This window comes from Mixophyes fleayi, chromosome 5 (assembly GCF_038048845.1).
Source record: "Mixophyes fleayi isolate aMixFle1 chromosome 5, aMixFle1.hap1, whole genome shotgun sequence".
Lineage (NCBI taxonomy): Eukaryota > Metazoa > Chordata > Amphibia > Anura > Limnodynastidae > Mixophyes > Mixophyes fleayi.
Genome location: NC_134406.1, coordinates 48,393,232 through 48,940,849, shown reverse-complemented (window position 1 = coordinate 48,940,849; position 547,618 = coordinate 48,393,232). Strand labels below are relative to the sequence as shown.

General features: G+C 40.1%; 4 protein-coding genes and 1 long non-coding RNA gene across 9 annotated transcripts in view; 2 read left to right on the top strand and 3 right to left on the bottom strand.

The window, feature by feature from the left end:
- Window positions 1–40,427: 40,427 nt before the first annotated feature.
- Window positions 40,428–46,016, bottom strand: CRYGN (crystallin gamma N). Its single transcript, XM_075211241.1, has 4 exons — window positions 45,966–46,016; window positions 43,172–43,420; window positions 42,087–42,232; window positions 40,428–40,655 (listed from the first exon to the last, which is right to left on the bottom strand). The coding sequence occupies exons 1-4, from the start codon at window positions 45,984–45,986 to the stop codon at window positions 40,520–40,522; spliced, it is 552 nt and encodes a 183-aa protein (XP_075067342.1). The 5' UTR covers window positions 45,987–46,016; the 3' UTR covers window positions 40,428–40,519.
- Window positions 46,017–114,903: 68,887 nt separating this feature from the next.
- RHEB (Ras homolog, mTORC1 binding) lies at window positions 114,904–127,429 on the bottom strand. Its single transcript, XM_075212156.1, has 8 exons — window positions 127,139–127,429; window positions 119,866–119,937; window positions 118,595–118,662; window positions 117,267–117,349; window positions 116,886–116,942; window positions 116,760–116,807; window positions 116,351–116,432; window positions 114,904–115,473 (listed from the first exon to the last, which is right to left on the bottom strand). Exons 1-8 carry the CDS (start codon window positions 127,188–127,190, stop codon window positions 115,381–115,383), a joined length of 555 nt encoding a protein of 184 aa, XP_075068257.1. The 5' UTR covers window positions 127,191–127,429; the 3' UTR covers window positions 114,904–115,380.
- A 25,063-nt stretch (window positions 127,430–152,492) lies between these two features.
- PRKAG2 (protein kinase AMP-activated non-catalytic subunit gamma 2) lies at window positions 152,493–410,345 on the bottom strand. 5 transcript variants are annotated; one of them, XM_075212151.1, is made up of 16 exons: window positions 409,766–410,345; window positions 312,903–312,974; window positions 308,402–308,678; window positions 218,637–218,857; window positions 201,029–201,080; window positions 186,592–186,701; window positions 180,465–180,546; window positions 176,423–176,481; window positions 175,602–175,647; window positions 175,173–175,227; window positions 173,815–173,941; window positions 160,783–160,948; window positions 159,845–159,882; window positions 158,474–158,620; window positions 154,732–154,825; window positions 152,493–153,931 (listed from the first exon to the last, which is right to left on the bottom strand). In XM_075212151.1, exons 1-16 carry the CDS (start codon window positions 409,856–409,858, stop codon window positions 153,900–153,902), a joined length of 1,671 nt encoding a protein of 556 aa, XP_075068252.1. In that variant the 5' UTR covers window positions 409,859–410,345; the 3' UTR covers window positions 152,493–153,899. The 5 variants fall into 5 exon arrangements, with proteins under 5 accessions (XP_075068252.1, XP_075068253.1, XP_075068254.1 ...); XM_075212152.1 differs by lacking the exon at window positions 409,766–410,345 and adding an exon at window positions 333,470–333,690; XM_075212153.1 differs by lacking the exons at window positions 308,402–308,678; window positions 312,903–312,974; window positions 409,766–410,345 and adding an exon at window positions 289,421–290,158.
- A 100,729-nt stretch (window positions 410,346–511,074) lies between these two features.
- Window positions 511,075–517,801, top strand: LOC142158294 (uncharacterized). Its single transcript, XR_012692748.1, has 2 exons — window positions 511,075–512,566; window positions 517,000–517,801. It is a non-coding gene; the product is annotated as an uncharacterized LOC142158294 (long non-coding RNA).
- Window positions 517,802–527,839: 10,038 nt separating this feature from the next.
- Window positions 527,840–547,618, top strand: part of GALNT11 (polypeptide N-acetylgalactosaminyltransferase 11) — a 33,325-nt gene continuing 13,546 nt past the window's right edge. The window contains exons 1-7 of the mRNA XM_075212150.1: window positions 527,840–527,944; window positions 528,312–528,641; window positions 536,695–536,818; window positions 542,226–542,392; window positions 542,858–542,983; window positions 543,236–543,485; window positions 546,656–546,773. Of these exons, the coding sequence (XP_075068251.1) occupies window positions 528,350–528,641; window positions 536,695–536,818; window positions 542,226–542,392; window positions 542,858–542,983; window positions 543,236–543,485; window positions 546,656–546,773 (1,077 nt within the window). The 5' untranslated portion in view covers window positions 527,840–527,944; window positions 528,312–528,349. The remainder of the gene's footprint in view (window positions 527,945–528,311; window positions 528,642–536,694; window positions 536,819–542,225; window positions 542,393–542,857; window positions 542,984–543,235; window positions 543,486–546,655; window positions 546,774–547,618) is intronic.

The window sequence follows — 547,618 nt, the reverse complement described above, 5'->3', positions numbered from 1 at the left end:
TGTAAAAGCTGACACTTTACGATCTGGACAGAAAACATCAGAAGGTTTGGAAAAACAAGGGCTGTAGGAATAAACCATTTCAAAATAAACACTTTAAAACATTATGTTCCAGATGTAGATAAGCACTATAACTGGGCATGGCTTTATCTGTATTATGTAATAATATGTTTGCTTCCTTCACTGTGAAGGGTTAAATGGAGGGGGGGGGAGGGTGTTGCACTGTGTTAGGTTTCGCTATCGCTGTAATTCGCCAATTTAGTGCACTTTGCAGACATCCCTGACATTTATTGCACAATTTGTTCTCTGAATAATACAGCATTGACGTCAATTATTCAGATTTCTGCTTATTAAGAAAGGGTCCTATAGCATCACTTTATTAACCCTATTCATTTGTTTGCATGGGGAAACTGCTCTCATTGAAAGATTTTATTGAAGTCAATGGAGAAACTATCAAGGAAGAATGGGAAAAAATACCTTCTTGTCTTAAAATAAATACTTTTTAAACCAGGGAAGTATCCACCCACCCTCCTCAACTCCTGATAATTCTATAACTGTCTTAGCACTAGTCATGGGAAAGCTCAAATGTTGGGTCCCCCATCATAGTAACAACCAGCTCCTAGGCTGAGCAGTGCAGGTGCTTTCACAGAGGTACAATAATGTCATGACCCCTCCTACAGGCTACCAGCACAGAGCTGAAAAATACTGGGGCTCTTCTGCATTATGCATTATAAATCCAGGGATTATAGCTTTGCCAAACCTGCAGTATAATGCATATATAATCGGCATTAGAAGATACTTAAAGTAAAACAAAACTCTTTTCATACATCTGGCATAGTTCAGACACCAACTGTATTTGACACCATGTGATGTCCTTTTTGTTACTCTTTTATCCTGTTCCCAAATAGTCCAAAGAAAGATTTATTGTAAAAAAAAACTGACAAAAAAACTTTACGAACCCCCTCCCTGTTCCCCATGGCTTAATGATAAAATCAACAGTGCAGTGTCTGTGGTCAGCGGGGATCTTAATGAGCTCTAAATTAATAAAGCCAAAAGTCTCTCTAGACTCCCTATACCCAACCATCTAACCAGAAGTATGGGATTCCATCCACACTTCTGATGGGTTGGCCAATACAACTGATTATATAGGAAGCAACAGTGACAGACATTGCAAATTAATCAAGCTCCCTATATTAATAGTTGTACTCGCCAACCAATCAAGGTGTAGGAAATAATTTGTCTCGCTGCTGATGTGTTGACCAGAGAAGGGGAGTCTTGGAGACATTAGGCTTTGTTTATTTAGAGCTCATAAAGCTCCAGCTGAGTTGTTATGAGCGCTGCACTCTGAGCTGATGGCAGAAAGGGGGCTCAGAGCAACTACACAGCGCCTGTCTCAGTTGTCTGGCTCCATAGCAACTGTTACCCTGGTAGTTATGCCAATTTGATTCTGTTCAATATTGTTGGGAGGAATACTAGATACCACCAACTACTATTTTGAAATAATGTCATTATTATGTCAAAAAAACTAGAAAAAAGGCTAAAAATTAAGTCTATTCTAAATCTAAACTTTGATGCCAAGCAAAAGCCCCAACTGCAACTGAAAACCCAGAGTAAATCAAAACCTCTGGGCCTAAATCTGAACTCTAACTGAAGCCCTTCGACCTAGCCTTAACAAATTATTTCAAGAGTGGATTTGTGTCAAAATTACAAGCAGACACCAATGCCTGGAAGGAAAAGAATATGTGAAGATAGATCTGGAAGAGACCAGCATCATCACCACTTTGAGTCAATGTTGGGCCTTGGGAAAATATCAAATAAATTTGCACCTAATTCCATTTGCAACACCCCTGACACAACTTGTCACTGGAAAACCTGAAAGTATATGTTGGCGCTATATAAATAAATGATGATGATGATGATGATGATGATGAAAGTATCAAGTTTAATCAAGTCTAATTTTTAATTTTTTATTGGTAAAAAGTGAGGTGTACAACGTTGGGATTTGTTATTAGAATGTGATGAAAGACGTTGGGGGCTCTACTAGGATAGTCTTAGAACTTATAGTTTATTTATGGTCAGGATATTATGTTGAATCTAAGATTAGAACTGGATTTGGCAAATCTTAGGCAGGTGTATGGGCAGGACTAAGGCTAGTACTAGTATTTTCTTTTTACAATGTTTTAATCAGACCTTGGGGGCTACCAATGTTGTGGTGAGGTCACTTATCATTTACTAAAACAGGAATTGTTACTTTAAACATTATTTTAATACAAAACTGGAGGCAGATTAATCTGTACCCTGCTCTTCTTTTGATATACCCTGGTTTCTGGTTTTCTTCCTTGGTCATCACTAGAGATAGGAAAGTCAATTAAGCTGATTTGTAAATAGCCCCAGACCCATCATCACACAGCCACGCTCCCTTTCCAGTGCTGTTCCAATTTAAAAAAACTTCTAATGCTGGGAAGTTTGGAGAAGCACCATCCTGCTAACATGACAACCTGCCGCAGAGCAGTGCCAAATATAACATGATGGGTATATTTAGTTACGTATAAATACTCCAGTAGGTCATGTATATTATTCAACACAGTAATACTTAGCCTTTGATATATATGAATGTCAAAAAGTCACTTTTTTTTAAAGCTGTATATTATTAAAATGTTATTATAAAGATTTCTAAGGTGATTGACATATACCGATAGATGGTCATTTTTCATTGTAATGGTTTTTTTTAAAATCAGGACCAATTTAAGACTTATAGTGGGAGTCCATTCCCATTTGAAGTAACTGAAGAGAAGTTTACAATTATATCCTAAGAATATTCTTATCAAGTTTTCTCAATAAAGCAGTACAAATCAAAAAATGTACTTATTTATATTTACATTGGCACAAATAACACTGTGACTAAGTTTCCTAGATTACTAGAAGTTGCAGAGGCTAGATAAGAGCTCTGTTGGAAATTGGATTGGTTTAAAATTTTAGCAAGAGATAAGATCACAATTAGGTATATGGCTAATGCTAAAGAGATGTAAAGCGTTGAAGAGCTATTAGGTTCCCCTCTTTGAAGTAAGCAATCTATTGTCTTTCTAGGACACTTGGGGGTAAATGTATCAATATGTGGGTTCTTCAACACCCGTGTGTTCAGCCTCTTCCGTGATTAAATTTCAAGCGGCGCTGCATTGTAAAGGGTTAACTTCCCTTTACAATGCAGCGCCGCTTGAAATTTAATCGCGGAAGAGGCTGAACACGCGGGTGTTGAAGAACCCCCATATTGATACATTTACCCCTTGGACGCTGAGATAAAGTTATTTAATGACTGTTTCTGTCTAGCTCCCAATGCTAGGTTTTCTAGTGGTGAGGATTTACTGTGGGCCCTGGGCAAATCCCTTTTTTTTATTCTGGGCCTGACTCACATCACAGATCATGGATAAGGCTTGTCCTAAAATATACACCGTGTGAATATGGTTATATGATTCATTAGCCACCTATGATGGCTTATTATCCCGGCTCACAAACCTTGACGAAAATAATAACTTGTTTGATTGATTGATTGATCCAGCACACAAAAGCGATGTTTTTTCTGTGACAAGTAGAAATAATAAAAAAAAAAAATCAAAGTCCTTCTCAAACTGGGTCCAAAGTTTGAAAATATGTGGAATTCTAGAACTTATGACAGGCTATAAAATTCTAGCTAAATTTAAGCAAGAAAAACAAATTCAACCACCTTTGAGCCAGTTCAAATATGTTGTTGCTGCATTGTATAGTATTATTGACATTTTTCCATACAAAAGGAACTTCAACCTGTAAAGTTCCCTTTAACAAAACAAATATTAAACAAACTATAGAATCTTGCCATTTAAGCTCAAAAGTAGAAGTCAACAGTTTATTTTTAACATGTTTTAACAGCAAAGACGAATTTCACCCCCAAACCTTGAACTTGAACTTTGACTTTGAATGCTGCAATCGAGTTAACTTAGCAGTTCTAAAATATACAGTGGTGTAAGTGGGCTGATATATGGTGGTGTGCCATACCGACACTTCTCCTACTGCCTTCATTGTAACACTATCACATTCCATTCACTTACATTATATATACAGTGGTGGAAGTGGGCTGATATATGGTGGTGTGCCATACCGACACTTCTCCTACTGCCTTCATTGTAACACTATCACATTCCATTCACTTACATTATATATACAGTGGTGGAAGTGGGCTGATATATGGTGGTGTGCCATACCGACACTTCTCCTACTGCCTTCATTGTAACACTATCACATTCCATTCACTTACATTATATATACAGTGGTGGAAGTGGGCTGATATATGGTGGTGTGCCATACCGACACTTCTCCTACCGCCTTCATTGTAAACCTACCAAATTCCATTCACTTACAGTTTCCATACTGTCACTTCAACCACTGTATAAATATACATACATATACTTACTGTAGTAAGGAAAACATGGTGCTGTGAGCCAATAGAGGAGTCCGTACAAAAGTGAGTATTCCCAATAAGACAATATTTTAAAGTAAATTAGTCAGTGACCATGTATAAATACCATGGGGGCCAATTACAATCCTTAAATATGCAGCTGTGTATATTTTGCACTGATGTGTCTACTCCCCATTGTGTCCTTTGGAGAGGTAACACAGACACAAGGCCCTTACCACAGCCCAAAGTTACCACTTCACTCCTGAGGTATTATAGTATGATTATATAGTATGTTTAATATTTTTTTCGAAAGGGAAAATTACAGGTTGAAGTTCAAACTCTTTTTATATGAAAAAATGCAGCAACAACGTATGTAAACTGGCTCAAACATGGTTGAATTTGTCTTTGTTGCTCAAATTTAGCTAGAATTTTTTAGCCTGTCTAAAGTTCTAGAATTCCACACAATTTCAAACTTCAGACCCAGTTTGACATGGACTTTGAATTTGTTTTTGATTATTTCTACCCTTACCAGAAAAGAACATCTCTTTTGTGTGCTGGATCAATCAATCAACCAATCAAACAAGTTATTATTTTTGTCAAGGTTTTTAAGCCAGGGTGTCACGATACCAAGGAGGAACAACCTGGATCCTGGTGGATCGTTGTTACTTCTGCTAAGGGCGCAGAATCTAACAAGCAAAAGGTGTTCACCAGTGATTCCCGCAAGGGAATATGGGCTTCGCGGCTTTCACTTGCAGGTCGCGACCCCCTAGGGAAGTTCCCAATGAACCTGAAGAGACTGAGCATAGATTAGATAGTAAGTAGAGTTGCCACTTGGAAATGGTGTTTAAGCAGGAAATGTTCTGCAGCGTTGTCACCTGGGAAGTGGTTTGCAGCGTAAAAAATTAGAACCGCCCCTTGGGACGCGGTTTGAGGGTTCGAGGTAATGTTGCCACTTGGAAGTGGTATAGCAGGAACAGTTCTACAGCGTTGCCCCTCTAATAGTAGTTTGCAGATGAGATTGCTGCGTAGGAGCCTGGAGAATTCGGAGAACAGGAACGGAGAACAGGAACGCAGGGCAGGAAAGCAGGGTAGAACTACTGCGGAGCATGGAATAGAAGCAGGAACTGTTTCCAGTGCAGGGTCAGGAACTGACTGAAAGAACCAGCACATAGTTTAGGTGTAAAGGGTAAATATAGTGCAGTTCCAATTGGATGACCAATAGAGGGCAGCAGGAGGACTAAAAAGGCATTGACAGCTCTGCGCATGCGCAGAACCACTGAGCGCCGAAGAGGAGAGAGAGCGACAGCGCTGGACGGCTGCAGCAGCGTGGAGAGAGGTAAGTAATTTTTAGTTAGCGGGGATTGTCTAGGCGGGGAGTCCGCGGGAGAGCAGCGGATGCACACGCCGGCTCCCGGGGGGACACAGCGGGAGTCCGGCGTGTGACACAGGGTCATCAGCCATCATAGGTTGCTATATGACCATATTCATACAGTCTACATTTTAGGACAAGCCTTATCCATTATCCGTGATGCGAGTCAGGCCCAGAATAAAAAAAGGGATTTGCCCTGGGCCCACAATGAGTCTTCACCACTAGAAAACCTAGGATTAAGATTTAGACAGAAAAGGTCAGAAAATAACTTTATCTCCGCATCCAAATGTCCTAGAAAGACAATAGATTGCTTGCTTCAAAGAGAGGAAACTTAATAACTTTTAAACCCTTTACATCTCTTTAGCATTAGCCAAATAGCTAATTCTGAATTTCTCCCTTTCTAACATTATAAACCAATCCAATTCCCAACAGAGCTCTTATCTAGCCTCTGCAACTACTAATAATCAAGGAAACCTATTCACAGTGTAATTTGTGCCAATGGAAATGTAAATAAGTATATTTTCTGACTTGTTAAAAACTTGATAAAAATATTCTTAGGATATAATTGCAAGCTTCTCTTCAGTTACTGCAAATGGGAATGGACTCCCGCTATAAGTCTTAAATCGGTCCTGATTGTCAATCACCTTAGAAATATTTATAATAACATTTTAATAATATACATATTTTGAAAATAGTAACATGGAGATCGTCACAATCACTTGAAGAGAATGTAAAGCGACTTTTTGACATTCATATATATCAAAGGCTAAGTATTACTGAGCTGAATAATGTACATGACCAACTGGAGTGTTTATACTTAACTAAATATGCCCATCATGTTAAATTTGTCACTGTTCTGCGGTAGGTTGCCATGTAAGCAGGGTGGTGCTTCTATAAAACCTCCCAGCATTAGAATTCTTTGAAATTGGAATAGCACTGTAAAGGGAGCAAATATATATATATATATATATATATATATATATATATATATATATATATATACATATATATATATATAAAACAAAATAAGCGAGAGGGGGCGCCACATAGTATAATACTGTATGTAACAATACAGACTAATATACCAAGTAGTAGAAATAAAGATCACCACGTGGGTACAGACACACAGGTTGAAGTGAATCAAAAATAAGTGCACTCAAGAGTACCAGCACCATGCAAATATAATATGCGTACCAGATATAAAATCTTTAAGGCTTATCTGTTAGTATCCTGTATCATCAGGAGCTCAGGTTTTTCTCCCAAGTCAGTGTTGTCTCACACAGCGATAGGGGTACAGAGCTGGCACGCTCCTGTAGCAGTTACTCTCCTGCTGCTACGGTAGTTCCTCATTGCCACAGGTGAAGATCCCCTACACAGCCATGTTTGTGTCCACAGAGTCCTTATCTAAGTTCATGGGCCGTTGCAGTTTCCCTCTACTCTCCTCCTTCCACCATCCAGTAAGTAGGCGATGTCTAGAAACACTGGTCAGCTCTGTACCCCTATCGCTGTGTGAGACAACACTGACTTGGGAGAAAAACCTGAGCTCCTGATGATACAGGATACTAACAGATAAGCCTTAAAGATTTTATATCTGGTACGCATATTATATTTGCATGGTGCTGGTACTCTTGAGTGCACTTATTTTTGATTCACTTCAACCTGTGTGTCTGTACCCACGTGGTGATCTTTATTTCTACTACTTGGTATATTAGTCTGTATTGTTACATACAGTATTATACTATGTGGCGCCCCCTCTCGCTTATTTTGTTTTAGATTTTATCCAGTACACCATCTGGCCTTGTGGGGATTTGGCAGCAGCCTGAACATAGGACTTTCGTTTATCTAAAGAGACATTTAATCCATACTTATTTGTCTACCTAGAGTTACGCGCTGTATTATCTATTGTATTTTGTTATATATATATATATATATATATATATATATATATATATATATATACATATACATATACACACCAACACACACACACACACACACACACACACACACAAACACACACTATATGGGCAAAAGTATTCGTGATGCTTGACCATTACACCAACTGGTACTGTAGTGACATTGTGTTCAAATACATATACTTTAATATGAAGTTCATCCCCCTTTTGCAGCGATAGCAGCTTCCACTCTTCTTGGAAGGCTTTCCACAAAATGTTGGGGCATTTCTGTTGGGATTTGTGCCCATTGATTCTGTAGAGCATTTATGAGGTCAGGCACTGATGTTGGACTAGAAGGCCTGGCTCGCAATCTCCGTTTCAGTCCATCCCAAAGGTGTTTGATAGGGTTGAGGTCAGGGCTCTGTTAGGGCCAGTCAAGTTCTTCCACACTGAACTCATCAAACCATGTCTTTGTAGTCCTTGCTTTGTGCACTGGGGCACAGTCATATTGTAGACGGAAAGGGCCTTCCCCAAACTGTTGACACAAAATTGGAAGCATAACATTGTCCAAAATGACTTGGTATGCTGAAGCATTAAGATTCCACTTCACTGGAGATAAAGGGCCTAGCACAAACCCTGAATAGCAACCTCATACCATTTTCCCTCCTCCACCAATTGGCATGATTGGCATAATGCAGTTAGGCAGATAACGTTCTCCCAGCATCTGCCAAACCCATCTGACTGCCAGAGAATCGTGATGGTGTTGGTGTGCTTTACACCACTCCATCTGACGCTTGCCATTGGTCTTCGTGATGTGAAGCTTGAATGCAGCTGCTCAGCCATGGGAACCCATTCCATTAAGCTACTGGCGCACAGATTTTATGCTTACATTAATGCCAGTGGAAGTCTGGAACTCTTCAGTTATGAAACCAGCAAAGCAGTGGTTACTTTTACGCACCAGACACCTTAGCAATCGATGACCCCGCCTTGTGATCTTACGTGGCCTTCTGCTTCGTGGCTGTTGCAGTTGCTGTTGTTACTAATCGCTTCCACTTTCTAATATCACTTACAGTTTACCGTGGAATATCCAGCAGGGATGAAATTTCATAAACCATCTTATTGCAAAGGTGACATATCACAGTACCACGCTTGAAGACGCTTGAAGACACTGAGCTCTTCAGAACAACCCATTTTGTATGACAAATGTCTTCAAATGGAGATTGCATAGCTAGTTGCTTTACTCTATACACCTCTGGCAACGGGTCTGATTGAAACATCTCAATTCAATAATTAATAATTATTTATATATATATATATATATATATATATATATATATATATATATATATATATATATATATATATATATTGTAACAAAAGGAGGCATTTAGCTGGCAATATGCAGAGAAAGCAGGGAAGTAGAGTAAAACATTGGCACAGTTATGTACCTAGGTGGAGATTAAACCAGGTAAAAACATATGTGTAGTAAAAGTTGGTTTACTTACAAGATTTAAAAAGCTGCATCCTCTCAGCAAACAGACAGGGTGTATCTGAAAGTCTAAACAGAGCCAGGGATGGGCGTGTCCTTTTTAAAGAGAAGGTGGGTGTGTCACCTGTCCATCAAGCTAGGCCTGTGGGAGGAGTGTCATGTATAAAACCCTGCTTGTTTCATTGTTCAGGGAGATCAACGCTGGGCTAGCTGGCTGATCTGGACAGAGAGCTGGACTATGTATAGTAAGCGTTGAGGGTCTCCATAATTGCTGTGCAAGTATACGGTGTCAAAACATTATTACCATCCTGACAATAAAGAACCATAAAAAGGAAGAAGTTGTACGCGTGTGCTTCTGCAGTAGCGGGCTCTTGCCACAATTGGTGTCAGGAGTGGAATGCTCCGGGAAGCAAGTTTCCGCTACCCAACCCGCGCAGACGTCAACATGGAGGAAGTACTGAGAACCCTTGTGAATGTGGCCGCTGCGCAGCAACAGCAGCAAGCTCAGATGCTACAAGTCGCCGAGGCACAGGTGGAAAACACAAGGCTCTTAAAAGAAGAGTTAAGCCAGGTGAGGCATGACAGAAATGAACCACCTGGTCCTGTTCTCCAGAAAACGTCACCAGCTGATGACGTAGAAGCATATCTGGTGTCTTTCAAGAGACTTGCAAAAAGGGCAAAATGGCCTCCTAAAGATTGGGCTGAGAGACTGGCGCCATATCTGACTGGTGAAGCTCAGCGAGCTTATATGGATCTAGATGAGGAACGGGCCTCTGATTATCTGTGTCTAAAGTCTGAGATATTGGCTCGCATTGGAGTTTCCGGGCCAGGCAGAGCCCAGCGCTATCACCAATGGCGCTATGATAAAGAAAAACCGGTCAGAGCACAAGTGGCTGAGCTTTCTAAAATTTTAAAGAAGTGGCTGCAGCCTGAGGAGAATTCGCCTTCTCGGATTATTGAAGTTCTGGGGATAGATCACTGCATCCGGGGGCTGAACCGCGATTTGCAAAGGTGGGTTCTGCAATCAGACCCACAAACTTATGAAGAGCTTGCCACCGTGGTAGAAAGGTTTTGTGCGCTACAGCAAATGACTAAAGAACCTGCATTTGTGCCAAAGCCGCTGCCACGCCAAAAGCCAGGTTTGACAATCCTTTCCACAGGGCTCAATGGCAAAACTGCTACGGACAGAGGGCCAGGTGCAAAGCTGTCTAATCTGAAGTGTTTTGAATGTGGTGAGCAAGGCCACTTTAAGGCAGAGTGTCCTAAACTACAGGAACCCATGGACTGTTCTGTAGCACATATTGGACCTGCATTTCCAAGCTGTTTTACCATGAGTCCCACATCAGGTGACTGTGCTAATCAACCAAAACCTTGTTCTGGCCTTGGTTGACTCAGGGAGTGAACTCTCATTGGTTTCCAGCTTTGCCTTACCCGAAACCATAACTTCTCGGTTGCCCGAACAATATGAAAGAACAATACTACTAGTCACACTCAAAGACAAACTTGTTATGGTGGTAGCTGCCCTAGCACCTAAACTCCCATATCCACTCATTTTGGGGGGAGACTTCCCACTGTTTAATGATGTCCTCGGTGAGCAGATCCGGCCGGACATGCCAGCAACTGATGCAACGGTCGGAAGCCCGGTCTTAAAGGAACCGCCTAAGAATCCACAGCATCTGGACATCGATCTTTTGGAACCGCCAAACCGGAATGCCATCCTGGGAGTCACAGCAGGAGTTCCACAAAAGCATCCACCTGTGAGGAAACATGGACAGTCCAAACTAGCATTGGTCGGTGATGTCGCAGATGAGCCCACCCCGCCTGTCAGTGAGGATACAGACTGGTCCGCAATACCAATTTTGTTTCCTTTGCAGGACTTTGCTCGAGACCAACTTAATGATGCCACTTTGGAACATGCCTTTAAAAGTGTGACTGAGGTAAATGGGGTAGCGAAAGCCGCCCAGCCTGCAGAAGGTATACCATGTTTTATTGTTAAAAAAAAATTCTTGTATAGAGTTGCTACTGTACAGGGGGAAAAAGTAGAACAATTAATGGTTCCTCAGGTCCATGTACCCCTAGTGTTAAAAGCAGCACATACACATGTCTGTGGGGGACACCTAGGGGAGGATAAAACATGGGAACGAGGACCTTAACCCCCCTCAAATCTGGCCAGGATCCAACTGGACCGCCAAGCGTAGGTTTCATCCCAATCGATGCAGGGGTGTCCAAGTGCAGGCTCAGAATAGGCTCTCCCGGTCAAAGTTCTGCCCAGCGTACACCAACGGGAGGTCCGACCGGGACCCTAAATCCCTAAAAGCTGGCCTGGATACAACTGAACCACCTCGCATTGATTTCATCCTAATCGGTGCAATGGTGTCTGCATGCAGGCTCAGAACATGCTCCCTAGTTCAGTGTAGTCAAGCAGGGCTATCTGGTGTTGCACGGGTCCAATTTGTAATGTGTAACAGCTTTTATATGTTCGCAATTATTTGTAAAAAGACAAAAAATGCTATTTAAAAAAAAACATTTGGGGTTTTGTTGCATTGTTGCTAGGTCGTGTTATGGCAAGGAGGTTTCCTTCCAGCAGTCAAACAATTGTTAACAACCCAAAAATTATGTTTTCACTATTTGTCACCCTGTTGCATTGTCGCGTTGTCGCTATGTGATCTAATAGCTTTTTCGATACTAAATAGCTATGTAAGACTTAGCAAGATGATTCTCCTATGAGACCCTGCCTGTGTTGCTGGGAACTTGCTGGGTTTACCTTGCACCATCCCATTTCTTTATCTCAATTGCTCCCCTCTAAACACACACAACCTAAAACCACTTCCTTATGGGTAATTCTTGCTGCTAGTGCACCCTCTTGCTGGGCTGGTACATCTGACCTTTTCCTTTAGATCAGTGTTGCTGTGGATGGTTAACCCTGGCTTATTATGCTGGCCAGAGCTGCAGGGTAGCGGGCAGAGTATTGTTACTAGATGCTGGGTCCCAACCTCAGGACAGCCAGATCATGGATAAGATTGGTCTAATCTGTAAACCACAGGAAAAACAGCAGGTAAGTTGGAGTCAAAGCAGGATCTTGAAGCAGTGATGTTTTATTAGCTCAAGCAGTCTTTACAAGGACAGTTACACATTAGTTTGAGGGACTAGTGATCTCCACAAGTTACAGATGGAATAATACATTTCATGGTAAAGCAGGGCTCTTTTTATACAGTTTTGGACACATAGACTGGCAGGAGGTAAGCCAACCTCCAGCCCCTTTAACCAATCCAGGCTGATTCATGCACCCTGTTTAAATTGCTGCTAGTGGCAGGGAGGAATGTATTGCCCCTGTCCAATGGGTGCTAGGGAGAGGGGGATCTAAGCCTCCTCTCTACCCTGGTGCCAGAATGTCTGATATTAAACAAATCTTCTGCCTTAAATGCTTCCAGGAACTCTGCCTCGGGGCCTGGCTCTCCCCCCTGGCCAAAAATAGTACCAGAGGGAGAGGGACCAGATCCAGGGACAGCAGCCCCTGGCCTGCCACTCCTGGAGCTCTCTGCGCTCCAGTATGATTTTCAGCATTCTGAGGTTCCCAGCATGCCCTGCATTTCCTGGATTCATTTGACCTTGTTAAATAACTCCAGACCACTTTCTCCACTGAAAATGATGGGGACTGCAGTTTAATGCAAAAATTAGCCTAATGCAGAATATATCATAGGTATCTCCTGTGGTAGGATTTTGCTAGATAGCTAGGTTACTTATAAATGCCTAAACCATGCGGAAAAAGTCGTTTCCACATGTTTTACGGCTTAATTAATAGGCCCCAATGAGTGCTCTAGTTGTTACTGATCCCGTTTATCTACAAAAACTTTATCATTTTCATACTGGGACACTGCCTTATTAACTCTAACACGGTAGTAGTCAGCATATCGATGCTGACTACCCCGACAAGATTTACCCTGATGTGGTCAGACCGAACACCTTCCCGACCAGGCTCCTTCAAGACTGCTGTGAGCAACGAATGAAGACGGTGGCGGCAGTTGATGACGTCACCAGCGAGTGCCACGCTGTTATCGGTGCTGTTAAGGGGGCAATGTAAGTATGCGGGCATGGACAATGTACAACGCTTTGCAAAGTACATTGTCCATGCCCGCATATTTACATTACCCCCTTAACAGCACCTATAACAGTGTTGCGCTCATCGGGGACGTCATCAACTGCCGCCGCCGTCTTCATTCGTCGTGATGGCTTTAAGTCGTTGCTCACAGCAGTCGGGAAGGAGCCTGATTGGGAAAGAGGCGTTCGGTCTGACCACATCGGGGTAAGTCTTGACGGAATAATGAGTATCATTATTCCGTACCATACCCCTCTAAAGTCCCTTGGTGTAAAATAAAGAAATATCTTGTCCTGGCTCGCTAACAAGTGGATAGTGAAGGGAGGGGGATATATTACTATCTTTTCAAAATAGCTGAACTCTTTAAGTCACAAGTAGATAAGTTAGAAATAACTTTAATATATGATGATATTCAACCGTCTATAAGAATAAATTGCAAATCATTTTGTTATCAATTAGGGGGCATAGATTTTAAAAAAAATGTTGATTTCCCTTCTGAGAACTGTTGTTGTGCCCTTATTCCTAACCTATTATGCTGAATTATAAATCCTGCTCAACACAGGATATAAGAGACTTATCTTTCTGGAAAGAAAGATTTTTACATCATGTTAATGAATTTCTCCCAGTAAATTCCATGTTATTCCTGGCACTCTCAGACTTTTCATAGTAATCAGCTTCTGTAGTAATTGGCTCCGCAGGGTTCCAGGTGCTGCTGTTGGACCATAAAGTCCATTTCTAGCAGTGTCGTAAGTACAGGTTGGAAATGGATCAGAGCCTCGTAAGTGCAGAGACATTTACCGTCTGCAATGTTAGAACTGATGTATCATTCACTGGATTTCTAAAGTACATACTTCTGAATCAACAAAGCTTGTGGTCAGTGACCAGATGTTGAGTAAGTGAAAATATCAATTTACATTTCATTGGTAGGATGCGAAAACAAACAGGGAAGTGAAGAAAAACATTCTTGGTTTAGCTGGAGTGGCATTTTACCCAAGGAAAAAAACAATATACAAAACACATTCACCAAGTCTGACTTCCGATTCCTGCAATCTGAATGAAGCACATGTGTGTTACACTGACTTATGAAATAATGGTCACTTTGTAAAATACTGAATTATTTTAAATAAATTGCAATCTGTGTATTTTTTGATGGAATACTATAAAATTCTCGATTCTGCCTTTCTAAGAAGTGTCCTTGTAAAAATGATGCAACATTTTCTTATTCATTAAAAAAATCTATTTATGTGTCACCCATGCTTGTTGATCCAGGAGTGGTTAGTCCTAAATCTGTCTTTCCCCTTTATGTGGGCTTTGTCTGCCATTTGCATTATATGCAAATGATATGGAGTTAAATTGAACAGGCTTTCTAATAGTGCAAATAGAAAAATGGCCCCTGCTATTGTGCTTTCATATCAGGACAGTTGGCAGGTATGAGCATGTGCTCATAAGTCCTCTTTTCTGTTGTTAACATACAATCATGGTCAACCTGTGGTATCTTGTCCACCAAGGGCACCTCAAACCAATGGAAATCCAATGAGCAAGAATAGGAGAGCGTGACGACTTGATTTGCATCCCCACAGCCCTGCCCAAGCTGTGAATTGACACAGCGTGGCTCAGCAGGTTGGGTGGCTACGATGACACAAATCAGTGCTCTCCCAGTGAGGTCTGATGAGGCTTCATCAGGGCCCCACTTGACGTCTTTAAAAGGGGCAGCAGAATGAGGGAGAGTGGTCTACTATTCAAAAGAGCCATTTTATTTTTATTAGGCATGTGTATTATGTACTGATGTAAAGCAATTTATGGGTTAAAGAGAAGCTTTTAAAACCATCAAATGGATTGCTTCGTAAACATGTATAGACAATAGACATAAATTGTTTTACTCGGAAGGGCGCTTTTAGCATCATAATGATGCAAAGAGGTTGAAAACCCTCATCTAAACTAGTAAGGTTTTCAAGCTTTAGAAACTAATATAGCTGGGATTGGCATTAAAAACAATATGAAACACAAATATCATTTTAGAAGTCAGTTAGTCATACACACTTAACAAATAAGTCGTTTTAATGACAATGCCCAATACAACTATGGAAAATAACACAATCACTACATTAAACCACAGCAGCATAGATTTCTAATTCATCACCTGCAGAAGCATCACAATTTAGCCCTACAATACATGATTTAATTAGTTTAAATGAGCAAGAACCATAATTATTCATGCAATTCTGATGTAAATGGATGCTATATAAACACGTTTAGGAAAGCAATACAGTGTCAGTGGGCCTAGGAGCACTACAATCCCTATCATATATGGAATTTGATTAGATGGTGAGAATTGCATTCAATGTGTAGAAAAAGAGCGATACTACTGTGTAGTTGGTCAATACTAAATATTGGGACTATTTCATGGACAATGTATATGCTCATACTTCACAATTGTAAAATTAGGAACATTTAGGCTACACACAATCCAAGCACACCTGGCTAAGCTATACTCATTTTTTGGGAGAAGTTATATCTTTCCTTGTTGGCCACCTCTTTTGGCTTCCAAAAATCCACATTGTTGGGTGGTATATATATATTACGGTACATGATAAATTCGTTGAACATATGTATACATAGATATACATAGACTATGGTTAGTGTGGTAAAAGATAAAATCGAATAAACATTTGAAAACCCTGCATTTGCCTCAGCAAAATAGGAATGTATTCTGTCATGTTACTTGCTTTTGGCTTATGATTGAAACCGTTTGCAACAATATTTTTCCTCATCTAGCGACTTGATCTTGTGATTACCTAAATAAACCTCTGTGTTTATTTGTCTTCAGTTTTGTTTAAACATATTCCATTACATGACTATGGAAAATTTTAATAATCACCTTATCTCACTCATGCTGTAGCATGAGAGAGATAAGATTTAATTTGGTCATGTTGAACAAGTATTACATGAAGCTTCAGACAAACTAATTTCAGCAACTGTCTGACGAGCTAGAGTGGGTCCAACCTAAGCTAGGAAGGCGATCTGTGAAATACAGACCACAGAGTGTGAGGCTTCCCACAAACAATTTGAAACATGTGTTACTGCAAAATGAACAGTCAATATAACTCTTGAATGAAAATACATTGAACGCAAAAGCAATAAATCGAAATCGTAAATCCTCAATAAACAAAAGAATCGCAATAAATCTGAATCATCAATGCCTAATAAACAAATAACACACAATAAATCATAAACGTCAATGCCCAATAAACAAATGAATCACAATAAATCAGAATCATCAGTGCCCAATAAACAAATAAATCACAATAAACCAGAAACATCAATGCCCAATAAACAAATAAATTACAGTCACATATTTTTATAAAGTTATTTTGTGTATAATTTCTGGTGTAAAGTTACAGCTGAAATATTTGTTTAATTTATCAACTTGATGTACGATTGAAGGGTGCTGTCAACAAAGAATAAAACCTCCAAAAGTATAAAATTGCACTTACAGGACACTTTACAGTTATTAAATCTATCTGATCTATTGAAGGCTTTGGGCTAGATTTACTAAACTGCGGGTTTGAAAAATTGGAGGTGTTGCCTATAGCAACCAATCAGATTCTAGTTTTCATTTATCTATTGCTTTCTACAAAATGACAGCTAGAATCTGATTGGTTGCTCTAGGCAACATCTCCACTTTTTCAAAACCGCAGTTTAGTAAATTTACCCCCTTACAGCTCTTATCCATTGTGGATATATGGAAAATTATGTTTGAGCTGAGACTTTCTGCTACATTTGGTAATATTTATATCATATACAGGGGACCTCTGCTTGTTTTGTATAAAATGGTGGGAAGCGATAGTTCTTCTTTTTTCAAACTCTCACTGATTTCCTGGGGAATTTCTATGTTTAGAGATTTGTTTCTTAGAAGTATTTTCCTGGAGGTGGACTAACAATGTTTTACCAGAGGAGCAGACCATGATTACACTATTCTCTGCTGAAGCATTGTTAACTTATCTTCTAACCTACCTAAATAAAGAAAAATCGGGACTGAATTAGCCAGCCCCACAATCTGCCGGAGAAATGTTTCAATCTGCAGGCCTGTATTTTATCCCCCCCGGCCATTTTATCTATGCAGCCATGTATTCCACTCTTCACAGTACACCTCCATGTAGCATTGTTTCTATACTATTAATCAATGTAATAATTGAATCCTTTTTTTCAGCATGTTTATAACTACAATATATAAATATTTATTATACAAAACAAATAATAAGAACAATGGAGTAGAGTGCTGGCCGCTACACTACTGTTAGTCCTAACCATAGGTCTTTGTTGCCTTTCCACAAATTTGGGCCTGCCCACTAGCCTAGCTACACTCCCAATTTTCTTTTGTTCATGCGCAGAAGGGACAGCGAAGAGATAAGTCTCTGCTTATCACTGCCATCCAATGTCTCAGCTGCCCTGGTGAACTTTTAATGATAAATAGCAGTGATAGAAAAACACTTCCATCGCTGCTTTTTGTTAAATAGACACCTTAGTGTTAGTCTGAGTCGTCTATATAGTTATAAAATATTTAGTTTGCCTTTTGGATTGATGGTGGATTGTTTAACCTACACTAAAGCTTGAGGTCCCAAATCAGCAATGAGTGATTAGATTTAGGATTTAGCAGAGAAATGAAGCACAGCTGTTACTTATGCCGTCTAGTGAGGGAGCCACAGGAGGAAGGAAGATGGGGTATATGCACGAAATATGCAATACAACATGTACGCGTCAGACACATACACTACATTTGATCTGGGATTTGAGGATGGGGAAGTCTTTAAAGTGTTGTTATGGGGCCCAGTCACTCCCAGTTAAGCACCAAGCTGTGAGATCTAGTATACTATCTACTTTGGTGCTACAAACAGAATGTAAAAAAAGTGTTTGGGATTAACATTCACACAGAACAGTTCTTGAGAAAAATGCTGTTGTGAACATTTTATTGGTGTGATTAAAGCTGCACACTCCGGTATGGTGAAAAAAAATCACTATATCCAGGCTGTCATTCACCAGAGCCCAGGGGGCTGCTCCATACAGCTCTTTCTCCTGGAACTAAATGGGAAACCAGGAATGTGTGACATCCCAGAGGGGATGTGTGACATCACAGAGGGGATGTGTGACATCACAGAGGGGATGTGTGAACTGGCAATTACAAAGACTACAGTTTGGAATTGGTCCTTCCGGAACACCCTCCTCCACAGTCATTTTAAAGCGGTAAACAAAAATGTGGTGGTTTACCATACCCATGCATGAATACCACCCTGAAACAGTCAGTCTTGATAATATGTGTGGTTCTGAGAACTGTATGTACAGACAACTGACCTACTGACCCTACATCGCCCTTACATTCCTTTTATTTTTCTGCCAGGCTGGAACTTGGGTAGAGGATTCTGGGATCATAAATCTTCATGTTCCTTTGTTCTCTGGTGACTATGGACAGTTGAATGCATTTGTGTCCAGAACACAGATATAAAATGCATGCAAAATGAACAATGTAATGATGTATTTCTTCTGAGTGGCAAGTATGCGATTCAGCATAGTACGTTATATAATGCGTCTATTCGAGTAAAATGTGTGATGTGCTTTAAGTATATAATGATTCCGTTGAGACAACAGTAATTCTAAAAGAAACTTTATGATGATGACTGGCATTATAACATTATAATGGAGAAATAAAACTATATATATATATATATATATATACACACACACACAATCTCCATAGTCTGACAAAAGAAAGCCCCATTTGTCATAAAAGACACAATTCAAAATCCAGTCCACCTGTGTAGACTAAATAAGTATATGCCCTTTTACATGTCATAAGTATAGTGGGCTGATCACTTGTCCTGCTTTTGCCCAGGACAATCCCATTTGTCTCGCTTATCATGAAGGAGTGGAAGTATACATATCCCCCTTAATCTAGCTCCCCAGTTTGTTCAAAGAGTAACCGGACTATGGCTTGTTGTCAGAATATAAAATGAATGACTAAAAATCTGAAGCTCTCGCTCTTCAAATTCCCAGTGTCCTAAGTCCCTACGATATCTTGGTGTTCAGATCACAAAAGAATTTAAACAGCTGTTCCAGGCAAATTACACTCCTCTCCTCGATTCTGTGAAATGCGACCTTCTCAAATAGAAACTGCTGTAGGTACCATGGTTCGGCAGGATTAGCGTGATTTAAATGACCTGTTCCAGACGCTCCCTATATCAGTTCCGGGGACGTCATTGGCTACCTTACAAATGCTATGCGGTAGATTCATATGACAGGTAAAGTAATCGTGGCTCAAACATACTTTTCTAGCTAAATCAGCGTCTGCTGGGGGATACAGTCTCCCAGTGTTTGAACACTACTATCAGACGGTCAACCTCAGTCAAGACATTTCCTGACAGTTGCCCCCATGGATCAAGAGATGGGTGGTCCTGTAAAAAAATGCTCTTATGTCTGCTCACACCCTGAATTCTTCCCTGGCTGCCCTGGAACCAAAGACCAGCCTCAGTGTACTCTTACCCCACTCTGCAGCTTACACTTGATATTTGGGACAGACTCCTCAAATCTACAGATCTTACAACATTCCCACCCCCCCCCCCCCCCCCCACGCTGTTCTGGCACCATCCAGCATTCCCAGCGGGGAACTCTACATCATATGCATCACCTTGGAAAAGGGCTGGTATCACTCAGTTCACACACATTTCGGGTGAATTTGCTCCACACACATTCCATGGACCTAAGTGTGAAGACGGGCCTCCCCCCATCCTTGCACTTCTCCTACTTGCAAGTGTGGGGGTTCATTCAGACTCAATGTAAAACAGCCATACTACAGAGGCATTTCAGAGGATTTGTATGTATCAAGTAGGATTTCCAGGGTCGGCTTCACTTATTCACCACTCCACTTTGCAGCCTGAGGACGAGCATTTGTAGTCGTTCAAAGCAGTGTGGTATTCCGACATCCAGAGACCTCTGGACCAGGAGGCATTGTCACGGCACAGACTCAGGGTTTCCAAAGCATCAATCAACATTTCCATTAGGGAAAATGCTTATAAGGTGTACACCAGGTGGTATGTGGCGCCCACTAAGCTTCACAGGCTTAATCCAGGAAATTCAGCCCTCTGCTGGAGGGCTTGTGGGGGAGTTGGTTCTTTTTTCCATATTTGGTGGCAATGCCCCCACGTATCCAACCTTTGGCTTCAGGTGTCTGCTCTCCTCACTCGGATTCTGGACAGTGAAGTAACCCCTGACTTGCTGGTCATGTTGCTCTGCTCTCCTGTGAAATCTCTCACTAAACAGAGTGACCAGCTGATACAACATGTACGTGCAGCAGCACGTTTTCAGATCACCAAGGACTGGAACTACTCTCGCCCCCTCCCTCCCCCCCCCCCCCTCCCCGAGCCTCCAAGTGGTGAACACGAAGGTCTGGTACATAGCCTCAATAAAATATATCACAAGCCTTCAAAGGGACAAAGTAGCTATTTTTCACAAGGTGTGGATTCTATGGCATACATTCCACCAGTCCCCGCAACCTGGCACCCAGTAGGTCACACTCCACACTCCAGACTTTTGCAGTTCTTCACTTCCTCCTTTAACTAGTCAACCAGGTTTCCCATGTGGAACAGACCACACCTGGAGCCTTGTCATCCACCCCAGAGGGTTCTACCAACATTTTCTACCTCTCCATGAGTATGGGCAGTCGGCATGTTGGCCACGGCTCCTTCCTCATCACCTTCTTTTTTTTTCCAAACTGGGCCCCAACATTCTAGGATCCAGACAAGTAGCAACTGAGCTAAAGACACAAGCAGCAACCGGTAATGGAAGCCTCAAGAACAGGTAGGGGAGAGCAGGGCAATATGCCAACTATGTGTGAATTTGTGTGACTGTCTCACTCAGTCAGGACTTTGGGAGGTATGCCCGGCTTCACACTGCACCGGTTGTATAGGGTCAGCTGCGTGTACCTAACAGTAGTGCACGCAGCATTGCTTGTGTATTTGAAGGGGATCATTAAGAGTTGGAGAGCAGCACTGTCACAAATGATAGTCACACACCTTGCATGCTGGTCATGCCCACTGTGGTGGAGTGGCAAGCAAACACCCCTCCAGAAAGCCTGCATTTGCTGCTGCATTTCTAGTTTTAAATAGAGTTGTATTATTTTCTCTTAAGGCAGGTTTGCTTCATAGGCATCACTCCTCGGTTCTAATTGTAACATCTGACCGTAGCTGTATGGGCATGTGTGTTTTAATTGAGTAATAGGATTGCAATGATTTGTTACAGCCAATAGGAGATCACTGCAGGCATAGAAACAAAAATCTATCATTAGGGAAATAGTTACTTAATGCACCTTATATCAGCCTACACCAAGAGCGACTGATAGTGTTTTGCTTGCTGTGATCTCCTATATGGTTGGGTCAGATCACTGCAGATATAGAAAGAAAGTGGTGTAAGCTCCTTTTACTGCAGTGTAATAGACAGTCCAGCTGGGAAGACTCTAATTTTGACCAGCAGCAAAATCATGTTTATTTTCCTTTTGTGATTTCCAAAAGCCAATACATGATCACTGCAGGAGAAAATACTAAATTTCATCTTACTGATTTAAGTCATACTTGCCAATATTTGGGGGAGGTCAGCTGGTAAGTGTGGCAACTGAGGGAGGGGTTGTGGTGATGCCATTTCATCACCATAGCTCTGCCCCCTGTAAAATTAGTGGCATTGTGTGGCGGGGAAGTACTTAACATCACAAATCACATCATTAAGCCCCACTAAAAGCAGCTGATATGGGGGTCTATGCACTAAGGCAAATATGGAGAAACTAGTGGTGCATTTCTACATATTTGCCTCCTCTCTGTCTCTTTGCACGGCCATCTGCTAGGGAAAGGGTTGTGCCCAGAATTGCAGATTTGTTATTACCATGAGATTAACCATGGTGGTTGCAGTGCAAGAATGCCTTAGAGGCATAATTCACGCCTCAAGAGGGTGCGGCGATGCTTCCCATCCTGATATGAACAAGCAACTTTCGGATGTGACCAAGCCCCCACTACTGGGTCGGTTACGATATGGTCTAAGTGAATATGTCGTACTACAAGCACCAGCATGGCTGCCAGCGGCTGTACGATTGGGGGGTGAGTCAGCATCTCCGATGGCTGCCACTGGCATTGCCCTTTCAATGTCGACATTGTGACCATCCATATTACTGCTGTAGACAGTCACCATGTCACCATTTTAAACAGGTCGACAAAATGAATATGTCCACATTTACACTGTCTCCAATTTGATTTCAACAGCATAAGTGTTGACATATTCACCGTTGGCAGGATAACTGCATCTCCCCAGCTCCAGGTGGCCACACCCCATCTTGGTTCCAAAAACTGAAATGTTAGGAGTTACGGAAGCCTTATGGAGAAAGTGTTGACTAAGTTAAAGTGGCTCTTGTATAATTAACAAGTACTGGGGAAAAAATAATCAATTAACCCCTTCGCCGCTGAGCCTATTTTTGCACTTTTTGGGTTGGTCACGTTTTAACATCAGTACTAGTAGTTTGTATATGTGGTACCCACACAAATTATACCTTTTTTCTTCAGAAGACTTTGAATTTTCAAAACATACGATTAGTATGCTTTTACCTCCTGTCACTGCAAAAATTTTTTACCTAAAACCTAAAAAGTGTTGTTTTTTTAATATTGAAATAGCAAGAAAGTGAACTAAAAGCAAATGTGTGTATTTATTTTTCGAAACGCCACCAAGAAATACTTTGCTTTGGCAGCAATCCAGCTTTCCAAAACAGCAAAAAGCCGGATTCTACACATAGTTTTTCATAATCAGCACTGGAAAATGATAAAGCATTTTATTTTTTCTAGCTTGCACCATATTGAATGAAGCACATGTAGGGACAACATGGGTAGCCCATTTAGGCGTGTCATTTTTCAAACTAGACACTCTACTGCATCAAATGAGTGTACACCTGATTCGATTGAAACCAAGGTGTGGGGAGATGCTGGCATTATAATGCCCCCTCTATGGACTTCTTACCGCTTTCTGTAGTGTAGGGTATTATCTGGTGATAACTAGCAATAAACTACTAATGGGGCCCCTTATTTGAAAGAGGGGACTGTCCTAAAGAAACCATCTTGATCCAGCCTCTATCTCCAACTACCGCACTATTTCTCTCCTCCCCTTTGTACACTAATCGCTCAAGTAGTTTGTAGGCAAACATCTGTCTCCTTCTCTCTTCTCGTTCCATTATCGACTCTCTGCAATCAGGCTTCCATTCCCATACTAAAATACTCTCCCTAACACCCTCTAAGAACTACCTCTGACCTGCGCCTTGTCTCTGGTAACCACCTCTCATTCCCGCCTACAAGACTTCTCCAGTGCTGCTCCCCACTTATGGAATTTCCTACCATGCCTGATCAGGCTTTCCCACAGCCCTCAAATCTTTAGACGCTCTTTGAAAATCCATCTCACACTAATGCACCCTCACAATTGTCCCAATTTCCACTCTGAACCACATTTGCTCCTCTTGTTTCAGCTTTGCCCTCTTCCACTTAGAATGTAAGCTCTCTAATGAGCAGGGTCCTTCATACCCTTTATTTTCATGTCTCTATTTTTTCTACCTTGTATGTCCCTTTTTTATGTATATCCTCTTTTCACTACTGTACGGCACTGCGGAGCACTGTGGCACCTTAGAAATCTACGATAATCATAATAATAAAGTGTGTTGTTTGTTTTGTAATAAATTCACATGTATTAGCAGTGGTATAATTGCTAACATTTCTTCCTTCGAGTCTTGGGTTCAGGATATTTGCAGCAATTACAATTGTTAATAAAGTTTTTAACTATTCCTTCTTCTGTACTTGTAAGTCGAGATGCACTTAGATTCTCAACAGCTGATTTTATCTGTGCTATACAATAAGGAATGTCTGACAGAAGTGCACTGTCTACTATTATCCCAGGTTTTGTAGTAAACTTTCAAATGTAGCCGCTGCTGTACACCATCTATTTTGACAGCAGTTTAAGAGCTACTATTTACTTTTCTTTCTACTTCTTGCAATGCAGCTACAATATGAGTATCTCCTATATGTTTTATCATTTTCAATAGACCTTTTGCACAATGTCTTCATTAAGCAGCAGTTTCAGCCCATGGAATGCACAATCTATTGTTGTAATATGTTGATATTTTACCATTATGAACTCACATGCTGCTTTCATATTACTCACATTGTCAGTTAGCAAATGATGCTCTAAGTAATTTTAAAATTTCCTGCCAATAAGCATTTTCATTCATTGATAACGGTGTCCCAGAAGAATATTATGTCCTTGCAAGAACTTGGCCAATTTTATTCCTGATCTTAATGTGTCGTTGTGTCTAAAATAAAGATATTGAGCTATCTATATACAGCTGGTTGCAGGATTTGGTTACTTGAGGAAGTTGATTGGACACCCTTTTTGATGCTGATGTTGAAGAAAAAAGAAGAAGAAGAAAAAAAGAAAGAAGAAAGAAAATGGAAGAAGAAGAAGAAGAAGAAGAAGAAGAAACAGGACTTCTGGATGAATGTTAGAAAGAACTACTTGCAATTTTATCATCACGCTCTACCTTCTTATTTACAGCCATAAAGGATTTTTTAATGTCGGTAGGACACGTTTTATATACAAACATGTATTTGGTCATCCTAGAGGCATGTGTAAATGTATATTTCATTTCACCGTATCTATAAATCTCATTTCTTTCTCAGAACTTGCCATTTGGAATTGCTTCCATATTCGCACCATTTGGCTGCGGGTGAAAAATGAAAAATATAATTTAATGGCTAGCTTGCTTATAGAAACACTAAGCTACAACATGTGGTAATTTAGCAATAGATGCCGAGGAGAGGCCTCCCCTGAATTAACTGTGAATAAATCCACTCATCTGTAAGTCTCACTGCACTGCTAAGTTGGGATGAGTTCTCACAAAATGTAAGAGTCATAAGAATTCGATTATGAATTACGTACAGTGGGTTATAAAAATATACTAATGTGGCTAAAATACTGTTTATTATACTGAGTTCAAAGAAAATTAGGCTCATTTATGCTGCTTCTGTACTTTTTGATCACAAACTCATGGCGCCAGCACAGGCTCAAAATCCTTATTTCTCTTCCTGAGGCAGTGCCCCCTAGTGGCAGAAGAATGAGTTGTACTATAATGACATTACTCTTGATTTTGAGAGTTGTACTGTAATATCTGTCAGTATACAGGAATTGTAATAAATCAATATTGTAGACATAGAAACGTGTTTCTATTACATAGTTGTTACTTAGAAAACAGTTTTGGGGACATATATAAGACACAAGTCACATTGCACAAATTGTTAGTGTAGCCATAGCCTTCAGCTTTTGCAAAAAGATAAAAATAAGTTGAAATATTATAATTTAATACAGTATGTGTGAGTGTGTGCATTTAGTTAATGTCCCAGCATACCAGTAAATTTGAAGGTCGTCTTGCAGTAAAGAATGAGAGGTCTGGCTTTATTTACAGAGTCTAAGCCAAGCCACTGGAAAAAATGTACATAAAGAAATGCAAGAGGTCAAAGCTAGAGCCATCTGGCTTGGATCCTCCTGACTCATCAATGAGTCCTTCAGCCAAGCTCACTTGTAAACCTATCTTCTTTTATATGTGTATTGTCTTTGCTAACTGCACTTCTATTACTTTTTATCCCTAGTCGTTGCAAACAAGTTAATGAATGTCTGTATCTACATTGATGCACAAATGTATTATTTATTAGCAATTTGTTATATAGCCCCTACATAATGAGCAGCATTTTACAGAGAATATTTAATTATTCAGATCAGTACCAGCCTCAATGGAGCTTACAATCTATATTCCCTATCACATCGACACAAACATACATGTGTTAATTTCATCACAATCCAATTCAGAGCTGTAACTAGAATACTGCCCCCCCAGACTCCCCGTGCAACCTGGTGGGAGTAGATGCTGCCGGGAAGGCATAGTCAACCTACAGTGGGGACATGTCTAGCTCTCTACAAATTCTAGACCATCCTTCAACCCTTTGCAGCATTCTCCTACCTGTTCTTGTAGCTTTCACTACCTGGTGCTGCTGCTGGTGTCTTCAGTTCCCTTGCTGCTTGGCCAGATTCTGGGATGTTGGAATCCTGTTTGGAAAAGAGATAGTTATAATTCACCTCCTGGGAAGCTGAGCAGTGAGCAGGGGCGGGCTGGCTCGGTCAGACCGCTACTCGGGCCGGGGGGGTAGGCCAGCCGGCCGCCCCCCCCCCCCCCCCCCCCCCCCCCGGGTGCAAAATTCAACACTTTCCCCCGCGGCCGCATCTGATGACATCAGATGTGGCCATGTCAGCGCACAGGCGGCCGCATCACATGGCAGGGGATGCGGCCGCGTCATCAATGCGGCCTGTGTGCCCCCCGGACTTCACTCTCCCAGCCCGCGCCTGGCAGTGAGTGAACAAGTATTGGGATGAGATATCAGCGCTGCTCTGTGCCCTGGCAGTGCGTGATATGCTGCCACTATAGAAGTGTGGGGAGCGAATTCCCAGTAAACTCTCAAATGAGAAATGGTTGAAAGAGGTTTTTCCAAGGTGCAATATAAAGAACATGTAAGGGACAATGGTGCTTATGTCTAATAAGCCTCCTCCAAATCAGCTCCAAAATCAAAATAATAGCTTACAGATTGCCCCCATAATTGTTAATAAAGACAACACCACCTTCTGAATACTGATTTATTTTTTATAATTATATTTAATTATTTATTATGTTTTATAGTAATTTGTGTACCATATATTTATATACCACAAAGAAAATCCCTCCTTCTTTCCAACCCCCAATCCCCTGAATCCCACCTCCTAGTTCTCTCTCTCGACCCACTGTTCTCTCCAGCCACCCCCCTGTTCTTTCCATCACATCTCCTTCCCCCCTGTCCTCTCTAGTCACTACTTCCCTCCTGTTCTCCTTATCACCACTCCTTCCCCCTGTTCTCTCCAGCCACATCTCCTTCAGAGCCGTCTGTCCGACTGGGCACAATGGGCAGGTGCCCGGGGGCCCAGCGGGAAAGGGGGCCCAAGACAGCAAGACAGGACTGCTATAAAAAAAAAATCATGTGGAAAAAACAAAACAAAAAAAAACCCTTACCTTTTGCGGTCACCCGACCGTTCAGATCAGGTGGTCAGGTGGCGATCCGGCTCCCTCCCTGGTCCTCTCTTCCGTGCTGTGCTCGTAGTGAATGTCGGGCGTGATGTCACGCCCAACATTCACTGCAAGTACAGCGCGAAGGAGCGCAGAACAGAGACACTCAGCAAAGAAAAAAGAAGAGAAGGGGATCGGACTTAAGGTAAGATAAGCGGGCCCCTATATGTATATATATATATATATATATATATATATATATATGTAAAAAAAAGTGATTTTATATATATCTATATATATATATATATATATATATATATATAGTGCACTGCTTTGCCCGGAGGCGCATAATGTTGTTAAGGTGGCCCTGATCTCCTTCCCCCCTTTTTTCTCCAGCCATGTCTCCATCCCCCTGTTCCTCATGTATCCAACTCCCCCGCGTTGGATACATGAGGTTAAGTCAACATATTTAATTTCGGTCCAGCCACAATGCAAAGGTAAAAAGTGATTTATAAGCTATATGATCCAGTCACACAGCAATGTTCTTCAGGGGTTCAGAGGGTTGTTGTCTTGTGTGATATGTGTGAAGGGTGGTTATAGGGTATCCTAGAGAGATTAAGAGGGTGGTTGATGAATATTATAAGCTTACCTGAAGAGATGGGTTTGCAGACATGCTTGAAGGTTTGTAGACCAGAGGAAAGTTTTATTGTGTAAAGACGGGAATTCCATAGAGTGGGTGCATCTCGAAAAAAGAGTGGATGAGAGACGCAGATCTTGTGCAGAATGGAGTTGTTGAGTTGGGAGATATTTTGAGGCAAGTAAGGAGATGTATGTTGGTGCAGTTTTGTTAATGGCCTTGTAGGTTAGTAGAAGTATTTTCTATTGGATTTGGTAAAAAAAAACAAGATACCAAAAAGCCTGAGCAGAGATGAGCGATTGGTAGTTTGTTTTGCAGTGCCCAGAGCATTTCCATTGGAGTGGTAGATAGGAATATATGTGAAGAAATCATTAGAGGTATGGGATTTACAACAGTGGCATTCTGCTTAGGCAGCTTTAAGGAAGGGTAGGTCTGTGTTCAGGCTTGTTATACCCCATTCATACTGCACCAAAATCCCGGGTTTTTGCCGGGGCGAGCTCAAACGACCCGGGTCTTGGTGCAGTATGAATGGTACAAGTCAAAAATCCCGGGTCTAAAAACCCGGGTCTTCAACCCGGGATTTATCGAGGGGTAATTCCCGGGTCGGACCCGGGTTGCCTGCACTATGAATGGTGCAAACCGGGTTTTTCAACCCGGGTTGCACAGACAACAAGCTGATTGGCTGTCTGCCTGTCTCTGGAGGATGATGTCATCGGTGGGAGCCCGTGGAAGATTCGAGAAGGAGTTTAGGAGAAATGGTGGATGGTGGAGTGCAGATCAAGCTGAAGCAGAATCGGAGTTTGTTGGAGAAAATTGCTTTTATTTCACTGAAAAAGTGTGTGCGTCAAAAAAACAGTCACCTTTCAATGACATCACCATTTTTCAGCCAATGAAAACTGCTCTGGTGATGACTCCCACAAATTGCCAGGGCACAGACTTGTGCAGTATGAATGGGGTCATACCGGGAAATTCCCGGGTCCGAGGTGCAGTATGAATGGTGTTTCTGAGCTGGGACGCTCCGAGCCCCGGCAAAAACCCGGCTTGAAAAACCCGGGATATTGCCGGGGCGGCAGTATGAAAGCGGTATTACTCAACAGTGGCCTTCTCAACTAAAGATATCCTTACTCCATGATCTCTAAGATACCTTGCAGGTCTTCACTGCTCCTTTATCCCAATCATTTAAAGAGGTATCAGACAAGCACTTTTTGCTCTAAGAATATAACTGCTCCAGGAAGTTAGCCTATCCAGTATAGTATCACAGGAACATTGTGTCTATACTGTCTGTAATCTGCACACATAAGGAGAGGATAAATGCCAGATTTCTGGAGCAGTTATATCCTGGGTTCAAAAACTGCCTGTCTGCCACCACTTACAGAGTTTGGTACTTGTACAAACTAGTAACAGTGTTCCACTTTCCCAGGATAATCTCATGTTTGCTGATCATCTGAAGGTTCAGAGACATCCTGCTCTGGTTCATTCATTACTTTGATGTTGTTCATAATGATCATATTGAAATAACATATGAATGTATACGTTTCACACTTTATTACTGGGTGCTCCTAAACTCTTAATAAACTCTCTTATTTAGTTGTACAATAACATCACAGTTAACATTAAACAGCTTTTTATACAAGAATCTGAAAATTATTGCAGTAAACAGATGTATTGGGTCCCTGAAGGATTAGAGTGATTACAAAACTTAAAACAAGCAAACATGTTTGACAAAGTATGATAAATAACTTCAATCTAAAGTAAATAATTTTGAAGAACACTTACCACATTGCAATATTACATAAATCACTGGCTTATCACATCCAAAAACTGTAAACTGTGCATGATTCATTTCTGTGGTCCCAATACACTAACAGACCACAGATGGGTGTCTAAGTAAAGTGTAGATTAGTTTATGCCACTTCAGAATGTTAATTATCATTATTTATCCATGCAAGTCTAATTAACAATAATTCAAGGCACTGTTTTTAAAATCAAAACCATACTTCTCTCCGTCCTTCCAGAAATACTATAAAACATTGCAAAGTAGACCTAGGGGTATATTTACTAAACTGCGGGTTTGAAAAAGTGATGTTGCCTATAGCAACCAAACAGATTCTAGCTATCATTTTGTAGAATGTACTAAATGATATCAAGAATCTGATTGGTTGCTATAGGCAACATCAGTTTTTCAAACCCGCAGTTTAGTAAATATACCCCCTAATGTTTTGTGGACCACATAGAAAAGACTGAATTACATTTCAGGAAAAGGAACTTATCTGTATATTGTCCATAGGGTATTGCTTCACAAACTCTTCAACTCTTCTGGTCCGTGAGGCTATCTCTATATTTTCAATTTCAGTTGCTTATATGGCAGAAAATGTATACTATCCACGTAGTATAATAGTGTTTATTATTTACATTGGGCTTTCTTTGTACAGCAGGAACATAATTCAAGTCAGTATATACATATATGCAGGTTGATTCAAAAGTCGCAGTACACCCTTTTATTTCAAAAACTCTACAGGAAATTGGGAAACCTGAATACTCCAGTAAGGTATGGGTGACGTGGTCTATCATTTACGGTATGTACCAAACATGGGCGCCATCTTGAAATCGGCCAATCGGCCCAATTCCTGTAGAGTTTTTGAAATAAAAGGGTGTACTGCGACTTTTGAATCACCCTGTATATATATATATATATATATATATATATATATATATATATATATATATATATAAGGTTAGCAAGGATAACTTACTAAAGAAACCGATTCAATAAAGAATTTGCTCTTTACCACTTAGACAAAATGATAAAAGTCACAACAGTTCGGATGCATAGCAAAATGAATAATAGGAATGTGTCGCCTTATTTGGAGGTGGCAAAGTGTTTATTCATATGCCATTCATCAATACATCAATAGTATTAGTAGTCATTAATTCCTCTGACTGGGACTTCTGGAGCTAACTTGGCACTTGATAACGATCCACGATCACAGGTTAATATGGAAGGGATTTTCCATTATGAGTTACCAATTGTGAGATGCTATCCATTTTATCTTTGACTGTCTGCATCCATGTAGATAAAAGCTAAATTAAAATGTTATAAAAATAAAATTAATTTATGTTCTTAAAACATAGCACATAATATGTTAATAGATCAACCATACCACTTTTATTTAAGTGAATGCCGGTCCCAAAAATTTTCACTTAAACTCTCCTAATCACTTCCCTTGGCAATTCATTGCCTAAATACTCATATCTTGATGACCTCTTGGTGTATTTTCCAGGATGGAGTGCCTGGAGATTTTAAAATTAATCAAGCCTGAAATCAGGGAGTCAATGTTTTAAGTGGCTGGTTTTATACACGGCACCACCCTGGCTTAGTCCCATTCACTCTACTGAACAACCTATTGCATTCCCTAAATAGAGAATAGCCCAGAAACCTCAAATTCAGGTGCAGGACAAGCAACTCATCATAAATATCAACTCTCTGAACGAGCAAACCAGCCAGCATATAAAAACCTGAGTATATCAAGACTGCATTAAAAAACACGGAGATGTATCAGACAAGACAACCATCTTACATGTTGGGCAAAGTCCTTAATCACAGGTGAAACAAAGCTATCACAGATTTGTTTAGAATATAGAAAAGCATCCAAATCCCAATTGTACCAATTACTCAACAATGTTAATATGTGAGCTGATTCCACTAAACAGGTTTTCCATTTTCAGGAACAATATTTTATTTTACGATTAAATCATTTAACTAGTGAGTCTGGTATGAATTTGGACCCTAGAATTACTAAACTGATATTCTTCATTTCCCTAGATCATATTTTATCCAATTGAATCTATATGTTCTATGGTTGATATTTTTTCAAAAGACAGTTGACAGGGATTTCAGAAAATTATTGGATCAAATAGAAACCAAATGGTCAAAAAGATTTCTCTAATTTTATGCTAGTAGAGTGTACGGCCTCACAACAACTTCAGTCTAAAGGAGTGTAGTTGTCCAGAAGAGCATCCATTATTAAATGATAGCGTTACTCCAGCTAATGGCTAAATCGATTAAGACTGCTGTCTGGTGATGCTGAGGGGCATAACTAGGACTGTACGAGAGGGGCCAGCCTCCCAGATCGCAAATATGAAGGCAGGCACAGGGAATTCATTTTTCACGGTAATTGAGTTACAAATGAGGGTTTGGGGAGCAGCACATTTCCTTCTTGCCCCAGGCACTAGTATTTCTAGTTATGGCTCTAGTGATTTATATCTAGAATTTAAATCTTAGTTTATGCAATTGTTTTCTTGGAAATGTCTATAAGTGCCTTTAATAGAAAGGAAAGTGAGACCCTGTATGTGGATCTCTCTATTTAGGGGTGTTCATTACCTCTTTATATGAATAAATAATACCTAGAAAACTTCAACATGTACTGACAAAACTTAAATCAGATTGCTATCCTGGAAAAAGATTATCATCTCGTGGCTGGGCAGGATCATAGCTCTCAAAAGGAACTTTGTTTTGAAGCAATTGTATCTCTTTCTCTAACGTTCCCAGTTAAAGTTCCAAATCTGGCTGTCAGAGACCTTCAGACACCATTCCTTAAGTTCATATAGAGTGCCAAACCCACAAGAACATCATTCTTCATACTCAAGAAGCAAAGGAACAGAAGTAAGTGGGGATTTCCTGATTTTAAACTAAATTATGTAGCCTTGCATCTAAGTGAAATAACAGCTACCGTTTGTGCCTCTTGACACAATTGCTTGGCTGGTTATGAAACACCTTTTTTCAACTTCAACTTTCTTGCATCTCTGTGAGGACTAAAAAACAGGTGGTTCTCCAATCAAACTTTCACCCATCTCTCGAATTCTTCTTAGATATTTGGGACTGCTGTAAAGCCCAATTCAAACTCTCTTCTGAAATCTCTAACAGCCTAGATTTCCCTCCATGTCAGGCTCTCACTTTAAGCTTTGGATGCAGGCAAATGTTAGAGTTGTCTATGAGCTGACTGTCCAGAAACATTGGTCTTCGCTGCAAGATATTCAGCAATAGTTTCCCTCCCTTAGTCTTAGACAATTCCTTATGTCTCTCCCCTCAGTAGGAGGGGACCCAACTCCATTTAAGGGTGTCTGTCTGTGGTCTCCACTGAGGAAAGGAATGATTTCATCCCTGTATAGTCTCTTAGTTGATATCATCCTTGACTCCCAGAGCTCCAATGAGTGAGACTGGAAGAGAGAATTGCCCCCCCACCACCTGATGGGTTGCATTAGGAGGAGGCCAGAGAGGGAGTTGCCACAAGTTTTCATATACATCTAAAATCTAAAGTCATGGCAAAAAGTTTTGAGAATGACACAAATATTATTTTTCACAAAGTCTGCTGCTTCAGTTTTTATTTTATTTTTTTTAAATTTGTATATACTCCAGAATGTCATGAAGAGTGATAAGATGAAGTGCAATTAATTTCAGAGCCCTCTTTGCAATGACATTAAGATTTACCCAAAAACAGCATTTCCACTGTATTTCAGCCCTGCCACAAAAAAAATAGCTGACATCAGGTCAGTGATTCTCTCGTTAACACAGATGAGAGTGTTGACGGGGACAAAGCTGAAGATCACTCTGTGATGCTGATTGAGTTAGAATAACAGACTGGAAGCTTTAAAGGAGGGTGGTGCTTGAAATCATTGTTCTTCCTCTGTTAACCATGGTTATTTGCAAGGAAACACGTGCAGTCATCATTCCTTTGCACAAAAAGGACTTCACAGGCAAGGATATTGCTGCTAGTAAGATTGCACCAAAATCAACCATTTATCGGATCATTAAGAACTTCAAGGTGAGAGGTTCAATAGTTGTGATGAAGGCTTCACGGCGCCCAAGAACGTCCAGCGAGAGCCAGGACTGTCTCCTAAAGTTGATTCAGCTGCAGGATCGGGGCAATACCAGTGCAGAACTTGCTCAGGAATGCAGGCAGCAGGCAGGTGTGAGTGCATCTGCATGCACAGTGAGGCGAAGACTTTTGGAGCATAGCCTGGTGTCAAGAAGGTCTAGAAAGAAGCCACTTCTCTCCAGGAAAACCATCAGGGACAGATTGATATTCTGCACAAGGTACAGGGATTGGACTGCTGAGGACTGAGGTAAAGTAATTTTCTCTGATGAATCCCCTTCCAAATTGTTTGGGGCATCTGGAAAAACACTAGTCTGGAGAAGCAAAGGTGAGCGCTACCATCAGTCCTGTGTCATGCCAACAGTAAAGCATCCAGAGACCATTCATGTGTGGGGTTACTTCTCAGCCAAGGGAATGGGCTCACTCTCAATTTTGCCTTAGAACACAGCCATGAATAAAGAATGGTACCAAAACATCCTCCAAGAGCAGCTTCTCCCAACCATCCAAGAACAGTTTGGTGGCAAACAATGCTTTTTCCAGCATGATGGAGCACCTTGCCATAAGGCAAAAGTGATAACTAAGTGGCTTGGGGATCAAAACATCGAAATTTTGGGTGCATGGCCAGGAAATTCCCCAGACCTTAATCCCATTGAGAACTTGTGGTCAATCCTCAAGAGGTGGGTGGACAAACTAAAACCCAGAAATTCTGACAGACTCCAAGCATTGACTAGACAAGAATGGGCGGCCATCAGTCAGTATGTGGTCCAGAAGTTGATTGACAGTATGCCAGGGCGAATTGCAGAGGTCTTCAAAAAGAAGGGTCAACACTGCAAATATTGACTCATTGCATAAACTTAATGTAATTGTCAATAAAAGCCTTTGACACTGAAATGCTTGCAATTTTACTTCAGTATACCATAGCAACATCTGACAAAAAGATCTAAGAACAATGAAGCAGCAAAGTTTGTGAAAACCAATACTTGTGTCATTCTCAAAACTTTTGGCAATGACTGTATTACAATTGATGTTATACCCCTGATAGACTCTTTAAAATGATTCCAACGGCTAGGCCATATTACTGGTGGGAATGTGGCCAAAGGGGAACTGGATGCCTTGCCCTTGAATGGTCCCTCTTTGGGACAGGGTAAATTTCATAATCACTTCAATGCTAGAGCAACAGACACCAAAAGATCCCTGATGTTTTCTACTCTCTCAACTTGCCCAGGATCTTAGCTCACATAGCCAAAAACTGGTTTCTAACTTAGAGGCAGCAGCTAAAGTGCCGATTGCTAAAAATTGGAAACAAACAGACCACCCTTCTATTTCACTTATTAAGAATTATGTCAGGCACATTGCATGCATAGAGAAAATCTAATACATTTTACACAGTAAATCAAATAATTTTTTACACGTAGACGTACCCTGGGCCCCTCTATGATGACCTTTACCCTTTCTTTCTTCTTTAGCTGTGTACTATATATATATATATGTTATACAAGCACCTGGTTAGTAAACAGCACCTTCCCATTTCACCCGTCCACCACTCCTTTAACACATTGCTTTTATTTTTTTCAGTTCCAAATACTATTTAAGGGGAATAAAATTTTAAGGACACGCTATGGTTTTATATTTTAAAAGTTTGGTTATGTATCATGTTTGTACTGTTTCTTCACTCAAATTTACATTAAATAAAGAGACAGGCATAATGTTGGTATTAAGGATCATGGTAAAAAAACAAACAAACCTGGATTCAAGTTCATCACCTCTTACTTTTTTTACCTTAAATCTGGAGTACAATAGTATTGTGAATATAGTTAAACATAATGTATCTATTTTGTGTCACAATAATCACTTTGTATCAATTCTTGATAACAGTTGTTGTTTTGGTCTCAATGCTGCGAACTACCCACTTTGCTGACCCTAGGATAAAATTCCAGCATGATTAAATTCCAAGTGGTCGTACTATCAGTTACGAATTAAAGCTGTCATGAGCCAGCAGTTGGACCCCCACTCTATATTATCACACTGTACATTCATAATTCTGAAATATTCCCTACTGGACATTTTTTTTTATAACTTACAGTAAGTCTTTCATCCCAAGGGATTTAATATATACAGCCCCATTTTCCATGTATTTCTCCCTAAATTTATTGGAATATACTAAAATTGCTCACCCCACGTTCACTTAATCCTTTATCAAGAACAAACTTGTAAACTGAGTTTTAATGAAAAATGAGGGGGACCACTTACTGCTTGGGCCCTAGACTACCTCCAAGATGGCTCATGGGGAGCGACAAAGGAGCCTCTGTTTGCTCCACTGTCCTCCACTTCCTAGATCAACTGCTCCTCCCCCCACTCCCACACTATCCATCCCTCTAACCATATCCACATTTCTTTACTACCGTCCCTCCCCTTTTTCTGGAACAAGATATCTGTTGGTAGCAAACTCACATCCATTCATGATCTATTTGTTCCCTCAGCTTCACTCCCAGACCTCGAGTAGGCATTTGACTTTCTCCATGCTGAGTCATCTGAGTCATACCCTCAAAACTTTCTCTTTCTCTTCCTTTGAAGTGCACAGCACCCATCGCTTCTCTCCAATTCACTTTCGTGTTGCTGTCTTTTGCTGCTCCCCAAGTCCAATCTCCCAATTCATTGAAAACTTTTCTGCCTGGCTCACATATTTCCTAAACTTTGACCTATCTACTTGCCACTTGCTTCTGAGCTTGTCACAGCCTGGTGTGGTTCCAGCTATTGCAGAGAGAACCCATGCTGTTTTCCATTCCCGCATCAGCGCAGGCTATGATTGCTCTTAGGGGAGGAATATGCTTTAATATATTTATTTACACTGCAACGGTCCATGTTGATGACCATGATCATTATCATCAGTCCTCATCTGGGGTCGAGCACCCACAATAGATACTGCCGGTGACAGGCACATCTGCAGTGGTGACCTCTAATATTTTCACAATTACATAAATATACCCTTAATGCACTTGCTCTCCCTATCCCTTTCACATTCCCTCTCTCTAAGCATAAGGAGTCATAGGTATAAGAAGTGTCTGAATCTGCATACAGACATATGCATACACATCTTTAGTGCACATACGCAGTATGGAAATGCATATTTTACACAAAAAAAAACACAAAAATCAATTTATATACAACTTACATCCTATTCCACATGAGCTCCATACTGCTGAATATTGGGACATTTGGGATGATGGTGATGTAATTCGATTTGAAGTATCTGTGCTTATGTAACACTGACTACTATGACAAATATGATGATGATAATGAGAAAAGATAGGAAAACGATTATGTAAAGTCAAAACTGATGTGACTGGGTGACTGCTTCTGTCCACAAAATGTAATGGGAGAAATTGTGTTTTCAAAAACAGGAAGTCAAATAATATAAAATTATCTATAAATAGACTAGAAATGAACGTAAATTATTGTAAATTATATAAAAAAGTATTTTTCCTAAAATGTATAATTTTTGGGGTAAATCCAAAACCAACACAAAAACATAAGGATGCTGCTAAAACAAAACCAAAACATGGGGTGGCTCACTCATAGACAGAATATGTATCTTGATCTGAAAAGGACATATATATATATATATATATATATATATATATATATATATATATATATATAATATAAATGCCTAGTGGCATGTGTGGAAAAAAAAAACAAGCTGCAGCGCCACCTGCTGGGCAGAGTTATACACTGACCTATATATTTCTTGAAGGAGAAGTGACAGTTGGGAGTTGTTGGTGGTTGCCGGGGGTGACAGTGGGGAGTTTTTAACACCTTAAGTAGCTTGATGAAGGATGTGGCGATGAAGATGAAGGATGAGGTGATGGAGAAAAATGATGAGGTGGTGACATGTGGACAAAACCACGTTAAAAAAGGGCGCTTGCGTCGGGAAGTAACGCTCTTCCCCTGAGGAGGCCTGGGCTAGGCCCAAATGCATGACAACATGATCCTGTGTGTAACACTCCCTTCCTAATAAGGCTTATGACAACATGTAATCTTTGTCCCTTGTCTCAGTACAACCACCTCTAGAGCTGTCCTTCGCAGTCACCAGATCTGATTCAAGATTTATGGTATATTCTGAAACGACTCCTGTAAGACCACCATCAACAAGTGTCAGTTGAGTGAGTTTGTTGTAGAAGAATGGAGTTGCATTCCTCTTCCACAATTCCACAATGGTGAGCTCAATGTCAGGGCTCATGTAGTGGCCAGATGCCCTGTTAAGTGACTTTATATTGATGTTTTCATTTCCTACTATTCAGTTATGCAAAATCACAAAAGTCAAGGCCCTTCCTGAGTAGAAAGACCGATGCTCATATAGGAGATAAGTAATCTGTCCCTGGCAGAAACTAGTGATTTGCAGTGAATCTCCTCCGCACCCTCCATGGTAGGCACTCAAGTAATGAATCAAGAGTAAGTGTAAAGAAACACACAGACATTATTGAAAAAATTCTTATTATGAGAATATACCTGATGCTTTTTGGGGATGACGTTATAAGGGAGGGAGTGTATGGTATAAATATGTAGAAACAATGTACTAACCTAAATTTACGGGGGAGTCCACACTCAAGACTAGAAACCTCTAAGTATGATTTCTACTCAAAGACTATAATGTAGAGAACCTTGCCTTAGGTAAGTATTTCAAACTGGAGATTAGCAAAATGCAATAAGGTGAAACAAACAGACAAACTGAAAGGCTTTTTTATGAAGCTACAAATGAGTGGAAATGTTCTTGCCCTTCATACATTTGTTCGGTGCAAATGCGCCCATATATATGGAACGTGTATGGTGCCATTTTCTGTGGGTACAAATGTTTGCTTGTTCTGATGGAAGGAGTTGGAGCTTGGTGTATCCATGCTGGACACAGGCTATGTGTACTCGGGCATCTATTATTTTACCTACCTGTGAAAATAAAAATTTGCCGTACGAAGTAAGATATTTCAATGAGATTAAAGGGTTGGAGAGAATGCATTTACACAGTCATTCCCTGTTTAGTAAGGGACCCATAGCCTATTTCGCCCTGAAAAGGACAACAAATGTGTGGGTTCATGGTGGTAGCAGAGATCAGCCTTCAGCAGACAGTCAATAGGATGTCATTTGAACCTTCCAGTAACATTTTTTACGGTAAAGGGCATCATTAGGGACATATCTACCAATGTAGTAAAACATCCATATATGTGATTGTGTGATCGAGCAGTATGAGAAAAATGAAATGAAGGGTTGTCCTAAATTACTGATACTGATTGGCATTACTTCTAGTAATGCCCAATGAACACTGGTAAGAACTACTGGCAGTCTTACTGGATAATAAAACAACTGATGGACATTTTACTTGATGCTGCTGTTACTACTGGGCATATAACTGGTCATTAGCGATACTGCTGGGCATCCTATTGGGTATGATTACCTCTGCTGTTCCTATAACTGGGCATTACTGCTGGCATCTTTGAATTTGTATCTTTAACACTGGCATATTAGATAATACTATGTATTTCCACACTCAGATTTTGGGACATTAGTCATTGCCTAGAGATCCCTGCTTTCTGTCCAGCACACGCCTTTTCTCTAAATATAATCATGGTCTCCAAAAGATTTTTCACCTTCCTACTTCTCTATATGTCCTTCAGTGACAATACCTATTACAGTGTGAATAATAAGATCTTTATGTACTTCCCATTTCTCAGTTCTTACCACATTACTGGTTACTATGGTATGGTTTCAGCCAATTATTTCTCTGTTGTGGTGATTGAGTTTTAATTCTTGGAGTTTAATTGAGTTTTAGCTCTCCTGCCATTAGCTCCAAGAGGGGAAAGTATAAGAAGCCAAGATTCTACTGAGTCCAGTGAGGGTAATTTGAGCTGAAGGTAAATTGTATAAGTGTATACACATGACAAGGCATGCTCATCAATCATTGGGGAAATTGTTACAGAAATTGCTTCTGAAGTAAGACTGAATAGGTGTGTAGCCAGCTTAATTTGTAATCTATTTTGGTCTCCTATCTAGGCGCACAAATGTATACAGCATTGTCTGGAGCTTAACACTTTACATAACATTTAGTTGATTACAGAAAAGTATAATGTTACTTTTCAAGTGCAGTAAGATCTTTTAATTCCATTATACGTCAATATAACTACACCACCAGTTTTGACCCATTTTTTAAGCTTGAGTTATATAGGGGGAACACTGTAGTTTTGGGTGTTTTTCCTATAGATTCTTCTTCCATTTCTCTGTTTCCCACTTTTGAGAATATGAAGGATATGATCTATTTCTCATCATTACATTATATTTACACTGACTTTTATATTGTGATGCTAGGAGAGGTAAATAAGGCATACACAGAATATGCAAATGTAACTTTATGTACCTGTTATTTTATAGCATAATCCGCTGTATAAGCAGTCTGTAAAATACAACCTTTTAGATCACAGTAAAATCTGAGGCCAGGACACACAGTTAAAGAATTTATTGGGCATTTTGTCAGTTAGAAGAGGTAAATGTTACTGAGCATTCAAGTGTCCCTTTGATTGAGGTTAAAAGGTTCAGCACTTAGAAGTAGTTTACCACCCGTCTGATGGACTGGATATTTGCACTCTGGGCCTGCCATTCATTGAATGTGCGGAAGTCTCCCCTCTCCACAATGTACATACGTCCACGGTAGTTGGGCTCTTCATACAGCACCCATCTAGAATTATACAATTAATCATAATAAATACAAATTTAAACAGCATTGTTTGACTTTTCTTTACATGATACAGAAAATACAAAGTCCAGACACCTCCATTACAAACCACTATACAACAGTAATATTTAGTGCAATGTTACATTCTTACATTACTTCCAGACCCCATACAGTGCTTTACATTAATTTGGGAGCTTAGTATTAATTTGCTATGTTTATGTTAATTTGAGGACTGACTATTAATTTGGTAGGTCTTCTATTAGAGTGTAGGTGCTTTTGTAAACTATTTATATATTTATATTAGAAGACTGTGACCAACTGTTGAGCTCCAAAGAGATCTAATTAAAGTAAACTACTAGAACCCACTGTTCTCAACATTGTCCAATTTTCATTCTCATAACTCAATTCATACCCTAGTTAAGTTGGAAGTAATTCACAAAGTGGCAAAAGTTACCTGTCGCTCAACCTTGCAACAGTCTCAATCCAAGACTTCCCATATTGCTTTAAATATAGAAACCATGTCCTCTATAATGCTCAGAATGTATTTATTGAATTAAATGATTTTGGGTCCTTAAGCTAGTAATGTGTGTTGGTCTTTTTTACATTGATTTGGGAGCATCTATATATTAATGGCATAAGTATGACTTTTAAGAGTGAGTTCTTTCTATGATGCTGTTGTCTAAACAGGGCATATCATATACCAATTTAAAGTTCTTGGTCTGTAGATTTGAGATATTTATATAATGCAATCGCTTGCATCGTTTCGGAGTTATTTTGCAAAACGTCCGCCTACCATTTACTACAATATATTACCATTGTTCTCTGGAAAATGTGAGTGAGTGAAATCTCCCTGGGCACCTGCAGGGTGACCTGGAACATGTGACCTGCTGGGTGGTATGGAAACTGTGCCAGTTATTTGCAGTCACATATATCAGCGCATCTTGCGAGGACTATACCCAGCAATGTAACTTTGATGGAAGAAGTTATACATATATTTCATAGTATATAATTCTTTATTCCCTTTAATATAGTGATTGATAATATAGTTATTTATTCATTATACTCTGTTGTTAAAATTTCTGTATTTAATGTAGTGCATGAAAAAATATTGAATTATGTTAATAAGCTAATTTAATCATTACATTCAGTTTAATTTATGGAAGGGTTACCTCTAGTTCCATTATATTGTACAATATTCTACATACATTTTATATATATGGTTACAATTACAATGACTAATATTAAATAGGGGAGATGGGGAGCAATTTTATTACACATTTTTCTGTATCTGAAGAAGTTATTATTATTAAAACAGTTATCTTTAATATCGGCAACAGTGACACGTGCCATCTGTGTACCACTTGACATCATACTTTATTTTAAGCGTGATGTATTCTGTGTGGATCACGCTCCACTTCTCAGCATGATACTTACGCTCCATCACCATAGACCTTCATGGCATTCACACAGTTCTTGTTCCAGCCTCGTCCTTGGAGGAATGGACAGTCCTCGCAGAACTCCATGCATTGACCAGTGAAGTTACATCCTTCAAACAGCTCCAGTCTGTAATGTTCTCCATGCTAGAACAAAGGGAAAGAAAATTGAGATATCTGTGATAGCAACATAGTGTCTCCTCGTCATAGCAGAAAATTGCAGTTACGTCACTAGGCATTTCCTCCATGTAGGCAGGCCTGGATCCTGGCTCAGTTATCCTGCGCAAAGTTACTATTACTATTGCATGTATGCTGACCTTGATCTTGTAGTATCTGCTATTGCATTTAATAATAGATCCCGTTTTCATTTAATCTATTAGTAACAAAATAGGGTATTTGAACCTTTGCCCCCTAAATATCTCCTAGTTTAAAAAATAAACAAACTTAAATGTAATAAAAAATGTCTGGGTTTGAATTGCATTTGTAAAAGTAACTATGAGAAAAGTATATATGTTCGGTTTGTGTTTCATAATAGTCACTCCAGAAGACAAGATTCACCTACTGTTGGTCTCTCTCTCTCTCTCCCTATCTATCTATCTATCTATCTATATATATATATATATATATATGTATATATATCGTCTACTCAACATAAATGGGAAGTTAACATTTTTTTTATTAGATTTTTACATTTGTTCTCTTCCGAGATGATTTTAACTTAGGTATTCTAATGATCCATTTTGAATATATAGAGAAATGTTTCTTTTACGTTTCATTTAATAAGTCTCACTTATTCTTTTTCTTTTCTTTATTATCGTGAGATGGTGCCTGACAAAATATATGCCTTTGTAATAAGATGTGTCTTTGCCTTTGTGTTCCAATTGAGTAATTTACAGCGGTAAGCAACACCTGTCTGCTTTCACAACGATTAAGTAGAATCGATCCAATAGACACAACTATACATTAAAAAGTCAGGATTCAATATAAATAATACTTAAAAACAAGAAATAACTGTTTTAACTACAACCATGGGCAAGTCATTTAAGAAATTAAAGATAAGGAATATAAAATAAATGAAACACAAACCATTCGGACAGGTCTACTGGACCCCATGTGGTCGTTGTGTCCATTCCAACGATGGAAGTCTTGATATTCCCCTCGTTCCAGAATATACTGCTGTCCTTTAAAATCAGGGTGATCAAAACAGATCCAGGCTCCACTTTCTACCCGGATGGAATTGACACGATTCATGAACCCCCTGTCTTGAAAGTTATCGCAGTCTCCAAAGACCTCCAGTTTCCTTCCTGTGAAGCATTTTCCCTCATAGAAAATGATCTAAAACAAGACAGCAGACATGATTTCTTTATACATGAAGCCAAGTGTATAGAGGGCAGCCTTTTCTCTTTGTCTAGCGGAAATGTGAAAAATGTGATAGTTGTATAAATGAATTTGTGAACAAAGAAGATGTGTTTTGTAGGAAATTATTTGCAGATGCTCCTGTCAAATAAAATTGTTTAATGTTTCTGCAGGATTTACCCAAGAAATAACTTGTAACCTTTCACACCAGCATCAAATAGAAATCTACTTATAATTCCATTTTAGTTGCAGATCTGAAAAAGATTCATTATTCATCATTCAGTTCACCTTCATTTCTTTTACTGTTAAATTTATGCTGGAAATAAGTTGCATGAGTTTAGTGGAATATTGCAGCACATAGGCACAAAAAATGTGTCTGAAAATACTTGGTCATTATTAGTCATGTAGTTACTATCTATGAGGAATTCGTGTTGCTATGTATTTTTTTTTTATGACCAATGAGCCATCTATCTACAAAGTATGAATCTATCATTATTAAACTGATAGTTTCCAGTCCTCACCACCACAAATTCCCTGCACGCTCTATAGGCGTGTACTTCTGGGTATTACTATGATGGATTGTAGACTCAGAAGCCCATTAAGCAGCCATGGGGCACAGAAGTACAAATTGGAAGAACACGTGTTTGATGATCGCTATAGGTTTCCTCAAAGCAATGTGTTCTGAAAACCTGAACGCAAACGGAATGCTAGTAGAATCGCAAGTGGGTATGGTGACACTGGAAACAATGGTTTCTCTTTTCTAACCCATTTACATGCATTTAAAAACACCTGCAGTAAACTTTAATGTGAGTGAGCCCTTAGGTCTGGAAGAATATTGACTTATCAAAATTGATTTGACAGCTAGTGATGATAAAAGTAATGTATATATAGTTCTGTCATCTGTATCAGCCTGTTTTTCAGTTAGTTTTGGAAATATTAATTCTAGATAAATAGAATTAGTCTTAAATATAGAGCTACGTGGGACATGGTGTCTTAGCTCAGTTACAGCACTGTGTCTAGCCTGCCCCAATTAGATCTACAGAAAATATAGAAAGCTGTTTGGGAATAGAAAATATAGTATAGACCAGCAATCAGTGGGCTTGAGGAAAGGTTGAGAAACTATTTCATAACTATGAAGTATAAACTGAAGTCACTATATGGGTTCAGAGTTATTTCATATTGTTTCTTGTACAGCCTATTCTAAGCTATATCCTAAGCTACATAGGTGTTTATTCAGTTGTTTTGGTTGATTGCACAAAATAACCAACTCTATGGACAAACTAGACAGTGTACATGTGTCGTAGTTCAGCAGTGAGTCAAAATAGACTCATTCTGATTGGCAAATAATCCCATGCACACATCAATGTGATCATTGTCTGACCCACACAATTCAATCTGATCACATGTGGCAATGTTGTATCCATATGTCTCACTTGTTCTTTGAGTATGAAGTAAAGAATTATGAAATACCTGTTATAATTGCTGACTAATATAAACTGTCCAACGCTCTTAAATTCTACATTGAAATAATAATATATGAATTTACACAAAAATGTATTTTAAAAAAATCCTTTCCTTAATAATGTATAAATTTTACTTATCAAGAATTCTTTATATTCATGTTTCTAGAAAAAAAAAGGCCAACACTTTCCTGCAAAAAATGTCTTTGACTTCATGGGCTGAGTGTTTTTCCTTTGCTGCCTCAAAAGTCCAGAAGAGTATTTGCATGGGGGGCAGGAAATGGTGGGCCTATTTGGTGGGATCAGCCTGGAGCTGTATCAGCTCACTTATTTATCCACCAATGTCGATTATATAAATCCATGGACAAACAAAGAGTGGTAGTCCACTGAGTTTATGCATCTGTGAGCTGCCTTTACTGTAATGTGATGTTATATAGTGTGTATTATAGCATTGGCTCTGAAAGACAGAGGGTTTTTAAATGCCTTGTCTGTGGTGGCAACATCTAAATGTGGATTGCAGTTTGGTAGGGGGTTAGTAACGTATGCAGCAGCAGCAGCAATAAAGGTCTTTTAATATTAATGGATTTATTTAAATTTTCATTTTGAAAACTATTAAACGCTAATAATACACAATGCACCGTAATCTCACAAAATCGCGAGACTGCTTCAAATTGAAACTTTTTAGATATTGCCCTTTTTTTACTTCTGGCATATATGTGAAAATAATTTGTTATGTATTCTGTTTAGCTAGTATCCTTTAAATATTTGTATGTATAGTGGGCATATCAATTAAATGTGTCTTTGAGCAACTAATCACTTGCAAATAATAAATAACGATCTCCCCCAAAATATACACAAGTAAAAATGTATACACATTGTTTAAACAATGTATTATGTTCTAATAATTACTGTAGGGATTCCAACATGCATTTATGTATTCCTCTGCCAACATAAACTATCCCTGAGATAACACGTTTGAAGAATAAAAAAAAGTTTTTGTTATTTATAATATAATGTTATATAGCATATATGTTAGCCACAGCCGAATAAAACTATTTACTTACTTTTCCAGAATACTGAGACATCTTTGTACTGGACGCTGTCCAAGCCAACACAGGAGCCAACAAATCTGACAGAAAGAAAAATTGGACACTCCAATATATATCACAGTTCAGACAGAGGCTGATATCGCGAGTCTCCTCTAACAATGCAGCAACTATAGAAGGTTTAACATTTTCGCTTGGTAGACAAAATCCCCTGTATCTAACACTGCTGATCCCAGACTTTCAACATATTGTAGATGAGCAGACAAAAGATTTGCTCGGCAGGAATTTGGCTGATGAGAATGACAGTTTCACTGCACCTTTTATGTATAGAGAAGCACGACATGTGATATTTAGAAGAGTTTACCATATGCTGCTAATAACTTATAGAAATGCACATTAATCCACTAATAAATCCAGGAAATGAGACACTGAACACATGAAGTGAAGGTTCATGACCTTCTCCTGCGTATGGAATATTTACTATACTGTATACTATAAGATCAGGAGAATGTAAAGAAGAATTCCAGTGTAAAATAATATAGGATTAATATACAAATCGGAATAACATTAGGAAAGGAATGCCCAATTTTATAAAAACGGGGTTAGATTTGTCCTTGGTGTTAAAAACTATTATGTATTAAACAGGTGTAGAACCCCACTAAGCGCTAGATTTCCAGTTGCAGCAGATAATAACTCCTAGTACAACTGCACACAAGTTGTAAATCAAATAAATAGATAGTTAAATAGAAAGGGAGTCATTGCAGTGCTACTGGGTTTCCCAAAAACTATTATGCTGCACAAATTTGGATTTAGTTTGTCCAAAATAAATGTAAAAAAAAGCAAAGTTAATTAAGTTACATTAACATACTAAAGACTGATCTACACTATTGCATAGTGTAACATCATCAGCCAGGAGATACTAAAGCAGCGTGTGATCCTACCAGCAGAAGGCCATGCATGATTGGATGTGCCAGGGATTCCAGATGATGATCTGAAACAGACAATGATTTATCTTTAATCATTTTAGATTACATACTTTTGACTTAAATAGTATAATAAACATTTGCAAGTAAAGTGTTAAGGTATTCCTTATAAGGTGATTTTATAATATTTTTTTTTAAGTTGGCATTTTATGTGGCGTACAGTGGGCAAAGCAGGGTGTATATGGTGGTATGCCACTCCTATTGCCATCATTGTAAAACTTTAAAATCAAATTCCATTCACTTACATTCCCATTACATTTTTCATTACAGTCAGTTCTTATTAGAGATGGGCGGGCTCTGTTCCTTGAGAACCGAACTTGCCCGAACTTTAGGTATCCGAGTACCGAACCGAGCAGGCTCGGTACTCTCCCATCGATTCGGAATTGAAAACGAGGCAAAACCTCATCGTGACGTCGTCGGAGCTCGGTTCTCGCAATGTTTCAAATACATAAATATCCACTTCCACAGCAATCCATCGCCATTTGACAGAGGGAGAGAGAAGGGTTAGGTCGCCGGATTAGAGCAGGGAGAGAACAGTTATTACAGCAGTTATTACAGCAGGAAGAGAGAAGTATAGAGGAGGCATTTTTCCAAACATTACAAACTGTTTGGGGTGTCATATTCCCTCCTAAAGAAACTATTTTCTGCCTGCAGAAATTGTAATATACCAGCACAATTTCTTTATGAATTTGCACTTCAAGTGATTGGGGTGTGACATTTTCCCCATTGCACAAAAATCTATTTTCTGGTGTTAAAATTATTCGATACCAGCACTATATATTTCTGAATTTGCACTACAAGTGTTTTGGGTCTCATTAAAATGGATTCTCAGCAGTCCACACATATGAGCAGGATCAGCAAGCAGCTGCTGGCACCAGTCCTGATGGTAGTCTTCCCTGTACGTCATCTGGTAAAGCCTATGTAAAAGTACATAGTCTTTTTTAATCAGGGAAAAAACCAAGAAAAAAAAAACCTTGTACCGTGTTGAAGAGAAAAAGAGCTGTAACTGATGAAAAGTTAACTGCCAATAAAAAAAAATTGCCAACATGCCATTCTACACATGCAGTGGCAAAGAAAGAATGAGGCCTTCGTCTTTCTCTATTAGTGCAAGATCTAAAAATGTTACAGAGCCTTCTTCTTGTAAGGTCACTTGTGACCAAGCAAGACTAGGTAATTCGGAGTCCAAAAGTGGCGCACAACTACTGTTACGTGTGAAAGCCGAGCTGCAATAAAACAGTAAGGCATTAGAGGAAAATGTATGATCAGAATCAGAAATGACAACAATCCCTGAGGAGAGTCCACCCACTAGTGGCATGTGTAATCGTGACCATTCTGATAGTGTACCCATAAGAAGGGCCCTTTCGGCATTTCTGCTGATGTGTGCCTGAACAGCCCGAGTGTAGCCAGTGATACACCAAGTGACGATGACACTTTGGAGTTAGAAGAGGATGAAAGGAAGATTTGTGTAGCCGACGAGGGCGCTGATGAGGATGAGGTTGTATGTGTAAGTCCTGCACCAGTGTGGCACCAGGGCAGCAGTTCTGGCACCAAATTGCACTTTTCAAACAGAAGCAGAGATGACGCAGGTGGCAGACCACAACAGTTTGACATCTGGGTTGGTTTGAAAGATTTTACCAAAAAATGTGTGACCTTGTCCATAACTCCAACCAATCCTACTATTAACATGCAAAGGATGGTGGAGGATTATTTTCAAGAGTTAATTGATATGGAAATGTCAGACAATCTCTTTCCATACTGGGGCATTTTTATTTAACGTACATTCTTTGCAGGCTGCTGTTTGGTCAATTTCAATATAAGTGTAGGGTGTAATCTAGACCCAAACAGACAATCTGCTTTGTGCGTTTCTATTTTATTGTACAGTCTTTGCAGGATGCTTCTTTCTCTATTTAACTATAAATGTAGGGTGTAAAATACAAACAGGCATCCAACTGCCTGTTTTGCTATGAATGTCAATAGATCTTTTTAAAATGTTGACTGCCACCCTGGATTAGTGTGTGTAGCTATAGAATTAAGGAGGGCCTAGCAGGGATCAAACTGTATTTTCCCTAATTTGCACTAATAAATTTTGGGTGTAATATACACCCAAAGACGAGTGCTCATTGATGAATAGTAAGGCAAGCAGGCTTGTCTTCTGAATTTGCAGGCAAATTCTACTGTGTTATATAGGTTACACACAAAGAGAAAAGCTCCATTGCTAATTGTAATTGCTGAAATATAATAATTATAATAATAATAATAATTATAGGCCTGCCTGGCTTGGTCTAAATCTGCAGTTACATTTTATTGTATCATAGCTCACTCAGAAACAGGAGAGGTGGCAGGGTTCAGTGCTAATCTTCCTCAAACAATACTAATTCATCCCCGCTGGAATCCACCATCATAGAAGTCTGTGTACAATGATGTAATTGTCGATAATTGCCTTCCGAATGGAATTAATAGTTAATTATTTAGCAGAGCTGTCACGATTTTTGGGCAATTCTTTTAGAGCAGAGCAAATATCAAATTGTTTTGCAGACTCATCTGCATCACCACTGCATGTCTTGGGAAAGCTACATTTTTTCCGACAAGCAGTTGCCAGAGAAACTGAAGGAGTAGACGTCATTACAAGATGTTGATAGCTGTTGGATCCTGGCGAACCAAATGAAGTATTTAATCTACAATTATAATATAGTTAACAGATTTACTTTGTTTTATTTCATCCGTTAAATTTATGTAGCTCCTTCTCAAAATGTATAATTAAGGCAATCACTTGACTCAAGCTAACCGTGTCTGCACTCTCTTCACAGGTGACTACTTCGCTGGACAAAAGTACATTCCCCTCAAATGCTAGTCTTCTTGCAGCTGCTGCATTCTCATACATGCTGTTGCAGAATCCCGAAAATGACCCTCAATTTTTCGGGACACAAACAGCATCTCCTGTATGTCATTTTTTAAAAGTTCTGTAGCACCAAGTTGATTGTGAAAACAAAACAGGAAATGTGATGGAATCGCCCCTCCCCTCGAACAATATTGGTGTCTTTATCAGAAATGACATATCCTCAGGAGTCCAAACAGGATTAGCCATGTTGCAATGACATCCCTTACTTTTTGTAACAGATTGTCAGCTGTATGCGTCTTACTGAAGCAGCTGATACACAGAGTAGCCTACTTCTGAAAAATGTGATGTACTTGGGTACAGCTGGTGAAGGCGAATCACCAACCCAGTGGGCTGTCAAAGTCATATAATCTTTAGTTTGCCCAGTTCCACTTGTCCCCATATCTGTGGTTAAGTGTACAGTGGGTAGAATGGCATTTTGTATCCTAATAATTACATTTTTAAGAACCTTCTGGTAGAGGTGAGGAATAGCTTTTCTAGTAAAATGGTGTCGTGATGGAATTTGGTAATAGGGACAGAAGACCTCAAGTAACTGTCTAAAACCAGCTACATTAATAGTGAACATTGGACGCAGATCTAATACTAGCATAGTCCCCATGGCGTCTGTGATCCGCTTTGCGATTGGTTGACAGTTTTTATACTTGCTTCCTCTTGCAAACGATTGTTTAACAGTCAATTGTTGCTTCTGGGGATATTGATGATGAAGGTGTTGGGGTGTAGATTGCAGGTGCTGGGATCTAGATGAGAGAAGGGTGGTAGATGATGCTGGACTGCTTGTTGTTATTTTTTTAACATAAGTTTCTGATTTTCCCAGCAGCTTTCCATGAACTCGCTTCAAATGCCGTAGCATAGATGAGGATCCTAGATGGTTAAGGTTCCTACCTCTACTGAGTGTGGCTTTAAAAATGCTTCATATAGCTAGACAACTGTTGTCAGGATTTGTGTAAAAATAATTCCACACTTAAGGTGGATTTTTGGTCTTATGCCCAGGCATGACAATGCTCTGTTTCTTAACCATGGCAAGAACTGCTGCAATCTTTGTTTGAAAGTGTATGAAAATAATATTGTTACCTATGAGGTGGTCAAAATTGAATGGAAATGACTGGAAATTAGTGTTAGTGAGGTTAATAATAATATAGGAACAAAATAATACCTAAATTATGTTATTTTAGCCAAAAAAATGGAATTTTGTACAAAATACCAAAACAAAACCAAAACCAAAACCAAAACATGCAAGGGCGGTTTTGGCAAAACCAAAACACGAAGGTAATCCAGATCCAAAACCAAAACCAAAACACGGGGGTCAGTGAGCATCTCTAATATTAACCTTGCACCTGCCTAGATAGTAAGTGAAAACTCTATGGTAAGTACCAATTCATGTGGTTAATATCACCTTGGTTAGGATACTTAGGTACTTAGATTAATTCATTAACTATTAGGAAGTTTTGAATTAAGTTTGAGCTTTATACATGTATTCACTTGTAGTAATTATTATGGTATATAAATATTAGCTTACACAATTTTAAAATATTCTAAATCAAAAGCAACCTGGTTAGGGATGCTTTAAATATTATTATGTATAATGATGTAACTGTGCAATTCTCAGAACAACTATGTTCTTCTGTCCAACTCCTGCCCATGAGAATGATTTAATAAACTGTCTATGCTAATTGCTTGACTTGGGTTCCAAGTCGAGCGTCAGACAGTGCTATGCTCTCTCTCTTGGCTTTCTCCATACCTTGTCAGCGCAAGTGGGACAGCTAATCTGTGAATAATCTAAGAAGCCTGTCCAAGGCAAATACGTTTTAATCTAAATTAAAGAAACTTCTCGTTTTGTTAGTTTAAGAACAAGAATTTGGACAATCTTTTTACAGAGACTATATGCAAAACTGCAATCTTAGCTATTTCTGCTGGGTTAAATGCCCAAAGCATATAGAGAACTTTAAAAAGATTTTCTATTATTGATATTTGTTTCCACATTGCAAACATAAAGTTTCCTAATGCCTGTGATCTCTGCTGGTGAGGTTGTGGATGTATAGAAACCATGAAGACTGAGTGCTGGGACTGTCCTTTCGGATTTTGGTCAGATGTGTTTAGATTTAGATCCATTAATAAATTAACCAAGTTAAGTTTTACTCATTCTGGTCAAATTGCATTGTCAATCTCATCTAGAAAGACCAAAAAAAGAATAATCATTCTAATATTTGAAGGGACAATGATGAAATGATCCCCTTCAAATTATAGACAGATTAAATCCCTGGGCGCTAGAAAAATGAATTCACTATGATAAATTATGCTTATTTGTCATGGATTCACTAAGCAGCTGTCTTCCGAGGTTTGTACAAAACCTCATATAAATGTAAAGGCGAATACTACACTGACAAATAGCAAATATAGAAGATATATGTTATATCAAATAGTAATAATTAGTAATAAACATTATTTAACGTATCAATGTCACGATTTCTTTGTAAAATAAATAAATTACAACACGATAGATAAGGATCCACAAGCAAGTGGAAAGTAAGCTGCTGAAACAACGTCTATATCATTCTGACGTAAATGAAGATCTTCCTCATTCAAATGGAGAAATGATTGAGTTTACAAATGAACAAACAACATCTTTATTTTCCCTAAGATTGCTGAGCCGTGGAAGCGGCACTTACTGGATGCCATATATCTCACTGAATAGCTCTCCTTACAGATTGGGACTAATATAGGAAAAATCTATGTTCCACATTATCAGACCAGCAGAGTGCACTCAGTGAGAGACTTCATATTCAACTAATTGTTGGTATTTTAAACAGGATTTTATATTTTGTGTGTGTTATTTGTTGTTAATTATCCATAAAAGGTTTCTAATAAAATGTTTTGTTTTTTTTACAAAGCAGCCATGACAATCATCGAGAAAGATTATCACGTTCCTACCCTCTGCTTATTAGATCATATCCTTATAGCAGCACAAATGAGCGTAGTCAGATTATGGGAGGAAGAGTCTGTTTATCATAAATCCCTAATTTTGCAAATATATATATATATATATATATATATATGAAATGTATGCAATTTCACATAACAAACTTTCCATGTGTGAATAAAAAATGTACTCCTCTATTCTGCAAGTCGCCACATATTAGTGACTTTGCAGAGGAAATTTAAAACGGCAATCGCTTTCAAGGCAAGTTTTGCCTTGAAAGCCTTTACTGCTTTAAATTTCCCCGATATCCGGAGGACTTGCAGAAACCGATGCTTAATACATTTACTCCCTGGTCTTGAAGGGGTAAAAGTGTATTTTCACTTTCAAACAAGGTGCTTCCATTAATATATTAAGTCCAAATATACTTGTTTGGTAATACAACATGGTACCTATGAGCTTCAGTTTGGAGGATTCAGGGATGTCTGGCCTCTTGTCAAGTAATGTTGTTTAATTTGGTTGCTATGAGTAAAATACATTACTATGCAGCTTTGGGACTGTCTGGCCCACCCCCTCCAGCTTAAAACTCCATTGTGTGTTATGCTCTCTGGAGGTGTAAGTTCTTGGGGCTCAAACAGTAGCTGTTGCATTCATCCTGCAGTCAGCTTTTCGATACTGTCACAGGGGGAGGCAGAAAGTGTTTTGGTGCTGCTGTTGGATGCATTTATGTAATTAAAATTGTAGTAAATTACACATTTGCTGTGTCCAACCTCCCATTGGCTGAACTATGTCAGATTTGACCATACACATACAAATCTACACAAGTCAAATCTGAAAGATCATGTGCTTGGTCTGAGAGGCTTGTAGGGTTCACAGCTGTCTATTTGCATCTGCAAGTGTCTCATCTGCATACAATTACATTTTGTACACCAAGTTCCCAAACTTCCATTACACTATCTGGGAACCATAATTGCCAATGGTTCTTTCCAAAGTCGAATATTTGGATGAAAGAAAGTATATTGATTAATATTGTTTTACCTTGCAATTGCAATCAGTACGCCACGTGTTTTGAGGCAATTGCACGATAAATAACCAGGGCCGGATTAAGGGAATGGAGGCCCCTGGGCTAAGGGGGCCTCCATTCTCCTGTGAGGCCCCCAATGTGAGCCGCCCGCCGCCCCCAGTCCCCCGTGAGGCCCCTTCAAGCGCTTACCTGTCAGTGCAGTCCTCCTTCCGCGGCGTGCTGTAAGCTCCTTAGTTCTCCTCAGTAAACAGATTACTGAGCGCCGAGGACGGATGACTGCACTGACAGTGCTCAGCAGCATTAATCGGGCTGGGGGCGCCCCCACCCCGGACCGATCAATAATGCTGCTGAGGACTTTGAAGGGCCCCCTGGATGCCCGAGGCCCCTGGGCAATAGCCCAGTTAGACCTCGGGTTAATCCGGCCCTGTAAATAACGCACGCATACACTTACACTTACATATTCACTTGTACATAGTTCATTTTTATAATAGTTCCAACCCACAGTTGTTTATGAACAGATGTTATTAAGTTTATGGTTAAATATTATAATGTTTTATGCCCTTTAGTGAGATCTAAGGTTCAGGTTACAGGAAACATATCATGTTTGGTGTCATTCTAATCCCCTATTTATCCTTAGTGATCCGGTTCCATCAGCTATAAGATCGCACTTTGTGTATGCTAGTTATGGAATATAGGGAATTAGTGATCAGAATGGTATTGTGTGTATAATATAAATAGACCAGTTTGAACTAGCTGTCGATGGAAAGATTAGTATGCATCTGATTGGAGAGCTGACCCCTACCCTTGGAGAGCTGACCCCCACCCTTGGAGGGTGTCATTTAAACTGACCTATAAACTACACTATACTGGACTGTCCTGGAGCCTGAACCTAGGGAAACATGCCAAGTCATCTGTATTGTATTTAGTGTAACACCAAATGTATATATATTGCTCTCTGGAATCTGCTTACAGTCTCTTTGACCAAAGACTTCAGGATTGAATAACTGTAAGCTGGATCCAGCACAGCGCGGCTTATGTATCGGCTGTACTTATTTATTTAATTGTTATTCTTTTGCTTTGCTAGTAAATCGCTTTGTGAGTTGGAACCACACAAATCGCATAGACAATGATTATTGGTAAATGATAAAATAACTTTAATAACTCTCCAACCAGCAGCTGAAGTCAGTCTTGACATTTATTGTGAACTATGGGGAAAAGGACAGTAAATGAAAAAAAATTGTAGTTTCACTTTAACAGAAATACAACATGCTCCTTACTCACTTCTGCTTACCATCTCTCCAACCACCATGAACCACAAGAGCAAGCACTGTTTACCAGTGATTGTCCAAAGTGAATGTGTTTCGCACTCTGTGTCACTGGCAATTTATTAATGCCAATAAGTAACCAGCCTAATAGATTTCATGGAAGTCACCTGTTGGAAGCACTTCATAGAAGTTTGTTATTTCCCTGGCACTTGTCACAAAAGCTGCTTTTGTGACAGCTTAGCCTCTTAAATATTGAACATCTTTTCCCTGCTATTTTCCTATTCAGTGATAACAGTTATTGTGGCACTACCCTAAGAGTTTGTGAGGTGTGGCCTTTTAATACAGCTAATGCATTGGGCACAACTTAGTCTGTAGGTCTCAGAAGACTAGTGGATTAATCTGATAAAAATGTATTCAGAGCAAAATCTGCTTTAGTCAACTGCAAAATAGGAGAAATAATAGATTAAATGGGGAAAATTAACGGGGATCTAATAAAAGGTAATTTGCAGAAATCACTGTTTAAATCACTGTTTTTTTCTTCATTTACATACCAATTTTTTAATTCACCAAATCTAATAAAGGCAAAACGCCATGTAAATAGCTATTTTTTAAAAAAATCTCCAAAACCAAAATCACCGTACATTTGAAACTCACAGAAAACTTTTAGGCCCTTAATTTAATAGAGAACTATTTGAAAAATAGGAATGTGAGTCCTAGATGACAAAATGACACAGCTTAAAAACCGTTTTTGCAATGAATTGAGCACTGTTTTTGAATTTAAATAATTCCTTATATAATGTTACATTAGGTCAAACTTCCTTATTTTCTAGGATCTTTTGAAAGTTTGGTTTGGATTGAATTTCTCTTTTATGATATATTTCCATTTGTCTTGTTGGCCAAATTACATATTTTTAATATGCCATAAGAAATGATAGATGAGTTATGTGTACAATTTTGCCATCCTTTGGTTTGTTAAATAACACAGCACTATACTATCTTTATAGATCTAGGGTCTTAATAGTATGTTATAATGAGAAGGTTGATTTATTAACTCGGTCATCCCTTTTTTTGTACAGAATGGCAGAGAGACCCACACTGCGAGTTTCCTTGTGATAGTGGGACTATTCCAGCCTGTTCTAGCCTAGTGCTGGTTACCATGCCCATCCCACACTAGTTTGATATTGAACTAGCCCAGATTTATTAGTGTTGGGGCTTGTTGAAGAATTTGGGGGAGCTGTGAATTATTTTCGGCTTTTTTTACATGTTAAAAAAAAACATTTAATCTATTTACTGGACATTCTCTTCCCTCTCATTTCAAAAGCCTATACATTTCAATGATTTTTCTGCATGCAGCACACATGCTGGAAAGCCCATTGAAATGCGTGAGCCATTGAAATTAATGGAAAGTACTTATATTTTTAGAAACCAAAATCTAATTAATTCCCCAGTCCAAGTTGATGTAAATACCGCAATTCTCTTCATTAAGAATACAACCACTATTTTCTAGATTAGAAAGTTTGCCCAATTTAATCACAATTTTATTACAATGATTTTGATAGATTTGAAACTGTTAAACAAAACCATCCTTTACTCAATTTTCCCCTATGTCTGTAGAGGTTAACTAAATTCCCAAATCTGATGATATTTACTTAATTGTTTCCAGCATTTACAATGTGGGCCACTATAAGGGTTACATAGCATAACAAAAGGAATCCTTTTACATCTGGAACTTTATCTTTGAGTGAGCAAAGCTTTCTGGTGTGGCTTTAATTCTTTCATTCTGAATATCAATATGATCCTTAGAATAACCTCGAGTTGACAACTTGGAACACATTTATTCTAGCCTCTGATTCACAGTACATTCATAACTGACTATACATCTGACTATAATTAATTGGTTGTAATATTTTTTTAACTCAGTAAGAAAATTAGAATATTATGTGGGACATTTAAAAACATGGTTCCTGGAAATACAAAAATATATTTTTTAAAACTGTGTTAGATTTGTATTTGATTTTATGTGCTTATGCTGGAGTTTATTTAGTGACATATGGAATAAATAGCATTGCACTGTGGTTTATTTATGCAACTAAAATATTATCTGCATATATAATTATTATAGGAAATGTTTTTCTTTTTTGTTTTTTTTTAAACAGCAGTTTAGGCTTTTATTCTCTAAGTACTACCACAGTAAGTTTTTCTTTTGAGGATTTTTTTAAGTGGTCTGTAACATGAGAACAAAGTCAGCCATTTCCTTCTCAATATGGTCTATGATCTATAGTATATTCTTGGATGCATGGAGAAAATGTGGTTTACCGGTCAAGGTGTTGTCAGTGGCTACCGCCTTGCTCCTATCTCTGAAAAGAGTGTTGCCAACCTCATAGGAGAATGCGACCACAAAAAAGCAAAATACATTCATGGGAATGTCTTTTATTAAATGGGACAAGGGTGAGAAAATGGAAATTTGTGCACACAAAGGAGTCTTCTTTCTCACGCAGGACATGTAAATATAAGATAACATCATGTATCTCTTAGGTTAATATTCATACTGAAAACAAAACTATTATAAGCTTTTTCAATTCAGTCTACGATGATACAAACCATGACAGATGGCGGGCATTAAGAACTATAGGGATTATTTCCGATTTATAATTCTACAATACCAATTAACATCCAATTGATAGAAAAAGCTATCATTACCAGCAGGAAAGTCATAACAACAGAAACAATAATGATAGCTGATAAAAACAAAAATAAAACAAAATTAAATAGAATAAGGTAACCTTAAGTGACTAGTTTAAATGGGTCTGCGGATTGTAAGTAAACACCATTTTAGCATACATTAGTAGCAGCTCATCTCCAGGACCCAAAAATACAAGTTAAATGACCTAAACATAATATAACTAGTAGATATTAGATATGGGATATTTGTATCTCCCCAAAGAAAACTAATGATATAATAAGAGTAAATACTCAAAAGAAGGAGAAACTGTATATAAAAAACATATATTGCAGAAATACCCCAACATCTAAGTATAAAGGCAAAGATGCAGTAGATTATATGAAGCAACTTATTGAGCACAATTCCTTCCACAGCGGTCAGGTTAAGTATGTGGATCCATTCTATATCAGATAGAACTTCACACTGATATGCCCCCACTGCTTTCCACAGTGTTAAGTAAAATAAAGGAAGACATGGTAGATATCATTGCATTCCTCCTATGGTGGCCTAGGAGGCTTTGGTTTACGATCTGAAACTGGCAATGAAATCACCCTTCATAGTGCCCCTTATCCTTCCTCTTCTTTCTTCCATTTATGGCAGTAGAGATTTAATTAACAGTGAATTGAATTGATATTAAGTTTTATAATTGCGGATAAAATCATTGGCACCCATGCACTTTTTCAAATAACTCACAATTTTCTTTAAACATAAGGTGAGATTAACAACAAAATTTGGTCTCCACAATTCATTCTCTGTTAATATTCAGAATATTTTTTGTATTCTGAATTTAATGTGGTATAGGCTTTGGAATCAGAAAATGATAAGAAAAGTCGTTGACAAACTTATTGACACCCCAGACTTAATATTTGGTAGCACATCCTTTGATCAAAATTGCTGCAATCAACCATTTCTTATAGCCATGGATGAGCTTATAGCACCTCTCTACTGGTAATTTGGTCCACTCTTCTTGTGTAAACTGCTCCAGTTCTCCCAGATTTGACGGATGCTACTCTCAACTACTGTTTCCAGATCTCTCCACAGGTGATCTATGGGATTTAGATCTGGACTCATTGGTGACAATTTTAGAACCGAAATTGTTTCTTTCAGAACAGCATCTTGTTTTGAACCTGTCACGGTTCAAATACAAGTACAGCTCAGGAGCCAGGAATGAAGTGAAAGCACATGAAGTTTATTGCTGAATATACAGGAACATGCAGGAATAAATACCGGGTAGATGGCTGATGAAGGTAAGTGGTAATATGGAAAGATCCAGGCAGCATGAAACCATAAGCACAGCAGAGCAAAGGAACAACAGGATGGGACAACAGGTCAGCAGAATGAATGTTGAGATCCTAATGCAGTATAATCACAGGAACAGGGCAGGAGGAAGAATCACAGGGTGTAACAACAATAACCAGCCCTGTGTGCTGGGAGTGGCAGGTATATATAAGGGGAATGAGACACACCCAGGTGCATGAGACAATTAGTGAACAGACAGGTTAACTCCTCAAGCACAAGAATAAAGCACAATAGCAGCACCTCTGGTGAATGGAGGTACTGCTGTTAACACATAGAATTAACAAAAATAGCTGTAAAGTCTGATAGTCCAGGTTAGGAGCTGCCAGGCAAAGCAGTATGCTGCAGGGAGATCGTGACAGAACCATTCCTGGGTGCTTTTTGAAGCGTAATTTTCCTGCTGGAAGATCAGCATTGGGATTGTCCATGCTTTGCTACAATCTTCTGTCTGACCACTTCAGACAACTCTCTGGTTTTCTTTATTTTCTCCATGCTTATTACAGTACACACAATGACACAAAACAGGAGAATGAGTAATTTTCTCTATTCAAGCTCATTAAATTAGTGATTTTTATACCTGCTACTCAACATGGGTGAGATTAGTTCCAAAGTGAAGGAGAATCACCTACATGAAATCTAATTATTTATAATTACTTCTTAAAGATGCCAAAAATGTTGTCCAGTCCATTTAAGATTTCTGTGTGGAATAAACTATGTCATTTCTATTTTTTAGTGTTCTATTCTACTGCAAACCAAAGAAATATATATGTGAATAACAAAATATTTCAACAATTTCCTGTAATAAATGGTGCGATATTAGAAAATTCTGCAAGGGTGCATTACCTATATGAATTCATGTATTGTAGCCATTGGAAATAGACTGCCTATTATTCTTTGTTTAACTACAATATATAAGCAATATATCATTATAATGTAATTTATAGATGTAGTGCTACAACCACCAACTGTTATATTTATACTTAGAGTATTACTACCATCAACTGTCTACACTTACCATTGGATGGTAACTGTTTCTATAAGCATTGTCTTAGAAGTAAAACGCATTCTAAACCTTGGGCAGGATTGAAGATCCCCATGTTAATCTGGAATATTGATTGTTTGCTAATTCTTATTAATCAGATCTAAGGAAAATCATTTTTCTAATGCATCTTTTGCATCAGTTTTCATTCTTTCTTTGTGATAGGATTTTATGATTGTAACCCTGATGACCTGTTTCACAATTGGATCGCCCAAGTTTTGAGAAATTTAATTTATCAGCATGAAAACTGAAAGGAGGAAGGACAGGGGATTCCAGATAAAATTATTGAAAGGAGAAAGGACGAGAAACTTCAGATACAGTTATAGCTACTGTGATGGCTGGTAGAAATAATACAATTTCCACAGCAAATTGAAAGCACTGGGAGACTTATTGTCAATAGATAGTAAATAAATTTTGAAACAATCAGCTGAGGTCAATGTGGAGTTCCTCTAAACTTGCTTAGTCTAGAACCTTAGCTTTGTCAAGACATTGTCTGCCTTGATGGAGAACAGATTAGCTCTGCATCCATTAATCAAGAGAGTTGTAAAAGAGGTCAAGAAAATAAAGATACAGGTTAAGACTAGGGTTCCTTCTTGGTACGTCTCCCCGATTCTCCTAGCATTATCATCAGCTCTGTATAACCAATGCAATAATCCTCATTGAGAGAATTTATCTGGAACTTGGGCAGCCAAGTAGTAGAAGAAAGGACACTTAGAGATTCAGAGCCTTTTATCATCATCATCATCATCTTCATCACCATTTATTTCTATAGCGCCAACTCATTCACAGCAGTTCCTGCCCCATTGGAGCTTACAGTTTAAATTCCCTAACATACACACACAGACGACAGACGACAGAGAGAGAGAGAGAGACTAGGGTCAATTTTGATAGCAGCCAATTAACCTACCAGTATCTTTTATGGTCTTTCATAGTGACAAGGTTGTTCTGATGACTCCTCCCTTCCTAAAGTAGTGTTCCGGTATAATTTCAACCAGAATTTTGCACTATTTCCTCCTTCCTAAAACCATAATTTAAAAATGAAATGGCCTTGCACACACTACATGTAACTGGATGTTTACAGGTATACCTCCAGAACACTGCATATATTGTGAATATTAATTCTATTGTACTTTATGCAGGATCCAGGTTAAATCAGCAAGTCTCAAGAGCTAAACTTGGATCACTAGTGTCATAAATTAGACATACACAGCACAACTTCCAGAAACAGTTTCACTCCAAAATATTTTTGGGCAGTTTGGCCCTCAATTTCTTCCTTCAGCAAACATTACAAGCTAGTTTCCCATTCAGTCTCTTGGGCTACATTCAGGCAGTATGTAGCCATAAAAAGTATTTTTTGCAGTACCCAAGGTGATTGTTTACTGTGTTTGCAGATCCCATGTGTGTCCACTGCCTTGTGAAGAGATCAGTAAAAGGAAACAATCATAGTATACTTACCATAATAGTCTTCATTTGGACCTGAACATAGTAGTGGGTACAAGGTCCCTTCTGGTTCATTCAAATTTGCCAAAGAAGACTGTAGGTTAGTGGGAAGTTAGCCTCATATTGTGTATTAATTTTCTATTTTTTTTGCCTGTCAAAAAGTTAACCCTTGTGTGTTCATTGCCATCTTCAGAGGAATGAAAGAAAAATTGTGGTAATTATAAAATAAATTTGGCATTGTTTCGTCATTTTTGTTTCTTTGTAACCAGGAAAGGCTCTGAGGAATCTTCAGCAATTCCACCTATACTAACTACTAATATATCCAATGCACTATTAGTAACTATGATATCATTTACTTTTATATATATTTATTTTATTAACTTTTATTTATATATCACCAGTGCACTTCACAGTACTTTACAATTCTGATCAAACACATTGATAAAACAAGACTGGTTGTGAACAGACACATAAAGAGCTAAGAGAGCCCTGCTTGCAGGCTTACAATCTATTGGAAAATAGGAGTTTGATACATTAGGTTTATTGTCACATAGGGGCTCATTTATAACTGGATGTAAAATATGCATTTTCATACTTCTCTTAGGTAAACATAACAAGTTCATATTCAGATTTTGGCACATTTTACTATTATAACTCCTTACGTCTGGAGAGGTGTAACAGGAAAGGGGCAGGCAAGAGATGGTCAAGTGTAGTAAAAACGTAATTGCAATTCGAGTAGATCTGGACACAGATAAGAAGACATATCTCTTGCAGGTGCTGGAGTGCTGGTGGAGCTGTACGCAATAATGATGGTGATTATGATGACAATCAACAAAACTAGATAACTGCTTTTGATTGGCTGATATTGTATTGACCCCTCTAGCTGATAGTATTTAAATCATTAGCTTTGCAACTATATTATATGAAGTCATGGCTGTCTAGTTACATAAGTTAATTGACTTTTCCTTTTGGACTACTGATGAAAAGAAGATTCCTATTTAATTTTCAAAGGGTATGCTATTTAATTTAACTTAATTTTTATTTCATGTAAGTTATTTTATTTTAATTTAATGTAATCTAATATAGCTTGTATTTTGTATTTCTGTTTGCATTCAATTACTTTTTTATTTAAATACAACTATTTAAACAACTCCATTTATTAATAAACGCCCAGACAACATTTTCTCTTGTGTTTGTGGCTCTTCATTATGTTATTATATTTACAAATAGGGTAGTGTGAGTTTAACATTTAACACTGTCAAGCATTTACACTATATGTATGCCATTGTGGGCAATGTACACAATTGTATAACTAATGTAAGTCTAGCATAAATGCTTCAGTTGTACATCTTGAGATGCATCCAACTAAACAAATGCACAAAAGTGCTCTTTTCCTTGTGTTTGTATTTTACCTCATTCATTCAGGGCACAAATGCATCAAACTGCACATGTGCCCCATAATGAATAATGGTCTAGTAAGATTGCAATGGGAAAACTGCTTTGTAAGGCTATGTGATACGGTTCCAAAACAATTTTGGTTTGGGGGTCAGAGAGTTCTTTGAGTTTCAAAGGATTATAATTGTAAGGTAGAATGAACTGTGTAGAGGGTGGTAAGCAGGTAACCTACAGAATGGTTTGGTAATTATATAAGCCTATCTGAAGAGGATAGTTTTAGAGACTATGGGACAGTACACGCGAAGGAATTGCACAGTCAATACAACCTGAATAAGTCCTGAAACTTGTAATGGAAGCAGGTAATGAATGTGGATGAGAGACATAGATCTTGGGCAAAACAGAGAGGTCAAGTTGATATATTTTGACACACGTTTATTAATGGCCTTGTATGTTAGTAGATGTATTTTATATTGAATTTGGTAAAATACCAACAAGCAGAGAGACTGACAGAGCGAAGTAGCAATAGAACAATGTTTTGCAAGGAAAATTAGTCTAGATGCTGAATTCAAAATGAATTCTAGGGGTGAAAGTCTAGTTAGGGGAAGACTAATCAGAAGACAATTTTGAATGGTGTGAGATACATAAGTATTCTGGAAATGTTTCTTAGATGTATATTATAGGATTTGCATACAAATTGGATGTTTGCAACAAAGGACGGTTCTGAGATGACATGTGGACAGTGAGCTTGAGGGGTAGTGTGTATTGTTATGTTGTCAACAGAAATATAAATATCAAGTAGGTAGCTTCTGTTGGCTGGTGGGAATATTATTAGCTCAGCTTTGAAAGACTGAGTTTGAGGTGGCAAGACAACAACAAATATGAAATGGCAGAAAGATATTCACTTATATGGACCAACATAGATGGCAAGAGATCCAGAGACGATAGATAAATGAGGGTATCATCTGCATAGAGATGATACTGAAATACAAAGGAGTGTATTATTTTTACAAGAGAAAAGTTATAGAGAGAAGAGCAGAGAGCCTAGGAAATGAGTCTTCTAAGGAAGCAGAGAGGAGGTGGCTCCAGAGAAATGAACATAAAAGAAAGAGTGATTTGATAACTGTCTCTAGGACAGGACAGTGTCCTGAAGACCCAGGAAATGCGAGAAGTGAGTGGTCAACAGTTTAAAATTCAGCAGAAGGTCCAGGAACTTTATAAATGACAAGTGCTCTTCAGATTTAGCAGCCATCTGATCATTGGCCTCCTCAGTCAGTGCTGTCTGTGGGCTGTTGGGAATGAAAGTCTAACTGAAGAAAGTACAGAAAGCAAGAAATGAGGCTGATAAGATAATTGGTAAGCCTCTCAAAAAGATTGAAGGGAGTTGATCGATAGGATGGAAATCCGAGAGAAAATTTGGGTCAGAATTATTTTTGTTCAGAAGAGGAACTATAACCGCATGCTGAAGTACTGATGGAAAGATGCCAGTGGAGAGATGAGAGATTACAGATTTTAGTTCAGGCTGAAATGAGCACAGGAGGCAACGATCAAATGCAGAAATTAGGGAGAGAAGTTGCTGAAGAGAGGAGGAAAATTATTAGAACTGAAAGGTGTAGTGAAGTAGTAGTGAATAGCCAATATGGATAAATGGAAGTGTTGCAGGGGGGTAATGTGTGTTTTAGTTTTAAGGATAATGCCATATACGTATAGCAAGAAAACAATTTGTTAAATATTGTGGAATTTAACAGAATAAGTGACAGGGAACTAAGGCAAAAAAAAACGACGAAAATAAAAAGGAAAAATCAGGAGGTTACATTGTCCAAGGCAGTGACGAGAGGAGTGCAGTTTCTGGATACAAATGAAGAATGTTGCTGTTTGTTCACAGATGTTGTTTACTGTTTGCTCCATTGTGTTGTTTAACTGTTATTTTCCATCACGTTGTTAGTAAATCACTTATTGAGGAAATCACAAATGCATCTGTCCTCCAGCAAGCACATTCTCCTAGACTGGCTCTATCAAATAGATATTCTTATCTATGTCAGCCTGGATCAAATAGCAATGCCATGTATTGAATAGCTGACTTGGCGGAAATACCTAGTGACCTCACATTGTGACATCACTGAGATTTCCTTTGATATTGTGGATGCACTCCAATGCTATTGCTTTGCACAAACACTTAGTTTTGAACACTGTAAATATTATGGGCATAGGACCTGAAAAGTGGTTTATGGCCATGCTCCAAGCTCTGTAACTGTCAGGTCTATGGACAAAGGTTGGAATAGAAACTGTCAGACTTAAGTGTTCCACTGTATCTCAGCCCATTTAAATTGGTTGTCAGGACATTCCCTCACTCAGGTGCTGCACCTTGCCCGTCAGTCTGTGAGGGCTAGACTGATTGGATGATGGCATTGGTCACTGGGGGTTGGTTTGGCTGTTAACACCGTTGTTCATCTCCTGTAATAGTATTTACTAGCCTAAGAATCTGTGCTCTATGTTATGAATACCTGTCAGCTGATGACCCATAGAACCTTTTTTCAGGGTCTTCACCTTTATCAGCTCCCTTTCTTATAGAATGCTCTGTGTTCACCAATACTCGTTTGCCCCCTGGACTTCACCCACAGTAGTAGGGGCTTGCCAGTTTAGGGTATTTGTGTGTGTGGACAGAATACAGCAGACGACCAGCAAGGAGCAGGATAAGTCAGAAATAATGCAGGGACTGAGCATCCTGGTGCAGAGTACAGAGGGATAATAGTCTAAGAACCGGGGCTGGCAGTGGTCTGAGACAGGGTCGTGGAATAGGCTAGGGTCAGGGCTAGCAGCAATCCAAAACATGTCTTAGAACAGGCTGAGGTCAGGGCTGGCAGCAGACTAAGAAAAATCCAGAAAAACAGGATAAGGTCAAAAGGCAGGTGGCAGTCAAAAGCAGGGTCAGTAAACAGTCTGCATGAAGCACCTGGAGTAAGTAGAACTCACAGAAGGATTTGCACGAGCAAACACTGTGTCACACAGAACTACGCAGGGCACGTAGCACTACTTAAAAATAAATCTCTGCCACACACCACTTCAATCTCTACTGCTAACCCATTAAAAGTGCTCAATGACTGTGGGTACTCCCGCTATGTCATGGGGCTAAATTTATCAAACTCCGGTTTTGTCAAATGTCAGATTTTCTGCGATTTTGCCTTTAATTAAATTGCCATATTAGATATGGGCAGCAAAATCACTGAGAATCTGCCATTTGACAACACCTGAGTTTTATAAATTTAACCCATGGAGTTGCTTCACGCCTATTATATATTGGCAGCTACATTCCCTTAAATCCACTGAATGTCAGCAGTAGGGATCAATGTAGGACAGGATATTGAACACTATCAACTTTATCTATTATTGGCTTATGTTGTTCAGTTTCCTGTCTTCCACTGCACTCTGATAAACGGCTGGAGTTTATTGGACGAGAGGAATCACTCAATACAACAGAGGTTGTTAGTATGTAGGAGACGCGATGGAAGTGGGCGGTGACTACCTCCTAGCCACAGGGGGCGTACTCTGTGTTGCACACTTGGCCACCAGGAAATCTTCTCTATTATGTACACTTGTCAACAATGTATGCACTTTATTTTGTACACTTAGGCCGCAATTCAGCGCGGAATGCAAACACAATTACTATGAAGCACCATTTAAACTTGAATAACCTAGTTAGTACATCATTTTTTTAATGTATGCTATAACACACTCGGCAAAACGCAATCTATGACTGAGCAAATATCAAAACCTCAATAAGCGTTTGAGAATCATTCACAAAACTCAAATACAAGCAGTTCACTAGTTTGGGTTTTCACCATCATCATCATAAACTACCTACACCTGCCTCTGACCACACGCAAATAAAACCACTTTTTCAGCGTATCTGTGACTACGACCCAGTCTGAATCCGTACACAATTACTCGATCATGTACTTACTGGACATTACCTATGCTAGAACATCCCTTTCCCTTGCCCATCATACCTCTTCTTGCGTAAGTGGCAAAAAGTCGCAAGTCTGAATAGCAGCAGTTGCGAATGTTCACTTTCTGAGCATGCGCAGAGTGTAAAAACACAATGATATGATTCACTCTGAATCAGGCCCTTCGCCAGCAAGGATTGGGCCCTGTCGTGTACCCCTGTCCATCAGGGAATAGGCTCTGTATTTTACCTTGGCCACCAGGAAGTGGGCTCTGTATGTTACCTTGGCCAGCAGACAAAAGGCTCTGTTTCAGTGGTGGAGCTACTAATGGTGCGGCAAGTGCCTTGCTCCGGTGCCCATGAAGATAATGAAGGCTGCTGCATGGCAGATGCAGAGGGTCAGGCGCCCCGGTCTCTTCCTCTCCGCCTACCTTCACCGGAACCACAGCTCGCTAGTGCCGCCTCTGCTTTGTTTTGTATAGTAACCCCCTTATAATAGGTTTTGTATGGTATCCTGGCCAAAAGAAAACAGGGTGTGTACTGTACACTGGTTACAAGAATGGTTTCTGTGCATTATCAATCTACTGGTATAGTATGTTGGGGAAGGCATTGTTCTGTTATAGTGTGTGTAGGTTCCCTTCTGGTATAACGTGCATGGTCACTGCTGGGGCTAATAGTGCACCATTGAGTGTACTGTGTGAATAGTAATGGACACCTTAATAAATGGGGCTCACTTGCAACCGGGAAGTGGGACACATTTTGTCAACTTCACCTTGAGTGTCAAACCAGCTTTTCCTGCCCTGGCACAATGATGTCTCGGATATCATCACCATCATTATTTATATAGCGCCACCAATTCCACAGCGCTGTACAGAGAATATTTGTCATTCACATCACTCCCCATTGGAGCTTACAGTCTAAATTCACTAACACACACAGAATAGGGTTCATTTTGTCAGCAACCAATTAACCTACTAGTATGATTTTGGAGTGTGGAAGGAAACCCACACAAACAAGGGGAGAACATGCAAACTGTTACAGGATAATGAGACTGCTATGCCCATGCCTGAATCATACATTTACCAAACTAGACTATTAACAAATGTTGTCTATAATTTGAATAAAAAAATGGAAGACCTAATGCAAACCACACATCATATCTGTCTTGACCCAAAGGGTTCATGGTGGTTGGGCTGTCATGTGATCAAAAGGTCAAGTCATGAAAATCATTTTTACAAGCAATAATACCAACTGGGTACCAGCCATTGTCAAAAGGTAGATATTTGAACATTAAAAATGTTTTCATTTGGATTTACTTAAAAACTGTACTCAATCATTTCTTAGTATTTAGACTACACTGTACTCTATGTAGTGTCTAATAAGATAACAGTCAAGTTCCCCCACAAGACTAACACTTAGGATAACAGTGAGGCAGCCCTACCGGATGTTATATGTGTATTATATAATAAAGATGTACGCTGCCCCCCGTGCTATGGTTTTGGAAGTGGTTTTGGTTCTAAAACGTCTTCATGTTTTGATTTGTTACTAGTTTGGCCTAAAATCCTGAAAAATTTTGATTTAGTTTTTGGTTCTGGACTTAAAAATTGTGAAAAATAGGTAAAATGGTGTGAATTTGAGCTGTTTTGCTCCTATATTAGTATTTATAGCATTAATAATCATATCGAGTCATTTACACCAATTTTGGCCAAAGTCAGCAGCGAGCTGGCTGTCTAAATTAGTGTGAGCGCAGCGGTAAAAATACATGGCAGTTTAATAATTAGTTCTTATTCCTTATCAAACAAATGCTATATTTTTAGAAGGTTGTGCAGCTTATTCAAAGAAGAGAACACCTGGCTGCTCACAATGTAGCACAACACCCTGTTTTTTACCCACTTAATAAAGATGGGCCTGATTCATTAAGGATCTTAAATGAAGAGGTATCTTATTTCAGTATCCTGGACAAAACCATGTTACATTGCAAGGGGTGCAAATGAGTGTTCTGTTTTGCACATAAGTTAAATACTGCCTGTTTTTTCACGTGGCACACAAATACTTGATAGCTTATTTGTACGCTGAAATTTAAAGTTGATATGTGTGTGCGGCCCAGCATGCCTGTAAATGTGGCCCAGCAGGAGTTTTGGTTGTGGCAAGGGGGCAGCGCTGTTAATAAAAAAAAAAAATCCTGCAAAAAAAAGAAAAATATAAGAAAATACTTACCTTGTGGTCACGTGGTCCCTCCCTGGTCTCCTCCTCCGTGCGGCGCTTGCAGTGAATGTCGGGCGTGACGTCATCACGTCCGACATCCATTGCGGAGCACAGCACATAGGAGTCACCCGCGCGAACTATCAGCAGCAGTAAAACGAAAAAAAACAAGAGAAGAGAATCAGAGAACAAGCCGATTAAAAGGTAAGTTAAGGGGTTTTTTTTTTTATTATTATTATTATTTCAAGGGACGCTGACCAGTGCATAAATTCACCTGGTCCTGGAGCATCACAGACCTTATCTTCCTGTCTTAATGACTGCTGTATTGAAGCCCTTCATAAAATGTTGTAACAATATCACTTGATGTTTGACAGCAGCCATTAGCATGTCATTGAAGCACAGAGCAACAACAATGTTTTCTATGGTTTTTTTGGATGATCAGCTATCATTAGTGCTAGTGTATTTTATGTGCGGCCCAAAACAACTTGTCGCCTTCCAATGTGGCCCAGGGAAGCTAAAAGGTTGGACACCCCTGCTCTAAACGCTCTGACACCCAGAAAACTATTCTAGCTACAGAAATAAACCATTAAAAATAATCACAGTGTTAGGAACCCCTCCAGCCGGCACAACACAACCCAGAGTCTACTCTGCCAATCAGGTGTTCACTGGAGCCCCTGATGGTGGGGACAGACTGGGCTGCAGACTGACAGAGGGTCGTGAAGTGTGTACCGGCTGGGGAGAACCCAGGCAAACGGAGTGAAGTCCAAGCAGAGATCAAGGGCCGGCAGCAGATAGCAATTCCAATAAACAAGCCGAGGTCAAGGGTCACGAGCAGACAGGAAGGTCGGTAAACAAGCCAGAGGTCAAGGTCACGAGAAACACAGGCAGGGTCCAAATCCAGGCAAAGGGTCATACACGGGTAATCAGCAGAATATTCAACAGACAGGAACAAGGCACAGAGCAGGTCAGCAGACTGGCAACAGACGCTATAACCGGCAATGAGGCAGCAGACCTCATTGCCTTAAATACAGACATAGACCAATCAGGGCTTGCCCCTGGGGTATGCACATCTGCAGGCTAATTGCCTGCCATACAGACAGACCAATAAGAACCTGTCTCTAATACTGAACAGGTGCAGGCTACAACACATTAAATCAGCCCAGATCTGAGGAACATAACTGCGCATGTGCCCGCTACGAGGCTGCCAGAGCGCATAAGATTACCTTCGGTGTCCGGCCGTTGCCCTGGCCGTTTTCAGATCAGATTTTGGCATGAAAAACTGTTCTAAGCGGAACCCCAAATCTAAGATTTGTCAGGTTTCTCTGAATCTGATCAGCTCATCTCCATTGTATAAAGCTTCTGTATTTCACTAACCAATTCTAATCTCTGGATTTTCACAAAATGCAAGAATGAGAATCATCATATCTTCTGACAAATTATCTTTAATAATTACATTAGTTGTAGTTAGAATAATATTTGTATAACACTTTTCTCCCATGGGAATAAAAGCACTACACAGTTAAGAATTACATGAAGAATATTATAGTAAACTATTAGTACAGTAAACAGCATGGTTTTCAACTGACTTTTTCTCTGTGGAGAGTGTGTAATATTGACTTTCCGGGGAGTTCACCTCCAGGATTGAATAAATAGTCATCCTAGAAATAACTTACAAGCGCTTTAAGAAGTGGATTTTTCTCATTATGTTTTATTCATGTTAGTTGATAAATTGTAGTGAATGAGTATTCTATATGTTGTGGTAATGCAATGGCTATGTGCTATTGATGTTTACTTACATTAAATTAACGTTTTAATTACAAATTGGTTGGTGTTTTGCCTCCCTTTTTTTTCTTGTGATTTGTCCTTACCGTTTTGGATATAGCGCAAACTATTCCATATGATTGTATGAATTGTTTCAATTTTCAAAGAGAACAAGAAGTGAGGTATAATTTACCCAGTATAGTGCCTAATTAATATACCACAGTGAAATTCTGAAGGTATTGTGTTGCATTGTTCCGTGGTATTAGTACAGTAGTATAGGCAGTAGAAAATTTTGTATCATGAAATGTTTGCAAATGGACCAGAGCTCAGACATACTATTGATTGTTGTCCTGGAGAACTGAATTGCACTTTGCTGCCACCATCAGGTAATGAAGGTTATTGAAACAAACCAAGTTGCAACCTCTTGGCATCACTATAGTTGCAGTCGTGTAGTTAATAATAGCTACTTTTGTTTGCTCAGGTCATGGGACTCATAAACTTCATATTCCTTATGGCCATTTACTAGCATTTTAATTCTAGTAAAGATTCATATCAAGCACCTTTTTACTAGCTTTTATACTAGTGTTTTAAAACTGCCTGTTGGCTTTGTGATGTATTTACATGTGATAAATGCAAACAATAGAATAAGTAGTGTTTAAAAAAACACTACTGTAAAGTTACTGAAATGTTTAAAAAAGCCAGTGGGTATGTTAACACTAGAAAAATAATGTTTCTAGTCTAGTGTCATAGCTATTTACATGCTCAGTGGGGATTTTCTAACTTAGCTCAAGAATGCAAATAAGCTTTTACCTGTCTAGAGCAGGAGTTGGCAACCTTTCCTATCAGTGTGCATATATATATATATATATATATATATATATATATATATATATATATATATGTGTGTGTGTGTATTACATTTTATTATGTCTTATTTTGTGATGCTAATATCATAATGTTAAAAGTGATGGGCCAGCAAATAAACGTCATGTTATGCCCTAGTTCAAATTATGCCACATAGTAGTGCCTTCATTTCATATTATGACACAGTAGAGCCTCCAGTTCGTATTATGCCACATAATTGTGCCTCCAATGCATAGTGTGCCTCATACTTACCTTGGAAGTCAGCACACACGTCTTCTGTTCCACAGCAAAACCTTGGAGCTGCTTCACTAAAGCAGCCGGTGATGGACGAAACTTAGCTGTTGTGAATGCGTAGCTGCTCCGTTTCGGCCGTCTTCGGCTGCTTTAGTTAAGCAGCTGCGGAGCTCCGGCGTGCCATGCAAAAGGGGTCCACGTGCCACGTCTGGCATGCATGCTGGGGCTTGCCGACCCCTGGTCTAGAGAAAGTTAGCTAATGAGAACAAATTGTCTGATTGGTTCACTTGGAGTAAGTGAAGATTTGCTTCTTTAATCCCTGTTAGTAAATAACACTTATTGCCAGGTAAAATTATGACTGACTGTTGTTTTAAAAGCTAGTTTTCAAGCTGATCAGTATATTTAACAGCTACCTAAACACAAGGAGCCTGATTCATTAAGACATGTAAATGGCGATTCTGTACGTATAATCCGTACAATTACTCTGCGCATGCCCAGAACCGGACAATACGCCACAGAACGCAGCCATGTTCAATTCTTCATCAAGCACAAAGGACACTTACTACAGGGAGGGAACAGGACAGGGAATGTCAATGTACTGTAAGGATATGTTAATCAAGAGCGCATGGAGCAGCATTCCATTCAAGCTGTGGGCATCTCTCAGGTACTTATTATTTTATCTCTTACTTAAGCTACAGGTCTTGTGTAAGTGACATTCACTAGTGATGACGGCTGTGTATACATGCTACTACATGTGGTTGTAATCAGTAGCAACTGTAAACATTTATTTTATGTACAGCAGACATTCATAACATCTTAATAAATGTATTTCATAGTAACAAAAAGCAAATAAATCTTTTTTTATTTTTTAATGTTTTATCATTAATGCATACATTATTAACAGGTGACATTAATTGAATAGTTTATTCTTTCTGTGCATTCTTTTGTGATCTTATATTCCACATAGTTATTGGAGGTATCCTGCAGTGTCTTGTCTAGTAGGGCAGAGCAGACTTACACCTGACTTGATCTTCTGATCCGCACCTTGCTGAATTTGGGATCACATATAATCGATTTACATGTATTTTAAAACAAAGGCACATTGCGGTCAGTATGCATCGCTTAATGAATCAGGCCCAAGGTCTGTACTGAGCATTGTCCAGTGGATAATAGCGAAAAAATAGCGAAAAAAAGCCTTCAAAAATGTTAGAGCTTCACGTCCCAAATGCAGAAAATCAACTAAACACAAGAACTAAAATCATTGTTTTCAAAATGCACCTGTCATCTACACGTTAAGTATATGTCTGAATAAACAGCATATAAATAAACATATGTTACCTTTATTGTTTGTTACAGCCAAATGTTTTGTTTGCTCAGTATGCACATTTTAGCATATCTACAAGTTAATCTTCTGCCGGAGAGGTATAAATATTCATGAGTATCAATGGGAGTGTGAACATCTCATGTGTGTGTCAGTCATGCTCAGTGTGCTCCTTAGAAGGTTTTTGCGACCTTGGCACTGGTCTTTAGAATAGGAGCGCTACGCTCCATAGTTACCGGAATCCCTGGTGGTCTAGTGGTAAAGGAGGAAGTGGAACAGGATGGCAATGTCCGCGATGCGCTACAGCACATGCAAGGATGTCCGAAACCAGAAGTTCGGCTTCAAGCCGACACTTTCAATCAGACAGAGAATGGGGACAGTCGCTGTTATAGTAGCTGCATGCCACATATAATATAAATACCCAAAAGCCTTCTATATAGTGACCGGAGGCTCCTTAAGTTTTATAGGAGTATGTACCACCATAGATAAATACAGCACGAATGTGCAGATACTAAGTGCTATAACCTGCATCTGCATATACAACTTACTGCATAAGCGTGTATACAATAATCTGCCTGTATATAAGTGTGTACAGAAACCTCTATATACATTCTGCATAAGGCTGTACAACTGTATTGCCTGACTGCTTTTGTACTACTAAGCATTACCAACTGTGAATACTGCATAATTAAGTATTGTTACCAAGTTCAATAAACAGCAATCTGTTTAACTTAAAGTGCAGCACGGTGGCGAAGTGGTTAGCACTTCTGCCTCACAGCGCTGGGGTCATGAGTTCAAATCCCAACCATGACCTTATCTGTGTGGAGTTTGTATGTTCTCCCTGTGCTTGCGTGGGTTTCCTCCGGGTGCTCCGGTTTCCTCCCACACTCCAAAAACTTACCAGTAGGTTAATTGGCTGCTATCAAAAATTGACCCTAGTCTCTCCCTGTCTGTCTGTGTGTGTGTATGTTAGGCAATTTAGACTGTAAGCTCCACTGGGGCAGGGACTGATGTGAGTGAGTGAGTTCTCTGTACAGCGCTGCGGAATCAGTGGCGCTATATAAATAAATGGTGATGATGATGATGAAGTGTTGTGGCTTCACATCCACCTAACACCACTGACACCTTTCACAACACCAGTGTCGGACTAGGACATAAAAGGGCCCACCGGGTGAATGCAGTGGTAGGGACCCACTACTTTGGGTTATGGCCAACTGCAAGAGGGGGTGTGGTGAACACTGCTGCCACCCTCCTTCATCAACATGCTGCCCCCCTTCTCATCCACTCTGCTACCCCCCTCCTTCATCAACACTGCTGTCTCCTCCGTTATTTACTCATCTTTCTATGACCTTTTTTCCTTATCTTCTTCTCTTCAGTCTTTTATTCCTCTTCTGTTGATGTTCTGGCTCCTCTCTGCACCGCTCTGCGCTATCATCATCAGCTATTTGTCATCTACTTCCGCAGCGCTGTACAGAGAACTCACTCACATCAATCCCTGTCCCATTGGAGCTTACAATCTAAATTCCCTAACACACCCAAACACACACAGAGACTAAGGTCAATTTAACAGCAGCCAATTAACCTACTAGTATGTTTTTGGAATGTGGGAGGAAACTGGAGCAATGCAAACATGGGGAGAACATATAAACTCCACAAAGCTAGGGCCATGGTCAGAAATCGAACTCATGACCCCAGTGCTGTGAGGCAGAAGTGCTAATTACTAAACCACCGTGCTGCCCATATAAGCATTTGGAAACCCCTCCCCAACCTTCCCTTTTTAAAGACCTGCATTTGCCCCTGACATGGAAGGCATAAGCGTGAGGTTTAGAAACAAAGGGAGACATTACAGAAAGTTGAGGGACACATGAGGTATACAAAGGAGATGTGAAGAGGAGCCCTGCAGCTGCTGTGCCCAGGAAGAGGGCGAAGAAAGAAGAGACTGCACCAGACTCACCGGTTCTGCGTTCCAGCGGTGAGTACTTCCATTCTTTCCTGACAGGTCCCGGCAGCAGAGGGCAAGTTAGCCAATCAGGGCTCACCTCCCCTGCTGACCAATCGGCGGCCGGATAGGTGAACTAATCATTGCTCACCTCTAGCCGTTGAAACTGTTGGCCCCGCGGTGAGCCAATTGGAGCTTGCAGCGCCGTTGAGTGACATTGGTGTGCCGTAGCTATATATACCACCGGGCACCGCCATCTTGTGTTCAGATTGCTGGCGGAGGAGAAGGAAGAGGACGTCGTGGGACGTCCAGCGGCGGAGTAGCTCCTAACCCTTGTAAGGGCTGGGAGCTACCCTGCCACGCGAAGACAACGCGGAAAGAGAGGAAGCCGGCGAGGAGATCGTCGGTGGGGAGCCCTTGTAAGGGCTAAGAGTACCCCTACCACAAAGGCACCGGGAAGACTCCGAACCGGAGAACAGGTGTCGCCGGCTGGAGGGTCTGGAAGCAGTAGCAGGGCACAAAGCCCATGAGAGTTAGCAGGGCACAAGGCCCTCGAGCGTAGCAGGGCGCAAGGCCCTTCAGTGTAGAGAGGCGCAGGCCTCTAAGTTAGTGGGGCGCTAGGCTCCTGACAGAGTAGCAGGGCGGCAGCTCTGTAGTGGTGAAAAGGACGTTGGGTCCTTGTGGTTAGAGGGACAGTAGGTCCTGGTGGTTAGCAGGGCAGTAGGCCTTTATAGTTGTAAGTATATTATTGACTTTTTATTATATTTCCATACACATACACACATATATAGTTCTGTGTACATATATATGTTGTGTATATTGTATTATTAGATTTCAATTTTTATATTATATTTTATTATATTAATATAATAATAATATATATATATATATATATGTTATATTATATTATATCTTTATATTTTGCACCCCACTATCTTACCCCATTACTTACACTACTTTGACCATAAATCCGTATTATATCCAAAATCTCCTACACAACCTCTATACACTCCCCATTTAATCTCAACTTTATAATCCTGTTTTTCTATTAATTATCTTGCAATACTATATCAGCACTCCTCTAGTTTATAGCACCTGAGTTTATGCATTTCATGATTTCCTTATAGTCTTAGACCTAACAGTAACTTGTTACTGTTTTTATTGGGCTTTGCAGCATTCTGGGCTACCATAGACATGGTTTGCTGGTGTACCTTCCAGCTGTGATGCAACAAGGTGCTGAAGAACTGTTCTTTCAGAAGGTGTTGGAGTGGAAGTTAATAATTCACTTATATAGACTTCATTCTCTCATTCATTGGACAAGCACAGAGCCGATGCTACCATTAGGTGCCCTAGGCAGCTGCCCTGGAGATTCAAGTTAAACTTGGCATTCCTCATTCCAATAGGCATAAGGAGGTGTTTATATAAATTAACTTGCGCACACCATGCGTGCTTCTTACCTGAGAAGCAGACAGCCTCTGCTCCTCTGTGTCAGTTATATGCTAGGAGTGTGAAACTGGGCTGTGATGCCATAGCCCAGAGTCAAACTCCCAGCATCCCACACTTGTTTGTTCCACTAAAGGTAAGCAGTGGTTGAGCGCCCAGGGCACCCAGATAGATTACGCCGTTCTTGTGCAAGCATATCAATGAAAGTGCACAAGCTGTTCCTGATTTCATTGATTACTATGCAATACAAACTACAAACTCAGGTGGAAACTATACTGCTCAGATCCCTACCTATGGTGGCTATATTACAACAAAGAGTTCAACCTCTGATGGCTAATAAACAATACAGACACCTTTCTGGTAGTCACAATGTAATAACACCTCAATTTTTGGTGGCTCTTATAACATACGCATCACCTTCCTCTACTGGGAGCTCAGCACCGGCTAACCTCAGTTTGTTTTATAGTAATATAAAGTGACAGGTACTGTCTGTAATTATTGATATGACATTCCTGGACTATTCAAACCATTCAAAAATTTTAAAGACCGATTCCACTTTTTAAAAAAGTGGATTTTAAAAAATTAAATCCACCCCTGAATGTCAGGAGTTCTCCCCTGGGAATCCCTTCTTCCACATTACCGTAGAGGCAACAATTGGCATTCCCGCTAACGTCGTTGAGCTAAAGGAGAGGGGGTGGGCCCAAATCATGTCTTTCTTTGTAGATGACCAGTTTCATCAATGGTTTCCCCTGATGAAGAGAAAGGCAGCATAAGTGAAGGATCTCTGCAATTCACTTAATTAAAATAATAAAAAGCATTAGCTTTACATTTAATACACAGCTGAAATTGGGGTTAAGTTATTTTTAGTTCTGCTCCTAATATGAAGACAAATCTTGTAACAAATATTTCATTAAAATTCATCAAACTCTATCCCTATTTGTCAGATGATCAATATTCATTACAAATGTGCAAGAAATATGAAAAAAGAACAGCATGATTAATGTCTTGGTAAACATACTTAGCAATGTTACAGCTATACAATGTACACAGCAACCTGCCTGTGTTACACATCCTAGTGACAATAAAGCCCATCCAAGCACATGGAGAAACTCAACTTGTTTCGTCCAGAACATGTACTCTGTACTATCTTTATGTTTGAACAGTACAAGGGATTTAACCGTATGCTAAATATAGAAATATATCATTGACTTACAAAATATAGATCTTAGTGTACACAATCCCTGTGCATTATTCATTTAGGACGGCTAAAGGTCACAGCTTTTTCTGATTGTTCTGGAGTCCAAATGGAAGCAAAGCTAAATTTACATATATATATATACACCGATCAGCCACAACATTAAAACTACTGACAAGTGAAGTAAAAAACATTGATTATCTCGTTACAATGCCTCCTGCCAAGATTGAGGATATATCAGTTAGCAGTTGATGTGTTGGAAGCAGGTAAAATGGGCAAGCAGAAGGATCTGAGCAACTTTGACAAGGACCAAATTGTGACGGCTAGATGTTTGGGGCAGAGCATTACTAACACGGCAGGTCTTGTGGGATATTCTCGGTATGCAGTGGTTAGTACCTACCAAAGAGTGGTCGAAGGAAGGACAACCAGTGACAGGGTCATGGGCACCCAAGAATCACTGATGCACGTAGGGAGAACACTAGCCCATCTGGTCCAATCCTGCACAAGAGCTACTGTACAAATTTCTGAAAAAGTTAATGATGGCTAGGATAGAAAGGTGTCAGAGCACACAGTGCATCGCAACTTGTTGTGTATAGGGCTGCATAGCCGAAGCCCATGCTGACCCCTGTCCACTGTCGAAAGCGACTACAATAGACACGTGAGCTCCAGAACTGGACCATGGAGCAATGGAAGTAGGTGACCTGGTCTGAAGAATCATGTTTTCTTTTACATCATGTGGATGGCTGGGTGCGTGTGCGTCATTTACCTGGGGAAGTGATGGCATGATAAGAAGATAGCAAGCTAGCGGAGGTATTCTGATGTTCTAGGCAATTTTCTGCTGGGAAACCTAAAATATAATTATAGATTAAATGTAAGTGTCCTTTTTTTTTTTCTTTTTCTTTTTTTTTTTACAGTAGTGTACTATTTTGCCATCATGCACATGAGTATTTGTAGTGTCACAAGTCTGTACTTTTATTGGTGTCCCCATCAGGAAATGTTAAATGTTGAAATAGTAAGCGACTGTAAAAAAAAAAAAACATTTACAATTAATCTATAATTACATTTGGGCTACTAATTTATTATTAAAACAAATTGTCCCCTGTAAAAAAATTCATAATCATTTTTGCGCCTCTAGATCAAAAAATATGGATTATTGAAACTTCTATTGTGCCTCCTATTATATTAACATTGCCCTGCAGTGTAACAGTGATGTGTTTGCCAGTTTCGCCCTATAGACAGCAGCGTGTTGTATCTGGCGATTTTGAATTCAAACTCAGGCGACTTTGCAAAATGGCAGCTTTATACATTTGGCGTGGTACATTTAGAGTGGCAAAAACCGGGACCGCAATTTGCAGCGATTTTGAGAATGGCAATTTTGAAAGAAACATCTCACCGGTTAATAAATCGGCCATTTTAAACTTGCCTGAAAAAAATTGCTGGAAATTTCAATACGCAGCTTCGTACATTTACCCCCAGGAGTACACTTACCTATCTATTGCCTCGTAATATTTAACTGTATTTAATATTGGAAGTGTTCACATTATAACTATTTTGTCCTCTCATTACAAGGTGTGACTGATCCATTGAAATAAGTGGACATTATTTGTCAGACACAGTATCCGTTCTCCGTTCCATTAAATGATGAAATATTTAGTCCCTGAGGACTAGCTACAGTTCTCTTCTAGTATTACAGCTATTGTCCTTAAGGTTCAACTCTATCAGCTACATTTGTTATTTATTTTAGCACATGTGTTGTTAATTTATATTTATGATTTGTAAATTTATTGTGTTTATATATAATGTTTTATGCATTTTATTTGGTGATCTGTGAGATGTTTTTTACCACTGATATTTATTAGTCATCTAGGTTTTGAGCACTGCGTTACATTGTTGTTCATAATATTTAAGCAGGTTGTTAAATAGCCTAACAATAGCATAGATGCTCAAGTTGCAGCTGTTGGAAGACCAGTGTACACCCATTACACAGACATTCCTGCTTGATCCTTGATCCTTTGTTCCAGGCACAAAATAACTGATAGTAGCCATGGATGGAGTCTCCTGTGTCTGAATGCTATTTTACACTACTAGCATAACCCATCCATTGACCACCCTATGTATAACATAGCAACCCTTTTATTCTGTATAATATCCCTGGTATTTGATAATCCTATTATAAATGACTTAGAACAGAAAGCATAAAATAAAGCAATAAATAGATGGACTCATGTAATTTGGAATTAATTCTTTAAAATGTAATACAAATATGACTTTTAAGTAGAAATGCTCACTGACCCCCGTGCTTTGGTTTTGGTTTGGGATCTGGATTACCGTCGTGTTTTGGTTTTGCCAAACCCCACTTGCGTGTTTTGGTTTTGGTTTTGGTTTTGTTTTGTTTTGTTTTGCAATTTTGTTTAAAAATCAATGTTTTTGGGCATAAAATAACCTAATTTAGTGCTCCACCTGTTTCTTGGATAAGTAAGGTAATTCTAAAGCTAATAAATTAGGAAGAAAACAGTTTAATCCCTAGTAGGCCATCCTTAATTCTGCACACAAACCTGATTGTCTTCCTCCTCATCTTAGCCTATTGGCAATGCAGCCATCGTCTTTGGGTGTATAATATACCGTACACTTATAGTTAAATATATAAAGAAATGGACAAAGGCAGTTTGGTTTCAGTCTCTATAGCCCCCCCCCCCCCCGCCTCCACTTGTAGATGAATAGAAAAAGCAGCCTGCATAGACTGTAGAATTAGAATATAAAAAGAAATGAACCAAGGCAATTTGGTGGCTGTCTATGACCCCCCCTCCCTCCACTTGTAGTTGAATAGAAAAAAAAGCACCCTGCATAGACTGTAGAATTAGATTATAAAAATTAATGGACAAAGGCAGATTGGTATCTGTCTGCAATAGACCCCCTCTCCACTAGGAGTAAAATAGAAAACTATTCAGCCATTATAGAATCTAGAATATAAATAGAAATTGAGAAAGCAATTTGGTATCTGTCTGCATAATAATCATCAACATCATCATTAGTGCCCTCGTCGCCTACACAAATCTCCCCCTCATCCTCTTCTAATTCCAAAGTGGCATCCTTAATTGGTGTATCACCGGCTACACTCAGGCTGTTAAGGCACACATCAGCAGAACTGCTGAAAGGACCCTTCTTTATTGGTACACTGTCACTAACAGAATGCTCACGATTACACATACCACTGTTGGATGGACTCTCCACAGGGATTGGTGTCATTTCTGATTCAGAGCATACATTATCCTCTAATGCCTTAGTGTTATCTTGCAGCTCGGCTTTGACGCGTAACAGTAGTTGTGCACCACTTTTAGACTCCAAATTACTTGGTCTTGCTTGCTCACGAGTGACCGTACAAGAAGAAGGCTCAGTAACATTTTTGGATCTGACACTAATAGAGGAAGGCGAAGGCCTCATTCTCTCTTTGCCACTGCGTGTGTAGAATGGCATGTTGGCAATTTTTTTTTATTGATACTTAACTTTTCCTCAGTTACACTTCTTTTTTCGTTTCAACACGGTAAAAAATTTTCGGGTGTGTGTTTTTTTTGCCTGATTTCAAAAGACTATGTAGTTTGACCTTTCCCAGATGACGTACTGGGAACATTACCATCAGGACTGGTGACAGAACCGGGTTGCTGATTCTACTCATATGTGGACTGCTTTGAATCCATTATAATGAGGCCAAATTGTTACAAATTGTTTTAGATACTGCTGACAAAAATGACTTTTGACAGCCAGAAAAATTGCAGTAAAACACTGGGGAATATGGGACACCCCAAAAGCACTTGGAGTGCTAAAAATTGTTTTTTATACTGCTGACAAACAGGAATTTTGACAGCCAGAAAAATTAATGCAAAAGAATGGGGGACACCCCAAAAGCACTTGGAGTGCTAAATATTATTTTTTTAGACTGCTGACAAATAGGACTTTTGACAGCCAGAAAAATTAAAGCAAAATAATGGGGAACACCCCAAAAGCACTTGGGAGTGCTAAATATATTTTTTTGACACTGCTGCCAAATAGGACTTTTGACAGCCAGAAAAATTAATGCAAAAGAATGGGGGACACCCCAAAAGCACTTGGAGTGCTAAATATTATTTTTTTAGACTGCTGACAAATAGGACTTTTGACAGCCAGAAAAATTAAAGCAAAATAATGGGGGACACACCAAAAGCACTTGGGAGTGCTAAATATATTTTTTTGACACTGCTGCCAAATAGGACTTAGGACACCCCAAAAGCACTTGGAGTGCCAGAAACTGAACTAAAACCCTCCTCTATCCTCCTCTTACTGCTGTAACAACTGGTATTAAGATTAGAATGGTATCGAATAGAAACAATAATGTGTCCAATTACTGCTCTGTCCCTGCGCTGATATAGCCAGTGTGACCTAGCCCTGCTTTCTCCCTCTGTCAAATGGCAATGGATTGCTGTGGATGCTGGTATTTATGCTTTTCAAATCTCGCGAGAACCAAGCTCAGAAATACGAATACATCACGATGACGTTTTGCCTCGATTTCGAATCCGAACGGGCGGGAGAGTACCGAGCGTGCTTGGCTCGGTACTCGGATAGGCTAAATTCGGTAGGATTCGGATCTCGGGTAATCAAGCCCGCCCATCTCTACTTTTAAGGCTCTTTATCTATAGACAAATTTCTCAGAGTAAATATTGAGGAATGGAACCAACATGCCTGCTTTTAGTAGATATTATGTCAGCTTTTCAGATTGAATTGTGAGACTTTTGTTAATGTATTTCATATGCTGTGGAAGGGACCTACCATAGTTTCCCTTTGTCCTCAACCATAAGCCTCTAGAGGTTAAATAACTTCTCTAATAACAAACATTAAAACTTATTTTAAACACCAAAAAGAAATACTTAAAATGGGGGAAAAAGTGGAAAATTACTAGCAGACACTACAACCCTATCCAGGGATATTAAGCACCACATTGAGAAATTTACACCCCTACTATAACTAGGGAACTTGCAACTCCATCAAGACGATTGAGGCATTATGCTATACAGCAACCCATAACATACCCGTTACAGCTAGCCTCCCAAACAAAAACTCCTAGAACAGGCTGAAGAAGTCTTCACCTATAGCAGCCGGCTTTCCCGTAGAACTTGATGCGCTCGCAGGTACTCGGATGCCCCCAGGTCTTATCTCTTAAGTAGCAGGAGCTTATGTTTAGGGACCGTAGTGCAGGAAGGTAGGAGGTGTAACCGGGAGGCGGTAGAACGTCCATAAGTGGTCCAATAGGTCTAGGGTCCGAAACAGACAGAATAGTCAGAGATAGGCCAAAGGGTCAAGGCTGGCAGCGAACAAGAGTATCCAGAATACTAAGCCAGAGGTCGGGGCAACAAGAGTACAAGGAGGGTCCAGAAACAAGGTCAAGGGCCACAATGAAGAATCAGGTCAGAATATCACAGGATAAGCTGGTCAATTAAATGTGAGCATATAGGACGCTATAACTGGCAGAGAGGCTAAGCCCTCCCTGCCTTAAACAATTAAAGTAGCCAATCACAGTGTGGCAGGGAGGCTAATAATGAATATTAATTAATCTATCTTAATTTATCTGCATTTTGCAGAGAGCATCCCGTAGGTTGCCATGGTGACGGCCGGGATGATGGAGGAGGAAGTGACGTCCTGGCTTTCATGGCAATAGCCAGCAAAGGAAGCGAGCCGCGGACCGCTTGGCTTGTGACAATGCCAGTGATGTTTTAGTCTATTGATGCTCCCACATAGGCTTAAACTATTCCAAACTTTCAGTCACATTTTAAAATCAATTTTAGCAAATCAGAGGCATTGAATATTAACCTGTCACAGTGTACAGAAGACAACTTTACATCAGCATTCCCCTTTAAGTGGAGGAAAGATCTCATTAGCTACCTAGCAAGTGATCCAGATTTTTCACCATTAATTTTCTCTCCACAGGAAAAATACATGAGACTAGTGTTTTATACCTTAAATAGTGAGTATATAACATACTTGCCAACTCTCCTGGAATGTCCGGGAGACTCACGAAATCCGTGTCGATCTCCCGGACTCCCAGGAAAGCAGGCAAGTCTCCCGCATCCCGCAATTCCCTGGCCAAAATAATGCGATTTGCTTTGAATCGCGTAATTTTGGCCCTATCCCCTGCAACAAAACATCATTTTCTTCGCTGGGGCGGGGCCAAAATACCTCCCTCCCCCTCTAACCTTCTAATCACGCCCCTGCCCGAGATCTCCCGGACGTCACTGCCTGAAAGTAGGCAAGTATGGTATATAAAATGAAAGGATTTATTCTCATTTGTATAAAACTTGCTCTGCATTTTTTAGAGCAATACGTTTTGATAAACGTATCCCTCACATATGAGTATATATATTTTGTAAACAATGCATAATGCTTCCAAACTAATTCCCTCCTGTTCCTTTAAATGGACATAATAAGTGCCATTCTTAGAAAGTATACCTGAGTCTCAGGGGCTTTGTAAGCCTGATTCATTCTTCCTCTCAGCCTTTGTAATCCTCTAGCAATAAAGTCCCTGACAGATGATCTCTTTATCAAGTGAGGAAGTAGCAGCAGATGTTGTAAACAGTCAGGTAATGACATCCTGCCCCTGCTAAGTGCACTTTAGATGTGTAGGTAAAGCCAGATAAGCTCAAATCAGCAGCTATAGCTGCAACCCAGTATAACACTGCCATGCTGATGGATAAACAGAACAAATATTACACAGAGCATATTTTTGAAACACAAACCTGTAAGGAAAGAATATGATTTTACTCAAGCCAATACAAGTGGCATTTCAGAAGTACCTTCTATGGTACCTTCTTCTGTCTTCCAGGCAGACTGTGACTTCCAATATTTCTACTAGCCAAGGAGGGACACAAGAGTAGATATAAAAATATACAATTTAACATGCATTCGTTGTCTTGTACTTTTGGAAGAAAGGGATAAAATATTAACATTATTTTAACAGATATCAGATTCTGCTCAAAGATTAATGCAATTATCACCACATATCCTAGTGAAGCAATGTTACTGATATCCTTACATTGCTGGATGCATTGGTATGTTGAATGCATATAAGCCCCAAACATAAGTAGAAAAAATATGCACACATGAAAGTGCGCATTTGCGTTCCTTTATTCACTTGTCATATTTCATGCAGCTGCACATCACTAGCAGATTAGATGTGCCAGGGTTAAATCAGGAGTAATAAGTTAGTATACTTACACAGCACTATAGTGTAGAGATGTTCACTGCCCCATGTTCTGGTTTTGGTTTTGGATCTGGATTAACTTTGTGTTTTGGTTTTGGCTTCGGCAAAACCGCCCTTGCGTGTTTTGGTTTTGGATCCTGATTTTTTTCTAAAATCCCCATTTTTTTTTGCTAAAATCACATATTTCTGCTTTTTTTCCTCCTCTACATTATTAGTAACCTCAATAACACTAATTTCAAGTCATTTACAGTCAATTTTGACCACCTCACAGGTCACAATATTTTTTTATACACTTTCAAACAGAGACTGCAGCGACCTGGCTGGATGCTAAGCGACAGAGCAATGACACAAACACACGCAGTTTCTAGCACATCTAGGAAACTTTGCCACACAGCATTGTCAGTAAAGAAAAGTGGTGCAAGATGGAATTGTCCTTGGATCATGAAATCAGTTATGGTCCATTTGATCGCTCCACCTGTTTCTTGGATTAGTGAGGTAATTCTACTGCTAATACATGGCGACGAGTGCTGACGCCCCCCGGGATGCGTGCTTTTATCATACCCAGACCAATTCAGGGTGCCAGACAATGCACTAAAAAAAGCCATTGTAATTCATAGCAAAATGCAAGTTCAGCACTGAGCTTCGAATCAGCCCCAATTCACAAAAAATTATAATATGTTAGGTACCTTTGACGTAAAGTGCGGATTACAAACACTTTGTGCAATACTGATGAAACAGCAGCAAAGTGGAAGGTAAAACATATACATGTCTATTTAGACATCCATGCTTACTGTACTTCTGCAAGCAATGTTGTTCTTTGTTAATAAAACTGTTGTCTTTATACCATTCAAAAAAATTTAAAATAATCCTCCACCATTCTTTGGATGCTGATAGTTGATAGTAGGAACAGGTGGCATTACAGCAGAGGTGTCACTAATTCTGGTCAATTATTTTACTGTAGACAAGACCAGATGTCAAAATGTTGTGCTGAGTCATCTGCATCATCAATGGGTGTCTAAGATTTTTGCAAAACACACAACAATATATAGCACATGTAGATAACATTGGCATACAGAGGTAGCTGAAAGGAAAAGTGGTGCAAGACGGAATTGTCCTTGGGCCCTCCCACTCACACTTATGTTGGATCTTAAAAAGGACATGCGCACTTTAACAAACCAAGCACTTCAGCGACAAGGAGTGCCACTTTTGAAGCTGATGTTCTTGGTTTATTTGGGCCTCCAATAAACAAGCTAACAATGGGCTTAAGGCAACTAAGGTAACAGTGCTGTTAATGAACTCTACTGTGGCAAGATGTTGTTGTCATGATTCTCAGCCTCATCCTCACCCTCATCAGTTTGTATATCATCCTCACACATTATTAATTCATCACCGCTGGAATCCACCATTACAGAAGTCTCAGTAATTTGATGTAATTAGCGGTAAAGGCCTTCCTCGTGGAAATTGAAGTTCATTTTTATGAACATCATCTTTTCCACACTTTGAGGAAGTAGCCTCCTACGCCGATCGCTGACAAGGTTCCCGGCTGTGCTGAAAATTCTTTCCGAGTACACACTGGAGCATGTGCAGCTTCGGCAGTGCAAAGCGAGTTGGTACATGGGTCTCCAAATTCCCTGTGTTTCCTTCCAGTATGTAAAGGGACTGTCTGATGTGTCTATCTCTATGCTGTCATGAAAATAATCCTCCACCATCAATAGTGGGAAAACTACTAGAAGGTATTTTAAAGGACAGTATTCAGGATTACTTGGTACGCAATAAAATTATTAGTGGGAATCAACATGGATTTGTGAGGGATAGGTCATGTCAAACTAATCTAATTAGTTTCTACGAGGAAGTTAGTGGGAACTTAGACCAGGGCAGGACAGTAGATGTGGTCTACTTAGATTTTGCAAAGGCCTTTGATACAGTGCCACACAAGAGGTTGGTTTACAAAATAAGGGAACTGGGTCTAGGAATCAAAATTTGTACTTGGATCGAAAACTGGTTAGAGAATAGGGAACAGAGAGTTGTGATAAATGGAACATTTTCTAATTGGTCAAAAGTCTTAAGTGGAGTACCTCAAGGTTCCGTGCTGGGACCACTCCTTTTTAATATATTTATTAATGACCTTGGTGATGGTTTAGAGAGTAAAGTTTCTATTTTTGTAGATGACACTAAACTCTGTAAGGTAATAAAATCAGAGCAAGATGTAGCTTCTCTACAGAGGGACTTAAAAAAACTGTAGGATTGGGCGGCCAAATGGAATATGAGGTTTAACACAGATAAATGTAAGGTTATGCATTCAGGGATCAAAAACAAGAACGCAATCTATAAATTAAATGGAATTAATTTAGGAGAATCTATAATGGAAAAGGATTTTGGAGTGCTCGTAGACAGTAGACTTAGCAATAGTGCTCAATGTCAAGCAGCAGCTGCAAGGGCAAACAAAGTATTGGCATGCATAAAAAGGGGCATAGATGCAAGGGAAGACAGTGTAATTTTGCCACTGTATAAATCGTTGGTAAGACCTCATCTTGAATATGCAGTACAGTTCTGGGCACCACGCTATAAAAAAGATAATTTGGAACTAGAAAGGGTTCAGAGAAGGGCGACAAAATTGATAAAGGGTATGGAGTCATTAAGTTATGAGGAAAGGTTAGCCAGTTTAGGCATGTTTACTTTAGAAAAGAGGCGTCTAAGGAGAGATATGATTACTATGTACAAATACATTAGGGGTCAATACGGAGAGCTTTCATGGGAATTTTTTACCCCAAGGACCATACACAGGACACGTGGTCATCCCCTAAGGTTAGAGGAGAGGAAATTTCACAACCAGCAAAGGAAGGGGTTCTTTACAGTAAGGGCAGTCAAGATATGGAATTCATTGCCAGGGAAGGTTGTGATGGCAGATTCAATAGATATGTTTAAGAAAGGGTTAGACACATTTTTAGCGGAAAGGTGTATCCAGGGATATGACCGTTAATTTAAAATAAAGGATAGTAGTGGATATAGGGTAAAAATTGGATTGCAATATTGAGTCTGGGGGGATTTTCAAAATTAAACCAGATTGGCGGTTGCTTACTCTGGATTAATTTCAAATACAAGTGCAGGATCGCAGGAGATCCAAAATAGGTTGAACTTGATGGACTGGTGTCTTTTTTCAACCTCATCAACTATGTTACTATGTTACCATACTTTGGATGTTGATTGTAGGCTCAGGTGGAGTTACGGCAGAGGTGTCACGTTTTTTGGCCAATTCTTTTAGACCAGACCAGATGTCAAAATGTTGTGCTGAGTCATCTGCGTCATCCCTGGGTCTCTTGGGAAAGCTAAGTTTTTTCCTAGCAGCAGTTCAGTGAGAAACTGAAGGAGGAGACGCCATCCTGTCACGTAAGACTTGAGCTGCCACCTTGCTCACCAGAAGCTCCTTGCATCTCTTCATATTTGGGTCAGTTGGAAACAAAGAAAAGACATAGCTCTTAAACCGAGGATCAAGCACAGTCACCAAAATGTAGTAATCCATTTCAAGATTTTGATAACTCTTGGATCCTGGCGAAGTGAAAAAAGTACTTGATCTACAAGTCCGACATACTTAACGTAATTGCTTTGTTTAATCTCCTCCTTCAGTTTCTCAAGCTGCTTTTCCAAAAGTCTAATTAAGGGAATCACTTGACTCAAGCTAGCAGTGTCTGAACTAACTTCGAACGATTTCAGCACCTTGCACAACACGGAAAGTATTCTCCACTGCACTTGACAAAAATACATCCACCCTCCTTTCGCAATGCCATGGCTTGTGGAGTAAGCGTGGATGGTTTTTCGCTGTTCCTCCATCCACAGAAGTATATACAGGGTGGAATTCCACCTTGTCACCACCTCTTGCTTCAGTTGGTGGCAGGGGAAATTAAATTGGTCTAGTAGCTGTTGTAATCTCCTACATGCTGTTGCCGAATGTCGGAAATGTCCAGATATTTTACGGGCCACAGACAGCATCTCCTGCACGTCCCTATCATTTTTTAAAAAGCTCTGCACCACCAAGTTTATTGTGTGAGCAAAACAGGGAATGTGATGGAATTCACCTAGCTGTAATGCTCTCAAAATATTGATGGCATTATCAGAAATGACATATCCTGAAGATAGTCCAAGCGGGATAAGCCATGTTGCAATAACATCCCTTAGTTTTTGTAACAGATTGTCAGCTGTATACCTCTTACCCCTACTTGGGTACATGCTGCTGCTGTTCCTGCTTGTGAAGGCGTATCACCAACCCAGTGGGCTGTCACAGTCAAATAATCTTTCGTTTGCCCAGTTCTGCTTGTCCACATATCTGTGGTTAAGTGTACAGTGGGTAGAAAAGCATTTTGTAGCCCAATAATTACATTTTTACGAACCTTCTGGTAGAGGTGAGGAATAGCTTTTCTAGTAAAATGGTGTCGTGATGGAATTTGGTAACAGGGACACAAGACCTCAAGTAATTGTCTAAAACCAGCAGCATTAATGATGGATATTGGATGCAGATTTAATACTAGCATAGTCGCCATGGCGATTGTGATCCACTTTGCGATTGTGTGACAGGTTTCATACTTGCTTCCACTTGCAAAGGATTGTTTAGCAGTCAATTGTTGTAAACTACTAGTAGTCTTCTTCTTGGTCTGCTTCTGGGGTGCAGATTCACCCTCAGCAGCAGCAACAGTGGGACTAATGCTCAAGAATTCTTCTGAGGAATCCAGGATAGTGGAGGAGTCATCTAGTCTTAGCAACTTGAATGAAGGACTAACTCCGATCACTACTGAGGATATTGATGAGAACGGTGCTATAGGTGTAGATTGAAGGTGTCGGGACCTAGCTGCCGATGGACTGCTTGTTGTTATTTTTTAGCATAAGTTTCTGATTTTCCCAACAGCTTGCCATGAACTCACTTCAAATGGTGTAACATTAATGAGGTTCCTAGAAGGTTAAGGTCCCTACCTCTACTGACTGTGGCTTTACAAACGCTGCAAATGACTAGACAACTGTTGTCAGGATTTGGGTAAAAATAATTCCACACATGAGAGGTGGATTTTTTGGTCTTATGCCCAGGCATGACAATGGCCTTCTTGTTATCACGTTCAAGAACTGCTTCCACTGTTGCAGGACTTACACAAACAACATCATCCTCATCAACATCCATATTAGCGCCCTCATCAGCTACAAAAACATACCCCTCATTCTGTTGCAATTCCAAAGTGGCATCCTCAATTTGTGTATCACCGGCTACACTTGGCCTATTCATGCACACATCTGTAGAAATGCTGAAAGAGGCCTTCTTTATGGGTACACTATCAGACAGGTCAGGATTACATATAGCACTCGTGGATAGACTCTCCTTAGGAATTTGTGTAATTTCTGAATCTGAACATACATTTTCCTTTAATGCCTTACTGTTTTCTTCCAGTTCGGCTTTTACACGTAAAAGTATTTGGAAACCACTTTTGCAGTCCGAATGACAAGGTCTTGCTTGGTCATGACTAATCTTACAAGAAGATGCCTCAGTGACAGTTGCAGAACAAGCACTCATAAAGGTGAAGGCCTCATTCTTTCCTTGCCACTGCATGTGTAGAATAACATGTTGGAAATTTTATTTTTTTCTGCAGCTAACTTTGCCTAGATTACATGTCTTTTTTTCTTGACCAAGGCAAATGGTGTTTATTTACATTTTTGTTTCCCTGACTTAAAAACATTATGCACTTTTACATAGGCTTTAGTAGATGATGTAGAGGGATTACTATCATCTTGACTGGTACTAGCAGCTGCTTGGTGCTCCTGGTCTTCTGTGTACTGCTGTGAATCCTTTTTGATAACACAATACAATGTGACTGCAGATTAAGAGCAACACTGCCAGCCCTATTATTTCTATTTCAGCAATGACAATTAGCAATGGAGCAATGGAGCTCTCCTCTTTGTGTTTTACCTATATAACACAGTAGAATGTGACTGCAGATTTAGAGGACCAAGCCTGCCAGTCCTATTATTTCTATTTCAGCAATAACAATTAGCAATGGAGCTCTCTAAAAGCATAGGAGACTGCTACCCAAATTTGTAGTCCTGTGACAATTTAACATCTCTGCTCTGCCTCTTCCGCTACTTCTCATGACATATTAATAAGATAAAGGAGTTCACTTCACAACAATACACTGTCAGCTTTGAATACAGGACAATAGCATTCTGAACAGAATGATATATCTAACATACGTTGAACATCTAAAACTATAAAAATGTAATCATATACAGCAAATATTTTTCATAGCAGTGTATAATTTTGCCTGGAAAATAACACAAAATAACTTTATAATTGTTTGATGGCAAGGTCTGTCGATTATAATCTCCATCCTGAAATGAAAGCCAGTTTAATCAAATTTAGCTCTATAAATAGAACAGAAGGGAGCGAAGACTGGATTTACGGTGTAGTTTTATGAGGACATGCTCTCAACATTGGGAATTCATTCACATGCATTGAATTTTGTCAAGCAGTTCACATGAGGACAATGTTCTCAGTAATAACTTGAGTTGTATGTTCACAGTCAGAAATGGAACAATTTTGAAATTTATAACAGTGAGCCTCATTTGCTAGACGCAAAATGGCAGAGAAGAAGCGCAACGCTCTCTTTGGTGGCGCTGTGCGCCTGGAATTGTGAGAATACGCCTGTTTCTGCTGTAGCGCATGGGTTTACCAACCAACCCAGTAGTGTTATTGGAAAAGCTGAAATTTGCACATGCCGATGGGAGGTGTTATGAGGATTTAGGGTGTTCTCCGCAAATTACAGAGCAGAGGGATGGGTAAGAGAGTTTTGTGAAGCATCATAAAAATTACATTCTATTTCACAGAACAACATTATTGAAATGAAATAAAGAGGTTTGCAGTGGTTGAAGTGTGAATTTAGAAGTGCTGCTATGGATATTTAAAGTGAATGAAATGTCAGAGTACATACATTTTCAATGGTAAAATAAACAGAAAAAAATCTAGACTGTAATATAAAAGGAGTGTGCAGTTCATAGGTGAATCCCATTAAGGTGACTAACTTGTCAGAGTTCCCAACAGAAAGAAAAGAGTGGGATCAGCAGTTTATTATACAGAGAGTACAATGCAGGTACTCACTCTTGTATCTCTACGCTGCACTACTTCACTGCTGTGCTGCTGTCCTATTGTCACAAGAATTAAACAAAACTACGGGAGACCTTGTGGACTAATAGAGAGTAGTTTGCTGTTCACTACTGGGCTGTGCAGTTATAGTGGAAAGTGCTGTTATGTTATACCGGCCCACTCTGAGCACTGGAGGGTAGGCATATTTTTAACTGTTCCCTTTCCACTGTGCAAAAAGACTTGATTTTGCACCGGCTCTGAGTTGATGGAGATTGGGTCTCATGCTATATTTTTAATACGATGCATTTTGCTCCTTCTAGTTGTACTTTGCCAGAAAAACACATTTTTGTGCACTTGGTCCGATGTAAAGAGAAAAAAATGGAACACAAAAATGCACTATGTATTAAAGCAACCTGATGTCCCACCCTTGTAATTCATTTCAGCCATAAATGGCTAAGGGGCCTATTTATTATTACATTTTTTCCTGTAAATTCCCTGAAAACGGCAGCCGCAAATCTAAGTATCCTGCAAATTTATTATTGGTGCATTGCAGCAGATATCTATGCATTTTATCGACATACATAACAGTCCCTATATATGTCTATGGGGACTGCTATGTACCGCAATTCAACAAGTTTCGAAAATGTATTTACACATACGGTAGTTTTCCGCATTGTTCAACTCTGCTCCGAAGAGCAGAGCTTTACAGCGCATGTACAGCCCTGTCACATGACCCAGGTCCTTCGGTCAGTGCAGTTTTGATGCCTGTGTGTATGCCCAAGTTATCAATCGGCGCATGCGCACAGGAATTTAAAGGAGGAACAAAGAAGCCACACAGGATCGCATTATGAAGATGGAGTGGTAAGTCAGTTTTGTTTTTTTAACAGGAATAGCAGTTTATCAAAAATAGGAAGCAATTCATATGTCATCGTGGCCCTGCCCCTTGCCGTAATAGGCTAGAAGCGATGATGTCTGTTTGGAGTGCAGGGCCAAATGACGCGATTCACCAAGCCCCACCCCCCACATGCCTACCTTTCCCCCCGATCTCCGTTGTAACAAAGTTCCTAGAAGTCATGTGTTACTGTGAAATCTAGATTAGTATGTGCTATTGTATGAAAGTATCTTCATCATTCTATAGCTCATATTATAATGTATTATCATACATTCATAGTCATTTTATTTAGTTATAGGGGTTACAGAAGCCAGAACTCGGAGTACCTAAAAATCCTGAAAAATCAATTAATTATTATAATAAGTGCAGCACATTACAATCTAAGAATCTTTATATCTCCAACAGTAATATAAGGAAACAGAAAGTGCTCAAATAAGTCACAGTGTAAAAGGTGGATTGATCACATTGGTCAAGGACCACAGTGCATGCCAGGGTGAAGCCACATTTTAGGATTTTAGGAAAGGCCTAACACAGGCCTGTCCAATCTGTGGCCCTCCAGGTGTTGTGAAACTACAAGTCCCAGCATGTCCTTCCAGCTATCAACTGGTTGTCTACCGGAAAATCATGCTGGGGCTTGTAGTTTCACAACACCTGGAGGGCCGCAGGTTGGACAGGCCTGGTCTAACATATGCATGGATAAAGCAGAGTGTGCTAAACAAAACTTCAAATTTGAATAGCTAAAGAAAGCAGGGTATGTTTCGGATTTAGGAAATAGGTAAACAAAGCGGACATTCCCCAGACCAAGGAAAAAAGAAAAAGGCTCAACAAATATTATTCTTGGAACTGGTGTTTCTGATTTGTATCTGGAAAATAAAATGAATGTACAGGGTTTGGAAAGTTCAGTCAGCAACAAGAACAGATGAACTGCTGTAGTCAGCAAAAATGATATTACTTTTGTGAACCTGCAAACTGACACTACACAGGGTTCAAGGGGAGGAAAGCTGATGGCCGACTAATATTTCTGTGATGATAAAGTCGCATCTAGAGCTGATCAAAAACCAAACCCATACAAATGATTTGCTATATTCATGCCAAAACCCCAAACGTCTCCCAATATATTGCACAACACATATTCTTACATTTCATGATTAAATTGTGCAAATGATTCCAGTTTATTAACCCAATAACACTTTACAGAACTTACAAAAACTCACGCACTGTAACTACATAAATAACCAATTTGCTGTATGAAAATCCTGATTTCCCTGTGTTAAATGACACATTTATTCGTTCTTGGTGCTAAAAATAAAGAAAATACGTTATCAGTTTAACCTGTCTTAGTTAAAGAGCAGTTAAAGAGCAGCAAAGCCACTATTTCACATTAATATGTCAGAGGCTATGAATAATATACATGAAATGACTTGAGTGTTTATACTTAACTAAATAAGTCCACAATTCTCTATTTCACTCCTCTACAGCAGGTTGATTTTCTAACACAGCAGGCACAGAGTGATTGACATCTAGGCATAGAAATCAGCGGTGGATAGGTTGATTCATACACAGGGGGGCAGTGCAAGTGTTGCAGTTCCAGGACCAGTATCAAGTCACATCAGGGCACAATACTATACATGTGGGAGGAGCTTCCTGTGTCTGTAATGGAACGGGGAGGTAATCCTTTACTTGTAACAGAACTGCAGTGCTTTAGCAGGTTAACACTGGACAATGTATTTTACCCATAGTTACCTACTCTCCTGGAATGTCCGGGAGACTCCCGAATTTTTGGGAGCTCTTCCAGGGGTATATTTGCTAAACTGCGGGTTTGAAAAAATAATGATGTTGCCTATAGCAACCAATCAGATTCTAGCTGTTATTTTGTAGAATGTACTAAATAAATGATAACTAGGGGCCTGATTCATTAAGGATCTTAACTTAAGAAACTTCTTATTTCAGTCTCCTGGACAAAACCATGTTACAATGCAAAGGGTGCAAATTAGTATTCTGTTTTGCACATAAGTTAAATACTGACTGTTTTTTTCATGTAGCACACAAATATCAACTTTAAATTTCAGTGTGCAAATAAGCTATCAAGTATTTGTGTGCTACATGAAAAAACAGTCAGTATTTAACTTATGTGCAAAACAGAATACTAATTTGCACCCCTTGCATTATAACATGGTTTTGTCCAGGAGACTGAAATCACAATGTCACAGTGTTTGTGTGCTTTCAGACAGTATTTTACAGTCACACCACAAAAACACAAAAAACGTGGCTCTTGCACTACTGGAGCTTGTCTAGATGCTAATTTTCACCATTTAGCCATACATTCCAACTGTCCCAAATTTTGACATGGCCATCCAAATTTGCAGGGTGCAAAAGGCTTAACCTATATTGGGTGGAGTTTATCCAGATCTGTGCATTTTGGGCCGAACAGGGGCGGGGCTTATTTTATCCCAATTTCATGATTCGAAAACTTGGGAGGTATAATTTAGTTGGATTTGCACAAGGCCCAACATTTTATGGTGATTTATTATCTATTAAGATGCACTGTGATTACATTTTTATTTTTATTTTTTTTTTGGGGGGGGGGGAGGGGAATAGTTTAGCTATGGGTTATGTTGGTTTTATGTTAAAACTTTATAAAAGCACTTAATTTAAAAAATAAACCTAAAACTATTAAATGCGACTGCCAGGCTTGAGTCACAGTCCTCCCATCTGGTGATAAGTACATGTTTTGACATTGCTCTTGAGATATCTCAGAATGAAAATTAAGCATAGAGAGAAAATATAATTGTTTTCTGATCCATCTGTGTATCATGAACAGAACGCAAACAATACACAGTGTGTGAGGATGTGAAACACGCCCTAGGCCTCTAATATTTTATACAACCCTTGGAAATGAATGAATTTAATACTAGCCTCTTTCTGGGTGTCAAATACACTAAAAAGTAATTATATCAATCCACTGTCAATGCACAAAATGGGGCCCAAGGCAGAAAATAGGACATCTACACTGAAGATATACATATTTATCTTCCACTTCTATACCCAATACTAATACTACACCTACACACTGACCTATAGAGATAAATATGCATGAAACTAACTTGTGCTTTATTTTAGTCATCGATTTGTAACATGATCTTTTTTTATGTTGCACGTTTTCCTATATTATTATTATTATTGTCGTAGATTTGTAAGGCGCCACAGTGCTCCGCACCATCGTACAGTACAATATATTCTATTACACTGGAGGCCCCAGGTTAATGTGTGAGAAATAGGTGTGTTAAGTTAATATTAAATACAACATTAATATATTAGTTGACGCTAGGGTGAATGAGCCCTCAGACACGTGTTTATATCTAATGATGGAACCATTAGGGATGAATTGGCCAGATACCTGAGAGTGGAAAGGTGAAACTCAGGGACATTACTTATACTGCTGTATATGTTAAAGGGCATTATCATTGGTAAATAACTACACATTACTGCCACTGCTATACATATTTTTGTGCATAATGGTACTGCAGACAAACTAATAGGCATCATGGCAAATGTTGACATGCTTAGTACTGCTGATACTACTTGGTTGTTCAAAAGTGCCATAGTGAAGATCCTCAGGAGACATTATTGGACAACTATTGCACAACAGTGGAGATCCCAAATTAATTGTAGATGAAATAATAATAAAATATAATAAAATGTAACCATTGGTATTATGTCCTGGCCAGATTACGCAATATTTTCCTAATGCTTCTGATTCTGGAGAGGCTCTACCGAACCAAGCACCATCCTACTTATTTAGCAGTCTTACCCCAAACTATCTGCCTGCACTGTAAGATTTAATACATGCTGGCCTACAATTCTATCCCATTCACATCCAAGTTCTATTTGCTTCCTCTAACTCCCAAGGGAGCAATAAACCTCCAAATCAAGCTCATGCTCCTCTTCATCTCAGCCACTAACTAACATCTAGCGGCCCATTGGAAATCCCAGACCACCCTGCACCTTTACAACAGTGGATAAATGGATATGGAATGTATACAGTGCAGAATACATGACCACCATTAGAAACAATTTGGCGACATCCTTTTTCATGACTTAGGAACCTTGGGAGACCCATAACAATATCCGCTTACTTTTGTCCCCTTAGTTATTTGTTGCGACTTAAAAAATTACTTCACTTTTCAAGTTTCCCACGTCCCCTTTGTTTATATTGTAACTTTGATATGTTAAGTTTCAACCTTGTATTAAATAAGATAAATTAAATATAAATAAAATAAATAAAAAAACTAATTGCATTGCTCATATTTATTAATTTCTTTGACGAGTTTTATTTTTAATGTGCAGGCACTTGTGAGGCCCCGAAAATGTAGCAGGTTGCCAATACTGGCTTAAGTGATAGAGGTGTTTCTGTATCTATTTAGAAATATATAACTAAGTTTCTCTTTACTCAATAGTCTACTCAGGTCCATTCAATATGCTGAAGATAAGTGCAGACTTCACATTTAGAGGTAACTACATTATCAGACATATCACTAAAGAAACATTCTTTAACAAGTAGCCCCCATCACATCAGAGGTTGACGCCTGATTAGATCATTAGGTCCTGGTGTAACATCTTGAGAAGGTAATGATCAGTGATCCTTTCTATTTCTACCAACAGGAAATACGAACAGGCAAATTTGACAAGTTAAAGGTTTTCACTAGCAAACAGTGAAACTGTACTGGGGAAAACCAGGACACCTGAGACCCCTAAATTGTATCAGCTACATGGAACACATCAACACAGACAAAGTAAAACTAAAGCAACAACTGGCATAAGAAGTGATGATGTATGAATGGTCAATAGCAACAGTGCAAGTTTTTGCCAGTGGAAATCTTTGAATCTGAAAGCTCATTTTCATAGAACTCAGATATACATCAACATTCTTAAATAAAAAAATAAGATGCACTCCCATTGCTCCCAGTTCATGCCCCCAGTCCATACTTCTAGGCATCCAACCTGCTCTACTATGACTCAAATCTGAGAGCTCCTCTGGCCCCCTCAAATTTTGAAGTGTGCCACAAAAAATGGTACCTGGACTTACAGGGAATAAAAGAATTACTGGGAATTGTATATCATACTTTTACCTGTATTGTGTACCCACCATAGAACATAATGTGGCCTTTTTATGGACTGTGGCAAAAGATGGGTACTGGGCATCATTAAGAAAGGGTCATCCTGGCAGGGACCTTTCACCTACTAGCTGTATCGTATGACTGTTATTCATAATGTAGACAAGTTCACACTTGTTGTACTTTATATATTCTACTTATGTACTGTATGTAGGTTTCACAACTTATATTACTGGTCAGGTTTAGTGTATATGTTAAATTCTATCCATATAAATTCTATCTATTCTATAAGGTCTCAGTGGTGTACGTGTATGCAGAAGGGCTTCTGGAGGTCAGAGGGGCAGTAGGACCATTTTACACTAAGAGGTTAATCTGTGGTTTAACAGAGCCCACCCCCTTCCCAGTTACATTGTCTATTGTCCCTTGTGTGTCCTCAGCCCAATTGCCCAGCTCTGTGCAGCGGTTCCAGCGTGGGGAAAAAAGATAGTCATATACTCCAGGGCCAGACCCCTCTACAAGATATATCTGCATGCTAAATGCCACACACTCCACCCACTCTACCTGCCCTCACCTACACTCCCCAATCCACCCATAATTCATTCTGTCTAGTAACTGAAGACGAAGTCTCTACACTCATTTCATCATCTCACCCTACCACCTGTCCCTAAACCCTACTTTATCAAAACTTCTCCACTCCCTCTTCCCCTCTGCATGTCCAGCATCTCTCCAACCTGTCTTTCTCCACCGGCACATTTCCATCCTCTTTTAAACATGCACTCACCTCAACAATTCTAAAGAAATCATCTCTCGATCCAGCCTCTCTCTCCAACTACTGTCCTATCCCCCCCCCCTTTTCCTCTAAAGTACTTGAGCAATTAGTGTACAAACCCCTGTCTCACTTTCTCTCCTCTCACTCCATTCTTAACTCTTTGCTGTCAGGTTGCCCCCCTACATTCCACTAAAACTGCTCTCACAAAAGTGATCGATGATCTACTTACTGCAAAGTATAAGAGTTATTTCTACATACTCATTCTCCTGGACCTCGCTGCTGCTTTTAACAGTGTCGATCATCCTCTTCTCCTACACACCCTTTTCTCCATTGGCCTTCATGACACAGTTCATTCCTGATTTAATTCCTACCTATCGAACCACTCTGTTGGGGTGTCACAAGGCTTTGTTCTTGGCCCTTTACTTTTTCACTGTACACCTCTTCTCTTGGGGAACTAATTAATTCATTCACCCTCCAGTACTACCTCTACACTGATAACACCCAAATCTATATCTCTTCCCCTGACCTCTCCCCTTCTGTACTATCTAATGTAACCATCTGTCTGTCTGCTTTCCCTACATGTATGTCCCAATGCTACCTAAAGCTCAACATGCCAAAAATAGAACTTATCATCTTCCCTCTTCCCAAAGTTCACCTCCCCTCAAATCTCTCTGCTGCCTTGGTGTCACACTAGACTCTGCCCTCTGCTTTATTGCTCAAATCCAGACTCTCTCCCAGTCCTGTTGACCCCACCTAAAAACATTGCCAGAATTTGCCCATTTCATACCCAACATGCTACCAAAACTATTATCCATTCTCCCATCATCTCCCACCTTGACTACTGCAACCTCCTGCTATCTGGCATTCCCAACACCCATGTATCCACATTTCAATCTTAATGTCATATGTCAGGATCTGCCTCGACTGCACTGCAGCATTGCTTTAGGATGCTGCTTTCTTTCGGCAGCTCTTGTCTCCTGGACTATTTTGGACTTGGAATTATTTGTATACGCCTTGCAGTACCTTTGACTCACCAGAGGTGCTGATATTGTACACTTGCCTCTTCCTACACTAGGAGGGGGTAACCTTTTGCTTCTGTTAATTGCTGCACCTGTTATATGCCTATTTATGCCTGCTTTCCACAGCTTACCTTTGCTGGTCATTGATGTTGTTGTTGTCCTTGTTGCTATTACTCCTGTTTCCTTGGACTACTGCAGGCTGCTAGCTGTCATCCCACTCAGCTAGTTCACCTGTGCATGCTGTATTCTCTGTTATTTACCTGCTTCCAGCCACACCCAGAGAGCCGTTGTTCAGTCTAAGCTATATCTGGTTTGTACTTTTCCTGCACTATTCTGGACTATGTTTGCTCAATAAACAGTCATGATTTCACCATACTCTGGGCTCCATAGCTGTCATTTCCAGCTTTTAGCACAGAAGTGTGACATCTTAAATGCTGCTACAAGACAGATCTTCCTCTTTCACCGCTCCACATCTGCTACATCAACTTGCAAAACCCTATATTGGTTTCCTGTGTCATCCAGAATCCAATTCAAATTACTCACCCTTACCTAAAATGCCCTTAACACCACCCCTTCATACATCTCAAAGCTCATATTAAAAAACTCTCTCTTTTAGATCTATCTCTGACCTGTGCCTTGTCTCTGGTAACCACCTCTCACTCCTACCTATAGGACTTCTCCTGTGCTGCTCCCCACTTATGGAATTCCCTACCATGCCCAATCAGGGTTTCCCAGAGCTTTTAAATATTTAGGCACTGTTTGAAAACCCATCTTCTTTTAAGAGCTTACCATATCCCTGATACTATTCACACTAATGTACCCTCACCTTTATCTATCTTGTGTGTTCCTGTTTTATAAATGTACTGTATTCCCTACTGTAGGACGCTGTGGAGCACTGTGGCGTCTTACAAATCTACAATAATAATAATAATAATACTACATAAGCTCTAATAATGATGCGTTTTCCCCAGGAAAACTGATCACAGTACTCAGGGAGCTAGAGAGTGGACAAACCTAGTCCTAGAAAATCGAGGAGTTGAAGTATAAGAACCAAGGGAAGGTGAGATGTCCTTCTATATTTGTATTTAGGACTGGCTTGGGATTACAGTTTCTGCTAGACTGAAGTGTTGGAGGCAGAAACAGATGTTACACAAATCCAATAGCAAAGGCACAATCTAAGCCAGTCTAAAGTCTTGATATATAGGCATGGGCACACCGATAGTCGGGAGATACCTGGGCTTAGTTGTTGATCTGTTTAGCAGTAAGTCTCAAGGAGGAGCCATACTATTGAACACAGTACCCCGGAGTACCAAGGTGAGTGTCTTTTGTGTGTTGAGACCAATGTAATTAGCCCATTTTAACACTTGATGTAAGCTAGTCTACAATTATTTTTTATTCACCAATGTTTTATTATGTACCAACAACCTGTCTGTATGAGTACCTACTTTTGAGTCTATATCCAGTGTAGGATTCATTACAGGTCATAGTATTTCATCTTATTCAGAAAATATTAACTCCAATTTTGTTTAGTATTCTTTTTATTTTTAACTAAAACCTCATGGGGGAAGGAGTAAATGTATCAAGCTGTGAGTTTACAGCAGGTTTGAAAAGTGGAGATGTTGCCTATAACAACCAATAAAATTCTAGCTGTCATTTTGTAGAATGTACAAAATAAATGATAGCTAGAATCTGATTGGTTGCTATAGGCAACATCTCCACTTTTCAAACCCACCAGAAACTCGCAGCTTGATACATTTACCCCCGGGCCTTTTAAATATCTAACATACAGCAAATCCCTGCTAAGCAATCCATGCAAATATAAACACATAAAGGCTACACATATCTCTTTGTTTTTATCAATGAAAATCTCCCCCAGAAATTCAGATATATCAAGATAGTTAGTGAGAATTTATTATAAAAGGAAATCTGAGTTGGCTTTTAAGGGCTATGCAATGTTTATTTAAAAGAGGTGCTCTGTTTCACAAATATGTTACATTTTCTACAAAACACCTATTACACATGTAGGGACAAAACAAAGGATGCACATACATTGAGAAGTTTTGTAATTGTCATTTCAATTACAAGTATTGAATTTGTTCTGAGGGATTGGTATACCTCACATTGTGTTGAGGTAAGGACTGATTTATTTATTTTTTGCATCTGTGTTGTATTTTGGAATCTTTGTGTTTAAAACTTCAGGCAAATTATTTCTCAGAGATACTTTAATAAACTAATATAAAAGCATCACTCCATCAAACAGCATGCCAGAATGTTATTACTACTTGTCTCTGGAGAGGCCCTACCTCTGAAATTAATATTTGGGAATCGTATTTGATATTACAGACAGTGATGCTAAAGATAACATGTCTCTGGAAAATAATGACCTTAAATGTAAAACACCCCCCTCCCCTCTACATAGATTCTCCCATAACATTTTTTAAAATATCATTAACAAAAAATAATATACCATGCAAGTACTCTTGTTAGGATTTACATAATGCAGTGGAAAAATGTGGAAGCACGCTTTCCTTATATTCAAGAAGAAAGTGTGAGTGAGGATTTGTGGAGCACACACATAATATAAATCATGACTGGGGTCATGGGGGCACACAAGTAGAATGGAAGGTGAGAAAGGTTTTGAGGTAAGTCACAAGCAGAATGGAGGGTGAGATAATAGTTGGGGGGCACACATGTAAATTGTTGATGATTTGGGGGGCACACAAGTAGGAAGAAAACCGAGAAAGGTTTAGGGTATGGAAGTGTGAGATAGAACTCACACAGGGTGCAGAGTGGATCACATCATGCCCTGGGCACAGACGATCTTCAAGACACAGAAGACGTCATCTGATGTTAGGTCATATGACTCCATTCATGAAAGGCAATTGGGCAGGAATGTGGCTAATGAAATCAAAATGCTGTGAAAGCGTACGTATTGTGCTCAGAGCATCCTAGGTTGGATACACACTACAGAATGTTCTGATTAATGTGTTATTTACAATGATTGTAACAACATCTGAAGACAAAAAAAAAAAAAAAAAGTCCCAGTCAACATGCCAATTCATGTGTATACACTATATATGGTTTAAAAGATTTACCTTGAAATCTGTGCTGTTCAACTGTCATAACCATGGGCAGGAAAGATCGTGACTCTGTAAACTCTATGGTGATCCTGATCGTGAGCATACACACTGCAGGATTGGAAGGACGTCATTCCATTCTGCTGAACAATCACATCAAACAATGATCTGTGCTTTGGAATGATCCTCGTTCATTGCTGGAGCACACACACTACTGTGATATAGGGCCAATCAAATCAATAACGACTGATTGGATAATCTGCTGAAAAGTGTGTAGTGTGTACCCAGGCTTAACGAAGGATGTAAATCTGCATCCATGTTAAAGTTAAAGTTTTGTTTTGTTTTTTTAAATGTAATTGTTTTAAAATAAGTGTTATTGACAAGTAAAGTTCAAAGTATGCTGTAAAAACAATAGGGCTTGATTTACTAAACTGCGGGTTTGAAAAAGTGGAGGTGTTGCCTATAGCACCCAATCAGATTCTAGTTATCAGTTATTAATTGCTTTTTACAAAATGACAGCTAGAATCTGATTGGTTGCTTTAGGCAACATCTCCACTTTTTCAAACCCGCAGTTTAGTAAATATACCTCCATAGACACTAAAATAGATGATTGTTGCAGCAAATGCCAGCTTCATTGGGGGGATCTTAAGCTGCTGCTTACCTTGCTTATATGCCACCCCCAAATTTATTCAGAGCATAAAATACTCTTTACACTGTTATTACAAATTCAAATAATGTTTTAGTTCCCATTTTTATTTTGTAAATGTTTGCAAAGTAATGTGTTTTTTTCTGTAGATATTGACAATTTGCCATGCAGTTGTAACAAAATAGCACTCCAGAGTCACAATGACAGCTTTGTAGTTTATTTCAATACTGTCAGTGAAAAATATAGTCTGCTATACAAAATATTTGTCACCTGTCACTGGTGAGAGTCATTTCTCTCAGCATTATTGACAGTATCAAGATCTCCAACATGCTTATCCAATGTAAAAGCAGCAGTTTGCGTCACACTCCAAACCTCTGACTAGCAGCATTAGCCTGTAAAAATATGGATTCAGTAAGATTTAGGACAGGTAAAATGCAGCTACATCATTGCTAATGTAAAATCACCTTAAGTCTTGTTCTTCATGTTCTAAAACAAGTTCACAAGTCTTTATTTAGAGAAGAACTGTTGCATGATTAAATCAACATCTGCTGCAGGAAAGTGTTAACCCACTAAAGTTAATTTTACAAGGTGGCAAGAACACAGTTCCACAGCACAATTGATGTTCTGTGATGATATGGGACTATTTTTACATGAATGTGCTGATTTTAAAGGAAAGGCATGAATTAGCTAGATGATGGTGTCTGAAGGGGTCAAACAATTTGTATCTTTTCATTGGAAGAGTTGGCCGAAACTTTGAAGATTGGAGCATTGCTTGCTGACCACAAGCTAGGTGCACTCTTGCTCTTCATATCACACCACCCACAAGCAAAACAAAATTTTGTTTGGTGATATATTTAAATGAATCCCAAGGAGTGAAGAGAGTTGATTTACAGTTTTAGTATTTTTTCGTTTTTTGGGGGTGTGCTGCTGCCAGGATGAGTAGGAGATACACAAGCTTCTTCCTGAAGAGCTGGCACATCACCTATGGGAGTATTAACTGGGGGAAGGTTGTAGGACCGGGCATGAGTGGAGTGATGCCTTTTCAGTGGACTGCACCCTCCACCAGCCATGATAGCTGTATCTTGCACTCTGCACCTTTAAAATTGTAGGATTGAGTATCATGACATCACGCCCATGTCTGTCGAAGCGCTGAGGATTCTGGGAGCATGTTAGAACTGCAAAACTTAAAATTCATGCAGCCTGGAATCCAGAAGAAATTCCTGCTCTTGAAAAGCACTGAGACCTGTTATATTAAGCGGTGTTTATTGGCTCAAAGTTTAATGCCTGAAACATGGTGGAAAAACAGTCCCAACCAAGGAGTGTATGTAGCAGTTAGCTTTTTTCTATTGCCTGTGCATCATCTGTTGTAGGTCTGAGGTTAAAAATACAACTGGAAGTGACTTTACTGAGAAAACTCTAAATTGTGAACTTTGTGACTAGAAGGTACGGAAGGGATTTTCTAGAAAGGTTTGCACTAATTGTAGTTTAAATGAACAACAGCAGCCAGCCCCACACATGGCTGAGCTTATTAAATGGATTTAGTTAGCAGATACTTTTTCTACCAAGGAGGATTTGCATCAATTAAAATCTAAAATGGCATTAGTCAGTATTGGCTCTGAAGATTATGAATCAGGTGTGAGACAAGAGGGGTCAGATGTGTCTGATTTTAATGATGATGGTTGTGTCTAAAGTTGGGTACACACTACACTGATTATCGGGCCAATCAGACGATATACGACTGATTGGCCAGATATCTGTGAGTGTGTATACTTACCCGATGGTCCAAAGTCGTCCCAAAGTGCCGATCATCGCTTCATCTGGTTGGTCGTACTGGTTAGATTTTTGTCTTTTAGCAGCTGCTGACAGTTCTGTCTGCTGCTGACATTTCAATGTAATTCTGCACTATCTGCATCCCGAGTGAAGGAGAACAGAGACAGCGAGCAGGCACACAGTCAGCATTACAGATAGTGAGAAATGCCGGCGGCCGTTTCATTCATTCATTCTGCTGCAGCACAAGTCTTTGATGTACGCTTCACTAGGTTAGCTAAATAAATGAAGAGTGGTCTTTAAGGGCAGAGCGGACACTGCAGGACATTTGCATGCTTCAGTTCCTCCCCATAACATCTTCCAGGCTGACGGTGACAGGCTGTAAATCTGAAGGTAAATCGTGTGTAGTGTGTACACATGAATCGGCATGCTGATCGGGACTTTTTTTTTTTTTTTTTTTTTTTTTTTTTGTCTGTCGTTAATAAATCGCTAATCGTTAGCATTTCATGTAGTGTGTACCCAGCTTTACCCTCAGAGGAGTCTAATTTTAATTTGGCTTTATTGGATAATCTAATAAAATCAATTTACAAATAATGGATTTCCATGGTTCTAGAGAGTCACAATCTTCGCATGAAATAAAAGGGTCAAATAAAAAGACCTGCCAATTCCCCCTCAATAAAATAATTAAAGGAGTCAAGAAAAGTGGAAGGATCCCAACAGGCATCTTTTTAATATGCATAGGATGAGCTGTATGCACACTTTTTCTTTTTAGAACACTAAAGTTTGGTATATACCATCAAACGTTAATGCAGCAGTGTCTAGGCTATCCACGAAAGACAACTATCCCTCTAGAAGATGTTAATTACTTCAATAATGGAATGGGTAGTAAGATTGGAGGGGGAACAAGAAAGTTAAATCAAAAGGCCAGGGCAGAATTAGGGCCTGCAGTTGCAGCTGCAGTTACATCCAGGGCTCTGAGAGATGACCTGAAATGACCTAGAGAGATGCATACAAAATGGGATTAAGAGGAGTTGCCACAGATTACAGTCATGAAGCCTTTCTGGATGCAATTAGACTTACTTCTAGATCCTCTTTTGCTGTTGGAAGGACTTTATGGTTGCATCCCTGGATTGTGGATGATCAATCTAAGAATAAACTGGTGTTGCTTCGTTTTGAAGGAGAAAAGCTTTTCGGTCAGAAGCTGGATGCTTTAATTTCCAAGTCTTCAGGTGGCAAATCAAACTGACCGCTTCAAATTAGTCCTGACAATATTTTTTTCAGAGGCGTACAAGCCTTCAGGGAAGCAAGCCTACACAGGCCTGGTAGAAGCTTAGGGAAACAATATCAACCAGGTACTTCAGGGCAACTTTTTCGCCAGCAGAAGGGAAAGAAGTTTTGAGTGTCCTTTCAACCCTCCTTCCAATGATGCCATGAAGGTTTATGTTTCAGAGGTCAAAGTGGGAAACAGACCCTAGAATGGACCTCAACTACAATTGACAAGTGGGTATTTGCAACAATAAGACACAGATTTATCCTGGAATTTCTGGGTGTCCCCAGGGGTCAATTTTCAAAAATGTCCAATCCCAGGAAACTGGTAAAGAAGAGTAGTCATGAGTGAAAACTTGAAAATAATTAATTATGGAGGAAAACAGCTGAAATTAACGCATTATTTTAGACCTATGGAAGCTTAACAAACACATCGACACAATAAGATTCAAAATGGAGTCAGTAAGAAGCATTCTAAACACCATGGTTCTAAACACAAGTTGCTAACCTCAGAGGATCTAAAAGATTCCTAATTCCATATACCAATACACCATGCACATCAGAAGTTCTTCAGATTTATGATATTGGATCAACACAAAGGTCTCCATTTTAGACTGTCAATCTCAAATATGGTCATAGCAAAGCTAAGAAAAGAGGGCATATACAATAAGAGAACATACTGATAGCAGCAATGTTAGCTGTGAGTTCACTTTAAGTCCCAGCCTATGTCGTACAAGTTCTGAGAGAACACAGATGAATTATAAACGAGAAAAAAAAACATGTATGTCCAGCTCAAAAAGTTAGTCTATCACACACAAGGGAAATGGTTCCTAAAGCTGAAAAGAAAACTGAAGTTAAAACAAGAAGTGCTCTCAGGAACTCCCTGGGTAACAGCAGAGATGTGCCTCAAAGTTAGGCTTTATGGTGGCTGCGATATAAATCACCCCATGAGCCAGGCTACACAGGAAGCCTACAGTTAGGTTTCAAGGAGGTTCAAAGTCACCTTATCCTCCTAACAAAAGTAGTAATGAAAACACTACAGTGGTGGTCCACAGAGAACTAGTTAGAAGGAGGCAGATATTTTGCAGCTGGCAAATACACCGTTATAATTACTGATGGCACCAAGCAAGCATAGGGTGCCACATCTAATAGAACAGTTCGGTGGAAAGAAGACACACTGGCCTCAAATATAAGGGTAATGAAAGCAGAATAAAAACCATGTTTGCAGTTTTTTGACTTGGAAGCTCCTGGACCTCAACGACACAGTTAAGAGGTCGTTGGTAATGTCTCAGCTCATAAAATATGAGGCAGATAACATTTGCCTTACTGAAACTCATATGGTTGGTGGCAAATTGGCACTAAAAGAGCAAAGGGGTGTGGTGGGCATAACATGCAGTCTACGCATATAACTCCAGGGGAGTGTTCCTGCTCATTCAGAAACAAATTAATTTTGTTCTGGATAAAGTTCAAATGGACCCACTGGTCCAATTTGTATTGTTTAGGGGTACGTTTAACTCTGCTCCGCTGGTTCTCCTATTGGCCTATATTCAACCCTCTTACAATAGTGACATTCTTAAAAAATGTAGTGACTTTATGTCCTTAAGCCCTGAAACTCCAGTACTCTGCTTTGAGGACTTAAATAATGCCTTGGACAATACTATTGATAGATGGCAGGAGTGACGGAGGTCTGTCACTGGGAGGAAAAAAAACATTTGCCCAATTACTTAGTGTGTGAGATGGGCTTGGAAGATGTGCAGTGTCTAAGGCATCCGTGGTTCTCCTGTTCCTCAGCCTCCTATTATGCCTTCTCCAAGATTTATCTTGGCCTCTTGTCCATGAGGCTGGTGCTAGCCGTTATAGATGTAGTTTATTTACCACAAGAGAATTCTGACAACTGTCTGCTGGCTCTTACTATTCAGTCCTGTCTGGTTAAATCTGCTGGGTGATAGATCTGATCTGGTGTCCCAGTGGGAAGGATATTTTGCTACTAATGTAGATACGGTGGGGTCCCTCTGTACTCTGGGATGCTGTTAAAGCCTTCCTGAGGGGATCCCTCATCACTAGTGCCAACTCCTTTAAACAAGGGTTTAATGGAATGGAAGGCCCAGCATCTGGAGGAAGAATGTATTACTTCTCATTTTGATACTGATAGACTTAACTGGTTGGCTGCCCAGAGGGAGTGATCAGATTATGTCTTTTATAATTTGAGGAGCAGGCTCCTGTTTGCTAAACATGCTCAATATTTTGATTCTGCTAAGGCCTTTGACTAAGTGGAGTGGAGGTATTTGTGGGCGGTTCTGTCTAAATTTGGTTTCAGAGCTGACTATTTTAACTGGGTGAAGCTGCATTATTTATCTTCTGTTGCTAGAGTCTGTGCCAATGGCTGTTACCGGGGGTTTTAATCTTGGAATCGGCACAGAAATGCACTCGGATGCCTGCATTATTTGCATTAGGCAGAGAGCCCTTAGTGTGTGTTATATGGGCACACCTGGATATACATAGTCTCAGCGTGGGAGGTAGAACTAATACCATTGCACTTTATGCGGATGACATGTTGTTTTTGTCAGACACACAGTACTCTTTGCAAACTCTTATTTGTATTGACCAAATTTTGGAAATTTCCTGGGCTACAGGTCAACTTGGTTAAATCTAAAATCTCTCCACTTAACGGAATCCTGCCCAATTGGTCATGTTGTCCAACATTCCTTGCAATGGAACTCCAGATTTAAGTATGAATGTCTGCAACTGGGCCAGCCTAGTTAACAACACTGTCGGTCATGAGATATTAGATAAGTATGAAAATATTTGATACCAGTGGCGAATATCACCCTTTGTCCTGGAAGATCTGCGATACTTAGATTACTGCCATGATCTGTGCTGGGCGGACACTCAGACTTTTCCTTTGTGCGTATCTAATGTTATCTCATTACAAAATTATATATATATATATATTTGCTTGCATGATGTATTCTGTAATGTCTGTATACTGCCAAAACAGTAAGAAGGCTGTATATTATTACCTGCTAATCTAGTTTCCTTGATTCCTCCATGGCAGGATGCTCCCCATCCCAACATTAAGTTATTAATTGTATGTTAGTATCAAGACATTTTAGAACTTGGGCAGAACCAGAAGACACAGGAAGGAAAGCTATGTGGCTCTACAGGCCCTCTTTGTGTATATCCTCATGGAGGTAATCTTCCATTTACATGTACTTAGAGGTGACAAAGATCAGGCCTAGTAGTATCCAATAATTGATTTGGTCAACGTTAGCATGCATCCGTATTTAGATCTGTGTATGCTCAAAATAGGTTTTTGCTGGTAGGGCAGTAGAAGGTAAAAGTGACTTCCAGCATTTTGAGGGCATGCTTTACAGGGTTGACCCTTCTTTTTGAAGACCTCTGCAATTCGCCTTGGCATGCTGTCAATCAACTTCTGGGCCACTTACTGACTGATGTCGGTCCATTCTTGCCTAATCAATGCTTGGTTTGTGGGTTTTTGTTTGTCCACCCACCTCTTGAGGATTAACCACAAGTTCTCAAAGGGGATAAGGGCTGGGGAGCTTCCTGGCTCTGCACCCAAAATGTTGATGTTTTAAACCCAGAGCGACTTAGTTATCACTTTTGCCTTATGGCAAGATGCTCCATCATGCTGGAAAAGGCATTGTTCATCACCAAACTGTTCTTGGATGATTGGGAGAAGTTGCTTTTGGAGGATGTTTTGGTACCATTCTTTATTCATGTCTGTGTTCTTAGGCAAAATCATGAGTGAGCCCACTCCTTTGACTGAGAAACAACCCCACACATGAATGATCTCAGGTTGCTTTACTGTTGGCATGACACAGGACTAATGGTAGCGCTCACCGTTCCTTCTCCGGACAAGCGTTTTTCCAGATGCCCCAAACAATCTGAAAGGGGATTCATCAGAGAAAATGACTTTACCCCATTCCTCAACAGTTCAATCCCTGTACATTTTGCAGAATATCAGTCTGTCACTGATGTCTTTGCTGGCCTTCTTGACATCAGGCCATCCTTCCAGTCTTCACCATCACTGTGCGTGCAGATGCACTAACACCTACCTGCTGCCATTACTGAGCAAGCTCTAAACTGGTGGTGCCCTGATCCTGCAGCTGAATCAACTTTAGGATATGGTCCTGGCACTTGCTTGCCTTACTTGGGTACCCATAAAGCCTTCTTCACAATTATTGAACCTCTTTCCTTGAAGTTCTTAATGATCCGATAAATGGTTGATTTAGGTGCAATCTTACTAGCAGCAATATCCTTGACTGTGAAGCCTTTTGTGCAAAGCAATGATGACTGCACATTTTCAGTTTCCTTGCAGATAATCATGGTTAACAGAGGAAGAACAATGATTTCAAGCACCACCCTGCTTTTTAAGCTTCCAGTCTGTTAGATTAACTCACTCAGTGTGACAGAGTGATCTCCAGCCTTGTCCTCATCAACACTCTCACCTGTGTTAAGAGAATAACTGACCTGATGTCAGCTGATCTTTGTGGCAGGGCTGAAACGCAGTGGAAATGTTTTTGTGATAAAGTTCATTGCTATGGCAAAGACAAAGAGGAACTTTGAAATTAATTTGCAACTCATCTGATCAATCTTTATTACATTCTGGAGTATATGCACATTGCCATCATAAAAAGTGAGGCAGCAGACTGAAAAATGTTTGTCATTCTCAAAACTTTTGGCCATGACTGTACATTTTGATTATTTTTTGTTTTTGTTTAGTATTTCAGTAATGGCCACTGAAAGTGAAACTTGAATGGTTTTTCCTGTCCAATAGTAGTAATGGCATGTTTCACTGCCACATTTACTTTGGTTTAGTTGTATCTAGAAACCTAATCCTTTTCATAATTGTTCATTGTTTAATTACTTCCTTTAGCATCCAGTTTTTAGAACTAGTTTATTAAAAAGGCTCCTAATGCCTTGGAACGCCAAGAATGTGGAAAGTAATTTTAGAAATTTCAACATGGAAGATAAGGTCCAAGGATTTTAAAATTAACGGATATACATTCTTGGGGATTAATTGTAATACTTACGAAATAAAACTGAATCTATGAACAGAGGCTAGCAGTATATCAGTTTAAGACAAGCCTCTGTCTGGAAAACATTGCCATAAGGCGCAACATAGTAAACTCTGGCAGTCTGGTTGTTGAACTACAGTGCCAGGGTATAACATTTTAGCAGTGGAGTATTTTAAGTCATTGCATGAAGACATTCAATTAAAATAAAATTTGAAATCTGCTTGAACAGATTTCTCTTTAGGAAAAAAAGCGTTAAACTAGTAATCAACATATTTTAAAGTAGGAGTGCTGCAAAGAGAATGGTTTCTGTGCTGACAGACTTATGTCTCGTAATCTTTGCTAAAGAGTAATGTTTCTCAAACCCAGTCTCAGGAACCCTAGCAGTACAGGTTTTCCAGGTGACAAGGGAAATAATACCCCCTGGGTGTACACCTGTGCTAAAGCAAAGAGATATGGAAAACATGCACTGTTAGGGGGTCCTGAGGACCAGGTTTAAGAAACACTACTATAGGAGCAGAGTTTCTGAAAATCAGCCCAAGTTAGAAATTCCTAAAGCGCATTTAAAAGATGTCAGCTGTGTTCCACCTGGGAGATATGGAAACATGCACGTTAGCAACCTCTGAGGACTAGATTTGAGAAACTACTATAGTGGGTATTTAACAAACTGAAAGGAATGGTCATAAGTTATGCACTGGCAGGTCAGAGTATAAAGAGCAAACCAATGTTCTGCCCTACATATTAACAAATTTGACTGTACCGTTCAGTTTTGGGCTCTTGATGCCTAGAGCATTTTATACTAGTGTGTACCAAAAATCCTAAATATGGACTTGTAAGTAAGCACAAAAAGTTTATACCTTACTCCCCCATGGTTATACCTTACTCCCCCATGGTTAGCCAAATGTGGTGAGAGGTTGTTAGTATAGTCTTCTGTCCTAAAAGGGTCATAAGATGTATTTCCAGAACCGCTAACTACAGAGCCTTAAACGATACGATGGGGTGTGAGAAAACTGACAATTATACTCACTGTAAATTTCCTTTCCTTGAAATACTCCATAGCAGCAATTACAATGGGTAAATACCCTATTTAGCAGAGTAGACAGGCACCAAGGCACCCCCCCTGGAGAGTGTATAAGGTAACTCCTCCTCCTCACCCGTGTATTCAGTCACTTCCCAAGCTGCCATGGAATATTTCAAGGAAAGGACATGAACAGCGAGTATAATCCTCAACTTTCCTTTTCTGATTCCATGGCAGCTCTTACCAAAGCAGTATAAATAGAAAGGTGGGCCAAGTAATCAGCAAACTGATAAACTGTATGATTTATATTTAAACACTTGTTGGACAATTCTTCTCCAATACTGCATGTCAGCAGCAGATGAGATATTGATCAGTAATGTTGGGTAAATGTGTGTATCGATGACCATTCAGCTGCTTTGCAGATGACGTACGTTGATGCCTTAGCCTTATATGCCCAGTAGGTAGTCACAGCCCTTGTCCATTGTGCCTTTAATAGTTTAGGCACTTTACCCAAGGTATGAAATTGTTCTGAGCAGGGGGATGTGAACAGAGATGGCTCATATTAATCAAGGAATAATAGTAAGTTGAAACAACTTCAGGTAAATAAGCAGAATTAGTCCTTAAGACGACTATCAGTATAGATGCTTAAGAAAGGCTCCTTACCCCAAGGCCTGTAGGTCTCCTACTCAAGCAGATGTAATGGCTACTAAAAGGAATACTTAAATGGTGAGCCAATTGAGCGAAATTTCCTGCAAATGTTCAGTTGAACCTGAGGTGCTGGCACTAGGATAAGCAATAGAGTTAAGACCCCTCTAAATTGCATAACAGATAAGGCTAGTTCTATTTAAAGAGAGGAACCAAACAACTTAATCTACCACAAACTTGGTTCTTTGGCTGCTTGTAGCAACCAAGTACACAAGGGAGAGCCTGCTATTAGTTACCATTTTGGACCACCACATGCAAATTGGAGACCTTGGGCCTGATTCATTAAGGATCTTAACTTGAACTTATTTCAGTCTCCTGGACAAAAAAGTATTAAATACTGTCTTTTTTCACGTAGCACACAAATATCAACTTTAATTTTCAGTGTACAAATAAGCTATCAAGTATTTGTGTGCTACATGAAACAGACAGTATTTAACTTGTGCAAAACAGAATACTAATTTGCACCCCTTGTATTGTAACATGGTTTTGTCCAGGAGACTGAAATAAATTTAAGTTAAGATCCTTAATGAATCAGGTCTTCACAGAGAAGGGTTAACTCTGTTCATCCATGCATCACTTGAAAGGATTCTCAAAACATGACCAGAGTAACTTACTTTGGGTACTCAAGAAACCTTGCTATAGCCAACATATTGGCTATTAAGTTATACTGCAGCACAATGTAGTGCGACAAGCACTTTATAGAATATAATGGAGAAACTGCAGCTCCAAAACATTTGTGTACAATTGTTTTCAATAAAGCCAGACAACTATAATTGACATTTTTGATATGGTCATTTTAATTCCTACACAAACTGAGAAATGTTTAAACAGGTAATTGTGGGAGGAAAGAGGGAAGGCTGCGAAGAGTGCACACCAACATTTATACACTGCTTAGCTGTGGTATGTGCTGAACGGTTTATTCAGGTGCATGATAGATCTTGTGTGAATGGAAATAATGTAGACACATTATATCCAAGTCATCAGGATCTGTTTATTTACTCTTGATGAAGTTTCCAAAGTAAATCTTCCCTGTGTAGAACATTTACCATTTAAGACATTTGGCAATCAGAGATTTAGAGGGCAAAAAAACCCCAGGAGCAACACCATATTATTTTCCAAAAGAAATAAACTGCACTCCAATGCTCAAACAGAAAGGTAACGTAGGCGAAGTCCCATCATCACATGTGCTGTGACTTACACTCCCAGAAATCAGAATATTCATGACTTTCCTTGTGAGAAACTGCCCTCAGGGACATTTTGTAAACCTCGTTTTGCAGATAGACTAAACAGGAACATAATGTAAAAGTGGGCTAATATTGTTAACAGTGTTGCTGGAGGTTTATTCAGCTACAACAATAAGTTATGGTTTGTAGGTTCCCCAGGAGGATGTCACAGGTGTCCCCCTTAAGTTATCAGTAATAAATCAGACTGAAGGTAAGGTCTGCAGCTGTTTTATTTACAAGTTTACACTGAACAATGATAGAAACAGCGACTTTCAAGCCTGGTTAAGTAAAGAATAATGTAACAATAGGTATCATTTAAGTGATTACAATATTATAAACAAACTACACTGAAAAAGTTAATGCCAGTTAAAGTATTGGCCATAATATTAAGAAATATGATATACAAATTGAATGTGTGATTGAGGAGTTGAAGATGGTAGAGATCTGCACAGAAGTCAGATTTCTATATAATCTGAATTAAACAAAGGAAAACAAAAAGGCTGTGACCGTCCCTATCTTAACATCCGTTTAACCTTTCCATTCCCAGAAGAGGCCACAAGGCAATTGCTAGATTACCACCTCTCCTGGAAGAGGAATAATTATCAGGAAAGCCTAGTTTTGAAGTAGAACAGGCAGTTTGCTTATTCAAGTAGAATATATTCCCAGTGTCCGTAGCTTGTGTAGTGGAATTACATTACGGAGCATGAAGACTTCCCTTGTGAGGATCCACCATCAATTTTTTCAGCTTCCAAAATTATTCTTTTAAAAACATCCACTGCAGTCTAAAAACACAAGTTACAATGTTAAAAAGCAAAAGGTAAACTACAATGTTATTTGTTCAACATTTAGGGCGATACTGTATGCAGATTACAGACAAACACCTGGCATTTCACTGGTTCTAGTATTTGTGGGATTACAACATCTCATGTAATTTCAAAACATGTTAGGATAATGGAAAAAAAAATAAAAATCTACATCACATATGACTGTTGCAATATGGGAATGAAAAAGGGGGAAATTGACAGGCTGCCATTTGCTTGATCACATGTATGACCTGTCCTTTTCCCATTTCAATGTTCCTCAATCAGAAACCGTTTTATACATTTAAATATTAAAGCCCTTAAATCAAAATTTTGACTTGTTTTGTCTAATAAAAGTAAGTTATATTAGCCAGGCTAGCATACCTCTTGAATCAGCACCCCGCTGGATTTGAATGGAGGTTGAGAGTTTGGCCTCTAGCATACAAATACTGGCTAGATAACCATTACAAGTGCAATACCTGCGTGACTTCCTTTTAGTTGCTAAATGAAAGCTTGTAACAAAAAAATCTGTTCACAGCACTTCAAAGTCTGATTTGGCATGCAATAACTTAACAGTAATGCAGCTGTACAAGTTAATGTAGTTCTCTTGACTTCATTTTGTTGGATTGCCAGCATTACCACCTCTCTACAGGTATATTCCTTTATATGCTGTATTTAGGGATTAATACAGCATACAGCATATTACTGTCACTGCAAAGTGACTGAAATCTGCCCATTTAACAATTCCGAAACACAGCATTCATTACATTACTGTTAATAGGACAATTGTAACAGATTTATGCTTGTGGCTCCCTGAACATTCTAGACGATCTAGTTCAGCTTACACTATGAAGCCTACCTGATTTTCCTTTGCAGAGGATTCCAAGAAAGCTGCGTGCCACGATTCTGCTAGGGCTTTCCCTTCTTCATAGCTGATCACTCTGTTTAGAGATGAAAATATATTAACTGATATGAGGGGACTAACCAGATTTTAAAGTCTGCACATTAGGGGTGTTCTACAGGTTTGTCTCTAGACAAAGACTTGACAGATCATAGTCACAATATTGCAAAATTAACAGTGTTATTTTATGCCTACATTGTTTGATAGAACACAATAAACTGAAGTGATCCTATACCAAGGCTGACATGCAGGTAGTGCCAGAAAGCAGTGAGGGAAGCCGTAAACAGATGCATCCTGGCTCTCCTTGTTTTCTATTTTAAGAATCACCATCCTTTATTTGTACATATGTAGGAACTGTATCACAAACCTTTCCATGTGCAAGTCTTTCTTGTTTCCAACTAACATTATGGGTACCCTGCAGAAGGAGACACAGTTAGAGCAGATATATTTAGTTAACAAAAAAAACAAAAACTACAAAGTACTTCCAACTTACTGGACTTTTCCCACCATATCCAACAATTTTTCATGGATAACTTTAATCACTTCAAAGCTGGAAAGATAAAAAGTGGTTAGGAGGCAGAATAAAACAGAGGTCAGGGGGTTTAATGAGGAACAAAGCCCAATCATAATCATGTGTTCAGGGTAACTTATTAACGGACAAGTGGTGTGGCCTGATGAGACTGGGGAGGAACAGCACCAATTGGAGATTGAAGATAATGCAGCATTTGTTTGGTCAGGAGCAAAGGCCTCTAATCTGATGCTTGTGTTCCAGGCAGTTAGATGTTCTCTCGTCAAAATCAAGGTCATTCATTAAGCCACCACCCTACACCCTCCAGAGCCCTTAAATAAAGACACCCCCCAATCAACCACCTACCTTTTGATGGAAGTGACTGAATATACTAGTATATATCCATTAATATCTATGGAGTAAGTCTGGGGGAATATGGAAAATTCATCCTAGGAAAGAAAATAAAAAAAAATGTTTACAAGCTTACTTTACAGGTTAAGACATACATCCTTCTGTTTTCAGAGGATTTAAGCACAGCATACAGTCAATGTGCACAAGCGAGTCTGGTTTCTCAATCACCATCACAAAAACAACTACTTGTTCCATCAACGCAGGGATTTTTCCAATTTTAAGAAAAATTCACCCAAAAAGCTGGAGGCCCAAAGTGACCAGCAATTTCAATTGTCACATGACCAGGACTGGCCAGCTTAAGACTGTCAGAAAGACTGGTCACATGACTCATCTGCCAGCTCCCTATATGCAGGGCTTATGTTTTATTCTTGTTAGCACGAGTATAAGGCTAGAATTTCCTGCTTGGCATGTGAAAGGCTACAGATAGCCTTATGTGTTCTAAAGTTTGGTAGTTTAAGCTACTATTGTTATTTCAACTTCTGCAGTACCCAAATGACAAAATACTAGAAATATGATATTTGATGCAAATGGGCATACTACAGAAGTGTATGCCACACCAAGCATTAAAACTGGAAGTTTAAGACAGAGCAGCAAGATGCATGCACACATATGCACATGAAATACAACATGGTTAGTATTACTCCACTTGCAATAAAAATACTGCCCCCTTATGCATTTCAAATAGGAGCAAGGTGTGTTCTTGGTAGTTTCTGAGAATGTATGCTACAACGATCTATGCAAACTATTTACATGATCTTACAAGCTAAAAAGCCACAATGACAAAAAATAAAAATTGATGCTCATGTAAGTCTTCTACTTGTGTCAATGGAGCCACAGCTTCAGATTCCCACAAGGAGATTCAATTCAGAAACAGGACCTGTAGGAGCCTAATGCAATGTGCAAATGGCCACATTTCTGTGTACAGTACCCAAATCATTGCCAATTTTACTTGCACCAATGTGGTGTGAGCATTAAAAAAAAAAAATATTTTAGGTACAGAAAATCCTGTGGAGTCACATGACTCTTGTAAGGTTTGGATAAGATGTAATTTTTTAAAAAAATTAGGCAAATCTCCAAAGCAAGTCCTGATCAGGGACATTTGCTTGGGTTTCCTCCCACACTCCATACTGATAAGTTAGTTGGCTACTGACAAGATAAACTGTATCCTGTGTTGGGGAATTTAAACTAATCTCCAATGTGAAAGGGACTTTTGTGAACGACTAATGTTTTCTATACAGTGTTACAGAATTGTTAGTGCTACATAAATGAGTTAATGTACTTACTTGTCCAGCAGTATCAACTAGCTGAAGATGGTAGTCTTGTCCATTCACAGAAATCAGTTTAGTAAATGCTAGAAAACAGTAAATATTATGAACAGGTTAGTATGACACTTGTCAAAACAGCAATTCCTATACCATGGATATAATGCACTCTGGATAGGCATAATTAAATGTCTAATTTAGAGAAGTATTAGTCAATGCTAGCAAATTATTAAATTCAACCTTAGATTGTGTTAATATTGTTAAGCCCACAATAGGCAAACATTTGTGTTTTATTTATTTTAAATCAGCATGTGCACAGTGGTAGCAAATTAAACCTCCATATAGGATCCTGGGGTGAGGAGGAACTCCCCTGCACTAGATGGGCAGTCTAGTTAAAAGGAAATGGAATGTTAACAGCATTTATTTCACAACGATTTTACATCAATAGGAGGGATGTGAAGGTATATGGATGTTAGAATACCATAGATAACAACCCAATTAAGAACATTAACCTGCTTCCATTTTCCATACCCATTTTAAATAATTTACTAGATTATACTTATACCAAACATCAGTTTTGGAAATACAAGAACTCACCTTCGTGTTTAGATATATAACCATCTAACACAAGAATTCTAGATTAAGTATTTATTAAAAATCATTTGATTACTGGAAAAAAATTAGTACAGACTTACTGGAATCTGGGGGGATAGTAGAAAAAATACCATGAGAAATAAGTCAGTTTGTGAGACATTAAATATTCAGCAACAATTTGTTGATCAGTACAAAGATCACTTAAGTGTGGGGCCAACAGGAGTCTTGTTTGAGCAATTAAAAGATTAGATAGAGGGCAGAGAGAATTTAATTTTTTTTTTTTTTTTAAGACTAGTAGGATGGACAGTGCTGTCAGGATGTTGGCATCTGGGGGGTTCCTGGAAAATGACTTTCCCCAACTTGTACATGAGGGACAGGGGTGCCAAGAGCTGTCTGGTAGTTTTAGAAAAAGTAGTTTATACATTTAATTAAAACAAACATATGAGGAAATTGTGCAGATTGTGTGAAAATGACATTCCAGACCTTGGTTCGTGGTATAATAATTACAAGTATTGAATTGGCTGAATATTATTGTGCTATACAGCATAGAAGTGCTTTACTAATATGCCTTGATTAAATAGAACCTTGCTTGCACAAACTATTTACTACACCTAAACAGATACTCTTTAGCTGTACCGACAGCTTAAATCAAAATTTAAAGGGGAAGATATGCAAAGCCACTTTTACAAGTCACTTACTGTTTTCTATAGTGGGATCATAGGAATCCACAAACTGCCCTTCAACAAATTGGATTGTTAAGGAAGACTTTCCTAGAATACAGGAGGGAAAGTGTGAACAGCAGAAAAGCATTACATTTTTAGAGTATATATTAATATGCACATCTATAAGAGTTGTAAACAAGCACATCTGTGTTTGTGCATTAAGTGCCTGTTAATACATCTGCTAATGTGCTTTACATCCACTTATGTAAGAATATAGCATCCAAACTAGATGAATGGGTTTTCTACCAGTTTTAAAATGAACTGGTATCAAATTTAACAGACAAACCCCATTTTTCTTCTGCTAATGCATATCACAAGTATAATAGATTGTATTGGTAAAAGTACAGTGTATAAAAAACTAAATGTTAACATAATGTAGTTTTCACAATTGACCTGTTTTCATAGTACATATGTCAAGTCCTTTGCTGCACAACTGGAACATACTTGGATAGTGTTGGCCAACCTGTGACTCTAGGTGCTGTGAAACTACAAGTCCCAGCATGATTTGCCAATATATAGCAGCTTATTGCTGGAAGGGCATGCTGGGACTTGTAGCTTCACAACACCTGGAGTGTGACAGGTTAGCCAACACTGTACTAGGACATGGAAAACATGATTCAGAATGCAAGAATCAACTGTCATTTATTTTTATAGTGCCACATTCTGCAGCGTTGTACAGAAAACTCACATCAGTCCCTGCCCCATTGGAGCCAACAGTTCAAATTTCCTAACATACACAGACAGACTAAGGTCAATTTGTTAGCAACCAATTAACTTACTAGTATGTTTTTTGAGTGTGGGAGGAAGCCAGAGCACCTGGAGATAACCCACGCAAACATAGGAGAACATAAAAACTCCACACAGATAAGGCCATAGTCCATGATCTATTGGCACCATTGTACGTGTAACTTAACAGGAAGGGGGTGGGTGAGAAGGAAGAGACTGGACATCTGTCAGACATAGCCACATTTGGTTAGATAATTCATATGGGCTTGTAGCACCCTGCTGAGTGAGTGGATCGGGTCAATCAAAATGAGGGAACAGGAGCTGAAGTTAAGCCAGGAATCAGGATGCTGTGATAATTTTTTGGAGCTGTGAATTCTAGTTGTCATGTAATCCATTGACTACATTCACTCTGCCTCTGCTTTATCTCTGTACTTGCTATGGTAATCTGCAATTTGCACTGCTGCATAAATGCAATTGGTTTGATGTTCATAAACACTTTTAAAGTGGGTGTGAATGAAGCAAAAATTACAGACTATTAGGCACTCAAAAAAATCAGTAATCTTGAAAATCAAAGATCCTGTCAGATGGAAAATTTAGGGCACAACCAACAGATTAGATCAAATGCACATCTCTGGCCATAGAGACTCCAAGCAATATTGAAAGTGGTGGAATAGGGGTTCAAGTTACCAGTGGTAGTAAACTAACAGAACATGCTTATACAAACAATGTTTAACCATAGTTTAGGATCTTAGCCCATTCATAATTCAGGGCCACCCCTCCTGTCCCCATTTGGTTTTAGATGCTTTTGCACAAAAAATATTAGTCAGTTCTTTGTAGTGAAGGGCTTTTTGGCATTACAATGAAAGCATCATAGGGCTTCCAGCAATGTGCCAAGTGGGAGTAGGGAGCAGACATAAGGATGGACAAAGTGCTGAATTTGAAGATATTGAAAATATTTTATAGCTGAAAGCAAAAGCTTCTGAAAAGTCCAGGAATGAGCGGAGCAGCCATGTCACAGGAGTATGATGTTTCTGCTAATCCAGGATTGGAAATCTGTTAAAAATATTTCCACTGGAAATTCAGGCAATTCCATGCGAGAATAAACTGGTGATGAAGAGCTGAATATAATGCAGGTGCAAAAGACCGGGGAATTTGTACTTCTGTTTTTTTAAACAACTTCTACATATTTCTATATTACCCAACACAAGGACACACAGGCCAGTTAACCTAGCATATCTTTTGAGTGTTTTTGGATGTCTCCAAATCAGTGTAAGGTAGAAGTGCTCTCAGTAAGCTCGAGTTGGTCAGCGACACTTTCCCAAATAGAAGTGTGAATTGAATGGTGAGAACCATGTAAACGGACACTGGTAATTTGGGATTGGTGGCAGAAAACTTAAAACCATAATCGACCATTGTCCCGGACACTCCCAAGATTTCAGGTTGTTCTCTGGAACTCGGAACAAGTCACCCTCACATACCTTGTCCACTTCCTACTGAAGTGGGCAGGATCATCATTTATGTAGCGCCACTGATTCCGCAGCGCTGTACAGAGAACTCATTCACATCTGTCCCTGCCCCACTGGAGCTCAGTCTAAATTCCCTAATATGGGGATTCTCTATGAAAATTTGCAACCAATCATGTTATTTTGCCCCCACTCACTGTGGCACAGTAGTAACATTTTGGACCTGCAATGGAAAATACTCAATCACTGTATCACACACCAGCTGACCAGCCCTCCAGCAGTCTGATAGTGGGCAATTAGGACTTAAACCATTCTCAAAATGCATGTTACATACCCAGCCAATATTAAATACAGGTTAACAATGCCAGGAAACCAATTCAATTGAAATGCTTGAAAAAAGTTTTGCAAAATAGGGAAACTTAGTCCCCTTTCAGTAATTAGTTTAGCTGTTCTAATTATAGACTTCTTCATAGACAGGCCACAATGTGATTGTACAGTAGGTAATGTTTGGTTGGGGGGGTATGTACTGGGAGGGTTTCAAAGTACAGTAATCAGGGTAACATTTGTTTTAGTTGCATTTATTCCATCAAAGCAAGGGATTGAGAACATATCCCATTTAGTCAAATCCTGTTGAACATTTAGTATTGGTGTAGTTTTTTGTATTCAACTGTTTAGCATAATCTTTAGTTATAGCTCTTCATAATTATTGGATTACTAAGGAACTAAGCAGTTTAATTCTAACTCTTTCTATTTGTGGAGTGAGGTGGAATGCAAGAGCTTGATTTTAAATACATTTTATATGGCTGTCTTCAGTGACAGACAATCCTCATCTACACCATAGTAAAACTTCATGTGTTGTTGATTCACATAAGACACCACAACTAGCACTTGAACTCAAAAGCCATCAAACCTATTTGACACCCAATAGCTAAAAGTAGATCTAATCAAAATATTAAGGGAATACAAATGTCAGGATCTTAATACAAAATGCAAGACCTTGATCTTGCTCATCAGCTTATTTACAGCACTAATCAATATGGTTTGGTCTCAGCATATAAAGTAAGCTATTGGTCACATTACAGAATGAAACCACAAGATACAAACCAGGAAAGCATACTAAACATTAAAAGCTAGATGCCTGAAGTTTGCACGGATTTAAAGAGGCCTTTGCCAAGTGTTAAAACTAGTGTCCCTCCCCATAATTTCTGTCCCCAAATGGAGGATTGTCCCTGAATATTGCTTTGACTTGGTTTTCTCAGGTACATAGAAAGCTAAATCCCTGACATGAGTTGCATTTTGAACCTTTTGTTTAATGGGTAAAGGACACTTTCCGCAAAGGCATGCTTTGTTCTCAGATTTATTCTAACTTGTGGAAAATGTCCAGATGGATCTGTTGATGTAGGAAATGTCAGCATTGTAGATCCACAAATGTAGAAAGTGCCCGTGAACAGTGCAGTCAATACTGTGTGTGATCTTTCCAGGCTAGAATTAGTAGTGTGACCTGAAATGTCATCTGCTGCCTTTTACGTTTGTTAATTTCACATTGAAATAATGCTTCCTGAAGTTTCAGGAATTGTTCCCTCGACTAACACATAAATGTTGGAAACTATTGTTTCCAACAACGCTAGAAGTATTCACCAAACCACTAAATACACACGTTTAGAATGCATTGAAACAATACAGATTGTTTTACATGGTGCTGGTTAATATTCTTCTGCAGTCAGTTAATGCAGAATAGTGTGATAAGGACTAAAGAAGCCCATGCACAAGCTGATCAGCTCACTTGGCCTGACTTTCAGATCAGTCAGATTTTATCGTGTAACATATCTGAGGTCTAGTCAGTCAATAGTCCGCTGATTTAGGACAGTCAACCCGGACCGCCATTAAATCTGATTGGGTGATGAAGATATGCGTTTTAACATCTGAAAGATTCCAGTCAGCGGTTGATTAGGATAAACAGCTACAGTTTCATTTGAAATTGTGACAAAATATGAAACATGTCGATGTTCTCCCTGGGAAGATAAAATCAAGACATCCCGTGTGGACCTCTGTATACTATGCCTAGCCTCATAGGTGCATCTAATCCATAGGCTGACTAGATTGCTTTCATTAAACACAATTTGATAGGTACATACAATTCGATGAATACTTTCATCTTGAGTCATCACACAATGCAGATTCAACAGCTTTAATAAAAGATAAAGAGTTTGCAAAGCGCAAAAGCAGAGATTCACCAAGTAAACTTAGACCACTTCGCTCTCTTTTCTCTTCAGAGCTGCGTTGGTAGTTACTGCTCGAGAGCCATCTTTCCCAGGTCCTCTCTCTCAAATACAAACTATCAGGCTATCAGACAACTTTTCATTGCATCATTTTCTCTGGTCACAGTACCCCAAAACAAGTACATGCAAGTCTTCTAAAGCCATCCTCCAGGCCCAGTGTTCAACCCTGCCACCCAGCACAAGGGTATTTTTGCAGGGGGTGGGGGGAGTGTGAATATTGGAAACTGAGGTGGGGGGGTTATCAATATGGAATCACAGGTGGAGTGTCAATATTGCATCACAGGGGGAGGTCAAACTTCAGGGGAGAGGACCTGTAAAGAGCATGTTTTTGCTAGCAGATCACTTGCTGGTAAACCCTAAAGACAGTGCTTCTTACTTGGAGGGTCTTCTGTGTAAAGCCAGCATTTGTGCAGTATCTGGGCATAGGATTTTCTACTCAAAACCAAATTAAAACCTGTTTAAGGGATCGCATGAAGCAGAGCTCACCAAATAATCGGATGCTGATTTCATTAGATGGACCAAATCCTATAGACTTTGATAATGAAAAAGCTGCAGATGACTGGACCTCTATGAAATGAATATATAAAATGTTAATCTAGAGGTTAAGTCAATATAAAGTCAGGATTTCAACATTTAATTTGTGCAAAGGACCTCACCTGGCTGGCAAAAATTTCTGGGGAGAACACTGAGGCCCATACTGTACAAGAAGCCTTAATTATTCTCATTTCATCTGCAAAGAGCTATATAGTCTTCAGCACCCTGGGTTGCTACAGGGGGAGGCAGGACATAATATGGGAAATGTCCAAAGGTTATCAACTTAAATTTTTGTGCAAATGGGCAAAAATATTCCCAGTGAATTAATTTAATTAAGCTGTAATATGTCCATTAGATAGATATGTAGCTATAAAAGTAAATGTTTGCATATTTTTTATTAATCCTTTCTATGCCTTCTTGATTAAGCACATCCTAGGTGCCTATATTCTGTACCTCAAATGCAAGACATTCTCTAGCCACTGCTGTCACAGGCTGCGTGAACTTAGTAGCCTTTTCCCATCTGACACTGTAGCAACCAAAGATATACATGGTAGGTTAATTGGTTGCCAACTAAAATGGACCCTTGTACGCGCACACACACACACACACACACACACACACACACACACACACACACACGTGTTTGGGAATTCATACTAAACTCCAATGAGGCAGGAAATTTGTTAACAAATTCTCTGTACATTTCTACATAATATGGTGGCACTATATAACTAGAGAGCCATGTTGAGGGTCCATGCACCATTTGGCTAAAATGCAGTGTTCCTTAATGATAAATATATAGCCATTTTGAATTTCTCAAAGCTGTATTAAGCACCATCTTTTGGTCTCCAACATTGGTAGAAAAACAAATCACAATTTTTAATGACAGCAAGCACAGGCCTTAGAGGCTTGATTAAAATTTGTCAGTTTTTCCTGGAATCATCCCTTAGCTCACCTCTTCAAGCAATAAGACCTTTTCAGACCTATTGAAGAAGTCACGCCAGAACGCATCTCATAAAAGGATGTCCAGATGACGAATGTAAAGTACTCAATTTTTTTGACCACTTGCTTGCCGTGGCAGCAAGAGAAACTCCCATGTAAATATCTGATGTCAACAGTGCATAAAAGGTCATAGGTCAACAGATTCCTATAGACAGATCAGTCAGTGGAGGGATAGCATCCTGCCTGTCAAGGAGGAAGGTCACCCTCCACTGGTGATTTAGCAAGAGGACATTCACTATTGGGTACATGCGCCAACTTTTTTGGAGCTTGGTAAATCAGTCACCATTGAGAATAACAGGGACTGCAGTATTCTGATATTTTCCCTAAACAATGGGAAACCACTAGCACATGATTTTAGGTTTCATAGAGCTTTTAGGTATTTAAAGGCCAGGTCTTCCACCACTAGTCACATGTCTATTTTGAAATCTTATATGCCACCATATATTGGGTTAAAAAAATTACAGGCAGCACAGTGGCCTAGTGGTTAACACTTCTGCCTTACAGCACTGGGGCAATTAGTTCAATTCCCAACCATGGCCTTATCAGTGTGGAGTTTGCATGTTCTCCCCATGTTTGCATGGGTTTCCTCCAGGTGCTCCAGTTTCCTCCCACACTCCAAAAACATACTGGTAGGTTAATTGGCTGCTATCAAAATTGACCCTAGTCTCTGTCAGTTAGGTAATTTAGAATGTAAGCTCCAACGGGGCAGTGACTGATGTGAGTGAGTCCTCTGTACAGCGCTTCGGAATTAGTGGCACTATATAAATAAATGATGATGAGTCAATAATTTTGTGTGCAAGTTTGTAAGCCCCAAATCCTTTATAAGTACACATGATACCACTACTTCAATTGTTCTCTATAAGAAAATGCTCATCAGCTAATGTTTTTTTGCTGACAAACTAAATTTATAAGTGCAAGGCTGCTTACACATGGTACCCATACACAGCTGCCCCAGATGTCCTGTATTCCCACAGATCCACATCTGCTCTGTTTAGGGCTCGGCCTATCATGCCTACAGCTTACTACGCAGCCACCAGACAGAGGAAAACCCAGCAGATTGGCGGCTGCCAGGGGTTACGCCGACCACGGGCATCACACGGGCACCGTGCCTCCAGAATGTACACGGTATAGTTAGATTTACACGTGTCGCAGGCCCAGCATAACACAACGCACGAGACCAGCGACACTTGTCAGTCTATCAGCGCCCACAGACCTCGCATTATTAACGGAGCGCCATACACTCACCTACGGACCGGTACCCGAGGATGGCGATCTTCCGCGACTTGGGCTGCGGCATCTTTGGCGCCTCCACTGTTGTAGTTTAGTTCAGCCCCGAAGGCGCCGCATCCACCGTCTGATAAAAGATGAACAGGGCGGGGGTTGCACTGAGCAAAGGATGAACTTCAACGCTTCAGACCCGGTGTGCGACTGCTCTTATACACCTACGGCCTCGTTTCTCCTGAGCGTCAGTGGACGTAAGGCGTCAGCTCGGCTTTATATCCCGCCTTCTCCCTCAGCGCGGATTTGTTTTTATTCTTAACTCCGCCCTCCCGGCCAGCAGGAAAACTCGCTGCGTCATTCCTATCTTTTCGCTGCGGCGGGGAGCATTCTAATTGGCTGTTTCTTGTGGCAGGGGGCGCGGCCTCTGTCAACTGTATTTTCCTGATTGGACGTAGGCGTTGCCTTTCTGCCAGCGGTCTGCTCTCTGAAGCAGGGAAGCAATTTATTTCCAGAATGCCGTATTTCGTACGATGTAGAATTTATAAATACTAAAGAAAACGCATTGTTGTTGAATGTAGCAATATAATGTCTGCAGTACTTGACATGTTTTTGGCGTTCAAAATGCATTCAGGTATGCGAATTTGGCATCCCCAAAATGGCTCGTATAGTGGAGACATCAATGAGTTCGCTGGAAGAGTCCATAGCTGTGTAGCTCTGCGGTGCGTCAGTGAAGGTGACCATGATTTTTGGCGTAACACGACGTAAGTGCGTGGTAATGACTGGTCTTAGCACTGATCTTTTACTGCAACTCTTTTTTATTTGTTAGAGCACAGAACTCTTTACAGGGTTAAATGATTGAGGAGTATTATACTCTGGACTTCTAACCCTACAAAATATGTTTTTTACTGACAATTTTATAATTTTTTTGTAGAAAAAAAAAAAAAAAACAATACTGGCAGCTATCCCTTCCTACTGGCACAGTATTATGATCAAAACATTATTCAGGAGTGAATTTTAAAGGAGGGGGTCTAGTTTTTAGTGTCTAATTTTAGGGCTAGACAAAATTAATTTGGTTTTAATTGTCTGACCTGATTAATCTCAAGTTGAGATTCTCAACTGGTTTATTATAGTGGACCTGTCACCTATACATTACATAGTAATATAAAGGCATCTGTCACATGATTTGTGAAACTTAACAGGGCTTAAGTAATTAAAAACAATCAGGTTTCTCTGAGTGGTTTTACAGCAAGGACCTGCTATCATGAAATAGTGTTCTTATTAATATAGGGATGCATGGTATCGCAAACAAGTACACAACAAACCAAGTTGTCCAGCATATGATATAAAATCGCCATGAATGCCTTGCACAATCCACAACTTGATGCAATACAGTCTTAAGACCACCATAATTATATAGTCCCAAACTCCCACTGTATACATTTTCATACCCAACATATTGGCCATGTAGCCACTATATACAAGCTTTAAGGAAAGTAAGGCAGAAAAAGGAGTATGTATTCTCATGGACAAATCATGTTACAATGTAAGAGGTACAAATTAATTTATTATTTTGCATATAAGTTAAATACTGGCTGTTTTTACAGCTAGCATACACTAGATGGCTTTATTTTTATACTGAAATATAAAGTTGATCTAGGACATGCCCTACCCCAACTATAAATATGTTCCCACATTTTAAATTTACCTCCCCCTCCCATGCAACATGCTTTTGGTAAGGTGCAAAGTTACTCCTTTTTTTGCTTTCCTTTCCTTATTGGATCAGGCCCACAGTGTTGTAATCCATTTACACCATTCCAGAATTACAGCATCTGAAAACACTGACATGTACAAACACCTGTCAACAACTCTCTGTCATTTGACTGATTGATTAGACCTTCTGGTGCATCAATATCTGGAGTTTCTGATAGCCCAAACCTATTTACTGTAGGGCATCCTTGAGGATTTCTATCTTGGCCCCTTTCTTTAATGACTTATACCTCATTGTAGATCAATTTTATGTTAGTTTACTTGCTCTGACTAATGATCTTGACTCGGTCACCCTCATGATAACCTTGCCCATTCTAAAGGCAGGGTAAAGTTCTGGACTGACTCATACCCTCCCTTTCCTCCCATCTTCTCAAGTGTTTCCCTTTTTTCTCCATACTCTACCTTTTCTATTCCTCTCTCACTTTTCCTACCAACATATTATGGTTTATTATTTTCTTTGGCACATCAAAGTTACATTTGTTATTGTAACTGGTAATGTTGGGTGATACTTTCTAGTAAAATGTTCATCAAATGTACTATGGGACTATGAGGGCCCTTAAATTAATCTCATAATATTAAGGGGCTCCATTCTCCTAGTCAATGGTCTTCACTATTTTGCCTGCTCATCATAATAATCATCTATTTGTATAACGCCACTTATTCCGCAGCTGTGTACAGAGAACTCACAACAGTCCCTGCCCCATTGGAGCTTACAGTCTAAATTCCCTAACACACACAGACAGAGAGAGACGAAGGTCAATTTAATAGCAGCCAATTAACCTACCAGTATGTTTTTGGAGTGTGGGAAGAAACCGGAGCACCCGGAGGAAACCCACGCAAACACGGGAAGAGTATACAAACTCCACACAGATAAGGCCATGCTATGAGACTGAAGTGCTAACTATTAATCCACAGTGCTGATTAATCACTTGTGAACTGCGACATGGACAAATAAAATGAGATGGACAACCATACTCTGTTGCCTACATGTAAAACAGGAACTGGATGCCTTTTTTTTAGCAGCAGCTTTTTTTTTTTTTTTTTTTAATATATCTCTTTATTTTCATCAACAATGTGCATTCCAATATGTGCATAGAAAGGGCAATGAGTCAGTGAATCAGCAGCTTTTTTTTATAGCCAAGGGTGGTCTCCAAAAACTTGTCCTTGGTTTCGGACCAGATAAGTGAAAAATTGCGTATCAATGATTCCACAACGGAGACAGCTAATTTCTTGACAGAAGAAATTTCAGGTAAAATGGGACGGGTACCAAAGACAATGAAGAATTGAGTGGAACCAGATGACTTATGCAGATGGCTGTTGTTGGCAAATTCTGGCCATGCAAGTAAATAGCTATAATTGTCTTGATTCTCAGATGTGTATGTTCTCAGGAATTATTCCAGGTCCTGGTTTACCCTTTCTATTTGCCCATTCGTTTGAGGGTGGTAACCAGAAGAAAACTGGGAGATGAACTACACACCCTAATCCGAAATAATCTCCCGAGGGCAGCCATGTAGGTGAAACTATCTACTTGATCAAGAGAGTGGCAAGGATGGTTGCAGATGGAAGTCCCTTGAGTGGTTCAAAATATGCCATTTTGGAGAAAATGTCTACTGTTACACAGACAGTGTTAAAGCCTTTACTAGTGGGCAGATTTGTAATTAAGTTCTGTGTAATATTGGACCAAGGTCTATAAGGAATGGGTAACGGTTGAGGGGGTCCTAAAGGATCTTGCCTAGAAGCCTGGAGCATAAATGGTACAGGCTTGAATAAATTGTTGGACATCTCGAACAAGAGAGAGCCACCAATACTATTTAGAAATCAAAGCAACCACCTTTTTAGCCACAGCATGTCCTGCTAACTTTGAGTAGTGAGCCCAATTTTACACTTTATAATGGAATTTTTGGGTCCAGGAAGGAACGGCCAACTGGTGGAGGTTTGGAAGAGGTACTAGTTAGTGCTAGAATGCTAGCTGGATCCAGAATTGCTTTAGGGCCTAGAGATGGCTGATGATCTAATAGGTCGAAGGGCCGAGAAAGAGCATTGACCATTTGATTCTTTGAACCGACTCTATAGGTCAAGATGAGATTAAAATGTGCAAAGAACAGACCACCTTGCTTGTAGTGGTTAAGATAGTGAGTAGTTTGGAAGTAGATTCAATTCTTATGGTCCGTGAATATGGGTGATAGGATGTACAGCTCCCTCCAGAACAGGGCTGGCCAACCTGTGGCTCTCCTGATGTTGTGAAACTACAGACTCAGCATGGTTTTTTAGTAAATAGCCATACAATATCTGGCAGAGCATGATTGGACTTAGTTTAACTACATCTGGAGAGCCACAGGTTGGTCAAGTCTGCTCCAGAAGGTGTTGTCATGCTTCAAGTGCTGCTTTAATTGGCAGCAGTTCCTTATCCCCTATTACATAGTTTCATTCTGCTGCAAAAACAACTTTTTAGAGAATAACCCACAGGGGTAGGTTTTCTCTGAGACATGCACCCGCACTTACGACAGAGGCATCGACTTCTAAAAAGAAGGGTCATGTGACATCTGGTTGTGAAAGAACCGGTGCAGAGGAAAAGGCTTTTATTAAGGCTTGGAATGCTGAGGTTGCCTCTAATGGCCAAGTCTCAAGAGGAGCTCTCTTCCGTGTAAGAGCATGATGAGTGCTATGACCGTAGACAATTTTTTAATTACCTGATGATAGTAGTTAGCGAATCTGATAAACCATTGAATAGCTTTAAGACCGGAGGGATGAGGCCCATTGAGTACAGATGTCACTTTCTCCGGATCCATCCTCAGGTCCCGACTGGATATTATATATCCAAGGAATGGAAGTTCTTGCTCAAAGAAACATTTATCCAGTTTACAATACAGCTGATGGAACCGGAAACGACTGAGTTCCTCTTTCACCTGATTACGGTGGAAGTCCAAATCTGTAGAGAAAATGAAAATGTCTTTAAGGTAAAAAGTGTATAAAGTGATACAGGAGATTCCGAAAAAATCTTATTCACACATTCCTGAAAGACTGCCAGAGCATTAATGATGTCAAACGGCATCACTTGATATTCCTCGTAACCATCTCTTGTGTTGAGGACGGTCTTCCACTCATCCCCATGACGGATTCTGATGAGATTATAGGCATCTCGTAGATTAAGTTTGGTAAAGATTTTGGCTCCACGGATTTGGTTGTAAAGTTCAGAGATATGAGGCAAAGACTAACGAGTTTATAAAGTTATGGCATTGAGCAGACAGTGGTCTTTACAAGGTCTAAGAGAACCAGCTTCTTTTTAACAAAAAAAAGAACCCTATCCCTACCGGGAAAGAGGATTTGCTGGTCAAGCCACTTTTAAGATTTTCCAAAATATACTCAGACATGGCCTGGGTCTCGGGCATCTACAGCGGATAGACACAGCCAAGGGGAATGATCTAACCAGGGATTAGATCTATTGTACAATCCCGAGGACCCTGAGCAGGTAACTTCTCAGCAGCTGCCTTAAAAAAAACTCCTGGAAAGAAACATAGATGGGTGACAGAAGAGAGCAGGGGGACTGAACATGACAAACGGATATAACAGATCCCGGACAAAATGATCGTATTCTTGGAACAGGAAGAAGCCCAGGAAGTAACTTGCCATAATCTCCAATCAAATTGGGGAGAATGGGATATATCAGGGCGGCCGCATCTTATTGAACTCCTCACTTCAAAACCTTGACACAGGCATCGGTGGACCCATACGAGCGGTTCTAACTGCAAATTCATCCATTGGTGGAGGTGTGGAGATAAGTGGAGGCAAGAGTGCCAGATTGTTGCCAGCTCCCTTCCTTTACTTGGCACCAGGAGTCCGACCCTGAGATCCAGGGCAGCTGCATCCTCCATCTTGCCCACAGGGAGGTCGGTAGTTGGAGTCTGCTCCCTGCACATAGTGCTACTCATTTTAGTGGAGCCTCTCTACAGCTAGTCCAGAGACATCCGTTATCCTGGATCCTGTCCACAAGGAGGTCGGAGGTGAATGACTGCTCAGCACGTACACTGCAGTTGGAGTCGGTGGAGTCTCTCCTGTTTGATAAGCGGTGGTCTCCGTCAGACCATAGTCGAAGTGTGCTATCTCCTGCAAACACCTTTCTAAGCCACACTAGGGTAGCACACAGGGGCCCCTCACACTACCTACCTCTGGAGCAACTCTGCCTGCGTGGTGGTCTGATACAGGCCTCCACGTCTTACTATATAGCTAAGTTGCTGTACGTGGCATCTTTTCTACAACCGAAGTTTCGTTTTGTCTTTGCCAACACCCTTTTCAACCATGCTGGTGCAGCTAATGAGGTAACTATTAGGATTTTCCCCAGAACAGGCCTCTTCAGAATCTCTTGACCATCCCTGGGACTGGTCCTTCTGCTACATCTGCTATTGAATGTGGCTGCTTGGGCTATTATAGGTTTTGTGCCTTTCTGTCCAGTTCATGGACATGTGGCACCTTTAGTCCGCTTGTCATACATTGGATCCTTGATTTCTAGTGCTTCAACAGTCCTCATGGGTATAGTTTGTTTATAAATCATATTTCCTGCCTGTCCACAGATTTATTCCTCTGTTGGATACCCTACTTGTCGTTTTACTGATCCATTGGATGTTGTGCAGTTCACCATTGTGTCAGCGCATGATTGATGGATCTATTATGTACTTTCTCTTCCATTTCTCAAATTCTCAGGCCTTATTGGATATCCCTGTATATTTTCTCATTATAATCCTGTTTGGATTGTTTATTATGCGGACTGAGTTATTCTGTTATTTTTGATTACAGTGAACTTTTGTTCACCAAGATCTGATTCTTGTCATTCTTGATTACTGCTGATGAAATAGTAAGCCACTGTGATAAAAAAAAAAAGTGTTAGCATGCACATGAGCACTTGTAGTGTCCTTTTAATGGTGTCCCCAGGAGGAAATTTTAAGTGTTGACATATCATAAAAATATAAATATTTCCCCACTGCTGATGAAATAGTAAGCCACTGTGATAAAAAAAAAACCACTTACATTTAATCTATAATTACATTTGGGCCACTAATTTATTCTTAAAATAAATTGTCCCCCGTAAGAAAATTCAGAATAATTTTTTGCCCCTCTACAACAAAAGAGGTGGTTTATTTAAACTTCCATAGTGACACCTGTTATATTAACATTGCCCTGCAGTGTAAGTAATGTATTTGGCAATCTTGCCTATAGAAAGTGACGTGTTGTATCTGGTGATTTTGAATTCAAACTTGGACGAAAATCCCAGCTTCATACATTTGGCGATTTGTTTAGGTAGAGTGGCAAAAAATCTGGACCGTGATTTGTAGTGATTTTGAAAATGGTGATTTTGAAAGAAACACATCTCTGACAATTTTACATCAAATTGCCGGTCAATAAATCAGCGATTATAAACTCGCCTGAGATAATCACTAGAAATTCAAAAGCGCAGCTTGATGCAATTACCCCCAGATCTCCTTACCTTTCTCCAAACTGATCTTGTTCATGCCCTGGGGATATCAACTGACTGTGCCCAAATAATTATTGAGAGGGCTCACAGATTGAGAGACCAGATTGAGGTAATGATAATGGTACTAGTGATACTTGGGGCTAGATTTACTAAGCTGCGGGTTTGAAAAAGGGGGGATGTTGCCTATAGCAACCAATCAGATTCTAGCTTTCATTTATTTAGTACCTTCTACAAAATGACAGGTAGAATCTGATTGGTTGCTATAGGCAACATACCCACTTTTTCAAACCCGCAACTTAGTAAATCTAGCCCTTGGTCTCAAGCTGTTATTGCCAGATTTCTTAATTTTAGAGATAAGGAGGAAATCTTATCTTCCTATAGATGAAGGGCTCCGTGTCTGTTCGAGGCTTCAAAATATTAGCATAGATCTTAGTTTCTTACCCATTCTGACAAAAAGGGGCGTGAATGTTTTCAGATGGAAAATGGAAAATTGGAGTAATTGTGAGACAAATATGCTTCACCATGATTCAATTTCCCATTCTGTATGTTTATACTTTTATCTTTGTTTTGGTTCATCAATTGTTTATTTTGCAAAGCAATTTTGAAAACCGTCAATATGTCATTGTTCGTTTCATATACTCTTCCTGTTTGGCTATAATCTAATTCTCTCTTTTGTATCCTTACTCATTGAAATTCTTTGTATTGTCTGCCAGGGGAGGGCTGGCACATTAGTCTGGGAGGCAAGACTCGACTCAGCAGCCTATTGGAAACATTTTAAAGGAAACATAATGCAGGTAGCCCAGTGACCCAGGCCAAGGTAGCACACTATGGGACCGGCCCGGGGGGCAGATGTTGTCTGCCTTTATACATGTGAGAGTACCCAGGAGCGTTGTATACCCCTGCCCCAACATTGTTCACCCTTCTGACCACTACGAAGGGGTTAGTGTTTATTCTCATTTTATCATACTCTTCATACCACATCCCCATTCTTCTCATGTCTATTACTGATGTTCCACGATTAATGGACACTGGTTAATCTCTCATGGTTTCCGTGTGGTTTCTTGGAATATGGTGGGTTTGATACACCTACAAAACGAAGGAAGGTTGTAACTCATTTGAAATCTTTATCTCCTGACATTGCCTTTCCCCAGGAAACCCACTGGATCCATGCTCACAATGTCAATAAAGGGACATGGATATGGGATGGTTACTCAGCTGCCTGTTACCAAAAGAATAGGGGTGGCGATAGTGTTTCATAAGAGGTTGGATTATAAAATTGTTAATTCAGTTCTCAAAACTGAGGGTAGATATCGTTTGCTACCGGTGGTCATTGATGGGGAATAGTTTACCCTGTTTAATATCTATGCCCCAAATCGTAGATTTTTCTCCCATGTTTCCCAATTATTAATACATACAGACACTCATTATTTAATCACTGGTGGCAACTTCAATACAATCGACAATCCGATATTGGATAAGTCCAATCACCTACCCTAATGGGTTCTCCATGGGAGAGTGAACACTTATTGAAAACAGTGCACACTTTTTGTGATCCTTGGAGGCTGCACAACCTCTTGGACAGAACTTACTCTTTCTATTCTCGAGTACACAATACTCTGCCACATATTAATTATATTTTGGTCGTCAGGCAGATTTTCTCGGTTACGTCTCTCCAAATCCATAGTACTGTAATATCTGATCACGCTCCTGTTTTTTCGTCCAAGTTAAATTTCATACTCTGTATTTGTGAATAAGATGTGCAGATTTTCCTCATATCTTAGATTAGAAGATTTCATAGACTACTTTAATGGTAAATGGTTAGAATTTATTCATGACAAAACAGAACATTGGTATGATTCCATCCTCTTTTGGAAAACCTTGAAGGCTGTTGTGAGAGACCACATCAAAGCTTATCAAGCTAAAAAGAGGCAATATACCCAATTCAAGTACATTTCTTTACATAATTCTATGAATCACGTCTTCAAGGTTTATATTTCTGACCCCTCTGCGACCAACTCAAAGGTTACTTTCAAATTTGGAGAGCTGTATTGATTCTTTTTCACGTTCCATCAAATCCCAAATTCATTATTGCTTAAGTCTATTTCTTTGTACAAAACCAGACTTTTGGTGGTTGATCTTCTGATTATCAGTGCTGGGGAATAGCTTACACCAACAGTATATTTGTCCTCCTTCTGTACTGCAATCCTGATTTTATACCAGGATATACCTTAAAGTTGTTGGTTTTCATGGATAATTGAGTATTGTAATTGTAATTTTTTTGGGAGACTCTCACTCCACTAAAATAGTACTCCATCATATATGGGCGCACCTAGGCCCCTACTATTATTATTGTGGTTCTTAGCCGCCGTTTTTTGTTTTCCTGATACCTATGTAGTTTTGCTTCAGTATACCTTGTTATTTTTGGAACAGTTTTGTTTCTATTCAATGTATATTCAATGTATATTGCTAATTATGTTTAGAGCTATTGCAGTTTTGCTTTTACTCGTTTTTTGTTTTGTACTGTCTTACCCTGTATGGTCAACTCTTTGTACTCTGCATAGCGCTGCTGAAATCTTGTGGTGCTTTATAAATAAAAGATGATAATAATAATAATAATAATAATAATTTGTCTTATACTTAATGGGATTGTATTGTACTTATTTCTGCAATGATATTTGACATGTATTGTAATATTTGTAATTTTCCATATTTGTTTCAATAAAAAGGTTTAAAAAATTTTTTTTTTAAAAGAAAATGGGGAGAATGAGTTTGGAAACATGGCAAGCAACAATGGCATTAATGGCTTGTGATAGGATTGGTAGGCAGATCCATTCCTAATGGACTGGCCCAACCTGGAGGTGCACTGGGAGAGATGTGGAGACAGTCCCATTGAAGACTCTGTTACCATCCACAGCGGTTGATAACAAAGGATGTTTTGGTGGGTAATGGAAGGTCCTCTGCAGGGGAGCGGATATAAAATTGGCAGCAGAGCCCAAGTCTACAGTGGCAGAGGATAGGACCTCTCAATGACTGGACAATGACCAGCATTTGGCGCTTCTCTGTGTCTAGGAAAATTCACAAAAATGTGGCCGGACTCAAAATAAAGGCGTATGTCATTTTTAAATCTGTCACATTCTTCCTGTGAAACATAGGAGCGATCCACTTGCATGGGCTCCTCTGAGGATACAGGAGGGTTGTGAAATCTGGGTGCCAGTCAGGCAAATGGGCAACGAGAGTGCTCCTTTTCCTGAATCTGCTCCCTGAAGCAAATATCCTGATGCAGAGGGAGATTAACTTGTCAAGGTCAGAAGGAAGTTACCTAGACGCTAATTCATCCTTGATGATATCCGCCAACGCTTGCCAAAAGGCTGGATTTCGGAAGAAAGAGTGTGGCATTGCACAGCATATTGTTTTAGAGTAATTAAATCTTGCCGGACTTTAAGTAGACTGGAGGCAGCCGAAGAAACTCATCTGGCATCATAAATCTTCCTGAAGACCTCAATACATGCTCAAGAACTTTGCAGGACAACTTCATTACGCTCCTATAGAGGTAGTGCCCAGACGAGTGTCTGACTAGACAATAAGAAAATAATGTATTGCAACCTTGGCTCTCTTGGACGAAATATTTCCTAGGTAGAATTTAAACTGGATTATGCATTGGTTTTTCACTTGAACACGGACATTAAAATGTATGTGAAAATCCTTGAGATACACCTGAACACAGTTTTACTCCAGCTGATGCACAACAAGCCAAGTTAGTTTTATACCTGGAAGGCAGACCACATGCCTTTCCTCTCCTTTTACCTCCCTGTGGAACAACATTGAATTTCTCCTTTTCAGCTTTTGAAGTGTTTCCTACCCTGACATTAGAACAGTAATGGGTGTTCTAAACAACAACGTTTGCTTTCTCCTCTGGAGTTCCTGTAACAAAGATTTGATTTCCCACCAACAAGACCCTTTGAAAACTTGCAAGTGAGGCATTATGTGATCTCTCTTCCCAAATAAGATGCTACTAGACCCATTACCCTTTTTGAGTCTCTCTGCTACTGCAACCCTCTCTTAAACAGCATTTAATCAATCATCTATAACTTGTGGTAACTGCAGAGCAGACTGCTATTCTGAAGTTCCAACTCAGTTGGCCACCAGATTCCTTGTCTACAATAAGAGCAAGGGTTTCAAAATCATCTATCTCAACCCTCGTCAAAGAGAAAAACTATAGGCGGTACTAGGCTCCTATTAGGTTAAGATGAATCTTTGGCACGGCTTCCTCACAATGTTGGAGAAGCTGCTGAGAGACTGGTTCTTATATCCATTTCAGGAGGACTAGCCACAGAATAATTATATTTTGGGACAGCATCACTGAACTTCTCAGCAGTATCACCAAAGCCCTCATTACTAAAAATCAGTGGTCTCTCCTCCTAGGCCTACTGCTAGGGAGTTTGTACAAACACTCAGACAAACAATTTGTATAAATTCTCAATGCAGCCAGATGCCTGGTAGATAACCACTGGAAGCACCTAGACCCCCCCCCCCCTTTAACTATTCTATATTAATATTTGGCATTTAACGACAATAGGAAAGATTACAACTTATTTAAATAACACAAATATGGAGCTTACAGTATTTCTACAAAAGACTCAGACTGATCCCTCTCATGAACTCTCAGACCTACTTTTGTAATCTCTCAGACCTAGTACTCAGTCTTATTTTACGGTAGCTATAGGTATGTGCCATTTGGTACCGGCTTCAGTGATTCACTATCTCAAGAGATAGCCAACATTGAGACCCTGATTACCCCAGCTCAACCATTCAACCAAGAGAAAAGCAGTTAAGTAATTTTGCTAAACTCCATGGGCTTGATTCATTACGGAATGCAAACTGAATGTATTCAACAAGGAGCGGATATGATGAAATGTCTTTTGTTTAATATGGGTCTAGGTACTCTCTGCTCTGACAGACAGTACACTGCAGGATACGTCCAATACATATATGGAATATAAACTCCAAGCAGAACGCATACAAAATTTTAAAAACATTAAATTATTGTCACCTTTTAATAATATAGGTGTCACAGATTTAGAGTCAGGATGGGTCTCGAAGTCTGCTCAGGTGGATACTACCCCCAGAGAGGCGTGGATTCTGATAGAAGAGAGGTTTTCACTAGGGATCCCCGCAAGGGGATATGGGCTCAGTGGCTCGCTAACCACAGGTCGCGGTCCTCTAGGGGGGGCGATGAGCGAGACTAGATGGATGGTCAGGAGATAAAGGTGGCAATGTGGATATGTCGTAACACTGAGGCGGGTCCAACGGGTAAGTGGTAGTTCTAGATAAAAAGAGAGAGCAACAGTCTATGGTGTGCTGCTTCACCTAGGTTCTGGTGAATAGGGTGGCCCTGGAGTAGGACCAGAGGACAAGCAAGATGGTCTGCAGAGAGACAGCAGCATCTAGGCTGCGGAGAAGATGAGTCATGTATACACAAAAGAGCAAGGCTGCAGGTTGATGAAGTGCCGAGGTCCTGATGAGCTGGAAGCCCTGGAGCAGGATCAGAGGTGATGCACAATGATCTGCAGCATGGTTGCTGAATCCAACGAATAGCGAGCAAAAAGCAATAAACTGGAGCCAGAGGAGGAGACGTCTTGGGTAAGGAGACCTGAAGATCTGGCACCTTAGTAGGGAGGCAGGTTCTTTAAATAGACAGTGCTAACAGGCAATTAGCCAATCAAGTGAATGCAGGAAGTTTTCAAAAGACCACGTGTGCGCATGTTTGGTTCAGACTAGCACGTGAATGCAGGGAGTGAAAACCAAGGGAAATAGTTATGAACAGAGACCAGAATGAATGGTTAACTGGTGCGATGTGTGACAATAGGGCCTGATTCATTAAGGAAAGTTAAGCAAAAAATTGGGTAAGTTTTACTCAAGTTTTCTGGACAAAACGATGTTGCAATACAAGGGGTGCAAATTAGTTTATTATTTTGCACATAAGGAAAATACTGTTTTTTCAAGTTGCACACGAATACTTGGTAGCTTATTTGTACACCGAAAGTTAAAGTTGATCTAGGACATGCCCTACCCCAAATAAAAATCTGCTATCACATTTAATTTTACCCCCCCCCCCCTCCAATGCAACATGGTTTTGCCGTACTAACTTTTGCTTAACTTTCCTTAATGAATCGGGCGTCCAGTCATTAATGAAAAAACATGAAAATATTCCTGCATAAAATACATTTATAATGATGTTATTAATGTAAAACCTTAACCTCCTTCTTAAACCTGTATATTACTAGACAGAGTTTTATCAAAGACAAAGTTCTACCCACTGGTGTTACAGTTTCATGTTGCAATCCTGTACTCTATCTAATCAATGTTACCTGCAGATGCCATTGTCTTTATCTGTATACCTGCTTAGCTGTTATTGTCACTGACATAAAAGCAAGATACTTGTATGTTAGAGAAAAAGAAAATGCATGCAATACTGTATAAGTATCCAATAAACAACTAAGAACCATGGATAATTAACATTGTTTATTTCAAATACGTAAAAAAACACAGTAAAGTGGAAAACTCTCTATAATGCAATACATATAAACACATTTAAATGTGAATCACATGAGTGTATATTTTTTTTCTGAGTATACTCGTATGTCTGTTCTATAAAAAAAATCCCTTTAGGAAGACAAAAAAAGTCACAACGCTATCTGAACGCAAACAGTCCAATATTGAAATTGTTGCAATTATAATAATGTATAATCAAATCTGCTGCTGAATAGTTGGCAAATAATATTCTCTGAATGATGTGGTCTTGATTATAATACCAACTCAAAAGAGGAGGACCCAACGGTTATAAAAATGCGAAGTATTGATGTTGAAGCATATATAGTCACTTGTCTCCTTACCAGATCCCTAGACAACAAATCTTTGCTGTAGACGTGGAGAAAAACTGATGTGCCAGTGAGGCAGTGCTGTCCTTTGTGTCCAAACTCCGCGGCTGTGAGGGGTGTATACAGAAACAACCTCCTCCGACACTAATTCAGATGCAACGGGGTTCCTGCCTCCGAACAAGACTGGAAGATCATAATGAATGAAATAGCTGAAGCTGTAACGTTGCGGTCAGGTGTCTTCACCAGTATACTGGTTGATGAATAGCCCAGCAATCGCAAAGAGTTGACAAGTGGCAACCAGATGACAAATGTTGGTTTACGAATAATATATTCCTCTTCAAAAAAGGTATATATAACCACACGAGTGTCATATAAGACTTGACCTGCCGTTTCATCACTCCCAAGCGATTTCATCAGAGACATGTATTAAGTATTTGAAATAAACAATGTTAATTATCCATGGTTCTCAGTTGTTTATTGGATACCTATACACTATTGCATACCTTTTCTTTTTCTCATTCATTGTTTATTGGAGGAATGCAGACCTCTGGCAGTTAGTGTTTTGTGTCCACTGCCTTTACAGTGCCAAAGAAAAATGTTTTTTCCTTTTTTTATACTTGTATTCTTGAGGCTGCACTCTCCAACTTGCTAAATTTATTTCATAATGACCTGTATTGCCAATAACATTTCTGAAAGATAGTTATTGCAAAATTATTACCCCACTGCTTGAATACCTTATATACAGGATTATAATTTTACTCCTTATTAGCACTTATTTCAGTAATTATGAACATGTAAGTAAAAATATTTATTCTCAGCAACTTTTAAAAATGTAAAATATTTAAATTTATATTTAAACCAGCTTATTTTAAAGTACAGTCTCTGTTGGCCAGCAGAGGGAGCAGAGTTGTTTTCTCTCCTATCAACAATCACAATATTTTAACTGTGTGTAGTATCATCTTCTCTGTCTCCAACCAAGTAATATGCTGCAATGTGGATAACATTAATCTGTGCATATGTGCAGGTATGAGTATTATAGAACCTTTTAATCAGGATGTCAATTGCCAGATATGACAATAATAATCAAAGAGATAGTGTAGATCTTTTTTGGTTACTTTTGTAGCACATTTTCCTCAGAGTGGTCTCTGATTTTCTTTAAACTTGGGGCCTGACTCAATAAAGAACATAAATGCTGTAAATGATGTGCTGTAAAATCGCTTTGCACATGCCCAGAAATATACACCAGTGAATGAAGCGACATCCCATTCATCTTCGAGTGCAAAGGATCCTTACGGCAGCCTTTCATGGACAGAATGGGGGGGGGGGGCTTGTATTCAATGTACAGTAATGCCAGACTTGAACGCACACAGAAGCGCCCAATTCAAGCTTTGGGAATCTCAAAGGTACTTGTTTATCGGTCGTATCACTTGCACCAGCTACAGTTCAGGTGTAAGTGTCGAGTTATAGTCATGACGGTCGTGTATGCACGCTAGAACATGTATTTGCAATCAGGAACAACTGGAGAAATGCATTTTATTTATAGCAGAGAGTAGTAAAATAATGATAAATGTATTTTTTAATTTTATTTTTTTAAACAATTTTTTTTTTCTTTATTAACAGGTGACATTACATTTTTGATTATGTGTGTTCTGCTGGGATTTTATAATCCACATATGCATTGAATGTTTCCTGCAGAGTGTTGTCTGTCAGAGCAAAGCGTACCTACACCCGTCTTCAACAAGAGACGTTTCTTTAGATCTGTTCCTGGTTGAATATGGACGTACATATGCCCGAATCGTGCATTTAAAAAAACAACTCAATTTACGTTCATTTTGCGCATAATGAATCAGGCCCTTGGTGATTTTCCATTCTTATTCTGTTAATTTTCCAACACTTTCCTAACGATTACCTAACAATTACAATACTGAAGAGAGTTTCAGATGGGATGTAGAGCAAAGAAGAAATATTATGGTTATAAAAGACAGCAAAATCCTCAAACAAACAGGGTAATTCATGTCTAAAAGTACAATGTAAAATAGTTTTACCACAAAAAGAAGCCAGTTTCTGCGACCAGTGAGGTGATTGCAGCATGAAGAAGCTAAATTAAACGGAAGAGTTGTACACTTGTAGCTTAGCAAGGGGACCAGTAATCACATTTTATGGAGAGCAGTATAAACATTTCCTTACTTCCTTGTTTAGCTAAAATTTGTATTTTTTTCTAACCTTTTTGCAAAGACAAATAAGCAGAAAAATAGGCAACAAATTGTAAAGTATCTTACTGTTTGGGGATAGGGTTTAAAAAACAACAACAAATGAATGGAAATATTAAAAATATATATTTATTAAAAAATTATTTAACCATTTACATTGCATTCCCATCAATACAAACAAAAAAAAATAAAATCAAAATCTTAAAAACAGCAAATGTGTCATGTGTTGCTTAACGCAATGAAAGCTCATTTAATTGAAAAGAAAACTGCGATCACAAAAATCTATTTAATCAAGCCATCAAGCCTTAATCAATTTTACAAGAATGGCTAACAATTGTATTGATGGTTGCGGTAATTAGAATTTACATTGTATAAAAAGAAAAAAAAGGGAAGATCTATAAGGGCCGTTCCAATTACTAGCGATGTCAGGTTACAACGATACCCCAACATCACAGATTTTCTTGCGCACCTCTATGGGGTGTGAGGAAAAATCTTTGAGGTTGCTTAGCCATGGATTGCCCTTTCTTATTACTAACATAGTATATGTGATTAACAAAATATGTCATAGTAAAGATTTCCTCATTAAAGTTTAATAAAATGATACATTGTTTTGTAATAAAACATGGTTTTTGGTTAATAACTTGCCTAATAACATACCTAAAAAACATCCGTTTGCTAATAAACCTCATCTGAGTGGGAAGTGCCATGCTGCAGTTTACAGTATAAATTTCATTATTAAATAATATTGCCACCATATTTTCTTATAAATTAGTTTTACCCCCATAAATTATATATGAATTTGAGTTGTGACCCTCCAAACCACTGGATAATACATATGGTAGTTTGTAGGTGAAAATCACTGGCTGTGTGTGGTGGTCTGAACACCGCTAAAAAAAATAAAAAACAACCCACAACTTGATACATTTTCCCCTGAGATTTCATTCACCCTCCACAAGATAATACAGTCATGGCCCAAAGTTTTGAGAATGACACAAATATTATTGGGCCTAATTCATTTAAGGAAAGTTAAGTAAAAACATTGAGTAAATAGTCTCCTGGACAAAACTATGTTGCAATGCAAGGGGTGCAAATTAGTTTTCCATTTTGCACATAAGTTAAATACTGTCTATTTTTTCATGTAGCACACAAATACTTGATAGCTTATTTGTACACTGAAATTTAAAGTTGATATTTTTGTGCTACATGAAAAACAGACAGTATTTAACTTATGTGCAAAAAACTAATTTGCACCCCTTGCATTGCAACATGGTTTTGTCCAGGAGACTGCTTATTCATTTTTTTTACTTAACTTACCATAATGATTCAGACCCATTAAGTCTGCTGCCCGAGTTTTTATGATAGCAATTTGCATATACTCCAGAATGTCATGAAGAGTGATCAGATGAATTGCAATTAATTTCAAAGTCCTTCTTTGCCATGACAATAAACAAAAACAACATTTCCACTGCATTTCAGTCCTGCCACAAAAGGACCAGCTGACATCAGGTCAGTGATTCTCTCGTTAATACAGGTGAGAGTGTTGATGAGGACAAGGCTGGAGATCACTCTGTCATGCTGATTGAGTTAGAATAACAGACTGGAAGCTTTAAAAGGAGAGTGGTGCTTGAAATCATTGTTCTTTCTCTGTAAACCATGGCCATCTGCTAGAAAACACATGCAGTCATCATTGCTGAGAGGTTAAATAGTTGTGAAGAAGGCTTCAGGGTGCCCAAGTTCGTCCAGAAAGCACCAGGATAGTCTCCTAAAGTTGATTCAGCTGCGGGATCAGCCACCAGCAGTGCAGAGGTTGCTCAGGAATGGCAGTAGGCAGGTGTGAGTGCATCTGCACGCACAGTGAGGCAAAGACATTTGAAGGATGGCCTGGTGTCAAGAACGCCAGCATAGAAGCCACTTCTTTCCAGGTAAATCATCAGAGACAGACTATTATTCTGCAAAAGGTACAGAGATTGGACTGCTGAGGACTGGGATAAAGTCATTTTATCTGATGAATTCCCTTTCAGATTTCTCCCAATCATCCAAGAAGTTTGGTGACAAACAATGCCTTTTCCAGCATGATGGAGCACCTTGCCATAAGGCAAAAGCAATAAGTAAGTGGCTTGGGGATCAAAACATCTAAATTTTGGGTCCATAGCCAGGAAGCTCCCCACACCTTAATCACATTGAGAACTTATGGTCATTTCTCAAGAGGCGGATGGACAAACAAAAACCCACAAATTCTGACAAACTCCAAGCATTGATTAGGCAAGAATGGGCGGCCATCAGTCAGTATGTGGCCCAGAAGTTGATTAACAGCATTCCAGGGCAAATTGCAGAGTTCTTCAAAAAGAAGGGTCAACACTGCAAATATTGACTCTTTGCATAAACTTAATGTAATTGTCAATAAAAGCCTTTGACACTTATGAGATGCTTGTAATTTTACTTTAGTTTTAGTATACCATAGCAACATCTGACAAAAAGGTCTAAAAACACTAAAACAGCAAACTTTGTGAAAACCAATACTTGTGTCATTCTCAAAACTTTTGGCCATAACTGTAGAATAGTGATATACACTGAAGAAGAGTCATCGGTTTGTTTATCGACATTCTTAGTAGAAGGGAATGTCAGGCTTCATTTTGATTGAGTATAATGTATGTGTTGTGCTCCACTTTCTCTGGTTCAGGAAGAGGTTGATAGGTTCTGAAGTGGAATGAGTGCCATACAGCCTAGTTTGAGAGCCACTAAGGAGAAGGAACAAACCACTGGTATTTGACTCACAATTGTAAAAGCTCGTCAGGAAGTTGTGTCCTCAAATTAAATCATGTTTTAATCATTATTATTAAAAATGACCATCTACAGGTACAATATATGACTGATTTTTCCAGAAATACTTATGACCAAGGCCTCCATTGACTTGTTTCTTCACTGAAACATCAGTAAATGGATAGGGTGGCAGACTAGCCTTGATACACTCTTTCACAGAATTGTTATAATTCACCTCAGAAGCACTGCCTCAAGGAACAACCTGCCTAAAGCTGCCTAACTGCTGAGTGCAAATAGAAGCTGCATCAGTAGACTCCTTCGTCATAGAACAGAGCTGATCACAAGTACTTGCTCTCCAGTATACTGACCCCTGCAGTCCTGACCCAGTACACCACAGCAACACATCACCATGATACACAAGAGGAAAACAGCCTGCCAGCTTACAACCTTTTCTGGATGAATCCCAAGGATTGGCCACAGTACACACGCCTCCTCCCCATACTCCGCTTTTCAAATGCGATTTGGAACGACTGTATTTGCACCTTCTAGTAATCCCAGCAAGATGACTCAACTTTGGAAGTTGAAGGATTTGCTCCAGGATTAGGTCCTATTGCTATTGTACACTGGACAAAGAACAACATCAAATTCTTCCCTGAATTCTCTGAACTCTGGGATCACCCTCGGCAGCCAGCAAATGTATTTTACCAATAACTGCAGCTCCGCTACTTCTACAATAGCAAAACATAAGCAGCGGACCCCCCCCCCCCCCCCCACCCCACCCCACACTACCATAGAATCCTTTTGCATGAGCAGGTCCACATCAAGAAACCTGTCTGAAAGTCAAATAATTGGATGAAGTAAACTAAATTAATATTGTTTTATCGTGCGATTATGATTAGCACGCCACGTGTTATGAAGCAATCGGATTAATAACAGAGACATTTACATTCGCACTTACACTTGTAAATAATATACATTTATTAAGGTTCCAATCCACATTTATTAGTAAAATGTATTAGAGATTATTTATGCATAGATCAAACTATAGCAAAGGTATTAATGGTTCAGGTCCCCTAAAAGGTAAAGAGTATGGTCTCATATTAAAGCTTATTTCATCAGCATTAACCCGGTTTCGACAGAGTAGCGCTTGCAAGTTATGGGCAATATGAGATTAGTACTCAAAAGTAGTTATTTTGGTGGCTCAGTTTGAATTGGTTCTTCGGCAGGAAGACATGTAGACAACAGTTGGAGTGAGCAGCCCCTCCTTTGTTAGAAGTACAAATGAACTGACCTATGACCAGCAGACAACTGGAACATCATTAAGCCTGGACCAATGAAGACCTCTCAGTGTTACCTGTGTACATAGTGACATCATCAGTGTTTCTTGTAAACTGAAACTGCATATAAGCAAGCTTCTCTGTGCCATTGTTCTTTCTTCCTGACAATAGACAACATGACTATCTTAACCTGGGCCCAGGGGAAGCAGGGAAACATATACATAATTTGTTTTTTTATATTTTTCTGCTTTATTATAATATTTTTTATGCGTTATGATGGCTTGTTGTAAATACTTCTATATTTTGCAATTAAATATCTTTGTGCGTTGGAACCACAATAATCGCATTGGACAATGTTTATTGGTAAGTGATAAACTGAACACAACACCTAATCCCTACCTTTTATTTTCACTTCAGTAACCATGGCCAACCATCCAAAGAACTGAATGAGTTACACAGGGAGGACATAAGTGAAACTCTGAGCCCTAGGGCTGGTCCCAAATTCTTGAGGGAGTTGCTAAGACCTCCATTTGCACATGAATAAAATATTTTCTTACAAATTGCTGTTCCGCTGGTACTTAGTGTCATGAACACTCAGCAGCATTTACCCCTTGGCTTTCAACTCCTGTTGGCACAGCTGTGGAGCAGAAGCCACCCTGTCCCTTACCTGGCGGAGATGCCTCAAACTTAGAAAGAAGTTTGTGACCTAATTATAACCATCAGGCAAGTTCACCTTCCCCACAACCTCTTATCATCTCAGAGCCCTGATGTGCTGAAACATACAGTGATAGGACACATCCTCATGGCAGCTAGGTGCCTCATAGCCTATAACTGGAAAGTGAACCCTCCATTATTCAATCATTAACAAAACCTGGCAAATACTCAAACTGGAACATATCACCAGTATAATATATGATCACCCACTCAATTCTCCAGTACTTGGCTCCCCTGGACCCCACATTATGATGAGAGCCCTTCTCCCAATAAGTGAAGGATCAGACACTATACTGTATGCCCTCATATTGTTTTCGCTGCAGTCATCTCCATCTTTCCACCCATACCAACATCCCCCCAGTCTCCCCCTGTATGGTCTCCGTCTATCAAATTGAAATTTTCTCCAACATATGTAATTGTTTATTAGCAGTTATTTGTATACTGTACAGTTCTTTTAATATGCAGCTTGTGTCTATTTAAACCATATGTGCTTATTGTTCATTTCGGACAGTATCTCCTTCCCCTCCCTTTTTCTCTCTTCTGTATCATCACCACCCCCCCCCCCCCCCATTGTTGTTCTTGAAAAAACTATTTAAATATATTTTTTTTACATACACAAATACATAAAGAAGCTTGCCATGTGTACTGTACATACAATGCAGTTTTATGGTGTATATTACTTGCATACATGTACTTTAAATCAAAGTCTATATCAAGTCAGTCATCACAATCAGTCAGCATTTACACCTGACCTGTAGTGGGTGTAAATGATACAGCTGAAACAAAGCGACACTTACAAGAAACCCATGACTTGAATTGTCACAAAAAAAAGCCCCAGTGTGAGCCTGGGATCCAGGACCATCCTAGTCAGTGGCTGATCTTACGCTTATGTGAATGCTATATTACTTTTTATTTTGTTAAATATATATTACCTTTAGTACTTTATTTCAGATCGGAGATAATCTTCATACATAACCCTGTGCTAAAAGACATTGCCTCTACAAAATATATGAAGCATATTACTTTCATAGTGTTAAGCTGTTACTTCAAAAAGTGTAAGTGGGTAACATATCACTCTCTTCTAATTTTTCTGGATCTCTCGATTGCACGTGACACTGACCACTCTCTCCTCATACAAACATTAGTTTACCTACCTGACATTTCTATTTCTGCTGACATGACATAAATTCTACCCTGCAAGCTTGCTGCCTAAGTTTGTGTTCTCTGAAAACCCACCTCTTCAAACAAGCTTATAATATTCCTCAACCACCCTCTTAACCTCACTAGCCTACCCTATTATCACCCTTTTATGCAGTTCACAGAAGACAACAACCCACTGGATATTAAGGCCACATCTACAATCCATCCAGATTTTCTGTTTCCTGTATCCATGCATTTCAGTAAAAAGACATTGCAGTGAAAAAACCATTATGAATACACAAGAATACTCCTACAGGTGCAGCCTTCTTATCTCGATATAAACCATTTTATGTTCTGCAAAATGTTCACAAAATATATACTGCAGTAGCACTACTTGCAAGTCTTCGTTCCATTTATACTAGTTTGTAACTTGTAAATAAGGATACAAACACTATATGAACAAGAAGTATTTGGCCACACCTATTATTGAATTGTGGTGTTTCCATCAGACCCGTTGCCAGAGCTGTATAAAATCATGCACTTAGAGACCCATTTCATTAAGCTCCCGCTGCCTAGTTTTTGTGCTTATATTAATGCCAGTGGAAGTTCAGAACTCTTCAGATATGGAATCAGCAGAGCATTGTATACCCCATGCGCCTTATCAGTCGTTGATTCCACTCTGTGATTTTATGTGGTCTTCCGCTTCATAACGGAGTTGCTGTTGTTTCTAAACGCTTCTGCTTTCTAATATCACGTACAGTTGGCCGTGGAATATTTAGTAGGGATGACATTTCACAAACTGTCTTATTGCAAAGGTGGCATCCTATCACAGTACCATGCTTGAGGTCACTGAGCTCTTCAGAATGACCCATTTTGTATTTTGGATAGTCACACCAAACACTGATGTGATTTAGAGTTATCTTCAATTTCACTTTGCCAGTTGATAAAAATTAACTATTAACACTTCTGTTTTAGAAAGCATTGTTACTTTGCCGCATTTTTTCCACATCTGCCTAAAACTTTTGCACAGAACTGTATAGCTAAAGAATAGCTAATAAATTAACCCCCCAAAATATAACCAATCAAAAGCCTGTTATATACTGCCAATTTATACTCAGACCCCCTGAGGATGCCACAAAACCCATCAGGAGGGGACCAGCAACACAATGTCTGCTAATACATGGAATGGGCACACGCATTAATACTCATGACTTTTTCATACCTGCCCAGATGATGGCTCCCATCCCTGTGATAATGTAAATATAAAAGTAACCATACACATTTGTAAAAATAAATAGACGTTTAATTATATATGCTGTATGTTCAGATGACACATTCACTTTAAACAGCAAGTACAACAACGGTTGAGCATTGATGTAATAAAGCCAGCGTATTACCAAGCTAAAATAATATAGCCGAAATAACAAAAATGTTAAAAATGGAAGGGGAAAATGCCACCAAATATTTGGTTTTACTTTTCTATAAATAATCAGTGAATCGCAGGGAAATGTCTTTATTTTGCACAGAAAGCGTATCATTTATTACCATGAGTGGGGGCTTCAGTGCCAATTGCTTGGTCAAGGTAAGTGGCTTAAAGTCTGCAAAGAAACGGCAATTCTTTTGTGAATGACAAATATTCTCTGTACAGCGCTGCAGAATTGGTGGTGCTATATAAATGATGATGCTCTGCAGCAACAAAAGACACAGTAGCATGCAAATATTACCGCAAATGAAAAAGACGACATGTATACTTTGCCATTTAAGACCACCATGGCTGCAGTTTAGTCATGGACTACAAGCTGTGAGATGTGTGGTTTGTTATTTTCAGATAAGGGTATAAGACGTGCTCCATTACACGTTATGGGCTAGAGTCGATTGAGCAATGCCTTTTAGCGTCTGCCACATAGGAGACAAAGGTTTTTTGGGTTAATAGCCCTTTATATCTTATAGCTTTATCTGTACTTAGAGACAAATGACAGACTGCTTGAGAGCATCAGACCACACCCAACAACAGTGACTGCATATGGCCATCAGAGCGACAGCTGCAGCAGTCAGTGACTATGTTTATGGTTTTTAAATTTACTTATTTGAAAGGGAAGGATGACGAAATTCATAAACATTTTTCTACCACTCCCAGGAGATGCTTCTTAAATAAAGGCATGCCGAATGTGCCATTCACAGATTTAGAATATACTTTAAATCAGGCCTGGCATTGTAAACAGAGGGGTGCTGAAAAGATGGTGGCAATGTAGAGACACAGATCTGCTTAGTAGCAACAGAAAAGCGATTAGCATATTATATAGACTCCAGTGCAGGTCCCCTTCTGCACATTACAGTTCCTGACAGTCGGTGTGTGTGCACCAGGAAAGAGTGCAGAGACTGGTACAGTGCAAGAGGAAGAAGCAGAGTCTCCCAGCTTTACATTTAGCATAAGGAGAGTCAGGAAGCGTAATGTACAGGAAGAGTGGACCAGTATGTGTCACATTCTTGCAATTGACATTCTGAGCACTGGAAACCGTAAAGTGCAGGAGGAAGTAGCAGGGCACTTCCCAGTGCTGCAATCAGCATACTGAGTCTCAGGAGTTTTAAAGTGCAGGAAGAGGGGGCAGCACGTGCCACAGTTTTGCAATCAGCATATGGACAACTATTACAGGTGTATCTCGTGGCAAAATGGGATTAAGGTGGTAGCAAAAAAAGGTTCATCCCCCTTCTCTTTCAAATAACTAAAATTCAACTTTTCTGCCAGTGTTCTAAATAAAGAAAATACAATATTGTATGGTTTTTTTCTTACAAAGTTGCATTACCACCCAATCTGGAACCCCCTTTAGGTTCACCACTTTAAAAGGGTCACAGAGGGAGAGGAGTGGATATGTGAGTGGAAGGAGCCACCAGCAGGTGAAATGTATGATTGTGGCTTCTGATTGGTCCTCCTGCTTGCACCACCCCTCCCCTGCCTCATACAGGTGTTAGGCTGGGGCTGTGACAAGCCAAGCAGCCCCAGGAACAGATGTACAGAGCATTCCCCAGGGGTCTGGAGAATAGTGCCCTTAAAAGGGAGAATTTTTGCATCCTACAAGGGAGAACTGCTTTAAGGTGCGATGTGTGTATATAATAGAATAGCAGTTTTGCTTGGGCTATATCATTTAAAATAATGCAAAATGAGAATACGATAGACAATGTATCTTTATTGCCCTGTAAAAGTGTGTGCACCTTTAATATTGCAGACAACACAACTTTACGTTTAAATGATCTGCAAGTTAAATAGTATTTACCTTCTCCACACTGACATTAAAAGAACTTGATACACTCCGCAAATCATGTGAAAATAATAAACAAAAAAAACAAAAACAAAAAACAGAAATCAAAAATCTTACAAATATGATTTTACAGCTTTTGTATATATAGTTTTGGTGGCACTTTGTTTCCTCACTACTTATTTACATTACAGTACAGAATATCAGTTTTTGTAGCAAGCTGCAACACAGTTCAAGGATAGCTTTTTTTAATTGAAGCCACATTTTATAAGCCATGATAAAACAATGGAAAGAAATATGCGTTCTTTTTTAAATAATCAACTGTTTATTGATATGGTGAAGTCATTCATTATTCACCAACTTTGTATATTTTTTAAATTTTAAAGTAAAAAATAAACATGTATTCTTGTTCAGTGTCTCGTACATCTGTGTTTTAAATTGGACGTTGAAGGTCATCATTGCCGAAAGGATGCAGTATATTGTGTCTACATAGAGCAATGAGGGAATTCTATTATTCGAACGTGTGAGATGTAGAATACAGCTATAGCCATCTGTGCTGTCAGACCAGTAAGGAAGATACCAAACACAGCTATGCAGCTTACTGCCAACCAATGATACACATTTCTCTAGCCCAGACAGGTCATGTTCCTTATGGTTGTACAGCTAATGTGAACAACGTTGTACTTTCTCGACTATGCAGCTCTTTGGGCCTATATCTTAAAACTTCTATTATCTTTAGGGATTGATAAATATACATCTAAAAGTCTAAGTTAGGATTGGTTACATATGAAAGTAACTGTAGCTGCTTTTGCTGCCAGAGTGGTCTTTACGTCTCTCGGACAGTATATGGTTTAAGTATCATGAAAACTGGTGCAATCCTGGAGACCAAAGACTTTCACATTCAATACGGTGTCTAACTTTCCAAACCCCGTCCACCACATACATGATTGTTTCCTGCATTATCTATAGCTTGCACTCCACCTAGGACCAGGCCTGTGCATAAACTTTCAACGTACCCAACAGTCAGGATGTATGAAAATAGGCCAAGATCTGTATTTTGATATGCCACACCAAAGAGGAAAAGATAACCAGATAAACCAATAAATATGCTTCATCACCACTGGATGTGTTCCCGCCTCAGTGGCATGGAGGAACGGCTACCAGGAAGACCCTGTGCCATTACTTCCATCATTTTACACCCAAATCAATCTTCTGCCCATCCATTGCATTCAGTGTTGCCCAGGCAAAAGTTTGACACACAAAAACCATCATTCAAGTTCTTCTAGAAAAAAAAAACGTGATAATAGATTCAGGTGGGTCAGTCTGCTTCACTTTCCTTCCTTTTGGCACCTGCAATAGAACAAAGTAATAAAAATGGGTGAACTTTAGGTCATATAAAAGGTGTGTTCTATCACTAGTATATGCTGTTAACATGCTCAGGTTGGATACACCTTGACATACAGGAACGGGACTTAATGGAGCTGAAATACTTTGTGTGGCTGTTAATATTCCAACACTCTGATTGGGTACAGGTTCTAGCCCTGTCTACTTCACCTCCTGCCCACCCGTGTGTAACTAGTAAGCATGAAAAGGTGATTGCACTGGCTATAGTTACGCCACTAGTTAGAAAACCTGTTCAGAGAGTACGGCCGCTACAGGGCCCGGAAGTGAGGGAGGCCCTGCAATGCAAAGTCCTGTTTGCTCTAGGCTGGGCCTTCATTGTGCATGTGCTGGCCCCTGCACATACTGAAAAGAACACAGCAGGGGCCTCAGGAGGGTTGTCCAGCATCACTCAGTCCTCCCTTAAATTTTGTAATTCCAGGTACCATGTTCGCCGCTGGATCTGACCCTAGTCAAATACAATAGCATTCACTTAAAACTACAAAGTGCCTTAGCACATGTTAAATAACACACTACAGAGGACCATATAAAGTGTTTTAATTTCTCATGTAATGCAGCTGATCAATTTTATAGAAACACCACGGAAGCATTAGCCACAGTGTACAAAACACTAATAAAACAGCAAATATGAAGTTAATTCCTTCAAGAAAAAACATAAATAAATCATTCAATTTGTTCTTACTTGAAAAGAATAAACATACATCTGTTCTACCTCCATGATGATAATAGTGAAACATTGTAAGACATACCTGCTGGAGACAGTACCAGTGCTTGCAAAATATCTGAGAGAGATATAATTCCAACAATGCTATGTGCTTCATTCACAACTACCAGTCTATGCACCTATAACAATAAGGAAAGTGGGAAAAAAGCAGTGAATACATTTCGCACAGTGATCACACAGGTAATCATGTAATTCTATTGGGGGTGGACGGTCAACCATAATGTTATTTAGTTATAGTATTGCACTAATGAAGATTACAACAGCAACCAAATAAATAGATGAAATATAACAGTGCTTATCCAGGAAACTGAAGATGACTTATTATAAACAGTACTGGAAGAGGTGAGTAATGTGATCAATATGAAACCTGTCTCCTGGGAAAAAGTCTTTTCACTGAGAGAGACCAGTGTAGACTGTTCATCTCAGTGACACGGAGTTACGTCAGAGGATCGCACTACAAAACAGCCTGTGCAATAAGCCCTCTCTAATGTCCATAGGCAAAAAACCAACAGGAACACATACATGCTATGTACCTTTCTACAGGAACACATACATGCTATGTACCTTTCTACAGGAGCACTAACGTTTGTACAGAAACTTTTGAAGTTTTACCTGTATTATATCTATCTATCTATCTATGAGGTTTTCCAGTGCTCCTTTATTATCCCTCCCCTTTCCCAAACAAGCAGTTCTGTGGGGGTCGCACAACATGTGCCATAGTCAGGGTCCCTGATACTTACACACCAGCAAAAGTCCGTCTCCCTTGAATGTATTTACAAAGCTATGAATGCTGGGGGAGGGCGGGATGTGTGTGTAAAGCATGTGGCAGAGGGGGGCGTGTGTGTGTAAAGCATGTGGTAGAGGGGGGCGTGTGTGTGTAAAGCATGTGGCAGAGGGGGGCGTGTGTGTGTAAAGCATGTAGCAGAGGGGGCGTGTGTGTGTAAAGCATGTGGCAGAGGGGGCGTGTGTGTGTGTGTGTAAAGCATGTGGCAGAGGGGGCGTGTGTGTGTGTGTGTAAAGCATGTGGCAGAGGGGGCGTGTGTGTGTGTGTGTAAAGCATAAGGCAGAGGGGGGCGTGTGTGTGTGTGTGTAAAGCATGTGGCAGAGGGGGGCGTGTGTGTGTGTAAAGCATGTGGCAGAGGGGGGCGTGTGTGTGTGTAAAGCATGTGGCAGAGGGGGGCGTGTGTGTGTGTAAAGCATGTGGCAGAGGGGGGCGTGTGTGTGTGTAAAGCATGTGGCAGAGGGGGGCGTGTGTGTGTGTAAAGCATGTGGCAGAGGGGGGCGTGTGTGTGTAAAGCATGTGGCAGAGGGTGTGTGTGTGTGTGTGTGTGTAAAGCATGTGGCAGACAGTGTGTGTATAAAGTGTTATGAATATTGTTTATGAATCATTTTACCATGGTGTTTTTAAATGTTAATGTAGTTTTATTTCAATAAAAGTATTTTCACACCACTGCCTCTATTATATCTAAATATAACAGACTTAGAACATCTGTATCTGGTACCATTCCTTGGTAATTTACCCAATCATAATAGACTTAATATAACATTTGATTATACAAGAACTAGTGTTGACCATCACAATATTAGTTGTTTAAAGTGAGGTGACAGGACCTTTAATTTAATGCTGGGGTGGTTTGGGGCTATCAATTGAATATTGGGCTGAGTTTGGGGAGGCGTGCTATTTATTAAATGCGAATATGAATTATTTAATGTAGGGAATGGTTGTGGAAAATGGTTATATTTATTAAACGAAAATGCTATTTAATTTATTGCTGTGGCTGTTTGCTTGAAGGGAAATAAGTTTATTTATTAAAAGTGAATACTGTTAATGTCAGGGCTGGAGGGGGTCCTAATTATAAAACGTGTGTGATCTATTGATTTAATGCCGGGGATGGTTGAAGTTTTCTAAATTTCATATACCCATTTTTTTTTTTTTTCACCAAAGAGCCTCCATGGATCCAGACAAGCAGCAACTGATCTAAGGACACCAGCAGCCACAAGTGGTAAAAGTGACAAAAACAGGTAGGAGAGGGTGGGGCTGTCCTGAATCTGGTGGGACAGTCCTGAATTTGGGTGACTTTTTCCCTTAGTCAGGATTTGGTCCGACTACAACAGTGGTCAGGGAACAGGGGTAAATTACCCCAAATGGGGTAAAAATGAAAATCCTGGGGGTAATGCTGCCGATTCACATGCTGTCAGTTGGATTGTAGACCCCTTTAAATGTGAAATTGCTGTTGTACCAGAAGAGCCCCAAGGGTTAGCAGAGACACCTCTTTTAGCTTCGATGCAAAGACGTATTGCATTTGAAAACAAAGCAGATCTGTCATATTTTTGGATGTCAACAGCTGCAAAGGCATTCAAACTTGCACATGAGGAGGCAGTCAAAAAGTTGCTGCCTTTTGCAACAACCTACTTTTGCAAGCAAGGATTTTCCACTCTAACGAACATAAAAACAAAGCAGAGAAATTGATTGAATGCTGAAGACTGTATCCAAATTGCTCTGACATCAAAATGTTCCAATATTGATGCTCTTGTATTAAAAATTAAGCAACATCATTTCTTCAAAACCTGAAGTTTTGAAGTTGAAGCTTTCAAAGAAATTTTGAATATATTCAATAAAAGTTTGAATTCCAATAATTAATAATATATGATTTCCTTCCTTTCAAATCGGGGGCAACGTCAGCGTATCTAAGTATATTTGGGGGTAAAAGGTAAAAAAGTTCCCTGACCCCTGGACTACAAGGACAGTTGGGAGGTATGTCCCGCTTCACACTGTACTGCTTGTAAAGGCAGAGCTTCATGCACCTAACAGTAGTGCACACAGCATTGCCTGTATAGTTGTCTAAAATGATAACCATGTTACATCATAGGGGCCCCCCTGTCTATAATCCCTTGTGCCCCCCAAGAGCCTTAATCCAGTTCTGGGCCAGTGTGTCAGATTGACACCTAGTGCTCTGCTCCTCCTACCAGTAGCACACCTCATAATATTTGTTTTAGGTTAACCCTAAAACAAATAATAACCCTATTAGAATATAGGGCGAAGCAAAAACAAGCCTTTTGCTGGCAAAAACTTCTGTTTTTTTTAAAGTAAAAGGGCTTTTAGCATTTTGATAAATCAGCACCTGTGTTCACTACTGTAATATCATCAACATTTATTTATACAGCGCCAGCAAATTCCGTAGCGCTTTACAATTGGGAACAAACATTAATAAGACAATACTGGGTGATACATACAGACAGAGAGGTAAGAGAAACCTGCTCACAAGCTCACAATCTAAACATTACTCTATAATCTATTGCTATAATGATATATACCCCATTATAATCAGCCAGGTATGCAAAAAAAGAAATATATAAATAAATAAAATGCAATATAAAGTGAGGTTTATTTTTTGTTGCATTATTTGTATTCATTATTTTAGATGTATCATTTAAAATAATAAAGCATTGATGGTTTAAGCAACACTAAAATAGCCTCTTTTTATATTGATAAATATATATGGTACCAAAAACCACCCTTTAAGAATGGGCTGCTACTTATGGCCCAGTGCTGTGTGCTTGCCCCCGGGCTAAAGTCTGCCAGCCAGCCCCTGTATACAGTCACGTTGGGTGCAGTTTAGCTGCATTGGTTATCACTTGAACACATTGCAATGTCTGCTCTCTACGCCACCTGGTGTCTAAAAGCAGTAACACAGGGGATGGGGAAGAAATACAAAGCAAATAGGCAAACGCAATCTTGTTTCTTCTATTAGGTGCAAACATCTTACCTCTGCTTTGACTATTCGATCCACAATAGTCTCCAGTGTTTCCAGCTTACTGCATTTTACTACACCTTCAAAATACTGTGAGCGGTGTTCCAGTGCCTGTGTCACGGTGATGTCTAAGTTATTATACGTTTTCTCAGCAGCAAGGTTCTGAAAATGAATTATGCATCTGTCAATTAAAAGTATGGTTTCAATTATAAGGCGGTAACAATAGAAGAGTGCCCACAATACAAAAACCAAGAAAACCAGGGAGCAGAACTACCAATACAGATACATATCAGTGATAGGAAAGTCTATGGCTGTATTTCTACTGAATTACTGTAAAAGTGAGGTATTGCTTCTTTCAGTTGGTTTTGTCAAGACACATAATAAAGTAAACTGAACCCCAACCTGGGGTCCTGAAATTAAGAACTTTATTTTTTTTTTATGCCCCTTTTACCCAAGCTGGCAGGATAAAAAAACATTTGGACAAATTTATATTTTCCAGCTACTCTGGAAAAAATAAAGTATTGAGCATAAGGTACAATTGGAAAGTGGTCATGTGAAATTGGCCACCCACCCATACAACCACTGCATAATGCATATAAAGGTGTAGAAAAATTGGAGGTCAACTGTTCTATTTTCACCTACTTTCAGTGCATTCAATTATTTGCCACTTCCACTAGGTAAAAGGAATGGCTGAGAAACCTGTGGCATATACATTTCAGTTCATGAAGTTCCTTCTTTTTTTTTTTTTTATAAACCCTGCTGGCACATTTCTGTTCCTTTGGCAGGGTAGCAAGTAACTTTAAATAGACAAGCTATTTCTGATACCACATGTTAATTTATACCAGAACTGCTTTCATACTAGCAAAACAAACAGTACAGATACCTGTATTGAGGATTAATATTGAGATATATTTACAGAATACAGGACATTCTGATTTTTGCTGCCATCAAGGGCATAGGTCAGTAGTAGAAACCATCTAAGCGCACAAATTTAAACCAATTTAAAATACAGGAATGTGTCAAGATCAAGCAGAGTTTTTTGTGGCTCGGATTCTCTACTCAACAATATGACCCACTTTACTGTTCAAGAGATTTTTGCCAAAGAGCCAGCTACCATTAGCCCTATGTGTTGGCTCCATGGTGTTCCTGCACTGCTACTGCATTACACCAAGTGTCCAGCAGAGGTCCTCAGTAGAAATGACTATTAGGGACTGGTATATCTCACAAATGGTATGTACTGGTGTACAGGAGAATTTTGGAAATTCCTTTTAGTATCCACTTCATAATCATGATTCTATTGAAAAGAATAAGGCAAACTAGTCCACATAGGCAGAAAGGGTATGCAAGGCAATTAACATGTATTACAGTTGTGGAAAAAATACTTACAATGACATCAAACTTGGAATAAATATCTACAACTTTTCCTAGAATGAAAATAAAAAGGAAAATATTGATATGTAACAATGTAGTGCTCAAGCGTTACAAATGAGTAAATTTCTTCTGCTTGATGGGGTTACGAAAAAGGTCATGTTTTGCATCACCATATAACTATTCACAGATGTCCCCCAAATTATATTTGAAATGCATTTATCCCTAAACAGGAGATGCCCGAAAAATGTTATGAAATTTAAAAGAAAAAAAAAAAAAAAAAAAATGCAGACAGCCGAGTGACCCACCCCAAGGTAGCCCACTCTGGGACCAGCATGGGGGGGGGCAGATGCCAGCCCCTATAAATGATGTGAAATTATACTCTGTTTAAGCCGACTGTATGGAAAGATATTCAATGCTTCATCTTCTTCTTGGTCAGTTATTGGTTAGGCCGATTGGATTGTAAGTTAAAGCTTGTACTGCTGGCTTTCATGATGGAGCCCGGTCTGTAATGATTTCTATTGCCAAACGGAGATCGCCGTTTCTCTAAGCTCCAGTCTGTTTTACACAGTGCGGCAGCATTTGGCCACAGCCGAACACTCTGGGCTGTTATTAAGCACAAGCCCACAACAGGAGGAGTGTCTATGACCACTCCGAGACTCACAAGAGTTACACAGTAGCGGTTCATATATCAGCACTAACCCCGCTAATGATATTTGTTACACTACATTCTATGCACTGGTAGGAAAGATCCATCTGTGCGACTGTATCAGGATTCACATTGAAATCGGCCTACATATAACTGGAAATATTAACAACAACTTGGGTCATTTTCTTTCAGACAACTGGAAAAAACTACTTCTTTTCTATCAACCAGTGTTTCTTTTTAAGATACAGGTTTTGCTGAATCTCATTTGCATACAGCAGCCAGAGGTTTTAAGCAGATGGCGTCTTACCTGACTCGTCCACAACCGGCAAAGCAGAAACTCGTCTTTCTACAAATATATTCAAAGCTTTGATAATGGGAGTGTGGGGATGAATGAAGGCAATGTTGTGGTATGTCCCAATCCCAAGTTCCTCTAAGTTTTTCTTCATGAAGGCAGGCTTTGGCATTTCACACACCTGAAACAAGAAACAATGTAGAAGAGTAAGGGGCTAAGACTGCATGCACAGACATTTTAATGAGAGTCTGACCCATCCTGGACACATGCTCTTATTACAGTGCCACATAACCTGTGGGCAGCTGCTTAAACCAGAGCCCACTTGGCCTTCTGCCATAGTAGTATAAACAGAGGATCTTTGCATTGCCCTCATTCTGTTCATTATACAGTATACACTAGTCTCCTGCTCAGAGCACAGGGAGTAATACATCACTGCTTTTTACGCTGCATTTATATTTAAAAACACAGGTTTTTTTGCACTCGCTGTAATAATATAATTACATATTTACATAACGTGAACTTTTCCCATTAAAAAACAAGTTGGATGTAGAATATCTGAACCATTTTTTTTTTAAACACATACAAAATAAGAAAGAAAACCTATTTATAAGACAAAGAAGTATGTAATTTCTGAGGTAAGTTTAATGTACGCACAAGGGGTTTTACACTAGTGTGTACAGTTCAGGCCAAAGTTTTAAAGGGCTTATCTATCAACAAATAAAACTATTCATGAAAAAAAGAACGCTTTAGGATGAAGCATTTTTTAATGATTTTAATCTGTTATCTTCATGCTGAGATAAAGGAACAGGTATTGCAGTGGACCAATTACTGCTGCCATACTTGTTAAAATAGGCTTATCAATGCAAAGACTTCACCGGGCGCGGGTTATTGCCGCCATTAACCCTTTGATGTATAGGGAGAAGTTCTACAACATCGATCAGGCTAAACGACCTGAGCACGTAGTTTCCTTAATCTATCACGAAAACATTTTCTCAGCAGGTTCACTCCAGTATTCTTTAGTGCAGGTTGGCTGTAATCGGTCTGTAATCTCAGCAGCTCAGGGTGATAGAATAGAAATTTTACAGTCACTTTATACATTCCATTTTATTTTTATGCAGTCCCGGAAAGTATTGTGGTTAGTTATTACTATTAATCTATCATTTCTATATTTTAGTACAAAGTTCCAGATCTCATGAACACTATAAAATCGAGGTTCTCCAGATTGTTACACAATTTGTAGGATTATTTTGTGACCGAATGATACACTTCTGCTTGTATCAAAAAATTGTACACCGCACTGAGTGAAGTCATAGATTCCCCATAATTTGTCTAGTAGTCCATCAGAATAATATAAATATAACTGATACGGGGTGGGGGCACCCACACATGGCTATTCACAGACAAGGAGAAAAGGAAAGAAAACGTGTGTACAAGGGGCCGTCCATGGTTTACAATTTTCCCACATTTAAACATGCATTTCTGCTTTACGGTTACACATTAAAAATATAAAAGATTTCTGTTCTTATCATCTGCAATCATATTACCTAGCAAAATATTAAAAAGCAAATAAAAGTCCAAAATATATCTATATCAAATGTTAAAATAGCAACTTGTGGCTGCCAAACTTTGTCACTACTCTGTATAAAATGTGATTAACTTGTAATCCTCATTTATTGCTTATTTGCCACGTCTTTCTTGACTGTCATATATAATTACATTCTTGACCATTCAATAAAGGTACTTTAAACCATGTGTGTGTCTGATGTTTTAATTTACAATAAATTATCCTGGATAATTCTCTTGTAGGGTTAAATCTGCCCAATTAGATTATCCATATATTACTTAAGGTTTTATTAATAAATATATAGTCCCAATGCTGCTCTATTGTACAGGCAACACGCTGTTGTCCTATAGCATTTGATTCACCTTTTAAGAGCAGACTAACACATACTTGCCGACTTTCTTCAGCTCCCTTCCGGGAGCCAGCCAGTGGAGGGGGGCATGACGGCCCAAATAGCGTCATTTTGGCCCCGTCCCCTGTGACGGCATGACGCAAAGGCGTCATTTGGCCCAAATGACGCGGGGCCAAACGCTGCGATTCCGTTTGGGATCCAATTCTGCCCACTTCACTAGGAAGTGGGGCACTTCCTAGTGAAGTGGGCAGAATTCGGGAGATTGCCACACTCGCCCGGGAGACTCTCGCAAAATGCAGGAGTCTCCCGGACATTCTGGGAGAGTTGGCAAGTATGGACTAACAGCAATAATCAGCTGCTTAAGTTGCTATATCCTAATACATATTACACTCATTACATTTCATTCCCCTTGGTATTCGTTCTCAAGGGACCAATGAGCTGCTCAGGGATTCACAGGATAGAAGCGATTCCTATCCGTGGTTTTTTTTTATTGCTCAGAAACACATACATACGAAGTTTAACACTCATTCATTCATTGTTAATATGAGCCATGTTATTCTGACAGACAGCAAGAGGGTCAAGTTATTAGATACTTTGTAAAGGAGTGGAGTAGCAAACATGGCGTTTCACTAATAGCTTTGTCAAGACCAACTGAAGGGTAGAGATTTCAGGCTTTTTATAGTGTTCGAACACGCTGCCTTCATTACTATTCACCCCAGCTTGGCGACGTTAGTTAGCAACTGTCCGCTGATTGGTTCATGTAGTAATACATATCACAAAGGCTCTATTTTCCTCTAGTGACGTTTCAGTTGGGGCGTGTTAGATAGACTGTCAATTCAGCCTATTAGAGGTCATATCCCGCCTCCCGAATGATTCTCATTGGATAAGACCCCACTGTTTACATTCTGGCTGCGTGTGTGTTTATACTAGAGATGCTCAGGCTCGGTTCCTCTGGAACTGAATACACCCGAACTTAGGGGATCTGAGTACCGAGCAGAGTCAGAATCGAAAACGAGGCAAAAAGTCATTGTGACGTCGTCGGATCTTGGATCCGCGAGTTATGGAATCTATAAATACCGCCCTCCAGGGCGATCTAGTGCTATTTGAGAGAGGGACACAGAGGTAGCAGAGTGTAGAGCAGTTGGGCAGGCAAAGTTATAGAATTGAAAGAGGAGGATGGTAGCAGTGTTAAAGAAAGTACAGTGACATTCAGGAGAGCTCCATAGCTCCAGTGTTAAATCTCATTGCAGAAAAATACAAATAATAGTGCTGTCAGGGTTGGTGTAATTCTGCAGTCAAATGCTACCGTGTTATATAGGTAACACAAAAAAGGTGAGCTGCGTTGCCAATTGTCATTGCTGAAATACAAATACTAGTCCTTGCAGGCTTTTCTTCTGAATTTGCAGTCAAAGTGTACAGTGTTATCAAAATGGATCCACAGCAGTACACGAAAAGCAGGAGCACCAAGCAGCTGCTGCCACCAGTCATGATGATAGTAATCCCTGTACGTCATCTGGTAAAGCCTATGTAAAAGTACAGTGTATTTAAGTCTGGCAAGCAAAAATGTAAAAAAAAAAAACCTTTACCTTGGTCAAGAAAAAAAGAGCTGGAATCCAGGCAAAGTTATCTGCAGAATTTTTTTTTTTTGCCAACATGCCATTATACACACGCAGTGTCAAAGAAAGAATGAGGCCTTCGCCTTTCTATGAGTGCGAGATCTAAAACGGTTACTGAGGCATATTCTTGTAAGGTCAGTCGTGTGCAAGCAAGACCTTGTCATTCGGACTCCAAAAGTGGTGTCCAAATACTTTTATGTGTAAAAGTCGAGCTGGAAGAAACCAGTTAGGCAGTTAGAGGAAAATGTATGTTCAGATTCAGAAATGACACCAATCCCTGAGGAGAGTCCATCCACAAGTGCTATGTTTGTGACCATTCTGATAGTGTACCCATAAAGAAGGCCCCTTTCAGCATTCTGCAGATGTGTGCCTGAACAGCCAGAGTGTAGCTGATGATACACCAATTAAGGATGCCACTTTGGAATTGCAACAGGATGAGGGGGATATTTGTGTAGCCGACGAGGGTGCTAATTAGGATATTGAGGCGGAGGATGACGACAACATCTGGCCAGAGTAGAGTTAATTAACAGCACTGTTACCTTAGGTGCCTTAAGGCCATTGTTTGTTTTGTGGGGACCCAAACAAACCAAGCACTTCAGCCACAAGGAGTGGCACTTTTGTGGCTGAAGTGCTTGGTTTGCTAAATTGTGCATGTCCTTTTTAAGATCCAACATAAGGCTGGGTGGGAGGGCCCAAGGACAATTCCATCTTGCACCACTTTTCTTTTCTGCCACTGCTTGTGCCAATGTGTCCTAGATGTGCTAGGAACTGCCGTGTGTTTGAGTCATTGCTCTGTCGCTTACCATCCAGCCAGGTCGCTGCAGTATTTTTCCGAAAGTGGATGAAAATAATATTGTGACCTGTGAGGTGGTCAAAATTGACTGCAAATGACTTGAAATGAGTTATTGAGGTTAAATAATAATGTAGAATAAAATAAAAAAGAGCAAACTTATGTGATTTTAGCATATTTTAGCAATTTTTCTAGTAAACAGACATATCATCATAAGACATTAATGATTAAGCGTATGTCCACAATATAGTGATGCTGTCATTCTCATAAGGTTAAATTATACTGTTCTATACACCGTAAAAATTTACCAAAAAAACGGTGCAAGGGTAAAGTGATTGTTTATAGTGGGTGCAAAAGATAACAATGCTATTAACCACAGTGAAGATAAATAGACCCAAAAAACACTGGCTGTATAACCTTATTCCACACTGCACTTAGCCGGAACAGTTAAACAGCATCACTTGAAATGAGGATCACATTAAGCAAACAAGTTGCATCAATCAGGAACAACACTGTTCTGCAAGTTCCGTTATGTGGATTCCTAGCGGTCTTTAGACTACAGCTCCCAGACTGCACTAGCAGTAAACAGCGTAGTAGCTGCAACTACCAGAGCTTGCTGGGAGATGTAGTTCAAAAGTAGCTGAAAAAAGCTACTTGTTGCTTAAGACTACTGTACTATATATGCTTTCTCTTTTCTCCATTTAGAACCAAGGCATTCGCCATTGCTTACAGTGTCAATTAACCAAAAGGAAACAGTATGGCAAATAATCACAGTAATAATCCAGCATCAGGTATGTGACCAAAGTATTAAACATAAGATAAAAAAACTGGGAAAGGCGATTCAATGACCTGCACCACTCATATTCACTAGATAAAATGAGCCGGCTTATTGAATTTTATCTCTAACGAAACATGTGACAAGATAACTGCTGTAACAGTCACATGACAATCTCCTTCACATATACCGTGTATTCTTATCCTAGTCACGTACAATTTCTATCTATAATGTTATCCATTAGATAAAAGTGACAAACTATGTTGGGAAAACTTCCAATCTTCGAATTTACTAAGAGGAGGAGTGTGTTGAGCACAGATGGTAGGACACAAGAAATTTGAGATGGTGGAGAAACAATGGGTTAGGAATGTTCAATGTTCTATGTTCTATGTTATGATCTAGGAATAGATTAAGGCTAGTAAAGGTATTTGGCTCCACATTAATACACAGACTACATATGGGACTCAGGTAAGGAAAACCCTGAAACCAACAAGCAATCATAAAAGCATAGAAAACTTTGTGGCTATATTACTTGAACCACTATTGGTTGCAGTGGCGGATCCAGGGGGGGGGCGATCGCTTCCCCCCTAGCAGGGGCTTGCTGCCAGCGGCTGCACATTATGTGCAGGTCCATTCAGCAGTGACAGGCAGGGCCAGCGTGCTGCCCGGCCGCTCTGATTGTGTTTTAAACACAATCAGAGCATCCGGGCAGCACGCTGTCCCTGCCTGTCACTGTTGAACGGACCTGCACATAGTATGCAGCCGCCGGCAGCCTGGGATGTCAAAAAGGGTAGCAGTATTCTCTAGATCCGCCCCTGATTGGTTGGTCAGGTAGCGCTGTCCTAATCACAAACGCTGGGGCCATAAACGAGACGATTAATCACCATACAATATTGTAGACGCAAAGTGCGTCCCTTTAAAGTGAGATGACAACGTACAAGAACAATATGTTCTGATGAAGCTCTTAAAGAAGCAAAACATGTTCTTCCTGTGACTGTATTAATACACTGAAAAGGGCAGAAGCACACCTGAAACAGCAAGCACATATATAGGCTAAAACAAGGATATCTGGAAATTCTGCAATATTTTAATCATAAGTGATTCTTTCAAAGTTTTGAAGCCCATATAGCACTTAAGGGTAACCTCTTCATATGGGCTCCAACTGCAACCGCGCAAAAACAGAACTGGTATTTCGACACATTCATTAAATAAAAAATTATTAATATTATTAATAATTAAAACTTTGATCAAGGAGGGACCATTAGGACTATGTCAGCTTTATCAGATGAGTAGGAGGAGGACAGCATGGAATGTGTGAATTTTTAAAAAATTGTAAAAGAAGGATGACCTGAAAAACATTTCAAAATATAAGAGAATAGTTGTTCACCACAGTAAACAGAAAACCAAAGAAATACAAGCACGGTTTTACTCTTGACGTATTCCCATGGTTAAAGGCTGAGAATAAGCGAGTAGGAGAGACAAGGATGGCGACAGGCACGACAGCCCCTCCCCCTTCATATCTTCACCCTTTGTAGCGCTGGTTCACGCCTCTGTTCTGCTATACAGTTTTGATTTTAATGAAAACTTGAGTGACAAAGATTGCCATGACCAATTTGAAAAGACAAGTGGAGGAGAGTTTTGAAAACACAGGAACATCAACTTTGGTATTAATGGGGGGGGGGGGGGGGGGGGGGGGTGAAGGAAGCTGGACTTTAAATTAAGGACAAGCTTGCTTTTTGTTTTTACCTCCCGTGCATTAGCCTGGCATGAAAGGTGAGGAGGCGCTATGAGCGCATTAGCCTAGGCAGACGGAGCCCTTAATCAGGACCTAGTTCTAATATGATATTTCTTGCTTGATAAGGAGAGGCAGCCTGCTCTCTTGGACTTGAAAGCCCGGGCCAAGATCAATGTCTTTGCCCTACACGGTCACTGTGCCACTCATTCTTCACTGCTCAGCAGCTCAAGGAGAGGAATTCCCTTATCTGTATGTTGTCTACAAGAGTATCAGACTTCTAACATAAGGAAAGAATCCCTCAGCATTGCTATTGTGTACCACCTTGCTAGACTCCTACATAACAAAACCATTCACCCATTCATTACTTTATAAAGGTCGGTAATGTTTACCGTGCAGATTCCAAGGCACGAGACTATGATTTTGTGTGGTAACTTGTAGATCAAGTGATGGAAACTAAGAGACATATATCAGTTTATAATAAGTAGCAAACCCATTCTATTGTAGTTTGTGTAAGATGCTTTGAAATATTGCTTAAAACAGTGACAGCTCGTTATTTCTTAACAAATGTCCATAAAAAAATAAATAAAACAAAACAAAAAATAATTTGATCAAAAAAATTCATAAACTAATTCAGATGCTGTGCGCACAGGCTAGGGGAGTGGGACGCCGTGGGATCACATCACCCATGTTGCTGACATTCAGCAGCATAACCGTACTAACCAGCTGAATATGATGGGGACTGTGGTTCTGGATTGATGTAGGTCTGGGACGAACTGCTGCGAAGTGCAGTTTCCGACTCAGCAGTCTGCCCTATGCCCTGATCCCAAATACACCCCCCCCCCCCCCCCCCCCCGTGTTCTACTCTCTAGGAATTACTTTCTCCACATTTTCTATTTTTGTTCCTTATAAAATGGATGTTTTTTAATGACTTGGCCGAGAGCATAGTCATATGTGAGACATGACAAATTGTTCACGGTCATGTGTGAGACATGGGCTCTGCTAAATTATCTAAGCATGAAATAAAGCAGATTGTGGTCAACATCTTTATACTACCGACTATAGAATGACTAATGCACATACCCAGTGGTGGAACTACTATTGATGCAGCGCATCAGGGCCCATGGAGATAATGGGACCCACTGAACGGCAGATTGAAAGGGCAGGGGTCACTGGTTCCCTCCTTCCTGCCTACCTGCACTGTGGCCCACTGTTCGCTAGTTCCGATTCTGCACACACAACACAACACTATTAGAGACGCTCAGGCTCGGTTCCCCGAGAACCGAACATATCCCAAATTAGCATTTTAGAGTACAGAGTCCTTTCGCATATTCTTCGAATTGAAAACAAGGCAAAACGTCATTGTTACGTCGTCGGATCTCGCAAGTTTTGGATTCTATAAGTACCGCCCTCCACAGTGATCCAGCGCCATTTCACAGAGGGACACAGAAGGGTTAGTTCTTGGCAGTCTCTAGTGCAGTTGGGCAGAATCATAGGTAGAAAAGAAAGAGGAGGGGTAGCAGTGTTCTTCAAAGTCTTCAGTGGCATTCAGGAGAGATCCATTGCCAATTGTCAGTGTGAAATAGAAATAGAGCTGGCAGTGTTCTTCAAAATCTGCAGTTACATTGTACTGTGCCACAGCTCACTCAGAAATAGGAGAGGTGGCAGTGTTTGATGCTGAAACAGAAATTTAAATAATAGGGCTGGCAGTGTTAATAACAGTCTCCAGTGACAATTTACTGTGCCGTAGCTCATACAGAAACAAGAGGGTTGGCAGTGTCCTTGTAACTCTCCAGTCTCAGTCATGATGATACTAATCTCTCTACCTCATGTGCTAAAGCCTATGTTCAAGTGCATAGTGGTTTTAAGTCAGGGAAACCAAAACGTAAACAAAAAACTTGTACCTTTTTAAAGAAAAAAACACCTCTCTAATAAAAGGTGAAAGTTTACTGTAGAAAAACATAAAATTGCCAACATGCCACTCAACCCAAAATATTACCAAGCATACCAGCATCAGCTAGCTCCCTTCTCTCAGCTAGATCTCAGCACCTGCAATCTACACTGTCAGCATATTCACACTCATCAGTGTGTACATCATCCTCTAACAATACCAATTCATCCCCGCTGGAATCCACCATCACAGAAGTCTGTGTACTTTGATGTAATTGCTAGTAATGGCCTTCCTCATGGAATTTGTAGTTCATTTTACGAAAGAGCAGTCATGATTTTTGGGCAACTCTTTTAGACCAGACCAAATGTCAAAATGTTGTACAGAATCCTCTGTATCAACACTTGGTGTCTTGGGAAAGCGAATTTCCTAGCAGCAATTTCCAGAGAAACTGAAGGAGGAGATGTCATTGTGTCATGTACCACTTGAGCTGTCAGCTTGCTGACCAGGAGCTCATTGCATCTCTTGAGATCTGTGTCAGTTGGAAAGAAAGAAGACATAGCTCTTAAACCTAGGATCAAGCACAGTTGCCAAAATGTAATGATCCGATTTCAAGATGTTGTTAACTTGGATCCTGGCGAAGTGAATAAAGTACTTAATCTACAAGTCCAACATAATTAGCGGAATTGCTTTGTTTCATTTCCTCCTTCAATTTCTCTTGCCGCTTTTCAAAAAGTCTAATTAGGGGAATCACTTGACTCAAGCTAACAGTGTCTGCACTCTCTTGACAGGTGACTACTTTGAGTGCTTTCAGCACCTTGCACAACACGAAAAGTATTCTCCACTGAGCTGGACTAAAGTACATTCCCCTTAAATTCTATTATTCCTGCAGCTGCTGCATTTTCCTACATGATGTTGCAGTATCCTGTAAATGACCCTAAATATTTCGGGACACAGACAGCATCTCCTGCATGTCATTGTAATTTTTTAAAAAGTTCTGTACCACCAAGTTGATTATGTGTGCAAAACAGGGAATGTGATGGAATTCTCCCTGCTGTAATGCTCTAATAATATTGGTGGCGTTATCAGATATCACATATCCTCAGGAGAGTCCAAGCAGGATAAGCTATGCTGCAATGACATCTCTTAGTTTTTCAAACAGGTTGTCAGCGGTAATACTTCTGATCTGTGCCTTGTCTCGTCTCTGATAACCACTTCTCACTCCTGCCTTCAAGACTTTTCTTGTGCTGCTCCCACCTTATGGAATTCCCTAACACGCTCAATCAGACTTTCCCACAGCCTTCAAATCTTTAGATGCTCTTTGAAAACCCATCTCTTTTTTAGAGGTGACCTTATCCTCGATAACACTATTCACACTAATGCACCCTCACAACTATCCCAATCTCCACTCTGAGCCACACTCGCTCCTCTTGTTTCAACTGTGCCCTCTTCCCTTTAGAATGTAAGCTCTCTAATGAGCAGGGTCCTCCATACCCTTTGTTTTCATGTCTCCATTCATTTGGTCTGCCTTGTACGTATGTCCTGTGTTATGTATGTCCTTGTCTTCCTTACTGCACGGCGCTGTGGAGCACTGTGGTGCCGTACAAATTTACGATAATAATAATAATAATAATAATAAATAATAATAATAATGCCTCTTAGTGAAGCAGATGATACAGAGTAGCCCGCCTCTGAAAAAATGTGACGTACTTGGGTACATGCTGCTGCTGTTCCTGCTGGTGAAGGCGAATCACCAACCCAGTGGGCTGTCACAGTCATATAATCTTTAGATTGCCCAGTTCCGCTTATCCACATATCTGTGGTTAAGTGTACAGTGGGTAGAATGGCATTTTGTAGCCCAATAATTACATTTTTACAAACCTTCTGGTAGAGGTGAGGAATAGCTTTTCTAGTAAAATGGTGTTGTGATGGAATTTGGTAACAGAGACACAAGACCTCAAGTAACTATCTAAAACCAGCTGCATTAATAGTGGATATTGGACGCAGATCTAATACTAGCATAGTCGCCATGGCTTTTGTGATCCGCTTTGCGACTGGGCGACAGCTTTCATACTTGCTTCCTCTTGCAAAGGATTAACAGTCAATTGTTGTAAACTACTAGTAGTCTTCTTCTTGGGCTGCTTCTGGGTTGAAGATCCACCCCCAACAGCAGGAACAGCAGCAGTGGTCCTAACGCTCAGGGATTTTCCTGAGGAGTCCTGGATAGCGGAGGAGTCATCTCGCCTTAGAAACTTGGATGCTGGACTAACTCTGATCACTTGTGAGGATATTGACAATGAAGGTGTTGGGGGTGTAGATTGCAGGTGCTGGGATCTAGCTAAGAGAAGGGAGGTAGCTGATGCTGGACTGCTTGCTGTTATTTTTTAGCATAAGTTTCTGATTTTCACAAAAGCTTTCCCTGAACTCGCTTCAAATGGCCGTAACATGGATGAGGTTCCTAGATGGTTAAGGTCTCTACCTGTACTGACTGTGGCTTTACAATGCTACAAATGGCTAGACAACTGTTGTCAGGAATTGTGTAAAAATAATTCCACACATAAGAGGTGGATTTTTTGGTCTTATGCCCAGGCATGACAATGGCCTTCTTCATATCACTGGCAAGAACTGCTTCCACTGGTGCATGACTTGCCAAGTAGAGTTCATTAACAGCACTGTTTGCTAAGGTGCCTTAAGCCCATTGTTAGCTTGTTTTGTGGGGGCCCAAACAATCCAAGCACTTCAGCCAAAAAAGTGGCACTGCACTGTAAACTGTACATGTCCTTTTCAATATCTTACATAAAAGGGTGGGAGGGAGGGCCCAAGGACAATTCCTTCTTGCACCATTTTTCTTTTCTGCCACTGATGCATGGCAATGTTTCCTAGATGTGCTATGAACTGCCGTGTGTTTGTTTCATTACTCTGTCACTTAGCATCCAGCCAGGTCGCTGCAGTCTTTCTTTGAAAGTGTATGAAAATAATATTGAGACCTGTTAGGTGGTCAAAACTGACTGCAAATGACTTGAAATTAGTGTTATTGAGGTTAATAATAAGCAAAATTATGTTATTTTAGCAAAAATAAAATAAAATAGGGATTATAGAAATAAAATAGGGATCCAATACCAAAACCCGAAGTTAATCCAGATCCAAAACCAAAACCAGAACACGGGGGTCAGTGAACATCTCTAAACACTATATATTTTATCAACTAAATAAACTATTATTATTACTTTGAAATTCAAAATTTGTCATCAGTTTTTGAAATATCCCAAATATACTGAAGTACATTTAGTATATGGAGTACACAATATATAGCCCTGTCCCTTGTGGCCAAGTGTTCGATAGGTTGCTATTTACTATATATTTATATAAATATCTATAAAATCGCCCAACCCCTGGTGGGCAAGTGTTCGATATAGGTGGTCAGTGTACAGTATGTAGCCCAGTTCCTGGTGACCAACCAGAATCCTGGGTTTTGTGCGTACACATAGTACCCCTATAACTGGGGGAGGCATATGCACACTGTCCGCCTGCCTCCCCTGTTTTGGCCCAATCAGACTGTAAGCTGTCATACTTAAAGCCTTTAAAAAGTTATTACAGATTTCTGGCTCCCTGATGCTCCCCTGACACCAATAACAGATTATATAAAGTGCTATCCTATTATTACACATTATAATACAATCTACACTATGACATGCTATCACAATAATACCACAAGAGTTGGCAGAAGATGGGGTACTCCCAGTAGCTGCCAGCATGACATTTTACAGCTAAGAGCTACGCAGCTTACACACAATTATTGAACAATGCTGGACATTATCAGTATGCTAGTCACTTGTATGAAAATAGAACATTGGTTAGAGAAAAGTTATATTAAGTGTAGAGCTATTTGATTACATATTCCAGCTTATAACCATATCATTTTTCATTATATTGCAGATCTACAGAATGTGCTTATAAATATTTGCAATAGGCAATAGCTACCATCAAAGGAAGGGGGAATTCATGTTCTGCGGCTCAAATGTCATTGCTTCAGCTGTCAATCATTAGGAATAGAAATGAACCCAATCAGGTGTCAGGTAAAGGATGTAGACTTGGAGCAAAAAGAGGGTTACAATGACTGTCTATGAGAAAGTGTTTCTTTGAGCAGGACTGTATTCCCAAGACGCTTAGAGTCATGCATGTTACATTGCAGACTTATTTCCAGCTGAGCTGTAGTTATGTGTCTAGACGAATGACGTTAAAGGCCACGATTCCAGATTTATTTATTTTTTTGTACATAGTTTCAACTTATATATAGACAATCGCAAAAAGGCAACATGTTTATCTTACTTACAAACAGCTGAAGAAACTTGAGGATTCGCTTGTGGGTAAGTATATAAAGTGCATTCCCACTGACTGGGTCGATTACCGGCAATCTGTGGATTTTGTTTTTGATCAGTGAGTACACTGCATCGTATAGACTGTAGAAAACAAAACAGTGTTACACAATTATACAAGATCGTCACAACCATGCTCAAAAAACAAACAGCATCATTGTCACACTGGTGTGAAACTTTGGTGAATGGTACACTGTACTATGTAATCGTTTTATGGGCCAGAAAAAAACCCCAACATACACTTGTATAATTTACACTATCCTCCGTGTTAAAAACTGTGCACAAGTAAATAAGAGGTAATGTCTGGAAAGTTCAGAATTGGATTAACAATAAGGAAACAGTATAACACTGTATTTGTGGCTGTGTTTTCTAAAGAACAATTTTGAACCCCAGTAAATCACAAGGTAGGTATATGTAAATAAAAATAATAATAAAAAAAAAAAAAATTATGAAAGAGGAACTTTACTTAATCAATGGGTAAACCTGGACAGTCAGGATTTGGGATTGCTTGCCTAGTTTTAATACAGAATCTATGGAGACCACAATCGTTTTAGCTTAATCATACTGGCTATAACTATTTCTGATTTTGGAGCATGGCTGCATGAAAAAAAAATAAAAAGTAATTTTAACTAATAGTGTGTTTCTCATATTTTCTCTTTGGGTTACACCAGGTGTGATAACACGGAATGGGCATCGTACAGTACGTCTACATGCAGAAGCCAGAACTCTTCATATCTGTCCAGATCGGTCTTCATGTTCCAGTGATCTTGGAAGTCAGACCAAGTAAACAGCGTTTCACAACGCCAGTGATCCAGTGTCCCAAACACGTAATGTTCTGAAGATGGCATTAACCATGCACAGGTCAATAATGTATTTTGCTGGGTCTAATTATACCATTGGTTCCTACTGAAGGAAATTGTATAAACCATAACCTAGCATGAAGGATCGCTGTACTGCCTCCAGTTAATGAACAATTCGTTCAGAACACAACACTGCAGAACTTACACACATCAAAAGATCCCTTATACCAGGGTTTCCCAAACCCAGTCCTCAGGGCTCCCTAACAGTGCAGGTTTTCTGGATCACATGTGACATAATTAGGACCACCTGTGGATCTGTTACACTGTGTCAGTCAGTAATGAATACACCTGTGCTCCAGCAAGGAGATATGGAAAACCTGCACTGTTAGGGAGCCCTGAGGACTGGGTTTGGGAAACCCTGCCTTATACACTTATGCTTTATAAAATATACTTGTTACACCATTCTTTCAAAACACAATTGTGAGGACTAAAAATCTGTTAGGCTATATCCGTACCTTGCATCTGGAGTTATGTTCACCAAGGGCTTGAATGTTTCTTGCAAATACAATTCTACAAAGACAAACCAACGTTAAAAATATTAGCACACAACCTGGATTATTACTGTCCAGTTATTCTGTATTTTAGTTTTTAATGTTGCATCCCCTCTATGTCAGAAAACAAATATAAAACAATGTGTACTTCAGATATAATATACTTTATTGGACTTTTATTTGCAACAATTATAATTGAATAATAAATGAAATGCAAAATGTTTTAAATTGATTTGATTGCCTATCAGTTTTTATATCCAATTAATTCACACTCATGACTAGATACATTAAAGGCTCAATCTTCCACCTAAGCACCCCAACAAGCTGTGTGAGTTAAGGGATTCTGCTCATGATCTGTTAAAACCTGCACTTATGATAAAGAAACTAACTTACCCCTCCACGTCTCTATCTTGTGTTCCTCTAACTCATAGATCTGTACCTGTAACGAGAAATAAATAGGGGGAGGTTACAAATGACAAAATAAATTACAAAGGACTGTGGTATTAAAGTACCTGTAAACTTACAAATACAAGTTAGCTTATCACAACTGAAGATATTTAGGATAAGTAGTGATTGGGAGGGAGATATTTTCCTGCACACAGCAGACTTCCTGTACAGTAATCTTATTTAGGAACACTGCAGTCAGCCTCTCCTCCAACTGAAATGGCTGATCACGTACAATAGTTTGCACTGCGCAACACAAATGTACAATGTGAAATATCTTACGTTCTATGTAAAGTTTCAATACCTTGACAGATCTGTAAATTGTATTAATTTATTTATGTTTAGGGACTTCTATAAAACTACTGCACATCCCCGGTTGTTGTAAAATCCAGTATTGACAGTTACTTCACAGTTCAGAATACAGGTCTAGCTGTAATGTACAATCGCACTTATTTTTACAAGACTCTAAAACAGGCAACCATATGGTTTTGTGTGAAAAAAGTGGTAACATTGTCTCCTTGTGATGCTGGTGTTCCTAATAAATGTGGGTTACGCACAGGAATACATCTCCATCTGCGCCAAGATGCAAAAATGAGGTTTTGTGCTGTGGCACAAGGTATTTAATTGTAGATTATTTGTACCTAGCTCCACAAGGCTATTAGTTACAAAACTAGTGGACATAACATGGGTCTAGTCAGAGGTCAGGGGCTCTGCCCAAATTCTGTGTGTGGATTTCCTTGGGTAAGTTGCTCTTGAATGAAGGTACTCACCATTGGAGACTTGTAGTATCGATGCAATATATTTATGAAGTCTGTAATTGTTAACATACCTAAAGAAAAAGAAGAGTGAATTGATTAAATCAACTGGGCTTTGTGATTCAATAAGGACTACGCAGCTCAATGTCAACATCCATTGTTGTTCTAGCCAATCAGCAGCTCTACAGCTTGTTTTTATCTTCTGACTCATAGGAGCCAAATAAAAACAGCACGTGGAATCAAACATGACAGGGAGGGTGTAATATATTATATATTATATATATATAAAAAAAAAAATCAATGAAATAAAACAACCTATAAACATCATAGTCCATTAGTAGTCTGGAATTAAATTAAGATTAAGATTAAAATAAAAATCAAGAGAAAGAAACTCTTAGTGCAGTGGATCCCAAACTTTCTCAGTTCGAGGCACCCTTAGGGTCTCCCTAATTTTTTCAAGACACCCTTAAGCCAAAATATTTACCAAGAAGTCCCCTGCCTTGCTTACGGCCTTGGCCGAGGCACCCCTGTCAGATCAATTTGGCACCCCAGGGAGCCACGGCACACAGTTTGGGAACCACTGCCTTAGTGACAGAACTACCATGGGTGCAGGGGGTGTGGTGGCTGCTACAGGACCCGGAGTAGAATGGAAACACTCGAGGGCCCATCTCTGCTCCTGTGAGCAGCACATGCTCAGAAGAACCCAGGCACATTGCTCAGCCCCTACCCAAGTTTTGCTATGTGGCCTGGCTATGCCTGGTTTTGTCCCTGCCCTTCATTGTATTTTTCTGTGCCTTCCAAAAGCCGTTCTTTATTCTCCTCAGCCAGGTTCATTTTCTGCTATATACATAGTTTTAATATAATTCTTTATTTCATGATTATCTGCCTTTATGTGATGAGCCGATTCATTAGAAACAAAGAACAAAAGCTTCACGTTTCTATATAAAAAAAAAAGTTTTATTGTTACATTCACTAAATAACTTTTACTTACTAGTATAAGGTAGAAAAAATGTGACACGTTATATAATAGAATATAAACATTCATACAGACATAGTAGCCACATTCTCATGCCTCCTTTTCTATAGAATATCCTCCTAACTGTACAATTTTGACAATTATGTACTTTCAATGATGGAATTTATAGGGCCCATAGTAATATCATCTAATAGAGAGACAACTCCAATCCAGGCTGAATGATCACTAAGGAGGTCAGCAACGCACTGTACAGCTCTGTCAGTGAAGCAGTTACAGTGCATGTTTAGACCTGCTACACCATCAGTGAGAGGTGACTCAATGGTTCTCACTCTATGTAGTGTGGAGGGATTAGATGGTGACTGGGTCTCTGTAAATGAGTTATTAATACGGCAGTCTTTTATCAAGATCTTTTTCCAAGAACCTCTCCACCACAACATTCCAGATCGCAGCAGAACTGTATTTAACTCAGTCTCCATGGCAGCGGTTTACACTCCCAGTAGATGTTCAGTAGCACATGAAATTAGCAGCTTGTTCGCTGGAAGTGTTAAGTTCCTTACAGTTCAACTACACTGCAAATTTTCTTTACACCTCATGTTTAAAACAAATGTGTGGATTTTAAGAGCATTTCCATTTTGGAATAACCTGAACGATAGGTTTAGTGATTTTATGACAAGCTGGATATATGACGTTTGTGGTGTAAACCACTTCTCTATACGAAACAATCTTCCAAATATTTAGAACATTAAGATGCTCCGATTGGCTAGAGGTTTGTCCTGTCTCCCACTTCAAATCGGAGCACAGGTAAAGAGTGGAATTGCCCTATCACCATTCTAACGCTCCAATTGGCTACTAGTTTTTGCAACCCTACCCACTATACACACTGCCACCAAGGTGTCCCGTTGTGAAGAGTGATTGCAGTAGATGTACTGACAGCAGTCAAACCTTCTCCCTAGCCTGTTTTCCCCAGTCTTCAATGGTTCTTCACACAGTTCCTATCAAAAAGTCAGCAGAGTAGGAGATAAAAAAAAATCACATTCAAACGCTATTTTAGTTGACCTTTAAACATCCTTTGCACTGGTCTAAGCAAATCATTATAATGAGTAATAACACAGAGGTGGCCACTGTTCTATAATAAAAATACATAGTCCTAGGACAGTGTTGGCACTCCAGGTGTTGTGAAACTACAAGTCACAGAATGCTTTGCTAATATATAGCAGCTTATTGCTGGAAGGGTATGCTGGGACTTGTAGTTTCACAACACCTGGCGTGTCACAGTTTAGCCAACACTGTCCTAGGAGGTCATTGTGGAAGAGGATCAGTGCAAAATCCTGTTTGGTGAAGTTACCTTAGTGTATGCTGGTACACCTAGATGTTTGCCATAGTATATGGGTTTGCAAAAGAGCAGACATTGGCTGGAGGCCATACAGCTGCGCCTAGTTTTGCAGGAGTGCAAAATGTGAGATTATTAAAAAGGGACAGAGAGGTGGAGGGTGCACAACCATTTTCCCCACTGCAAAAACACTTGATTCTTGCAACAGCCCATAGCAGACGCCCTATACATTTAAAAGGGAAACATGTCGCACCTTCCAGCTGTACTTCAGCACAGATAAGTTTTCTAAGTGCGCTTTGAGCAATGTAAAATGACGCTTCACATGTAATAAAGACAGTCCCAGCTTCAGTTTACTCCTGATTAATTTAAGTGTAACCCAGCAGGGTTTTCAAAGAGAAAGAAAAAAGAAAGACAGAGTTTAATTTAATGAAAGTGTTGGTTCCAAAGTGGTAGGAGGTAGAGCTCTGATGTGATGTCTTCTCTACTGCACTGTACACCTAGATTTTCCCATCTCTTCAGGACACTTCTAACTCTATGCTTAGGCATCTCCAAAGGCGGTAAAAGTAGGAGGGCACCTTAAAGTGCGCTGGGCGAACACAGCACAGGTGCAACACAAAAACGATTTTTGGGGCTCATCCAATGCACATCATAAATAAGGCCTTTTGGAGCAAATACACAGATATTACGACCATCTCATATAACTGGTTTTATAAAACATCCTATAATAAAAAGATGCAGTGGGAATTGCACCATCTCGGACAGTCAAAGTTAATACAGGCCGTTATGCCATTTTTTGTTATATAAAGGTGTCTATAATAAGAGACTTGGTAATTCACGCAGTTAGGCATGTACGGAAATGTAGTGTTGTCCAGATCACATTCCTGTGCTGGTGACATTATACATTCAGATACAAACGTTCCTCTAATTTGTGTACTTTAAACAAGTGAATGTTCACTTTATACTTCAAACGACTTCTAAAAGGCAAAAGTCCAACTGGCTCATTGATTGATGATTTCTAGCCACAATGAGTGATGACACAGAAGTGGCATGTGTTAAATGATCAAATGCATTACAGTCAACCCAATTTAATCTGAAGTGAACATTCTAAAGCTTTCCTAACATTGTAGCTGTTGCCTCTTGGTATTCCGATACCGGAGAGAGCACATTTCTGTTAGAGACCACCTGATAGTTGCAGTTTCCTGAACCTGCATGCAGTTATATTAGACATTGCTCTCTTCTGGAGAAGCTGGGATGTGTATGTTTTGGAATGCAGGCAAAACAGTAGGCACAGATTAAAATCTCCTTCTGGATTATATTTAATACACTGTTATTTGAAAACGATTTATAATAATTTCTATAACCAGTATCTGTATAATCCACACATTTTGACACCAGATTATATTTACCCATTCCAGCAGATCCTTAAAGAGTGTAATGTTTGATAGTTACTGATCTCATGACACCCCATCCCTCCCGCACTTATCCATCTCCGTCCACCTACTTGTGCTTTGGACACAGACCGGTTGGTTTTTGTCTTTGTCCAAATCACAAGTAGGTGGGCAGAGGTGGATAAGTGTGGGAGGATTGTTATAATTTACCATTGGGTGTACAGAATGTCATATGTAATCACTGCCTGTAGTACAGGGTTTCCTTTGCTGAATCAAGGCAGAACACATTATACCAAATTATTCTGTAATAAGGGAGAGGCGTAGAACCTTGTTTGCAAGTATAACAGATGGCGGTGAGCTCACCTACAAAACTCTGGTTTTTGGTTTCCCACAGCGGAGCGGCTCGGACACCATTGGCTACCAGTGCAAAAAAAGCCTTCTTTACCTGAAAAAAAGAAAAAGTAAATCAGAGGTGGTAAAAAAAAAAAAAAAAAAAAAAATTTAAAAAAAAATTGTGTTTCTTTGTTTGCTTTCTTTTCCACAAAAATTTACATTCACCATTTTATTTTTCAGCAAATCAGCAGTAACTGTGCACTGAAGTCTGCACTCTTTAAAAGGTTTTTTGCTAACTTCTTTCCACTTAAAGTTTGGGTGACACATGCAGTTCCACTAGTGGTGCTCAAACATTTTCACACAACTGCACAAATTGGCTAAATTACAGATAAGACCAGGTCAGATAACCTGGGGGGTGTCAGAGGTTGTTGAACTACAACTCACAAAATGCTTCTCTAGGCAGCAATTAGGTACTCTAGTGATGAGTGAGTTATGTAGATGTATCCAAAATCTACAGAAGTATCAACACAATAAAGGAAGCATAATGCATGTGATACTCAAACACCTGCACTAATAAGCCATAACATCATGAATACAAATACTAGCTCATAATGCATTATATTTACATTGGGTATGAACACGTTCAGTTTGAAAAGTCTACAAGTGTTTTAGTGGATTAGAATTGAAAAATGCATAAAATATATAGTTGTATTTTGCAGAGGGAAAAAAAGTCAAGCTCTTAGCAGTTATATTGTATTGAAGTGTTGATAAGAGATGGGGAAGACAAGCTGAGGTCATACCCATTTACTTCACAAACCGCACATAATTTCCCCATGCTAGTGGTCCCTGCACTGGCTCCCTCCATCACTCAGGAGAACCTTAAAAAACTACCATAATTAACCACAAAAGCCATGCAAAATTCTTCCCTGCCCCAACACATATAAAGCCCTCCCTAACCAACTAGAACTATTCTTTGGACTGTACACTTCACTCGTTTCAAGATTTGTTTTTCACATTTTGTTCAATTCTCTACAGCTGCTCCATTCTCTCTGGAACCCTATGTCCCACTACAAAGTTTAAAATATTTCTGAAGCTCTTAAGCAGTTGCGAAAGGTCTGAAAAGGTGACAAGCGTACCCTGATGGACTCCGCTTAGTTTGATGTTCTCTATTATATCAGGACACATCCAACCAGTCTGCCTCTTACACGGCAATCGTACCTAACAATGCACTATCTGTTCCTCACTTCCAACTGAGCGGTTATTAAATGGAAATTATCAGGAGGCAAATAATTCTAAACCCTGGCGTTAGGGCTTGTGCACACTAGCGTTATTTAAATCTGCCTCTCCTGTTCTATTTTTACCAGTGAACGGAACAGAGTTGGACCCTCACACATCTCTATGGAGACACACAGAGCAGCCCAGAAGAGATGATGGTTCAGGAGCAGAGGGAAGTAGAGCACGATAGAATGCATTGCTTCAACCCACAACATGGCTGCTAGCACTGTATATGTTTAACAGGAATACTAATAACAGTTACAGCTAAATGTGACAGAGTGGCTAAGGTTATTATACAGAGTATGTATTTTATTTGCGAAGGACAGAGTCCTTGCTCCTATAACATGCCACCAATGATAAGGTCATCCAGCCGGATCATACAGAGTGGACCTGCATGGCAAGGTGCAATGACTCAAAGGACTGGGCTTTATAAGTCCACACTGAGCACTGAAACAGGTCTGTACTTCTTGGACAGTGCAACCACTGAGAATCCAGGAAAACTCTGTATATAGCGAAAAAGCATAGTCGTGCTATATTGGCACACAAAAATAGTCCTACAGTACTTCCCAGGAATTCAAATAGAGGAAAATATGCAACTTGTGTTATACCCCAATAATTAATTAGTGTTTCTTATGACCATTTCTATTAGTTTATCTACGTCACTTTTGGTGGCAAGTAATGTATAGGGCATTTTGCAATATCATTGAGATTTAATAATCCAAATGATAGCATCTAACACACAGCTCCCGCTTGACAGCTAATGTTGGTCCTCAAAGATTTTGACAGGAAATACATTATTTCCGAAATCACACCTTAGATCCAACATAGTCTAATTAACCCCCCTTCAAAAAGGTTACAAAATTATTTGAAATATAAAGATGTAACCCGAAAATTATTTTACATTTCATCTCACTTTTGGATCAAATGAGAACATTGCATATGTATGTACTAGGAACTAGTGGCTTGATAAATCAAATATTAGTTTATCCCAGGAAGCTGGTTCCCCCATTGTAGGCAATATCGCGTTCAATTTTTGAATAGCATCAAAATAAGGTTTTGCAATAAAAGAATAAAAACTGGAATTTGAATAATATATACATATACACAAACACACTTTCCCCAAAATTAATATTTTAGCACACACATCTGATCTACTGTACAAGTCAAAAAAAAAAAAAAAAAAAAAACAGCGGGAGGACAGAAATCCCACCAAAAAGGACACAAGAAAGTCTAATAATACAGCCAGAAGCTTAGAAGTCATTTGGTGACTTTGTAGCATTTTAAAGCCCAGCAGAGGGAATTCCGTTCCTCGCTGTTTTTAGATAATAAGAGGAAGGAGATGAGCTTTGAAGGAGAAATTCCAAACAGGAATAATTGTTTGATGTACACAACAAACATGTTGGTTAACGTTGTGAGGTCTCAAAACATTAAACAGTGCTGCAAATAAACTTGTTGACTCTTCAAAGCTGAAATCCGGCAACTAGGTACATGTAATGAGAAAACACAGTCGTGCTGTGTTATCCATTATTATTAATGAATGAATTAATTACATTTATTTACAAGGCGCCACAGATTCCGTAGTTCCGGATACCGAGGCAAGTAACAAATAAATGAGGTAATATACATAAGCAGCACAGTGGACTGCGAGTAATGCTGTGAGGACTCACACAGAGTGCAGCAAAAGACGTGTCAGGATGAACGAGGGAGTCAGACAGTAGACAGACGTGGGACAATAGGTAGATTGTAAGCTCTCACAAACAGAACCCCATTTCCTCTAGTTTCTCCCCCACTTGCCTCTTACCCCTCCTGTCATCTTCCACTACCCCTGCCTTCCTTGTAACTTTTACATTTTTTATTTATTGACACAAGCACTTTTATGCATGTTTTTCACTTGTGTGTTTTTGTCTTCATGGGGTTTGGGTACAGCCCCTTATGGGTGACGCTCTCCCTTAGTTGTCGAAGGCTCCTTCCTTATGGAGTGAGCTGAAGAACCAGTCCTCAAGGGGAAGCTTCACCCTACCTCGGGGGTAAAGGTGACTGCCCAAGCCTTGCTGAAGAGGTTGTTCTGAAGACCCCTGTTCCGGGGGTTGGAGATATAAAGAGGCAACCCAAGTTTTGTCAAAAGAGAGTCTAAATTTCTTTTCACCTTGCTCAGTGTGTCCTGTGGTGTTGCTTCAGTCCCCCTAGAATGTGGGTCCACATAGAGGCTGAAGCTTTGGGTTCATGGTCTCCTTCATCACTCCTCTGGCTCCCACGGACTCGCTGCCCTAAATGGGTTCTACTCCATCCTATTGTTTCCCATTCTGAGAGACAGAGTTCCAAATTGTCAAAGAAATATGCCCCGTCTCCTCAACCCTTTCTGGTTATTCTACTCTTCAATTCCCGGACTTCCCCCCCAGCCTCACACCTGCCCCATTCAAAGCATGGCATTCTCGAGGTGTCAAATTTTTGAATTTCCTCACCCATACTGACCTCTTCCCTCAAATCTCCAGAACGCCATTGCAGTCCTTCCCAAATTCTATTCACAGATTTTCAACTTTCAGAATACAACCAAACACCAACTCTCTGCCCGCCCACTCACCCCTTTTGAATCCCTCTGTCTTCGTCAATCCTCTACTGCAGGTTTAATATCAACCCTCTACTCAGAACTCTCCTTGACCACGCAGAACCAATATGACCCTCATGAATTGGCCTGGGAAAAGGACATTGGGGAGGCCCTTGATGCTGAAGGATGATGCGAGATTCCTGAGAGTGTTTCTTCTACTTCCATATGTGAAAATTAAAAAAAATGTTTACAAAATTTTATCAAATCGATGGTATTACATGCCTACCAGTCTTAAAAAAAAAATGCTACCCGATGCTTCGGACTGATGCTGGAGAGACTGTACCCTGGAATGGATGTTCCTCCACATATGGTGAAGCTGCCCGAAACAGTCTCGCTTCTGGCCTGAACTGACTAACTTGATAACTGCTATCCTACAGATCCACTGTCCCCATGGAACCTAAATATTTTCTACTACCGTTAGGAATACCTGGGGCTACACATCACCAATAAAAACTCATTCGACATATTCTCACGGCAGCCACATGCCAACTCGCCACTGACTGGAAGCAGCAGAACCCACCTTCCATCCATCTATAATTAATCTGGTTTGGCACATTCAGAGTATGGAATTGATAAAATTCTCAATAACTCCTCTAAATCCTTAAATAAAATTTGGTCCCTGTGGTTATCTTTCTTCAACTTTCGCTCTCCCTTCATCTGATCTAAGAGAAGTTCATCTCCTTCCACCGGTGTGTTTATAGTTGCTGACCTTCTTGTCGAAATCCTCCTCTCCCACTATTTTTTATTCCCCTTTCTCCACGGCTCTAGCCACGCCATCCCTCTTTCCTCTACCCTACCCTTCTTCCTTACATAAAAACTGGAGCCTACCGATACTCATATGCGAGCGCTTTTTTTCCCCCTACTATTACATACTATATATCTTGTATTGTTGAATTGATATGCGACATTGCCATATCAGATTCCTAATGTTTTGTATTGTTTGACTCTTCAAAAATAAAGTCACTTGTCCCAATAAGAGGCCTTATGGCTCCAGGGAATGGGGAGGAATGGGGCCCTTTCCATTTAGAGAAGGGTCCAAAAGGCCCAAGCCCCCTGCACATTGTACTTGACGATTTGGAGCACCGCACCTAAAAATTCCCTGCTGATGGGTCTGCACCCTCAGTGTGGGCAGAGTATGACACAAGCACTAAACACTTATTATCCTCCCTGCATCACATTTTATTCCCTGGCCTTTTGGCTGGCCAATAAAGGTTTTTTTTTGTTTTGTTTTTTTAACTCCACCAGCCATTAGGCGAAGTCCTACGGGCATTTACTTATGGACTGAAGAACCAGTTACCTGGGAACATCTTTGTGTTACCTAAGGGTAAAGGGGACAGCTCAAGCCTTGAGATGGAGGTGATCCCAAAGACCCTTGCCCCCTAAGGCCTTATGGCTCAGGGGGTGTAAAGGCATGAGGACCCTTTTTTCCTCTCCAGGGCCTTTTGGCTCCTTGGGGATGGGGAGGAACAGTGCCCATTCCCAAACTCTCAACACTGTTACAGAATGCACTGTGTGATTTTGGGCTCCACTTAAAAAAACAAAACATAACACTGCATGTATTCATTCCACCATGGACAGTCCTGAGGAAGAAGATGAATGAATTCTTCCCCTTCTCCCTATAAGTGTTTGTTTTTCAATAAAAGCCTTGGGCGTGTGACTCCCCTTACCTCCCCACACCCTTCTTTAAGAGAAGATCACCCAGCACAGACACAGTGGCACCGTAGCCAAGAGGGGATTACTGCACATGGGCAATGGGGCAGACACTGCCCACTACCACCACCACCACCACCACTAAAGAAAGGTAAAAGTTGTGTATCTGCATGCACATATAAATGAGGATCAGTCTGGATTGGTTATAGCGTTGGATGAAAAGTAAGAAAGTGATGTGTGGCGGTGAGAAGGGAATGTGTGGACATTGAGTTTTAAAGTTATGTTGTAACAGAGCCTTTTACTTTAAAGCTAGAGTCCACTGTGTGAAGAGGGTGGCTGCTAATAACAAAAGTCGTTTTGTTCGCTGTATAATAAAAGTTTTAGATATAGGTGCTTATACCCAGCTTCTGAATAAGTTCCAACACAACAGTAGAGAAAAAAAACAAAAACATTTATTAGAGGTTTTATGTCTGTAGTAAACTAGCTTTCTAGGATTGCTATAATAGTGTTACGTTCATAAACTTAACAAGAACGTGGTACAAAAAAAATAAAAAATAAAATAAAAAACAACACACAACAAAAACAAAAACACAATTGACATTGATAAGAATACTTATCAGAACTCACTTGTAAGGTAGTGTCAAACACAACAAGCTTGGAGCTGGTCGGCACAATGTCATAACACTTGTGGGATTTCATGAAGCGCATGTATATGTCACTCTCTGATTCTTGAACAGCTAGAAGACATAATACATCATTAGTCTTATCATAATAATTCCATATAAGACTTGTTTCCAAATAAACACCTTACATGTTTAAAACTTCCCTGCAGTAAACATTTTTTTCTCCTGTAAAATAGTAAATAAAAAAATGCCGGAAGAGGTGTAGTTTTGGCATGGTAGGGATATCTTTCCAAGTGGCTACAAAACATCCAAGGATAGAATGGTCAATGTGTTTAACCATGTCTGACTTTTGTGCTTTCCATATGAAACACTTTCAAGAGGAGTCATGCAAGAAACTGGTGCCTACAGTTTATAATTAAGTCCACACTGATAATTGTGTGTGTAGGTAGGAAGCAAGGCAGCTTTTATGTTAAACGAATTAAGACAATAAAATATGAATAACAAACAGCCAGATGGTGAAGGTGCATTTACCTTCTTTCTTGCTAGATTAGAAACACAGGCTTTAGGTCTATAGACCAATACACAGATTCACCCAACAAGCTGTTCAGGGACAAATAGCCACACAACAATCCCACAACCAATGAATTTCTTTCCCTTTCATAAGACAGCAATGCCATTCCTCAATCCTTCGTCGTTTACCAATAGAAGCCAGTAACTGACCAAAGCCGTTTCCTTGGTACTCTGCAGAATTTCCTTACAGTGCCTGTTAGAAGCCTGTCTGTCTATCTCAACTTTGCTGTCTAACACAGACAGAGCAAAGCACAAGTCTTTCTAAGACTGCCAGACACTTACATGCTGCCACAGCAGCGGCTCATTCTCTAAGGACGTCCGTTCCCGTGCCGTCAAATGACCATTTATAAGAATCCTACATATAAACACTGGATTTACAGGATGTGCGCTATATTCACCCACAATGCCCTTCACTGTTTCTCCACAGGGCAGAAATTAGCTTCAGAAATAATTATTGGACTGACTAATTAGAAATGGAACACACAATATAAAATATATATATATATATATATATATATATATATATATATATATATATATATATATATATATATATATATAGCTTGCGAGCAGGGCCTTCTCACCTCTGTCTGTTTTACCCAGTTTGTTTGTTTATTATATTTGTCCCCAATTGTAAAGCGCTACGGAATATGTTGCCGCTATATAAATAAATGATGATGATATATATATATATATAATTTTCTTCCCACTGACACATACTTTATGGGATGTAAGCATCATGTACAACTGTGTGTACACTTCATTAAAAATAGTCATTTTCCTTTGAACACCATGCTAGGCACACCCTACATGCCACAGTCCAGGCAATATTGTGGTTGAGGGGAATACTAAAAACTCTACTGTACAGCAGTACATCAAATATAAAACAGTTTCTATGCCCGTGTGAAGCTCTGCTTTCACTGGCTTACAATAATCAATAATGTATCAATCTGAAGTCTATTCTTTAGCCATGGGGCATAGTATCTTCGGCATAATTAATTTGGTCAGAATTACTCGATTCACTGTGAATGGGAGTCATTAAACTCCACACCCCACCTCACTTGGGAAGTGACTACATGCAGTAGTTTGCACTGCTCCAGGAAAACTACAAGAAATTCCCGGGACAGTAAACCATGATCAGATCCCATCAGGACAGAGCCCTATAAAGTGGGAGGAGTTGCAGCAGGCTGTAGTGCAGTGAGGTAATGTTTCACTCTTCATCCCACTAATTCTGCTTTCTAATACGTCTAAGAGGGCATAGCCTAGTGATGTCTTGTGCATCATATATGGTGACAACATTTCCATAATTAGAAGTTACAGTTTTTCTTCCCTGTCCATAGAGCAAAATAAGTTAGTGTCCAAATCTACAGTTTGATGTCATGGAAGATAGAGAGACACTGGACTGAATCTTCACATGTACTATGAACTTTATAGTATGAAGGTGAAAAGACTGGAGAAGACAGTAAAGGCTTGGACAAATATCTGGTGCCAGGTAAACACAAAACCTACTGCTGAAATCTAAAGTTCTGGTAGAATGTCTATTTCAACAAGCAGTTCTTTTACTGGGCTCCTAAATGGCACTTAGATTTTACAGAATCATTTTAGGTAACTGTTTGATTTGCATTGCTATCTGCATCTGTCTACCCTTATAGTCCCTGAAACATTACACAACACATTTTTCTAAAATGACTAATCCAGCAGTTTTAGCAAGTGCTAAGGATCAGCAAATACAGGTCAAAAAAGGGGCAATTGGGGTTTATTGAAGAGATGATTTGTTTAATAACTGCTGTAAAATAAAAATGTGCCTTTCGCCACCAATTAGCCTATGAGAGGAGCTGCATGGTAGCTTGCCTAATATGATTAACAGTTTATGCAATTAGTGCTGACTTCCCTACAAGGGCACTCTTCTTCCAAACTGTAGGAAGAAGGTGCAGAAAAGACTCTGCATATACACCGCAAGGGGGCAGAGCATTGTCTCTCTCCATTGACAGCTTCACTCCTCTAAGTCATCCCTTCTAGAGCTTTCTATTGGCCAGGAGAGTGGACAAAAAGGATGGAGACGGACAACACAACTCGCCAATGCAGATTAGCATATTGAGCATGCTACAATGCAGTCCCTCTCCATGGCGAATGGGTACAGATCCACTTCAAGTATACTGATCACCTGCAGACTGTGGGTATTACATCGACACGGCTTCAAATGAAATGATTGGCTGCATTCTCTCCAGCCCACAAAATGCCTCTACAGAGTAGGCAACAAACCTCACTGGGTGTCATTTCAGTTCTCAGAAAGTTCAGTATTTGTTTCAATAATAAAGTGTAAAACGAGAACCAAAACACCTATTGGGGATGCGCAGTGCTATAAAACACCAACATTACTATAGTAACTTATATAAAACCCTTTTTGTCATAAATCCTACTGCCATTAATAGCAATGCAGTGTTACTGTCACATTACAAATACAACCCAATGGAGAGGTGACTCACACTCACAGACTTCACATCTGACAAAATCTAATTTTCACCCGTTGAGTACTTTAATCAGTTAAATCGAGGAAGAGAAGTACTATTAACGATAGAGGATTAGGGACTGCAAAATGCACTTGGGAGACCAGAGAGACTGGTACAGTACATGTAGCCACCATGACATGTAATAAATAGATTTCCTCTCAGGAGATAGATTTAAAGAAATGATGAATGAGGAGATAAAGGATTCATTGTTAAATATAGAGAGTTTAGTCTTTTTAGAGCAGGGATCATAATATATATCAGATAAATTGCAAGTTACAAAATAAGTGCTTAAAAATGCCATTTTAACTGGTAACAAATGGTGTAATATGGTTTGGGTACAATGGAGAACATTTTGCAAATTCAAAAGTTATGTGAACAAAAAAGATGAGATGTGCTTAAAACTGGAAAGAGTAGCACAGATTTTAATTCCACAGACATTATTAATAGCAGTGTATAAGACCCCTTTTATTAGAGAATCATTCTCAGCAGTCACTAATAACTGGGCAATTTTCACATTATTTGATTTGACCACAAACAACCTAAAAAGTGGGCACCAAAATGTTAATTGAACCCTCAGATTGTTACGTCTATATATGTCGTATAGAAGAGGGACAAGAAAGATCTGTCACTGAGACCACATTGATAAATCATGTTTACAAAGAGATGGTGAATGAGAGATATTGCTGCTAGCATACAACCTGCGCGTCTACTGACCCATAAGTGCAGAAACCATCACTGTACAGTATAACAAAGCCGATTTTCACACCAAATGATCAATGATGAGAACAGACATTGTGTCAGGTGCATCTCCCCCCTGCAGTAAACTCCTAATTGGGTTCATGAATAAGTTTGCAGCCTGTGCTGCATGGTAAAACACAGCACACATGTTTCCTCCAGGTGCTCCGGTTTCCTCCCACACTCCAAAAACATACTGGTAGGCTAATTGGCTGATAACAAATTGACCCTAGTCTGTGTGTGTGTGTGTGTGTGTGTGTGTGTGTGTGTGTGTGTGTGTGTGTGTGTGTGTGTTAGGGAAATTAGACTGTAAGCCCCAATTGGGCAGGGACTGATGCGAGCGAGTTCTCTGTACAGCGCTGCGGAATTAGTGGCGCTATATAAATAAATGGTGATGATGATGATGATGTCTGGCCAGATCTGAAGGCTCCCACTTTTCAGCACCAAGACTGAACAGCCAGATAATAGAAGGCACGGTTCATATAGTCAGGATTGAAAGAAGTGCCCATAATTTTGTTTTAATTCACATCCTCAACTGATACAAATGTTATTTGCTAACAATTAGTTGCTCTGCTGTCTTCAGGTGGTAAGATAAGCATATGTTACATTTATCTCATTCTCTAGCAGGTAGGTTAAATATTGATAAAGTGTGAAAAGCCTGTAGCTTGTGCTCCCAAGTCTCCCTTCTCTTTCCTGTGGTATTGGAACAGTTTCTAGTCAGCCTTATCATGGGTTATGTCAGAATCCTTCCTTGTAACAGCAGCTGTTCTCATATGCCATCTTGGGATATGCCCTGTCTGAAGCTAGGGGTCGGTTTTGTTTTACAGTAGCTTTGCTCAACTTTTCTCAACACAGGTTTCTGGGGGAACGGAACATTTTATTGAGCAAACCTCCAACAGAACTTGGCAGACATCCACAGCTACTATTAGATTTGGTTTGCTTTTTTTTTTTGTTTGTTATTTAAAACTTTGTTGTAAATATTGCAACGCTCTGCGAAACAGTTAAACCTCAGCGCTAAAGCAAAGCTAATAAGATAACATTTTGAACCATGAGGAAAAAAAAAATATGTACAAATAGTTTTATTGCTATAAAGGGAATTGATTTTCCTGCTGCTGGTTAATTCATGGACAGATAAGCTCAATTAACTCCTGTCAACTAGTGGTTAATATTTACTTAGAAGGAATTCTGGTTTTTTTCACATAAGATTCCTTTAAATAATATTGTTTCCAGCGCAGTAACACGAAGCAGAGCAGTAATCTGCATATCCCTCTAGCCAAAAGGATTGAATAACTTACTCTAGCAATTAACAGTGGTTTAAATGGTAAGTGTAACAGGCACTCTTCTTCAGGGTATATAATCCTTCTTCATGTCACATAAACAGGAACTTCTGCTTCAATCCAGTGACTGCCAGAAGGGACAGCCTTGCAAGAAATTTACCAAGACACACCTAACAAATTCTTCAGCTGATAATATCAGGAGGTATGAACATCAGTGTGGTACTACAGAAAAACACCTTTACTTAGCAATGCGATATTAGTCAGAGCATGGGACCCATCAGGAGAGTCAACATAAAGACACACTATGAATGTACAACACCATGACAATATTAGTGATAAAAAGACAAGAATCACATTAAAGCAACAATCCAATATTATCTATTGGAAGGAGGAAGAGGGAACATTAACTGATCTAGATATGCGCACGTTCAGTATTTTATATGTATATATTTCATTTAAAAACGTATTTAAATGTATTAAGTTATTTTTTTTCTTTTGGCAGTTTATTATTTATATGGACGCCACTGTAAGTCACCAATGCTACCCCGCTAATTCCACATGGGTCCTGTTTCCAAATCTTCCTCTGCCTGGCTGACGTGATCACATTCACTGACTTGAGTATGGCAGCTGGAGATTTAAAAAAAAAAAAAAAAAGTGGTTTAAAGGGAAGAATTGGCGCAACATTAAGGGGCTAGAGTGGCATCCTTATAATTAACACATAAGAAAAAAAGAATAAATAACTTTTACTCCATGGTGTGACACTCCCCCTATAGTGGCTCTCTGGTGGGCTTTATGCCGCACACATTATTTCATGGGCCATTGCTTTACCCTGGTGAGCCCTCCATTCCCCAGTCCAACACTGGACAAGTATGCATGTCAGTCACATTCAGACTCTCAGCTGGAATACATTTGTGACCTCAATGTTTAGTACCATGTAGGAAGCCTCTGTGGTAATGTCTTCTATCTGCTAAGAGGATTTTACAGTGCATGAGCAAACTGAACTCAGAGTGACATTCAAATGCCTCTCAGCTACCATGTGACTGTGGTTGCCATGGTTGTCTCAAGACAGTGTGTAAACTGTACATAGCAGCCTGCAGAAACAATGGAACAGTTTAACATGATTCTTCTTCTTTTAAGTGGTGTCAAAAGAAAACTATAAATTAGTTAAAAAGATGGAGTTAAATGTTGTGGGCACAGAGCTTACAGTTAAATGCAATTAATTCACAATGAAAGCCTATATAGCAAGAACTTTGTCTGCAATTGAGGCTTTGGACATTACTATGTAAATTCACTAACTTTGACTGCAATGAGTGATGGGAGGAGGGATAAATAAAATAAAAATTTCCAAAAGCATATACTAAAACAAATGTGGAGGCCCAATTGGCCTGATGTATTAGATGCAACAGGGAAGGTGGGGCTGGTAACTGGAAACATTCACAGGCGATTAGGGTTTGCTTCCACTGCCAGCTAAAAGGCCCTCCCCATCTTCTCTAGTAGCAGGGGAGCAGGAGGAAAGCACCCCCCACCCTCACCACCAGGAGCCTACTTTAGGTGAGGGTACTGGGTGCATTGATTGTATTGTATTGTACTGAACCAAGCGTACTGCGGCGATTGTGCGCTGGGGCTTCTATAAACAGGCGATGGGACATCATGCCCCCAAAGGATTTTCTTTAGCAGGGGCTGGTGTTTTGTAGCTTCATTGCATCCAAGGATCTAAATCACACAAAGGTGTTCTGAGGGCGGGGGCGCAGTAGCAGTTTGGCATTTTAAGTAACTGTCTCCCTGAAGTGCCACAAATGGGATAGAGATTAGTTAAGTAATAACATTAGTTAAGCAAAGCATGTTTGGAGTCAGGCCAGCAGCTGTTTGGACACAGGATTTGAAGTTTATTATCCACCACTTAGGAGACCATTGATCATTGTGCAAAATAAACAAACAGTCCCCGCACAATGATATTTTAAGAAAACAGATTATGAACTATACAGTCATGGCCAAAAGTTTAGAGATGACACAAGTATTGGTTTTCACAAAGTTTGCTGCTTCAGCCTTTTAGACCTTTTTGTCAGATGTTACTATGGTATACTGAGCAAGCATTTCATAAGTATCAAAGGCTTTTTTTGACAATTACATTAATTTTTTTTTGCAAAGAGTCAATATTTGCAGTTATGACCCTTCTTTTTGAAGACCTCTGCAATTCGCCCTGGAATGCTGTCAATCAACTTCTGGCCACATAATGACTGATGGCCACCCATTCTTGCCTAGTCAATGCTTAGAGCTTGTCAGAATTTGTGGGTTTTTGTTTGTCCACCCACCTCTTGAGGATTGACTACAAGTTCTGAATGGGATTAAGGTCTGGGGAGTTTCCTGGCCATGGACCCAAAATTTTGATGTTTTGATCCCCAAGCCACTTAGTTACCACTTTTGCCTTATGGCAAGGTGCTCCATCATGCTGGGAAAGAAATTGTTCGTCACCAAACTGTTCTTGGATGGTTGGGAGAAGTTGCTCTTGGAGGATGTTTTGGTACCATTCTTCATTTATGGCTGTGTTCTTAGGCAAAATTGTGAGTGAGTCCACTCCCTTGGCTGAGAAGCAACCCCACACATGAATGGTCTCAGGATGCTTTACTGTTGGCATGACACAGGACTGATGGTAGCGCTCACCTTTCCTTCTATGGACAACCGTTTTTCCAGATGCCCCAAACAATCTGAAAGGAGATTCACACCTGCCTGCTGCCATTCCTGAGCAAGCTCTGTACTGGTGGTGCCCAGATCCCGCAGCTGAATCAACTTTAGGAGACTGTCCTGGCACTTGCTGGACGTTCTTGGGTGCCCTGAAGCCTTCTTCACATCTATTGAACATCTCTCCTTGAAGTTTCTGATGATCCGATAAATGGTTGTTTTAGGTGCAAGCTTGCTAGCAGCAATATCCTTACCTGTGAAGCCCTTTTTGTGCACAGCAATGATGACTGCACGTTATCTTGCAGATAACCATGATTAACAGAGGAAGAACAATGATTTCAAGCACCACCCTCCTTTTAAAGCTTCCAGTCTGTTATTCTAACTCAATCAGCATGATAGAGTGATCTTCAGCCTTGTCCTCATCAACACTCTTACTTGTGTTAACGAGAGAAGAGAGAATCACTGACCTGATGTCAGCTGGTCCTTCTGTGGCAGGGCTGAAATGCAGTGGAAATGTTGTTTTTTGGGATAAAGTCCATTGTCATGGCAAAGAGGGACTTTGAAATTAATTGCAATTCATCAGATCACGCTTCATGACATTCTTGGAGTATATGCAAATTGCCATCATAAGAACTGAGGCAGCAGACTTTGTGAAAAATAATATTTGTGCCATTCTCAAAACTTTTGGCCATGACTATGTATTTCAGTGATTCCTAATGCTAAGCATATACCATTTTTTTTTTAAAAAAAACAGTATATAGTAACCTGATCATCAATTGACACTGTACATTTTCTATTTGTGAAAAGTCACCGTTAGCAAACAAACATATTCTAGAAACGTAGAAAGTTATTTGTTGTAGAATTTACTTTTAGTAGTTTGTTATCGTTTTTATGTTTTTTCTTTTGCTGCCAGCTTCTATGCAAGGACTACGTTATATAGACACATTGCCTGTGGGAGCGTGTTCTGTTAGCGTGTACTCCGTAAAGATATTAGCCACAGCAGAAACAGATTTATAATGCATACAGTTATTTCCTTGGTCCTCATGTGATTATCCACAGTCCATTCAGAAGGAAAAATGCTGTGTACAGTGTTTTTTTGATGTGTGGACAATATGCATTTATTTTCATTTAAATAGAATTCATAAACACACAAGTCAATAATCCATGAATTATTTGCCATTTGTAAAAGACCATAGCTGTGAAAATCATTTCCCCCCAGTCATTTTCATGGGTGCTGGTTTCAAAGTTTAAATAAAATAATGTTTTAAACACATTCATTAGGCTCAGGGTTCCACTTAAGAGTTTGATATAGGGTCAGGCTTAGGGATTTTCTCTCCAGCTTTACTTGGGGAACAGAGGGGATGCTCTTCCCTTTGTAGTCAAGTAAATAGTAATGAAAAAGTTCGTAAGGGTCAAGACAAATCCTTATCTGAGGTGGCAAAATTCCCTACCTGGTTTTATGAGAAAAAGACAACTCCGCTGAAGTAAATTAGACCGGATACACACTACAGAAAATTCCCAATAAGATTATTGTTAATTATTTTACCAACGACTGAAAGTCCCAATCAGCATGCAGACTCCTTTGTACAAGCTCTGTTTTTCCCTAGTAGTACAATACCCATGTTCTTCTATTGTATTCTCTCATGTCTTTTATGCCTTTATTGTTTTCTTGTAAACTTACTATGTTTTAAATTTGAATTTGCACCCAGCCTTAGAATATGAGGAGAGATGAAAAGTGAGAGACTACATGAATCATATAAGAATGTCTCTAACACATGGGTAAAGAGAATCATATTAGGGAAGTAATTTATTCATACACCTGTGTTCACAATTTCTTTGTTAAGCACCAAACACATAGACCAAGGCTGGCCCATATGTGGCCTGCTTTACTGTCCCTCCTCCTGACACCAATTCCTACGGACATGTTTAGCCTGTAACTATGGAATCCAGGAAGATATCAGTTTCTAAGCCTTTGTCTTCAGCACACATATTGCTCTGCCACCATCACACTGTCCTCAGCCATCCATACAAATATACACATGTGCTGGGCTTACTCTGCCCGGCTCACTGACTGATTGTTGTTAGAATGTTGGAAGTAGATTTGCAGGAAAACTTCTATCAAATTTAAAGCAAACCGATCGCTCATCCATCATTTAGTGGGTTCAAACAATTCTCATCCTATCAAGCAACATCATTCAGAACTATTTAATCACTAGTTCAGAGTAAGTGGATAGGCTGCATTCTGAGGAAAATTGGTTCAGCCGACAAAATGGCTGCTTCCTTTGTGTGCAGGAATGAGCCTGCTGCATTCATGGGAATTTCTACTTTATACTGCACTTTCTTTTCTCACATTAAATATAAAAAGATGGGCTATTTATGTACCTTGTTCCTCTTGTATTGATGAGTGAGTAAAGTAGAGTGCAATTCCACCTTATCCAGCAGTACTCAGAAGCTGATGCTCTGCATCTCTACAGTTAATAGATTATGGCACAGAAGGTTTATGTGCCCAACACAGGAATATTCTATACAGAAGAGGATTCGTGGCTCAAGGCTGGACTCAGATTCAACTTTGATTGATTATTTCAGTGACCAACACAAGTTATTCGCACTTGAACGCACACACACCACAAAGAGTCATCCATACCGAGTCATCCATACCTACAGCCACAAATCATTTGTTGAAAGGGCACTACAGTAAGAAGATAATTAACCCAACCACCTCCTCTTATAAAGACCTCCCCCCCAGGCATGAGACCCTGTGGCTTGTGGACATAGAGACTATGGCTGTTTCTCTGGGCATAACTGCATGAAGACTTCTGAATACAAGCTGTACTCTTCTGGGCTGTCAGACAGAGGTGTTTCTTAAAATAAAATACAAGATCAAATACCCCGTTTAAAGGGATGTTAACCATTTCCCACTCGTATTAAAAGCGCCTTCCCCTCAGCTAAGGATGGGCTTCTCCCTGTTACTCCATACATAAAAATAAAAAAGACAAGTTACTTTGTAAAGTAAGTTTCCATTTCAAACATATAAACAATGTGATCTCTCAGCTCAGAATCAAGTTGCGCTCCAAGTGACATGTTATGCATCTAGTTCAGGGAGACATGACAGCAAACATAGATACGTATATACTGGTGAGTATATAGGTTCCCATTATAACTATTTTACAGATAATTAAACCACTATAATAAGTAGTCCTGTTGAATATAACAGCCAATATATGTTTTACGGGTACAATTTTACAACTCCGGTTATAACAATCCTCAAGGCTATATCCAGATGGGGGAATAAAACAAAATAGACAAAAAACAAGACAAAAAAACAATACAAACAAAATTCCTCTTTACATTTTTGAAGTTACATTTCTACCCAAAGAGGACTATAGCATTATATCTGTAATTTAATAGGTATGGGAGTGGCACTGGAGTCTGGGGGGTGCCTGTGATCAGGCCGCAAATCCCATTCTATGGCAAACCGCAAAACAGTCCACAAGAACTGCCCCATATGGAGAAAGTGCAGAGCAGGGTTTTTTGGGGTTTTTTGTTTGTTTTTTTACACAGGGGCAGAACCACTGTTGGCACTATTAGCCACACTGCAGCTCCTACTGTGTATTGAACATGCTTCGGGCTTCTTTAAACATTATATGCAGTTCTATGTCAGATGATCAGATCCATGCATACAATGATGCACAAGACTAACGTGGAAGAGTGGTAGGGATTGTAAAGAGTCATACAGGCATTAACAGAACCTCTGCAGACAGGTGGTCCTCCCCCAAGTTATAGGCTGTTCCCCATCTTGCTGCATCAAAGAAAGTGGAAGATGGGGAAGTCCCCATTTCCCATAACATTTGCTTTTCTAGAAACACGTCAAATATTCTCCAAATTAGAAATAAATAAATCATATAAAATGTGTGTACCCTTAAACTGTGCAGGTGACTTACATTGTATGCTCTGTTTCATTACAGTTGTCTTTTAAACGCCTGCCTACATGTACCCTTATTGGTAAATGTACTGAAGAACTTTAAGCTTAGGGCTTTTATTTTCTTTGCTATACCATTATACAACTCAACATAGAAGAGGGAACAATTGTCTATAAAAAATAAAAATAAAATAAATTTTATCCAAACTACCCATAGAGTCCAATACGGTAACAAAACAACAAAATGTTGCATTGCACAACAACTTAGAGAAAACAACAACATGGAATTAATGAAGGAAATAACACCCTGTCACTATGGTCCTTTAGAAACACATGAAGTGCAATGTGATTTGGGAAATATAACAGATTTATTTTTATATTTAAAAAAATAAATAAAAAATTATTGGTTTAGGATGCACCTTGTAAACACAGAATAAAAGTACTAACTAATGCATGAATCACTAATCTATTTTTTTTTACTTTGTGGTTGTCTGATGTCATTATTACAAGAATAAAAATGTATAAAAATATACTGCTGTAGCATCTAAAGTGGCTTCTATAATTTGTTAATAAGTAGGTTACAAAGTTTACTGTTCATAAAACTGCCATTGTCCTTCTTTCTGACCCATAATTCTCTTATCTGCTCCAAAACCTCTTCTGTCAACATTATGTGTAATTAACACTCTCACAATACAATGGCTTGTGGAGGCCCAGTGGAAGAGGCAGATATGTGGGTGCAGCGACCCGGAATGTCTGAATATATCTCAGAGGACAGGCCATAAACTTATATACATTTGCTTATAGTCCGTGCAGAGAGAACAAAACTATGGCTAGCAGATGCTAGCCTGCAAATATGACCAAGCACGAACAAAACCAGGAGTGAAATACATGACTTAACACATTGCAAAATACCAGGACAGGTCCAGCAAGTGATGGCCAGCATGCTCCAGAATAAATCATTTGTGTGTTTGAAAGCGGTTTTCACATCAGACAAAATGGCCTAAAAATAGCTCTCCCATATAAAGTGTGCCTTGAAAGTGCAAAAGTCATTCTGATGAGAGTAAAGGCCTTCTGTGGGAATACAAATAGCTTTACGACCCTATGCTAAACAGAAAATGCATCCTAAACACACCTTCCCCACCTCTTCCATATCTGTCAAATAATCTCACAATGCTAAATTTCACATCCCCATAGATGCCACTATCTTGGCCTGCAAATCCTTCTGCTTTGCTGTAAAAACAGGTGCATTAGTGGCATATGCATTGCAGAAGCCACATGCACACACGTTCATAAAAAGTGTTTAATATTCATAAATATGACCATCGGTCAACCATTCATATATTAATAACATGTACAAGGAGACCTCATAGGGTACATTACAGCTTTTTATATAATAATGGTGCTTCACAGAACTGACTTTCTTTTTAAAGAGCAGGAACCAGTTATTGAAGGTTGTTATTAGCACCAAATGCAAATGATCTTCATAAATCAACTACACTGCTTGAAACCACTCATTCAGTTAATAAATTGTTCAAGAAAACAAAAGCTTAGTTACATCAATACTGAAAAACAAAAAACAAAAGGATCAACTTACAAAATGATAGTAATTTGTAATATGCACAGAGATATTAATCACTGGTGCCATACAGCACACAAGATGAAATAGGCAACCAAAATAGCTGTGACATTTTCAGTTTATTTTCTGTCACACTACAACTAGTTGGAGCACTAAAAAAAAAAATCCCACAGGGTGATAAATGTTGATTCACTTCTAAGGTTCCAGCATTGTCAATGACATCACTGCGCATAAAGCTGTTTAGATAAGTTAGCCACTAACTGTACACTGCAGGGTGATTCTGTCTCTTGTGTAAATCAGAATGGAGAGAAGACACAGAAGATTATTCCCACAGACTAACATTTATTTCACAGCTATTAACTAAACATTCTCCTACAAAACTGCTTTGGTTCACACCATTTCCATGTTATCTAGAGTACAAGCTTTTCACACAGGGATACTCCCCAACCCCTCTCCCAATACTTGATATTATGTGGGATGTTCAAATTATTTACCGCTTTCTTTACATGTTTTTGTTTTTTAAAACAAACAAACATCAAACTTGATAGTGAATAGAAGACAAAAGCAGCCATGTAGGTTAGAGTCATAAATTATTCCAACAGCAGGGAACCCAAGGATAATATAAATCAGTCTTCCCACTGATTCATAGAGCTGGTATAATTTATGACTCTAAACAACACAATTACCAAAAAACATAATTTCATAGTAGTATCTAGTATCTTAAATGACATATAAACATTGTATTTGTTTGCACAGTATTACAATATTTGTGCTTTGATGTTTTACATACTAATAAGTCACACAGATATTACAGCATAGAATACACAGCACATAACTAAACTCTACAAATAAGTGGGAACATCTGCATGAACAGTAAAACCGTGGTCTGTTAATTCATAAGAGACCAATCTGGTACTTGGCCTGTATGTAGGCCCCTCTATTAATAAGGCTAATCAGATAATCAGGGCTATTGCTGTATAATGCATGTAACAATGCATCAATCAGCACAGGGAACAGGGCCCCTGTCTGTCTACCCTGCCTATAGCACACACATCACACCCATGTACCTGGATCCAGCTGAGACCCAGTGATGACAGGCAGAAGCAGCCCAGGTGAGGCAGATATACATTAGCTGTCATCAGGTGACAGATGTTGTAAAAAAAAAAGTCTCCTACCTTCATCTTCTAGCTCCAATTTCTCCAGCATGCCTCCAATGGTGCTCTGAGCCTGTGTGGGGAGAAGGCAGAGAGAGGGGATGAGCATTCATGCAGGGAAGGAGGAGGCAGCACCAGTTCTTGTCTCCGCTTCTCCCTCTACAACACACAACACTGGGGCAGCCCTGTCTGGAGGAGGGGGCGGTACCAATCACTCCCACCTTTACGTTCATTAGGCAGCTAAGGAATCCGCTCCCTGATTGGTTCGTGGCATTAGGTGCGTTGACCAATGGCTGAGAGAAGTGAGAAGTTTTCCGCCCCTTCTCTGCAGCGCACAAACAAGAGCTGCCGCCGGCTGTCACTGTGGGGCTGAGGGGGTCATTCACCAAACTAAGATAGTGGCGTCTGGAGTCTCACTCCCAGCTCCACCCTAATGACAGTCTCCAGACAGGGCGTGTAGTCACCAGCGTAACACACATTAACCTGAACACTCTCCATCCCCCGTTATAATGTTCTGTGTATGTAATAAGGAACTAACAGCCGCTCATACTGTGGGCTAGTGAGTGTACAGATCAGTGTAATGTGGTATACACAACAATGTTATCTCTATACACCTAATATATGTTATCTACCACAGGGTGATGATGCTCAGTTTCTGCTCCCTCACTTATTTTCCAATTGCAACTGCTGAGCTGAATAAATTAGTGCAAAAAGTCATTAAACTCAGTTAAATCAGACTGTTGTATGTAATTGGCAAGGATCATGAATTTCCTCAGACACCAGTTTCTTACACTAAGGAGTATGTTTTGGGATGGGTGATGGCTGGTACTCCCAGCAAGCAACATATATTCACAGCAGAGGCTGGGGAATCTATTATATGGAGCCCTTCAAAATTTGGGGTTTTTTTTTTTAATATGTCAGTCATCTGATTGGGGTTTGTATAGTGGCCACCAAAGAGGGGGTCTTCATTGTATGGTAGCCATCCAAGATGGTCATTCACTGTATAATCACAAAAAATACATCTGTTTAATCATTGGCCACTAAGGGCCTGATTCATTAAGGATCTTAAATGAAGAGGTATCTTGTTTCAATCTCCTGGATAAAACCATGTTACAATACAAGGGGTGCAAACTAGTTTTCTATTTTGCACATAAGTTAAATACTGACTGTTTTTTTATGTAGCACACAAATACTTGATAGCTTATTTGTACACTGAAATCTAAAGTTGATATTTGTGTGCTACATGAAAAAACAGTCAGTATTTAACTTATGTGCAAAACAGAAACTAGTTTGCACCCCTTGCATTGTAACATGGTTTTGTCCAGGAGACTGAAATAAGATACCTCTTCATTTAAGATCCTTAATGAATCAGGCCCTAAGCTACCAGTATGTTGTATTCAGTAGCTAATAATCACAAGAAAGCGATCCCTTTGTATAAAAGGTCTTCACTGTAGGTCCTCCTCCCTCGCTCCATCCATCTCTCACCCAACCTGTGCTCCTTCAAACGGGCACTTAAAACTCACCTGTTTCTTAAGGCCTACCAACCATCCACTTAACCTCTCATCTCTTCAGTTCTCCCCTTTGCCTCACTGGCTCCCTTCTGTGCCTGATTCTGTCCACCCTCCCTTAGGATGTAAGCTCGTATGAGCAGGGCCCTCTTTCCTCCTGTCTCCATACCTGTTCTTCCACTCCGTCTCTACTGTATTTGCCTGCCCGGAGTTTACGAAGTATTGGTATTTTATGTGTAATGTTCTGTACTGTTTTGCCCTGTATGGTCTACTGTTTGTACTGTGTACGGCGCTGCGGAAACCATGTGGCGCCTTACAAATAAACGATAATAATAATAATATACCAGGAATGAAAAAGAGACCTATTTCGTATGTAAGCCAACAGTTGTCTATTTGTATACAAGATGCTAGAAACAAAGTCATTTTTATAAATTAGCCACCCAAAAGGGATCTCCTTAGTATATTAGCCACTTACACGGGAATTCATGCGATGTGCCGCTGGACATTGAGGCAATATCTGTTGGCACACACTGTCATCCAATACAGTACAGAAATCTCCCCTCATTTTCCTTCACATCTCTATGGGATATGAGGGAAAATGAGCGGAGATTGAATTTCCCCCTTAAAATAGATCTACATTGTGTACTAGCCACCAGAAATAGGTCTGTTTATAAGCTAGTCACCACCATGGGTTTACTTTGTATACCAACCACCAGAATTTGATATTGTATAGTGGGCATCAGATGTGTAGCGTACTAGGAACTGCATACTAAACGCTGAATACTGATGCGTACAATAAGCTTAATATACTAGACTCTACTAGTAGAGGTGGAACTAGCGAGCTTTGGGTCCTGGTGCAGGGAGGAGGGACCCGGGGCCCACAGCTCGCTAGTTCCGATCATCTGCATCTGCCCTCATTATCTTCATGGGCCCCGGTGAACCAATGGTAATTCCGCCACTGACTACTAGGTGTAATGTGTTGGGGACTGTTGAATATCATATCCTATGGCCTCTATGATAAGTGACAGAGAATTTTGGCTCAGGGAGCTGGGGAGGGAGGACCTTATGAGAATGATTAACCCATACTTGCCTACTTTCAGTAGGCGACGTCCGGGAGAGTGGTGTGACTAGAGGGCGGGAGGGGGTGGGGCGCCTTGAATGGCGTCATTTTGGCCCAGCCCCCACAAGCAAAATGTCGTTTTGTCGCGGGGGTGGGGCCAAAATTACGCGATTCTCTGCGAATCGCGGCATTTTGCCAAGGGAATTGCTGGATGCGGGAGAAATGCCAGCTCTCCCGGGAGTCCGGGAGACGGACCCGAATTTCGGGAGTCTCCCGGACTTTCCGGGAGAGTTGGCAAGTATGGATTAACCTCACTAGGATGTGTGCATGCCCTCCTCCAACAATATCCCCAAAGGGGCAGCACGCAAATCAACTGCCCAGAGGCAAATGTGGAGGAAAGAGTGGAAATGCAAATCTTTTTTCTTCCCTTATGTTTCTCTACTGTGCAGTGCATGTATGAGCAATTGCACAACTTGTTTGAGCACTAGGCAGACACTTTCCCACTGACGCCACATCTGCTAATTTACATAGCCACTCCCCAGATATGTGCATGGAGTGTATTGTGCACCACTCAGTTCTCCTCTTACAATGTTTATGTTTTGTAGAAAGTGGCTCTGGCCCTTAAATGTTGCCAACTATGTTTATATAATACTCAGAGCAGTTAAATGGAGTCTGTGATACAGAGATCATTATAATGTTATCTATATATTAGAAAATGCATTCTATATAAATGAGAATTTCAACATGGCCCCTTACATTGGATACAAAACATAATACAGCAATGAAAGTGAGGGAGACTTTTACGACATGTGAAGTATGCCCCAGTCCGAAATGATATAGATAAAACCCTGTGGTTGTAGCTTGTCTAATATAGCCGTGGCTTTATAGGTTGGTGTAAACTGTTTTTTTTTTTTGCCTAGGGTCATAGGCGTGCAAGTACTTTTACTGGGCTTTAACATGGAGACCCCCTGGTTTACAATGCAGGTTCCCTATGCCTAGTTGCTTAACAATACAGGCACTAGATGTCTGGTGACTTTACAATGTAACCAACAAATCTGGCTATACAATACAGACCCTTCAATCTCTGGTGATTATACAATGGATATCCCAAAAAACTCTACTGGCATAATAACACAGACCCTGTAATCTATTCTGGCTTTACAATCCAGAACACAGATCTCTGGTGTTGTTAAACTACAAAATCTCTATATATGGCTATACAATGTAGACCCACCAAGTCTCTGTTGGTTTTACAATGCAGATCCCTATCTGGACCCCAGATCTCTGGTGGCTTTACAGTGCTCACCTCCAAATCTCTGGTGGCTATACGATGCTGATCTCCAAGACTCTGCTGGCTTTACAATGCATATATTTGGTGGCCACACAATGCGGAAATACCTGTCCTTCAGTCCTTTGCTGCCTCTATGTGGCGCTCTGGTTTGGCTGTGCCTGGGTGCTTACAAACCAACTTGGCAGACCCCGGCACTCTGATTGGTGGCTAGAACTGTCCGTTCATCTATCAGATTAATTGGAACTCCCTCCACTCTGTTTGGTGAATGGCCAGCGCTGCTCACCAATCCAATGAGTGCCAGGAGCCATCTAGTGGGTATGACAGATTCCTGATGCAGCCAAAGTGTTGCTGGGTGAGAGAAATATGACCTCCTGTCTCCCGGTCTCTTGAGAAATTTAAGAAATTAGTAGTAAGTGGGGCAATATGAGACCAGGCACAGGGTAAATTTAAGTAGTCTTCCCAAAAATGGGAGATTTTACAGCCCTTATTTGCTATTGTAGTTACCTGGGCTGAATTAATTAATAATTTAACATTTAAAACATCCCTCTCATCAGTTATTTAATTCATTCCAAGCAGCTGCAACAGTAAGTCTTAAGTTCAGGAACTCAGCATTTTGTACCTGGTGCAATTGGGTCATGTCAGTGGGTCGGTAATAAATAGCGCAATATAATGCAGTCTATGTAATATGCACATCAATATAACGCAAACAATAATATACATGCAGTATCTCTGTGGTGTATATGTATATCCTATAGAGAAGTATTAAGTATTTTTGACACTGTGGAGATACTTATTACCAGCTATTTGGCACTAACAGCATGCCCCCCCCGTGCATTCTAGCTGCAAGTCACAATATATGACGTTCACTGTATCTGCTTTTGCATAAGAAGTGTTTATGATCTATGTCTTTACCAGTAATCAGTGTTACAAAACTGAAATGAATTAAGTTGAAACTAATTTTCTCACTGTTTTATTGATCTTCAATAGCTATGTGTGCAAGTATTTTGTATCTGAACAAGAGACTAGCACAGCAGGTGGATCTCACTTAGTGGTATCTTTTGCTTAGTTCATTAACTAGCCAGCCTAAGGCTTTCCAAACTGTAGACAACACTATCCGCTGCTTAGTAATAAGCTTTAGTGTTCCAGCTTCTCTGCATGACGTTATCCATCTCCTGTGCATGTATAAATATACAGTGAGAGTGAGAGTAACTGTACTGGCAGGAGCATGCTCACTGTGCTTCTGGAAAACTTTTTTGTGACATCATTAAACTATCGAAAGTCTGCCAATTTTCAACAGATTGGCTTTCAATGACCACGAGTCACAGGATCTTCAGTTCACACACATGGGCATCATGTGCACATAGGCATCTTTAATCCATCTGTGCACTTTGTTTTGTGTTAAGTGGAGAGAAGCAGAGCCTGATAAATCAATATGCTGATCACGCTGCAGACTGGGCGCTGGTTCCTGGGGAGGAGCAGCGCCGACACACTTTAACAATTTATTTATTTTTTTAACTTTTTTTTGAATGTGTTATATTTTTTGTCTTTCAAATGCTGACAATCGGCTTCCTCAGTTATCAAGCCGCCTCTGGTCTCAAGGGGGCAGCCGACTATCTGTGTGTGTGTCTATATTAGGGAATTAGACTGTAAGCTCCAATGGGGCAGGAACAGATGTGAATGAGTTCTCTGTACAGCGCTGCAGAATTAGTGGCGCTATATAAATAAATGATGATGATGATGATGACTATCACTGTATCCAATCAAGTTGAGGCAGGCAGCTATCAGCAAATTCCATGCTGTAAGCTGCCCTGCCAGTGTGGCTGGGGACGCTCCTTAATGAGGTCTCGTGACCACACTAAGCCCACAGACTGTGCCTGCACAGACAGGAGAGCTAACAGTATCGGATTTGCTGTTAGTTGCCTTTCAAGAAGAAAAAAGTGCGGAGCCTGGAGAGAAGAGGATCAGAAAGAGAGCAAGGTAAGTGCTGTTTGTTAAATATCAGGAGGGAAGAGGAGGCAGTGATACATTGGCTGTGGATGGGGGGGTGACTGGGGGGTTATGAATTGGCTGGGGGTGGGGTTAAGGAATTGGCTGCATGGGATTGATGAATTGGCTTGGGAGGGTTAATGATTAATGAATTGGCTGGGGAGATGGGTAAGCAAATGAGTGGCTGGGTGGGTGATGATATGGATAGAGAGGGTCATAAACTGTCCGGTGAGGGTTTATAAAAATGGCTGTGGGGGGGAGTGAATTGGCTGGTGAAGGGTGGTGCTGAAACAGATTAAGGGGGCATGATGCAAGTATGTTAGCCTAGGGCGGCTGAAAACCTTAATCAGGCCCTGGAGAGGAGAGGCAGATGCTCACACAGAAATAATTGATTCCTTTATAGAGATGTTGGTGTTGTGCACAGAGGTACTTTACCAAATTAACAGGAAACGTGGTCTACTGTTCCTATTCATGTTCCGTCACTTGTTTTGGTCTACCGGTCATGTGCACTCTATCTGTGTCTTGCTCGCCATAGAGATAAATGATCTCTGTGTGATCAACTCTCTCTTCTCCATTCACCTGTTCAAAATTGTAACATCTGAAGAATTACGTTTGGCTTGTCAACATCTTTATACTGCAAATTAAGTATTTGCTACATTTTTGCATTGTACACTTAATACTGGCTAATTTTATGGATATTATTTCTGCTGTGCTACAAAATGTAAGCAAACAAAATATTTTTTATTACACATACTTTTTATTTTTTAGTTTGTTAATAGTCTGCTGCTTTCAATACTGTAGACCATCCGCTACTCATGCAAAGCCTTAGCTCAGGCCTGGCCAACCTTTTCTTTTGTCTCTTTTGTAGGTTCTGCCTCCTTCCCACTTTCTCTATTTTGTTGTCTCTTAATACTTCTCAAAACCAATTTTTTTTTCACTACCATCTTTATACTTATAACACCCAACTCTACACCTCCTCATGTTATTCTTTTGTTGACCAAAACCAGAATCTATCTCTCAGCTGTCTCATTGTCTTCTGTCTACCTAAAAACTAATCTGTCTAAGCTCCTTTTGTTCCCTTTTCTGCTATCACCCTGATACCTCAAACCTTTGTGTGAGCAATGTTATCATCACTACCAAACTATAAGCCTGCTGTCTTGGGGTTACATTTGATTCTTACCTGTCCTGCACTCCCTACATTCAGTCATTTCCAATCATGTCCTCACTAATGACAAAACCACCCCTACAACATTAACTTATATCCTCAGCAGCCCGAGAGACATCCTTGCTTTGAAACGCATAGCTGAGTGACATGGTTATCCTGGTCAACCCTTGTTCTGATACCAGTGTGTGGTGAGGAACAGCCCATAGTGTCTTAATGGAATGTTACGGGCACATGATTGTAAGGGCAGTATTTTATACTTTATTATCGTTATTAAACACACATTGAACTATTGTTGTATCCAACATTCTCCCTGTAACTCTGACTATATTTTTGCACCTGTGTGGAGGTGTGTGAGACTTTCCTGTTTATTGTGGATTTACATGACGTATCTTCTGGAATACAGCCAGTGACTGTAACAATAATTACTACTGATAGTGTGTGTCTATTTGTATACAATTATATCCATTGGTTTGGTAGATAACCCTATGCCCTATGCACCTTATTTACACTTCATCCACAACAGTTATTCTACATCCTCCTGCCTGTGCCTGCCTGTGATACTGTCTCCATCAATATCTGTTCCTCAATGCACTATATTTCTGTGCCTGCTTATAAATTAGCTAGGTGACCAGTTCATACAGCTTTGTTCAAAACAAGTGCTTCTATCTTACGTCTCATTTCTCCTTTAGATTGTAGGCTCTAGCGAGCAGGACCCTCACCTTCTGTTTCATTGTTGTTTTTACTGTATTTGTTAAAATAATATTCAGTTTGTATTTTCCCATGATTGTGTAGCAGAGTGGAATATGTTGGTGCTATCAATAATGATCACAACGTCTGTGTTTGAGATCAATCCACTACTGTGTAGTTACCTCAATCCCTGGGAATCCACAATGACTTGCAAATCACTAGATGCACCATTTGCAAGCACTGGAGGAATGCAGATTGAGGACTGTAAGCATGCAGTGGTCTGATACATCTATGGCAAAGTCTTGGCATTAGTATGACTTTCTTACATTCCCAGTTACAGGACTTTTTTCGGGCTACCTCCCTCGCACAATAAGACTTTCCGCTAGTCTTCAAACCTTCAAGCGTTCTCTGAAAACCCACCTCTTCAGGCAAGCTTATGATATTCCTCAACCACCAGCTTAATCTCCCTTGGTTACCCTATTACCAACCTCTACACAGCTAACACAAGACAACAGTCCTCTGACCAACATAGTTTTGTAACTGAACATACAGCCCACTAAATACTTTGTAACCTTTGCGTTCTAGCTGGCCAAATATGCAAAATGATGCAGCACTTACCCTTGTGTACCAAACCATTGTTCCATGGATTGTAAGCTTGCGAGCAGGGCTCTCTTACCTCTCTGTATATAATACCCAGTATTCTTTTATTACTGGTTGCTTCCAATTGTAAAGCACTACGGAATCTGCTAGCGCTATTTAAATAAATAGTGATGATGATGATGATGATTGGATGGCTGTGACACCTAATCAATCAATTACTGATTTCACCTTCATGGGTTTTTTGAACGTCCAGTCTTCTGGCAATGAAAGCTGTATTATTACCACGTACAGTTCTGATTATCAGGCAACGGTGGAGGTCTCATGGACTGGGGTAACTTGGGGGAGGATAAAACTCAAACACAGATAATGTGGTCATTGGACCAGATTTTGAACCCATTCATTATTATTGCTAAAAAGAGTAAATAGATTTGACTTAGATCTATCCCTTAGAAAAATAGAATCATTCTGAGGCAACTGAGAATGTAAAACCTGAATATTTCTTCATTTGCTAAGTGCACATATCCATGTGGCGCATTCCAGGCTGCACACCCTATCCCAGTCGTTGGACATGAAACAGTAAACACAATCTAGCTAGCTCTATGAGTATGCAGATACTCCTGAAATTGTACATAGTGGAAAGAGTGAAACCTCACTTGAAAGTCCAACCATCAAGCACTTTAGTACCACTTCTTTCAGTCATTTACATGTTTGCGTTTTTCCTCCTTATGTACTGCTCAGTTTATCCTCATTGGGGGACATGTATATGCACCAATACTAACTTGCGTGATTCTGGCACCTAAGATCACCTCCTGAGCGGGCGGGACAGGGGAGTGGAGGGAATGGGTGCTCTAACATTGGTCGAGTACAGTAAGGGTGAGTTTACACAAATACAACTTATGTAGACCTGCAAAAACACAGATATACAACTGTTATCTTTTGTATCTGCTGTTGGGTGGTGCAAATTCTTGCTGATGGCGTAAACCAGGTGCATATGCTGCTGATACAAAGGCGGACGCATATGGGGATGAGTACGGCTCTGCATCCTAGCGGAAAAACTATTGTTTTGTGCTTTCTTTTTACTCCCATTTTGTGACAAACTCTGCACTAGCCCCATTATGTCTGAAATTAAGTATAAGAGTGAGGGAAACATTGGGACTGTTATTATTACATGTGTCACTTTTTTTATTTGAAGGTTTATTGAAGTGCGTCTAATGCAAGTAGAAGGTGTAAAATGCATTCCATTAAAAGTCAAAGGTTAGATCCAATCCCAGCACCCTAGAACTGCCAGAAGATACAGTCCTCTTGTGGAGAGAACAGGCTGTGCACCCTCAGCAAAGCAGGGAACCTCCATACAACCTTCCCACTTCATTATCTCTTAAATTATCTTATCCTGCAAAACATATCTCATTTTTTTCATGCTAGTGCAAAAGTAGGTGCACACTTGTGCCTAATCCATACTTATCAAAGAATGTCCCCAATCTGCCCTACTCCTCTCATGGCAGTTATAAACTTTATCACCCACAAGGATGCTGCCACCTTGGCCCTTAAATCACAGTGAAACAGGGTGATTTACACAGAGCACAATGTCCAAAAGAGCACTGACGCTGAGGTTCTGCACCTTGATGAGAGAGCCTTCCTGTGTCCTGTATCACGAGTGCACTGGTCCTTCCCCTGATACCTGTCTCTGTCATTGCTCCTATGATCTGCATTCTCCCTGTGTCCTAGTTTTCTCTTGTACTGAAGGTATATGCAGAGCTGTGTAGTGAGGAAAGGTAGCAGCACTGCTGGAGTAACAGTTTATGGAAAGGCCTTTCTGTCATTGTCTGAATTAGCGGTTTCTCAGTTGGCATTGGATGCATCAGTCTATTACAGAATTCTACTCAAAGTGGGGTTCAAAAAGCCCCTCGGGTGTTTTTCCCTTACTTTATGTATCTTCTAAATGAGAGGTTTCCTTAATAATTTGTATTAAATTGTTTTCATTTTTTGTAAGCATTGTGAGCCACCACCTTGTGAGCCCTGCAGGCACTGGAGAGGAATCGCCTGGTAAGAACAACAGGAAGTGTACTCTGAAAGTGGCACCTGATTGGATCTGGTGCTGCTTACAGTAGACAACTTCTGAATCTTACCTGGCGATCCCTCTAGTGTCTGCAGGGATCACAGGACTATGGCTCATGAAGTGATTGCAAGATAAGGGTCCTACTTTTCAGTGTTGGTGACTGTAAGGTACAGGATGGTGTTCCAAAGGAGGGACTCCACTGGAACGCTCCACGAGGGGGACTATATTTATTGGGGAAACTTCTCTTTGAGTGCAGTTCTACTCTAGTGTTTGCAACCAACTGAGTATAGTGCACTAAAAAAGTGATATGTTGGCTTGTGTAATTAATAAGAAAGGTGTCATTAAATTGTCTCCACAAAACACTAAGGCCCGCCCTTCAGCATACAGAGGTGAGGGAACATTTGTAAATCCCTAAGAATTACCTGCGTTTGTGCATTTATTTGATCTATATTTTCATTTGACCCTAAATCCCCATAATAGAGCACACCAGATTAAACAAATAACCCATATAAAAGTGTGTTTTTTCTATTTATTGAACATATATGTCCAATATTGTCATTATTGGAGATTTAATAACTGCTAAAACCTACTTTAGAATCAAAGACTTTAAAAAAACGTACCTGGTGGTGAATCTTACCTACCAGCTACGAGGAATACAGGCTCATACCTCTCTTGAACAACTCATTGATGTGAATATGGGCTGTCTGGCATGGACTGCTCACTTTATGCCACATTTAAATTGGCTTAAGTGGAAATCCCATTTTGGCCAAGCCCACCTATATCTCATCTGTCCTCCCCTCTTCCCCCTTCAATCTTACATTACGTGAAGCTGGGAGCCAATCCTGCTATGAGCCTGCAGAGCAATCAGTTCCCAGTGCAATAGTTCAGGTAATACCCTATTATGTATCTTCTAAATCAGAGGTTTCCTTTCAATAATTTGTATTAAATTGTTTACATTTTTCGTACGCATTACCTCAGCATTGATGCAAGTCCATAAATCAGAGGTTTTCAAACTGTTTAGGTACAATCTTAACTTTCATCACTATCTTCTCCCCCAGAGCCCAGCTTATTTAATAGCTATGAATGTAACATAGTAAGCTGGATACTGCTTTATGGCAAAGAAATCATTTAAACAAAACATTTATTTTACTTTCTCCAACATACTGTAAATGTCAGCTACTAACAATTCATCTTACAATATGCTATTGTCATCATAACATTCATACCAAAGGAGTGACACTAGGCAAGGGGAATAAATCACAGAGACACCCAGGTTACCGAACCACCAATGAAACCACCTGGAAGTGTCCACTTGTGCTATTTGGTACATAATTTATTGTATTACTACGTATCATCTCATATATACAGGTTATAGCCGTTCATAGCCGAATACGGCACTAAGCCATAACTCTCCCAACCTACATATAATACTGACAGCGGATAAAATCTTTCCATTTTACTTATTGATGGCTTACTCTCAGGATAGATCCATACTTATAGCAGACCTCTCTAAATTCCTTTACTGTTGTTGTTTTCAGACATCTGCTGGAAGATTGTTCCGATCATCTACTGGAAAATAATAAGTACTAAACACACACACACACTTCCCTCCTAAACCTTATGGACACTCTATGCTCTTGAATGTTTCATTTCCCCTATTGCCATCATGGATCTTTGGTCCGTAGTCTGAATAAAACAAAGAAGATCTACAAGAAACTGATTCCCCCATCTCAGGCGACGTGTCCCTATTTGTCCTATTTCACAAGCAGGCCCAGCTGTTAGCATCATTTTTTAAGGATGTGAGTGTTCAAATACGCACAGATTGGTCTGATTTATCGCTAGGGCAAATCCAGCTAAAGGGTTCAAATTTGCACCTGGACAAACCATGTTGCAGTGCAGGGGTGCAAATGCATATTTATTTTTTGCATGAATGTTTTTGCATATAGCACACAAATACTGGGCAGCTTATTCAACACTGCTATTTAGAGTTGAACAAGGATGCTCCCCCCTCTCACCTCTTAACCTGTCTGTATATCTTAAATTGATTCTATCTGCAATGCAACATGGTTTTGCCAATCTGCAATGTTGCACCAACTATCTGGATTTGCTCCTAACACTGAATAAGACCCATTATATGGCCACATTTGTTCCTTTCAAAATTATTTTATTTGACCTTCCGATACTGACCAGACTTGTTCTTGACTGATCACTTGCTTGTGGCCCTGACTCTGCCTTGCTATACGTTTTGGTACCAACTCTGCCCCCCCCCCCCCCTCCCTTTACCTGTACATTAATCACACATTCTGTCTCTTTGTATAATATCAGCTGCTGCCTAGTAAGTTTAGCTCTGGGTTCCCTGCAGCAAAATCCATCACTCCCTTGCAGGGATCCTGGGTAAAGCCAGCAACAATACCTAACAGCACAATTGCTTGCAACATAGTGGGTTCAAAGCAAAATAATTCATTACAGCTTGCTTAGCCTATGGATCCCACTGATGTTCCACTACCGGACATGATTCTACAGGACCTATCTGAGTAAAAACAGCAAAACAAACAGGACCAAATAATACATCTGTAGAGATATGGATGCTCCAAAGGCCTCATTGGCTCATTTTTTGTTTCAACTGCTTCTTCGGTTTCTGTACCCACTATATCGTTTCTTGCACCATCTGTGCCCAACCTCCACAATTCCCCACCTCTTGGTTACAGTGGTGATTCACAGGCCAATAGAAGCTTTTTTAACCAGAGATTAATTTCTTTTGAACTCCGACCTTGGAATTTGATGCCTGAACATCTTAAAGTAGCCTTCATAATCTTATTATCTCTTGCCTAAGCCTCTCTGTTGTAATTTATGCCTTTACCTCATACTTTCGTAAGGTCTTTGTCAAATCCAGCTCTATATCCTTTGCATTTCACTGCTTCTTGCATCTCACTTAAGACACCATGATCATAGGACAATGCAATTCAGCACGCCAGAAACAGAATTAGAAGCAATGAGGTTTAGTCGCTGCCTTCTGGCAAGATCTCTCTGAATATACCCTGGTTCCTTTGGCATCTCTCATCCACTGTCGATTTGATCACCTTGTGCAATAAGGTGGATCTCCATTTCAGAGAACATAACCAAGAGAAGGATTGCATCAGAAAAACTGTATTAATTTGGCTTCCAATATCCAACAACCCTTTTGACACCAATAACCAGGCCCGGCGCTCCCATTAGGCAACCTTAGGCAGTTGCCTAGGGCGCCGGGACCTGCAGGGCGCCGCTGACTAGATTTTCTAATCTAGTCAGCGGTTCAGCGGCTCGGGAACATAGTGCAGCGGCGGCGGGGTGCCGCCGCTGTTTTTCAATGTCTGCGGCGCATCTCACACATGGTCACTGACTGACGTCAGTGATCATGTGATAGTCTGTCCAGCGGCGCCTCTGAAGTATCACACTGTCTGTCCCGACGTCCCCCTCCCCTCCCCTCTCAGCATGCATCGCGAGAAGCAGCTAGAGGAAGAAAAGGTAAGCAAAAATCTAATTCTTTTTTTATTTAGTGTGTTCGGGGGCGGGGGTGCGGGCACGGGGGGCGTGGCGGCGGCAAAATTTTGCCTAGGGCGCCGCGAACCCTAGCACCGGCCCTGCCAATGACCCTATGCACATTCCTGCAGAAAAATTTTGGGTCTATGCTATTGATGAACTAGGTGTAATTCGTTTTAACCAATGTGCTCAGGTGCCAGGAAACTTGAATGCATAACTGGAGTAAGAGAGGTCACACTAGGATGGTACTGTAATGGTAAATGTCTTTACCTGCTTTCCAGGATTGTGAAGCAGCCAGAAGCTTATTCAAATATAGTCTAATTTAAATACTTGGAAATTGTGAAAACCTTGGCTCTTAGTGGTACTGACAAGAGTCTTGGAGGTAAATTTATCAAGCTGTGGGTTAGAAAAAGTGGAGATGTTGCCTATAGCAACCAATCAGATTCTAGTTATCATTTATTTAGTACATTCTATAAAATGACAGCTAGAATACGATTGGTTGCTATAGGCAACATCTCCAGTTTTTCAAACCCGCAGCTTGATAAATATACCAATTGGACTTTTGTCTTTGACTGGGCTCTGAACAAATTATTTCAGATGTTGTAGAATGCGTGTCCATTTACAGGGAGAATTTATCTCATTGACATTCCAAAACATTATACACCTTGTCATGATTTATCAAACTTAGAAGGTTTTGAGGGAGGCATCGCTATACACTAGTGCATGGGGGAAATATGGTGTTGCCAGGTGAGAATGAAGGGGCACAGAAAGGAGCAGGGAGAGGAACAAAGCAGGGAAGATGTGGGGAGGATAAATATCATAACCAAAATTATGTAAACAATTAACACAGAAGTTTAGTTACTTCCGACTTTCTCAAGGCGGAATCAGTGCCAAGTCCATGCTGGAAGGTTGTGTTTAAGGACTGTGTATTCCTTGCAGCACTCTCTCCAAATCAGGTTGTCATTGAATCTTGATTCGATTTTCCCCACTCAACAGCGCGATATGGAATTTACCAGCTGCATGAAGCAAAGCTGTAATGTCTCTGTTGCAATAAATCAGTATTTCTACCTTGAGGTCAGTAACTGAGACAAAATGGGCTTGAATTTGATTATTCACGGATGTGATAGTGAGACTAGTTGATTGGTTTTATCATCTGTGATGGAGCATCACTGTGGAGGTAAGATGGGGCCCTGTGGATTGTTTCTGGATGATTTCTCCATCAATAAGCTTTTTGCAAAGCAGAGAGCCTCTTAGGGGGATGTAAAGGATATTCGTCACTTCTAGCTAGGCTACGTTAATGTGTATTTCTTTATTGTAAAGATCTGTGCATATTTGGGAGAATTTTTTTAATATTACTGTGGGCCCAGCCTGTGTGCTCTCCACATCTGTAAGGGCAAATAAGTAGGGCTGCAAACCAGCTTCTGTGGCAACCAGGTGTCACGGCAATAGGGTTTCTGGGATCCAACTAGGGACCCTTGGGATGAGGTGGAAACTAGGAGGCCTGAAGAAGGTCTTACTCTTGGAGGAAGGATGTGCTCTATTCATGTTTACTAGATAATAAGAGGAGGAGGAATGCTGGACTGGACTAAGGGACTGGTATCTGGACCTGGTGGACTGGAACCTGGATGACGGAACAGAGGGATTGAACCCACAGCCAGAGACTCAGTACCTCCAAGGATCCAGAATCTCAGAAGATTATTGTACTAAAACTGGGACTGGAAAGGCTCAGAACTCAGGCAGCTGATTATTAGGGGTGACTACCTCCTGAGCTGTATACGCCTGGAACTAGCCCGGACAACTCAGAGACCCAGAGATTTACTCCAGAAGTTTGAAGACTACGAGCAGTAATGTACTACCCCAAATAGCCAGTATCGTGATGTCAAGTGCTTTCTACATAAATCTACTCAGCCTATTCTCCAGCATTTGTTGTGTCAATTATTATTGTGTCTAACCTTGCAAAACGTACCTGACTCGTTCTTGACAAATATTTGTGACCCTGACTCTTGACCAATTCCCTGACCAATTCTGCCAGCCTTGTATTAGATAGTTGTCACAATACCAAGGGAGAGGACTATCATGGTACCCAGATGCTCCTGGTAAACTCAGGAAGGCCCCTTTTGCTTTATCAGACTCCTATTAGGCACCAGGAGACAAGGTACTGGATAGGCATGCAGCACAGGAATAATAGTTCGCGTGACACTAACAATAAACCAGGTTTATTATAACCTACATGGAGGTTCATAGAAACTGTCACAACTAATATGATAAATAACCATAGACCACTCTAAAGTTGGGGATATATATATTTATATATGACGGCCATGAACTTGATATAATACAGCCGCAACGCTAATGAATGTAGTACTGGGGCGGACCATAAGTAAGCAGCCAATCAGAAGCAGCTAGATAGTGATATGTGTCATCAGCATTACAAATCTTTACTCCAGGCCTCCAATACCCACAAAAGCTACGCCTCCTAAGAAGTGTATCTGTACTCAACTTAAGGGACTGCAAGACTAAGGTATGCACATATTTAGATAATGATATATTTTGGCAGACAGTACGAAAATACATACATTTACACCCCAAATATGGACGTACATTCAACCCTAACTGAGGCCCACCCTATAAAAAGAAAGCCAAGTCATTTTAAGGGAAATGTCTACAATGGGCAAATATCTAGTATGCACTGCGTTTGGGAGCCAGACACAGATGTTAGTGGAAGTTAGTGAAGCAGTGTATCAAAAGACGATTAATGAGCCTAAAAGACATATATCAGCAAAGTATAGTGGGACCAGGAATTTGAATAAAAATGAAAGATTTCTCTTTGAAATAAGGACAATTGGGTAGTATTCACCCTAAGCATAGGGCTATGTAGTTCCTTCAGCTATGGAATGCCCAGTTAAAGCATCACACTTTCATTGTTATTCTAGTTTTAGTTACATTTTATAAAATGTTCTCATAGAATAACCTTAGATATACTGAGAATTCCGCATAGCGCCACCTAGTGATGTAGAATATGTTCTGCAATTGCACATTTCCCTTACAGCCTCACATCTATGTCACTAGCACATTGGATCACTAGTTAAAATGCACAGTCAACTCATGTATCATGATGTCATTGCTACAGGCTATTCATAACATGTATATAACAAAAGGGGAACTGTCACAGAGGTGATAGGGCCTTTTTGAGCATGGATGAGCTAGCCTGCTGGAGATTATGGGAAATGTAGACTTAAGCGCACAGTGTATGACTTGTTTAGTGTGAAGTATGCATATTTGCAGATTTTTTTCCTTACTCTGGGAGACCCAGTGCTCTTTTATTGAGCAAAGCCATATGTAATATATAGTTATTCCATGTAACGCAGCTCTGCCCCAAAATGTGACAGAGCTTTTCACCACATAATTGGTGACAATTGATTTTGGGAAAGGGAGAAGGGGAGAGGTCAGTGCAATATGCTGCATGGTAATTATTAATCTCATAAGCATGTGTGCTCCATTGTCCCACGCTGACTCCTTCAGCTGTCCATAGGCAGATATGGAGGAAAAAGTGGGAATACGCTGCTCTTTCCTCCCAATTTGTATTAATACACAGACCCCTAAGTATCTGTTATAAGGACCATTATAACCCTTTTTGTGCTTGCACTTGCTCAAGACAAACATGTGGTAGGTGACATGCAGAAGTAAATTTATAGCAATTTCAGGGAGCGGCCATTATTTTTCAGAGCTCTGAAGATAAATGTCAGAGATTACTTACTGTTTTTGAGGTAGTGCTGAGCGTTGACGATACTAACGAGGACTTTGTCATAGTTACTGGTAGGTGTGGTAGTGAGAACCTCTGGCCTGTGTCTGGTGGAGAGGAAAATGAGCGAAGTCTGGCCTCTAGCCTTTCTGGCTCATGCTTGTAGGATTCCAGGGGGAAGTTGGGCTGCTTGGTCACTTGTGTGGGAGTGGATGGGGAAGATGAGAGGCCTGAGGCTGTAGAACAAAAGAGGACAATATTACCATCAGTTAGACTACATGAGATGAACATCTGATATTTCCGGTCATATCTTTATCACATTAAGTGTTCTTATCACCTCACAATAGCACTAAGAGCCAAGGTTATCACAATTACCAAGCATTGGAATGAGGCTGGGTACAAACTACAGGGTTTTCAACTGATTACCGAGCCAATTACACAGTAAACAACTGTTCTACCTGTTATCGCATTAGTGTGTACGTTAAAACGATGAACAATTATTGTTCCAAAACACGTCATATAATTTCATTTGCTTTTTAAACCGGACTAAAAATCTCATTCAACGATGGAAAGATGTTGGGCAAATTCTGCAGCGTGTATGCACTCAGAGCTGGCAGTGTCCATAGATCTCTATGGAGTGTTCAGACTCACAATCTTTTCAGCTGATGGTTATGACAGATGAAGAGCACAGATCTGAAAGTAAATCTTGTAAAACGTGTTTAGTGTGTACAAAGGAATCAAATGGTTAACTATATCACATCGAGAGAAATTTTCTGTAGTGTGTACCCAGCCTTACAGTATTATATATAAAAAAAACACCTGATCGGCCAGAGGCTATAAGCACAGACCTAGGGTGGTAGCATGTTAAGGGCAGTTTACCAACTAGACGTTTTATTGTTCCAGTCCATACTGTATTCAAGTTTCCCAATGCTGTGTAAGCAACATTGTTCACTCACTGAAAGCTACAAACACTGCTCTCTCATCAGTGTTCTGATTGGACGCTGTGCACATCCAATCAGAGCACTTAGCCGGGTTAGCAGGTGGCACAAAACAGTCGAGTTAAAGCTGGTCACACATGTGGCAATTTTGTTGCACAGTTAGAATGATTTAAACCAACATGGCCTGAAACCGTTACATGCAAGAAACTCCAGCAACAACTGATAAAAAACTACAAAGATTCCATTTATATTGGTCCTGGCTGAAGTACAACTGTGAATTAGGTAGATATATAAAGGGACAGTTATACTTCTTATCTGATTAATTAGAAATGTCATATGTTTAAGGGGAGTATTTTCCATCATTTCATGTGGAAACTATAATTAACATCTATATTAAATTTTCCACTGTACTCTGCTACAAAGCAGGAGCACAGTCTATTTATTGTTGCAGAGGGAAAGTTCTCCTCGGTGCTCAGGAAGATAATTAGCTGTAGAGGATTCACATTCCATTACTTGTAACTTGTAAACCCTCAGGACCCAGAGAAAAGCCACTAAAATAGTTAAACAGCCTGAAAATCCTGGTAAGAGACTATTTTTTATGTCATATGTCTTACTTTCATGCAGCTACTAGGACATGTGGTTAACCACAAATTGATTTTGGCCAAAACATCAACATCCAAATACATCAATTGAACCTGTTTTTTTTCTTCTGGGGGTTTGGGGGCGGTTACATGCAACTACATGCCCATATCTTGTAGCAGAGTGGTCTATAATTGTATACTTAGATGCATACCAGCTCATTTTACTTATAAAGAATGCCAGTGAACATATGTAATTAAGTAATGTGTGTGTTTTATATACTGAACAGATATTGTTAGGTCATAAGTTATACTTCATAGCAACAGAAAAATACCTGTAGCTCAATGGTAACAAGGTTGATTAATAATAGTTGTAATGATACATGCAGGGGCATTATAGTTACAGACTAAATATGTTGCTGTAATTTGCCAGGCTTTCTTATAGGATCCTGAAATTGACCTTTCATCTGTTGACTTTTCTCTAATGTCCGATTCATAAAGAAGCATTCAAGAAACCATGGATATGCTCAACCCTTTACTGATCATAAAAGCAGGTCCGGCGCTCCCATTAGGCAAGGTTAGGCACTTGCCTAGGGCGCCGGGCTCTGGAGGGCGCCTGGAGGGTGCCACAGAATTCTAAAAGACTTTAAAACTGTGCGGCGACCGCTGACCATACCTGTCACGGGCGCCGCACAGCATTCAGATGCACGAGGAGGGGGGAAGAGGCTATTTTGTCACCACCGCCGCCTCTCTGCTCCGTCTCCTCCCCTCCACTTACTAGTGTCAGTGAGTGGAGGGGAGGAGACGGAGCAGAGAGGCGGCGGTGGTGAGACAAGGTAATGAGAGGAGGGAGGAGGGCCGCTTTTTTAAAAATGCCTAGGGCGCCGTGGACCCTAGCACCGGCCCTGCTTAAAAGACTCCATAATGAAATTTCAAAATATCGCTTTATCATTTTAACACGTTTTAAATTACTTATAAAGAAGCAATGGCGCCAAAAATGTAAAAGGTTTTATGTACAAATATAATGATTTGTAAAATTAAAAATAAAGTCTTTGTATGCAACAGGTCCTACTCTCAATCATTTGAATTAAAAAATATAATGAATGATTTCTGTAGTGTTTACACATTTATTGCTTTGTACTCTAGATTTAGCTAATTACATTTGATATGCAAATAAAACCTGACAACATGGCTCAGCATATTTTAAAATGAAATATATTGGAATTTCTGAGACACAAAAACCTTCAGCCTTGCTGGCTACATAAGTCAGCTGGCTAATTGGCTACCAAACTGGCCACTTAGTATGTACATCCAAAACAATTCAACACAATGGCATCTGTTTGAAGTCATTGGCTGACCATAAAATGGGAAGCATATTTTTCCAGCTTGCCCTCGGAATAGCCACTCTGTCCAATGGGGGCTTCCATGTGTGTGGCTGAACTGGAATCAGAACTGGTCATTTTGCAAGTTGGGCTAAGCTAATAGACTGCATAGTGTGTGGCCAGCATAAGAGTAAAGCATAATTAAATGTATTTGATGCAATTTTATTTTTATATATTAGTGTGCTTTAAATGTTTTTACATATGTTCCGCTTAAGGTAAGCTTTAGTCTTTGTGGTGTGTACATCTAGCCATATTGGTTTATACATATATTGACCGCCTCTTGATCCCAATCTCAGTCAGCAGTTACCTCACTTCAGGGTTATGCTAGAGTCACAGGATCCACCAATCTAGTGATGGTTGTACAGATGCTAACAAGCCAAGTAAGGGTCAAGTCAGCACTGGAGTGGACCTCTCCAACAATGAAGGCCCACTGCAGAGTTGAAAATTTATAGAATTTATGTAACAACCGTATTCCACACTCTAAATATGCCATTATCTACAAGGTATACAGCTATACTTTGTTAATTGTTTTAAAAAAAATCAGTGAAAGGTAAAATTACTTTTCTCATATTTTTCTTGCATCAAAAATGCAACTTGATGATAAGGCCAACCTGTAGCAAGTACAACTAGGCCACTTATTGTGATGGATACCCTGGAGACCATCTTTCTGAACATATATAGCCAGGGATAGGAGCTCAATAAACCATAGAACCCTGATTACAATGAAAACAACTGTATCCACCTTTGGCAGAAAGCCCTCATAGATGATTTTCTCAAGAATAATCCATAATGTTCTTTACCTTTGACAAGATCACCACCACCTAGGTCAGTATGAGTGCTGGATGACTCCCTTTCTTTGCACATGTATGGCCAAAGCCAGTGCTCGCATTGGTAAAAAGCCAGAGCGGATATTGTACCATCCCTCAGGACAGGCAAGGCAGCAGTGGTTCTTCCCCTGGCTTGTCTGTGGACAGCACTCATTACTCTCTGAACTGGCACTGTGTTTAACCCATAACAAGGCTCTTACAAAGTCAATGGAGATGGGTTTGTGAACTATATACAACTTCATCCAAAGAGGATGAAATTAGGACTAAGTAAGGCAGGACAACTGTAGTTTACCACTCCCAACAATAGTGGAATTAGGGGCATTGAATACTGTATCTGTTATATTTGCTCCATTCAGGAATAGTCACAGTGTTTTCTTTAAGTGATAACAATTGGAATATCCAACAATCCAGTGATCATCAATAACAGAGATAGATAACTATAGTCTACTTAAACCCACGAGGGACTACCAAATAAATTGAGAAAGGTGCAGCAACATGGAAAACCCCCCAATAAACTATCTGTATTCTCAGCCTGAGCTGGAGCTTCACTGTTTAACTCAACATTGGTGCTAATATTAGTTTTATGACTACTGTATGACCTCAGGTGGTGCATACACCTGTGCTGTAGAGAACAGATGATGGAGACAGGCATAGCAGAGGAGAGGTTGTTTGAGGACTGATATTGCATTGTACTAAAAAAATGTCAAACTTGAGGTATAATACATGACAAATAGTTGAACCTCTCTTTAGAAAGTAGGGGGAAAATTTTGTCTTACAAAGGCTCTCACAAACTAATCAAGCAGAACAAATGATGTAATAAGAAAGTGCACAACATCGAAGAAGCAGAACAAACTAGCCAGCAGTATCAGCAATGTCTGGAATGGAGAACAAAAGTTAAGTAAGCATATCATACATAATTCCTGTGGGCCTTTTCCATTAAACTGCTGTATGAAGGAGCTATTGAATAATGAATGTAACAAAAAAATAGTATCAACTTATTTTAATGTGTCCTTGCCTTAGTTTGTTATGTTTTGTGTGTGTTTTTTTGTCTTCATCTATTTCATTTAAGCAGATTATGGGAGCTATTTAATTTCACGCCCAAAACAGGGTACACTTTTACCTTCACCCCATTCACTTCCTCCCTTTTTTAACTCACATTGAAGTAAAAAAGAACCTTTTGTTCCCACATTACTTTCCTAAACAAAGTGCAGGGTGGGGGCATTAAAAGAGCTATTCCACTCATGTCATACAAAGGTATGACCCCTGTTGGGTGGTGAATGAGCACTGGTACATAGTTTTACAGCGCTGAGCGTACACAGGTGCACAGGTCCATTGAGCAAGTTCATGGGCCATTTGTGGATACAATATATATAGAATATATAGGGAATCACTGACATTTTGATAACGGCATGTTATGCACAAGTGAAAACTTCACACAAACCAAAGACTAATATGCCATTAGGATCAGCTGCCACCATTTTTATCGTGATATACTGATTGTTACTCATTTATGTCTCAAATATCTCCTTATATTAAAAAGACATCAGGGGGTAAATATATCAACCTCCAACTCTAGCAAATCCCCGATATTCGGCAATGTGTTTATAGGCAAAACTTGTCTTTAAATAAATTGCCGTTTTAAATTTAACCAGCAGAGTCACCGAATATCGGTGATTTGCTAGAATCAGTGGTTAATACATGTACCCCCAGGACTGCTGAAGTGCCCAGGACAAATATTTAACGTTTCTTTTTTGAAAAGTTAATTTATATGACTTATGAATTATTTACCGCCTTGGTGGAGCAAGGGATTTAGTTGAAATTGATTGGAAAAAAAAAAAATCGGATTTCTGCCACACAAGGTAAATTTCCATATCTAAAATGTCCTGAAGCACCATACAAATAATAAACACCTTGAAATGTCACAATTTTTAACCATAACTGATTATTTTATAGCAAAACAACATCTTGCAGGATCAGGGCCTGATCAACCAACAGACAGATCAGGCTGCAGCCTGGAGCTCTGGATTCTGGGGAGAGGCGCAGCAAATATGGAATTTAACTCCCCCATCCCCCAATTTTTTGCTGCACAAACGAGCAAAAGAGAACACCAGGAAGTCATAGCTGAAAGAACAGGTAAGAATAAGAGGATTAGAATTCTGCATAATAGTTCTGAATATTCCTATTCCTATATGCCTGAATATTCATTAATACGTTTCAGATATATGCCCTATATGATAAGCTGAACTATGTGCTTTAATTGGTTGTTGTGCATATGCAATATGATATATTATTTGTTGCTGAATCCAAATGTAAATATTGGGGGGTGGGGGTGCTGCTGGTGTATTGGCGCCGGAACCCATAATCAGGCCCCGTTCACGCTGGTATCTGGTACATGATTGCACCTATACAGCAGCAGCAAGAAACAACCCTAATCTGCTATCATCCACGCATTTTGCAACTTTGTCTTAGGAAAATAGATTCACAGTCTACAAATACATTTTTGTGATGTAACAATGGCACTTGTCGCCCTCTTGCGCTGCACCACCAATATTTAATTGAACCCCTATTGTATATGATTGACATCACTGCTGCTGACGTCATTCCTAGTGACCTAGGCTGATCTGGGTGCATTATTATTAACAAAGGTTATTCTCACGTAAAGAGACGTATTAACCAGTTGCAACGTGCCTACTAAATGTGTTGTAACCCATAGCAAACAACCCCATGACGGCTATTTTTTTTAACACAGATGAGACAACAAAAATAAACCTCTCACTGATTACTATTGGTTATAGGACACTTGTGTACACTGCTTTGACTTCATTAAAAATACAATATATTGAGTCACAGAGCACCTGGTCATACCTCCAAACAGCCAGATTCTCGCAGGACAGTCCCTATTTCCTGAGGTATATAAAAATGGAGACACAAACACTTCAAATTACAGCTTGACCATTATGGATCTGAGGTGTGACTAATTTTGTCCCACTGTTTATCCCAACATTTTGAACAATGTGACAATATACCAATGGGTGTAGTCGGTTTATAAAGTACATATGGACAGACACACTGACTGGGCAAGCATATTAAACTCATGTTAAACAACATATGATTTTTTATCATATGTGTAGCATTGTCTTACTATTTACACCAAATTAATAATGCAAGACTGCACATATAATACACTTTAAAACTTTTCACAAATATTAGTAATTAGATATTTTAATAAATCTACCTCTTAGGACGCTGATGCGGAAGTGATACTTAAATGTAAATTGTTTTGTTACCTTAAGCACAAAAGCACACACAGTGCACATTAATAATGAATAACATTGAGACGTTAATAATCCTTGAAATTATTCTTTTGCATTTGGCAAAGCAATTTCTTGCCCGTTAAAAAGAAAATAAGAAGGCCCTGGCTGGTGAATTTATAAGCAGGGTGTGAGAGACATCCTAACCTGCATTCAGTCTATAACAACGGCCTTATCCCTTCATCTGAAATGTTCTACTTTATTGTGAAAATTCCTTAAGTGTTATATCTGTAGCACTGTGCAACCGGAATAATCTGCCAGTCGCTTGGTGCTTATATAAACATCTACTGAATATAACAGTGGAACACGTTAAATGGTTACTGTATATAATAACAATATAATAACAATGGGCCTGATTCATTAAGGATCTTAAATGAAGAGGTATCTTATTTCAGTCTTCTGGACAAAACCATGTTACAATGCAAGGGGTGCAAACTAGTTTTCTGTTTTGCACATAAATTAAATACTGACTCTTTTTTTAATGTAGTGAATCAATGAGTTTCAATGAATCAGGCCCAATATCTTTGCATCATGCAGTTCAATAATTCTTTTAATCACTATTTAGCAAAGGCCCTGTTGTTGGCTTAATTGAGAGTCCCACCCTGGGAACATCAGACGATCTTTGCTGAGATTATAGGATTTAAATACCTGGTCTGACGACCTAAGGAAGAGTCATGGGGGTATATTTACTAAACGTCGGGCTTGAAAAAGTGGAGATGTTGCCTATAGCAACCAATCAGATTCTAGTTATCATTTATTTAGTACATCCTACAAAATGACAGCTAGAATCTGATTGGTTGCTATAGGCAACATCTCCACTTTTTCAAACCCGCAGTTTAGTAAATATACCCCATTGAGAGTTATCACAAGTTCAAGTTCCCCTCAAGTTAACTGTTCCACTCACCTTGAGTAGTGATATTTGAGATGAGTGTCACATTAAAGTTCAAGCTATATGACATAGCCTTGCTCTTGCTGGATATCAAGTGGAGAGATAGTGCTGACTTACCCTGTGATTGTAGGTGAAGTGAGCTGCATCCAAGAGGCTAGCAACCCTTTTAGAGCTAAAGGAGCTGAGAAGTTACCGGAAGTTCTAGCAGGTATGCTAGTTCCAATAGTACGCCAAGTCCGACACCATCAGTTTGACTTCCAGAGAGAGTGCAGAGACAGACTGCTAGAGTAAAGCTACAGGTGTACCTGTGGATTGTGTTACCCACCTGAGTGAGAACAGGTTTTACAGTGGTATGGAGGTGAAGGTGCTTCTCACACATGCACCTACATCTTGATTTAATTTTTATTGGACTGTATCAGTTCTATTTTCTCATCTCTAAGGCTCTGTGGGGTTTAAAATGTAAAAGAACTCCTGTACAAGCCAATTCTCAAACCCGTTCAGTATGAGATGACACAGGTGTACTTGTACATTACAAAACTCAAATGTAGAACAATGGACGCCACACAATTGCTCGATAAAAACACATTCCTTTATTTACTCCTCCAGCAAATATTACTCCTCCAGCAAATAATGTGAACCATTGTTGACATACTTTATTACATGCAATTAAGTTAAATGCTGGAGGAGTAAATAAAGAAGTTCAATCTTCATCAAGAGTTGGTTTGGTGCTCATGCCAACATCAGTGTGTACTGCACCACTACACCTGTGTCATCTCAATGATGGAATTGATTATTTAACTTGCATGTGCAGGGACCCATTTACACTTTAAACCCCATAGAGTCTGTGAGAGCAGAAAAGAGAGCTGAGTTAGCCTAAGAGAAACCATAGAAAGAGGTGGGTGCATATGTGAGAAGCACATACACCACCACACCAGTGTAAAAGGGCCTACATGCAGTGTCTGACTGGGGTACGAAGGGGCCACCGGGGGACTGCAATGCTAGAGGCCCACCAGAGGGGGTGTGGCAGGCCATCATAGAGGCGAGAGCAGACACTAGAGGGGGAGTGGTCCAGAGAGTTCCGAGTTGTACGAGTACATATGACCGAGCGTAGGTAAAATCTGTGGAATATTTTCAGATTCCATCAGCAGAATCATCTTACATAGTTCAACCCTATCAAGTATGTAGAGTCATGGCTACATGTGATTCTACAGTGGATACTAACAGCAAGCAGTGATCACGAGAATTTGAAGGTATGTACGGACTATGGAAGCTTCTAAAAATCTTGCATCAACTTGTAACTTTATATGAGTATCAATGAGATAAAACTAAAACAAAAAAACACCAAGTACAGGGATACCAAATATGTGTATGTCATTTAGGGTATCATGGATACATAACACCTAGCAAAAAAATTGAGTTTATTTATTCATGTTTTATACTATATTAAAAAAAAGTCATATCTGTCCCAAAAAACAAACAATGTGACACAGGGGTGTAACTAGAATGGTTTGGGACCAATAGCAATATTGTCATGGGGCCTCCTATGCACCATCATAAAACCAAAATCTGCTCCATCCCCGGTCTGTATCCAAAAGGGCAGAATAGTAATTGTAATAGAAGCAATCTGAATTAGTCTGAATTATATGTACACTCGTTTTATACTCACTATTTTCCAGATCATATATGTCTGGATAAACTGTCTGGATAAACTAGTTATGAAGACATATTAAGTTTGTACCTTAAGTCACATTTTTTAGATGTTGCCTATAGCAACCAATCGGATTCTAGTTACCATTTATTTAGTACAGTCTATAAAATGACATCTAGAATTTGATTAGTTGCTACAGGCAACATCTCCACTTTTTCAAACCCGCAGTTTAGTAAATATACCCCCCAGGACTTTCTCTGCTCTCCCTGATATTTATTTATTGGATTGAAATTTAGGAGTTGTCAATCTGTCTATTTTTTAGGGATGGGCACCGGCGACTTTTGAGGTCTCGTGTTTTGTGTTTTGGATCCGGATTTTCGTTATTTTTGAGGTTCGGATTTGTCTCGCAAAACACTTGACGAAAGGTCTCGGTTCGGATTTAAGGTATTGGATTCGGATTTTTTTTGAAAAAAACATAAAAAGTTTAAAAATCAAGTTTTTGGGCTTATTTTCACTCCTAGGCTATTATTAACCTCAATAACATTCAATAACAAGCATTTCCACTAATTTACAGTGTATTCTGAACACCTCACAATATAGTTATTAGTCCAAAACGTTGCAAAAAGGTATCTTTCTGGACTGCGTAGAGGAGTGGGTCACCACAATATCTTAAAAACCCTGAACTTTTATGATTCGCACCAATAATTGTACCTGGACTGCGTAGAGGAGTGGGTCACCACAATATATTAAAAACCCTGAACTTTTATGAATCGCACCAATAAATGTACCTGGACTGCGTAGAGGAGTGGGTCACCACAATATATTAAAAACCCAGAACTTTTATGAATCGCACCAATAAATGTACCTGGACTGCGTAGAGGAGTGGGTCACCACAATATATATAATAAGAAAACCATCAACTTGTTTGATTCGCACCAATAAATGTACCTGGACTGCGTAGAGGAGTGGGTCACCACAATATATTAAAAACCCTGAACTTTTATGAATCGCACCAATAAATGTACCTGGACTGCGTAGAGGAGTGGGTCACCACAATATATATAATAAGAAAACCATCAACTTGTTTGATTCGCACCAATAAATGTACCTGGACTGCGTAGAGGAGTGGGTCACCACAATATATTAAAAACCCTGAACTTTTATGAATCGCACCAATAAATGTACCTGGACTGCGTAGAGGAGTGGGTCACCACAATATATTAAAAACCCAGAACTTTTATGATTCGCACCAATAATTGTACCTGGACTGCGTAGAGGAGTGGGTCACCACAATATCTTAAAAACCCTGAACTTTTATGAATCGCACCAATAAATGTACCTGGACTGCGTAGAGGAGTGGGTCACCACAATATATATAATAAGAAAACCATCAACTTGTTTGATTCGCACCAATAAATGTACCTGGACTGCGTAGAGGAGTGGGCACTGGGCACCACAATAAAATATATAAAAAACCTTCAACAGGTCTGCATTACACTACACATACGGCTGCTCCTCCATCCTCTCCATCATATACATGTTGGAGTTTTAGCGTGTGACAACCTCTTGTTTTTGATAATGTCAGTGCATTTTGAATATTTTTCAATTTGCCCCACACCACTGAATGTACTTTATCTATGATACGCATCTATCTATCTTGACTGCGTAGTGTGGTGGCCCCGGTACACAATTTGGTACCGAGGCCACAATATAATTAAAAAACCCTCCACGTGTCAGAATTCCACCAAACAAGTATCTGGACTGCGTAGTGGGGTGGCCCCGGTACCCAACTTGATACCGGGGCCACAATAAAATAAATACACCCTCCACGTGTCAGAATTCCACCAAACAAGTATCTGGACTGCGTAGTGGGGTGGCCCCGGTACCCAACTTGATACCGGGGCCACAATACCTCCTCCAAACATGCTACAGACAATTCGTCATTGAGATCCCATTAAGTATGTTAAAGACAGACAGGGTCCAAGTGTTATTAGTTGACTTTGTAAAGAAAAAAACTGTCCCTGTTGCACATAGTCGTGCAATGAAGACTTACTTTTTCATTTAAAGGCACGATCTTTCAAGTGTAGTGTTTGTAAGTCTAAGTCATATTATACTTTTGGTAAAATTGGTTTTTTTTGTTCCTCTTTATGTTAATTAATTAGTAATAGAATTAAAGTAGGAAATAGAATTAAATAGAATTAAAGTAGGAAATAGAGTGGTATAGAGTTGTAGTGTGGTATAGATAGAGTGGTCCACACAATATAATAATAAAACCCTCAACTGGTCTGAATTCCACCAAACAAGTATCTTGACTGCGTAGTGTGGTGGCCCCGGTACACAATTTGGTACCGAGGCCACAATATAATTAAAAAACCCTCCACGGGTCGGAATTCCACCAAACAAGTATCTGGACTGCATAGTGGGGTGGCCCCGGTACCCAATTTGATACCGGGGCCACAATACCTCCTCAAAACATGCTCCAGACAATTCGTCATTGACAGACCCCAGACAGACAGGGTCGTAGTGTTATTGTTTGACTTTGTAAACCCAAAAAAATGTCCCTGTTGCACTTGCACATAGTCGTGCAATGAAGACTGACTTTTTCATTTAAAGGCACGATCTTTCAAGTGTAGTGTTTGTAAGTCTAAGTCATATTATACTTTTGGTAAAATTGGTTTTTTTTGTTCCTCTTTATGGTAATTAATTAGTAATAGAATTAAAGTAGGAAATAGAATTAAATAGAATTAAAGTAGGAAATAGAGTGGTATAGAGTTGTAGTGTGGTATAGATAGAGTGGTCCACACAATATAATAATAAAACCCTCAACTGGTCTGAATTCCACCAAACAAGTATCTTGACTGCGTAGTGTGGTGGCCCCGGTACACAATTTGGTACCGAGGCCACAATATAATTTAAAAACCCTCCACGTGTCGGAATTCCACCAAACAAGTATCTGGACTGCATAGTGGGGTGGCCCCGGTACCCAATTTGATACCGGGGCCACATTACCTCCTCCAATTTCCAAGTGTAGTGTTTATAACATCTTAACACTACACTAATTCTAGCACGTCAAAACCTCTTGTTTTAAATGACAGGGCATTTAACTTTTGATTTAATTTATTGAATTTGTTGGCATTTTCTTTTACTTTTTGAACATGGCAAACGACTGTTGAATGGTCACATAATGCCAAAAAAAAAGGTGCAAGATGGAATTGTCCTTGGGCCCTCCCACCCACCCTTATGTTGTTGAAATAGGACATGCACACTTTAACAAACCAATCATTTCAGCGACAGGGCCTACCAAACAACTGTGGCTGAAATGATTGGTTTGTTTGGGCCCCCACACCAATAAAACAATTCATCTCTCCCTGTACAAACTAAACAGGCTCTACTGAGGAAAGATGTCGTCCTTATCCTCAACCTCTGATTCCTCTCCCCCTACAGTGTGTACTTCCTCCTCCTCACACATTATCAATTCGTCCCCGCTGGACTCCACAACCACAGTCCCTCTGTACTGTCTGGAGGGCAGTGCTGTACTTCATTGAGGAATTGATTATTCATTTTTATAAACATCATTTTTTCAACGTTGTGAGGAAGCAACCTCCTTCGCCGCTCACTGACCAGGTTCCCCGCTGCACTAAAAACTCTTTCCGAGTACACACTGGAGGGGGGACAACTCAGTTAAAAAATAGAGCCAGTTTGTACAGGGGCTTCCAAACTGCCTTTTGGAGTTCTACCACGTCACTACCTCTAGTTAATTTAGATTGCAAGGCTTGTAAATATAAATACTTTGAAGATTAAAAAAAAGCAGGCTGCACAGACTGTGGAGCTAGAAAGTGAAATTAAATGGACCACGTTACTTTGGTGGCTATCTATGCCCCCCCCCCCCGCCCTACACTTGTAGTTGAATATAAATAAAGCAGCCTGCATAGACTGTAGAACTAGCAATTCAAATATACAAAGAAATGGACAAAGGCAGTTTGGTATCTGTCTGCATCAGATCCCCTCTCCACTAGGAGTAAAACAGAAAACTTTTCAGCCGTTATATAATCTAGAATATAAATAGAAATTGAGAAATGCAATTTGGTATCTGTCTGCATCATAATCATCAACATCCTCCTCAGCGCCAGCTACATCAATATCCTCCTCCCAGTGCACAACATTCACACCTTCATTAGCCAAATCTGTAACTGGACTGTGGGTGATCCTTCCAGCATATGCAGAGGGCGTGCTGCAAATGCTGGATGGAGTCACCTCTTCCCGTACAGTGATGGGAAGGTCAGGGTTCACAACCAACAACACCCTTGGACTCGCCTTGGGGATTTGTGATGTCATCTGTTTAGAAGGCAGAGTTCTTTGCTGTTTTGTTGTTGTTGCTGACAGCATAACTCTCTTAAATTTTTTGTAGGGGGGGGGAGGAGGGCTTTGATCCTTGGGTGAAGTTGGACCACTAGTCATGAACACGGGACAGGGCCTAAGCCGTTCCTTGCCACTACTTGTCGTAATTGGCATATTGCCAACTTTACGTTTCTCCTCAGATGATTTTAAGTTTCTTTTTTTGCTGTTTTTTGAGAACTTGGGCTTTTTGGATTTTACATGCCCTGTACTAGGAGATTGGGCATCGTGCTTGCCAGACGACGTTGATGGCATTTCATCGTCTATGTCATGACTAGTGGCAGCAGCTTCAGCATTAGGAGGAAGTGGGTCTTGATCTTTCCCTACTTTATCCTCCAAATTTTTGCTCTCCATTATATGTAGCACAAGATACTGCAGAATGTGTGAACTTGGTAATATTGCAGTACCAATGGACTTATAATGCTGGATTGGTTTTGCAAATTTGGTTATAATTATTATATATTTTTTTTTTTTTAAATTTTTTATTATTTTTTATTTTTTAAAAACTTGGGAATAATGGGGAAATAACTATGCCCTTAGAAGCACAGAGCACAGGACACAGCACCACTGGACTGAACAGGACACGGCACAGGACCCAGCAGCACTACGGAACTCAGCAGGACAGAGCACAGGACACAGCACCACTGGACTGATACTGCAGAATGTGTAAACTTTGTAATATTGCAGTACCACTCGACTTTTACTGCTGAATGTGTGAACTTGGTAATATTGCAGTACCAATGGGCTTATACTGCAGGATTGGTTGTGAAAATTTTGTGGTAATTAAAAAATATTAAAGTAGTTTTTGGTATTTTTTAAAAAAACTTATTTTTATTTTTTTAAACACAGGGGAATATTGGGGAAATAACTATGCCCTTAGAAGCACAGAGCACAGGACACAGCACCACTGGACTGAACAGGACACAGCACAGGACCCAGCAGCACCACTGACCTCAGAAGGACAGAGCACAGCACACAGCACCACTGGACTGATACTGCAGAACACAGCACAGCACAGCACTAAACAGCACAGCACTAAACAGCACAGCACAGCACAGCACTAAACAGCACAGAACTAAACAGCACAGAACTAAACAGCACAGAACTAAACAGCACAGAACTAAACAGCACAGAGGACCACCTAACACACCCTCCCTCTACCCTGATCAATGCCCGAGTGAAGATGGCGGCGACTAGCGGGGAATTTATAGGATCCGAGTATCGCGAGATCCGACAACGGGATTATGAGTCAGAGCCTCAGTTTCACTTTTGAATTTGGCGCCAATACCCGGATCTGTCTCGGATCCGACTCGGATCCGCAACGTTCGGGTGGGCTCGGATTTCAGAAATCCGAGCGCGCTCATCCCTACTATTTTTGGGACTTGCTATACTAAACAATTCTTGTATGCAAGATACACTTGTAATCAATTTTGGATTGTGCTGTGCAAGATCAGCTATTTATTTCTATATTGTTTGCTCTGCTTTTCTTTTACTGCAAGTATTTTTGGCAAATGAAGGTATTGATGCGTAAACAGCTTTATACAAACAGCACCAAAGTTGTTTGAGAAAGGCTGTATAATTGATTATGTGATTGAATATATTGAACCACTATAGTATAGCCACTTTATTGAAAGAAAGAGTGAATTAGGATATGCTATTCATTAAGAAGTCTGTGTATATTTTTATGATTTACTTGTTATTCTTTGTTTATTTTATCAATGAAAGATGTGTGATTCAATCTTTCCAATGTCCCAAGATCAGAGTGAGCACCATGTATACTAAGGGGTCTATGTATCAAGGCAAATATGAAGGAAAGCTCTGGACTTTTACACTATTTTCTCCATATTTGCCTTGCCGTTGGAGGCATGGCCAGAAATGTCTGGTGATTTTCTCCCATTACATCGTAATGCCCACTTTGAGAATCGTACCCCGCTGCCTGCAGGTCTTCCCCCAGAATAATAGAGAGGTTAACAATGTATTGAGGCACTGACAAAAGAGCCTACCAAATCACTAGAAACAAGTGACATCACTCAGGCTGTAACCTATCAGTTCACTAAACACTGGCAGGAATCCTAGTGAACTGATAGGCTAACTCTCTTAATTATTGGTTCAGTTCAAAATGGATAGCTACAGTATGTGCAGGTGACAGGTCCACTTTAAGAGAGGTCTTCTACCAGTCATATCACAAGACACAGATCATTTAGTGCTTTCCATTCCTGCTGGATGGATCTGGATACTGTGAGAAACAGTGCTTACAGCTGTATTTCTATATTTACTTCACTCGCAGCACCTGCCATTTAGACCCTTAACAGAGCACTTCATGCTCAGTAGCCTTGTGTTTAGTGCCGTTTATTTTAATGTCTTAGGGACACAAGAAATGCCATAAAAATGTTCTCCTCCTCCGGCTGTTTTACGCAAGCAGAGTAAATTGGCTGTATTTCATAAACATATGGGCGTGTAGGCTGAGTGCTCACACAAAGGTCTCAATTAACTTTCAAACTCTCATTCAGCTGCTGTGCAGTGATTATTTTTCATCACTGAATGCACATTATTCAAAAAGAGAACCATTAAAAGATAATTACAGTTTCTAGCTGCAGTGACAAGTTTCACTTTAATTCATAAATTGCATCTAATCAGGCTATGGGGTTAATAAAACATTTGAACATAGCATGTTGCAATATTTGTTTTTATGTCCTGGACTTATTAATATATATCAAACCCAGAGATGTCACCCAGACCCATTTCATATGGGAGATATTTGTCTGCTTGTGAAGTTAGCACTAGCTACTGCATAAGGTATTCATTTGAGATGGGCGGGCTCGGTTTCCTGAAAGCCGAGCCCACCCGAACTTAGGGGATCCGAGTACCGAGCTGAGTCTGTACTTTCGTGCTTTTTCGGATTCCAAAACAAGGCAAAACGTCATTGTGACGTCGTCACATCTCAGGAGTTTTGGAATCTATAAATACCGCCCTCCACTGTGATCTAGCGCCATTTGAGAGAGGGATACTGAAGGGGTAGGATAGAGTGAGAGCAGTTGGGCAGGCAAACGTGCAGAAGTGAAAGAAGGGGGTGGTAGCAGTGTTCAACAAAGCTCCATTGCTAATTGTCATTGGTGAAATCCAAGTATGCAAGTCCTTGCAGGCTTTTTTTCAGAATTTACACCAAAAAGTGTAGGGTGTTATATACACCCAAAGACAAGAGCTCCATTGCTGAATTTGTCATTGCTGAAATACAAATATAATATACTAGTCCTTCCAGGCTTTTTTTTCTGAACTTGCACCAATAAGTGTAGGGTGTTATATACACCCAAAGACAAGAGCTCCATTGCTGAATTTGTCATTGCTGAAATACAAATATAATATTCAAGTCCTTGCAGGCTTTTTTTCTGAATTTGCACCAATAAGTGAAGGGTGTTATATACACCCAAAGATAAGCGCTCCATTGCTGACTTTGTCATTGCTGAAATACAAATATAATACACTAGTCCTTGCAGGCTTTTCTTCTGAATCTGCACCAAAAAGTGTACGGTGTTATCAAAACGGATTCACAGCAGTACACAGAAAAGCAGGAGCACCAAGCAGCTGCTGCCACCAATCATTATGATAGTAATCCCTGTACGTCATCTGGTAAAGCCAATGTAAAAGCACATAGAATTTTTAAGTCTGGCAAACAAAAATGTAAAAAAACATCTTTTACCTTGGTCAAGAAAAAAAACACCTGTAATCAAGGCATAGTTAAGGGCCCAAAAAAATAAAATTGGCAACATGCCATTCTACACACGCAGTGGCAAAGGTCTTCGCCTTTCTCTATGAGTGCTAGTTCTGCAACTGTCAGTGGGGCATCTTCTTGTAAGGTCAGTCATGATGATGCAAGACCTTGTCATTCTGACTCAAAAAGTGTGTTATATAGGTAACACAAAAAGGAGAGCTGCGTTGCTAATTCTCATTGCTGAAATGCAAATACTAGTCCTTGCAGGCTTTTCTTCTGAATTTGCAGGCAAATTCAGAAGTGTTATATAGGTAACAGACAAAGAGGAGTGCTCCATTGCTAAGAGTCATTGCTGAAATACAAATAGGAGGTCTAGCAGGCTTGTTTACTGAATTTGCAGGCAAATTCTACTGCGTTATATAGGTAACAGACAAAGATGAGTGCTCCATTGCTAAGAGTCATTGCTGAAATACAAATAGGAGGGCTATCAGGCATATCTTCTGAATTTTCAGGCAAATTCTACTGCGTTATATAGGTAACTGACAAAGAGGAGTGCTCCATTGCTAAGAGTCACTGCTGAAATACAAATAGGAGGGCTAGCAGGCTTGTCTTCTGAATTTGCAGACAAATTCAACAGTGTTATATTGAATAAACAGACACATAGGGGAAGAAGGAGAAGAGGGAGACAGACAATTAATCATCTTCCTCTTCCTCAGGACTGTCAATGGTGTTATAGTCTCTTAGTAGGCTGTGGACCAGCCTGCGACAGTCCTGGATGGTCATCTTCTCCCTTTTCAAGATGAGGCAATTCCTGGCATGCCAAATAGTGTCCTTAAAGCAGTTCATCCAGTGTCCTTAAAGCTAATCCAGATCCAAAACGAAGCGTCCGCGGCGGTGCTGTATTGTAAACAGCACCGCCGCGGAAGCTACTTTGACAGCGCCGCAGCTGCTGTATAGTACAGTGCTGCTGAAACGGATCGCGGGTGCACGCGCAGCAGCTCTCTCACTTTTTTTTCTTTTGGATGGGGGGGGGAAACCCCTTTTAAAAATCCTGCATGCACCCCTGCTATAGATTTCCTACAACAAATTAAGGAGGAGGCACCAACACCAAAGAATAGAGTACAGGCTACAGAAGCTGTGGAGAGACTAAGGGGTATATTTACTAAACTGAGGGTTTGAAAAAGTGGAGATGTTGCCTATAGCAACCAATCAGATTCTAGCTGTCATTTTGTAGAAAGCAATAGATAAATGATAACTAGAATCTGATTGGTTGCTATAGGCAACACCTCCATTTTTTCAAACCCGCAGTTTAGTAAATCTAGTCCTAAGTTAGCAAAATACCATTAAGGTGAGTTACATACAGAAATAAGGACACTGACAAAATGGCTCAGGTCACGTCTACAGACTCTCCAACATGACCTGTTTCACCTGATACAAAATGCTCAGCTCCTGAATTTCCCACATACCCAGTTAAGCTGGGTACACACTATCATCATCATCAACATTTATTTATATAGTGCCAGCAAATTCCATAGTAATTTACAATTGGGGACAAACCCTACAGAAAATTTCTCCCAATGCAATATCTTTAAGGAGTTTACCAACAACTGAAAATCCCGATCAGCATGTCGATTCATGCATACACACTTACACAATTTTGCAGGATTTACCTTCAGATATGTGCTCTTCATCTGTCATAACCATCTGCTGAAAAGATAGTGACTCTTTAAACTCTATGGACATCTGCCTACACTGCTGGTCATGAATTCAAACACACTGCAGAATTCGCCCGACATCCTTCCATCATTTATAGAGTTTTTTAGTCCGGTTATAAAATCAAATGAAACGATATGATGTACTTTGGTATGATAAAATATGATGTACCCAGCTTTACCTAGGCTAAATTATTGGACTGATAAGAAGGGTAATTTGGAAACAGAGCATTTGTACGTGAACATAGTCATGATGGAGGCAGATACAAATTTATTATATCAAAATCAGCCCTTTGTGGCTGCAAATGTTAGTTCCCACCATAAATTGTGTTGATTTAGATAGGCTAACAGTGCCTTTGCAAAGATGCATCATATACTATTAAATAATTCAATCAAGGATATTGTACATTGTATAACATGGCAGCCAATGACTTGAAGACTTATGTTCACACACAATGCAGTGGCGCACGCAGGGAGGGTTTCTGGTTCCCCAGAAACCCCTCCCCTCCGGGAACCAACGGTACTCCACAGCAGCCGCGGCGCTGTCAAAGAAGCGTCCGCGGCAGTGCTGTATTGTAGTATAATACAGCACTGCCGCGGATGCTTCTTGACAGCGCCGCGGCTGCTGTAGAATTCAGACTCGCTGAAATGCGCAGCAGCTCTCTCTCGCTCTATTTTTTTTTTCCCCGGGGGGTGGCGGAAACCCCCCCTTCTAAATCCTGCGTTCGCCTCTGCAATGTATATTGCAGTACTACTCATTCTAGGAGAGAAACAAATGCAGCATCTCCCAGACAAAAGAAAAATCTATTAATTTACTGAGTTAAGCAGTATGTGCACTATGTTATTTTTTTCCCCATACAAAGATGACATGAATAGGTATCAAATAAATTAGATTCTCATGGACTTCTGGGAACTAATCTTAATAAACTAAGACAAGGAGAAATAGATCATTAAGAGATGAAAACATGAAGTTACGTAGGATATTTAAAACCTTTTGATGTGCCTCCAATCTAATCCAAACTCTATCAACAACATTTTCTATGTGAATAACTGTGTCCTGTTAACACCATGAGGGTAATGTGTTAGGAGAGCCTGGGTGGAGTGAAAAGAAAATGAGTTGATTGAACACTTTTATTGAACATGACTGATGTTGGCTTCATGTCTTGGAGTCCCTTAGAGCCCTTTTGAAACCCATTCATTTTTACATTATCTCTTGCAAGTTTTAGTTAACATATTATTCAGTTAAATAATGCAACTGTTAATAAATACATCATTTGTCTTAAAGACCCCTGTTGCTCCAGATTCAGCCCTAGCTCTTCTTCATGTTTACCCGACATCCATTCCAAAGCAGGACCGATACCTATTGGGCCACATATTGATTGCTGCTAGAACGGCAATAGTACAAAATTGGAAGTCCCACGTCCCCCCTACCAGTACCCGAATCATTTCTAAGATACAGTATAGCTTTGAGATGGAAACAACAGATATGCCCTATTCCTCATCTGCATCAGCTCCCATCATGAGATGGTTTAGGTGGCATGTATACATCACAGAAGGCCCCGGGGCTCCCCAGGATACTCCCGATTCCCCAATAACTCACTCACCAGCGGCCCTCATAGAATCCCCCCAATCCACTGATCAGCTCCCATCATCCCCTGGTTCTCTTCCCAGAGTGGAGGCATCTTCAGACAGTCACAATGAAGGCTAATATGTCTTACTGTATTTCTATATCTGGAATTGTATATTGTCGATATTGTGTGCCTATCTTAACTGAGTGATCCCCTTCCCCCTGCGCGGGGAATCCTTGTGTGTTTCCCTCTGTATGTATTTTCTTCTCCCCCTCTTTTTTTTCTGTACCCCATATACTTTTGAAAATCTTGAATAAAAATATTGATGCAAAAAAAAATAAAAAATACATCATTTCTAATTTTTGTTTGATTTTTTTTTGTAACCAAAGCATTTCAATCATCTAGACAGAACTGATGATTTGTATGGACAAGGCTTTAATCTCATTTAATGTAACATCTTTGGAGATCACAGCAAAATCACTTGATATGTAATAAATCGGCACAGCCTTACAAAATTATAGCAGTATAACGCATATGCCAGAAACATTATATTAAGCCCACACTCTCTTACCTTCCAGCATGGTCCATTTCAACCAGGACTCTTCATCATCATCCTTTATTTACTCTTTGTTCCGTTCCTTTTTATTTTCCTGGTTTTATTAAGTAATGTATTTACATGAACATACATAGGATGCACAGATCTGTATTAAACAGAGGGCTGACATCTCAGCTGCTTTCTTGTCCTCCAATGGGAGAATAGTGCCTTCATGAATAGACATTACAATGACATTTCAGGGACACGTGTAATGGGTCCCAGGCCCGGCGCTCCCATTAGGCAAAGTTAGGCACTTGCCTAGGGCGCCGGGCTCTGGAGGGCGCCACAGATTAAAAATTTCTTTAAAACTGTGCAGCGACCACTGACCATACCTTTCACGGCCGCCGCACAGCTTCACATACATCCACAGGGAGGGGGGGGGGGGACTATTGATTATCACCGCTGCCTCTCTGCTCCGTCTCCTCCCCTCCACTCACTGACTGTCGGGCCATCACATCATCATCACGGCCCGACAGTGTCAGTGAGTGGAGGGGAGCAGACGGAGCAGAGAGGAGGCAAGTTAAGGTAAGAAAAGATGGGGGGGGCGCCGATTTCGAAAATGGGGCGGGGGCACGGGGCGCCGATTTTGAAAATGTGCCTAGGGCGCCAAGGACCCTAGCACCGGCCCTGATGGGTGCATCCTATGTTTGTAGCCTGTGGTATTGCAGACTTGTGTGTGGAGGAGTCTTTGGAGGTTTTGCCCCATCTAGCAAGAGGATAAAGAGTTGTTCTATCCATTAATAAAATGCTATAGCTTTTTTTATCAAGTTTGGTAAGATTGTTGTTTAAACATCAATTACTCATTCATGACCAAAGGGTTCCCCCCACTCACGTCCAAGCCAATTTGTCATTACCTCCATTGCTGAGGGGGCATGAAATAAGCAATTCCTGAACCCAAGTTCTGAGATGTATTTATCTGTTTATCCGCAGGGAATTGTGTATGTGGCTCAGCCAACTATAGTGGAGCTATTTCCGGGAGTACTGCAGTCTATACAATATGAAGGGACCAGTAACTGATAAAAGGTTTGCCAATTTACAGCAGAGGAGTCCTCGTGAGCACAACATTAAAAACAGATAAGCGTGCCTTCTTTAATTTCTCTTTGGTACATAGCCACTATTAATTGCATTGTACTATTTTAGTGCTGACATACTTTTCACCACTGGGTGCCTCTTTTTCTCTATTGTTATTACAGATCCTGATGAACAACCAGTGTAATAAAAGACAGCCGGCTTCCTGAATATTTTAATGGAGAGTGAATTTATGTTTTTACTGATGTTAAGGTTTTATTGATTGATATCACTTACACTGCTTTTGAACTAGCTCCTAATTTGACTTACTTTATTTTAATATTCTTACTTGAATTGTGACACAATTAAAAGATCCAGTGTAAACAGGATATAATAGTGCTGCTTAAGCATTTGTTGCCCGTCAAAATAAAGGGCCACTGCTCTGCTGAAAAACTGGAGCAGATTAGTGTGTAGTGGGTGAAATGGGTCATGTTTAAGGAATGCCTTCTCTACTCTTTGGTTTCTCATGCTGTACTAGACAGAAGCCAATGGGAGCTCATACTGGTGTTTTTAGTTATTTACTTACAGTACAAGTGTGAATTGTGTAACAATGTATCAAGGATTGGTCCAGATTATCATACAGGGCAGTATCTATGACTGCAGTCTATGGGGCACATTTAACAAATGACGGTATTGCACTATCGTGCACTTACCGTGTAATTAGGTAAAGGAAGTCTGCAATTGATATTTATGATAGCTCCGTTCGACTGTTCAATCTCCAAAACCATTAATTTTCGCTGCAGTTCGTTTTTTCTAACAGTCACCATACAACAGTATGGTGACTGCTCGGGGCCGGCATTTAACAAGTTCCGAAAAAACAAATTTTTCGGAAACTTGTAATGTAAATGTACGCCAGCTGAAGCTGGCGTACATCATCAGAACTGTAACATGTTCTTTTCTTCCTCGTTATGTCCAGCTCTGCTCCGGAGAGCAGAGCTGGACAGCGCATGTGTGGAGGGATCACATGATCCCTCCCTGTCACTCACAGCTCTCTCTCTGCAACTATCGTTGCAGAGACAGAGAGGGGATCTGTGTGCGCATGTCCAGTTCTTGGAACTGGACATGCGCACTTAAAGAGTGAAGAGAAGACCCGGAGACAGCGCTTCCGAAGAGGGGGGTAAGTATGTTTTTTTTTTATCACTGAAACAGCAGTTTTTCGGAACTGCTGTTTCTCTGCACGGCTGTACATAAATGTGAGAAGTAGTTCAATCCTTATCATTGCGATAAGGATTGAAAACTACTTTTCACTTTATGTGAATAATGATAAATGTGCCCCTGTGTGTCTATACTATTACAAGATGAAAGTAGTTGGTTACACCGATTCATTACGACTCTCAGCAACAACTGCACAAATAAGGTATATAAAATCATTTACTGGGAGCATTCACTGCAGATGTACAGGAGAAATTCAATTTTAGGGCTCTGTTTGTATGCATTGTTCCATAAAACATACAGTATCTGCAGATGTCTAGAAATGTATAAACCAATACAAATGAATAATTAAGGATATTTTTAAAAATAGGAATTGTAAGGATACAGTGGGCCTGATCCATTAATGAACGTAAATAGTCATATGTGCCGTATTTTAGATAGATAAATAAATAAGACAATATGCATATAATAGAAGCTGTCTGGGCAGTTGTCTCAAACAGCAGGTTTTGGCGTGGAGCAAAACATTTGGTATTTATAAAATCTAAATAATCTTGGTGCCACGGACTACATTAATGGATCTTACATTGGTGGTAGATATAACAATGATATTTTCTCATGTCAGTCCCCGCATGCGTCACCCACCTTCTTCTGCACTCCCTAGTCAAACTTCATGTCATATCATTCTCCCCTGTGACGGAGGACAAAGGCTCTGCACCTTTAATCGTCTCACCACATACCCTGCACCCTCAACCATACTATCCCTCATCCTCTTCTCTCCCTCTCCCCCACCCACTACATGCCTATCTCTAGCTCTCCTGCTCAATCTGATTTTCTCCACTGGTTCATTCCCATCATCTTTTAAACACACGTTCATGTCATTGACCCTCCTTAGTGGGGCTCTATCCCCAACATTTCACTGAGACTGATCAAACATTCCCATAGCCTTCATGTCTTGCAAAGCTGTCTGAAAACCCAATCTTTTATTACAGCTTACCCTACTCCCACCTATACTACTCCCACTGGTACACCGTTGCTGTGGGCCCAATCTCCACTCTTATACCCCATTCATACTGCACCAAAATCCCGGGTTTTTGCCGGGGCGAGCTCAAACGACCCGGGTCTTAGTGCAGTATGAATGGTACAAGTCTAAAATCCCGGGTCTTCAACCCGGGATTTATCGAGGGGTAATTCCCGGGTCGGATCCGGGTTGCCTGCACTATGAATGGTGCAACCCGGGTTTTTCAACTGGCACCAAAGGGGAAAGTGAAATGCTCCATCCCGTCACTATATATTAGCCCATCACTGAGGTGGTTCCATTCATTCCACATTCCTCTATGGGCGTCACACAGTCACATCATCCAAAGGGGCCGTTACATGTACATGTTGTGTATGTTGTGTTCTTTAGAAATAATTGTATTGCTCTTACCACTAATTTTACATAAAAATACTTTTTTAAGTAAAGCTTTACAGGTTGCATTTATACACAAAGCATTAGTAAATAATTGTAACTATTCACTAGAATGTTGCCTTTGCAACTGTTTAATTGTTGAGTTAATGTGTATACTTTGTTTCTGTTGTATCCCAGTGTGCAGTGTGTATGGATGTACCTGCATTAAAGGCAACCAAATACATCCTTCAGATTTATGCAGTGATAATAGCATCATGTTTTGTCACCTCTGGGAAAGCTGAGTGTAGAAAGTAATCATTCTCTTGTAGACACACACAAGTCACATCAGTGTGTGTGGGGGTGTATTGGACAATTAGCGAGGTGACAGGCCCACTGTAATGGATACTACTTCCCTAAATCCTAGTAACAGTCTAGGCTACTACCTCTAAAACATGGCTGACCCTCAAAGCCATGATGTATAATCCCATGTAAACCAGATAGGCATATAATGAGTCTGCCAAACACTAACAAGCAAATATTGAGGTTGTGTTTCTGTGGGATTAAATATGTTGATTTGGGACAATTTTACTGATTAGGGAGACAGAGGTTGGTATAAATACAGATTTATGTGCAAATAATCTAGTGCATCTAGCAGGTCAATTCAGTTCTCATTTTTCAGCCAATGAAAACTGCTCTGGTGATGACTCCCACAAATTGCCAGGGCACAGACTTGTGCAGTATGAATGGGGTCAACCCGGGAAATTCCCGGGTCCGAGGTGCAGTATGAATGGTGTTTCTGAGCTGGAACGCTCCGAGCCCCGGCAAAAACCCGGCTTGAAAAACCCGGGATATTGCCGGGGCGGCAGTATGAAAGCGGTATGAGTGGCACTTTCTCCTTCTGTCTCAGTTCTGACCTTTTCCTACTATATTGTAATTTCTCCTGACCCTTTGTCTTCACATCTGCGCTTATTTTGTGGGCATTGTAAATCCTTGTTTTAGGTATGCTCTTTTTCCCAAACCAAAAAAGCTACTACAATAGACACCACTCAAAAAAACAGAAAAGGGAAACATACAATTTAGGTCATAATACTCATGGAAAATATTGTAACTAACAATAAGCTCTAGCAAAAACTATCTTGAAAACACATACTTGTAAATATTATTATAGTCTGTAACAACTTGTATGTTAGCTTCTCCTTAAAGTATTTCCATTGATACACTATTTGCTCCAAGATCATTTTTGACACCACATATGGTGTGTGAGCATGAATAGACTGAGGCAGCAGTTTCAACATGAATGTGTGACTAGCAGGGCTGTCCCTGAGCCAGGAAAATCGCAATGCCGGACAGGGAAGCCTGTGATTTCATGTCATGTGCTGCCTGTAATGTGATTTGAGGAAATCACTGGCTCTGTGCCTTGTTCCAGGCTTCCTTATAGTAAATACACTTGTGACAGCAGGTGAAGTATGACAGTTCTCGTGGCCTCTACTTTCTACCTTCATATCACATGAGCATCTCAAAAAGCCTCATGCTCCATGTATTCTGTAATCATCACCTTCTCAAAAGTTCATTGGATTAGGCATCAAGCCCATCACTATAGTCTTACTTAAATTATGATTGCACCAAGTGAATGAGGAAGGTCTGCGCTCATGTGACGATTAGCATTAATAGTCTTAAGGCAAACCCTTACATCTCCGTAACAGTAGCCCATATTCCACATCACAACCTATGCCAAGATTTAACTTTAGAATTAACATGCTAACCATGAACCTAGCCCAAACTTGGCAGCTATCCAAGTTATTAAAAAGAGGTCTTATCTAGATCCCCCAAAATCTTATAATATAAGACTCCCTCTTACAGTGTAATTTGTACCAGTATAAACATAAAGCAAACATTTTAGACTTAATGTTTTCTTAAAAAACATGATATATTTTACTTTTTTGATACAGTAGCAAGATAACACTTGGGCACTGCAGATTGGAATGGAGAATGGAAAATGACTGCATTTATATTTTTACATTAATCACCTTAATAATAAGTATAATATGATTTTAAACGACTAATCATACAAACTGGTAACATTGAAATATTCATATTTTTTAGTTAAGTTAATTAAACCTATGGATTTGGGAGTTTTTGGTTAAGGAAGATGCCGTTAAACTATATTTTTATACATATCCAAAATGTGTGAACAAAGTTCTCTTTTCATTTTAAAGGGGTCTTCCTCTTTTGGACCACTTAGCCCTAATATATCCTGCCTCCTAAAGTATATATGGTGGTTCCCAGTAAAACTCCAATTATCTGAAACTGGACCATGCTTCAACCTGCTCAGTATTACTGTAGTAAGGCTGTAGCTTAAAGCCAAGTACTGTAATCCACTCAGTCCTATTTAATTTAAAAAATGGGTATGTTGTGTGTTGAGGGGGGGTTGCAGGTTATGTTAAGTTGCTTAAAGTGACAAGTCCTGTAATATTATTTTCATGTACTGTATTTTATCAAATTGACATATTCTTATTTTAGACTATGTAGACTGCAATGGTGCTGCCGATAGTCATTGTAATCTGTGTGTATTATTGCGCCTAAATGAGCCCTATAATAACCGATCAATATATACAGTAGACACTTGCTCAAAGGCTATCTGTGTCAAGCACTAACTTTTGTACACAAGTTGAGTGTCATCGAAAGCCATTTATGATACAAGTCAGTGACATGACTAGCCAAATGAAACCTGTTATTCCCACCCTGCTGTATTTATGTAAGCAAATAGCGGGAAATATATATCTGTTTATAATATTATCATTTTGTTTTCCACTTTATCATATTTGTTCTAATGCTCCACCTTTCCAATATATTACTTAGGTGGGTGACTCTCATGGATTTTATACTTGTACGTGGATTTCACTTTATATAAATGAGCAAACTTAACAGTGATGCAGTTTCATGGTTTGTGCTAAATACACTAAGAATGATACTAAGAAGAACAATGGCAGACATAGTCATGGTTACAAGACTCTGGGCAGACAGCAATGGATGGTGCATTGGAGGTGCCCGGGATACATTTGAAAGAACAAAGAGCAGAGAGACGTGTTTAAGAGTTAGAGACAGAGGGCAGGCATTTGGATAGGAATAGACAACATCCATTTAACAGAAGGGGATGTAAGGGAAGGGGTACTGAAAGGCTGGGAGCCAAAAACAGGGTGATCAGTCTGACATTAGAGGTGAAGGGAGAACATCGTAGAAGGGGAAAGGCTGGTGACAAATTGTGCTAGGTAAAGTCACAGGTTATGGCAATGGAAGGTGAATGTCAAGATTACCAGTATGAATTCCACAGGGAGTAGTTGAACTTGAAAACAGAGTGACTCTATTTGATAAACCGGGGTTACACAGGTAAAACTAGGTGCAGTCAATGGTTAAACAGCGGGCTAAGTCCATTGGAGTAGCAGGTACACTGGGTGGAGGGCAGCCACGGGACAGCAGTGTTACCAGGTTAGCTAAGAAGCCGGAGACCAGGCACAAATAGGATGACTGCATGCACAGGATACAAGGATAACAGGTTTAGCAGGGTAGCTGGAGACCAGGCACAAATAGGATGATCCACAGAAGAATCAGACAGAAGGAAGGTCAGACAAGCCAGAGTCAGAAAACAGAAGATCAATAACAATGTCAGAGAGTAGTCAGGAGCAAGGTCAAACAACGCCAGTGTCTGGGGCACAGAAACAGTGCAGGATGATGGAACAAGCAGAAGTCAGATATCAGGGAACAAACAGGACCAGATCACAGAAGTTTCTCAGAGAGACCTGCAGCAGAGACAAATAATGAACTGGCCAGTTTGTTGGTACAGGCAATCTTATAAAGGCCAGACACAGGTGAACAGGTTCCAGCTCCATTGTAGAGAAGTTAACGCCTAGCAGGCACGATCTGAGAATACAAAGCAGCATCCACAGAGAAGATGCTGCAGTGCAGCTGGGGCAGATCGTGGCAGTGAATAGGGTCATGGTAGTAAAATGGAACAGGAATCTTCATTGAGAATGGATAGAGGTCTAGTTTGTGGCTGAGAAAGAGACATTATGACGAATGATTGACAAGAAAGTAAATCTGATACTGTGATATATCAGAAGAAGAGCAGAGTGCAGATTAAGCGACATTACATTTATGGCTGAGAAATCAGTATGTCAACAATTTTAATACAGGGACAAAGGGGTATTTGCCCTTGATCCATCATAAGTCTTCCTAGAAATGGAGCTGTGATAGGGGGGCATAAAAATGTCCAGGAGTTCTATGTGGACATGAGACCCCTTATATCTGAAAGAAAGACACCTCATCTTTCAAATGAGTTGTTGCTTCACAAAGTTTTATCAGTATTTCCTGTGTAAAAAAAAGTGAAAAAAGATCACCCTTCTTAGCCTTTAAATCAGGGACATAATTAGGAACACAGTGGCCCACCCCTCCTTATCTCCACACAACATTGCTCTGTGATGGCCGTGTTTATTAGCCTAGGCCACTCTGAGCGTACATGCTGCTTTTCTACACAAAGTAGGCCACAGCGTAAGCTCTAAGTCCCTGGCACATGATCACTGATTCATTCTGTGAATGCTGTCGGGCTGTGTGCCTGCTATGGGAAAACACAACTTAAAACCTAAATCTCACTGGATCCTTTGTGTCATTGGGTTCTGTAGCAATCGCATGGGCTGCTATGTCTATTCATATGCCCCTGCTTTAAATCATACATGCTGACTCTCCTGAATGTCTCAGAGGCTCCTGAATGTTTAGGAGCTTTCTGGACTGCAGAGAAAGTTAATTCCCCTGGGTGGTAGGAGAAGTCCCTGGGGACAAGGGCACGATGTTGCATATCACGGCCCACCTACCGCTGTATTATGGCACACAGGTGGAGGCCTGCAGTTATGCAAATTGTGTAATCATGGCCCACTCACTGATACATGATTTACATACTTTGTAGACCTACCCTGTGTGTCTCCAGGAGGGTAAGTAGAAAAGGTCAGCAAGAATGTTTTGAAAAATTGTATTGTATTCCCATCTCATAGGTGTTCCTAATATTATCCTAAGTATTACCTACATCTGACTTTACTTCAAGCTTTATGCTAATAAAAGAAACATTGCTGTGCAATTTTTACCAGTGGAAAAGGAAAGAATTGATACTGTTTTGATCATCATATTCCAATACCTGCACTTGATATGTCCCTAACAGTCACATGACACCACTATTCTCATGAGTTATCAATGTCATTACCATGTGACGTTAGTTATGGCTCCTCCCCATCTATGGAATTCGCCACCTCACCTTATCAGACTCTCCTCAACATTGGCAATCTTTAGACACTTCTTAAAGACCCATCTCTATAAATAAGACTGTTCTCATCCATAATTGTTTACTCCTCTTTTCCCTAATACCGGCCTTCCAGCTCAATGTCTGCAACTTTTTGTGGCATAATTCCCTTAATGTACAGGACTACATACTATGTTGTCACTTTATAAATAAAGGATAATATAATACATAATGTCAACACAATAAGATAGTAAATAAAAATATAGGGCTTTTTGGGCAACTATATAACCACAATGACTTGTCCGTTATATAATGACTTGATGGAAAGCAAACTTCAGGACCAACGTAGTTAGGGCTCCTATGTGTCCCAGTTTTCCCAGGACAGTCCCTTGTTTTAAAAACATTTTTTTAAATGTTTAATTCACATGATTTATTTTTACAATAATTTAAACTCATGATGAACTCAAATGTACAAGTTTATATAACTGTTTTTTTTATTATTTAGGTTCTAAAATTAAATATAGCTGAATTCTATGGCCTGAGTTAACATCATCTAACACAGTTGTCCAACTGCAAGGTTCCATGCCAGACATACATGTACTGTGCATCTATGTTTTATAAGTATAAACACATTTTATTATGTAGAACCTGCAGATCAGATGTATTTTGCCTTAATTATTCAGAGAAAATGGGAGGGATTACATAATGACATTGTAACCTTATGATTTCCATTGATATGGCTGTCTGTGCATAATTTGGTTGCAGGCAATATTGGTAATTCCCATTACCATATTTGACACAGTAAATAATCCAATAATGTCCATTTTTAAAAATCCTATTTATAGAGCAAGAAAAGCTACTTTTTGCCAATATATCTGAAATAACTGATGTGTATATACTTACTAAATCTGTCTGACGTGCCTTTATATTCATACTTTAGAAAAAGCAACCATTTCTTAGGAATGTTTTCTCTACATTGCAGAACGGCTAAACAAGAGCTTGTGACATCAACTGGCAAGTGGAATTGTAAGAAGTCCCAAAATTCTGTTTACCACAATGTGGATGAATTTTGGCTCAATAGTTGAGAATCACAGATAATTTAACTTGGTTCAGTAAACTAATATGTTTCCCATTTGTACTATGGCAGATCAAGAAAAAATATTTAATGATATATTTAATCAAGTGGTGAAGTAGGATTTTGCGGAGCATTTTATTCAATGAAAGCTATTTTTTTTAAATTGTGCCTTTTTATTTTTCCCCTTTTTTTTTTGCAAAATGGGCAGGGGTCTTATTTACTGTGCTATTAATAGTGTAGGCACTGTGATGCCAGGACTGTCACTGCGATCCATGGGGAAGGGGGCTGGTCCTGCGGTGATAAGAGCACATAGGATATTATGGTAGAGCAGCAGTGTTCTGGCTATCGCTGCATACCCATACTTGCCAACTCTCCCGGAATGTCCGGGAGACTCCCAAAACTCGGGTCAGTCTCGGGGAACCCCGGGAGAGCTGGCAAATCTCCCGCATCCCGTTGCAGCCACCACTAAATGACGCGATTTGCGGCGAATCGCGTCATTTTGGCCCCGCCCCCGCAACAAACTGTTATTTCCGCCGCGGGGTCAGGGTCAAAATGCCGCGATTGGGCCCTGAACCCTCCCGCCCTCCAGTCACGCCCATCTCATGGAAACAGATTAGAGAAAGTAGGTAAATATGTACATACCTCCCAACATGTAAGTCCCCTGCAGTGGGATAGGGGGTGTGGCCACGCCCCTCAGAGGGCTGCCTAGCACTTTAAAGCGCTAGGCTGCCCATTAGAGGTTCTGCTGAAATTGGGAAGGCTGGGACATATGGCTATGTAATCAAGATGGGGTTGCCTGATTCTCAAGAGGGTGTTAAATCCCCAGCAGTGAATCTCTGCAATTTGGATGAATTTGCAGAACTGATTCACCCAACTTAACAGAAATATTCTGTATAAGCTGCAGATTCATTGACATAAATGGACAGTTTCCTAAAGATGCAGAATGTGGCCTCAGCTGTTTGTAATAGAGAGAGGAGCAATTTCTCAACCTTTCTTCACCTTTTAACAGAGCTACAGGTGAAATCCAGGGTGTGACTGTGTCAGGTTATGAGAGGAAAGCAATACTTTATATATCGACATGACAATTTTAAGTTTAGTGGTTCTTCAATAAGAAATACCTAGAATGATATACACAGTATTCAAAATTTAAAGTCAAGATAGTGATCAGTGAGAGTTACTATATAGTAAAAACATACAATGGCCAACCTAAGTGCTGCGCCAACTACCATCGACAAGCAGAGCATTGTGGGAACTGCAGCTCAGCAACCACTGAAGTACATTGCCTACGTAAACTAGAAAGCTTTTCATTCATTCATTCGTAAGTAGACAGAATATTAGGCTGCCACTGTACTGTTTCCTTAATGCACTTTTGACTGTCTAAAATCTTGAGGAATAAAAGCTCAATACTGAATAAACAAAGACACCATACAAGATGAGGAGCACTAGATGTGGAGTGCAGGGCAGTAATGTGAACTTCTCTTCACAATCCGCAATTGGCTCTCAAACACTTCAGAGGATTAAAGGACTTAGGTACGCAGTGGAAACAAATGAATGGAACGGATGACAGGCTTTGTGGTTGGCTGTTTGGATTGTGCGTAGTGGCTATTGTGAGACTAGGAACACTTTTAGAATGCTAACATAAAACATCATGGGAAAATATAAATTATTGATGGGAAAGGAAAATGATGTAAATCTGCGAATCAGCCCCTTTGTGACCTCATCGTGAAGTGCGTGTAGTGCTGTTCAGACATCAGTTTAGTATTTTGTCTAACAGCCAGATATAAGTCTAAAACAAAATGGTAAATCAAACTTGAATGGCACAGACAAAAAGGTAATTCTGAAGTTATTGCAACATATACAGCCTATGCAAAGCTGCAAAAGGGGTGGGGCTCAACCAAAAGTGGGTGGCACTTTACACACATTTGCTCGTTGTGGGTGGAGCTTGGCCAGATTTTGTGATTCTAAATGTTAAGAGGTATGTGTTTAGAGAAATGAGTACTTAGCATGCAAATGAATTGTAATATGAGTATGTCAGTGTCATGTTAGGTGTCTGAAGTTATTCACACAACAAGCCTGATTTAGAGTCAGGAGTAAATCCATGTTGCTCTGAAGGGGGCGGAATTTAAAATGCGCAGATATATTTTCCAACATTCTACTTCCTGGTTGTGGTTTTGTTAACGCCACAAACAGATCACTTTTATAGAATAAGCATTATGTAGTGGTTTCTTACATTTATTTATTTTTACTGAACCAGTACTCCACATTTCAAAGTAGGTCATTATCTTGTCTGATGAGAAGATAATTATTATAAAGCATATATTATTTTAAGAATTCACAGAAATAATAATAATACTGTTCAATACTATATGGTGTAAATTTTATAATAGTTCCATCAGACATATTTAAGAACATTTTCAGATTCTTACACTTTTATAGAATGCCATCCAAAGTCCTAATGACAGGCGCTTGTGCAGTTAGTCTACATTAACAGTGCTTTGTATATTTGTGACTGTCAACAGATGAAATTTGGGTTATGATAGACAACAAGCCCATGTCTAGTTCCCGCTCATGAGGTCTAGGAGATAAAGTGATAAAAGTGATTTATGATAAGCTAATGAACGGGAAAACGAAAATGCTTTGATGCAAAGCTAATTTTAACTTCAGGACCGTGTTAAAAGGAAAATGAGTTCAGAATGTTCTTTGTTGATTTGCATTACATAAAATGGTTGTTTTGAAAGCCAAAATGAGCCTGCCAGCGATAATTGGCAGTCTAATTTCTCTCTATTGATTTCCATTAGCAGTAATACACTGTTTTAGTGCTGAAAAAAAAAAAGGATCATTATTTTTTAATTATGTCTTTGGAGTATAACAAAGTGTTTTTCGTAAAGGCCATACACGCAAAAGTGAACTTTTAAATGTAGCATACTGCACTCTATGTGTTTGTACACAGTACTCAGATTTTTTGTCTCTAAGTCTATTGAAAGATTTCAGAAAGAAGCTACCAATAACATTCATGTGCATGAAAAACCTTAAGAAAGTTATCAGAGTCAAAGAATTTTCAATGAGTCTGTGAGTAATTCCTACGTTAGCGGTGCTGACGTAGAGAAGGTAGCAGCACTGTAGTAATAAGCTCCGCCCATCTCACTCTCGACGTCTTATATTTATCACGGTGGCTAAGTGGTTAGCACTTCTGCCTCACAGCGCTGGGGTCATGACTTCAATTCCCGACCATGGCCTTATCTGTGTGGAGTTTGTATGTTCTTCCTGTGTTTGCGTGGGTTTCCTCCGGGTGCTCCGGTTTCCTCCCACACTCCAAAAACATACTGGTAGGTTAATTGGCTGCTATCAAAATTGACCCTAGTCTCTCTCTCTCTCTGTGTCTGTCTCTGTGTGTGTATGTTAGGGAATTTAGACTGTAAGCTCCAATGGGTTAGGGACTGATGTGAGTGAGTTCTCTGTACAGCGCTGCGGAATCAGTGGCGCTATATAAATGTTGATGATTTATAGCTTGATTACTGGTTTGACTGTGACTATGGTGGATAGCATTTAGCATATGTGGTACAGTAGAATATTATTGCCCCTCTTGTGAGTGAACAGGTAATATATATAGTAATATATATACTAAACCTCATACTTTAACTTCTGCTGCTTTAACTGTAAAGATTTCTCTTAATCACAATAAGTTACTGCTACATAGGACTCTCAGTGGTGCAATTAAGTCCCATGTTATTAATCTTTTAAAAAAACACACTGTGATTAAATTAAATTTCATGCCGTTAATGGTATAAGATTTGTTCACAAAAAACTTTCTGTATTTGTTAAATGAAATGAGCATTTCCAGCCTACATTCTCCTAACATCTCAGCGACTAATCAGCTATCCCATTAAACACTATTGCCTGAAGCTCCTTCAAAGAGCTTAAATAGTAACATTCAGAGATTAAATAAGATCATTTCACTGCGCAGCTATAAAAGTTGCTTGTGTAGCACATCACAGTGGAAAGAATTTTAATGTGACGTGTTTTCTACCTTCTAGTTGCACACTGGCCGAAAAGCACATTTGTAGATGCACTTTGCTCAAAAGCTTCAAAACACAAAGAAGCGTTACATGCAATAAAAGCAATTCTGGTGTCTCCTCGCACCAGTGATTATTTTAAGCCATAAACTAGGCCAAAACCAGGCTGTAAATTAGTAGAAAAGCAGAAAAGTTTTATTTAGAAAAAGGAGTTGTTCTGAAGGTTTGACTTTGAGGCATACTTGCCAACTCTCCCGAAATATCCGGGAGACTCCCGAAATCCGGGTCGGTCTCCCAGACGAGCAGGCAACTCTCCCGATTCCCAGCCGCCTCTGCAAAGTGAATGGAGGGGGCGGGGCTTATTGATGCCGTGTACGTGTCATTGTGCCCCGCCCCCTAGTTTTATTGGTCTAAAAGTTGATGACAGCTTTGAGGGCTTAAGACGCAATTCTTTGAGCCCCACCCCCAGCATCGTTACTTCTTTACGAATACCTCCTGCGTTTACAGCACGTGAGTGCACTGGGGGAGATTAGTCATCTCCAACGTCCCCCCAAATGCGATCAAAAACGTAATTAACAACCATTTGCCAAATGTGGTTGAACTGCAGTTTCACGGGTCTTTGTAACACAAAATGTGAATCACTCTGCACAGTAACATCACATTTTCGATGTGTTCCATTAGGCATAACTTACAATATTTTACTTGTGTAAGTCAGGACAAGGGTTATGGTTGTTCCACGCTGGAGCAGTGGATGCATTACCATAGCACTACACTGTCCCCACCCTCCCCTAAAACCACGTCTGCATTGATGTGCACACCTGTGACAGGGGCGTGTTTCACCGCTGGGAGTGGCGAGTGGCAAACACCTCCCACCAGTCATGACTGTAAAATTGCAATTGTCACGTCTAAATCTGGACTGTTAAGAGTTATGCATTAGGTCATTAAGTGTTTATTGTTTTAATTTTTTGCTTCCGTTTCTAAGTAACATTGCTTGCGAATGTAAGCTTCTGGGCAGGGTTACAATCAACAGCCGTTTAGAGCATAAGTCAACTACAAGACGTTTGAAACAGCAGCAAGCAAAAGTGTGGATGAGCTCTGTAAAAGTTATTTGTACTTTTGTAAACCGCCATTACTGGCATTATTAGCGCCATTATAGCTGACTATGCCAGATAAAAAGATTATCATGTAATCAGTAGTGTCCAATGTGAAAACTCTACATCTAATGCACAACATATGTGTCACTAGTTAACTGCAATGCACAACATATCCCTCTTTTATTTAATTGCTACTTAAACTTACACTCAGGTGTTAAAATGAACAATTATCCCACCAGACATGTTCCATTTAATCACTGCTCTGTATCTGTAGGAGAAGAGAGTTAATGTAATTATTTCAACTGTAATCTGTTCTGCTGATAGTCTTGTTTCCAATTCAAGCTCAGTGGAACAAGCGCCAGTCCCTAGATATGGATATGTAGCCGACAATTAGGAAAACTGATTACATGATTAGGACATCTTGAGAGAATTTCATCTTCTTTTTCAATATATTATTAGATTCCGGGTGGTTCAGAAATTACTCACCCTCAGCAGTGACTGTAATTATCCTATCTGCTGAGTGACAGCCGGTAGAAGCTGGGAAGTAACCACAGGGTATGGAGCCGAGTGGATAGCCTCCGCAGCCATCCACAACTACCCTATAAATTATTTTCACATTTCTCCTGGCTTTTCCTCCTAGAATTTATTTTACCTATAGAGATGTTATCTATGTTTATGCCCTCTTATCAGTATAACAGTACAACAGCCTTTCAACACAACAGTACTTTCATCAGTACTTTCAATACAACAGCTGAAAGTGGGTCTGAGGTCTGTTTGGGTGTTTAATGACATGTCAAAGTCAAATAATTGGATGAAAGAAAGTATATTGATTAATATTGTTTTACCGTGCGATTGCAATCAGTACGTCACGTGTCATGGCGCAATTGCACGATAAATAACGCACGCATACACTTACACTTACACATTCACTTATATATATTTCATATTTATAATAGTTCCAATTCAAAGCCATTTATGAACAAATGTTATTTAGTTTATAGTTAAATATTATAATGTTATATACACTTTGTGAGATCTAAGGTTTAGGACACTGAAAACATATCATGTCTGGTATCATTCTAATCCCCTATTTATCTGCAGACGTCTGGTTCAATCGCCGAAAGGATCGCAGCTTGCGTATGCTAGATATGGATTATAGGGTATAAATGATGATGAATGGTATTGTCTGTGTAATGTAAATAGACCAGTTTGAACTAGTTCTTGGCGGGAAGATTACTATGCATCTTCTGGAGAGCTGACCCCACGCCTGGATGGCATCGTTTGAACTGACCATTGACCTGAATTACACTGGACCTTCCTGAAGCCTGAACCTATGGAAACATGCAAATCATCTGTATTGTTTTCACTGTATCACTGAGCGTATATAAACAGGGGCTCTGCGACCAGCATGCAGTAACTCTGACCACAGACTTCAGGACTGAATGACTGTATAGCTGAATCCAGCAAAACGCAGCACAGCGCAGCATATGTATCGGCTGTACTTATTTATTTAATTGTTATTCTTTTGCTTTTGCTAATTAATCTCTTTGTGCTTTGGAACCACACAAATCGCATAGACAATATTTATTGGTAAACGATAAAATAACTTTAATAGACATATTTGTGAAAGTGTCCAAGTCTATACTATGTACAATTATTCAAAGACAACTTTACAAGTTTTAGTTCCTTTCCATGGGATGTACAGTCAATGGACACAAAATTAAAACACCTGGTTAGCATTGCTGGCTCACAGCTCTGGGGTCATGGGTTCAATTGTAACCAGGGCACTATATATATTTTGTATGTTCTCCCTGTGTTTATGTGCTTCTAGGTGATCTGGTTTTCTCCCAGGACTCATGTTAGTGATTAAATAATCCCTGTAAATGTGCTGTGTAATATGTAGGCACTATATAAAGGTGTGGCTCATGCATTAATTAAGCAAATAGCATTCCTGCATGGTCAGGGTCTGCATTACTTGACCATAATTATGGCCAGCATGTCTGGAAGGCACAAGAGTGTTTGACAAGAGCTTCAGTGTTAAGACACCTGAACTTGCTAATGTTTCACAATGTTAATATGCTTGCTAATATTGTCAAGCAATGTTATCTAAGGTGACGTCAACATATAATGCAGTGGGGGGAACATCGGAAGCAGCTACTCCAGTATCTTGAGATCTGTGGATTAATATGTGCAAGGCAAAACATGAGAGAAATTGCAGATCAACTGTCTGTGAATTTCAATATGTGGTGCAAGCAACCAGTTTAATCAAAAATGGACTGACTAGAACTCCATAGTACTGGGTATGACAGGTTGCAGTGCATAAAACCGCTCATTACAAATGTCAATACACATATAGGAGTTCAGCAGTGCAGAGAGTACAGGCAATGGACTATCAAACCATGGATGAAGGTGATATGGATGAATCATCCTTCTTGACAAATGAGCTCACATATGGAACCACCCTAAAGATCTTTACAACCCTGACTGTTTGGTTCTAATAGTCAAAGTTTTTTTCTTAGTAATGTTTTCATTCACATATTCCTGTCATTCATTTAGAAGGCAAGGGCAATGCTAATTGCTACTTAATGATACTAAGTGATCATCGTCAACCCGTGTTGCGTGTTGCATTTCTTTCCTTAAGGGATGGCCATCTTCCTAAATGACAATGCCACCATCCACAAAGCCTACATGGCCCACTAATGGTTTTGTGAGCATGATACTTATGTTATCCAGATGACATGGCCTTCTCAGTCACCAGAGCAGAACCCAATTCAACATTGGGAATTTGGGAATTCTAAAATGATGCCTAAGACAATGTTTTTACCACCATCAACGAAGTCAGTTGAGTGACTGGTTGCGGAGAACAGTGTTGTATCCCTCCAGCACAATTATAGACATTGGTAGACTCAATGCTATATTGCATACAGATTGTACTTGTTACAACTCTGTCTGTTGTTTGTACCTAGCAGCAGTGCCTCATACCACCAGAGGTGCTGCTGTTCTGTTCCTGAACTCTTCTATGTGCCTGAAGGAGTTAATCTCCTTGCATTATGCCTGATTAGAACTGCACCTGTTGCACTGCTTTAAGTACCTGCCTCTAGCTGTGCTCTATGCAGTTCATCCGTTTGTTCCTGGCTGCTGCTAACCTGCTCCTGTGCTATTTGATATATACCTGCTGGACCGAACTTCTGTGTATGACCCCTGCCTGTACCTTGGACCTTGCCTGCTTGCCTGAGACCCCGAATCATTTGCCTGTACCTTGGACCACGCTATTCTGCCTGTTGCCCTGACCTTTTGGACAGACTTCTGGACCTCGCTAATTTGCTTAATCTCTGCCTGGCTATTTGGATTTGTTTGTCTGATCACTGCTTTATCCCTGGACTCTGTCTGCTTTCCTGGACAGCCTTGTGCCTTCTGGACTGGGGTAAAACTTATTATACTTGTTCCTGCCATTTTACTATACAGTCTCTTTTGGAACCTGTTATCCGTGGATTTGAGTTATCTTTGTTAATATATTTACCTGAATAAAGACACTTTGCCTTACACTACTGTTGCTCTTTGTGAATGCACTGGGATTCATAACAGTACTAGCAGGCTATTAGAAGAAGAAAGGTAATTACCATCGTCAGGTTGCTATTAATGATTTATAATTCTGCATAGTTTCCACGTTGTCTTTGACTACCATGGCAACCACAGTCACATGGACGCAGAGCGGCTTTGGAATTCTCCTCTGAGCTCTGTTTGCCCTGTAAAATCCTCCTCTTCCCTCTCTCCCATCTGCCTTCACTTGACATGCTGAGAGTCTGCATGTGTGTGACTGGCAGCCACACTTGTCTGTGCTCCAGAGAGAGATTGAAAAGGAGATAATGATTTATAGGAAAACAGTTAAAAAAAGGACTATTGGATGAATACTAAGGTAGCTAACTTACTAACTAAAGAAAAATAAATCTGTGTGGAATTGCTGCTTTATTATGTAGATGCTATATAAATAAAGAACAGTAAGTAAAATAATCTAAAAAATATAACTAAATAATCTAAGCCCATAGCAAACAATCAGACATTTACATGCAGTTACTAGACTTGATCCTGTTTGGCACTTGGATGAAACAAGCAGCTCTTATGGTAACTTAAGCTGGGTACACACTACACTGTTTTCGCCCAATAATCGGCTCAAACAGCCAACATACGACCACTCGTTCAAAAGTCGGGTCAGTGTGTGTAGTGACACGATGGTCGAAAGTCTGCCCAAATGGACGATTGTCGCCTCATTTGGTTGTAGAGATGAGCGTGCTCGGATTATCGTAATCCGAGCCCACCCGAACAGTGTTTGGATCGCCGTCGGATCCGCACTGTTCGGGTGGGCTCGTATTACGGCGGGGAGAATGAGTGAAAGCGAGGCTGAGACTCCAAATCCCGCCGTCGGATTCTCGCGAGACTCGGATAGTATAAATTCCCCGCTTGCCGCCGCCATCTTCACTCGGGCATTACAGTAGTGGTTAGTGCGTTGTGCACAGGACATAGCTGCAGTCAATCATAATAAAGCACTGGTGTATATAGCCATGAATCTTTAGGATTTCCATGCTGCAGGTACTTCTTGACAGATAAATGCAGACACATTTTGTAAAGCATTGAATGCCAATGTATCCACTTACTTATTAATGGTATTAACCACTTTCACTATTCACTGATGATTACTGGGGTAGTTTACTTAACAGCCAAGCATTCAGAAGCTAGTTTAATTTTGGTTGCTGCTAAGAGAAACCTCTGTGATGTTCCTCTTACTAATCTGCAGTATATGGGTTTTCCTCTGCCACCATGGTGTAAAAAGAATTGAATCAAAATAATTAAATGGGCAGTGTGCCTCCACCTAAATTCTAAACTAACCCCAGTACTAGCCAGTTTGAACTGATCATTATTCTAACACAAGTGGAAGTTAATATCTGATTGCACACATGTTGCACTTGTCCGATGTGATGGATAGTAATCCTGATAATCATACTAGAGACATTTAAAGAATCTTGTAGTGTCCCCCCACTTCAGAATTTTGTACTGGGTTTATTCCTTTATTCTTATAATAATAAATTATCTTCTGGATGCTTGGACAGCACTGATAAGTATTCTATCCAAGTAAACTTTAGTGAGTGGTGAAAGTGGTTATTGCCATTATTATACTTTTTTTTTTCCGGCCAAGCTGTTAGAGAGAACGTATCCTGGACCAGTGTAGGCAGTTGTCCGGGCAACCATTAAGTCGTTATGAGTCCTGAGTAGTGTTCTAGCATCATAAGAATGGGGCCAGGCTGTAGTTAGGATTGTCCGGCAAGTTGTTAAGAATTCCAGACCAAACTGTTGTTTAGAAAGTGGTCCTGATGCATTTACTACAACTCCAACAGTGGTACATTAGTATGTTGAGAGTGCTGTACCTCCGGCCATGATGTTTCTATAGTTCCAAAGTATCGGGTTGTGTAGCCTCTGGTTTGTACCTGGCCAAGCTTTTGTTGACTGTGGTGATGAGGCAGTTGTGGGGCATGTTCTATGGATCCTTCCTTTCTGAAGCTGCTGTTAAAGTTCAAGCCAAGCTGTTAGTTGTTTACAATTATACTGTAGCATTCTCCAGCCAAGTTGCTATTCTTACTTTCAAATCTTGAGGGTTCCGAAGCCCCTCCACTGTGATCTCTACCAATCTGTGAGTGATCTGAATCCCAGTCTCCCTACTCTAGGAGGCTCACCTGAGGAGAGGAGCCTTTTGGCCTAAAAACAATATTGTGAGGTGTGAGGTGTTCAGAATAGACTGGAAGTTAGTGGAAATGAATGTTATTGAGGTTAATAATAGCGTAGGAGTGAAACTAATCCAGAAATCTGGATTTTAGCACTTTTTATGCTTTTTTGCAAAAAAAAATCAGAACCCAAAACCCAAAATCAGAACCAAAACCTTGAGTGGGGTGTTTTGGCAAAACCAATCAGAACCCAAAACCTCAAGGTAATCAAAACCCAAAACACGAAAAGTGGCCGGTGCACACCTCTATTTGGTTGGTCATACTGTTTAATATTTTCGTTCCAATCTCGTTTCCGCTCTGTAGTGTGTATAAACTTCTGATCCACGACAATCCTCTGATACTTCCTCGACCTGGGTGTGTATGTAAATTTTTGGAGGTCTGTCCCAGTCCCACGTGGTGCGAAATCCGCACATCACTATGTTTTGTATCGATGTATATTGCACCTGTCTGGCTGCAGACCATTACACTTGTGTAAAGCACGTGTGTTATTACCCTTTGCGTCTATGTCGGCAATGTATTCATATTTACTCTTTATACACTTATACCTTTATAACCTATTGAAGTTATATTAACCTTTATTAACTTATAACTACTAGTGAGGTTGGTTCATGACCACACACTCTGGCAGATTGTAGTAATCTGCTGTTCAGATTATCCTGTAATAACAAACAACATTTATCCCATTCAGAAGTTGCTGTGAATGTGGACAGCTTTATTTGTACCAGACTGATCTGTGACTGCACCATGTTATGAAGTAAACCTTTAACTGACCTTAGTTTAATCTAGAATGTTTTCTTTCTACTGTAAGCCATCACAAAGTGACATAGCCACACAAATAATGTTGAAAGTTCAAGTCATCTCCTGCAAAATGTTCCCTCTGATTCCTTTCCATGTGCTAAAGGTGATCTATTTTTAGTGTGGGCTTGTGGTAAGTGTTGCTATAGCGACTATTAGCCGATACAAACTCAGGCCTGTTGCGATTTTGCAGGCGTAGGGATGTACAGTTCCTCTATTTAGATCCGTGTCAGGACACTGTCTGCCAGTGACAGCAATGCATAAATGCAGGATTAAGACTGTAGAGCTTGGATCTGAATAAATAATTTTTACTATTATTTAATGAAACAGACCATTTATCTAGGAATCTGTATGACAGATAGGCACAACAAGCATTCTCAAATGTAAAGAAACTGCACAAATGCCAGTGCTTCTAGTCGTAAATCTTTCTGCGAACATCTATCTCTTGTTATCGAAGTCCTAACAAATGTGCACTCATTTGTCGAGAAAGATGCTTTATCCATCATCCAGTTTGGTAGCCCATTGCTGAACTCGCATGTGTATATTAGGTGTGATGATGTCATATCCTGCTCTGTGGAATTCTCATTGGATTATTTTTTTTCAAAATGGCTGCTTGCGCCACAAGCTGAAATCTCCATTCAGTTGATCTACAGTTGCTCGCATGTTTTGCCTTGCACAAAATAATCAAGATAATGGTAATATCTGCTTCTGATGTTTGTCCCTCAGCAGTACATGCTGGCACTACCTTAGATAACATTTTGTGAATATATCAGCATCTAACAGACCATGTTCTGCCTGACAGCGCTGGCTCTAAGGTTTGGCAGAACAGACACCTCCGCATTAGGTACACAAAGCTATGGTTGACAATGGACAATCCTTTCAATTCTCTTACAGCCATGTACTCAAGTGTCCTGTAGAGCTGACAATCAGGAGATGAGAAAGCTGTCAGGCTTGTGTATTCAACCAACCCTAGCTTTCTTCCCTCTCCAAGCTGCTAGACCTTGGGTGTGTGGTGTCCATTCAGTAACTGAGTTCACTATTTACATATTTAGCTGGAGTGTGAATCTACTGCTTTTATTGACAGCTTTACCTCACCGGTCTGTTGACGGTGGGGGACCCTGCGGGCTGGCTCTGCCTTACTATTAAGGCTTAAACGAAGGATTATAACATTTTTCATTATAAATCACAGGAAGCCTACATCTCTGCAGCTGTGTTTTGTGTGCTGGTTATGTTCCTCTGTTAACACCGCAGCAATGTTTATAGTGACAGTTGTAACAGCAGCAGTATAGACATGATAACTGATGGGCATCCATGCCCTAGCACTGTTGCCTACATACTTGCCAACATTAGAAAACAATTTCCATGTTCATGTGTTGAGAAGATCATTCAGTTACTGAAAGAATGGATCTAAAATTAAGCCATTTACTGAAAGCCGGTAGCGGACGGAGAGAGATATTTACCAAGGGAAAAAAACATTAAAGTCTGACACTGTCCCTGCCAGGGTAGTTGGCAACTTACAATGTATATATTTACGTCTCAGTAAAACCTCAGGAAACCAGTGCCATTTAAATTGACACAAACTGAACATAACAGGTATTTTACGAAGCGCACTGCAAAACTTCTTGGTTTTTCAGCAATGCTTTTGGATGGTTCACCCAACACTAGGGGGTCATGATGAGTTGAACGCAAATTCTGTTTTCCATGTATGCGCACAAAGCACCAGTTTCAGAACTAGTTCTTTGTATGATTGTGCAGAACTAAAAAACAATATTATATATAAAAAATGCAAATTGCATACAACTGGACATGACCCCCTAGGTGTACACTTGCTTACTGCACCAATGGGCAGCCTATATTAATATGCCCCTTCCATTTTCCATTCCGCCTCTCAAGTTGTAGGCAGTGTAAGTGTCATTTGCATTGGAACATGAATTGCATACAGTTATGTTCATTGGTGTAAGGTCCGTTTCTGATTATGTGCAAAGCTGTTTCACGCTTCTTGGCCGAAATGCAAAACGGAGGTGCACAATGGATCCCATTAAAAGTATAGACAAGACCGCTCTAAGCAAATGCAATGTTCATCTACTTTTACGGAATGGAAAATTAAAGCACTATTGTGAGTGGAAATGCACCCCTATGTACAGCTAGGAACACCCCTAAAAATGCACCCTGTTTAATTTTAACAGTCTTTCCCCACAAAAAGGAAATGTTAACTCTGCACTGTACTTTGCTACAGACATCTTCCCAACTCCTGTCCCCTCTGTCTTCCCCTCTGGCAAACTTCTGCTTCTCTGCAAATACCACCATGTTTGTGGCATGGCAAGACGATTTGCACTTAGTACATTACCTCCAGAGAGTATTAAACCGACAAACTGTGAAATAAATCAACATTTTTGACTGGTATATAGAAGTACAGTTTTAGGAGTGGGGATTATCACAGACATTGTACGACTTCTACTAAAACTAGCGCACAGGAAAACTGAGCCTTTGTACATAGCAACCAATAAGATGTTTCTTATTTTCAAACTGGCACTAGAAAAATGACAGCTAGAATTTATAAGCAACACCGCTGTCGCATTATTTTTTATAAATGTCCCCAAATATACGTTATATGGGCAAATTGATTCATCAGATTTTGAAATTTGACAGAGATTCACTGCTGGAGGATTACTTTGCAAACAACTCTGATTTCCGAAAAACTTGGTGAATAAATAATACTTACTGATGAATTAGTCTACACCAATTGAAGTAATTGATCCCACAAGCTCATCATCATCATTTATTTATATAGCGCCCCCAATTCTGCAGCGCTGTACAGAGAATATTTGTCACTTACATCAGTCCCTGCCCCTTTGGAGCTTAGGTCTAAATGTCCTGACACACACAGACAGATGCACAGACTAGGGTCAATTTGACAGCAGCCAATTAACCTACTAGTATATTTTTGGAGTGTAGGAGGAAACCGGAGCACCCGGAGGAAACCCACATAAACAAACTCCACACAGAGCTAAACACTAAACCACCGTGCTGCTCTGTAATTGATCCCACAAGCGTTTAAGAAAGGCATATGAAATTCATTAGGTATTCAGAAAGATGATGATAATTTGAGTCAAATGGAAACAGCATTGATTTAGTCCATGATTTCATATGGGCCCCCCCAAAAAAAACATGGAACACATTTTACAGAAGATATCCTTCAATTCTTCTAATATTCTTAGTAAAAACTAAAAAGCCACAATTGTCTCCAAGTTCTGACTGTTGTGTACATCTTTGATGGGAAGAGGCCTTAAGAATAGCTTCATGGACTTCTGAACAGATGGACTGAAGGTAGGCAACAAAGAGGATACTAGAGTCTTGGATGAGTATCATAAACTGTGATGATAATAAACTGAGTATCATAAATTGTAATAATCATGAATGTTATTATTGAATGACCCTGCCCTCCTGAATATAACAAATACTGTTTAACATCTGATTTATTCTTTCAGTTTGACCTCTCGATTGTGAGTGATGCCAAAGAAAAGTTTAACTTAACAAATCACACATAAAACATATCATGTATAAAAAAAAAAAAAATCCTACATAAAACCAGAAAAAGTACATAAGATGTTGACAAAGCAGGTGCGGATGTGAAACAGAAGGTAGAGGCACACTTCAGTCCATTCCTCAAATGACTCTAAATTAATATGCATTACGATCCTAGCAGATCACAAGTAATATCACTAATGCATACATTAAAGAGAATAGGACACATGACTGCTCCCTGAACTCCACTATTTACAAGTCATTAATCTGAACTTACAGCCTAGACTACAACACTCTGGACCTGAGATGTATCTAGGTACACATCTGTCATACTGCACATGCATCTGTATTTAGAGTTGCTCATATCTGGTAGTTGTGACCCCTTGTGCTTGAATAGGCAGATCAGGGGAGGTAACAGGAAGTGCAGTGCACTCATATAGATGCATCCTAAGCATATTTCATTGTGCTGCTAAGAGGCGTAAATCTTTCACCTACATAAACTGAGTTCTGTAGGTGATGAATTCACATCTTTATTTTGGACACATTTACATGCTATATTTAAGGTTGTATGTATTTTAAGATATACAAACTCAAAATACTGATGTGGAAATGTAAGTGTGCAGATACATTTTGCACAAATGCAGCATCTTTACATTTAACTCTAAATAGGGTGATCTGCCTCCTGTACTTTAGTCAAACTGGTATTAATTCCACTATCTTGGGTTAAATCCAATCATTTCCAATTTTAATTAAATTAACTTCTTATCCAATAGCTGGCTAAAACTGACATATGCTGTAGCCACTGATTCACTCTGATTTACTATTTTAGTAATAAAGAAAATGCTGTAGATATGTGTAATCCATGCTGCCTTGGATCTTGTCATTTATGTGACTCTAAATAGTCAACAGGCATATGCTCCCTTTCTGGGTTTTTTTTGCCAAATAACCCCCTCTGTCTGAACTGGCTACAGAGTTTTCTACTTTAGAGCAGTGTTTCTTAAACCTGGTCCTCAGGACCCCTAACAGTGCATGTTTTTATTATTATTATTATTATTATTATTATTATTATTATTATTATTATTACCATTTATTTATATAACGCCACTAATTCTGCACCGCTGTACAGAGAACTCACTCACATCAGTCCCTGCCCCATTGGGGCTTACAATCTAAATTTTGTTAGCAGTCAATTAACCTACCAGTATGTTTTTGGAGTGTGGGAGGAAACCGGAGCACCCGAAGGAAACCCACGCAAATACGGGGAGAACATACAAACTCCTCACAGATAAGGCCATGGTTGGGAATCAAACTCAAGACCCCAGTGCTATAAGGCAGAAGTGCTAACCACTTAGCCATTGTGCTGCCCATATCTTTCCATATTTTTTCCATATCTCTTTGCTTTAGCACAGATGTATTCATTACTGACTGACACAGATCCACAGGTGGTATAATTATTTCCTGTGCCACCTGGAAAACATGCACTGAGGACTGGGTTTGAGAAACACTACTTGAGAGCATCCCAAGCAAGCTCTGCAATTCCGAATAAAAATAGTGATTCGGACAAGTCATGATCAAAGGAGAATAAATCAAATTGGCCTTTGAAGACTAAATTACATTCTTTGGGCAAATAGGGGAACAAATATGTATGACATGATACATTTTTACAGTCTGTACAAAAGCTTTACTATATACATATATATGCCTTATATCGTCTTACAGCAAAAAAAATAAAAATAAAATAAACTTAAAAAGTGTCTGCTTTCCTGCAAAAATACAATCACATGCAATGTGCAAAAGACAAATATTACGCATGCTGGGCTGTAAGTTTCTGTTGGGGACTTATATCAAAATCATGCCATCTGTTATATTTTGTATCACAGAGAAAAAATATAAGTATAGGAAATAACCATTTTGTTATGTTATCTTATTATTATATTGTTTCATTTTTTTTATATAACAGTGTATATGGTGTATTACTATAAGATAAATATTAGTAAAGTATTAGATACAGCACAGGCTTTTATATTTAGAGCATTGTTGCAACTCGTCCTATTTGATTACAGAATAATAATTTGTATGAATGAAGAGTTCAGCTATTAGGGGGGTATTCAATTGTCAGCGTTAACGCTGAAAAACGAGCGCTCAAAAAATATTACCGTTTATACGGTAATATTGCGCGCGAAAAGCGTTAATACGGTAGTTTACTCACGGAATTTCAGCTCACCGCTCAGGGGGCTGCGAGCTGAAATTCCGCAAGTAATTACCGTATTAATGGTAAGATTTTTTGAGCGCTCGTTTGTTAGCGTTAACGCTAACAATTGAATACCCCCCTTTGACTCTTGAATCTAATAATCTCTCTTATATTATTAATAAGCACATAATATGAATAAAGGAACAACTACAGCCCTGATCACGTCAGCAGGGGTCTTTACAGCAACTATTAAGGATAAGGCTCACCGCATTTAGGCTCAACAAAAAACCCAAACAACTAGCTACTTGTCTAAATTATGCTAGATCAGTGGTTCCCAAGCTTTCTCAGTTCAAGGCACCCTAATGTTTTCAAGGCAGCCCTAAACCAAAATAATTACAGAGTAGTCTTGTTTTTTAAGTAGTTGGGTCAAAATAACATAACAAGTATTTATGCCCCTTCACCATCACACTGTGCCCTGTCACCATCACACTGTGCCCTTTCACCATCGTACTGTGCCCCTTCACCATCAAACTGCGCCCTGTCACCATCACACTGTGCCCCTTCACCATCGCACTGTGCCCTGTCACCATCACAATGCCCCTTCATCATCACACTATGTCCCGTCACCATCACACTATGTCCCGTCACCATCACACCGTGCCCGTTCACCATAACACTGTGGCCGGTCACCATAACACTGTGCCATGTCACCATCACACTGTGCCCGGTCACCATAACACTGTACCCCTTCACCATCACACTATGTCCCGTCACCATCACACTGTGCCCCCTCACCATCACACTATGTCCCGTCACCATCACACTATGTCCCGTCACCATCACACTGTGCCCCCTCACTATCACACTGTGCCCCTTCATCATCACACTGTGCCCCTTCATCCGTTCCCCTATTGTAACACTGCCTTTATCATCCTAGTGCTGCAGATTATTTTTTGCAAGTAAATAAGCTCTTGTTCCTATGAACAGGTATACATTTCTTGTTCAATCTGCTATTAAATAACTAAACCAACATTACACAAATCTGACATAACAGGGAAAACTATATGCATAAAATATCAGTTTATGACAGAAATTCACTATCCATGGCACAGGTGGGTGGCTAGGTGTTTGACTGCACATATACTTGTTCTTTACAGATATGTTTTTTTTTATCTTTAATCATTATTTATTACAGCAGAACACACAGAAAAAAGTTGGATATTTCAGAAGAGTCCAAGTTCAACTATAAAGTAATCTCTTGACTAAAGGAAGGATGTTTTTTTATATTGGGTAGTGTGGTTGTTTTTATTTTCAGAATTCAACACTTTGGGGGGTATTCAATTGTTAGCGTTAACGGGGAAAAACGAGCGCTCAAAAAATCTTAGCGTTAATCCGGTAATTACTTGCTCAATTTCAGCTCAGGGAGCGGCGAGCTGAAATTCCGCGAGTAAACTACCGTATTAACGATTTTCTCGCGCAATATTACCGTATAAACGGTAATATTTTTTGAGCGCTCGTTTTTTCCGGTTAACGCTAACAATTGAATACCCCCCTTTTAAGCTTTACATCTACTGTAGTCTATGGGTTGTTTTCCATTTATTGTCATAGTACCATGTAAAAGAGACAATTTGTTTATCCAAATTTCTTGTGGAGTTTGGATGTTGGGATAATAATTATTAGTTCAACAAAATAGGTCTAATGAGGATCTACTGGAGAGGATGTCAGGTTTATATTTAACATTTAAATACATTTTATTTCTCCTTTGCCCTGCACTTATTTGTAAACAATGTGTGATACACAGCAAGCAGTGTAAGTTCAGCTGAGGTGTTCTGGCTGTGTCTTTAAACACTGCAAACTGAGGAGGCAGCCATTTTGTGGTTTGAACCAGTAATGATGAGAACACGGCCTGTTACTGGGAACTAGTGACATCAATCACTGAGACATAATGCAATGCCCCAATTTAAAGTCAACAAAATAATTGCCTTGGCCTTACCATGGCCAGTATCCTACATATAAGGGTACGTATCAGTGATTTGCTCTACATGACACTGACATTTGGAGAGCTACAACTAGTTAAATTTAAAAAAAAACAGGTATTTTACCTGTGCACCATTGCAGGGCCATCTTTTCCATTGGGCACAATGGGCAGCTGCCCAGGGGCCCCACGGGCAAGGGGGCCCCATAGGTACGGCTCTTAATGAGAATAAATAATCCTGTAAAAGAAAAAAACCTGCAAAAAAAACCTACAAGGGTCACTGAGCAAGTACATCTATCTATCTCTATCTCTATATATCTATATCTGTATCTGTATATATATCTATATATCTATATCAAGGGGCCCCGGTGCACTGCTTTGCTTAATGTTGTTAAGATGGCCCTGCATCATTGGTCTTTGTTATGGGACCTTACTGCGTATTTATTCAAGTATTGCTTATTATATACAACAGGAAGGGAGGTGGTAACAGAGATTACTGATATATATGAAGACAGCACCAAAAGCATGTGGTCCATTCTTAGATAGATATATATATATATATATATATATATATATATATGCGAGAAAGTGCAGTGCACCAACGAAAACAGCACGCTGACATGTTTGTAGTATTGGATTTTATTACAAAAGTTATTAATCACCTTCTACAGCACTGACAACAAAAATGGGGCATGTGGCTTATGCCCATTTGAATAGTGGGGGGCTATCTTTTAAATTCCTAATTATGAAGCATGTGTAGGAGAAGCCCTGAAAGAGATTATATTTTTATTTTTATATTTTATATCCCATGCTGCCCAAAACGCCAAGTGGACCCGTGTCTCAGAGAGGAGTAGAGAAAAACAGTATATTTCTGTCTTGTGCTGCTCGGGTTTTTTTTTTTTTGGTTTTTTTCAATAACTTTATTTATAATATACCATCACACAAAGTATACATGCAGAGCAAGCGCCAAAATAAGCCAGGATAGATAACATTATAAGCGACTGGCAATGGCTGTACGGCAGCCTGCTGATTTTTTTTAATAATACAATTGCCAGTTTCCCCTTGTATTTCGCTAGAAGATATGCAGGCCCATTAATGTGACCATTGCCTTTGGCCAAATAAAAGCAGCCCCTGTTCCACAGCTTTGTACAGCAACTAAAAAATGTTTTGCGAACGTTTTGCGAGACCACAGCCACAGAAAAATAATGAAGACGGTGGTACACTGTGTAAAAAGGACATCACCATTTTACCTTCAACCTTCATGCAATATTGTCTCCTAAGAGCAACTGTTAGTACAAAATAAGCACGACTGACCAAGCAAACAATTATTCGAATATTTACATAACTTTATAACATTTATTTAATCAGTAATGTTCATTATGTATGTTTACGTTTATATTGTACTGCGTTGTATATACAACAACCGAAAATATTAAGCTAAACAACACAGAGTTGGGAAACAAAGGTTCTTTATACTAGTGTCCTTGCAGGATACACTTGAAAATATTTAATTAAGAAGAATTATTCCAGTGTGGTGATTATAACTCTTCTCTCTCACTAGTTAGATTGTAACTAGTTACTTTTTACATTTGCTGGATTTAGACATATTATTGTGTTTGAGATGAGTTTATCCAAAAGATCTTAAGGTGTCACTTTCTAAGTGTCAATTCTTTTTAATGACACATAGTACTCTGGCACTAAATCCACACTCTTCATCCACTGCCGTAACTGTATCTATCTCTGGGTGTTGACTAAACTATAAGATCTCCTCCTGGATGAAGTATTACAGAGGACAGTTGTGCTACAATTTTACAAATATGAATTGTTATCATAGGTGGTAATGTAAAAGCTGTTTCTGATCTGTGAAGTGTGGGGTTAATTTAAGCAGAAAAAAAATAGTTCTGTGATTAAAAGATTAATGCTAATAATGCTAGTGATGTGTTAACCCAATAACTGCCAAATTACTCAACTTGCAAGATGTTACCAAATAATCTGTCGTAAAAATATCAAATAAAATGAGAGTGAAATCTAAATAATGTTTTAGATAAATATAAAAGATATTCATTTTTAATGTTGGATTTTAGGAGTATACATAAAATGAACCACTGCCTTTTCCGAGGACCATAAAAAAAGCTATTTTGAAGAATTAAAAAAATACATACACTACAAGAACTTGTTCTTTGTCAGCTACTGCTGAAACTTGTCATCTTAAAATACAATAAAACCATCTCGAGGGGCTCATCTAGAGGAGCGTTTTTGCACAAGTTGTTTTTACTGCAACATGAACAAACCGCTGTGATAATTGCGCAGACATCAGGGTCATTGATCCTGGGGCTTCTTCACCTCCTCTGCTGACATGAGCAGCAAGGTAAACCATCCAGCAGACGCATGCATGCAAAAATATCCAGCATTTCAGTCTGATCCGCAGTTATAAAGCATTAAAGGAGTGAATAATACAGTAATGCAGGCACCAGGATCGATGATCCTGAACTATTTACACACAGGTTTGTTCATGTCATGCTCTTTATTTAATTTTATTTGGAACAGTAAAGATACAGTTGTTGAGGAAGACTGGTGGATCTGGAATTTAAGTTGTGTGTAAATTAAGATACGTTCAGCTCAAAGTACACACATAATAAAACACCTGTTAATAAAGGCATTCTATTTTCAGATAAGGTGGTCGTAGTGGACTGTCCAACTATACAACTGAAAGATGGTTCAGAAGCAGGGCCCGATTAAGGGTTCAGGCCGTCATAGGTTAATAAGTTCGTAGCGCCCCCATGTCTAAGATGCCAGGCAAATACCTGGTAGGTATTTATTAATTTAAAATCCAGCTTCTTTCACACACACACGCCTTACATTTTTAAAAGGGTCACAACAATTAAAATCAGAACTATATGGCAGAACAGAGGCATGAAAAAGCACTACTGAGGGTGGAGACACGAAGGACCGGTGACTGTTACTCCTATATCTGTCAACATCCTTGTCTCTCCTACTCAGTTATCCTCAAGCGTCCGCCCATGGATGTCTTTAGCCCTTACCGTATGAATATGTAAAGATTAACCCTTATTACATTTTTCTTTCCTGTTTTCTATTCTCTTATTTTTAAAGCAAGTTTCAGTTTCTACTTCTCCCTGCCACAATTTTGCACCTCCAAAAATCCTTGCACCGTAGGCTGCAGCCTAGTCAGCCTATTGGATAATCAGGCCCTGTTCAGTGGAAACAAAAATATACATGACTGCCTTGAGATGAATTTAGGATGTGACTGGTACCAGGTCCCTTTATAAATAAATGTCTATGGTCACCCCCTCTTACCCCTTTTTGTTGCCAGTGGCATCATAGAGGGCACAGACAGACGTTCGTATTGCTACGTTCACAGGAATTATACATTTTTTAAGACATTTTGTAGCATCGAAATTGAAACAAATCTGTTGCAAACTGTGGTACAGTGTACACTGTTTGTCTTTAAAGTCAGAGTACCACTAATCACAATATACAGGAGCAGCTACTATGCTTAGATTTCTCTCCACTATTAGTCCACAGAAACCAGTATAGGTTCCACTGTGCATCTCTGACAAGTACAGCATCACAAACGCAGCCAATACAAATAATTTAGAACATTGCAAATTTCTGTGATGTTAGGGGTGAGGCTGAATTGAAAGCGTATTATCCCACCCCCCCAAACTGCAGTGTTGGAAAGAGCATCAGGAACATTCACCATAAACAGTATATTAATAAGATACAGTAACTGAACCACTGCTTCACCAATAAGAACACATCAATACAGTACTGGCTCAGTGATGAAACATTTATTACGCTCTTTATTAATTTATATACATTTATATGTCCAGGCTCTGTACACCTCAATTAAACACTGTAAAGCTACTGATGCCATAATATATTTATTAGAATTACATGAGAATCTGATTAATGAACATAGAATGTTGATTTGTGAATTAGTCTCGATCCTTCTATCACATATTTATTTTACATTTTTGGAAGATTTTTTGCATACAAACATGTGATACTGCAATGGTCACCATTTTTGCGGCGATCTTCGCAAATTTGAAAATGGGAAGTTGAGTCCTTGTGTAATAATATTCCATTCTTCAAACAATATTGTGTTATATCATAGATCTATAGATGACATCCTTATTGTATAATGATTAAACATACACTGAATAAATATTGGAAGATTATTTGCATAGATACAATTTTAGGACCTATAGTGCTGGAGAAACATGATATTATTTTTAAGAAAACTAGGAACTTCAAAACCTTTTTGGCACCTAGTATGTTGAGTACTAAAGAAAATGGAATGAAGGAGACTTTTCTAGCCAAATTTTCAACTGTTTGTTTTTTTAAAAGTTCCACCTGTAATGTTTGCCAACTACTACAAAGAATGTTCTGGTACCAATACTTTTAAGATCAGAGAGGTAATGAACTGTAAGACAATTTCAGTGGTTTTCATTTTAGAGTGCCCGTGTCACTTAAAATATATCAGAAAAAAAGACAAGAACATCACCATCATCATTATCACCAATTCTGCAGCGCTGTACAGAGAATATTTGTCTCTCACATCAGTCTCTGCCCCACTAGAGCTTACAGTCTAAATTCCCTAACACACACAAAGAGTAGTGTTCATTTTGTCAGCAGCCAATTAACCTACTAGTATGTTTTTAAAGTGTGGGAGGAAACTGGAAGAAACCCACACACGGGGAGAACATTCAAACTCCACACAGATAAGGCCATGGTTGGGAATCGAACTCATGACCCCAGTGCTGTGAAGCATGATAAAAGTATAAAGAGTAGATCAGAATTACATTCAGTTTCAAGACACTTTATGAAATTTCATAATTCAGATACCGGTGATTTAAGTTTTCAAGCAACTGAACATATAACATTCCCACAAAGAAGTGTATTGGCTTTATAAAAAAAATTGCGCACTATGGCACCTTCTGGGTTGAATGAGGCTTTTGAAATATGTTTTATATTTTTTTATAATAAGTCCATTATTTTATACTGGCGGTCTTATTGATATGCAATAATTCTAAAGAGATATATATGGTATGCAGATTAACAAAGAGGAATTTTTGTCTTCTAGAATTGGCTTTATACATACAATAAGCTAATTTTTTTTTTATTACTCGGTGGTAAGTGGTGACTAGCGACACTATAGAACAAAAACAACATTGTCTACTACATATTACACTATGTTTGGGACTTCTGTCTTTTGTTTTATACATATATATTATATAACAAATAAATAGATAGGAGTAGTCGTTGATAGTAGTAGGTCTGCTCGTATTAAATGATATCCTCTAGTACAGTGTTTCCCAAACCAAGTCCTCAGGACCCCTAACAGTGCAGGTTTTCCAGGTCAAAAGTGAAACAATTATACCACCTGTGGATCTTTCAAAATGTGTCAGTCAGTAATGAATACACCTGTGCTCCAGCAAGGAGATATGGAAAACCTGCACTGTTAGGGGGCATGAGGACTAGGTTTGGGAAACACTGCTCTAGTATAATAACAAACTATATAACTCCTATATTGTCCTATACCGGTATACATCAAATATTTACCCATTTCACTACCACCTACAATTGCAATGAGAAAGATTTGGAGTTACAGATAATTTAAATGATCAACAATGTTCATGATCCTGGTGGAATATAACTTTATTCTGTCAGTGGTAGAAGAACAGTAAGTCTAGAGCTCCCATTATTTTCAATGAAAAACCAGGACACCTATGATGTGACCTGAAGCATGTTCAGAAATCCACCCCATACATTCTTTTTAGTCGCAAATATAGTAAAACAGTTATAGGAACCTGTCAATACTTAGCCCATTAAAATTCAGTGTTCCATGAGTCTGAATCATGAGAATGCAAATGTTAGTTAAAGACTTCAAGTGCGGAAAAAAAGAGGAGCTGGGAAAACCAAGACCCAAGTTATCAGAACTTCTTTTTTATGGAATAAAGACTTTATAATTTGGAAAAGTCCCATTAGTGCCTCCTAATTATATTATTTCATACATCCATGTTTTTAGAGTTTCTGCACCAAGGCTTGAGAAATATCTACCAAAGTGAGTGCCTTTCTTCTAATGTGTTATATGTATATATATATATAGACACACATCGATCCACCACGGCCACTGAATAATGAACAGACCAGCAAAAGCGTTCGTAGACTTTCATGGTAATTTACTACTGATACATTGTATATATTACAGGGTCAAAACCCAACATTCCTTTCAGTCAGTGTCTCCGACTTTCTTCAATGTATCTATAATAAATTCTTCATTACTTTGAAACTCTTCAAACGCTTGTGACAGTCAGTTTATTATTCAGTGGACATGATGGATGTGTATCTTGGACCCTGCACAGAAGGATTTTTCAAATATGTAAATACTGAGGGCTTCCTCTCTCTGGACTTATATACAGTAGATAAAATTTATGTTCAACTCCTCAAGAATTCTGTATCTATCTATCTATCTATCTATCTATCTATCTATCTATCTATCTATCTATCTATCATCTCCAACATAATTTAACACATGGATGCAAATTTGCATTTCTATACATTCTATACAATGTAAACATGCAAAAAAATATAACATTTTAAACTTGATCAGCATGTCAATCATGTGTCATTAATATGGAATATATATATATATATATATATATATATATATATATATATATCTTTCAAGTTTACAGTTAAGCTAGTGTATACTTAAACAGAACTGTAGAAAGAAATGGAGTGCACAGGATAGATTAGGGAAAGTGAGGCACATGTGCATACAGAATATTATTATTGTTAATATTATTATTATTATTATTATTATTATTATACCTTACCACCACAAGGTGTAAGCACTGTACCCAGGAGTCCATGAGGCTCTGACTGACGTCTCTCCGTGCCCCGTCCCTGATCCTTTCGTTTCTTGCTACCTCTGAGGCTGCCAAAGCGCTTCATGTGGTGCAGTGGACAATATAACTTCAGCAGTTCATAATATCCACAATAAACCAAAAGGGTTTAGGGGAAAAAATGAATGAGGCACAAAAATGTTCAGGGTCAAAATCTCCCTCCTTATAAAGATGAGAAAAAAACAAACAATGCTGTAATTGTGGAGAAATCTACTTGTTGGTTATGTCACTTCTTGGAGTTCAGCAAGTTGCCAGAGTGTAGTGTAGTATCACACAGCCAAGCTGCATTACAAGCTCTGATCTGCAACTCACACGCTGAATTCTTCTCCTTAAGTGGTGAAACAGGCTGCAGATACCATACAAGATCTTCCTGCTTGGGAAGGTCAGTGACTGATAAGGCTCCTTTTATAAAATTCCACATCAGGAAAACCCAGGCAGGGGGGACTGTCATGTGCGTTTGTGCATAATGTCTCTTTAAAACGACTGTAAAAGGAATCCACCCTTGTCCAGACAATTCTTGGCACCAATTGGCCGGTGCACATTCTCATTATAATGTGACATCACGCAGCTATTTTGACTCGTGTTCTGGCCCCAGCATATGCTGGTTACATTCATGTCAAGTGCTCTCCAGTCACTACCAGACCCGCATGTTACAAAAGCATGACAATTCAAAATACAAACTGCTCTCCATACGAAAGCGAAAGGCCAGAGGCTAAACTGAGAATGCCACTTGTAAAATTAGATTTTCACAACTGTTAACCCACATAGCACTGAGTGTACATCCTTTTCTATATTGTTTGTATACATATTTGTATTCTTCTTTAAACATTTTTTTTTTTTCCGATAATCTCTTTGCCATCAAATATTTTCCAGGGTCACACCAAGGCACGCCTGACCCTGGAGCACTACAAACCCCATCATGACACGTGAAGGATTTATGTGTGCTAAAGGTGGATTTCATTCATTTAAAAAATGTAAACAACAACAATGTGAAAACTGGTGAAACTGGAAAGAGCTTTGCAGACAATCTCTTCTTGTGACCTTGGAATCAACATGCAGACAGGTTCGGTGTCATCCCTCATTCTCACTAATCACAGACATAAATCACAGGGAAGGATATTCCAGGCCACAGTTATATATCTGAGTTATCTTTGTATTTTGTCTTGCAGAACTAGGAGATAAGATATCTAGGAAGGTGTAGTGTGAAAGACAAGACAGTGCTTGGTTACGTTTGCTTTTTAAACTAGCATTTTTAATAGCATGTTCTGTGCTATTCATTTCCATGATTTCTGAAGCTGCAAAGCAGTGCTTTACAAAAGAGGGACTATTGCAAAGTGTTTTGAAGAGAAGTAAAGATGGATAGCAGAATAGTGAATTGAAGAAAAAAGTGAAGAAAGTAGTGGTAGAAATGTAACCTCAAATCGGTGATGACTATATATTGGCCTGGCTTGTAATACTAGTTAGTACAGGGATAAGCCAACAAGAAGCAAGTCCTAGGGTACCAAATACACTGAAACTGATTTACAAAGGGGGGGGGGGGTAAATTTATCAAGCTGCGGGTTTGAAAAAGTGGATATGCTGCCTATAGCAACCAATCAGATTCTAGCTGTCAATTTGTAGAATGTGGTGGGCTACAAATATTTTTATGAGAACTCAGATTATCATTTTACTTGGAAGTAATAGCATCATTGAGGTCTCAGTTATGTCACTAATTACAAGTGAATTAATGGGCTGAATATTGGTTCAGTTTACAAAATAGCTCCCACCGAGTAACAGGGTTTATTCCCCTCTTTTCTCCTCCTGTCAGAACAAGCAATGGAGAATAAGGGTTATATAACATCACTAAACAGACGCTGCAGGATAACACGGGGGAGGAGACTGCACACCATTAGTATCCATTATCTCAGTAATACACTGTAAAGTGCTAGATTCAGTGGTATAGCTACACCCCTGAGGCCTGGTGCAAAGTCTGTGCCTCTCACTCTAATCTGGCAGCACTGTCTCCATAGACAAGTATATATGGCAAATTCAGTCCGAGGCTATAATACATAAAAGGACATTTATGAGATGCAAAACGGCAGTTCCACAGTGCAAAAGCAGCTTTGGCTCCAACGTGCGCCTCGATTTGTGTCTGGAAGGGTCTGTAGATTTCTACTGGGGCGCATAGCTTTATGGGGACGATTGATGAAAACTGTGCAAAAGCAACAGTTTGCACAGGCCAGGGGAGGAGTTGGGCTAAACGAAATAGTGCGGCTTTGAAGTAGGTGCATCACTGCACCTCATTTGCTGGAGTGTGAAGAAACATGATTTTAGTTTGTGGAGTAAGGTTACTGTAATGAGATAAAGTGGTGAAGAAGGCAAATTTTCACTCCACAAAATCACTTCAATATTGCATCTGATCAGAGCTGATTGTCGTTTAGGCAACAACCTATACTTTATATGCTACTAATTGTGTACCTATGTGTACTATGTTGCATTTCAGTGGAGAAGCATATTTCTAGGCATACTCTAAGTCAGGGGTCGGCATACCCGGGCACAAATTGTTTTCTCTGGCACGCCAGCCCTCGGGCCACGTCCAGAGATCAAGGGGGAACATTGTTTTCAGGAGCTCCGTCTTTTCTCCTCCAGTCTCTCTGGGCTGAAGTGTACATGCGGTCATTGACACAGGAACTGCAGCGCAGCATCTGGCTTCTGAATATGTCCCCATCCTTACCTCTACTTCCAATCTTCTTCTCCCTTCAGCTTCCTCTATTGGTCAGACCCAGAGCCGGATTAAGACACTGTAGGCCCCTGGGCTAGGGGTACTGTGAAGCCCCCATTTATCAAGCGACGTATGCCCAATCCGATATTACTGGGGTGCTCCCAGTAATATCGGATTGGGCATAAGTCGCTTGACAAATGTTTATTTTAATATACCTACTCTGTATTTTCAAAAAGCAAAAAAGATATCTATGGATTAATGTACCTTATGTATGTTCAACAATCTGTAGGAGTGCAATAGTTTGAAAACAAATGGTGGTTTATTAAGGTTAAAATAATGCTAACTACAATTATAACCAGTTAGCATTGTTTTAACCTTAATAAACCACCATTTGTTTTCAAACTATTGCACTCCTACAAATTGTTGAACATACATAAGGTACATTAATCCATAGATATTGTGGTATAATAGGGAGCACTGGAATAAATTTTAATTTCCTAAGCGCTGTCTTCTTCGGCACTGCTTAGTGTTGACCTCTTCACTAAGCAGAGCAGGACGTGCCATGCCCGCACTGACAGCGATCGCCGTGGTATGAAAAAAACAATATATATATAACTCTGCAGATCTACCTTAGGGGCCCCCAAGCCTGACAAAAGGCAATGTGAGTGTCTACCTCGCGGTGCAAAGTAAAAGAGGACCTGCTCCAAGCAAGTTAACTCTCCTACCTGTGCTCCATCCATGCCTTTTCCACATCTCTATCTTTCCTGCCCTTGTGTTCCTCTGCCAACCTGCCCAAGTGTGCCACTGCCAACCTGCCTATGTGTTCCTCTGCCAACCTGCCCAAGTGTGCCACTGCCAACCTGCCCATGTGTGCCACTGCCAAACTGCCCAAGTGTGTGCACAAACTGCTTGTGCACCTTGTCTTCACATTATTGCTACCTGTTCCTTTCTCTCTCCCTCTTTGTGTGTATGTCTCCCTTGTCCCCCCATACCATTTGTTCCCCCTCCTTTTCATCCCATCTGCCCCCCCATTACCCAGTATTTTATTGCGCCACACCTTCTCCCCCTTGTCTTATACTTCTCCTATTTTCACACTTTTCCTTCCTCCTCTTTTGGTTGTGGTAGGCAGCATTGGTGGCTTCCGATCAGAAGCAACGTGGACTAGCAAGGACAAAACCATGTGCAACACCATATAATTGAACCTGCGAATGGCAGTTAAGCACAAATTTCCTTTAATAAATCGTATGGGCACTTACAGCTGGGGATAATACTGTTATCGTAACTGCTGCTGGCGCGACGATTCCCTCTGCACGTGGAAGTCTATTTAACAAGAAATACCTATTCTTTTATCGCCATCTCAGGATAGCTATAACAGATTAAATTCAATAGAAAAAAATACTTTACCCATTAAATTATCTTTAATATATATATATAGTACACACACACACAAAAATATTAATAGTTTATTTGAAAAATGCAAAGTAAATGAACAAAAGGGAAATGTAAATCAAATGAGTGTGACACCCATTTGCCCTCTAAACAGCATCAATTTGCCATAGCTTTGCACAGTAATTTATAAATATATATATATATATATACAAGTTAACCCGTGCATGATACTCATGCATTCTAGTCAAATCAAGCTACTTAAAGTGTTAAAAAGGTTCTTGTCATGCATTTGGGGGTAGGCCAGGCCTCCTCAGGGGAAGAGCGTTACTTCCCGACGTAAGCGCCCTTTTATAACGTGGTTTTGTCCACATGTAACCACTTCATCATTCTTCTCCATCACCTCATCCTTCATCTTCATCGCCACATCCTTAATCTCCATCGTCTTACTGTTCTAAAACCTCTCGATACACAACGTTTCTGCTAAACACCTTATCGCTGTGCTCAATCAGTCTTCCTTGAAGGGCAGTATTCATAACCTGCACTTTCACATCACTGCTTCTCCGTACTCGTGAAAATGCGACATACAATTGTCCATGACCAAACACAGGCTCTGTTAAATAAATACCCACACGGTCAAGAGTTTGAGCCCTCAACTGGTAAATTTAGCCTTTACTACCGCTCCCACGGAGGGAAGGGGGGATGATGGAAGTTAACTGACTTCACTATTATAATTTTTTTGTCAAATAATGTCAGTATACCAAATTTCAGGTCAATTGGATGAGCCCTTTCTGAGAAAATAGTTTTTTACACACACACACACACACTAACACACGCCGCTAGGCTTATATATATTAGATATATATATATATTCTTAAAATTGAATGTTATCTGTTATCGCCTATATATATATATATATATATATATATATATATATATACACATATATATATATATATATATATATATATATAAATTCACACACAAAATTTCTCCCCTAACTCTCATGATTAGTGTAGGCTATAATATAGGTTAAAGCTAGCAGTATATTGACAGAAAAAAATGACATTTTTATTTGATTGAAATAGGTGTCCTTCAAGGACTAGGAGAGTGCCTCTTGAACGTGTTAAGTGGACCATCAAGACACACTATTGCAAAACCAAGGCGTTTTGCTGTGCGCATTAATTGTGCTTTGTAAATGTTCTCCACAGTAAATAACCTCCACAGTGGGAAATATGTACATAGAAATACTCATTGTAAGGCTAGACGCTCACTTATGTGTTTCTATGACTGCATGAGTTATTAGAGCTTTCAGTAACAGTTTTAAGGTATAAACCACAAAGCATCATGGCAACATTAACAAATGCTAACAGTGTATGTTTACTTGAAAATTGTGCTAGGGTGTCACGTGCAAACTGCATTATCATTAATCATACGTATTTTATATAGTGCAATGAAATGTAATTGCAATCCTGGGGCAGTTCCAGAGGCTGCACATAAAAGGAGCAGTCATTTTTGTGGTAAATTACCCTTACTGTCTCATGTTCTATCAAATTATGAGATCTTTTACATATATATTTATGAATGATATTAGTAACCTTTTATAAACAACCTGTATTTTCGGATTAGTTGATTAGTTTAATTGAATATATATCCCTACCCATTGTTTTCATGCCTGCATATATTGTGTCTACCCTCTATGTCCCTGTTTTAGGTATGTCCCATTTTCCCTACTGTACGGTGCAATGGAGTACTGTGGCACCTTACAAATGTACGATAATAATAATAATATTATGGTAAAGACAAAATTATTTAAGCAATTGAAAACAATTAAGCAAGATATTTATGGTAAAGTTAGAGCAATTTGACCACTCATCTACATTCTGAAGTTAAATCCCCAGTAGCAAGAGAAGGGATGTGTTTGCGTTGATGTAAAAACTACTTTGGGATAAATGATGACAGGAGCTATATAATCTGGGCACTGGGAGCAATGCATCACTTGATGGAATCTGCAGTCAGATGAGAAATAGGCCTCAGTCAGTGCTTTATGATATCTGTGTAATATGACCTGATCAATCAGTGATTGCATTATAAATAGAAATGGGATTAATATCCCTTTCAGTGTCCTACTGAACCAGTTGGCTGTGTCACACAGTGCCATCATTTTATCACATAACTGAATGATTGTAGACTGATGATTGCCAACTGGTTGTTATGTTAATTATGATGTTTATGATAGTTTCAGTAATGCATTCGGAAAGGTTTCTGATGGGCTTAAATTGATGATCCTGTGCTGCACCTGGTGTCTCCTTCTCCAGCTCAATTGACTATGCAAACCTTATGTGGTTTTAATCTCTTTGGAGCTCAATTTATATTTGTTGTTCTTTTGTTACTAAGAAGGAAAGGCAAAATAAAGTGGAGTAATTGAGTTTGAGGAAAAAGGTCACTAAGAAATGAACAATTTAAAAAGATACATAAATATCTACGTTTAAAAAAACATTAAACCCAAAAGAGAATCATCCAGACATGTTCAATCTAAGCAGCCAGAAAAGAAAGCACCAACCGAATGAGGGTACTTCACAAGGGACTAGCATTCACACCGACATCCTAACCTTGGACTCATCAACTCTAACCAGCTCTGTTGGAAACTCACACTAAAAAGACAGGCATGGCACATAACCACACTAGAAAGAAGAGACCAAAACATACACAATCCAAATCCAACCTTCCGAACCGCGAGAATAACGCCATCAACATATTTGATAAACTGGTAATGAAAGATGTAGAGACAATATAGTTAGGGAAGAAAGAAAAAAAATATACTGAACCATAAACACAGTTGAAATTCAAATGCTTAAGAAAGTATAAAAGGATGAAATGATAGGACCAGTAGACAACTGTAATCATGTATAGAACAACATACATATAGAAAGCAATACATGTAGACACAATAACTTAACAAAATTGACCCCAAAACAACCTTTAAAAATGACCTCAGCAATTTCTTGAAAGAAGCGACAGACACCTGTGTTATATAACATCAAATATATATTTCTACAACATACGCACTCTCGACTGCTAAATAACACCAGGGGGGAAATGTATCAAGCTGAGAGTTTTCCACCGGTTTTGAAGAGTGGAGATGTTGCCTATAGCAACCAATCAGATTCTAGCTATCATTTTGTAGAATGTACTAAATAAATGATAGCTAAAATCTGATTGTTTTTTCAAACCAGCCGAAAACTCTCAGCTTGATACATTCACCCCCAAATATGTATTTCTACAACATACGCACTCTCGCGTGTTAAATAACATCAAATATATATTTCTCCAACATACTCACTCTTGGATGCAAACTTACTTCCTACCAAAAATTCACAATTCATTGTATAAATCACCACGGAGACTGGAACAGGAATCAACTCCATCACACAAGCTTTAGAAATATGTTTTAAAATTTCTACATGTGACTAAGACCAACTCCTACATTAGGAATACAGTACACCTTTGAAAATGGGAGGAAGGATATAGCTAGTAGTCTATTGATGTACGCTCACTCTATCTGTGCAAATTTATGTGGCTGTGGAATGAAGACTTCATATATAGGAACAACCTAAACACAGGACAGTAGTACTGGAAAAGATAAACCGGTGATATCCTCACAATGTTGAATGGCAATCAACCACACATTACCACTATACCTGGGAGGTGAGTACATCTGATTTTAACTGCATTCTATTTGGGAAGCATATAGGTCAGTGTAAGAGCTGCATATAATGAGGTGCCCTTGATGCTGGAATGCAGGCTTAAATGTTTTGATCAAAATATGAACCACTACCTCATGTTTTAATTCTGCTGGATACACATAGATATGCAGTGTTAAGGATAATCACTGACAACAACTGTCTTTTTGTTTTGTGAATATATAGGTTTATATTGCCATGCAGCTGGTACCATATACAATATAGGATTAACCCAGTACAGATCCCTTACTTCATCCCTTATGTAATGTACATCAAATAATTAATCTATTGCCAGAACCATTAAACATGAGACTCATTTTTTCTCAGGTAAGATATAAACAAATTGTGATCAAGAGTAATTCACCATTCGGTACTTAAATCAGACCAGAAAACCAGAAGATATTCTCAGGAATTTAGAAGCACCAAAGGACAATGTCAGCCATTTTTTTTATTGGACAGCTCCAGGAAACCACAGAGAGCTGTTTTTCATTCTCCATGGGATGTAGACAAAGGAAATTGACCTTAGTTCTGCACATGGACCTTAAAACACCAGGGGGTAAATTTATCAAGCTGCGGTTGTGAAAAAGAGGAGATGTTGCCTATAGCAAACAATTAGATTCTAGCTGTCATTTTGTAGTATTTACTAAATAACTACAATCTGATTGGTTGTTATAGGCAACATCTCCACGTTTTCAAACCCGCAGTATGAATCTGTTTTGAAAACCATCTGTCAATCACCATCCTGATCCTTATGTTTGGGGAGTCATTTACAACTGAGGCACAACTTTCACATTAGTAGAGAGATGGGCCTCTATTTGCACAAGTGTGCTTAGCTTTTCCCACAAGTGCATGTTTGCAGAGCGCCATGGCGGCATTTGTGTAGGGGCAGAAGTTTACACCAGCTGATGGGAGGAGCGGGGTGGAGTGAAAGTGTACTTGCCATGTATGAAACAAGTACACCTGTTTCCTAGTTTTTGTGGAGCAGCACAAAAACAAGATTTCATGACAACATTTGTGTTATCTATGTTGTTAACTAAGGTGGACGAGGCTTGATGATGAAATTTGCGACATTACTGTGTGTCCCCACCCACCATGCAAGCAGGAGAGCATTTCTCTGGGTGAAATGCCTGATCTTCAGTGAGTGAAGAAGTATTATAAAATAAAACCAGAGGGAGGAAAAAACAAGATTAACATTGATCATTTCTGCTGTAATAAAACACTTCTTTACAACCTGTTATAGGTAATTATCACATATAAAGGTATATATCCCAATAATTGTATATCTCTGCAGCCTGACCTCAGGTACACTAAGTCTAAACTGCCCCAATGACATACTAAAATATAGGCATATTTACACTTCTGTTCTCATCAGAAGCACAGCACCTACTGTGTACATTGCATCGATTAATACACCTAATGACAGGAAGAAAATAAAGCTTTAACCAAAGCCAAGGATTAAAAATTGATGGCCTGTTCAGCTAGAACCAAAGCACGTCTGGGAACTGACTTTCTTTGCGGTCTCAGAGTAGAAAAATCTTTAATGATTTTACACTTAACTCACTGGAACATACCTGTAGGATAAAATAACTGTTCTCAGCTTATAACAAACACAATGACCTTTTACTAATGGCTGGGTGTTTTCTTCAGCTAATGTTGTTCTACTGCAATTGTTTAAAGAAACATTAACAGAAGCAATTAAATCAACCTTCAAAAACACTGATCACAACAGCAAAGCAGTCACCAACTATCTGTGTCCAATATCCTAGGATATCTGGAGCATAGGTGCTTTAGATAATGAATGGGCCTATATATGGTGATCACTGCAGCACGTCTGAGCAGTTGCCTAGCAACAGTAACCAGCAACCATTCTCTGTCAGGCAACAGCGGATTGCACCCTGATGTACCAAGTGTATGGTGATCAGCACCGCATACCAGATCTGTTACCAATGTCCTTTCCATGTCAGATGACAGTGGATTGTGCTCTCATATGTTTAGGAATTTGATGATCGCCGCTACATGTCAGATCTGTAACCGGCATCCTTTCCCTGCCAGTTGGCGGTAGAGTGTGCCCTGTGTTTAGTTATGGGCATGTCTGATCTGTTACCAGCATATCTCCTTATTAAGAGGCAGTGTATTGTACTAAGTCTGGTGTATGTGCAGAATGTCCCCCGCTATGCTCAGGACTAGCTGCCTAACAACAATAGAAGTGTCCTCTCCTCTCACACAACCGGCACCTCATTAATTCAGCGTCTCTTTAGCTCTCAGTCTGGCACTCACAGCTGTGCAATCACTGCTGCACTCGTGCAGCTTATCATCCTGCAATACCTCATTGGTTCTGCTGGATTTATAAACCCCTTCCAGTTACCATACCAATGCTGCTGATAGTTCCTGCTTGACCTAGTGTGCCTTGTATCCTGATCTGTTCTGTTTTCAGTGTTTGACCCAGGTTGTTTAAAGGATTCTCTGTCTTCTGCTGTTCCTCACCTTGGCTTGGTAAACAGATCTGAACCTGCCCTGAACTCTGGCATATTTGAAGGATCTGCTGTTACTCCTTCTCCTGACCATGGCGTTTTAAAAGGATCTGCATATATATCTCTACCTGCCCTGTGTCACGGTTTGGTATTCTGGACTATTGGACAATACTTAATAAAAGAGAAACATGTTGTCAGTTATGATAAAAACAAACATTCAGCCGTATCGAGTTCTTGGCTTCAGTTACAGATCACACAAAAACACAAGATTTGCTGGGGTTGGAACTTTCAGTGCCCACTGTCGTGTACAGATGTCTATAGACATGATTACTGTTAAAGTGAAATACTACTAATTAAACTGTAGATAAAGGGGATAAGAAGCAGTTCGCAAAATGTGCTGTTCTAAACAATGCAACAATATAATGACTGTAATGCCTGTACAATGTTACCAGCTTCTTGAAAACCAGATTTCAAGCTGTTACTCTCCAGCAAATAATACATTATATTTGCAGCACCGACATATACCTGTATACCCAACGAAATTCATACTCCTCGTGAAAGGAAATTGAGGCGGTCACGGAGCCTCATTACAATAAGTGCTGAAACCCACATATATTGTGCCTAAAATACTATGCAGTAGTTTTTTATAACTTCTTAAACATTCAAAAACCCTGGAAAAGTATAATTCACATTTTCAAATAATTCTCTGTATATTTTTTATCTGTATACTGTATCTGTATGCCACGTCCGCCCCGAGGTATGCCCAGCCATTACAATGCGCTGGGCCCCCCTTTCTCTCTCTCTCCGAAAACGCGCCTTTAATGCCGCACGCATCTGTCAGTGGTACCTGCAGTATTGAAGGAGCTGTCATCATTTCCCAACAGTTCTGGAATCAGAACAAAAGTTCAGATCCATGTGACGGTCTCCTCAAATCAGAACTGCCCCATCTAAATCAGGACAGTTGGAAGATATGGTAGACTGAGTTCAGATGCAAGTAATGCAGAAAGGTCAGGTATGAGGTTCTTGGGGCCTGCAGAAAGATATTTTGTTATATTGATATATTGAGACCTTCAGTTGTTAATAATTAAAGGTTAAAAATAAATTCAGTTTGGGGATATTGCTGGTTCCTTCCTACTCATGAGATATTTTCAAAAACTATCTGTCAAGGGGTAGATGGAACAGCACAATATACTGTATCTCTGTCTGGACATATGACGCAGATGGAGAACAATTCTTTTTGCCATATGATGTGACCTTGCACCCGCACACTATAGATGATGCTCTGGATCGAGTAATATTAAACATGCTGGTGGAGCAGAATAGCGCAATCAGCGCATCAGTCAATCTGTGCTTGATCTAGCTGTTTGTCCAGACGAAACTCCATCTCAAAGAGCAAGATTCACTAAAGGGCGGTTTGCTCAAACCGTTGCTTTTCGGCTATTTTTCACCGCCGGATTTACTAAAGCCCGAACCGCCATTAAAACGGCCAGAATTGACATTTTTCAAAACCACCACTTTACAAACCGCCATCCGGATTTTAACAATGATGAACATACAAACAGCCGGATTTACTAAGCTGGGGTTTTCAAAACCACCACAAAACAGCCATCCAAACGGTCAAAATGAAAGAGGTGGCTGTGAATGGCGAGATTGATCAAACAGCTGCTGTTTGAGCTATTTTGCCATTCAGAAAATAAGAGAAAGCATCATTGACATTTTATTTGGAAAATCATTATTTATTTATAACGGGACAAAATAAATTTAATATTAACTTATGAGAGAAAACAAAATTGTATATTTTTTTAAAGGGACACTATTATAGTATTATATTAAATGGGAAATGTGAATATATAATATTATTAACTGATTGTTAATGGTGGATATAATTATTTATGTTGCTCAATTCGTCATTACATATTGTCCGAGTAGCATTATAATGAAATATCTCCTTAATATAATGAAATTTTTTTCCCCTCATAAGTTAACATTTAATTCATTTTGCCCCTTAATCAATAAATAATGATTACCAACATAATTTAAATGTCAATGGTGCTTTATCTTATGTTCAGAATGGCAAAAAAGCTCAAACAGCCTGTTTGAGCCATGAAGCCATTCTGAAGCAGGTATTAAAACTGTCCTGTCCTGTCTTTTGGATGCCGGCAGTTTAGCTTTTACAATCCGCCATACATCGTCAGTCATTTTAAATTGAAGCCTCAAGTCGCCCTATAGTAAATGAGGCGGTTTCAAACCGCCTCCAAACCCGATTCTAAGTAAATCTAGCCCAAAGTGTCAGTTTTTGTATGGAAAAAAGAAAACTAATATGCATTTAAATCGTGTTTTAGTGATGCGATTTTAACATATTTCCATGTGTTTTTGACACTTTGTGCGTTTAATAATACAATCCAACGTATGGGTAGATTACGTTTACGAATGAAATTTAGTTATACAGCAATCTAACATTTTAAATGAAGTAGTGGGAATAAGCACATAAGGAATCACTCATCCTATTGTGAGTGGGATAGTTTAACAGTGGATTGTTGTAAGCGAGCTGTTAGATATAGATTAAATCAGAATGAGCATTGCCTATTGAATTATCCCAAAATTTTTCTTAAAAAATACTATACATACATTACAATTCTTGTCAACATAAAACTTATATATGTATATACAGATATACTACATACGTCTGAGTGCATTCCCTTCCATGGCTGATCCTGGGCCGTTGCTAGATGTACTCATGCTGGCTGGAAGCCCAGACTTCTCTCTCTCAGTGAGCGATACGTAACATTCCATCGTTCCAGTACTGCACATTCTATACCATGGCAGCCCCTACGCAGAACAATGGGATGACCATTTTGGGACAGTCTCTTGATCAACAGGAATGTCTTAGTCTTCACAAAGTAAAATGGTCTGCTTTCTGCACTTCTCCCTGTAGCTTTTCAATGACAAAATCTACTATACCAATCAGAGAGTGTCTTTCTTCTGCTCACATGACCAACAGTCAATGCAGCATTGGAACTCCTAGCCAATTGGCTTTTGTATCCCTCACTTTATAAGTGGATGTTTTTAAATCTCCAAGGGTATGCCTGATTCACCGAGGGTATGCCTGAATCACCGAGGGCATGCCTGAATCACCGAGGGTATGCCTGAGTCACCGAGGGTATGCCTGGATCACAGAGGGTATGTCTGAGTCACAGAGGGTATGCCCGAGTCACCGAGGGTATGCCTGAATCACCGAGGGTATGCCTGAATCACCGAGGGTATGCCTGAATCACCGAGGGTATGTCTGAATCACCGAGGGTATGCCTGAGTCACCGAGGGTATGCCTGGATCACAGAGGGTATGTCTGAGTCACAGAGGGTATGCCCGAGTCACCGAGGGTATGCCTGAATCACTGAAGGTATGCCCGAGTCACAGAGGGTATGCCCGAGTCACCGAGGGTATGCCCGAGTCACAGAGGGTATGCCCGAGTCACCGAGGGTATGCCCGAGTCACAGAGGGTATGCCTGAATCACTGAAGGTATGTCTGATTCACCGTGGGTATGCCTGAGTCACTGAAGGTATGCCTGATTCACCGTGGGTATGCCTGAGTCATCGAGGGTATGTCTCCAGTTGCTCCACCTGATCCTGTTCTAGACTTTACTGCAGCCACTTAATTTTGTCTTCATGATATACCCATCAGAAAGGGTTAATATGTTGTACACACGACCTGTTCTGTAGAACTGCTACCCTGTAAATAATATAGTGTTCAGCAAAATACTAGAGTAAAATAACATCAGGTCACGAGTCCCTGCTTTAATGCGCTGCCATCTCTTGTGTTTGAAGTTTTAAAGGTCATGTTGGCATTTCATCCATTTCCCTCATGTCGCAATCTATTTTTTTGTTTTTAAAGGAAAAGTGATGATCTCACAGTGGCACCGTCCAGCGGGGTAAAGTACAGTTTGTAGTCTGTCCCCAGTTACCTGAACCTGGAAACCAGGTCGCTGCTATTTGTGCTACTTTTCCATACAGGTAAATTAGCTCACTGCAAGCTGCTCATAGTACTTCAAAGGAGATTTACGGAAAAGCTTCCAAGGAGTTCTATATAAGCACTATGGAGTCCTCCAATGCCGAGACTCCAGTTATGTAACCAATGATTGGAGGAGGTTTTCTGGCTGGACCTCCCCTATTTGTCCCCCTAATCTGCACCCAATGCTTAATAAACTGCTTCCAGGCCTATATCTCTGTCTTGGCTCCTGGCTCCTGGTTCCTAGACGAAGTGTTACACCTTTGTGTTATTCTTGATATTCTGGTACTGACCTTCCTGTGACTCCTTGTCCTCATCCTGTTTGATGCCTTGTTGTTTTGTCTGCTGCCTGTACTGACCTTGCCTATCTTACCAGATCTAATCCTGTGCCGACTGCCCTATAAAATGCATTTTCACAGCCACCAGGCCACTGTAACCAGCTCTGTCTCCATCTTCCGGTCTTGTGGTCACTGAGAGGGTAACACAGGCCGAGCTATCCCCTATGTTCTGGTTTACCGAATACCCTGCTATGTGTTGACCTCCTGCTACCCACAATCTGTGTATAGGGGAAATCACACAATCAAGAATACCATCAGTTACCTCATCTACCCTGCTGGTGGTTCACATGATATAATGATTAGACAAAGATTGCTGAAGACCCTGTAAAGAAGACAATGCCACATTTAACCTGCTTGGATGTACAGACGTAAAATGTCCCTGGAAAATATTTTAAAATATTGGCAACTGTGGTTAAGGAATTCTTCCTTACATTAGTTGTGTGTGTGACTGGTTAGTTCACTAGTGGTATAGGGTGAGCACACAATGCAGCTATTTAATCCTGAAATAAAGAAAAATTGTGATACTCAGAACTCCTGCACTTTCACAAATGCAGGAGATGCCACTCTGGACTGGGCAGAGATCTGTCCACCAAGAAGCTCACAATCAATGGCAGCTGAGTGCACCACAGGCTCACATAGAAACAGACCTGTCACGGAGTTCTTACATGACTGACAGAGGGCAAGGAACTGCCTGAGGAGACAGGGCACTGTGACAGCTAAGTTTAAGACATCACTTGGTCAGTTGCCAACCTCTGCCATCAGGGACAGCCCTCTCCCCATGTAACTACCCTATACTGTTACCAGAATAGCTGCACAATGTCGGTGGTGATGATGCTGCTCTCTGGTAATAGTGAGGGTTATGGAGGGGGCAGCATAAATTAAGAGGTCTAACAGGGAAGAAATGTAACTAAGGGCCTGGTTAGTGCCCATACAATAACTGTTACATGTATGGGCACTTATCTGGATCCCTGCAGCCTGTGAGGTAATGAGGGAAACATGAGGCTGAGCTATAACAATCCGGAAAGTAATGTACTAAGATAACCTTTCAAACCATCCACTACACTATACACTACACACACCTGATTACACACAATCACATCTCACACACATAGTTAGGGTCCTGTTTAATTGGGCACGCTCAGGGGTGGATTGATGATTAACCTTACCGGAAGTTTTCTGGTCGGTCAGGACGCCTCACTAACAATATCATTAATATAATTAATCCTTCAACCTTTGCACTTACTATATCACCAGCAAACCCTTGGAATATCTCTCCCCTTCACTTATACCATTGTCTGCTAACCGTCAGTGCACTGTTAGTAATTCAAACCACCCCCAATCACAGGGCAACGTTTTCCTACAGATGCAATGGATAGCCATTTATTATAAGGATTATTTGTGATGGCATCTGTGAGAAACACACAATGCACATTTATATATATATATATAGTTTGTATGTTCTTCCCGTGTTTGCGTGGGTTTCCTCCGGGTGCTCCGGTTTCCTCCCACACTCCAAAAACATACTGGTAGGTTTATTGGCTGCTAACAAATTGACCCTAGTCTGTCTCTCTCTGTCTGTGTGTGTGTGTCAGGAAATTTAGACTGTAAGCTTCAATGGGGCAGAGACTGATGTGAGTGAATTCTCTGTACAGCGCTGCGGAATGTATGGCGCTATATAAATAAATGATGATGATGATGATATAATATATATATATATATATATATATATATATATATATATATATATATAGAAAGAGAGAGAGAGAGAGAGAGATCTAACTGGTAGTTTTCATCTCAGGACCTCAGGGAAAGATGTAACAGTGGGGTAAGGTGCTCATATGCTGCTCTGGCTGATCAACTACGATTGTGCGATTGTGCCAACATGTTTCGTAATAGTTAAACTTATTAAACAAAGTCAGATATGTTCCTATGAAGGTATTATTGGAAGGATGTGTTAGTAGGCAACTAAACAAGTTTTAGCACAGAGGCATAAACCAGTCGCAGATCATGCCAAAAGATTCATGTATTTTTATAACACAGGACTGACAGCTTTTTTCCTGCATTGCTTTAGAAGTGACCAACTGTGTTTTAAGTCATCACATCTAGGGTTTCCTAAATGTTATTACAACCAAATTCCAGTAGTTCTATATCCCACCTACGTTTGTGTTGGCCCCACCTACAGTTGATTTGGTCCCACCCACATGAGGCCACTTCAAAAAAAAAATTCAGGGCCACTTTAAGTTCCCAATCTGCTCCTGTGCACACTATAAGCAGTCTTAGCATTAGTTTGCCTTATCATATATCATTCTTCTGTTATACTGACTTCTAAACAAGGATTTAACATATAAAGGGTCTGAGTCATTAAAAGAGCAAAGCATAAAAAAGGAGTAACTTTGCACATGGGCAAAACCATGTTGCATTGAAGGGGGAGGTAAATTTAAAATGTGGGGACATTATAGATGGGGTAGGGCATGTCCCAGATCATCTTTAAATTTCAGTGTAAAACTAAAGTTATTAAGTATGTGTGTGCTAGATGAAAAAAATAAGTAACCAGTATTTAACTTACTTGCAAAATAATAAACTAGTTTGCACCCCTTGTATTGTAACATGGTTTTTCCCGGAAAACATTTACTCCCTTTTTTTTGCCTTACTTTCCTTAATGACTTCCTAAAAACTTTAAAAGAAGTGCTCTATTAATGGACAAAATACCTTTTTTTTTGCATTTATAAACAAACAAAGAAATTAAACAATTCGGCAAGTAAAAGTGTAAATAGGTCCATTTAGTTTATGATTTTCAGTACAGGTTTGTGTTTCAGTTTTAATAATTCATTCACTATGCAGTATATTTATTTACTTTTGAATAGGTTTCCTGGAAAGTCAGTAAAACTAAGATAGTGCTCACTCTAGTGGACATTAACTGAACAGCACTATTGAAAATTAACAGGTAACCATCCACAAAACCAATGGACAATCATATGTGAGATGTAGGTATAATAGCAAAATAAAATATTTGTACAAATAAATACAACACAAACTCAAAATCTATAATTTTATTTAAGTCTGTTCAAATTTTCCTGAATAACTTGTTCAAATTTTATACTAAGTACTTGGATATATAATACATTGGTAATTTTAATACTTCCCGTTATAGACAGACCAGGGCTTTACATTTTGTATTTGTTTTGTTAAGATATTTTTGATACTTCTTACTCCACCCAAGTAAATGTTATATTATTCTTTCTGTACAGATACAGCCAACTTTTAAACATGTTTTCTACTTTAAATACATTTATAGTAAAGCACCTGTGTTCCCTGTAATAAATATTGGTGGAGTGGTGGGGGTTCATCAGTGGGATACTTTGCGAGGCTGCACCATGATCCCATCCAATGTCGTTGCAAAATAGGAGTGGGTAACTCTTCCACACCTTGGGCCTTCCCAGGTGCACCTCTCTGCCCCAAGCCGGCCCTGATCGTGGTGCCACACTTGGTCATGTACTGCCACCTCTTGCCCTTCCACCCTGGGTGCCTGCTAGCTGGGCCTCTGCGCCACTTGGACCTCTGCACCACCTGGGCCTCTGTGCCACCCGGGGCTCTCCGTCACCTGGGCCTCTGTGCCACCCGGGGCTCTCCATCACCTGGGCCTCTGTGCCACCTGGGGCTCTCCGTCACCTGGGCCTCTGTGCCACCCGGGGCTCTCCGTCACCTGGGCCTCTGTGCCACCCGGGGCTCTCCGTCACCTGGGCCTCTGTGCCACCCGGAGCTCTCCGCCACCTGGGCCTCTGTGCCACCTGGAGCTCTCCGCCACCTGGGCCTCTGTGCCACTTGGACCTCTGCACCACCTGGGCCTCTGTGCCACCCGGGGCTCTCCGCCACCTGGGCCTCTGTGCCACCTGGAGCTCTCCGCCACCTGGGCCTCTGTGCCACCCAGGCCTCTCCGCCACCTGGGCCTCTGTGCCACCCGGGGCTCTCCACCACCTGGGCCTCTGTGCCACCCAGGGCTCTCCGTCACCTGGGCCTCTGTGCCACCTGGAGCTCTCCGCCACCTGGGCCTCTGTGCCACCCGGGGCTCTCCGTCACCTGGGCCTCTGTGCCACCCGGGGCTCTCCGTCACCTGGGCCTCTGTGCCACCCGGGGCTCTCCGTCACCTGGGCCTCTGTGCCACCCGGAGCTCTCCGCCACCTGGGCCTCTGTGCCACCCGGGGCTCTCCGCCACCTGGGCCTCTGTGCCACCCGGAGCTCTCCACCACCTGGGCCTCTGTGCCACCCAGGCCTCTCCGCCACTTGGGTGCGGTCTGTTGATTGCTTCCCATATTGCTCCACACTGCCCTAATACCTGGCCCATACCCCAAAGAAAACTGTCCATCTTGACCCTACTGTTTCACATGCCTGTTATTATGCTTACTGTTCACATGTATGTCACATATGTCAGAGCTAAGGAATCTCTGGCACCATATGAATAAACGATGATGATATTTAGCAGGCGAAATATTAAAGCGGTGTATTTAAAATGCCCCCAAAAATATTATAGTGAAATATAGTAAACATAATATGATGGGGATTACACTGTTCCCAGGTACATCTAGACCAGTGATGGGCAACAGGATACACTTGTCAGCAGCATGATGCAGCCCTCTAACCTTCCAAAGGGCCGCACATTACCCTTAATCTCAGTAATAAGTTAAAACAATGCATTTAATAAAATATAGAGACCCCTATCTGTAATAATATATCAGCAGGCATTTCAGACAAGTGTTACAACCTACAACACACAAATCTGACATCAAACCAGGAAGGGGATAGAGGCCACAGGTGAAGGCTCGGAGGGCTGCCTGTTGCCCATCGGTGATCTAGGCTGTGTGATGCAGGCCGGGCACAGGGTCAGTAGCAATGTGTCCCTGTAAATTATTTTATAAGCGTGATAATATACAGAAGTACACATACAATATATTTTAGAAAGTAAAGTAATAATATCCAGTTAAACTAATTAAATCATTGCACTACATGCAATCTTATTTTCATTGTTGGGCTTCTCTACACCTACAGAGTTGTTGAAATATTGTGCATTAAAATAAATCTAAGGTGCTGAGTGGAAATTTTCCACTTCATTTCTGTTTGAAATCTTGTAAAAAAAAATACTTAATTCTTTCACCAGCAGGAGGGATTTTAAGAACATTTTTATAGCTTTGCTGCCCTCTTGTGGTAGAAATCAAACTTGCAAAGAATTTTCACAAATCTGTGAAACTGTTTGCATTTTTTAATGTTTTATCATTAATGCCTATATTATTAACAGGTGACATTAATTGAATAGTTTGTTTCCTGTGCATTCTTTAGTGAGTTTATATTCCACATAGGCATTGGATGTATCCTACATTGTCTTGTCTAGTAAAGCTGAGCGGACCTAGACCTGTATTCACCACATGTATCTTTACATCCACTCCTTGTTGAATTGGTTCCACCTTTCACAATGTGTCAATCAGTAATGAATACACCAGTGCTCCATCAAGGAGATATGGAAAACCTGAACTGCTTCCTGTGGACCAGATTTAAGGAACACTGCATAGTGTTTGAGTCCTACGAGCTAAGGCCTGCAGAGAAGGAAACAAAAAGCTCAGTTTAAAGTGTATGAGGGGAGCAGACAGTCCAAAGACTGCAAAGCCACACAACATACTCTGCAGGATTCTAGACATCACTGGATCTAAATTAAAAGTCCACATGTACCATGTTGTCTTGGCAAATATATTTGTTTTAGCCTGATACAATTAAAAACTCCTTCGCTGCGGAGGCTTTTCTCACTCCTGTGATGAGCACTTCTGGGCTCACCACATATTTATTCAATGCCTGCTGAGCAAAAGTGATCAGCGGGCAATAAATGAAGCTACCGTCATTTGAAAAAGGGGACTTCCCTCTTTCAAATGAGAGTAACCCCCGCATTCAAAGTACCAGAGATAGGTAGATAGAGGTTCTAAAAAACCTCCCCTATCCCTGGCATTTGAGGAAAGATTCCATTCCACCAGCAGCATCAGAAACCAACAGATCATGGTGGGAAGTCATCTGAGGGTTTTCTTAATCCTTAAATACAAATGAGAGTGGTACTTGTCCTTAGCACTTTAGGGGCTCATGTAGAGGGCGAGTCCCACTCGAGCATAGCACTCAAGGGGCTGAGTTAAAAAAAAAGTTTATATATTTTTTAAAAAATACATAAAACACAAATAAAATAATATGAAACCATCAAACCAAGTTGTCCATCCTTACACCTAGGAGTGTTTTGCCATTAATGACTGTTACATACATTTGATTAAAAGACGTTTTGAAAATGAATACAATCAAATAAATGTCCTCTTACCTCTTTTTCTGTCTGTTAATATCCAGATGTTGATTTACTATAAAACGTGTTTGGCGGCGGATGGCCGGTGGTTTAGTGCTCCGAACCGCCACATTTACTGTTGGGCAGTTTGAGGCTGGGATGTTAAATGTCTGGCGATGTGTGGCGGATTTAAAACAGCTAAACTGCCGGTGGTTTGGTAAAAACCGCCATAAAAAAGACAGGTTTTTCTATACCTGCTTCTGATTGGCTAACCGAACCACTTGTGATAGTATATGGATTTGTTTTGCAAGAACTTGAGTAGAGCTAGGTGGTCCAGTCCTTAGAACCAGAACCGGAACTAATTAATGTCTACAATTATAGCAAGTCGACTCTCCTACAGAGTGCGTTATACTCACGGGTACTCGAATGCCCCACGGACTTGAATTTATGGTAAATGACTAGGGAAGATCTGGAGCTGGGGGGGGGGGGGGCAAGACTCGACTCAGCAGTCTACTAGGAACACTTAAAAGGGGAAAAAAGCAGTTGGCCCAGTGACCCAGCACAAGGTAGCCTACCATGGGACTGGCCCATCCTGCCCCTGCCCCCCAGCCCAGCCTGCAGACTACCAAAGAGTTATGGAGACTAAAAATAGTGGCAGTGGTAATGACTGGCTAGTAGCAAGCAGGGGAATCCGAAGATACAAGCCAAGGCTGCAGACAGGGAGAACCAGTAACGAAGCCAAAGGTCGAGACAGGCAGCAAATAGGGAGAATCAGTAACAAAGCCAAGGGTCGAGAAAGGCAGTAGCAGAGAATTCTAGAGATTAGGCAAAGCGGTCAAGCTATAGGTATAATAGACAAGATCAGCGGCGTTCAGAAATCTTCACAGCAGAACGCTATTACCAACAGGGAAGTTAAGCCCTCTCTGCGATTTAATATAATGAGAACCAATCAGATGGATCCATTAAGAGCAAGTTCCTCCACAGTCTATTGCTGCAATTGTGACCACCAATCTCCAGAAGTAGCATCCCGGGATGTCTAGCAACCAGTCAGGAAGGATCAGTGCGAGACATCACAAAATTACATTTTTGTGCTAACTGTGTCATTATAATTATTTTAAATGAAGAAAACAATTGTAAACAGCACCACATAGACTATGAGGTGGTAATCCACAGTTATGGTGTATTGTTATATCCAATGGGCTGTTTACATTTCACAGCATAGTCTATGTGGTGAAAACATGTTACAGAGATATTAAAACTTGGCACATTCCTGCGGCAGCTGAGTAAGCGCCACTGTAATACCTTTTAAATGATATGCCACGGATTGATCCTCAAAGCGGTATTACAATTATGAAATTGCACACATGCCAGTGAGCTCAGTCTTCGTCTTGTCCTCTATGATGAATCTGGAGGTTTATTAAATGTAATAATCCTGGAAAGTTGGCAATCTGTGAGAGGAACACACAAATAACCCCACAGCCACGATGAGCTTCTTACAGCATGAAAATCATTAAAAATGTATTTAGCCACAAAGAGGCTGAAAGCGTATGAAGTACCTGCCTAAAGATACATCAGGCACTCAGCTAAGGCACAGCATGTTCTGCATACAAGCGAAGCAGAAATATAGTAATAGTATATTTGGAGACAAAAGAATGTATAGTACAATTTATAGAAGCAATTACAACAGATTGGCAGGTGGGCAGTTTGACTGGGACGGTACAACCCTCAAACCATAACACAGGTGTCCTAAGGCGAGCTCAGGGAGAACAGAAACCTCCCGTGGATCAGAGGGGCAAAATAAGCTGCTGAAACTTTTTCTCCTCAGTCATGGCTGCCTTAGCCTCCTTCTCAAAGATGACCTGGGGGTAAATGTATCAAGGTCCGATTTTTTCAGCATTTTAAAATCGCGGCAAACCACGGGTGATGACCTGCGATTTTACTCCCTAAGTCGCTAGATGTATTAAACTGAGATTTTTACTCTGATCTTAAAAATCGCTAGTCATCTCTGGCGATTTGCTGCAATGTCAAACACTCCCATGTTTAGCTACCACTCCCACATTTAGCTAACTCTGTGTTTCCTAACTGCGAGATTAGTAAACACATCACTGTTACACTGCCCCGCCTATACAGCCGGAGGTCTGGCGGCTGTAAAAAGTTTAGAAGTAGATAAATGTTCCAAAAAAAAAAGTGTGGGGTCCCCCCCGGCCGACCACTATTAACCCCAGTGCTGCCAGCCTACTGCTGGTTGCGTGAAAATCGGGGAAAAATTTGCATGGGGTCACCCCGATTTTTACATAACCAGCACTAGGCAAACCAGCCGGCGTGGGTGGCACTATAGTAGGGGGACACGCGGTAGGGATCCCCCCCGCCATAATGATTAACCAACCACAGGCTGTTCAGCGCTAGGCTGGATTCCCTAGGTAGTGTGGCCTGCCGAAAAAACGAGCCCCCCCCCCCTCTAGGGACACCCAGCCCAGTGCTTAAAGCACTAGGGCTCTTCCTACACCCCATGGTGGTGGGTGTAGGGTAATAACGGCAAAAATTAAATAAAAAAAGCCAAACAGACACCATTTTGTTTTGTGGAACTACAAGTCCCAGCCACACCGGGCTGCCATAAACAGTGTGGGCATGCTGATGCTTGTATAACTACAAGCATCTATATTACCACAAAACAAAATGTTAAATAAGCCACAACTCCCTGATTAAAACCACATACTTTTAATAAAGATAATAAAACCCCAATAAATACAGTAAACACCCTCATTCATACCACATAAATTTATTAAAAATAATAAACCAAATATACTCACCAATTTGATGTTTTCATCTGTTGTCAGCAGCTTTTAATCCAAAAATGCTTGTAAATCATGTCCAAAACCATTTGTAATTCCAAATGTCCTGCTTGTAAATATATTCTGTTCTTCTTGGCCAGGAGGGCCCCCTTGTTGCTTGCAGTCTTCTGATCTTCAGCCCAGGAGGGGCCCCATATTTGAAATCCAATTCGGAACATGCTTGGCTAAAAAAATAAAAAAGAGGACACGCGACGCAGGAACAGCTTGTACAGTGTACAACCTCCAATACGCAATGAAATTAGCACAGCCGCGAGGTCTATTTATAGTATAAGGGAATTTCCCACACTGTCATGGGAAGAATGGCTTGATTGGTGGCAGACATGCAGGAGAACTTCATCTCTAAATATACTTCATCAGGATACAATGCATACATTTCATTGAGTCTACAAACTCCAAGACACTCCTTTAAGATAGTCTTCATTCCTCCACAAGGGACTTACAATCAGACCGAAGGGGGCACAGTGTGATGGTGAAGAGGTCCAGGGGGCACAGTGTAATGGTGAAGAGGTCCAGGGGGCACAGTGTGATACAGAAGGGGGCACAGTGTGATGGTGAAGAGGTCCAGGGGGCACAGTGTGATGGTGAAGAGGTCCAGGGGGCACAGTGTGATACAGAAGGTGGCACAGTGTGATGGTGAAGAGGTCTAGGGGGCACAGTGTGATACAGAAGGGGGCACAGTGTGATACAGAAGGGGGCACAGTGTGATGGTGAAGAGGTCCAGGGGGCACAGTGTGATACAGAAGGGGGCACAGTGTGATGGTGAAGAGGTCCAGGGGGCACAGTGTGATGGTGAAGAGGTCCAGGGGGCACAGTGTGATACAGAAGGTGGCACAGTGTGATGGTGAAGAGGTCTAGGGGGCACAGTGTGATACAGAAGGGGGCACAGTGTGATGGTGAAGAGGTCTAGGGGTAACAGTGTGATACAGAAGGGGGCACAGTGTAAAAAAGAAGGTGCACGTCATATATTTATATTTATTGTACTTGAAACTTGAAGTAAACAAAACAAAAAGATACTATATGTTTTTGTGTGCGTGCAAGTGGGGGGGGGGCAAAGTAAAATCATATATTCTGCTGGGGAGGGGATTTCTTTAGGAATAGTATTGCAGGGAGTCATTTGACCAACTCTGACACAGTATGTCTATGAAAGTGGGAAACCTAGCTTGTTACTCTTTATTAATGTGGAAGGAAATGGGTTTACAATGTCTGGGTGAAGGCAGGGAAAGTGCAAGTTTCCCCTTTGATAAGCACCTACAACTGCAGGAAATATACTGCTGCATAGGACTGAGTTTACCCTCCCACCCAGTGGCTATTTTATGACTCCCTTAAGCTGGGTACACACTACAGAAATTTCGACCAACTTTTTATGCCGTGCGATTTTACATGCGACCGATGGTCCGATCGCTCGGTCCATGGACTGCATACACACTAGCCTTGTTTAGGATGATAAAGGGAAGAGCGGACGTCCCTTTAGCGACTTTTTACAGCCATGTTGTCGTGAGCAATGACTGTAATTTCGCACTCACTGTTGTGGATCGGTCGGAAGTTTATATACACTACACAGCGGAAACGAGATTGTAAGGAAAATATTAAATGGTACGACCAACCAAATGAGGCGACAATCGTCCATTTGGGCAGACTTTCAACCATCGTGTCACTACACACACTGACCCGACTTTTGAACGAGCGGTCGTATGTCGGCTGATTTAGCCGATTATTGGATGAAAACTGTGTAGTGTGTACCCAGCTTTAGCCTTATGTGCTGTCTGGAGCTCCCATTCATGGTGCAAGGGCTCTTTCTGGCCACATCTGACATTGCAAAGCTTTGACACACACATGTAGACAATTTACACAAGAAAGCATGAAGACAATCCTTGAAGGGTTGCAATAAAGTCTATGCAAAACTGTAAATTTAGTCAATGTCTGGTGGTACCTCGCGGCCGATTGAATCTCCCGCATGTGATAATGTATCCCGTTCTGTAAATTATAAGGATAGATAGGCTATGCTATTCCTTATATTTCATATAATACACATATTCATATGTGTATTATACATATTCATATATATTCATATATTCACTGAAGATGTGCCCCTTTACCCCATTATGATGTTACACCTACAACTTGACACAGAAATGAATCTAGACTCGAAACTAGTGATTGTAGAGTAAAGAAACACTAGTTCTAAGGTCCCATTGATGTCTCTGTCAGTGCTGTAGAAGTTTCACTTTTAAAAGTCCCCATGTTAGTTGGTTGTGTGGCCTTACCCTAAAGCAATACATTTTGGATCCCTGCAGTACAGGAGTGCAGATCTTACATAGATTAACCAGTCTTAGTTAACAAAAAAGTAACTGGCCAGCAGCCAGCTGCCCCATGACCCCAATATACATGGCATGGGACTTTAACAAAAATATACTTTGCTTAATTGTGCCTAGGAAACAGCAATATATAGATTTATGCTATCCCTCTCTAAAGGTTGTGAGCAAATTCAAGGGGTTTTGTCTGCTCCCTTGTTCCGTGCTATCATATTTTTGGTCCTGTCTTGTCCTGGCCATGCCCACAGTGAGGAAGAGTGTGGCAGATGGGGTATTGGCAACGGGGAAGGCGAGAGTGGTAGAGGGGTGTCTGGTAGCAGAGAGAGAGAGTGTGGCAGATGGGCTGTCTGGCAGCAGGGAGGGGGAGTGTGGCGGACCGGGTGTTGGCAACAGGAGAAGGGAGAGCGGTAGAGGGGTGTCTAGCAGCAGGGAGGGGTAGTGTGGCAGATGGAATGTTGGCAACGAGGAAGGCAAGAGTGGTAGAGGGGTGTCTGGAAGCAGAGAGAGGGAGTGTGGTAGGGGCAGGGGAGTGTGGCAGATGGAATGTTGGCAACAAGGAAGGCAAGAGTGGTAAAGGGGTGTCTAGCAGCAGGGAGGGGTAGTGTGGCAGATGGGGTGTTGGCAACGAGGAAGGCGAGAGTGGTAGAGGGGTGCCTGGCAGCAGAGAGAGGGAGTGTGTTAGATGGGGTGTTGGCAACGGGGAAGGCGAGAGTGGTAGAGGGGTGTCTGGCAGCAGAGAGAGGGAATGTGGCAGATGGGGTGTTGGCAACAAGGAAGGCGAGAGTGGTAGAGGGTTGTCTGGCAGCAGAGAGAGAGAGTGTAGCGTGGGGACAAGCAGCAGCAGTTCCATACAGTTGTAACTTTTCGATAGTAGCAGGCTACTGAAGAACCCTGTCACTACTGATAAGAAGGCTCCCACTGAATGCCTTGTAGTGATGGGCTGTCCGGTGGGAAGGGCGCCCTATCATGAACGCTCTTCATCCCATGACAGCCCCACAACTTAAGCTAAGCTGGTCGGCAGTCTGGAGAGCGCAGCTATGTGCTGCTGTATTTTTTCAATTGCTGGGCCAGTGGACTAGTGGGCTGATGGGGCTGAGCACCACTGAAGCCTGGAGCCCACCCACTGCATTTACAGTGTTCTGCCAGCCCTGAGTGCACAACCTTGCTTCCGCCTCCTAGGGAAAGGGGGCGGGCCCTCTGGGAGTTGGTTCCCCAGTAGGTCAGTCCAAGCCCGGTAATTAATATTAAATCCTTTACTAAAAATGGTGACAGCATGACATTATTATTTCTTTCTAGATGTGACCAGTTATAATGGTTACATTATATTTACATCACATCTAATGTACATGATTAGGGCCTACCACCCACACTGCACCATTTCCAATTAGGACATTTGTGCTTAGAATTTTCAAACCCATTAATCTGTGGCACAGGGCAGATTAAGCTGCATCTATAAAGTCTGTCACCATTGGACCAAAGAAAAAATTAAAACTCTTGTTACTTCTTTTGCATATAACAAACTATAGTTAATATACAAGTAATGTTACAAAATGGAACTATTTATGTTGACTAACAAGCATGGGAGCTGGTGTACACTTTACTAATCATATTTAACTCAAGTATTCATACATTTACTGATACAGATCAGTGCTCATAATAGTCATGTTATCATTAATATTTTTAGACATGTCTATGCTATTGTTTATCTAGAAAAAACACCACACTGATAAAATTGCAGGTGCTATCCTTGTGAATTGTCTATTCCAGTAATTATAAGTGATCAAAATAGCTCCCACTTTGCAGCTCATAATGCATGAATCTAACAGATTAGGAAATAAAACCATAGTTACTCACTTGTCCCAAATATACACAGAAGGCCGAGTAGAGCAAAAACAAACACGAGCTAAACAATGGCCTGCTTTCCCTTCTGCTGATTAGTGCATTGTCATTGTTCTACAGGGAACGGTCTCGTCATTTCTTTGCTTGATTTTAAATGCCTACAAGTCAAAAACTGTTTGTTGCTTCTTTCATATTACACAGTGCACAGTTTCTAGAAAACAATATCAGAAGGAGTCTTATGGAAGAAATAGATATATGACATCAAATGTCTTGCTGTAACATGACGAGATATGTTTTTTGCAGATGGGGTTTTATTTTTGGACAATTTTACAAAATAATGTTGCATTTTAGTTATAGTCATTGAAAAAGAAGTGTAGCTATCATTTATCTAGTACATTCTACATAATTATCTCTAGAATCTGATTGGTTACTATAAACAAATTCACCACTTCTCCTTAGAAGTTTTAGTAAATCTACCCCATAAAGGAACTCAATTAGAACCATGTTAAAAAAGCATTTTATAAAGGGGAGCTTGAAAATTTTAATTAATAGGGTGTGTGTGTGTGTGTGTGTGTGTGTGTGTGTGTGTGTGTGAGTGCGTGTGTGTGTGTGAGTGCGCGTGTGTTTGTGTGTGTGTTTGTCCGTGTGAGTGTGTGTGTGAGTGCGTGTGAGTGCGTGTGTGTGTGTGTGTGAGTGCGTGTGAGTGCGTGTGTGCGTGTGAGTGCGCGTTTGTTTGTGTTTGTGTGTGTGTATGTCCGTGTGTGTGTGTGCGTGTGTTTGTGTTTGTGCGTGCGTGTGTGTGTGCGTGGGTGCGTGTGTTCCTAGGATGGATGGGTGGGTAATGCACCTCCTTGCTTGCTCTTTTCTCTACCCTGAATAGCTCTTGGGTGTCCACATAAATGACCAGAGGGTCCCCACACATTCTGAAGTATGGAGGCTATAGAACTCATTGGATGGAAGTCCAGCAGTTTCATCTCTGATGGCTCTCGGCCTGGGACATGTAATGCCCCTTGTAATCAAGGATATCCAGACCTCAAGATCATGAATGGCCAGGTAGACTCCCCAAAATTTGGAAGCCTCCCGGCCATTCCGGGAGGGTAGGCAGTATGCTGACTATGGTTAATGTTAAAGTAGCACAAGAACATGAAAAACACACTATGCATAAAACATAAAAGTATCTTGAAATGACATATATCCTACTTTTGTCATATATACACAAATTATGATATTAAATATATTTATAAAATATGCAGGATACGTTTTCATCCGTTTCTTTTGGCAAACATTTGCAGGCCATTTTCTCCGTATTACAATATTTACTTAATATTTTATATAATCTTAGAAATTGCAGAAAAAGCTATAATAAATGGTGCTGATCTTGTATAATAATAATTGTGATCTCAAAGTGTAAAATATGTTGCAGGTGTTTTTTCATCGGTAAAATATAGTTCCTTCTTTTAAAACATACTAAAACAAAAAATAACATAAACATAACCTGCTGATAAAAAGTTGATAATGTGCCTATTATCATCACTATAAACTAAAAAATGAGAACTGTGCAGCTAAGTACATTTTGTAAAGGTGGTCACATGATCATAGGTGTAATTCCACTTTAAGGGACTGGATCATTATTTGTTGACGTATCTAAATACCTTATTTAATTTTTAACATTATTGTTCCCACACAGCCCTTAATTCTTCATTAAATTAAATAAAATCTGATTAAAAAGAAGATCCGATTAAAAAGACCAGTCTACGTTCCAAAGAACCTAGGTCGCCTCTGTCCCACTGTGATTTATGCCTAGGTACAGTTACACATAATCTCTAGATTAATTATTAATTAATCCAGAATTTATTATGTCAACACCTTTATTTTTTTCCCTCCTTTGGTCTCATAAAAGATTGGGCCTGTAGAGCCATTGTCCTTCAGGGCCAGCATTTTTCTGTTGGGTGACTGGTGAGTCAACGTTACACTCTGCAGTTGAAGGTATGATAATGTCTCCAGAGAGTGCCCACAAAGTATTAAGACAGCCTGCTGTCTAAATAAAGGCTTCTTATGCCACACTGAGGTATGCATACAAAATACAATTAGGCAACCTTGATCCTCTGTGCCCCGGAACACGGTTGACAATTCCAACCCTAAACATACCATTGGTCATCATCACTTGAAGGACAGTTAAGTTAAACTTGGCAAATTTTACACTTATTTTTATTCCAATAATACTTATGATACTTAATCCTTATGAGGGATACTCAAAATAAGTGATACAACAGATGTGGTTGGAAACTATACGTACGACTTGCCCTCTATTGCTGCAGACCATTAAATGCTCACTTTAGTGTCAATGATGTATATCTGTTGCATCCTATTTCTAATCATGGCTCAGCAAGAACACTACATATATATACACTAAAATTAGATTTTATTTTGTAATGGGAACTTGGACCTAGTAAATCTATGCAACATCACTACACAGCTGAGCACACATGGGTGATTCATGGGGCAGAGCGCCACAAAACAGCATACGTGAGCGGCTGTTTTCACTCTCTTGGTATAAATAGGCTGCTCAGGAATGTGCTGCTTGGACATTCCCCATTCCATCCCATTGAGAAAGGTATTAAGTTCTAGCTGCCTGTTCTCTCTCACGGTTATACTGAGAGAGCGGAGCCTTCTTTCTTCATTCCTACTGGAATATTAACAATTTATAAGAATTGTACATTACATTTTATCCAATGCTATTTTGGTTGTATTGTACATTAAATTTAAGAACACTTACAAATACAACAAAACTTAAAGGGTCCCAAAGCTGTAGCTAAAGTTTGGGTGGCAAAATATCCGCAGAAAAAGAGGAAAAGGTTCTGGCACAGGACCCAGGGAACACCGTTCTGGTTTCATTTAACAGAGAACGTAAACCCCCTTCCTGCTGACAGGTTACAACGGTTACCATGATGTGGTATTTACGTTCGTTGGGTATGGCGCTGGGCATGGCGCTGGAAGACCTATACCCAGGTGATCTACATCCTGGCATGAACCATTCTCAGCTCTTCACTGAGGTAGAACCACAAAACGCCTTCTTGCACCTGGCAATGACCGTCACTAACAGCGTCTCTTTTCGTGCAGCCTCTTCTTTACGTTGGTTGATTTACTCTGCACAACTTGCTTCACTGTATTTGCTGAACTATTACAAAAAAACAGGATAACTGCCACAGATATCAGTTTTACTGACAATATGGACCCTTATTCACTGGGACAGTAGTGTAGGGGTAGAGGCACATATAGAGGGGTAGATTTACTAAACTGCGGGTTTGAAAAAGTGGAGATGTTGCCTATAGCAACCAATCAGATTCTAGTTATTATTTATTTAGCACATTCTACAAAATGACAACTAGAATCTGATTGGTTGCTATAGGCAACATCTCCACTTTTTCAAACCCCGCGTTTAGTAAATCTAGCTCATAGTCTCTACAAAAAAGTAAAATACAGCTTATAAATTCAACATAGTACTTTTGAGAAAAGTGTATTCAGCATCAGATAGTTTACAATTGTACATGCTTTATAACATAGCCCTACTTCTAGTCCAATTCTGTTCTAAGAGCATTAGTCAAATCTGACTTTGCTGATAATGGGAAAAGACAGGAAATTACTAGCAATTACATAAGGTACTCCAGACTATAAAGGCAGATCTCGGGATGATGAACACTTAGGAAATGGGGTAAAAACAAATAAACTGAAAAAGAGCCAAAATAGCTCAGAAGAGCTGGGAAGACTCTTAAACTTACAGCAAATACAAATATAGAGCCTATGTTACAACCTTGAATCATCAATAATGCAAACAAGGGCTAAATATCTTTTCATTGCTACTCTATCCTTAAACTCATCAGTACTTTTCTAGTGTTAAACAATAAACAAAGCTTTTTTAGACAACATTTCTAAACGCTACAACTCTTTGTAGCTTACAGTGATATAGCAACTGTGCTCAACGCTGTATTATCCAGGTGTGTGATACGACCTTACCTTTTCTTGACCTTGTGAAGAATTTGATGCCACCAGGTGAGGTAGATGCGTTTGAGGATGTAGAGTCTTTGGAAGAAGATCTGAATATGCCGCTGAAGCTCATCCGCCGAGGTGAGCGAGGCGGTGACTCCTGGTATGGAAAAGGAAACACAGTTTTTGGGGATCCAGGGCTATATTTTGATTTCACAGGGGCGGACAATGGACTAGATGGTCGGCTTTGTAGACCTTTTGGGAAAAAGCTTTTTGAAGGGCTCCCAGCACTGCAAGATTCTTCTGTCTGTAAGGAAAAAAGAAACAGATGAACTGTTGTATCTACTATAACTGTATAGCTGACATTTGTAACAATGCAATGAATCTGTTGCAATAATATTTGAACTGGCTTTCCTTCCTTTCATTTAGGTGGAATATTACACTGCAATACATCACCACGCACAGTACTATTGTGATGGGGGAACGTGGCAGAGCTGAGGATGTCTAGGGAAAATAGAAACCATTCATTTCTATTTATCAATCAACAATCTATTATGTTGTCTACCTAAGCTATGAGTCATTTACAAAAGTGCAAAACTGCAGGCCCACAATACTAATGAAGTTTATGTTATCATGTGTCTATGTATGTGTCATGCCACCCAACACCTAGAAAGCCCTACATGAATCAGGACATTTGTCCTCCTCTGAGCGCTGCTGAGTCCCGCTGTGCTTGTCATCGAAGGCTCAGTGTACACATCAGCAGAGAGCTCTGTAATGAACTCTCTGCTCTGGCTGCCAACACTGACATCTAATTGGATGCTGCGCACACGGCCTGGAATTCTGGAACACCAAATCTAAACGGTCAGAGGGAAACTGATCACAGATCATTTCATCTGTAATCCGACGGGCTAAGGCTTGGATTGGACGTACTCAGAAAGGAATTACTGTATGATTAGTTCCCCTATGAGTAGATGTGGAGGAGCAGTACAGAGAAAGGGGAAGGATTTAGAATACAAGATGAGGGAGTTAATGATAGAATGGCACTTTAATGAGGGAGGGTTAATAATGATGACTCCCAAAAATTCAAATGTTTCCTAGATATTGTGGGAGAGGAGGCAAGAATGCGATTTAGGAGGAACAGTCCCAATTTGATGTCTCTGTCCCAGCAGACATCTTCATCCTGTGGGCTGGTAGGTTGGGGGGGTATGTGCAGTGGGGAGCAGGTGTGAATGCACCCACGACTAGGGAGGGGCATAAGGGGCAACCAAGTGTTTCAAAACCATTGTGATGTGGCCACGGTCCCTTTCCTGATTCAAGCTGCTGCAATATTGGGAGATATAGGTGTATTATGCAAAGAGTTGGATGATGAGGGAGTCAATGAGATAGAGAGTTAGACTGAGTGCAGTGTTGACTAAGAGTGGGGTTGGGGAGCGGTGCTGAATGGGTTTGACGAATAGGAGAGAGAATATATGATGGACTTGAGGGGGATACAGAAGACAGCTTAAGAAGAGGATTGAGTTGGGATAAAGAAGCATTATAATATGGATTACAAGGAGTGTAATGTCTGTAAGAGGAGTGAAGGGGGTGGTGGCTATGTGTGTGGCTATTTATTAGCAGCTATCATATAGAAAAAGATTAGGCTGGCTCCTAGACTACATATTCCTCAAGTCCTGTATTAAAGCATGCCCCCAATCCAGCCAAGCCCACCGGCAGTAACAAAAGAAACACACAGATGCCAATATGTAGCCAGGGCTTTTGTTTAAAAATGAAACTGTGGAATATTTTTAATTTCTAGATTTTATACCATATTTGATGCCACTTAAAGTTGTTGGTGCTCTGCTATCATGGTCTCAATAACAGTTCCAATGAAGGCTTAGGCTGGGTATACACTACAGGATTTTCAGCAGATTATTGGTCCAATCACACGATAAACTACTATTCGGCCCGATATCGCATTAGTATGTACGCTGCAACGATGATCGATTATTGTTCCAAAGCACAACATATTGTTTCATTTGATTTTTAAACCGGACTAAAAAGGTTGTTCAACGATGGAACGTTGTCATTACAATTCTGCAGTGTGTATGCACTCAGGACCGGCAGTGGCCATAGATCTCTACGGAGTATGCAGAATAACGACCTTTTCCGTCGTTGGTTATGACAGATAAAGAGCACAGATCTGAAGGTAAATGGTGTAAAATGTGTTTAATGTGTACACATGAATCGGCATGCTGACCGGGATTTTTTTTTTTAAAAAAAATTTCTGTCACTGGTAAAATCGGCAACGATGTCGCATGGGAGAAATTTTCTGTAGTGTGTACCCAGCCTTAATGTACATGGTAATGAAAACATCCTCCTACCTTTCTGAACACTCCCTCCTTAATCCTCTCCAGTCTGGTTTCCGCCCCCTTCACTCCACTGAAACTGCCCTGGCTAAAGTCACCAATGACCTCCTCTCGTCTAAAGCCAGGGGCCACTTCTCCCTTCTTATTCTCCTTGATCTCTCTGCAGCCTTCGACACCGTCGACCACCCCCTCCTCCTCCAAACCCTTCAGTCCTTTGGCCTCTCCGGCCCTGTCCTGTCCTGGTTCACATCTTACCTTGCTGACCGTTCCTTCTCCGTCACCACCTCTGGGTCTCTCTCCCTCAGGGCTCTGTTCTGGGACCCTTACTCTTCTCTCTTTACACCTCTTCCCTAGGTGAACTCATCAGCTCCTACGGCCTCAACTATCATCTCTACGCTGACGACACTCAACTCTACCTCTCCTCTCCTGATCTCTCTTCCTCCCTCCTCTCTAGGGTGTCTGCCTGCCTCTCTGCCATCTCCTCCTGGATGTCCTCTCGATTCCTCAAACTTATCCTCACCAAAACTGAACTCATAGTCTTCCCTCCCGCTCGCACCTCATCCCTTTCGGACCTCTCTATCACTGTCGACAACACCTCTATCTCCCCTGTCCCCCAACTTCGCTGCCTCGGGGTCATCTTTGACTCCTCTCTCTCCTTTGGCCCCCACATTCTCTCTCTTGCTTAATCCTGACGCTTCCAACTGCGAAACATCGCTCGCATCCGGCCCTTCCTTTCCCAAGATGCCACTAAATGTCTCATTCACTCCCTGATCATCTCCCGCTTGGACTGCTGCAACCTCCTCCTTACTGGCCTCCCCCACTCTCACCTCGCTCCCCTTCGATCCGTACTTAACGCTGCCGCTAGGCTTATCTTCCTTTCTCGCCGCTCCTCTTCTGTCTCCCCCCTCTACCAATCCCTTCACTGGCTCCCCTTACCCTACAGAATCCTGTTCAAGCTCCTCACTCTTACATACAAGGCCCTCGCCAACTCCACAGCACCCTACATCTCCACCCTCCTCTCTATTCACGCTCCATCCCGCCCTCTCCGATCGGCCAATGACCGTCGCCTCTCTTCCCCCCGATCACATCCTCCCACGCGCGTATCCAAGACTTCGCCCGCGCTGCCCCCCTCCACTGGAACAAGCTCCCTCCCGCCATCAGAACTTCCCTCAATCTGTCCAGCTTAAAACGGTGTTTAAAAACCCACCTTTTTCTTAAAGCTTTCCAGTCTCCCACTTAACTTCCTACCTGTTCTTCTGACTCTTCCCCTTCATTCCCCTTCCCCTAGCCTTCACTCCCCTTCATTCCCCTCCCCCTATCCATTCCTCCTTCTCTCCCTCCCTCCCCTGTGTCTCTCTGTCAGTCTACCCCACCCCTTAGATTGTAAGCTCCTTTGAGCAGGGTCTTCTCTCCTCCTGTCTTCTCCACTTTTAACTCTGCTCGCCAGCTTCCCTGCCTTCCTCCTTGAGGACCCTCTTCTCCCGTCCCCTCTCGCTCCCTCCTCTTCCCCCTGGGGGTCTCCCTCTCATCCCTGCCCTCCCTCCTTGGGGCCGTTGTTGGCAGACGTTCCCCTCTCCCCGCCCCGCTAGCTGTGCCTTGAGCTCACTGAGTTACTGTGATTATTGTTTACTGTACTGTGCTGTCTCACCTCGTATTGTAATTTCGTTTGTCCCTGTACGGCGCCGCGGACACCTAGTGGCGCCTTATAAATAAAAATTTATAATAATAATAATAATAATAATAATTGATTAGTGATATGAACCTGTTTGTGTGCAGTGTGCTCACTATCTTTAGATGTACAAGGACATTCCCTAGCTTGCCATGACTCTGTGTACTTATTATTTATTTTGTATTTGCTCAGCTTAGAATGACTGGTAATGGCACTAATGCGGGTACACAATACAGTGCTTTCAGCTAATTATCGGGCCAATCAGACGATAAACAACTGATTGGTCCGATATCACAGTAGTGTGTACCATGACAGTAGGAACGATTATTGTTCCAAAGCTCATGATATCGTTGATTGAGAATTTTAAGCTGAACTAAAAATGTTTTTCAGTGATGGAACAATGTTGTTCCATATCTGCAGTGTGTATGCATCTAATTGAAGAATGAGATAACTAGAGTACACATCTTTCCATAGTAAGAAGGCTGGTTGTGTAAATGAATGACTGCAATGAACATACCTTGCGCTGAGCATTTTTGTCTGCACTCTCCAAGTCTCCATCAAGAAAGGGCATAGCAAAGGAACTGAGATCCTGCAGGACAAACAAGAACATGTGTTACCGTCATGTTTTCTACTTGCTATGAAAATAAAGCACGTAATAGATTATGATTAAGTATTTTATTCTTCATAACAAATTGCTTGGCACAGTCAAAACTGAATATTATGCATTGATTATAAAGAGCAGTTTACATCAGATTATTACATCATTAACCTTTTTTACCCATATTATCTTGTATTTTACAACTTCAAGAGTTAAAGCAAAATGTTGATGTCTTGCATTGTACTTCTTGAAGTTGCACAGATAGCTCTGCCCATCATAAATAAAGACGCCTGACTGAACCATTTTTCTCGATTACAGATCTAAATTATGGGTGTTTTTTTTATAAATAACTTGTACAAACCTGGCAATAGTTCATATTTTTCACTGCAACATTGCTTTAAAGAAGGGACAACGGTTACATAAAGTTGTTTGAATTTTACTTCTAAAAGAGTTTTATCCACAGTCACATTCATCAATTGGCTGACACATGTCCCCCTGCAACTTTTACTATCTCCCTCTCCCTCTCTCTCCCTCTCTCTCTCTCCCCCCCCCTCTCTCTCTCTCTCCTCTCTCCCTCCTTCTTTCTCCCTCTCTCCCTCTATCTCTCTCTCTCTCTCCCTCTTTGCCTCTCTCTCTCCCTCCCTCTCCCTCCCCCTCCCTCTCCCCCTCCCTCTCCCCCTCCCTCTCTCTCACCCTCTCTCTCTACCTCTCCTTCTCTCTCCCTCTCTCTCTTTCTCCCTCTCTCTCTTTCTCCCTCTCCCTCTCTCTCCCTCTCTCTCCCTCTCTCTCCCCCTCTCTCCCTCTCTCCCTCTCTCTCCCTCTCCCTCCCTCTACTTTTCTCTCCCCCTCTCTCTCTCCCCCTCTCTCTCTCTCGCTCTAGTCTCTCTCTCCCTCTCTCTCTCCCTCTCCCCCTCTCTCCCTCCCTCTCTCTCTCCCCCTCTCTCTCTCTCTCTCTCTCTCGCTCTAGTCTCTCTCTCCCTCTCTCTCTCCCTCTCCCTCTATACACATATCCTAATACGTGATAGCAAAGTTGTTGTATTTTGGTTGCCTTGAGATACACCTCTGATGAGATCTTTGCATGTATCTAGAGAGCAGCTTAGTGCTGTGTCTCAGGGCATTGAGTATAAACAGCTATGTATGTCTGACAATTATCCATTACATGTTTAGGACTACAAGAGAAGCGCTCACAGTTACTTTATATTGTGACTTTCCTTTAATCTTTGGAGGTTTGTAGATATGTGGCTACTAATGTTGCCGAAGGGCAAGAGCCAATGAATTCAAGTCCTTTGAAGGTGGAACATTATTAAGATGCACATTTTAGGCCATAGGTAAAATAAAATTGCTGCCCCTGCAAAGCTATTTCTCTGCCTTTGCCAATATATAATTTAAAGAATAATTCCAACCTAACATTTTTTTTAACAAACAGCCCCCCACCCTCCTTCCAACGGAGGTTCCCAGGCCAGGAAACTTCACATTTTGGGAGAATTTTAACAGTGCTACAACTTAGGGGAATTTAAATGTCGATGCTGTTGTGTTTCTGAAAAAAGTACTGACTACAGCGGGCTGCAGTTCTGTGCAATGTTTGTATTTAGGAAGTAAACACACTGCTGTCAGCACCGCCCCCTCTGATGGTTATCAGTGAGGAGCAGAAATGGTTGAAGTGCTGGCAGTCAGGGGCAGGCTGGGCTGTGGGACAGGGAGGCATCTGCCCCCCAGGCTGGTCCCATAATGGACTACCTGGGGCTGGGTCACTGGGCTACCTGCGTTTTCCTTTAATATAGTCATCCACGCACTCATCATCTCCCGCCTTGATTATTGTAACCCCCTCCTCACTGGCCTCCCCCACTCCCGTCTCTCCCCCCCTCCGCTCTATACTCAATGCGGCCGCAAGACTCATCTTCCTCTCACGCCGCTCCTCCTCTGCCTCCCCTCTCTGCCTTGCCTTACACTGGCTCCCCTTCCCATACAGAATCCTTTTCAAACTCCTCACCACCACTTACAAGGCTCTCTCCAACTCTACTACCCCTTATATCTCTAACCTCCTCTCCATTCACACTCCTGCCCGCTCCCTGTGCTCGGCCAACGACCGCTGCCTCTCCTCCACTCTTATCACCTCTTCCCACTCCAGAATCCAAGACTTTTCCCATGCAGCCCCCTTCTCTGGAACGACCTCCCTCGTGCCATCCGTCTCTCTCATACTCTGTGCTCCTTCAAACGTGCACTCAAAACTCACCTCTTCCTCAAAGCCTACCAACCATCTACTTAACCCCCATCTCCTCCCTTTAGCTTGTCCTCCCTTCTCTCCACTTGCCTCAACTGGCTCCTCTTGTGCCTGGTCTGTTTACCCTCCCTTAGGATGTAAGCTCGTATGAGCAGGGCCCTCTTCCCTCCTGTCTCCATACCTGTTCTTCCGCTCCGTCTTTACTGCATATGACTAGCCGGAGTTTCTGAAGTATTGGTACTTTTCGTTCATTGTTCTGTATGGTTTCACCCTGTATAGTCTACTGTTAGTACTGTGTGCGGCGCTGCGGATACCTTGTGGTGCCTAACAAATAAATTATAATAATAATAATAATAATAGTCATAATAGGCTCCTGAGTCAAGTCTTGCCCTCCGGGCTAAAATTTGCCAGCCCTCCCCTCCTGGCAGACTGTGTATATCAAACGATCAAAGTAGTAAATGAACGATACAATCTTTATTGCTAATATGGGTTAAAATCACTGTGAATGCATTTAATTTTAATAACCTGCAGCAGAGTTTATGGATATAAACAGCACTTACACCGAGGCAGGGAAATTAGTTAGTCGTGCAGTGCGTACTTTTAAATGTACTTAGGTTGACAGTGAAAGAATGTCAGATATTTGCATAACAATAGTGATCAGTGTGCAAGAAAGTGACAGTGTATTATGAGGATAGGAATGAGTACTATTCCTTGTCATCAAACATTACAAGAGATGCGTTATATTATTCCATAAACATTCTTTGGTCATAAGATGCAGCTCCTCAATCATGGACAGACTCATGTGGTAATATTTATATATGTTTCTTTATAACATCACATACTCTTCAGCAACCAGTTGTTTTATATTTCTGCACCATGCAGGAACATGGTGTGTATATGTGATAATGTCATGCTGCTATAGACTAAAAGCTAAATGAACCTTTACAACTCACACAGGGGCCTACTGACCAATAGCTGCATTTTTGCCCCATTAAGTAACATCTGCTATTGTGGCTATTTGCAGCAATAACAGATAACTTAATGGAGTTATTTATTATTACAGTCATGCCGGGACAGCATATCCGATAAGAGGCTGTCTAGTGATGTCTGTGCCCCATGGACACTTCTTGTTCATCATTGGGGCAAAATAAGAAACTTCCAGGTGCAGCCTGCTGGGGGGTTCCGAAGATCTCTCTCCGGCAATGCTGTAGCCTATATGCTATAGCTGCTAACGCCATCCTAAATCAAAACGGGGAATGAAACAGTTTAAAGACGGCCCCATTCACAAAATAGGACAACCAGTTTCCACCAACTATAAACAATCTTTGTTGGTAATTAGTCACTAACTTGGCTGTTTATCAAGAATCTTTTCTCTGTGGTGATAGCAAATAATATTTGGCCCTGATTTATCAACAAGAGCACAGATAACAAGTAGCTGTTTCACTGAGATAATTCACTAAGGGGATCCGATGTTATTCATACTTGCCAACTCTCCCGGAATGTCCGGGAGACTCCTGAAATCCAGTTAGGTCTCCCGGCAAGTATCCCGCATATTGCAATTTACTCGCCAAAATGACGCAATTCGCTGTGAATCGGGCCATTTTGGCCCTGCCCCTGCGACAAAATGACGTTACCCTCCAAACACGCCCCCTGCCCGGGATCTCCCGGAATTCACTATTCAAAGGTTGACAAGTATGATGTTATTACTAATTTTTTTATCAACAGTTTTCACCTTGTTGTCTTTTTTTACTGCATATGGAATGGTAATTAGGGGCATAATTGCCCAATTCATTCAAACAGACCCAAACAAAAAAAAATAAATAAATACTGATTTAATAACAATAAATCGGTATTGACCTCCTGAGATACGTGATAAATAGTCTCTCCATTCAAAAGTTTAAATGCCAGTGGTGTTATCACCAGCTGTAACCCTCTTTATATATTATAGGTGATAAAACATCCTTTTTGCCATGTAAGAATCAGGTGGTACAGAACAGCAGTGCAGGACTGATGGAGACCTCTCAGATGTTACATACTGTCTCAGAGGTATGTCAGAGACAGGATTTAATGTTAATATAGTCAACTCCACCCAGTATGTTATCTTATGTGTTGAGTGGAGCAGTACAAATGCTTAAATTAATTTCTGCAAAGTGTAGCAGCAGCAGGAGAGATAGGAATATCCGTCTCCTTATTGGTAAACACAAGCCGGCTATTGAATCAGATTGATGGCGGTGCTGAACCAGTAACACTTTCGGAGGACCAGACTTGTCCTTATGATACAGAAAATTATTATACCAAGAAAAAAAACAACAACATAAGTCAGTAATTATAATGGTGTTATTAGGATGCAGTTCTGTTTCCATCAGATTCCTGAACTTTGTCCTGTTGGGAGCACACAGCGAGCTTAGTTTTCTGGATCGCAGCCATTCTCTCACCTGGCACAAATAACGTGTTTTTGTGCTGTTAGAAGGGTACAGTCCCCTTCAGACTCACTATTAACTCCTTAACCTGGCTTATATAATTTATGTCTATGCATGAGTGTAGTTATATTGCTCAGTTACTTCGCATTCATGTAAAGAATATTTGAGCCATTGAATTCAGGAACTGTTTAGAACTGGTAAATTGTACAATATTACTCTATGGGAATTTAGTGTTATGCTGAAATTATATATCATTTATACTGACCATGGCCAGAAGGAAGTCCAACACTTAAAATATTGTTTCACTGACAAATGCTAGTTTTTATTGACATATTTTATTATTTAACACAAAAATTAATTTCAAGACTGAAATTAGGAGAAATTTAGATGATAATTTAGCTCAATAATTACAAATAAGTTTAACCACTTAGTCTGGCCAAAAACATTATGTGGTAAGTTGTATGTGTGAGACATACATTATCTTTTTGATGACAATAATATTATTTTCTGTAAGTAAATTTACTAACAGGTGGTAACCATGTTGGCCACTGTGATCTAAGACGCCTCTCTTGAGTATTGTGCCTTTAATTCCTTTGTGCTACTGTAAAACATCCCTTATCTGCCGTAAAACATCAAACTGCACTAAAGCAGATCAGGTTTATTTGCAACATGGAATATTTAACCAGCCTTCAAAACAACAATGTCTAGAACTTCCTCAAGATATGGGACCGCTTCAGAGGCGGAACTAGTGAGCTGTGGGCCCCGATGCAGGAAAAAGTGGAGGAGGGAACCGGGGCGCACAGCTCGCTAGTTCTCCATGCAGTGGGCCCCATTATCTCCAGTGGCCCCAGTGCACCGCTCCTGCTGCACCAATGGTAGTTCTGCCACTGGATTCCTGGAACTCTTATCACAATACTCCACTACAAGGCAGCTCATGAGGTGTAGGCCTCCAACATTAAAATTGTCGACCGACTAATCCTTGACTAATCTCCACCTCCCTATCCCCTTCCCCCTTCCCTCTTTCTCAGTTCCCTCCTCCTCCTCATTAGCTCCCTCTCTTCTCTCCTACTCATTCACACACATTACCTATACCGACAGAGCACATTCACCACAATGACACGGAGATGTTCAGTTACGCACTTGTTTATTGAATGCTTATGTTCAATGTCACTGCAGTTATGTCATTGAGTTACAATAGTTGTACAATGTCTTAGTGATACAAATTCACCATATACTTAATTACTCCTATGTTCAATTTGCACTATATCTTGTTACCTTTCATTTGATAATGTTTAAACTAAAAATAAATAAAGTGAATTTTAAAAAAGCATCCCCTGTCTATGATTTGGTATTATCTGGTCACTGATATGGCTTCCTGCTTGCACCAATTCTCCTGCTTTAATCATGACACTGGATAGGTCACGACCTCCCAAAGAACAGCACACTCACAGAAATAACTTGGGCCTTCTGATGATCTGATTGGCTAATAAACTGAAGATAGTCAGTTCACCTATAGTCAGACTCTTTCATCCTTGTCAGAATTTCTCAGTGTGGGATAAGATTTTCTGGTCATCCCGTCTAAATCGGGAAAGTTGGGTGGTATATAAATATATCATCACTGAAACAATGAGGAGAGTTAAGAAGATCTATAAGCTACTCCCTAAGGACAAGATGCAAAAAAGCCACTCCTACTGAGAATAGACTTCTGGGTGTTGCCATTTATATGGTAGCTGTTTGAGGCAATGCTTTACCCACTTGATTTTTACAGCATGGCACAGAATATCCACCAACACCAAAAAGTCCCCTTGTGACTAGTACAGAGCCTCAACATGACCACTAAATGCTCTGCTCCCAAACTTCCCTACTTAATATACTATTGCAGTTATCTAGGCTAAATTAGTTAATTGATGTGAAGGGTATTTTGCAATTCAGCCCTTGGTAACTGCAATAGTACATTAAGTGAACGGTTTTGTACCAGGTGCTATGGGTCATGTTGGTCCTTGTACTCTGGAATATTTGAAAGTCTTGTGATCGCCTAGCATTTTCTCATGGGATGCATACACATTCGCAAAAAGCTTATTGCCACTTTAACAAATCACACGGCCTCTACTATGGGAAACGGCAAAGGTTATTTAGAAAATGCACCCGCAAAACACATTAGAGTAGCAATGGTGCATCTCACTGCAAGGTGCAAGACTACTCCCCGTTCTCGGAAACCTCCTCCGCAAAGTACATGTGCAGAGAGATGTCTTTAGAGTTGTACTAAGTGTAAAGTTCACATCAAAGTCCAACCTTCTACCAAATATACTGTCAGTTCCCATAAAATAACGCTTTGTTTAGCCTCACATGTAACTCATATTATTCCATAGTTTCCTACTCTCCCGAATTTTGTGGAGTCCTCTTGGACTCCCAGAAGAGTAGGCAACCTCGTGGGTCTTGGTGGGACTTCAAGTGAAGTGTGTCATTAAGCCCCGCTATGCAATGCTGTGAATTTCGGCATTTCATAGCAGGGGATAGGGGCCATTTTGACACAATGGTGTCACCACGCCCCCTTGTGTACTTGTCACCTGACCTCCCCTCCAGGAGACCATGGTGAATGTCTTTATTACAGGTAGTGCTTTATGTGTGTGACGTTTTTTATTATATAGCCTGGAGTCCATCTAGAGACGAAAACAAAAGGTCTCATTAAAAATTTTGGTCGAGGCCTGATGTTTGCCAGCTCTGAGCTGGTGCAAAATTCATGTTCTTTTGATCAGCAGAAAGTCAACATCCTGGAAATAATAATCTGGATCCTTAAACTAAACATAGGTACAATTAACACAACACCCAGATCTACTAAACTCCTTTGTTAAAGGTCTAATGTGCGTAATATCTAAGTTAAAGACAGATCTATCCCTCTAGGAGAAGAACAAACCATTGTAAGAATGGTAAGGTAGAGAAGAAAATTACATTTGGAGAAGGGGAGGGGATCCATATTGTACCAGGGGAGGGAAGAGAAGAACATACCATTGGGAGAAGAGGAGGGGAGCCACATTGTGCCTGGGGAGGGAAGAGAAGAGCATACCATTGGGAGAAGAGGAGGGGAGCCACACTGTACCAGGGGATGGAAGAGAAGAACATACCATTGGGAGAAGGAGGGAAGAGATGCGTGCAGGTAAAAAAGAGCATATCATTATAGGGTAATAACATCAGAATGTCCAGGGTGACCTCTCTACATAAGTTCATCAAATTCCACTAATATGTTTGTTGATCATCTACATTGTTTTTTTCCTCTCTGCACAGATTGTGCTGTCCCTGGCACACATAATAAAAACATACAACAGGAATTTTCAGATAAAACGTGCTTGTTGTAAGAGGCCTTCAGCAAAATACTTCTTTAGCAAACAGAAAAATTAAACAGGGAGTAAACATTTGTATTAAAGGCTTGTGCATGTTATAACACTTTTATCTGCTTCTGTTCTGAAGTTCTCTACAATAACAGAGATGTTGAAAAACAAAGAACCATATTTACATTTCTTAGAAGGACAATTGTTTGTCTTTCTGTAGATGCAGAACAACACGCAATACAAATAGTTTAATTGAATACACTGAACAAAGCCCACTGCATAACCAGTATTAAAAATGACACGAAAGGTATTATTGCAAATTTGCAGCAATGACACAGAACATAAAGCTATCATGTTTTGGAGCGGAGAGGTAGTCCAAGGTTAAGGTGGTAGTTGGAGGAGTGGGGGTGTTGCGTCATGACGGCACTTCTCCTGTTGCGCAAAGACAAAATTTGCGCCACTGCAGCAGGGTCCTTGACCATGGCAGGAACTGAGAGGGTGGCATACATTGCAGGAAGGTCTCTGCGAAATTTGTGAGTCTCCCAAACATTCCAGGAGAATAGGCAGGTATGTAAGTATGTAGGTAAGTATGTATTACAGAAAAATGGCTGATACAATCAGGCGCTTAACCCCAATATCAAAAGTCACAAAGTAGGTATTATTATTCCATATCACACCTTTCCACACTCCCCAATCTATTGGTGGCTGCCGTTTCCAAATTGCCGGATGGTAGGTCCGGAGAAACTCTAAAAGAAAAAGGAGGGAAATAGAGCGCCCAATGGTGTAGTAGTATAGGATATATTCACAAAATCATCAAGGTAATATATATTCAGCGTACCAGATATATATAGTGTCTGAGCCCATCAGCCTCAATTCACAGTTTATAATCATCCAGCAGATCAGTCTAGTGATGTGGAAGACCATAAATAGAGAGAAACCAGAAGATAGTGCTGTATGTATTATATAAAGTGAATACCGCTCCCCATCTATAGTGATTCTGTGTACGAACAATTGATAAATTCACGCTTATCTGTATTATCTTTGGATGGTTGTTGTATCTCACGATGATTCAAAACGGGAACCAATCACTCTGTTTATGAAACAATTATATGAACAGAAATGCCATAATAGTGTAATATGTTCAAAAAAACATTTTATTACACATTAGCATATAGATTTTGCACTTACAAAGACAAAAATAGTGTAACGCTTATATGAATTTCACAGTATGTTCTGGTGATAACTGAATAGTCCTTTGGTGATCTGCAACTTCCACACTAAAAGTTAGAAACTCCACTGGACTTTGCGGGATTCAGGGTACAGATTTCAGCGTCCAAACAATCAAACTCACAGATACCTCAACGCGTTTCGTCTCATAAAGGTAAGACTTCATCAGGAGGAAAGTATCTGTTGTATATGCTGTCCGATAAATCTAGTGGTTCTAATAAAGTGCGCGACGCCATCTTGCGCCTGCGCACTCGGTACCCAGCAAGTCATTTGGCGCATGCGCATTTCAATCCTGAATGCCATGTCAGACGCACATGCGCCTTAGGATATAGCACATTCGGACATAGGGAAAATGATGCGCATTAACATATAGAAGTAAAGATATCTTCATTTTCCCTATGTCCGAATGTGCAATATCCTAAGACGCATGTGCGGCTGACGTGGCATTCAGGATTTAAATGCTGCTCCCCCCCCCCCCTTTTGACACTCTGTGCCATTCTGCTCCCCCCCTTTCATCGCTCTGTCATGCTGCTTCCCCCTTCATCAATCTGTGTCATGCTGCTCCCCCCCCTTTCATCACTCTGTGTCGTGCTGCACCCCCTTTTCATCACTCTGTGTCAGGCTGCTTACCCCCCTCTCCCTTCATCACTATGCACCATCCTGCTTTCCTCTGCATGCCTCCGTTCCTTTTCTTACCTTCTTATTGGCTTCTTTCTTCTCTTCTCTTCTTCTCTTCTTGTCTTCTTTCTGGCTTGCTCCTCTCTGTGCCGCTCCTCACTGAATGTCGGGCGTGATATGATGACGTCACCCCCGACATTCAGCATTCAGTGCGAACACAGCAGAGAGGAAGGAGGAGGTGCGCCGGTGCCACGATCACATGGGTATAAATTTTTTTTTTTTGTAAAAGTACCCGCTCCCCCCACCAACGAAGAGGGAAGCCATCAGGGGTTGAGGCCTACCGAGGATTACCGCAGCTCCCTGGCAGGCCAGTCCGACCCTGTATGTGTCTAAGTCTAATTATGTTGCAATTACCTGAACACTCTCTTACAGAGCCTACACTGCCTACCTCTGTTTTTCCGCTCATGCGTTAGGGGACATAAGTCAGCGAAAGGCAACATGCACAGTACAGAAATGCGTAACTTTAAAAATGACAAGCGCCTAGCTCTATATGAGCCCCAATATGTGCAATTTGACACTGTGCAAGTTGGCCCAAATTGTCCAGAGATCCGTGCAGTTGCCATTGGACCAGATGTGTGCCCATATGTGTGGCCAGCTTCATTTATTTGACTTATATTGCAAAGAATTGCTGACAGGACACTGCAACATTTTTAAGGAATATATTGGCTATATTTTGTGTCTCTACACCCTGAATATCTGCATGTGAATTTAATGACTTATTTGTTTGTATCAGTGATCCAGTTCAGACTGTGAGCACTCAGCGATACAACAAAAGAGAGTAAGGTGGAAGTTTAATCCAGGTCATTAAATTCAAATGAAGTTTCAGGTGTTTTCGTTAATACCGTTAGGATAAAATCTCACAATTGTCAAAACAAGGATGGAAAACAAGAATACTGTGTGCCACGTAAACATGTAACAAAAAAACTTTCAGGAATTAACATTTATCTGTTTCTCAGTGATCTGCAACAAACAGTACTTCAGGGACAAGAGACATGAATCTGTCAAGGATAAAGCTGCTTGTGTAAATCCTACAGCAGGAATTTGTGACCTTCACATGCCTTAAAACATATTTTGCTTTCTTTTAGTCTATGAATCATCTCATAGGCTAAAAGAAACATGAGCAAATTATACTCACCGATAAATTCATTTTCTTGAAGCATTCCATGGCAGCCCTTACAAATGGGTTAATCCTTAATCAGTTGAGTAGAGGCATCATCATCATCAACATTTATTTATAGAACGCCAGCAAATTCTGTAGCACTTTACAATTGGGAACAAACATTAATAAAACAATCATGGGTAAAACATTTCAAGTCTGATCTTATCTATTTTGTCCTTGAAATAGGAAGCAAGATCCTGGGCACTGATGGTAGTTGGAGGATTTGGGGTGGGAGGATTGAGAAGAGATTTAAATGTATTAAAAGGTGTTTGGGGTTAGAAGCCTGAGCGTAGATGAGAGATTGGAAGTATGTTTGTTTTGCAGTGTCCAGAACATTTCTATAGGAGTGGTAGATAGCATTATATGTGACGAAATCATTAGAGGTACAAGATTTACTCCAGTGACGTTCTGGTTTACGAGAAAGTTTTTGTAGAGTTTGTGTTACTTTAGTGTGCCACGGTTGGCAACAAAGTCTACTCGGAGTATGTAGTATCGCTGGAGCCACTTGATCAAGGGCAGTTGCTAGGGTTTGGTGAAAATGGGGTACTGCCCGATCAGGGGAGAGAATGTAGAAATTGGGGAGAGAAGATGTTGGAGAGAGGTGGAAAATTGTTGAAGATCAATAGTTGAAAATCCTGCGGTTGTGAGGAGGCTTGGAAGAGTTTGACACTGAGGGTAAATAACTGGGGGTGAGCAAGTAGCTAACAAGGTGATGATCCGAGAGGGGGAAAGGAGTGTTAAGGAAATCAGAAACTGAGCATAGTCTAGAGAAAACAAAATCAAGACAGTGGCCATCCTGATGAGTAGCGGATTCAATCCACTGGGAGAGGTCAAGTGAGGAAGTTAGAGAGAGTAGTTTGGAAGCAGCATTGGAACGTGGATTAGAAATAGGGATGTTGAAATCACCCATGATGATGGTGGGGATGTTAGAGGAAGTGAGGGTGCCATGCAGAGAAGTGTTCAAGAAAAATAGACCATTGATGTAGAAGATCTGGCCAAAGGGAATCCCCCATGCTACTGCGATCCGCAGCAGGTGAGGCCAAAACTACTAATGTCTCCACAGCCTCTCTCTTGATCTTCTTCAGTGTGCTTGCAATGAGAGGAACAGGAGGCAACACATAACCCAGTTTGAAGTTCCCAGAGGATCTATATCCTCTGCTGTGGAGTCTTTGTGGCAGGAGTAGAATCGTTCTGTTTTTTTGACTTGTCGCCATCAGATCTATCCCAAACATTTCCTCCAACTGTAAAATCACTTTCTCGTGTAATGCCCAATCTCCTGGGTGGATCTTATACCAGCTGAGATAATGTGCCTAACAGAGATCTCAGATTGTTTTCTGTCCATGATATAATTATTGATACCTCTGTCATCACGGTGATGCTTTTGGTACCTCCATGTCGGTTTATGAATGCCAGTACAATCTGATTGTCTGAAATCACATGAGATGCTGTACTGCATGCCACACTGCCCATGTTGATAATTAGCGGGTCTTTCCTCTGACTCTGATGCTTTGTCTTTGCTGCATCTCTCTGTGTTCCCAGGGCTATATGTAACACATACAACATAAAAAATCTAACTACACTCACTGCTGCCTTAATCAGCTTTGAAGAGACATGAAAAAGGCAAATAAGGATGGAGGGGTTACACATTATACATATATATATTTTTATATATATATATATATATATATATATATATATATATATATACATAAATACATACATATATATATATATATATATATATATATATATATATATATATAAACTTTTATCCCTATCTCTACTCAGCTGATTAACCCATTTGTTAGGGATGCCATGGTGTCTGAGGAGGACAAAAACGCTTCCATCTACGTAGGTGTAATTAAAACAGATTATTCATCACAAGCATAGAAAATATGTTTGATCATTCCAAACAGATGCAGAACATGATTCATCACTGCAGGATTAGATCATCAATAAAAAACTCCAAGAAGCTGAAAGTAAATAGCTGCTTTCTTCCCCGTGCGAAATGTACTGTTGTTTTTGCACTGCTCCGCAAAGCTGAGTGCACCAATGTGCCTACCCTGTACTTAGCAAGAAACGCCCTTACTCACAATAGCGTCTTCATTTGGCTGGTGCAAAGCTTTTTACCATTGTTTTGCTTCTAAAATCCATGCACATTTCCAGAAAATCTAAATATACCTAAACAAATCAAACAGACCACCAAAGAACTTTTTTTGCTTTTTAAATTATGTCTACTGCATGCATGAAAAAAGGCTGCCTGAGCAGCAATAGGAGAATCGAGGACAGCCACCCATGATTATGGCAGAGGCCTGGGGACCGGAAGTATTGTGAGGACTGCCAAATCACAGGTGCGTAATATTGTGTATTTACAGTTAAACAACAGGGGCCTAATTCATTAAGGAACGCAAAACACACTTCTGTATTCAACTACAAGCAGAGCTGAAGAAGCGTCTCTTGTTGAATATGGGTCTAGGTACCCTCTGCCTATACAGCACTTGCCGTATTGAGACATACAGACACTGCAGGATATGTACAATATAAAGTGACATTGCAATGCATAGAAAAAAAATATATATATATTCGCTTATCATCACCTGTTAATATTATAGTTAGTAGTTATGAAATACATTTATCATTATGTTATTAATGTCTACTGTATATACAATGCATTTTTTGCAGCTGCACTTGGTTGCAAACACATGTTAAAGCATGCATATGTGACTGTCATCACTATCACTCAGCCCTTACACCAGACCTGTAGCGGGTGCAAGTGATACGACAGACAAACTCTTACGTTAGAGATGCCCAAAAGCTTGAAATGGGCGCTGCTGCGTTCACTCAAGCTTGGCACACTCTTACTAAGTGCATTTGCCCCTTCCGCTTTCCGTTCAGCCCATGAAATCGTAGGCTGTCGTAAGTGTCCTTTGCGTTCACAGATAAATTGCATACACTTGCATTCTCTGACTGTTTCTGGGCATGCACAGAACAATTTAACGCGAAATACGGCACGTATAGACATTTCATTCCATAATGAATAAGGCCCTACTCACAGAGCTTAATTAAATAGTGCAAGTAGAATATGTGCTAGCGTCTGCCTTCGGAGCATGGGGAAATCTCCTACACAAGGATCACGGTGGTGCATATACTGCACAATTCTCCTTTGATTTCTACTATCTCGGGATAGCAATAGCAGAGGATGTTGATAGACAAAAATGCTTTATTTATTTAGGTAAATAATTTTAGTAATCGGAATGGGAACAAAATAATAATTTTTTAAAAAAGTACTAATTGATTATTTTTATATTTATTTTTTGAGAAGTGGAACTGGGCACTCAAGTCAGAGTGAGGTCATACGTGTGCAAATACACCCAGGACTGACTTCTCCTATCGCTGCCAGCTCAGCTGCTTGAGAGATATTGGTTTTGTAAATTGCGGGGATTACTGATTTATTCCTTGTTATGGATGCATAGTGATAAATAGACCTGCAGGTCTTAAACTACCACTTCTCTTGGTCTTCCCTTTTGGATGTAATTCTTATTATCTGTTGTTTTTTTATATGTAATGAGGTAAGGATGCCAGTGGGTAGAAATTCAGTATGTTAGAACGTTGTTACAATTTATATGATGTATTCCTAAATAGGGGAGTTCCGCACCATACTGCTGCACAAGGCGGCACTTTATAATACTACCACCTACCTCGTAGCATCAGTCACCTGCCGCTCACTGCGGGGGCTAGAATGGTGACTGACAGTGTTAGAGGAAGGAGAGCAATGTAGTGCGGTGATTGTTTTAAGCTGGGTACAGACTACAGAAATTTCGACCAACTTTTTATGCCAAGCGATTTTACATGCGATCGATGTTCCGATCGCTAGGTCCATGGACTGCATACACACTAGCCTTGTTTAGGACGATAAAGGGAAGAGCGGACGTCCCTTTAGCGACTTTTTACAGCCATGTTGTGAGCAATGACTGTAATTTCGTACTCACTGTTGTGGATCGGTCGTAAGTTTATACACACTACACAGTGGAAACGTGATTGGAACGAAAACATTAAACGGTACGACTAACCAAATGAGGCGACAATCGTCCATTTGGGCAGACTTTCGACCATCGTGTCACTACACACACTGACCCAACTTTTGAACGGGCGGTCGTATGTCGGCTGTTTGAGCCGATTATTGGACGAAAACAGTGTAGTGTGTACCCAACTTTAGCTATAAACATACCAAATATATCTATTAAAACCTATTTTCATATCAGATACAAACAATTACACTAAATGGACAAAAGTATTTGGCCACACCTGTTAATTGTTGAATTGAGGTGTTTCAATCAGACCCGTTGCCAGAGGTGTATAAAATCAATCACCTAGACATGCAGTCTCCATTTGCAAAATGGGTCATTCTGAAGAGCTCAGTGACTTCAAGAGTGGTACTGTGATAGGATGGCACCTTTGCAATAAGACGGATTGTGAAATTTCATCCCTGCTGCATATTCCACGGTCAACTGTATGTGATATTATTAGAAAGTGGAAGCGTTTAGTTACAACAGCAACTCAGCCATGAAGCGGAAGACCACGTAAAATCACCAAAATTCAACGACTGCTAGGGCACATGGTGTGTAAAAGTCGCCAACGCTCTGCTGATTCCATAGATGAAGAGTTCCAAAATTCCACTAGCATTAATGTAAGCACAAAAACTGTGCGGCGGGAACTTAATGGATGGGTTTCCATGGCCGAGCAGCTGTATGCAAGTCTCACATCACCAAGACCAATGCCAAGCCTTGGATGGACTGGTGTAAAGCACACCGACACTGGACTGCGAAGCAGTGGAAACGTGTTCTGTGGAATGACGATTCACTCTTCTCTGTTTGGCAGTTAAATGGGCAAGTTTGGGTTTGGTACATGCCAGGAGAATGTTACTTGCCTGACTGCAATATGCCAACTGTGAAGTTTGGTGGAGGAGGGATAATGGTATGGGGCTGTTATTCAGGGTTTGGGCTAGGCCCCTTATCTCCAGTGAAAGGGAATCGTAATGTTTCAGCATACCAAGTCATTTTGGACAATGCTATACTTCCAACTTTGTGGCAACAGTTTGGAGAAGGCCCTTTTAACTGTGCCCCAGTACACAAAGCAAGGACTACAAAGACATGGTTTGATGAATTCGATGTGGAAGAACTTGACTGGCCCTAACAGAGCCCTGACCTCAACCCCATTGAACACCTTTGGGATGAACTGAAACAGAGAATGCGAGCCAGACCCTCTCATCCAACATCAGTGCCTGACCTCATAAATGCTCTATAGAATGAATGGGAACACATTCCCACAGAAACACTCCAACATCTTGTGGAAAGCCTTCCAAGTAGAGTGGAAGCTGCTATCACTGCAAAAGGGGGATCAACTCCATATTAAAGTATATGTATTTGAATACAATGTCATTACAGTACCTGTTGGTGTAATGGTCAAGCGTCCGAATACTTTTGTCCATATAGTGTACATCCAGCATAGAGAAAAGAAGTAGTATGGTGCCATTAGTCATTCATATAAAAAAAGATCTGATATTGGTAATTACATTCAGGGGTTAAAATAAGAATACACATAACAAGGAAGTATTTATGGAGTAAAAATAGGTAGTATTAATAAAATAGTGAAAATAATTTCAAGCACATATTTTACATGCAGTTACCCAGACATACTATATAGTAGTGCAGGCCTGGACAACCTGTGTCTTTGCAGGTGTTGTGAAACTACATGTCCCAGCATGCTCTGTCACTTGATAGCCAGCCAATAACTGTCAGGGTAATCAGGGACTTGTAGTTTCACAACACCTGGAGAAACACAGATGTTCCAGGCATGTAGCAGTATATTTATTGAAAATTTAAATGTTTCTAAATGTCAATTTTCCTTTCTAACCCACTTTGCTGCTAGCAGTTAAAGCTGGATACATCTCCCCAATGTTAAATTCCAACTCCCCTTAACGTAGAACTCCTTCACTTTTAGTGGTGATCACTAGTTAACATCATCCCTAAAAATGAACCTTCTTAAAAGCACAATTTCCCTGTGTGTAGACCACCCCTCTAAAATCCACAGCTTATTTGCTAATGTTTAATCTGCACTTTAATACAAATTTTTCCCCACAAGTATAATTCCCTTCCTGTCAGTGGGGGGGGTCACAAAAGATAACGACAAAACCTACTTCCCTTCAAATAATTCCCTCGATTTTCATTTGTGGTAACTGGTAAGTGCCTCCATTTAGTGTCAACACCCTCACTTAAAAAAACAACAAAAAAAACAAAAACTGTTTCCTCCTTACTTTCCCCCCCTGCATTTCATTAGTGGCCAGACAGATTAGTTGCCACCAGATGGAAGGTCTCCTCAGTCATTATGGTTGTTTCATATCCCGGAAGTGAGTACAATTAACATGGAGTAATGACTGAGATTCTATGCCAAAAAATAATGAGGCTTTTCAATGAATTCACAGATGGTTTCAGCCGCTGCAATCACCTTTGATTTTAAGTAAACGTAAGCGTGGAGCTGTTGCGTATAGTAACCAATCAGATTCTAGCTGTCATTTTGTACAATGTACTAAATAAATGATAAATATACCCCTGTGAGTTTTTCTGGCTCATAGAACAGAACAGTGTTTTGCAGTAGGTGTTCTGCCAGTTGGGTATGTTTGTTTTAGACAAATCTCACTACACTCATGCAGTATAATGCCAAATATGACAAAAAGTAACTTACAACTGCTTTATAGTCTTGTATTCCCTCTAGTCTTGTCTTGTAATTTGTAATAGTTTTATTATTATTACCATTTATTTATATAGCGCCACTAATTCCCAGCGCTGTACAGAGAACTCACTCACATCAGTCCCTGGCCCAAATTCCCTAACACATACACACAGACTAGGATCAATTTTGTTAGCAGCCAATTAGCCTACCAGTATGTTTTTGGAGTGCAGAGAAAACCGGAGCACCCGGAGGAAACCCACTCAAACATGGGGAGAACATACAGACTCCTCACAGATAAGGCCATGGTCGGGAATTGAACTCATGACCTCAGTGCTGTAAGGCAGAAGTGCTAACCACTTAGCCACCGTGCTGCCCTGTATACCTGTATTGCTAGGGAACCTGAATTTCTATCACACTGACACATTTTCTTCTATGATTACACCATACTTGCAAATGATAAGACTAAAAGTTTATCCTGCATATCTAATTCACAATCTTCTTGTTGTGTTTGTGACCTATCATCCGTCTGCTGTTATCCATATCCACATTATTGTTATAATTACTATATATGTGGCGGTCGAAGTAGCGGTGTATACGGTGGTACGCCATACCACCACTCCTCCTACTACTTTCATTGCAAAACTATCAAATTCCATTACATTTTTCATGCCGCCACTTCTAACTTTCCACTTTGACCACTGTATATAATCAATATAATAATATTTGTTTTCCAACAACATTAGTATACACATATGATAATATACCGTTTTGTAGGAGGTGAGACACAGTCAGTATTTAGAACACCTGGTTCACAAAAAGGAAAGAGAACATAAGACTCTAGAGATATTGCAGGTTAATCGAACAACTTATTTCCAGCACACATAGTGAATTATTCCCTCCACATAGTGAATGAAGCCTTTGTGTGGGCTTAAAGACCAATACTTGGGGTATTCCATATCAGAGGTTTTTTTCCAAATTTGGATCATCATGCATAAAATATAGTAAAGATATGAAAAGCAGCTACCTGACCATAGTATATTCTAGGCTGGATGCAGGACAGATATAGGGAGACCTGTCTCACTGGGACAGAAAAACTGCTACACTATTTCTGCCCTGGCATTCCGGGTCCCCCATCTGGTGAAACCAGGCTGCCAGACATAATAAAATAAAAGGTTAAGGCTGCCTGGTATCCCCTTTCGCCAATACTGAGGTTGCACTGCATGTAATGTGTAGGTGGGTAATAGGTGTTCTAACACGTTTCACAACATGTAGTACCCTAAAGGAGCTACAATCCCAAGAGCACCCAGTCAAGCTGTGGCATCCTAGGGAATTGCACCTCTAGCAGAGACTTTGTGGGACTTCCTGGGCTAGTGATCAGTCATGTTTTGCCAGAAGTCCTGGTCAGCCAGAATACAAACTCACTGTAAAAAGACTATTTAGGGTTAAACAGAGGCATGGCTCCGGAGGCATAGGCAGTATATATGATTATGACCCCTTTATGTTTAAGGAGGTGTCTGCTGTTCAATTTCCAGTTATACTGCGCAAGGCACCTCCTATAAGCAGACATTGGGGGCCGGTGAGTTATTTAAAAATAGCTGTGTTGTGTTTAACAATAAAGGGCTTTACTTTACCCACTAATTGCTTAGGTTATTCATACCCTCTTTGGGGCCCTGGGGTGCCAGGATGACACAGAGGGTTGCAAAGGGAAATCTGCGTTGTGGTTGTACCGTATTTTCACTTTATGTGCGCAGCCGCGCGTAACCGCGATCTGAACTGAATATGCCCCATGAGGCTGCTTTTGGGAAAACCAGTCAGCTGGCAATACCGATCAGTCATTGGAGTGGAAAAAATGTTTTAATACAGGAGGGGAATATATTATAACAGAGGTGATGGTAGCATGTGTTTCTACAGGTAAGAAGGGGAAATATTTTACTACAGAGGTGAGAGGGGGTTAAAGGAGTAGAAATGTGTTACACGGGAGGGTCATGGCTCGCTCCCTTTGTGATATGACATTCCACGTACACTCTGGTGGTCCACGGCCACTTTGCAATAGTGAGCACCCTTCTGTCCTCGTGCATATTGAGAGGTATGACATAACTGAGGAAGGGCATAACTGCAACCAGGTTCCTCCTCTACTGTAGTTAATTCTATGTATTTACATGTTTAAGCAAGATAAGTTTTATCGCAGCCCCTGCAAACTATCTGCCAAGGCAGCCCTTGGACCAAAAAAGGTTGTGCACCCTCTTCAAGGACTTGATAGACAGCAATGTGATGCAAATCGATTTTAATATTACATCAGGGTATATATGTGTGTGTATATATATATATATATATATATATATATATATATATATATATATAGTAGCATTGTTGCATTAAACTGAAAAAGTAGGACATTTGCCAGGAGAAATCACATTGCTCAGTTAGTTATGTTACCGTACTTAAGATGTGTTCCTCAAAAGTAAAGAGAGCAAGTACTGAATATCAGCTTTCAGCTCAGCCTGGATGGAGCCTCTTACCCCTACAGCACACAGTTCTGTATATCATGCAGTTTCACCTTCATACCATGCTGTAATGCAGAGAAAAGCAACACTCCAGCCCTTGGGAGTTCCACAAATCTAATCATGCCCTGCCAGCCTACGGCTGCTTGCTGCAAAGCAACTCTCACTAGCGGTGCAACTGTTGTGTCATGCCAGGTATAATAAGAAATCTAACTGGTGACTTACAGAGCTGCAATATCCTCGAGGTTATCTGGTGCAGTCTATGGGGGGAAATTACTGAGAGCTCCTGGCTTGAATCATTTTGCTGTCTGCCCGGTCTTCTGCTTGCATTATTACGCTTGCAAGAAGTCACCAATGCCGGGTGTGTGTTCTAGTTCCCATCACCAAGTGGAAGACCTGGGAAGTGGACGGCTCAAGTATCTCTGTACATTACAGGCAGTCAGCTCTATCCATCCATCCCTGTGACAAGAATGTATCAGGAAGATCACGTTACATGAACACAGCAACCTGTCATGTTAACCCTTACTACTAACAAAGTGGCCTCTTACTACTAGACATCTGTGTCATTACTATTACTATTATAATCGTTCTGTTAAAGAAATATTACGTCACTGTTTTACTAGGCTTGCTTGTTAATGAAATAGTTTTTTAAGAAATCTGAATCCAGCCGGCTCTCAGTGTTTCTGTTAATCCTGCGGTTGTACAGACAATTTATTAAGCAGGGCCAGGTTCATTTTGTGTGTCTATATACAGAACTGTAAGCATGGCCCCGCTGAGCATGTCCTCAATAAACAGTAGATGTGCTAGAGAGTAAATGGCTGGGCTTCCGTCTAATGGGCAGAATCATAAATAACATGAATGGACAATGGTATAAATAGGACAAGCTATTAATGTAATGGGTGAAGTCAGCTTGGCTCAGTCTCCCATGTTTGGTCTCATTTGCCTGATTATAATTCTAAACATTATATTGAGTATTCCGTTGTCTGAGGACTTTGTAACAACCTGGGCCTTGCATGTTTTCATTGTTGTAATTGAATGGCTGGAAAAAGCTAAAGGTCAGTATTCTTATGGGAGTGTAGGATATTTTCAGGTGTTCCGGATTAGTAGAAATCCTTTTTGTGCTGGTAGGAACTTATCGTAGTCAGGCCCAGCGCTCCCATTAGGCAAGGTTAGGCACTTGCCTAGGGCGCCGGGCTCTGGAGGGCGCCTGGAGGGCGCCACAGAATACTAAATGTCTTTAAAACTGTGCGGGACCGCTGACCATACCTGTCACGGCCGCCGCACAGCATTCAGATGCACGGGGAGGGGGGAAGAGGCTATTTTGTCACCACCGCCGCCTCTCTGCTCCGTCTCCTCCCCTCCACTTACTAGTGTCAGTGAGTGGAGGGGAGGAGACGGAGCAGAGAGGTGGCGGTGGTGAGACAAGGTAAGGAGAGGAGGGAGGAGGGCGGCAAATTTTTGCGGGGTGGGGGGGGGCGATTTTTGCGGGTGGGGGGGCGCCGCTTTTTTAAAAATGCCTAGGGCGCCGTGGACCCTAGCACCGGCCCTGATCGTAGTTGATAGTGAAAAGTGTAATATGTTGTTGTTATTTGTTGTATGTGGAACTTGGCATTGTTACTTTCAAACTTTAAGTGGAAGGTTTTCTGTTATCTAGATACCCATAATTGAGACACTTATAATATGCCTAATAAACATTCCGTATTACATATTTCACTATAAACTACGATAAGATCCTGCCAGCTTTAACAGGATTGCTACTAATCCTGAACAAATGAAACTAGTCCACGCCCATATAAGAATACTGACCTTTAGCTTTATCCAACCATTCAATTATAACAACTATAGTTAAAAGGGATAAACGTAGATCTAAATATATCGATAAGTAGCGTTTCCAAAATCTATTTGATCTTCCCCTAAGCAAATATTCAGTTGTCCACTACAAACTGCCTGCAACAAATACACTTGAGTCTATACTAACAAACTTTTTAACTGAAGTCAGCATTTAATAATGAAACAACTCAATGCCGCTTTCACTATAACATATATCCTTTTGAATATTGCATCCATGACAGTCCAGGTGCCATTTGGTAAATGAATCAAGATAGTGGGGAACTATAAAAAGTATGAATGAATATGTAATATAAAACAAGCAGATGGAACGGTTCATCGTCAATCTTAATTGTCATATAGATTTTCTCTATCAATCGTACATACTGCAAGAACAGTGTGGCATTCATTAATTAACTGGACACAGTATATGAGAAGAATATAATATAATTTAAGGAATGAATGAAAGAAAAAACTTAGCTGTTTTTTATAGTTTACTTGCAATTTGAAACATAAAATCCCTAATAAACCTAACTTTTTTAAAGACATTTGACATTATAGCGCTAACCTTCTAGACAACTATACAATTAATCGGACATTATAATACAATCATTTCTATTAAATGAATTATTTGTACATTTTGAGTTAAGCTAAGGTATAACTTCATAAACCTTGACAGACAACTGTCTTTTTAAGGAGTACATGTCCGTCAGGGTGATCTACGTGCTTTGTCTTGATAGCCTCAGGTAGACACTGTAACATGACGGGAAGTTATCAAATACATATATCAAGTTGACATTGGGTGCATATATATTTTGAGATGATGAGAGAGTCTAACACAGGTGCCAGAATCCCTTTATGAGATATATTACAGGCTGAATATGGCATGACCTATGTGAAATATGCAACACAAATAAATTAAAGAATACAAATAATTATATAATCACTTACTCATATGCCATATTTATACATCTTCAAAAAATGGATATGAACAATTAATCTTAAACGAGTTGGCCTTGGTACACACTGGAGATTTTACAGCCAATTATCGGGCCAATCACCCGATAAACCAGATATCACGTTAGTGTGTATACTTATACGATGAATGGCAGTCGTTCCAAAGTGTAGGCAATGAACATGTCTCTGTGAAGAAATGTAGAGAGTGCTGTAGATAGAAAAATTTGCTTGTTCGTTCTGAGATTGAATATTTGTTTTAAGATTCACAGAAGCTAAAGAAATTCGTAAAAACATGTGAATACTTATAACAAGATGGTTAATCAGTGTGACAGGAATGAATGAATGAATGAATATTGTGCTGTCATTCTCTAAACAACCACAGAACCCGGTGAAGAGCACAGATCTGTAGGTAAATCGTGTCCAGGGTGCACGCATGAATTGCCCCACTGATCAGACCTTCAGTCGTAGGTACAATCGTTGTAGATAACACATTGGTCGGAAAATTCTCCTTATACTAGGAACAAAACAAATCTAATCTAAATTAGAAAAAATATATTCTGAATTCTAATATTAAGTTAGACATTATTGAAGTAAAATAATATCCATTCAAACTTAGGGGTATGTATTCTATTCACTTATTTTTAATTTTTTACTAAACCTCTTAGTATTCACCTTTCTTTCACATTATTACACTAACCTATTATTTTAATATGAACAAAAAATATAAAAAATCCAACTAAACCAAGAATGGGATCTGTCTGTGAATATATGTTTTTTTTTAATAATTGATATCATAAAGTATTCAGAATGTTTAATTAATTGTACTCATATTAGTGGATTAGGAGTGCTTTTTGACTTCTAACATTCTAATATTATAGTAAATTATTAGCCTAGAGTTATTTTCAGGCTACCCCTCTCTGAGGCTGCCATCAAGCACGGTGGTGGAAGAAGTCACCTGCCTTGAACACCTCTCAATTCTTGATCCACCATGAACTTCATTTTACTGTACTGAACAGTATTGTAAGTGTAAATGTGATGTCATCTGTCTGACAACTGAAGCTTGGCTCATGCAACAGGACAACAATCCTACACACAACAGCAAATGGACAACAGAATATCCTAAAAAGAAAATAATAACAGTTTTTGAAAGGCCAAGTCAAAATTCAGACCTCAACCCCATTAAAATGTTGTGGCATTGCTGTGCATACATTTCCATGAACTGAAGCAATTTTGTAAGCAAGACTAAGCCACAAGTCCTCAAATATGAAGACTGGTAATCTCAAAGAACAATTAAAGTTATTGCTGCTAACGATGGTTCCACAAGCTACTGACTCTTGAGTTGTACTTACTTTTTCACATAATTAATGTTAGCTTATTTTGTGTTGTATTAATAATGGCAAAGTAAAATATGCTATATGACACATTACATTAAATTCTAGCCGGTATATTTACTAAACTGAGGGTTTGGAAAAAGTGGAGATGTTGCCTATAGCAACCAATCAGATTCTAGTTATCATTTATTTAGTACATTCTACAAAATGACAACTGGAATCTGATTGGTTGCTATAGGCAACGTCTCCACTTTTTCAAACCCGCAGTTTAGTAAATATACCCCCAGGACTTGATGAGGATTGGATGATTGCTTATTATGTCCTCGTATGTAAAAAAACACAGATTTGAAAGAGGATGTACTTTCTTTTTCAGATGACTGTACGTTGAACCTTGCGGAAATGTTTCATTCATTTCTACAAGGCTTCCTTTTTAATTGTTTCATTAATTCAGCAAATAAGGGAACCCCTTTGCCCCTTTAGCAATAGACCTCCTCTCACCTGAGGGTGGGTGCTGGACCACACTTAATGCTGCATTATACATTGCCCTTAATTCTACAATAGAGCTTTATGTTGGCACTTCCATATAGCTCTGTTGTGAACTGTGCACAGACTTAGTCCTGAATTTATATAAACCACATTGTACACATTATATAAACCACATTGTATTTATATAAACCACATTGTATACTGTCTAGTAAAGGTTACATGGATATGGATACATAACACTTATAAAAAGTTTCTTTGTAAGGGGAGATTTTACTTTGAAATCGACCTACAGTGAAAGGAAACAAGACAACCACAAGTCTTTCCTGAGCAGCCCTGCCCGTCGCAGCTAGAGACATAATATCAGGCAATAATGTTCACAGATGTTTTGCAGTAATACACTTTTACTTTTACCATAAACACTTTAGCAGAGTAGAATACATATAATGAAGACTGTTATTGTAACATCTGTATACAAGAAGTCTATCTGACACTAGCACTTACTTAGTTGTTTTAAGAAAGCCAATTGGACCCATAAATAAAATAATCAAAACTCAATTTTAATGTGTAACATATGTGAATAAAATATTGGAGGTCTGTGGTAGCAGCAGTTTTTACATGATATATTAATTCCATTGAGTTCCAAGATTAAAGTAGTCAAATTGCCTGATATCTTCAATGGCCACAGCATTTGTTTAACAATGGCTACATTAATAATGGCTTCTACTATATATGTTTTGTACAATACATGGTTATAATACAAAAGAGTTAAATTACATGATTTACCTTAATACATGTTTAACTTGACAATAATAGATTATGCAGGGGACCTCGATGTAAGCCATGCTGGTTGGTGGGCTGTAGGATTATGCCACTGCGTCCCTTCAAGGCCCCATCCATCACAGCCATTTTAATAAATGGGCATTTGCCTTGGGCCCACCAGGATGGAGGGCCCACCACCTAATGCAGCGGTATGCAGTCATTATTTTTGCAGTCCCTGAGAATGATACTAGCTTCATACATTTTTAAATGCATATAGCTAATCTGACTGTACCCTCTCCTCAGAGCAATGTCTGAGAAGTCAGAGGAAGTGTGTTCACTTCCTGTCTGAGGAGCGGAGCAGAGCGGCAGCAGAACACCTGTCAAACTACATCTGTAAGAGGCCAATGACAGCGATAGGAGGGTGGCAAAGGGAGAGATATGAGAGTAATACAGGGGAGTAATCGGAGTGATATGAGGAAGGCAATGGGAGAGATATAAGGGTGACAATGGAAGAGATATAAGGGTGGCAATGGGAGAGATATAAGGGTGACAATGGGAGAGATATAAGGGTGGCAATGGGAGAGATATAAGGATGGCAATGGGAGAGATATAAGGGTGACAATGGGAGAGATATAAGGGTGGCAATGGGAGAGATATAAGGGTGGCAATGGGAGAGATATAAGGATGGCAATGGGAGAGATATAAGGATGGCAATGGGAGAGATATAAGGGTGGCAATGGGAGAGATAAAAGGATGGCAATGGGAGAGATATAAGGGTGGCAATGGGAGAGATATAAGGGTGGCAATGGGAGAGATATAAGGATGGCAATGGGAGAGATATAAGGGTGGCAATGGGAGAGATATAAGGATGGCAATGGGAGATATATGAGGGTGGCAATGGGAGAGATATAAGGGTGGCAATGGGAGAGATATAAGGGTGGCAATGGGAGAGATATAAGGATGGCAATAGGAGAGATATAAGGGTGGCAATGGGAGAGATATAAGGATGGCAATGGGAGAGATATATGAGGGTGGCAATGGGAGAGATATAAGGGTGGCAATGGGAGAGATATAAGGGTGGCAATGGGAGAGATATAGGGGTGACAATGGGAGATATATAAGGGTGACAATGGGAGAGATATAAGGGTAACAATGGGAGAGATATAAGGGTGGCAATGGGAGAGATATAAGGGTGACAATGGGAGAGATATAAGGGTGACAATGGGAGAGATATAAGGGTGACAATGGGAGAGATATAGGGGTGACAATGGGAGAGATATAAGGGTGACAATGGGAGAGATATAAGGGTAACAATGGGAGAGATATAAGGGTGACAATGGGAGAGATATAAGGGTGGCAATGGGAGAGATATAAGGGTGACAATGGGAGAGATATAAGGGTGACAATGGTAAAGATATAAGGGTGGCAATGGGAGAGATATAAGGGTGGCAATGGGAGAGATATAAGGGTGGCAATGGGAGCGATATAAGGGTGACAATGGGAGAGATATAAGGGTGACAATGGGAGAGATATAAGGGTGGCAATGGGAGAGATATAAGGATGGCAATGGGAGATATATGAGGGTGGCAATGGGAGAGATATAAGGGTGACAATGGGAGAGATATAAGGGTGGCAATGGGAGAGATATAAGGATGGCAATGGGAGAGATATAAGGGTCACAATGGGAGAGATATAAGGGTGGCAATGGGAGAGATATAAGGGTGACAATGGGAGAGATATAAGGGTAACAATGGGAGAGATATAAGGGTGACAATGGGAGAGATATAAGGGTGGCAATGGGAGAGATATAAGGGTGGCAATGGGAGAGATATAAGGGTGACAATGGGAGAGATATAAGGGTGGCAATGGGAGAGATATAAGGGTGACAATGGGAGAGATATAAGAGTGACAATGGGAGAGATATAAGGGTGGCAATGGGAGAGATATAAGGGTGGCAATGGGAGAGATATAAGGGTGGCAATGGGAGAGATATAAGGGTGACAATGGGAGAGATATAAGAGTGACAATGGGAGAGATATAAGGGTGACAATGGGAGAGATATAAGGGTGGCAATGGGAGAGATATAAGGGTGACAATGGGAGAGATATAAGAGTGACAATGGGAGAGATATAAGGGTGGCAATGGGAGAGATATAAGGGTGGCAATGGGAGAGATATAAGGGTGGCAATGGGAGAGATATAAGGGTGACAATGGGAGAGATATAAGAGTGACAATGGGAGAGATATAAGGGTGGCAATGGGAGAGATATAAGGGTGGCAATGGGAGATATATGAGGGTGGCAATGGGAGAGATGTGAGAATGGCAAAGAGAGCAATACAGAGAGGCAATGGTAGAAATATGAGGACAGCAATGTTTGTATGTGTGTGTACAGGGCAGTATAGTATATAGTAGTGCACTCACAACTGATTGGGTTGCAGCCCACTTGTACTTGTTAGTATTTGTGGCTCTTGAAACATTTCTAGTGAGCACGGCTGTTTAAGACAATGCCCCTGATCCTTCCATACAATGACTTGTTCTACACAATTACACCTCCAATCAGGCTTGTAGTTCTACAGGAACTAAAATGCTTTGGCAGCCACAGGTATGCTGGCACTTGTAGATCTATCAGCATGACTAAAGAGCTTTGCTAGGACTAGTAGTGTCACATGATAACAAACAATTTTTTTTAACATCATACATTAATTACCCTATCACCCACTGTCCAAAGCTGTTGGGATGAGCCCCTGTGCTGTAGTTTTTCTTAAGTCTTTTTGTGGGCCCAATTCCCGTAGGGAATTCAGCCCTGTGCTGAACAGGCTGGGGCTGTGCTCCACTAGGACAGGGGGATCCCACGATGCAGGATTATATATGATCAGCCCTGTGCTTGGTGCACTTTGGATGGGGGGGGGGCTGTTTTTTAATTTATTTATTTTCTATATTCATCAAGACTGGCATATCTAGTATGCGGGCACATGAAGATATGCTTCTTGATACGTATCTTGGTGTGGCCTCCATCTTCTAGTACACTATGCTGAGTTGCAGGTGTCTGAAGATACGAGCAACTTAAGAAAACCAAGAGCACTGTGACACATTGCACCAGCTAAACCTGCATTATGGTCACTGTTCTCACCTGTTTCCCTCTTCCAGCATTCACTTGCTGGTCTGAACTGAGCATGCACACACCTGGTGTGCTCAATACTTCCTGCATCCTCTCGATTGGCTAATTGCCTGTCAGCTCTGTCTATTTAATGCATCTGCTTCTCTACCAAGTTGCCAGATCTTCAGGTCTACTCTACTGTTCAGATGTCCTGTTCCCTGGCTCCTGTTTGCTACCTGTTCTTTGAAGTCTCCAGCACATCTATCCGCAGATCATCACAGCCCCTGTGACTACTCCACTATCCAGTAGTAACGCTCTGCCAATTATTGCTACCTGTTCCCTGAGTCTCCAACACATCTATCCGCAGATCATCACAGCCTCTGTGTCTACTCCACTATCCTATGGTAATGTTCTGCAGGTTATTGCTACCTATTCCCTGCATTCCCAGCACATCTACCCCCAGATCATCGCTACCAGTCTCCATTCAGTACAGTGGCTTTACCGTTGCCCTGGGAAACTGCCTCTTAGTCTCTCAGTCATTGAGCTACTTCTCATCCGTGGCATCTTCAGTTATTATCTTGGTTCTCAATACAGCCTTGCTCATCACCCCCTAAGAGGGCTGCGACGTACGGTCTGGGAGCAACTAACTCCAAACTCCCTTGCGGAAGACCCTGGCAAACACCTCCCTTCACTGTTAGACTCCGCGCCTCTCGGGAGGTAATATCACGTGAGCCGGTTGTACGCGCAGTCCTCTGACCCTAACTCAGTGACAAGCACAATTTTGCAGCTGTATTTTACTCATATGTTTTTGTGACAATAATTGCTATCGGCTCTCTACATGGACTTCTATGATGTAAAGCGTTGCACACTGTGACACAGAGCAGTTATCTGCCTTTGGTTTGTAGTCTAAACATCAAATAAAGCAATGATAACAAAGGTGAAAGTAATAACATGCCAAGCTGTCCTCCCCGTACAATTACATAACCACCACATCTGTGTTTATGAATGACACACTCACTACAATAACAACAGAACACTGTCAGGGTTCCAAATGTAACTTTCATTTCTGAATATCAAGGTATGTAGATACGCAGCTAGAAATGAACTTGGGAGCAATGGGTGGAGGTCGTGCATTATTGAAGGTATTCTTCGAACCTGCTCTTATGTGTATATAGATCTCTGTGTTTTAAAAGTAAAAATGTAAATTTATGACATTTGAATTAAGAGAAACCCCAATGCCTTTTCCTTACCCCAACTAAATAAGAGCAAAATGAGGGTCGAACAAGCATGAGGGCAAAGACCCAGCACATTGCATCGTGGCATGAATTTATGAATTGTTCAGTTTTGCAAATCAAATATGAGCCACAGTAAACATTTGCAATGATTGTGCAGTTTGTGCAGATAGACCATGACATTACTCTTTGTCATAGTTGCCTACTCACCCGAAATGTCCAGGAGACTCACAAATTTCTGGGAGTCCTCCAAGACTCCCAGGAGAGCAGGCAATTCTCCCTTTGCTGGCCACCTGTGTAAACTAAGTGGAGGGGGCGAGGCTTAGTGACATCATAGATGTACCGTTGTGGCCCGCTCCCTGTTTTTATTGGTCCAGAGTAGTGATGTCCGTTTTGGGAGCGGGGGGTAATGATGCGATTCTTTGAGCCTCGTCTCCACACACCCACCTACACCCCAGACTTCCCGGAAACATCTTGCCCATGTTGCAAGTATGCTCTTTGTTGTGTGCATTCATGGACAGGATGTATTAACAATATCAGTAAAATAAAAGCTAAAACTAACTCTGATGGCAATTTCTTATTTTTTCATGTCAGTATATATATGTCTGATTTAAGGTCTGTATTTGGACTAGCCTAGGCTTTCACTGCCTGTTATAGGTGCAGTGATCTTGTCACTAGTTGTTCTGTACTTTGTGTCTCTTGCCCTGGCTTGCTTACGGACCTGTGCTGATCTCTGCCCTGACCCCTCTGGAGTTGACCTTTGTAGTTTGCGTTCATCCTGACCTTGGCCTGGATTTAACCGCTGAAGTTTTACCCACTGCCATGACCTCTGCCCAGATTGGACCTTGAAGTTGTGTTGCCAGCTGTGACTATATCTTAGATATTGACCTGCCCTGTATGGTCTTGATGTCTCCAGCTCCACAGACCTATCTCATTAGTGTGTACACTCCAACGATGAACATTGTATCCTTTGATTTGATTTTTAAACCAGACTAAAAATCTCGTTCTACGATGGAACGACTCTGCAGTGTTCGCACTCATGACCGGCAGTATCCATAGATCTCTATGGAGTGCGCAGAGTAACAATCTTTTCAACCAGGGCCATCTTAACAACATTATGGGCCCCCAGGTAAAGCATTGCACCGGGGCCCCTAGATATAGATATAGATGTATACAGATACAGATATAGATAGATAGAGATAGAGATAGATAGATGTACTTGCTCAGTGACCCTTGAAGGGTTTTTTTTTCAGGTTTTTTTCTTTTGCAGGATTATTTATTCTCATTAAGAGCCCTGCCTATGGGGCCCTCTTGCCCGTGGGGCCCCCGGGCAGCTGCCCATCGTGCCCAATGGAAAAGATGGCCCTGTTTTCAACCAATGGTTATGACAGATGAAGAGCACAGATCTGAAGATAAATCTTGTATAACTTGTATAGTGTGTACACATGAACTGGCATGCTGATAGGGTCTTTTATTTTTTTCAGTCATTGGTAAAATTGTTAACTATATTGCATTGGGAGAAATATTCTGCAGTGTGTACCTGGGTCCCAGTTCTTGAGTTACTGCTGGTCCTGGATCCCGATCTCCTACTACTCCCTGCACAGTTACTGTGGATAAACACTTAGAACTGCATGCTATAGAACTGCATGCTATAGAACTGCATGCTATAGAACTGCATGCTATAGAACTGCATGCTATAGAACTGCATGCTATAGAACTGCATGCTAAGTCTTGGGGGCAAATACGTACTGGCAGGGGCGGACTGGCCATCTGGCACTTCTGGCATTTGCCAGAAGGGCCGATGGTCAGTTGGGCCGGTCCGTTCCCCTGCGCAGCGATCATGTGAGCATTTGTATACTCACATGATCGCGTCCAGGGCAGTCAGAGTCGTACAGCCTGTCACTGAGGCTTCCTGGTGGCTGGCTCCTCCCCAGGAACCAGCCACCAGAGGAAATGTGTCGCGCGCAGCGCTACATGTCCTGGCCGGGTCCTGCAGCTGTCAGAGGAGCGGACAGCAGAAAAAGGCAGACGACAGCGGAAACGAGTAGAGACATGCAGGTGAGTACAATAAAGGGGGGGAGGAGGATTGTACATAGAAAATGGGGAGAAGTGAAAGGATGCCACGGTGGGGGAAATAAGAGACAAGACAGTATGCCACTGGGGGGGGGGGGATAATAAGAAACAGTATGCCACTGGAAGGGGAGGGAATAAGAGACATGACAGTATGTCACTCGGGGAGGGGGGGGGGGAATAATAAGAAACAGTATGTCACTGGGGGGGGGAAATGAGACACAAGACAGTATGCCACTTGGGGGGGGGGATAATAAGAAACAGTATGCCACTGGGGGGGGGAATAAGAGACATGACAGTATGCCACTGGGGGGGGGATAAGAGACATGACAGTATGCCACTCGGGGAAGGGGGGAATAATAAGAAACAGTATGCCACTGGGGGGGGAAATAAGAGACAAATATCATTTGGGCGTACTATTGTACGAACTGGGGCACTATTGTGGCATAATATGTTTTGGGGGCTATTAATTGAAAGTGGGGCTGTTTGGGAAAAAAATAACGTCTATTTTTAAATGTGAATAGGAATTATTTAATGACAGTGATGGTTGTGGGAAATAGGTATATTTCTTAAACGTAAATGCGATTTAATTTATTGTTGGGGTTGTTTGGAGGGAGGTATATAGGTTTATTAAACGTGAATGCTAGTATTTTAATGTTTAGTCTGGAGGGAGGCCTAATTATAAAACATGGGTTGCATTGATTAAACACCGGGGGGTAAATGTGTCATACCCCGGTTTTCTCAACTCGCGGGAGATCGGCATCTTCGCAGCTTAAATTTAAAGCGGCGCTGCCTTGTAAAGGGAAACCTCCCTTTACAAGGCAGCGCCGCTTTAAATTTAAGCTGCGAAGACTACGATCTCCCGCGAGTTGAGAAAACCGGGGTATGATACATTTACCCCCAGGGCTGGTTGGAGGTTTCTAAATTACATGTACCCATTTTTTTTTTCAAAATAGGGCCTCCAGCATTCGAGGATCCAGACAAGCAGCTACTAAAGACACCAGCAGCCACAGGTGGTGAAAGTGACAAGAACACTGGTGGGGAATTCACAAATTTTGGTGACTGTCTCGTTTAGTGAGATTTGGTCCGACTACAAGGACAGTTGGGAGGTAAGTCCCACTTCACACTGTACTGCTTGTGAAGGCAAAGCTGCGTGCAACTAACAGTATTGCACACAGTATTGCCTGTGTATTTGTCTAACATTTTGTCTAATATGATAACCATGTTACATAATAGGGACCCCCTGTCTTAAATACCCCGTGCCCACCGAGCGTTAATCCAGCTCTGGTTAGGAGGAATGAGCGGATAGCTGCTCCCAGTCCCTGGACAGGACACAGCCTGCAGAGCAAGCCGAGGAGCTCTAAGTCTCACAAGATGTGGTAATCTCGTGAGACTAAGAGCTTCCCTGCTCACTCTATGCTGATGGATGTCAGCAGCACCAGAAGCATAGATAAGTACAGTGGGCTGGGGGTGTCATAATGTGTCTGGGGAGATGGCGTGATGTGGATGGGAGGGTGTGATAAATGTAATGTTTTATTATAATGTATGTATCAATGCCCCATGTTGGCCACACCCACACCACAATGTGGCCACGCCCTTTTCGGCGGCGCCGCTGTGCGGCGGCACACAATTTCTTTCCTACTGGGCCTCAGGTGGGCCTGTGTAATTTAAATACCAGGGCTGATTCTTAGTCCCAGTCCGGCCCTGCGTACTGGTGAATGTTCTCAGCTGTAAAAAGCTGATCAATAGAAAGATCACCAGTATTTTAGTTTTTGCTGCTTATCCTAAGGTTCCTGTGTTTGGAGCTCACACAATAGTATTGCTCAGCAAGCCTTGTCATGCCTTAGTAATAATATCAGAAACAGAAGGCAATTCCATTACACTCATTATTCTCTGAAATAAAACATTTCTAATCAAATTCAATCCATCTGCCCTCCACTCTCCTCCTCAAAATACAGTGTTAGCAAACCACAATACTTTGTATCCCCTTAGCAGAGAATGGGGATGTGACAAAACGAGTGTGATATGTGAATTATAGCAAATACTTTTTATAGCCTTCTTTTGTTTCCCCAGCTCACCAGACTATAACTGCATTGTCCAATAACATGTGGCTAAGGGGACATTGTAGTTCAGTGTACATATGTATATTGTTTATTGTATATTGATAACTTGAAGTAAGGTTGCTATTCATTGTATTTAAAGTAAAGCCAGGGGGATTATGGGTAGGGATCAGGTTGCCATGTGCCTGAGTAGGAAAACTAATTAGTGTCCATTGTTCTCACCAGGCTAGTCAAGACAGGCCATCTAACAGGGGAGGTTCTCTGAAAGGACAGCTCATCTTCACTCCCCTGTCCAACCCCCCCCCCCTTTTAGTCCAGCACTGACCAATGGTTAAGTAGAATAGACGCAGGGGTTTGCCCAGGGAGGGGAAAGACTGTGGAAATTAGACCTGTGATATATAAGGAACAACTCCAGGGGGGAGGGGTGCTCATGTTTGGATTTCATTCAGGAAGGTGCAAGATGGAGTTTTGAATTGTCGTTTTCTAACTCAAGTCTATATATGCAGCTGAGAGGGATCCATGGGTCATGAAGTCTGGACAGCAGGTGACTATATCTCCTTAAGTTATTGGGGTAAGGGACAGATGATGTGGTAAATCTGACTGGCATTTATTTACTGTGTGTATATAATATTCTAGTGTTGTTTGTATAACAATAAATATACTGTTGTATTTTTATAACTGCATTTTGCCTGAGTGACCATACGAATCCTAGAAGGTACTGGGTAGCACTGGGCCAGATAAACCCGGTATCTTCACAGGGGAGCAAACAGTGATGTCTAAAGTCTTGATTACATAGACTTTGATTTCAGTGCCCAGACTGCTTTATCTTCCGGAAGCTAAGCAGAAAGGGAGGAAGGAGATAGGGTTAAGCATATACTTGCCTACTCTCCCAAAATTTCCGGGAGGCTCACGAATTTCGGGGAGTCCTCCCGCACTCCCGGAAGAGTAGGCAAACCTCCCGGACCCTGTAAAATGCCGAAATTCACGGCATTAAATAGTGGGGGCAGGGCTTAACCCACCCCCCACTATTCAATAGCTTGAATTTCAGTATTCTATGGTAGGGGCGGAGCTATAGTGACGTAATGACGTCGTCACACCCCCTCCTACCCTCTGTCACATGATCTGTACTCCGATCTCTCGGAGTACAGATTTAAAAAGTAGGCAACTATGGTTAAGCCTTGCTGGGGCTTACCACCTTCAATACATTCAATGTATTAGTGTACATGCCCTATTGCAGTTTTTACTAAATACATTCATTTTTCTTTCTTGCTTCCTCAATGTATTTACATCATTAGGAAGAGATAGAATAAACCCTTTATAAAGACAATGTTTATCAGCACAAAGCTTGTTAAAATATAACCAAGGTTGTATACTGACTACTCCAAAATGCAATGACACAACAAAGTTATATAAATATTGATAAAATTATATAAATGTATTTACTGTGTTACTGCCTACTGGAGAGAAATAGGCCCTATGGCTGCACAATTAAATATTTGCCTTGAAAAGATAAAATGAAATATAAAAAAATCCAGTATAAATATATTACAACACTCCTTTGCAAACTTTCTGCTACTGAGCATGCTTAAAATTACATAGGTTACCAAACGTAACATGACCCCTGCTCTAAAAGTAAAACCACAAGGCTAAAAATAGACAACACAAGGGTACATTTCATGTATGCTGTTAATCATATGTAAATTGTACACAGCTGTCAATTCACACCAAAGGTACAGAAGTGTTATTACTTGAACATACATTATACATAATAAAACAGTTCATTTATTACAAAAATCAGAATTTTATCACGGACAAGCAAGCACTGCCTTTGTAAATAAATTATCCTCTAAGTGCTGTTATCTCACTATTTTATGTCCTTGCGAGCAGGTATCTTGTATTTATATCATGCTTTGTGTTCATGGTGAGTAGCGTAACCTCAGTTCTCATGTGCATGAGAAGCTGCCAGGAATGGAAGCCAGTCACCTCGCTTGTAGTGACATCCACTTAGAGGTCTTTGACAGTGAATTAAAATAACAAATGTAAACGCATATTAAACCGAAGATAGAGGAAAACACAAAGTGAGTCATTTATAAACTGGAAAAAAAAAACATGCATGGCCAAACGGTTTAAGCCCTTTTCGCTGCATTTGTTTTCATGCATCACACATACACTCATCTGTCCAGAGGTGCAGTGTGGGGTATTATGTGCTCCAATGGTAAGAGAACCTCGATCTACATCATGGTGTTCTTTATATAATGTGGGATAGGCACATTAAAGCTGTGGATTATATATACTTGCCAACTCTCCCGGAATGACCGGGAGACTCCCGAAAATACGGGTAGGTCTACCGGACTCCTGGGAGAACAGGCAAGTATCCCGCATACTGCAATTTATTCGCCAAAATGACGTGATTCGTAGTGAATAGCGTCGTTTTCCCCCTGCGCCAAAAATTAAGTTTTTGTCGCGGGGGTGGAGCCAAAATGATGCGATTGACCGCCCCCTCCCATCCTCCAACCACGCCCACTGCCCGGGATCTCCCGGAATTCACTATTCAAAGGTTGGCAAGTATTGGATTATACAACAATTGTGATTATACAGCAATTAGATTTATGACTAAGCAACAATTACATTTACTTGGAAGTAATCATATTAGGCAAAATAAGCAGATTTTTATTTCATTTTGGAGGAGTGGAAATTGGAAAGCAGACACTAATTTTAATGGGACACTTTACTGGTCCAAATGTGATATTAGGTAGTACTATAAGCTGACACTTTTATTTTTGCATTTCTTTTCCAGACAAGAAATCTGCACACAAACAAATGAATGGTGATTTACAAAACTACAGGCTACAGTGCAAATGTCATAGAATCAGTATTCCTCTGCTTATAGGTTAGGGTATGGTTTATTGTATCCGGGAAGCGTCAAACGCCAGGATGCAACATTTTGCAGAAAACCCTTACTAATCCCTGTTGGAACAGGGGTATGTGATCTGCTGCGTAGGTGTCTGAGAATGGCCTGGACACTAAGGAGATAAATAGCCTTGAAGAGGTGGGAAAGGTTGGTTTTGAGTGGGAAGAGCAATCAGCAAGCACCAGATCTCGAAGCCATCAGAGTGCATCAGACCTGAGATTGTAAAGACTAGCTACAATCACTGCAACAGAGACTCGGGAGAACAGGACCGCAGAGGAATTCGGGAGACAAGATAATTCTTCTATTAATACATGTAAGAACATGGACCACAAATTTCTGCCAACTGACAAAAGACCATCTATCACCTGAAGTGATTGCAATTGCATTGTCAGTCAATCATTGTGTTCACCCTACAAGTGAATTTTACAATTTCCTTAATATGTTAAGTTACTGCAACTAAACACAGGTTTTTGAAGATAGCACTGTTTAAGAAATTGAGCCACCAGAGCATATTAGTGAATTCTTTATGGATTATAAAGAGCTCAATAATAATCTAATGTTAACTATTTAGCTCATCAGTTACTCCTGGCCTGCTTAGAGTTACACTAAACAGAGTGTCACTGTGTTATCCTGTATGCACACACTTTTGATATATATTTTCAAATGTTTGTTATGTAGTTAAAGACTGGGAGGGTAAATTTAACAAGCGGGTTTGAAAAGTGGAGATGTTGCCTATAGCAACCAATCAGATTCTAGCTATCATTTTGTAGAATGTACTAAATAAATTATAACTAGAATCTGGTTGGTTGCTATAGGCAACAAATCCACTTTCAAACCAGCTGGAAAATTGCAGGTTGATAAATTTACCCCTGGGTCTTGCTGACTGCTAATTATTTACAAAGAGAACTACTAGCCTGCATGACTGTTCTACTGTCTATCATTATATTGCACTGTTTACTGCTATGACTGCCAAACACCCACCAAGTTTACTACTCCACCACGATCCCAGCTCACCTGCTAACAAATGTGCCATTGAAGATTCGGGTGAAGGCAATCTACAAGGTTACCAAGATGAGACACAATTAGTGACTTATTTAGCACAACCTCAGGATTGCGCAGGCCCCACAGGCTGCAGGTGTATCGTGAATTATTGGAAAACAAGTTACAACGACATACTGTAGATGACACACCAAGGGATAGGGAAAAAAAGGTTATTTCATTAAGATAAAAACCCATAAATGACAAAAAGACATGGTCCATCCCCCTACAAGCATGTAGGGGCATGGACCCTACATGTACATGTCTACAAAAGATTCACTATTGTCCCTAAATATGTTGGACTAAAGGACTACTAAGTTCTGTTAAAGTGTAAGTATTACCCACCCATCCCATTAGAGACATCTGCAACTCTTCCCACATCTTTAGGACAGTGTCCTTATGGGTTTTGAGACTGAATTAATGTGACACTGGACCTGCCCCTGTTGTATGAATTAACCAATCCGCAGTGTGCATTTCTGCAAAGCATGTTTCTCACTATCTGGTTGTTTAGTTAGATAAGCTCCATTGTCCAAATATGACTACCTGCAGCAGAGCATGGTGGACATAACTTGTTAAGTTTAAACACTACAGTTATTTCATATATATTATTCAGTATATACAAATAGTATTATATAAATAGTGGTTTAGTCACTCTTTTTTAAGTCATAACTTAGCAGTTCTACCAGATTTTTATACTCATCTCTATACACAACAATATAAAACATGATTATTATTGGTATAGTGGCTTATGGGGTACGTCATCCCAGACTACCTTCTAAATCTATAATCTGAAATAATCTGCAACAAAATTAGCAAATGTGTGAATGCTTATATTTGTTTTATTCCTTATATCGCTTTACTTGTCACTGTCACCAATGGGGTCTGGAACATTCCCAAACTCTGAAATGTTATTTCTCCAGATCATGCTGCATGAAGAATTCAGCCGTTGGTGAAGACTACTTTAATAGACAGATTCAACAGATTTAGGTCAAAGCCAAAGGCAGAAGTGGGAGCTGCTACCTGTCCCTTTAAATTAATTGTATCAGAGGATGGAGGGTAAGGTAGAGACCACTATGGTAATCAGAAAGAAAGATTTCACACAAGTTCTCTTTTCCAGAAAAAGGGAGATGTGTTAAAAAGTGAGATGTGTAAACAAATTTAAGTAAAATTAGACGTCATTTATTTAGTATGGATTTTAATTAAAATGTTTAATTCGATTTCATTTGTTGTTTGTTTTGTTGCAATGCGTATTCTTCCTATCTTAAGCAAATATTTTATTCAAAACTACAATGCCAGATTACCGAGAAGGCAACATAGACACAATTGGTGAATAGAAGAGATATTAGGTGCACTTGGTGGCACCTCCACAATCACTGAGCCCTCAGCAATGGGGCGCAGTGACTTGAGCTGCAAATGGTTCACTTCAGGCTGTAACATTCACATGACAAACATGCTATTAATGTGCAGGTTCCAGGGTCATGTCCAAAGATAGCACTCAATGTCTTCAATGTAATCAGCATGCTCATCATTTGGAGGTTCTGAAGAACTGGAACCACAGACAGGAATATCTTTCCCTTCCCTTACAATCTAACTGGGTGCCTTTCCTCCATTCATACTTTCCCCTATAAGCAGGAGCTGCCAACAGGGTTGTCATTAGAACTGGTGGCACTAAGTACAAACAAACAGCCCCTTCTCTTCTTCTTTATCTCCTCCGACCCCACATTTTTCACTTTCCTCTGCCCAATATTTGGCCCGTCCCCTAACCCCGCCGAAACTCAACAAGGTAGACACAAATGTAATATTCTACAAATATGCAAGTACAAATTACTGAAAAATGAAAGAAGATTTTACCTTAAAATGAAAAAATAAACTTGGTAGACAAAATAAATGCAGCCATGAAAACAAGGGGCATGGAGGGTCCTGCTCATGAGAGCTTACATTCTCAGTGTAAGAGGGCACAGCTGAGGAGCAAGTGTGGCTTAGAGTGGAGATTGTGACAGTTGTGAGGGTGCATTAGTGTGAATAGTGTTATCAGGGATAAGGTCACCTCTAAAACAGAGATGGGTTTTCAAAGAGCGTCTAAAGATTTGAAGGCTGTGCGAGAGTCTGATCAGACATGATAGGGAATTCCATAAGTGTGTAGTGGCATTGGAGAAGTCTTGTAAGCAGCAGTGAGAAATGATTACCAGAGACGAGACAAGGAGCAGGTCAGAGGTAGATCTAAGAGGGTAGGAAGGAGAGTATTTTGATATGAGATTTTAGATATATGCAGGGGTGGTGTTGCTGAGGGCTTTGTAGGTAAGGGTGAGTAATTTGAATTTGATTCTGGAAGACACAGGAAGCCAGTGTAGGTATTTGTAGAGTGGTGAAGCAGATGTGGAGCAGTGAGAGAGGAAGATCAGTCTTGCAGCAGCATTTAGGATGGACTGAAGTGGGGATACATGGGTGTTGGAAATGCCAAATAGCAGGAGGTTGCAGTAGTCAAGTTGGCAGATGATGGAATAATGAATAAGAGTTTTGGTAGCAGGTTGGTTTATGAAAAGGGCGTATTCTGCCAATGTTTCTAAATTGGAGACGACAGGATTAGGAGGGAGACTGGATGTGAGGAATTAAACAGAGGGCAGAGTCAAGTGTGACACCAAGAGTGCGGGCTTTGGAGACTAAGGAAGGCGTGGTGCTATTGATGGTGAGGAAGATTTGAGGGGAGGTGGTGACTTTGGGAGGAGGGAAGATGATAAGTCCTGTTTTGGACATATTGAGCTTTAGGTAGCATTGGTACATAGGAGTGGAGTTAGCAGAAAGACAGTTACACAAGATAGCACAGAAATGGAGAGGTCAGTGGAAGAGATATAGATTTGGTTACTGTAGGCCGAAAGAACAAATGAAGTAAACAAATGAAGTAAAGGACGATGAACAGAGCCATGTGGGACCCCAAAAAATAGTGGGAGAGGTGAAGAGAATACTTTGTGGGCAGATTGGGAAGCATAGGGGAAGACTGGGTAGAATATGTGGAATTTGGTATGCGGAAATATCTTGTCAAATGGTGTTGATTTTGTCTTTGAATTAGGTGGCAAAATCATAGGCTGTGAATGAGAAAGGAGGTTCAGGTGGACAGAGAAGTGAGTTGAAGGTTTGAAGGTGACAAAGAGACAACGTTGGTTAGAAGAGGTTAAGTAGATGCACAAACCAAAAACTAAAAAACACACTTACTTTGCACAAGCACACACAACACAAAAGACACACGTTCTAAATCACTCCGTACTCACTTACTGCAAAACATACACTCGGCCACTGATGATAATGTTATAAATCTAATCACTTCACTGAGTCATTAAAGTATATATTACTTATTACATACTTTATTTTTTTAATGTGCATTAATAGGTGCGGGCCTAGAAATGAAAACACAATGGCAGCACAAGCCATCTCAATTCTCTATAATAATCAGTCATTTCCACTATCGGCAACATTTTACTGAACATCGTCCAGATTTTTGGAAGGACTTAATTATTCATCTATCTCCGATTATCACCAACTGTGTAACAGGTTTGGGGGGTCCACAAAGATGTAGACGTTCTAGAAAAAAATGTCTTATTCAATGAGCATTATAGGGCTGATGCAGAGTGAGTACTACTCTAGCTTGCGTGACGTAATGTCATATTAATATGCGTGCATGCAGGCTAATTTCCATCTGACACTTATAGCTCCTTACTGCTGAAGAGGTGGAACATTGGTAGTAAGAGGCGGACTGACATAGACCAATTACAGTAAGGACATATTCATGCAAAAACAGAGTTTTCTGTATATTTCAGCCTCAGGAACATACTTGCTCTATAACATACTTGTCAACTTATGTCAAGTATGATCCAGGAGCTGCGGGGGAAAGGTGGGCGTGCAGGGGGCAGGGCTCTGAAAAATCAATTCATTTTGGCCCCGTCCTGTGACGTAATGGTGCAATTGCGTCATTTTACAGCTGGGGCAGGGCCAAATGCCGCGATCCATTTTGGACTTAATTCTGCCCACTTCACTAGGAAGTGGGCAGATGCGGGAGACTGTCATACTCTCCCGGGAGTCCGAGAGACCCACCCAGAATTCGAGAGCTCTGTGTAATAGTTGGTATGCAGCAGAAGCCTATAATTTTTCATTGCATATTCCATAATGATATAGACAAAAAAAAAGATGAAAAATCAAAGACAAACAAAACAAATGATGATGCATGACGGGTGTAATTATGTAATAATTGAAATGCATTGACAATTGGGATTTAGTTTTCTGCAGATGCAGGTGAGGACAACTTTTCCTGCAGATACCACCAAAGTGCATTCTTAAGACAGCCAGCAGGCATGCATAGACAATATAGTCCAATATCTGGACTTAGTAGAGGACTCCTTTTAGATTTACGTAATAATAAAAATATATTTATTTTATGTTTGTAATACATTTTATTTTTTGGATAACATCTTGACTGCTCCTTTGCAAATTATTTGTCTTGTTTAGTTCAAATGAAGTTAATGTATTTTTCGCTAACAGTGTAATTAAGGTGTTCATTTTGCAGTGACAGTAGAGTGTACATTTACCTATTACTAGTGAAGTTTCAAAATTGTTTACTGGATCTAAATGGGCCACTCACATTACTGTATATTGGCAAAGGGCAATATATAGAGGAATTTATGTAAGAAAGTGAAGAAATCTAACCATTAGCAAATAAACATATTTAATACATTTCTATCATACTTGAATATGATTGTACTTTAATAACAAACAACACCATAATTACTCTACAAATTCTACTAATGTACTGTTCCTTGAAAATAAAGCTCACATAGCACTGGTTACCATAGTGCACTGGTTACCATAGTGCACATGTGATATGTTGCAGACAGAAAAACACTTACATATGAGACTAGTGTTGATGTTTTAAATCATTAAGAAGTGTGTTTTTTTTTTAACTATGCACATCTGTAATACATAATAAAGTAGTAATGGTGATATTGCAATATGCAGTGTTCAGGTACAATTGTTAATGAGTTAATTGCGACTAGGCCTGGTTTAATTGTGAATACGCCAGCTTTAAATCTGATGCATAGGCTTTCAATGTAGAGGTACAGATCTCAGCATATGAGCCTAAATGCACTGTTTATACACTTGCCGTAAATGTGACACATATGTTGCAGATTTGGAGGCGAACTTAGAATGTGTTCAGCTCTGGCATATGGGCAAAAATATGCTACTTCGTGTGAGGTTTTTTTTATAGTGTAAATTGCGCTCATTCTGCTTCCATCTCTGCATCAGCCTCTATATGTGAACTACATTTTGATTTGACAATTAAAACAACCTGTCAAATATGTTTCTCTCTCTAATGTATTCATATACATTCATGATTATTATGTATATTTTTAAACTGTGGAATGCAAAACATACCATCCATAATATTGTAAATGATTGATCTACTTAGAGCCCGACTGAAAAATATTTGTGCAAAGAAAATGTAAACCTGAATGAAACACTTTCATCATCATCGCCATTTATTTATATAGCGCCAACATATTCCGTAGCACTTTAAAATTGAGGACAAACACAGTAAACTAAAAAAAACAAACTGGGTAAAACAGACAAAGAGGTTAGAAGGCCCTGCTCGCAAGCTTACAATCTATGGGTACTTTCACAACCTATCAGCACCCCATCCCATATATTTGTGGAACAGTAAGATTACTAGACTACCAGGCTAGTCAAGTATTATAAAAGTTAAAATATCAGGTTTTGACAATTCTTTAACTAGCATTCTTTTTCAACACCCTTGTGTGTGAGAGCTTATTGTTCAACTCTTGGCACAGCCTAAGAGATACACATAAATCACCAAGCAGGCAGAAATACATTATATAAAAGAAATTTGAATTTAAAACTTGCTCAGTATCTCAAATGTGATCAAGTCGAACCAGATTGAGAGTATGTTCATCTTCCAGAATCTAGATCACATCTGACAGGTTGGATTCCAGTGACAAAAGGGAATATTGATTGACGCCCACTGTACAAGTATTCCCACCTGGACTGGATTTCTTTACGTCATTATTGTGACCTATTACTGATGCTAAGCAGATGATCAATGATGACCACAATCGCCAGTTAATAATTCACTGTATATTAGTTAACTATGTGTTACTGAAACAGCAAATTGTTTAATTAAAATCAGTGTGTAAGGTATGGTATACCTTTGCGTAGAATATTTAATTTAACTAGAGACACACACACATAACAACATATTTCACATAAGACACACAATAGCATAGTTAAAAATAAAAAACTCTACGTATGAAAAGTTAAATTAGATGTTGTCAGAAGTGTGGCTTGGGCACTGACTTGGCTCTAACCCTGGACTCCGACACAGAGCAATACTGAGCCAACAAACAAGCGTCAAATTATCCCTATATCGGCTCGACCAAAGAATCTGCAGGCTTCAGAATAAAGGGATTTTTCCCTTCCCACATGGCTACCCCATGCCTGCTCCTGCACAAAGCCCGCTATTGACTTCCCCAGAGGCTTCTGATAATGAAATTCATGCTACCCCATGCAGTATACAAGATCTCATCATGTTCCTACAACAATTAAAATAAGAGCTTAAATGAGAGATGTGTAATAATGCTGCTTTAATAGCACAAACTGATGCTGTGGAGCTGTTCTGTTGTTTCTAATACAGTACAATCTGAGTTTGCAAAATTATGTTCTGCAGCTACAAAAGCACATGAGGATCTGCAAATATATGAGGATAGAGGAGGAAGGAAAAGGCCTTTGCTTCATAAATGTGTTACCTTCTTCCACATCATATTAGTACCACTTTAAAAAACTAAATATTGCTACTTCACACACCAATATAATGACAGCTCCATCAAAGAGTGTGCAAGTTATAGAGTAAAGGGATTTGCGTAATTTGGTCCCACCCCCTTGATGCAATGCCGTTATCTCGTCTCACGCCATGGGGGCCAAATTATGCAATTTGTAGTGAATAACGTCTTCAAGCGCCCATCCAGCCGACTTCACAAGGAAGTGGCAGGATGTGGTAGGATGACCTGCTGTCCCAGGAGTCTGGGAGAACTGCCCAAAAATTTGGATTTACAATTATAAGTTATTACTTAACTCATTAATATAATACTGTTTTTCTATTACTGTTTTATTTATTATTATTTATGTGATAGAGTAGACTGTTCCTCTGCACCAATAAAATACTTTTGTATCCACTTATTGTCTTTCCTACCTTAAGATAGAACTTCTTCATTACATTAATAATACACCTTATATCACCCACAGAACTTTTTCATGTTCCATGAAACATTTATATTATCATTTTTCATGCAGATACTTTTTATGTTGAATGTTATAGAGATTTAATGTCTCCCATACATGCTTTCTTCATATCATAATATTCTCTCAGCACGGTTGGCTCAATTGTTAGCACTTCTGCCTCACAGCACTGGGGTCATGAGTTCAATTTCCGACCATGGCCTTATCTGTGTGGAGTTTGTATGCTCTCCCTGGGTTTGTGTAGGTTTCCTCCGGGTGCTCCGGTTTCCTCCCACACTCCAAAAACATACTGGTAAATTGACTGTTTGAGTGTGTGTGTGTGTTAGAAAAATTAGACTGTAAGCTTCAATGGGGCAGGGACTGATGTGAATGAGTTCTCTGTACAGCGCTGCGGAATTAGTGGCGCTATATAAATAAATGATGATGATGATGTCATAATATTCTCTCTGTGAAAGCGAATAAGATTAATGCTGCACCCTAATAATGATTATACGCAATTAAGCATTTACAATATACCTCCTCTATTCTAATGAGCCCCACTAGTGAGTCTGTATGCAGGTGGGATTATATTACCATACCTCCTAACTGTCCTGCTTCAGACGGGCTGGTCCCAATTTGAAGTAAAAACGTTTCCTACAATGAGCCAACGCCACTGGTTTGTGGCTGGTGTGCACATTTTTTCAACCACTTGTTCAGTGAGGGGAGAGGTCCATGGTGGTCACGCTGCGAATATGTCATGCCCCCTTCTGGTGTGTTGCTCTGATTGGATAACATCAAAAGTTGAAAGTATGCATTACATAACAGTACTAATGAAATCATGAACACTTGGTTGATAATCACAGGTTCCCACGTGAATATAAAATACTAATGAGATACATATCATACTACAGTATGTATATTCAAATTAATGAGGAATAAGCAAAAGTCTGGCACAGTAGCAACAGAGGATGCTCATTCCACCTTTTAGTTAATAAACCTCCTGCATTTGTTTGCACACAGCAGACAACCAATAGAAGTCCCTTCTCTCTCCCATTGTTCTTTTCTCTAAACAAATGTCTGATAAGAAAGTAAAGCACTTCCACCTCCAGTAACTAAGAGGAGTGTTGCAGATATAGAATTATTAGCGCACATGAGGAAGGTCTTATCTCAAAAGAAAACGAAACAATGGCGAGGCTTGAAATTGGCTGCCAAACCGCCCTACTTCTACCGATTTGAACGGTAACGTCCGGATTTGGAGGCACTGTCTTGAGGTTCCGAGAGCAAGGGTGTTTGTTCCGATTCAGGGATAGTTGGGATGCGTGTGGGGAAGGCGGCTGGAGGTGTGGTCAAGCCCTTCTGAAGCGCTGCTTCCTCCAGGGGCTGTGCCACTCCCCCCCCCCAAAGTGACATTGCCGTGCCCTGAGTAGCATGACCACAACCCTTTCTGGTGAGCTCTCTGTCCCGGAATCTTAAATCACAAATGTTAGGAGGTATGGTTTAACTGCTCGATAGCAGACACTGACACAGAATGCATACAAAGCTTTTCTTTTCACGTTATGTTAAAAATATATTTCCTTTTTAAGTCTGCTAGATAAATCCTATGGGAAAACTATTAAAAAATTTAGTGTCCCATTAGTAATGACTCAATGTATGTAAATCATTTTAAATTTACATGTAAAAAGAATGAGGGAAAACTGTTTTTTTAATGTAGAAATGTCTAATGCTGTAAGTATGTAACATCTTGACCAACTTGTCAACTTTGGCAGGCAGCCTGTGGCACTCCAACTGTTTTGGGGTCCCAGCAAGTCTCTTTGGAAACCGTAGATCATTAACATCTGAAGAGCCATTTCCTAAGCCTTAAGCAATTCATAAATGATCAAGTGAACAAGTTAACGCTGAGTTGTTTTCACATTTGTAAATAACTGCTTACAATGTTTGCTTATTTTTTGGCATGTTTTGATTCTTCAAATAAATGAAGAAACGAACATGGCACCATAGGATAGGGGTCCATGTGTGCTTTCTGCATCTGCCTAATGAACTTTTCGCTTATATACTTTATTTACCTACACATGTGTGCACTCCTGGCACACTAGTGCTTTTACACAGCAGATAACAGCACTGCTGCCAATGGGAAATTCGGATATGCCTGAGCAGGTGTAATACCCTGCAAATCACAGGTATAGTATTGCATGCAATCATTCAGAAAACCACATCTCTCTCTGAGAAGTTCATTTCAAATTACATTGGCCATTTTGGGGTGGACAAACTGCAAAATAGAACCCCGGACTGCACACAAGAGCTCCAGACTGCACTAGAAGCATGTAGAGACAGACACTACAACAGGTTGCAAAAAAAACCAGCAAAAAACAGGCATTTTGGCGCCAGAATGTACTAGAAGGCTCCAGGATATTCTTGGGAAGAAGGGTAGGAGCCAAAAGCGGACTAGTGGGTGGTTGCTAGGAGTTGTGATTTGTGCTGTGTTAATGTGCTGTGTTAATGCTGTCTGGGATCATGGAGGATCCTACCTACAAGAAGCCATTGAGTGCTGTTGCTAGACTATTACCTTGCTGGATGTTTGCAGTAAATGTTCCAGTTAGCAACCTGTTTCCTTTAAAAAGTATTTATCCAGTGAACCCCATTTCACTGAAGCACTAGTGTCTTACTTCCCAGAGATATATTTATTCAGTGACCTATGTGTTAGAGCGATTTATATTTGCATATTTCTGATTTGTTATTTATTTTGTAACATGTTGAATAACATTGCATATTGAAGGTCTTGTGCTTTTTTTCCCTACACTACTGCTACTTATCTGCCGCTGTGGTAAAACCTTACGCCACAAGCCAAGAAAATAAATCCACAAGTCTATGCAGTCTTAGCCCTGTGTCTCTTGTTTCAATCCAATGTTACTGGGGGACTCTGCCTCTGTACCATACCAATGGGCCTGTGGAATCCTATCTTACATTACTTATGGGTGCCAACATCCTCCCCGTTTCACAAGGGTCAGCAATGTGTCCACACACAGACATCTTTGTCCCCCATGAGAACACAGATGTCAGTTTTCATTCTTCACATACACCTTTTATTTACTTTATATTCATTTTAGTTTTTATAGTAAGTTTGGTATTTTGGGGTACAACTGAAGTGTAATCCAAGGGGGACTTAGGTGGCCAGCTTGTGCCCAGTTCAATAGTATTTCCCCAGCAGTGTTTTGTCATAAGTCCAATTGGACATCACTGGTGTCTAAATAATGGCCACAGCACCCTCAAGTTGCTTTATATGATGTGGAACATCGTAACCCTGTTGGTGCTAGAGCGATCTGCAGAAGACACAATGCAGAAGGAGGTGGAGGGCAAATCCAGGACAGTTTGTTGTGCATTTGTTACATCTTGTTTGGCTTATTACTTGGTATAACATCTTGTTTGGCTCATTACTTGGTATAACATCTTGATTGGCTCATTACTTGGTACATAACTTATTGTTTGGCTGATTACATGGTATATAACATCTTGTTTGGCTGATTACTTGGTATGTAACATCTTGTTTGGCTCATTACTTGGCACATAACTTATTGTTTGGCTGATTACATGGTATATAACATCTTGTTTGGCTGATTACTTGGTATGTAACATCTTGTTTGGCTCATTACTTGGTATGATATACCTTGTTGGGCTGATTACTTGATATAACATCTTGTTTGGCATATTACTTGGTATGATACATCTTGTTTGCCTGATTACTTGGTATGTAACATCTTGTTTGGCTGATTACTTGATATAACATCTTGTTGGGCTTATTACTTGATATGATATATCTCGTTTGGCTGATTACTCGTTATAACATCTTGCTGGGCTTATTACTTGGTATGATACATCTTGATTGATTTATTACTTGGCATATTATATCATGTTGGAATCATTACTATTGGGCTATATATGGTGGCATGTAGTTGTGTATTATGGACATTCAACTGTATGAGGTGTGCACTGGAAGCATATGCATAGTATATACTTCCTTTTGCCATACTGTGTATGCTAAGTACTTACTCTTTCTGTGCTAGGCTCACAAAATATATCATCATTTGCCACAACACACATGCCAAGTGTTTACTGACTCTGAATTTCGCAGCATACATATCCCTTTAACCATTTTAATAAAACCATGACCACTGCTTTTCATAGCTTCTGGTGCTCTGAAACTCACCCACTTTTAGTTCGCTCTTTTTCCCATATATTCTTGAGAAAAGCAAAAACTAGTTTTCTGAAATTTTCAGAAGCTAACAGGATGCATGTAGTGCATAGAATCACAATCCACGGCTCATAATATAACTTTTTGTGACCTACATGAAGCTCTGTAGCACTGTCATTATGGGCAAGAGCGCATTACTAAGGCAAGGCCATGTGTAACAGTGACCATGAACTGGAGTTGTGGGGGAGGGTGGGGGGTCACGCTTCTATGAGATTCAAGGAAGGGCATAAGGGTTCACTTTGCACTTCTGAAGTGCTACAAACACTCACCATCGGCACTGTAAACCCCCTAAGCGACATGAGCATGCCCATCCCTTGTTTATAGTAATAGAGAAGTAGCCATATCATTGGTCAGAGAGATGCACCAACAAATCAAAGGAAGATGCACATGAGCATGCTCAAAACAATAGTTTGGGCGCTGACTATTCTGATAGGCAATACGACAAACATGACATCATTTTCAGGGCAGGCAAATAAAACAAAACATGGAAATCTGGATCACCATAAATATTTTGTGAACAATTAGTGACTCCAGATAGATGATTACTAACATAGTGCATTTTAATTTTTTGGGTATAGTGATTATTTAAATACATTTTTGAACACTTCCACTGACCTTACAATGGGGATAATGTAGATTGGGGCACATCTGCACCTCAAAGAAAGCAGTAAAAATGCATTCCACATCACCTTATTAGTACACAATCTAATAATGTAATGGACTGTCAGATACACAACAGCAATTAGCGTTTTAGCACCATTACTAATAAATACAAGATGCATTTACCATATAAAATATAATTAAATACAAACCCCAAAACAAAATACAAATTCAGTCCAATTAAATAAAGCATCTCTTATTTTCCCTATTTAGAAATTAAACAAGAATCTTCTTTCCTGACGCAGTCCAAATGGAAAAACTGAAGCAATGTGAATAGATGGCTGCTACTTCATTTACTATAGAAGCCATCTGAATTAAGTGCTAATGAATTAAGTACAATTAATGGGAGGAGTCATACAAGCAACTAATTAGAAGTGGCTAGTTAGTTCTGACAATCAGCGTTATCATCATTGTGTCACTTTGCACCAGTCCTCCAGTACCAACAAGAGATACACCTTCAGACAGGAGTATCTGTGTCTAGCCATTAGCAATCACGTGAACAAGCCCTTAATGTACTCAGCCTATGCTTAGCCGGCCCTTACCTTCCCTATTGTTCTTCTCCAATCGTAAAGAGTCATAATTATAAGATGCAACAAAATCTGCATAAAGATATATGCACATTTGATTTATACATATGTATAAACATTTTTAGTGCACATGGACAGTACAGAAATGGGTATTTTACACATAAAAACCTTGAACATATTAATGAATTTCATATAAATCAGGAATCAATTCCAAAGTGGTTTCATGTTGATCATTTGTATCATTATCCATTATTTATGTAACCCCCTGTCACTGTGTTTTGTGTTACGGTACATAGGTTAGGCACTGCACCTCCTTCTCTAGTCCGGCTAGCTCATGGGCCTGAGTGTAAATGAGCAGAGGGTCCAGCTCTGGTTTGGGACACAGCTGTAGTAACTTTGGTTGCAGAGCAAACAAATGTTTCAATGATTTCGGCGCCACACCATCACTATAAAAATAAACCCTTTAGTTACACTCTACACTCCAGCACGATACTTGAATTGCAAACAACACTAAAATAAATATGTACATCTCCTTTCTTACACCAGCACAGTTAGGGGCCCAATCCCTTGGGATATAACACAGGCTCTCTGACCTCTCTGTCCCTCCAGGGTTTCTCACACTCACTTGTGCAGACTCTGACCCCCTTTTCTTCAGGTGCACCCTCAGCCATACATGGTAGATCTGACACTCTGGCTAGTGTCCTATTGCAGCCTCTTCACTCACCCTTTGGGCTATAGCACCTTCCCTAGTGTTGCCTCTGCCCCTCTGGGTCATATTAAATACTGCTACAGTGCGTCTTGCAGACACCGTCTGCATAGGGTCTCTCTACATGGTTTGTTTTTCAAAATGGCAGCGTCCACAAAATATTATTACTATTATTATTAATGTATTATCATGCTTGCCTACTCTCCTGCCTAATGTCCTGGAGGCTCCCAAATTTATTGCTCCTGGCACCGAGACAGGGCTTGATGACGCGATTCACAGCCCCGACCCCCACCATGCAATGCCGTGAAGCAAATCTCGGCATTATATAGCAGGGGATGGGTCAAGGTGACGCGATCACATCACCTGCCCCCCCTCCTGCACGTGCCACCTGACCTACCCTCCAGGATCTCCTATCTCCTAGGAGGGAGGTTATAAAAGTTGACAAGTAAGCACAATACTAGTTTACCAGTATCATCTGACTCTCAAGCAGAAGATACCATCACTACATATATTATTTTAAAATAGGGTGTGACTATTACATAGTAGGAAAAATACAAGCTCTCACATAATTAATGTTACCAGTTTCCAGTACAGCTGCAAATAGAGGTCAGTAGGTGTTTGGATTCTAGCAGGAAGCGGGAGAATGTGGGAATTTACAAACCATTCTACTGCCTATGTTTAATGTTTGTACTGTAGCTGTTTGTTACTGCCATGTACTTTACATGATAGCTATATTTATACATACACAATATCCCATGTTCATAAGAACATCTGTGCTAGATCAAAGCATATTTCAGAACACACAATATGTTGCTAAGGAAACTATTCAGCTATTGGAAAGATGGATGTAAATATAATTCATTTAAATGAGATAACATTTTATGAACTCATAGATTGTTAGCTTGCGAGCAGGGTCCTCTCTGTCTGTATGTATTACCCAGTATTGTCTTATTAATGTTTGTTTCCAATTGTAAAGCGCTACGGAATTATCTGGCTATATATAAATAAATATTGATGATGATGAACTCACTGTTAACTATCAAGAATAACAAATTTAAAAAACAAACAAATCTTTTATAGGGTTAATTCTAGGGTAAGGCAATGCAAGATAAAGCATTTAATATAACATTTCCTGAGACAAATAAAAAGTTTACATAACGAGTTTATATCACATTGCTGATGTTTCAAGCAATAAAAACAAAATCTTCAAAAATAATATAATGAAACTAATCCTAGTTCAAATTAAGAACAAAATATCAGAAAGTACATAAAGAGTAAAACAGAATAAAACTTACTATATTATTTGTCTAATGGTGGATATGCAATGTCATTAATAAAACCATATAATAAACGAGATTGTTAGGTGGAAAGGTGGGGGCATAAATAGTGGCTTAGTGCTATCAGAGTGCTAGACGTTCCCCTGGTGACTCCTTGCATTCACTGGAAGTGACTGTGAGTGAATAGAGCACACTACCACTCTCGACTGCACGTGCGAGTAGAGTGGGGTAATTGGAACGAATAGGTTCCATCCCCATACTCATTTACATATTTTTACAAGCATTTTGAAATGCTAGTAAAAGCATGATTTTTAAAGCCAAGAAAAGATGCAGACACAACTAAACTAGATTAAAGTCTTCTACATCAGAATGTGGCCCAATTGGGTTAAGTCCAAATCCATTAAGAGGTACAAAATAGTGAATGGAAAATGGGAAAATGCCACTGAGTAATTATACTTATATTGTTCTGGTTGTATTTAAAATGTAATCTGTCTACAAATGTATCTATCCTACAGATTGGGTTAGATTGATACACAACTATGCAATCATGCTCCAGATGCAATGATTTCACCAACGACTGAAAGTCACGATGAGCATGCTGATTCATGTGTGCACACTTACATGATTTACCTTCAGATCTGTGATCTTCATCTCTCATAACCATCTGCTAGAAAGATTGTGACTCCGTACACTCTACAGATATCTGCCTACACTGCTGGTCGTGAGTGCGCACACACTTCCATATTTACCTGACAATGTTCTAACGTTGATCGTGATTTTTAGAAAAATAAATCAACAGATGCAATGTGCTTTGGTACAATAATACATGATTGCAGTAGTGTACACACTTTTGCAATATCTGACCAAACGGTCGTGAATCGTGTGATTTGCACAATAATAGCAGAGGTGTGTACCCAGATTTAGTGATTTTCATAATGGATTCATGCCTGCTTGACTCTTTCTTGAGGAAGGAGGTTCAGTAGGTAAGGATGATGAAGGAAAGTCATTGGTGACAGCAGGTGACAGGCTTGGGATTTCTGCAAAGACTTTCATGTGTTGGGTCAGCACAGTGGCTAAGTGGTTAGCACTTCTGCCTCACACCACTGGGGTCATGAGTTCAATTCCCGACCATGGCCTTATCTGTGAGGAGTTTGTATGTTCTCCCCGTGTTTGCGTGGGTTTCCTTCGGGTGCTCCGGTTTCCTCCCACACTCCAAAAACATACTGGTAGGTTAATTGGCTGCTATCAAATTGACCGTAGTCTCTCTGTCTCTGTCTGTGTGTGTGTGTATGTTATGGAATTTAGATTGTAAGCTCCAATGGGGCAGGAAATGATGTGATCTGTACAGCGCTGCAGAATTAGTGGCGCTATATAAATAAATGGTGATGATGTCTTTACCGTCCACAGTCTTTCCTCATTCCAACTGTACCCATGCTGAACATAAAAGCAAATAACTACTTAAAATTTGTGGCTGATAATGCTTTTGCCTTATAGTAGTCACATACACATTCCCCAACAGCAGCTACAATTGTTATTCTGCTACTTTCCATGTAACCCCGTCATTGTGTGTGTGGTCCTCGGGTGCCTAGGTGGGTAATGCACTTCTTCACTTGCACTTTTCTCTGTCCTGATTAGCTCTTGGGTGTGGTAATAAGTGTCCAGATGATCTCTGCACATCTGGGTCTTACAGCTATGTTTCTTAAGTGTGTATCATTATCATTATCATTTATTGATTTATATAGCGTCACTAATTCCACAGCGCTGTACAGAGAATATTTGTCACTCACATCATTCCCTGCCCCATTGGAGCTTACAGCCTAAACACACACAGACTAGGGTCTGATAGCTCTACCTTACACAGTGCACACAAGTGTTGTTACGTGGTGTTACAGTGGAATAGATTTGGGAACTAGACCATCTCTATAAACTCTTTATTTACACTCCTTCTTCACTCCAGCACATGAAATACAACGTTGCACTGGCAACAGGTAAGGCCTCCAGGAAGTCCTTCTATAGTAGTTGTTGGTTTCAGATTGAAGACTGCGGTCAGCTGGACTAAAGCAGCCATCTGAGTTGTTGGGATGGATCAGGTGACTAAGTCCAAGATGGCAGCTTCCATGAACTGGTTTTGGTGGGAAATCTGGAATGGAGGCTGTTACCACCTGATTGGCTGAGACGAATCATGTGACCAAATCCAAGATGGCCACGCCCATAAACTGATCCTGAAAGGATCTCTGGATTGGAGACAGACTGGGTAGTATCTCAGAGAGGACTGAAACCAGCAGAGCCTGAGGACTGCAGGGACAACTTGGAAAGGCAGCGAGGAGGTAAGTGGTGTATGACACACAGTATAAGACAGGACCTCAGAGCCTGGTGTATGACACACAGTATCTGCTAAACAACAGTGCTTTGTGGCTGTAGCTTTTCACCTTCAACATTTTTTCAAAGCAGGCAGGCCTTTTATAATATGTGTATCTGTGCCATCCTTTCACTTTGTACAGCGGAAAATTGTGCTCTTTACTAAGTAGAAGACACAGTTGAACTCCATTTTCTTAATATGTCTGTATGGCCTGTGTGGGCAGTAGACCAGAACCTAACTTAAAATTTTAGCACCTGGGGCGGGAAAGAAAATTGCCGCCACGCTAGCCCTCAATTTTAATCAAATAAACCTAAAATATTCATACCTGCGCTCCCTTCAGCGTTGCGCCCTGGGCGGTCACCCCTTTTACACAGCCCTAGTTACGGCCCTGCAGTAGACATTCACTGCCAAGCTCCACTACTTTGGGTTTGTTGGACTTAAAGATGTACTACTATGTTGGTAAAAGATTTTACTAAGGTGCACCTCCCCCTAGCCGGTGTCCTGGTGACTTGCAACATAGAGCACTTTGTCCTGGGGTTGTGAAAGAACCTACAAATCAATTAAGCCGGCTGATTTTAAATGGTGGCATTCTTTTCATTGTAGCTTGTGATTGGTCCTCTGCTCAAACAAATTCAACAATATAGGTTTGTCTTTTTGCAAATTGTGATATTTATTATTATTATAATCATTATTAGTAAAAATACTTTATTCCATGCATATGACTCCCGCAAATAGGAAGTAAAAAAACGGACCTCAGGCCATAAAATCCACCCATCTAAAACCTTTTAGATCCCAAATAAAATAAGCAGTTTGAGGAACTTATTTCTACTTATCTTTGTAGTTTAAACTACCGTAAGTATTGTATGTGACACACGGGAGCCGTATACATGCACCATACTTGCCTAGGACCATTTTTGTCAGTGAAACGCAGTGCACATATTCTTGCTATAGTTATAGTCAATCTGTACAAAATAATTGTCTTTGCTTTCAGCCTCTGAATAATTAAAGGGAACACTGGCTGTATGCGACCTTCACTTTGCCATTCCTCCCATTGAAAAAAGTTCTTCTTGTGTCCTTAAGATAAAGTATTTACCAAGCAGAGACTTAGTAGAATAGCAGAAATGTAAACAACTGGCTAAAATAAAAGATATCATTCTAAAATGAAGGCTACGATGAAGTTATTTAGCTTGAAGCAATTGACTATGCCATATAAATAACTAGAAAATAATAATAATAATAAGCTCCCTGAATAGTTAAACAAATAGTTCAGGAAAACAAACCAGACAAGTTACAACTTGCTAGCTAAGCGACTATTAAAGCTGGAGCAAAGGTTGGGGATTAATATTTAAACTATGTAACATTTCCATTTTTCCTCTTTTACTCATTTCATTGTGTACATTTCAGTATAAATACTGACCTAAACACAAATATACCTAATTTCATTTTATTATTCAATAATTAAGACATGTATAATTTATTCCACATAAATAATATACATTTCTCAGAATATTTATATTACTGTGAGTGAGAGCACAAACTTCTTGCAAAAGTGCTAAATATCCTGCAGCCAGATGTATGGGAGTTGTTGCATATAGAGGTGCACACCACCAGCCTCAGTGTGACAGCACACCTCCTAACCTTGGTGTTTGCAGAATAGGGGCACCATGTACACAACTGCTGCTCATAGCGGTAGTCATGTTACCTCCCAAGGAGTCATTCCTGGTGCTTCATAAGAGCTAGGCCATACTTACCTACTTTCTCTAGTTCTTTCTGAAAGAGGGGTGTGACTGGAGGGTGGGAGGGGGTGGGGTGCGGCAAAACGCATCATTTTGGCCCCGCGCAACGGAAATGCCATTTTGTCGCAGGGGACAGGGCCAAAATGACGCGATTCACTGCAAATCGTATCATTTAGTGGTGGCAGTAGCGGGATGCGGGAGATTTGCCAGCTCTCCCAGGAGTCCGTGAGACTGACCCAAATTTCGGGAGTCTCCCGGACATTCCAGGAGAGTTGGCAAGTATGAGCTAGGCAGTTCCAAACTTCCCACTCTGCCCCTGAAAACACCAATGAATCGCGGCATGCACCAGTAGTAGGTGTGAGCAGCACCTACTATCCATGGTTCGCAGCGACACACGTCCCACTTGGGTGTAACCCCAGTAGTATGTAGCAATAAGAAATCATGAACAGAGCAACTTTTCCAATTATGGTTCAAAACCATTAACCACGGTTGTGTATATTGCGCATAGAATGTGCGTACTACATAAAATATATTATTGTTTCCTTTACAGGCATTCTGGCATTGTTTACTCTTGACCCACACAACTCACGACCATGGTTAGCACTATCTATATGTGGAACTAGGCAGTCATCTAGGGCACCAAGGTTTAGAGGATGAAAATGTAAATGCTGCCTAATAGAGATGGAAGAGGAGACCCCTATAGGATAGAAGTAAAGCAGAGAGTACTCCTTGGCACATAGGGTAATGGAGAGTAGTAGGTAGGATGTAAATGTCAATATAGCAAAAGAGACATTTTTATATATGTTTACAGTGTAATCAAATAAATACTTCAAAAATACAGTAAATTCTGACCACATTATATAAACACATAGAGAGCGCATATATTTGCACAGTCCAATATGCTTATTTATTGTTACCAGTAAGGTGGAAAATTTGTGCACACTCTCTATGTGTTTATATATTTATATATTTGTATAAATAAAGTATAAACTTATATCAACATTTTTCTATAGCTACATTTACATCCCACCTACTACTCTCCATTACCCTATGTGCCTAGGAGCACTCTCTGTTTTAAGGCTTATAGGGTGATTGAGTGACATAATGTCAATCATTCTGTGTTTTTATTGTACCTCCCACACACACACTGAGCGCCCCCTGCTGCCATGGAGGAGCAGCCGCAGGTAGCTTCTTACCTGTGAAACTGCTGCTGCTCCATGTCAGTGAGCATTGAGAACTGTAAGCAATATGTATGCGGCCATTAATACAACTATTTTAAATAAATAATTTAGTTAGAGCCTAATTAGTTAAATTAACAGATTAGTAGGTGGTTACTGGTACTTGCGGAGAGTGGGGTAATATAGGGTGGTCTGACTGGCATTTGCAAGTAAGTGAGGGGGGTTTAAGTGCTACGTTGGGAGTTCTGAAGAGAGTGTTGGAGAGCAAGGTTTGTGGTAAGTGGGAGTCTGGGGGATTTTGTCTAAGTGGCATGTAGTGGAATTTTGTGAAGTCTGAGTGGGATGTGGAAGGTTTAAAGGACATCTGGGGGTATTTTGGATCCTTTTGAGTGATGTTGCTTGCAAAGGTCATTTTGGGGCTGTTTTTTGATTTATGAGACTAAGGGGTAAATTTACTAAGAACTGTGTATTGTGCCAGTTTTAAACCATCACACATCGTCGGCGGTTTAGTGCTCCAAACTGCCACATTTACTCTAGTGCGGTTTGAGGCTGTGATGTAAAATGCCTCACAATGTGTGGCAGATTGGAAACAGCTAAACCGCCAACGGTTTGGCAAAAAACCGCCAGGAAAAAAAATAGTTTTTATATACCTGCTTCTAATGGGCTTGATATCTATCTTACCATTCAGAACATAGGAGGAGGCTGACATATAAATTATGTGGGCAAATTTTATTTTTCAATATTATTGTATTATTATATCATGGGGGCACTATGTAGTGCCACATGTGAGCATCATAAATAATTTTTGCCCCATTAGCAATCAAATAGTATTACCCATTTAATATAATTATATATTCATATTTCCCACATAATATAATACAATAATTGTCCCTATAATATAATGGAAAATAAAAAATACCCCCCATAATTTAACTATAATATAGTTTTGCCCCATAATACATAATGATTGCCCCCACAATCTATATGTCAATGGTGCTTCCTCTTATGTTGTGAATGGTCAGATAGCACAAGTAGGACGCAGTTTGCGCAATCTCGCTTCTCAAAACCAACTCATTTGTTTTGCCCAAACCTCAGCTTAGTAAATCCAGCTGTTTGTATGTTCATCATTGTTAAAATCGGGACGGCGATCTGTAAAGTGTTTTTTAGAAATGTTCATTCTGGCGGTTTCATCAAAACGCACTTTAGGAAGTTTAGACCCAAAAATAATTAATAGGCAGCCCTTCTGAAGGTTGGAGAGACGGCCCTTTAAGTCTATAAGTTTGCTCATCATTAGCACAATGAGCAGTGGCATAATCTAACTACCACTGTGCTGTGTCTGTTATACTGTAGTTTCAACCTATTATTCTATAACACAAGTGCAGGAAGAGGCGAGGACCGAGTGTCCACTCTACAGTATAGTGCAGCTTTTTATCATTTCTTGCTGTTTCAGCAATGACAGGTTTGAGAAGATTTTAGAATTTGAATACTAATGTGCCCAATGTTCCCTTGAACCTGGAATTTCTGCTTTTTGACTGCGACTTTGAAGAAATAACAATTGTAAAAAGCCTGTAAAATAGACAATGAAAGAAAAGATTACAGCAATCATCTCTGGCATTTCTATGTATCAATGTAGAAAGAAAAACATGCATTGAATTTTTGCAGATTTTTTTTTTTTTTTTTAAAAAAAAGGAATAAAGCTGGAATAAAAGACAGCGCTACTCTGTACAAGGTTATGTGAAGTATACTGTTCCAACATAATGATGAATGCATTAATGGAAACTTTTCAAAGGACTGGCATTTTATAAGGTCCTTGAAACAGCTTTTATTTAAGGGAGCAGTTTATGTTGATTTGTTAACCATAGTACAATGGTCAATGTGGACGTTGGCACAGCAATGCACAGAACATTTCCCTGTAATATGAATCAGCCAAATATTTTGCAAACTCCTCAAACCAAGGGGTCTGCTCTATTTTATATCAGTGAAGGATATTAACTGCCTGAAAATGAGGCACCAATGAGCGGTAATGTAATTTTCCCTATGTCACGCTCCTGCCTTTGTGTCCGGATATACTCTGCACAGCGATCCTGAACAAGATGAAGGCTTTACAAAATAATACATTTTTATTCTGGATGATTGTAGGATCAAAGCATTTGTAGTTTTAGTCCTGAGGCCGGTACCATAATGCGTGCAAGCTAAATGAGATGCAACGGTTTAAAGCATAAAGGTTTTCCATATATTGCAGCAGGGCTTTTCCACAGTGCACAAGACCTTGATTTTACCACAACACCTGAGGTGCATTACCACAACACCTGAGGTGCATTATCACAACCCCTGAGGTGCATTGCCACAACGCCTGAGGTGTATTAGCACAACACCTGAGGTGCATTACCACAACACCTGAGGTGCATTATCACAACCCCTGAGGTGCATTGACACAACGCCTGAGGTGTATTAGCACAACACCTGAGGTGCATTATCACAACCCCCAAGGTGCATTGCCACAACGCCTGAGGTGTATTAGCACAACACCTGAGGTGCATTACCACAACACCTGAGGTGTATTAGCACAACACCTGAGGTGCATTACCACAATCCCCGAGGTGTATTGCCCCAACGCCTGAGGAGCATTGCCACAACACCTAAGGTGTATTACCACAACACCTGAGGTGCATTACCACAACACCTGAGGTGTATTACCACAACACCTAAGGTGTATTACCACAACACCTGAGGTGCATTACCACAACACCTGAGGTGTATTAGCACAACTCCTGAGGTGCATTACCACAACACCTGAGGTGCATTACCACAATCCCCGAGGTGTATTAGCACAACACCTGAGGTGTATTACCACAACACCTGAGGTGCATTACCACAATCCCCGAGGTGTATTGCCACAACACCTGAGGTGTATTACCACAACACCTGAGGTGTATTACCACAACACCTGAGGTGCACTACCACAACGTCCGAGGTACATTGCCACAACACCTGAGGTGCATTGCCACAACACCTGAGGTGTATTAGCACAACACCTGAGGTGCATTGCCACAACACCTGAGGTGCATTACCACAATCCCTGAGGTGCATTACCACAATCCCTGAGGTGCATTACCACAATCCCCGCGGTGTATTGCTCCAATGCCTGAGGAGCATTGCCACAACACCTGAAGTGCATTACCACAACACCTGAGGTGCATTACCACAACACCTGAGGTGCATTGCCACAACACCTGAGGTGTATTACCACAACACCTGAGGTGTATTACCACAACGCCCAAAGTACATTGCCACAACACCTGAGGTGCATTACCACAACACCTGAGGTGCATTACCACAACACCTGGGGTGTATTACCACAACGCCTGAGGTGCATTGCCACAACGCCCGAGGTACATTGCCACAACACCTGAGGTGCATTACCACAACACCTGAGGTGTATTACCACAACACCTGAGGTGTATTACCACAACACCTGAGGTGCATTACCACAATGTCCGAGGTACATTGCCACAACACCTGAGGTGCATTACCACAACACCTGGGGTGTATTACCACAACACCTGAGGTGCATTACCACAATGTCCGAGGTACATTGCCACAACACCTGAGGTGCATTACCACAACACCTGGGGTGTATTACCACAACACCTGCGGTGCATTACCACAGCATCTGAGGTGCATTACCACAACACCTGAGGTGTATTAACACTACTGTCTGAAAGTGCTGTCTGTACATCCTAAACCAATGTATTTAAAAGTAAGGGAAACAAACCTATAGATATGATTACACTTTGAGATGGATTTGGGACATGGCCACGCCCCCTCCAAAAAGGGAAAATGGGCATGGCTGCATCACAGTGGGAATGTGGTCCCTGTTTCTCGGGGTAGTGTCCAGTGTTTCTGAAGTGCTAGGCTGTCCCCACAACCCTCCCTCTGGAGGCACTTCTTTATTGCCGCTGGCACCCGTTCAGTGATGACGGGACATACCTCCCAATATACCGCCAAAACTCCTGACTGGTGGGACAGTCCACTAGAATCGGGACTGCCCACCTAAATTGGGACAGTTGGGAGGTATTTAGCTACTTCTGTACTGAGGAAAGAGCATGAATGTCATACAAGGAGTAAATTGTAAGGAGTGAAGAAAAGATCAATGTAATTAGGGACTTTAACTTAAATGTTTTCCTTTGCCCCGAATGCATAGTTGAAACAAAGCAAAACAGCATGCAAAATTGTGTTCCAAGACTGATTGTTTAATTACAGGGGTGCGAAGTCTGCAAACAGCACACAACAGAGAGCAAGCAATGAGCCATCTAGTTGTAGATGACTCCCATTGTCTGACTATTCTAAATATTGTAGATCTGTTATTCAGCTACGTAATAAATAATAGGTCAATAAAGAAGAATTACACAGCCAGGTAATTTAAATTTTATTTTTAGTAGGGCTACCAATTAGAGTTTGGCATTAGTATATGTAGCACTGGCCACAAACACATCCCTCCTACTGACACTGACCAAATACTGGCTCTATTTCTATTGATGAAATACTTATCCTGAGACAGGAGGAAGACAAAGCCTTCCAATGATATAAAATATAAAGACAATTCAGTACTAACGTATATGACTGCAGAAAGTGAAAAACGAAAGTCCTGGGGGTAAATGTATCAAGCTGAGAGGTTTCCAGCGAGTTTGAAAAGTGGAGATGTTGTCTATAGCAACCAATCAGATTCTAGCTATCATTTTGTAAAATGTACTAAATAAATGATAGCTAGAATCTGATTGGTTTTTCAAACCCGCCGGGAAAGCTCTCAGCTTGATTCATTTACCCCCTGGAATGCAGAAATACTCAGCTAAAGTAACTCTTACACTTGAATGTTACCTCTTCATGGGTTAACAGTACAAATAGGTGTTGGTAAAATATCCAACTAGTTTGACTGGTTTCACTGGGAGTTTTTTGGACACCCTTAGAATTATATATGACACTGCCCAATGATTGTTCTACTTCACTAACATTATCAACGTGAGAGGGAATCCAGAATTCTCAGAACAGTATATAGTAAGATATAGAAGGACACAATATGATGATGAAGCTGAGCTATGTCACACATAAGAGCATCTAAAAGCCCTATATGGCATGTCTGTGCTACTCCTGTAACCTAACACGGAGGAGCACAATGAGACAATACCTGGTTGCATAGAGTTGGCTGCATTTAATGATATCAGATATGCAGATACCCGTTTTAATTTTCAATTAAGTACATTGACTTTATTAATTTGTGTACCTGTCCCCTCCAAACAAAGGACAAGAAAGCAGCATGGAATTGGAGGTGGAGGGTTCTGAAAAGATAAATCATCTTTGGAAGGACATTAATCTCAAGGGACCATAAGCTACTATAGGCTGTATCTGATAAGTTACCAGCTTCTGATTTGAAGTTGGATATATGCAGTCACAATACATGGTTTTGCCCATTAAATAAAAAAAAGTAAGTCTAGAAGTAAATGGAGGAGTTAAATACATCAGAATGTTGTCTATGAACAATGAGTATTTATGTTTCCTACCAGAATAAAAGCATTAAGAGAACGAAGGCTCTCTTCTCTGATCTCCTTCCCACCAGCAAATGAATGCAGAAATATTAGCACCATTGTTTGAAGATTAATGATTATGAAAAAAACGAACATTTATTTGCAGAAGTGATAAAACATAGTCCCAAGACAATGTCTAAAACTATCAAAAGTGAGAGACAGTAATAGAGAGAAACTATTCTCATCCCAGTTGATCTGTACCATGGAAATCATTAATATGCCTAATATAGTCTGAGGCCTGGCACTGTGACTATCCTACATGATCCCTATGGATGTATTGACCTGAGAAAGCAGAATGGCATAACATTTGTTACAAGTTTAAGGTTATTAATGGTAAGTAAAACAAGAGAATACTTCTCGCAGTCACTGTGGCCTTTGTTAGGTTTAGGAATGACCGTTATGTGAGCAAATAATCTGACCCTATCCAGCCTCCTGACCTAAGTGAATTAAAAAAAAAATATGTTTAATGGAGGATTGAGTGAAAATCTTTCAGAATATATGTCAGAACTGAAAAGAGAAAGGTTCTATCGCACTAGTTGTCATCTGGAAATGTAACCCCAATAAATGTGTAATCTTATTTGTATGTCAACCTGGGGGTGCCACCTAAACTTTAAATACTAATATTGTAGAATAAGAGAAAAAGGAAAAGAAAGTTATATTATAGGTGCACTAATACTTTCAGATGATTATGTTTAATTTTAAGATATAACTTTTATTCAGTATTGATTAAAATTTAGCGAAATATAGGTTAAAAAGAATAAAAATACTCGCTATCTGTTTGTATATTCTCTATTAATGTTAGGACTTATGCTGGTAGAGGTAGTAGTATCGTAGCAGTATTTATTACAGCAAATGTGCTTATTATTTATAGCCACTCCTTGCTAACATTCTCCTGATGTAAAATTAGGCTGTAATATTGCTAATCAGTGTCAGATTGAATACTAAGCAGTAATAGCAATAGTGGTAGCGTAGCGGCAATAATTTTAGCCAATATGTTTATTATTCATAGCCGCTCCTTGCTGACATTCTCCTGATATAAAATGAGGCTATAATATTGCTTAGTCAATGCCAGATTTAATACTAAGTAAGTGAGATCTGATAGTCTTTAAGGAGATATATGATACGGGGAGTGGATTGCTAGCTACCTACAGATACCACCGAGCTAACTCTGGGTATATCGGGGTACAGTTTCAGCTGCCAGTATGAGAGATATCAGCTAAACAGACAGCGAGGATGCCGACGCGCGTTTCGCTAAGGTCTGCTTTGTCCAAGGCAAGCCCATACCTCCTTGCGGGGGCCCCTGGTGAACACTGGAGGTGTGTTAGATGCACCTCTCAGTCTAGTTGTTCCAATACCTAGTATTTTACCTACTTAAGCACTAAACCATGGAACTCAGAATTACAGAAAATTGTTGAATAACATGAAAAATTTACAGTAAACTTGACATTCTTGCAAGAAAACTATAAAGAAAATATAATTTGCTACTTTTAAGAAAGTGCTAAGTCAAATATCTATTTAAACATAGATTTTGTGTCCAGGGCTTTTATAAATGTTGAACTTGATATAAATGTGATTAGGATAAAGTTATGCAAGCCTTGTTTATGATTACAAGGAGGAATTCTTCAACAACACATTCCTGAAACCAGGCCCTGATTTACTATCATTAGTAATATCACAAGTTTTCTGAACAACCCAATAGACATTTGTAATAATTACATATAATGAGACCAATGTTACCAAAGTGATTGTTGGCAGCGGTGCGCCACATTGAAGATAAATGTCTTTGTTCCTTTCCCCCATTATACCCAATTCACTCTCTATTTCTATATATCACTAGGAATCATTTAGTGCTAAGGACATTTGTGTATTGTACCATTGCCAACATTGTAAAATACTTTTCAGGGCATACTGTTGCTAATTGATGCATCTAAGCACACCCCATGCGTTACAGTCTTGGTGGAGCTTGGAGAATTACATTTCCCAACTTGACATGTTTACAGTGCTTGTTTATAATGCACTTTTTTGAATTTAAAATAGTTTATGTTAAATATCAGCTTGTATGTTTGTCCCACCCTATAGGTGACTGGTAGTCTGGCTTCCAGCTGCAGAAACTGACTTGACCCCTGGACCAGCACCACTAAAGATCTGAAAATCACTTCCTAGCTAACCGCGAACGAAAGGGAGAGATATGGTAAGGTATTTTGAACATACGTTTAATTTATTTAGATACAAGGACATTTAGGAATTGTATCCATTCATCAGGACTTATTTAAACCATCTTGTATTAATCTGCTGAAGTATGATTTTGTTTTCTTTATGTGGGGTTTCTTGTTCTTTTGTGTTTTCCCTATTTTTCTGCTAGAAAATCTACATAAATATTTACAGACATATTCTTATTCTTATTTTACACTAACTTATTTTAACTACAAGAATAATCACAAGCCATTTCATTTCTTAAAAAGTTGTTTCAAGACCAGGGGCGGATCTAGACTCTATGTTTAGGGGGGGTGATTTTGCATAACCACGCCCCTCCTTTGCTCTGATTGGCTGGCTCGTGTTACTCCCCGCCTTCCGCCCGCGATTGGCCCCGCCCCTCCCAGTGTGATAGCCGGCTGGGATCACTCTGATTGGCTGGCCCACATTTAGCCCCTCCCCCGCTCACGTTTAGCCCCGCCCCTCCCGTTTTGATCGGCGGCTGGGACCTAGCTTTTTGCTGCTAGGGGGGCGAATGCCCCGATCGCCCCCCCCCTGGATCCGCCACTGTTCAAGGCTGCACATCAGAGCAACAGGAGAAGCTTAGATTAAATGTTTCTAGAAAAGTAATATGACATGCAAATCAAATAATTAAGTTGTATGTCCCTTTTAATATGATCAGGTAAGGAATAACTGCATACAATAAAACTATTGTACCATCTGTATTGTGTACTAGTTTGTAAGGTCACTGTGTGCTATTAATACACTGAATAGTGAGTAATAAACCCTTAGGATACATTCTATGTCTCTGTGAACCCATAGTAATAGAACCTGATTATTTATACATATCCAAAGAATCAAAGCTCTCATTATCCTCATCCGTACACAAATATGGTGATACATTATCACCAAATGCTACAAGTATATTCTGATTTATTTTCTGTATACAGATTTATAGGCTTCTAACATGATCATATTGGGATATTAATCACCTGCCACTTTGATAGGTCTCTGCTGTCATGAGACATATTAAAAATGCTTTAACTGTAATTATTATTTTAAGAAGCGACAAGTCAGCCTGCCCACATTAGCTTCTCTCTCACAACAAGCTTAGACGTAGAAGTCAAGAGTTGACTTTTAGGTTAAACTGAATCTTTCTGAGAACCAAGGTTTAGTCACAGAAATGTATTTAATTAGTATGAAAAAGTGAACATATAATCCCACATTCTAAGTAGTGATTAATACCAAGCAACATGATTTGAAAGTCTAAGCCCAACCTTGTTTTAGGGGTATAGACCCAAGGGGGCATATTCAATTAGGATTCGCATCCGCGATTACGTGAGGCTGTGTGTATAAAGTGTCATTACAGTACGGAATCTCTAATGTTGCAGTACCGGAACCCGAGCAGGCGCGCGTAACCGTGGACGCGAATCCTAATTGATTATGCTCCAAACCTATATAATCTGTAATGCTGAATAAACTTGCCAGTAGTTACTCATTCTTCCTGGGGTAAAAATATCAAAGCTTTTAAAGCTTCAATAAGTTCCCAAAAGTTGGATTGTAAAACCATGAATCCTCTTTAAAACGTATAAATTTGTTTTTCTTTGTAAACAATGGTAATAATGAATATATATTTGCTTCCATTCTTTATACTAGCATGCTACTGAACAGTAGTAATTTCCAGAGTGTGCCAGGAACTGTCAGTATATTTTTACCACCTGCAATGATTTGTTTTTATGGAAACAAAGCTTGTAAGGTAATAAAATGCTTGTGAGCTTTAATTCCTGGGATCCTATTACAGCTGAGATATCAAAAGTCAATCAGTACGTCTATTGGCTCCAGCGAGGACGTGATTCAGCCCAAGGATTACACTTTAATTATTTTACAAGCTTTGTTACAAGAATTACACTAGTTACAGTGCCTAGGGATTGAGGCACATACACTTAAAGAAAATCTTTTTAAATAAACTGTCGAGAAAAAAAATAAATAGGGAATTTTCCAACTGTTACATAGATCAAGATCATCTACAGAACAGGAGAGCCTACCTACCATTTGAGTTAGAACAGAGCTGCAAATACTTGCTTTATCTTGAGCAGAAAGTAAATCTAGATGTTTAAACTATATTTCCCACCTGATAACAGGCTAATTAGAAAATCAACATTATAAAGTGATTTGTGGCCTTGTAAGGGAAATACAGCACTTGTAAGTACTACTACTAAAAATACATGCCATACAGTCAGTTGATCCCCATCAGTTGAGAAAATAAAAAGACCAACTAGTTAAATAATCAGCATTCAGAAAAATATTACATTTTGAATAGTAGAAATCAATGTCAGATAAGCATTGAAATTAAACCCTGTGGTTCGCGGAGTATTATTGATAATAAATACAAAATCTGGTTGATTTGTAAGAGCTATAGCCATAGTTGCCTATTCTCTCAGAATGCCCGGGAGACTCCTGAATTTCTGGGAGTCCAGACGTTGATCGCTTGTCATCCTGGCCCCGCCCCCTGCTGTAATTAGTCATAATATGGGATTGATGTCATGCCCACCTCCCCCCGATCTCCCGGCGTAGTCCTTGCCAAAGTTGGCAAGTATGACTATAGCAGAGAAAGTTACTGTATAAATATAATACATAATCTAAATATGCAATGTACTTTCTGTAGAGCCACCCTCAATTTCTGCACTCGCATCCAGTCACAATTGGTTGGGTTCCAATAAATATGTTTGCATTGGTATGTTTTTTATTTCCGCTACAAGGCAGCAGAAAAATTAATGCAATTAATTTCATTTAAAGCTATGTTTTTGAGGTTTTTTTAAATGAGTAAGTAACCTTTTTAAATGTCTCAGTTTTTTTAAAGGAAATAGTTTTTTGCTCTTAATGCATTATAGTACATACTTCAATAATCCAATGGTCCATGGCCCTGACTTTGTCCTACCTGTTAAAAGTGCAATTTTTATGAGACAGTCCCAATTTTCAACACCCTTAAGGGGTGTGGTTTACCAGGAGTCATGGCCTAACCAGAGGCTGTTCTTTGTCGGGTCAGGGGTGTGGCCTAATTTGAACATATGGCTTCAACACAGAACGGCCCACCGTGAGGGAGATCAGTGGTAATAATTTAATTTCCAAAGATTACACTCACTTTAAAGTGGGGTTGAAAGCTCTAGAATCCAGCAGGTCATGTTGTCTGGTTTTACTTAAGTCACGCACAAGTGAATTCATCTTTTTAACGGAGTCACAACTGTTCCCCCTTTTTCCTAATTGGGAGCATCGAAAAAAAAACTGTTGAACTCAAGGAACGGAGTTAATTGTTTTCTTTAAAATAATTGTTTATGAATGGATAATGGTTAATATGGATGACAGCCCTTTTAATCTGTCCGGAAACATAATAATGGGCTTGTATTTGTTTATACTTCTTTTAAAAAATATTTTCATTTTTAATTTTTATTTTCAATAGACAACTAATATACAGAAATAACTTAACAGATTACTAGTAATATATCTAGCTTTTATTTGTGGAATAAATGAGACAATAACTAAAACGTCTATAGTTTTAGTTATTGTTATTAGTTATTATAGGGATTGGATTTGTGGGGGATGGAGTGGGGCTACAGAACAGGGGGAAAAGATTTTTTTGTAATTGGTATTTTTTCTTAGTGTAATACTGTGAAGAAGAAAGTAGAGGATGCTCTGACCTTTTGTTGACAATAACATGATTGGCTTGTATTTTTATGTTAATTTATATTTATTTGTAAAACATGTAAGTAACACCAGAATGAGGCCGGGAAGTGTTGTAAGTCGCTGGTGCCAATCTCATGCATGGTATTGGCCAAATTAAAAAAAATACGTTTTATTTACATGACTGCGACACTGGTATAATTATAACAAACAAACAATTCCCCTTATACTAATACAAAATTGTATATTTTGTACTTTGTGCTCATGCAAGGTAGGGGTTACTATGAACATGGTGGGACTGGTGGAGGTGCTGGGTCTTTAATAACCTAATTATACACAGCAATGTTGTAAATTATAAGACATAATAGCATGCAGGGTTAGTCATAGCCTGGCATAAAAAATATAATACACGATGTGTATAATATGGAGAACAGAGTATAAAGAAAACAATACTTATTAAACACATTATCATGAGTGGGTTAAATTCATTTCAGAAGATCTGACATGGAGGGTAAAGTTCAGGGGAGTTCAGCCAATGACTCCAAATGTTTTCATATTTTAAAGGACATTTCCTACTGTATATACAAAACGTTCATGGCCAACTGTGTCATTTACTAAGTTGATCCAATCACGCACACAAGGGGCAGTGGAGGCCATCCACTTTCTAGCTATGTAGACTTTGGCCAGCATAAAAACATTTATTAAATGTTAAAGTATCAGATTATCCAGCATTTCCTTCAGTTGAAGACCAAAGAGGCAAATGTTAGGTGAATATAATGGTATCTTCACACCAGTTTTGTTGATATAACAAATAATTCCTGTCCAAATCCCCAGGAGATCATCATCATCATTTATTTATATAGCACCACTAATTCCACAGCGCTGTACAGAGAACTCACTCACTTCAGTCCCTGCCCCATTGGGGCTTACAGTCTAAATTCCCTAACATACACACACACAGACACAGACAGACTAGGGTCAATTTGATAGCAGTCAATTAACCTACCAGTATGTTTTTGGAATGTGGGAGGAAACCGGAGCACCCGGAGGAAACCCACGCAAACACGGGGAGAACATACTCACAGATAAGGCCATGGTCAGGAATTGAACTCATAACCCCAGTGCTGTAAGGCAGAAGTGCTAAACACTTAGCCATTGTGCTGCCCAGAAATTACAACAGGGGCACAACATTTTGGACATTGGGTAGTTTGATCAGATCTAAATTTGGCCAGTCTGCATGGAGTGAGGTACGCACTGTGGAGAATGTAAAACTGAACCTGTTTCAATGAGGTAGCTGTCTATTGAAAACTTCAGTCTTCATCCCACAGGGCGCCAAGGTCCTCTTTCTGTTTTTCTCTTAAACGTACAAGATTATTGTTATCGTAGCTACCTATTAAGCAGGAGTATGTGAATGAGATAAGCTTCAAATATCCCAAGGGCTACAATAAGGTTTTCATAGGTGCATCTTTAAGTTAAGGGACACCCCATTCAAACTGAGTCTATATGACAAGTCGAAGTTGTAAATAGCAATCATCATCATCATTTATTTACATAGCGCCAGCAAATTCTGTAGCGCTTTCCAATTGGGGACAAACACAGTAATAAACAATACTGTGTAAACAGACTAAGAGGTAAGAAAACACTGCTGGCAAGGTTATAATCTATAGGAGTTGGATACATGAGGTTAAGTCTACATATTTCATTTTGGTCCAGCCAGATTGCAAAGGTAAAAAGTGATTGCATGCTATATGATCCAGTCACACAACAATGGTGGTCAAGGGTCAGAGGGTTGTTGTCTTGTGTGAACTGTGTAAAGGGTAGTAATAGGGTAACCTAGTGAGATTAAGAGGGTAGTTGAGGAATATTATAAACTTGCCTGAAGAGGTGGGTTTTCAGAGAATGCTTGAAGGTTTGAAGACCAGAGGAAAGTCTGGGAGGGAATTCCACAAAGTGGATGCAACTCGATAAAAGTCCTGTAAATGGGAATAGGAGCATGTAATGAGAGTGGATGAGAGACGCAGATCTTGTGCAGAATAGGGTTGTCAAGTTGAGAGATATTTTGAGACAAGTGAGGAGATGTATTTTGGTGCAGTTTTGTTCATGACCTTGTAGGTTAGCAGAAGTATTTTATGTTGGATACGGTAAAAAATAGGCAACCAATGTAGAGACTGACAGAGTGGTTTAGCAGAGGAAGAATGATTTGCAAGGAAAATCCATCTAGACACTGCATGCAAAATAAATCGTAGAAGTGAGAATCTGATTCAGGGAAGACCAGTAAGGAAGGAATTGCAATAGTCAATGTAGGAGATGATGAGTGCATGAATTAGAGTTTCTGCAGTGTCTTGTGTAAGATATGTGCATCTTCTTTTTTTTTTTATTAAATGCATGCAACATGACTTAAATATAGAGTCAATGTGGAGAACAAAGGATAGTTCTGAGTCAAGGATCACACCTAGGCAGCGAGCTTGCGGATTTATGGTCATTTGTCAACAGAAATAGAAATTTCAGGTCGGTAACTTCTGTTGGTGGTTGGGGATATTATTAACTCTGTCTTTGAAAGCTTGAGTTTGAGTTGACGAGAGGACATCCAAGAAGAAATGGCAGAAAGACAATCAGTAAGAGCAATAAAACATATCTTTGGGGATCCCAAATTCCCCTCTAAGTTGTGCAAAGGACTTGAGATGCTCATGATCATACAATTGCCCAATGGTGGAGACACATATTTAGACTATTGTGAACTCCCATGTATAGTTTTAAGTTTATTAAATTTAGTAAGGCCCCATAGAGGAGTATGGATCTATGTAACATAACATGTGTAGTGTTCCAAATCTTTATAGACAGATGAAGTAAGGGAGCAGACCTTTTGTGGTAAACATCAAATAACAAAATTTGAAGGCTGTGTGATGACTAACTACCTGTTTTACTAATTCCAAATGTAGGCCCTGATAATCTGGGTCTAACACCCAACATTTTAAATTAGTTATTTGTGAGGCGTAATAATATAATTTGAGATTCAGAAGAGCAAAGCCACCTGAGTCTCTAGATATTCATACAGCCCTTACTTTTATTTTTGCCCTATTACCCCACACCAAAGAGGAGACAAACTAATCAATTTTGTGAAACAGAGAAAAGGGCAGAAAAATAATGGTCTGCTGCATGAAATATAGGAACTTGGGTTGAACAATTATTTTCATGAGATTGACTCTCCCTGACACTGTAAGAGGTAGTTTCTGTCATGTGTGTATTTCAGATGATAAGTAATCAATTTGAGGTTGAATGTTTAAGGGAATATAATCAGATATATCGTTAGAGAGCCAGATACCTAAATATTTAAATTGAGAGATCCAATTTAGAGGAAACCAGTTATGGGAAGTTTTTGGACAGGGGCGATCTACTGGGAAGATGTTTGGTTTATCCCAATTGATATGTAAGCATACTTGCCAACTCTCCAGGAATGGCAGCACGGTGGCTAAGTGGTTAGAACTTCTGCCTCATAGCGCTGGGGTCATGAGTTCAATTCCCAACCATGGCCTTATCTGTGTGGAGTTTGTATGTTCTCCCCGTGTTTGCGTGGGTTTCCTCCGGGTGCTCCGGTTTCCTCCCACACTCCAAAAACATACTAGTAGGTTAATTGTCTGCTATCAAAATTGACCCTAGTCTGTGTGTGTGTGTATGTTAGGGAATTTAGACTGCAAGCTCCAATGGGGCAGGGACTGATGTGAATGAGTTCTCTGTACAGCGCTGCAGAATCAGTGGCGCTATAAAAATAAATGATGATGATGATGGAATGTCCGGGAGACTCCCGAACGCAGGCCAATATCCCGCATATGGCAACATGTTCATCAAAATGACGCGATTCGTGTCATTTTGGCACCGCCCCCCGTGAAAAAAATGGCATTTTGCCATGGGGTGGAGCCAAAATGATGCAAATTACCGTGCACCGCCCCTCCCGATAGGAAAAGTAGCATATCGTCTGCATAGAGAGCCACCTTATACTCTCTAACAGCAGTTTTAAGACAGTGTTGTGATTACTTAGGTAGATATACGGGACTCTTGTATACAGATGACCTACACACAATGATTAAAAACAAAACAAAAATATATGTAACTTTTATTTCTCTGTTATATTGCCCACATGGTGTAACACTACTAAGTGTAAAGTGGTTGTAAAAGCCAAAAAAACCCAAAAACAATACTATTAACAAATTGCTAAGAGTTAATGCTGTAGATTGGGCTGTAGATTTTGGCTTAGCTGATAACTTGACTCCTTTTTCCAGTATAATAATTTGTTTCTGCTTTTCACACTAATTTTCTAATTGCAATTAGTTAACCAATGTTAAAAAAGTATTTAACCCCAGATAATGGCTATGGTGAGTATATCTGGAAACAAGTGTGAAACTCAAAAGTACACTATTGCCCCACTGTAAAAGGCAATTAGGGTGTCAGGGGTACTTTGGCTACAAGTGACTGCTAATTGCAGGTTTGTGGTCCCCCTTAAACCCCCTCTTTCTATTTTCCTATCACTCATTTGTTTCTTGTCATTCCTGCTGTCAACAATAATGAGCAGTTAACCAATCAGGTGGGAGGAAAGCTTCATAGAGGAGACAAGCTGGAAGCTATGGCAGACTGAGTGACAGAGGAAGCCAGCCAATAGTGTGTGAGGGCAGAAGAGCTTTCTTTACTCTGTGACCAGGCCCTTTCATTGTATTTACTGTTGTCCAATAATGCCCAGTTCCTCATCTCAATACAATGGGGGGTGGGGAAATAGGTAAGTTAAAAAAAAGATTTTTATTATTGTACTGAAAATCAATGTATTTTTTTTATAGAATAACCCATTCAAAAGAATAAAACACAAACACTTTTTTTTTATTAAAATGACCCTTTAAAGATAAAGAGGTTAGATACATTTTTAAGAACAATGCACCTAACATTACCATTGCTTCTATGCTGGATGTATGCATTCGCTGCATATGTCCAGCCATTATGGCTGAGATATTTGGCCAACGTCGTTCTGCAATCACTGCCACAAATAGCTTTTATGCTTCAAAACTTCAAAACTACTTATCAGAAAAGATGAAACAGTGGTCGGATTCAGACTGGATATGATCTTTTCCCCACTGAAGGGAAAAGTCTTCAGGCATGGATAGTGTTAGATAAGCTATGATAGAGGGTGTATCTAACCAACAATAAAGTTAGTCAGGGATTTATAATTTCACATTTGAACCTTTGGCAGTATTATGTATAAATAAGTAAGAAATAAAGGTCTACAAAGTTTACCTACTAATATACAGCACTATTTAAAATCTATTCCGTCCTGGATTGCTATTTACTCTGCCATTCAGTAGACAGCTGTTGTACAGTATGTGTATGCAAAAAAACCAACATACAAACCAGCGATATTGAAATACAGTCTCTGGCTGATTATTTCTAAATGCCTCCAATTGTCATAACAAAGCAGCTGAGCAGATCATAGCAAATCAGTTAACAGCATATTTTACAGGTGCCACAATAAACTGCTAAATGATAGTTATAAGCAGACTTGCCAACTCTCCCGCATTTTGCGGGAGACTCCCGCATTTTGCGAGAGTCTCCCGGGCTCCCGGGCAATTGTGGCAATCCCCCGCATCTGGATAATTCTGCCCACTTCCTAGTGAAGTGGGCAGAATTAAGTCCCAAACGCCGCGATTCCCGGTGAATCGCGGCGTTTGGCCCCGCCCCCCGCTGTCAAATGACGCATTTTGCGTCATCACGTCATGGGGGCAGGTCCAAAATGACGTCACTTGGAGCCCCCCCCCAGGCTCCCGGATTTCACCAACAGAAAGTTGGTAAGTATGGTTATAAGGGCATAAGTAGCTAGCAGGGGAGGGCTGGCAAATTTCACCCCGGGGGCCAAGATTCGACTCAGCAGCCTATTTTAATGGAAAAAAATGCAGATGGCCCAGTGACCCAGCCCAAGGTAGCCCATTATGGGACTGGCCCGGGGGACAGATGCCCCTCTGCCCCCCAGCCCAGCCTGTCCCTCATAGCTAGCCTTGGTTATTTGGCTAAGTAATAAGGTGCATTTTTAACACTATTAAAGTGAATTCCAACAAGGAATCAGCATTTACTGACAGAACGATTGGAAAATTCCAGTACTGCACATTCCACTTGTTCACTGCAATTAAATCAGTTATTTGTTGCTATGGCCATAACAACCGTTTAACACTTTGACTAGCTGGACTGACAAACAGCTCTATAAATGTACTCTTCTGGAGGGACAAAAATACATTATATAGTCTAAAAAGACCTTAAAGGGGACGTAGTTATGGGTGATTTTAAGGGATGTTGTCACCCTGACAGCCACATTTTTACAAAAGTATCTGCCAGATCATTCAGGTACCAGGTTTTACAGAAATAAACTGAGAGTGATCATGTATAGTTGATGCATAACAATTCACCCATGGTAGTAACACAATTTAGTAGTATGACTTTTGGGACCGTATACATATACTGGGCTGAGTCATTAAGGAACGTTTGCATATCCACCACAAAATCAGTCTGTGCATGCTCAGAACCGGATGATTTAGGAGTGAAAAACAAAACACTTACTACAGCCCACGATTTAGGGGAGTGAACAAGGTGGGGAATAGGTGGGTTCACGTAGGCAATGTACAGTAAGGTGCGTTCCCGTGCAGCCACGTCCAAGTCAGCTTCCAGCGAACTGAATAGTGTTCTGGATTTCTGACATATCTCCTGCTCCAGCTAGGGGTCTAGTCTAAGTGCTTGCACCGGGACCAATAAAGCAGGAAACATCTCTGTACAAATGATTCTTAAGCCCTTTATTTTATTTAAATAATCTTTTCCCACAAAACGAAATATAATTTTTGTATGCTTGTGCAAAATTAGGCACATTTATGAGCCCTCATCAAGGATAAATCAGGAGTGTGGTTTATTTAAATGTTGGGTTGGTGCACTACAGGATACAGCAGGCCATGGGTGGCTTGTGCCAGCATGCCCTGGCAGTCATGGGTATGCCAGTATTTGTAGTACTACAAGCACCAGCATGCCCAAAATGTTAATGGCAGCCTGGGCTTGCTGGGAACTGTACAGCACCAACACAAAATGGTGTCTATATTAATAAAACAACTTTTATTACCCCACAGCCACCGCCTAAGGGTGTGGATAGAGCCCTAGTCCTTTCAGCACGGGACTGGTACCCCTGCGGGAGGGGGGGCACACAATTTTTTTGCAGACCCCAACTCCCTAGGGAATCCAGCCCTGTGTTGACCAGCCTGGTTCCTCTGCTATAGTGCCAACAGCCCTGCTGATTGTAGTAAAATCTTGGGGACCCCACACTTTTTGTCCCCCAGATTTTGCTACTACCAGCCTAGGCTGGCAGCACTAGGGTTAACCTGTTTGGGAGGCGGAGCACGTTGTTTTTGTTCTTTATTAATTTATTTTAACACTATATTGTGCCGGCGGGTCCAGCAACTGTAATGCCGCTGGGTCCGCGGCTGGCGCTGCAGGGAATTGAACGTATCCTGCAGTGTCTTGTTTAGTAGAGCAGAGTAAAAATACACCCGTAGTCAACAAGGAACGTATCTTGTGATCCGTTCTTTGTTGACTACGGAAGTTTGCAGAGCTGACTGGCGTGGGGATTTACTACTACTTGCATTTAAATGCCTTAATGACTCAGGTCCACTGTATCCAAAACTAGTATCTTCCAACTTGGAGCACTATTTAGGTTAGGGCAGAGGTATTTGCCCTGGGCTCCCAGTTTTGAGAGGCCTTCTATGAATAGGGCTTTTCTTTTGGATTTCATAATAGAACACAAAACATATGTAAAAATAGACATAGTCATTCTTTGGTTTTTTCATGAATATAGCCCTAACTTTATTATGACATTTCAAACATTGATTGGGATACAAAATATTATTTATTAGAGGTCCGAGAGACAGCAGCTCAATTAATGATACTGATATGATCTATTGTATCTTAGCCATCATAGCAGGATACACATTACCACATTGGGTTTGTCAACATGATCACCGTAATTCCACAGAGAAAGGATCAACAACAAGTAAAAATTAAACATTTTATTGCTCAATTGTTCAATGGTGGATACTCAATAATGACATGTGCTCTTTACGTTCATAACACAGGCTTAGCTACAGTGTCTCGCTCTCTATGCCAATCCAAAGTCTCTCCCTCCTGTATGGAAAACCCGATGAGTATGTTACTGGGGGTTCAGCTGAACATAGAAGAAGCTCCGCCAACAGATTGCACATAAATCTAGCAGAGATCGCTGTACCTGTGTGATCATAAAGGAACACAGATCTCTCATGTCCTTAATTATTATCACTGATCGTGATTTAGAAATGATACTCTGAGGTGAGTGTGGGATAGCTGCAGAAATGAAGTCTACCGTGTTGGCAGCTAAGTGATGGACTGTTGTGAAGGTACCTTTTGCTCCTTGAGTATATAAGCCTTGCGCACAATCGTACCATTAAACTTCATCAGTTTTTTGCATGTCTTCCACTACTTTGGCAAAAGCCCATCCTATAATTGATAACCCTGCTTACTGAACAGTGTGTGGAGGATAGCCCATCCAGTCCAATACATCTGCAGCGACTGGTAATTTCAATGCTTTTTTATTTACCAGCATCCAATAGGAAGAGGGAAAACTGTCACTGACAGAGAGAGAACATGATTGGTTGGTTTCCACAAAAGATTTGATAAAGTCGCCCAGCTACCTCTGCACCAGCCACAACAAGTTTAAAGACAAGACAAACACACTGCACAGAGGCCGCACTCAGCCTGGCATATGAATCTCGGGCGTTTCCCTGAGAAAGACATCCTGGCTCAAAGCACGAAGAAGCTTTTCAAGAAACTCAAGACTGTCTGGTAAAACATTGATTAACAAATGCTAACAATTACATAACGTACAATTTAATTACAGATCTATAGAATGGTGTATTTTACATCAGGCCCATAGTCATTAATGACAAAGCATTAAAAAATAATTAATAATAATTTTTTTACCCCCCCCCCCATAAAATACATTTATTAGGATGTTCTTAATGTCTACTGTACATAACATGCATTTGTACAGTTGCTCCTGATTACACGGGTTCTAGCTTGTATACACAGCCGTCATCACTAGTAATCAGCACTTACACCAACCTTGTAGATGGTGCAAGTGATACGAAAAAACACGGTTCTGAGCACAGTGCGATTTTACACAAAATATGGCACATAATGACATTTACACTCTTTAATGAATCAGGAGCTTGGTTTTCCCCAGCGCAGACAAGAGCACATATCAATAGAAAATTCTTAATTTTTACTGACATTTATGTGCGACCATAATGCCTAATCTACACCATATAATTGAGGATTCTGGATTCTATAGGAGCTGTATATCAAAGCTCAATTAAAAAGTCACTCAGAGCAGGGCTTACATTTTGTCCACGCTCTATTGATCAGAATATTGTCAAAGTGAAAAGGGATCACCCTGTAAACAAGAAATACTACTCTAAGTACTTACACCTTTATAGCAAAGCAATTTCTCACATAACACTTTGCTGAATCATCAATACCACCTAATAAGTTACATAGCCACCAAAATGACAGACTGTCAGAGCTGTACAATTTCCTTGGAGGGAATACAGGTTGAACCTACATTTCAAGACCTGTCATCACAGAATAACGTTTTTCAAAAATTCCAATTGTTAACAGTCTTTTTTACAGAACATCATTATATTCATCAGTATCTCTAGATCTAGACCTGCAACTAATACGCTTATTTTAAACGCCTGACATGGGAACAGAACAGTCAACATCGCATTGCAAGAAACAATATCAAACTACCAAGAAGTCCAACTGGCATTATTGCTATACATATACTAGTCTAGGTCAGTTATAGCACTTCACACTGAGTGACAGTTGTAGTGGTACATAACAGATCTGTTACTTACACTATTTTGTGATTGCCACTTTAAATGTTCATCTTTCATGTTATAAATATCTGCCTGTGACCTTACTGCCTGACAGGAAATAATATACAGCCAGTGATGGAACTACATACTTGCCAACTCTCCCGGAATGCCCGGGAGACTCACGAATTCCGGGTAGGTCTCCCGTACTCCTGGGAGAGCTGACAATTCTCCCGCATCGTGGGCAGATTTGAAGCCTCAATGATGTGATTCTCTGGGAATCGCATCATTTTGGCCCGCCCCCTTGTTAAAATGACGCATTTGACGCATTTGCATCGTTATGTCACAGGGCCAAAATGCAGCGATTCCCGCAACCCCACCCCCTTACGCCCACCTCTAAATAGAGACTCCGGAGGCCAATCTTTAAAGGTTGGCAACTATGCGGAACTACCATTGGTGCTGCAGGTGTGGTGCACCGGGGCCCCTGGAGATAATGGTGCCTGGTACACAGGGAGCCACAATTTGCAAATACAAAAAAAAAAAGTTTGCTTTAAGTCTATTCAGCTAAATCCTTTGATAATGGGCATACTGAGCTCTTTGGTGAAGTTTGAACAATATCACAAAAACGCAAAATATTATTCTAGCAATTAAGGATAAAAAAATGGGCCCCAATAATATCAGTGCTATTGAAATCATATACAAACTGAAAACCCATTATGATTATCTAAATAGTTGGGACATCAGATAACTCAATGTTGTCATGTTAAATGCAACACAAACTGTCCACAGAACAGAGAGACACAGAGAAACGAGATCACAGAAGAAGTCTCAGCAACAATAAAGCCCCAGGTCCAAATGGTCTTACCAGTAAATACTATAACATCTAAAAATACAATATTGTCCCTGTCATGAACACACTATTTAATAAGATACACGTTGATCGCCTCTTTTCCAAATCTCAATACACTATTTATTTTACCAAAACCAAATAAAGACTAGAGTTCACCGTATCACCCTATCACACTGCTAAATAAGGACAGCCGTCATCTATTAACAACCCACCAGCAATGTATTGAGCATGGAAGATATCTTCTAAGAGGCACTTGTGCAGCTATCTGATCAGTAGTGTTTATACTAATATGTTACGAAGTTTTTGGCAAGATTTCCTGGGCTTATCTGAAGAAACTTTTGACATTTGGTTATTTGTCCAAACTTTCTCACAGTTAATAAAATATTTATACACTAATCCCTCGACCACGTTACTCATTAATGGTCAGCAGTGTCGCGAGTAACATGACAAGGATGTCTCCTTTCCCCTCTCTTGCTTACGTTATCATTCTATGTTAAGAATGCGGCAACCATAATCTCAGTTAGAAGTATATGTGTAGGATGACAGGAAGTAAAGGTCACTGCAGCTGCTGATGATTTTATGTTATATATTGCACTTCCTTTATTATTACATATACTCAATGAATATGTATTCTCCATAAACTTGGACAAATCAGTATCAATGCTTTTAAATAAACATACTTAACTACTTTGGAGCAAACAGTATCCCCTAACTTGGGCAAAACAGTCTACCGGGTTATACACTTATGGAAAAGTCCTTGTAAGATATCTACTATATATATATTTGTGTATAATGTGAAAATAACTATGTACACAGTGATAAATGAAGCTTCAATACATACTACATGTTAAATTTTACTAATGTGCTCCCTCCTCTAGCCTGAGCTCCGGTGGCTACTTCCATGCCATATTTGCCTACTTTTTGGAACTCTCTTCTGGGAGATCCAAAGGCAAGTGTGGGGGTGTGAGGACACGATTCAAGTCAATACGGCCCGCCGCTGATTTTTACAAGGAGAGGCGGGTTTCGGAAGGGTGGCCGATTCTCCAGGGAGTCGGATGTTTCGGCAGAGTAGGTAAGTATGCTCCGTGCAGCTGTTTTTCCTGGGGCTCTATGCTTCACCTCACAGGTACAGGCGAAAACCAGGGCTGAGTGATGATGCGGAGGAGGAGGGGGTTTGACCTGGGGGAGGGAGGTAATCTGATGCTGCAATCAAGAGGTCCTCTATCTCCCCCCCCCCCAGCAGCGATTTTAAAGTGACAAAATAAATTAATTGACCATATTTGTATTAACAGCCTTAAAACACTTCCCAACAATTTATATCCATTACAGGCCCTACCATACAATTATCTAAAACAGCTATTACACACGTCAATGCATCTTTTCAAAATTTCATATAGAAGAACAAATGGCAAAAGATTAGTTTAATTAAGCTGAACTCCTAATACAAAGGTGGGCATCAACTTTCCAAACATCCTTAATTAAAACTATGCTGCCCTAGTTTTGTTATCTATGTGACTGGTTACATGAATGAGACGTATATGCTATTACATGCCTTGGAAAAAATGAGCTGTAAGAAACAACTTTATATAATCCAATATCATCGTCATACTATCATATTCTTTTTTTGATCTTTCTGGGTAATATGGAGTTTCACAATGGTTTAGAGAGCTACTGAATTAGCGGACAGAGGTATTAGATTGATGATAACTGCTACACAAATATGACTTCCTGCAAACACCAATCTAGATAAATGTAAGCATAATGATGTTTATAATATAAGCTGCGTCAAGAAAAACTATAGAGCATATGTACATGATTAACTCACCACATTGTTTAATGTCTTCCAGCCTTGTTAGAAGATTCCTTAGATAAGGACATATCTGAGAAAACCTGCATGTTTCTGGAATCCTATCTATGATTCTTTTTGCAAGATGACTCCACACAACATAAAAACGTTTAGCACAGGTTATTAATTGGTCGTGCCAGCCAATTGTTAATAAAGAAAGGAGGGATTATTTTCTAATATATTGTAAGATATGCTGATTTTTTTTTAGTTGGTATTTGTGTGCTACATGAAAAACAGACAGAATTTAACTTATGTGCAAAATAGAAAACTAATTTGCACCCCTTGCATTGTAACATGGTTTTGTCCAGGAGACTACTTACTCAAATGTTTTTTACTTAACTTTCCTTAATGAATCAGGCCCAAAGTACGTAAATGGTTAATGTAGTACCTAAGCTTTTTCTTTCCATCTCACTCCACCACAGTGTTATACATACAGGGCATCTAACTTCTGGCCAAACACCAAAATATTATTATTTTACACCAAAAATATTTTACTTTTGTATTGAAATATTTTATATATATATATATATATATATATATATATATATATATATATATATATATATAATGAATATATCTATTCATCAATATATTAATGTATTTATTTGGGACTATATTGACATTGTATAATTGGTAATGTATGAATACTGGAATAGGAAGAAAGCAATAATACAATAATACATCACAATTCCTGCTGAGCACCTTGGACAATTCCTCAAGTCATTGTTATAACTTTTGTATCTGTCTTTCTATACCATCCAGGCAATAAAGGCTTTTGTGCATGCCATTTATATCTATCAATATTCTAAAAGTACACACAGAACATTAAAAATGTATCAGAACATCTGTTTTTGTTTCAATGTTTTATTATACTAAATATAAAAGGGATAATGCACTGCCTACTGTAAATTATATGTATATTACAAGCACTGAGGAGTTCTGCGACCATATTTATACAAGTCCCGGAATTCTGAGGTGCTTAGCAAATATTTACAGGTACAAATCTTTAAAACAATGACTGATAACAGGGGGCCCTAGAGCTGTCTACAGCTTGGTAAGGCTTCATCATCATCATCATCATTTATTTATATAGCGCCAACATATTCCGTAGCGCTTTACAATTGGGGACAAACGTAATAAACTAATAAACAAACTGGGTAAAACAGACAAAGAGGTGAGAAGGCCCTGCTCGCAAGCTTACAATCTATGGGACAATGGGAGATTGACACATGAGGTTAAGTATACATTTTGCATCTTGGCCCAGCCAGACTGCAAAGGTAGGGTGACTCATAAGCTAAATGATCCTGTCACACAACAATGTTGGTCCGGGGGTAGTTGTCTTGTGTGAAATTGTGTAACAGGCTAAAGGTAGTGAGGTTAAGATGGTGGTTGAGGAATATTATAAGCTTGTCTGAATAGGTAGGTTTTCAGAGAACGCTTGAAAGTTTGTAGAACAGAGGAGAGTCTTATTGTGCGAGGGAGAGAGTTCCATAGAGTGGGTGCAGCCCGAAAAAAGTCCTGTAACCGGGAATGGGAGGATGTAATGAGGGTGGATGAGAGACGCAGATCTTTTGCAGAACGGAGTTGCCGAGTTGGGAGATATTTTGAGACAAGAGAGGAGATGTATGTTGGTGCAGCTTTGTTGATGGCCTTGTAGGTTAGTAAAAGTATTTTATATTGGATTCGGTAGAAGACAGGCAGCCAGTGTAGAGACATACAGAGTGATTCAACAGAGGAATAGCTATTTGCAAGGAAAATCAGTCTTGCCGAAGCATGCAAAATAGATTTTAGGGGTTTGAGTCTGTTTTTGGGAAGACCAGTAAGGAGGGAATTGCAATAGTCAATGCGGGAGATGATTAGTGCATGAATTAAGGTTTTAGCAGTGTCTTGTGTGAGATATGTGCGGATTCTGGAAATGTTCTTTAGATGTATGTAACATGATTTAGATATAGAGTCAATGTGGGGAACAAAGGATAGGCGTGAATCAAGGATTACACCTAGGCAGCGAGCTTGTGGGGTGGGATTTATGGTCATGTTATCAACAGAGATAGAAATGTCAGGTATGCTCTTGTTGGCAGGTGGGAATATTATTAACTCTGTTTTAAAAAGATTAAGTTTGAGTTGACGAGAGGACATCCAAGATGAAATGGCAGAAAGACAGTCAGTTACACGGGACAACACAGATGTCGAGATATCAGGAGAGGATAGATAGATTTGGGTATCATCCGCATAGAGATGATACTGAAAGCCAAAGGAACTTATTAGATTTCCAAGAGAAGCGGTATAGATAGAGAACAGCAGAGGACCTAGCACCGAGCCTTGTGGTACTCCAACTGATAGGGGAAGCGGAGCAGAGGTGGCTCCAGAGAAATTAACAGTGAAAGAGCGATTAGAGAGGTAAGATGAGAACCAGGATAGAACTGCGTCTTGAAGACCTAGGGATTGCAGCGTTTGTATGAGAAGAGAGTGGTCAACGGTGTCAAATGCAGCCGAGAGATCAAGGAGAATTAGGAGAGAGTAATGGCGTTCAGTCTTAGCAGTGATCAGATCATTAACAACCTTGGTCAGCGCAGTCTCTGTGGAGTGTTGAGAACGAAAGCCAGACTGAAGAGGATCCAACAGGTTGTTTGTGGAAAGAAAGCGTGTGAGGCGAGTGTAGGCAAGTCTCTCTAGAAGCTTGGAGGGGCAAGGGAGCTGAGAGATGGGACGGTAATTTGAGAGAGAGTTTGGGTCGGAGTTTTGTTTTTTTAGAATAGGAGTAATCACTGCATGCTTGTATAGTGATGGAAAGATGCCAGTAGAGAGTGAGAGATTACAGATTTGAGTTAGAGGTGAAATGAGCACAGAAGACAGGGATCTACCAATTTGCGAGGGAATAGGATCAAGAGGACAGGAGGTAGAGTAGGAAGATAAGAAGAGCGTAGAAATTTCCTCTTCATTTGTGGGGTCAAATGAAGAAAGGGTGTCAGAGGGTAGTGGGAAGGCTTCCCTGCAGCTTCCGGCAAACTTCCAGATTTATGCCGCGGGTGACATTTGGAGAGTCATAAAGCAGAGAATAAGATGTCTATTTATCAAATGACAAACGCAACGTTTTCGCTGGACATAGGATTTTTTTGTTTCGCCCTATCTATCAAGGTGTTAATGCCAGCGATAGCAGAAGAAAATCAATGATAAATGCTTTATTACTTAAATAAAGCATTTTTTCAATTGCCAATTACTTTAAAACATTTTTAAAATATGTTTTAGCTATTTTTAAACATAGAGTACTGAGTATGCACAAGCCAGCTAGCCAGGTCATGCATGGGCCTATCCCCCAATACTGGCCCAGCGAAGCCTTATCACTCCCAGCCAGTATCGCCGAGGCAGCTGATGCAGTTTAAGATATACCTGTTGTCTATTATTGATATGATGTTTTGCTTATATAGAATTATTGAAATATTATAATGGTGTTTGTAGAAAGTTATGGAAGGCTTCATGCAGTCACGTTTTGGCAATTTATGAATAAAGGATTGTGGATCTCTCCTTGATGAATCACTCAAGCCGGAATCTATGTAAATGCGAGTTCCCACCCCTCTATATATAGATTATTGATAACTGCATATTATCCCTCTTCTTCTACTTTCTGTACGCTGGGATAAGTGGTAACACTATGACCTCAATGCTTTTTCGTCACTTGTAAACTTGTGTTACATAGCAAAGTATAGCATCAAATGACATGTTCAAATATTTGTGCTTGATTGGAGTTTTGGCATATGCTATTGGCCTTAATAATATTTCTATGTAAAAAGTGTCTGTTCCTTTTGTATATTTTTACTTAATTTCTTATCTTTACATATTTTAATTGTTATTTTCCCCCTTAATTATTTAAAATTGCCCTGTAAAAACACTTAATTATTTAAAATAAACACATTAACATTTAAAAAAAATATATATTGTCTCAAATGAGTAATCCCAGCCTACGTCAGAGTTATTAAGGAAAGAAAGGCAAAAAAAATTAGTACGTTTTCTCCAGGACAAATCAATGTTACAATGCAAGGGGTGCAAAATAGTTTATTATTTTGCATATAAGTTAAATACTGTCTGGTTTTTTTTCATGTAGCACACAAATACTTCATAGCTTATTTGTACACTGAAATTTAAAGTTGATCTAGGACATGCCCTACCCCAAATATAAATCTGCTATCACATTTTAAATTTACCTCCCCCTCCAATGCAACATGGTTTTGCCATTGTGCAAAATTACTCATTTTTTTACTTTCCTTCCCTTAATGAATCAGGCCCAGAGTGTGTAAATACAAATTATCTGTTATCTACAAGAAACTTTGTCGATCATATCACTGCTTAGTTACATGGTAATAAAAGTGATAGAAGGATTTCCCCATTTTTTCTAATTAGCCATCCAGTGTCTAGATCTAGGAGAACATCTGATGACTATTTACATGTTAGCCAAGTTCCTCCAGGCTCAGTTCTAATCTGGGGCTAATGCTGTCACACATGAAAGAGGAATTTGTGCTGTGCATCGTAGCATTCAGGGTGAGTGATTTAGGCAATGATGTAAATATTGTGCAGGCAGCACTGAAAGTAAAGCAATTAAAAAATATATATTAAAAACATTACTTTCTTTTTTTTTTCTAGTTAAAGGGGGGTATTCAATTGTTCGTCCGGACCTCAGCGAGTAAATTACCGTATGAACGGTATTTACGCGCAATATTACCGTATTAACGGTAATAATTTTAGAGCGCAAGTTTTTCTGAGGTCCGGACGAACAATTGAATACCCCCCAAAGAGTTAAAAAAAAAGTGGACGATCCACTCATGATCATTTGAAAAAGGTTTCCAAGACACGATGACAACCAGAAGTCACGATTCTCCCAAAAATATCTTAACATCCATTAATCAATGCTCTGATGTTTTTAAAGACAACAATGGTCACTAGAGAGTAACAAAAAAAACTTTCAGTAAAATAGTTTTAATATTTTTACAATTTAGTAACATTCTCAACAGGCTTCTACTGAGGACTTCCATTCAAGTCCTGTCCTGTTCTGTCATCCAGGTCTTCCAGATTCCAGGTTTTTCCTGCAATGTGAAGCAGTATGCCTAAAGATATACTACTAAGATTTACCATAAACACTCTCTTTCCTCATACTACCCCTGGCTTTCTTTTTGCATAAAGTTGTTTAGCATTGATCCTGACAGTGACAATCATTTGGTGATCACTGAGGTGGATATGATATTTTGTCTCTTAAAATTAAATGATTCATTAATATTAATGATTTAACTTCTTGGATGACCTAGAAACATCTTCCCTCCACGGAGAACAGGTGTGTCCACCAGATGGGATGGATGCCGAATTCAAATGTGGATGGTGTCACACCAACACAAACTGGGAAATCAGCGTAGGATGTAAAAAGAAAAATGATAATGAGGAATTAACAAGAAGTGAAGTACCCCGTGATCATCTTATTAAGTTAAAACTGTAATGACTAAATTAACCATACTTGCCAACTTATGGCAAGTATGATCCGGGAGTCTGCCGGGGAAGGTGGGCGTGCAGGGGGGGGGAACTCCGAAAATCGTGTCATTTTACAGTGGGGGCGGGGCCAAATGCCGCGATTCCCGGTGAATCGCGGCGTTTTGGACCTAATTCACTAGGAAGTGGGCAGATCCAGGAGATTTCCACACTCTCCCGGGAGTCCGTGAGACTCACACGAGTTGGCAAGTATGAAATTAACTGATATAACTGTGATTACTATGTTAACCATTTCCCTTGCCTAACTACACCATACTGTCCATACACAGCAGCATTTAATATGCAAGCACCAAGTTCAAGCACCGGATCAATACCATGTAGTTATCTGCATAATTACACAGCACATCCAGACGCTTCTTTCCTGCATCTCAATATTCCAACTAAGACTCATACAATACTTCATAGGCCATTCTCAGAAAATGACCGAAATGCAGAGATTTGTATGGACAAAGCACTTCAATACAATCTAAATATTAATATCTGCCTGTGACAGATCACATGATCGCAGGGGGGCATGAATCCTCCACCCCTGCGATCGCATCCTGGTGCCTGGCTGTCACGGTGACAGCCAGGCTGAAGACACAGTAGCGGAGACCAGCGGCGGGGCCCCAGGTAAGTATATGTTGCGCTGTTGTACCGGGCCCCCTGGTGAGCCCGGGCCCGGTACAACAGTACTCCCCGTACCCCCCTGATGGCGGCCCTGTGCGCATGTATGATGAATGGGGAGTACGGTAGGAGAGATGCCGGGTATGCACTTGGTTCATGTGAATGTGTTCTAGGTATTACATACAGATTAGGTGGGAAATTTACTAAACCGCGGGTTTGAAAAAGTGGAGATGTTGTCTATAGCAACCAATCAGATTCTACCAATCATTTTGTAGAATGTACTAAATAAATGATAACTAGAATCTGCTATAGGCAACATCTCCACTTTTTTGAACCCGCAGTTTAGTAAATATACTCCTAGATGTGCACAGGGTCTAATATTTAGCAGTGCTGAGCAGTATGATTTTATTATTTAAACCAAAGCAATTTGATAAACTCTCGTCCATTCTACCTGTACTTACTGAGACACCCTAGAAAACAACCTGTGTGAGATATTTTGAAGAAAATGCAAATAAAAATATACATATATATATATATATATATATATATATATATATATACACACACACACACATATATATATATATATATATATATATATACACACACATGTATATATACAGACACATATATGTATATATATATATATACACACACACATATACATATATATATATATATATATATATATATATATACACACAAACACACACACACACACATATATATATATATATATATATATATACATATATATATATATATATATACACACACACACATATATATATATATATATATATATATATATGTATGCATATATATATACGTATATATATATATATATATATATATATATATACATACATGTGTGTGTATATATATATATATATATATATATATATATATATATATACATATACACATACACATATATATATATATATATATATATATATATATATATATATATGTTTTCATAACAATTTTCATAATAATTACATTTTATTTTGTATTACCCACAGATTTTACATTTGTTAATTTACGGTTTATCCTAGTGAGTGAATATGATCTCAGTTTATGTGATCTACTTGGAAGGCTACGTAAGACTTGTCATATATTTCAGTGTTTTATAATGTTGAATATATCTCTATTGTGCCAATATGTTTTTGGCAAGAAAAGGCAAAACATGCCATGGAAACAGACTTTTGAAATCCATTTTCGAAAATATTAAGCCTTAAAACTGCCACCTGTGAACATTAATAAGAAAAAACATTTACCATCCAAACACATATATACAACTGAATGTGCAACAGAAGACTAATACAGCAGTAACACAAATCAACAACTATATGCTACAAAGCTCCAAAACTAATTGACCTAATTAAAACATTCTGTGAATTTGTTTCTAATGTCCATTCCAAGATACAGTATGTGCTGCAAATTCCATTACACTTTCTTCAAATCATTAATTGGAGTTTCTACATTACATTAGCCTTTTCCTGGCAAACAATATTATGTAGAGCTCATGTTGCCTTGATGAGAGTGTCCACTCTTTTACTGTCCATTTGCATTACAGTTAGATATGTCCACTACATATGGTTAAATATGCCAAATGCACCTTTGACTACATCTTGCATAACTTAGGCCAGGCCAGGCTCTCCAGGTGTTGTAAAAATACAACCTCCAGCATGCTTTGCCAGTAGATAGCCAGTCAATAGCTGGCAGGGCATGTTGGAACTTGTAGTTTCACAATATCTGGAGAGCCACAGGTTGGCCAGGACTGACTTAGGTAATAGTGGAAGTTTTTACACTAGACGTCAAGATAAAGCTGTGGGATCAAGCTGTGGGCTCATTACTTTTTCAGTCAGGACGAATGCTTTTTATCGACAAACACATAAGGTAGGAGATCTGTATATCCATGTACTGGTTGTCTTGGAGGTAGGATGAAGTTGCTCTCCACATGTCTGCATGGTTTCCTCCGGGTGCTCCGGTTTCCCTCTACACTCCAAAGACATACTGCTAGGTCAAATGGCTTCTGTCACAATTAACATTAGTTTGTATGTGTCATAGGGAATATATAGATTGTAAGCTCCACTGTGGCTTTAATATGTAGGCGCTATACAAAATAACTGTTATTTAAAAATATTGCAAAATGCCCTCTTGGTAATTTAGGAGATGAACCCAGTATCTACACCAGGTGGTGCAAATAGTTTCAACTCTTCTCCTTAAAATTACATTTTCGATCGCAAAGGACTGAAGTATTAAGTTTAATACAATAACATATATATTACTAAAAATCAGCTCACCACAAAAATCTAAAATATCTAAGATTTGGTGAGGTCCAGATGCTACAATCCAGAATGCTGACCATATGTGCAAGCACGGCAGACCTCAATAATACCCCATTCATACTGCACCAAAAACCCGGGTTTTTGCAGAGGCACGCTGAAAAACCCGGGTCTTGGTGCAGTATGAATAGTCCAACCACAAAATCCCGGGTCTAAAATCCCGGGACTTAGACCCAGGATTTTGCGAGGGGTAATTCCCGTGTTGGACCCCGCTCGCCTGCAGTATGAATGGTGCAACCCGTGTAATTCCCGGGTCTCACCATTCATACTGTAAAAAAAAAAAATTGTGAAGTAAAAAAAAAAGGATTTCTAATGGACTAGAAATGACGTCATTTTAGTACCCAGAGGTCCCCCTGACAGCCGGCAACGCACCGGAGACACCGCTGGCTGAAAATAAGTTAAGTAAACATTTCTTATGTATTTTTTTTTAATTAAAATCTTTTTTAACACTTTTTTTTTTCTAAAACACGGGTCGGGCAGGTGCAGTATGAACCCGCCCGACCCGGGAATCTTGTTATCTATACTGCCCTGTGCCCCGGCAATATCCCGGGTTAACAACCCAGGATATTGCCGGGGCGGCAGTATGAAAGTGGTATAAGCCAAGGATGCACAAAACCATCTGAACAAAACATATTGCCCAGGTGTGATCAGAGAGATGCATTCCTGCAAAAGACGGCATTGTGGGTCTATAGGGCCATGTGACACTTTAATAGGTGAAAAACTCCACCGCAGTTTAAGTCAATGCAATAAAATCTGTTGCTTTCCAGCATATTGTAACATATATCAGGAAAGATTACCACAATCGTTTTGATGTCCCTGCACACATAGCACAGCTGACTGTTACTGCTGTCCTCTTTAGGCTAAATTGTGATTACTCCAAATTTTACCATCTGTTTCAACCTTTTTGATGAGTGATGGATCCCAGCCAGTGGTTGCAAGCAAAACTCAAAATCAAGGCTGCCAATCTTCAGTAAATTTACTGACAGGCAGTGAAAATATAGTGACATTTTAATTGGCAACTAATTATGAACAATCCCTGCTCCCCTTTCTGCTCCTTCAATTTTTGGAGAAATTTTGGGATCATAAGTCAGGACGAATTATGCCATCAGCGCATTTTTTTAGAAGTTGTAGGAAGAGAATATTTACAATGATTGTCAATCCTGCTTATTATGTATCATCATTATGTATGTATAATAGGTAGCCTAAGCAAAACCTCTTCTTGAACTTTTAAACAAAAATAAAATGCAAATTTGGTTAGAGCCCATATAGGAACATATGAATGATGGATCAGTACTTATTTTAAAACTCTAAGTATGTGAAGTATGAAGAATATATATGTATATATATATATATATATATATATATATATATATATATATATATAGGCTATGAGCTTTATATCACAATGTTTGTAAATCCAAAACAGGCTCGATGCCCTGTAATGATTCTATGGAAATCAATATGATCATTATTTGTGGACAAATGCATTCAGAGTGTGACCGCTGACCTTGGGTGTAGTCATCTTCCAACAGGCCCTAGTGGGTTTCACAAGTGACTCAGCTGTTTCGGTCTGAGTGATAAACAGCTGGATCTTCCAAAACTTGGTACCCAAGTGAGTCACCATATTGGAAAGTGACCCTGTCACCATGTCTGAGTGCATATCTATTGCCAAATTTATATTGACTTAAATCAGTTTTGCTATATCAGCCTATCCTGACTGGGGGTTGTTATGATAATGTATCTGAAAATGTTCGGTGCTATTTCTTATATGCTGAGAGCAAAATGTGACAATGAAGGAAATATTGTGATATCTAATCAGCCAAAGGATGTAGAAAACAGTGATACTGCAGCATACATTGTTACCAACAGATGTGTCTATTCAGGAGCATAACTAGACATTATTGGGCCTCATAGCAAAATTTTGTAAGGGCCCCCAAGTACCATCCAATAGTGAAAAACTCATATGTATACATGCGAGTTTGTGAGGGACAGAGGGCACCCCCTGCTACTATGGTAGTTAGACACTTGTGTCTATTCATTGGTTAGTCAGTGACTAAGGATGGGGGATAGACTTTAACAGAAATATGCCAGCACTCAGCAACTTCATTTTATGATCAACCAGCTTCTCTGGCGCTCATGGTGAGAAAAGGCAATACAACTTACCCTCCTATGACATAATGGGTTTTTTTCTTGCTCCTCAGTACTTAGGGCACCTCAGTGCTACTATGGTCTTCCATTAACTTTATGGTCCTTAAGATTATTTTCATTTTTAAACATCGTATCACAGAAATAAATGGACCATAGCAGCAAATCAATATAGCACTGTTTTGTTAGAGAGAAGCACACACTTGTATTCAAACAGGTTAGTGTCAGCAAATAAAAAACACAGCAGATTGTGTATTACAAAACAAGAAATTTCAACACGCAACATTCATTGCGTAATTCAAATCCAGAGATACAGTGCTTGGCTCACTGCCAACAAATGTAGAAAGAGGTTTCTGAAAAGAATAGCGTGGGCCTATGTTTGCCACAGCAGTATGTGTGATATACTGTAACAAGTGCAGGCTTCATCCACTATCAGGATGGACCTATGAAAAGGTTTGCACTCTGAGGGGTATATTTATTAAACTGCGGGTTTGAAAAAGTGGAGATGTTGCCTATAGCAACCAATCAGATTCTAGATGTCATTTTGTAGAATGCACTATATAAATGATAACTAGAATCTGATTGGTTGCTATAGGCAACATCTCCACTTTTTCAAACCCGCAGTTTAATAAATCCAGCCCTAAGTTTAATGGCACTTACTAAAATGTATGAAAAGGAAACCTGTTTGACTGATATCCTCCTTCATACGATCTCCAATAGAATTAAGAACACTTCCCTTGTTTGTCGCTTTATCTATCGGAAGTGGAGCAATAATCATACCTCTGCAGTGTGTTTGGGGCAGGGGTTGAAGTTACCTGCCCCTCTGGTGGAGAGGCTATGACTTGCCACTTGTTTCAAATCATTAACTCCAGTATTATGCATCAGGACTACCAAAGAACAATACTGGTCTCCATGACATTAACAGCTACTGTGCGTGGACTGACAGAAAATAATGTTGTTAATTTATTCGTAATTGCTTAACATCTAAAAAATACAACAATTTACTACATTTTAGAGGATAAATGCTGGTAGAGAAGACTTAGATTTTCACCCTGCTTGGTCCTCCTTCCACAGATACTGTACAGTTCACTATACAGGAGCAGAATCACTATACAAAAGGTTCAAAAGGTTATTTTACCCCCCCCCCCCACTCATGGAAGAAGAGTGACAAAGATCCACTTTCACAAATAGAAAGAAAAATAATTACTGTCTGTATGTCCATCACGTTTACAATCTTTTCAATTTCAACTTAGGTATGTTAGATGTGAGAAATGATGGCACAAAAAGTGAACAAATCAAAGAGCAGTTGTAAGTAATAGTGTCATTTTAGTTGTTGGAGAAAGGGAAGTTGGCAGTTGTTTATCACTATTTTACTTAGCTATTCTAATATAGTAGTTCCTCATAGATTAGCTTTTAATAATGAATTATACTGTACTTAAAGCTACACTGCCGGAGATCCATGGTAGTTGTTTCTGCTCTCCGCTTTAAAATGACTGCCGAGGGGGTGCAAACAGGAGGGTCAATCTCAAAGATAATAGCTTCTTATTGGTCTGGACGGTAACAACCCCCCCCCCCCCCCCCCCCCCCTCCACATTGTCACACAACCCCGTTGTCTGCCCATGACAGCGAGACCAGCCACATACCGTCATCATTATCATCAACATTTATTTATATAGCACCCACAAATTCAGTAGCGCTTTATATGTGGGAACAAACACAGTAATAAAACAATACTGGGTAATACAGGCAGACAGAGAGGTGAGAGAGCCCTACTCTCAAGCTCACAATCAGTGAGAAAGACTGCTTGGAGCCGGCGGGAAGCACCTGGATGCAGTGGCGGATACAGGGGGGGGGGGCGATCGGGGCGATCGCCCCCCCTAGCAGGGGCTTGCTGCAGGCGGCTGCACACTGTGCAGGTCCGTTCAGCAGTGACAGTGTGCTGCCCGGCTGCTCTGATTGTGTTTTAAACAATAGTCTGGATCCGCCCCTGCCTGGATGGGGTGATTTTTCATTAAATTACAATAATCTTTTAGAATAGGGTAAATTTGCTGTCTGGGTTAATTGTTTCCACACTGGCAAATTGTATGAAATTTTTGATAATGTTATACAAAACAAATGACTAATCTGCCTTCCAATTGTAATATAAATCAGCCCTAGCCCAAATATGTCACCATAAGGTATAATGTAAATAAACATATACACACTTGACTCTCCGCTTACATTACTGAGCTTCAATAGATTAATAGACTGAAAGACAGATAGATATGAGATAGATAGCTAGATATATATGAGATAGATAGATAGATAGATAGCAGGGCAGGCTGGGCAGGGGGGCATCTGCCCCTTGGGCCGGTCCCATAGAGGGCTATCTTGGGCTGGGTCAATGGGCCACCAGCACTCTTTGTCCTTTAAAATAGGCTGCTAAGTTGAGTCTTGCCCCCCGGGCTAAACTTTGCCAGCCCTCCCGTGACAGAAAGATAGATAGATAGATAGATAGATAGATAGATAGATATGAGATAGATAGATAGATAGATAGAAGATAGATAGATTGATATGAGATAGATATAGAGATATGAGAAAGATATATAAATAGATATTAGATAGATAGATAGATAGATAGATAGATAGATAGATAGATAGATAGATAGATATAAAGTTATGAGAAAGATAGATAAATAAATAGATATGAGATAGATAGATAGATAGATAGATAGATAGATAGATAGATAGATAGATAGATAGATAGATATAGAGTTATGAGAAAGATAAATAAATAAATAGATATTAGATAGATAGATATATAGATAGATAGATAGATAGATAGATAGATAGATAAATAGAGAGATAGATAAGATAGATAAGTAGATATGAGATAGATATAAAAATATGACAAAGATAGATAAATAAATATGAGATATAGATAGATAGATAGATAGATAGATAGATAAGATAGATAAATAGATATGAGATAGATAGATAGATAGTGTACATGAGTTTGATTCCCGACCATGGCCTTATCTGTGTGGAGTTTGTATGTTCACCCCATGTTTGCGTGGGTTTCCTCCAGGTGCTCCGGTGTCTCCCACACTCCAAAAACATACTGATAGGTTATTTGGCTGCTATTAAATTGCCCTTAGTCTCTCTGGGGTGTGTGTGTGTGTGTGTGTGTGTGTGTGTGTTTATGTTAGGGGATTTAGATTGTAAGCTCCAATGGGGCAGGGACTGATGTGAATGAGTTCTCTGTACAGCGCTGCAGGATTAGTGGCGCTATATAAATAAATAGATGATGATGATGATACCCACTGTTTTTAATGCTAATAAAATGCATTTAACTGAAACTAGAAACCATTATCTCTGCTGTTACCATACCCACTGCTGTTTTACTAGTGTTCCATTTATGTTCTGCTTTTTGGAATGCATCTTGTTCTATTTTTGTGTCTGCTGCTGGGGAATCCTATAGTGAGCTCCAAATATTTGTAAATGCTAGTAACAAACATTTAAGATGTGTTTTTACTATCATTTTTAAATGACAAAAAAAGGCTATTGAAAATGAAGCCTTAGGGTTTTATTGTTTTCAAAGGCCATGCATAAAAATAGTGATTAGCATTACATACTTGATGTAAGAGACAGAAGATGTACATTCTTAGGCGAAGGTAAAAATAGCAATAAGCATTTTTGTCAAAATTGTTCAAAATCCTTTGCATAATAGAGTAAATACAGCTTCATAAATCTGTTTTTTACACACTGTAGTTTTTAGCCATGTTCAACTCACTTAAATGCATCCTGATCATGCAACACAGCTATCACAACATGTAACAAAATAGACCCATCATGCTTTGCATTCTCCAAGAAATACATTGTTACAATCTGACCCAGAACTGTACTGATCTCAAACATGACAATATTATGACTCAGATTATGATTTAAACACGTGGGTATCTCAATTTTCATCACACATACCGAAAGCATTCAGTTGTAAGAGGACCTAAGGCCACCTGTGAGGGAAGCCTGTAGTATATGAGGCACCAGGTGTGCAACAGCTGTGCACAGGCACATGCAGAATATACACACAAGTGTACAACTCGGGATACTTACAGGGATGTGAACCCTCAGCATCCTCTTCTTCTGGTTGGTGGTCTTCTTGGGAAGCTCTTTCTTCTTCTTAGTATCCATGGCTGTGCTTCCCATTCTTTGAACTATCTTCCCAGAACCTCTGAAAACTTCTATCTAGCTCCTGATACCTTAAACAGATTATTTTCCAGAGCTGGAGGGACTGCCCAGTGTCCAGTAAATGCCCGGAACACAGCTTGATGTTCCAGGTGACTAGTTTGAGCTCAGCCAGAAAAGAAGTCCCATCCTCTCCATGCTGAAGAATGCAAACATGTTGGCTGGCAGCTCACGCCCCTCAGTGGAGTATCTGGACCTCACCCTGCACCGCAACCCCAGGAAGAAGAGTTTGGAGAATAAGCAGCCCTGGGGGATCAGCGTGCAGTAATCAGCTCAGTACTGTCACTTACAGTTTGTACAAATCAGCAGCACAGCCCTGTAAATCCGTCCCTCTCACAGAGGGGTGGTGCCACACATTTCCTACATTTGAGAAGCCAAAACACGCAGCTCAGCCAAGGAGCTAGACAAACAGGAAGTGAATGCAAGTTTCATATCATTATATGCAGGCAGTAGCCTGGGATCTCGGTCTATTGCTGTCCATTTACAGTTAGGAACATCCGCGGCTCTCCAGCTGCTGCCTCTGACCACTGTGACACCATCAGCTCTGCTTTTTAACCCTGTCGCCTCCTGACATCAGTTCGAAGAGCATTTAAAAACGAGATCACCGTGCAAGTTCCTAGCAATCTGCCATGTCCTCGTCCCTGTGATGTTAAGGAATCAGATTATAAAAAAAAATAATTTGAAGTGCATGTCAATGTAGCCCATATTTTCTATAAAAATCCAGCTGATTTATTGCGTTCAAAGTCTGAGCAAAAGGAACATAGGTTGTTATTTTACTAGTGCTAATACATGTGTTCACTGTACAATGTCAGCACATGTATTGACTTATTGATTGTAGGCGATTTGATAACACTGAAGGTCTGAGAACTGAGATTATACACTGTTATGTATAAGGCTTTAAAGAGGTCATATTGATACTCCCAGTTATTTGCTTCTTACATCAGTGATATGGTTGATAATCTGGATGGTGTGAAGTTACATGCGTATCTGTATATTTTTTCCAGCGGTATCACCAGTTGCGCAATGACTTCTGCAAATCTTTCTGTGTTAGAATGCAGAGTGGGGTTAGTAGCTGTGGGTGGCGCTGGAGGAGAGAATATGATACATGCGCTATCAGAATTGTTTGTAATGTCTACGCTTATCCTTAACCCGATCAGCACCAGATGAGTTTATACAGCGTTTATGAAACAGCCTCTGCTCACAATTCCGACCTCTGACAGTCTCCTCAAGTGGGACATGCATGAAGAATGATGGTTATATTACACAGGCTTTGTATTTATTCTTCCTCTTTCTACTGCATTTAATTTCACCAGGAGTCCAAGGTATGATCTTCAGAGATGCATTTGCACCCACGTCAAATTTGCGTTCGGATGATTTCTTTTCAGAAGATTGGTAAAACAGGAGAATATAACCAGACACTAGAGACAAGAAGCTCTATGTGAGTCCAAAAATTGAAAATGCACAGGGCATTAAGCTTTGCAGGGCCACCTTAACAACATTATGGGCCCCCGGGCAAAGCAGTGTACCGGGGCCCCTAGATATAGATATAGATGTATACAGATATAGATATATAGAGATAGATAGATGTACTTGCTCAGTGACCCTTGAAGGTTTTTTTCTTTTGCAGGATCATTTATTCTCATTAAGAGCCGTGCCTATGGGGCCCCCTTGCCCGTGGGGCCCCCGGGCAGCTGCCCATCATGCCCAATGTAAAAGATGGCCCTGAAGCTTTGGGCAGGGCATGATGACAACAGCTCATTATTGTGACCCACCTCACCTCTACCACCAGCTCCACACCTATTGAGTGCCAGAATTATAAACAAAACGTTAACTGCATTCTAAGAAACATTTATTTTAACTGAATTCTAAGAAAATAATTTGTATTAATGAAACAGGAAGAGGTGTAAGTGTTTTAAAAACGTTAGTCTTCCCTTCACTTTTTTTCCCGCAGTATTACTGTATAACTTGTATATTGCCCAACTATAGCGCTGTGGGGTCTATGCATCAGGCAGGTCAAGCACTTCAATTATGTAGAAATAGCTGTTTCCGCATGATTTAAATTTAGTTGCTATGCATTGCATGCCTAGTGGAGGAGATTTCACAGAAATTCCCTCTGATTAGGCTAATACCGTGCAGCATCGCAGTCCCGGTAGATTCATATATAGACTGCGATATTCTGCAGTGCATGAAGCTTTGATTAGCTTTGCATTGCACAGACAGGTAATGCCATCTCAGAATAGCGTAAGCTGTATTTTTCTATGGGAATCTGCTGAAGCCTCTCTGGCTTTGCATTATCCGTTACAGTGGAAGTGCGGACAGCACTTCCTACTTTAACCGGCAGCGCTAAATAGGAAATAAACTTCGCAGCACAGGGGTCACTTCACCAGGGCTCCCAGAGTAGCCCCGGCATCATGCATTCGTACTTAAATATGCATCACTGCGATGTGCAGCAATGCTTATTTAGTTGCACCGCATCTTATTGATGCATAGATCCCTATATGCCCAAATTTCACTAGACTGTGGTCCACGTGATCCCCTCCTCACAGATCTGTGTCCAACATGCCTCCTCCTTACCCCCTTGTGCAACACACACAGCTCTCCTCACCTACTTGTGACCCTCATGCCAACACCACACCTGCTTGTGCCCAACATGCCTTCCTCTTCACTTGTTATCCCTGTACTATACCATGAGTGTGGCATAGTCACATGACATGGTGATGCCATAGCTACATCTGAATGTCTGTAACTCAAAGGGAAACTTGCCGCTACCATATTATTATCATTCATGTATAGCGCCAATCAGATTATGCAGCAGAGAATATTTATAGCCCCTTACCAGTGATTGTCACCAGGTGAGGTCAGGGCTGTGGAATGCAGTTCTTGTACCTGAAATAAGTGACAGAACAAAACAAAATAAATATATGCCCCAATCCAGAACAGTAAACAAAAACCCCAAATTAAGCTGGACATGAGCCTTCTAAAGGCACTATAGGAATATAATAAGGAATATTGATTCTTGCAGATCTAACAATATGAATAAATAGAAATTGATGTCAATTGTGCCTAAGGTGGAGTTGCAAAATATTGTCTTATAACAGCAATAAGATAATGATTATTAAGTCTCTTTATGCGGTATGGTACCAGCCACATAATATTGTGGAAATGTTTCCTAGGATCCAGGTCTATAATGAATGTTCCTCTCGCAAAGTAGGAGATCGCCAACCATGTGTCATGTTAAAGATGCTGCAGGTAGCTCAGGATATGAGTTACAATCTGCGGGCTGCATGTAGTGGAAAGCACCTGCTCTTTACTATCATTGATTGGCAAAGGAGGACAAGGAGACATTATGAGTCATGGTAGGGTATTCCAGGGGAATATCTGATGGCATGCCAGCTGGAAACCCCATTGTACTGAATCTCCCCTAATAATTCTCCTGTGTTTTTAGCACTTACATTTCCAATGCAAATTGGATCTAATAATGATAAATGCAGCAGTTACTATTAGATCAATTTTGCATGAATCTATTAGTAATGCTTTGAAGGAGAGACCTGATTTAGATCTCCAATGAATTTAATGTAGGTTTTGCACCCCATATAGAAATGCCTATGACATGACATCCTCTTTGTAATGAACATGGAGCTAGGAACCACTCTGTTACTGATCTCACCACCAGACGACCCTGGCTCTCATTGACATGGGGTGTCCATGCTTCCAAAAGGCTGCAGCAGCATATGTCCACAGGCCAGATTACCCATTGGGTGACCTAGCCCTACCCACCCGAATTGCACAACATTTAATAAAAGCAAAGAGTCTCAGAGGCCCTCAGTAACATTGGGTGCAGCCTCTTGGTTGGGCGGGACTCTCCAGTTTATAACCAGGCCAGTACTTCTGTAGGTTACTGTCAGGCTCAGTGGCTATACTGTATTGTACAGTACAGCAGGGGTGGTCCATCATGTGCTGCTCAATCACTTGAGGCTGAGCACCAGGGATCAGAGGAGCTATTCTGTCTCACATGATTAAAATTGAGTGAGAACACAGCGGACCAGGACATGAACTTATTGCGTGTAATTTAATGTGGAAAATGAATGCACAATGCTTAAGATGAAATACAATTAACAAAATGACATACAAAGATATAATACAATAGTTTCTGGTAACATAAAGGAAATGGTAAACTCCTGAATGATTAGTTTTCTGTCTGCTGGGAGGGCATGAAATAATGGAACACTTCTCAATATGAAATTGACTCCCAAAAGTAAACAAATCTGTTAGATATACAGGATATTTGAAACACACTGCAGGCACCCACAGCGACCCTCTCCCCCTTACACTGTGTTGTCAGAACTAGAAAGTCTGTGTAAATTCAAATAAAAAAATTTTGTGCTCATTTAAAACACCTTTTAAGTCAGGGTTTATTTACACTGGTCTAACTTCTTACCAGAATGTCCTACAAAGATGATATTACCTCCACACAACAGGCCCTTCATACACATAACAAACATGATCCCCGTAAGTATGATCATCATTTGAAAAAAATATGATATTTTCCTGTGTCCTTATTTCCCTTCATTCACACTTATCCCAGCTCTGTGCCTCAATTGAGATGTCCTGAGATATCACAGAATCACCAAAAATGTGAGGGGTCTCTTTCTTGCATACTACTGATGATATTGATGTAACTTTAAAGAGATATTTCAAGGACTTTAGCTTTTACTACCAAGCAGAAGAGTTTAAAAACAATCAAAAACATATATTAATTTAGTCCCTCCCTCCCCTGTCCATGTTTTAACCTATGGCTGGACCCAGAGATCATCTGAGTCACACCAAGCTAATACTATGAATTAATTCAGAACAACACTTACAGTTTTATATGACTAGTGATTAGCTTGCATATGACATATAAATACATTGGGCCTGATTCATTAAGGAAAGTAAAGCAAAAAAAATGAGTGACTTTGAACCTTGGGAAAACCATGTTGTATTGGAGGGGGAGGTAAATTTAAGATGTGAGGACAGATTTATAATTGGGGTATAGCATGTCGTAGATCAACTTTTAATGTCAGTGTAAAAATAAAGCTATTAAGTATTTGCGTCCTACATGAGAAAACAGCCAGTATTTTCCTTATGTGCAAAATAATAAACTCGTTTGCACCCCTTGCAGTGTAACATGGATTTTTTACAGTTCAAAGTTACTAATTTTTTTGCTTTCCTTTCCTTAATGAATCAGACCCATTATGTATATTTACATGTATTATATTCATACATGATTCTCTCCCTTTTATTCTTATTTAATGTTCAGTTTTATCGTGTAATACTGAAATAAATGCACTACCAACTGTATATTTCTCATTATGCTGAACACACTGAGGACAAAGGAGAAATATTGTTGGGGGCATGTATACAGTAAGTAAAAGAGTGGCACTGTGCAGTGGAAGCCATGGATTTATTATTGTCCACCATTTTAAAATGGCCAATGTGATGAATACGAGCAGGAGTTCTAATAAGCTGCAAACTTCATGCTTTCGGCTTATCTGCAAGTGTGACCTACACCAACGCAAAGCTCCAGCTTTCGGTCTGGGGCTGAGAGATGAATTGGAAAAATGAAGCAGCCCCTGGTGTACACTTATTTTTGAGGGGCTGCAGAGATTTTTAATCAATGCTACAGGTTTTAAAATTAACTGTGAGAAAAGCTACATGAAATCCACTGATGAATGTCAGCAGGGCTGACATTTGGGTGGGAGTAAACCAGGCAATTGCTCAGGACTTTATCCATCAGGAGGTATGTAGACAGTATCTGGTGACGGCAGAGGTGGTAAGGGCTTGTGCATCTCTGTAATATTTGGATATCTGTGCAGTAGGAGTATGTCTGTGCAATGTATGTATGTCTGTCAGTGGTGGGTATTTCTCTGTTATCTATGGCTCGCAGTGGGAAAATGTATTGCTGGCAGACAGAGAGATATTATTTACAAGAAAAAGAAGATAGAGTTGAATAAAAGAGCACTCCGGTAAACTTTTATTAGTAACAATTTAAAAACTATCCTTATCTTAACCAGGTCATAGGAAGGCGAATATATTAAAATGAGTTATTTATAAAATGTTAATATGACCTGGTTAAGATAAGGATAGTTTTTAAATTGTTACTAATAAAAGTGTGTTTTTAATCACAATGAGGACATTATAAGAATAACAGACCAGAGTTCTCTTGTATTCTTCTTTTTCTTGTAAGTAGTATCTTATAAGTTGAAAGAGCACCCCCTCACACCAATATAAATGGATGTAAGAGCAGTGAGGTTAAATTGATCCTTGCGGAAACCAAAACGGGAAGGCGCGGAGTCTAACACTCCTCCGGTGTTCACCAGGGACCCCCGCAAGGAGGTATGGACTTCGCTGCGTGAGGTGCGCCGGTCGCTGTTCTCCATGTTAGTTACCAGCGCAATGGTGTTAATGAACAGGAATGGTCGAATGATCCGGGTCAGACCAAACAGTAGCGCAGTACACAGGGATAGTCATAAAAGCGAATCAGTAACAATTAGAAGGTCAAACGTGCTGTGCAATGCCAAATCGAGATTCAGAAGAGTAGTCCAAGGAGCAAGCCAGAAGTCAGGAGCCACTAGTATTTACAAGGAAACACCACAACAGGAGCACTGGAGCAGGAGTGAACCATTAGGGTGCCAGACAGTATCATTGTGCAACTTATGGTTGGCAGTGGAATCTGAAGGCTGGCATGATGTATCCTTTATCTTTGAGCTTACACTTTCCTGTGTAATGGGGTTTATTCTTCTGTATCTTTTGTATCCATTATATGTATGTCCTGACAACTACAATAGTTGGGTGCAATAAGAAATATCCTAATAAGTTACATTGGAATGTTCTTGGGTGGAGGTTACATATTTTGCTGGACACACTTTCTATCAGCATTGCTGACAGTTTGGTACATTAATGTATAACCTTTATGAGGGAAGGGTTATAACATATACTTAGGCTAGGAAAAGTCCTTCACTAATTAGAGTTTGCAGAGGACATGACTTTGTTGGTTTGATAATGATTGTCAAAGCAGAATGCAAATACTCATATAACCTAAATTAGCGTCATTACTAATTGTACACTCCTAGCTATTGTCAATTACATTATATTAAACCTTTTACCTCAACAATGAGTATTTATTTTGTACTTACACATGCTCATTGCTACTTTATTATATATTACAACCACTTTAGTAAAGTTTTCAAGTGATATTGAAATCTGATAATTAAGATTCAAATATGGGTAATAAATCTTTTAATTAATGAGAAGGTGCTATATATACCTATTTGCACACATATCTTGCAAAGGTCCATAGTGAGTTACTTAATGTCAGCATATTAGAGTGAATTAATATTTTTTTTTTTTTATTACACTAATACGTAAGGCTTAATCTCAAGCAACAGTATTAAACTGTCTGCAATGATTATTGTGTGCATTGTTCTTAAAATACACTCTTAGTAATCTATGATACAAATCTAATAAATATGTTTGTGATAATGTTAACTTGTATTTTCTTTCTTAAACCTGTGTCTCTCTGTATTTACCTTTGCCATTTTTATGTCACTGGCCCATTTTAAGCCATTAAACACTTGTGCAACTTCACTATTAATACCTTCAGATGTAGATATACACCCTACTCTCCCTCCAACACTAACACCAGATTCATACAGTTTATGGTAAATATATTGGTTTTATTATAAATAAACCATACTTATTTAGAGAAAATAAACAGACAGATGTGATTAATAAAAATATAATTTATTAAAATAAATAAATTTGAAAATATATATTTTTTTCTTTTTTACATGATGAAATATTAAATTGAGTCATCCAATAAATCTAGATATTGAATGATGTTTGGAAGTCCTCTTTGTAATTTTTGCATTTCTTGGAGCAGGTCACATATGTAGACAAGTTGCCAGAGACACCAATCTCCTCGCCTCCTGCTGGTCTTCAGCATTCAACAATTGTTCATCTTCTGGAGACAACAATCGAATATACTAAGGAATCACAGCAAACATAGAGAGCAATGTTTACCTGCCTCCAAAAGACCAGGCTCCAGGCGGACCAACAGGAACATCTGATAACTGCTATTGATTGCAGGCCAATCCCTGGAAGCAAGCCTGGCCTAAGGGCTTGACCCCGCATCTATCCCCGAGCAGCCTGAGCCTGGGGAGCAGAAGACTCATCACCTGCTTCTGCTCCTACATGCCCCAGTGCTCGGCCACTCAGAGCCAGGTGTGGGTAAAAAAAATTGAAAAAGAAGAATAAAAATGAATAATAATGAAATTAGTAATTACATATTCTTCTGGTCTATTTCTATATAGCACACTTTGGGAACTGATTACAGCAGATAATATGTTGTTATTAAGATGAACATTACATTTGTTTGCTGTATCTACTATATAAATGCCTAGTGGCGTGTGTGAAAAAAAAAAACCAAGCTGCAGCGCCACCTGCTGGGCAGAGTTATACACTGACCTATATATTTCTTGAAGGAGAAGTGACAGTTGGGAGTGGTTGGTGGTTGCCGGGTGTGACAGTGGGGAGTTTTTAACACCTTAAGTAGCTTGATGAAGGATGTGGCGATGAAGATGAAGGATGAGGTGATGGAGAAAAATGATGAGGTGGTGACATGTGGACAAAACCACGTTAAAAAAGGGCGCTTGCGACGGGAAGTAACGCTCTTCCCCTGAGGAGGCCTGGGCTTGGCCCATATGCATGACAAGAACCTTTTGAACACCTTAAGTAGCTTGATTTGACTAGAATGCATGAGTATCATGCACGGGTTAACTTGTATTATATATGCTGCATGGTGAAATGTGTATTAAATCTGGCTACAATTTTATATAGTACAAGAGTAACGTAACGTAATATGGCATCTACACATGGTTGCAACATTTTTATGCAGTATGTACAAACATTTGTGTAAATAAATATTCCAACATTGACATGGTTACTATATAATGATTTTTGTTGGCATACAGGCAAAAATTCAACTGAAGCAGATGCATTAAGTAATATGTATCATTAATGGCACTTACAACTAAAGTATTGTTGAAGCATGTAATTCTGGAAGTTGTCATACTCCTGGGAGTCCCCTGGTTGCCAGCTGACATTGTTTGCCTCCTGGCCTGGAACCTCGACCTCCTCCACCAAAGGCTTTCCACTCCTATTACCAATATTATGAAAGATGGCTCACAGAGCAATAATGTCATGTGCATATATCAGAGATCCTCCTGACAGTTCAAGTCAACAGAAGTGGGATTTAAGAACCCTAAAAATCCATTCTATGACTGACCTGGTGGAGGCATATGTGGAAATGTTTGAAAATTATTGCTCTGTGGCTGGATGATATATACTATTGAGGAGCCAAGGGCAGAAAGGGTAAGTACTGTCTCCTACAATTAACAAATAAACAATATACAATATAAAATGTGTGTTATAAATGTTAGGGTAATACAGACATTTTACAGTATCACAAATGTATACATTGACAGATGTGCAGAATCATACCAAGATTCAGCAAAATTTTGATGCATAGCTACATTGTGTACACAGATATGGATCATTGTGACTGCTATAGTGCTATAGTTAATGCAGTTTTGAACCTGAATTGACAGGTCATTCCTTGAGTTAGAATAATCAAACATAGCATAGCAACCAATCACATTCTAGCTATCATTTATCTAATACATTTTAGAACAGTGATGGGCAAACCAATACACAGTGCTTCAAGGGCTGTATGTGCGGCCCTCCAACTTCCAAAAGATCCACACATCATGTTTAATTTTAAAACAACTTCAGCACTGTACATCACTCATCCCAAAAGGTACCCACATTCTTCAAAATTTCCCCACATGCCACTCAGACCTGCCACTTGCTCGAAAATATCACATGCTCTCAGACCCCCATTTGTTACAAAAAGCCCCCACATGTCTTCTGCAACTCCCTCACATGCTACTCAGACTTCTCCACATGCCTCCATGACATTCACATCTCACAGACCTATGAACATATCACCACAGACCTCTACATATTTTCTCACAGACCTCTGCTCATCTCCTTTCATACCTCCCTACAATTACCTGCACTGCCGATCTTGCAGAGGAAGGAGTGAGAGGATGTAGTCCAGAATGCACTGCACAAACTCCTCCCCTTTTCAGATTGGCTGTTCTGCATGACATCCCTACAATATGAAGAGAAGTTCACATGATGAGGAAGCTAGCTGTTCACTCTTATTCTCTACTTATTGTGTTTGCGTTGGTTTCCTACAGGTTCTCTGGTTTCACAAACACTCAAAAAACATACTAGTAGGTTAATTGGCTTCAAACAAATATGAACCCTAGAGTGTGTGTGCTTGTGTGTTTTAGGAAATTTAGACTGTAAATGCCAAGGGGCAAAGACTGGTGTGAATGATTAAAATATCCTCAGTACAGTGCTGCATAATTTGGTGACAATATATAAATAATAATATATAAGCCAAAGAGTTTGTCAGGTTTTGACTGTTCTTCAATTAAAATAAAAAAAAATCACAGCTTATGATATAATCCATCCTTTAATGTTGTTGTCTCCAAGGCTTGACAGGACACTTAATACAATCAATTTCTAAATAAAATCACTGCAAAATTAAGAATGTAACAAGCTCAAAATAATTTTTGATATTTGACTTCAAAATAATGCACAACCAGGAATTGTAATCTTACTATAAACATAAATGATTAAAAATATAAGGGGTAAATTTATCAAGTTCCGGGTTTGAACAAGTGAAGCTGTTGCCTATAGCAACCAGTCAGATTCTAGTTATCATTTATTTAGTACATTCTACAAAATGACAACTAGAATCTGATTGGTTGCTATAGGCAACATCCCGCAGCTTGATAAATTTACCCCTAAGATTCCATTGAGATACCAACTTTAAATTTAATATGCAGCTTAAAACATCAAGGAATCAACACAAAATTTTAAAATGTTCATATTTTGAAAATCACTTTCAAATTTTTAGGTTTATGACCTTGAAATGTTACTTCACTCAAACCTAGTCATGTGTTATATTAAATTAAAGCCTTGTAGGTTGTATTATTTTTATTGTATTACAGTGATATCTCAATTCTGGCCTGAGAATTGAGATATGGCATAATTTGCGGATTTTTGATATTTTCAAACCATTCTAACTAAAAAAAACTCAAATTCATGATTTGTAGTCAGTCTTGATGGTCCATTAAGTAAAACCTAGGGTAAAGGGATTAAACATTGAATCAGTTTTATCAGATATGGTGCAGGGCCACCCACTGATATGGTCACACACATGAAAATTAGACTTCAAAAGCTAGAAAAAAAATCTCCCCATGAAGAAACAGAGCAACTGAGATAATGAGGACAATGCTCCTATTCTTGAAATACGAAACATTACTTATCTCCGAATTCAAACAATGGTGGGACAATTCCACTCTTTCCAAATATGTAGAAAATAAGCTACTTCCAAGAGGTCTCAAAATCCTAAAACAACCAACTTTCATATAACAAAAACAGAATTTTTGACCAAATGGAATGAAGCACTAGACACCAGTTCTTTCCGGCTTATGGAACTGATTATACCAGACAGACAATGATCACTAAAATCACTAGAGGAAGAAATTGCATCTATCTGAACAAAACTAGAACCAACTGAACACCTAGAATACTTCAAGAATCTAGAGAAAACAGCCTAAGCCAATCAGAACCTATCGACACTCAAAACATCATACAGCGGACAACACACTAAAGTGTGACTCAATACAAAGTCCATAAACACATCTAATCACACCACCTCACACAGAGCAAACCTAAAACACCTTTGATTAAACAAATACCCTAGACTACAAGAGATATTATAAATACCCTAACCCAGCCAACTTCCACTTTCCAGTTTCAAAAAACAAAACTACACTGACATAGTTATAGACAGCTACAAAAAAGGAACAAAAACTGTTGAAAGGAAATTCCATTACAACAAAACCTCACTCCTAAACAAATTACCATACCCATTGACTTTGAAAACTTTCACACCAATCAAGATCCTGAGCAATGCATGACAATTTTTTTTAGAACTACCACCACTACAAGAACAAAGGATCTTATTAATGTCGTCCTACATGAATCCTTTGTTGTTGTCTATCTTGATGATATTTTGATCTACTCCCAGTCCTTGGCCCAACACTTTCTGCATGTACAAAAAGTTATTCTCAAACTCCATCAAAACCTATACCTAGATCAATACACCAAGCTTGAGAAATGCAAGTTTGAGGTAAAAAAAAGTCACCTTCCTCTGTTACATCATATCACCCAGTGATATTGCCATGGATCCTGTCAAGTTTCAAGCAGTCCTGGACTGGTGCGTCCCACTAACCTGAAGGCTAAAAAAGATTTTTGGGATTTGCCAATTATCACAGAAGATTTATCCGCTCTTTTTCAGTTCTTGTGGCTCCTATTACTGCCCTAACCTGTAAAGGATCAGACATTGTAAATTGGTCTCCAGCAGCACTGGATTCCTTTGAGGAATTGAAGCACGCTTTCACATTGGCACCTGTACTCAGGCATCCCAACCCGGACCTGCCCTTTGTCATAGAAGTGGGTGCATCTGATGTAGGCGCAGGAGCAATCCTTTCTCAAAAGTACCCTCATGATCATCGCCTTCACCCTTGCATCTACTTAACCTGGAAATTCTCGCTCGCAGAGGCCAATTATGATGTGAGCAAACGAGAATTGTTGCCCATTAAGTGGGCCTTTGAAGAGTAGCATCATTGGCTTGAGGGTGCAACACATGTAATCTCGGTACTTACTGATCATAAAAATCTCTCTTATAATGAGTCAGCCAATAGATTGAATTCCCGGCAAGCTTGATGGGCACTTTTTTTCACCTGATTTAGGTTTGTTATCATCTTCCGTCTGGGTTCACAGAATGTTAAAGCTGATGCCCTGTCTCACAGCTTGCCTCTCGGCAGTTTTCTGTTACGGAATATCTTCCTATTGTTCTGGCTTCTACCATCCTTGCTGCCTTAGCTCAAGACCTGGTTCAGACTCTCTGCCAATTCCAAGTTCAGGCACCTTCCGATACCCCTGATGGCAGACTTTTTGTCCCAGACCACTACAAAATGAAAGTTTTCTCTGAGTTTAGTGATAGCTAGAACTCTGGTCAACCTGGCACCACCTGTGAAGTTTGCTTCAAAAAAAGGGCTTTAAAAATGTCCTTCTGGTCAGCTGATGCACTTATCCATTCCTGTGAAACCTTGGACACATCTTTCCATGGATTTTATTGTAGACCTACCTCGATCAGCAGGCTATAATACCAACTGGGTAACAGTTAACCGGCTCAGCAAGATGGCACACTTCGGCCCTTTAATCAAGCTCCCGTGTGCACGGACCCTGGCATCCTTGATCCTTGTTCGTCCAATGCATTTTTCAGTCTTCCTGTTACAATTCAGATACCTGTATCAATCCTGATTAGCGCTGGCAGCCCAGAGGCGCAGAGTCTAACAGATTCCCTGGTATTCACCAAGAACTGTCGCAAGGCGAGATGGACTTAGCTGCCGGGAATCCGCAGGTCGCAGCCCTCAGGGTTGCCTCAGAATGTAACACTAGATCTGAATCACAGGAGAATGTCTCTAGAGAACAGCAGATCCAGAATAATGCAATAAAGGAATCAGAGTAGTTAAACACGCTGGAAACTGGTACACAGATATCAGACAGAGAGTTGTCAGACACGCCAGGAACTGGTACACTGGAATCGGGCTGAGAGAGTAGTCAGACACACTGGGAACTGATACACTGGAATCAGGCCAAGAAAGTAGTCAGACACGCCAGGAACTGGTACACGGTAGTATAATACAGCACCGCCGTGGACGCTTCTTTGACAGTGCCACGGCGGCTGAAGAGTAAAGTGCCGCTATGTAGGGGAACTGTTTAGCCCCCGTTTTTCGCGGAGGGTAGGGGTTTCTGGAGAACCAGAAACCCCCCCTGCATGCGCCCCTGTTAAGGTTTAAAATATTTATTATTTTAAAGGTGGTGATAGACTTTAAAGCAGATTGCCCTGGAACCTATTAAACTTCTGTTCTGGAGACATGTTTTGGTGATCCAGAAGCCGGTACAGCAGGGAGACAATTTGTCTTCAATAAGCTTGAAGCCACAACTCCCTAATACGTGGTTGGATAGGCACTACTTGCTGGGACAATCAGAAGATAAGAATTATCTTTAAGCAACTTAAGGGTATTAATTTTATTTTTTATATCGTGTTTAATTATTTTACTTTATTTTATTGCCAATACATTGCATTGTTATTTATATGTTATAAGCTCTTTCTCATTAAGCTACAGTGCAGAAGCTCTATCAACATAACAACAGAATCAACATATCGTTAAATTGTCCACAGGTCACTTAACGGCAACAAAAGATGCCAGGCTCCAATCTGTCACAACAAGTCTATTTTCCCTGTGAACTATTTCACTGTTTTTCAATATCTGTGAAGCAGAAAATGCTGAAAATACATAGAAGTGTACAGTGGGAATAGACTGAGATAAATGTGTTTTTATATCCTGTGTGGTTATATATAAAAGACAAAGGATGTTAAAATTGGGAGATGGCAATTTCCTTCAGTTTGAGTTGTAAAGGTTTCTTGAATAAGCGGAAATACAAACTTACAATAATATGTTTATACAAAGCCAAGTCTTCTCCCAAAGTGTTTCTTCGGACGGTAGAATGAATTCTAACCCAATGGTGTCATGTTGCAATATATACAGCAAGACAGAATATTAGGTGAACTCAATAGATGAATGGAACAGCAACTTCTTTCCATACTAATATAAATATGTAAAATGTTGATAGGAAGGTATTATGCATACTTGCCAACTTTGGCAAGAATGTCTCCCTGAGATCAGGGGGAGGTGGGCATGTGGGGACGGGGCTTGATGAATCTTAACTAATAAAATAGCTAGGAACCAGGAGGTTGCCCTGCTCTCCCAGGAGTCCAGGAGAACTCCCAGAAATTCGGGAGTCTCCCGGACATTCCGGGAGAGTAAGCAACTATGGTATTATGTGACTGTGCTCAATAAAGGAATCTGAGTGGCCTTCTAGGCTTTCATTTCGCTTCTGTATATTATGCGATGGATAGTATAAATAAAGTTCTTAAAAAAAGGCATCTGAATTCTGGTTGCAGTTAGACTTTTAAGAACAAGGAGATAGAGCAACATGCAAACAATTAATTCAATGCATTAGCAATAGCAGTGTTGGCAGACAGCAATGTGTCATTCTTATGGATACTACTGGGCTCCTGGTAGCAACAGGACTCAAATTCTTAATGGCCTTGTCGGAGCAATATTTGGATTTTGCTACACGTGTTTGCCTAGTGCATGTACTTTGCATGTGTCTGTAATCATGGCTATCTAGTAGAACAGCTGAGCTTCTACAAGGCATCTGTGAAGTGGCATAAGTCAAAAAGTTTTGATGTAACCTGGGAAAGATGATCCCGCACTCTAGCTGGAGTGAGCATGGGTAACGCAGAGTTTTAGGAACCCTGATTGAAACTAGAGATTTTCACTGCCCCCATGTTTTGGTTTTGGTTCTGGTTCTGGATTAAGTTTGTGTTTTGGTTTTAGTTTGGCAAAATCGCCCTTGCGATTTTTGGTTTTGGTTTTGGTTTTGGCTCTGTATTTTTTATAAATATTGCTAACATATGCTAAAATCACATAATTTTGCTCTTTTTTTGTTCTCACATTATTATTAACCACAATAACACTAATTTCCAGTCACTTCCAGTCAATTTTGACCACCTCACAGGTCACAATATTATTTTCATCCACTTTCGGACAAAGACTGCAGCGAGCTGGCCGGATGCTAAGCGACAGAGCAACGACACAAACACACGGCAGTTCATAGCATATCTAGCAAACATTGCCACACAGCGGTGGCAGAAAAGAAAAGTGGTGCAAGATCAAATTGTCCTTGGATCCCCCCACCCACCCTTATGTAAGATATTGAAAAGGACATGTACATTTTAAAAAAAGCAAGCACTCTAGGAGTGTCACTTTTGTGGCTGAAGTGCTTGGTTTGTTTGGGCCCCCACAAAACAAGCTACCAATAGCTTAGCTGCCTTAAGCCTAACAGTGCTGTCAATGAACTCACATTATAAAACCATGTCTGCTCATGCTGCATCTTTAATCTCCTTCTCTGTGGATAGCTCCCTCTCATCCCAGAAGAACCGCCAAACTTATATAGACACAGGAATGAATATTACAACTGTAGTGGCATTACATCTGATTCAGACAGACTGTGACACGGAACATCTGGGCAGCATGGAATCCGTCATGTTGGAATATGCTGCATTGAACAGAGATTTAAACCAATATATAGATACAGTTGAGGAGACTGTACTTAAATTAAAACGTGACCCACCTAATGAGATCCCAGATTTAAGAGAGTTTGTACACGAGAGATACACTGCACTTCAGAAGAATAATACAGAGGAGGCCCTGAGGTAGGATGATAAATATGTCCAGTTTAAAGAACAGCTAAGAGACCTGAGAAAACAAACGGGTGTGTCACCGGCCCCTGCAGACGAAGATTTTGGAGGATGAAGATGAGGAGATCTCTGTCACCCAGAGCACTCCTATAACATAGTTGGAGATGGTGAACCCAGTGGAAAAGTATGTGATCACACGTATGAGAGAGAAGCAATTGAAAGGTTTATTATTATTATTATTATTATTATCATTTATTTGTTAGGCGCCACAAGATTTCCGCAGCGCCGTACACAGTACAAACAGTAGACTATACAGGGTGAAACAGTACAGAACAATAAACAAAAATACCAATACTTCAGAACTCCAGGCAGGCTGCTGCAATAAACACGGAGCAGAAGAACAGGTGAGGAGACAGGAGGGAAGAGGGCCCTGCTCATGTGAGCTTACATCCTAAAGGAGGGTAGACAGAACCAGGCACAAGGGGAGCCAGAAGAGAGAAGGGAGAGCGAGTGGAGGAGGTGAGGTGGTTAAGTAGATGGTTGGTAGGCTTTGCGAAAGAGGTGAGTTTTCAGTGCACGTTTGAAGCAGCACAGAGTAGGAGAGAGACGGATGGAGCGAGGTAGGTCGTTCCAGTGAAGGGGGGCTGCACGGGAAAAGTCTTGGATTCTGGAGTGTGAAGAAGTGATAAGAGAGGAGGAGAGGCGGTGATCATTGGCTGAGCGCAGGGAGCGGGCAGGAGTGTGTATGGAGAGGAGGTTAGAGATGTAGGGGGCAGTAGAGTGGGAGAGAGCCTTGTATGTGGTGGTGAGGAGTTTGAAGAGGATTCTATAGGGGAAGGGAAGCCAGTGTAGGGCGAGGCAGAGAGGGGAGGCAGAGGAGGAGCGGCGTGAGAGGAAGATGAGTCTTGCAGCCGCGTTGAGTATAGAGCGGAGGGGGGAGAGATGGGAGTGGGGGAGGCCAGTGAGGAGAAGGTTGCAATAATCCAGGCGGGAGATGATGAGTGCGTGGATGATCCTGAGAGAGGAAGGGACGGATGCGGGTGATGTTGCGTAGTTGGAAGCTACAGGACTGGGCAAGGGAAAGAATGTGGGGGGCAAAAGAGAGAGAGGAGTCAAGGGTGACGCATAGGCAGCGGAGTTGGGTGACAGAGGAGATGGTGGTGTTGTTTACGACAATAGAGAGGTCGTGATGGGATGGGAGTCTGGGTGGAGGAAAGACAATGAGTTCAGTTTTGGAGATATTGATTTTAAGAAAATGCGCAGACATCCAGGAGGAGATGGCGGAGAGGCAGTAAGATACCCGAGAGAGGAGGGTGGAGGAAAGATCAGGAGAAGAGATGTAGAGTTGAATGTCATCAGCATACAGGTGATACTGAAGACCAAAGGAGGAGATGAGAGCACCAAGTGAGGAAGTATAGAGCGAGAAGAGTAAAGGGCCGAGAACAGAGCCCTGCGGGACTCCTACAGGGAGAGGGTAGGGGGAGGAGGAAAAACCAGACGTGGATACAGAGAAGGAGCGGTTAGCAAGGTATGAGGTGAACCAGGCAAGGACAGAACCAGAGAGGCCAAGAGACAGAAGGGTTTGCAGCAGGAGGGGGTGGTCCACGAGGGGGTGTTATTGAAAACAAACTTCAGCACTTAAGGCACATGTAGGTAACTTTGGCACATAGCGGTATCTGAAATGAAAAGTATATATATATATATATATATATATATATATACATATTGTATATATATATTTATATATATCTATATATACATACACATATATATATATATTTGTGTATGTACATATATATATATATATATATATATATATGTATATACACACACACACATATTGTGGACTGTGCTGTTTCTATGGTTACAGGTGTTGCTAAAGAAAGTCAGTGGTTCACAGTATATCTGTTTAATTACCACAGCGGTGAGTGAGCTTTTAACAAGTGATTTTAGGAAAAAGTAATAGAAGTCATATTTCAAGTATGAGGAGTTATTTCATCAAGGTAAAGTACAGAGTGCTTTGATCACAAGGCTTTCAACATCACTCCATTTTTATATGCTTTTATTTGTAATTATATTGAAACATAAGAGAAAAAAAACAATGAAAAACAAGACTTTAGGAAACACACACAGCTTGCATTTTACACAACAAATAAAGTAGTTTCTCTACAAGATTTTTTGGTGAATACTTTATTGGTAGGCTTTTGGTTAATATTTTATATAGAGATGGGCGGGTCCGGTTCTCCGAGAACCGAACCCACCCGAACTTTGGGTATCCGAGTACCGAGCTGAGCAGCTCGGTACTCTCCCGCCCATTCCGAATCCAAATCGAGGCCGAACGTCATTGTGACGTCGTCGGATCTCGGGGCTCGGTTCTCGCGATACTTCAACTTTATAAATACACGCCTCCACAGCAATCCATCGCCATTTGACAGAGGGAGAGAGCAGGGTGTAGTCATAGGCTAATTAGAGCAGGGACAGAGAATACAATATTGTTCTTGCAATTGCTCTAACCAAAATCGCTAGTGCAGAGAGGAGGATAGAGGTTTATTATTTTTTCTTCATATTTGGCACTCCCCAGCGCTTTTGGGGTGTCCCCCATAATTGTGCATAAATATTTCTGGCTGTCAAAAGTCATATCTGTCAGCAGTATCTACTAAATAATTTTTAGCACTCCTCAGTGCTTTTGGGGTGTCCTCCCTAATTGTGCATTAATATTTCTGGCTGTCAAAAGTCATATCTGTCAGCAGTATCTACTAAATAATTTTTAGCACTCCTCAGTGCTTTTGGGGTGTCCTCCCTAATTGTGCATTAATATTTCTGGCTGTCAAAAGTCATATCTGTCAGCAGTATCTACTAAATCATTTTTAGCACTCCTCAGTGCTTTTGGGGTGTCCTCCCTAATTGTGCATTAATATTTCTGGCTGTCAAAAGTCATATCTGTCAGCAGTATCTACTAAATAATTTTAAGCACTCCTCAGTGCTTTTGGGGTGTCCTCCCTAATTGTGCATTAATATTTCTGGCTGTCAAAAGTCATATCTGTCAGCAGTATCTACTAAATAATTTTTAGCACTCCTCAGTGCTTTTGGGGTGTCCTCCCTAATTGTGCATTAATATTTCTGGCTGTCAAAAGTCATAACTGTCAGCAGTATCTACTAAATAATTTTTAGCACTCCTCAGTGCTTTTGGGGTGTCCTCCCTAATTGTGCATTAATATTTCTGGCTGTCAAAAGTCATATCTGTCAGCAGTATCTACTAAATAATTTTTAGCACTCCTCAGTGCTTTTGGGGTGTCCTCCCTAATTGTGCATTAATATTTCTGGCTGTCAAAAGTCATAACTGTCAGCAGTATCTACTAAATAATTTTTAGCACTCCTCAGTGCTTTTGGGGTGTCCTCCTTAATTGTGCATTAATATTTCTGGCTGTCAAAAGTCATATCTGTCAGCAGTATCTACTAAATAATTTTTAGCACTCCTCAGTGCTTTTGGGGTGTCCTCCCTAATTGTGCATTAATATTTCTGGCTGTCAAAAGTCATATCTGTCAGCAGTATCTACTAAATAATTTTTAGCACTCCTCAGTGCTTTTGGGGTGTCCTCCCTAATTGTGCATTAATATTTCTGGCTGTCAAAAGTCATATCTGTCAGCAGTATCTACTAAATAATTTTTAGCACTCCCCAGTGTTTTGCGCTCAGAATGGATTCAAAGCAGTCCACATATGATCTGAATGAGCAACCAGGTTCTGTCACCAGTCCTGATGTTAGTGTTCCCAGTACGTCATCTGGCCAAGGCGATGTCAAACAACAGAGTGTTTTCAAATTAGTGCAAAAAACAAAAACCAAAAAAAAATTTACTGTATGGAAGCGAAAAAGAAGTGTAACTGAGCAAAAGTTAAGTGACGATAAAAAAAAAAATTGCAAGCATGCCATTCTACACACGCAGTGGCAAAGAGAGAATGAGGCCTTCACCTTTGGCTATTAGTGGCAGATCCCAAAAAGTTACCCAGCCTACAATTGGTGCACAACTACTGTTACGCGTCAAAGCCGAGCTGCAAGATAACAGTGAGGCATTACAGGAGAATATTTGCTCTGATTCACAAATGACAACAATCCCTGTGGAGAGTCCATCCAACAGTGGGATGTCTAATCGTGAGCATTCTGCTGATGTGTGCCTTAATAGCCCGAGTGTAGCCGGTGATACCCAAATTGAGGATGCCACTTTGGAATTAGAAGAGGATGAGGGGGAGATTTGTGTAGGTGACGAGGGCGCTAATGATGATGTTGATGATTATGATGCAGACAGATACCAAATTGTCTTTCTCAATTTCTATTTATATTCTAGATTATATAACGGCTGAATAGTTTTCTATTTTACTCCTAGTGGAGAGAGGATCTGATGCAGACAGATACCAAACTGCCTTTGTCCATTTCAATTTATATTGTACAGTATATAACGGCTGAATTTATTAGTATTTTATACAAGTGGAGGGGGGCCTAGAGAGACAGAAACCAAACTGGCTTTCTCCATGTCAATTAATATTGTACAGTCTATAACGGCTGGATTTTTTTGTATTTTATACAAGTGGAGGGGGGCCTAGAGAGACAGAAACCAAACTGTCTTTCTCCATGTCAATTAATATTGTACAGTCTATAATGGCTGAATTTTTTAGTATTTTATACAAGTGGAGGGGGGCCTAGAGAGACAGAAACCAAACTGGCTTTCTCCATGTCAATTAATATTGTACAGTCTATAATGGCTGAATTTTTTGGTATTTTATACAAGTGAAGGGGGACCTTGAGAGACAGAAACCAAACTGGCTTTTTCCATTTCTTTACATATTTAACTATAAGTGTAGGGTGTAATATACATTCAAAGACGATGGCTGCATTGCCAATATGCATAGATGGAGAGGAAGACAATCTGTTTTGTGTGTAGAATAGGCCTACCAACGAAGAATTAAACTGTTTTTTTGGATGATTTATTACCTCAACAATTAGATTACTTGTCTCTAAAACAGTTGGAGCACTAAATTGGGTTAATTTAGGCCCAAAAACATGGATTTTCCAAAAAAATAGCAAAACAAAACCAAACAAAACCAAAACCAAAACCAAAACACGCAATGGCAGTTTTGCAAAACCAAAACCAAAACCAAAACACGACGGTAATCCAGATCCAAAACCGAATCCAAAACCAAAACACGGGGGTCAGTGACCATCTCTAATTTTATATTAAAATAGGCTTACATAGAAAACTGGTGTTAGTTTACATTTGAATAAACTAAATTGTTGGAAAGGGCTTAAAGTGTACCCAACACCCACACACAGTGGGGCAGCCATTTTGTGTGCAGAACCAATATTCATTACAGTGCAGCCTATCAGTTCACTAGAAAGTGATGACATCACTGTGGCATGAGGCACTTTTATTACCTCGTGCCTCAGTGAGGTTTGTAATTCTGAGGGAATTGGTAGGCATAATATTGGTTCAACCTACACAATGCCTCCATTCTATATGTATGCATTTGGTCCACTATAATTAGTCCAGTATAATATATGAAGAGTGGACATCACCTTTAAAGGACAGAAAAACAATAATTGTTTATCTTGACAGAGGCTGGAATCCATGAGATTGTTGCAGCAGAACAGAAGCAAATATAGAGAAAGGAACTGAAGGTAATTTTTTGTAAATTTTATCTGCTTTTCTTGTCAGCTGAAAATCCAAAAATAACTCGCAGACACTGACAAAGTGACTGAATAGCATTTGATTTTGAAATGTCTGTGATTGCAATTGTGTTCAATACTTAATATTTTTCAGGCGCGCCCTGCCAGGCATATTACATGATTACATTTGATATTAATGCTAGAATGTCAAGGATTTTGCCTAATGAAGTGGCTTTAACAAATGTTGATATTTGTGTTCTGGGATTAACATATTAGGTTTGTTTTGTGTCATTTCCATTAGCAGCATTTTCATATTGTGACCTCCTTTTTTTCTTTTTTTTTTTTTTAGACTAATGCGGAGAATGGATATAAAACAAAATTTGTTTCAGACAGCAATAAAATTGATTACAATGTTTATTTCCCCACAAAGGACTAGAAATTGTTATTTTATTGTGTACTCTTCTGCGCCATCTAGACCCATGTAAACTGACCCTTGAAATAACGGCACCATATAGACTCATCATAGCATTGAGGCACAGTGACCAATGTGAGCATTGCGCTATGGAGAGGCACATTGTTGCCATATGTTTAACCAAACAACTGTTTTCAAATGCATCTGGATTGGATCAAATTTGATAAGGCAAAAAGAAGAATAGGATCAACTGATAACCCCCTTCAACTTGTATGTCGAGAAAGACATTCTGCAAGGCCAAATTACAGAATCTGTCCAATTTGGTCCATCACGTGTGTGGTCAAATTAACAACAGATCAGGTGGCTTAGTTACCAAACAATATTACTAGATTACACAATATAGGCACTAGTGTAAATAGTGTCATGTCACTTGTTGTCTCTGTAGTTTTTTCCCTCTTTCTCAATGACATCCCTTTTTATGTGCTTTAAACAGCTTCAGCTGTTTAATTATAATACAGCTATGATTAAATATTTTCACTACTAAATAGGCAATGGTGTTGTCTATAGCCAAATGTCAGGATGATAATAAGGTAAGTCATTTTATTTACCTGCTCTCTAGTGGTTGGATCCCAATAGCTGAGGCAGAATGTAGCTTGCGTTCTATGACATCAAAACATCAAAGGCTGTGGATGTTCTTGTTGAAGAAGCTGAGAAGTGGGAATGGATCCAGAGGAAGTGTGAAACACACTGGGCCTGATTGATGATCGGATGTCAGTCCTGTTGCATGCCACATCTAGCGCGTCTACAGCTTGAGGGGCGGAACGGCGGTGGGAAGGGGCGGAGGCACATGTATGCTATGTACAGTAATGACATGCAGAGGTCGAGGGCAAAGCACATATGTACGATTCAAGCTCTGGGCATCTCTTAGGTACGTGGTTTTTAGCTTCATTACTTGCACCAGCTACGGGGCAGGTGTAAGTGCTGACTGATAGTGATGACTACACTTATGCATGCCAGAACATGTGTTTGCAAGAAAGAAAACACTTTAAGAAAATCCTGATTTATTTATTTCATGGAAAAAACATATTTTTATTAATGATTATAGTATTAATAGTAATTAATTTTATTAAAAAAATGTTGGTGCATGCATTCTGATGGGACTTTATATTGCACATATGTATCTGCATACCCTGCAGTCTGTTCTGTCTGCCTGCATACGGCTAGTAACATATTGCCAGGATGCACTTATACCCAGATTCAAATGGAAACATTTCTTGAGATCCGCTTGTACTGAATACGGGCGTCCGTGCCTGCAAGTTATGTATGATTTTGTTATACGCAAATTGTATCCATATTGTGTTTGAAGATGAATCAGGCCCACTCTGTCCAAATAGGAACAAAGGAAGAGAAAAACTTAAATTAATTTTCAGAGATTAGTACAAACTTTATCTGGGGTATAAATCATTCACTGCACAGATAATGTAGTAAGTAAAGGCAGACAGCACATCATCATCTATCACTGCCTTAGACCACACCAACAATTTATTGACCATTTCTCTGCATGGTTCCCTCATTTCTTATCTTCTGACACCACCACCACTATCATCTTAGCTGATTTCAACATCCCCATTGATAATCCAGATTCCACTTGTGCTTCCAAAGTACTCTCTCGAACTTCCTCCCTCAGCCACTCCCAGAGGACAGTCTTCTCTACCCATTGGGATGGCCTCTGTCTTGTTTTCTCTAGACTATGATTAGTTTCTAATTTCTATAACACTCTTTTACCCTTATCGGATCATCACCTTATCAGCTACAAGCTCTCCCCCAGTACTTTAATCTCTCTGCCTCAAACTCTACCAAGCCTTCTCATGCCCGCATCTTACCTCTATTGATTTTCAACAGCTTTCCACCTCTCTCCAACACTTTCTCTCCCCAATTTCGACATTATCCTCCCCATATATGGCAGCACCTCATTTTCACCAAACCCTAACACCTGTTGAGATACTGCAGCAGATTCAGACTTGATGTTGCACGAGTGCTTACACTGGAGGGACTGCAAGTGAAGCTGTTCCTAAATGTGTTATTGTGTTGTCACTCATATCTCCTCAGGCTTCTCGAGAGAATTGCCTACACTAGAATCACACACTTTCTTTTCTCACACAACTATTGGATCCACTTCAGTCAGGCTTTTGTTCCCACCAGTCCACAGAGACTATGTTGACTAAGGCAGTAAATGACTTAATCACTGCTAAATCTAAAGGCAATTACTTGCTTCTAATTCTCCTGAATCTCTCAGCTTTTGACACCGTTAACCGCTATCTTCTCATACAAACACTAAAATCCCTAGGTCTTCAAGACACTGTCCTATGTTGGTTCTCATCCTAACTATATAATTGCTCTTTCAGAGTTAGTTTCTCTGGATCCGCGTCCACTCTGCTTCCTTTATCAGTTGGGAGTACCAAAGGGCTCAGTCCTAGGCCTTCTGCTCTTCTCTGTTTATTCACTTCTCCTGGAAATCTAATAATCTCCTTTGGATTTCAATATCATCTCTATGCAGATTATACCTAAATGTATCTTTCCTCTCCTGATTTCTCACAATCTCTGTTGGCCGGCATTACTGACTGTCTTTCTACAATTTCATCTTGTATGTCCTCTCGCCAAATCAAACTCAATCTTTCAAAAACAGAGTTAATAATATTCCCACCAGCCAACAGAAGTTATCTACCTGACATTTCTATATCTGTTGGCAACAGGACAACATGACAATAAATCCCACAACACAAGCTCGCTGCCTAGGTAAGATCCTTGACATATTCTTTGTTCCCCAAATCGATTCATGTTCCCATATCTAAATCATGTTATACATCTAAAAAAACATTTCCAGAATAAACATACTTACAAAAGGCACTGCAAAAACTTTAATTCATGCACTCATCATCACCCGCATTGACTATTGCAAATCCATGCTTACTGGTCTTCCCCGAATTTGACACTCACCCCTACAATCTATTTTGCACACAGTAGCTAGATTGATTTTGCTTTGCAAATTGTTCAACTACTGAGCCACTCTATCAGTCTACATTGGTTGCCTGTTTTTTTACCATATCCAATATAAAATAGTATCCTTCAACTAACATACAAGGCCATCAACAAATCTGACCCAACATATATCTCTTCACTTTTCTCAAAATATCTTCCAATTCGATACCTCTATTTGCATAAGATATGCATCTCTCATCCACATTCATTACCTGCTCCCATTCCCAGAACTATTTTTGGGCTGCACCACTTTATGGAATTCCCTCCCCTGCACAACAAGACTTTCCTCTAGTCTTCAAACCTACAATGTTCTTTGAAAACAAACCTCTGCAGGCAATCTTATCAAATTCCTCATCCACCCTCTCAACCTCCCTATGGATACTCTATTACCAGCCTTTACACAGTTCACACAAGACAACAACCCTCCTACCAACATTGCCATGTGACTGTATCATACAGCCCACTAAGCACATTTTATCTTTGGCATCTGACTGGACCGATATGCAATATGTAGGTCTTAACCTTATGTATCAACCGCCCATTGTCCTATAGATTGTAAACTGGTGAGCAGGGCCTTCTTACCTCTCTGTCTGTATTACCCAGTATTGTTATATTACTGCCTAATTGTAAAGAACTACGGGAAATGCTGGCACTATACAAATGAATGTTGATATTGTTGATGATCATGATGAAGGGACAAAGTCCCAGACTGCTTCAGGGGAGAGAGGAAGAGGTTGTCAAGCTAACCAGGGAAGGGGGCAGGATGCCATGGGTGAGGGGTAGAAACATAGTACCAATTAATCACTAACATTTTTCTGCACCGATTTTCTACCTTTTGTGTCATTTTCTCCTTTATTTGCTCTTCTCTTGTTTCCCTCAGAAAGTTCCTTCCTCCATCACCCTTCTTGACCACTCCATTAGCACCATCATCCATGGCACACTGACCTTCCCTTGGCAGCTTCCCTGGGGCAGATTCAGATGGATGGATCTCTAGGTTGTCTGAGTTACCAGTCATGTGCTTTGAAACTTTTTTCACTGCTGGGAAAGTAGAATCTATGTTTCTGGCAATGAAAGGGAATTTGAGTACCAGGTGAACCAGACCATGTGATTGACTAGCGTGGGAGAAGATTAGGTTCCCTAAGCAACAAGAGGGATGGTGTAAAATAAACAGGTACACCATGGAGAGGAAATTAGACAGTTATGTGAGACAAGGAGAGGGATTGAGATAAAGAAACAGAGGGAGACTTTCTGGCTGATGAGACATTAACAAGAAACGCTAAAGGTATGCAGATCCACTCCAGGAGAGCTTTGCCCAGGAACTGCTTCCTGCACATTGTAAATATGGCTGTGCTGGTATCAGAAGTAATGTGTGGAAGCGCTGATCTGCCTCTCAAACAGACTCATTCAAGCTTCACTATGTTAATAGAAAAAAGTAAGTTGAAATGGGATTTTTTTTGTGGATTATTCATTTAAAACTGAAAACTGCATCTCCACTTCTGTCTAGTGATCCAAATACAGTCTAGAATGGTACGGTTGAACACTGGTGAATATCTCTATCTCCATCCCTTTTTCTCTGTACAATAATCTCACTATATAAACAGAAATCTTGTTTCTGCGCAATATAATGCTCACTGGTGTGCCTACTCTGTGCTTGGTTAGGGACACCTTCATACCACCCAACTCCACGCCTCTGCCTATGCAAACTGCTACTTCTCTGAAATGCACCACAAACCTAGGTGTCTCATAGTAAACCGAGGTGCAAATCAAGAGGGAAATCAAGGGCACAAGAATGGCGAAGTCAAAGCTGCTTTGGCACTGTGGAGCAACTTGTAAAAGACCGTCAGCATATTTTCAATAACCATCCATAGCCAGTGTCTGCACACAATCACATTGTAGTTTCCACATACTGATTATTGTACTGTATTTTGATGCAGCTGTAACAAAACAATTAGTCTCTGTAATGGAGATGACGAGATTGGTTAGTGCCTGCACACCAAGTTCACTAGAGATGTTTTGGTCTAAGTATGTTCAAAATAATTATTTGACCCTCTAGTGATTCACTAAAATCACTGAACGTGGGATGGCCACTAAATGTGATATAATTTAATTGAAAGAAAATAAATATTACAAATTCACCAGTCCAGCATTAAACTTCTCTATAATCTAAAAAAAAAAATTTGGTGGCATTAAATGACCTTTAATTAATTGAAAAGTTTTATGTATTGGATTTGGCAAATCAGCCAATGCGGCATGGCGTTAGCAGGAAAGCCTCCCTTTTATTGTTGGTGACCTAATTCAATCTGTTTTTTAGTTTTGGGTAGAATTATCCTTTAACATTTGACAAAAGGTAGGTGATTGCTGTATATAACGATTGTTAACATAGTGCATTTTCAAGCTTGTGTTTAGGTCCAAATTGGGTATTAAGACATACATTTTCTGTTTGCAGAAAGATACTTTACATAGGCATTAATGTGTGCAATGTGTCAGGAATAAGACAGTCAAGAGGCTTAGGAAGCCTTTAAAGAGTTTAAAAGTGGATTACTCCACGGCATGTCATTTTCTTATGGAAATATTTAGATGTCTGAAAGCTTTGTGAGTTTGCCATCTATAATCCACTTTAAATTTAGCAATTTTGCATGTTCTTGATTGCATGCAAAGATTACAAGTGATACATATCTCAAAGTGTGTTTAGTTTAACTTCATAGTTCACCTCGGCCATGTGCAATACATACACAGTCCCAGGCCCGGCGCTCCCATTAGGCAAGGCTAGGCACTTGCCTAGGGCGCCGGGCTCTGGAGGGTGCCTGGAGGGCGCCACAGAATGGTAAATTACTGTAAAACTGTGCGGCGACCACTGACCATACCTGTCACGGCCGCCGCACAGCATTCAGATGCACGGGGAGGGGGGAAGAGGCTATTGCTCACCACCGCCGCCTCTCTGCTCCGTCTCCTCCCCTCCACTCACTAGTGTCAGTGAGTGGAGGGGAGGAGACGGAGCAGAGAGGCGGCGGTGGTGAGACAAGGTAAGGAAAGACGGAGTGAGGGGGGAGGCGCCGATTTTTGCGGGGGGGGGGCGCCGATTTTGTAAAAATGCCTAGGGCGCCATGGACCCTAGCACCGGCCCTGCACAGTCCACTCTATTTCCTGAGTAAGAGAATATCTTTCAGAGTGCTGATACTTCTATTCTGTGAAAAGCAATTTGAGTTTGATTACTGACACTCATAGAGATAGTAGGTCGTGGGAGATGTGTGCTAATCTCTTTATGTTATGCACTCTGGAGATGAAACGGTTAATAGAAAAAATCAAATGAGAGCAACACTTTGAAGGGGTGCATTGAGAATCTGCTGTGTAACTCTGACCATTTTTGCTAAAACAAGCTCAGTTTTTAACATTACAATTTATATAATACTATCCAGATGGTTCCTGGACTTGGAATGATAAGGACAACCCGGACATCACCAACTTCAGATTTTATAGAATAGGCACTGACAATCTAGTGTAGAGGCACATTGCTGCATTACTTTTCTGATCAAGTGATGGCAATGCATAGATCTAATGTGTTTACATTTAATCCTAAAATACAGGCTAAAACAATACAGTGACTAAAAGCAGGGCAATTAAACCTGCGTCCAAGACAAGGCTTGAAGATGTAACATCCCCGAACCTACCATTATCAGGCTAAATTACCCCAGCTTACTCGTTTCATCCCTACTGGTGCTGACATAAGTCACTCAAGCCCACTGTTCCATATTTGAGCAATAGGTTTACTTTGTCTACGCAATCTTTTCGTCTTTACCACTTCTGTTCTGACCACTCATTACCTTTGGGTTATTCACTGACTATGTTTACTTATTGGTGATCTTGAATTTTGGCATGTGTACTGACTGATACTGTGCTACCTGTTCTGAGCCCTGGACTGTTCTTGACTATGGTCTTTTTCCTGGTTCTGTTCCTTTCCTGGCCTGCTCTTGTCAGCTTCTGTGTAGTTAGGCTAATCTGGGGACCATGCAATGTAGGTACTCCACAGCGAATCCCACTGGGGACTTATTAGTCTTCGAACCCCAGATAAGCCAATGCAAACTTCTAATGGCAAATGAGTCCATAACTGGTGACTATCATTGGCCACCTTTACTATTCAGACCATATGTAAGTGAGTGTAGAAGCAGGAAGACAAACAATATCATATAATACATCTTATTAAAGGTCTATCTACCCTCATGGTGGGCTCCAGACTTCAGTTGTCACAAGTTTTAAGTGCTACTCCAAGGGTTATTTCCTCAACCAGTGTCCACAAAAAACAGAAAACCTTTTTTTCAAATGTAAAATATATTGAGTTCTCAGAATACAATAAAGTGAACAGGCAAAATATGCTGATACAAATTGGCATACATGAAAATATAATGCAGCACTTATGAACAACAAGAGATGAGTCATGACATTAAGGGAGTGAACAGGGAGGAAAGGAAAAGGGAGGGGGGGTTGGGCTGGAGGACAGTGCCCCACTGCGGTTAATATTCAGTCTTCAAAGGTATCTGGTTCGACTTAGCCAAGGATGTGAAACTGTATAGACTAGGAAAGCCAATCAAATTGAAGTTAGTACCCTCTGCTCAAAAGTTGCATTATGATAGTCTCTGTGCTCTTTATCCATTTACCAGTAAGATATTTTAGACTCTGTAAATGAGGTTTCTTCCAGTGGGAAGCTAGCGTTGATCTAGCTACTGTCTGTTAGGATCCAGCAGAGATGCGTCATCAGTCCTTGTGGCTGTTATAAATCTTAGTCAGATTAGTAATGTGGCTTCTATTTGTTACCTTGGTGATTAGATAGTCTCTTCACTATGTGCAACCAGGTTGGAATCAGCTGTGTAAGTGTTCCGTCACTGCATCTCAGACAAAGCTGTCAATCATTCAATTAGGCAGCTGCCATTGGATACCTGCTCTTTAAAAGGATTCCTGTTCTTGCTTCAGGTGCTGGTTGTTTGTATAGTTTTCTGTTTGGATATTTTTTATATTGACCTCAGCTTAACTTTTTGGACTTTGCTCGTACTCGCTTGCCTGCCACGACCTATGGATTGTATTTTGAACTTTGCAAGAACACAGCCTGCCCTGACTTTGAATTTGGATTGACTTCTGTCATGCACTATTCCTTCTGGACTTCTGTTAGACAGGACTTTTGTTAGACACTTGTGCTTGTTCTCCTTGGACCTCCTTGTGTCATGTTTTTACTGCACAATACTTGTGAACCTAAGCCTGCAGTACCTAGAGCTTAAGACCTAGAGGCACCCAGGTATTAATGAGCAACTCACGGTCTATAAGAACGGTGGCTGCATTAGGTGAAGATCACTGCAAGCTGGTTCTACAGGTCTTAGAGTTGGCATGCCTGTATCGTAACACTGTCACAACATGAGTCATTAATCTATCCCTTTCATCACAGCCCAAGAAACAAGAATGATCTGTAGAAGGGAAAAGTTTTGCTAGTCTTGCAGAAGCCAGCAAACTTGAAGGCCATTGTGGTTCAGGAGAGGTAAGAAACAGCTCTCTGATCAAAAAGTTGATTCTAAATGTCTATTCTGGTCCAGGTCTTATATTTTTATGTTTCTTTTTGTCCTGTTACTTCCCTAGATTCAGGAGCTGATGGTAGTTTTATATTGTGGTCCAAAAATTATCATAATCCCATTAAAAGAAGACTTAATTAATTACTGTTGTTTATAATATAATATTAAGTGGATTCATTCCGTTTAAAAAAACTTCTCAATCTAAAAATAAGAGTTTTACAAAAGGTCAAATCTCCTTTTACATAATGACAAACGAAACATCTCCCCATCATTGATTGCAAGTTCAGTACAACACTGTTGTTGTACATGGCAATATGAAGTCCAACCTGTAGTCTCACAGCTACAACCTTCATTGTCTCCTGTGTACGTTTAGTCTGCTAATGTATTCTGCAAGGCAGAATCTTTACCATCAAATAGACTTTATATATTATCTCTATGTACCTGAAAACGAAGCTGTTTTTGAAAACATTAAGGAAACAATAGAAATGGGACTATGAGATAATCTACAGCCAGGGCTGTTGTTGAAAAGAAAGTCCATTTATTAAGATCAAGAATCAATAACAATGCGTGAAATAAAATCACTATCTCAAATGAATATCCCTATGTTCCTGCAGGGAAGTATTGGTTACTAGTCACTGGGTGGAGACTGGCAGACTAGAAGAGGAAGTGATGGTGACACTTACTTGCACAGCAAATTAATGTACACTCCTTATGTAAAGAAGCCCACATTAGTTCTTCAATGAGAAAACTGCTTATAAGGAATATTAATGAAAGCTGCTCTATGTGTTTATACACACACACACACACACACACACACACACACAAACACATACTGTGCAGTAACGCGGCCAATTGAATTCCCCTCTTAGTATTCTCTCAACCAACTTCATGAGGTAGCCACCTGGGTTGCTTTTCTAACAGTCTTCAAGGAGTTCCCATATATGATGAGGACTTGTTATTTGTCGCTGCAGAATGCTGTGGCACCCATGCTGGTTAAGTGTGCCTTCAATTCTAAATAAATCACCAACAGTGTGACCAGCAAAGCACCACACACCTCCCCCATGTTTCACACACACAGACATCATTACCTTCTCTGCACCTCATGGTTGGAATAAAAAATTCTGAAATTAGACCAAATTACACAATTCTACTGGTCTGATGTCCACTGCCTAATAGATTTGGTTCAAGCAAGTCTGTTGTTATTATCATTTATTATTATTTATCATCTACAGTAGCATTTCTACCATCATTTGGTTTTTGCCCCTGCACTTGAAGAAGCTTTCAAAGTTGTTGTAATTTTCCGGATTGACTGACCTTAATTTTTTAAAGTAATGATGAACTGCGATTTATCTCTACTAAGTTGAGCTGTTCTGTGATAGAACGGACTACTACAACCAGAAAAGATGGCCTTCTACCAAATAGGGTCATTTAAGATGACCCCACCTTGTCATAACACAACTGATTGGAATTAGGCATTAACAAGCAAAGCAATTCCACAAAATAACTATGAAATTCATACATAGACATCAACTTCACTATTTATATTTGTCTAAGAAACTGATTCCAAGCATTTAAGCACATGCCATCAATATGTCTTTAAAATCAGGAGAAACATACTCTCAGCCAGGTGTGTCCAAACATTTGGCTGGTACTATATATATAGAAACAGATGGAGTGACTAGTGCACTTTTTATTGTCCTACTACTTTTTTGTTATTGAAAAATAAAATATAATAAACAGCATAAATGATGGTTGAAAACACATCAGATAATAATTACTTGGTAATCAGAACTAATGCTGTGACTTCGTAATTAGTACAAAAGCTGTGTACTTGTTGGCAGATGGAGACAGCTCTAATGGGAACAGAGTGATTAAATTACAAAGTAATAAACAGTAACTAATACATTTTAAATTTAATGGCACTTTTACGATGTAATTCGTTTTAATATAACTTTATATTGAGGAGTTGTGGGACTAAATCAAGGAAGTAGTAGTACATTTAATATATATATATTTAATTACATATTGGTCTTAGGAAACCTTCTGGTTGGCATTCAGCTACTGCTGAGCTAAATCTCACATAATTATCATTCATCTGCTGTAGTGTCAAATATTAGTCATGCCTCATATTATATATGTACCTAGTACTGTCAGGATAAACATGTAGTGATATTTGGTAATATTGAAATTCAGATTATGAAACATACACGGATACATACACCTGCTACTTCCACCTTCGGAAAATATATCCAAGATTCGCCCCTTTCTCACCACGGAAGCTGCAAAAACCCTCGTTCACTCGCTTGTAATCTCTCGCTGTGACTACTGTAACCTCCTTCTCTGTGGCCTACCTGATTCTCACCTTGACCCTCTTAAGTCTATCCTCAATGCTGCTGCCCGCCTCATTTTTCTCTCCCGATGCTCTATCTCTGCTGGCTCCCTCCAACAATCACTACATTGGCTCCCCATGGCCTACAGAATTAAATTTAAACTCCTCACTCTCACCTTTAAAGCTCTTAATCAATCCTAATCTCCCTACATCCCCAATCTCATCTCTACCTACACTCCTACCCGCCCCCTCCGCTCTGCCTGTGACCACCGCCTCACTACTTCACTGATCCCCTCCTCTCACTCTCGTCTTCAGGACTTTGCCCGGGCTGCTCCCCAGCTGTGGAACAATCTTCCACGTTCCATCAGGTTAGCATCTACTCTCAAAGGCTTCAAGCGTGCCCTTAAGACTTATTTTTTTATTCAAGTCTATTAGTCCTCCTCCTAACTCTCTCCCCCAGTTAGTACCACCCTATTTGTGTCTCCCCATTTCCTTTAGGATGTAAGCTCTCAGGAGCAGGGCCCTCTTTCCTTGTGTGCTCCTTCTACTATTCCATCACCCTCTGTACCTCTTGGCCTGCTTCCCTAGGCCTACTTCTCGCTGATTTCTACCATCACTTTCACTCATTGTCCCAGTAATAATTTGATTTGCATTACCATGTTACCTGTATCTGTGTAATTATTTTTGTTCATTTTTTGTTCTTTCTGTATCATGTTGTGTCATGGCTCACTGTTTTTTGTATGTCACGTACGGCGCTGCGGACCCTTTGTAGCGCCTTATAAATTAAAGATAATAATAATAATAGGTATGTTTGTTTATGTGTGTCATCCATAAGGTATACACTGATCCTGTGCAAAATTCCTAAGATGACACCAAAAACACATGGAGGTAAATTTATCAAGCTGTAGGTTTGAAAAGGGAAAATGTTGCCTATAGCAACCAGTCAGATTCCAGCTGTCATTTTGTAGGATGCAGTATATAAATGATAACTAAAATCTGATTGGTTGCTATAGGCAGTATCTCCACTTTTTCAAACCCACCGCTTGATATATTTACCCCTTGGTTTCCATATATTTAACCTATTTTGAACCCATGTAACTTTATTTCAGTCAAAACGCACAAGATATAGTGGTGGATGACAATAGTGATGTTTAGGGAGCTTGTCCAGGGTCTAGGTGACAAGAGAAAGTGAGGTTGAATAAATAAGCTTACTTTATATTTGTAGAAATGGTCAAGCTGATTATTGCCACATATATGCTTGCTGTATATTAATGCACTTGTAGTGAGGTGCTTGGCATTCATATTAAAGAATTAGAAGTGTACTGGTGGGCAGCATTTCCTCAGGGCCCATAATAGCTTTAACCCAACTGTTAGTGGGAACAAGCAATTGTGTTTTTTGTGGCCAGTAATTGTACTCGGGGAAAAAAAGATTTAATCATCAGAGGAGTGTTCACATGGTTTATTGAAGCTAAAAGCAAAGTTGTTTAACTGTTTAACTACACCCAATGTGCAGGGCACACCCCAACATTTGTTTCTAACTGAGGCAAGTGTAGAGGAAATGAGAAAAAAAAATGTTACACGCCTGGCCTGTATTTTTTACATTAATAACCAATGGAGAAAAATTGCAGAAATTGCACTGTGCAGAAAAGACCCTTACACCTACCTGACATGACCACTGGACATGATCAGAATACATTTCAATTACACTTTCTACCAACTTTACCAGACCACTGAACATAATTATAATACAGTACTATTACGCCAGTTGACATGATCAAATTATAATTCAATTACACTCTATACAGGCATAAGACAGTACGCATACCCAATATCATCTGGACACCATCATAATATTGTTCTATTACAGTATGTATCAACCTATAAAACTACCCCTATCCAATGCAGCATATCCATAGAATGTGATTAAAATACAATTTTATTTACTCTATGCAGTCATAAGAAAGGAAATCTACCCATTCTGAAATGATTACTGTCCACAATCATAGCACTCTTTATCAAACTGTATCCTGACATAGACTGACATAGACTACAACAAGTGTCCAACAGGATCACTGATCATGATCATAATACAATTTTATTACACTCTATGTAGACATAGCAAACAGCACTTACCCATCTTGACATGATTACTGTCCATTGTCATAATATGATTTTATACTCTGTTTAGACAAAGAGCACAATGGGCCTGATTAATCAAGAATAGTAAATGGTGATTTTGTGCGTACAATCTACAAAATCACTCTGCGCATGCCCAGAAATGGAATCATACGTCACAGTACGCAACAACGTTCAATTAATCTTTAAGCGCAAGGGACACTCACAAAAGTCTAAGATTTCATGGAGGGAACTTGGCAGGGAAGGGGAATTTGGCCTAAGCCAGTGTACAGTAAGGGAGTGCTTAACTTGAGCGTACACAGCAGTGTCCAATCCAAGCTCTGGGCATCTTAAAGGTACTTGTTTTTCAGCCGTATCTCTTGCTCCAGCTACAGGATTAGTCTAAGTGCCGCTTACTAATGACAACGACAGTGTATGTATGTTCTAACATGTGTATGCAATCTGTAAAAATGTATTTTATGTACAGTAGACAATGATAACATCCTAATTTTATTTTTACATTTTTAATGTTTTGTCTTTAATGCCTATATTATTACCAAGTGACATTAATTCAATATATTTTATCTGTGCGTTCTTTTGAGAATGTATATTCCACATTGCTATTGGACTATCCTACAGTGTCCTGGGTAGTAGAGCAGAGCGGACCTACACCAGTATTCATCTGCGCTTAACTTCAGATCGGCTCCTTGTTGAATTCAGGTTTGCGCAGAGCTGAATTACATGCGCTCTGAAACAAATGCACATTGCGCTCAGTATGCGTCCCTTGATCAATGAGGCCCAAAACGTATCCAGTGCTTGATTAACCAATAGGCTCAGTAGACTGCAGGCTAGGGTGTATGTTTTTTGAGGAAGAGATTGGTGAGAACTTATCTGCTTTTGCATAGAAGGGCCAGCTCAGTGGCCGCTGTGCACTGCTGATGCGGTGCTGAATTTGGAGGAGACCAGGTTCTATCACCCCGTGCGCACCTAGGAAGGTTTCTGCTTGCACATAGATCACCCTCCCCAGCACATGAATGAATCGCATTTCCTCAGAGACATCCATCCCCAATGGCTTACGAACTGAGTATGAGGAGCAGGGTGGCATTTACATTTATGCTGAAGAGAGAGGATAAATGGAGCAGATCAAGGACATATAAAATTACTATGAATGTACTAAAAGTTGCACTTACCAAATAAAAATAAATAAATGTATAGCAGATCCCAATCATTATATCACCACGTGGCTCGCTCTAGGGCGCAATGCAGACATTGAAAAATCCTGTGTTAGCGGGTGGTATGAAGATTTAAGGACAATTTTTTTCCCATCGGGTAATATCATGGCATGGAAGGGGAAGGAGTGCTACGAGCATATTAGCATATAACATAACATGAACACTGATACTGATCGTAGTCCAATTCTAAAACAATATATAAAGATGCCTAGCAATCCTACTATCCAATATTACATGATCATAGAAGTAATATTCTATTACACTCTAAAGAGCCACTTTAGTTATTCAACATGATCTGACTTGGGAGGGAAGGGGGAGGGAAGAGGTAGACTAATATAGGCTAGGTACAGTAAGGATGCGCTGAAGGCCGAATCAAGTCCTGGGGGTAAATGTATGAAGCTCTGATTTCTGCAAATCGCTGGAAATCAGCGACATTGCAGGGGAAATTTAAACAGGTGGTGGCTTGAAAAGGCAGGTTTGCCTTTACAAGCCATTGCCGCTTTAAATTGTGTGGGACTAGGGCATGAAGGGCCAACAGGGGGAATACAGTGGTAGAAGCTAACCAGAGGGGGTGTGGCCAGCCACTAGAGAGTTGTAACCAAACCACCAGAGGGGGTGTGATAAGCCCACAATGGACAGCTAGTACAATAGTGTAGTATATAAAGAATGCAGTTTGTATATAAAGAGTACATAGTCTTTACCTGCTCCTTAGATTGTGCAGAGCAGTCACCAAAAATCAGGATTGTCCCACTAGAATCAGAACATTTGACAGACTCCCTTCATCATCTCCACACTGTGCTCCCTTATAATCACACTGCACCATCCATGTTGCTCCTTCATCTGGACCACCTTCATCACTCTGTGCCATGCTGCTTCCCCCTTCATCACTCTATGCCATGCTGCTTCCTCCTCCTTCATCACACTGTGCCATACTGCTTCCTCATCCTTCATCACTCTGTGCCATGCTGCTTCCTCCTCCTTCATCACTCTATGCCATGCTGCTTCCCCCTCCTTCATCACTCTATGCCATGCTGCTTCCCCCTCCTTCATCACTCTATGCCATGCTGCTTCCCCCTCCTTCATCACTCTATGGCATGCTGCTTTCCCCTTCATCACTCTATGCCATGCTGCTTCCCCCTTCATCACTCTATGCCATGCTGCTTCCCCCTCCTTCATCACTCTGTGCCATGCTGCTTCCCCCTTCATCACTCTATGCCATGCTGCTTCCCCCTCCTTCATCACTCTGGGCCATACTGCTTCCTCCTCCTTCATCACTCTGTGCCATGCTGCTTCCCCCTTCATCACTCTATGCCATGCTGCTTCCCCCTTCATCACTCTATGCCATGCTGCTTCCCCCTTCATCACTCTATGCCATGCTGCTTCCCCCTCCTTCATCACTCTATGCCATGCTGCTTCCCCCTCCTTCATCACTCTATGCCATGCTGCTTCCTCCTCCTTCATCACTCTGTGCCATACTGCTTCCTCATCCTTCATCACTCTATGCCATGCTGCTTCCCCCTTCATCACTCTATGCCATGCTGCTTCCCCCTCCTTCATCACTCTATGCCATGCTGCTTCCTCCTCCTTCATCACTCTGTGCCATACTGCTTCCTCATCCTTCATCACTCTGTGCCATGCTGCTTCCCCCTTCATCACTCTGTGCCATGCTGCTTCCTCCTCCTTCATCACTCTATGCCATGCTGCTTCCTCATCCTTCATCACTCTGTGCCATGCTGCTTTCCCCTCCTTCATCACTCTATGCCATGCTGCTTCCCCCTCCTTCATCACTCTATGCCATGCTGCTTCCCCCTTCATCACTCTATGGCATGCTGCTTCCCCCTCCTTCATCACTCTATGCCATGCTGCTTCCTCCTCCTTCATCACTCTGTGCCATGCTGCTTCCCCCTTCATCACTCTGTGCCATGCTGCTTCCCCCTTCATCACTCTATGCCATGCTGCTTCCCCCTCCTTCATCACTCTATGCCATGCTGCTTCCCCCTCCTTCATCACTCTATGCCATGCTGCTTCCTCCTCTATCATCACTCTGTGCCATGCTGCTTCCCCCCTTCATCACTTTGTGCCATGCTGCTTTCCCCCCTTCATCACTCTGTACCATGCTGTTTCCGCCCTTCATCACTCTGTACCATGCTGTTTCCGCCCCCTTCATCACTCTGTGCCATGCTGCTCCCCCCCCCTTCATCACTGTGCCATGCTGCTTTCCCTTCTTCATCACTGTGCCATACCGCTTCCCCCCCTTCATCATTGTGCCATGCTGCTTCCCCCCCTTCCTCACTCTGTGCCATGCTGCTTCCCCCCTTCCTCACTCTGTGCCATGCTGCTTCCCCCCCTTCCTCACTCTGTGCCAAGTTGCTTCCCCCCTTCATCACCCTGTGCCTTTCTGCCCCCCCTACATCACTCTGTGTCTTTCTGCTTTCCTTCCGTTGCCTCCGTTTTTTTTACTTACCTTTGTATTGTCATCTTTCATCTCTTTTCTTCTCTTCTGGTCTTCTTTCTTCTTGCTGGCTCTTCTCTGCGCCACTCCTCACTGAATGTCGGGCGTGATGTGATGACGTCCGACATTCAGTGTGAACGGAGCAGGGAGGAGAAGGGGTGCTGACGCCGTGATGAGGTAAGGTTTGTTTTTTTTTGTTTTTTTTAGTACCCTGCTCCCCCCACCAATGAAGAGAGCGGAGCCAGTCTGACCCTATCACCCAGAGACCCCCCTGGCAAAAAAAAAAAAAAAAACAGAGAGAAAAATTAATTTAGGTATAAATAATAAAATAAAAAAAATAACGCCGGTTGGCAGTGAGGACCCATTCCGGGCCCCTGGCTTGTCAGGGCCTGGGTAATTAGTACCCGCACCCTGCCTCTAGGCGGCCCTGCTGCTAACTCCTCCTGCCAGGTCAATCAACTCCTGGTGCCACCCCCTCCCCCCTGCAGGTGAATGCTGGGTCCAGGGGTTATAATAGATTAACTGAAGCTGGATCAAACACAATATTCCTCTTGAACATATGTGACAACTGAACCTTATTTGTAAATGGTTATATATTCCCTGTTGCAGAAAAAAAATACAGAGTATATGCCCTTCAAGGAAAAATAATTGAACTCTAGTAAAAGCGCCATAAACTCTAATTGCAATATGACATTTAAGAGCTGCTGCACACTGCTGGTAATCATAGACTTGCTCCTGTCTAAAGGACTTTACTATGGAAAATTTGCAAAACAATGTTGATTTGCAGATCATAAAACAAGGGTATTCTGTCATGTCTTTATTCAAGGTTATATTGCCAAGCAAAAAAGTTGAATGTTGTTATAAGACAATTTATCTACCCAATATAAGACCACAGAGAGAGCATAGTGAATGAAGTGGCTTTTATTAAACACCGGTTACACAGGTTTCAGGATGCAGCACGGTAGGGTATAGCAGAAATAGCAAGAGAACTCAGTAAACAACAGATGCAGAATGCGATGGTCTGCAGGACTTTACCACAAAGTAGTGGAGATGGCACACAAGGTGCAACGGTCTGCAAGCAAGGCACTGAACGTAACAGACACAGGATGTAATGGCCTTCAGGACTTTACCGGGAAGTAGTGGACATGACCAACAAGGTGAGACAGTCTGCGGAGCAAGGCATTGAAGGTAACGGACACAGGATATGATGGTCCTTACCACAAGGTAGTGGAGACTGCTAGTAACAATCCGCAATAGCTTAGTCCTCTGCAACCCTGGAGAGGTATTGTTGGTAATACTCTGCAGCAGGATGATGCTGAAACACTGGAGAGCTGCAAGCAGGTACATTGTCACAAACAAGATGAGTTGGGGGTCACAGGAAGAGGTGCAAAAACAGAGGGACGAGCAGAGGTCAATACCAGGAGATAGGACACAGGAAAAGCAACCCAGGTAAAAGCAACAGATGATCTGGCAAAGGCTGCTGGGACAAGCAGGCTTTTATAGGCCAGAGACAGGTGGTAAGCATCCTGGAGTACACGAGTCAGCTCTGGCAGGTAAGAGAGCAGTCTAAGTACCACAGTGGCCCCTTTGGTGGAACAGTGGTACTACAAGCAGGATATAGAGATAGATAGATAGATAGATAGATAGATAGATAGATAGATAGATAGATAGATAGATAGATAGATAGATAGATCGATAGATAGATAGATAGATAGATAGATAGATAGATAGATATCCTGCCTGTAGTACCACTGTATGTATGTATGTATATATATATATATATATATATATATATATACACACGCACGAGGGTCCAACATAGTTCCTAGCAAACAGGAGCTGCAGGATGCAGATTGTGACATTGTCATTCCAAGATAACCCAGAAATACTCAATTGTTTTCAGGTCTGATGACTGTGAAGATCAAGACATATGGATGACATTAGTGTCATTCTTATCAAGCCATTGGAAGACCACACATACTCTGTGGATGGAGACACTGTTGTACTAGGACACGCACATTCTGTTAGGAAAGAAATGCTGCATCATGTGGTGAAGACATCACAGTTAAATAGGGATTAGCATTGACCTTGCCTTCTAAAAGAATTACTGTACTCAAGTCATGCCAGGAAAATGTGCAACACAAACTTATGGAATCACTAGAACCCTTCATGGTTGAAACCAAGCACTCAGCACTGTAGAGTTATTTTTAAGTTGGCACCACAAATGCACAAGTGTGTTTGTCAAGAGCATAATGATTGATGATTCATCTGTCCATATCCCCTTCCTCCAATGCTTGGTAGTCCATTGCCCATGCTCTTTTATAGATGCATTGAGTAGTTTATGTACTGCAAACCGACAATGATATCTTGCTCTGTGGAGTATTCGAGTTATTAATTAAATACTGCTTGTACCACAGGTTGAAATCTGAAGTCAGTTGATTGGCAGTTGTTCACCTGTTTTGCCTTGCACTTCAAATGAATGTGATCCAGGAGTATGCACTTCCTTTCACTGTTGCCTTTTTCTGATCATGTTTTTCCCATGGAGTTCCATGTTGACATCACCTTAGATACTGGTGAGACATTAGCAAGATGAGTTGTACTCATCGAAGCTCCTACCATATGAGCCCCAGCCATAACCCCTGTTTCAATGTCACTAAAGCGTCCTTTCACAGACATGCCAGACATAAACAAACAAAGCAGTCTAGCATTTTTTTACATGATCCTAACTGTGTTGCAATGTTCTTTGTTTAATTAAAACATGAGACACACCTTGAAGCCTTTGTGTTCAGTATACTCGGTGTTCCTCATTTACCCAGCTATTTCCATTGCTATTCACTACCTGTATATAACATTTCTGGCAGGCATGAGGCAAGTGGGCATAGGAGGCAAAGGGTCACAGAGATGTAGAGTAGAGATTAATTTTAAAGGAAGGGGGTGGACTCTGCTTAACAACCATCAATAGAACAAGTTCTAGATCCTCTGTGATACTTCATAAATAAGCATGGAAAAGCCTTTGTGGGTGACACTTACCACTGGTGGAGTAACCCCTTTGATGGATAGGGTAATTTGATATAGAACTCTACCCATTAAGGACAATGATTTGATTAATAGGCATGATAGGGAGGCAAATGGGGACAAGGCAGGGTAGAGATGAGTCAGGAGAGACATGGTGAGAAAACTATACAAATATGGATGACAGAGATGGGACAGTCAGTGAAGCACTGAAGGCAAACAATAGAGAACCTTAGGAAAAATAGGTAACACCCCTGGCAAAGGCAAAGTTCACAGGAGAAATGGCTGGTGCCATGGAAGGCGCAGCTGAAGGGAATATTGTTCCTTGTCCCAGATTCTCTTGCTTGTTCACCATCTAACTTGTGCTAAATGTCAACAAGCTGAGAAAGAATCTCTAAACAGTTTGCCATTGGACATGTTGCTCCCTGCATCTATTAAGAGCCCTGGGGTGCTGAAGGTGGGGCCTCCGTTTAAGATTCAAATGTCAGCAGGGAGAGTGCACTGAAGGCAGCACCATCAGCAGATGTTTTTTTACTTGATGTTCTTGGGGTGGTTTTGCTGCTGTCTGCCCTATATACCATCAGATGCCTCCAGGTGCCACCATAATATTTTTTTAATATGTTATTTCACAAATTATATTGTGTTGCATAATTTTATTCCCAGATATCTACTCTTATTTTGCAAGTATAATGTATTTTTTGGTGTACATGTTGTTCTGCAATTCTTAGTATCCTCCCAGCAAGCACACTAGTGAAAAAAATGCTATTGTATTTGTACATAAAATGCAGAAATCTCAGTTACACACATATCCAAATATATGATAAGTCACCTGCCCTGTCAAGAATCTCCTGCTAAGAGTGGCCCTATCTCTAAGCAATGAGAGTCCCTATATTGGATCATACATTCATGTGTTTTTAAATTGAAAGCTAACTTACCAAGAGACATTCCACGGACCTCCAAATGGCAATAATGAACAGCACTCTCTGTCAGCTACTTATCTCATACATGCCTCTCAAACAACAATGCAGAAATTGAAGTTAATCAATCAAATTATAGGTTCACAGCAGATGATAAAAGGGGTTATCCAGAAAGGAATCATATAGAGAAAAGAAACCCCACCACAATACAACTTCGCTTGTTCTGTAACCTGGATATAGTTCTTATTATCTATTCCTACTTCTCAATGCAGGTAAAAGAAAACCTCTGAGAAAGCCTACTTGATAAATGGACAACACTTTCCATGGTTGCTATGCAGTGAGAGTATGTGTTCAGATTTATGGTCAATATGATGTTTCATTCAAAATATCCTAACACTTTTGAAGGAAGGCAATGAAATTAACAGTGTTTTTCCTTAACTGAGGTGATTGTTAAAACAGTGTAACATAGAATATTAAAATAATGACGTCACAGTGAAAATTGGATTGGTAGATAAAAAGCCTTGTATAGCCAAGGATCACAAAGGAAGCCATGCCATACAAATAATAGATAAAATCCTGATGAGATTGGAATTGTTTTAAAAGGGGAGGGAAAATAAAATTGCCTTACGGCAATCATGCAGAAGACAACAGGAGCCTCTTAGCTGAAATAACTAATCTTGGGCTGGATACTGGTATCAATTCAATATATAAACATAATGATACAATATTTGTATTGTTTCTTTAAATCACTAGAGTCCCCTGCTTGAATTGTAACCTATTAGCAGTCTTCATATAATGGAAAAGTGGACAGAGACATCAGATTAATGACAGGAGAAAGAGGTGATAGGAACTGACTGAAACTGGATGCAGGAAAAGAGAACTTTGGTGAATGAGGAGATGGTAAAAGCAGACGTGTAATAAATGTCTTGTGCATGATGGGAAGCGGTGGTGACAGAAGTATATAAACATATCACACACCACTACAGACTCTTTTGACTTGTGCGCTTCTCCTTTAAGGAAAGGAGAACATGAGTGAGGTCATGTTGTGATGTCATAATGGTAATTGCTGATATCAGTGCTTTGCTGTTGCTGCCTCTCTCATACACATCCAGGACACTGACATAGCACTATCACTGCTGTCATTTACCTACACAATATACATGTCCTGTACCCTGATACATACAGAAAGATTCCCGCATAAGGTAAGTATCTCGTCAGGGACAAGGGCGTCTCACTTGGATGTGTCTGCAGACTTGGAGCTTGACTACCCTAAAATATGACCTTGAGCTTGTTTGATTCTAATATTGGAGGTTCTAGCAGGATTGCGATACCTTAACCATTCGGGTAATTCAGTGCTTCTCAAAAGGGGATGACCATCCTCTTCAGCAAATTGCGCAGCTTTGCCAGGAATGTGTATTGGGTAGTGTCAGAAGATGGTGACACACGTATACCAATTGCATCAGCCAAGTCTAATTTATCATTACGGTATTATGTACATTTCAGTCTCATGTGTTCATATTTGATTAAGTTTAGTAATTTAATTCTGCATAGCCTCTTAATGCCCAGAGGGAAGGGCAGTCCTTCCAGCCATGGTTTCCCAGATGTTTCCTCCACAGGGGGTTTTTCCTCTCCTGAGTGCTGAAGGATGACTCTTTGTGAGTCATGAGGCTTCCACCATCTTGGTCCTCTTATAGGACAAGTTTGTAACAGCTACAGGACAATCTTGGTCCATAATATTCCTATTTTATAATGTAGATAAAAAAATGACATTTTACTTTGATAATAGTAATTAAAGTATTTTGAAATATATTTTGCTTGATTTTGTTTTTGTTCTATTACTGAATGATCTGAAAAGGTGATGAAGCAGCAGTGAGGTCTATCACGGTAACTGAGATCAGCGCTGGTAATAGATAATATTATAGTGGTGGGGAGGCTGAAAGGATGAAAGTACAGCTTAGATAAAGTATAGGAAAAGTTATCTATTCTGTAGTCCGATGGGTTAGATACTGAGATGGGTTTTGGACAAATCAGTAAAATGGATAGCTGCCTCTGAGCAATATGGGGTCAATTATTAGTAGGTAAACTTTATATTTCTATGTGAGTAAGAGAGTAATGAAAGACAATATTAACAACATAATATACAGGTGCTATACTCCTGTTATGTAGATCTGCTGTTTACAGAATGAAGAATATGGTCTTACTCTGTACTTGCTTTTATCCACTTTTCTCCTTTACAACAAGGTGAGTGTAAAGTATCAGAAGAGGATACAGACACATGTTATATTAGTTTACAAAGAAAAAATATATTACCGAAAAACTAGAAAAACAAATAACAGCAAAATTATATTGATTCTGTGACAGTCACAATACATAAAGGACATTACATTCTGAATTACATATTATATTGGAATGAAGGGAACATGGATTTTTGGTACCTCAGGAGTGATGTGGTAACTTTGGGCTGTGGTAAGGGCCTTGTGTCTGTGTTACCTATCCAAAGGACACAATGGGAAGTAGACACATCAGTGCAAAATATGCACTGAAAAGGAGAAAATCAGATTTAGCAACAGTTGTATATTTAAGGATTGTAATTGGCCCCCATGGTATTTAAATATGGCCACTGACTAATTTACTTTAAAATATTGTCTTATTGTGAATACTCACTTTTGTAGGGAATCCTCTGTTGGCTCACAACACCATGTTTTTCTGTTGAAATGTTGGTTGAAGTAGAAATTTAGAAGTGTAAGTGAATGGAATGTGATAGTTGTACAATGCAGATAGTAAGATAATTAGCAGTATGACATACCAAAGTATACCAGCCCACTTCCACCACTGTATTTATAATAATAATATGCACCCTACTTCTCATATACCATCATCTATGGAAAAGGTGTTTCTCCTCTCAACTTTTCTTCATAATGTTCCTTCAAGTCCTCACCCAATGTCCAGCAAGAAAAATGGTGAAACCGCTGGGAAAGCCTACTTGATAAATGGCCAAAACTATCCATGGTTGCTATGCAGATCCTAAGACTGAATGGAGAGAATGTTGTGTTTGGATTTCTGTTTAATATGTTAAATTCAAAATATTCTAACACTTTTGAAGGAAGAAAATGCCATAAACAATGTTTTTACTTAACTGAGATGATTACTGATGCACTATAACATCATATATTAAAAACATTGCAGTCACAGTGAAAATTGAGTTGGTTGATAAAAATCTTCATATAGTCATGGACCACCAAGGAAGCCCAGCCATAGAAATAATAGATAATATTCTAATGTGAATGGAATCTTTTTGAAAATGGATGGAAAATAAAATGACTTTCCTATATTTCCATTATGTCAGACATGTAGAAGATAACTGCAGCCTCATAGCTGAAATAACTAGTCTTGTCCTGGATACTGGTATCAATTCAACGTACAAACAACATCAAACAATGTTTGTATTATTTCTTTAAATCACTGGAATCCCCTGCTTGATTTGTAACCAATTGTCAGTCTTCATTTAATGGAAAAGTGGACAGAGACAGCAGAATAATGACAAGAGAAAAAGAAGATAGGAGCTGATAGAAATTGGATGCAGGGTAAGAGAACTTTGGTTAATGAGGAGATGGTAAAAGCAGACGTGTAATACATGTCTTGTGTATGATTGGAAGCGGTGGTGACAGAAGTATATAAACACATCACACATCACTACAGACTCTTTTGACTTGTGCGCTTCTCCTTTATGGAATGGAGAACATGAGTGGGGTCATGTTGTGATGTCATAATGGTAACTGCTGATATCAGTGCTTTGTTGTTGCTGCCTCTCTCATACACATCCAGGACACTGACATAGCAGTATCACTGCTGTCATTTACCTACTCAATATACATCTCCTGCACCCTGATACATAGAACAAGCTTCAGGCTTAAGGTAAGTATCTCATCAAAGGAAAGGGGGTCTCACTTGGATGTGTCTGCAGACTTGGAGCTTGACTACCCTAAAATATGACCTTGAGCTTGCTTGGTTCTAACATTGGAGGTTCTAGCAGGACAGCGCTGCTATTGCGATACCTTAGTCATTCAAGTAATTTGTTGCTTCTCAAAAGGGGATGACTATCCTCTTCAGCAATTTGCGCAGCTTTGCCAGGAATGTGTATTGGGTAGTGTCAGAAGATGGTGACACACGTATACCAATTGCATCAGCCAAGTCTAATTTATCATTATGGTGTTATGTTCATTTCAGTCTCACATTTTCATATCTGATTAAGTTTAGTAATTTAATTCTGCATAGCCTCTTAATGCCCAGAGGGAAGGGCAGTCCTTCCAGCCATGGTTCCCCAGAGGTTTCCTCCACAGGGGGTTTTTCCTCTCCTGAGTGCTGAAGGATGACTCTTTGTGAGTCATGAGGCTTCCACCATCTTGGTCCTCTTATAGGACAAGTTTGTAAAAGCTACAGGCCAATCTTGGTCCATAATATTCCTATCTTAAAATGTAGCTTAAAAAAAGTGACATTTTACTTGTGATAATAGTAATAAAAGTATTTGAAATATATTTTGCTTGATTTTGTCTTTGTTTTATTACTGAATGACCTGAAAAGGTGATGAAGCAGCAGTGAGGTCTATCACGGTAACTGAGACCAGAGCTGGTAATAGATAATATTATAGTGGTGGGGAGGCTGAAAGATAAAGTATAGGAAAAGTCATCTAATCTGCAGACTGATGGGTTAGATACTGAGATGACCGTAAAAATAAGATGTTTTTTGAACAAATCAGTAAAATGGATAGCTGCCTCTGAGTAATATGTGATCAATCATTGGTAGGAAACTTTATATTTCTATGTGAGTAAGAGATTAATGAAATACAATAATAACAATATAATATACAGGTGCTATACTCCTGTTATGTAGATCTACTGTTTACATAATGAAGAATATGGTCTTACCCTGTACTTGCTTTTATCCACTTTTCTCCTCCTTTACAGCAAGTTGAGCGGAAAGTATCAAAAGAGGACACGTTATATTAGTTGGCAAATAAAACAATATATTACAGAAGAACTAGAAAAACCAAAACAAATATTTTTTGATTCTGTGACAGTCACAGTACATAAAGGCATTACATTCTGTATTACATATTATATTGGAATGAAGAGAACATGGATTTTGGTACCTCAGGAGTGATGTGGTAACTTTGGTTGTGGTAAGGGCCTTGTATCTGTGTTGCCTATCCAAAATAAAAAGGTTGAAGTAAAAATTTGACGTGGTGGTATGGAAAATGTAAGTGAATGGAATGTGATAGTTTTACAATACAGGTAGTATGATAAGTGACGGCATGGCACACCACCGTATACCAGCCCACTTCCACCACTGTATTTATAATAATATGCACCCTACTTCTTATATACCATCATCAATGGAAAACGTGTTTCAACTTTCAACTTTTCTGCATAATGTTCCTTCTTTTGAGATTCCTTCAAATCCTCACCCAATGTCCATGCACAGTGGCGGACTGGGTCTAAAAATATTGGTTGCCAGGAGAAAAAGGGGGCCCACCCACAATTATAAGGATATCATTTAATTTTAGAAGAAATAAATCAAATTTTGAAAAAATACATAAGTGGAAAAAAGGTACAATTATAATGTTTGCCAAATAAATGTATATTTTTTAGTAATGACAGTGTACATATATTGTACATATTTTATTTTTTTAAAAAAATATTTTATTGAAAGGTTTTTCAAGTTTTAACAGCATATAGATTAAGACATAGATCGCTCAATCAGAATATAAAGTTAATAAGAAATTTGTTATACCAAAATTAAGACATCAAACTTAGAAATGGAGGGGGGGGGGGTGGGGGTGGAGGAGCCCAAGAAAAGGACGATGGAGGAGAAGGAAAAACAGATTGGGAAAAAAAGAGGGAAACAAAGACAGAAGGTAAAGGTAAGAGGAATGAAGGGGAAGGGAGGGAGAAAAAAGAAAAGAAATAAGTGAGACAGGGACTCAACCCGGTGTCTTAATGATTATCAGCTATTTAATATGAGATTTGATATTAAGTTTATGGTACATATATTGTACATATTACTGGCAGTATACAGTAGATACTAAATGTAAATACAGAGTGTTATAATTGTTTTTTTTTTATTTTAAATAAATAAATGGTGGTTATTTTTAAATGGTTTGCTTGTACTGAACATTTTACACATTAACAGGTAGTTCAAAACCATTTTTCATGCAATCCACTATATTAAGAGCAATCGTTTGAATTCACTAGATGATGCAAATCTGTCAATAATTGCTTCTGCATCCAATGCATCTAACAATTCCTTTTCAGTGCAGTGATTCCAAGTTCTCCTCAGACAGTGAATTTCTTAGCCTTGTTTTTATGATCTTTAGCATTTGAAAATGTCCCCTCACATTGGACTAGTGTGTAGATGACTTCATAGAGTTCATAAAGGTTATCATACGCCTTGTCATGAGGTCTGATAGATGCCAGAATTGTTAGTACACACGATGGGCAAGTGCTACAAATATTACACTTGTTGCAACTGGAATCCATATTCTCACCATCATTAAGCAATAGCTTTAATACATCAAAGTTCGAAGAAAAAACAATTCCAATATTACTTGATCTTTGTGGAGACAGTTTAATAATACCTTCCAATGCTTCATCTTCAAGGCCCTTATCTGCAATAGTTTTAAACTTTGCTAGGTCCAAGCAGGATAAATCTGTCATGGTACCTGGGATAATCGGCCAGCTGGCAGATCACTACAGAAGTGCCCATGTCTTTTCTAGAACCAGAAGAGGAATGAGCTTTAGTTGAGATAAATGGTGAAGGACAATTAGGTGATGTTCGTCGGTCGCCGACTGCTCAGTGCTCAGCACATGAATTTCTGACATCCAGGTGCTTAGTCTCATGTGAATATTAGAACAATATTTGTCAATGACATGGCCAGTACTAAAATTAGTCAAACCTAGGATGCCAATGGTGGTTTAAATGCCCCTGCAGTGCAACTAAGAGCCACACTCCCATCCAATGAGGAAAAGATGGCACTCCCACCTACTTCCACTAAGGTAAGCAGGGGGGTTGGGGCACAACGCAAGGGGGCGAGCATGGGCTTCTGGTGGGTGGGGAGTACCATCTAGTGCACCCCAGGGGTTGCATCTGCCTTGGTTAATGAGAGTCTATTTTTCCAGTAAAGTACCTTGGAGACATTTCAGATGGTTACCAAGCACACTATCAGTTAAATACAGCATTAAACAAAAGACCCTATTTTTGTTGTCTGGAAGGTTCCATACTTATGTCGCCAGGAGCACAGTTATGTCAATGTGATCAATGTTCTCGCTATAATTTAAAGATTGTGAATTTTTATTTTTTTTATTTTATTACTTGTGAAAGAAGAACTGATTATGCAATTGTTAGTGGGCATAAGTGGGTGTGGTTAAAATTGTTTTAATTCTTTTAATGGTCCTATACTTGTACAGAACATCGCATCATGACAATGAGCACCATTTCCCTACACAGGAAATGACCACCATTTTCTGGTATGACTAACAGCCATCATTAACATATCCAGCAAACGTCACCATTATCATACAGTCATAGTCAAAATTATTTGCACAATTTTTTTCAAATTTCTCACATTTGTCTCTAAACATTAGCTGAAATTAGCAGCAGTATTTGGTCTCCATTATTTATCTGGTAACATTTCAGAAGATTTTTCTTCTAAATTTAATACTCTATATCCTTTTAAATCACAAAATGAAAATAAATGGCATCAACACCCTAGACTTAATATTTGGTGGCCTAGCCTTTGGTCAAAATAACTGCAATTAATGGCTTCCTACAGCTGAGGATGAGCTTCCAGTGCCTCTCTGCTGGCAGGTTGGTCCTTGCTTCTCATGTAAATTGTTCCAGTTCTCCCAGATTTGAAGGCTGCCTTCTTCCAACTGCTGTTTTCAGATCTCTCCACAGGTGATCTATAGGATTTAGATCTGGACTCATTGCTGGCCACTCCAGAACAGTCTGGTGTCTTGAGCCATTCCTGGCTGCTTTTTGAAGTGTGTTTGTGGTCATTGTCCTGCTGGAAGACCCATGACCTTTGATGGAGATCCAGCTTTCTAATACTGGGGTCAACATTGCTCTCTAAAATCGCCTGGTAATTTCCACATTTTATGATGCTATGCACATGTTCAAGGTACTTCCTCTTAGAAGGAATTTGGCTTGTTCAGGCGTGTTTTGGCAAACTCCAGTCAGGCTTTCTTATGGCTCTTTCTATAGCTAGGTACACACTACAGAATTTTCCACCAACTTTTTATGCCGAGCGATTTTACATGCGATCGATGTTCCGATCGCTCGGTCCATGGACTGCATACACACTAGCCTTGTTTAGGACGATAAAGGGAAAAGCGGACGTCCCTTTAGCGACTTTTTACAGCCATGTTGTCGTGAGCAATGACTGTAATTTCGTACTCACTGTTGTGGATCGGTCGGAAGTTTATACACACTACACAACGGAAATGAGATTGGAACAAAAATATTAAACGGTACGACCAACCAAATGAGGCGACAATCGTCCATTTGGGCAGACTTTCAACCATCGTGTCACTGCACACACTGACCCGACTTTAGAACGAGCGGTCGTATGTCGACTGATTTAGCCGATTATTGGATGAAAACTGTGTAGTGTGTACTTAGCTTTAGCAATGATCAGATCATAAAACCCCTGTCATTGACATATGGTGCAAGTTAAAACTGAGTACCTTGTGTCTAAAGGTCAGCTTGAATCAGTTTGGCATTTGATTGAAGTGCTTTCTCCACCATTCAAACAATTCGATACTGTAATCTTAGATCAAGTTTTTTTCTTGTGGCAATGCCCAGGGAGGTTGGTTACAGTGCATTGGGCTTTAAAGTTCTTAACAATATTACATAATGTGGAAACAGGAACATCAAGGTATATGGAGATTGATTTGTAGTTTTGAACTTAACAATGCTTGGCATTGACATTCTTATGCCTGACCTCCTCAGACAATTATCTGGCTTTATTTTATCTATGCTTAATGCAGTACATGCAGTGACACAAAACATGAGAATGAATCATTTTCCCCATTGAAGCTTGTTTAATGTGATTTTTATACTGAAGGTACTCACCACAGATGAATTAATTTCCAAAATAAAGGAGAATCACCTATTAAAATCTAATAATTTCCTGTAAACCCTGTGACCTGGTTTCAGTGTGATATTATGTATATGCCATTTGTAGTTATTTGTGGCATTGTTTCACTGCTCTGTTATGTATAATTGCTTTTAAACACTCAAAATAAAGAATTATGAAAGAATCTAATTATTTCTAACTACTTCTAATAAATACCAATAATTTATGTCCAACCCATTTAAGGATTTCTGTGTGGAATAACTTATGACTTTGCAAATGTTTCTCTCTTTTGTGCTATTGCACTGCAAACCACACAAATGCATATGTGGATACCAATATAAGTTTTCAATACTTCTCTGTAAGAAATGGTGCATTATTAGAAAAAACTGCAACATTTTTGGCCACAACTGTACATTTGGGAAATGGTCCAGCAGATGGACATCTTTGCGAAGTCATCATCATCAGCTATTTATATAGCGCCACTAATTTCACAGTGCTGTACAGAGAACTTCCTCACATCAGACCCTGCCCCATTGGAGCTTACGGTCTAAATTCCCTAACACACACACACACACACACACACAAGCGAGAGAGATGAAGGTCAATTTAATAGCAGAAAATTAACCTACTAGTATGTTTTTGGAGTGTGGGAGGAAACCAAAGCACCTGGAGGAAACCCACGCAAACACAGGGAGTACATTTTCCAAACAGATAAAGGGCTAGATTTACTAAGCTGCGGGTTTGAAAAAGTGGGGATGTTGCCTATAGCAACCAATCAGATTCTAGCTTTCATTTATTTAGTACCTTCTACAAAATGACAGCTAGAATCTGATTGGTTGCCATAGGCAACATCCCCACTTTTTCAAACCCGCAGCTTAGTAAATCTAGCCCAAAGCCATGGTCGGAAATCAAACTCATGACCCCAGTACTGTGAGGCAGAGGTGCTTACCGCTTACCGCCACCGTGCTGCCCTATTTTAGAAGGTAGTCCCTCCTCCCTAGGTATATCTAACAGGGGGAAAGGATATATTGTTTATAATATAGAAATATATCCACATAGGATTGCAAATGTATTCTCATGTTTCAATTATCTTTCTTCACAATTATTTTTCACTTCAGGAATAAAATGATAAATAGTTTTAACTGAAATTAATAAAGTTTGTGATTTTAATTGATTATTGTATGTCAAGAAAGCACAATCATGCTATAATTCTGTTTTTATTCTTATAATGAGCAGTGTGTATCAGGGGTGCAATATCAGTCTTGACATTTGTACAGTGTCTAGTTCACCTTTCAAGTCTCCGTCCTCAGTCTCTCCTCATTCCAACCATACCACACCACTGGTAGCTACACAGAGATGGCCAGTTGCCAATGACTGTCTACAATTTGTGGCTGATAATGCTACTACCATACTGTAGCTACATACATTGTACCCACCACCAGCTACAGTGTAATTATGTATCAAAAGTTCCCTAAACCTTTTGATTTGTAAGCTCATTTGGTCAGGGTCATCTTTACCTTCTGTTTAATTTCATTGTATGCTATATATTTAATATTCCCTTCAATGTACAGCGCTACATAATATGTTGGTGCTTTATGAGAAAAGGACAACAATAATAATTATAATATTACTTATTATTATAAGTGTCTTACAAATAATTATATTTCTTTTTATGAGTTACTCTCATTTTTATTGTGTCAGCATCTTACAAGGATTTTTTTTTTCAATTTCTGTCAAACTTTATCATTCTCTGAACCAAACTGCCAAAGCTGCATTGAGGCTTCTATACACTTACACATTTCCCTTTTATAAGCTCCTATTTAGAAGAGATAGTGGCACAGTGGTATTTGTGAGTATTTACAAGACCAGTGCTGCCTAGAAACTAGGTTACGTTTCAACCTGCTCCAGTACTGTTCTTGAAGTACTCATACATTCTATAGAGCAGTGTTGGCTAAACTGGGACACTCCATATGTTGTGAAACTACAAGTCCCATCATACCCTTCTAGCAATTAGCTGCTATATATTGGCAAAGCATGTTGGGACTTGTAGTTTCATAAAACACCTGGAGTGTCACAGGTTAGCCAACACTGCTATCTTAGGGCATATTTGATAATAATGCATGTTGTTCAATATAATCTGTGCTGTAATATGTAGTAACTACTGTGCATTTATGTTGCTGCCTTGTATGTCCTTGTTTTATGTATGTACTATTTTCCCTACTGTATGTGCCCCGAAGCACTGTGGCGCCTTATAAATCTACGTTAATAATAATAATAACTAATCGGATATCAGCTTTCATTAGTTGGGCTGCACTACACTGCTAGAAGGTGATATCTGATTGGTTTCTATAAATTATAGCACAGGTAATCATTTCATTAATTTTGATCCCTTGTGTCAAGGAGTTACAGCAGGGACGGGCTGGGCTGGGTGACAGTGATGCATTTGCCCCCCGGGCTGGTCCCATATTGGACTACCTTGGGCTGGGTCACCTGCACTTTTTTTTACTTTAAAATGTTCCCAATAGGCTGCTGAGTCGAGTTTTGCCCCCCGGGCTAAAATTAGCTAGCCCTCCCCTGAATTGCAGTAACTTTACCATTAATAATAGTGGCTGACATGTGGGGAGCTCTGAATTCTTTTTGTGACTGTGTGGAATGTAATTTCATTAACCAGTGTAATATCAAATATATGCAAATAAATAGCAATTATTTGATACATAGGAACAGCAGGTGAAATGGTATTTTTGCAGTATGACATTATTGTCACATTGTAATACATTTTCCCTCAGGTGTTTACATAACATCTAGACGTAAAATACAAATTGCTTTGTACAAAAACAAACAAACTGGTTCTATAGTCCTGCTGGTAGGCTTCCTATTACAGTAGCAAAAATGCGAAGCCAATGTACTGGAACCTTTTTATACTCAGGATCTCAGTCATTGCGCAACACCTATATTAAAGCAATAAAATAACCTGATTAATCTATTATGGAATATCTTATTGCTAAAGGACATATCCACTTGTCCTTGGTAAATACAGCTTGTGTCAATATAATATGTTCAAATAGGTTCAGTTACAAATCTATAATACTTTGTGCTTTGTGTGGAGAGGTGCCCCGCGGATGAGGTGCCCATGACGAGGGCGAAGAAGGAAGAAAGAAGCTACTCATTGTTCCAGAGTTCCAGCAGTGAGTGTTCTTCTTTCCTTGCAGGTCCCGGTGGCCGCGGGCAAGTGAGCCAATCAGGGCTCACTTCCCGCTGCTGGCTAATCAGTGGCTGGACAGGCTAGCCAATCTAGACTCGCCTCCGTCTATTTTAACTTTTTAACCGCCGTCACGAGCCAATAAGGGGCTCGCAGCGACGGCCAATGACGGTGGGCGCAGCCAACTTAGCAGAACAGTCAGGCGGTGAAGGGAGATGGACGTCGCTGGAGCGGCGCCAGAAGAAAAGAAGACGCCGCAAGAAGTCCGCCAGGAAGAAGAAGGAAGACGCCGGGAGCAAGCCAAAGAAGAGCTTGCCGGCGGGGAGCATTCCCACCAAGAAGACAGCAGGGACACAAGCGCAGAAACGGAGAAGAGGCTCCACCAGCTGGAGGGTCTTGAAGACTCGAAGACGACGAGGCAAGCGTAGTTTCCTGTGCAGAGCAGGTGAGTATAAAGATACTCAGTTAGGTCGGGCACAAGGCCCGGGCGTAATTAAGGCATTAGGCCTGTAGCGCAGATAGGGGGCACAGGCCTGGCCATATATAAGACTAGGTAGGGTCCTTTCTGGACGTAAGGCCCCATAGTTAGAGTAGTGGGGCACAAGGCCCCATAGATATCGACAGGGGGGGCACAGGGCCCCATAGGTAGAGAGGGTGGGGCACATGGCCCCAGTCATAGTATTTGGGCACAAGCCGAAAAGGAAGCTGTAACAGGGCACAAGACCCAAAAGGATGCTGCAGCAGAGCACAAAGCCCTTGAAGGGTAGCAGGGTGCAAGGCCCTTGAGAGCGTAGCAGGCCTCTAAGTGAGTGGGATGCTCGGTCTCTGGGGAGCGTAGGGGACACTTGGTCCCTTGATAGTTAAGTGGCTAAGTTACTGAGAGTGGCTTACAAACCCCCTCCATCCGTCTGGAAGGGCACCTAAAGTCCTGAGTCCCAGGACAAGGCAGGCGTAACAGCCAGGGCTCGGGCCGTGAGTGGAGGCCTGTGGAGCGACAGCGTTCCAGTGGAGCCGGACGGCCGAGGACGTGTGAGTGGGAGGATTCCGTTCAAAGAGAAGGAAGGTACGGTGCTTCCCATAGTGGTCCCTCAGGATTTGGTGAGTACATGGGGTGTTGGGGAAGGGATTGTTATGTGTGTCTTGGTCTCCCTTGTTTTACAGGAACTGGCTGTCAGACAAGGTCTTTGGAAGACCCCTGCGAGTGAGAACCCCTGAAGCCACAGGGATAGAGGGAGTCGCTATCATAGACCCGCTTTCATGAGTATAGCCCTGTGAGGGCTGTTCCCGTTGTGCACTCGCCTTGTGGAGCTGCCCTGTGGAATCAGGGGAGCGCCCTGCTGTCTATATAAAACGCTGGCGGCGGCACACGTGTGGCAGTGGTCGGTGGAGTTCCAGGAGAGAAGACCTGCACCAGCGGCGAGCGACGAAGACAGCACCGAGGGAAGCCCAGACAGAGAGCTTGTCAGGGCTACAAGCTAACCTGTCTGGTGAAGACGCAGTGGAGCAGGAAGGAAGCGGTCAACCCCGGCGCCCATCGCTGGAAGGGCAGAAGAGGAGCTATGCGGACGTCGCGAGAGGAGGCGCTGGAACAGGTAAGACCCCAGTGGGGACCACCTCTCCCGGGCCCACGCCCGCACTCTATTTACCTCCATTTCAGAGGGCACAAGGCCCTAGCCCACTCCAGGTGTTAGGCCTGTGTCACAGTTAGGTGCACCGTCGGTAAGTAGCCCCCTTGGTAGGTAGGAGCTTGGCTCCCCCATAGGGTACAAGGCCCTTAGTTAGCCTTCAGGGCACCAGGCCCTCAGGTAGTCCCCGGCTTTTGGCCTAGTTAGGTAGGAGCTTGGCTCCTTCATAGGGCACAAGACTCTTAGTTAGCCTCAGGGCACAAGGCCGTAGGTAGTCCCCGGCTTTAGGCCTAGGTAGGTAGGAGCATGGCTCCCCCACAGGGCACTAAGCCCTTAGTTAGACCCCTTCTCCTTGCTAACACCCCGAATGGTGTGTGTTTACCTGGTAGTATATTGGGAGACGTTTGTCTGGTGGGAGGCCCGTGGGAGTTGTATTGTGTTCTCTCCGCAGGAGTCAGAAGGCGGTGGGTCGGGAGAAACTACAAGGTGGCATTCGGCCCATTCGCTGGCCGTGTGTACGGCCTGGAAGGGGCGAGTAGACCGGGCGAAGTACCATCCCAGGGAGGCGGCTTGCGTAGGGCCTCCCTACCCAGTAAGTTCTGTCTATCCCCTTTTCCTCCCCTCATAGACTCGAGTTAGGGCAGGGCCTTGGGTCGGCAGTGCAGCACGACTCTTTTGCGCTCCGGGGGAGGCCAGGGCTTCCCGCGGTTCCTTGGGAGTAGTGTAACACAACCCCTTTGAGTTCCGGGGAGGCGATCGGGGTATTCCGCGGTTCCATTGGAGCAGTGCAACCCTGCCCCTTTGAGCACCGGAGGGCGACCACGGTCTTCCGCGGTTCCATTGGGATGTCTGGTCTGGGTACCGGCACGGTTGCCTGGCGGTCCCAGGACGGATGGTGTCCCAAGGAGTAGGACGGAGTTTGCCCGTGTTTCGCCAGTATACTGACGGTTCCAGGTGGGGACTGTGATAACCAGCAGTGTACTGCCGGCACAGGGAGTCCTGTACCGACGTTCGGGTGGCCCTCACTAGTCGTGAGTAGGGAGTTCGGGCGAGAACGTTCTCTGACCCGAGCTCTTGTAGCCCTGTGTGCCTTGGCCAGAATAAAACAGGGTGTTGTCAAGCGGAGCTGAGTAGTCCTCTGTTCTTAGACGTCGCCCCGGACAGCCCCTTCCCTCCCCTTTGCAATACGTGCCTCTTGTTCTTCTCACCCACAGGGGAACCGTACCTTTCCTGGTTCACTGGGGAAGTCCCTACAATCTGAGTGACCCCTTCCATAGTGGGCCCTCGGGATCAGGTAAGAACCTTTCCTTTCTTTCTAGGGGCCTCTCAGAGGTGATCCTCCGAAGTGTCACCCTTACAGCCCCTCCCGTGTTTGCCCTTTCCCTTACAGTAAAAGGGGCACACGCTAACAGGGGCCCTTTTCCCTTGTTGGTATTTTGGGCGTTCGGACATCCCCCCGCCCACACACCTTCTCACACTTTGCAGACTCTCAGTTGTCCCATTATGTGTGCTCAGGCTGCAATTCAAAGCTTGCTTGTTGCAGAGGATAACTATATCTACAGTCTGGATACTGTACATATGTATCTGCCCCTCAACATCTCCTCACTGAAGCACCATTGCTCATCACAGTCCCATTGCTGGAGGAACCTCACTTGTCTGGGAGCAGATACCATTGCATTGTGGGGGATGGAGTTCTATAATCATTCTCAAACAGCTGACAGACCAACAAATGTGAAAATGTATGTTCACAAATACTCAGCATCTGTGATGTAGCACACCAAAATACAGTAACATAACATTTGGAAACAAGTTATAACAAAAAAATTGATGATGGAAGGATACAACACTTAGTTGCCTACTCTCAGAGACTTCAGTATTAGGATGAAACCGCCCGGACTCCAAGGGAAAGCAAACAACTCTGTGATTGTACAAATCATATGGATTGCCCCGCCCACTTTATGACACAAATTTTCTCATCAATCTCATCCCACCTGACAAGCCATGACAAACTTAACATCATCATATGTCAACATCATCAACAAGTCAAGCCCACCTCTTCTAGGTATGAATTGTAGGCAAGTATTTGAAATATTAAAGCATATAGCTTTGCTTGTATTTGGTGTTGCTGCCATCTAGTGGAACATTACAACATGAAAGATAACAGTGCAGAAAATGTGTTGTTCAATGTTGAAAATCCAGCATTGTAACCAGCATGACCTCTGTACAGAGATTGTGTTCTATTACTTCTGCTGGTAGAGGTTTTTGTACACATATTCCAACAATATTTTTACATAGTTCTCCTATAATGGGCCAGGACCACATTTCTAGATGTATTCCAAATGGCGATCCCAATGAGTAGCCGTTCCTGGATTGGCATAGAGCTGTAAGCTTTTTTCCCTGTGCAAGAGGACTTGATTTTTTATATGTTCTTAAATGTAATTTAGATTACCACCAAACTGTCCTAATTTAGGCAGGACAGTCCTAATTTGAGAGGCCTGCCCCTGAAAAACTGCACGGGTATTCTGGAGTGGCGCATATGTAGGAAACTCCCAAAGGTAGGCCTGATAGAGTGGCACCCTGACAGGCCACACTTAAAAAAAAAATGTTCTTTTCATGCCACAAGTGACGTGACACTTTAAGTTCCACTCTGTGGGCAATAGAGCAGTTACTGGAACATGTGCAGTGGTATGAGTATACGCAGTGTAGCCACTTTCGCGAACGAATGCGCTGTAGAGTGTCAAAGGGGCTTCACAAAGCCTTCGTCAACTACAGGCAGAGGAGCACAGGAGATCCCAGCACTGGCCCACTATGGGGGTGCTTGTTAAAAGGTGTGAGAGAATCCCTGCTATAGTGGAAGAGAGAAAAAACAAGACCAACACATGTTATAAGAAAATCCTTGATGTATGGTTTGGACCAGAAGAGGGCAGTGTTGTGTAGTAATACAACATTAAAGTTTAACTACAATAACAACTCATATTTTATTATGTAAATAATGGATAATTAATAAAATCAGTTAATTGCATTTTCTGAATGTTTCAAATAATAATTTTGCTAATTTACAAATACTGAGGCATCAGAATATTATTTGAATTATTTGAATTAGAGGGAAACTTTTAAATTATGATGATGATTAATATGCAGAAGTGCCAACATTTACACAGTTTTATATAATAAGAAAAGTGTACACGGAAATTATAAATAGAAACTGAAAAAGATGAAATGTGCCCTGTTCCTATTAAAAGAATGTGGTATCATTTGGTAGTATGTGTAGATCTGCTTCAGTTAGGCCCATCTGTGTTACTTTGATATTGCATCATTCAATTACAATGCTCTAGAATCAGCACTCAATCCAGGCAGTATCTGGGTATCCTGTGTTTTGAACCATATACTTAATTCTATACTTTTTGCCCTAATTCTTACCAAACCATGATACACCCTCAATATAAAACATTCATAATAGCCATTAACATAATTTCCCTGTTGCCTCAAACATGGTCTAAAATGTATGAGAGTGTTGAAAAGAATTCTGTAATTATAACTGTTAACAATCTTCTAAAATGTTGTACCAGGCATTTGTAAGGGGATAGATAGTGCCCTTTAGATCTAAATCAGAGAGGTCTGATTGTAAGGAGCTGTCCGGTGGGGGACTCACCTGATCGTCTGGAGCCAGGTAAGTACCCCTGGTGTGTCCCTAGTTGTCCAAAGCCGGTGGCAGCTAATCGGGAGCCATTCGCTGCCGCTTTATCGGTGGCCTGAATGATGAGCCAATCAGGGCTCACCGCCGACCATTTGATTTGTTGGCGCCACTGTGAGCCAATCCGGGCTCGTCGCACCAACGTGCGGCAAGAGTTCGTCGGTGGTGAGCAAGAAGAGAGGACGTCATGGGACGTCCGGAATGGCAGATCAAGAAAAAAGATCAGAAGATGGCAGTGGCAGTGGCAGTGGCAGGAAGCCCTTGTCAGCACTAAGAGCATACTTCCCAAGAAGACAGGAGAGAAGAAGAGAAATTTGCAGCAGAGCCTTGAGGACGGTGGCAGCGAGGAAAGCAGCTGAGGACACCCCAGGAGATGCCCAACATCAGGTAGGGCCCTTGTGGGCAACATCTCTAACAGGCTCGCACCTACACTGCTTCCTTTCCTCATCACCTGTGAGCACAAAGCCCTTGTCTAATGCCGGGCACTATTCCAGATTCTGAGATAATGGGCATAAGGCCCTGGGCAGTCAGAATTTAAGTTTATTAAAACTTAATTTTTATTCAAATATATTTTTTTCCTTTAAGAGCACAGTTGCAGGTCTGTGGGCACAGTTCCAGGATAAGGTTATGAGCACCTTAGGTACAGGCTTTAGACCTGAGGAGCTAATTATTTACAGGATTTAATCCTAGTGTGTCCTTTAACAAAGATGTGGCATGATTAAGTTTAATTGCATACTATGATTGTGATTGGTTAATCAATGGAACCTAACCATTTATAAAGATAGACACTGAGAATTGAATACATTGCTGTGAGAAATTCCATCTGGAATGGACAAAACGCGTCAGCTGGTGGTGATTTAATACTCCAGCCGATCTGTGAGAACCCTGTCTATTTCCAGTTACTACCAATTATTGCAGAGGAAGGAACTCAATGTTCAGGAACCCTTTTTGCCCGCATTTGTTTCTACTCGGGCAGTTATAGAGGTGCGCACCCTTACTCACGTGACTATCGCATGCCAAAGAGCCGAGAAATACCGATCAGTGTGGAGATCATGAGTCTTCTTTAATAGATATCTCCTAAGATACTGTATGTCACCGTCCAGAGACTGGATAGGAGCCCAGTGGCAGGAAGGAAGGCTGGCCAACAGGAGGCTAAAATATAAGAGTAGTCAAACGTAGCCAGGTACGGTACACAGAGAGGCAATGAGGTCCATTGGTTAGGGAAGAAGCGAAGTCGAGGGCAAGCTGAGGTCGGTACACGAGTAGAAGATGTCTGCAGGTAAGAAAAGCAACAGGAACAGGAGCTAGATCACAGGCAAGGAGCACAATAATCAGGCACTGGAGACAGGAACTGGCCAGGCTTTTATAGGAAGTCAAGAGGTGGAGCTAAGGCATGCTGGAAGATCAGGAGATCACTAGAACTGATCTGGAACACAGGATAAAGGGAAGAAACTGTCCTACAGCCAAAATAGCTCAGTCAGTAGAGCAGCAGTCCACAGAGGCAGAAGCCCTGGGTTCGAATCCTGACACTGTATCTCCTTTCAGCTCAAGTTCTTTGGAAACGGTGTGATTCTAATCCATTCCTACATGAGAATTCGCTTACTGTTTGGGATATTTCTCCCTAAAAGATAGACATCTGTTATAGATATATACTCTGCCTTCTGAGGGTCTGGATCCTTACTGTGATTAATTATCAGTCAGATTTACTTATGCTACACTTCCTTGGAAACAACCTAGGTGTGTTCATAATAGCACACCTTTTAATTTACAGCATTATTTGTATCTATGCTTAACAAAGCTAATGAATTATGTGATTGAGAGATACTGGTCAAGATCATTTCTTTATTTGTTATCATTTATAGGTACTATATATTTTTGATATATCGTTGATCTAATTTTGTTATCAACCATCTGCACCTTGAGTGTATGTATTGTTTTTAATATTTTTTAGGTAATAAATATTGGTTAATTTTTATTTAATACTGCAATTTGTTCCTATTGTGCATTTTACAGTATATGAGTTCATCCTATTTTGGTTACTCTCCACAGTACCCATTTGCAAGAGGGTTAGGAATCAAAATTAGGAGGACTAAAGGATGAGGACTGTTGGTGGAATGTGTTGTTCTCTCCTACCTGTTATTGCAGCTTTCACAACTGGTTTCATTTCTGGATCCTGTAATGTTGGGACCTGTTTGGAGAATGTATAAGTATATCATATATGGGAAGCCAAACAACAAGTGAGCACAGTACATAACACAAAGTACTGTACGTGCCCCTTAATTTTGAGAATGAAAAAAACAGCCTGAAAACTACCTCAGCACGTCCACATCACTTGCTCCAAAATTCCACCACATACCTCTCATATACTCCAAAATAGCCCCACATGCCCTCAGATCCCACATGTACTCCAAAGCACCCCCGCATGCCCCATACATGCCCATCAGACCTCTTCACATGCCTCTCAGACCTCTCCAAATTCCCTCCAGATTTCCCCACATGCCCCATACATGTCCATTAGACCTCCATACATGCCCCCCATATCTCACCACATTCCCTCCCCGCATTCCCCTTACATGTCCATTGGAGGTACTGACATGCTATCAGACTACCCACATGCCATCAGACCTCCTCATCTGGTGATAGTCATATCTCCAATGGAACAAATGCCTATGGAATAAATCCCGACACGAAAATGCCGACCATCAAAATTCAGAGGCGAAAATAATACTGACAACTAAAATGTTGACAGTATTTAATTGTTGACAAACATGAAATCCCGACACAGATAATCCTTACATCTTTAAAACATTGACACATAAAATGTGTCTCCCCATCAGAGCTGGATTAAGGCTTTGGGGGGCCCGGGGCACTTAAGACAGGGGGGTCCCTAAAATCTAAAATTAAGAGCATAGTGTCTTCATTGGGTATAAGGCTGTAAGCATTGACACATCCTGCATTACGACACCTATAGCCCGCAGTACGACATTTACAGCTCTCCCAGAGGGCTCGTCTAGCTTGTCTGCACAAGAAAAGTCATTACTTCCACAAACTAAAATACTTCACATTAAAACAATCATCAAAACCCCCACATAAAAATGGGCATTGATACCACACATTAAAAATACAACTATACCGCACACTAAAACTAGCAATGATACAGCACACTAAAATTAACATTAAAAAAAAACCATTGATAACATAACACCAATTTTGACATTATATATATATATATATATATATATATATATATATATACTACAATTTTATTCAATATTTATTCAAAATTGCACCCTCCTACAGACAAAAAAACCTGCATTGTTTTGTACACCATTGAACGGTCACCAAAAATTAGGATTGTCCCACTAGAATCACAACATTTCACAGACTCTGCTGCTCTCTCCTACCTGTTCTTCTCACTTTCACCACCTGTGCTGCAGGTTTCTTTAGTTGCGGCTTGTCTGGATCCTGGAATGTTGGAGGACCTATTTGGGAAAAAAATGGGTACATTTAGAAAATTACAGCCAGCCCCGGCGTTAAATCAATACCACCCACGATTAATAATTAGGCCTTCCTCCAGCCCCAACATTAAAATATTAGTATTCATATTTAATAAATAAACCTATTTCCCTCCCTACAAACAGGTCCAGCAATAAATGAATAGTATTTCAGAAATATACCTATTTCCTGAACCTGTCACTGCCATTAAATAATTCATAGGCACATTTAATAGAGATCTCATTCTCCCCAAACCACCCCATCTTAAATTAATAGTCCCCACTATTGTGCCTCTCTCCCGCACCTTTTCCTTATACTGTGCCTCTCTCTCGCACTTTTCCCTCATATTGTGCCTGTCTCCCCATTTTTCCTCAATCTGTGCCTCTCCCCCCTTTTTTCTCATGCTGTGCCTCTCTCCCCCCCCTTATTCCTTACTGTGCCTCTCTCCCCTTATTCCTTACTGTGCCTCTCTCCCCTTATTCCTTACTGTGCCTCTCTCCCCTTATTCCTTATTGTGCCTCTCTCCCCTTATTCCTTACTGTGCCTCTCTCCTTATTCCTTACTGTGCCTCTCTCCCCTTTTTCCTTACTGTGCCTCTCTCCCCTTATTCCTTACTGTGCCTCTCTCCCCTTATTCCTTACTGTGCCTCTCTCCTTATTCCTTACTGTGTCTCTCTCCCCTTTTTCCTTACTGTGCCTCTCTCTCCTTATTCCTTACTGTGCCTCTCTCCCCTTTTTCCTTAATGTGCCTCTCTCCCCTTTTTCCTTACTGTGCCTCTCTCCTTATTCCTTACTGTGCCTCTCTCCTTATTCCTTACTGTGTCTCTCTCCTTTTTCCTTACTGTGCCTCTCTCCTTATTCCTTACTGTGCCTCTCTCCTTATTCCTTACTGTGCCTCTCTCCCCTTTTTCCTTACTGTGCCTCTCTCTTTATTCCTTACTGTGCCTCTCTCCCCTTTTTCCTTACTGTGCCTCTCTCCCCTTTTCCCTTACTGTGCCTCTCTCCTTATTCCTTACTGTGCCTCTCTCCTTATTCCTTACTGTGCCTCTCTCCCCTTATTCCTTACTGTGCCTCTCTCCTTATTCCTTACTGTGCCTCTCTCCTTATTCCTTACTGTGCCTCTCCCCCCTTATTCCTTACTGTGCCTCTCTCCCCTTATTCCTTACTGTGCCTCTCTCCCCTTATTCCTTACTGTGCCTCTCTCATCTCCTTTTTCCTCATAGTTTGCCTTTCTGCCTAATTCCCTTTTTTCACTTACCTTTCTATTAGCTTTTCTTTTCTTCTCCTCTCTTCAGTCTTCTGTCTTCTTGCTTCTTCTCCGCGCTGCTCCTCACTGAATGACAGGCGTGACTTGATGACGTCACGCCTGTCATTCAGTGTTAACAGAGCAGAGAGGAAGGAGGGACGCCGGCGCGGTCGCGATCAGGTGAGTAAATCTCTATTTTATTTTTTTTTCTCCCCTGCTCCCCCCACCAATGAAGAGGAGCAGCCCAGAACCTGCCCGCAGGTTAGGACATACGGGCGACGGGGGGGAAGCCGCGGAGAGAGGGGGGCCCGGAGCGGTTGCTGTCAGTTAGAAACTGACAGCAGGAGAGTTCGTGCAGCGGCGGGGGGCCCTTGGAGAGAGGGGGGCCTGGACGTGCCCCCTGTGCCCCCCCCTTAATCCGGCCATGCTCCCCATCATGGCCTTTACATGCCAATTAGTCCTCGAACCCCCCAACTAAAGTCCCAAAAGAACGCACAGACAAAAAGAATATTCAATGGTTGTCACCTGTTAATAATGTAGTCAAAATATTTTTTTAAAAAAATCCCATAAAATATATTTACGAGGATGTTATGAATGTCTACTGAACATAAAATGCATTTTTATATTTGCTCCTGAATACAAACACATGTTCTAGCATGTATACTAGACGGTCATCACTAGTAATCGCCACTTACACCTGACCTGTAGCTGATGCAGATGATATGAGAGTAAAACATATACCTTTGAGATGCCCAAAGCTTAACTCTGATGTTGCTGCGTGCGCTCAAACTTGGTACGCCCTTACTGTAAATTGAATAGATTCATATGCCCAGTGCCCTCCCTGTTACATCCATTAAATTATAGGCTGTAGTTAGGGTCCTTTGCACTCAAAGACAAATTGCTGTGTTCAGCAGTGTATGGTCTGGTTCTGGGCATGTGCAGGTCGATCTTACGCAAAATACGTTACCTATCGGCATTAACGTTCCTTAATGATTCAGGCCCAGAATGTCAGCAGAATTTGGTCTGCACATATTTTAGTCATACTTGCTTGCTCTTCCGGAATTTCCAGGAGGCTTCTGAATTTCGGGGAACAGGCATTCTCCCGGACTTGACAGGGGCGCCCCCTGCTTTGAAATGCAGTGAATTCTATCATTACTTAGCAGGGGCGGGGCCTACAGTGATGCAATAGCGTCACCACACCCCCTCCTACCCCCTGTCACATGACCTCTGCGCCAGGATCTCCCGGAGCAGAGCAGAGGGTTAAAAAGTTGGCATGTAGGATTTTAGTATAGTGATTTTCCGAAATATTGACCACTGTGTTTAACAAGAACACATTTTTCTGGGATTAGATTCCTTCTAAAACTTATTTCTAGCATCAGTAAATCTCATGACTAAATAATTAATGGGTTGCTATAATTTCAGTTTTCACAAAATAAATCTGATATGTTCCTCAGTGACCTCTCTGTAAACTGTGCCACATAATGGTTTTTATTCTTTCAAAAATTAATGGAATTAGGATCTCCTTGGCTTGCAGTAGATGTTCTGTCATGTGGATGGCAGATGAAAAACAAGTTAGAACTTTATCACTTTCCATCCCGGCACACATTCATTATTCACAGACAAGAAAATATTGCATCATAACAAAACAATTCCTTTTCCTTTACCGTTCATCAACTTGTGATGACTCAAATATCAATAGAAAAGGAATTAAATTAAAAAAATATGTTTTAACGGCTAAAGTGATTTGCAGTTTATGATTTCTAATGATTCATTTACCTGCTCACTGAAGAACGTTACATCTCTGACAAGACCTCAGTAAATCAGTGGTGACTTGCACACAGTGAAGGCAGCCATAGTGACAGTACTGAGGTGAGAGGTGAGTCGGTAGCTCATTATTCTTCTAAACAGTTGTATATTGCTCAATATTCAAATAATAGATTGAATTTTTTAGGAACAGGATTACAGCCTGTGTTTGGGAAGCTTTTGTGCCTTATCTACCTGGTTTAATATGTGGCAGATAAATATAATTGGAAAATGATTATTATGTTATGATATGTTATGGAAAGACCTCAAACACTTCAATGCTTAAATGTGATCACCCTGTCTCTTCCTTCTGGCAGACTGTGCCAAAAATGATTAACTTTATCAGTCATATAATGTAGCAGAGAGTTGTGTAGCACATAATGTATACTAATAGAAACAAAGCAAATAAAGGAGTAAATTTGCTCCCGGACAAACCATTTTGCAATGCAAGGGGTGCAAATGTATTTATTGTTTTGCATGCAGGTAACATACTGGCTGCTTTTGAATATAGCCCAGGACAGCTTTATTTTTACACTTTAATTTAGAGTTCAGCTAGTACACCTTCCCTCCCAACTCCAAACCTGTCTGTACATTTTATATTTGCCCCCCCGCTTCCCCTGCAATGGAACATGGTTTTGTCAAGGTGCAATTTTGCTACTTTTTTATCCTAACTGTAAATGAAGTCCATAGTCTTCAGTCTTGGCTATTGTTCCCATCATTTTGAAATGAAAGGTCTGCTCAGGCTATACTATCTACCTCTTGCTACTCTTTAGGTCCCATGTAAGGTAGAACAGTTAGAAGAACGTGTTCCCTCTAGTCTTGATCATTTGTATCCATTGGGAGTTTACATTATGAGAGAGGAAGCATTGGGAGTTAAAGGTAAACAATGGAACGAAAATGAGACTCTCCTGGGAAAAAGGTATACATGGGGCCCTAGTCCTCAGCAGAAGTTTAATTTAAGGCAGAAGAGGAATCTAACACAAGTTCAGCACAAGCAGACATAAACGCATGAAGAACACAGGTGTTCAGTGAGTAACCTGTAAGTCTATGCTTGGTCTGGGTTGAGCAATATCAGCTGTACAACTGAACACAATGTCTTACACAAGTTATATATGTTTTATTATTTTATCAGATATTGAATTGGAAAAACTTACAAGCCGATCATGTCCTGCCAGCTCATCAGAGTTAAGAAAAAAGAATGATTTTCTAGTCTTACATGTCAGATACTAGAGATGTGAAATACTTGACAATTGATAATGACAATTGTCTTATATTTGTGTGAAAATAATATATATATATATATATATATATATATATATATATATATATATATATTGATATATATAATGGATGGTAGTGGCAATTGATTTATTGGTGGGCACTATTCATCTAATTATTTAATGGTGAGATGATTGTGGTGGTGGGGGCTATTCATTCAATTGTCGTATCATGGTTTTGCCTAATAAAGGTGGCATGATGGGACTATCTGTCAGGCGCCGTCCCGGCACTGTGCATAGGTGCTGCGAACGGACGCCTGTCTCTCCTGGCTCAGTACCTAGCAACGGGACGCACTTCTGGTTTTCACCATGCGCGCATGTGTTTCTGCTCTCGGCATGCCGGTGGTCAGGTGCATCTGACCGCCGAAATCATCGACCACCTATCAGGGGCAATGTTTAGCTTTATATGGCGCCTCCTCCCACCTGTCTATGCCAGAGTATTGGTTTCACCAACTCCTGCTTCCCTGCTCCTATTATTATACATTGGTTCCTGACTCCTGGCTTATTCCTGACCTCTCTCTCTGCCCTGCGATTTGGTTCTGATTGATTACCTGGATTCTGACCTCTCCTCATTTCTAACCTTCCCTCTGGATCACCCCCCTTGTACTGCGATACCAATTGACACCTGACCCGGACTGTACAACCATTCCTGCTCTCTACCACTGCACTGTTAACTAGCTGGGAGAACCGCGACCTGCGCACCTCACGTAGCCAAGCCCAAACCTCCTTGCGGGGGGCCCTGGGGAATACCGGGGGTGCGCTAGACTCTGCGCCTCCCTGCCTAGTAGTGTCAATATCAGTCAGCGGCACCCTTGAAGACATACCGTGACACTATCAATTTAAAGTTGGGCTGGTTTGGGTGCTTTTATTTACATGTGGTACTAAGTTGGGGAAGAAGAAAGTCTATTTATGAAATGTGAATGCTTTTAATTTAAGATCGGGCTGGATGGTGGAAATTGGTCTATTAATTAAATGTGTGCTATTGATTTAATGTCAGAGCTGGTTGGGGAGAGGGAAGCCTAGAATCACTACTCACTTTGCTTTCCAGAAGGTGAATAGTACCTATCTCTTTTCAAAACAGGGCCCCAACATTACAGGATTCAGCCATGGAGCAACTGAGCTCCAGATAATCAAATCTGCAAGAATAGATAGGAAAGGGCATCACTGTATGTCAAATACTGTTGGGTCAGTCCTGATTTTGGGGGACTATCCCACTTAGTCAGGACTATGTCCCAAACATGTTGAACACGCTGGGGCTTTGTCACATTATGACAGGGGGACCCTAATGCTGTGGAATATTATGTACACCCCTCAGTGATTTACCCAGGTGCTGGTAAAGTAGATTTTCATACCTCAGAAGTATTTTATTCACATGAGACCATGTTTTCTTCACATGCAAGGCACTGAATATGTACAATTTATTGTGTAGGAGAAATAGAATACACTGGTTAAAGCTAAATACTTGTGTCAGAATTAACTTCTGGGGCAAACCTCATTCAAAGTAATTCAGTCTTGGCCATATGTTAAACCTATAAAGTGAATAAGTGTTTTTCCAAATGTGCTTTTTATTGGAGTTTATGAATGTGTATTATGTTTATGAAACAACTAACCCAGTGATCAAGGTGTATAAAACGATGAGATGAGCAACTACATTAGTCAATAATTGGGAAATTCAAGAATCAAAGTAATAATGTGAGATATGGGCATACCTCCCATCAGTTCTGATTTAGGCAGTCACAATTTGAGGGAACATCCTAGATAAAAGGACTTTTGTCCCAATTCGGGGATAGTTGGTTGGTATGTCCCACTAATTGATACCCATTCAATGACGCACATACTAACGCAGCATTAAAGCGGTATTCATATTTCACAGATGTTAGGAAGTATGTATATGGGTAAGGGTGATGGCAGGGGGGGGGGGGGATACATGGAAAAGTGATTCTGACTACAAGACTACCATTACTTGGGGAACTGGATACAGAGCAGATGAGGGGAATGACTGTCTGCACTGCCTTTAGTAGGCAACATTGCGTGCATTGTGCTGACATTTGAACGGCGAGGTAAGTGAAATAGAGAAAGGTTCACCCCCCCCCACCCATGCGTACAGTGTGTGAATAAAGATTATAGCTAGATGGAAGGTAGCAAAATCAGATAATTAGATAAGTTATATTATACAGTCACTTAATCGTTATTAGTGCAACAGATATAAACTAAACTTTACTTATCAAATATAGTAATAAAAACAATGTATGTGTGCACAGAAACTCTTCATAAAAGTAGAAAATAGCAATAAAGTAAATTGATAATATAATCCTTTTAGTGTTCGTTTAACTCATTATGCTCTCATGTATCGGTTTTTGGTGATACAGTTTAGTGTATAAGTACAGTTCCAACGTTATGAAAGTAAGATTTAGGGGCATATTTAAGAAAGCACGATAGTGCTTTTACCGGGTAATTAAGGTGCCTCCGTGTCCTCCGCAAATTTATTAAGGGTGCATCGCAGCAGATATCATGGATATCTGCTGCTTTGCACTCCTCTTCGTTTTTGGGAGCAGTCACCATTCAACAGTATGGTGACTGCTCCCAGCTGCAATCTAACAAGTTCCGAAAAAACATTTTTTTCGGAAACTTGTCTTGATAATGTACGCCAGCTGAAGCTGACGTACATTATCAGAAATGAAAAAACCCAATGCTGTCAGCTCTGCTCCGTAGAGCAGAGCTGGACAGCGCATGTGTGGAGGGATCACATGATCCCTCCCTGTCACTCACCGCTCGCAGAATTGCAGACAGACGGGGATCTTTGTGGAACTGCACATGCGCAATGGAAAGAAGAAGAGGAACGAAGATGACGTGGAGGAGATCCTAGAGACAGCGCATCCCGAAGAGGGGGGTAAGTGTGATTTTTTTTTTATCACAGAAACAGCAGTTTTTCGGAACTGCTGTTTCTGTGTTCCATTTTTAATACATTTGAGAAATAGATCAATCCTTATCCATGCAATAAGGATTGATAACTATTTCTCATTTCTTCCGATTAATGATAAATGTGCCCCTTAGTTCTAAAGTTTAAATAATGTTTCTGTGCCTTTCGGCACCTTCACATACTTTGCTATATCTGCCAGCACACATCCGTGCTTAAACTAATCCCCGAAGATGCCTCTAATTCTAGAGCGGTGGAATGAATTGGACTTTATAAGACATTGAAAGGTTGCCTTACCAGATCTCAACTCGACATTACAGATCCTGATTTTAAACATTCCGAAGCGCTACCTACAGAGCGCTCCACACTTCTACCAATTTGAGTACCGGTTTAATTACAAATATCGAATTTATTTGTGAAACTTCCGTGGCAAGTCTCTGCACCCCGACCTAGGACATCGCTTTCAGGGAGTGAAGACAAAAGTTGTTCCACGGAAGATCCAGAATCGCAACAAGGCTCCAGCCCTAAATATATGTGAGTGTAGCTTTTTGATGACAGAACATCCAGGAGACTCATAACTTTTATTGGACGTACATTAATGATGGTGACCACACACTCTGGTGTCAATGACAGCATTGTGGTTTGTTGAAGGAAAGAAGAGACAGAGGGCACCCCAGATAGTACAGTTTATCTAATAAACATAAAATGCAAATGAGTAGAGATAGTTTCCTCTGGAAGTGACTGATGGAAACGTGGTACAACATCAGCTGTTTGCTAGTGCTTGCTTTCCTGTGTGGTGGTTGCTGAGTAGAGCAACACTCATTCACATTCTTCTATAATATTGTGTGTTTACAATGTAATTATTTATTTGTAGACTAAAAGTAGAAAAAATGATCTCAAAACAAGAAGATACATAAAAGTTTTTCAACATATTACTCAGGAATACTTTCATTCAATTACAAGTTCATTCACCTGTTTTTTATACACAACTGTAAGATATCAATCTGATTTTACAATTTTATTCAATTTAGTAAGTTTGGGTTTCATAATTCAATAAGTATTAATATTGGTTACATAAACATGTTCTAGAGGCAATAGAAATAGTAACAGTTACCTGTACCTTACTGCACATCAATACATATAATTATTATTTTAAAGGAATTGTGCTATAAAAGCATTTCTTCCCTAGGTGTTAGTTCTCTTTAACCATATGATTACTGTTTTGTCATTTAATTGTCAGCAGTCAATTGAAAATATCTTAACAAAGAAATTTGTTTTTGAAGTCAAAGTTCCAATTTGAAAGTTAATATTAATCAACTCAAAACTGTCTAGGTAAAAGTTTAACAGACTATTGTTCCATGGCAAACATTTACTGATAATTAAATTGGCTCATTTTAAATCAAAAGTTAGTTAGTAGTAATTCAAGCAATAAAATAGATTCGTGTGAGAATATTTAACTTTTTGCAAATGCTTCTATTATGAAGTATTAGAAGATATTTAGAACTCAAAGTCAAACAAAGGGACTACTTTTAAATGTGTTTGGAGACACAAAAATGTTTTGTTGCACTGTGTTAACCATTAAATTTAAAGACAGATGTATAACACAGGATGGCTAGAAGGGAAGGCTCCCTTAAATTTTAAATGAAAAACCAAGACACCACATGACCTGAATTTTCCTAAAATTGAATTATTGGCTATAGGCAACATCTCCACTTTTCAATACCGCCAGAAACTCGAGCTTGATACCGCCAGAAACTCAAGCTTGATAAACTTAACCCCAAATGCAGTGGGGCACAAGAAAAAAGCTTGTAATTAAAAAATGTCTATTGAATCTGTACAATGCTTTTGACAATGGAGCTGGCAATGTGACTGTATGATAGTTTTGGATGACATAAGATGGTGCAAGAGGATATTAACATGATAAAAATGGGAGTAATCTAAACTTTTGCAAAGGGACTAATTACAAAACTCTCCTCTCAGGGTGCAAAGCCTCATAGTTTATCTCTGTTAACAGTAAGTATGATCCAAATCTTGTTTCAGTCTAGCGTTTCATGGCTTCCCCTCTATAGCTGCAGTCACACCAGCTTGCTCACTTGATCTGGGTACTAGTTCACATCCACCCAAATACATTTCTTGCGACATGTGAGTTAAAGTGAAAATCTTTAAAGGCGTGTTGAGAATGTTAATGGGAACGAAAACAAAACAAGCAACTATGGGCCCAAGTAGTTAAAACTTTGGGATAAGGATTCAAGGTAATGAGCTGAACTAAGTTTTAAATATTGTCTGTTTGCCTTTGGTTCCCGATTGTAACACATTGGGGTCTTAGTCACACTTACCATGTCCGGCGCTGTCATCTCAAGGCTATCTGGGTCCCTCCTGGTTGCCTGCGGCATTCCTGAGCACCACTTCTTCAATTGTAAACAAACACATACTGTTAGTTCTGCTGCATGGGCGTGGCCCTCTTGGAATCAGTCAGGTGATATTTCCAGCCCAACCGAATTCAACAGCTGTGATCACATGATCCGTGCAACCAATCACAATTAGGAACACCATATTTAAACCCGCTCCTCAGATCTGCTCTCTGCCAGACCAACACACTTTCTCTCCTGAGGATAGGGCTTGGCTCCATGCTCCAGTTGTTTCCAGCACTGTTCCCTATTACCCTGCATTTCCAAACGATCAACTCAAGTATTCTGTATTCCAAAGTGCACATCTTTCTGGAAAGCACCCTGCACATCCCAAAGTGCTAAACTTTCTGCAAATACCTTGCATTTTCCAAACTGCTCTTCTTCCTGCATGCATTCTGTGTTTCATCAAGAGTTGGGCAGCACAGTGGCCTAGTGGTTAGCACTTCTGCCTCACAGCACTGGGGTCATGAGTTCGATTCCAAACCATGGCCTTATCTGTGTGGAGTTTGTATATTCTCCCTGTGTTTGCGTGGGTTTCCTCCAGGTGCTCCGGTTTCCTCCCATACTCCAAAAACATATTGGCTGCTATCAAAAATTGACCCTAGTCTCTGTCTGTCTATCTCCCTCTTTGTCTGTCTGTGTCTGTGTGTATATTAGGGGATCTAGACTGTAAGCTCCAATGGGGCAGGGACTGATGTGAATGAGTTCTCTGTACAGCGCTGCGGAATTAGTGGCGCTATATAAATAAATGATGATGATGATGATGAGTGCTCATACCTCAGCAGGAACTTTGCATCATCTAGTGCTTATTCTGCAGTGCTTGTGGTTTTTGCCGATATTACTGGTCTTGTAGCTGGGGCTGGATCTGAGTGTCTAGGGCTCATTTCCAGTTCTGTGTATCCAGGTCTGTCGTTGTCTCACAGTCCTGAGTTCTCCATTCCTAGTCACAGTTCTGATTTCCTGTTTCCAGCTCATTCTGTTCTGAGTTTCCGTGTGTTGTGCATTCTGAGTTCTTAATAGTGGGTTCCAGGTCTGTGTGCCTGGTTGAGTTCCCACGAACAGTTCCAGAGTGTTGCTACGGCAGATTCCCTTCCTGTTAGTGTTACTCAGTGCATCCGAGATGAACAGAGGTGTAATCAAGGACCTCCAGTTTCTGCTACACTCCTGCTTCAGCAAGACCCAAGGGTCCTGAATCGGATCCAGAAAAACAGACGACCGTGACACCCAGCCTCTTTTCTACACCTCGACACTTCACTCCTGCCCCTGTCTCTCCTCGTCTCCCTTGACTTTGCTATTCCATCACTGCCCTGATTCTGTTAGTGGGGCCAACAATGCTGAGCACAGGCTCTGCCTCCTCTAGTTCACTCAAAGATCAAATCATCAAATGATCTTTGAAATAATATAACTCTCAAGCATCGAGAAATTAATTTCCAATAAAACTATTATTCAGTGTACTAAGGAAATATAGAGCTATGCCCAGACCTCAAGAATAAGCAACTGTCTAGGCAGTTAGCAATTCACCCACCACATTGACACTTAGGCTGAGCTGGGTGTTTGAATCTGCTTTATCTCTGTGATCGATTAGGGAAGAACTTAAGAATTGTTATATTACATAAGTAGCATAAAGATGGCTATATAACCTATAATAGGATAGGAACAAGACCATCATAAATGTGAGTTGAAAGTCCCCCCACAAATCAGAGGGGTGACTACTACCAGAAATAAGGGGCTTGCTGCTAATAGATAACATATTGTATTACATATATTCTTTATGGGAATATAAATCCAATACAGGAATAATAAGAAAAATAATCCAAATCATTCCATGACCCAGACCTATGAGATATATGAAACAAGAAGATTAGGAGGTGCATACAGCAGTTTTAAATCACTTTATTCACATATCACATTTATATTTTGCTGTTTTATCATATGTATGTTATTGCAATTGTAAATAAAAATTACATTTTAATAAAATAACTGGGATTCACGTTGAACGCAACAATAATTTGAATGCTTGAGGACTGTATGTGCACCAAACATTAAACCAGCTCCTTTGTTCCTTCTCAACTCAATGGTTGATATTTTGTCAGAATAATGTAACCAGCGCTCTCTAGTAAAGATGGTTGCAAGCCACATGCATGTTTCCAGTTTATTGAGGCTTTGCCTGCCTGCTGCCTATAGAGTTTGTGCCTGTACTTCAGGAATTTTGCTGACTATATATTTATGCTAATTATTCATTGTTTCCTGCCCATCTCGACCTTGACTTGTTTCTGGCCCATCCCTACTCACTGTCTACACAAACCTTTTGGCTTGTTTACAGTTATCCTTGCTAGTTGCCTGCCCTCAACCATTTGCATCGTTACTGGTTTCCCTTCTGTATATCGCCTGGTCTACTCTACTTCCAGTCTCCATATACTACACAGGTGAACGCCTCTCTCAAGTCAAGTTGGGGGATAAAAAGGAACCCTGTGAGGCTAGTGTTGTGTTTGTATTGGGATAGACTGACCTAAGATGCGATGCTCTGATCCAGTGCTGTAATGAGAGCGGTGCGGCCAGTGCGACAGCCAAGGGCGCAAGGCCGAGGGAGTGCCAGGCCGCCCGCTATTTTCCCCAATCACATCCACCTCTGGAATTTATGCAAGCAGTACCTTTCTGTCCCCTGGGCAGAGACTGCAACGAAGAACACAAGCGCCTGCCTCCTGCAGCATCACTGATGATAAATGCCACTGTCAGTGAAGAGGAACCAGCAAGGAAGCAAGCTGAGAAGAGACCCAAGGTAAGTGCAAAAAGCGGGGAGCAGATGAGTGAGGGAGATTTGCAGCAGAGGAGAGGGGGTGATTGGAAGCAGAGGAGAGGGTGAGCAGACGAGCGTGGGAGATTGGAAGCATTGGCAGCAGAGGAGAGGGAGAGCAGATGAGCGGGGGACAGGGGAAGCAGCAGGGGAGGGCTAGCAAATTTCAGCCCGGGGGGCAGGACTCGTCTCAGCATTCTATTTTAAAGGGGAAAAAATGCAGGTGGCCCAGTGACCCAGCACAAGGTAGCCCACTATGGGACCGGCCTGGGAGGCAGATGCCACTCTGCCCCTGGGGAGCAGAGGAGAGGGGGGAGCAGATGAACAGCGGAGATTGGCAGCAGAGGAGAGGGGGAGTAGATGAGAGGGGGAGTTTTGCAGCAAAAAAGAGGGAGCAACGGAGATTGGCAGCATTGGCAGCAGAGGTGAGGGGGAGCAGATAAGCGGGGAACAGGGGGAGCAGAGGAGAAAGGGAGCAGATGAGCAGGGGAGATTGGCAGCAGAGAAGAGGGGAAGCAGAGGAGAGGGGGAGCAGATGAGCAGGGCAGATTGGCAGCAGGGGAGAGGGGGAGCAGATGAGTGGGGGAGATTGGAAGCATTGGCAGCAGAGGAGAGGAGGAGCAGATAAGCGGGGGACAGGGGGAGAAGAGGAAAGGAGGAGCAGATGAGCGGGGAAGCCCGGCAGCAGATGAGAGGAGGAGCAGAGGAGAGGCGGAGCAGATGAGCGGGGGAGATTGGCAACAGAGGGGAGGGGGAGCAGAAGAGCAGGGGAGATTGGCAGCAGAGGAGAGGGGAGCAGATGAGCAGCGGAGATTGGCAGCAGAGGATAGAGGGAGCAGATGAGCAGTGGAGAGGGGAAGCAGAGGAGAGGGGGAGAGGGGGAGCAGAGGAGAGGGGGAGAGGGGAAGCAGAGGAAAGGGGGGTGTCTCATTCATGTCTATATCAACTACCTAGGAGTTGAATTTGCTGATCTCGTAATAAACTTCTTTCTAAAGGAACATATTGGAAGTGCTTCACTCACCACTGTTGCCATTAGTGAAGAATAAACTTTTACTCTGTGTAGAATACACGTCATTCTTTGTACACAGCAGGGGCCATTATTACACCTGCTCATCCATGGTCTGCTTCATAAGAAATTATTTAAGCAATTTTTTTTTATTTACTTTTTTACCATAGCCATGCAAATGTTTTGGGGTTTATTTGAACAGGTAGAGTTATATTTTGGGAACATAATGGCATAAATACATTTTTATCTTAAATGGACTATACAGAAAAATATATATATTCAATTATGAGAAATATGACATCAAGGTTACTTTTTCAGAACAGGGAATTCATAATTTTACTACAGACTTCATCTGATTTTCCAGAGTAGAATACCAAATATGTGTACTTTAATAATATTTGATGCTTTATAGGGGGAAAAGGAGGATCTTTTTATTTCTTCATTTGCATATATTTAAAAAAACGTTTACCCTGTGATGTGGTGAAGGGAGTTCTGGACTTTCGGGAGTCTTGATAGACCACAGTAGGCATCCCCTGTCATTAGTAGATCCAGTTTGGTGGACTAATTAGTACTGTTCACTGTTACTGTCAGAGTTCACTGTTAGTGTTGTGTCTCGGCAGGGCCGTAACGAGGGCAGTCATTACCCTGGACAGTCAAGAACTTGTAAAGAGCTAGACACACAGCCATAGTAGGATGGCTACGTTCCCTCCTGTAGTGCACCGCCACTGGGAGGCAGCATCTACGCTCACAACATTTGTTTTGGGGTGGGGGAGGGCACTAAAATGTCTAGTTACGGCTCTGCTCTGTTCAGAGTGAACTTGCCATCAGGACTCCATTGGATTTGCATGCTATTGGTACTTTTGCCTGTCATGTACTTTGGGGACTGTAACCTGTTATTTGCTGGACTCTGTTACCCCCTTGGTGATTGTAGTTACTGCCGGTGTGTTCTGTTGATGTTCCTGACTTCTAAGTGTACCTTCAACACTTAAATACATTTCTTTGGATTTATACCTGGTGTTGGTCTGAGTGATATGAAAACCCCCACCTCCTCACACTGGGTATAAATACGCTCTGCCTATACCATCATTACCAACTTTTACTCTTTCCCACTGGGAGATCCCAGAGGGGAGGTGAAATGTGAGGATGGAAGGGGGCAAATGTGGCGAATCATATCATTTTGGTGTCAGGTGCCGTACCCACACATTCAGGAGGTGCCGGGGACAGGCACCCGTCTCTTCTGAACAATCACGTCCTGTCGCCTAGCAATGGAATGCGCCTAGTCTTCTGGCCGATGGGCGCCGGCGCTTGCGCATTTCACGCGTCTCCGTTGCTAGGCAACGGGACGCTTCTCCCTGACTTCCTGTCGGCGGCCAGCTGATTCTGACCGCCGATCTCCCTGCCACCAATGACATCCCCTCTTCATCTATTTAAGGGATCTTCTGGCGCCATTCTGGTATCAAGGTTTACCTTGCCTCCAGCTCCAGTATTTCTCATCTCTGCATCCTGACTTCCTTTTGGCTTGTGACCCCGATTGTCTAACCCTGCTCCTGGATAACCCCTTTGGCTCATATTGGACCTCCTGGCTTGACCTTTGCACTCCTGACTCTGCTTCTGGAAAGACTCTTCTGGCTCGTTTTGGATCTCCCGGCCTGACCCCTGCATTCCTGACTCTTGCCTGTTCATCTGATTCTGTATTCTAGAATGGTTCTGACCCGGATTGTCTGACCTCTCTAATCATCTAACTGGTGGCTACCTTGGAAGGCCACGACATGCGTGTCTCTGCTGCAAAGCCCAAACCTCCTTGCGGGGGTCCCTGACGAAGATCTGGCACATTAGCCTCCGCACCTCCTAGACTAGCTACGCCAATGCCAGTAGGTGAGTCAGATTCTCACGGCTATTATGACATTTTGCTCCAACCAGCAATGATGTAAAAGAGTATTTTGCTGCAGAGGGTGGTGACAAAATGACGTGATTCACTGCAAATCACATCATGGAGGCTCCCATCCTGCCCAGTCAACTAGGAAGTGGGCAGGACACAAGAGAATGACCTGGGAGACCTACCCAGAATTCAAGAGTCTCCCAGACATTTCGGGAGAGTATGGCCTATACCTAACTTGAAAGTTCTCTCTTTAACAATAGCGCAGTGCCTCCACCTTCAAATTATACCAGGATTTTTCGTTGGGTAGTGTCCTGGATTAAGCAACACCAGAGGGAGACTAAGGAACCCTCTGCCCCCCGTTTCTGGACCACGGGCACACACATAAAATCATATCACACTTGTATATGAAATTAGACTACTATAGTGTACACAATAAAACCACATACAATTAACAAACAGGACACTACAACATTTTGTGCATAACACCTAAAACAGATCTCTCTGATATATTATAAATTAGAGGTATTACCACTTATATAATTCTTGCTGTACTAAAATATTGATATAAAGCTATATACAGATTTCTGTCTAAATCACTTTAAACATCTATGAACACTTAGGGCTAGATTTACTAAGCTGCGGGTTTGAAAAAGTGGGGATGTTGCCTATAGCAACCAATCAGATTCTAGCTTTCATTTATTTAGTACCTTCTACAAAATGACAGCTAGAATGTGATTGGTTGCTATAGGCAACATCCCCACTTTTTCAAACCCGCAGCTTAGTAAATCTAGCCCCTAAAATAGTAATACAGTCCAGAAAGACATATATATATATATATATCTATATGAATATGCTGCTTTATCATTAGTTAGCTGGAATATAGACCCCTTATTCTTTCAGCTCCAATATAAAGCAGTTGGCAGCCTGAGAAAATGACCCAATCCATAATAGGCTCATTGCCAAATAAATTATCTCCCCTCTCTAAATATTGCATGTATAACAGAAGACTTGTGCTGCTTTCTCTTGATTTGATTAAGTCCAATCACCCTAGCTAACTATCCCTATCTAGCTATCAGATATGGCTCAGTCCAATCACATAAACAAGATGGTACTTATCAGCCTCTCTCTTTCTCTCTTTGCTCCTCTGTTCAGATCTCTCACAGCAGCCCAGCTTATAGTTCCTCCTGGTATGACATTCTCCTCTGTATATACACCATTGGTCTCTCTCATCACCACTGTAGCCCTTGTTCAATACTGCTTCCTCTCCTCTCCTCCATGCTCCTTCTCCTCTTACAACTGCTGCCTCTCCCTCCCAGTCCCACTCAGTATTCCAATTGCTGTTTTCACCTACTACTCCACCAGCTCCACTTCCTCACTGCATACTGGGAGATGCTGTTCTTTGCCTGCATGGGAGGTATCTAAAGCATATGTGCGCCTGCTCGTGTCACCAGTGCGACATATGAAAAGAAACACACTTCTAAGTGTAAATGTTCTTTCCCCGATTCGAAAACGGGCAGTGATAATTCTGTTTTATAAAATATTTCCACCATGTGAAGTACAAAAGGGAGAGAACTGGGATGGAGAAAGGTATAAATGACTAATTTAATTAATTTCAATATAGACCAATCATATTATGTATTTCTTACCCCTCAACAAATATACTATATGGCCAAAAGCTGGGGCTGCCTAGGTTGGGTCCCCCTGTTCAGATCCATAGTGGGTCACTGGACTACCAGCATTTTTCTCCTTTAAAATTCCCATTAGACTGCGGAGCTGAGTCTTGCCTCCCAGGCTAAAACTTGCCAGGCAGCACCTAGCCAAAAGTATGTGTTCACCCCTTCTAGGGTGTGTTGGCCATTTCGGTCACACCAATTGCTTAAGGTGCATAAAGTCAAGCATACCATCGGAGGCCTGGCAAATATTAGCCCGGGGGGCAAGACTCGACTTAGCAGCCTATTAGGAACATTTTAAAAGAAAGAAAATGAAGGTGGCCCAGTGACCCAGCTCAAGGTAGCCCACAATAGGACAATCCAGCCAGGGGGGACCAATGGCCTTCTGCTCCCCAGCCCTGTCTGCCCCTGCATACAACCATGCAATCTCCATAGTCAAACATTAGTATTAGAATGGGTCACACTAAAGAACTCAGTGACTTTCAATGTGGTCAGTGTCATAGGATGTTGCCTTTCCAACATGTCAGTTTGTCAAATTTCCGCTCTGCTAGAGCTGCCCGGTCAACTGTAAGTGCTGCTATTATGAAAATGAAACATCTAAGAACAACAACAGCACAAGAATTAGGCCACACAAGCTCATCGGCCAGTGCCACCAAGATGGGCCCAGTGCTATTCAGCATTGGGCTGGAAATGTCCAGGTGGGGGCTCTATCGTAACATTGTTTATTTTTTTATTTTTACACACCCTGACAGACAAGGTAAATCAAACAGCATCCAGTTTGAGCTATTACGCCTCTCACAACTACCGCTTTTATCTCGCACCATACCTGGCGGTTTGGTAAACCACAGCATGATACATTAAACACTTTTTATACTTTTCATGTAATAAAATGAGAGGGTGTTGCATACCTTCCAACATTTAGAATCCCGAAATTGGGACAAAATAAGCCACACCCTGTTCTACTCAAATACCACCCACAAATGATCAATTCCCTGTAAACTGCACCCACTTTTTTAAGCCCCACCCCCTTGTGTGGGCAGATAATTTGAATGTTCTGCCAAAATCCAGACAGATGGGAGGTATGGTGTTGTGTGTTGTTTTGAACGCTCAGAAAATTGCTGAAAAAAAAGGTGGTTTAACAATAACACACATTCTTACACCGTTCCCCAATATTTGATTCCAAAGCTCACGCTTTGCTTTGTGGAAGTTCTACAGTTCTCCCCGACTTATATCCCACTACAATCAATACTTACATTAACCAGAATTAACATAAACCAAGCAATCCCCTGTATTTTAGTTCTGTAGTGTCTATAATAATCTATCAAACACATGAATTCCTTGACAACACAAAGACAGAATGTTAATAAATGGAATTTAAAATGGGTTATAGGTATAAAAAGATATAATAAAATGAAACACAGTCATATACAATTTTGCAAACAAATTTCTTAAAATAAAAAGGACAGATACAGAAATAGAAAAATGTCATATCTATTGTCGGGGCAAACTGAATTATGGAACCCCTTCTATACTTGCACACACATGTCAACAACAATCCATATTTTATGTTTTAACCTCTGCTTGTGTCACAACCAGGCTAAACATTATCGTATAATGTCTAAAAATAAAATTATAGAATATTCTAATTCAAGGGCAACCCCTTGGCATTGTCATGTTATTAAACCATGCACATGTTGCAATCTTCTTAGAAATAAGAATCAAGATTTCCCTGAATTCTCCCTAACAGCTGGTCTATGCTGTTATCAGAGTGACCTTGCTTCTCTGGGTAAAAAAGTAATAGTCTGCAGGACATTGCAGAGCATTGTTATATGCCTAGATGCTTCCAGCGCCCAACAATAGCATGCGCATTGGTGCATTTGTTTGCAGCATGTATGAAGATTCCAAATTCCAGATGACACCATGCCTATAGCACTAACAGTCTGTTCTGGTCTTTGTTTTAGTGTCTGTCTGTTTATTCTTTAACTGTGTTTGATATTTTACCTATAATGACCTCTTGTAATATGACAGGCTCAAGCTGCACTAAGCCGAAAATCTGTTCACACATCCTTAAGCTATAATTACTGCTGTACGTATTGTGTATGCAAGGTATGTTTCCAGCCTGGGAAAATCTGCATTGCCAACCCTTCTATGCGTTCCCTGGCAAGTGTCATTCAAAAACAGAAAATGCTGCAAATAATTACAGTTCATAGTATTTATATACCCACTTTTTTTTTCTGCATCAATAATACCATTTAGATATTTGCCCATCTTAGTTATTGGCATTAAACGGAACTAGTAGATGTTTCAAGTCAACAATCTGACTCTTTACACATTGGTATCAATATCAGCCATTATTTTGATAATTAAATGCTTATCTTGAACTTCTTGTTTTATATCTATTGTTATATACATATTAAATTAGGTCCCCACCCAATAAAAAGACAAAGGGCTAGATTTACTAAACGGCGGGTTTGAAAAAGTGGGGATGTTGCCTATAGCAACCAATCAGATTCTAGCTGTCATTTTGTAGAAGGTACTAAATAAATGAAAGCTAGAATCTGATTGGTTGCTCTAGGCAACATCCCCACTTTTTCAAACCCGCAGCTTAGTAAATCTAGCCCAAAATCTATTTACCCAATTCATAATAAATTTATTTTTAAATCATTGTTATTGATATTAGGCCTATCTGGTTCAAAGTAATCCACAGTAGAGATAATGGTTAAAAAGCAATGACATTTATTGGAGATATTAAAATTGAACAGGTTTTGGTATGCCGTTCTCTTCAAACTTCTTTTGAAAGATTAAGACAGCAAAACAGATCGTATGTCTTTGTTACCATTACCTGCTTCTATTGTTTGCCATCGATTATTTTGATGTTTCTATCATGATGATCATTGTGGATCGATCCACAGATTTCTCATAAGCACCTATACAATATAATATAATTTTACATAACTGTTTATAAATTGTTATACTGCTGTTCCACTGACATCTGTAACAACAGGGAGGTTGTCTGTCTGTTATAATGAGTTAAACTAAGTCCACAGTGAAGTTTTATTTTTAGTGTCCTGACAGTGTTAAAGAATGGAGTGTGATAAATAGTACAGAGCACGGCTCCTACCCCACCCAATTTGCTTTTACAGCTAATATTCTTGCAAAAAACCATATGTGTGGACCTAGCTTAGTCAAAGCAAGTAGAATGGCGCAGGAAATTTAAAGCCCATTTCCTAACTTTTCAAATTCACTTTATAATGGGAAGTTGGTTTTATAGCAATAACATTAATGTTGTTTCCATCATAAGGAAGAAAATTCATTAATAAAAATTATTTTCAAATCATATTGTTTTCAATAGGTAGATACTGTATGAATAAAAAAATACATTTGCGGCAGTTCCTTTCTATTATTTATGTTGTGTTATAAACTAAAATGATTATTGAGAAATTCAATATTGGCGAAATATATTTTCAGTGTGCCACGTGTTTGGTTTTTATACTTATTACATTTTATTCTAGTCAGATCTTTTTTTGACATGAAAGGTATGCACATATATTATTATTTTAGGAGGTAATCATATGTATATTATATGGTACAAGCCTGTATCCTGACTTCAAAATCTTGCTTTACAAACTGTGGTCAAGACGGTTGTTTTATTCATATTTGGTAGAACTGCCCCAAAATTGTGAGTTTCTGGCAAAGTATTCATTACCTAATACAAAATATCACAGAGTTGTCACTCCCAGACTGCCCCTCATATACACTGTTACACTGGTCCCCTGCAGACATCGGCTGTGATTGGTCAGCAAAATGTGCAGTCGCGGCTAACTATAAGCAAAACGAACCTCCCACTGTCGATGCAGTAATTAATAGAAATGGCAGGTTGTGACTGGATCACTGATAAATAGCTTTTGGTTTAAAGTTATTCAAAGGACATAGCGCAGGGCACTTATTTATATAATTGCACGTGCACTTATTTTTGGTATTGTGTATATTGTGAGATAGGAAATCGTTATTTCTGAGACTAGGGTAGAAAATTATTTTTTTCTGTTTTAACCTTTCAAAAGCAAATACCTTATTTCTGATGTATACATGATACAATAAGTCTTTGTTTTGAAATCCTTTTGCATATCTTAGTGCAAGGAAATGCATTCATGTCTAAGGTATATGTTTGATTTCTGATAAACATTTGTAAGTCTGTTGTGTAGTGTAGAGGATGTCCTCATTAAGGCTAATTAAGTCTATGCAATGTGAGTGACCAACACTTGAATGCACAACAGGGGGGGCGTTACCTGAATACAGGTCCTTTTAGACAGACAGGAACTCTAAACAATGGAGACAGAACATCTGAAGGGGGGATGTGGAAGTTAAATTGTGTTAGATGAAAAAATAGATTACATCCTGAGATCTGATGGAAATCAAGTTGATATGGAAGTTTAATTATTAGATGCAAAATTAGATTACATCCTGAGATCTGAGGGAATATTCTAGACGGGTGGGATCCATCCACAGCAACCCTGTTCTATAGTGAGAGGTCAGGAGTACCAGCCTGGGTACACCAGCAATGAGGTACACTAGCAGCGCCAGTTACCCAGAAGGAACGTGGTTCTGAGTGCCATAGAAGGAGCTCAGTGGTGGCAGCATTGTAAGCCCCTCCTACTGCGGCAAGAGGGCGCATTTGGGATAACAAAAGGGAACGGTGGCAAAGTAAGCCCAGCCGGTTCCCAGCAACAACAGACAGGGTGGCATAGGTGGTCCATCCTGTCACACAGGTATATCATTTCAAATCTACAACGAGTATCTTACATGACCACCCTAATAAATTTTACTCTACTTGGACCACCTGTCTTATTTGCTATGAAGCCGCTGCTTAACTCCTCCACATGGAGAACCTTTGGTTAAAAAAAATGCCTGAACCGATCTGGTACCCGAGCCCACCTCTTTCATTCCTTTACTAACATTTCCCCTTAACCTTCACCATCCCTATATACACATCTTTCAATATTACTCTTGGACATTGATTACATAGTTTGCTTGTACTGCTTCTTCTACATACATTGGTAAGAGGTTGTAAACTTATTGAACTGACACTGTTCCTTGTTATGCAATATGTTGTTGTATTGGAAAGTTTTTCCCTTCCCTACCCTTCTCTTTTCTGTATCCCTTTTTCCTCCTGATAAAAAAAAATTTCAAAAAAAGTTAAATAAAAATATATATATATTTTTTTAAATGATATGGTATAAGCCAAGACTGATTAGTCTCTAGTGGTTTAGTGATTAGTCCTTAGCACACTGGAGGGAAAAAATGAAGGCGGGTGTAATAAAAAAAATAAAAGGGAAATATCTTCTGTTTGTAAACAGGTCTTCCTTTCATTTTATTTTTCTTGAATTGCGCAGCAAAAAAAACAACAAAAAGATTTCTGAAGATATGCTCTATTTCTCTGCACACTTTCATATACGTCTGTATGCTTTTATCTGACTTCCACACATTAACAGTTATTTATTCAATACAGAACTAACTTACATTTGCGCATCTGTGGCTTGCACACTCACAGGTGCATGCTAATTTCCGTATTCATTGACTCTGGCTTATTGTGTGACACGATAAAAAATATGCCATTATCCGAAACAGTAAAAATATCATTACACAGTACTGCATACTCATACCTGCTACCAATCTTAACATTTAACTTGCTGGTTTTCTATTAAATACTGCTTGTTTAACATTTAACTAATTGTACTATTGTTTAACCCACTTCGTTTAATGACTAGACATGCCAACATTCCAAGTTGGTCATAAGAGAGACCTTTTTGTAGCCGATGTAGCGTTGTTTTGCATGGGAGCATGTTGCAAAAAGTGTGTGTGGCGTAACTTGTTTGGAGGTGTGACCAGTGTATAATATACAGCCCAGCTCCTTGTTGCCCATGGAATATGTTGCTGAGCCTCTGAAAGCCTTTAGTGCAGAGGAATTACTCCAGTGAGTAATCATCCAATTATGGTCCCACAATCTCTTTTTGGAATCCCCTGATTGTAAGATGTGCAATATATTCCATTGGGAACTGCCTCTTTTGGGACCACGGAACAATGGCAAACTGACATTCGTTGTCTCTGATAGAAAAAGGTTGAGCACCACTTCTATATATTCCCAGTGTTCAATATATTAGGCAGAGCATGGTGGCCACATGTTCCCTATAGAGCCAGGTACATAGTCACTGTACAATACAAATCCCATTCCCTGTGAGCGGTTTTCAATATATTCAATCTTTACCAATTCCAGCTCTTTAATATATCTTGTTTCATAAAAACCAAATCCATTTTTCTTGAATCTTGTGCCACATCTTTCTGACAATCAGATATGCACATCCCATCTGTCTATGCAATGTACAGTTCCATATACCTATGTCTGTAAATGCTATTTTGTGCACTCAAAATGGCATTTGCAATACCACTGCACTGTTTATTGGCTGGGTAAAAGACTTTTGATGTTTCCAGCAAAGGTTCGGCTGAGGGCAAAGGATGAAGTTGCCTCGATGAGTAATGAGTGAATAGTGATGGTTGCAATAGAAAATGAGGTTCGCTGGATATAGGGCATATTTTAGAGTCATGGAAAAAATATTGGCACCCATGCACAATTTTCTCTAAACATAAGTTTAAATTAAATGCATTTGTTTACCACATTTCTTACTGTTAATATAGAGAATCTTTGTTTTCTATTCTGAATTTAATACTGTGGCTTTGACAAATGTATTGACACCCTAGACTTAATATTTGGAAGCACAGCCTTTGGTCACAATATTTGTTATAAACTGCTTCCTATAGCCATGGATGAGCTTCCTCCACCTGTCTACTAGCAATGTGGTCCACTCTTCTTGTGCAAACTGCTCCAAGTCTCCCAGATTTGAAGGGTATCTTATCCCAACTTCTGTTTTCAGAAGCAGGATGGCACAGAGTGATGAAGGACGGAAAGCAGGATGGCCCAGAGTGATGAAGGGGGGGAGGAAAGCAGAATGGCACAGAGTGATGAAGGGGGTAACAGGATGGCACAGAGTGATGAAGGGGAGAAGCAGGATGGCACAGATTGACGAAGGGGAAAACAGCATGTAGGGCGCAGTGTGATCATAAGGGGGCACAGCATGGTGATGAATGTATGTGTAATGCACAGGGGGGCCAGTAATGTGTGTGTGGTGGCACAGGGGGCTTGTTGCAATGTAGTATGTGTGATGGCACAGGGGGCTTGTGGCAATGTAGTGTGTGTGAGGTAGGTGGTGGCTAATTAATGGGTGCTATTTTGTTTGTGGGGTGATGGTGGAGCAATTTAATTTTATATTGGGGACTATTTGGCTACAGTAATATTGGCCTTACATTTTCTAATCACAGTACGTACAGTGGAAAATGGAACATCAAGGTCTCTGAAAATTGATTTGTAGCCTTGAGATTGTCCATGTTTGTCTACAATATTCTGTCTGACATCCTTATATAATTCTCTGGCTTTCTTTTCTATGTGCTCATTGCAGTATACACAGTGAGACAAAACAGGAAAATTTGTCATTTTCTTTATTAAAGCTTGTTTATTGAGTGATCCTTATAGTGCAGTCACCGGCTACTCACCACAGGTGAGTTCAGTTCCAAAGTGAAGGAAAATAACCAGTTTGAAATCTAATCATTTCTAACTACTTCTAAAAGGTGGCAACAATTTTGTCTGGTTCATTTGCACTGCAAATCAAATAAATATATATGTGGATACGAAAGTATTTTTCTAACTTCAACAAATTTCTGGAAGAGATGCTGCATTATTAGAAACAACTGCAAGGGTGCCAATATTTTTGGCACTACTGTACCAATTTTACCTTGGGTGATAAACAGCTTGTCCCACCATTGTTCCCAAATGCAGAGAAAATTTAAAGAGCATCAGGGGGGCCAACCTAATGAAAGAAAGAAAATATAAAATTCAATGTGCACAACATAGCAACACTGCAAAGTTTATTAACTTGAATATGGGCCATAATCTATGTACAGCAAGTTTGTTTGACAAGAGATTACTTAGAACTAAAAAAAAGGATATATTCTCTTTACATATATAATTGGCACTATATAAATAAACAATAATAAATAAATTAGGAAAGGCCAACCTTAGCTAATCATAACAGAGACATCTTCCATGAGGCAGAGTGAAATCTAATCTATTATTGTAGCACTATTGCCTTTCAAATAAAATTTTGGTAAGCATACAGTAAATACCTTTAAATCAGTGATGAGCTTGTAACACTTGATTAAAATACCTGCTGATATGTTATTACAGATAGGTGTCTCCTTCTTTGATTAAATGTATTATTTTAATTCATTACTGACTTTAAGGGTAACGTGAGGCCCTTTTGAAGGTTAGAGTGCCATTCCATGTGGCCCCCAAAGTGTTTCAGGTTGCCCATCACTTGCTTTAAATCCAGATAGAAGACCAAATTCACTATTTTTGTTTTCTTCCCTTCCTCTAACTTTCTTTTGTCTCTGAGTTCTCTAGAAAATTCATGGAAAATGTCTTTCCAATATGGAGTAATGTCAAAGAGTAAAGGAATCGTTCTATAAGTGTAGTATATTGAAGGAATAGCTTTACAGCAGAGGTGTAAGAGCAGATCCAGTGCAATCTCTCTGTAACACCCCCTCTTCCCGGCTAGGGTGTGTATACAAGTGTGTGTGGTTTTTCGGAATATTAACTTTTTTTTACCTTGATATCTTCTGTTCAGTGCCTTCACCTCAGTCCACATGTAGTAATATCTTCAGGAGGAATGTTAATGAATAAGCAACACCAGAGGGAGACTAAGGAAATCTCTGCCCAACTACTTATAACCACAGACACACAAATGATAGCAATTTGGTAGCAGTGCACCAAATTGGTCTTTAGAAGCCACACTGGCACATTTATTAGTGAAGTGATCTACTAAAGTTTTGCTAGTTTTATTATCAAAAATCTATTTATTTATATTAAACAATATTTTAGAGGTTGTTCTAAAATGAGAGTAACAACTTAAACATTGGACAGGTATTTTCAAGGCAATAGTCTATCTTGTCAGAAATTAGTTGACAAACACTAAACACAGTTTGTATGTTTACCACCTGCTGTACTCTATAATATTAAGAGGTACTTCTAACATGCTAATCCTCACTAAGGGTAAGCCTACAATACCCCGCTAGTCACCTAAACACTTCCTATAATAATGCATGGTTATTGCACTTCATATAAACTAGCTATATCATACAATGGCATTTGAACAATAAACGTATAAATTCAATTACATGGTTTCAGAGAGAAGCACAGATGCGGATTTCCACTCTTTGTCTACAGAGGTAACATGCATGAATATAGCAGGATGCAAAAAATGATATAACAGCTTTCTCTATCTCTCAACTCGCCATAACACACAAGATTCCAAGTAATAGCACTTCTGTTTATCCTTTCTCAATAAAACACTTAGGGCTAGATTTACTAAGCTGCGGGTTTGAAAAAGTGGGGATGTTGCCTATAGCAACCAATCAGATTCTAGCTGTCATTTTGTAGAAGGTACTAAATAAATGAAAGCTAGAATCTGATTGGTTGCTATAGGCAACATCCCCACTTTTTCAAACCCGCAGCTTAGTAAATTTAGCCCTTAATCTCTCCTGAGGATTTTGTAAAGGACGCTCCTTTTCTTGCTTAGATTCTTGCTGTTCCCTCTTTTCCTCGTTGATGAAGCAACTCACAGCTTCTTTCCCTATCACTGGTGCCACAGCTCACACTTATAATGCTTTTCCACAGATAAAGGATTATTTTCCAAATTTTTGCACACTCCGTCTTAGATTCAGTCCCAAAATCTGGTCTACCTTCCCCTGTACTACACCCTTGTCACTAAACCACAGTCCTGCAAAATGGTTTTACAATTTATCTTCAGGTCTCCCCACCAGCTCCCTGAAAAATAAGAGCAAAATATTCAGTCCATATACACCAGCAAAGTGTGTGTTACTTATCCAACTGATCTCCAACTTCCATCGCTCTGGTTCTCATGCAGGATTTTTTCCTCTCCACTCTGCTCTTTCCAGCTCATCTCTTCAGTCTTCACCCTTCTTCTCCCCAGAGTGCCTCTAGCAGTTTCCCGCTCTGCTCCTCCTCTGTGCTCCTCTTCGTGCCAAAAATGCTCCTCTGTTCTCCCGGGAGATGTAGTTCTCCACCAGCTGTCATTATCTTAGTGACACATGCCCGGCCCGCTCGGATCGTCAGTGCTACATCTCATATACAAAAGGGTAGCATTAAATATAATTGGTAGGATAACTGGAACAATAATTATATTTTAACTTCTTTAAGATATTTTAGACATTTTTGGCAAAACATAATTAGAAAAATTGCATAAGTGTTTTAAATGGTCTGGATGACTAATAAAAATTGGCATTAAATCAAGTGTAGATAGTTATGGTAATGAGAAAAATATTTCCCTCAATAGTGTGAGGTCATGTCAGGATTTTCTGCCATATGTCCATTCCAACGCTGTCAGACTTCAATTAATTAAACATTGTAGTGTTAGAATCTTTTAGCTCTGTGGAGTCTGTGACAAACTGTAAATTGTTTAATGCAGATTGCTATTAGGCAGAGAGGATGGAATTTGCCAATGCTTCAATTATTCTGTATATTCTACATAGCAGCTGGGAAATAAGGTAATTTGTGTTTATTATTCCTATTATATTTTTGTTTTGTTTTTGCATGTAAATAATCAGTTTTCAGTGTTATTTAATATATATAATAAAAAGCTGAATAAAATCCATTTAATTTGGTGTTTATCTTGTTTTTAGTTTAATTAGGGGAGAGGGGAGGATGTCAGAGGACAGAATCCCAGGGGAGGGACTAGGGATAGGGTGCAGACAAGGGTGGAAGAGTGCATTGCTGGATCCCATACCTAAAAGAGCAGAGAGTAAGTTTTTTCTGAGAATAAGCTGGCATTGCCCAGCTGTAGTGTAAGTTGACCTTGGTCCCAGGAGAAGGATTCAAAAGAGAAAGGGGACGTTGCCATGGAACAAGATCACTAGGACAAGGTGTCAGGAAAGAGGGAAAGGTTGCTGGGAAGAGGATGCTAGGGAAAGGGACAAGGTGTCAGAGGATGTGAAGATGGATTTTTGTTATCCCCCTTTTCTCCTCTCCAATATGTACAGTCATGGCCAAAAAGTTTGAGAATGACACAAGTATTGGTTTTCACAAAGTTTGCTGTTTCAGTGTTTTTAGACCATTTTGTCAGATGTTGCTATGGTATACTTAAGTAAAATTACAAGGATTTCATAAGTGTCTAAGGCTTTTTTTTTTTTATTTAAGTTTTATTGGGTTTTACACACATATACAGGTTATACATGTACAACCAACAAAATGGCATGGTACGTTATTGACACTGAAAAAATGACATCCTGGCGCCAGTCCAAAATGCACTCAGAAATCTGTAAAGGAGATATGTCAACCCTTACACATACCTGCTAAGTAACCATATAAACAATAACATATAGACAAAGACAAAGGAAAAGAAGGGAAGGGAAGGGGGGACCACATTAGAGGAGGGGCTCTAGCAAAATTCCTCATTTAAGCTTCAGTTTAGTTTAAAGCTCTGTCAACCTAGTAGGTTATGTATCTGTCGGGCACACGACGCTCCCAAATGGTCCATATAACCAAGCCAGCCCTCGGGTGCCAAAATGGGAAGGAACAAAACCACTCAATCAGTCAAATTTGAAATCGGGGACTCTGGAGAGTCCATAAGTTTTAACCATGGAACCCAAGTAGCATAATACAATTCAAACGAGTCTTTGGTTGACAGCTGCATCTCATCCATGATCCTATAGTGTTCCAACCTATTAGACCAGTCCCGAATACTCGGAGGCGTGGTTGATCTCCATTTCACTGGGATTACTGCCTTCGCTGCCGAGATAATAAATTTTAAAAGAGATTTTTTAAAACTTGATAGAGGCATATCAACTTTATTTAACAGCCAGAACACCGGAGTGTTGGGTATGTTTTGACCCAGCAACTTCCGCGTGGTGCTCACCACCCAGGACCAAAACGTTTGCAACACGGGGCAGTCCCACCAGATGTGCAAAGTGTCTAAGGCTTTTATTAAAAATTACATAAGGTTTATGCAAAGATTCAAAATTTGCAGTGTTGACCCTTCTTTTTCAAGACCTCTGCAATTTGCCCTGTCATACTGTCAATCAACTTCTGGGCCACATAGTGACTGATGGCTGCCCATTCTTGCCTAATCAATGTTTGGAGTTTGTCAGAATTTGTGGGTTTTTGCTTGTCCACCCGCTTCTTGAGGATTGACCACAAGTTCTCAATGGGATTAAGGTCTGGGGAGTTTCCTGGCCAGGGACCCAAAATTTCGATGTTTTGTTCCCCAAGCCAATTAGTTATCAATTTTACCTTATGGCAAGATGCTCCATCATGCTGGAAATGCACTGTATGTCACCAAACTGTTCTTAAATGGTTGGGAAAAGTTGCTCTTGGAGGATGTTTTGGTACCATTCTGTATTCATGGCTGTGTTCTTTGGCAAAGTTATAAGTGAACCCACTCCTTTGGCTGAGAAGCAACCCCACACATGAATGGTCTCAGGATGCTTTACTGTTGGCATGACACAGGACTGATGGTAGCGCTCACCTTTCCTTCTCCGGACAAGTGTTTTTCCAGATGCCCCAAACATTCAGAAAGGGGATTCATCAGAGAAGATGACTTTACCCCAGTCCTCAGCAGTCCAATCCCTGTACCTTTTGCAGAATATCAATCTGGCCCTGATGTTTTTCCTGGAGAGAAGTGGCTTCTTTGATGGGCTTCTTGACACCAGGCCATCCTCCAAAAGCCTTCGTCTCACTGTGCGTGCAGATGCACTCACACCTGCCTGCTGCCATTCCTGAGCAAGCTCTGCACTGGTGGTGCCCCGATCGCGCAGCTAAATTAACTTTAGGAGACAGTCCTGGCACTTGCTGTACGTTCTGGGGTGCCCTGAAACCTTCTTCACAACTATTGAACCTCTTTCCTTGAAGTTCTTGATGATCCGATAAATGGTTGATTTAGGTGCACTCTTACTAGCAGCAATATCCTTGCCTGTGAAGCCCTTTTTGTGCAAAGAATGATGACTGAACGTGTTTCCTTGCAGATAACCATGGTTAACAGAGGAAGAGCATTAAAATAACAAAGGGTTGTGTGCAAGTGTGTCTTTCCTATTCTTTTGTGTACCTGTAAGGTTGTCCGTCCTGGTAAATGTGTACAAAGTATGTTTCTTGTGTTTATATCATTGTGTGTATGCGCATGTAACCATAGAAGAATGTATTACTATGGGTTTTACAAGTGTCTATGCTTTTATAACTCATACTTGCCTACGTTTCATACCTCTCTTTTGGAAAATGGAAAAGAAGATGGAAACGAAGACTTTTGTGCGACAAAGTGCATGATGGCACTAATTGTGATATCACATTCCCGCTCACTCATAGCTCACGGAGGTGGGTGGAACTTGATGGTGGGCGATTTACATAATTGAGGGCAGGTAAATGCCCTTGTTGGAGAAATGTTTTTTCTGCCAGAGACTTTCATGAGTAGGCAACCAGGGCCGGACTGGGACTAAAAATCAGTCCTGGCATTTAAAGCACACAGGCCCACGTGTTGTGGGCTCCATGCACTATATTGTTGCACACTGATGCTGGCGCAGTACAACATGATGTAGTGTATGTGTGTGTGTGGGGGGGGGGGGTATTTATTTCTCCTAATGACCCTCAACATTACATTATTAGCACCCCAATTACATCAATAAACACCATGACAATACATTATTAGTACCCAAATTACAGCAATAAATAACCCCCCACACACACTCATACTACATCAATCACCCCCACATTACAGCAACCAGCATCACCCCCCACATTACAACAACCGGCATCACCCCCCACATTACAGCATCCAGCATCACCCCCCACATTACAACAACCGGCATCACCCCCCACATTACAACAACCGGCATCACCCCCCACATTACAGCATCCGGCATCACCCCCCACATTACAACAACCGGCGTCACCCCCCACATTACAGCATCCAGCGTCACCCCCCACATTATAGCAATACCCTCTCCTACTTATTAGCAATACTAAGCCCCAAACACACTACAACATTGCCACCAGCACGCCACCCCATACTACAGCAATACCACCAATTATACAGACGCCACTGTAGGAAACAATGTTTTGCTTTTTTCAAATCTCCCACAAAATAGCAACAACAGAATACTTACACACACATATAGGTAACAGGTACCCTTTTCCCTCAATTAAATAGTAATGGAAGGATTTTCATGAATCATTCCACATGAAATAAAACTAACATATATCTAAAAAAAACATAACTATTGAATGATCAGTTGAACTCACACGGCCGCATTAAAAGTATTTCCATCTACAGCAAAATGTCAGAGAAAAATATTTTTGTTTTATTACAGTAATTGGATATGCGTTTTTTCTATTCGTTTTAAATAACACAGTATATAAATTAAGGGGGATAGAGGAGGTGGGTGAGAAATAATTGGATGTGATCCATCAGTTTGATTAGATAGGAAACATTTAGATTATTAACCTGGAGGCGTCTACCCCCTTGACTCACAGGCAGGGCTGACAAGAGGAATTTTGGGCCCCGATACAGCAACTTCTTTGGGCTCCCGTCATATTCAACAATGAAAGACTTGCCTTTGGCAGAAGTTCATATGATGCCACACCGTAGTGTGCCCAGTTCATATTATGCCACATCATAGTGCCCCAAGGTCATATTATGCCACATAGTATTACCCTCAATTCATATTTGGTCATGCAGAAGTGCCCACAAATCATATTATGGCATAGTAGTGCCCCCAAATCATTAGTAAAGCTCAGATAAAAACTCATTCACAAATAAAAATTGGTACAGCATATCAGATACTGAGTGTGAGTCCCAAGAGCAGCTTAATACATCATTTACAATGCAAACAAAAATAGATATATTGACACAATTACAGATAAAATTTATGACAAGCAATGTTTTTTCCTCTTAATTAAAAATCTCTGTACAGTTAAATATGCAAAAAACATTACAGCGCAATAATGAGCAATACATAGTGTTAAACATTATTGGATACGCTGTAGTGTCCCCAGTTCAAGAAAGGATGGTTAAAAACATATTGCACACGAGAAAATATATGAACTTACCTGATTATGGCATCCTGTGTTTTGTTCTCCTAGTGGGCGCGCTGGGCGAGGAGGGATCAGCAGCTGTCAGCTCACACAGGCAGTCGGGAGCAGGAATAGAGAGCAGTGGTCGAAGCAGAAATTTAGGAGTGGGGGTATAGAAAATATAGGTGAATGGAGTATGAAGGCTTGATTTTTTATTTTTTTTAACACTTGTCCCCTCTGTGCATTTCCATTCTTCATTACTACTTGTTATTTATGATGGCTGCATCCCTGACATTCCCATTCTTAAGATGTCTCTCCCTTTACACTTTCTTTTACCTATGCCCCTGCACCATCTTCTCCTTTGTCCCTCTCACTTAACCCCCTGCACCACCTTCTCCGCTGGCTCTCACACATCTTCCTGTACCACCTACTCCCCTGGCTCTCTCACACGTCTTCCTGCACCCTCTACCCCCCGGCTCTCTCACTCCTCTTCCTGCACCCCCTACCACCCTGGCTCTCTCACCCCCTCTCCCAGCGCCCCCTTCGGCTCTCTCACCCCCTTTCACAGCACCCTCTGGCTCTCACCCCCTTTCCCAGTGCCCCCTTCCGCTCTCTCACCCCCTCTCCCAGCACCCCCTTCAGCTCTCTCACTCCCTTTCCCAGCACCCCCTTCGGCTCTCTCATCCCCTTTCCCAGCACCCCCTTCGGCTCTCTCACCCCCTTTCCCAGCACCCCCTTCCGCTCTCTCACCCCCTCTCCCAGCACCCCCTGGCTCTCATCCCCTTTGGCTCTCTCACCCCCTCTCCCAGAACCCCCTTCGGCTCTCTCACCCCCTTTCCCAGCACCCCCTTCCGCTCTCTCACCCCCTCTCCCAGCACCCCCTTCAGCTCTCTCACCCCCTTTCCCAGCACCCCCTTCGGCTCTCTCACCTCTTTTCCCAGCACCCCCTTCGGCTCTCTCACCCCCTTTCCCAGCACCCCCTTCCGCTCTCTCACCCCCTCTCCCAGCACCCCCTGGCTCTCATCCCCTTTCCCAGCACCCCCTTCCGCTCTCTCACCCCCTTTCTCAGCACCCCCTTCCGCTCTCTCACCCCCTCTCCCAGCACCCCCTGGCTCTCATCCCCTTTGGCTCTCTCACCCCCTCTCCCAGCACCCCCTTCGGCTCTCTCACCCCCTCTCCCAGCACCCCCTGGCTCTCATCCCCTTTGGCTCTCTCACCCCCTCTCCCAGCACCCCCTTCGGCTCTCTCACCCCCTCTCCCAGCACCCCCTGGCTCTCATCCCCTTCGGCTCTCACCCCCTCTCCCAGCACCCCCTGGCTCTCATCCCCTTCGGCTCTCACCCCCTCTCCCAGCACCCCCTGGCTCTCATCCCCTTTCCCAGCACCCCCATCGGCTCTCTCACCCTCTCCCAGCACCCCCTGGCTCTCACCCCCTTTCCCAGCACCCCCTGGCTCTCATCCTCTTTCCCAGCACCACCTTCGGCTCTCTCACCCCCTCTCCCAGCACCCCCTGGCTCCCACCCCCTTTCCCAGCACCCCCTGGCTCTCACCCCCGCGACCCCCCCCCCCCCGAAAATCGCGGCACCCCCGCGACCCCTAGAAAATCGCGGGCACCCCCGAAAATCGCGGCACCCCCGCGACCCCCCCGGAAATCGCGGCACCCCCGCGACCCCCCCGAAAATCGCGGCACCCCCGCGACCCCCCCCCGAAAATCGCGGCACCCCCGCGACCCCCCCGAAAATCACGCCACCCCCCCCCTCTTCAGTAAAAAAAAAAAAAAAGCAAATAAAAAAAAACAGGAAACTCACCAGTGTAACTGGCTGCACAGCATAACGGGGGAGGGAGCTGGGGAGCGCGCAGCAGAGGTGGCTGGTTCACCAGCCACCAAGAAGACAGGGTGCGTCGGGCCGGCCCATATAGCCATCGGCCCTTCTGGCATTTGCCAGAAGTGCCAGATGGCCAGTCCGGCCCTGTAGGCAACTATGGCATAACTACGTCTAAAAACATATTAGTTTATACCTGTGTGTAAAATGTATTTTATATTTAAATTGACAGTCATTTATATGTATAAATGTATATGTAGTTTGTGTTTATGTGTGCAGTGATGGATAGAAAACCCGACTAGTGTACTATCTAGTACGGTCTCTTAATGCCACATGTGCTTTGCAAGTGAAATGACACATCTGTTTTTCTGATCTTTAATGTAGATAAACATGCCATTTTGTATTATGCTTTCATTCTGTAGTTTAACCCCCTAATAACCAAACCATATTTAACTTTTTTGAATGCAACCGTTCAACTGGGGCTTCATATATTTATTTTTTATTCTTAGTCTACCTAAATTAGTTTTATAATGTTCTTTTCTGGGACTGTAAGGTCCATCGAAAAGAAAAGAGAACAGACAAAAGTATGATACAGTGTGGTGTGCAGTACACAGACGAAAGTAGATGTTGTGTTCACTTCTTTGTTAATATATCTGTACATCAGTAAATGTATTGAGGCTAACTTCACTGCACTATACTTATGTATATAATGTTGCAATAAGAGCAATGTATGTATGGTATCGAACATGTAATTACCAGTATTCGTGGCTTTGGGCAACGGGGCAAACACACAACAAATCGTGTTATCAAACCCTACATTCACCCACTTCAATAGTGATGGGGAGAGAATCCTGCTCAACTGGGAGTCTCACGGAAATTTGGGAGTCTCCCGGAATTTCCGGGAGAGTAGGCAAGTATGTAGTAAATATGATAAATTAATAATAATGGCAGTGATTACAATTCTTTCAAATATGGTGGAAGTGAACTCACATATAACAACTATATTGCGACACGAGACCACAAGCACCAGGAATTACACCTCTTGTATGTAAAGTATATACTATCTGAGACCAGATTATTTTGCAATGCATATTAAAACACTATAGCCCCAGTAAATCAAATCCCACTGTTCTCAATAATGCATACTTCACACCAACCTCAGCATAACAGTCTTACACATGCAAGCTTGCCTATCAGTGTCACAGGTCATCACACATCCTACACAAACATTTGTGCACTAATCAACACTAAAATGCAATCTATTACCCTGTATGACTAGGGCAGCAGAAGTGGAACAAGGGACATCTATACCTGTGTTATGTGCGTATTGTCGCTAACCAATAACGATTGTCGAACCTCGAGTTGTGTTTCCAAAGCACAGAGATTTATTCGCAAATAATAGAATATATATATGCTCAAGCGAATTAATAGTAAATACAGCCGTTACTTATCGCAGGCGCTCTGGATCCAGTGCAATCATTCAATCCTGAAGTCTGGGGACAAGATGTCTGCACTCTGGATCACAAGCTGCTGCTTATATACACAATCAAATACAGTAATACAATGAAGTTGGAATAGCTTGCATCTATTGGTCCAGGTCTCAGGAAGGTCCAAGGGGTCGTCATCATTGGCCAGTTCATACAAAGGAATCCAAAGGAGGGGGTAATCTCAGCAGGGGGTATGCTCTGCTCTTCCCGCCAAGATTCCTTAGTCTTAAGTAGTTCATAATTCCCTATCATTCATAACTTGTGTATGCACTCTGCGATTCCCTCGCAGAGTGAACCAAACAGTAGGATATGTAACGAGGTTCATTATGATACCACTCATGATGTTATTCCTTCAACCCGTTCTGTGTATTTCATTAATATGCATGTAACTCTGATATAACATATAAATACTACTATATTTAGACATAACTGACTATGTGTTGCAACTACCATTAATGTGTACTATTTTATAAGTATGCGTGTTTGTGCGAATGTATGGTAAAAGACCAATTACTGTTGCTGCCACGTGTAGTGGATGCGCACGCCCTTTCACGCCGTAGCGTGCCCTTGTACGTCGTAGCGTACCGTACGCATCTTTTCAGACAAAGACAACCAAGTTTGCTAGACTTTAATTGAAACGACTTTATCCAATTTGCTGACTTCGACACCTGTGTGCTTAAAAGTCTGTCGGGACACTTGATCACCTCATTATGATCACTGGACACAATGTTTATGTTCTAATACACTAACACTTACAAATGACAAAATAATACTAATGCAAAGGATTGAATCCAGCAAACAAATCGAGAGAAATGTTAGTGAGCATCTGCCCAATGCTAAGAAGCAGTCACTACAAACCTTGGACTTTCCCTGAAGATCAGGAACAGCTGACGTCTATCCTTCATGCATCATTTCACCGTTTCCTATTTATGCAGCAAAAGTAAAAATTATTTTAAACTACATTTTACTCTGGAAATATCCTGTTTTAAAACACACTCGCAACCTATATATGGGGTTCATTCACTTGAGACCTCCTCCTTCTGGCTAGGAGACCCCTGAATAAATCAGTCCCCCACAAGATAAACAGAGCAGGGAGCAGCATAGCCTTCTGTTCTGCCACCTAATGACACCACTAGGTATTGACAATGTAAAGATATTTCAGCCTCCCATGGCCAGTAGTGCTGGGAGTTTCAGAAGAAAGGGGACTTATGTAAAGTGACTCCCACAGTGCAGTTACAAGGAGAAGTGAAATAAAATTTCCAGAAGTGGTCAAATGTTGTGCTAAATTATGCAAAAATGAGTGTTGGAGGTGTTAAATATGATTTTTTGTTAAGGCCTCATAAGGCCTTTGTTCAGCCATTTTATTGTAACTTGTATAGAAATATTATTTGCTAGAAGAGATTATTCATTTTTCTGTTAACTTGCAGTTTTGCAATATGTGAGCCTATGGCCTTGAAGTTGAACTAATAGGGAACACCTGAAGAATGTAACCAGTTATGAAAACAATAATGAGCTTCATATCCAGCTGGTAGTATGGGAACTGTATCCATGGTGTTGCACATAGCATATCTCCAACTCCCCTTGAGATAAGAAATAATAGGCTCATCTGTCCTTAGAAGGGGGAGAAAAGTAAACACCTCAAGAATACGTGAGAAAGTTAATCAGTAGCGCTTCTCATAAACTAGTGGTATAAACTATTGTATGCATATGACGTAGGATTCATTTATTCAGTAGCCTATAAAAACCTGTATCTTTGTATCAATAAACTAGAGAATATTCCTTGCATACAGAACTTGGTCTGTGTCAATTCTCTCCAGCTGATTGAAGCGCTTCCAGATATACTTGACACCACAGGCTGACTTGGGTCAGAATTTTAGATTTAACAACTTGGAGGTCGCCACAGAGATTCGCTGTCCAGCAGGCTACAAGACAGACAACGGAGGTTTCCCAGCACATTGAACCCCAACATCCGCGGTCAGTAGATTTCTACTCGTTGGTCTTCCTAGTCTGGGTCACCTCATGTCTGTCTGAGGCACCTGACACGCGAATTTGTGAGTCTCAAGTATCATCTGATTAATACAATACAGTATTAACCCAATTTGTTTACTGTAATTGTATTGTTGATTAGATTTTTGAAAGATGATTGAATTTTGAGTGCATGTGTTTGTACCTATGTATGATGTATAAAGCATAAAAGTCACATAAGACATTGATCAAAGAAGCATGTAATGGAATAGAGGGATTTAGAGAGTTATTGTTTTGAACATTGAGTGAACATTTTAGACACCATCCCCAGAGGTATATCAAAGAAGGGAGATTCTGTAATCTGCCCAAATTGTGTAAGAGAGATTTCCAAAAGACCTTCGTCCCAGATACTGTCAAAGAAGCTATTTAGCACGGACATCCAGTACAAGGAGTCCACAGAACGGGACGTCCAGTGCAAGGACAACCCACAGAAACTAGATAAGAGTCCCGATTTGGACTCAACAGAATACTGTCAATACGAGTAATATAGATAGTAAACAAATGACAGCAGCTCCCTCATAGATATGATGCACAAAGACTAAAGGAAATGGGGGAGTAGAAGGTCTGCAGGGAATTTTTCAAGAAAGCGGGGATAGCCAAAGATATGTGTGGATGGAGAAACAAAGGTGTTGCAAGTGGTAATGTGACAAGAACAAAGGGGTATTGAGATCAAACCCCAAGAGATTGTTTGAGGTGGCACAGGAAAGTTAAGAGATCTGAAAAGTCGAAATATATGTGGATATGCTAAATGCATCGGAAGCTGAATAATGAATCAAGTAGGTTGTATATTATAAATGTATGTTTGATCCTGTGCAGCTGAATAAGTGAAATGTGCCCCTCCCTTATTCTGTGTAAATGATTTCAGTGTGTTGAGATAAGAAGCACACTGTTTTTTGTTTTTTGACAATGTATGTAAAATTAAAGAAATGTGTCCGGAGTGCTGATTGATGATAACATGTTGAAGCTAACTTGTATTTAGTGTAATGCTGGGACTTGTAGTTCCACAGCAGTAGGCTGGAAGATGTCAGTTAAGTTTTCTTTCTCTGTATGTGAGTTTTGTCTCCGTCTTACTGCGTGTGAGAGAGATCCGTGATAATTCACATTGTTTGTTCTCTGTCTTAGTGCTCTATAAGGGAGATGTTTGATTTACTTTAAATCACAATGTTTGTCTGTCTTGTCCGTTTTTTACAAGAGACATGTTTCAAGGTTGAAAAAGTTGTACATTCATTGCTTAATGATAAGCTTTTAAAAAGATACAAAAGAAGTTTTAAAATGTTTGGTCCGATTGCACGGACAAGATTGTAAATAATGTACATTATCACTATAAGAACTAGTGTCAGAACAAAGCTGGCTGGGATCCAACAAGCCGTTTCTGTATTTGAACAAAATAATTTTGTTTCTGAAGTTCAGAAATATAGCTTTCTCTTTAATGAAGTTGAGAATTGTGGGAGTGAGCTTACATGCTGTTTTTATCTGTGTTAAAATGGCGCTGATGAATGTTCTCAGAAATCAGGAGGGTTTGTTATGCCTTTAAAGAAATGTTACGAGATAAAATGTCGTCTGTGAGCGAGACTTAAGTGAATATATTTTTACTTTGAACACGAAAATCACAGAATCTAGAAATATTTGTGAATATTTGGTCACGGGAGAGAGATTTTGTTGAGAAAATGTTGAATGATTTACAGACACAATGTATTGTGTCTAACGAGAGTACTCTGATTTATGAGACAGTGCTGCTTTTAAAATGGTTGAATACTTGGAACCAAGATTCCAGATTGAATGTTTCTAAACCCGGAAATTTAATTAGTGTCATTTAAAAGGGCTGTACTAAGAGATGATAAGAAAGGAGTGGCTTTGAACACTCGCCCAGGTCTCGTCACTGACATTCTCTATTTGTGAAATTAGGGACTGCCCCTTTGAGGAAATCAAGGCATGGAACGCATAGCGTCACAGTTAAGCTTTTAGCAGCTGTTCACTGGTTACCTGATAACAGTATACACGCATGTTACAGTTACAGTAATTCCTAGTAAATAAATGTTAATCTCTATGCAAAAGTTTTTTTTATTCACAGGTCTCCAGCTGCAAAGACCCATTAGGCAATCCAGATTGCATTGATTTAACTTCCAATGCACCATCTTTGCACCACAACAAACATAAGTATAAACTAATGAAGGATTTAAATAACGTAAACTCTTCTGAGTAATGATTACCTTGTTTTGGAAGAGATATTAGAGTTTATGTGCTATTCGCATAGCAAATGCATGAACTAGGTGGTTTTTCTGTATGTGCAGAAAGCAAAAGGTTTTTATTTGTATCCTCATTACAGTTTTGAGTAAATCAGTGTTTGTAAAGACATTTACTGCCCTTATTTACTGTGCTATAATTGTCATATACTGTAAATAATTCTCTTTATTGTGGGTATGGTAATGCATTGATGGGAATTCTATATTTTTACAGAAATGAAAAAGATTTAAGACTTTAAGAGCAATTGTATGTGCTCCTGCATTAGCACTTCTGGATCATAGCAAGCCATTTATACTCTCCTCTGAGCAGAACCAAATGTTTAACCAATTTTAAGCTGAAATAACTTCAGCGCCAGCACTGGCTTTGCCAGATTATGACAAGCCTTTCACATTATTTTGTTATGAAGTCAGTGCACATGTACAAGGAGTACTGACACAAATACATGGTCGCAAGCTAAGGTCACTTGCATACTACTCTGCTTTAGTGCTTGAAAAGAGTATAGATATTGTGCTAGGACACCCAGTTACCTTAACGGTATCGTACGTTGTGACAGAAACCAAGCACAAGCAAAACATTTGTTACCGGCCAGATTTACTAAGTATGAAGATATACAGCACAAAGGACATTCCCTCCTATTGTGAAATGAGTGACATATAACACTTACCGAGCGCACTGTGTATTTTCTTTCTCCCTTTTCTTTTTTATTAGAAGAAAAAAAAAAAAAAAAAAAAAAAAGGAAGCACAAGAGGCCCCAGAGCCTCTCATGTTCACAGATATATGTTAAGACCTTCAGACAAGGGGAATCTGAGTAAACTGTATTTTAAGTTTTTTAAAGGTCCAAGGGAGACCAGAGAGGGGAGTTCATTGATATTAGCAGGAGGAATATAGATTGCACGTTATTTTCCTTTGCTGTGCGCTGTAGATGTGTACTAGACTAGAAAGGAAAGCCAAGTTTGGAAGAACCAGACTCAGGCCCATAGTAATGTATAGATCATTATACATAATTAGAAAATTCTAATATAAAAGTTTAACCCAACCATATAAAGAAAAGAGCAACCCATGACTACAGGGGTTTACACCCAATGCAGGAATGTGTTTGTGAGTATTGTGGCCCAACACATTATTATATACACTAATAGAACTGATGATGTGGCTTATTAACAGGTTATTTAAGCTAAGTGTTTCTCTTCCAGAAGAATTAAAGTTACCACATCTGTCTTAACCGTTGTACTGTACACTCCATCTAATGAGTGTAAACTTTGTGGAACTCAGAAACCAAGAACCTTGTCCTTGGATTCCACATGCTCCTTACTGAAGCCTATCCTAATGAAGTAGCACTGCTTACTCCCAGTAACGTTACACTTAAGCAGTGCACAATGTTGAATCCTGCTGCCTTATTGCAGCAAGTTTCAAAAGATGGGAGAAGTACCTGTATATATTGGGGTTACCCTAGGGATTTGGGGGAATTCCATTCCAGCTTGAACAGAAAGAAAGGAAAAAAAAAAAATGCAAACAAAATTTTTCTGAACATGATTGCATAGAACTAATGAAACAAGAATCTCTGGTTTTATCTCACATTAAAGATAAACCATTACCAGATGCAGACATCACTCTTTTTGTAGATGGTTCACACTATCACATAGATCCTGTCCCGTATACAGGGTGTGCTGTAACCACACACACAGAAATAGTGATTCAACAGACTCTACCGAGTCACATGTCAGCACAAGAAGCTGAACTAAAGGCCCTGACACTTGCATGCATATATGCAAAAGGACAAAGAGTAAATATTTACACTGATTCAAGTTATGCATTTGTAATTGCGCATGATTATGGCCCTGTATGGAAAAGTAGGGACCTTATGGGTTCAGCAAGCAAACCAGTCAATATGATGAACATACCAGGGCATTGTTCACTGCATTCCAGCTGTCCTCCAAACAGTGATGAAGATGAAGACACACACAGAGATACTACCCCCGAAGCTAAGTGAAATAGACCAGGCCGCACGAGAAGCCGCCATAGCCCCAGTACCCCAAGGGGAGTCTATTTACATGGTGACCCCCTGACCCCTGTTTGACCAGAGCACACTCCAACTTATGGAAAGACAAGCAACAGAAAATAAGAAAAAGACTTGGGCAATACATGGAGCACTAGAAGTGCAAGGAGTGGTGTAAAGGTCAGCGTTTGTGTCTGCCAAAAGTAGTTTATCCCATTATGGCCAATATAGCACACGAGAAAGTGCATCTGGGAAAAGATGCTATGGTTGTACTCACTAGCAGCTTATGGATAGTACCAGGGTTCGCCCAAGCAGCACAGTCGTTAGTGGCAGAATGCCTAGTCTGTGCACAAAGTAACCCGAGTAAGTCTGTCCTATGGAAAAGCACACCCCAGACATAATATCCCTATAAGAGGATACAGATAAACTTTATAACTTCCCAAATGCTCGGGCTTTGAGAATGTGCTTGTCTGTGTCAACTTCTTTAGTCACTGGCTGGAGACATGGCTGTATAGAAAAGCAAATGCTAAAGCATTAGCCAAGAAAATTGCGAATGAGGTAATCTGATGATATGGTGTACCAGAGGTCATTGTAAGTGACAGAGGGATACACTTTACGGGGCAAGGATTCCAGAAACTATCACACCCCCTACAGATCCCAAAGTTCAGGATGTATGGAGCGCCTTAATGGTACACTGAAATTGAAAATGCAGAAAATAATGGCTGAAACAGGTCTGCCATGGATCTCATGTTTACCTGCACTCAGTAAAAAATACTGCTAGGAAAGACACAGGTTTAACACCATATGAGATATTGTTTGGCACAGCAAACAGAACAGGCTGTTATTTTCCATAGCAACTACACCATGTATATAGTGATTTGTTGAATTATGTTGCCTTATTATAGAAACAACTAACTGAAATACATGGTCAAATATTCTCCTCCATTGCAAACCCTAATTTTGATACAGGTACCCATAAACTGCACCCTGGGGGGCTGGGTGGTCGTGAGAAAGCACATCAGGAGAAGTCTTGAACCCAGATACAAGGGTCCTTATCAAGTCCTGTTGACGACTCCCATGGCAGTGAAAGTACAGGAAAGAGACACCTGGATTCACGCAAAACACTGCAAAGTCTTCAAATCAGGGGAGTCTTGTTCTGATAAATAGAAATGACTGTCTCATTGTATTGATATGTCTTGCCAGAATAATTGTGACTGAAGTAGGGATTAAGGCCTCCCTAACCCAGTATGAAACAGACAGTTAAGTGACATATTGCCTATGCCACTGTGAGAAACATATGGGAAGGAGTGCTCAACAATTTGCACTCATAGTAGAGTAAACTCTGAAAATGTCTTTGTGCAGATGCATAACCTCATTGGTAAAGTTGTCAGTAATGATTCATGTTGGATATTGGAAATATTGGCATTAGTAGCAAATGGTTTTGCAATCCTGTTGATCGTATAGGTGATAATGAAACTAAATATATGGCTGATTAAGAAGTTACTGACACTTGATTGTTGTCTCTCCAAAAAGGGAACCACTGAAAATCCCGAACCTCTGATGATCACAGAAATTACTTCTGAAACCTGACCAGACTATGAGTGTCATGAATTATTTGGACTAGCAAAGCCAAAGAACTGCAGAGTTTGCAACAAGAAACTACTAAAGATTGAACAAAGGACATGCAAGGCCTGCAGAACTACTATAGACTCATTAACTACCTACTAAGAAACCATCTTTTAAGAAACCATCTTCTAAGAAACCATCTTTTCTAGACATGGACATTTGCCAAAATGCATCTCCTCATAAATCAAGTTAGGACAGGGAGGATCACAGGCTTATTAGTGGGGGATGAGTTGACAGATTCCTAAGGGGACCAACTCTATGCATGTGGCCTCCTACATGTGTATAAGTACCTGCTTATTAAGAATGTGGTTCTATAGATAGGATTAGGTAGGTAGGAGGAGAAAGGGTCGAAAATTGAATAAAAGATGGGAAATGTTAAATATGATTTTTTGTTAAGGCCTCATAAGGCCTTTGTTCAGCCATTTTATTGTAACTTGTATAGAAATATTATTTGCTAGAAGAGATTATTCATTTTTCTGTTAACTTGCAGTTTTGCAATATGTGAGCCTATGGCCTTGAAGTTGAACTAATAGGGAACACCTGAAGAATGTAACCAGTTATGAAAACAATAATGAGCTTCATATCCAGCTGGTAGTATGGGAACTGTATCCATGGTGTTGCACATAGCATATCTCCAACTCCCCTTGAGATAAGAAATAATAGGCTCATCTGTCCTTAGAAGGGGGAGAAAAGTAAACACCTCAAGAATACGTGAGAAAGTTAATCAGTAGCGCTTCTCATAAACTAGTGGTATAAACTATTGTATGCATATGACGTAGGATTCATTTATTCAGTAGCCTATAAAAACCTGTATCTTTGTATCAATAAACTAGAGAATATTCCTTGCATACAGAACTTGGTCTGTGTCAATTCTCTCCAGCTGATTGAAGCGCTTCCAGATATACTTGACACCACAGGCTGACTTGGGTCAGAATTTTAGATTTAACAGAGGTTATACCATGATGTTCCCAGTTACCAAGTAAAGAATGTTGAGCAACATATGACACAAATACATCGTCATTGTATTGTATGGGACAATACACACTTGTTTGTTTGTTTGATTCCCAATCATGGTTTTTGTTGTGCAGCCAAAGTGACAAGAACTTTCTTACTGTACGTATAAACAAATATGTTAGCTTATAACTACTCTCCCTAAACAGGGTTATTTTTGTATGGTAAAAAGGGATCTCAATATAATATGATTTCAAAGTGTAATCTAAAAGTCTTTTGTATTGAATCAAGTTCAATGAGTAAAAAAAGTACAAGTTATACTTAGCATGTGTGCACGGTCTGCAGGGAAACTCATCAGGGAGGGTTCTATACACCTGTGTGGCTAAGTGATACAGGCCTGCAGTTGGAGTAGAGCATTGTGGGACTATTACAAAGCTCAGGGACCGCAATGGTGCATATCAGGTAAATATATACATTTGTATTTTTTGGTACATAAGTATGTGTGTCTAGGTATTATGTATTGTCTGTGCATGTTTTACACGCCTCAAATTCTATTAACCATTTAACTGCTAGAGAACTGAGAGCAGATGGTAGTTATGCTACCTCGTAGCATGAAAGTATTTATGCTATTCCTATGTAAATATTAATCTACAGTTGCAACAAAGGGCCTCCATTAAGATGCACAGCCTGGGATCAGCGAGCCCAAAACAAAGTACATTTTTTTGACTTGACATTTTTATTATTTTTTGCTCTGTTACACCACCAAAATTTTATTTTATAGCTGCATACACAAGCAAAGGTAGAAACAGTCTTGATTTTTAAAGGAGCATTTGTTATAACAAAAACCACAACCATTATTTAAGAATGGGCTGTTGTAGAAAAATTCAAAGTTGTACTATGTTCCCTCCTTTTTGTATATGATGAACTTGTCTCCTTTCATCATTGCACTGATTGGTTCTTTGATCATTATGATGCTGTAGCTTGAAAATGCATTAAGCCAGTATTTCCCAAATCTAGTCCTCAGGGAACCCTAACAGTGCATGTTTTCCTTATCTCCTTGCTGAAGCACAGTTCGATTCATTACTGGCAGAAATGTTTTAAAAGTTCCACAGGTGATAGTAATTATTTAACTTATGATCTAGAAAACCTGCACTGTTAGGGCTCTCTGAGGACTTGATTTGGGAAACACTGTGGTAACCAACTGTGGGAGCTCTCAAAGACAAATATTTATTTTTAAACCAATTGAAACACTTTAATTGTTGACAGGTGGAATCCAGTCAAGTATGTATGGCTGGTAAGAAAACTGATTATACCAGAATTTCTTTACTGGTGTATGATGGCACTAATTGTGTCATCTCATCAGGGGGAGGAAGATATTTATGCAACCAATTATTGTCTGTTTTTAATTAAAAAAATTATTGTCTTTTATGTGATGTTACATTATTTTTGGTCGGTCAGTGGTAAGAAATTTGATTCCATGATCGTAACAAAATATGTGAAAATGCACTTTATTGTATTCAGTCTGTACCTAAAGCATGTCCCCAGCTTAAGTGTGTGGGGATAGAATAACCAATCAGATAGAATGTTCACTGCGGCGCAGACTTTTCAGGAGATAATTGTGTTGATCCTGTGGGACACGCTGGCCTGTCCACTCACGTGATTAAACAAGGACAGGGCTGCATGTGACAGGCAGTTTCATGCTCTGAGGAGTGGAATGGAAGAAAGCAAGAAGCCACAGACTTTGAATAAGATATTGCAAGAAGCTGGGTCCCTTTTAGCATAGAAAAGTAATGTGTGAGGCTCCTACCACATTCCTGCAGAAAGGTTGTGATTTGAAACGCACATGTATATTAAACAGTTCATCTGTCCAACTTGTTGTTTGCTAGTGTCTGTCAATAGTCTGTATTTTGTCTGAGAGAGTCCATAGTCAATTACATCTGCCGTTAAAAGTGGCAAGAATAGCGCAGCAGGAACAATCTATCAGCATTGTTGTAAGTTTTATAATGTTTTTATTCTAAGCTATAAGAGTTGAGAAGGAGTATTTGTAATGACATGTCTAGAAGAATACATTGACTGAAGAAACATATAAATAGAGGACTCAGCAAGTACCAATATGAGGTATGTGAAGGTATAACCATACTGCGGCCCAAGCCTGTGGCGTGATCTGCAGTATATTATTTTATGTGAATGTTTCTAGTGCATGTCTTTCACATCATGTCTTAGCAATATCTTGTGTTGCTACTCTGCAGCATCTACAGCCAGCAGGATGCTGTCTGTCATTAAAAATGGTAACGACTTGAGAGAAAAGCTTATTATACTCATTTGTAAAGCCTTGGCAAGTCCTTTGAATATGCAGTTACATTTTTGGAGCCAATTCCCCCCCCCCCCCCCCCCCCCCCCCAAAAAAAAAGACTCTCCTGACCTGTTAAAAGTACAGAGAAGAACAACTACATTAATAAAGCATATAGAAGATCACATATGAGAAAAGGATATTTGAGCTAGATAAATTTACACTACAGAAGAGATGATTAAGGGGTATATGATCACTGTATAAATATTGTAATAAGATGTTTAGTTAAAGGTCCCAGCAGAGGACAGAAGGTCACCTTATGCGACTGGAAGGAAAATACATTCAACCTCCAGCTGTGAGACATGTTCTTTACCATAAGAGTTGTGAAATTGTGCAATGTACTCCCGTAAGAACTGTACTAGCAGACACTGAATATAGAAAAGATTATCTTCCTAAAAAAACCACAACAGAACACATAGTTCTATTGGCAATAATGTCACAATATAGCATGCTGATCCAGGGAATTGTCAGTAAGGGGCAGAAAGGAAAATTTTCCCTTAAGGCAGGGGTGGGGAACGTCCGGCCTCTGGGCCGTATAAGGCCCGCAACATCAATTGTTCTGGCCTTCTGCCATCCCCTAAACCTATGTGACAGGCCGGACCGTCACACTCCTCCCCGCGCACAGAATGTCAGGCGTGACGTCATCACGTCCCACAGTTACAGTGCGGACCGAATGGCCCTTGGCAAGTAAAAGGTTCCCCATCCCTGCCTTAAGGCAGCTTGGACTAAGCTTTAGGGTTTTTCTTCCTTTGGCCTAACTGGGGTATTTGAGGAAGAAAGATTGAACTCAACGAACCTTTGTCTTTTTCCCCAGCTTGAACAACTTCGTACCTCGGTCGCTGGGTTATGGGTTGTCTCATCACGAACATGGAAGAGGGAAACTGAAAAAAAGTAATGGTGAATCCATACACATTGCAGAACTGTTCCATATTCGCTGGCTGACCATCGGCCTTTCCCTTGTTACGATGGTTTCTGTTAGTGACTTTTATTGTTCCTTAGGGGTAAATGTATCATACTCCGGTTTCTTCAACTCGCAGGAGTTCGGCGAGGTGACAGCTAAAATTTAAAGCGGTGCTGCCTTGTAAAGGCAAGTTTCCCTTTATAAGGCAGCGCCGGAGTATGATACATTTACCCCTTAGTCTCTTGCAGGCTTTCATCTGTTTGTTTGGGCCTAAACAAGTGTCTAATCAGCAAGTTTGTAAACTGGTTCAAGGGTTCAAAATCATAGATCATAGACTAGGTTTTTTTTATACATATATAACTTTTTATTAAACATGCACATTTACATAATATAACTTATAAAGAAATAGTTGCCTGTACAATCATCAACACGCATTCAAGAAATCAACAGAATCATTGTGATTATGGTAAATATTAGTGTCAAAACTATTGTTTATACTAAACTGAGTCCATTGTGGTCTTCTCTAAACACCAGAGCCTAGTTTATTTGCTTAATCATATATGACCTATCACGTATCATTATAAAAACAAATGTGTCTTCTTTGGACTTAGGAATATAGAGGGTTTTAAAGAGACACACATGAGCAGCTGGGCCTTTTCTCCCTCACAAGGTTGCCCATGTTATTCATGGAAACATCAGAAGGTGCCATAGCAAAGTTTGTGGGGTAACAGGTAGTAAACCCAATTATGGGAGTCACCTATACATAAAGTGTGGGTAACAGCAGGACCACATACATCAAGCTAACTGGAAATTGAGAATTGAAGGCAGTAAGCTTGCCTGCCTTTCTGAACATTAAATATAGCAACTGAAGGTGGAGACAGAGCTTGGGCATTGAAGGTGAATGTGTCATGCATATAGGAGAGACAGTCATTGATACACAATACAACATCAGGGCAGGCTAAAAAGGATTCAAAAAATAAGTAATCAAGCCAAGTTCAGTAACACAGGATCAAACAGGACTGAATCAAAAGTTATAGATAAGAACCAAGATGAATAGGCATACTACTTTCAGGGACCAGGAAGGGAAAAACAGCAATCTGGTAATGAGTGAATTGAAGGAAATAGTTTACATACAGTGCATCCGGAAAGCATTCACATCGCTTCACTTTTTCCACATTTTGTTATGTTACAGCCTTATTCCAAAATGGAATAAATTCCTTTTTTCCCTCAAATTCTACACACAATACCCCATTTTGGACAGCGTGAAAAAAGTTTTTTTGAGGTTTTTGCAAATTTGTTAAAAATAAAAATCTAAGAAGTCACATGTACATAAGTATTCACAGCCCTTCCCACGAAGCTCAAAATTGAGCTCAGGTGCATCCTGTTTCCACTTATCATCCTTGAGATGTTCCTACAGCTTAATTGGAGTCCACCTATGTTAAGTTCAGTTGATTGGACATGATTTGCAAAGGCACACACCTGTCTATATAAGGTCCCACACTTAAAAGTGCATGTCAGAGCACAAATCAAGCATGAAGTCAAAGGAAATGTCTGTAGACCTCCGAGACAAGATTGTCTCGAGGCACAAATCTGGGGAAGGGTACAGAAAAATATCTGCTTCTTTGAAGGTCTCAATGAGCACAGTGGCCTCCATCATCCGTAAATGGCAGAAGTTCGGAACCACTAGGATTCTTCCTAGAGCTGGCCGGCCGTCTAAACTGAGCGATTGGGGAGAAGGGCCCTAGTCAGGGAGGTGATCAAGAACCAGATGGTCACTCTGTCAGAGCTACAGCATTCCTCTGTGGAGAGAGGAGAACCTTCCAGAAGGACAACCATCTCTGCAGCAATTCACCAAGCAGGCCTGTATGGTAGAGTGGCCAGACGGAAACCACTCCTTAGTAAGAAGCTCATAGCAGGCTGCCTGAAGTTTGCCAAAATGCACCTGAAGGACTCTCAGATGATGAGAAACAAAATTCTCTCGTCTGATGAGACAAAGATTGAACTCTTTGGAGAGAATGCCAGGCGTCATGTTTTGAGGAAACCAGGCACCACTCATCACCAGGCCAATACCATCCCTACAGTGAAGCATGGTGGTGGCAGCATCATGCTGTGGGGATGTTTTTCAGTGGCAGGAACTGGGAGACGAGTCAGGATAGAGGGGGAAGATGAATGCAGCAATGTACAGAGACATCCCGGATGAAAACCTGCTCCATAGTGCTCTTGACCTCAGACTGGGGCGACAGTTCATCTTTCAGCAGGACAACGACCCAAAGCACACAGCCAAGATATCAAAGGAGTGGCTTCAGGACATCTCTGTGAATGTCCTTGAGTGGCCCAGCCAGAGCCCAGACTTGAATTCGATTGAACATCTCTGGAGAGATCTGAAAATGGCTGTGCACTGACGCTTCTATCCAACCTAATTGAGAGGTGCTGCAAAGAGGAATGGGCGAAACTACACAAAGATAGGTGTGCCAAGCTTGTGGCATCATATTCAAAAAGACTTGAGGCTGTAATTGCTGCCAAAGGTGCATCAACAAAGTATTGAGCAAAGGATGTGAATACATATGTACATGTGATTTCTTAGTTTTTATTTTCAATAAAGTTGCAAAAATCTCAAGAAAACTTTTTTCACATTGTCATTATGGGGTATTGTGTGCAGAATTTTGAGGAAAAAAGGGAATTTATTCCATTTTGGAATAAGGCTGTAACATAACAAAACGTGGAAAAAGTGAAGCGCTGTGAATACTTTCCGGATACACTGTAGGTCTGAAGGATAATGAGTAAATATCAGGTTCTGGCAGCTCATTAAAATGAACAGGATGATAATCCACCTGTCCTGTCCAGTCCGGCTCTGGTTCACTGGTAATATAATCCTGCTTAAAGTTGTTGACTGCGCTTGTGGGTCACTACACAAATCATGCATTGTAATAAAGCACTGACTTGATTTTGAGCCCAATCAGGTTCACTGCAGAAAATTTGCATTCATATGCAGTTGTTACCCTTATGGCTAGTATCAGAGGGGCAAATAGAGTCATTTAAAATGTGAAAAGCTACCGCTCCCATAATGTTCATCATGGAGCACTGTTTCCTTTTCACATGAGATGCGTGTGTGACAGAAAACAGCTATTTCCTTTAAGCGCTAAATGTCAGAACTATAAATCTAGTATATTTACTGTAGCATCTATTTGCTTGTGGGGTGTGTACATATCTTCAAGTACCAACCTCTGCAATGAAATAACCAATCACCTTTATTACACATTTTGGCTCCAGCACACTCATTGGTTTCATTTATCACATGATTATTCCCCAGAGCTGACTCTGTATCTTGCTCACTTGCCACTGTGCTAGCAAGGCTACTCCACCTATCTCTCTCCATTCTCTCTTGTGCTTTCTCACACCAGCAGTTTCAGGAGGACAAATTTAACTCTCCTACTGATACTGACTTCTAGATGTCACCGAGAGCAAATTTCCATGCTCATGACACATGACCCCTTGACAATTCAGGCTCACAGCAAGTGGCTCTAGTGCACACCTCCAGCTCTCACTGCAGCTCACAGCAGGAGGCGACTTCTCTTGCCATCACTGACCTCTGGAGACTCCCTCTCTGAACTCTGAGTCACTCTGACACTCAATATGAAACAGCAAGAAGAGCTGTGTACAAACTGCATGAAGGCTGAGGAGCTGCCCTGACTCGCTCTCTTTTGGGGTTTAAATACAGGCCAACAGCATCTGATGATGACAAAATCAAATGACATCTTTAATTTGGCACAACTCATGTTGCACATCCAAAAGGCTGTCTTTGTTTGGAAAACGTTATTGCTCATGTCACACTGTGCATGGACAAAAATGGCAACAATCACAAAACTTTGAAAGTGGCGATGATGTGGCTAGTAACAGCTACTGTTTACAGACCATTCTTCCACACCAGTAAATAATACTAACACATGGGCTTTAATATGTCAGATGCGTGGTTGTTGCACAGATTGTAACAAATGCTGACCATAGCAATGTTTTACAAAAGACAGAAGGCAGCTGAAAACAGCTGGTTTATAAGTCCTTGCTGTCTGCTGGAGAATCTACTTCTCATGGTGACAAAACCAATGCAATCTCAGAAGCACTGAAGATAGTTACACTCCTGACATCCTGACCATCTGCAGGTCATTGCCTAAAGTACACAAGGTAACGTTTACAAGGTAACCATTTTTTTTGGAACTGTGTCAGTTCTTTTGCAACAAGGTCACACCCTCTCTTTAATGATTATTCAGCTCTATTGAGCAGGAGTAACTTGCAGAGGTTCCAGAACGTGCAGATTTTTTTTTAAATGGTGTTGAGCTGGGTGTTCATGCAATTATTGTGCAGTTAACACGATAAATGGCCGTTTGGTCAGATATTGCATTAGTATGTTCTCTCCCACAATCATGTTTTATCGCACCAAAGCACATTGTATCGTTTGATTCGGTTTTCAAAACTTACTAAAAATCACGATCAAGGATGGAACGATGAAGTGCAAATGTAGAAGTGTGTATTCACTTGTGACCAGCAGTGTAGGCAGATCTCTATAGAGTGTCCAAAGAATCTGAAACTAGGGATATATTCTTACAACACAAGAAGAAAATCATAACCTAAGGTGCCAAAGTGCAGAACTAAATGCATCTCTGGATCTAAAAATGTGCGGCAACTGAGATATTTTTTTTTCTCTAAATCCATGTCATACCTACTCAAAGCTAAAGAGATAGTCGCATAAACGGTCCATCAAATCTCGGCCTTCCTATCAATGACTGCTACAAAGTTTACCACACTGAATCTCATTATTAATAATAATGGTTTTATTTAAAGTGTCTGACAATTTAATTTACAGGGAAACATGAGTGATGTCATCTTGCTATTTCCTCTTCTAATCAATTAGTCAGTGAGTTGAGGGATGAGGATCAGGCAGCAAAGCACTGACTGAATGCACATATACATCAATTACAAGCTTCAGCGGCGAAGGTGAGGTATTAAAGTCATGCTGAGTCATCAGTATTATGTCTGCCTGGATCACTCTTGGTGCAGGTGTCCACAAGTCAAGGGGACAGTGTGGAGCCACGGTGATCAACAGGCCCATCTTCACTGCACACCCTGCACCCATGGTAGATATGCCAATGATCATAACACTATCACATTTTGAAGAACACTGTAATTAGTCTAATTTGTAATAATTACCACAGTGGAACTAAAATTTGACACGATGCTTTACAGTACACGCTCTGACCCCTTCACATGCTCAAAAGATTGTGGGCCTCAGGAGTGGCCTCCAATGCAGAATGCATGTTTAAGGTCCTTGCAATTAAAATAAGTAGTACAGCACATTTTGGAGTATATTAATACAACAAGATTGATATGGTGACAATTGGTTAAAAAAAAAAAAACTTTTTTTTTACTTTTTCTCTCTATAAAAACAATGATACTGGTTAAACTGACTTTTCTGTCCTGAAGCAAAAAAACCACAAAAAAAATGAGTCCACAATGCAGGTAAAAATGTATTCTCAGTTTAAGTAACACATACAAAACTTTGAAATCTGCTCTGATTACACAGGGATAATAATGTTCCACTAACCAGTGGTTGGATGCAGTTTGTTCTGTGTTTGTTGTGTAAGAACTAAATGTATACATAATAGATATAATGTAGCAACGTAAAGAGTTCCTGGGTATTGTGTAGCTTATTGCAAAACATCTAAAAACAACCGTTTCGGAAAACCAATGTACGAAAAGGAAACGGCAACCATTTTCTTGGAGAGCAAAATCGTTTGAGAGTGAACGAATCAGCTCCTACAATATGTCTGTATAACGGAGACAGACACTTAAAGAACAAGTTCTGCCTCTACAGCTCGGTTATGGCCATATGTCCACTAGAATGTTTGTACCACCCATAAGTGACGTAGCACAATGTGGCCACGCCCTCTCAGTGAAATCGCATTGCCTGATGCAGCACAGGGGCTGAACCATGAGCGCCAACATCTTGGAGGGGGCGAGGCTACATGTTTTCGTCACTCTGCATCGGAGATCACGGCCAGTCTTCCCTCAGACCACTATGGAAAGGGACCCAGGTAAGCGGTCAGCTGCAGGGCCCAGGCTTCGTTGTGCTTTTGAAGGAAGGTGATTTGTTATTGGGTCAGTGGGCGTAGTCAGGTTCTGCAATTCCTAGTCCGCTGTGACATGTGTCCCGGGATGCAGATACACAATAGCGCTGCAGACTGGGCTGTGTGACACATGGGCATCTATTTGCCAGTTAATATGTGTCAGGGGTTGCTAGGTTAATCTACATAGGAAAAAGCCATTTATTAAGCTCCTCTGGGTACATATTTGTAGGATGTTAACGCAGGAATGTAGAAAATAAAATTACTTATTAGTTATTCTACTTTTTTTTTTTTTTTAGATTGTATCTCATCTCCCTTTCTTTGAAACTCTTGACAGGGAATTGAGAATGGACCCTCGACAATGCTAGGGGTACAATGGGCAGTGCCGCTCTCCGCTGTTTCTGCTATGGGTGCCTCTTCACATCTGTGACCTGGACACTTCTGCTGTTTATTTATTTCAACTTTAGCGAGGAGAGCCAAGGCATCAGACATGTGCCCATCAAGGGGCTGGAACCATACAAGCCACTGCCCAAGAAACCTTACCCCCGTTTCTCCAGGGAGTCTGCTAGGCTGCCTGATGCGCCCTACAAAGGTCGGGCTAGGGATCAGTTTGGAAATCATGTTGGGGACTTTGTGGAAGCCAATGGGAATTTTTCGCCAGAAATGGGTAAGCAATAACATTTCTTATGCTCATGGGAATTTTTCGCCAGAAATGGGTAAGCAATAACATTTCTTATGCTCATTATGAACTCAGAATTTGCACAAATGTCAGTGGTGTAAATATGGGTGAACAGGCTGGAAAGCTGTTTCAGTAAGAATGTTATTAAGAATGTTCCCTTTAAAATGTCAGATGACATAACCTGGCATAACTGTGTGTAATAAACAAATAATGTGGTCTCTAAGTTTTTAATGTTATCTAGAAATGTATTTCACATGGTGTAGATGGAACAGGGGAAGTATTCATAAGGGCTTGAAGAATTAGTCCATTGAAAATTATTAATGGAGAAAGATAGTGTATAGAAACAGCTGAGATTTTAGAATATTATAGATTATCATGGTCAATAAATGTAAGAAAAAGGAATCTGCTTTCAGCATTGGCCAGGACCAACCTGTGTTTATAAAGTTGAAATAATCTTTCGGCTCAGCTGGCAATGGTCCTAGTCACAGCTAGGGTGCCACTGACTGTTTGTCATAAGATAGATTACATGATTCACTCCGGAGCCCCATTTCCCAAAGTAAACTCTCTAAGAGAAATGCACCTGGACTAAGATTGCTATCTAAAGCTACAAATGTGTTACTTAAAGCTCTATTTTTTAAATATGGTTATATGCTGTTTTTACTGCAATACTGTGTGTATCTGTGCATCTCTCTATATGTGTATGTATCTATATATGTATCTACATATAATCTCTTATCTCTATCCAATACTTGTCAGTCTACTTATTATAATCAAACTGACCCCAGTGCTCACCTCCAGCAAAAACACATAGTTGTCCTGTAAATAAATCCAGTATTGGAGGCACGCAAGGATTTGTTGCTAAGTTGAAATTTTAAAAGTCCATTTGATTTAAAGAAATTCCAAGATTCCAACTTTATAGTTATCACTGACGAAAGTCTAGACTAACTGAAAAGTTGGAATCGTGAAACCTTAAATGTCCATTTAATGTAAACAAATCCTTGTGTGCTTCTTCCTATACTGGAGATATATATCTATATAATGAATCTCAAAAGGCAAATAGGAGGCACACATGATTTTTTAAATTATTAAAGTGTTTATTAGATAAACATGAGTCAACATTTGAGCTTCTAATAGCCCATTACTGTAATTACTGCAAACGTCCTATGAGAACATGCTGTTTGCCTGTTGCTGTATCCCTCAACTTTAGAGTGAGTGCACCCATGCCTAGGAATTGGACTACAAAACGTGAGTGCATTCACTTCTATATAGTTTTAATTGAGCCCTAAATTTCACAAATTTTTGACAAATTAAATCAGTTTCGGTCCTGTGTAGTTCTTTTGCTGTGTGTTTAATCTCATCTGAAGCTGGGGCTTTGTAGAAATATAGAGATCACAGATGATAATTGTTTTGTCATGTTTTTTTAGGTTGATCTGTTATCTCTGCATTTGAGTTTGTGGCTTTCCTTCTTGGAAAATGATTGTGTAAATACCTGTTGGTCATTTTGGACCATGTTGGGGAAGAAAAGTAAATACTGGTACCTGGAGTTATGTTTTGATGTATAGTCCATTCTACTTTGTACTAAGATTTTCTTTAAAAGTGCTGAATGGATTATTTCATTAATTAAAAATCTGCCCCTCCTATTAATCACCAAGGAAACTTATTATGACCAATATGCAAACTGTAAAACTTCTGTGCTCTGACTCTTATCCTTTGTTTCACCTCCACATTGTTCCTGGATCTATACACTAGGAAAAAAGAGCCCTGCCCAGGAATAGCTAATGAGTGATTGGCATGTGAGAGGTGGTGCTGGACAGAGCTATGTTTTCCCTCTTTCTTTCACGTTGCTGCTGCGAGTGCTTTTTAATCATCTAGAGGAACAGGTTGAAGTGTGGAGAGGGCGAGGTAATGCTGGAAAGGCCATTGGTTTATATAAGAATGCAATTGATAACATTCAGAAGTTTATATACAGTCAAGTCCATAAATATTGGGACATCGACACAATTCTCATATTTTGGGCTCTATACACCACCACAATAGATTTGAAATGAAACAAACAAGATGTGCTTTAACTGCAGACTTTCAGCTTTAATTTGAGGGAATTTACATTCAAATCAGGTGAACAGTTTAGGAATTACAACGGTTTCTATATGTGCCTCCCACTTTTTAAGGGACCAAAAGTAATGGGACAAACTAAACAATCCTACATCAAACTTTCACTTTTTAATACTTTGTTGCAAATCCTTTGCAGTCAATTACAGCCTGAAGTCTGGAAGGCATAGACATCCCCAGACATTGGGTTTCATCCCTGGTGATGCTCTGCCAGGCCTCTACTGCAAATGTGTTCAGTTCCTGCTTGGTCTTGGGGCATTTTCCCTTCAGTTTTGTCTTCGTCTAGTGAAATGCATGCTCAATCGGATTCAGGTCAGGTGATTGACTTGGCCATTGCATAACATTCCACTTGTTAGCCTTAAAAAACTCTTTGGTTGCTTTTGCAGTATGCTTCGGATCATTGTCCATCTGCACTGTGAAGCGCCGGCCAATGAGTTCTGAAGCATTTGACTGAATATGAGCAGATATTGCCCGAAACACTTCAGAATTCATCCTGCTGCTTTTGTCAGCAGTCACATCATCAATAAATACAAGGGAACCAGTTCCATTGGCAGCCATACATGCCCACGCCATGACACTATCACCACCATGCTTCACTGTATGAGGTGGTATGTTTTGGGTCATGACCCACACATGTCCATGAAATAGGTTTTGAGTCGATTGTCCCATTACTTTTGGTCTCTTAAAAAGTGTGAGGCAAATATAGAAACCGTTGTAATTCCTAGACCGACCGTTCACCTGATTTGGATGTAAATACCCTCAAATTAAAGCTGAAAGTCTGCAGTTAAAGCACATCTTGTCTGTTTAATTTCAAATCCATTGTGGTGGTGTATAGAGCCCAAAATATGAGAATTGTGTCGCTGTCCCAATATTTATGGACTTGACTGTATACACTTTTTAAGAGCTTATTACTCCTGAAGATGCGGAATATAAAGTTATAATTGTGGAGGGGGTGGGGGAGCCAGGCACTTTTTGCAGAAAATGGCTGATGGCAGAGAACAATAGCTTGGGTGTGGGAACTTTGTGAATGTTATTATTAGCTGTGTATAACACAGTTGCATTTTAGGTTAAGTAGTCCTTAAAGCTTACCATATGTTGTGACCTGCCTGTTTGTGCTGAATTGTCATATATGTTTCCAACTGGGTCACACAAATGGATGGCCAGTATTAACAGATTAGACTGCTATTTGAACAGTCTAATTGTAATAGTGTCTGTTTTTGGTGAGTGCACATGGACCAATGCGGTCATCGTTCCACTGGATCAGAATTGCATCTGATTTGAAATCAAAATCGCCTTTTGCATTACATGCATACATACCAACATTCATGATTGATTTAGGACAATATAGGACACACCCCAATATGAGCAAACCTCGCCCATTCTAGACAACACCTCTCCCCTTTACTGTCACACCTGTCAGTCGCTGGCAATCTGGACTGTTTGGTGATGTGTGGAAAGCCTGAAAAGAGTTTTATGTAATAAAAGTAATTTTTAATCAAAAGAAAATATCAACTAGAATATGTAAGGGCATGTAGTATGTATCTTATCTCAATTCCAAAAATGTAATTAAGCAATTAAATCTAACCTAGATAAAGCATATTTTAAAGAAGAATCATATTTTGCTTATGGATACGTAACATGTAATGTTTTATACCATTTATTTTTTATTGCTGGAGATATCCAGTAGTACCTTTACTTACAATGACATTCTAAAAATCATACAATCATATGGGCGTACTCATTCCATTTTGTGAGGTCTACTTTCTATTCACCAGTCTGTACCATGAATTTGAGCTGGCTGTGATTTTTGTAGACTTGCTATTCTCTCATATAATAATGTTGCAGGCTTTTTAATCATTTTTATGCAGTTTGGACAACTGGCAAATGTAGTTAAAAAAATTGATCACAAATAAATAGCATTTTTTTTGGGGGATTCTTCCCATTTCTGAAATTTTGTCTAATGCAGAATGCGGCACAGTGTACGTGAAAAGTGATGTTTTTCTATTTACATTATTTTAGTGCATGGAGTGTGACTGAGTGACTGTCCATCAGAGTAGCCTATAGGATGTCCTGGGAGTTGGACCATACCCTGATCTCCTCCTACACAGGCTGCTGGTGTGGGTGTGATTGATGTCTGGTAACTCATGGATAGCTTTATTACGCTAACCTGCAGTTTCTGCACCTCTTCCCAATAGATTCTAGTTCATGCAAGGATAGAAAGTAAGCAGCAACCAGCCCAGCACAGCGTTTGTTACTTTTTTCTGTAAAAAGGAAATATAGCAAACACACATTCTCAGATATAGGTATTGGAGCAGTAATTTCTGAATGTGGGGTTCATGGCAAATGTCTGCCATGGGCAATTATAAAATAACGGGTACAGTGTATGTAGAATTTGAAGGTGATACTTTCCTAGAATTTTACAAGTGGGCTGTTATTGTCCAGCGTTGTGAAATTTGATTCTGTTCCTGATCACTTGAACATAAGTGCTTCTGCCTTTGTGTTGCTGGGAAACATGACAAGGGTAATGCCACTGGATGTCTGGCGCAATATATGAAAGTGATACATAGGTTATGTCCTCTGTAGGTCAGCTTTGCTTGTAATAGGAATGGAAGAGACTCAGAGAGATTTCTCTGAACCTATAAAATGAAGATTTTGGGAGGGGAAGCCTAATTTGGTTTTGCTTATGTTGTTTTTTTTTTTTTTTTTGCAAAATAGCTTACAGTACTGAAGGCCTGCATAATGCTTAATGCCAGTGAGTATAGTGGTCCAGACAAAGATCATCTTCCTTCTTTTTTTTTTTTCCTCATGGAAAACATACATACAGTATGTTGGACATGTGACCACAAATTATAGACTTCTTGTACCTAAAATAGGGAAGCATACACAAATTGTTCATTTTCAAGCAAGTCATTTCCTTTGCGAGTACAGTGCAAGTGGTCTCAACTTCTGCTTCAGTGATATCACTAACTTTTACAAACAGATCAACCTTGTCTATAACGCTGTGTATTACTGTCTTATGACCAGTTAAGATCTTTTTGAAGTACACCCCTGAATAATTATAGGCATAAAAATATTCAGGCCCAACGCATTTTTCACATTTTGTTATCGTAGATTCTAAATTTGAAATGGATTGATGTGTTTATTTTTTTTTTTTTAGCCACTGATCAACAAAGTATTACCCCAGTCAAATTAAAATATTTAAAAAAAATTACACAAATAAAAAGGCAGAAATAAATTAAATGTAGGGAAAAAAAAAAAGGATTCATACCCTTTATATTTGCAAGCTGAAATGGGCACAGGTGCTGTACATTAGCTCATAGCGCCATCAATCTGTCCAGTGATTCCTCTCCATTTTTTCAAATGTAACTTAAATATAAATGCTCTTCTCGCTGTGAGGTCCTACATCATGGTAAATATGTCATCAGAAATAAAAGATTTAAATTATAGATTAAAGTGCATTCCAAATATGCCAGAAATGACAATGGAGGTGAAACTCTGGGGAAGGATGTAAGACTGTCATAAAAGCCCATTAAACCGCTCTCGGAGCTCAGTGCTATCCATTGAACAGAAGACCAGCACATTCCTACAGTCCCTGAACTTGCTGTACAAAAAGGGCATATTTTAGGTATGTTACCGAGTGGGGAGAGCTGCAAGGAAAAAGCCCTGTCTGAGGAAAAAAACAGCCTCATGTCCTTGCCCATAAAATAGATTGCTCTACACCCTCAGGAAGAAATGTGCCAAAGTCTTGTGGTGGGACATGTGAATCAAACACTGCACACCAGCCATGTCCTTCCATCCTGACTGTGAGGCCAAGCTGTAGTGGCCTCCTGTTATTAGGATGGTTTTCGGTGGCAGTCTTGGCAGGGCCGATGGTAAACATTGCAGACAAATCCGGGACAAAAACTAACATCGTTCTGCCAAAAAGCTGGCGAGGAAGTTTGTCTTTCAGCAGGACAGTGACTCAAAGCACAATGCAAGAGAAACACTGGAGTGAATATACATAAAGAAAGTGGATGTCCCAGTTAGTCATGATCTTAATCCCTTCAAAAATCTGTGGCAAATCCTCAAACTTGTTTTCCATTACCCCAAAGAATCTGACCCAGATGGGGCAATGTATGAGGAGTAATGTACAAATACTGTTCAAAGTTAACAGACTAAACATACTACTAGTTGTAACAGCTGCTGGAGGTGGTCGACCACTGGGATGAATGCTTTTTAAAATTCATTTTCTGTTTTCTGTTACTACTTTATGGCTTGCGGTCTTAGTATTTGGGGGATGGATGTGTGAGTCACAATTAAAAATTTCCATTATAAAAATCAAAAAGTGAATTTTCACAGTAAGACTGTGTGAAAATAAATTGGTCTGAATAGTCTTCCATGGCAGTTTAGATATTGTCCTTCACCTAAAAGAGCTACCAAATAGCAGATAATTACTATACGTCTGGATAGTTGTACATAGGTGGACCGGTGCTGTGTCTGGTGATCTTGTTTACCAAGATGCTTTTGTAAAATGTCAAAATCCAATTAGGTTTGTTCATGGTTTTGACCCTCAAAAAGCAGATAGTAGTAGTTAGGGATAATGTAGAAACCGTTACATCATATAATATAAAGTATAAATCTAAAAGGAGTATTTTATATTACAAGGAGGTCAATGGTTATGTTTTTTTTTGTTTTAGAGCTTTTTATTGGCTCTGAAAGATTAGTAAAAGCTTAATTTAGGTTACTTATAATGTGTGAATAATATTAATACAATGATTTGTTTACATTATATTACTATAATTCAGGCCTGGACAAATCCCAGGAGGGAGTCAAGTAGCCATTGCACCTATAAACTTTAACTGCATGTGTGTAACTTCTCAGACCGCTTACTGGTCAGTATCCTGGTAAGATCTTGCTGGCTTCTGAATTCTATTTGCTTTTGTCTGGCCCTGCTATAATATGTGACATCCCTCCACAGTTTATGATCAGGAACCCTGTTGCAATATATATGAATAATCTGTAGATTTTCAGGACATGTAATAGGATATTACATACATATTCACCCTGTAGATGTTGTCACTTTAAGGGACCTTTTTCACTTCTACCAATGAGAACACAATTCTGAAAATGTTATTTTGCATTCGATAAATAATGGTAAAAATCACATATGGCACTTATAATGTAACAATAATGAAATTATAAAGATAGTAAATTCTCAATTATGTTCCTTTTGTGGGTCATTTCTGGTCTGAAATTGAACTCTTAGGAATATATTTTTGTTTACTTTCTCAGCAGGATCTATTTTAAAGGATAACCCCCCCCCCCCCCAAAAAAAAAAAATAATAAAAAAGTTAATAATATAAAATAAAGAAATCAGAGGTTTATTTCAGTGGGGTTATATAACCCCCCCCTCCCTTCAAATTGTACGTGCTGTATATGCGCTGTTCATTGGATCCACTGGAGTCTTATGACTGTAACAGTCCTACACGGCCACCCCTCACTTTTTACTATTTGTTAGTTTTAACTGCAAGGAGGGGAACCAAAATAATTTCCTTGCAGTAGACAAGTCTGAGTGGGTAACTGAAACTTGCAGAATTATTGAAGCATCCAATTGGAAAGGCCACGGTTCTTATTCTGTCAGGTGCTGTGTTTGTTATATGCCTCGGTGTTCCAGGGAAGGTAGACAAGGAGGTTGTTCTAGGACAAACCCTTTGTGTCTACTGTTCCATTGACCTTGTATACCTGTGCACACACCTGTGTTTGTGTGCTCAGTTCACTTATCTCAATGCTCTTAAATTACAGATGACTCTTTTCAAAATGTATGCACATAGCCCAATGTACGTTTTCCATTTCTTCCTGATATGTATATGTATGCAGAGTTGATATTGACCTTTCTTTCTTTCTTTCTTTCTTTCTTTCTTTCTTTCTTTCTTTCTTTCTTTCTTTCTTTCAGGGATGATCTTCAATGAACAAGACCAAAATGTGCGTGATGTTGGCTATCAGAAGCATGCCTTCAATGTGCTGATAAGCAACAGACTCGGATACCATAGAGAGATCCCGGATACAAGAGATCCCAAGTACGTCTCTCGTACATTCTAGTTCAGTCTTTGGACCCCCTTACAGATTTATTGGGGGTTTGGTCATTTGTTCATTTGTATAAATAATTGATCAAATTAAAGAAAAGCCCTTTAAATAAAGTTATTTTCCCTATTATGCCATATTGCTGCTGAGGTTTTCTTTTACATTTCTGTTCTGAGCCTATTTGGCACTTTTTGAGCTAAGCACATCCTATTGTATGTTTAAACATTAGTCATATTTCTGAGCAGTACCCACACAAATCCTACCTTACCTGTAGGAGTCGAGATGGGGGAGATTGAGGCTCTTTTAAAGCCTCGCCCATCCCTCGGCTTATTACCCCCTAGTGCTGGGGCTGCCTCCTCCAAAGGTGGAGAAAGGAAATTCTCCCTGATCTGGAGCTTTGCGAACTCCCCCCGAACACGGTGCATTGCCGAGGAGGAGTGGGACACCCCTATTATAGTCATTGGGGTATATCTGTAGGGGAGTCCCACCCTTAGCAGTGAAAGTGTTAAAAACTACTAATTTCAAACCTGTAAATGGTCATATATGGAGCTAACATGCACTGTTTAGTCTTTCCCTGACTTCTCACTTAGTGTTAAGATTGGTTATATGTATTTTATATGGTTTCTGTCCTCCCACCCTCATAATTATTCAGAGAAAATTAAACCTACATTGGTTTGAATATGCTGCCAAAAAAAAAAATATTTGCAGGAAATTGTCTTGGGTAAACAGAGTTATTGTTGATGTAATTAAAGCATTGCACACATGTGAAATTGGTGTGGTCATGAAAGTATACAATGCCTTCTTTTGTTAGTTCACGCAGAATTGACCCATTGTTCTGTGGTGGGGATGAATAAGCTAGTGTGGTGTCACATGGTGCCCTCTGTGCTCAGCCACAGGACCCTGTATGCAGCGCTCATTGTGCATAGGAGCAGTAGTGTGACATGAACCTGTTCTGTGTATGCATGAGCTTGCCCTTAACATGTGGTGAGCAGCTTAGACCACAAACAAAATGGAAAATATGTCGCAGAGACTCCCATCTGGGGCAACGTTGTCTCTCCATGTTGAAATTATAGATCCTACTGTATGGTCTAGGCTAGGAGCCACACAACTAAACTATCTCTCTAATAGTCAATAGAAATCCTGTACCATGACCACTTCTAAAGATTTTTGCATCTACAACTCTAATTTGTAAATAATCCTCCTAAGGTTTCTCATAAACCACTTACCGGAGTTCATAGAACTCCATACATGCAGTGTTTCTAGTCTGTTAGATGAGAGCGTGTGCGTACAAGCATTCAAGTAACTTAAGTCAAAATAACTTTGTTAAATTGTATTCCCACTATGGAAGCAGAAGACTGGGAGGACAATCCTTACTCTGCTTTTTTTTTTAGTGCAACCAGCAATCTATAATAAATGAATACAGGTCCATATAGAGGTATAGCACCAGAATTACCTGTTACCATAGCACATAGTATTCCGTCAGCAGAATGGCATGAATGACGTGATGCAGACTCTTGGTATATCCTTTAGTAATAGTCCCCAGTAACAAGAGACTTCAAAGTTTGCATACTGAACAAATATGGACTTGCCACCAGCGTATAAATTTGCGTGATAAACATTAGTGGTTGGCAGTTTACCATCCCACCGAAATTGCCACCCTGTAATTTTATAATATGTGTAATTAAACTCTTATAACCACATATGATGGATGTGGGAACTCTAGGTAAGATCCATGTACCATGAGAGTGTTTGCTTGTGTAAAATCTGTACAACATAGTGTTATCTACTTAAATGTTATAAGGTTCATGTCATATTGATAGGCACGTTCATTGTTCAGGATTCATTCATGCTGTGAAATGGTTATCAAGCTGGTGTTAGAGTATTTGTGTTGGGCTGTTCCTGTAGGGAAGATTAGACTGTAAACTCGCAAATAGGTCCCTCTTTACCTTCTGTCTCACATCTGCACCTCCTATGTCAGCCTCGTTTGTTCTGTTTTTATGTATGTTTTCATATAATATGCAATTCTGACTGGCGCTGTAGACTTTTGTGGCGCCTAAGGCTGAGTACACACTACAGCTCCTTTTTCCCGACTGGCATGATAATCGCACAATAAACGACCGCTAGGTCTGATATCGCATTGGGCTCCCACAATCATGTTTCATCGTTTCAAAGTAAATCTAATTGTTTGATTTTATAAACAGACTAAAAAGCTCTATAAACAATGGAACGATGTCGGGCAAATTCTGCAGTGTGTATGCACTCAGGACCAGCAGTGTAGGCAGATCTCCATAGAATGTGCAGAGTCAGGATCTTTTCAGCCGATGGTTATGAGAGATGAAGAGCACAGATCTGAAGGTAAATCTTGTAAAACGTGTAAGTGTGTACATATGAATCGGCTGCTGACTGGTACTTTCAGTCGTTGGTAAAATCATTAATGATATTGCACCGGGAAGAATTTTCTGTAGCCTGTACCCAGCCTTAGAAATAAACAACGATGATGATATCAGGAAAACTAAAACAAGCTTGAATTTGCACATTGAAACTTTCACGTATCCTTATTTCCATGCAAGTCTGTAGCCTTTTCCTTAAGCAGTCAAATCTATACAATAGTGACCGTATTGAAGTGTCCTTTTCCTGTTTGTTCCTTTGTGTAACAGCTGAGTATCACATGAATGCAGGCACATTCCATAGATTGTATAGCCATCCCTAAATAAACTATACATCCTTACAAACCAGCTGCTTTTACAGATGAAATGTTACCTTTCATCTACAGAATATTTTTAGCCTGATCTCACCATTTACTTTACATGGAGCACACCATGCTGCACCCGGAATACATTTCTTACTGTACCTTCATTCTTATCATGAGTAGTCCTAGCACTACACAGAGATGTCACGTGAGACTTTGTATCCTTAGAGTGGAATTGACTAGCAGCATAGGGCCAACAGTGATCAGTGTATTAAAAATAGCTAAAATATTTGAGCCCTCCATGGCATGTAACTAAGGAGTTAATTTAAATGGAAAACCCTTCCTAAAAGAATCCAAAAAAAAAAAAGAAAGTGCAGCCTTATCTGAACAATGAGTGCCACCACCCTATAAAATATACATAGAAACTAGTTAAGATATTAAGTGCTACTTCATACTTATTAGGGAATAGAGATTCCTAAAATAACCAGATAATACACAGGATAATGAGAACTGCTTATCTCAGCAATAAATACATTTCACGTCATTTATTAAACCAAGGAATACATTCTTTGTAGTGTCCTTCATTCATCTAGGCAGAAACCTTCCTCCTTCAACCTTTCAGTGGATTGCCAATGGTTTTTATTTAAAAGTGATACACTGGCATTCATAAAACATTTAAAAGCATGTATTCCCTTAGGGGTGGTTGCAAGTTTTCCTACCAGAAACAGTGAGCGTAATGATCCAAATAGATTATTATAATGTCCAGGGATGTCTCTGTATTTAATTATAATTACTCGTAAAGCATTCTGGAGCGAGTTTCAGCAGTACTGGTTACTGATATAAAAAGATGGTGCTTTTCTTATCTCCATGCACTGAGAGAGTGCCAAAGGGTTGCAAAACGTCAGTAAGTAGTAGGGTTGCTGCTGGAACTATTTATTTCTCACTTTTTTATTTTTTGTAAGAAACTCTCTTGTATATTTTTATATTGTGTTATTTTGTTATCTTAATTTTTACATGTTAAACATTGTAGGTATTCTCTCATTAAACCTGTAATAAGGTTCTGTCTCTGTTCTTAATAAATTCATGTGCTAATTAAGCTTGGTCATATATAGCACTACATAACTTAAATACAGGATACTATTTGGTTAATGATAACTGGTTGATTTTAAGTTTTGATTGTAGTTTGACTTCCTCTCTTCCCTTTCTTGCAAGAGTTCAGCTCTTGGAACAAACTTGAGATTGGCAGAATTATGGAATTTATAGTAAGTGTGGGCTTTAAAAGGGGGATTTTAATAATTGCTTGACAGGCTGGGTGGATTTTCTGGGATTAACCCCCTTCTCACACACACACACACACACACACACACACCCCATGCAGGCTTAGTTGAGTGCTGTTTTGTGAAAGGGATCATGAATGGTCTTGTGTAGACGTAGGGCTAGATTTACTAAGCTGCGGGTTTGAAAAAGTGGGGATGTTGCCTATAGCAACCAATCAGATTCTAGCTATCATTTTGTAGAAGGCACTAAATAAATGAAAGCTAGAATCTGATTGGTTGCTATAGGCAACATCCCCACTTTTTCAAACCCGCAGCTTAGTAAATCTAGCCCGTAGTCTGTAAAATGATTGCATAAGATGTAGCTCGCATATATCATGGAGAGGAGTGGTGATGGAAGGATAAGGGTTTAGTAGAAATATTGTGGAGGTGAGGGGCTTGTTTAGTGTGATGGTAAAGATTTAAGAAGGAACAACAGTTGTGAAAAGCTTCATAATATTATTAATTTGTACAGTGCAACATAAATTGTTGGCTTTATAATATGTAAATGGTACAAATTCCATAAAACACTGGTATGAAAATGTGAATAATGAATCAAAGATATTTTTTTTCCTTCTCTTTATAAAAATAAATAAATAAAAAAAGCAACAAATTATTGTGGACTATTTTGCTTAAATGTAACTAATTAAACTGGGTATAGGTGTTCCTATTGTTTGAAGATATATCCTTTTTAAAACCTACTGTAGAAACGATAAGCCTACTCTTCTTTTTTTTTTTTTTTTTTTTTTTTTTAAAAAAACATGGTTTGGGTGTCTCTGATTTGTCTGTCAACAACACAGCTTACTGATTGAAAAATGGTTGTTTACATACTTTTACTCAAGGATTCAAGTGTGTGCTAAACCTTAGCAGCAAATCAAATCTTTAATTTTATTAACTGAGGAAAAGATAATTGCTAATTGTTTGTTTGTAATGGGCTTCTGCAAAACAACCATCAGACTCTCAGAACTTTCTAAGATTTCCTTAAAAATGGCGGTGGCAGTCTTTTTGTGGATTGAAACAATACTCATAACATTGTATCCTATCCTTTAACTAGGAACTAGTGACATCACTGAGTCGTCTTGTGATTCATTAGTTCATGAGAATGCATCCTATCGTTTCACTTTGCACATTGGTTCAGCCCATAAAGTCTCTAGTGTGCTTAAGCACTGGGTACACTCTGCTAGTAATTGGTACCATGATATTAAATTGTTTTAGCTGACATCTTCTCTTCAGACATCATGAATGGTTTTTAGTTTCACATACCTGGGTGTCATTAGCGCAACCAATAGAGAAGGTAGCTAAAGGATTAGCCAATATTGATATATTTTAGAGCTCAAATGTTGTTTACGATTTTAAGTCTTGCATGAACTAACTTTTATATGTGTGTAATTGGATTGGTAGGTGTGCTAAGAAGAACTACCCCTCAGAACTGCCCCTTGCCAGCATTGTGATCTGTTTTTACAATGAAGCTTTTTCTGCTCTGCTGAGAACTGTTCATAGTGTGTTGGATCGCACACCGACTAGCCTGCTTCAGGAAATTATACTGGTGGATGATAACAGTGAGCTAGGTGAGTGCTGTCCTCTTACTTTAATGTATTACTATCATGACCATATCGTATTTGTCAGTATGTTGGCATAGGATCTAATGCAATAACAGTGGCAGTAATGGGCTGTTTGAACTATACGACAGCTTGATTTCTCCTAAAAAGAGCCTAAAGGTCTGTAATGTAATACAAATCTGTAACCTCATTGGACATGGCGGTAAATGCGTTGGGAAGAAGGTCGCTATACAATATGTGCATATATATGTCGCTATACCTATGTGCATGGTCATCTTCAGGCTCCACTTAAGGTGAAGGAGATCAAGCTGCTCGACCTCTATAGCTAAATATGTGGTTAAATTGAACACCGATCCCTCTCTCCCTTCTGGCGCTCTGCGGTGGAGCGTAAACCCTCAGAGTTATTGGGTTGGATAGTGGGATAGAATTTTTAAGGTTTTAGTATTTATTTATTTATTTTTTTTCCCCTTCCAGATGATTTGAAGAAAGGATTAGACGACTATATTCAGGAAAATCTCCCGAAAAAGGTGAAAGTGGTGAGAAACAAGCAGAGGGAAGGGCTGATTCGTGGACGGATGGTTGGAGCATCTCATGCAACTGGTAAACATGATAGACGACATATTGCACATGTATATCATGGAACCCAATATAAAATTGCTATTTTATAAGTGTCAACCTCTTGGTAGCTCTTACTACTTATCACTTTATAAAATTGCCAAATTATTTCACGTCTTGTGCAATAGGGGAGATGAGCAAAATAAATTAAGGAAGTCAAGTTAATTTAATAAGATCTTGTATTTTCTTGGTTTATTCTTATACAATTTCTTAAAGCTCCTTCCTGTGTGTTTGCAGGTGATGTGCTCATATTCCTGGACAGTCATTGTGAGGTGAATGAGATGTGGTTACAGCCTCTACTTACTCCCATCAAGGAAAATCCCAAAACGGTGGTGTGTCCGGTCATTGATATAATCAGTGCTGACACTCTGATGTACAGCTCCTCCCCCGTCGTACGGGGAGGATTTAATTGGGGTCTCCATTTTAAGTGGGATCCGGTTCCTCTGTCAGAATTAGGAGGACCTGATGGATTCACTGCTCCATTTAGGTAGGAATTTTTTTTGCAGAGGATTTGTATTAACAAAATGTATTGAAGGGGGCCGGGGAGGGGATTTCTAAATTTCTTATTTTTCTTTTTTGTGGAGAGGTGTAAAATTCTTATATATTATGAAATAGTTTTATTTCTGAAAAGTTAATGATGTATGTGTGTACATACATTTCATGTCTTGATTTTTTTTTTTCCTTTTATAGCAAATACCACCCTTTAAAAGTGTGCTGTGAGGGGGGATTCTATTTCGAGAGCAGGCTGAAGCTGAATACACTCTTGGGCCCATGACATGCAGTTGCCTCAACTTGACAATGTAATCATGTTTCAAGTTCTCAGAGCCAATAGTTACCACTTATTACACGGATAAGTTGTAGTGATAGACTGACAAGCTTGGAGGTGGGAATGACATTGTACTATGCAGCAGCCTACTCTGCAAACTAAGTACACCCCCTCTCCAGTCTAATGCAGGGGAAGGAGATCTCACGAAAGGCTGTAGTGTGACAGCTTATGATTAGCTGACGTACAGTAACTAGAATACTTGCCTCTTTGCGTTGCATAGGCTTTTAAAAAAAAAATGCACTGAAAATGTCACAAATAAATCGGGTTGATTGACATGTCATCGTCATAACAGGTCTGTAGCCAAGTAGACTATATAGCCATGCCAATAAAAATTTAAAAAAAAAAAAAAAAAAAAAAGCACTTGCACAGGTGCAGAGGTATTACTACCTCCAGCACCATCTGGCTCTAACACATATAGAGTTAATGGCAGTAGGTGTGATGTGATACAACCTCCTCACATGACCATGCACCAGTTTGCTCAGTGTTTCATCTGCATGTGCTCCAACCAGGTTACCTATTCCTTTTGAAGATTGTCATTTTTTATTGCTGTTGACTTTTCTTTGGGCAGATCAAATTCATGAACTGATTTGAGGTAGACTTGGTAATTGCAGTTTGACACCATTGAAACATATTTAAATCCCAGCACTGCAGACCCCATTCTCCGACCTTCATGAAGTCCACATCGACTCCCTTACTTTGGTTGTAGATAAAGCTTTCTACAACCCCTTCCTAATATGTAGCATTTACTTGTTCACAATCACTCAGATAATATTGTTGCCTTTATCAAAATGATCCTGAATAGTTTTTGCATTCTCCAAAAGCTGAGCTGTCTGACAGTACCCCTTACTGGATTGCCTCTTACACACACAATCTACAATATAGTAGTTGACTATGACATTGTTTTCATCTGTAGAACAACATACAGACCATTATGGGCCAGCTTTTGTTCTGTGTCCCAGATTGGAAGTGCCTGGAAATATACTCACAGGCTGCCAGTGGGCCTCGTAGCAGAGCTCTGGCACTAATCCTCTGTAATGTGAATACGTGAACTGGCTTTCTGGAGCAGCGTGGAATCTGAAAGATTAAAACTTTGACCAAGAAAAGGATAGTATTTGAATCTATTAGCTGGACTGATTTTTGGAAAATATTTTGTGGTTGTGTTGGCAGCATATCTGTAGTGCTATAAATTTAGTGCAATATGGAAATGATTTTTAACTTTCCCGAACAGGGCTGTGCAAAAAAACAAAAAACAACAAATTCCCAGAAGCCATCAGACACCGGGAGCTGCCATCTGTTCCTCATCCACCTCACTAATTTAAATTAAATTTATAATGTAAATCGAATATAGTTTGCATTTCTTAATTTGATGGTTGTCAGCCAGCTTCCTATGTGTATTACTATTTGGCAAATGTAACAGGTGAAAATTGCAAATGTTTTGTGGAAAGCCAAGAGTTTTATAGCATAAAGGTTCAAGCACAGTATGATCCAGTAGAGGTAATGTAAAAACCACAAATACTTTTTAGCTGTCTGGGTGTCTATACACAAACAAATTGATAAGTTAGGATCAAGCCATATACCTGTGTGTTTATAATTGGATACCGATTTTAGATGAATGTTGGCGTTTGCTGTAATCTGTAGATTAAGTACTGTACAGCTGACAAGTTTAACCTTTGTCCCAAATAACTTGGATACTGTTCTGCTTGTTTTGTTAGCCACTGTTCCATCTGAAAGAAATCAGATTGCAGGATATTTTTAATGTCGGAGAAGGTTTAGTTGTGTACATACAAGATAGTAGCATCCAGCATACTTAGTAATATCTAGGTGGAAGGAGCCAGAGATTGACCCAAAGTAGGATCTTCCTGAGAAATAGTAGTGAACCCACTTTAGTGCGTATTTCTGTACCTGAACACCAAAGTTTAATTAACTGTACAGTGTGGTCCACCGTGTCAAATGCTCTTACAAAATCTAGGAGTAATACATCAGTCACCTATCCATTCCACATTAAATTTAATTGCAGATCATTAATAAGATTTGCTACTTTGGAATGGTTTGGAGGAAAGCCAGATTGAAATGGACTACATAAATGTTTTGTAAAATCTACTGATTTGAAAATTAACAGATTTCTCAATGACTTTTGATAATTTAGCTTGGTTTATAATTGAAATAATGCTTCAGTCCCACTTTTGTGGATCAGAATGACTAGTTATTATCTGTTAAAATCCCAAGGCATGGATAAGAAAATAGGGTTTTGTAAGAAAGCTGTAGGTTTAGCAGTGACAGTAATGCTAACGTGTAGGAACTTTGACTGCAACTGGTCGGGTCCACGTCAGGCATTCATATTCGGTGATATAGGCTCACTCTCAACCTCTTCTTCACGCCCTGGGGGTAAATGTATCAATATGCGGTTTTTGCAAGTTGCCGATATCCGGCGGCTTTGCAGGGTAGATTTAAAATGGCACTGTCTTTAAAGATATTGGCGTTTTGATAGCAAGCGGTTTTAATCTATTAATGACATTCCAGAACTTTGCAGGATTTTAAATTGTGATGAGAATGGTCACCTAGCATTTGGCTTTAGGTACTAGTGATTGCCTATGTATGTATTCCATATGTATCTGTAATTATGAAGATCTTTAACGCAGGGAAGGTAAGCCCCATGTGATATTCATGTTCCATTCTACAGGACCAAAGTTTTAGGAATCCATATTGAAAATGCTCAAATGCAGAATCTTGGTCTGGTATCCAATTGATTCTAAACAAGGGACAGTTGGGTCATCAAGATAATTTATTTCATTTTAACATGCCTTTGTTTATCAGATTTTTTTTAATTGCAGGTCTCCTACTATGGCTGGAGGTCTCTTTGCGATGGACAGGCAGTTCTTTAATACACTGGGTCAATATGACAGTGGCATGGACATCTGGGGTGGAGAAAATCTGGAAATCTCATTCCGGGTAAATTCTTGGGGTTCTCTAAAAGTTTTCTCCATTGTCTGGGTCAATGACTTGATGGAGATTCTATTTTCTTGTACAGTTTTAGGAAACTGCAGAATTTTTTATTTTTTAACTAGGGAATGCTTTAAAAATGGCAACTGACCCCCAAAAAAAGTTAGACAATTTTTAATGATTGATTTATTTGAATAATGTATTTTTAAACAAGTGTTATAGCAGAATTCTGCATGTGTGTGACCCTCCATATTCAAAATCCATACATTCCATTAGGACAGCGTCTTAAAAAAAGAAACAAAAAAGTTCTACGTTCTCATGGAGAAAAATATCTCCTGCAGAAAAAACACTTGTGTGATACCACCCTTAAAAAGCTACAAGCACCATCTGAGGTCAGCAGAAAATCAGCTGAAGCAAAACTTAATGGAGGTCTTCTATTTGTGCTGCATTTGTCACACTGGTTAAACAGCTAATATAAAACTGTGGCTTTAAATTGATTGTCTTCCCTTGTAGAACAGCAACGTCTTCATTTACCATGATGTCATTGACTTGGTCTATCCAAGTTGTCATGGTAGATGGGATACTATGTTTTCAGAATGGAGGGTGTAGATCAGTGTTTCCCAACCCTAGTCCTCAAGCACCCCTAACAGTGCAGGTTTTCCAGGTAACAAGTGAAATAATTAGTTCCACCTGTGGATCTTTCAACCTTTGTCAGTCAGTAATGATTACACCTGGGCTCCAGCAAAGAGGTCTGGAAAACCTGCACTGTTAGGGGTACTTGAGGACTAGGGTTGGGAAACACTGGGTTAGATTCTTGTCACATTCACGAAATGCATTAGTAAAGATTTTGTTTG

What these genes read in the sequence shown, in the direction of transcription:
- RHEB (XM_075212156.1), bottom strand. Translation starts at nt 127,190, where the DNA reads ATGCCGCAGCCCAAGTCGCGGAAGATCGCCATCCTCGGGTACCGGTCC. An exon ending in GATATGGTGGGAAAAGTCCA is followed by an intron (nt 116,808 to 116,885) that starts GTAAGTTGGAAG and finishes CTCCTTCTGCAG; the next exon opens with GGTACCCATAATGTTAGTTG. An exon ending in CCTCTGCAAAGGAAAATCAG is followed by an intron (nt 115,474 to 116,350) that starts GTAGGCTTCATA and finishes TTGTGTTTTTAG; the next exon opens with ACTGCAGTGGATGTTTTTAA.
- PRKAG2 (XM_075212151.1), bottom strand. Translation starts at nt 409,858, where the DNA reads ATGGGAAGCACAGCCATGGATACTAAGAAGAAGAAAGAGCTTCCCAAG. An exon ending in ACAAAAATGCTCAGCGCAAG is followed by an intron (nt 308,679 to 312,902) that starts GTATGTTCATTG and finishes TTTTCCTTACAG; the next exon opens with ACAGAAGAATCTTGCAGTGC. An exon ending in GATACTACAAGTCTCCAATG is followed by an intron (nt 175,648 to 176,422) that starts GTGAGTACCTTC and finishes TTCTCGTTACAG; the next exon opens with GTACAGATCTATGAGTTAGA.
- CRYGN (XM_075211241.1), bottom strand. Translation starts at nt 45,986, where the DNA reads ATGTCTCAGTATTCTGGAAAA. An exon ending in CCAGTAGACCTGTCCGAATG is followed by an intron (nt 42,233 to 43,171) that starts GTTTGTGTTTCA and finishes CCTTTGTTCTAG; the next exon opens with CATGGAGAACATTACAGACT. An exon ending in AAGGTCTATGGTGATGGAGC is followed by an intron (nt 40,656 to 42,086) that starts GTAAGTATCATG and finishes GTATAATTCTAG; the next exon opens with ATGGGTGCTGTATGAAGAGC.